Genomic DNA, 576716 nt, shown 5'->3' with positions numbered 1-576716 from the left:
CCAGGTTCCTTTCTCCTCACCTGATGTCAGTGACCCAAATGTCAAGTGCATCTTGACCGGAGTGGATGTGCATGTGTTTGGTCAACTGGGCAGAGTAGAAGACTGATCTGTGTCAGGCAGTTCCCATGAGTGTTCCCAAAGCAATCTGTGGCGGATGTCATGTCTGATGTCAGTTAGCAAGGGGGGGTGAGATAGAGGGTGAGTGTGCAGCTGGGCAGGCACCCTGCAGTTTATTTTTATTATTAATATTTCAAAGGTTCTTTGCTCACTGGCTCTGAATACTCATTCAGACCAATGAAGGGTTATGGGGCAGAGGGCTGTTTATCAATACTAGCCTGAGATACGCTTCTCAACCTATGCTTAGGGGGCAGGGCCTGAGAACACAGCAGTGCTCACTGAACTGCAACCAAATAAAATAAGTGTCAGTTTAAATCTCTTCTGAATAGCCGAGTTCATGGAAACAAGTCATTTGTGGCAAAGCTGATCCCAAATCCGCGGAATCACCATAGTACTTTGAGTCTGAAGTATCACTTATATGCAGTACATACGGTTGATGCCAGCAAATCACCAACCAAAACTAAAAGCAGAGTGAGACTTCGGCAGACTACATTGGATGTAGCGTGTAGGAGAAGTATGAACAAAAGCAAGACAAGCTAACAAATACCATAGCTAAGTTAGCTACAAACTGCAGGCCGATTAGTGTTGAAAGATGTCGGTCTGAGGAACGTTTATAGAATTACGAAAAAATTTGAAAACGAATGGTGGCATTTGTGAGTCTCTCTCGATGCACCCTCACGAATACACAAATATACGAGCTGTATGAAAAAGACAGGACAGCGTTACAACGTGCACCAACTGTTGCTCTCACCGGAAAATAGTAATTTTAAAATAAAAATGTGCGATATACTACTTTTGAATTTGTTACCTGAATGCTTGAATATTAATGTGTTAATTGCGCTTAATCGCAAAAAACTCATGCAGTTAATGCGATTGAGGATTTTAATTGCTGCCCAGCACTAATTTAAATATTATTGTACTAAACAATTTAAAAAATAATAATTTTGAAATTTTGAGTGTTTCTCTGCTGTATGAAGCAGTTTGGCAGGCTTCAGGAGGTAAAGTCAATGGTTTCAGACAGAGGGTGAAAATAAAATATTATATCAAGATTAAAAGGTTGAGTCATGTTATCTGGATTTCTGGATTTCTAAAAAAAATACATTGGTTATACATTGGTTACATATATTGGTTGAATATATGAAATAATAATGGACTAACTGTAGCAGCTCCATAGTTAGAGTAGAATCCCATATTCCTTATGTTCCCAAAAGAACTCTTCTGAAAAATCCACTGACTTGACCACCAAAAATGTAACAGGTTAATTTATGATTATTTTAGTCTGCAATCTTTAGCTCCTATCATGTCAGCGACAAAGTGCCAATAATACTTTCACCTAACCTTATATTAAAGCAGACAGTCAACAACTTAAGCATGTTTGATTTTTATATAAAATTCATCTACATATTCCAAAATTATTATCCAGGACCTTGGCAAGATTCCAGATTATATGCAGAATGACCAGACTGGTTGGATTTTGTCCTGGCTGGGAAATAATCAAAATGTTGGATCCATGAAAACCTATCTATGTATTTGACTATAGTCTAAGAAATGTGAGTCATTCTTTCTTTTGAGACAAAAGTCTCATGGGGGGAAATCGCAGAAAGGTTTCTTCTTGGTGCAACAGTCAGGTCCCTGAACAACTTGTAGCAAAACAGGATTATTTATAAGAGCAGAAAAATAACAAAATAATAATAAAGTCTAAATAAAATTATTTTATTTAACTGAAGCAATTCAATAGTATTCAAAATACTTTAAACGAATTAGCATATGAAACACAATATAAATAGCTTACATAAAGTACCTTTTAATACTCTCAAAATAAAAAGTGTAAGCAAGTATTTATTTATTCTTTCAAACATGTAAAAGTAGTTGATATACAGTACCAATACAAAATTTCACACATCTACAAGCAAATGCTAATCAGCTTTCAATTTACCTACAATCTCTCACAAAAGTCTTGTCGCTTGTGTATAAATTGACCTTTTGTAATAATATTCCAGTGCGAAACAAAACTGTCAAAAAGTTTTGTAATATTCACAGCTTGGTAAAAGCCATTGAGTCAATTTTTGTAAAGACATGTGTTGTGAGCTTCAGCTGTAACTATTAATGGATCGTTAAGGTCTCAGGTGTGTATAAAAAGAATCCCAGTACACTAGACCTTCAAATCAACTGCCGCTGTGTGTGTACAGCGTTACGCTCTTTTCTAGATATTATCGTTTTATATCTGATAGCGACTGCTAAAAGTTGCAAAACAAGCTTGTAACACTCAAGCATCCTTTCCTTTCATTAAACACCCTGCTAATTTACACTGTTATCTAAGTGTTTTCTCCGCTAGCATAGCTCCTAGCTTACTTTCCTGTTATGGCTTCCACCTTTTCCTCTCCCTCTCGCTCTGTTCGGTGCTCGGTGTTTTTTATGTTTCGCTTATCCTCTGCCTCCTTTAGTGATGGTAATGGTATCTGTAATAGGTGTACGCTAGGTGCAGGGTTGGAGGCGAGGTTGTTAGACTTAGAGTCTCGGCTTCGCACTTTAGGAAACAGGCCAGCTAGCCAGGTCCCTTTAGCCGGTGCGGAGCCTCCTAGCTTAGCTGCTACCAGTCCCCCGGCAGGTCCCAGGCAGCTGGGTAACGACTGGGTCACGGCTCGTAAGAAACGTAGCTTTAGGCAGGTGCCCACGGTTCACCACCAACTGCTTCACGTTTCAAACAAATTTTCCCCACTCAGCGACACACCCGCTGAGAAACACACTCTAATCATTGGTGACTCCATAGTCCGAAACGTGAAGTTAGAGAATCCAGCGGTCATAGTTAAGTGTTTGCCTGGGACCAGAGCTGGCGACATTGAGTCTCATCTTAAGCTCCTGTCTAAGGATAAACGTAAGTACGGTAAGATCGTAATACACGCAGGAGCTAATGACGCCCGGTTACGCCAATCGGAAGTCACTAAAACTAACATTGAGTCGGTGTGTTCATTCGCCAAAACATTGTCGGACTTCGTAGTTTTCTCTGGACCCCTCCCCAATGTGACCAGCGATGACATGTTTAGCCGGCTGTTATTGCTCCACCGCTGGTTGTCTAGGTGGTGTCCTGCAAACGGTGTGGGCTTTGTGGCTAATTGGAGCACTTTTTGGGGAAAACCTGGGCTGATTAGAAGAGACGGCGTCCATCCCACGTTGAACGGAGCCTCCCTGCTTTCTAGTAACATGGCCATGTTGCTTAGCCTCCCCACTCCGTGACAACTCACAAATCAAAGAGGAATGACTTACCAGAATTTAATAAACATCAAAACAGTTCCTCTTACGGAACAAAGTAACAGTAAATTAATAAAGTGTGGTTTATTAAATATCAGATCTCTCTCATCTAAATCCGTGTTAATAAATGACTTGATAAGTGACCATCACATAGATCTGTTCTGTCTCACTGAAACCTGGCTGCAGCAGGATGAATATGTTACCTTAAATGAGTCGACTCCAATGAGTCACATCAACTATCATGTTCCAAGAAGTACAGGTAGAGGTGGAGGAGTAGCAGCAATTTATAAATCAGATTTATTAATTACTCCTAAACCTAAACATAGGCACACTCATTTGAGAGCCTCGCTCTGAGCCTTTCTCACCCAGACTCTAAAACTCAGAAACCAGTTGTGTTTTGTATTGTTTACCGCCCTCCTGCTCCATATTCAGAGTTCTTAATTGAATTCTTATCTGACTTAGTTCTTAGCACAGATAAAGTCATTGTAGTGGGAGACTTTAACATTCATGTAGATGTTGACAGCAACTGTCTCAGCACTGCTTTTAACTCCTTAATAGACACTATTGGTTTTACACAGCAGGTAAATGAACCCACTCATCGTTTTAACCACACCCTCGATCTTGTCCTGACATATGGGGTTGACTGTACATTATTATGCTTACTTACTTATAGGATATCCTAACAGCTCTTTAAAAAGCCTATATCTTATTCAAAATGCTGCAGCCAGAGTTCCAACAGGACTTAGAAAGAGGGATCACATTTCTCCTTCTTTAGCTTCTCTGCACTGACTGCCTGTAAAATGTAGGATAGAATTTAAAATTCTCCTACTCACCTACAAAGTACTCAATGATAAAGCTCCTTCTTATCTTAAAGACCTCATAGTTCCTTATGCTCCCAGCAGAACACTCCGTTGGGCTGGGCTACTTGTGGTTCCTAGAGTCTTTAAATGTAAAACGGGAGTCAGAGCTTTTAGTTACCAAGCTCCTCTCCTCTGGAACCAGCTCCCTCTTCAGGTTTGAGAAGCTGACACACTCTCCACCTTTAAGATCAGGCTTAAATCCTTCCTTTTTGATAAAGCTTATAGTTAGAGATGGTTCAGGTCACTGGCAATGATTGTTAGTCACAGGAACCATCTCTTAGTTAAGCTGCAATAGAAACTGGCTGCTGGGGGACTTAATTTATACACTGAGCTCCTCTGTTTCCTTCTACCTATTCTGTCCAATAACCTCCCATCATTGTTCTATGTTCAACTAACCTTGTCTCTTTCTCTCCAATAGTTGTGCCTGTGTCCAGTCCCTGGTCCAACGATCCTGTCTGTGCTCTGTTGTGGCTTGTTGTTGTTGCTGTGCTTTTCTCTCTCTCTATTCCCTCACCCAAACCGGTCGCGGAGGATGGCCGCCCACATCCAGCCTGGTTCTGCTGGAGGTTTCTTCCTCATTAGAGAGCGAGTTTTTCCTCTCCACTGTTGCTGTCAAAATAAATGCTTGCTGTATGTGGGATTTGTTGGGATTAATTGTGTGAGGACTTAAACCTTACTTTGTAAAGTGCCTTAAGATAACTTTGTTGTAATTTGGCACTATATAAATAAAATTGAATTTAATTGAATTGAATCAGGCAGGGAAAGGTGTGCTACAAGAGGAAGATGGAGAAGCAGCTGCAGCTGCAGTAGAACAACGTCAGCGGAGGGTGGCGGGGGCTGAGAACCATCACTGGATACAAAGAGCCCAGCACTCAGGCTGAGGGAAACCAGAAGTAGGTTAACGATCTGAATCTGTTTTCAATATTCGACCAGTTGCCCACCGCCACCCTGTCTCTACTGCTGCATTCGACCCCTACCCCCACTGTGACCCATTCCAACACCTCTGACGCACAGCCCTCAGACCCCCCTCAATCCCTCACACTGCCCCTCACAAAAGCCCAAGTGAGAAAGCCTGTGGAACAACACCTGACTGCATGGATGCTGGACTACCTCTCGAACCGACTGCAGTATGTGAGGGTTTGCCACTGTGAGTCTGACATGGTTGTCTGCAACACAGGAGCCCTGAACTGGTGCCACAGGAAGTACTTCCAGATTAATGCAGGGAAAACCAAGGAGCTGGTGGTAGATTTTCATATGCACACACACTCTGCACTAACACCGGTGAACATCGAGGGAAGGGGTAAGTGAACTCTTACAAGTACTTGGGTGGTCACCTCAACAATAAACTGGACTCGTCACACAATATAGACGCACTGTATAAAAAAGGACAGAGCAGACTCTATCTCCTAAGGAGACTGAGGTCTTTTGAAGTCCAGTGACCACTCCTAAAGACCTTTTATGACTCTGTGGCTGTGGCATCATCCATCTTTTATGGAGTGGTCTGCTGGTTCAGCAGCATCTCAGTAGCAGACAGGAAGCGACTGGAGAAGCTGGTCAGGAAGGCCAGGTCCATTCTGGGGCTGCGTCTTGATTCAGTGTAGGAGGTAGGAGAAAAAAGAATGGTAGCTAAGCTATCATCCATGATGGCGAACGATGCCCACCCACTGTATGGAACGGTATCATCACAATGCAGCTCCTTCAGTGACAGACTAATACATCCTAAGTGTCTGAAGAAGCGACACCGTAGGTTTTTTCTACCTGCTGTTGTAAGACTTTACAACCTAAGCTGTTCCCAATAAATCACTGATAATTGTAATTGTTTCTACAACTGTAACTAATGTCACCTTATACTGTAGTCACCATCCAATGTTTGGGCAATCTTTTTCTTTTATCAATATTCAGTCAATCCATGATGGAATTACCCATCACCTCAGTATGCATGTGTGTATATATATGATACATCTTGATCATTTTGATTCTGCTCGTTTTGTACTGCTGCTGCAACGATGAATAAAGGACTATGTTATTTTATTGTTGTCACCCCAACTGAAACTGGTATGAGAAGGAGTGACATTTGCAATCAATAATGCATGATGTTCTATATGAGTATTTACTTTTGCAGTAGGTTTATGCCTATTGAACTTTTAAAACTTTCAACCCTTTGTTTAATAACATCCCCATCTAGAGAAACCTTTTCAGATTTGTCCGCTCTCAGCCCTGTTAACCTATGATTGACGGGTAATGTTGTATTAGCATATTCACCTTTGCATCAGGCCAACCTTTAAAAAGCTGAATATTTTGATAGTTGAATTGTTTCTGTAGCTGAAAGTATGCGGGACTAGATAGTTACCGAATAACCTATGGAAGAACAAAAATGGCCACCAAAAAAGCAATATATTTCCATATTACAGTATTATAAAAGTAATTTCTTGAGAAATTATATATATATATGAAAAATATATGGCAATCATGAAAAAGCTGACTAGCCTTTAAATTTGAAGGATTTGAAGGAAGTATTTGTAATTAATTGCCTATCTGTGTAATACTGTAGTTTAATAACTAGTCAAATTAACCAGTCAGGACCACAAATCTTGCCATTTAAAGTAATAAATTACATTGGTGCTTTTATTTTGAAAGGATTAAGGGGTCCTGCTTGAGTGACTAAACTTTTTATACTAAAATCTATACTAATCTATACTAATCTACCAAAGGAAGGAATGTCTCTTTAAAAGTGAAAAGTATCACTCAGAGTTATGAGGCTTGCCAGAGCATCAACTTTGATTCAGTGAAGGAGCTTGTAGAGAATTACAGTGAAAATCCACAGGAGGTCAGTGTCTTGACAGTCTATCAGCACAACATTGCTCGTGAAAAAAAAATCTTCTGGCAAAAGATTTAGGGTTGTGTTTAACAAGAGACAACTGATGCCTGGAGGTAAAAGTTTGCCATTTGGCTCTTGTAAAAAGTTTTTTAGTAAATTTTAAATATGTGACCGAATTGAAAATAGGAATAAGTATTTCAAGTCTGTGGAAGGTCTCCTCAGTTCATTTAATGATGAATAGATATTTCCTAGAAACTTAAATCATCATCTAATCATTCTGAACTAAATCTTTCATAAAGGTAAATACAGTCGAACTCTCAAACTGAATTCAACGCATCTTATTTTCTTTAAAAATGTCACAAACTCATAATCGCTTGTCGTTTCGTGTTTTATTCTGTTCTGCTTCCTGTTTATTATTTCTCATTACTGTCTGCTTTACTTCCGGTTCCTCAGCCACCACCTGTAATCCATCAGCAATCACCTCAGTACTTAAGTGCCAGCTCTTGCCCTGCCCAGTTGCCAGATTGTCTGGGTTGTTAGTAGCCAGCATTCCAGCATTACCTTTGTATGTAGACTTTGTATGACCCTGCTTACTCTGACCTTGTCTCCTGCCACAGCCAAATGGCAGAATAACTGAAGCCCAGAAATTGACGAGTCTCTGCCAGCGTGACTGATCCGCGGCTACTTACGCCATTGAGTTCCACATGCTAGCTGCAGAGGCAGGGTGGGACTCCAGCACTTTGAGTGACGTTTTCCTAGCAGGGTTAGCGCGGCAGGTCAAGAACAGCCTGGCGGCCACCGAGCTTCTGCCCGAATTGGATTGAATCATCATGCTCACCATCAAAGTAGACCGCCGGTTGTGGAGCAGCGACCGCAAATGCAGAGAGGAGGAGCGGGCCACGCCCCCTCGCTACCCTCGACCTTCGTCTCGCAACGCGGCGGCCCCTCCCAACCTGGCGGTACAAGGGGCTCCGCAGCAGCCAGCGAATCGGACCATGCCCTATGCCCCCGGATTGGCTGAGCCCACAGAAGCGTCTGTGTCAGGGTCCATGGCTGAACCAATGGAGGTGGGGCGGATTTGGCTGCCTGAAGCCGAGAAAAGCCGCAGAAGGGCGCTTGGCTTGTGTTTGTATTGCGGCCAGCCTGGCCACATCGCGGTGTCCTGTCCAGTAAAAGCCCCCGCTCGCCACTAGCCCAGAGGATAGTGGTGAGCCGGTCATCTATGTGTCACGCCTCCACCCGTCCCATGCCCACCGTCACCTTATCCATGGGATCTCAGTCTGTCCAGCAAGCGGTTCTGGTGGACTCAGGTGCAGACACCAGCCTCATGGATCCCAGTCTTGTGAGATGGCTAGGCGTTAGCACCTTCCCCCTGCCCATCTCGATGGAGGCGACAGCCTCCATCGAGACTTTGTATGACCCGTCTTGACTGGAGGACTGGAGAGGTGGTCAAGTGGGGATCCAGCTGCCCTGATTCGTGCTTCGGGACAGGGTCGGAGAACACGGCGGAACCATCCCCAGAGTCAATCGTGGAGGAAACCAATCTGTCTGGTGTTCTGGCCTGTGTAGCGGATTCAAATTATTAATAGTTTGATATTAATGCAGAAACATTAATATTCCTCGAAGTTGGGGCACCAGGTTTGTTTTAAAGCTGAAACCAGTGGTCACTGCAGGGCGGAGAATTTAGTTCAACCAGTGGTGAAGAGTTCCACCTCTTCAGATCAGGAATCAAACTATTTGATTTGGATCGCTTCTAAATCTGGGACAACTAAGCTATCCTCTTTTCATCAAGCTCAAAGTTCCATCACACCATTCAATTCAATTCAATTCAATTCAATTTTATTTATATAGTGCCAAATCACAACAAATTTATTTCAAGGCACTTTACAGAGTAAGGTTTAAAACCTCACACAACTAAACCCAACAAATCCCACATACAGCAAGCATTTAATTTGACAGCAACAGTGGAGAGGAAAAACTTCCTCTCTAACGAGGAAGAAACCTCCAGCAGAACCAGACTGGATGTGGGCGGCCATCTGCCTCGACCGGTTGGGGTGAGAGGATAGAGAGATAGAAAAGCACAGCAACAAGCAACAACAAGCAACAACAGAGCACAGGCAGGATGGTTGGACCAGGGACTGGATACAGGCAGGATGGTTGGATCCGCAGCTGCCCATCACAGACACAAAGCTTTGAGTCCAATGATACCAGTAGGTGAGGACAGAGAAGGAGAGAGAGTGGGGAGGGGGGGAGAGAGAGAGGGAGAGAAGCACAACTACTGGAGAGAAAGAGACAAGGTTAGTTGAACATAGAACAATGATGGGAGGTTATTGGACAGAAGAGGTAGAAGGAAACAGAGGAGCTCAGTGTATAAATTAAGTCCCCCAGCAGTCTATGTCTATTGCAGCTTAACTAAGAGATGGTTCCTGTGACTAACAATAATTGCTATAATTACTAGAAGCTTTATCAAAAAGGAAGGTTTTAGGCCTTAAATTAAAGGTGGACAGTGTGTCAGCTTCTCGAACCTGAAGAGGGAGCTGGTTCCAGAGGAGAGGAGCTTGGTAGCTAAAAGCTCTGCCCCCTGTTCTACATTTAAACACTCTAGGAACCACAAGTAGCCCAGCGCTCTGAGAACGAAGTGTTCTGCTGGGAGCATAAGGAACTATGAGGTCTTGAAGATAAGAAGGAGCTTTATCATTGAGTACTTTGTAGGTGAGTAGGAGAATTTTAAATTCTATCCTACATTTTACAGGCAGCCAGTGCAGAGAAGCTAATGTAGGAGAAATGTGATCTCTCTTTCTAAGTCCTGTCAGAACTCTGGCTGCAGCATTTTGAATGAGCTGTAGGCTTTTTAAGGAGCTGTTAGGACATCCTATGAGTAAGGAGTTACAGTAGTCCAGCCTAGAGGTAACAAATGCATGGATCAGTTTCTCTGCATCGCTCTGAGAGAGGATGCTTCTGATTTTAACTATATTTCTAAGGTGGAAGTAGGCGGTTCTGGAGATTTGTTTAATGTATGATGTAAAAGAGAGATCCTGGTCAAACATGACACCAAGGTTCCTCACAGTAGAATCTGAAGCTAATGTTATGCCATCCAGGGTGGCTATCTGACTCAATAGTGTCTCTCTCAGATTTTTAGGCCCAACAATAAGAATCTCGGTTTTATCTGAGTTTAGTTGAAGGAAGTTTTGGGACATCCAGGATTTGATGTCTTTTAAACAACCCTGAATTTTGACTAGTTGATCTGTTTCATTTGGTTCCAAGGACATGTATAGCTGAGTATAATCTGCGTAAAAATGAAAATTAATAGAATGCATTCTAATAATCTCACCTAGAGGAGACATGTATAGGCTAAACAGAATTGGACCCAGCACAGAACCCTGTGGAACTCCATAGCTAATCCTTGTGCGTGTGGAGAATTTATCATTAACATGAACAAACTGGAATCTGTTCAACAAATAGGATTTAAACCATCCCAATGCTGTTCCATTAATCCCGATTCTATGTTCTAGTGTCTGTAATAGAATGTGATGATCAATTGTATCAAATGCAGCACTAAGATCTAACAGGACAAGGACAGAAACTAGACCATTGTCCGAAGCTAATAGAAGATCATTAGTGACTCTAACCAGAGCTGTTTCTGTGCTATGATGTTTTCTAAATCCTGACTGAAAATCTTCATACAGGTTATTCCCACTAAGGTGGTCAGATAATTGTTTAGCCACGATTTTTTCCAGAATCTTGGAAATAAAGGGTAAATTTGAAATGGGCCTATAGTTGGCTAGTTGTCCAGGGTCAAGGGTTGGTTTTTTCAATAGAGGTTTGACCACAGCCACCTTAAAAGCCTGTGGTACATAGCCTAGTTGTAAAGATTGGTTGATTTGATTTAATATGGATGAGCTGATTAAAGGTAGAACTTCTTTGAGTAATCTGGTTGGGATTGGATCTAAAAGACAAGTGGACGACTTGGAAGAGTTAATTATTGAGGTTAACTCCATATGAGTTATGGGGGAGAAGCTGTCTAGGTAAGACAGAGGATTTAATAAATTTAAAGTTGATGGATCTAGACAGTGCTTTCTGTCATTTGGAAGAAGTCGCTGCTGAATGTTTTTTCTAATGATGATTATTTTATTAGTAAAGTAGTTCATAAAGTCATTGCTGCTGAGATTTAAGGGGATAGTAGATTCAATACAGCTATGACTCTTTGTCAGCCTGGCTACAGTGCTGAAAAGAAACCTGGGGTTGTTTTTGTTTTCCTCAATTAGGGAGGAATAATATGTTTTTCTAGCAGCACAAAGTGCTTTTTTATATTTCATTAGACTGTCTTTCCATGCAATGCAGTTTACATTTATTTTGTTGGAACGCCACTATCTTTCTAGTTGTCTAGTCCTTTGCTTGGCAACAGCGTTGTCAGATAAACATCTGCTATAGTAACATTTCTTTCCAGCTGTTATAGGGTCAGTTGTGCTAAATTCAAAAGTTAATAAGAAATGGTCAGATAACAGAGGGTTTTGGGGAAGAACTATTAAATGATCAATTTCAACCCCATATGTCAGGACAAGATCTAGGGTGTGGTTAAAACGATGAGTGGGTTCATTTACCTGCTGTGTAAAACCAATAGTGTCTATTAAGGAGTTAAAAGCAGTGCTGAGACAGTTGCTGTCAACATCTACATGAATGTTAAAGTCTCCCACTACAATGACTTTATCTGTACTAAGAACTAAGTCAGATAAGAATTCAGAGAATTCAGTTAAGAACTCTGAATATGGAGCAGGAGGACGGTAAACAATACAAAACACAACTGGTTTCTGAGTTTTAGAGTCTGGGTGAGAAAGGCTCAGAGTGAGGCTCTCAAATGAGTTATAACTATGTTTAGGTTTAGGAGTAATTAATAAATCTGATTTATAAACTGCTGCTACTCCTCCACCTCTACCTGTACTTCTTGGAACATGATAGTTGATGTGACTCATTGGAGTCGACTCATTTAAAGTAACATATTCATCCTGCTGCAGCCAGGTTTCAGTGAGACAGAACAGATCTATGTGATGGTCACTTATCAAGTCATTTATTAAAAAGGATTTAGATGAGAGAGATCTGATATTTAATAAACCACACTTTATTAGCTTACTGTTACTTTGTTCCGTAAGAGGAACTGTTTTGATGTTTATTAAATTCTGGTAAGTCACTCCTCTTTGATTTGTTTGTGACTTGTATAGTGTAGGCGGTCGAGAAGCAGACACAGTCTCTATGCGATAAATAAGACTAGGAGTGGGTGGCGGCTGTACCATAACACAATAAACATGTAATGATCACTTTGACACTCAAATGAGCAGAGAAGTCAGAATGGTTAAACATCAATATTAAATGCATAATATTAATATTAAGGTCTTATATGTGGTCCCTTACAACGCTGTAACAAATGAAATGTTGTGCTACGGATGCCGGAACCTGCACGTCAGTTTGTGGTGGAGGTGGACGCCTCTGACTCTGGCGTGGGTGCGGTGAAGTCGAAGGCTGCACTCATGTGCCTTTGTGTCACACAAACTCTCCCCCACAGAACACAACTACGACATACAACAGCTGCTCTTACTGTTCACTGACCATAAGAACCTGGAGTACTTCAATACAGTCAAGCGCCTGAACTCCTGCCAAGCTTGTTGGCCCTTGTTTTTCTCACAGTTCAATTTCCACCTTTCCTACCGCCCAGGGTCCAAAAACACCAAGCCAGATGCCCTATCCAGAGTCCACGAATCGGGGGAGGAGGTGGAGACGCCCTAAACAATTCTGCCCACGTTGTGCCTGGTAGGAACGGTCACATGGTCTGTCGAGGTCCGGGTGGAGGAGGCCACCTGGGGGCTGCCCCCGCACCCAGCGTGCCTGCTGAATGAGCTGTTCGTGCCCCCGGAGCTTCGGGGGAGGGTGATCCATTGGGCCCACACCTCCACCTTCAGCTGCCACCCAGGAGTCCAGCGGACGGCCTTTGTTGTGGGCAGGCATTTCTGGTGGCCGTCAGTCCTCAAGGAGGTCAGGGAGTATGTGGCGGCCTGCCCAATCTGTTCAACTCATATGACCTCAAATCAGCGCCCTCCGGGGTTCCTCCAGCCTCTGCCCGTGCCTCATCGACCCTGGTCCCACATCGCCCTGGACTTCGTCACGAGGTTGCCTCCCTCCAGGGGTAACACAGTTGTCCTCACGGTAATCGATCAGTTTTCCCGCCTGACTCATTTTATCCCCTTGCCCAGACTCCCATCAGCCAAGCAGACAGCCCAGGCGGTGCTCGAGCATGTGTTTCGGCTCCATGGTTTCCCTAAGGGTGTGGTCTCCGATAGAGGGCCCCAGTTCATTTCTCGGTTCTGGCACGAGTTTTGAAAAAATAATGTTCGCCCTGTTCAAACCTGGGGAATAAAAACGATTCTGAAAGCCGCTGATCAATGTCGTTACAACACATTTTATATGGTACAGGTGAAAGGGACACTAACAACCCAACGCAGCGGAGGCTGTAGCAGGCAGAGAAACGCAGAGAAACGCAGATCTTTGTCCTGCATGTTGATGCATGTTTCCCCTTCCCCCAGTGTCCCCGCTCTAGGACGTGGATGGCCACGCCCACTTTCATTCACCAGACGGACATGAAAGAGGAAATAACGAAATAAACAGCTGGTTAACTTCGTAGGAACACGGCTGTAGCTTTGCAATGACTTATTATGTGGTACAGATGAAAGGACTAATAACGAAATAAATGGAATATAAAACGGAAACGCTTTCAAGCCTATATTTTTTATTGCACATGTAACTTCTGTATTTTTTAGCATATGCATTTATGTTGTATATGAATAACGAAATTAACAAAATCTACGTTTGAAAAAACTTTGAAGAGTTCCGTGTCTACATGAGAGTGGGCAGAACAACATCCGTGTATGACTCACTGCCGAAAGCGGCTGGTGAACCTCTTGGGAACGTGGCTGTAGCTCTGCAATGACTTATTATGTGGTACAGGTGAAAGGGGAAATAACAAAATAAACGGAATATAAAACCGAAACGCTTTCAAGCATTTTTGGTTTATAATATATTTTTAATTGCACATTTGTTAAAACTAGATGGGTGTACTGTCGTTTTTTCTGTAATTTTTGGTAACATTACAGTGCAATAATGTGTGAACTTTATTTAGGTTTTTTTGTAAATAAGCAAAGCAGTAAAACTGTCTTATTGTATTGTTGATGATTTTTATTGCCTCCTTCGGTGAGACCACAACAATGATACTCGTCCTTTCACATTGTAAATCCAAGCACATAGCGGTGGAACATTGTAACTGTGGATGTCACTCATAGACTCATAGGAACATGAGTAGGAACCCTGCTCTGCCTGGCAGGCAGCAGCTGGGTCAGCAAGCCCAGGCGTCCCACCCCACAGAGTGTGTCAGTGATGGCCCTCTTTACGTAACAAAAGCGGCTCTTGGCAGGGTGCCAGCTGGAGCGTGGCGGACAAATTAATACCCAGTCGTTCTTAGGGGTATATGTAAAGGTGTACGTCCTTTAGTAGTTCTTGTGTTAATGTGGCCCTGCAGAACAAGAGCCCGGGTGGAAATGACTATAGGCCTGTTGAAAGCACGTCTTCAGTGCCTACGTCATCTCAGGGTAACAACTGAAAGGCCTGTGACATTATTGTGGCAGGTGTTGTTCTCCACAATATTGCAATTATTAGAGGGGAGCAACCCCCTGCCCTACAAATACGAGACCCGGAGGAGACTCCTTCCATCACAGTAATCTGCAGGGTGGATGGACAGTCAGAGATGTGATATACCGTAATGTCTTAATCAACCATCACCACCACCAATAAGAGAAACTCAATAAATGCAAAGCATACTTTATTTGGTTTTCTTCATTTCCTACAAATACAAAGGCAAATGTTAGATTTCATGATTCTTCCACTAATTCATACAATTAACCTTTAACTATACACTCACCTCCAGCTTTTGTTTGAGAATTTAAATTTCTAGATCTGTCTTTTCAATCTGGCGGTCAAAGTATAACATTTCCTTGAGATTTAGATTAGTAACTCCTTAACTGGTAACTAAAAATACAGAAGATTTAGAGTTACATGACATAGTTCCTCATTATTCTTACAGAATTGAACTCTGACATTTACTGAACATCACTTAATTGTGTGCATCTGTGCAGCAGAATGTGATGGACCTCCTCCTGCCGTTGTTCCACACTCTGGGGCAGAGGGGAGATAATAATGTCAGTATAATGTATACTTTGAGATCAAGTTACATCATTTGGGCTACGCAACACACATCAGAAATCATGTGATGTGTATCAAGTGTAATAATATTACACTTTACAATACTGCTTATCATAATTTAGGTTCATTTAGTATTATACTTTTATTACTTACTTACTTTTACTTTTATACAACATCCTGGGCCTCTGTTGTGACAGGAGGATTCATATATTGCAGAATCTGTTAAGATTAACAAAGAACCCAACCTAGACTCTAAGAAATGTATATATCAAAAGTAGCCTATGTAAAAAATCAAATGTACAGGTAGGCCTCTTACATTTTACACATGCACTTGTATCCTGGGGAGTGACTGGTTCTGATCAACTCCCTCCAGGAATTTCTTTCACTCCCTGTTTTAAAGTGTTCATACTGAGGGCCATCTCCTCTGCATGCGTCAGTGGTGGTGGTGCAGGTCCTCCACCAGTTGTTCCGGCCTCTGCCTTCTTTCCGTTGGCTGAGTAAAAGTCAAATGATTTAACTGTGTGAAAACATTACAGCGATGTTGAAAATGCTGCTAACTGCTATACTCTGCATTATATTTAGTTATTTAATATGTCAAATTTTGTAAAGTCAGGTAATCTAAACACATGATATGATCGTATCTTACCTTTTTGAATTATGTTTTTATATTTCATTTTTAGTCATGTTCTTTTTATGGATGCAGGATTGCACATACATAAAAATAAAAATTAAATTCTTATATTATTACATGAGTTTTGGGTAACTTTTAAAAACCTAATTAGATTAATGTATATGATAATTACTCTCCATATATACGTATTGGATTATGGAATTATCATTACTTTACAAATCCGCACTTTTAATTCATACAAAAATTGGTATTTTAAGCAATTACGGAAGTAACTCCTTAAATGAGTACAAAAGTACTTTACAAGTCTTTACTTTACAAGTAAAATATAACAACAATACTAACATTATTTAGTAATTAGTTATGCTGAACACTGTATGATTAAAATGTAAACTTACGCACTGACTCGAGCAGCTATTTTCTTCCAAGCTAATTCTTTCTCTTTCGCCGCTGCAGCCGTCTTGCTTTTTCTACGGAATAAGGCTTGTATTCGCTATATGCTTGACGTATCATATACATTTCTGGACCTCTTTTGTTGTCCTGTTGCCATGGTGACTCGTAATATCTTCACTCCATTGATCAGGGCTTTGTATCGTGGCGGTGCACGCGCTTAACTCTGAGTCAATCAACTCGGAGTTGCTTAAACCAACTCTTTTCAGCTGTTCTGAAACCGAAAACTCCAGGTTTGCAAACTCAGAGTTTAGTTTAAACTCCGAGTTTGTTAAACCTCCTTCTTGAACGGGCCCAAGTTCTGTTTCCATTGGCATGCGGTGCAGAGACTGTCCCCTGCAAACAGATCCTATCCACTCTCAGTTTCACAACAAGGTTAAAACTTTGACTTTCAGTGACTGCTCGCCACTACCCCCTGGCTCACGATTGCTGGCAGCCTGCTTTGGCAGGCTCGTCCTCCCCAGGATGCGCTGCACTCTGGTTCATGCAATTAACCATGAATATTAGACTGTGTTAACACTGTAGAGCGCAACAATAAGGGACACACACTCAAAAAATTATTCTTGCCCCTAATAAAACATTTTTATAATTTTACATGAAAAATAGGATTTCAAATGATTGTGTTTTTTTTTTATTAATATAATAGAAATATGCTTAAACATATACAGTACTGTATGGAAAAACATCAAATAACCTTTACTTGAAATCTATGAAACAGGTTGGTTAGTATATTCTCTAAAAAATAATCATGCCTAAAACCTAGACTTTATGTAATTTAATCACATTTAATTTGCATGTTAACTATTTCATCAATTATTAATTATGTGAAATATCTACTAAAAGATAAGACATACATTATAATCTTTTCCAGCAAGATCAACTCGGCTTAAACTGCAAACTGGGTATTACTATTCTACCAACACATCATCAGTAGGGTAAAACTAACCTGTCTCACAATGGTCTAAACACAGCTCATAGCCGACATAGGATCAAAAAGTGACGTCGCTATGAACGCTTGGCCGCCACAAGCCAGTTATCCCTGTGGAAACATTTCTGACACCTCCTGCTTAAAACCCAAAAAGTCAGAAGGATCAAGAGCCAATGCTATATTAACTGAGCCAGCAGAGTACTCCTTATAGAACTGTTGAAAGAATTTGTACTTTAAAAAGTAATAATGTACAAATTGTACAATTTTATATTATATAATAATTTATATATTATATTTCCGAGTATAAAGTTTAACTATATATAACTTTATAAAGACGTAGTCTTTTGGTGGCTCAGTGGGTATATTGTTATACTGGGAAGCAGGACGTTATGGTTCAAGACCATTTGGTTCCACCAGATCTTTGCGTAAGTCACTTCACAGTAGCTTCCTGAGTATGTCCAGTAAGGTAAAGGTCAGATGCAGAGAATACAAGTTCCCCAGGAGAATCAATAAAGTATAATATTTATTTTATTTTTAAGTTATGTAATTTGTTGGCATAACCATAAACTGACTGAATGTAATGTGACCTCACATTAAATGTCGGCTTAAGAAATGAGCGAAACATTGACTCGCTGATCCACACCACCAGGATCTACAGCTCGGACATCGGGATGTCATTCGGGATCGACAAATGTGGGAGAATGGTGACAAAGAGAGGCAAGGTAATCCACACAGAAGGGGTCTCACTCCCAGAAGGAACAATAGCAGACATTGAGAACAATTACAAGTACAGAGGCAGCCGGTAAAAGTGTCTACCCCCACCGTGTTTGGGTTTCAAATCTGCCGCGTCAGTGGTGCCCGGTTTGTACTGCGGGAGGAGTGTGTAACGTCCTTCTGGCCTGTAGGTGGCGATTTACTCCCACTTTTGGTCCTAAAACATCGTAGTTGCTTACGTCATATAGCCTCTTGTAGAACAACCAATGATCAGGTCTTGGATGGCCTAGTGGTTAACATGCGAGGCTACAAAACTTTTTTTGTCCGGGTTCGAGTCTGAGTGGAAGCAGTTTTTTTATTTTAATTATTGGAAAAATAGCGTCTCATCATCATCATGTGATCACGAGATGACAACGTTGTATTACTTAGTGCAGGGATCGCCAAGACCATGAACCGCTGGTCGCTTTATAGTATGAAGTTATGAACGTAAGTAAATAATGGCAAATTATGGCAGTTTAAAACCGAAAATAAGAAGCTGAACGGTGCGCCCTGGCGTTCGATTTGTGGCAGACAAGCTACTGTAACCCTGATTTCTCGCTGTTGGTACGGGCAATTTTCTTTACGTGGAATGCTTCTTTAATGCACCACACGGCAAGATAGTACGGCACATACACTTTTTTCTTTACGTCGCTCTTATCCAACGCGCGTCACCTTTTTCCTGTCCCCCGTCAACAAGGGCAGGTAGGAACTAATGTTGATGACAAATAAAATTCAACATTTGTTTTTTAATCCAAAGAAGACATAAAAGTCGGGGCTCAGAGATCTAACCGATGATAAAACATTGTCAAGGCATCGACAAGGACAGCTAACTCGCTTTTCCCTGCTTCAAACAGCTGTTTTAACTGAGAGCAACCCGTGCGGCATCACCAGTCAATCTGTAAAGGTATTAATTTTTTTTTTGTAAGTAAAAATAATGTTTGCCCTGTTCAAACCTGCATGGGCAATAAAAAAGATTCTGATTCTGAAAGCGGCTGAGCAACTTCGTAGGAACACATTTTATATGGTACAGGTGAAAGGGACACTAACAACCCAACGCAGCCGAGGCTGTAGCAGCAGAGAAACGCAGATCTTTGTCCTGCGTGTTGATGCTCGTTTCCCTTCCCCCAGTGTCCCCGCTCTGGGACGTGGATGACCACGCCCACTTTCATTCACCAGACGGACATGAAAGAGGGAATAACGAAATAAACAGCTGGTTAACTTTGTAGGAACACGGCTGTAGCTCTGCAATGACTTTATGTGGTACAGGTGAAAGGAATAATAACGAAATAAACAGCTGGTTAACTTCGTAGGAACACCTTGTAGTAGGAACTGGTATATTTAGAAAACCCAGTAGTACTAGTGCTAAGGTGTGTGAACTGGGGAGGAGACGGCATCAGCGACTGAAGAGCGACTGAATAGAGTTGATGTCTTCCCCGCTGACAGGCGCATTCATTTGATAATGCACGTACCTTGGCTGACAGTTCAGTTGAAAACCACACTGAATCTTTACAAACCGTCCCTGAATAACACCTATGAACTGCAGTTTCTTCCTTGATTATCCATGATTATTATGAAAGAAGCGCAAATCTTCGCCAGTCCAAACTGTGCAATTAATACTGTGTTTACAATAAAGGTAATAAATAATAATAATAGTATTTTCATTTTAAAATGCACTGCATATTTTAGACAAATGTCGAAGTGCTACAAATAACTTAGATCAGAAAGCTACGATAAATACATATTATTTTTGCAGAGTAAACGTATGTAGAACAAACTACTTGCTGCATTAAAGAGTCTTAGACCTGCAGCTGATCACGCCGCCCGATGGTGCCCAGTCTCCCACGGAGCTTTGTCCCGGAGCTGAAGTATTTCTCACCTGCTGATCGAGTAGTAGCAACACATTAGCATGTCTATGCGGCTCTACGGGGGAGGGGAGGGATGAGAAGCTTGCCTTTGCCACTGTGAGCAAACATGAGACAAACAAAAGCTTGGTCGAACTCAGATCCAAGTCATCTGAGTACGAAAAACATCACATATCATTGGATCTTGTGTTTCAGTCAAGCGACAGGCTGGAGCTCTCTGCTAAGACTGCTGCCCCGCGGATGCATCCACGGATGAGCTTCGATTAAAAATTAAAAGCAGAGGATTTTTGTTTTTCGTTTTTCTCTAAACGAAAAAAACAGCTTTAAATTCAAGTCTGTGTGTTTTTGTTAAAAAATATTTTTGTTCGGTTTATTGGTTTGTAATGCGTTGCTTTTATTCAGGATAGATAGACGGATGGGAAATGAAAATGTTGAAACGTACACGAGCCGAATAAGTCACATCAGCCACTCATTCAGTTACAATGACACGCACAGTCAAAACAAATTCTCGCTACATCTAGTGCGCCACTACCCCGTTTCTCTCGTAGCCTGCATTTGCACATCCATACATTTGTGTATTGGTCACTCTCTGTCTGGACACATGACTCTGAAACACGTCACGTGTTTGTGTAAGAGTTTGATGTCTCCACCAAATTATAAGCAGAGGTAACAAGAAAACGACTTTTTGTGTTTTCCATTTGTCTCTAAACAATAAAAACATATTAACTCCAATTCCGTGTCTTTTTGTAAAAAACTAATATTTTTGCCTGTTTTATTGGTTTGTAAGGCGGTGCTTTGATTAAAATCCGTTTGCCGCTCATCGAAAGAGAAATGAAAACGCCGGTGAAAGTGCCTGGATGGACGGATGGGAAATGAAAATTTTGAAACGTACACGGATCGAATAAGTGCTCTCAGCCACTCAGTTACAATGACACGCAGAGTCAAAACAAGTCAAACTGCAGTTCTACAGACACAGAGTAAACGCGTAGGAACAAACATGTTGCTGTAATGCGTCACTGTAGATCTGCTGATTTCTGGCGTCCTGTCAAAATTACGATCGACAACTGCTGTAAAACAAATTCCTATGATTATTACGGTTATTTACGTAAAATCTACGACTATTGGAAAACATTCATTAACAAGTCGTGGAAGTTTAAAACCTAAATAAGCGGCTGTAGTCGCAGATGGACTGCGCTCTACGTCTTTACTTGCGCATTTAAATTATATTAATTAAACCGCGACGCATAATCACGGAATTATGTGAAGTCAATGTGTTGTATCAGATGTTAGAGCGGTGGGTGTGTACATATTTTTAAGAGACGCCTTCTATTTAAAGACACGAATGAGCTGAGGAGAATGAAAACAAGAATGTGTTGCTGCTGTGGCGCTGCCTGTTTTAAACCACACAGAACAATTATAACTTTGCAGTGAACAGAAAATAACTAAGCCGTCAACAAGTTGTTGCCCTTCCCACTCCCCACGTTTGAACACACAACAGATACTTAATAGTAAAAACTTAATAGTAAAATAGGTCTGGTGTAATATATGTGTGTTACAGGTAGAAATGAACAGTCTGACCTCAGTTACGCTGTAGTGCTTTGGAGGCTTCTAATCAACGCTGCGCCACTTGGTGGTTAAAACGAGACTAGCGTCCTGATTTTTTTCAGCCGGCTGCAGGATTAAAAATCTTTAGTCAGTGACGCACCCGCTGCACCGTGGCGAGGCGTCGGTACTGCAGTAAAAACCCTAGTCACTTTGAACCACTGCCACTGTACCTTGGAATACCACAGGCGAATGGCAACCTTGAACAGGCAACAAGGAATGCGGCAAAAGCCAAATACCTCCAACGAGTAAGGCAAGTCTTAAGAAGCCAGCTCAATGGCAAGAACAAATCTCGGGCAATAAACAGCTACGCCCTGCCAGTGATCAGATACCCTGCGGGAATAATAAGGTGGCCAAAGGAAGAGATACAGACCACAGATGTTAAGACACGAAAGCTCCTCACCATGCATGGAGGGTTCCACCCCAAATCCAGCACCCTGAGACTGTACGCTAGCCGCAAGGAAGGAGGCCAAGGACTAGTGAGCGTGAGAGCCACTATCCAGGATGAAACATCCAAGATCCATAAGTACATCAAGGAGAAGGCCCCGACAGATGACATGCTGAGTGAATGTCTCAGGCAGTGGAGAACAGAGGATGAGATGCTAGAAGAGGGACCTTCATGGGAGGACAAGCCCTTACACGGGATGTACCACCGGAACATAACTGAAGTTGCTGATCTCAACAAATCCTACCAATGGCTTGAAGGGGCTGGGCTGAAGGACAGCACAGAGGCACTCATCCTGGCTGCACAGGAGCAGGCCCTGAGCACCAGAGCCATAGAGGCCCAGATCTACCACACCAGACAAGACCCAAGGTGTTGACTGTGCAAAGAGGCAACAGAGACGGTCCAGCACATAACTGCAGGGTGTAAGATGCTGGCAGGGAAAACATACATGGAACGCCAGAACCAAGTGGCTGGCATAATATACAGGAACATCTGCGCAGAGTATGGACTGGAAACCCCAAGGTCAAAGTGGGAAACACCTCCCAAGGTGGTAGAGAACGAGCGAGCCAAGATCCTGCAGGACTTCCAGATCCAGACAGACAGAATGGTAATGGCAAACCAACCAGACATTGTGGTGGTGGACAAAAGAGCAGAGGAAAGGCGTAGTGGTGGATGTGGCAATACCAAGCAATGGCAACATCAGAAAAGAGGAACATGAGAAACTAGAAAAATTACTGCCAAATGTCACCACAATTGGCTGATTGTGACGACTCAATAATCAATAATCAATAATCAATTCAAGTTAACTTACAGACTTACAGACCAAAAGTGCGGGAACCTTCAGTCTGAGTAAAGTTATGCATCATACATCACATCGGGTAACAGCACTGCAGAACTCTGATGCTTTGCGGAGAACTCCATGGACTCTCCCACTCGCCCAGGAGATCTGGATCGTAAACCAGGAATGTGAAGCAATAAAAAAGAAAACTCTTCATTTGGACACAAGTTCTGGTTCAGATGTAGCAGAACCTTCAACTGTCATGAAACTGATGCCATTGTATTCTGTAGACAAAATGTTTTCATTTAATATTAGATTGGTTTCTGTGTGATGTTTAATGCCTGATCTACAGATTTGCCAGGAAATTCCTAAAGTTACAAAGGGACTTCAACTCATCACCATGCTTTCCTTTGTGTGAAGACACAAAGTTGAAATAGAGAGACTCACCTTCTTTACTTCTTTTAATCTGTGCAACATACACATAGACTATGTCCACCAGCTACAATTAGGTATCCTCGTTTTTGTATTACATTTTTAAGCGTTACAATTGTTTAATTAGTAATGTCCAGATTAGGTCATTTATAATTTGATTTTTCTTGCATTTATTATTTATGTATGTTTTAGTGTTTACTGGGTGTTACATAAGACAAGACCAGTCATGATGAATAACATTTCATTTGTTACAGCGTTGTAAGGGACCACATATAAGACCTTAATATTCTATGCATTTAATATTACTGTTTAACCATTCTGACTTCTCTACTTATTTGAGTGTCAAAGTGATCGTTACACGTGTATTGTGTTATGGTGTGATGAAACTTTGAGCTTGATGAAAAGAGGAAAGCTTGGTTATCCCAGATTTAGGAGCGATCCAAATCCAATAGTTTGATTCCTGATCTGAAGAGGTGGAACTCTTCACCACTGGTTGAACTAAATTCTCCGCTCTGCAGTGACCACTGCCCCAGAGGTATTTAAACCAGTGACACCCAAGGCAAAACGGACTTCCCTCTATCTTCAAACTTCTTTCACTTTTTCTTTTTGCATCGCATTATTTTTCTTTAATTTTCCTTTGTTCTTAAATTTTGTAAACCTAAGTTAAACTTAGAAACACAAACGAACAACAAATTTTGTAACGTTAAAATGTCATCAAGAAACTCTGCGAAACTGAAACTATTACAACCAGTCCTTAATTGACTCGCTATTTTTGATCGAACTAATTAAATTAGAATCCAGACCGTTTCCCTTTTGGGCTGGTTTAAGTAGCGCTGACGCTTTGAAACACCTTGGAAAGTCCAGCCTGGCTGACTGTTACTTTGCTGAACCCGAGCCATCATCATCACCGCGGGCGACGATTCCTGGCCCAGAGGCCGTGGCACCTGGACCAGAGAGGGCCTGCTCAACCAACCGGTAACGGGAGACGCTGCACAGCGGCTACAGCTCCAAACTAAGGCAAGACGAACATCTCTAATCCTCTGAGGATTCTGGTGTTTCTCAAAGAGCTAAAATTGAACATTCCAAATTCATTAGTTGTCCTTAGATTTGAATTAGTTAGAAAATAATACTCTTTTCGCTTGATCAAAGCCATCACACACCTAGGTCTTGACCATTCTTTGTGTTTTCACTCATACACTGTTCATCATGTCATTCTGACTGTTTTCTCGTTTTCTGTTCTGTTAATTTGAGTATTTCTATATTATGTTATTTATATATTCAGTAGTGTTAGATTAATAAACGTTAAAAGGAATCTGGTTCTGTGTGCATTGTTCTTCAGATTTAAGCAGAGGTCACTGAACCGCGACAAGAATTCACGGCATAAGAGACTGATTTGGTTTTAGTTGTTATTGTTGTTCATAACTAGTAACTCATTAAATTGACATCTAGCGTTGACTAGATTCATACAAGCGTGGTTTCAGCTTTTAAACAAACCTGGTGCCCCAACTTCGAGGTATATTAATTCTTCTGCATTAATATCAAACTCTTAATAATTTGAATCCGCTACACAGTGTAGAACTGACATTATCAGATCTATGTCCTATTGTGCCTATACTTGGTATTTGACCCTAACTCTACAGGTCAGATACTAAAGCCCCATCTTTTTGTTTTTTTCCTGGAATTGCAAGTTTGGTGCTAAAAATGGGGGTGGCCTCATTAACATTTTTAACACCTTCTCCAGAGAGACTCCAGAAGGAGGGGGGCTGCTGACCATTGACTCATGAGTGTGTGATGAGTGTGTAATCAGCGCCGGAAAGGGTACCGACAGATGACTGAAATCAGCAAAAACGAACCACTCCATCTGTACAATAATGACCTATAACTATTATCGCTACTCCTGTCTGTCTGTAGTTGGAGTCATGGCTAAATAGCTTACACATTAATGGCCATGAAGACACAAAAGTAAACGCTGCACGTCTCCAATTATACTCATCATACCATTCTGTCTCGATTAATCATTTGTCCTCTAGCTCTACACCATATTAATTCATACTGTGACTGTTTGTACTACTCAGCACCATGGGACTCATTGAAGCCCAAACTGTGACTGCTGTAAGGTGTTTAATTAATTTGTCTAATTGTCCCAATCTCATGACCTCAGCATTGACCTGCAGCTCATTACAAGTGCAGACAAGAATTTGACATTGTGTGGTATACAAACAATACTGCCTAAAGGAAATATTGTATATTGTATTTGAAAAGGGTGCCATTGCTGTGAGGATTATGTTGTAATGTGAAAGGCATACCTATGTATTACATAGTATGAATAATTATGTATCATATAGCTGGCTCTCTAAGCTTCTTCTTCACCTCCTATTTTATTCTCGCTCATCTCATCTTAGAGTAGAATATGGATTAGGTCACGTTTTTCTGTCTAAAATCAGAATCACAAAGTAGAAGCAGTCACACCTACCCAGAACTGACCTAATGCTGATGCATTTGATTTTAGGCTGTGGCTTTCCAGTTGGTCCCTCATGTGACCCTTGAACCCAAGTCAGAAAAAGCAATGGCTGTCTACTTTTACCATAGTAAAATTACTTTATTAACACAATATCAATATATGCCACTTATATAAATTACTAAAAAAATGAACTATTTAACCTAATTTTTTGCCACAAGTCACAGCGTACAGTAGAAGTCAAGTTGTCAGATAAAATGCTCGTTCCAAAAAGAACACAATAAGCCATATAGTATAGGTGCACCTTGATCTATTTAATGAGCTATAATCAGCATTCGCTTAACATTCACCAGCCCTAATGCATCCATGCAGAACCAGATCCACCATTGCATGCAATTTATCAATTGCAGAGCCATTACACTGAATGTCTTGCACAGCTCTTCGCAGCTCTAAACGTACAATGTAGGTCACTTCTGAGCTCATTGGTGGCTAGAGCAAATAAACTTAGTGAACAATCTCAGGATCAATCCCAGCACTTAGCCAATTAGACAACAGGAAGACATGCTCCTATTAGAACCAATCAATAGTTGGAGCCAGAGGTTGGGGTGGGCTGTCTGGTCCCAAAGAGTTGCTGTGGGTTTGTGTTCAGCTATTGGAAGATAAAGGGGGCAGAGCCTGGTTGTCATTTTAACAAGTAGCTTGGATAAACACCATTGGGTGGATGTTGACAACGACAGCTGGGACGTTGTGAACATGACATAAAGAGTGACGCAGGTCCAGACCAACAGTTACCATACATTGAATGTATGTGCAATGTTACAGATGACACCTTAATACCTAAAAGCGCAGCTTTTAAGGCTGACGAACAAACAAACTAAATTTGTCAAATTAGAATTTCTTTCAACCTACTAGGCCTGCACAATTTAGATGTTAGTAATCTGTTAATAATCTTTATGAAAAAATACAAACAGGGTGAAAGGAGGAGGAACTACACAGGAAACATACAGGAAAAATTCTAACTAAAATCATTGCTTAAGCAAGAGGAAAAACTACAAGCTATTACAGATGACACCTTAATACCTAAAAGCGCAGCTTTTAAGGCTGACGAACAAACAAACTAAATTTGTCAAATTAGAATTTCTTTCAACCTACTAGGCCTGCACAATTTAGATGTTAGTAATCTGTTAATAATCTTTATGAAAAAATACAAACAGGGTGAAAGGAGGAGGAACTACACAGGAAACATACAGGAAAAATTCTAACTAAAATCATTGCTTAAGCAAGAGGAAAAACTACAAGCTATTACAGATGACACCTTAATACCTAAAAGCGCAGCTTTTAAGGCTGACGAACAAACAAACTAAATTTGTCAAATGAGAATTTCTTTCAACCTACTAGGCCTGCACAATTTAGATGTTAGTAATCTGTTAATAATCTTTATGAAAAAATAAAAACAGGGTGAAAGGAGGAGGAACTACACAGGAAACATACAGGAAAAATTGTAACTAAAATCATTGCTTAAGCAAGAGGAAAAACTACAAGCTAAGAGGAATAAGACCAGCATAACTGAATAAACAGGACAAAAAAACTGTAATAATGACTTTGGACCACATAACAAAATCAGAACAGAAAAGCTACAAAATAAACTACAAAGCTATAAAATAAACAAAGACTAAACCAAGAAACCACAAACTGTCACAGCTCATGTCATTTAGCCACTGCATTATTCATTTCCGGTTTTATTTTGTCACCACTTCCTGTTCCAGCATCAACATTAGCAGTTCTAGTTTTACTTCCGGTTTTAGTTAACTCACTTGTGTCCTGTTAGTAATTAATCACTAGTATTTAAGCACCACCTCTCACCATAGCACCTTGCCAGATCGTCTACGTAGTTCTTGACTAGCATTCCAGCATTCTTCGTACTCTTGAATATCGTGCTTGATGCTGTTTTGTACCGCCCTTGCCTTTCTTCCAGCCTCCGACAGTCCAGTGCAGTAAGTTTGACCATCGCCTGTATTTCAATCTCGCCTTTGCCTACTCCCTGTTGGATCCTGTTTGCTGCCACAACGTGTATGACCTCTGCCTGCCTGACTTTGATTATTAAACATCTGATCTTAACCAAGCCGACGCTGTGCATTTGGGTCCTTCCCTCCATCGCTGTTTGTGACACAAACAACTTATCAAACAAGGAAACTAACACCTCAGCAGGTCCTTGTCCTTTAAAGATCCATGCACACGCTTTTTTCATGCACACATTGCTAAAGAATTGGACCTTGATTTCTCAGTAAGGTGTCTGTAACTTTTCATGCCAAATGGCGCTGTAGATCGCCCACACGGCCCGTCTGTATGTGTGTTTTAAGCTCTCGTCCACAACACAACTCTATTTTCGGAGTGTGTCGGAAGCTAAACTGATCGCCACACCCCTTTGAGGAAGCGCATAACCGTGGGAATCAAACGTCACGGTCACTGAATCCATTGTAACAGTGACACTGGCTGACTCGTCCTCGTAGTGGAGTTCAACCATACGTTTGATTTAAAATCTGACTCTGAAGTTGAATGGGAGGCTGTTGAAGTGGTTACACTTCGACTGGCGCAAGGTACGTCTAACTGGCAGATTCACATTTAATTTAATTTGATCGATATAATACGCAACTTGATTTGCTGCTAACGCTAATACTAATGGTTGCAAATTAGCAGCCTGAATTAATACAACAGAATATTCATAACACGACTACAGCTTGTTTGGGAGCATATCTTGATAAACTAATATAAACTCATTTTTACATGTTTTTTTATTTCTCGTTCTGCTGCTGTGTGAAAATAATTTTTCTATAATGGGATCTTCAGCTGCAGCTTATATTTTGCCCTATTTGTCTGTAATTAAGTGCCAATGTAGTAACAGTGAATGCCTACAGAGTGCATGGTGTGACAGCAACTATTGCTTTCAAGATATTGCATGTGTTTATTACTTTTATTAATAAATTAAAATTTCGATAAATCTTACCTCAAGACGCCTGAACTAGTTGCCCAACCTACTGTCATTTATGGTAATTGATCCAGGACTGGAGCCAGTATGATTGAATGTGTATTCATTACAGAACACATTTAATATACAGCATATCAGACAATTACACATGCATGGAATAAATCAGTATCTCAGAAATTCATAAAAAACTTTAGAACATTTTATTATTTACAGATTAATCATAATGTACCTGGGAACTCTGGTTTACAAACATAGTTTTGTTTCTAAGTATACCTAATATTTTTTTAAATTGCTTTTAGTAAGGTGTATGATATATCAAGTGCTAATATATAACTAATTATTGTTTTTTTCAGTACTATGTCTGTGTGTATCTCAAGTTGTTGCACGTATCTAGCCTAGAAGTCTTGTTAGCTTGTGCTGGGGTCTGGATCAGGACAGTGTTTCCTGAGGGACAAGGCACCTATGTTGGACTTAGACCACCTGTGAAATACCTAAATTATTGTTTTTTTTGGCAATACCTCAATAAAAGCTGAAATATTATAAAACATTTGTCTGTTTTCCCTCATTAGATATATACGTACAATAATAGTTCAGTGAAACAGCAATAGTCAAAGCCAACTTTATTTTTAACCAATGCACCAGCACTGTATAATGCTGGATAAGTTACCATCACAGTTCAATTTGCAGACCACAAAATGAACGGGTAGGATTCATAGTTATGTTGAAAGCATAGATTCTGGAGTGGAACAGGTATAGTCATGGGTCGTTGGCTGGGGAGATGTGAGGATCTTTTTTGTCTTCACGTGTTGGAAGACATCAGAAGCAGTGCAGCTGCTGTACAAATGGAGGATGCAGCCATTTTCCTTGACACCACTCTAGAAGGTATAAAGAATAAAATAGCAGATTATTGAAATGACCAGTATTTCCTATGTATCTCACAACCTTTACAGATCTAAACAATAAATAGAGGTAGTTAGATCAGTTTTAATTATGTTTGGAGCAAACACGTTTATTTATTTACTTATTTTATGGTGCTGGTTTGTTAAATCTTAGCATGACATTAATGACCTTCTTTCTGTCAGGTTGCTCAAATTCTGCTCAGAGGGCCAGTAGGACAGGGATGTTTACAAGGTCCTCCATAGAACAACCTGAGTCCAGCAGGACTTTATTGAAGATGGTCTACATCACATTTTCCACATAATCTGCTCCAAACCACTAGAGTTACAAATTACCCGTCAACGGACTAAAATATCAAAAAAGTTTCCAACTGCACACAGAGTAAATACATAGACAATAATATAGATCAGATTATGCATACCACAATTACTGAAATGTGAAATGCAAAATCTCTGTCAAATAAAACTGCATATTGGCCAACAAATGATTATACTGCTGTTAAATATACATACCTTCTCAAACCTAGTTTGAGAAGCAACCTCCTCGCGTTTCGGTAGCTGGCATGCATCAGCCTGTATAAAAAAATAAAACACGTCACGTTTACAGCTAAAGTAGCTGACTAGATAAGCAACAACATGTCAGGTTTTCGTTCTTGGTTTCATTTTGAAAGGACTTTTCTGTTTTTGATTCCAGTTTCCGGTTTTATTTTGTAAGCACTTCCGTTTCTTGTCACACCACAGCAGTTCCCGCTTCACTCCCGGTCCTCATTACACACACCTGTTTTGTATCAGTAATCAACTTCTTGCATTTAACCACCACCTGTCGCCTTAGTTCTCCGCCAGATCGTCGCACGTATGTCAGTCAGTACCTACCAGCGTTCACCGTCCTACCTGTTTGTGTTCCGACCCTGCTTCGTGTTCCTGACTCCCGATTCCTGCCTGCTCCTTACCGGTACCGTAAACCTTACCAATCTGGTTGCCGAACCCTTGCCTGTCCCTGGACTTGTTTTTTGCCTGCGTCTGTTGTACCTCAATCTGAGATAAAGTGTGTTTTGATCTGGACCGTCTGTCATAAGGAGGTCTGTATTAAAGCCGTAAATTTCACCCTCTGTCTGACGTCTCGGTGCTGTGCATGTGGGTCCGTTCTCTGCCGCTCTGTGACACAACACACATGTTAGACTTAGATAGAACCTGCCATAACCCAAATTCACGGGTCTACTCGGGCTACAACATACACACGACAGGCTCGGTAGTAATTAGAAACACAGCTGACTCACAACTTACTAGCGCTAGCCGCTAACGCTAGCCGCTAACGCTGCGCTACTATTGCGCTAGCAGCTATAATGTGAGCTGAGTGAATGACCTCAGTACCATATATCACGCGATTCGAACCGGACAAATGCTGGAGAGGCTTGGACTAATCCAAATTGCGTGGCAACGCAACGGTTCTAGCAATTAGCATTCCTTACACAGGAGGGAAGCTACATTATAAACAGAGAAACTTCTGGAGTACATGCATCAAATAAGTATCAAGCATGTACTTTTTTTTTTTTCTTTCTGTCCAGCAGTTTAGCAAGCAGCATATCTTACGCTGAATGCCATATTGTGATGGACAGCTTTGCTTTAACAAGAGGAGTATATATAGAATAAGGGGGTAAGGGGTGCAGCCAGCTACTGAAACCAAGCAAATTGTTAAGTAAACAATCGGAGCAAAATAAATAAGAAGCAGGGATGTACCTTAGGCTAACACATTCATAACTAAACAACTTTTGTACTGTGGTTTACCTTGGAGATTAATACTAATACCAATAATAGTGTTAAGGTGTGTGCACATACTCATACAAACATATACATATCATATACATACATATGTGCATTGTTATACATATCACATAGTACTTAAGAGTCATGACATACAAAACCACAAATTCTATATTCACACATTATTGATATTGGTAGTGATACGTATCAATAATACTTACCTCGGATTTGGAAAGTGCCCCACTACAAGGTTAGTAAGGCTGTAGCTTGATATTATTCACCCAAAGGGTGAGGCAGACGCTGGCGCACGAACAATGCCACCCGCGGAAGCCAGGGCGATGTGAGGGGCCCGGCCACCACGCCCATCCAACAAGCAGATGAAGGAATCCCAGCAGCTAGGGAGCCCACACACCTTCAATTCCAGGAGGGCACTTCTGGAGCCTGCCAGAAGATGCCCCCGCGCCCAGAGTGGGGCCCGCCCCCAGTCCACCACCCCTACACGAGCGGAGCGGGGCCGACCTCATCGGCCCGACCTCATCCCCTGGCACCACACCGGCCTGCAGCACAAGGCCAGCAATTGGTGGGGGTCAGCAGAAAAGAGACCACCCAGGCAGACCATCATCATACCCCTGGCGGAAAACCGGACCCCCCACACCCCAACCGCACCACACGCATACCAACTCACACAAACACAGACGCATACACCCACCGACATGTAAAACACACATCATCACATCAACACATACACACCATAAACTCTCTCAGAACAAACTAGTCAATCATACGTGAACCAATGTAACTGCATTGGTTGCATTGCAACCTACATTCTCGCACCCACACCATTCGCTTGATCACATTCGTGGGGAGGGTAGGTCTCCGGCCTGCCGTCCATATGGCCCTAGACAGGGACCGCAGCTCCTCCCAAGCCCCGCCCAACCCCCCCAAGCCGGGGGAGGCAGAGGGCAGGAGAAAAGGTACCCCAGAACCCTGCAACCCAGCTTGGACGTGAGTGTGTGGAACTAAAGTGCACTGAAGGTGGGTAACACCTTCAGGAGCACAACCGCTGGCTGACGGTGTGTCCCCCGGACAGTGCCCCCCCTCACCCTAAATGTCTTTTTGCAGTTAAAACTGGGTGGTGATCTCTCCCCCAGGGCCAGTGGGCGAGGCCACAACTGGCCTCAGCCTCAGGCCCCACCCCCGACCCTAAATGTATGTGTATGTGGCTAAATATGAGGAACTTTGGGAGATTGCCAATTCTCTGAGGGGTCCAGCAGACAGAGCCATCAATGGGAAGTCTCCGTCTACTGCCCTCCCCGAAGGAGCCCCCAGATTCCTGGACGAGTGTGTATGACTAATGCAATTAAAACTGCAGAGCCCAGAGCCTCCCACTTGGGAGGGACGGAACCACTTCCCGGTAGCCCCAGTCCCTCCATCAGCAGGACGCCCCTTGCAGACCTAAGTGGTTGAATGTGGAGAAATGTAGTTGGGAAGCAGAGCACCAGGGTCCGCAGAGCCAGGTTCCCGACTGGCTCTGCTACCCATCCCACCACCCCCCACAACCCCCAGCCAGGAAGAGACAGCCGAGACCCAGGGACCACAGTACTACTGCCCAGGCGCCACACGCAACACAGCCAGAGCCATCCTCACCCTTCTTTCGCACTTACCCATTCTCTCGCTCAAGTATGCCCATGCTCGCCCCGTGTAGTGCCACACTCAAACCCACATACATACTCTGCGGTTGTGCATTGAGGGCCAATAAATAAATTAGAACATATATTATTCCAGAACGTGTAATTAGTGGTGATATTGAAATCAGCTTCCCATTTAGAGATCGGAAGGCTCACTGTCTGGTCTACATTGGAAATTAAGATATAGATTTTGGATACTGTCCTTTTCCCTGATATATAAATAAATCGCTCTATTACTGGTGGTGGTTGCATGTAGATGGGAGTATTCTTACTTTTTGCATTAAGTATTGACTTTAGTTGTTGGTATTCTAAGAAATTGGCACTAGTGATTTAATAGTGGGACATTAGTTCTTCAAAAGAGGTAAACTTGTCTCTTGTGAAAACATGTTTCAGATGTGTTATCCCTTTGATATGCTCAGTTAGAAAGTGTATTGCCTTTTTGTTTTGTATGATGTCTGGATTGTTCCAGAGAGGTGTGTTTTGGCAAAGAGTAAGCGAAGACCCATTAATTTTAAGAAAATCCCACCAGGCTGTCAGAGATGCTTTTATGCTCTGGTAACAACTATGATGTTTGATTTTGGTGCTGATAAAGGGCAGATCTGCAACTTTAATATTTTCACAAAATGTTTGTTCAATGTCTATCCAGGAGGAGTCTGCTGGCATGGGTTTTATCCATTTGTGGACATGGTTCAGTCTAGCAAGAAAATAGTGGTGGAAGTTAGGTAGTTCTAGGCCGCCGCAGCGTCTGGATTTTTGAAGAGTTTTTAAACTAATTCGTGGTGGCTTGGTTTTCCACAAAATCTGTGAGATGTAGGAGTCTAATGTCTTAAACCACGTCTTAAACCACTGCCTGGGTGGTATCTGGGGTAGCTGAGTTGGAATCATTGAGAATATGTAATTAATTTTTGGCAGGATCATCAATTTTATGATGGCAATTCTTCCCATAAGTGAAATGGGTAAGGACTGCCATCTTTTGAGGTTGGCTTCTATTTGTTTTAATAAAGGATTGTAGTTTAGATCAATAAGCTCTGATAGCCTAGACGACAATTCAATGCCCAAGTATTTAATGTTCCCTGAATGGAGTGTGGTAGAAGAGATGTTAGTCAGTAGTTCTGAAAATCCTGAGAATTCATCTACAGATTGAGCGGCAAATTTTCGTTGCCTCATTGCTGCAGGATTTCACACTGATCTTGTCATGACATTAGCATGACTTAGGTACCATTCCACCAAGCCCCCCTACACCAGTCATGACCACCACTGTGATGTACTTAATGCATGGCTGCCTTGTTAACGCCCCCTAAACCTTTTTTAAGAAATGACCTGCAATTGCACAATCATGCACCAGGTGGAGCAGTGATGTGTAATCCAGGAAAATTTTCGTTGCCTCGTTGCTGCAGGATTTCACACTGATCTTGTCATGACATTAGCATGACTTAGGTACCATTCCACCAAGCCCCCCTACACCAGTCATGACCCCCCACTGTGATGTACTTACTGCATGGCTGCCTTGTTAACGCCCCCTAAACCTTTTTTAAGAAATGACCTGCAATTGCACATTCATGCACCAGGTGGAGCAGTGATGTGTAATCCAGGCCCACAGGCAGATTGGAAGTGCATGAAGTTTGTGTACTATATATATATATATATATAAAGCATATATATTTATGAGAGAGGGAGAGAGAGAAGGAGAGAACAGAAATGAGTGAAAGTAGTTTATAACTGAACTTAAAGCTACTTTTGTCTAAGCAAGTAGAAAATTACAGCTGTTATGAATACAATGCCCTTTAGTCAAACATTCAGTCAACATCCACATGGATATTTAATTTGTTTTAATTATACTGTATAGTATGTATTAATGTATTGTAATTTACTGGCATTTTTTGACAACTGACAAAGACCAAAAGCTTCCTCAGTCTGAGGGAAGTTCCATATTATCCTCCAGTTTGGCTTCACTTCACACTTGCAAAGAACTGGCTCGTTACGTGAACAAAAGACACAAAAGTGAGTAGGTGTGATGAACCCTCCCCCAAGAAGGACACCAGACTGAAAGAGTTGACATGACTCAACTTCCACACAACTTCACCTGAGCCATAAAAACCAGATATATTTCTAAACTGCTAAAAAGAAAATTCCTTATGGATCCATAACTTTAAAGGTTCCACTCAAATCAAGGCTCTGTTAACATAATGCTGTATAAAGGAATTTACAGAGGCAGCCGGTAAAAGTGTCTACCCCCACCGTGTTTGGGTTTCAAATCTGCCGCGTCAGTGCCCGGTTTGCACTGCGGGAGGAGTGTGTCACGTCCTTCTGGCCTGCAGGTGGCAATTGACTCCCACTTTTGGTCCTAAAACATCGTAGTTGCTTACGTCATATAGTCTCTTGTAGAACAACTAATGATCAGGTCTTGGGTGGCCTAGTGGTTAACATGCATGGCTACAAAGTTTTTTTTGTCCGGGGTTCAAGTCTGAGTGGAAGAAGTTTCACTTTCATTCACCAGATGGAAATGAAAGAGGAAATAACGAAATAAACAGCTGGTTACATTGTAGGAACACCTTGTAGTAGGAACTGGTATATTTAGAAAACTCAGTAAAGGTGTGTGAACTGGGGAGGAGACGGCAGCAGCGACTGAAGAGCGACTGAATAGAGTTGATGTCTTCCCCGCTGACAGGCGCATTCATTTGATAATGCACGACCTTGGCTGACAGTTCAGTTGAAAACCACACCTGAATCTTTATTAAACCTTCCCTGAATAACATCTATGATCTGCAGTTTCTTCCTTGATTATCCATGATTATTATGAAAGAAGCGCAAATCTTCGCCAGTCCAAATTGTGCAATTAATACTGTGTTTACAATAAAGGTAATAAATAATAATAATAGTATTTTCATTTCAAAATGCACTGCATATTTTAGACAAATGTCGAAGTGCTACAAATAACTTAGATCAGAAAGCTACGATAAATACATATTATTTTTGCAGAGTAAACGTATGTAGAACAAACTACTTGCTGCATTAATGAGTCTTAGACCTGCAGCTGATCACGCCGCTTGATGCTGCCCAGTCTCCCATGGAGCTTTGTCCTGAAGCTGAAGTATTTCTCACCTGCTGATCGAGTAGTAGCAACACATTAGCATGTCTATGCGCCTCTACGGGGGAGGGGAGGGATTAGAAGTTTGCCTTTGCGACTGTAAGCAAACATGAGACAAACAAAAGCTTGGTCGAACTCAGATTCAAGTCATCTAAGTACGAAACACATCACATATCATTCGATCTCGTGTTTCATTTGAGCAGCAGTCTGGAGCTCTCTAAGACTGCTGCCCCGCGACCCGTCCACGGTTGAGCTTCGATTAAAAATTAAAAGCAGAGGGTTTTTTTTGTTTTTAGTTTTTCTCTAAACGAAAAAAACAGCTTTAAATTCAAGTCTGTGTGTTTTTGTTAAAAAATATTTTTGTTCGGTTTATTGGTTTGTAATGCGGTGCTTTTATTCAGAATAGATAGACGGATGGGAAATCAAAGTTTTGAAACATACACGGGCTGAATAAGTCACATCAGCCACTCATTCAGTTACAATGACACGCACAGTCAAAACAAATTTTCACTACATCTAGTGCGCCACTCCACCGTTCCTCTCGTAGCCTGCATTTGCACATCCATACATTTGTGTATTGGTCACTCTCTGTCTGGACACATGACTCCGAAACACGTCACGTGTTTGTGTAAGAGTTTGATGTCTCCACCAAATTATAAGCAGAGGTAACGAGAGAACGACTTTTTGTGTCTTCCGTTTGTCTCTAAACAATAAAAACATATTACCTCCAATTCCGTGTCTTTTTGTAAAAAACTAATATTTTTGCTTGGTTTATTGGTTTGTAAGGCGGTGCTTTGATTAAAATCTGTTTGCCGCTCATCGAAAGAGAAACGAAAACGCCAGTGAAAGTGGCTGGATGGATGGATGGATGGGAAATGAAAATGTTGAAACGTACACGGGTCGAATAAGTGCTCTCAGCCACTCAGTTACAATGACACGCACAGTCAAAACCAGTCTACTTTAAAGTTTACTCTGGTAAAGTTTACTTTACCAGAGTAAACACGTAGGAACAAACATGTTGCTGTAATGCGTCGCTGTAGATCTGCTGATTTCTGGCGTCCTGTCAAAATTACGATCGACAACTGCTGTAAAACAAATTCCTATGATTATTACGGTTATTTACGTAAAATCTACGACAATTGGAAAACATTCATTAACAAGTTGTGGAAGTTTAAAACCTAAATAAGCGGCTGTAGTCACAGATGGACTGCGCTCTACGTCTTTACTTGGCCATGCGCATTTAAATTATATTAATTAAAACGCGACCCATAATCACGGAATTATGTGAAGTCAATGTGTTGTATCAGATGTTAGAGCGGTGGGTGTGTACATATTTTTAAGAGACGCCTTCTATTTAAAGACACGAAAAAGCTGAGGAGAATGAAAACAAGAATGTGTTGCTGCTGTGGCGCTGCCTGTTTTAAACCACACAGAACAATTATAACTTCGCAGTGAACAGAAAACAGCTAAGCCATCAACAAGTTGTTGCCCTTCACACTCCCCACGTTTTAGCACACAACAGATACTTAATAGTAAAAACTTAATAGTAAAATAGGTCTGGTGTAATATATGTGTGTTAAAGGTAGAAATGAACAGTCGGACCTCAGTTACGCTGTAGTGCTTTGGAGGCTTCTAATCAACGCTGCGCCACCTGGTGGTTAAAACGAGACTAGCGTCCTGATTTTTTTCAGCCAGCTGCAGGATTAAAAATCTTTAGTCAGCGACGCACTCGCTGCACCGTGGCGACGCATCAGTACTGCAGTAAAAACCCTAGTCACTTTGAACCGCTACCACTGTAGTGTCTGTCCATACAGTAGGCCTCCTTTAGAGGACCAACAGCCTAGTGGTTAAGGCACAGAAGCTCCCAGCTAGAGACTCCTGGTGTAAACTTGCCTCTGGTGTCTTTTGTTTACCACACAAATTCAAGTGACACAATATACAGAGATCTGCATACATATGTGTTAAGAGTTATGCCAGCTGATATTCTTTCAGTTCTGTGTCATTTCAGTCACCTTTTACTGCCAAATGTCACCGCAATCGGCTGATTGTGACTGCTCAATAGTTTTCAAGTTAACTTACAGACTTTTCTTAAAGCAGAAACATTACCAAAAGTGCAGGAACCTTCAGTCTGAGTAAGGTTACAGTACACATTATCCTCCATTTACAATAGGCGTCACTTCAAACCTGTAAAGAACTGGCTCATCAGTTGAACAAAGGACTGTGAGAAGGTGTGAAGACCATGTCCCCCATGAAGGACATATAATGTAGAAGCTCCCTGAGAAACATTTCTGCTCTAAAAGAATGTAGTGACCCAACTTTCAGACAACTTGGTTTAGAAAATGGTCAAATGAACTGGACGTTTATAAAATCTGTAAATAAAACTTGTTAAAAAGAAAGTGTTAGGTCTATGGCTTTAGGATATAAAAGTTTCTTATTTTAAACCACCAACTAAAAAAAAACAGCTTATTTAAAAACTGTGGGTGAGAAGTTGTGTGCTTTAACCACTAGGCTCTTATAAGTGATGGATGAATGAAGTAGTTCACAAATGTATCTGGTTACATCACATCAGGTAACAGCACTGCAGGACTCTGGTGCTTTGGGGAGAAGGGGGTGGTGTGAAACCAGTCTAACTAGTGCTGTGGATTGGTCGTTTTGTCTGAAAAGAGGCTCTCTATTGTTATGTTCATCTAAACTTGATTAGAACATTGAAATGTTCTTTTTTTAATTTAAAACAGCTCCTGAAGTAGGCAGACTGACACACACTACATTCAAGTGAATATGAATAATATATAGAATGAGAATTTAATAATTTCATTAGGTACTTTTGTGAAGTCCAACTCAACCTAATACAGCCAGTAACTGATAAACCTCCAGAAGGTAGTTTGGCAGCGTGAGCTGCCGATGCGTATCTATGATTAAAAAAAAAAGTTAGTACAACATTCAATTCTGAAATTAAGTCAACTTTTCAAGTTTTCTCAACTTTTAGTTGACTGTTTAGACAGACTATTGTCTGTCTGCCCTAGCAAACAGTGTACAACTGACATTATCAGATCTATGTCCTGTTCTCAGAACTGTGCCTATACTTACTGTTTGACCCTAACTCTACAGGTCAGATACTAAAGCTCCACCTCTTGGTTTTACCCTGGAATTGCGTCTTTGGTGCTAAAATGGGGGTGGCCTCATTAACATTTTTAACACCTTCCCCAGACAGACCAAGGAGGGGGGCTGCTGACAGTTGGCTGATGAGGGTGTGATAAGTGTGTGATCAGCGTCAGAAGAGTGACTGACAGTCGACTGAAATTAGCGAAAACGAGCCGCTCCATCTGTATGAGGCTGATAGTTGTAGGAAGAGACGTCTGTGGCTCCAAGAGAAACAGTAACACATCGTCAGCATATAAACTTATTTTATGATTTACTGATTTGGTCGATATTCCAGTAATTCCTTCATGCTGTCTTATAGCTGCGGCTAGAGGTTCAATAAATATTGCAAATAGTGATGGGGAAAGTGGGCAGCCCTGTCTTGTCCCTCTATGCAGATTAAACCTTGGTGAGATCTGGTTGTTTGTTCTGTCTGCGGCGTTTGCTGAGCTGTATAATATTTGGATCCAGTCTATGAATGATTTCCCAATGCCGAATTTGTGCAGAGTGGCTAAACGAAACTTCCAGTTTACTCTATTAAAAGCTTTTTTTGCATCTAAGAAGACGATGGCTGACTCTAGTTTATGAGTGGTGACATAATCGATTAATTTGATTAATCTGTTCATATTGTTTTTTGACTGTCTACCTTTAATGAAGCCTGTTTGATCAGAGTGAATTATATATGGAGTGATTTTTTTTCTAATCTTCTAGCAAGTGCTTTACACACTATTTACACAGACACACTACACACACTACATTACACACTATTTTTAGATCTACATTTATTAGTGAAATTGAAAGTGAAAATCTATAACTTGATGGGAGTGTAGTGTCTTTACTGGTTTTTGGAGCAGGCTAATGAAGGCAGAATTCATATTTGTGGGTAATGAATGCTGTTGTTTAATTTCAGCTACCATTTTGTAAAAGCTGGGTCTTCAAGAATGTACTTACGTTTGGGGAAGCAGCAAGTGGGCGCTTCTTCAACCTGAGTCACTTCTTCTTTTGTCTTTTAAATGGCTGGTGGCAACCAACTGAAAGGTGCATTAGCGCCACCTCCTATGGTAGACTGCGCAGTGAGTGAATTCTTTTGTCTGTGACTGGAGGGACTGAAACGAAATGTTTCAGGTACATTTAGGGGTCCAGGTTTGTCTGGGGGGGGGGGGCAAAGCTGGTTCTGTGATTGGTCAGCGCAAATGCAGACGTATCGAGGCCGCCAAATTTGAAACAATGGTTCTTGAACTGGATTGGATAAACTCTCAAAAATGTGAAATAAGTAGGGGGCGTACTTCTAACACACCAGGAGTGTCTTAATATGACCCAGGGAGTCGAAAAAACGTACCAGAATGTCCAAAAAGTTAACTTTGCATGTGCATGGACCTTTGCATGGACGTTTTACCAGTACACTAGGTACTGGTAAAACTCTTTGTTTATTGTAGTTCACTTCAAAAAACAACAGATCATTCAAAAACAGCCTCCAGCAATGATTCAGTCACAAATGCAGAAAGCCTGGGAAGTTGTTGTTTCATCCTTGAGGCCCAGATTTTGTAGGACTGGTTGATTCCATCAGGTTGCTCCCCACCTGATGATTACACATAAGTATTTCACCTGCATCAACTCTGTTTCTATAGTAATATAGAACAGTGAAGGTTAAGCACATTACATAGCTTTAATCATAATTGTTGTTTTTCTTCCACTAGGTTTTTAGTTTATTTCCCATCTGACTTTTGTAGTAAATTTACAACTGCCAGATTGAAATGGAAAAACTCAAGCCGCCACTACATTAACATTTAAACAGATACATCTTAAATTTATTACAAGTGGTGACATAATATTATCAGCAAGGAAGAAAGGACAGAGCAGCGGTGAGAGGTTGCCTGGTCTCCTGCAGGAGTGAGAACCCCATTGTCCCAGACAGCAGGTCGTCCATCGGTCGGTGGGGCTCTGCCCCTCTAAGGCTAAGGCACAAACTTATAGACCCTGATCCTACGTCAGCTAGACATCTGGTTTTGTTCTAACTTCTGGCCTTATACCACTGGCCAACAATAAGTGTTTACTCAAAAGTAAATGTCTGTTTTCCTGGAGTGTATCCCAGACAGCACCTCTGCCAAAATACAAGGGTTATAGAACAGTCACTGCACCTTAACATGACCAGAACAGATTGTTGACTACCTATATAATAATATATGATATGATACATGATGATATTAAATAGACTACACTTTCCTCCGTATAATGTATAGGTGCAGAAAAGGCTTTGTTTATATTTTTTAGTGCAGACATTTAGATTTGTCATGTTAATTTAACCAGATGTTTGTTTTACTAGTACCCTGCAGACTACTAAATTCAGCGTTAGCCTCGTTTTACAGGGGTAATTCTTTCCGGGACGTTAATGCTCTGAACAGCGGAGATCGTCGCTGCCTCTTCAGTTTTTAGCAGCGCGCACCGCGGCTCCGTTATCTACTAAATATACGCTCACTTATTCCTTATGGCCCTGCGTCAAATGCGGCAGCGCAGAACAGTCGAAACAAACAGGAAGCACGAACTGTCAATACAGCAAAACATAACAAAACATTAGCTCAACCATATGGATTTTAAGGTGCTCTTGACTCATTGTTGATTTAACAATACACTACCAAAAACTAGAGACAAACTGGATCACAAAACAGTGATGTAATGACTGAGTCTGTGACAGACGGTGGACTTTAGGAGGAACTGCCTGCCCACCCTCCCTCTCACAATCCACAATAACACAGTGTTTAACGTAGACCCACTCAGGGTCCTAGGATTCACAATCTCAAAGGACCTAAAGGGGTCCCCCCACAAAGACAGTGTCTGGAAAAATTCCCTTCATCTTCACTCACATAGAGCAAGGACTCAATGCATTGAACACATTTGTTGTAGTTGTTGTGCTGCATATTGTGTAAATAATTGTAATGAAAAATGTAAATACTTATTGTTTAAAGGGGACATATGCAAAATCCACTTTTTAGACATTCTGGAACGTTCATTAGGCATTATGGAACATGTTTACACACGCTGAGCAAGTCCATTTCCTTTTACAGTATTTTCACATTTTGTGATTTTCTCCAATGGGGTCAAAGCAAGTCCAGTTCCAGTAGGTTCAAAGGTTTCAATGTAAAAATTAAATAATGGTAATCAAGTAACCAAAATGTGTAGGTGAGCAGATCAGGATCGGGAGTTGAACCCAGATCCCCCAGTACAGAGTCAAGAATTTGGGCCATTGAGCTACAGGATATAATAGTTTAAAGGCAACGTAGCTGAAGGTCTTCTTCCATATGGATTGAAACACTTAGTAATTTTAACATCCATCCATCCATCAATTTTCTACCACTTATCCGGGGCTGGGTTGCGGGGGCAGCAGTCTTAGCAAAGAGTTCCAGACTTCCCTCTCCCCAGACACTTCCTCCAGCTCTTCCCGTGGGACCCCAAGGTGTTCCCTGGCCAGCCGAGAGACATAGGATCTCCAGCGTGTCCTGGGTCTTCCCCGGGGCCTCGTACCAGTGGGACATGCCCGGAACACCTCCCAAGGGAGGTGTCCAGGAGGCATCCGAACCAGATGCCCGAGCCACCTTAACCGGTTCCTCTCAATGTGTAGGAGTAGCGACTTTACTCCGAGCTTCTCCCGGGTGACAGAGCTCCTCACCTTATCTCTAAAGGAGGTAAAAGAAGACCGGGTCTTCAGAAAAGTTCTGTGACAAGGTCACGAGTTAAAAGAGGACCGGGTCCTCGTAAAATAGATTAATGATACTTGGTCTGATTGAAGCAGCAGCAAAGTGGAAACCTGACGGTGTTAACATAAACTCTATGATCAGTTGAAGTAAATCAGACTAAATAAATAAGTGTCATTGTCTTTGTCTGTCTGTCATAATTCATGTTTCTTAGTTACGTTTGTCAGTCATGTCCGGTTTTATTTTGTTACCACTTCCTGTTTAGTCCACATCCAGTCAATCCAGCTTTACTTCCTGTCCTTGTTAACATCACCTGCATCTCATTAGTAATCAATCACTCAGTACTTAAGCTCCAGTTCTTGCCTTGCCCAGTTGCCAGATTGTCTACGTTGTTTCCTAACTAGCATTCCAGCATTCCCTTCTCTTTCGTGTTTTGATCCTGTTTTGCCATCGACCCTGCCTTTGCCTAAATCTATGACAGTCCTGTGCCGTAAGTTGACCTCCGCTTGTACTTTGACCTCGCCTCTGCCTGCTCCTTGTCGGATCCTGTTTGCTACCACCACGTGTATGACCTCTGCCTGCCTGACCTTGCTTATTAAACTTCTTATCTTAACCGACGCTGTGAACTTGGGTCCTTGCACAGGTCTTTTCAAAACAAAGGGAATTTATTACAAAAAAGGGTTTAACAAAAAGCGCTTGCAAAAGGCAAGGAGGCAAAAAACAAACACAAGGCGCTGTCGCTGAAGCAAAACACAAAACTGATCAAAGCACTCTCAGGAGACAGGAAGCTTTAGCAGACTTACTATACATGGCTGACAGTAAAGCTCTCCTCACAGGTTTGCAGATCCACAGCACACAATACGGCTTGACACGTCACTGTCAAATGGTGACTCACCAGCAACCTAGGCATTCCTGAGGTCCAGATTGGTTACGGTTGCTCCCTGTAAGAGTTCAAATGCTGATGACATTAGTGGCAATGGGTACCAGTTACGTACCGTGACACTGTTTAGCCCCCTGTAATCGATACACGGTCTCAACCCACCATCTTTCTTGGCCACGAAAAAGAACCGGATGAGACCTGCCTGAAGAAACTCAGTAATGTACTTTTTCATGGCCTCTCTCTCTGGCTGTGAAAGAGAGAAAACTCTCCCACTAGGTGGCGTGGACCCTTGAATGAATGTTTTCCAATAGTCGTAGATTTCAGGTAAATAACCGTAATAATCTTAGGAATTTGTTTTACAGTAGTTGTCTATCGTAACTTTGACAGGACGCCAGAACTCAGCAGATCTACGCGTTTACTGAGTCTGCAGAACTGCAGTTTGACTTGTTTTGACTGCAGGTGTCATTGTAACTGAGTGGCTGAGATCACTCTTAATCCGCCCGTGTACGTTTCAACATTTTCATTTCCCATCCGTCCATCCAGCCACTTTCACCGGCGTTTTCGTTTCTCTTGCAATGAGCGGTAAACAGATTTTAATTAAAGCACCGCCTTACAAACCAATAAAGTAACAATAAAATAACATAAAAATATTAGTTTTTTTTTACAAAAAGACACGGAATTGGAGTTAATATTTTTTTTATTGTTTAGAGACAAACAGAAAACACAGAAAGTCTATCTCTCATTACCTCTGCTTATAATTTGTTTTGGTCTTAAAAGTTACACAAACACGTGATGTGTTTTGGAGTCATGTGTCCAGACAGAGAGTGACCAATACACAAATGTATGGATGTGCAAATGCAGCCTACGAGAGGAACGGGGGAGTGGGGCACTAGATGTAGCGAGAATTTGTTTTGACTGTGCATGTCATTGTAACTGAATGAGTGGCTGATGTGACTTATTCGGCTCGTGTACGTTTCAAATCTTTGATTTCCCATTCGCCCATCCATCGACCTTCACCGGCTTCTCCTTTCTCTTGCTATAGGCAGCAAACAAGACCAAGCTTTTGTTTGTCTCATGTTGCTCACAGTCGCAAAGGCAAACTTCACATCCCTCCCCCTCCCCCGTCCAGGCGCATAGTCATGCTAATGTGTTGGTACCACTCGATCAGCAGGTGAAAAATACTTCAGCTCCGGGACAAAGCTCCGTAGGAGAATGGGCAGCATCGGGCGGCGTGATCAGCTGCAGGTCTAAGACTCATTAATGCAGCAAGTAGTTTGTTCTACATATGTTTACTCTGCAAAAAAAAAAATATGTCTGAATTTATCATAGCTTTCTGGTCTAATTTATCTGTAGCACTTCGACATTCGTTTAAAATATGCAGTGCATTTTTAATTGAAAATACTATTATTATTTATTACCTTTATTGTAAACACAGTATTAATTGCACAATTTGGACTGGCGAAGATTTGCGCTTCTTTCATAATAATCATGAATAATCAAGGAAGAAACTGCAGATCATAGATGTTATTCAGGGACGGTTTAATAAAGATTCAGGTGTGGTTTCAACTGAACTGTCAGCCAAGGTCGTGCATTATCAAATGAATGCGCCTGTCAGCGGGGAAGACATCATCTCTATTCAGTCGCTCTTCAGTAGCTGCTGTCGTCTCCTCCCCAGTTCACACACCTTTACTGAGTTTTCTAAATATACCAGTTCCTACTACAAGGTGTTCCAACAATGTAACCAGCTGTTTATTTCATTATTTCCTCTTTCATGTCCGTCTGGTGAATTAAAGTGGGCGTGGCCATCCACGTCCCAGAGCAGGGACACTGGGGGGAAGCAAGGAAAAGCGAGTTAGCTGTCCTTGTCGATGCCTTGACAATGTTTTATCATCGGTTAGATCTCTGAGCCCTGACTTTTATGTCTTCTTTGGATTAAAAAACAAATGTTGAATGTTCTCAAATAATATAATATTGCCGCCCTCCGCGGCTCCCAGTGTTTGTTTTTTTCATTGAAAACGTGGGTGTTGCCGGTGGCAGACCTCTGGTCTAGATCATCCTTATTCACTTTTTTAAACTGTAGTAGTGTGATTTGCGCTTCTTCCATAATAATTATGGATAATCAAGGAAGAAACTGCAGTTCATAGACGTTATTCACGGACGGTTTGATAAAGTGTGTTTTTCAACTGAACTGTCAGCCAAGGTAAGTGCATTATCAAATGAATGCGCCTGTCAGCGGGGAAGACATCAACTCTATTCAGTCGCTCTTCAGTCGCTGCTGCTGTCTCCTCCCTAGTTTACACACCTAAAGTGTCCGAACCAATGAATGTGTTTCCAGATTGACTGGTGATGCCGAACGGGTTGCTCTCAGTGACAGCAGCTGTTTGAAGCAGGGAAAAGCGAGTTAGCTGTCCTTGTCGATGCCTTGACAATGTTTTATCGTCTGTAAATGATCTGAACAGTTTTTATAGTTTTACAAGGCGTAATATGACGCTTACGTTTGATCGTTGCTCGTATTCCATATAAAAGAGAACGAGGACTGAATAGGTATGTTATTAATTGCTACGAGCTTCTGTGAATAAAATTTAAAATGTTAAACCTCTGAGCCCTGACTTTTATTTCTTCTTTGGAATAAAAAACAAATGTTGAATGTTCTCAAATAATATGATATTGCCGCCCTCCGCGGCTCCCAGTGTTTGTTTTTTTCATTGAAACGTGGCTGTTACCGGTGGCCGACCCCTGGTCTAGATTATCCTTATTCACTTTTTTAAATTGTAGTAGTGTAACCTTAGTTAGTATTCCATTTTGTTTTTTTTTAATTTTATGTTTGGGAAACGTGGCATTTCAGCGACTGTGATTTTATTTGTAATTAACATTAGTTCCTACCTGCCCTTGTTGACGGGGGACAGAAAAAGGTGACACGTGTAGCCGGCCTCTCCTGACTCTTAGTCTTGGGCGAAAAGATCTTCTGCGTATACATATACTTATTTCAAACAACAATCTACTATTACTCTTTAACATACCAGTGGCAACTTTTATAATATGTTTCCATTGAACAACACCAAATGTTAACAGTAAATACAAAAATGAAAGAATTAAAACTCTTAATGAAAACAAAGATAAAAGGACAATGAGGGAATAAACATACCTGTATAAAATAAAATAAACACAGTACAGCGACTCAACCAACCGGTCTCTCACATAAACACACTACAAAAAAAACATAGAACCACCGCATGAAAGACCGACCACATGCTCCACAAACCTAGCTTGCGAACGGCTAACTTTAGCATTTCATTACAGTGCTGTACAGTCTTACAAAATACATATAAATAAATACTGACGCATAAACAAAAATAATTTAATTTATTAACTTCGAGATGCAAGTTTAGAACTATCGTTTATCAACAACATGTGTTAACATATATAGAGGAGCACCCGCATAAACGACTGAGGAAAGTAGCGTGACTTGACCGGAAATTACATAGCTAAAAGGTCAGAGGTCACATAAAGCAAATAAATTCAAAAAATAATAAACAAATAAATAAAAATTCCCTCAAAATAAAGATCACATAAACCATGCACATAATACAAAAATATGACATAAAACAAAAAACAATGGATGGATAATTGGTGAAATATAAAACACTGTAGTTCACATGCTACACACGCGTTGGGTAAGGGCGACGTAAAGAAAACAGTGTACATGTGCCGTACTGTCGTGTGGTGCATTGAAGAAGAATACCACGTAAAAAAAATTGTAGCCCGTACCAACAGCAAGAATTCAGGGTTACAGTAGCTTGTCTGCCACAAATCGAACGCTGCATGCAGGAGGGCGTTCAGCTTTTTATTTTTGGTTTTAAACTGACGTAATTTGCCATAACTTACTTAAGTTCATAACTATACTAAAACACTATGACGTGACCAGCGGTTCATGGTCTTGGCGATCCATGCACTAAGTAATACAACGTTGTCATCTTGTGATCACATGAAGAGACGCTATTTTTCCAATAATTAAAAATAAAAAACTGCTTCCACTCAGCCTCGAACCCTGGACTAAAAGTTTTGCAGCCATGCATTTTAACCACTAGGCCACCCAAGACCTGATCATTAATTGTTCTACAAGAGGCCATATGACATAAGCAACTACGCTTTTACACTTTTACCGGCTGCCTATGTAAAACCTACTTAAGACCTTGGAGTGCTAGCCAACTATAGGCCCATTTCAAATTTACCCTTTATTTCTAAGATTCTTGACAAAATCGTGGCAAAACAATTATCTTACCACCTGAGTAGGAATAACCTGTACGAAGATTTTCAATCAGAATTTAGAAAACATCATAGCACAGAAACCGCTCTGGTTAGAGTCACTAATGATCTTCTCTTAGCTTCTGGTCTAGTTTCTCTCCTTGTCCTGCTAGATCTTAGTGCTGCATTCGATAGAATGTTATGATCAATTGTATTACAGAGAATAATACATAGTATTGGAATTAAAGGAACAGCACTTCAATGGTGTAAATCCTATTTGTTGAACAGATTCCAGTTTGTTCATGTTAACGAACAATCCTCCATATGCACAAGGATTAGCTATGGAGTACCACAGGGTTCTTTGACTACTTGGTCAAATATGGTTCAGTCTATACATGTCTCCTCTAGGTAAGATTATTAGGAAGCATTATGAATTTTAATTATTATGCAGATGATACTCAGCAATATATGTATTTGGACCTAAATGAAACATATCAACTAGTCAAAATTCAAAGTTTTTTAAAAGACATCAAATCCTGGATGTCCCAAAACTTCCTTAAACTAAATTCAGATAAATTCTTATCGTTGGGCCAAAACAATCACAGAGAGACACTATTGAGTCAGATAGCCACCCTGGATGGCATAACGTTAGCTCTACTGTGAGAAACCTTGGTGTCATCTTTGACCAGGATTTCTCTCTTACATCATACATTAAACAAATCTCCAGAACCGCCTACTTTCATCTTAGAAATGTAGCGGAAATTAGAAACATACTCTCTCAGAGCGATGCAGAAAAACTGATCCATCCATTTGTTACCTCTAGGCTGGACTACTGTAACTCCTTACTCAGGATGTCCTAACAGCTCCTTAAAATGCCTGCAGCTAATTCAAAATACTGCAGCCAGAGTTCTGGTGGGACTTAGAAAGAGATGATCACATTTCTCCTATATTAGCTTCTCTGCTCTGGCTGCCTGTAAAATGTAGGATAGATTTTAAAATTCTTCTACTCATCCACAAAGCACTTAAAGATAAATGTCCTTCTTACCTTAAAGACCTCATAGTACGTTATGCTCCCAGCAGAACACTTTGTTCTCAGAGCGCTAGGCTACTTGTGGTTCCTAGAGTCTTTAAATGTAGTATAGGAGGCAGAGCTTTTAGGTACCAAACCCCTCTCCTGTGGAACCAGCTCCTTGTTCAGGTTTGAGAAGCTGACACACACTCCACCTTTAAGATCAATCTTAAAACCTTCTTTTTTGATAAAGCATATAGTTAGAGATGGTTCAAATAACTGGCAATTATTGTTAGTCACAGGAACTATCTCTTAGTTAAGCTGCAGTAGACATAGACTGCTGGGGGACTTAATTTATACACGGAGCGCCTCTGTTTCCTTCAATGTCTACTATCCAATAACCTCCCATCATTGTTCCTTGTTTAACTAACCTTTTTTTTCATCTCCTCTGTTGCTGTCAAATTGTAATCAAAGGCTTGCCTTATGTGGGATCTGTGGGGTTTAGTTGTGTAAGGTCTTAAACTTGTAAAGTGCCTTGAGATAACCTTGTTGTGAATTGAATTTAATTGAATTGTATTGAACAAAGTATGTGTGTAGGTTTGAGTGAAGCACTACATGGGGCGAGCATACTTGAGCGAGAGAATGGGTAAGTATAACAGAGAGGTGAGGATGGTTCTGGCTGCGCTGCGTGTGGTGCCTGGGCAGTAGTACTGCGGTCCCCAGGTCTCGTCTATCTCCTGACTGGGGGTTAGAGCTAGTCTGGAACCTGGCTCTGCGTACCCCGGTGCCTTATTTCACAACTACATCTCTCCATATTCATAAGTGAGATGCTCTGCAGTTTTAATTGCATTAGTCATACACACTCATCCAGGACTTTGGGGGCTGCCTCCGGGGGGTCCAGTGGACAGAGCCTTCACTTTTATGGCTCTGTCCGCTGGACCCCTCGGGGAACTGGGCGTCTCCCAAAGTTCCTCATACCAAGCCACATACACATACATCTCGGAGGGAATTAACACTAGGACTACTGGGTTTTCTAAATATACCACTGTCATCTACCAGGTGTTCAAATGATCGGCTCGGCTAGCTGACACCCTGAATCATCTGTGAACAGCCGCTTTTGTTACGTAAAGAGGGCCATCACTGACGCACCCTAGGTGGTGGCTTGCGTGAGCTTGCTGACCCCACTCCTGCCTGCAAGGCTGAACAGTTCCTATGAGTCTATGAGTGACATTCACTGTTACAATGTTCCACCGCTATGTGCTGGGATTTACAACGTAAAAGGACAAGTGTCATTGTTGCGGTCTCACCGAAGGAGGCAATAAAAGACATAAACAATACAATAAAACAGTTTCAGATCTTTCTCAAATGTGGCGAAGCTTTGTTTATTTACAAAAAAATAAAAATAAAGTTTACATATTATTTGCACTGTAATGTCACCCAAAATTACAGAAAAGATGACAACATGTGCAATAATAAATATAAACAGAAAACGCTTGAAAGCGTTTCCGTTTTATATTTTATAAAGATCTGTGTTTCTTTGCCTGCTATAGCCTTGTTTGTGTTTGGTTGTTAGTTTCCCTTTCACCTGTACCGCATAAAAACCAATTAAAACGTTCACATATGATTTGCAGTGTAACGTCACCATAAATTACAAAAAAAGAGTACTGAGTTCACCCATGTAGTTATAACAAATGTGCAACAAAAAATAAAGCTCTTCTACGCGTTTATGTTACATTTTTCGTTTATTTACCAAGTTTGTTTATTTATTTATTATAGGAAGTTGACCAGGGGCTCGTTTCAGAAGAAGGTTTAACAAACTTACACTGAGTTTGCAAACCTGGAGTTTTCGGTTTCAGAACAGCTGAAGAGTTGGTTTAAGCAACTCCGAGTTGATTGACTCGCGACAATACAAAGCCCTGATCAATGGAGTGAAGATATTACGAGTCACCATGGCAACAGGACAACAAAAGAGGTCCGGAAATGGATATGATACCTTAAGCATATAGAGACTACGAGCCTATACTCTGTAGGAAAAGCAAGACGGGAAAGAGAGAGAATTAGCTTGGAAGAAAATAACTGCTCGAGTCAATGCGTAAGTTTACATTTTAATAATTGTAACTAATTACTAAATAATGTTAGTATTGTTGTTATATTTCACTTGTAAAGTAAGGACTTGTAAAGTAATTGTTCACTCATCTAAGGAGTTACTTCAGTCATTGCATAAATTACCAATTTTTGTATGAATTAAAAGTGCAGTGTTATGTCTATGCATTTTTTTAAATTCCTGTTGTGGTTGATGTGGGATTTGTAAATTAATGATAATTCAATAATCCAATATGTTTTATGGAGAGCAATTATTACAAAAATATAAGGTTTTCAAAAGTTACCCAAAACTAATGTAATAATATAAGAATTTAATTTCAATTTTTATGTAGGTGCAATCCTGCAAGCATAAAAGAACGTGACTAAAAATGAAATTTTCAACATGGGTGTAATGTTTTCACACAGTTGATGTAAATCATTTGACTTCTACTGCAGGAAACTAAGGTAAGTGCAGGTGCTTAAGTACTGGAGTAAATGACCGTATAGTAAACAGCTGTGTAATCACGTGACTAAAACATAAAGCAGGAAAAATCATGACTGAACAAAAACCGGACTATAAAATAAAAAGGAAATGCATGACAAAAATCCCAACTATGACATTTTCAACATGGGTGTAATGTTTTCACACAGTTAAATCATTTGACTTCTACTCAGCCAACAGAAAGAAGGCAGAGGCTAGAACAACTGGTGGAGGACCTGCACCACCACCACTGACGCATGCAGAGGAGAAGGCCCCTTAGCATGAACACTGGAAAGCAGGGGCTGAAGGAATTCCTGGAGGGAGTTCATCAGAACCAGTCGCTCTCCAGGATACAACATCTGTACATCAACATCATGCATCTGTAAAATGTAAGAGGCCTACCTATATATTTTATTTTTTACATAGGCTACTTTTGATACATCCATTTCTTAGACTCTGGGTTGGGTTCTTTGTTGGTCTTAACATTGTTGGTCTTAACAGATTCTGATAGTAATATGTGAATCTTCCTGTCACAACAGAAGCCCAGGATGTGTTAAGTATACTACTAAATAAAGCTTAAATTATGATAAGCAGTATTATAAAGTGTAATATTAATACATTTTATACACATCACATGATTTCTGATGTGTGTTGCGTAGCCTAAATGATGTAACTTGATCTCCAAGTATACTGACATTATTATCTCCCCTCTGCCCCAGAGTGTGGAAGAACAGCAGGAGGAGGGTCCATCACATTATGCTGCACAGATGCACACAGTTCAGTGATGTTCAATAAATGCCAGAGTTAAATTCTGTAAGAGTAATGAGGAACTATGTCATGTACCTATGTCATGTAACTTTAGTTACTACAGTCCTACAGTTAAGGAGTTGTATAAACTAAATCTCAAGGAAATGTTATACTTGGACTGCCAGATTGAAAAGACATCTAGAAATTGAAATTCTCAAACAAAAGCTGGAGGTGAGTGTATAGTTAAAGGTGAATTGCATGAATTATTGGAAGAATCATAAAATCTAACAATTGCCTTTTCTTTGTAGGAAATGAAGCAAACCAAATAAATTATGATTTGCATTCAGTTTCCTTTATTGGTGGTGGTGGTTTTCGTGGTGGTGATGGTTGATTAAGACATTACGGCAAATCACATCTCTGACTGTCCATCCACTTTGCAGATTACCGTGATGGAAGGAGTCTTCCTCAGGGTCTTGTATTTGTAGGGCAGGTTGTTGCTCCCCTCTAAAAATTGCAATATTGTGGAGAACAACACATGCCACATTAATGTCACAGGGCTCTCAGGTGTTACCCTGAGGTGACGTAGGCACCACGTGCTTTTAACATTTCCAACCGGGCTCTTGTTCTGCAGTGTGCCACCCCAGCGCTGCTGGGGGGCTGCTTCAGATCCTGGGTAAGGGGTCAGTAGTGTGGGCTGGCGTGACCCCTATCTCCAGCAGAAAGCTGTGAATCTCTTCTAAAAGAAGGTTCACATTACTTTAGTGCTGCATAGAAGTGCTACTGTGAGTGTGTAAATCATGCTTTGAAATAAGTGTATAGGGCATACATGTACTTACCACAGTGCAGCCTTTTACTTAGGGTTGATATATTCATGAGTCATGACCAGAGCTGGGCCACTTGGCCTCCACGTTTGTGATATTATGTGCAGCATCACATTTGATCTTGGTGGTGTAAACAATGATATGTCAGTTACAGTATGGTGATGTAGTCTTTGACCATTACAAAGAGTAGTCAGTGTACCTGCACATTTATTAGTTTATTTCCAGGGACCTGTGAAACTCCTATGGCTCTGAGGAGTTTGTGGCCAGGAAACACAACAAAGATCCGCAGAAAGCGCTTGAAGTTGAACTTTTCTACATACAGTGGCTTGACTAATGTGCTCAGCATCTCCAGTGTTATAAAGAAAACTACCATTTGAAAAAAAAAAGTAACGCAACACAAAGAATCCGCTCGGATGTACGAGCACGACCACGATGGGTGACGTGTCTGATGTATGGGTGGATAAGATTATTGACATATGTTATGGAGTCTCGAGAAAAACGGTACCGCTCAAATAAATATGCACAGCGATATGACAGAAAATTAACTTGTGGCGTCAAAATCCTCTTGCGGCGTAAATTCAATGCCGTGTGAATAAATACATCCTCCTCATTTACAGGATCCTTTAAAAACTGACATTTTGGTCTCTGCGCGAAGGAAACAGGTGAAATCTATAAATGTACTGAAAGATTAAACAAGGTATTTAAACAGTGTTCACTTTAAAAAGGGGTGGAGACCGGAGGAAACTCTGGGTTTCCCGAATAAAACCTGCTCCCGACCAGGTTAAGTTCACAGAGTAAGTTGCCATAGTAACTGACTCTAAGTTTCGATTACCTCGCTTCTTGAAACAGGTTTAACTTATCCCGTTTTACGGGTTTAAGTTACCTCGCTTTCTGAAATGGAAAACTCTGAGTTTTCCTCATTTCGGGGTTAACAAACTCAGAGTTTCAACAAAACCTCCTTCTTGAAACGAGCCCCAGCTTCTTTCGGCTGTGACACATACATGGATGTCTTACTGCCAGCTTTGATGTAGACAAAACTCTTCAAAGCGTTTTACTTTACATTCCGTTTATTTCATGTGGTGGAAATTTTCCATAAAGAAGCAGATGAGAGAGTTGTCCTTTTGTGCGATTTATTGAAATAATAAAGAAAATAAAAATAATGGGGAAAGCAAATAAAAAGCATGGATGTTGATCGTGCACATCAACAAACCAAAAGCCAGCTGGGGAGATCAGTGCACACACCACGGAGGTGTGATGCAAAGAGCCCACGATCCTCAAGTTGTTTCTGCCTTTTAGCTCCTCTGTCCGACTAGGGTGGAATGTCTTTCTAACCCAATCAAATTGCATGCACCATCTCCTCCCTGTCACAGTGTGTGTGAAGATATTTACATTTTCACACCTGCATTGCTGACGTCCAACTATCTGTGAGAAAGGAGCACCAAGTCTCAACAGACAGAGACACAACTCCCCGACCTTGGGTTTGGGAGCTAGAGTTGAGAGTCTATCAGGCAGAGAAAACCATTGAACAATCTAGGTGAACTGTCAAATGCATACAGTAAGACAAAACATAAGATATTAATTGCAAAACATAAGTCATAAATCGTATAATAACTGCATAGAAATAAGGAAGAGACAATTTTTCCCATAACACTCCCCCCTTTTGATTACACATTAATCAAACCATAAAAGAATAAAAATTGTCAACATCACATTCTGTAATAAAAGACCCTTGCAAATGAAACAGTAAGTGTATTAACTCATCAAGATTCAAAATACACCTTCACATAAAATGCAAGTAACTTAGGGACAAAAGGTTGGGAGCTGTTTTTGGTGGGTAGTTATACAAGAATAACCTCTGTATGAGCATGTGAAGAAAATAATTCAATAATCATATTTGTATCAGATTATATTTTGTGATCAGATAGCCTAAAACTATCGTCAAATTCATTACGTGAATTAGAGTTGGGGTTTTTGAACATAGTGCATTGTGTCATTTCATACGAGAGTGTTGCTGAGTTCGCACGCATGATGAGACCTCTAACCAGTGGGATAACGCAAAAACCAAGCAATATGATCACGGCCATGAAGATGATAAGCGAGACTATTGCCGACATAAAAACTGATTTCCATTTTCCAAAAGTTTGGTCTAGCCAGCGCCAAGGGGACGGATCAACACCGGAGTTTCTTTGTCACAGTGCCATTAGAATCAGTGTTGTTAGGGATAAAAGTACAGCACGCTTCTCCAAACATAACGCAGACACCTCCTTTCTCCGCCAGCAGCATGTCCAGGGCCATTCTATTCTGCCAAGTCATCTGAGACGTAGGAGCCAGCTGCCCGGACATGCCCCTCATACTGCCCGCAGTTTTATTGATGAAGCGCTGTTGATTGTAATAAAGATAGATAGATTGATCCAGGCCGAATTCTTGTTAACCTCTATTACGGGGCCCGTAAAAGGGAATAGCACTCGTCCACCCCGCCGCATGCTTGTTGCAAGCTTTAAACTCTTCCGGCACTCCTCGTGGTACGCCTATTGTATCTATGTAGAGGTCGAGATCCAAGGAACCGCCTGGAGCCCTGCGCCTGGTGCGTGAGTGTTTCTGTGGAGCTGAGGGTAAAAGCTGTGAGGAACATTACATGAGTACAGGTGCCAGTCCAATTGGTTAGTAAGTTGGCCCTGGGGTGATCCCTGCAGAGCCACCACATGTCCTATTAGGGCTTCCTTTGCTGGACTAAGTCAGTGGAGGATGGGGCAACGTGTGAGACATTATCAATCCTATATGTGTATGAGGACGAAGGGACGACATCTGTGTTAGTCGGGACCGCAAACCAGATCACATGGTTTTCAGGGTTAAGTCCGTGCGCGTTGGAGACGTCCCCTGTCAGGTGGCAATTGGAAAAGTGGCCTACATCTATTCCCCCGTCGAGGCTGGAGGTGAAACATTCAAACTGACACGTGGCACACACCGTGTAATACAAGGGAGCCGCGGGCTCCTTTTCCATTACCTTGATGTCGGCCACCTCGACTTTCTTATGTGCGACAGGACTGTACATCTCCATACCCTTACCCAGATTGTGCAAGGCGCGCATTTGCGACGGATCACATCTCGGAGCGCTGGGGTCCGCAGTGTATCTACACCCGGTGTCCTTATTCTGCAGTTGTCGCTCGTTCTAACACTCGCTGCTGTTAAAGGGAGTGGGCACAGCCATGACATCGGGTCTGGCAACAGCACATGCTACGCATGAATTGTTTGTGAGGGTTTTAGAAGTGTACTTGATGTACGCTAACCATAAGTTTCCTGTGGGGTTCTGATTTACATAGTTTTGGGCAAGCTGCCAGGCTTTAGGGTCCTTAATATCGCGCTTGGATCTATAGTGAACAAATGTTTGAGTCGTCCAGAAGTACAGGAGGGTCACACATGGCACCGCAATGGTTGATATGACAATTATTTTTATCTTGCTTCGTCTGGTGGACGTCATTTTGCGTCAGTGGAAGATAAAAATTTGTGTGAAAGTGTGAATCAAGTGGAAACGTAAAATGTTTTGTTCAAAAATAGTGGATAAAATCACAGAGAGGCATACATGTAAATCAACCACACAATTTTGAGCAAATATCAAAGTAATATACAGTGAAGATCAAAACAACAGGGTCAATGTCTTCTTCTTCCTGTTGAATAGTGGTGTTAGATTGTTTCCAACCTGTGTGTTGACGCATTGACAGTTCTTTGGGGATTCTTCAGGTTGTGATCAGCTGATCACAGGGACACTTGGGATTTGTTATCACCGCCAGGTTTTCTCCCAATGTCGTCTGAGTCACTGTCACTCCCGTGATGTGAAGAGTCTACACGTCGTCCAGTGTAGGCAACTTAAGGCTGCTCGTGTGTGTGTTTTCTCAGGAACGTGTGTGTAGATGTATGGTCTGATAGTGTGATTCACCGGCGCAGCTTCAGGCGGCGCTTGGCTCACACCTTTAGCTGAACGGTCAACACAGCCTTGCCTCAGTCCGTGTGAGCACAGGGAGGGTTGTCCTTCTCAGTTCTTTTCGTTAGTGGTGGTTTTCTCCGTGGGATGTGGATGGAGGGTCGTCTGTTGGGTCCGGGACCTTCCCGCAGTAGATGGAGTGGATCCAAGTCGCTCTTTCTGCAATCTTTCAGCCGCGTGGGTCGTCAGAAGGACCTGGAAGAGGCCTCGCCACCGTTTGGAGTCCCAGTGCTTCCTCCTAAACTCCTTAACGATCGCCCAGTTCTCTGGTTGGATGGTGTAGTGGTCCTGTCGCCTGTTTTTACCTGTTGGGAAATCTGAATTGTGGGGAAAAAAGTGTGAGGGCGGAACGGCTTGTCATCAGGCCCAATCCAGACTCTGTGGCTACAGGTGGAACCATTCGTCTTCCAGAGTCTGCGTTCCTGTGAGGTAGAAAATGTTTAAAGCACAGGGAGATGAGGAAGGAAGGGTAGAGAGAGTTGGAGAGGAAACAAGGATCAGGAGAGGGAGGGGTTGCCGGGCAGCGACCTTCGCAGCAGCGTCTGCAGCTGCATGTCAGCAGAAACAAAGTTGTCAATGATGTTGTGAGTCGGACAGTTACAAACAGCAATAGCTGTAGGTGGCAGAACAGCGTCCAGCAAAGCAGAACCTTATCATGATGTGAGATAGGTTTGCAATCAGACTTCAAAAGCTTCCTATGCTTCCACAGAGAACCAACGTGTGACAAGCATCTGTGGAGTCTGTAGATGGTAACAGATTCTCCTTCTGATAGTTTACTAGCTTTAGTTAATGTGATCAACTCTGCAGCCTGAGCAGAGTAGTGTCTTAGCAAAGCGCCAGACTTCAAGACGGCCTCTTGATAGTAATGTTCAGCATGTTGAGCAAGATGGTGTTGTATCTAAGCCGTCGTGCTGTAGAAAGATGTGATCTATTCCAAAAGAATCAAAACACAGTATGAGGACAAAAGAACAGAAGTCGTACAACCTGATTTCTCATCCACTGTTTGAGTGAAAGGTTGCGTCGGGTCAGATCAGGAAGACCCAAAGTAGGAGCCGACTGAAGAGCAAGCATGAGGTCAGTGAACGTTGTTCAGCCTCAGACGTCCACGTGAGACAAGAAGTGGACAACGCCTGCATCAGAACCCTGAGTGGGGCCTCAAAGACAGTAAAGTTACGAACGAAAGTCCTACAATAAGAACAAAGACCTAGAAAAGACATCAGCTGTTTATACGTGCACGGTTTAGACAGGTTTCAAATTGCTTTAACTCTGTTGGGTGAGCTGGATTTGCCTTCAGCTATAATTACAATGACCCAGAAAATAACCTTTGTCTGAACGAACTGTAATTTAGACAGGCTCTTTTTGGCCTGTAGCATCCAATGTTTCAGTATCTTAGTGGTGTCTGCAGTAACGCCATCTATGGCTTCCTTCAAGAGGCTGTTGTTGTTTGAATTCATGGTCAGATTTAATCGTGATGACCACTGGTTCACATCCTCTGATCAAACCTACATCATATGTGTGTGAGCCACAGGGAAGCAGGGCTTCCTGTAAGGCTGAGTGTTGGGTCAGAGCGTCCTCTGAAAAATGAAAATAAAAACAAAAGCATGTAATGTGCGTCATTAGAATGTGGAGGTACCAAGTTCACTGTTTGTTGTGCATGACAGGCAGAATAAAAAAAATTATAAAGTATGCAAAGTAGGTAAATACGTCACATGGGGTCGGAAGTCGTTCACCAGTCTCCACCCCGTTGACATCTGTTCACAAAAGGATCCACGTCTTGTCATCTGTCTCCATCATGTTTTCACAGAGAGGCGTGTGGAACTGTAGAATAAGCATCAAAAATCTTTTTTGTTCGTTATTAAAAGAAATCGCAAGCGCAGTCCTATGTTCATCCCAAAAGAGGAAAGTTGAGGTCAGTTTGTCAGTGTGTGTGTGGGAAATCATAACTCTTCAAACCTCTCATCAGGACCAGAAGACACATGTGTTGTACAGGACAGGTCAGATGCATCTCTGGAGGTCGTATCACATGGAAACAAGCTGTGATGCAGCCTGTGTGAGGGCCTCAGTTACAGCCCCCCCTCAGCAGCTAATGATAAGAGCACAGCTGAGCTGAAGTTAACACCAACAAAAGAGGGATTATTTAGAATGTCTGTAGATGTAACCTGCACTCCGTCTGGAGTGGAAATCAATCAAATACCTAAACTACACATTAGATCTCTTCCTAAAAATTTAACTGGGCATAAGTTTGAAAGCAAAAATGAATGTTTAGGTGTCTTGCTGTCAGATGTTGCACAAGACAGTGAAAGATTAAGTTTTTCTTTAATAGTGTGGTACGTACAGTAATTATTATTACTTCTCTCTAATAGTCGTCTTCTCTTTAATAGTCATTAATAGTCGGTTTCAGTCGGTCTCAGTCTTCCTATAGTCTGTTTTTGGTTTTTCTACAGTCTGTTTTGTTTTTTCTACAGTCATGCAGCAGTTGTCATTTAGCTGTTTGTGATCATTTTAAAATCACTCTGTGGGATTTTTTGAGCAAAAAGCGATTCTTCATTGCGAGCAGATAAGCATGAACATGAATTTGAGCGTGTATCAGCTGTAAGCGTGTTTCTTCATTGCGTGTATGAATGTGTGTGTGTGTTTGCAGTACCGTCTTCTACGTCACGTGAAAAGGAACCGTCACCTTCCTCCTTCCCCAACCATCAGTCTCATGTGAGCACCAGTGGGTGAAGCCTTTCAATGGGACAGTTGTTCCTCGATGACAGACCTTTCCTGGATGCTCGGATGCAGCTCTATTGGGCCAATCACGTTTGAAGCCTCTCCTGTTGTTTCAACCAGTGTCTGTGTCAGAGCACGTCTTCTCTGCTGTTTCTCTGTCCTTGTTTTCCTTTGCTGATTGTCATAAGCAGGTGTCTGTGTCAGACACACACGCTTGTAGTAGCTGGTGAGTCTGATGAGCCCAGAACGTGATGGCTGCAGACGTTGTGGAAGTCGTTGAGGCATCCATGCTGTGGTCTGTGTCCTCCAGCTGCTGTGGTGTCAGAGCTTCCACCCTGTTCTGGTTGTTGGTTGGCGCTTCTTCTCCTTCGGTTCTTCTGCTGATGGTGGGAAAGGAGTCCAGATCCGGATTTACCCTCATCGCGCTCAGCTCTGCATTAGGACAAAGAGCAGAAACAGTGGGAGCATTTTCTCTTGACATGATATGTGTGTGTGTGTGGCAGAGTGCAAACAATTCTTCCCCAGAGTTGCTATCTCCTTTTTTTCCCTGTTACTCTCATCCCTCTTTTGATTCTTTCAGGGGTTTAGTTTTGATAGTTTTGCTTTTTCAGATCTTTTCTTTTGTCTCTAATTTTTCTTTTAAGGTGCGTATGTCCTTTTACACTAAGCAATTCTCCTTTTGAAACCATAACCAGTTTCCCACTCGTAGAAACATGAAACACACTAATAACCATATTTACTTTAATTACGTTTAGTTTTGTATGGTTGCTGTCTGGTGGTGAAGACTCAAATTGCCCCGAACCCGTCTTTCAGAGTCCAGCGGTTTTCTGCCTTAGATTTTTTGTGTGTTCCGGCCGGAACCTTCCCAAAATGCCTTTTTATCAGATGTCTCTGTAAAAAGGGAACCAACCTGATCTGGCGACAGAGCCTTTCCCGAAGTATTTCCTCAACGTTAGGCCCCTCTAGGCCCGGGTCCCTCGTATTTTGAAAATACTTCACTCTGCAAACGCGCTCCATCTTTCAGAAGCCGTCTTTTATACTCAGTCCCCCACGTGTGGACCACGCACATATCAAAAAACCATGTCTGTATCTTCAGTACAGACGAAAGCTCGGTTCCATGAGCCAACCCTTAGCAACCGACGTCTCACCACCCAGAGCAGACTTTCACCTAATTAAGAACGTGTATTATTGGGATTTTTTTTTCCCGATCTAATTAATTTTCCTAATCAAATTTAGTGTTTCAACCAAATAGAAGATTTCTTTTCTTTTTCTTTTTTTCAACCAATTGAAATGTTTCAGTTAAATTAAAAATAAAAGTTCCAATCTTTTTGTTTTTCCCAAATCAAAGAAATCTCTCTCACCGGGCCGAGCCAAGTTAAGATTTGAGTTTGAATCTGAGTTCGTGGATCTCGTCAGAGGCGATCCAGACGGGTGAGCAGTCCTCCCAGCTCTGAATGTCTGTAGAGGTTTGGAGGCTGAGCGAACCTAGTCCTCAGGACTATCGTCCCTGGTCACACCGTCCAGACGACCTGCCGCGGGATCCTGCTGACAACGCCAATTTCTGTGGGGGAAGTTTTCCATAAAGAAGCAGATGAGAGAGTTGTCCTTTTGTGCGATTTATTGAAATAATAAAGAACATAAAAATAATGGGGAAAGCAAATAAAAAGCATGGATGTTGATCGTGCACATCAACAAACCAAAAACCAGCTGGGGAGATCAATGCACACACCACGGCGGTGTGATGCAAAGAGCCCATGATCCTCAAGTTGTTTCTGCCTTTTAGCTCCTCTGTCCGACTAGGGTGGAATGTCTTTCTAACCCAATCAAATTACATGCACCATCTCCTCCATGTCGCAGTGTGTGTGAAGATATTTACATTCTCACACCTGCATTGCTGACGTCCAACTATCTGTGAGAAAGGAGCACCAAATCTCAACAGACAGAGACACAACTCCCCGACCTTGGGTTTGGGAGCTAGAGTTGAGAGTCTATCAGGCAGAGACAACCATTGAACAATCTAGGTGAAATGTCAAATGCATACAGTAAGACAAAAAATAAGATATTAATTGCAGAACATAAGTCATAAATTGTATAATAACTGCATAGAAAAAAGGAAGAGACATAGAAATAAGGAAGAGACAATTTTTCCCATAACATTCATTATTCCCACTTTCATATCTGTCTGATAAATAAAAATGGGCGGGGCCATCCATGTCCCGTCGCAAAGGTAAGCGGTGACTGTGGGGGCTGGGCACATCTACATACAGGACAGAGACCTGTGTTCCTCTGCTACAGCCTCCTCTTACAACAGCCAGTTGCCTTGGGGCGTTATTTCTCCTTTCACATGTACCACAGAAAAGTCATCGCAGCATGAAAGGCATGTTCCTACAAAGTTGACCAGCCGGTTTCGGCCATGACACATACACAAATATTGTTCAGCCCGCTTTCATGTAGACACAAAACTCATCAATGCAGTTTACCTAACATTGCGTTTATTTCATTATTCCCCCTTTCATGTCATTCTGATGAATTAAAGTGGGCGGGGCCATCCACGTCCCGTCGCAAAAGTAAGCAGTGACTGTGGGGGTGGGCGCATTCCTCTGCTACAGCCTCCTCTTACAAAAGCCTGTTGCTTTGGGCCGTTATTCACCGAAGTACCTGTGCCACATGTTGACAAAGTTGACCAGCCGCTTTCATGTAGACACAAAACTCTTCAAAGCACATTACTTTACATTCCGTTTATTTTGTTATTTATATGCAACATGTAATTGCAATTGCTGCACTGAGCTCTCTTGCTTTGACGAGTTTTGTGTCTACATGAAAGGGGGCAGAACAACGTCCATGTATGTGTCACAGCTGAAAGCCGCTGGTGAACCTCTTGGGAACATGGCTGTAGCTCTGCAATGAGTTGAAATGAAATGAAATGAAAACGATTTCAAGCGTTACAGTGCAAACAATATGTGATCTTTATTTGATTTTTTTTGGTAAATAAACAAAGCGTCCCACCCCACCGCATGCGTCAGTGATGGCCCTCTTAACGTAACAAAAGCGGCTCTTGGCAGGGTGCCAGCTGAATGGTTTGGGTGTGAGAATGTATCTGAGAGTGCACAGGTTCACGTATGATTGACTAGTTCTTTGTGAGAGAGTTTGTGGTAGTGTGTGATGATGTATGTGTGGGTGTGGGTGTGCGTCTGTGTCTGTGTGAGTACGTATGCATGTGTTGCATTGGTTTGTTGGGGGTTTGTTGGTTTTCTGCCCGGGGTACGTGGATCCGCTGCCTGGATGGTCTCTTTTCTGCCGGCCACCACCACCACAAAGCAAAAACTCAACATGTCCACCAACACAGCGACATCACACATATTTAGGATGGACTAAATAAAACAATAAATAAACCATTAATCAAAAGAAAAAAAAATAATTGAATTGAATTGAATTGAATTGAATTGAATTGAATTGAATTGAATTGAAAAGAAAAGAGAAGAAATGAAAAGATTAGTTCATGTGAACTTTCACCCTTTCCTTGCAATCTGCCTTGAAGATAAAAAATCAATAAACACACAAACTAAATAACAACAAATGCCCCCTCACCGTTGTTTGTCATTGTTGGTATATTAAATAAATAATAGCTATACTTTAGAGCCCCGGCAGGCGCCCTTTCCTTGTGCTCTGCCTTGAAGATAAAAAATGAACAAACACACAAACTAAAAAACAAAAAATGTCCCCTCACCGTTGTTTGTCATTGTTGGTTTGGCCTGAAACTGATCTGCGTCATACAAGGTGCGCATCTCAGGCAGCAGTTTATTATTGACAGACATGACAAAGTCACTTTTGAGACAATTGCCATCATGAAAAGGTCGTCAAAGCCCTCAGGTCAGCTTTCAGAATAAGAAAAAAAGAGGAGGCGGAGGAGAAGCTGCTGCTGTAACTATAAAATTGTGTTGGATTGTGTCAATTTTAGTAATGCATAATTACAACAAGATAATATTTTATGTTAAATACTGTACATCAGGTTGTTTGCTTAAATTCCATCTTTACAATAATGGGTAAATCTGTCATAATCCTGGGCTGGCTCCAGTGTCATTCTGTTTCCCTCACCAGGCCCATGGGCCATGCCACTCCTGCTCCTTCCCTCAGTAAACTCTTGGCAATCAGTTAAATTTCTCACACCTGTGCCTGCCCACTCTGTGCTAAGTCATTGTCACTTCATCTCTCCACGCTGCTCACATTAGGTCAGCTACTGCATTGAACATTTTGTCTTCATTGCCGCCACCATTTCTCAGCACTACAGACATGGACTTTTGATGGACACTGTTGTCGGTTAGTAACGCGTTGCTTGACATGTAGGACGTGCAAAGGCACTTGTCTTTTGACTCATGCTAGCTCTCAGTCCGTTCATGCCATGTTGCTAGCTCTTAGTTCATTCATGCCATGTTGCTGGCCCTCAGGTTGTTCATGCCATGTTGCTAGTGTAGCTCTCATTTTGTTCATGCCATGTTTCTAGTTCTCGTTTTGTTCAGGCTATGCCTTAGCCACGTTGGGAGCTTTGCCTGAGCTCCACATGTTCGCTTTTGTTTTGGTTATGTTATTATGTGTTTTGCCTCCTGGTGTGTTTTGTTCGGTTTTAAAGGAGTGTTTTGTGTTGTGACAATATAAACTGTTTCCACTTATTCATGACATAGACTAAATGCAGTATTTTAACAGTGTGGATATACTGTATGTTTGAATACAGCTACAAGTCAGGTCACAAGCAGCATCATGGCTGAGACACAGCTTGAAGCAGATGAGTTCTGTAATAGTATGTTACAGTATTCATGTTTTTAATGTCAGTGTAACCAAATCACTTACACATGCAACTGATCCTGGCCTCCTCATCTGGGGCCCGTTTCAAGAAGGTGGTTTTGTGGAAACTCAGAGTTTGTTAACCCCGAAATGAGGAAAACTCAGAGTTTTTGGTTTCAGAAAGCGGGGTTACTTAAACCCGTAAAGCGAGGTAAGTTTAAGCCCATTTCAAGAAGCCAGGTAATGGAAACTCAGAGTCAGTTACTATGGCAACTTACTCTGTGAACCTAACCTGGTCAGGAGCAGGTTTTATTCGGGAAACCCAGAGTTTCCTTCGGTCTCCGCCCCTTTTTAAAGTGAACAGTGTTTAAATGCCTCGTTTAATCTTTCAGTACATTCATAGATTTCACCTGTTTCCTTCGCGCAGAGACCAAAATGTCCGTTTCTAGAGGATCCTGTAGATGAGGACGCTGTATTAATTCACACGGCATTGAATTTACGCCGCGAGAGGATTTTAACGCCACGAGTTAATTTTCTGTCATATCGCCGTGCATATTTATTTGAGCGGTACCGTTTTTATCGAGACTCCATACATATATTAATAATCTTATTCACCCATACGTCAAACACATCACCCATCATGGCCGCGCTTTTACATCCGAGCAGATTCTTTGTGTTGCGTTACGTTTTTTTTTTGCAAACGGTAGTTTTCTTTATAACATTGGAGATACTGAGCACATTAGTGAAGCCACTGTTTGTAGAAAAAATCGACCTCAAGCGCTTTCCTTGACACAAACTCCTTAAAGCCATTAAAGAGGAGTTTCACAGGATTGCAGGTATGTGGTAATTAATTTGTTTCATTGAGGCTAATCTGAAAAATGATGATCAGTTAATAATATCTTGCTGTGATCTGAAATAAACTGATAAATCTGCAGGTTCACTGACTACTCTTTCTAATGGTCACTGTAACTGACATTACATTGTTTACATCACCAAGATCATATGTGATGCTGCACATATCATAAACGTGAACTCATGAATATATAGTGAGTCAACCCTAAATAACAGGCTGCACTGTAGTAAATACATGTATGTCCTATACACTTATTTCAATGCCCCCAGCAGCGCCTTGTCACTGCAGAACAAGAGCCCGGGTGGAAATGACCATAGGCCTGTTGAAAGCACGTCTTCAGTGCCTACGTCACCTCAGGGAAACACCTGAGAGGCCTGTGACATTAATGTGACATGTGTTGTTCTCCACAATATTGCAATTATTAGAGTGGAGCAACACCCTGCCCTACAAATACAAGACCCTGAGGAAGACTCCTTCCATCACAGTGATCTGCAGAGTGGATGGACAGATTTGCTTTAATGTCTTAATCAACCATCACCACCACCACCAATAAAAGAAACTGAATAGATGTAAATCATAATTAATTTGGTTTTTTTTTTCATTTCCTACAAATACAAAGGCAATTGTTAGATTTTATGATTCTTCCAATAATTCATACAATTCACCTTTAACTATACACTCATCTCCAGCTTGTGTTTGGGAATTTCAATTTCTAGATCTGGCTTTTCAATCTTGTGGTACAAGTATAACATTTCCTTGAGATTTAGTTTATACAACTCAATAACCGGTAACTTAAAATACAGAAGATTTAGAGTTACATGACATCTTGAAATGACATGTTCCTCATTACTCTTACAGAATTGAACTCTGGCATTTACTGAACATCACTGAACTGTCTGCTGTTCTTTCACACTCTGGGGCAGAGGGGAGATAATAAAGTCACTATACTTGGAGATCAAGTTACATCCTTTAAGCTACGCAACACAAACATCAGAAATCATGTGATGTGTATAAACTGTATTAATATTACACTTTATAATACTGCTTATCATAATTTAGCTTTATTTAGTAGTATACTTACAACATCCTGGGCTTCTGTTGTGACAGGAGGATTCATATATTACCATCAGAATCTGTTAAGACCAACAAAGAACCCAACCCAGACTCTAAGAAAAGTAAAAGAAACTAAGAAATGGATATATCAAAAGTAGCCTATGTAAAAAATCAAATATATAGGTAGACCTCTTACATTTTACACATGCACTTGTATCCTGGGGAGTGACGGGTTCTCATGAATTCCTTCAGCCTCAGCCTCTCTCCAGTGTTTAGGCTGAGGGCCTTCTCCTCTGCATGCGTCAGAGGTGGAGGTGCAGGTCCTCCACCAGTTGTTCTAGCCTCTGCCTTCTTTCTGTTGGCTGAGTAGAAGTCAAATGTTTAACTGTGTGAAAACATTATAGCCATGTTGAAAATGCTGCTGAACTTCTATACTCTGCATGCTATTTAGTTATTTAATATGTCAAATATTGTAAAGTCGGGTAGTCTACACCCATGACATGATGGTGCCTTATACCTGTTTGAATTATGTTTTTACATTTCATTTTAGCCACGTTCTTCTATGTCTGCAGGATTGCGCCTACATAAAAACTGAAATTAATTTCTTATATTATTACGTGTTTTGGGTAACTTTTAAAAACCTAATTAGATTAATGTAATAATTGCTCTCCATAAAACGTATTGGATTATTGAATTATCATTACTTTACAAATCCCACATCAACCACAACAGGAATTTTAAAAATGCATAGACATAACACTGCACTTTTAATTCATACAAACGTCGGTATTTGCAATTACTGAAGTAACGCCTTAGATGAGTGAAAAAGTCCTTACTTTACGAGTGAAAAATAACAACAATACTAAAATTATTTAGTATTTAGTTACGCTGAACACTGTATGATTCAAATGTAAACTTACGCATTGACTCGAGGAGCTATTGTCTTCCAAGCAAATTCTTTCTCTTTCGCCGCTGCAGCCGTGTTGCCTTTTCTACGGATTATAGACTCGTAGTCGTTATATGCTTGGCGTATCATATCCATTTCCGGACGTCTTTTGTTGTCCTGTTGCCATGGTGACTCGTAATATCTTCACTCCATTGATCAGGGCTTTGTATCGTCGCGGTGCACGCGCTTAACTCTGAGTCAGTCAACTCAGAGTTGCTTAAACCAACTCTTTTCAGCTGTTCTGGAACCGAAAACTCCAGGTTTGCAAACTCAGAGTAGATCAACTCAGAGTTTCGTTTTAACTCAGAGTTTGTTAAACCTCCTTCTTGAAACGGGCCCCTGGAATGTTTGAATCTGTTTGTCCACACAGAGGTAATAAAAGTCTATTCTTAGTATGCTGAATTGGCAAAAACTTTAAAAATTTATAAACCTTCATTTTCTGACCAGAGAGGTGAATTATGGCTTGCACACACAGATCTCAATTTTCAATATTGCAACATACATATGCTTTATAAAGAGGAGTCTATTCGCTACATAAAAAATGTTGGTTTTTAATTTCTGTTAAGAGCCAACACCCTTAAGATGTGTTAATTACTCTATACCTCTAATTTGTTGATCTTTGTGTATCTTTAATATATATAAAAAAAACTCTCTTCTCACCCCACGCGGGTGGTCTCATCCGTTTTTCCAAGCTCGGGTCCTCTACCAGAGGCCAGGAAGCTTGAGGGTTCTTTCAATTCAATTCAATTTTATTTATATAGCGCCAAATCACAACAAAGTTATTTCAAGGCACTTTACAAAGTAAGGTTTAAAACCTCACACAACTAAACCCAACAAATCCCACATACAGCAAGCATTTAATTTGACAGCAACAGTGGAGAGGAAAAACTCCCTCTCTAACGAGGAAGAAACCTCCAGCAGAACCAGACTGGATGTGGGTGGCCATCTGCCTCGACCGGTTGGGGTGAGAGGATAGAGAGATAGAAAAGCACAGCAACAGCAACAAGCAACAACAAGCAACAACAGAGCACAGGCAGGATGGTAGGACCAGGGACTGGATGCAGGCAGGATGGTTGGATCCGCAGCTGCCCATCACAGACACCAAACTTTGAGTCCAATGATACCTGTGGGTGAGGACAGAGAGGGAGAAAGAGTGGGGGTGGGGGGGAGAGAGGAGAGAAGCACAACTACTGGACAGAAAGAGACAAGGTTAGTTAAACATGGGACAATGATGGGAGGTTATGGGACAGAGGAGGTAGAAGGAAACAGAGGAGCTCAGTGTATAAATTAAGTCCCCCAGCAGTCTATGTCTATTGCAGCTTAACTAAGAGATGGTTCCTGTGACTAACAATAATTGCCAGTGACCTGAACCATCTCTAACTATAAGCTTTATCAAAAAGGAAGGTTTTAAGCCTAATCTTAATGGTGGAGAGTGTTTCAGCTTCTCGAACCTGAAGAGGGAGCTGGTTCCAGAGGAGAGGAGCTTGGTAGCTAAAAGCTCTGCCCCCTGTTCTACATTTAAACACTCTAGGAACCGCAAGTAGCCCAGCGCTCTGAGAACGAGGTGTTCTGCTGGGAGCATAAGGAACTATAAGGTCTTTAAGATAAGAAGGAGCTTTATCATTGAGTACTTTGTATGTGAGTAGGAGAATTTTAAATTCTATCCTACATTTTACAGGCAGCCAGTGCAGAGAAGCTAATGTAGGAGAAATGTGATCTCTCTTTCTAAGTCCTGTCAGAACTCTGGCTGCAGCATTTTGAATGAGCTGTAGGCTTTTTAAGGAGCTGTTAGGACATCCTATGAGTAAGGAGTTACAGTAGTCCAGCCTAGAGGTAACAAATGCATGGATCAGTTTCTCTGCATCGCTCTGAGAGAGGATGCTTCTGATTTTAACTATATTTCTAAGGTGGAAGTAGGCGGTTCTGGAGATTTGTTTAATGTATGATGTAAAAGAGAGATCCTGGTCAAACATGACACCAAGGTTCCTCACAGTAGAATCTGAAGCTAATGTTATGCCATCCAGGGTGGCTATCTGACTTAATAGTGTCTCTCTCAGATTTTTAGGCCCAACAATAAGAATCTCGGTTTTATCTGAGTTTAGTTGAAGGAAGTTTTGGGACATCCAAGATTTGATGTCTTTTAAACAACCCTGAATTTTGACTAGTTGATCTGTTTCATTTGGTTCCAAGGACATGTATAGCTGAGTATCATCTGCGTAAAAATGAAAATTAATAGAATGCTTTCTAATAATCTCACCTAGAGGAGACATGTATAAGCTAAACAGAATTGGACCCAGCACAGAACCCTGTGGAACTCCATAGCTAATCCTTGTGCGTGTGGAGAATTTATCATTAACATGAACAAACTGGAATCTGTTCAACAAATAGGATTTAAACCATCCCAATGCTGTTCCATTAATCCTGATTCTATGTTCTAGTGTCTGTAATAGAATGTGATGATCAATTGTATCAAATGCAGCACTAAGATCTAACAGGACAAGGACAGAAACTAGACCATTGTCCGAAGCTAATAGAAGATCATTAGTGACTCTAACCAGAGCTGTTTCTGTGCTATGATGTTTTCTAAATCCTGACTGAAAATCTTCATACAGGTTATTCCCACTAAGGTGGTCAGATAATTGTTTAGCCACGATTTTTTCCAGAATCTTGGAAATAAAGGGTAAATTTGAAATGGGCCTATAGTTGGCTAGTTGTCCAGGGTCAAGGGTTGGTTTTTTCAATAGAGGTTTGACCACAGCCACCTTAAAAGCCTGTGGTACATAGCCTAGTTGTAAAGATTGGTTGATTTGATTTAATATGGATGAGCTGATTAAAGGTAGAGCTTCTTTGAGTAATCTGGTTGGGATTGGATCTAAAAGACAAGTGGACGACTTGGAAGAGTTAATTATTGAGGTTAACTCCATATGAGTTATGGGGGAGAAGCTGTCTAGGTAAGACAGAGGATTTAATAAATTTAAAGTTGATGGATCTAGACAGTGCTTTCTGTCATTTGGAAGAAGTCGCTGCTGAATGTTTTTTCTAATGATGATAATTTTATTAGTAAAGTAGTTCATAAAGTCATTGCTGCTGAGATTTAAGGGGATAGTAGACTCAATACAGCTATGACTCTTTGTCAGCCTGGCTACAGTGCTGAAAAGAAACCTGGGGTTGTTTTTGTTTTCCTCAATTAGGGAGGAATAATATGTTTTTCTAGCAGCACAAAGTGCTTTTTTATATTTCATTAGACTGTCCTTCCATGCAATGCAGTTTACATTTATTTTGTTGGAACGCCACTGTCTTTCTAGTTGTCTAGTCCTTTGCTTTAGACTGCGGATGTCTGAGTTATACCACGGAGCTAACCTCCTCTGATTCACTGTCTTCTTCTTCAGAGGAGCCACTGTGTCTAACATTGTACGTAGAGAAGCTGCAGCATCATCTACAAGACAGTCAACCTGTTCATAAGGATTAAGGTGACTGTTCTCTGTGTATCTGCAAGACATTGAGGCAAAAGATGATGGAATCATCTGCTTGAATCTGGCAACAGCATTGTCAGATAAACATCTGCTATAGTAACATTTCTTTCCAGCTGTTATAGGGTCAGTTGTGCTAAATTCAAAAGTTAATAAGAAATGGTCAGATAACAGAGGGTTTTGGGGAAGAACTATTAAATTATCAATTTCAACTCCATATGTCAGGACAAGATCTAGGGTGTGGTTAAAACGATGAGTGGGTTCATTTACCTGCTGTGTAAAACCAATAGTGTCTATTAAGGAGTTAAAAGCAGTGCTGAGACAGTTGCTGTCAACATCTACATGAATGTTAAAGTCTCCCACTACAATGACTTTATCTGTGCTAAGAACTAAGTCAGATAAGAATTCAGAGAATTCAGTTAAGAACTCTGAATATGGAGCAGGAGGACGGTAAACAATACAAAACACAACTGGTTTCTGAGTTTTAGAGTCTGGGTGAGAAAGGCTCAGAGTGAGGCTCTCAAATGAGTTATAACTATGTTTAGGTTTAGGAGTAATTAATAAATCTGATTTATAAACTGCTGCTACTCCTCCACCTCTACCTGTACTTCTTGGAACATGATAGTTGATGTGACTCATTGGAGTCGACTCATTTAAAGTAACATATTCATCCTGCTGCAGCCAGGTTTCAGTGAGACAGAACAGATCTATGTGATGGTCACTTATCAAGTCATTTATTAAAAAGGATTTAGATGAGAGAGATCTGATATTTAATAAACCACACTTTATTAGCTTACTATTACTTTGTTCCGTAAGAGGAACTGTTTTGATGTTTATTAAATTCTGGTAAGTCACTCCTCTTTGATTTGTTTGTGACTTGTATAGTTTAGGTGGTCGAGAAGCAGACACAGTCTCTATGCGATAACTAAGACTAAGAGTGGGTCGCGGCTGTAGAGAACATGCAGAGAGGCGTGTAAGACTGCGACTCTGCGTCCTGGGCTCCACTCTGAGTTGTCAAGCAGTGGGGGGACTAAGCAACATGGCCATGTTACTAGAGAGCAGAGAGGCTCCGTTCAACGTGGGATGGACGCCGTCTCTTCTAATCAGCCCAGGTTTTCCCCAAAAAGTGCTCCAATTAGCCACAAAGCCCACATCGTTTGCAGGACACCACCTAGACAACCAGCGGTGGAGCGATGACAGCCGGCTATACATGTCATCGCTGGTCACATTGGGGAGGGGTCCAGAGAAAACTACGGAGTCCGACATTGTTTTGGCGAACGAACACACCGACTCAATGTTAGTTCTAGTGACTTCCGATTGGCGTAACCGGGCGTCATTAGCTCCTGCGTGTATTACGATCTTAGCGTACTTACGTTTATCCTTAGACAGGAGCTTAAGATAAGACTCAATGTCGCCCGCTCTGGCCCCAGGCAAACACCTAACTGTGACCGCTGGATTCTCTAACTTCACGTTTCGGACTATGGAGTCACCAATGATCAGAGTGGGTTTCTCAGCGGGTGTGTCGCTGAGTGGGGAAAATCTGTTTGAAACGTGAAGCGGTTGGTGGTGCACCGTGGGCGCCTGCCTAAAGCTACGTTTCTTACGAGCCGTGACCCAGTCGTTGCCCAGCTGCCTGGGACCTGCCGGGGGACTGGTAGCAGCTACGCTAGGAGGCTCCGCACCGGCTAAAGGGACCTGGCTAGCTGGCCTGTTTTCTAAAGTGCGAAGCCGAGACTCTAAGTCTAACAACCTCGCCTCCAACCCTGCAACTAGCGTACACCTATTACAGATACCATTACCATCACTAAAGGAGGCGGAGGATAAGCTAAACATAAGACACACCGAGCACCGAACAGAGCGAGAGGGAGAGGAAAAGGGGGAAGCCATAGCAGGAAAGTAAGCTAGGAGCTACGCTAGCGGAGAAAACACTTAGATAACAGTGTAAATTAGCAGGACGTTTAATGAAAGGAAAAGATGCTTGAGTGTTACAAGCTTGTTTTGAAACTTTTAGCAGTCGCTATCGGATATAAAACGATAATATTTAGAAAAGAGCGGAGAGTAACGCTGTACACACACAGCGGCAGCAAACCTCAGTAACCGGAAGTGACGCGATACGCTTACCGTCAGGGATACGCTTACCGTCAGTGCCACTGGTTCTGCGCAGTATCCTTGCTGTTCCTAGGACTGCACTTTTCTGGACTGAGATTTCGGATGTTATTCCAGGGATCTGTTGTAGCCACTCCTCCAATTTGGGGGTCACTGCCCTCAGTGCTCCGATCACCACAGGCACCAGTGTGGCCTTCACCTTCCAAGCCTTCTCCAGTTCTTCTCTGAGCCCTTGGTATTTCTCTAGTTTCTCATGTTCCTTTTTCCTGATGTTGCCATCGCTTGGTATTGCCACATCCACCACTACGGCTTTCCTCTGCTCTTTGTCCACCACCACAATGTCTGGTTGGTTCGCCATTACCCTTCTGTCTGTCTGTATCTAGAAGTCCCACAGGATCTTGGCTTGCTCGTTCTCTACCACCTTGGGAGGTGTTTCCCACTTTGACCTTGAGGTCTTCAGTCCGTACTCCGCGCAGATGTTCCTGTATACTATGCCAGCCACTTGGTTATGGCGTTCCATGTATGCTTTCCCTGCCAGCATCTTACACCCTGCAGTTATGTGCTGGACCGTCTCAGGGGCCTCTTTGCACAGTCTACACTTTGGGTCTTGTCTGGTGTGGTGGATCTGGGCCTCTATGGCTCTGGTGCTCAGGGCCTGCTCCTGTGCAGCCAGGATGAGTGCCTCTGTGCTGTCCTTCAGCCCAGCCCTTTCAAGCCATTGGTAGGATTTGTTGAGATCAGCCACTTCAGATATGTTCCGGTGGTACATCCCGTGTAAGGGCTCGTCCTCCCATGATGGTCCCTCTTCCAGCATCTCATTCTCTGTTCCCCACAGCCTGAAACATTCACTCAGCACGTCATCTGTCGGAGCCTTATCCTTAAAGTACTTATGGATCTTGGATGTTTCATCCTGGATAGTGGCTCTCACGCTCACTAATCCTCGGCCTCCTTCCTTGCGGCTAGCGTATAGTCTCAGGGTGCTGGATTTGGGGTGGAACCCTCCATGCATGGTGAGGAGCTTTCGTGTCTTAACATCTGTGGTCTGTATCTCTTCCTTTGGCCACCTTATTATTCCTGCAGGGTATCTGATCACTGGCAGGGCGTAGCTGTTTATTGCCTGGGATTTGTTCTTGCCATTGAGCTGGCTTCTTAGGACTTGCCTTACTCGTTGGAGGTATTTGGCTGTTGCCGCATTCCTTGTCTCCTGTTCAAGGTTGCCATTCGCCTGTGGTATTCCAAGGTACTTGTAACTGTCCTCAATGTCTGCTATTGTTCCTTCTGGGAGTGAGACCCCTTCTGTGTGGATAACCTTGCCTCTCTTTGTCACCATCCTCATTTCTCGAGTCCGAATGACATCCCAATGTCCGAGCTGTAGATCCTGGTGGTGTGGATCAGCGAGTCGATGTCTCGCTCATTCTTGGCGTACAGCTTGATGTCATCCATGTAGAGGAGGTGACTTACGGTGGCCCCGTTCCGGAGTCGGTATCCATAGCCAGTCTTGTTTATTATTTGGCTGAGGGGGTTCAGACCTATGCAGAACAGCAGTGGGGACAGTGCATCTCCTTGGTATATGCCACATTTGATGGATACTTGGGCAAGTGGCTTCCCATTGGCTTCAAGGGTGGTTCTCCACAACCTCATCGAGTTTGCAATGAAGGCCCTTAGAGTCCTATTGATGTTGTACAGCTCCAAGCATTCGGTGATCCATGTGTGTGGCATTGAGTCATAGGCTTTCTTGTAGTTGATCCAGGCTGTGCACAGGTTGGTGTGTCGCATTCTGCAGTCTTGGGCGACTGTTCTGTCAACCAGGAGTTGGTGTTTGGCTCCTCTGGTATCCTTACCATTGCCCTTCTGTGCTTTGCTCATGTATTGACCCATGTGCCCACTTATCTTAGCTGCGATGATGCCTGACATGAGCTTCCATGTTGTGGAGAGACAGGTTATTGGCCGGTAGTTGGATGGGACTGTACCCTTTTGAGGGATCCTTCATTATCAGAATTGTTCGCCCTTCGGTTAGCCATTCAGGGTGAGTCCCATCCCTTAGTAGCTGGTTCATTTGGGCTGCCAGGCGCTCATGGATTGCAGTGAGCTTCTTTAGCCAGTAGGCGTGGATCATGTCAGGGCCAGGTGCTGTCCAGTTTTTCATACCTTTTGTTGGATGTCTGCCACTGTGATAGTCACTGGATTCTGTTCAGTGAGGTTGCTGTGGTCTTCCATCAGATCCACCAGCCACTGTGCATCACTGTTGTGTGATGCCTCCCTTTCCCATATGCCTTTCCAGTACTGTTCAGTTTCCAGCCTTGGTGGGTCTGCTCTTCTGTTATTACCCTGCCATTGAGAGTACACTTTCGCAGGTTGTGTTGCGAACAGGCTGTTTATTCGTCTGGCTTCGTTATCTCTGGTGTATCTCTTTAGGCGGCTGGCCAAGGCTTGTAGCCTTTGCTTGGCAGTTTCGAGTGCTTCAGGTATGGGCATCTGACTGTACCTCTTGGGCATCGGCCTTTTCATTGCACCTCTATGGGCCTCTGTCATTTGGCTCACTTCCCTCCGAGCTGCCTTGATTTTTGCCTCCAACCTTCGTTTCCATGGTGGGTATTGTTTCTCATGGCTCCCATGGTTGCTCTTATAGCCAAGCACCTCTAGGATCACTGATGCTGAAGCGTATATCAGCTCATTGGTTTCTGTGATTGTTGTGGTAGGGATCACTCTCATTGCTGCATTCACATTTTCCATGAGACTTTCTGATGGTACTTCACTTAATCGTTGTAGTGGGGTCGGGGTTGCCTGTTCAATCTCGCCATGATCTTATCTTTCAGGTCAGTCGATGCATCTATGTTTTATTTGCTTACAGGTAAAGGCACTAGCAGAGCATTTGCTGTTAGTATTCAACCGCCTGAGGACATTCTATCAACCTCAACATATCTAGATGTACTTGAGTTCCCTGCTGACTGGCCAGCTCTGTCTGATACAGTGAGGACTGAATTAATCTGCAGAGGACTTTATCAGGTGAAATCTGACTTCAAGTTTCCAAAAAAAGAGGACCAGAGAAGTGGCCATCATCACTACGTCTACAGACAATTGGTGAATGGAGAGAAATCAAGAGAAGTTGTATTCCAGAATAGTTTATACTGCTTCTATTGCAAGCTCTTCTCCCTAAAAACATTCAAATTAATCACTCATGGACTTAATGACTGGAAGAATTGCAGTGAAATACTCAAAACGCATAAGAACAGTCCTGAACATTGGAGGCACATGGCATCATGGAGGGAACTGGAATCGCACATTTACAAAAACCAAACAATAGACAAAATGGCAATATATAGGCTGAATGGAGGAGGTGGCGGCGTAAAGTCCTAACCAGGTTTGTGGCCATCATTATGTCACTGACAGAGGAAAATATTTCCCTCAGGGGGACCACAGATACACTACACCAAATAATAGCAACTTTTTTAAGGAGGTGGCGCTCATGGCCCAGTTTGATCCAGTACTGGGACAGCATGTTGCTAAGGTGGAAGGAGGAGCCAACCAGACATCCTACCTAGGTAAGATTATTCAAAATTAACCGATAGATTGCATCAGTGGAAAGATTGTGGAGTGTAGGGTTGAAGAGATTAAGCAATTTAAATATTTCTCAGTCATTTTAGATTGAGAGATCTGAGAGATTAGATTAGATTGAGAGATTAAGAGATAGATAGAAAGCAACTATCAATAATAATTCGAGTTGTTTCAGTTGAGGACATCCCACAAATAAAAGAACACTTTATGGGGTTTCTTGAGGCTGAATAAACCACTGGAGAAAGCCTTTTAACCCTGATTCTAAACAAACTTAAAGGTCCATGCACACGCTTTTTTCATGCTCCACAATGCTAAAGAATTGGACCTTGATGTCTCAGTAAGGTGTCTGTAACTTTTAATGCCAAAAAGCTCTGTAGATCGCCCACACTGCCCGTCTGAAAAAGTGTGTTTTAAAGGAGACTGATCATACTTTTCATTCTAAAGAATATTGGACTTCAATGTCTCAGTAAGGTCTCTGTAAATTTTCATCCCATAAAACCCTTTAGATCGTCCACACTGCCCCTGTCAATATGTGGTTTTCACTCCCCATCAGCAAACGCTGTGTTTATTGGGCGTGTCGCAAGCGAAGCTGCTCGCCACACCTCTGTGCGGAAGCGCATATCTTTTTTTTTTTTTTAATTGGCTTCATGGATACGAGCCACCGCACGGTTAGGATACAATAGGTGGCAGTAGTGCGACTTTGAGAATGCAATCCACCGCAATCCTCCATAGAAGAAGAAGGTAGCGTAGTAGAACCATGCATCTACGATCCGAATCTGACCCGGAAGCTGAAGAGGAGGCTGTTGAAGTCACCACATTTCGTCTGATGCAAGATGTGTGTCATTGGTAATGTCGCATTTACTTCAATTTATTTGATTTATGTAATTTGCAAAGCGAGTAGCGGTTGCTAATGCGTATGCTAAATGGCCTATGCAGCTTGAATATTCACAACACGACTTACCTGGAAAACTCTCGTTAATAGAAAACACTACTTTAGCTTACATTATACAAATAAATAAAAGTTTGAGAGCGTAGCTGAAATAATATAAATATATTTTACATTTACACATTTCACTGTTTTTGTCTTACTTGTGCTGCTGCTCTGACATAATTTTATTTGAAAACTGTGCCTTAATATTTAGAGCAATCACTGCATGACCTACCTGTGAACAAAAAGCATTGTATTGTAAGCATGTATTTTTACTGCTTTTAATTGTGTTTTTTCGATCCTTCTTAAATCTGACAGTATAATGTGTAATGGCTAGTGAGCTGGTGCTGGGGATTCCTGGGTTTTTTTTCCTGGGTTGAAGAATCTGAGTTGCCATCTCTTCATGCTTGGGTTGTAGATGAAGGCAGAGTTTCCTGATAGATAAAACACTCATGTTACGATACGAAACGTTCAATGCATAGATAAATATATCTAACAATTAGTTTTTCAAGAAGAGCTGTATGTGCACAAAGCAAACAAAAATGGTTGAATTTAAGCTAAAGAACTACTATTTATTAGTACACAAACATTTCATTTGAGGTTTATGTTGCTGTGAAGAATGTAGTTTCACATCTTGCAGTTGCCCCAATTGGGAATTGAACCTGAGACTGCAGGATTTGGAGTCAAGGACCTTATCCACAGGGCCAAAGGAACTACTTCCATTGCTTCACATGGCGGGATTACATATCCTAGAGTCAATGGTAAAATCCTGTTTGTTTTAATAGCGAGAAGAAAATTCTTAATTTTTCCAAAAGTATAAAAGATATGACTAAGAAAACTAATAGCACACTTCTCCTCAAAAAGCTGAACATTTTGATATTCGAACGGTTTCTGTAGCTCAAAGCCTGTAGGAGTTAGGTGCCGACGATTTTAGAAAGGATGTAAAAAGGAGATATCAATGCTAACACTAGATAAAGCATTTCCATAAGAAAATGCACAGTGAATGCTTCCAAGCTGAATGTATTCCTGAAGAATTGCTGAAAGTAGCTTAAGCACTTGAAACAGCTAGAATCATATATATATATATATATATATATATGTATATATATATATATATATATATATATATATATATGTGTGTGTATATATATACATATATATATATATAACCGGGGTTCCCGGTGGTTCGAATCCCCGTTGGGGCGAATAGGCATCCAGTGTGGGTCCTTGGGCAAGACCCTTCAAGCTACCGCCTACCTCATATCATGAGAGACAATGAACCACATGAGATACCGGCTCAGACGTCGCCCGGTCTAACAAGGTCTGCGCCAGGTGTTGGGGAACCAGAGCACCTTGGCGAGAAGTGGGCTACTGGAACAAGAAAGAAATGGCTGAGATGCGAGAACAAGGCTCTGTTGGAATGCTACTACTCAAGTAACCCTAGTCAGAGGGGCTACATGCAAAGAATGTGCGGTGAATGGGAACGGAGAAACCCACATTCAAGGCTGACGGCGAAGCAACTAGTAGCTCAGTGTTCCAACATCCACAAACGGCAACTGCTATCACAACTTGAGATTGACGAGATACAACACAAATGCTACGGCAAGGGGGAGCCAGGACGCCAGGTCAGAGGGGAGATTTCACCATCTCCCCAACCGGAAATTGGGTACGAAGCCCCAATAAGCACAGATACGCTGAGCGAGGCAGCGACTGACCTGAAAAATAAGATCATGGCAAGATTGAACAGGCAACCCCGAACCCCACTACAACGGCTAAGTGAAGTACCATCAGAAAGTCTCATGGAAGATGTGAATGCAGCATTGAGAGCGATCCCTACCACAACAATCACAGAAACCAATGAGCTGATATACGCTTCAGCATCAGTGATCCTAGAGATGCTTGGCTATAAGAGCAACCATGGGAGCCATGAGAAACAATACCCACCATGGAAACGAAGGTTGGAGGCAAAAATCAAGGCAGCTCGGAGGGAAGTGAGCCAAATGACAGAGGCCCAGAGAGGTGCAATGAAAAGACCAATGCCTAAGAGGTACAGTCAGATGCCCATACCTGAAGCACTCGAAACTGCCAAGCAAAGGCTACAAGCCTTGGCCAGCCGCCTAAAGAGATACACCAGAGATAACGAAGCCAGACGAATAAACCGGCTGTTCGCAACACAACCTGCGAAAGTGTACTCTCAATGGCAGGGTAATAACAACAGAGCAGACCCACCAAGGCTGGAAACTGAACAGTACTGGAAGGGTATATGGGAAAGGGAGGCATCACACAACAGTGATGCACAGTGGCTGGTGGATCTGAGGGAAGACCACAGCAACCTCCCTGAACAGAATCCAGTGACTATCACAGTGGCAGACATCCAACATAGAGTCTCAGGTATGAAAAACTGGACAGCACCTGGCCCTGACATGATCCACGCCTACTGGCTAAAGAAGCTCACTGCAATCCATGAGCGCCTGGCAGCACAAATGAACCAGCTGCTAAGGGATGGGACTCACCCTGAATGGCTAACCTAAGGGCGAACGATCCTGATAATGAAGGATCCCTCAAAGGGCACAGTCCCATCCAACTACCGGCCAATAACCTGTCTCTCCACAACATGGAAGCTCATGTCAGGCATCATCGCAGCTAAGATAAGTGGGCACATGAGTCAATACATGAGCGAAGCACAGAAGGGCATTGGTAAAGATACCAGAGGAGCCAAACACCAACTCCTGGTAGACAGAACAGTCGCCCAAGACTGCAGAATGCGACACACCAACCTGTGCACAGCCTGGATCGACTACAAGAAAGCCTATGACTCAATGCCACACACATGGATCACTGAATGCTTGGAGCTGTACAACATCAACAGAACTCTAAGGGCCTTCATTGCAAACTCGATGAGGTTGTGGAGAACCACCCTTGAAACCAATGGGAAGCCACTTGCCCAAGTATCCATCAAATGTGGCATATACCAAGGAGATGCACTGTCCCCACTGCTGTTCTGCATAGGTCTGAACCCCCTCAGCCAAATAATAAACAAGACTGGCTATGGATACCGACTCCGGAACGGGGCCACCATAAGTCACCTCCTCTACATGGATGACATCAAGCTGTACGCCAAGAGTGAGCGAGACATCGACTCGCTGATCCACACCACCAGGATCTACAGCTCGGACATCGGGATGTCATTCGGACTCGAGAAATGTGGGAGGATGGTGACAAAGAGAGGCAAGGTAACCCACACAGAAGGGGTCTCACTCCCAGAAGGAACAATAGCAGACATTGAGGACAATTACAAGTACCTTGGAATACCACAGGCAAACGGCAACCTTGAACAGGCAACAAGGAATGCGGCAACAGCCAAATACCTCCAACGAGTAAGGCAAGTCCTAAGAAGCCAGCTCAATGGCAAGAACAAATCCCGGGCAATAAACAGTTACGCTCTGCCAGTGATCAGATACCCTGCAGGAATAATAAGGTGGCCAAAGGAAGAGATACAGACCACAGATGTTAAGACACGAAAGCTCCTCACCATGCACGGAGGGTTCCACCCCAAATCCAGCACCCTGAGACTGTACGCTAGCCGCAAGGAAGGAGGCCGAGGACTAGTGAGCGTGAGAGCCACTATCCAGGATGAAACATCCAAGATCCATAAGTACATCAAGGATAAGGCCCCGACAGATGACGTGCTGAGTGAATGTCTCAGGCAGTGGAGAACAGAGGATGAGATGCTGGAAGAGGGACCATCATGGGAGGACAAGCCCTTGCACGGGATGTACCACCGGAACATAACTGAAGTGGCTGATCTCAACAAATCCTACCAATGGCTTGAAAGGGCTGGGCTGAAGGACAGCACAGAGGCACTCATCCTGGCTGCACAGGAGCAGGCCCTGAGCACCAGAGCCATAGAGGCCCAGATCTACCACACCAGACAAGACCCAAGGTGTAGACTGTGCAAAGAGGCCCCAGAGACGGTCCAGCACATAACTGCAGGGTGTAAGATGCTGGCAGGCAAAGCATACATGGAACGCCATAACCAAGTGGCTGGCATAGTATACAGGAACATCTGCGCGGAGTATGGACTGGAAACCCCAAGGTCAAAGTGGGAAACACCTCCCAAGGTGGTAGAGAACGAGCGAGCCAAGATCCTGTGGGACTTCCAGATCCAGACTGACAGAATGGTAATGGCGAACCAACCAGACATTGTGGTGGTGGATAAAGAGCAGAGGAAAGCCGTAGTGGTGGATGTGGCAATACCAAGCGATGGCAACATCAGGAAAAAGGAACATGAGAAACTAGAGAAATACCAAGGGCTCAGAGAAGAACTGGAGAAGGCTTGGAAGGTGAAGGCCACAGTGGTGCCTGTGGTGATCGGAGCACTAGGGGCTGTGACCCCCAAACTAGAGGAGTGGCTACGACAGATCCCTGGAAAAACATCCGAAATCTCAGTCCAGAAAAGTGCAGTCCTAGGAACAGCAAAGATACTGCGCAGAACCCTCAAGCTCCCTGGCCTCTGGTAGAGGACCCGAGCTTGGAAAGTGGATGAGACCACCCGCGGAGGGTGAGAATAGAGTGTGTATATGATTTCACTGCTGCCTTAGGCAAGAGTTAAACCAGTGTCTACAACATCCAAATCAAACACTTAACCACTGAGCCACAGTATCTACTGACAATGCAGGTCTAAGCAGCACTATGCATACTATTTGAAAATCTACTAAACTGAATGTTTTGCTGAAGGACTGCTAAAATTAGCTGAAGCATTGAAAACATAGTTTGAAATAGCTCAAAAGGTGAATGCATAGATAAATATATCTAATGATTAGTTTTTTTAAAAAGCTGTATGTGCACAAAGGAAACAAAAATGGTTGAATTAAAAGTAAAGAAGTAGTATTTATTACTACAAGACCATTGCATTTGAGGTTTATGGCGCTGTGAACAACTTAGTTTCACATTTTGCAGTTGCCCCAATTTGGAATTGTACCTGAAACTGCAGGCGCCAGAGTCAAGGACCTTGTCCATTCAGCCAAAGGAGCTATTGCCATCAATTCACGTGGCTGCATTATACACTCTAGTATCAGTAGTAATACACCTGTTTATTTAAATAATGAGAAGAAAAAAGCGTCTTATTTCCAAAATCATACAAGATATGACTAAGAAAACTAATAGTACACTTCTCCTCAAAAAGCTGAACATTTTGATATTCAAACCGTTTCTGTAGCTCAAAGCGTGTAGGAGGAGTTAGATGCCGACGATTGTAGATAGGACGTAAAAAGGAAATATCAATGCTAACACTAGATAAAGCATTTCCATAAGAAAATGCACGGTGAATGCTTCCATGCTGAAAGTATTGCTAAAGAATTGCTGGAAATAGCTAAAAATTTTAAAACATATGAAAGTAGCTTAAACACAAAGTATAGACAAATGCGTCTGAACAGAACTGGGTGTTGTTTAAACAGAGCTGAATATTTTCAGAAGAAGCTGAAGCAGTTGAATTAAAGTTGAATCAAATTAAGGATAGTTCAAAGAGATCTGTTGAAATTCAAGAAACACAAATGAAGAAAGTATGTAAAGGATTGCTGAACTTGTTGAGAAATAGTTGAATGTATCAAAATAGGTAAATAGAGTCTGAGAGCTGAAAGAATAGTTGACTGCTGTGGAAGCATTTAAAACAGCTGACAGTAGCTGCAGAAGAAGTAGCTGAAATTTAGCTTTGGATAAGTTGGAAGATTTCATGACGCATGTGCAGGGAATTGCTAAAATTTATAACTCAAATAATTTAAAGGAAATCAATATAGTTATATTAAGAAGTGAACGCATAAACAAGCCTATTATACCGTAAAATATACTAATTAACAATTTGTAATCAATCAGTTGAAACATTACTGAAACTACCCAATGAGTTGAATGTATAGCTGATCAGATCTGCAAAGAAGTTGCAGAGCTGAATGTTCTGAATGTTTAAAACAAAAGCAGTTTTATTTTACTAAAAACTATTGTTTTACACATGACAACAGTGCTGTAAATCTTTCTTTTGAGGAAAGTTAAAAGACGTGATCCAGCAGGGATTCAAACCACTAATTTCAGTATTAGGGTCCTGCATTTTTGCCACTGTGCCAAACTAGCTGCTCATGTTGTTCCTTAGAGTGGCTGTATAGATCCTACTCTGAAAACTAAAACTTTATAAAAATTCTTCATATATGATATAGCTTACTAATATAATGATACATCAAGGATATTACTCACTTCATCTGGGACATACAAATATTTATACAATTACATGATTGCATACACTTGCCTCAGACAGGAATCAAACCCAGATTTCCAACTTCAGAGTCAAGGACTTAAACCACTGTGCTACCAGATATAACAGCTTCTGGATGACATGGCTGAAGAGTTTCCTCAAATGAAAACAAATCCTTAGTCATTTTACCATGTTTATTTAAATAAACAAACACTTGAAATCTGCAACAGTGCCAAAACGCTAAACCTAAAGCAAATGAGAATATTTTAATACAAAATCATGCATCAATCATTGCAATTTCAATTTTAACATATTGCAGTGGCTCACAGCAGTTAGTCCCGCCCTGAACCGCTAAGGCTTCTGGGTAAAACAACCTTTCTTGTGTTTGTAGTCTTATAGTTAAAGTTAGGATTTAAAAAAATGTATAACTTTGGTGAAATTAAATTAGCATCTTGTTCATTTATGGTTGTAATGTGTTCTTTTTGTTTTTGTTCGTTTTTGTATGGTACACCGCGAGTCAGGGTATTGTGTGTGGGAGTGACCATCAATGAGCAGTGCTTTGTGGGGTGTGTGAAAAGTAAATGGTGCTTGCTTTCTACAAAGGAAGTGCACCAACAGGTGCAGTTAATTTGTGTCTCATTACCTGCACAGTCTAATCTGAGCAGTAGAGACATGAATGATATGGCCTGTAAATTTTTTTTTTTTGTCCAGCAGTTTAGCAAGCAGCATACATTACACTGAATGCCATATTGTGATGGACAGCTTTGGTTTAACAAGAAGAGTATATATAGAATGTATATACTCCTCCTGATTTATGGTTTATTTAATGGTTTATTTAGCTAATCCAAAATGTGTGTGATGTTGCTGTGTTGGTGGACAGGTTAGGTTTCTGCTTTAGGGTGTGTATGCAGGAGGGTAAGGGGTGCAACCAGCTGCTGAAACCAAGCAAATCTGTTAAGTAAACAATCGGAGCAAAAAAAATAATAAAATAAACCTTAGGCTAACACATTCATAACTAAACAATTTTTGTACTGTGGTTTACCTTGGAGATTAATACTAATAGCAATAATAGTGTTAAGGTATGTGCACATACTAATACAAACATATACATACAATATACATACATATGTGCATTATTATACATATCCCATACTACTTAATAAAAGTCATGACATACAACACCACAAATTCCATATTCACACATTATTCATATTGGTAGTCATAAGTATCAATAATACTTACAGTTGGATTTGGAAAGTGTCCCACTGCAAGGTTAGTAAGGCTGTAGCTTAACATTATTCACCCAAAGGGTGAGGCAGACGTTGGTGCATGAACAATGCCACTTGTGGAAGCCAGGGTGATGTGAGGGGCTCGGCCACTACGCCCATCCAGCAAGCAGAGGAAGGAATCCCAGCAGCCAGGGAGCCCACACACCTTCAGTTCCAGGAGGGCAGATGTTGCGACCCAAGCCGCCCACACAGAGCCCCCCAGGCAGAGCTGCAGCAGCCACAGAGACAGCACCCGAGACCAGAGCGGGCCACCAGGGGTCAACGCTGTCCGCCCCATGGGAACCAGGGGCAAACACTCCCCCCGGCGGGAGGGTCGGCCTGAAAGAGTAGAGCCCGAGGACCCATGGTCCGTAGAGAGCCCGCCAGAAGATGCCCCCGCGCGCAGAGTGGGGCCCGCCCCCAGTCCACCACCCCCACACGAGCGGAGCGGGGCCTACCCCATCGGCCCGACCTCATCCCCTGGCGCCACTGCGGCCTTATGGCCTGTAAAGAGCTGGAGTGAGGCTGATTTCCACCCCAGGTTAACAGGCTTGTTACACCAAAACCATAAAGATTATCACAAAAATAACTTCACTTTATGAATCCCAAGGCTTCAATGAGCACCTGGTGTGCGTTTTATGCTTGAGGAATGAAAATTGTGGCCACAGTCGCGATTTAAAAATGCCTGTCCCTCTGTGATTTTACCCAGAAGTCAGAGAGTTTTTTCCATTGGGGTGAATGGGAGGATTTCTGGAACTCTCTGTGCTTTGAGGCAGATACAGATTAAAGTGTAGTTTTGATGGCTTAGCCAGGCACATCATTGGAAAGAAGACAAGTATGACTACAAACGAGTGAAGAAAATACGTTGATAGAGTGAAAACTGTGGCTGTAGTGACGAGTTAAAGAGAAAAGTTCTGGCGTAAAAAAGCGTCTCTCTTCACTCTAGCTGTGGCATCCCCACTCAATTAGACGCAATACACACTAATTGAAAAGCTGAGAATTCCTCAAAAACCACCCTATGCTTAAACTGCTATAATTCAGAATCTGTTAAAGATATTAACAAGTTGAACAATACATTAATAGTTGAATAGTTGAAGATTGTTTTGTAGTTTAAATGGTGTCTGTAGCCTAAAGTGTGTTGAAGTAGTTAAAGCTGAAAGCAGACAAAGCTGAAGAGGATTTGAAATCCTTCTTCCATTCATTTCAATGGGGAAAAAAGTTGAAAAAAGCTTAATAACTTGAAAAATATGAAACATATGAATGAGAAAAATAATAGCACACTTCTACCTAAAAAGCTGAACATTTTGATACTGGAATGGTTTCTGTAGCTCAAAGGATGCGGCAAAGTTAGGTGCAGAAAAACGTACGGAAGAACTACAAATAATAACTAGATAAAGCATTTCCATAAGAAAATGCACAGTGAATGCTTCCATGCTGAATGTTTTGCTAAAGAATTGCTGGAAATAGCTAAAAAATTTTAACATATGAGGGTTAGGATTCAAACATTTTTAAAACTTTGGTCAAATATATTAATTTATTATTTTGGTCAAATAAATTAACATTTTGTTTATTTATGGTTGTAATGTGTTCTTTTTGTTTTTCTTCCTTTTTGTGTGGTACACCGCGAGTCGGGGATTGAGTGTGGGAGTGACCATCAACGAGCAGTAATTTGTTTGGGTGTGTGTGAATAACAATTATGCCTTGCTTTCTACAAAGGGAGCTTACCAGTTGCAACTGCTCCTTGTCTGCGCAGTCTAATCTGAGCAAGTGAGATGTGAATGATTTCACCAATAGGTAAATGCAAGATTAACTGGCATTCGGTTAATTGGCTTTGCTTGCAATAAAGGCTCTTAATTTATTTCTTTGCGCATTGGTATGGTATAGAAAGTCTTCACCTGAGCCAAATGTGCATAGTTTAATAAAAAATAATGCGATAATACTTTTTCTACTATATAAGCAGAAGAATAGAACATCATTTTGTGATTAAAAATAATTTATTTAAAAATGGAAAGAAATTAAAAAATATTGTACTTAAATATAAAGATTACTCTTATGTCAATATTAAGAGCCTAATGAAATATTAGTTCATTATTCATTGCAAGGCTCACTTCTTGTAACACCATGTTCTGTTATGGTGCATTACCCACAATGCATTGAAACACTTTTCCATTCATTTCAATGGGACAAAAAAGTTGAAAAAAGCTTAATTACTTAAACAATATGAAACATATGAATGAGAAAAATAATAGCACACTTCTCCTTAAAAAGCTGAACATTTTGATATTGGAATGGTTTCTGTAGCTCGAACAATGCGAGCGGAGTTAGATACAGAAAAACGTACGGAGGAACAAAAATAATAATAACTAGAAAAAGCATTTCCATAAGAAAATGCACAGTGAATGCTTCCAAGCTGAAAATATTCCTGAAGAGTTGCTGAAAGTAACTGAAACATTTAAAACAGATGAAATAGCTCAATCATGTAAATCATAGTTGAATGTATCTAAGGATAAATAGGAATTGATTAAACAGTGCAATATTTGCAGAAGAAGCTGAAGTAGTTCAATTTCATATGGAGAAAACACGAAAAAGATTTGCTGAAATTAACAAACTGCTGAAAATCAATTAATTAATTTGTTGAAATATAGCTAAACGTTTTGAAAATATTTAATACGGCTTAAATTTGCTTCAAAACAAGTATTTGGATTTGAATTGATAAAAGTTGAAGCTTTGAAGGAAGTGTGTGCAGATAATTGATGAACAGTAAAATAGTTTCATTAACTGGTTAAAATTAACTAGTCAAATTCACAAAAGCGATATTTAGGCTAAATAATTAGATTGGTGCTTTTATTTTGAAAGTAATTTGAGGAAGTGTGTGTCCTAACTTGGTAAACTGGAAAAAGCGCTCATTAAGTTGTCCTAAATAACAAAAAAGCAGTCAAAAGCAGAAATTAAAAAGGTTTAGAGCTTAGTTAGTTGCATTAAAAGTTTAGTATTCTTATTTTGAAATGACTTACAGGAAGCTTCTGTGAGTAATTGTTAAATTGTTTCATTAACTAGTAATAATAAACCAGTAATTACTGGTATAGACTTGTTGCTGAATTTGAATTGACCATTCAAAAGCAGAATTTATTCTATTAAAGCAAAAAAAATTGGTTTAATGCTTTTATTTTAAAACGATTTAGAGATGTGTGTGTTTATAGCTAAACTTTAAAATAGTCTCATTACTTGTCACAATTAACCATTCAAAAACAGAGTTTTTGCTATTAAAGCTAAAAATTTGGATTGGTACTTTTATTTTGAAAGGATATTGAGGACACCTGAACAGGCAATTACTAAACATTAAGATTGTCTTATCATCTAGTAACAATACACCAGCTGAACGCAGAAATATTGCCCTTTTTAGCTAAAGATCTGGAATGGGGCTTTTATTTTGAAAGAATTTGGAGAAACTGTGTGCAGTATTTTATACTGCATTTTATATTTGCACTTTATATTGCCCTTTTTAGCTAAAGATCAGGATTTGGGCTTTTATTTTGAAAGGATGTAGAGGGGCTGGGTGTGCTTAATAGCTAAACTGTATAACAGTTACACTAACCAGTCATGATTACCCATTCAAAAGCACAAATAGTGCTATTAAAGCTAAAAATCTGGATTGGTGCTCTTATTTTGAGAGGATCTGGAAAAGGCCTGTGCGGGTATTTGTTAAACAGTATATTAGTCTAATTAACTAGTCATAATAAACCTGTTCAAAGCAGAATTATTGCTATCTTTACCGAAAGAGCAGGATTTGGGCTTTTATTTTGAAAGGATGTGGAGAAGCTGTGTGTGCTTAATAGCTAAAATATAAAATACTCTCATTAACTAGTCACAATTGTCCATTCAAAAGCATAAATAGTCCTATTAAAGCTAAAAGTTGGATTGGTGCTTTTATTTTGAAAGATTCAGAGGAAGTGTCTGATTAATTACTAAAAAATCAAACAGTGTAATGAAGTAATCAATAATATGCATAGAGCTGAGTAAAAACTGTGTCTGTAGTGATGAGTTAAAGACAAAAGTTCTATGCTTAAAAAGTGTGCCCTCGCACTCTGGCTGTGACATAACGCACTCTAGCTCACGTAATACACACTAATGGACAAGCTGAGAAACAAACCAGTTGAAAGCAGAAATATTGCTATATTATACCTAATTAACAATTTGTAATAATCAGTTGAAACATTACTTAAACAAGCTAATAAGTTGAATGTATAGCTGATTGGATCTGCAAAACAAAAGGTGCAAGCCAAGGACTGAAGCCATTGAACCACAGTATATACTGTACTTGAAAAAGGACCCACTGTAGCTGAAGAGCTGTCTCCACATGGAGAGAGATGTGTGTGTGTGTGTGTGTGTGTGTGTGTGTGTGTGTGTGTGAATATAACATATTTATTGGTTCAGTAAACGACTTGAGAGTTGCATCAGTCCCAAAACGGTGGACCTAAAGCAAATGAGAATATTTTATTACAAACTCATGCATCAATGATTGCAATTTCAAGTTTACCATATTGTAGTGGCTCACAGGTGTAAGTCCCACCCTGTTTTACGCATCACGCATAACAGGCGCAATAGGTGGCAGTAGTGCGACATTGAGAATGCAATCCACTGCAATCCTCCACATAAGAAGACGACCCACTACACGACTGCACGACATTAGCCAGCTGGTTCGTAGCGTAGTAGAACCATACGTCTACAATCCCGAATCTGACCCTGAAGCTGAAGAGGAGGCTGTTGAAGTCGCCTCATTTCGGCTGATGCAAGATGTGTCTCTTTGGTAATGTCGCATTTACTTCAATTTAATTGATTTATGTAATTTGCAAAGTGACTAGCAGTTGCAAATGCATATGCTAAATGGCCTGTGCAGCTTCAATATTCACAACACGACTTACCTGGAAAACTCTTGTTAATAGAAAACAGTACTTTAGCTTACATTATACAAATATATAAAAGTTTGAGAGCATAGCTGAAATAATATAAATACAATTTACATTTACACATTTCACTGTTTTTATATTAATTGTGCTGCTGCTCTGACAATTTTATTTAAAAAATGTGCATTAATATTTAAAGCAATCACTGCATGACCTACCTGGGAAAAAAAGCATTGGTTCAAATTATATATTGACCTAACGTATTTTTACTGCTTTTAATTATGTTTTTGTCATTTTTGATAAATCTGACAGTAATATGTTTCTGTATCTGAAGTTGTTACAGGTATCTAGTCTACAGAGGCTAGTGAGCTGGTGCTGAGGATTCCTGGGGTGAAGAATCTGAGGTACCATCTCTTCATGCTTGGGTTGTAGATGAAGGCAGAGTTTCCTGATGGATAAAACACTAAAACACTCATTGTATGATGGATGTAGACCACCTGTGGAGTAACCCCTTTACCATTTGAGTAAAAATGTGTTTTTTGTGAGTGCAATACTCATTAAAAATTTTTTTTATTTTATTTATATATAATTTATATGCTTTTTATTTATGGCCGCTTCAACTTCATAGCTTACCATATTAGAGAAAAACATATAATTTCAATGCTATAATTTCCTGAATAAAAGTGTTTTCCCTTCAGAAACAGAGTTCAGTGAAATACATAATAGTTAAAGCCAACTTTATTGTGAACCAAAAAAATGCACCACTACTCCAAAGCTAGAACAAACTGTTACCTTCACACTCCAATGTGCAATGTATAGGTTACTGAGTTAATTAAGAAGTCTGGGGGTTTGAGGACAGAAGCTTTTGCAGACAAAATGATTCTGAAAACGGCTGATCAACTTTGCAGGAACACATTTCATATGGTACAGGTGAAAGGGAGACTAACAACCCAACGCAGCCGAGGCTGTAGCAGAGAAACGCAGATCTTTGTCCTGCGTTTTGATGCGTGTTTCCCCTTCCCCCAGTGTCCCTGCTCTGGGACGTGGATGGCCCCGCCCACTTTCATTCAACAGACTGACATGAAAGAGGGAATAACGAAATAAACAGCTGGTTAACTTTGTAGGAACATGGCTGTAGCTCTGCAATGACTTTATGTGGTACAGGTGAAATGAGTAATAACAAAATAAATGGAATACAAAACGGAAACGCTTTCAAGCGTTTTCTGTTTATATTCTTTTATTGCACATTTGTTAAAACTTGATGGGTGTCTCTCTTTTGAGTTTTGTCTTCGGCTAAATAAGTGTAAAACAGTCCTTATTACTCATGCAGAATCAGTATATGCAGAACAAACAACTTGCTGCAATAATGAGTCGGAGATCTACTGAGTCCGGGCGTTCTGGCATACCATAGAGAGAGTTTATTATAATTTATTTATTTTTATATATAATATTCTCTACAAGTTAGCAGTGGTAGTCTGCCAGACTTGTGTGAAATACCATAAGAAGAGCGTTTTAAAAAAGTCAAGTGAAAGGTTTTGGCGTCTCATAGCTACGTAGGTGCAGTGATCACGCGCCCGATCTCCCATGGAGCTTTTCTTTGTCTCGGAGCTAAAGTATTTTACTCCTATTGACCGAGTGGAGACAATATGTTAAAGTCTCTGTACCAATACGTAGTAGGGGATGGGGTTTGAAGTTTGCTTTTGGAACTGAATCAGCATCAGACGCTGTAACTAGCGCGAAGCAAGTTCCAAATCCACTGTGTTGCCTGTGTAATAAAACATTGTTTTTCTGCAGATATTGTGGTAAATGTCATTACGGTAAAGTATAATAATGCAGCTTCCAACTGTTTAACTTGACCACCTTAAAAGTGGTCAAAGTGGTTTATGCTGCGAAGCAGGAGTTTTTTTCGTTTTCATTCAGTAAAAAACGTTAACATTTATTGTGCATAATAAGCACATGTAAAACAAACAAGCTGCTGCATTAATGTGTTGTTGATCTGCTGAGTCCTGACGTTCTGACGCGCCATAGAGAAAGATTTATTTACAATGTATTTATTTATATTAAATAAAATCCTCTTACAGATTTTATGTGCGTCCATAGGAACTGCGTTTAAAAGCAGTGAAGTGAAAGGTTTTTAATGTCAGGAGTATAAGAAAAGGACCATTGATTTTAGAAGCCAGATGTTGTTTAATTAGTAGGGGATCAGATCATTCCCCAAACGTGGAGTTTGAGGGGATGTTTAGGTCGACACTTGGAAACCAAGTGTCCTTTCTTTGCAAAGCTCATTCTGGCAAAATGCTCCAATGCCACAGTCGTTTCGTCCGTAAACAGCACATTGTGAAAGAGTTAGTTAGTCTCAATCCACTGCTGAGCCTGTCGCAGTCGCGCTTCTTTATTGTGCTCGCGAAGCATTGGACAAAACTCTGTTTTGGTGAACTTCCATCCCAACCTTCTGCGGGCATAGCGTATGGAGGTCTGGCTGACGTTCACTTCGTAATCTGATTGCAGGATCTTTTGCAAATCTTTGGCCACTAACTCTGTATTCTTCTTAGTGAGGTCATCTATGACAGCCATAACATGGCTAGAAAGACAAAGAGCACGCATGTCAATAAAAACAGTTTTTAATGCTAAACATAAATTAACATCGTCATATACTAAGCACAAAAAGACATTTGACTTGACTTACCTCAACATTTTTCTCGGACGTACACGCCTTGGCTGACGCGCCTTATAGTGTCTGCGTACAGTCCGCTCGGACACGTTGACTCCAGCAGACGCAAGATGAGCCCTGATCTCACGGAGAGTCTTTCCCTTCTTACGCAGAACACGGACATCTTTAGAGTGTGATTTTGAAATCTTGGTCATTTTCTTGATCTTCGCAACGAACAAAAACGGAACAGGCCAGAAGTAAACACTACTGTGATGTATACAGTGGAGGAAGTAGGTGTGGGGGCGTGGTTAGATCAGCTGATCAACTGGCCACGGTGAGAGACGCCACTTACGTCCTCACAAGTGATATAAAAACGCTTATTCTCCTCTGCAGTTCATTCTTGGACCTCAACGTGTCTACAGATCCTTAAAAAATGCCTGGACAGATGGATTCACGGACCTTCTACGGGAAAACCACCGGCGTTAAAAGAAAGGTACATTTCAGCCAAACGTACTTACTGAGTGTTGTAATTCAATTTTCCTTATTATTCCGTAATTTAATATTATCTTGTCTTTCTGCATTCCCAGCGGGCTGTGTCAGCAGCAAAAGCAGTCTCAAAAGTCCGGCTTGTGAAAAAAAAATCGGTAAGTTTGATACATTATTTCCGTTTCACTTGTTTCACTTAAGTTATTAATCTAGCGTGATGCTCCAAAATTATGTGCTAATATGTGCTCTTCTAATTGATAGGCCACCATATGTGAAGAAGAGATCCCTGCACCATCAGCGGTGATGGATACAGTGGAAGGGCTGCTGAAGCGGACGTCGAAAGCAGAGAAACAGACCGCGATGCAGACAGTGGAGGAGCTGCTTAAGAAGGGCTTGGAAACGGAGCGACAAGCCACAAAGCAGATGATAGAAGGTCTGCTGAGGCAGATCTTGGAGGAAGAGCGACAAGCCACTACGCAGTTTATTCTGGAGCAATTTTCAAGGTTGAGGGAGGAGTACGTTGCATCTTCCACCAAGTGCACCTGTGACCATCGCCAAAGCAGGAGGCAACTTTGGAGTGACAGCCATCCTCAGGATGAGTTTTCTGCCCTTCAGCCGTCATTGTCAACCATGGCATCTGGTTCGCATCTGCCCATCACTACCCCAACCCAAAGAATTCGTTCTTCCACGCCAGCACGAGCGGCCACTGCCAGCCCAACAATTCTCCCGGACATAGTCCTGCAAACAGTGGAACCTTACGTGGAAAAAAAGATTTTTAATGAGGCTAAACACAAAGACGGCCGTCCAAGTCCGGACGACTATGCGGCCAGAATGTTTATGCAGCTTGTGGACTTCACCACGTACTCTTCCTGGGTCCACAAGGTGAACTGCAAAGGCTCAGATGGGAAGCAAGGAGTCCCAAAGAACGTTCTGCGGAAGGTCAAGGAGCATGTTATGATCCGGTACTCCTCAATTACGGAGAAGGATTGGAGAGACATAAGAGACCGCATAAACGAAAGGCTGCGGAACCCACGGAAATCGAATCCCAGGAGTGGTGAAGGCTGCTTTTAGATTTTTTAAATTGTTGTTAAAAATGCAAATAAAAATTCACTGGTGAAATTCTTGTTTTAATTACTCTTTTTTGTGAAAATGTCTACATATAAGATGAGGATATTCAGAGTCATTGATTGGATGTTTATGCAAATTATCGGCCATTAAGCCAAACTATCGGCCATTAAGCCAAACTATCGGCCATTAAGCCAAACTATCGGCCATTAAGCCAAACTATACTGTAGGACATTAAGCCACCCCAGCCTATGAATAAGTGGTTCCTCAGCACCAAATCGTTGAAACCAAATGAGAAAACGGAAAGCGGCTTTAAATCTTTTCAGCTCGTTTTTTTTTTAACACGCTGCTTTGAATAAATGCCATTTGTTCCTTTTTAAACGAGAAACGGAAAACGGTCCGTGTATGTTCCAACTGTTTGATTTGTCCCCCAGAATAAAATCTTTTTTTCCACAAAACGAGAAAACGGGAAACAGCTTCAAATCTAATTCCAGGTCTAGTTTTGAAAACAGCTCGTTTATTTGGTTTTAACACGGTGCTGTGATTAAATTCTGTTTTTCGCTTATATCAAGGGAAATAAGGAAGCGAATGTTCTTTGTATTTAATTTTCTGGACAATTTACCTAGAAAACGGCTTGATTTATTCTAGTGGGGGAAATCAAACGTAGAACGTACACAGACCCGACACAGTACTTACACACGAGGACATACTGTATAAAGGCAGCAGCGAGATCAGCATTTGACAACAAACACTAGCGCGCATTGACAACTTGATCCAAGTCATCTGCCTATGAATAGGTGGCTCCTCAGCACCATCGTTGGAACGTCACATCACTGTCTGCATATCAATTTAAAACACATCAAATGTCATTCGGTTTCTGTCCTACGTTTTATTCAGAGTAATTGATTGGTCGTTTATGCAAACTATAGGCTATTAAGCCATCCCAGCCCCCCATTCAGTTGCAATGACACGCACAGTCAAAATAACTTGGAAACACACTGTGTGTCTCCTTTTTTATTGTGCGCAATCAACAAAGACGAGGCCACAGGGCGACACAGTACTTAAACACGAGGACATACTGTATGAAGACAGCAGCAACTTCAGCAGTTGACAACAAACACTAGCGCGCATTGACAACTTGATCCAAGTCATCTGCCTATGAATAAGTGGCTCCTCAGCACCATCAATGGAACGTCACATCACTGTCTGCTTCAGACGGTGACGCCACTTTCTCTCGTTGCCTGCATTATCACATGCATACATTTCTGGTTAAGCTCTACCTGGACACATCATCTGTCATTCGGGCTTTTCATTCAGATTCAGAGCAAACTATAGGTCATTGCGGTCGAAGTAAATTTTAAGCATTTGGTTAACCTTAAAAGCTGCTATAACGAGAGAACGACTTAGTTTTTCGTTCTCTGCTTTTTTCTCAAAACGAAAAAACAGCTTTAAATCTAACTCCGTGCCTTGTGTCGAAAAAACAACAACACTTGAATTCCGCTTGTCACTCGTTTGCTCCTCCAAGAGAGGACGAAACGAAACGAATCCAGTTTGTTTTGTATTTTTTCCTCATGATCAACAAACCAGAAGACGATTACAGATATACATATAAAATACATTTATAACACAGATTGATGAATAAATATAGATTCCTATTTTATGTTATTATACTTATATTATTCTATTGGATTGGCTGGAGGAGGGACTGTGTCTCTCGGCTGGCCTGGAAACTGTGTAAAAACATCAGCAGCTTCGGCAATTGACAACAAACACTAGCCCACACTAGCGAGCAAAGACGCATAATAATCTATACTATTTAAAAATGAACTACTCTACATTTAATGATACAAAACAATGACATCGTTTTTGTGCTTAATGTGCAGACACAGATAGAAATGAACAGTCGGACCTCACATCTTTGCGCCACCTGGTGGTTAAAACGAGCCTAGCACCCGCTGCAGGATTAAAAATCCTTAGTCAGGGACGCACCCATGGCGCGCTGGCGACGCGAACGTACTGCGGTAAAAAAGGTGGTCGCTTTGAAGTGCTACGACTGTATGTGCCTGGATCACACATCACTGCTCCACCTGGTGGATCAACGTGTCATTGCTACACATTTCTCAAGAGAGGCTTAGGGGGCGTTACCAAGGCAGCTACTCATTGAATATGACACAGTGGGGGGTCAGGGGCTTTGCATGGGTATTAGTGAGACCACACTGAAGTCATGCTGAAACCCTGCTGAAATCAGTCAGTGATTCTGAGATGCTCCTACTGTAGCTGATTAGATAAGCAACACTTACAAGAAGACAGTAACAACATACATGCTAGACTTTGATGGAACTTGCCATAACAATTCACAGGTCTACTTGGTCTACAACATATACATGACAGGCTTGGTAGTAATTAGAAACACAGCTGACTCTCCCAACTTACTATTGCAGCCGAATCCAAGTTGTACTGAACGTCATGTGGAGGGCTAGCGCCAGCTGCTAACGCTGCACTAGCAACACGCTAGCGGCTAACATGGTGCTAGCAGCTAACATGGCGCTAACAGCTGAAATGTGAGCGGAGTGAATGACCTCTGTGCCATTTATCACCTGATTCAAACCAGAAAAATACTGGAGAGACTTGGATTCATTCAAATTGCGTAGCAGCACCTTGCAACACTTTCTCTCTCTGTCGCTGTAGCTATTAGCATCAAGTGTTCTAGCCATTAGCATTTCTCACACAGGAGGGAAGCTAGATTATAAAAAAAGAACCTTCTGGAGTACATACATCAAATAAGAATCAAGCATGTACTTATGTTTGGGAAGGCAACAGAGCCCTTCTTCAACCTTAAGCCCAGTAATAAAAATACCATCGTTTTCATAGCAGTCGGAGGTGAAATGGTGTCCATATACGAACGAAATGAAAAAGCACTTTCTGAACCCTAATGTGGTCATGTGAGTTCGTATCATAGTGAGTGACTGAAACGCAATGTTGCAGGTAAATTTAGGGGTCCAGGTTTGTCTTGGCGGTGCCAGAGCTGGTTCTGTGAGTAGTCTAAAGACTGGAGACATAGACAGTCCGCCAAATTTGAAACTGATGGCTCTTGGACCGGATTGGATAGTCGCTAAATCTGAAATAAGTAGGGAGTGTACTTCTAACACACCAGGAGTGTTTTAACACGAACCAGGGAGTCATATAAATGTACGTGAATGTCCAAAAAGTGAATTTTGCATGTGCAGGTGTCGTGTATTTAATGTTCCGACCTTACTAGAGATTTCACATGGACTCAACTTTGAAGTTTATATCAACAACGTATGAATTTATTACATAGGATGAAATAGCACTCAAAAAACCTGGGAAAAACCCATCTCCCAAGGCCCACTTTTAAAGCTCCATGTTCACGCAGCCAGCAAGAGCCTACGTGTCCATCGAAAGTCCATGTTTACTCAGCGGCAACAGTTTATTTTTTTGTGATCAACCTGACACTGACCGTAGACTTAGGTCAACTTGACATTAGTTGCAACTCAAAAACAACCTAATTTCCCACGGTCACTAAGGACAGACATAACCCCATGACAGGATCAGAATTTACCACAAACCTTCCCCCTCAATGGACAGATAAATGTCCATTAAAACCAAGCCAAATTTACTTTACCGCCTACAACCAGTGATAAGCACTAGGAAGGTCCTTACCCTTTTTTATAACTGTTATCCTTAGCAAGGTGGACACATAAATCAAATCTAATCAAAATGGTCAAATTCATCATACTGCTCGCACAGGACCTCTCAGGGCGGCCATCTTGATGATCTCCAAACGTTACACAGGTGAATCCGGTCCCTGCCTTAAAAATAAACACACACAAATTACTGACAATTTTACAAACACACTTGGACCCTCAATTAGATACATTATAACCCACGACATAGCAGATCAGGGGATATATGTGATTCAATTTTGGTCACTGAGGTATCATTACTCATACAACGATTAACCTGACTATCATAAACCTTTTTTACCAAACATAAATCTTAGGGTTCCCTGTTTCCCCCTCTAATACTTTAACACAGTGGTTCAGATGATACCAGGTGGGCGAGCCTTTAACTTGAACTGCTCTCAAGGTCGCCTTGACCACCATGTAGGGGGACCTTCTTGTCGGGCGTGGTCCCACTTTCTCCTGAACCCCTTGACGTACACCAGATCACCTTGTTTCAACTTAGGCTCCGGCTCGTCCTGAGTCTCCTTTGCCTAGGCTCTTCTTTCAGCTCCAACAGGTGATCCTCACACTCTGCACAGTCAATCATGGAAGGTCTGTGCTCCCACGTCATTCAGCATCTGCAATTCAGCTCATGCACTTGCAAATTCAAACATCACAGTTGTACTTGAACCAAACATATGTATAGTGTTAAATATTAGGATACCAACTCAAGTATTGATATCAATCGATTTATTTTAGTTTTTACTCCTCCGCACTGCTGCTGTTTTTTTCAAGGACACAACCCACCTAACTATCTTGTCTGTCTGCATGTCTAAGTGTGTATAAGCGGGGTGCATGTGCGTCGTATGCCAGCAACTCGGGCCAACAAAAAAAAAGCAGGCGGAAGACACAGACGAAGAAGGATGGAAGCAAGAAAGAGGCGCAGTATGTGGTTACATTTTTAAGCCGAAAATGAAACAATAGCAACCTGTTCAATCTGCAAAAAGGATGCTTAATACAGTGGCAACCCCACCAATTTATATTATGTATTTATATTTACTGTTGTCAAACGTTGTCTGGGCTTTATTAAATGAATACAATTTAAAACAAAACACCTGAAAGTCATGAAAATGTGGGTATATTTGATAATGCATTAATGCATTAATTGTCAGAAAGTATCGGTATTGGTATTGATATTGACGATACTACAATATTTAGTATAAAGTATTTACCTGGTATCAGATCGACTACAAAGTTTGCAGTATCACCCACCCCTGGTGCTCGCCCCCTTTGAGGATTCTTCCTAAACTACCTTCACTGTTTTTTTTCTGTGAGCTGCATAACAAGAAGCAAGAACATTTCCCCAATGTAGGAAATACTATTATATAATAAACAATTTTAATACAAAGTACAAAAACTATAGCTGTTAATTTTTTCTTTAAACAGACTGACATACACTGGAGTGAAAGATAATCTAAACTCACAGCTCATTGAGAACAGGACTGTGAATCACTAATACGGAAGTGGATTAATGTTGAAGTTTAGCATTGTTTTAATAACATAAAATAGATTATCTGGTTAAACTGTAACTCCATCATTGATTTAGTATTGAAGATCATCAAGTACTCAGCTCCTGAACTTCTCCGGCTTTTCAGAGCCGTCATGTTGCCTGACATCGTTGTCCTACCGGGCCTGAGGTACACTCATAGAGGGTCTCGCCAGACTTTCAACCAGGACAACTCAACAAATATAAAGTCCATATGGTCTACGTCTCGGCACACTAAGTTGATTCATTTAAAATCATTCACATCTCACTGGTGTGCCCCAAGGTTCTGTCCTGGGGCCCCTTCTTTTTATCATTTACATACTCCCTTTTGGTCACATATACAGTAGTTTAGTTACTTTCAGTGTTTTGCGGAAGACACCCAGCTCTACATTTTCTCCCAACCAAATTCCACCCTCCCTCCCTCTTACCTCACGGATTGCCTCCTTGATAAAAAATCCTGGCTCTCTGGCAATTTTCTAAAATTAAAAAATGATAAAACAGAAATGTTACTTATTGGCACAAAATCTACTTTAACCAAACCCTTTGCTTCCCACATTGATAACATTACACACTCAGCGTACTTTCATCTTTGCAGCATTAACCGCCTACATCCCTCCCTCACTCCTTATACTGCTGCCATACTGGTTCACAGTCTTGTCACTTCTCGGCTGGACTACTGCACCTCCCTCCTGTTTGGTCTTCCCTAGAAAACTCTTTGCAAACTCCAACTTGAACAGAATTCGACAACACGTATCGTCTTCCTGCCATTTGTTCCTCTTCCTGTCATATTACACCCATTCTACAGCAACTTCACTGGCTTTGTATTACATATCGCATTCATTACAAAATACTGTTATTTACTTATAAGGCCATTCATAACCTTGTACCTATATATATTGCTTACCTCCTCCATATCATCATACCTGCTCCCCAACTCTGGAATTCCCTTCCCTCTGACCTTCGTATTATCAACTCACTCCCACACTTCAAATCCCAGCTCAAAACACATATGTTTAAAATTTCTTATTCTCACCTGCTGATCGAGTAGTAGCCACACATTAGCATGTCACCTCTACAGAGTAGGGGGAAAGGATGTGAAGTTTGCCTTTGTCACTGTGAGCAAACATGAGACAAACAATAGCTTGGTCGAACTCAGATCCAAGTCATCTGAGTACGAAACACATCACATATCATTTGGTCTTGTGTTTCATTCTAGAGGCAGTCTGGAGCTCTCTGCTAAGACTACTGCCCCAGGACCCATCCCCGGATTAGCTTTGATTAAAAATTAAAAGCAGAGTTTTTTTGTTTTTTGTTTTTATCTAAACAAAAAATCAGTTTTAAATCCAATTCCGTGTGTATTTGTTAAAGAAATTATTTTTGCTCAGTGTATTGGTTTGTAAGGTAGGGTTTTGTAAGTGCTTTGATTCAAATCTGTTTGCCGCCCATAGCAAGAGAAACATGAAAGCCGGTGAAGGTGGATGGATGGACGGTTGGGAAATCAAAGTGTTGAAACAGGCGGAATACGTCATTTCATTCAGTTACAATGACACGCGCAGTCAAAACAAATTCCCCACTCCCCTGTTTCTCTTGTAGCCTGCATTTTCACATGCATACATTTGTGTTCTGGTCACGCTTTGTCTGGACACATGACTCCGTAACACGTCATATAACATCCGGTGTCTTGCGTTTTACTCAATGATTGGTCATGTATGCAAACTATAAGCCTTTAAGTTTTGTGTAACTTTAAAGAGTTTGATGTCTCCACCAAATTATATGCAGAGGTAACGAGAGAATGACTTCTTTTGTTTTCCCTTTTTCTCCAAACAAAAAAAACAGGCCGAATAAGTCAAGTCAAACTGCAGTTCTGCAGACACAAAGTAAACACGTACGAACAAACATGTTGCCGTAATGCGTCGCTGTAGAGTTCTGGCGTCTGGTCAAAGTTACAATCGACAACTGCTTTAAAACAAATTCCTATGATTAATACGGTTAATTACGTAAAATCTACGACTATTGGAAAACATTCATTAACAAGTTGTGGAAGTGTAACACCTAAATAAGCGGCTGTAGTCGCAGATGAACTGCGCTCTACGTCTTTACTTGGCCTATGCGCATTCAAATTATATTAATTAAACCGCAACCCATAATCACGGAATTATGTAAAGCCAATATATTGTATCAGATGTTAGAGCGGAAGGTACATATGAGATGCCTGCTGTTTAAAAGTCCCCACACAAAATTCAATGCAAAATTCACTTTTTGGACGTTCTGGTACATTTATATGACTCCCTGGTTCATTAAAACACTCCAGGTCTTTTAGAAGTACACTCCCTACTTATTTCACATTTTGTGAGTTTATCCAATCTGGTTTAAGAACCATCGATTTTAAATTTCCCAGACTGTGTATGTTTGCACTCTTTTAACCACTCACAGAACTAGCTTTGGCCCTGCCCAGACAAACCTGGACCCCTAAATGTACCTGCAACATTGCGTTTCAGTCACTCACTGTGCACTCTAGCGTAGTAGGTGGCGGTAAAAAGACAAAAAGAAGAAGAGGAAGTCACTCACTGTGACACAAATTGACATGGGGCCATTAAGTTCTCCGTTGTTGGTTGTTCCGACCAACCTCGCAGCCTTTTGAATTTACCAGCGGCGCAAGAAATGAGAACTTTACGGATCAATTTTATTGTAAATGGACCAGTGCGGCACCGCTGCCTAAATGCTTGTTTGTGTGTGGAGACCATTTCACCCCTGACTGCTTATAAAACAAGGTTATATTTATTACTGGGCTTGAGGTTGAAGAAGGGCTCTGTTCCTACAGGGCGTGATCCACTTGCTGCTTCCCCAAATGTAAGTACATGCTTGATGCATGAATGATACGTATGTACTATGTTGATGCTAACAGCTACAGCGACAGAGAGAGACAGTGTTGCTAGGTCCTGCAACGCAATTTGGATGAATCCAAACTTCTCCAGCATTTGTCCGGTTCGAATCGTGTTATATATGGTACAAGTCATTCATTTAACTCACATTTTAGCTGTTAGCGCAATGCTAGCATTAGCAGCTAGCGCTAGCCCTCCACATGACATTCAGTACAACTTGGGTTTGGCTGCAATAGTAAGTTGTGAGAGTCAGCTGTGTTTCTAATTACTCCAGAGCCTATCGTGTGTATGCCGTAGCCCAAGTAGACCTGTGAATTTGGGTTATGGCAAGTTCTATCAAAGTTTAACATGTATGATGTAGTAGCTGTAATTGTTTTTTTTTATACAGGCTGGCACATCCCAGCTACCTAAACGCAAGGAGGTTGCTTCTCAAACTGACACGCCACTACAGTCTGTGGACACACTGCTACCTTGTAGAAGAGTTGTTGCTCACCTCAGGAGCAAAGGTATGTTCATTTAACAGCAGTATGATAATTTGTTGGCCAATAGGCAGTTTTATATGACAGAGATTTTGGATTTCACATTTGAGCAGTTGTAGTATTCATAATCTGATCTATAATATTGTCTATATATTTACTCTGTATGCAGTTGGTCAACTTATTTTGATATTTTAGTCTGTTTATGTGTAATTTGTAATTCTCATTATGGTGCAGATTATGTGGAAAATTTGAGCAGCCTGACAGAAAGGAGGTCATTAATGCCATGCCGAGATTTAACAAACCATCATTATAAAAGCTAAGTTGAAAACGTATTTGCTTCAAACACTATAACAACTGATCTAACTACCTCTACATATTATTTACATTAGTTAAGGTTGTGAGATAGCTGCACTGCTTCCAATCAAAATGTCTTCCAAAACGTGATGAGCACAACAAAGATCTTCACATCTCCCAGCCAACTGCCCATGACTGTACCTGTTCCACTCCAGAAACTATGCTTTCACCATAACTATGAATCCTACCCATTAGTTCCTTGGTCTGCACATTGAACTGTGAAGGTAACTTATCCAGCAGTGCTGGTGCATTGGTTGACAATAAAGTTGGCTTTGACCATTTCTGTTTCAATGAACTCTTTTTTATGAGGGAAAACAGACAAATGTTTTTTTAATATTTCAACTTTTATTCAGGTATGGCAACGAAAACAGTATTTTAGTTATTTCAGAGGTGGTCTAAGTTTAACATAGGTGCCTTGTCCCTCAGGAAACACTGCCCTAATCCCCAAGACCAGGGAAAATGGGATGACAACTTAGACTCTTTACCCTAGAAGTGCCCAGCACCAAAACTTCTCTAGGCTAGATACCTGCAACGACTTGAGATACACACAGACATAGTACTGTCAAATTTATGACGGACAGAAACAATAATTACATTTCTATTAGTTATATATTAGCACTTGATATATCATACACCTTACTAAAAGCAATTAAAATATGTTAGGTAAATATGTATTTAGAACCAAAGCTATGTTTGTAAACCAGAGTTCCCAGGTAGGTTATGCAGTGATTAATCTGTAAATAGTAAAATGTTCTAAAATTCTGAGATACTGATTTATTCCATGCATGTGTAATTGTCTGATATAATGCATATTAAATGCGTTCTGTAATGAATACACATTCAGACATACTGGCTCCAGTCCTGGATCATCAACCATACATGACAGTAGGTTTGGCAACTAGTTCAGGCGTCTTGAGGTAAGGTTTATTAAAATTTAACTTCAAATACCATGTCACATTAATAAAAGTATTAAACACAAGCAATATCTTGACAGCAACAGTTGCTGTCACACCATGCATTGGTAGGCATTGACTGTCCCAACATTGGCACTTACAGACAAATACGGCAATATATAAGCTGCAGCTGAAGATCCCATTATGGAGAAATTATTTTGACACAGCAGCAGCACGAGAAAAAAAAACGCGTAAAAATGAGTTTATATTAATTTATCAAGCTATGCTCCCAAACAAGCTGTAGTCATGTTATGAATATTCTGTTGTATTAATTCAGGCTGCATATTGGCAACCAGCGTGCAGGCAATAATACTGCATACTGATAAATACCCAGTAACTGATAAACACCCAGAAGGAATTTTGGCAGCTGTGGCAGCATGCTATTCTTATGCTCATAACTGATAAATAGAGTAAGTACAATACTCAACTCTGACATGTATTCAAATTTTTAAAGTTATAAAGCAATTTCTCAGCTTTTCATTTGAGGCTGTAAGTTGTCATTTAGCTGTCTGTCTGCTTGCCTACCAAACAGCGTGTATATAATCAAGAACTGTTCTCAGACCTGTTTTTTTTTTTACTTAATACTTGACCCTGACTATACGGGTCAGACAGTACGTTTTTGTGAAAGCTCCACCTTTTGGTTTTACCGTGGAATTGCGTCATTTGTTCCTAAAATAGGCACAGGGGCTGGTGCAGGCTGAAGCACAGGGGCTAGAGCATGACGTGGCTAAGCTGGAGCTTGAGCACAACGAGGCTGAGCTGGAGCTTGAGCGCGACGAGGCTGAGCTGGAGCTTGAGCACGACGTGGCTGAGCTGGAGCTTGAGGGGAACTTGAAGTCTGGGCTAGAACCTGAACAAGACTGATGACAGGGCGGCAACAGATTTTGGGGCTGACTGCTGCAACAGGGCTAGGGCTGGAAACAGATGTGGATACCAGCCTGGTGCTTTAGTCGACTGTGGAGGTTAAACCGGCTCATTCACTGTGCATTTTCTGATGGTGCGATGGCACCATTAGAAAATGCACAGTTAATGTAGTTAAAACATTTAAAACATAACTGCTAAACTGCATAACTTTTGCAGAAGAAGCTCAAGTAGTTTAATTTCAAATTGAGGAAGCTTGAAAGAGATTTGCTGAAATTGAAGAACTGCTGAAAATGAAGGAAGTGTGTAAAGGTTTGCTTACTTTGATGGAATTTAACTTAATATATTAAGCAGCTATATATTAAGATTAAAAGGTATTAATTATAATTTAATATAGGTTTAAGAGCTAAAAGAATAGCTCAAAGTTGTGGAAATATTCAATACACCTTAAAGTGTCAAGAACTGTAAAAGAGGCAGGGAATGCAGGACCCAAATGTACAGCTCGGAGACAGGGCTTAAATAAAATTTTCCTTAATTGTAGTAGGTCCAAAAACATCAAGCAAGCACAGGGTTAGACAGGCGATGATCAAACACCAGTAATCCAATAATCCAGGCAATAATCAAAATATGTTTGAACAAAAACCTGATATTTACTGTATAACATATTTTAAAGTGCAACTCCGATTTAAATTTTTTACTTTATGTAAATCTTTTGATTAAAACATCACGGACATCCTGGAGTCCATAGAGAAAAAAATACCAAGCTTTGACGCGCGTCTGGCGCTAGTGGAACTAGCCACAAAGAGTTTATGGCCCTCCACGACTCCCTGGAATTCATCCAGCAGTAGGTGGTTTCTCTCGCCACCGAGAACGAGGCCCTGAAGGGAACGGTGCAGTCCCTGACGGAGGATGTGGCTCAGCTAGTGGCCGAAAATAAAAAAATAAAAGAAGGCATCATCGATCTGCAGGCCCGCAGCATGAGGGACAACCTGATGTTCTCAGGGATTCCAGGGCAGGCGGAGGAAAATGCGGAAGCCACCGTTAAACCTTCCTTAAACAATAGATGAAGCTTCCAGCGGACGTAATGGACAACATGGCGTTTCACCGTTCCCACCGACTCGGAGAGCGACGACCGGATGGCCAGCGCCCTCGCCCATTGTTTCCAAGTGTCATGACTTCAAGCAGAAGAAACTCGTTAAGAGCCGGGGCCGACAGCTGAAAAGAACCGACTACAGCGTCAACGACCAGTTCCCCAAGGAGGTCCTCGACCACCGCCGACGACTGTTCCCCATCCGTAAAAAGTTCATGGCAGAAGGCTGCAGGGCTGTCAACAGCGTCGACAAACTGTACGTCAACGGAGAGCTCTACCGGGACCAGGAAACAACTCCGTGGCTGTACTAGCAGGTGGTATGTAAAAAAATGGTTTAATATAAAAGGTTTGTTAAAAAATAATAGACGCAATGCAACTAAGTGTTAGAACTTTACACCCAAAATTCAAACTCGTTCTCTCGCAGATGTTTCATGTAAATGGTAATTGTCATTCTAATGTCACTCACTCACTTTGCAAATTGCTCATCATGCTTAATCACTCACTTTCCTTTCACTTTAATTTTCCTTCCCTTTACTCCTTTTTCTTCACCTACTTTCACTCCACACTGTTTACATCCTTCTTTTCTCTATTCTTCTCCCACGTAGTCAGCCAGCTATGTAGCCCTCCAGCAGCCACACACAAACATCTACTGCACAGGGGAAACACGTGCACATACATAGATAACACACAACTCAGAATACACAGGTACTTAAGGTTAGACACACACCTAAAGTCTGTCGCACTACATACACACAAGACTAGTGATCCACAGCAGTCAGGTAAGATATGACACCACTGAAGATTGTCACTTGGGATGTACGTGGAATCAATAAGAAGGAGAAACGATTTAAAATATTTAATCATCTGAAAACCCTACAAGCAGACATTGTTTTACTACAGGAAACTCATTCCCAAAATTATAAATTACACTCTGGCATCAGCAGAGTTCCCACATGCTTACTTAGCTGGTAACAATTCTAAACAAAGAGGGGTCGCCATCCTGATAAATAAAAAGATTAACTTTACTCATAACGATACCATTGTAGATCCAGAAGGGAGATATATAATCATTAATTTCATGATAGGTAAGATTGAATATTGCATAGCTAATGTTTATGGCCCTAATGTTGGCGACCCCTCTTTCTTTCACAGCTTCTTCACATCACTGTCTGCTCACTCTGGTTCCAAACTTATAGTAGGAGGGGACTTTAATTTAGTATTTAACCCAGAGTTGGACAGGCTATGCAAAGCTGTGAGCAACAGGAACTGTCAATCAGAACAGACCCTAAAACAGTAAATGGATGACTTCTGTTTCTGTGACACATGGCGTTCTCTTCATCCTACATCCAGGGGATAAACATTTTTCTCGCCAGTTCACCACTCTCACTCCCGTATAGATTATATTTTAGTAAATAACTAAGTCTTACAAGATGTCTCTGACACCAATATTCACTCTATCACAATCAGTGATCACGCACCAATGTCCATTTCGTTGATTAGGACAGTCAAACCATCAACCAGGAATTGGAGGTTTAATACATCATTACTCAATGATCAAGACTTCATCAGTTATGTCAGGAGAGAATGGAAAACCTTTATAGAAATCAACGATACACCGGGAACCTCACCCTGTGTTCTTTGGGAGACTGGGAAGGCAGTTATGCGTGGTAGAATTATTTCATATTCATCGCACAAGAAAAAAAAGGACATGCTACTTGAATTAGAATTAGAGCAAAAAATAAAATCTCTAGAGATTAAATATGCTTCCTCTCCAACCAATGATGTCCTAGAAGACCTAAGGAATCTAAAGCTGAAATTAAATAATATAATTGATTGCAGAACTCAGCATGGTCAAAGTTCTCCCAGCGTAACTGATCTATCTAAAACTAACAAATGTGGTAGATTTTTAGCTAACCAATTAAAATAAATAGATCCATCCACCTCAGCCATAGAGGAGTTTCTGAATAAACTAGAACTGCCAGAGCTAAAGGAAGAACAATTCACAACTCTAGTCTCATTGTTATCTTTGGCAGAACTACATGAAGCTCTGCAGGAGATGCCCAATAAAAAAGCTTCAGGACCAGATGGATTCCCAACTGAATTTTATGAAGAGTTCTGGTCCATGCTGGCACCCAGCTTTTACAAAATGGTAGCTGAAATTAAACAACAACATTCATTACCCACAAATATGAATTCTGCCTTCATAAGCCTGCTCCAAAAACCAGGAAAAGACCCTACACTCCCATCGAGTTATAGACCAATTTCACTAATAAATGTAGATCTAAAAATAGTGTGTAAAGCACTTGCTAGAAGATTAGAAAAAATCACTCCATATATAATTCACTCTGATCAAACAGGCTTCATTAAAGGTAGACAGTCAACAAACAATATGAAAAGATTAATCAACTTAATTGATTATGTCACCACCCATAAACTAGAGTCAGCCATCGTCTCCTCAGATGCAGAAAAAGCTTGTGATAGAGTAAACTGGAAGCTTCTTTTAGCCACTCTGCACAAATTCGGCATTGGGAAATCATTTATAGACTGGATCCAAATATCATACAGCTCAGCAAACGCCGCAGACAGAATAAACAACCAGATCTCACCAAGGTTTAATCTGCATAGAGGGACAAGACAGGGCTGCCCACTTTCTCCATCACTATTTGCAATATTTATTGAACTTCTAGCCGCAGCAATAAGACAGCATGAAGGAATCACTGGAATATCGACCAAATCAGCAAATCATAAAATAAGTTTATATGCTGACGATGTGTTACTGTTTCTCCTGGAGCCACAGACGTCTCTTCCTATAATTATCAGCCTCATAGATGAATTCTCAGGACTTTCAGGTGACTAACATCTCTTCTACCACACTCCATTCAGGGAACATTAAATACTTGGGCACTGAATTGTCATCTAGGCTATCAGAGCTTATTAATCTAAACTAAAATCCATTATTAAAACAAATAGAAGCCAACCTCAAAAGATGGCAGTCCTTACCCATTTCACTTATGGGAAGAATTGCCACCATAAAAATGATGATCCTGCCAAAAATTAATTACATACTCTCAATGTTTCCAACTCAGCCAGCCCAGGCGTGGTTTAAGACATTAGACTCCTACATCTCACAGTTTCTGTGGAAAACCAAGCCACCACAAATTAGTTTAAAAACTCTTCAAAAATACAGATGTTGCGGTGGCCTAGAACTACCTAACTTCCACCACTATTCTTTTGCCAATAGACTGAACCATGTCCACAAAGGGATAGAACCCATGCCAGCAGACTCCTCCTGGATAGACATTGAACAAACATTTTGTGGAAATATTAAAGTTGCATATCTGCCCTTTATCAGCACCAAAATCAAACACCATAGTTGTTACCACAGCATTAGCATAAAAACATCTCTAACAACCTGGTGGGATTTTCTTAAAATTAATGGGTCTTCGCTTACTCTTTGCCAAAACACACCTCTCTGGAACAACCCAGACATCATACAAAACAAAAAGGCAATACACTTTCCAACTTGGCATACCAAAGGGATAACACATCTGAAACATGTTTTCACATGAGACAAGTTTACCTCTTTTGAAGAATTAGTGTCCCACTATGAAATTTACTGGTGCCAGTTTCTTAGAATACCAACAACTAAAGTCAATACTTAATTCAAAAAGTAAGAATACTCCCATCCACATGCAACCACCACCAGTAATAGAGCGATTTATTGATATATCAGGGAAAAGGATAGTATCCAGATTCTATATCTTAATTTCCAATGTAGACCAGACAGTGAGCCTTCCTATATCTAAATGGGAAGCTGATCTCAACATCACCACTAATTACATGTTCTGGAATAATGTATGTTCTAATTTATTCAAAAAAAAATACAAATTTACAACTAATACAATATAAAATTTTTCATAGAACACGTTAAACAGGACAAAGGATGTTCCAAATGGGTCTCACAAACTCAAATCTTTGCCCTCATTGTACAGATAACACAGCAGATAGATTGCTACATGCATGCTGGTCATGTTCACCTGTGCAGCAATTTTGGCAATGTGAACACCTGTCAACCCGGTTAAGCTGTCCAATCCCAGCGACCCCTGCACTTTGTCTTCTAGAAGATCTAAGTGGGCTTGACCTAGAGACAAACTCATCACACACACTTCTTTCTGCCCTCTGTGTCGCAAAGAAAATCATCCTTATCAACTGGAAAACTAAAAAAAATGAAGCATTATTCAGTACCTGAACAGCTTGTTAGATTACACCACCTTAGACAGATTGTCTGCTTTGTCAAATCAATGACCAAAACCCCAACCACCAACCAGGTTGGTGGTTGGTGGATTCCAGCCCAGAATCCACCAACCCCAAAACGGGGTTGGTGGATTCTGGGCTGGCCGCATGGGTCCCCTGCGGTGGGGGTGTGGTGGCTGCTGAGACCGGCAGTCCTGTGCCGGAGTAGGGCCATTTTGAGGGTTGGCGTGTGCCTGTCCCCAGGGAGCGGAGGCGGGCCTCCCTGCTGGTGTGCGGACCTGGGGGTGAAGACCTGGGTGACCTGTGCCTGGAGGGGTCCATCTGGGGGTGTCTACCTGTATCTGGAGGGGTGTCTCTCCCCTGAGGGCGCTGCCCTTGCTCAGGTGGGTCGCTGCCTGCCCTAGCGGTCCGACGCCCTCTGGTAACTGCTCGGGCCTGTTGGGGGGGGTTTAGCGGACTACTCGGGCTGCGACCTTCATTGGGCCCTGGGCGGACGTTGGTCCTCAATGCACAACTGCAAAGTATGTGTGTAGGTTTGAGTGTAGCACTACACGGGGCGAGCATGGGCATACCTGAGCGAGAGAATAGGTAAGTGTGAAAGAAGGGTGAGGATGGCTCTGGCTGTGCTGCGTGTGGTGCCTGGGCAGTATTACTGCGGTCCCCGGGTCTAGGCTATCTCTTCCTGGTTGGAGTTGTGGGGGGGCGGTGGGATGGGTAGCAGAGCTAGTTGGCCATCTGGCTCTGCAGACCCTGTTGCTTTGCTTCTCAACTACATTCATCCACTTAGGTCTGCAAGGGGCGTCCTCCTGCTGGAGGGACTGGGGCTACCGGAATGTGGTCCCGTACATCCCAAGTGGAATACTCTGCAGTTTTAATTGCATTAGTAATACACACTCGTTCAGGAATCTGGGGGCTCGGAGAACTGGGGATCTCCCAAAGTTCCTCATACTTAGCCACTTACACATACATTTAGGGCCGGGGGTGGGCTCTTTCACTGGGGCCTGGGGCTGAGGCCAGTTGTGGCCTTGCCCAATGGCCTGGTGGAGAGATCAACACCCAGTTTTAACTGCAAAAAGACATTTAGGGTGGGGGGGGGGGCACTGTCCGCGGGACACACCGTGGTGTCACCCACTTTCAGTGCACTCTAGTTCCACACACTCACGTCCAAGCTGGGTTGTGTGTGTGTGTGTGTGTGTGTGTGTGTGTGTGTGTGTGTGTGTGTGTGTGTGTTTGAGTCTGTATGTGTGTGGTGCGGTTGAAGTGTGGGGGGTCCGGTTTTCCGCCCGGGGTACGTTGATCGTCCGCCTGGGTGGTCTCTTTTCTGCTGACACCCACCAATTGCTGGCCTTGTGCTGCAGGCCGGTGTGGTGGCAGGGGATGAGGTCGGGCCGATGGGGTAAGCCCCGCTCCGCTCGTGTAGGGGTGGTGGACTGGGGGTGGGCCCACTCTGGGCGCGGGGGCATCACCGTGGGTCCTCGGGCTCCATTCTCACAGGCCGACTGGACTGAGCCCCTGGTTCTCATGGGGCGGACAGCGTTGACCCACGGTGGCCCACTCTGACCTCGGTGCTGTCTCTGTGGCTGCTGCAGCTCTGCCTAGGGGGCTCTGTGTGGGCGGCTTGGGTCGCAACACCTGTCCTCCTGGAACTGAAGGTGTGTGGGCTCCCTGGCTGCTAGGATTCTTTCCTCTGCTTGTTGGATGGGCGTAGTGGCTGAGCTCCTTACATCACCCTGGCTTTCACAAGTGGCATTGTTCATGCACCAACGTCTGCCTCACCCTTTGGGTGAACAATGTTAAGCTACAACTTACTAACATTGTAGTGGGACACTCAACACCTGAGCTGATAAACAGGCTTTCCAAACCCAACTGTAATGTAATTACTGATACTTATTACTACCAATATTAATATTGAGTGAATATGGAAATTGTGGTATTGTATGTCATGACTATTATTAAGTATAATAACAATATATAGGATATGTATAACAATGCATATGTGTATGTTTGTATGAGTATGTGCACAGACCTTAACACTATTATTGGTATTAGTATTAATCTCCAAGGTAAACCAAAGTACAAAAGTTGTTTAGTTATAAATGTATTAGCCTAAGGTACATCCCTGCTTATTTATTTTGCACCGATTGTTTACCTAACAGATTTGCTTGGTTTCAGCAGCTGGTTGCACAACCACCCCCCCTCCCGCACACACACCCCAAAGCAGAAACCTAACCTGTCCACCAACACAGAACATCACACCTATTTGGGATTAGCTAAATAAAACATTAAATAAAACATTAATTAGGAAGAGTATATATATTTTATATATACCCCTCTTGTTAAAGCAAAGCTGTCCATCACAATATGGCATTCAGCGTAATATATGCTTCTTGTTAAACTGCTGGACAGAATAAACTGCTGTTCTGTCCAGCAGTTTAGCAAGCAGCATATCTTACGCTGAATGCCATATTGTGATGGCACACGCAGCACAGCCAGAGCCATCCTCACCCTTCTTTCATACTTACCCATTCTCTCGCTCAAGTATGCCCATGCTCGCCCCATGTAGTGCTACACTCAAACCCACACACATACTCTGCGGTTGTGCATTGAGGGCCAACCTCCGCCCAGGGCCCAATGAAGATTGTAGCCTGAGTAGTCCACCAACCCCTCCTGCAACAGGCCCGAGCAGTCAGTAGGCAATATTGGCATCACTTCTGCCAATTTCTCTTGGCTGAAGGGTTTTGGCTAAATTATGAATCTGTGGCTTTCTAAAAGTGTCTGCTTTGATTTAAAATAAAAGGCTGCTAAACGACTTAGAAACAATGTCTTTACTCAAAATATTATAAAATTAATTAATATATCATTAAAATATAACCTTTCTGTTAAAAACGTAAAGCAATGTTCCAACGTTTGTCTGTAAACCGAAGGAGTTACAATATGTTGAAACACACGCTCTGTCTCTGTCACGTTTCTTGTTACATCCTGCTTTTACTTTGAAAGTACTTCCCGTCCTTGTCTCAGCTGTCTCACTCCCCGGTTCCCATTATCCACACCTGTCCATAATTAGTTAATCAACACCAGTACTTAGTCTCCACCTCGCACACACTCTAGCTGCCACATTGTCATCTGTCCTGTCGACCTCCAGTAGGGGGTCGTTCCTGTCGCAGCTCCCGCTGCAGTCATAGCACTTCTATCCAGCATTCTAGTATCGTCTCTTGTTTTTTGATCCTGCTTATTCCTGACCACTGAATCCTGCCTGACCCTTGCCTGTACCTTTGCTCGGATATCGAACCTTGCTTGACCATTTGACCCGTGAGTTTGTCTAGTCCTTACCTGTACCGTCGCTGTGATCTCCTGTGTACCATCTCACGTTCCTGTCGCCGCTCCGGCATTTCACATCTCCGTTCCTGCCGCCAATCCAGCGGATCATGTTCACGTTCCTGTCGCCGTTCCGGCGGTTCACGTTCCTGTCACCGCTTCAGCGCCTCCAACCCAGGCTCCCAATGCCGCTGCCTCTGTTCGCCACTCGGACACAGCTACAGAGACCCAGCCCCCGCCGCTCTCAGCGCCTCCAACGACGGTCAGCCGCAGGCGCCCCAGACGGCGTCGGCGAGGGCACGGTTCCGGGGTCCAGGGCCCAGAGACCTCGGTCGCGGTGACCGAGCAGCTCTCCTCTCCGGCAGAGGATTCTCTCGGTGGGGAACCGAGAGAATGCCTGTGTCATGTCAATTGCAGGCATCCCCGATAGCGTTGCACAATGGATCCACCTCCACTGTTCTCCCCCGGTTGCGTTCCTCTTTTCCCACCTAATGGACACTGCGGATTCGACAGCAGACCAGGGCACGAGGGAGCAACTATTTGAGGAGGCAGCTGCCCTCATCCTGAGGGAACCTGCCCTGCGTGCGACCCTGCAACTCCCAGGCCTGCAGCCAGCAGCCACGCCAGATCCCACGTCTCAGCCACGTCAGTCTTGTCACACTCAGGTTCCAGTGCAGCCCTGTCACACTCAGGTTCCAGTGCAGCCCTGTCATGCTCAGGTTCCAGTGCAGCCCTGCCACGCTCAGGTTCCAGTGCACCCCTGCCACGCTCAGGTTCCAGTGCAGCCCTGCCACGCTCAGGTTTCAGTGCCGCCCTGCCACGCTCAGGCCCCAGCCCCAGTTCAGTCGTGCTCTGCTCAGGCTTTAGCCCCAGTTCAGTCGTGCTCTGCTCAGGCTTTAGCCCCAGTTCAGTCGAGCTCCGTTCAGGCTTTAGCCCCAGTTCAGTCGAGCTCCTTTCAGGTCCCAGTCCAGTCGGGTCAAGTCCAGGTCCCAGTCCAGTCGAGTCAAGTCCAGGTCCCAGTCGAGTCGAGTCCAGGTCCCAGTCTAGTCGAGTCAAGTCCAGGTCCCAGTCCAGTCAAGTCCAGGTCCCAGTCCAGTCGAGTCACGCTCAGGCCTTGTCCCAGCCAGAGGGCACCATCCGTCAAACAAGTGCTAGTCACACCCAATCAGGCCGACGTCTACTCCGTCGAGCTCGGCAGCTGCAAGCAGTCATGCCGGCTCCAGAGAGGACGCCGTTCTAGTTCCTGTTGGCTCCAGTAAGGACGCCGTTCTAGTTCCTGTCGGCTCCAGTAAGGACGCCGTTTTAGTTCCTGTCGGCTCCAGTAAGGACGCCGTTCCAGTTCCTGTCGGCTCCAGTAAGGACGCCGTTCCTGTTCCTGTCGGCTCCAGTAAGGACGCCGTTCCAGTTCCTGTCGGCCCTGTATTGGTCGTTCCAGTCCCCGTTCCTGTCGGCCCTGTATTGGTCGTTCCAGTCCCCGTTCCCGTCGGCCCTGTATTGGTCGTTTCAGTCCCCGTTCCCGCCGGCCCTGTAAAGGTCGTTCCAGTCCCCTTTCCTGTCGGCTCCCGCGAGGACGCCGCTCTAGCTCCCGTTCCTGTCGGCTCCCGCGAGGACGCCGCTCTAGTCCCTGTCAGCCTCGGAGGGGCAGTCCCCGCTGACCTCCAGGAGGAGGTCGCCGGCCGCAGCTCCCGCCGCAGCTCCCGCCGCAGCTCCCGCCGACCTCCAGGAGGAGGTAGCGCCGGCCGCAGATCCTGCCGCAGCTCCCGCCGACCTCCAGGAGGAGGTTGCGCCGGCTGCAGATCCTGCCGCAGCTCCCGCCGCAGCTCCCGCCGACCTCCAGGAGAAGGTCGCGCCTGCCGCAGTTCCTGTCGACCTCCAGGAGGAGGTTGCGCCTGTCGCAGCTCCCGCTGCAGTTCCTGTCGACCTCCAGGAGGGGGTCGTTCCTGTCGCAGCTCCCGCTGCAGTTCCTGTCGACCTCCAGGAGGGGGTCGTTCCTGTCGCAGCTCCCGCTGCAGTTCCTGTCGCCCTCCAGGAGGGGGTCGTTCCTGTCGCAGCTCCCGCTGCAGTTCCTGTTAACCTCCAGGAGGGGGTCGTTCCTGTCACAGCTCCCGCTGCAGCTCCTGTCGACCTCCAGGAGGAGGCCGTGCCTGTCGCAGCTCCCGCATCGGTTCCTGGCGGCTCCGGCCGCACCTGCATTGGTTTCTGGCGGCTCGGCTCCGGCCGCACCTTCATCGGTTGCTGGTGGTCCAGCGCCGACCACGTCTCCATGCCTGTCCTCGTTTCCGGTTCTGGCCTCACCTCCACATCTGTCCTCTTTTCTGGTTCGTCTGCCGGACTGGTGGCCTCGCCCTCGTCACCTCCTGCCGGTTGGGTGGCGCTGCCTCCTGCGGCGCCGTCCGCCGCGGCTCTCACCTGGGGAGCGTCCCCTCCTGCCACGACGATGGCTCGGCCTCTGCCGTCGTCGTCCACCGCGACTCTGGGGTCCTCGGTTCACCTCCGTCGGGAGGAGGATGGATTTGGCTCCGCCCTCCCGGACTCCGCCAGCCTGGCTCTTGGGCATGGGGAGTGCCGTCTCGGCCTGGTGGCCGCGCAACCTGCCCTCCCTCGCCACCATCCCCCGTGAAGGGACAGTCTGGACCTTGTTTTTGTGTTTTGGACTCATCATGGACTCCCATTCCTGCCCTGTCTTGTATCATTGTTGTTTTTGTTTTGACCCTCCTCCGGTCCTCCCTCCGCCCACCTTGCTTGTCTGCCTTGTCGGGGAGGGATTCGGTCCCTCCTCCTGAAACCACCCTCCGCCCGCCCTGGTTTGGGGGGGGGGGGGGGCTTCCGTGGGCGTCGTGGTAGACGCCCTGGGGGGGGTACTGTCACGTTTCTTGTCACATCCTGCTTTTACTCTGAAAGTACTTCCCGTCCTCGTCTCAGCTGTCTCACTTCCCGGTTCCCATTATCCACACCTGTCCGTAATTAGTTAATCAACACCAGTACTTAGTCTCCACCTCGCACACACTCTAGCTGCCAGATTGTCAAGTCATAGCACTTCTATCCAGCATTCTAGTATTGTCTCTTGTTTTTTGATCCTGCTTATTCCTGACCACTGAATCCTGCCTGACCCTTGCCTGTACCTTTGCTCGGATATCGAACCTTGCTTGACCATTTGACCCGTGAGTTTGTCTAGTCCTTACCTGTACCGTCGCTGTGATCTCCTGTGTACCGAACCTTTGCCTGTCTGCTGGACCTGATATTGTTTGCTCCTTGCCTGTGCTTAAAAACCGTGCCTCTCTGTGTATGACCTGGATCGACTGATTACGATTGTGCTAATAAACCCTGATTTCTTCCTCACCACAGCTGTGCGCTGTGCATTTGGGTCCTCCTCCGTGTGTTCTGACAGTCTCAGGTAAATCGAAGCTCTGAAGCTTGGGACATTCGTCATAGTGCAATGCATACTGGGTGTTGTAGGATATGACCAGTTTCATACACAAAATATATTACTTTAGTTTTCTCTGTTTTCTCTGGACATAGACTATCAATGTTAAATGTTGTTGCACATTTTTGCTGAGAAAATATAAAATTGGTATAACAATTTGCTTTTTAGCGGTGAAGTATTGCTTTAAGAACTCTCAATATGGAGCAGGAGAATGGTAAACAATACAAAACACAACTGGCTTATGAGTTTTAAAGTCTGGGTGAGAAAGGCTCAGAGTGAGCTCTGGATTATTTATGATACAGCAAATTCTACAGTGTATTACCACAGTCTGATATTTGTGGTTACTTGTATGGGTTAAAGTGCAGGTCAGATGAGTTACGCCGCAGCAGTGGAGAGCATCCGGTATCTGTGGGCCAAGAACCGGCAGCTGAAAGTAGCAGCAGTGAGTCTACCGCTGTCGGTTTCTCTGATTCTACTACTAATGGTAACGTGTGTTACAGATCATTAGTTTTGGGGTGCATGTAAACAAAGTAGCATTTGAAACAAGCTTCAGGAGAATACCAAAAATGGTCGAATGAGTAATAATAATAAGTAACATATTCGTTATAGCTTGTGCTGTCTCTGACAGGAAGTCATTTCTTTCTGTGGCCATTAATCTTTATAACTCCTCCCTCTAAGATCACTGTGATCAGACACTGCTATTCATTCATAACCATATTGGTTTCTTATTTGTAACTCTTATTTGGTTTCTATATATGTATATATTTTAATCTATTTCTATATCTATGTTAAATCTTTATATGGTCTATCTAAATAGACATCTATCAGCTGTCTATGAGGGCAACACACACAGTGTAACCAATGAACCTAATGCATGTTTTTTACTGCATTCAGGCAATTACTGGTGCACCAATGGGAGGGAGTTAAGCCACGTTAACTAAAATTTTATTTCACTTTGCCATCTTAGGGACAGTTCAGCACACATAAGATTTATTGATAAAAATAGTACAAAACCTTTTGAAAAAACATAAATAACATATTTCAAAACATATATTTGGAAATAACAATTGTCAAATATTGCTACACCAGCTTTAAATCGAAATCACAGCACAATCACTTGTGGTGGAAAATTCCCATAAAGAAGCAAATGAAAGAGTTGCTTTTTGTGTGATTTATTATACAAACAACAACAAAAGAGGAAAATAAAAATAATGGGGAAAGCAAATTAAAAGCATGGATGTTGATCGTGCACATCAACAAACCAAAAACCAGCTGGGGAGATCAGTGCATAAACCACAAAGATGTGATGCAAAGAGCCCATGATCCTCTAGTTGCTCCTGCCTTTTAACCCCTCTGGCTCTGTTGGAATGTCTCTCTGCACCAATGGAATTGTTTGTGCCACCTTATCTCGCCATGAGTGAGAATGCAAACATTCTCACTTCTGTATCATCATGTCTTGTTATCCAAGGGAAGGAACACCAAGCTTCAAAGGCAATATGCATTCGCTTTAACAGCCTTGGGTCTGGTGGGGAGTCAGATAGGATAGAGCCAGAGACTACGGTATAAAAGACAAACATATATCATATACTATTAGTTAGTCAAATGGAACATCAGATGATGATCAGAACTTGATGTACGACAGGGCACAGGAGATTAGTTGTTTGTGTAAGAATGTTCAGCGTTGCATCTAACCAGCACATGCCGACTGGGCTGGAGAAGAAAAAGCACAAAGGCACAATTTTTCCATTACATTACCGAGCGAGGGTCGTCCTTCTCAGTTCTTTTTCGTTAGTAGTGGTTTTCTCCGTGTGGTGTAGATGGAGGGTCGTCTGTTGGATCCGGGACCTTCCTGCAGTGGATGGAGGGGATCCAAGTCGCTCTCTCTGCGATCTTTACAGCCGTGTGGGTCGTCAGAAGGACCTGGAAGGGGCCTCGCCACCGTTTGGAGTTCCACTGCTTCCTCCTGAACTCCTTAACGGTCGCCCAGTCCCCTGGTTGGATGGTGTGCAGTGGTCCTGTCACCTGTTTTTACCTGTTGGAAAATTGTGAATTGTGGAGAGAAAAAGTGTTTGGGCAGCACAGCTTGCCCTCACGCCCAAACCAGACTCCATGGCTACAGGTGGAACCATTAGTCTGCCAGAGTCTGCGTTACTGTAAGGTAGAACATGTTTAAAGCACAGGGAGATGAGAAAGGAGAGGATAGAGAGAGCAGCGTCTGCAGCTGCATGTCGGCAGAAACAAAGTTGTCACTGATGGTGTGAGTTGGACAGTTCCAAACAGCAATAGCTGTAGGCAGCAGAACTACATCCAGCAAAGCAGCAACCTTATCATGATGTAAGACAGGTTTGTAATCAAACTTCAAAACTTCCTATGCTTCCACAGAGCACCAAAGTGTTACACCAAAAGCATCTGTGGAGAACTTCAAGACGGCCTCTTGATAGTAATGTTCAGCATGTTAAGCAAGGTGGTGTTGTATCTAAGCTATCGGGCTGTAGAAAGATGTGATGTTTTCTATTCCTAAAGGGTCAAAGACAGCATGAGGAACCAACAAGGTGACGTCAGAATAGCCAACAATGTCACATGATGCCAGCACGGCTCTCTGTCACAGCCACTACTTATAGACACCGTGGACGTTCAGCAGTAGCTGGATGAAGCAGGAAAATAGGCTACAAGACAAAAGAACAGAAGTCATACAACCAGATTTCTCATCCACTGGTTGAGTGAAAGGTCGTGTAGGGTCAGATCAGGTAGACCCAAAGTAGGAGCCCATTGAAGAGCAAGCTTGAGGTCAGTGAACGTTGTTCAGCCTCAGACATCCATGTGAGAGAAGAAGTGGACGATGAAGACGTCTGCATCAGAACCCTGAGTGGGGCCTCAAAGACAGTAAAGTTAGGAATGAAGTTCGCACAAAAAGAACAAATACCTAGAAAAGATATAAGCTGTTTATATGTGCACGGTTTAGGCAGGTTTCAAATTGCTTAAACTCTGTTGGGTGAGATGGATTTGTCATCAACTGTAATTACAATGACCCAAAAAAATAACCTTAGTCTGAACAAACTGTAATTTAGACAGGCTTGCTTTGTGGCCTGTAGCATCCAATGTTTCAGTAGCAGTACTGTCTGCAGTAATGTCATCTATGACTTCCTTTCAGAGGTAGGTGAATACGTCACATGGGGTCAGAAGTCGTTCACCAGTCTCCACCCCGTTGACATCTGTTCAAAAAAGGACCCACGTCCTGCATCTGTCTCCATCATGTTTTCACAGAGGAATGTGTGGAACTGTAGAGAAAAGAAATCGCAAGCGCAGACCTGTGTTCATACCAAAGGAGGGAAGTTGAGGTCAGTTTGTCAGTGTGTGTGTGTGAAATCATAACTATTCAAACTTATCATCAGAACCAGAAGACACGTGTGCTGTACAGCCACACAAAGAGGTAAGTGGCAATGTCGCACACGATTCCACATGTGCTACCGTGGTCCACTGCAACCACACACATGGGGGTGAGCTAGTAGCTAGTGCCCTGCTAACGGCTGAGCGTGGTAGACTGAGTTTTTGTGCTTCCAATCACGCACACCCAGAGGAAGGTAAAGGCTATACCCAGTCCGTCGTGGCCGCGTAGGTTTGCTCCTGTATTTTCTATAGCTGTTAGCGCGCCATTACCTCACCATTATCAGCTTAACAGACAACTAATCGTGCTACTGCCGTGTTGCAGTTACTGCTAATTACTACAGCCACACAGAGAGGTTAGTGGCAATGTCGCACACGATTCCACATGTGCTACAGTCTGCTACTGTCTGCTGCAACCACACACACCTGGGGGTGAGCTAGTAGCTAGTGCCCTGCAACCGGCTAATGGCTGAGCGCGGTGGATCGAGCTTTTGTCTGGTTGAAATGTCACAGTAGAATTCTAACAATTTAATTTAGTTACTTTGTGGTTCAATATGTTTTGCTTATCCGGTCAGCTACTGTGTAAGATGTGAGGGAGCAATAAATATAACGGCGTTTTTCGGACACATCACAGGTACGCAAACGCAAGGCGGTGGGCTGTCAAACCCAGACAGCACTGTGGGCTGTTGGGGCACAGCTGTCTCGCAGAACATTAGAAGCTCACCACAGGAGTAAAGGTATGTACAATATGATGATTGTTTTTATATTTTGATTGTTACAACAGTATGGCACTATTCAGTATTCTGTATACTATTCTACATTTGATTTAGAAGATTTTCTTTGCTAGGTAAACAGGCCCCAGTTGAAAGCAGAGACTATGGTGTCAGCACAGTTGGTGCTTTTCAATTACCTGTCCTGTCATCCACACCTATTAAAAGACCATCTAAGCGAGCATGTTTGGAGCTGGAGGAGGATGATGGCTATAATATATATAATATCCCTTTAGAGGGATCCTCAGTCACTGAGCCTTCCCTTCAGTATGATGAAACCTATGAATCTGGAGATACTACGACATCCAGATCTGAAATTGAAACCTCATAAGTTCATCTAAAAAATGGCTGTTGATTATTATAACTGTTGTACAAATATATTAGGGATATATGTATCATATATTATGTCAATGTGATCCATGTGCTCTTGTTTTTCAGTGCTGTACAAAGTACCTCACTCCACAACCAGGCAAAATACATTGTTTATGAGTCTTGTCTAACGGAACTGTTTGAGTATTGTCCTGTAGGCAAACAGAGGTGTGAGGTCAAGACAAGGAGGTTGGGGACCTTCCTGGCTGTGGAACAGCTCTGCGCACACTGTCTGTTTTTCAAAAGATAGAATAGCCAACCTTAACCGCTTACTCCCTAGTGCGGGGTCACGGGGGTGCGGTGGGTAGCACTGTCGCCTCACAGCAAGAAGGTTCTGGGTTCGATTCCTGGAGGCGGCCCTGGTGCCTTTCTGTGTGGAGTTTGCACGTTCTCCCCGTGTTTGCGTGGGTTCTCTCCGGGTTCTCCGGCTTGTCCAGGGTGTACCCTGCCTCTCGCCCGTAGCCAGCTGGGTTAGGCTCCAGCACCCCCGTGACCCCGCACTAGGGAGTAAGCGGTTAAGAAAATGGATGGATGGATGGATGGATGGAATAGCCAACCTTTAGTTGGTAGTACCCCAGCAGGCAACATTCATCTGTCTGCTGCAATTTACATCAGTGGCGCTTTATATTTCAAATTTCAAAAGGTCAGTAATTTTTATGTATTTTTTTCAACAACTAAACCCAACTTTTCATATTTATTGTACAAGTCATTGTGGTTTGTGCTATTTACTGATTGCAAGGGCGATGAAGCTCTATATGTTCGAATTCAACACTTTCCGGCAACATTCCAGGAGCTTTGTGGAACCTGCTATCATCAGTGTCTGGAAAACCTGGCAGTGTCTGGAAAACCTGGCAGAATTCCATACTCCATACTCAGAAGGACAAGGTTATTGTTGGAGGTGATGTGAGGGCTGACTCGCCAGGTAATAACTGATCAGTGTTTGATGGACTGTATGTCATTTGATAAAAAGTACCACAACTTTAGCAATAACCACATTTTAATCCTGAAAAAAATCAGTACTTCTCACCCTTTGCCACACCAAACATAGGTGTCTATAGGTGTGTAATAGGAATACCAAGTCCGTGAGAGAAAATAGCATTTCCTTTTTATGTGCCAGGGCACTCGGCTAAATATGGAAGCTACACCATGGTGGACCTCACGACCAACAAAGTGTTGGATTTGCAGTTGGTTCAGGTCAGTTGACAGTCAATGTAATAATGAACTCGTGATTTGTGTCACATGGAACATGTATATGTAGGGCAGTTATTTTGTAACAACCACTAGGTGGCGCCGCAGCTGTAGTAGGGCTGGGAGCGCGGATTGTCCCTCGCTGGACACCGTACTCCCGGACCCGTTGTATTCTGGGTGCCGCGGGAGTTTTTTTTATGTTTTCTTGCTTTTGTGGAAAGAATAAAAGCGTAGCTGTAGGTCCCGGCCGCAACTTTGAATACTCAGCGTCTGGTGTGCTTGTGCTGCCCACACCCCTCAACAAATCACGACCAGAACACAGCGCAGACAGCCGGAATGGTCTGGACGTTCCAAGCACGACGCACGACAGAGACCGAGAGGGCGGGTTACATATACATCATGTTTATTTACCTTTAATTTGATATTTCTTTAGAGTAATGAGGTTGGTGGAAGCCACAATATGGAGAAAGAGGGACTAAGGCGGAGCTTGGCTTAAATGTCACAGCATGGAGTCAAATTGGATTCCATAGTAACTGATTGCCATTCAGCCATTCAGAAATTTTTGAGAGAGAAGATAATGCAACTCTACGATGTGTGGCACATAGAGAAATGTATATGTATTACTCCAGACATATCTATTTTTTGTGTCCTTTTGGAATAACTTGTGCTGCCATCACAAATTGCCTTACTTTTACAGGAATCACTAAGAAGTTGGAGAATGCCTCAAAAACTAAAAAATGTGAAAAGCTACAGACGTGGAAAAAGGTCAGATCAGAAATCACATTTATTGGACTGCTGCCACATCATCAACAGGACCAGAGAGAATAGCCAAATGGATGTCTCTCATAAATCATGTCCAGGATGTACATACACATGAGGATCCGATTTTCCTAAATTGCCTTCATCCTGTGAAGCACACTCGGGACAAACATAAATGGCTGTCAAAAGGTAATTAAAAATTAGAACATACAGTACTTTTTTCCTAAAATGTTTGTTTGGTTACAAATGCATTTTTTATGCTGTTGTAGGTTCCCCATCTCTTCAAAAGTTGGAGAAAATTATGACTAATAAAAGAATACTAAAGGACGCAGAGAAGCTGAGCCCCCTTCACTAGACCTCATCGTTAGAAGCATTCCACAATGTAATAATTCGATTTGCCCCGAAGAGTGTGGTTTTTTCCTATATTGGAATGCTATGCAGGTATTTACCAGTTTAAAAATCTTTAGTTATTATAATGTGGACACCAAAGCATTGAGTGATATAATATTGTGTGTGTCCTCATAGACTCTACCTTGCCGCATTGCACTTCAATGAAAATGCAGACCGATCACAGGCTACCTCTTCTGCTGGAGACCTGCTGAACAAGATTTCATTTCCAAAGGCAAATAGGGGCGAGTGTGTTGCTAAACCACTCAAAGCAGCACCGACATTTTGTTAGTTCACCTCTTTTACGTAGTGTTTGTATGTGTGTATATATAATATTTTACCGTGAACCAATAATAAAAGAAAAAGCGAATAACAGTCCTTAAAAACGGATACAATATCAATTACTGTAATGCTTTGGCTTCTTTCATATACTTTGGTCTAGATTACGTTGAAAATCTGCTTGACACTATCTTCGAGAAAGTCCTGCTGGACCCGGGAAGGTATATGGAGGACCTTTGGAACATTCTGGTCCCAGCGCCCCTTTGTGCAGATTTTGAGCGGCCTGACAGAAGGTTTCACGATTCAACAACCCACAGCAAAGCTAGGTTGAAAACTTACTTCACACCCCATTACGGCTCTTCCTTTTTTGCCATTTGTTATAAAAGCTATAGAAAGTTGTAACCTAAATATGACACAAGAGACACTTCAGTAATGTACCATTTTGTTTCCTACCTTCTACAGTGATGCCATGAAGAAGACCTGGAGACTTAATCTGCTAGAGCTTCTGCACAGCTTCCAAGTGTGATGAGAGCAACAAAGAACATGACATCTCCCCAACCATCTGTGGTCTTTCTAGCTTACTTTTACCAAGCTCTACAAACGTTCCTTTCATTAGTCTATCAGAATGCTCCCTTCACTCACCAACTTGGACAATAAACATTGGACTGTTCTGACAGTGTCACGATCTGGTTTCTTGTTTCTTGTTCTGGTATTATTTTGAAAGGACTTTGTTGTCACCCAGGTTTTGTTCCAGTTTCATTTCCTGTTTTATGTTGAAAGGACTTCCTGCTAAACGTCATATCATCAGCTGTTCCCTGTCAGTATCGGCTCTCATTATCCACACCTGCACTTCATTTGCAATCAGTCCACCCTGTATATAAGCTCCACCTCTCACCCGTGTAACTTGCCGGATTGTTAGATCGTGTTTGCGTGTTCTTCCACCACTTTCCAGCGTCTTTGTGTTCTACCGTGAATTCTGATTCTGACTGATACCGACCTTGCTTGCCTGCATGACCACGATTTACGCCTAACGGAACGGTATTGTAACCCAGCCTGTTGTGTATGAACTTTGCCTGTCTTTGACACCGAGCCTGCCTGATCCTGTGCATAGTGCCGTATGAACTGTCCGTGTATGACCCTGCCTGATCCTGACTCCGAGTTGGAATAAATCCTTTTGTTATATATCCCAGCTTGTCCGTGCCGTGCATGTGGGTCCACTGCCTTGGACGTTCTGACAGACAGGACTTAGAAAGAGATCACATTTCTCCTACATTAGCTTCTCTGCACTGGCTGCCTGTAAAATGTAGGATAGTGATCCTCTCCCCCTCTCTGTCTTCACCTACAGGTATCATAGGACTCAAAGTTTGGTGTCTGTGATGGGCAGCTGCAGATCCAACCATTCTGCCTGTATCCAGTCCCTGGTCCAACCATCCTGCCTGTGCTCTGTTGTAGCTTGTTGTTGTTGTTGCTGTGCTTTTCTCTCTCTCTATCCCCTCACCCCAACCGGTTGAGGCAGATGGCCGCCCACATCCAGCCTGGTTCTGCTGGAGGTTTCTTCCTCGTTAGAGAGGGAGTTCTTCCTCTCCACTGTTGCTGTCAAATTAAATGCTTGCTGTATGTGGGATTTGTTGGGTTTAGTTGTGTAAGGTCTTAAACCTTACTTTGTAATGTGCCTTGAGATAACTTTGTTGTAATTTGGCGCTATATAAATAAAATTAAATTGAATTGAACTGTAAAAATAATATTGTTTGATTAACAATAAAATTAGCTTGGACTAAGATTGGACTGACTTCACTGAACTCTTTCTATGAACGGGGCAATTGAAGACATATAGCTTAACAACTTAACAACTTTTTTTGATGAAAATATAGTATTTAAACTGCACATTCTGCATGTGAACCAAGCATCAGAGGATAACCACAAAAAACGGGAATAAATAGTAAAAATAAAATTGTTGCAAAGAAAAAAAAGCTTTGTCCCTAATGAAAAAGGTACTTCCACTGGTGGTCTGAATCCAACATAGTTCCCTTGTCCGTTGGGGAACTCGGCTCTGATGCGCAACACCACGCATGAGGGGATGACTACTCTGACTCTTCGTCCCAGAAACCCCCACCACCAACTCACAAAACTTCTGTATGACAGAAACCTGTAACGACTTGACACAGACAAACATGTCAGGTTTATCAAAAACATCTAATCCAGGAAATTGCTATATTTATTAGTTTTATGTTAGTACTTGGCTACTAAACATGCTCTTGAATTGTAGCAAGAATTTAATAACAGAATTTTTAACATGTCATATACATTATAAAAGGATGTAAAAACTGTTAGGTCAATGGGTAATTTAAACCTACGCCTTGTCAAGTAGGTCATGCTTTGATTCATCTGTAATTAATAAAGTGTTTTTTTATAAAATGATGTGACACTAACTGGTTTATTCCACACACAGGCAACCGTCTATAATCTGCCCGATAAATATTGAATTATCTCTGTAAAGAATAAACATTCAGGCATACTGGCTCCAGTCCTTGATGGTCAACCATACATGATGGTGGGTTTGGCAACTGATTCAGACATCTCTGAACCTTATTTTTAAAACATGTGGTAAGGTTAATCTAAAGATTGATATCAAACCCCACTTTATATTAATAAAAGTGTTATACATACCTGTGCAATCTCTTGACAGCAACAGTTTTCAGCCTCTGTAGGCATAGACTGGCACTTTCCACATTGGCACCTATTTAAAACACAAATATGGGAATATATAATCTTCAGATAAAACTATAATAATCCCATTTTAGATAAACTTTCAGTCACAGCAGCAGAACGTGCAAGACAAACGTTTAACCAATGTTTTTAGATTATTTAGTTGAGCTCTGCTTCCAAACATGCTTTTATATAAATACACGTATAATTAAAACCTAAGCAGTGTTTTCTATGAACCACTTTTAGTAAGTCATGTCAACACAGTCTTGTTCAGGTAATTCCAGCTGCATCGGCCATTAGCAACCTAATACTAGCAACTGCTGGCATAAACATTAGCAACAGGTAACTGCAAGAACCACTAATGGCGCTAACCCTAACCCTTGTATAACTGAAATAAATTGATGTAAGTGAGAAATTACCATTGTGACACATCTTGTATCATCCGAAATGTGGTGACTTCAACAGCCTCCTCTTAAGCGTCAGGGTCAGATTCGGGATCATAGATGTATGGCCGTACTATACTACTGGACCAGCTAGCCATTGTCTGTTAGAATGTATTCAATTACCGTGCATGCCGTGAGTCCTGTAGTGGGTCTTCTTCTTCTGTGGAGGATTGCGGTGGATTGAACTCTCAATGTCGTGCTACTGCCACCTATCGTATCCTAACCCTGCGGTGGCTTGTACCAATAAAGCCAAGAAAAAAAGGGGTATGCGCTTCTGCACAGAGGTGTGGCGAGCAGCTTCTCTTGCGACACCCCCAGAAAACAGCCTGTTCACTGAGTGTGACTGAAAACCACACGTTGACAAGGGCTGTGTGGACGATCTATAGGGTTTTATAGAATGAAAAGGTACAGAGACCTTGCTGAGACATTGAAGTCCAATATTCTTTAGAGTGAAAAGCTGTATGATCAGTCACCTTTAATAGTCTGGTACGTACATATTTTTTATTACTTCTCTCTAATAGTCGTTTTCCCTTTAATAGTCATTAATAGTCTGTTTCATTCGGTTTCAGTCTTCCTATAGTCTGTTTTTTATTTTTTTCTTCTGTAGTCTGGTTTTGTTTCCCTATAGTCTGGCCAGACAAACCTATAGTGTGCACAAATCATTTTAGAAACATGGAGGATTTTATTACTGAATTTGTTGCAAATTGAAACAGTAAAACCCACCAGACTGTAAAGTCATGCAGCAGTTGTCATCATTTTAAAATAAGATTTTTTTGAGCAAAAAGCGATCACTTCATTGCAAGCATATAAGCATGAACATGAATTTGAGCGTGTATCAGCTGTAAGCGTGTTTCTTTATTGCGTGCGTAGAAATGTGTGTTTGTGTTTGCGGTACTGTCTTCTACGTCACGTGAAATGGAACCCTCACCTTCCTCCTTCCCCAACCAACAGTCTGATGTGAACGCCAGTGGGTGGAGCCTGATGCTGTGGTGGAAATTTTCCATAAAGAAGTAGATGAGAGAGAGTTGTCCTTTTGTGCGATTTATTGAAATAATAAAGAAAATAAAAATAATGGGGAAAGCAAATAAAAAGCATGGATGTTGATCGTGCACATCAACAAACCAAAAACCAGCTGGGGAGATCAGTGCACACACCACGAAGGTGTGATGAGAGCCCACGATCCTCAAGTTGCTTCTGCCTTTTAGCTTCTCTGTCCGACTAGGGTGGAATGTCTTTCTAACCCAATCAAATTACATGCACCATCTCCTCCCTGTCGCAGTGTGTGTGAAGATATTTACATTCTCACACCTGCATTGCTGACGTCCAACTATCTGTGAGAAAGGAGCACCAAGTCTCAACAGACAGAGACACAACTCCCCGACCTTGGGTTTGGGAGCTAGAGTTGAGAGTCTATCAGGCAGAGACAACCATTGAACAATGTAGGTGAAATGTCAAATGCATACAGTAAGACAAAACTTAAATAAATAATTGCAGAACATAAATCATAAATCATATAATAACTGCATAGAAGTAAGGAAGAGACATAGAAATAAGGAAGAGACAATTTTTCCCATAACAGATGCAGATGGGACAGGCTCAAGGTCTGTCATCGAAAAAAAATTGTTCTCATTCATCGCTTACAACTCAGGCTCTGTGCCGAGCAGCAATTTCTTTTGAGATTTGTTCATATGGATCTTAATGGATCGTTCGTTTGTCCATATGTCACACGACAGCAGAGGCTCTGTAGCAAGCATCAAGCACTCCAGTTTGTTCCTGATTCGTTCATACAAATTTTTATGGATCATTCGTTTGTTCGTTCATTTGTCATGTGACCGCTACCAAGCGACTGTCGCTCTCTTAAACAACAATGGCAGGGAAGATGCAGTAAATGAACGAAATAAAAAAAAAAAAAACTCGAAACGATTTGTTCACTTTACGATTCGAGAGTTAGAGATCCAAGTCAGTTGAAAAAATTGAACTTCCCATCTCTATATTTTGGTAATCAGTTTTGACCTAATCTGAGTACTTTAGTGACAGTGTTTCTGCACTGTGGTTTAGGAGTGGTTGAGCTGGTCATGCTGTGTGTGCAGACCGCGGCCTCCGCTATTCAATAACCATGCCAAAATGTTAGGACAAAAAACATTGAGTATGTGGAGCAGCAGACTGAGCAGAAGAAAAAAGAAATGAAGAAAGGAACAAAAGCTACTCCATATGCTCAAATGCCCTGCATGATAAAATAATGCAGGAAATAAAACAATCAGAGTGTGCAGGGGATGGCAGCGATGCTGAGGAGGAATGTGATGAAGAAAATGCAACGAGGGAAAGTGAAAGAGTCCGGAGGTCCCTAGCAGGTGGGGAATATTCTAAATACCCAGATCCAAGCCTGGTGTCCACCCCCCTACCATTCACAGGCAGGAGCTAAGCCCAAGCTGCCTGTGGCGAAGAAAAAGATAAATAGATGCTCCCGGGAGTGAGGTGTTAGAGGACCACGGAAAGATGGATGGGATCATAACACTTAGCTCCAAGGGACATCCAGTGTCATCACAGGTGGTACAGAAGGTGCCAATCTGCAGTATGTTCCCTGGCCAACCATGGATCTGGAGGGGTCTGTGCCAGAGTTTACCATGTCTACATGATGTTGCTGGAAAGTGGATTGCAGCTTTTGAAGAGGAGGCTATTGCCACTATCTGGCAATGGTTGACCTCAAGGCCCTTCTGTGAAAAATGTGTTGTGAAAACAGGAAATGGAGAAGACTCTGCATTATCCATCCCACTCAGAGTAAGCTGGGTGATGCTGTGGGGCTATACACCATGTCCTTTGAGCAATTCACACATCATGTGATAGGTGCTGTAACCAAAGTTAGCCTTGCTGCCAGAGGCACCACGATGAACAGACAGCTAAAAACTGACTCAGCAGCAGCTGACAGAAGGAAAAAGAAACTTCAGGCTGTGGTTGAGCCCACTGCTGCAGCAGTCGTCCAGCCACAAGTGATTTATGTCCAGCCAAGAGCATGGAAAGGAGGCGAATTCAAGCCCTTTGGTACTTCCTAAGATCTTTCCTCATGTCCAAATAAGGACGTGTAGATGTTTACTTCGAGGGAGAAAGAGCCTACGTGGCTACTAAGAAAAGACCTGGCAATTGGCCGTGTTATCTGTCCAGCTCCAGGATCCATCTGGAACACCATCATCCTCCTGGTTCCTGGGAAAGGAAACAGAGACTCCTAGTTCCTTTCCCAGGTTGGCGTGACATTTTTAATGTTTCCTTAGGAACAGCTCGGATAAACATCATTAGGCAACACCCGACTCTGCAAACCCAGTTTAAGCAAACTCTTTAACCCCAGTAACTGAGGACACACATGAACCCATCTACTCTCTGCATTTTCCCATAAGCAATGATCAAATTTACTACAAACTTTCCCCCTCAATGAACAGATAAATGTCAGTTTAAATTAAAGCAAATTAAACTGCTACGTCTAGTCAGCTGACTGCTAAACGACCATCGGTCAACTAATTTTAACAAAACTCCTTACCCTCCTTTTGTTTTATCCTTAGCATGGTGACAGCAGTGATTAACTATGCAATTTAGACCACACGCTTTAGCTCACACCCAAATTACTTTAGAAGACTGCCATTTTAGGTGAATCCGGTACCCCGTCGCAAAACAACATAAAAAAACATACATCATGTTGTACAAACATCTGCTATATAGTGTCAGATTAATTCAGATACATTGTGGTAAACAATACTACACACCACAGTATATGTGACCAGCGATGACATGTATAGTCATCGCTCCAACGCTGGTTGTCTAGGTGGTGTCCTGCAAACGGTGTGGGCTTTGTGGCTAATTGGATCACTTTTTGGGGTCAAACCTGGGCTGATTAGAAGAGACGGTGTCCATCTCACGTTGAACGGAGCCTCTCTGCTCTCTAGTAACATGGCCATGTTGCTTAGCCTCCCCACTCCGTGACAACTCAGAGTGGAGCCCAGGACACAGAGTCGCAGTCTTACACGCCTTTCTGCATGTTCTCTACAGCCGCCACCCACTCCTACTCTTAGTCATCGCATAGAGACTGTGTCTGCTTCTCGACTAACTAAACTATACAAGATAATAAATCAAAGAGGAGTGACTTACCAGAATTTAATAAACATCAAAACAGTTCCTCTTTTGGAACAAAGTAACAGTAAATAAAGTGTGGTTTATTAAATATCAGATCTCTATCAACTAAATCCTTTTTAATAAATGACTTGATAAGTGACCATCACATAGATCTGTTCTGTCTCACCTGGCTGCAGCAGGATATGTTACTTTAAATGAGTCGACTCCAATGAGTCACATCAACTATCATGTTCCAAGAAGTACAGGTAGAGGTGGAGGAGTAGCAGCAATTTATAAATCAGATTTATTAATTACTCCTAAACCTAAACATAGATATAACTCATTTGAGAGCCTCACTCTGAGCCTTTCTCACCCAGACTCTAAAACTCAGAAGCCAGTTGTGTTTTGTATTGTTTACCGTCCTCCTGCTCCATATTCGGAGTTCTTAACTGAATTCTCTGAATTCTTATCTGACTTAGTTCTTAGCACAGATAAAGTCATTGTAGTGGTATACTTTAACATTCATGTAGATGTTGACAGTAATTATCTCAGCATTGCTTTTAACTCCTTAATAGACACTATTGGTTTTACACAGCAGGTAAATGAACCCACTCATCGTTTTAACCACACCCTAGATCTTGTCCTGACATATGGGGTTAAAATTGATAATCTAATAGTTCTTCCCCAAAACCCTCTGTTATCTGACCATTTCCCATTAACTTTTGAATTTAGCACAATTGACCCTACAATAGCTGGAAAGAAATGTTACTATAGCAGATGTTTATCTGACAACGCTGTTGCCAGATTCAAGCAGATGATTCCATCATCTTTTGCCTCAGTGTCTTGTAGATACACAGAGAACAGTCACCTTAATCCTTATGAACAGGTTGACTGTCTTGTGAATGATGCTGCAGCTTCTCTACATACAATGTTAGACACAGTGGCTCTTCTGAAGAAGAAGGCAGTAACTCAGAGGAGGTTAGCTCCGTGGTATAACTCAGAGATCCGCAGCCTAAAGAAAAGGACTAGACAACTAGAAAGACAGTGGCGTTCCAACAAAATAAATGTAAACTGCATTGCATGGAAGGACAGTCTAATGAAATATATGAAAAAGACCTTTGTGCTGCTAGAAAAACATATTATTCCTCCCTAATTGAGGAAAACAAAAACAACCCCAGGTTTCTTTTCAGCACTGTAGCCAGGCTGACAAAGAGTCATAGCTGTATTGAGTCTACTATCCCCTTAAATCTCAGCAGCAATTACTTTATGAACTACTTTACTAATAAAAATATCATCATTAGAAAAAACATTCAGCAGTGACTTCTTCCAAATGACAGAAAGCACTGTCTAGATCCATCAACTTTAAATTTATTAAATCCTCTGTCTTACCTAGACAGCTTCTTCCCCATAACTCAACCCATAACCTCAATAATCAACTCTTCCAAATCGTCCACTTGTCTTTTTGATCCAATCCCAACCAGATTACTCAAAGAAGTTCTACCTTTAATCAGCTCGTCCATATTAAATCAAATCAACCAATCTTTACAACTAGGCTATGTACCACAGGCTTTTAAGGAGGCTGTGGTCAAACCTCTATAGAAAAAACCAACCCTGGACCCTGGACAACTAGCCAACTATACAGTCGTAGCACTTAAAAGTGTCAGCCTTTACGGCAATCTGTTTGCATTTTCAGCGCGTTATCACCGGGTTTTTAGCACGTTGAAGCTGTGTTACGTCTATTTGGCCTATAGGTGGCGATCAGCCCCCACACTGGCCTTTATGACGCTGTCCTATACATATGTTATATAGGCCCATGTAGAGCCCCGGATCAACGCCTCCGTGGTGTAATGGTTTGTTTATTGTTTAACAGCCTTGATGTGTCAATTTTTTACCCTGGGTTCAACATTTTTATATTTTGGCATACAAGAAAATAACAAATGATTAATAGGGCTGGCTGCCTGTATTATTTAGCAGAGCTACAGCCATGTTCACAAGAGGTTCACCAGCCGCTTTCGGCAGTGAGTCATAGCGGACGTTGTTCTGCCCGCTTTCATGTAAACACGGAACTCTTCACAGTTTTTTTCCAAACATAGATTTTGTTAATTTCGTTATTCATATACAACAACATGCAAATGCTAAAAATTACTGAAAAGATGACAGTACACCCATCTAGTTTGGGTGAACAGAAAACGCTTGAAAGCGTTTTCGTTTTATATTTCGTTTATTTTGTTATTACTCCTTTCACCTGTACCACATAAAGTCATTGCAAAGTTACAGCCATGTTCCTACAAAGTTAACAAGCTGTTTATTTCGTATTCCCTCTTTCATGTCCGTCTGGTGAATGAAAGTGGGCGGGGCCATCCACGTCCCAGAGCAGGGACACTGGGGGAAGGGGAAACACGCATCAACATGCAGGACAAAGATCTGCGTTTCTCTGCTGCTACAGCCTCGGCTGCGTTGGGTTGTTAGTGTCCCTTTCACCTCTACCATATGAAATGTGTTCCTACAAAGTTGATCAGCTGCTTTCAGAATCAGAATCGTTTTTATTCCCCAGGTTTATTTTTATTTACAAAAAAAATCCCATACGGTTTGCACTGTAACGTCACCAAAAATTACGAAAAAACGACAGTACAGTTTTAATAAATGTGCAATAAAAATATAAACAGAAAACGCTTGAAAGCGTTTCCGTTTTATATTCCGTTTCTTTCGTTATTTTCCCTTTCACCTGTACCACATAAAGTCATTGCAGAGCTAGAGCCATGCTCCCCAAGAGGTTCACCAGCCGCTTTCAGCGTGACACACGCATTGACGTTGTTCTGCCCGCTTTCATGTAGACACAAAAGCCATCAAAGTAAAAGAGAACTCAGTGCAGCATTTGCAATTAGAACAGGCAGAAAGAGGAGGCTGTAGCAGAAGAACAGGTCTTTGTCCTGTATGTTGATGCGCCCAGCCCCCACAGTCAGCGCTTACCTTTGCTACGGGACTGATAGCCCCGCCCACTTTTATTTATCAGACAGACTTGAAAGTGGGAATAACAAAATAAACGGAATGTAAAGTAAAACGCTTTGACAGGTTTTGTCTACATCAAAGCGGGCAAATCACATGTGAACGTTTTAATTTTTTTTTTGTAAATAAAAATAATGTTTGCCCTGTTCAAACCTGGGGAATAAAAACGATTCTGATTGTGAAAGCGGCTGATCAACTTCGCAGGAACACATTTCATATGGTACAGGTGAAAGGGACACTAACAACCCAACGCAGCCGAGGCTGTAGCAGGCAGAGAAACGCAAATCTTTGTCCTGAGTGTTGATGCGTGTTTCCCCTTCCCCCAGTGTCCCTGCTCTGGGACGTGGATGGCCCCGCCCACTTTCATTCAACAGACGGACATGAAAGAAGGAATAATGAAATAAACAGCTGGTTAACTTTATAGGAACATGGCTGTAGCTCTGCAATGACTTTATGTGGTACAGGTGAAAGCAGTAATAACGAAATAAACGGAATATAAAACGGAAACGCTTTCAAGCGTTTTCTGTTTATATTCTTTTATTGCACATTTGTTAAAACTTGATGGGTGTCTCTCTTTTGAGTTTTGTCTTCGGCTAAATAAGTGTAAAACAGTCCTTATTACTCATGCAGAATCAATATATGCAGAACAAACAACTTGCTGCATTAATTAGTCAGAGATCTACTGAGTCCTGGCGTTCTGGCATACCACAGAGAGTTTATTACAATTTATTTATTTTTATTATATGATATTCTCTACAAGTTAGCAGTGGTAGTCTGCCAGACCTGTGTGAAATACGATAAGAAGAGCGTTTAAAAAAGTCAAGTGAAAGGTTTTGGCGTCTCACAGGTTTTCTTTGTCTCGGAGCTAAAGTATTTTACACCTATTGACCGAGTGGAGACAATATGTTAATGTTTCTGTGCCAATACGTAGTAGGGGATGGGGTTTGAAGTTTGCTTTTGCAACTAAATCAACATCAGACGCTGTAACTTGCGCGAAGCGAGTTCCAAATCCACTGTGTTGCCTGTGTAATAAAACATTGTTTTTCTGCAGATATTGTGGTAAATGTCATTATGGTAAAGTATGATAATGCAGCTTCCAACTGTTTAATTTCACCACCTTAAAAGTGGTCAAAGTGGTTTATGCTGCAGAGCAGGAGTTATTTTCGTTTTTATTCAGTGAAAAACGTTTATCGTGCGTAATAAGCACATGTAAAACAAACAAGCTGCTGCATTAATGCGTTGTTGATCTGCTGAGTCCTGACGTTCTAACGCGCCATAGAGAAAGATTTAATACAATGTATTTATATCAAATAAAATCCTCTTACAGATTTTATGTGAACGTCCATAGGAACTGCGTTTAAAGCAGTGAAGTGAAAGGTTATTGATGTCAGGAGTATAAGAAAAAGACCATTGGTTTTAGAAGCAAGTTGTTGTTTAATTAGTAGGGGATCAGATCAGGGGACTCTGCCGGTGTGCGCACTCAGCTGATTCCTTCCGCCTCCAGACAGGCTCTTGCAGCGACATGTTTGGGGTCATTGTCCTGGAAAAAACGATGCCGTGTTTCAATGTATTTTCTAATATATGGCCCCACTGTGCGTTTGATTATGGACTCCTCGAAAAACTGTCTATCTATATTCCCCTCGAAAATAATCATCGGTCCTGGTCCCCACCTAGAAATCATTCCCCAAACGTGGCGTTTGAGGGGACGCTTAGGTCGCGGTTTGGAAACCAAGTGTCCTTTCTTTGCAAAGCTCATTCTGGCAAAATGCTCCAATGCCACAGTCGATTCGTTTTTTTTCCCGATACGAGAAAACAGGAAACGACTTTAAATCCATTAATGTGTCTGGTTTTGAAAACACCGTTTTCAGATCGTTTATTCGTTTTTAACACGCTGCTTTGAATAAATGCCGTTTGTCCTTTTGGGACAGATGGTGGGGCTTTCCCGTTACAATACAAAGTTACTGGACTTACTGGGAGCGTGTCCAAACACATTAACAGGTCCTCCGGGTTTAAAATGTTCTAAAACAACGTGTTTTCTCGTCTTCCCAGTATTTATTCTGGAGGGAAAATCAAACCGTTAAAACGTACACGGACCCGACACTTAAACACGAGGACATACTGTATAAAGACAGCAGCGACATCAGCAACTGACATCAAACACTAGCGCGTATTGACAACTTGATCCAAGTCATCTGCCTATGAATAAGCGGCTCGTCAGCACCATCGTTGGAACGTCACATCACTGTCTGCTTCAGACGGTGACGCCACTTCCCCGATTCTCTTGTTGCCTGCATTTGACAAGCATACATTTCCGGTTAAGCTCTACCTGGACACATCATCTGTCATTCAGGCTCTTACGTTTTATTCAGAATCAGAGCAAACTATAGGTCATTATAGAATTAGTTTTTCGTTTTTTGCTTTTTTCTCAAAACGAAAAATCAGCTTTAAATCCAACTCCGTGCGTTGTGTCGAAAAAAACAACACTTGAATTCCGTTAATTAATATTACGAGCTGAAACGAAAACCAAGTTTGTTTTTTATTTTTTCCTCATGATCAACAAACCAGAAGACGAGTATAAATATACATATAAAATACATTTATAACACAAATTGATGAATAAATATAGATTCCTATTTTATGTTATTAAACTTATATTTTTCTATTGGATTGGCTGGAGGAGGGACTGTGTCTCTCGGCTGGCCTGGAAACTGTAAAAACATCAGCAGCTTCGGCAATTGGCAACAAACACTAGCCCACACTAGCGAGCAAAGACGCATAATAATCTATAATATTTAAAAATGAACTACTCTACATTTAATGATACAATACCATGACATCGTTTTTTGTGCTTAATGTGCAGACACAGATAGAAACGAACAGTCGGACCTCCCATCTTTGCGCCACCTGGTGGTTAACACGAGACTAGCACCCTGATTTTTTTCAGCTGGCTGCAGGATTAAAAATCCTTAGTCGGGGACGCACCCGTGGCGCGCTGGCGACGCGCACGTACTGCGGTAAAAAAGGTGCTCGCTTTGAAGTGCTACGACTGTAGGCCCATTTCATATTTACCCTTTATTTCCAAGATTCTGGAAAAAATCGTGTCTAATCAATTATCTGACCACCTGAGTGGGATTAACCTGTACGAAGATTTTCAGTCACGATTTAGAAAACATCATAGCACAGAAACAGCTCTGGTTAGAGTCACTAATGATCTTCTATTAGCTTCAGACAATGGTCTAGTTTTTGTCCTTGTCCTGTTAGATCTTAGTGCTGCATTTGATACAGTTGATCATAACATTCTATTACAGACAATAGAACATAGAATCGGGATTAATGGAACAGCATTGGAATGGTTTAAATCCTATTTGTTGAACAGATTCCAGTTTGTTCATGTTAATGATGAATTCTCCACATGCACAAGGATTAGCTATGGAGTACCACAGGGTTCTGTGCTGGGTCCAATTCTGTTTAGCCTATAAAGTTCTCCTCGAGGTGAGATTATTAGAAAGCATTCTATTAATTTTCATTTTTACACAGATGATACTCAGCTATATATCTCCTTGGAACCAAATGAAACAGATCAACTAGTCAAAATTCAGGGTTGTTTAAAAGACATCAAATCCTGGATGTCCCAAAACTTCCTTCAACTAAACTCAGATAGAACCGAGATTCTTATTGTTGGGCCTAAAAATCTGAGAGAGACACTATTGAGTCAGATAGCCACCCTGGATGGCATAACATTAGCTTCAGATTCTACTGTGAGAAACCTTGGTGTCATCTTTGACCAGGATCTCTCTTTTACATCATGCATTAAACAAATCTCCAAAACCGCCTACTTCCATCTTAGAAATATAGTTAAAATCAGATGCATCCTCTCTCAGAGCGATGCAGAGGAACTGATCCATGCATTTGTTACCTCTAGACCTGACTACTGTAACTCCTTACTCATAGGATGTCCTAACAGCTCCTTAAAAAGCCTACAGCTTATTCAAAATGCTGCAGCCAGAGTCCTGACAGGACTTAGAAAGAGAGATCACATTTCTCCTACATTAGCTTCTCTGCACTGGCTGCCTGTAAAATGTAGGATAGAATTTAAAATTCTCCTACTCACCTACAAAGTACTCAATGATAAAGCTCCTTCTTATCTTAAAGACCTCATAGTTCCTTATGCTCCCAGCAGAACACTTCGTTCTCAGAGCGCTGAGCTACTTGTGGTTCCTAGAGTGTTTAAATGTAGAACGGGGGGCAGAGCTTTTAGCTACCAAGCTCCTCTCCTCTGGAACCAGCTCCCTCTTCAGGTTCGAGAAGCTGACACACCCTCCACTATTAAGATTAGGCTTAAAACCTTCCTTTTTGATAAAGCTTATAGTTAGAGATGGTTCAGGTCACTGGCAATGATTGTTAGTCACAGGAACCATCTCTTAGTTTAGCTGCAGTAGACATAGACTGCTGGGGGACTTAATTTATACACTGAGCTCCTCTGTTTCCTTCTACCTCCTCTGTCCAATAACCTCCCATCATTGTCCCATGTTTAACTAACCTTACCTTGTCTCTTTCTCTCCAGTAGTTGTGCTTCTCTCTCCCCCCCACGCTCTCTCCCTCTCTGTCCTCACCTACAGGTATCATAGGACTCAAAGTTTGGTGTCTGTGATGGGCAGCTGCGGATCCAACCATTCTGCCTGTATCCAGTCCCTGGTCCAACCATCCTGCCTGTGCTCTGTTGTTGCTTGTTGTTGTTGCCGTGCTTTTCTCTCTCTCTATCCTCTCACCCCAACCGGTCGAGGCAGATGGCCACCCACATCCAGTCTGGTTCTGCTGGAGGTTTCTTTCCGTTAGAGAGGGAGTTTTTCCTCTCCACTGTTGCTGTCAAATTAAATGCTTGCTGTATGTGGGATTTGTTGGGTTTAGTTGTGTGAGGTTTTAAACCTTACTTTGTAAAGTGCCTTGAAATAACTTTGTTGTGATTTGGCGCTATATAAATATATAATTAAATAAAAATTGAATTGAAGTATATATGTGTCATTTTTCTGGTTACAAGAACGTGAATGCAATACATGAACAATGTGAGTAATCAGTGTCACTTTATATAATAGTAGTGTGCCTTTATCCAGTCAAGAACTGGAAAGAGGTCGCCTCCTTCGCTACCTATACTACTTTGACTGCTCACTTCACTGCTTAATAACTGCCATCTGCATCGTCTGCTTGCCACCTCCACCACCAGTGCAAATGACCTCATTCAAGGAATGCAACAACAAAAGCTGAGTCCTAGCACAACTACTCCTACAGTAATCATTATTCCCAGTTTAATGTTTTCAGACCCCAGCCATGTTTTCTAGCCAATTTGTCCAACTCAAATCTGACCCACTGCCAGCAGCCTCTTTTACCTCAACTCTGAGCACTCTGAGTTTCTTAATTGCTTTAAGTGAAGGCTCCATCCGGGGCTGTGTGTCCTGGAATGTAAGTACAGCACACATCGCCTATGAGAGCACACACTGCTCCCTTCTCTGCTAAGATCCAGTCTAGTGCTTGCCTATTCTGCCAAGCTACTGCACCCACCTGTTCTCCCAGAGCCTCTAGCACATTGTCTGTGTAATTAATGTATCTTTGCAGTGAAACGAAAACGTAGTTTATCCAGTCCATGTTTTTATTGGCAATGATCCAAGGCAGGATAGATTCAAAACCTGAGGCAATCTCATTCGCCTTAAACTAATTTGGGATCCCCCGGGGTTGTCCAATTGAATCAATGTAAACTCTGGGATTTGGCTGATAACCTTGCTTAGTTCTGATGCTGACATTCTTGTTCTGCTCTTCTCCTTTAAATGTAATTTCCTCTTGTGCCAATTGCACCCGAGCACACTGTTAGGGAAATTGTTAGTTCCCTTTGTAAATCTTAAATAAAGCAGACACAATCAGTTAAGACCTTCTTCAGGATTTTACTTGCAAGGAGTGAGCAGTTTACAGCAAAGGCAACTTCCTCTCACTGAAGAGAAGACAAGGATTCAGCTCATAATATGTATTGCATTCTGGGAGGTGCATAGTCACACACTACGTGGGAAATATTTCCTGCACAAAGCAAGCATTGGTCACATTAGATAAGGATGCTACACACCGGTACTCCCTATTTCTTGCAGAGCAGAAGGGAGAAAACTTCAAGGCTATAGCACAGCTAACGAGGCTTCAGCAAAATATGTTTCAATGATTAAATGCAGTATTTTTCCAACACACACCTACCTTCCCATCCTACAGGTAAGACTCCATAGAGGTGTTCAATTCAATTCAATTCAATTCAATTTTATTTATATAGCGCCAAATCACAACAAAGTTATTTCAAGGCACTTTACAAAGTAAGGTTTAAAACCTCACACAACTAAACCCAACAAATCCCACATACAGCAAGCATTTAATTTGACAGCAACAGTGGAGAGGAAAAACTCCCTCTCTAACGAGGAAGAAACCTCCAGCAGAACCAGACTGGATGTGGGCGGCCATCTGCCTCGACCGGTTGGGGTGAGAGGATAGAGAGATAGAAAATCACAGCAACAGCAACAAGCAACAACAAGCAACAACAGAGCACAGGCAGGATGGTAGGACCAGGGACTGGATGCAGGCAGGATGGTTGGATCCGCAGCTGCCCATCACAGACACCAAACTTTGAGTCCAATGATACCTGTGGGTGAGGACAGAGAGGGAGAAAGAGTGGGGGTGGGGGGGGAGAGGAGAGAAGCACAACTACTGGACAGAAAGAGACAAGGTTAGTTAAACATGGGACAATGATGGGAGGTTATGGGACAGAGGAGGTAGAAGGAAACAGAGGAGCTCAGTGTATAAATTAAGTCCCCCAGCAGTCTATGTCTATTGCAGCTTAACTAAGAGATGGTTCCTGTGACTAACAATAATTGCCAGTGACCTGAACCATCTCTAACTATAAGCTTTATCAAAAAGGATGGTTTTAAGCCTAATCTTAAAGGTGGAGAGTGTGTCAGCTTCTCGAACCTGAAGAGGGAGCTGGTTCCAGAGGAGAGGAGCTTGGTAGCTAAAAGCTCTGCCCCCTGTTCTACATTTAAACACTCTAGGAACCGCAAGTAGCCCAGCGCTCTGAGAACGAAGTGTTCTGCTGGGAGCATAAGGAACTATAAGGTCTTTAAGATAAGAAGGAGCTTTATCATTGAGTACTTTGTATGTGAGTAGGAGAATTTTAAATTCTATCCTACATTTTACAGGCAGCCAGTGCAGAGAAGCTAATGTAGGAGAAATGTGATCTCTCTTTCTAAGTCCTGTCAGAACTCTGGCTGCAGCATTTTGAATGAGCTGTAGGCTTTTTAAGGAGCTGTTAGGACATCCTATGAGTAAGGAGTTACAGTAGTCCAGCCTAGACAAATGCATGGATCAGTTTCTCTGCATCGCTCTGAGAGAGGATGCTTCTGATTTTAACTATATTTCTAAGGTGGAAGTAGGCGGTTCTGGAGATTTGTTTAACGTATGATGTAAAAGAGAGATCCTGGTCAAACATGACACCAAGGTTCCTCACAGTAGAATCTGAAGCTAATGTTATGCCATCCAGGGTGGCTATCTGACTCAATAGTGTCTCTCTCAGATTGAAATAAAGGTGTTGACCTCAACACCACCAGAAATCGTTAGCTAACGCCATAGTTTGATCTAAATAGGGGCATCCCGCAACGAGTATCGGTCTCAGCACTCCTGATACCAAAACAGCTGGCTTCAGGTTCAGCTTTGTGCAGTTAAGGGTCGTGACCTGATCCACTATTCGGCCCTGGAGCCCTCGCTGGAGCAACAACAAGCTCCCTGGTTCTTTCCTGAATGTCAGGTTTGGTTGTCCCCAATAGAGCTGAACCGGCTGGCTGCTGAGTCTGAACCTCACCTCACCTGCACGATGTTCCCTGATAGGGCCTGTAGGGCTGCAACCTCACGCTGTGCACTCCCTCCTTTATTTTTAGACCAGGTGACTCTAGGATTCTCAGGTTTCCCTAGTAGAAATCCTACTCTGATATCCCATACTCTCCCTTACTCTGTCTCTCCCTCTCTCACTCGAATGGAACACCTGTCTTTTCCCCAGACAGTAGGGAAGTCATACATGCGCTGGCCCATCCACTCTATTCCACACATCCGCTCCTGGGACTCCTGATCTACAGACACATAAATGGCCATCGAGTCTGCAGTCGAGTCCCACTCAATGTTAGACATCTGAGCACTCCAGGTGGTCCACACACCATAACCCTAACTGCTTTTAGTTCTGTGTCATTTCAATTACCTTTACTGCCAAAGGTTACCACAATTGGCTGATTGGCTTACACAATTCAATAATTTTCAAGTTAACTCACAGACTTTTCTTAAAGTAGAAACATTACCAAAGGTGCAGGAACCTTTACCATGTAAAGAGTGCAGGAACCTCCAGTCTGAGTAAAGTTAGGCATTATTCTCTATTTACAATAGGCTTAACTTCACACCTGTAAAGAACTGGCTCATCAGTTGAACAAAGGACTGTGAGAAGGTGTGAAGACCATTGTTCCCCATGAAGGACGTATAATGTAGAAGCTCCTTGAGAAACATTTCTGCTCTAAAAGAATGTACCCAACTTTCAGAAAACCTGGTTTAGAAAATGGTCAAATGAACTGGATGTTTATAAAATCTGTAAATAAGACTTGCTAAAAAGAAAGTGTTAAATTCATGGCTTCAGGATTTAAAATTTTCTTATATTAACACTAGAACTACTAAAGGACGTACAACTTTACATATTGTCAGGATTTGGTCTTGTTTCCAGTTTTATTTTTTAAAGGTCTGAGTTGTCATCCATGTTGTTATGTTTTGGTTCCAGTTTCCATTTCCTGTTTTATGTTGATGGACTTCCGGTTTCTGTTCATCATGTTGGTTTCCGCTTTACTCCCGGTCCTCATTACACACACCTGTCTCAGATCAGTAATCAGCCACCCGGATTTAAGCACCAGTAGTCACCACAGTTGTCCGCGAGATCGTCGTACGCATGTCGTCACTTTCCGGCAATCAGTTGTTTAGCTCACCTCGTCTTCGACCCTGTTCCTTTTTCTCGACTGTTGATTCTTGCCTGACCCTGACCGGTACCATACTCTGTTGATTCTGTTGCTGAACCCTGCCTGTTAACTGGACCTGATTACGCCTACTCCCTCTGTGCCTCAATCCTTGTGCTTACACGTGAATGACGTGGACTGTCTGTGACTACAATTCCGGTATTAAAGCCCTTTTTATCGTACCATCTGTCTGCTGCCTCAGCACTGTGCATTTGGGTCCTCTCTCTGCCGTTTCCTGACACATATATCCCTAACAACGGCTGGGTGTTCATTTGACCGGCACGCTCCAGCTGGCACCCTGCCAAGAGCCGCTTTTGTTACTTCTACTTCCGCCTCTCGAGGAGTGCAGACGTGTTTTCTCTCTGCTCCCACTCTGCTTTTGCTTGCAGTGTCCTTGTCTTGTCTTTTCTGAGCACCCTGATCTGCTATTCTGGAATAACATTATGGAGCTAATCAACTGGTCACTCAGCGCATTGGACAAAATGTTTTCACAAAGGAAAGAATCTCCGGGAGAACCACTCTGCCCCTTGGGGACTTTTGCCTCCGGCTACGTGCGGGACGCGTGGGATTCCTGGTGCCCCCTGTGTCTGGAGCCTCTGTCCATCGAGGATGCAGAGGATCTATTCATATTTTGGACTTTGATAACTGGGCTACTCATGATTGGCTTTGGTGGTGCCCTGCTTTATCGGAAGATTGGAAAGATTGGAAAATCTGTGGCCGGCTCATTGGCGTGTCCACCGGCTGTGGAGCTGCAAACGCCGACGGGGGCCATGGTTACTCGGCTGACGGAATTACACCAGAGGATTGCCCGGATTGAAGGACTGATCTGTAACATCTCAGCCCGTTCGGATGCCCGGATCACAGGACTGACTAATAAGATCTCAGCCCGTACGGAGGAAGACAAGAGACAGAGGGATAACATTTGCAGACAGACTGAACACTTGGTGAATATGGTGACAGCCTTGTCTGACAGGCTTGAGGAGATGTCACGGGTGACCCATGGTCCCACAAGAGGCGAAGAAGCCCTGAGTTCTGACCCATTGGAGTATTGATCTAGACAAATTAGTCATCGATTGTTAAAATGTATTAATTTTGGCTGTGTATTACTCTGTCCCTTCTCCCTCACCCCTCCCTTCCCGGGTCCAATCTAGCTCACCAGCTGTGCCTCTATCTATCCTCTTCCCCTTATTGTGACTCCCTTCAAGGACAACTGTTGGACTGACCTGTAAACATCTTGGTCGGCCTCGGTCATACTTCTATAAACAACACTTCATTACACTGATTCAGATACACCCCCCCCCCCCTCCCCTCCTTACAGTCTCACTGTCTGCTCTCCGACCTTATCTATCTGTCCTGATGAATCCAAGAAAAAATTCCAGCAAGGTTTCCACTTGTACTGTGTGATACTGTATGTGTGTGCGTTTTATTTTTACTGTTTGTACTGCAATTTGCTTCCACTGTCGGACTAGCGCCGGGTAACCTGGCTGCTGATGGGAATTTCCCCGCTGTGGAACTAATAAAGGCATTCTTAATTCTTCTTAAAGAGGGCTATCACCGACGCACTCTGTGGGGTGGGACGCATGGGCTTGCTGACCCTGCTGCTGCCTGCAAGGCAGAGTAGGGTTCCTAATTATGTTTCTATGACTCTATGAGTGACATCCACTGTTACAATGTTCCACCGCTATGTGCTTGGATTTACAACGTGAAAGAACGAGTATCATTGTTGCGGTCTCACCGAAGGAAGCAATAAAAAACATCAACAATAAAATAGGATAGTTTTGCTGCTTTGCTTATTTCCAAAAAAAAAAATAAAGTTCACACATTATTGCACTGTAAAGTTAGTAAAGTTAAAAATTACAGAAAAGACAACAGTACACCCATCTAGTTCCATCCTTCATCTGCACAAATGCGCAATTAAAAATATGATATAAACCAAAAACAATTGAGAGCTTTTCGGTTTTATATTCCGTTCATTTTGTTATTTCCCCTTTCACCTGTACCACATAATAAGTCATTGCAGAGCTACAGCCATGTTCCCAAGGGGTTCACCAGCCGCTTTCGGCAGTGAGTCATAGACGTTGTTCTGCCCGCTTTCATGTAGGCACGGAACTCTTCACAGTTTTTTCAAACGTAGATCTTGTTAATTTCGTTATTCACATACAACATGTTAATGCAAAACGTTTATTTTGTTATTACTGCTTTCACCTGTACCAAAAGTCATTACAAAGTTACAGCTATGTTCCTACAAAGTTAACCAGCTGTTTATTTCATTATTCCCTCTTTCATGTCCGTCTGGTGAATGAAAGTGGGCGTGACCATCCACGTCCCAGAGCAGGGACACTGGGGGGAAGGGGAAACGCGCATCAACATGCAGGACAAAGATCTGTGTTTCTCTGCCTGCTACAGCCTCGGCTGCGTTGGGCTGTTAGTCTTCCTTTCACCTCTACCATATAAAATGTGTTTCTACGAAGTTGATTAGCTGCTTTCAGAATCTGAATCATTTTTATTCCCCAGGTTTAAACAGGGCAAACATTTTTTTATTTACAAAAAAAAACCACGACAGTACAGCCATATAGTTTGCACAAATGTGCAATAAAAAAATAAAAAAAAAACGCATGAAAGCATTTCCGTTTTTATATTCCGTTTATTTACACATAAAAAGTTATTGCAGAATTATTCCCATGTTAAAAATATACAAAGATCACCTCCAATGACAGATGTGACACTTTTAAATTTTTCTCAAATGTGGCGAGGCTGTATAAAAAAAATAAACAGTTCACACATGGTTTGCACCGTCACCAAAAATTACAAAAACAACTAAGCACAACCAAGTGGGTAAGTGTCTGAAAATAATGACACATTGTTCGATTTTTGTCTGTGTTGCGTTGCAGTCACTTGTCACAGAAGTGGCATGTCCATGGCCTTTGCCTGATACACTGTCCACATGTATATTTGTAGCACAAACAGCACATCGCTTGTTTGTGCGGTTCTCTTTACAGCGATGTTTTATTTGGCACACTGATCTTTTTCCAGGGCTAGGCGTGGCAGGTTCTTTTCGTAGCAATTCCTCTCTCAGAGACTTTTTCCCAGCGACATGGGAGTGTGCCAACTCCATCGCAAGCTCTGCCAAGAAGTCCACCCGTCTCTCCTTCGTACTCATGCAGGCTTGATAGAGCACATGTGCTTTCAGCGCTGCCATGTAAATTATGTTGTAGAACACGGCGACTGGCCAGCGCCGTGTTCCCTTGCGCACAGTGTATTCACGCACCATGTGGTCCACGATGTCCACGCCACACTTTGCAGTGTTGTACTGGAGGACCGTGCTGGGCTTCTTCTTCCGGTGCTTTAAGTGTCGACCATGATATGCATTTCGCCTCAAAAGGTTTACTGCCTTTTTCGCTTTTGCTTGGTATACCATCAGCGTGGCACCGGTGGTCGAATACACCTAATAAAAATTACAAGTTGTTATTTTCACATGTTCATACAAAAACTGGAAAGACATAAATACAGAGGCACAAAACATCAAACATCTCCAACGTACCTGGGGTGGCGAACAGCTGGTGGTCCGTCTCCCTGGCGGATGGCGGGAGCTCACGAAGGAACTTGCTGATGGTGCCCAAGATGGTGGTATTCCGGGTCTCAAGTCTTTGTGCAAGCTTTAGCGATGTGAAGAAATTGTCTGTTGCAATATTCCTGCCCTTGTCCAGGAAGGGTTCCACCAGCCACATCACCACATTCTCTGCCAGTCGCTCTCCCGTGGGGCGACTGGGGTCCTTTCCGAGGTATGGCATGACATTGCAAATGTACTTGCTTTCCAAGTTGCAGGCCACCCAAAACTTGATGCCAAACTTGTCTGGCTTAGATGCGATATACTGCAGGAATGGGCAGCGGGTCTTCGTCGGGAAGAGCTGCTCGTCAACTGTGATGTGTCGCCCTGGAGTGTATGACGTGATGTAGTTGCTGGCAAAGGCTCCCCACAGTTCAGAAATAGCAGCAAACCTGTCGGTTTTTACACGCTCGCTGCGGGTGACTTGTCGTCAAACCGCAAGTGACGCATGATGTCCACAAAGAGGTCCCGTGGCATGATGTCAGTAATCTGTTTGTGCCCCAAGGTCCCTGACCAATAGTCAGGGACAGCTGGAAGTTTGATGACCCCCGCAGAATGATTACCGCTATGAAAGCCATCAGTTCAGGTAGGGCAATGAACCATTCAGGCTTCTCCATTTGTCAGTGTGCCACTGTTGCCTCTCTAATGCTCTCAAGCATGTCGGAGGTGACAAGACACAGGAAGCTTTGCAGTCGGGTGGTGATGCGTCTCCTAACCCTAGATGTGGGCTCACCGGCTGCAGCGTAAGGTGCCATCGGGGTGAAACGGAGACGGGTCCCCAGCTTTTCTTCGCGCCACATAGTGCCGTCCTTCGCTTTTTGGGTCAAACCAACTCTTTTTCGGGCCGGTTGCCTGTAGTGTTCGTCATCGGCATTCAGGAAGATGTCAAATCGTTAGCCATGAGACAAAAACACATCACGAAGGCATAAAAAAATAGTAAGTAGTAAGGCCAGTTACGTCAGGGAATGGTTGACGACGTGCGCCAGCAACACGGCAGACAATACAAAATATATCGAAAGTTAACTAACCTGAAGACTGCTCTGACTCTGACGCTGAATCCCGCTGGATTTCTATTTGCATGTCCAAAGCCTGCTGGGTGTTGTACTTTCTTTCCATAGTACCCGCTCTCGTCGATGTCCGTGGTGATAAGTAACGGGCTATTTGCACATAAGTATTTATGGACGTCTGTTGAATGAAACTGGGCGGGGCTATTCACATTGACATGTCAAGTGTGGCACTTGCTACTGATGATAACGGGCCATTGATGGGGTGAATGGCCCGGGCCCATCCCGCATTATCTATGCGTGTAAATGTGTTTAGAATGGTGGGGAACTTGCTATCAGCATATGAGAGATGTTTGTAGCAGTGGTACAGGTGAATGCAGGGTGAACCCGTTATCATCCATAGCAAGTGCACCCATTGCATTTACATGTTGTATATGAATAACGAAATTAACAAAATCTACGTTTGAAAAAACTGTGAAGAGTTCCGTGTCTACATGAAAGCGGGCAGAACAACGTCCGTGTATGACTCACTGCCGAAAGCAGCTGGTGAACCTCTTGGGAACATGGCTGTAGCTCTGCAATGACTCATTATGTGGTACAGGTGAAAGGGGAAATAACGAAATAAACAGAATATAAAACCGAAACGCTTTCAAGCGTTTTTGGTTTATATTATATTTTTAATTTTTAATTTTAATTTTTAATTTTTAATTGCACATTTGTTAAATCTAAATGGATGTACTGTCGTCTTTTCCTGTAATTTTTGCAAACGCTACAGTGCGTGTGAACTTCTTTTTTTGTAAATAAGCAAAGCAGCAACACTGTCTTATTTTATTGTTGATGTTTTTTATTGCTTCCTTCGGTCAGACTGCAACAATGACACTCATCCTTTCACATTGTAAAGCCAAGCACATAGCGGTGAACCATCGTAACAGTGGATGTCACTCATAAACTGATAGGAACATGAGTAGGAACCCTGCTCTGCAGCAGGGTCAGCAAGCCCATGCGTCCCACCCCACAGAATGCGTCGGTGATGGCCCTCTTTACGTAACAAAAGCGGCTCTTGGCAGGGTGCCGGACAAATGAACACCCAGCCGTTGTTAGGGGTATATGTAAAGGTGTAGGTCCTTTAGTAGTTCTTGTGTTAATTACTAGGCTCTTCGAGGTGATGGATCTCTGAAGAATCTTCTGTTTAAATAGTGCACAAATGTATCTGGTTACATCACATCAGGTAACAGCACTGCAGGACTCTGATGCTTTGGGGAGAAGGGGATGGTGTGAAGGCGGCACGGTGGTGCGGTGGGTAGCACTGTCGCCTCACAGCAAGAAGGTTTTGGGTTCGATTCCCGGAGGCGGCCCTGGTGCCTGTGTGGAGTTTGCACGTTCTCCCCGTGTTTGCGTGGGTTCTCTCCGGGTTCTCCGGCTTCCCCCCCACAGTCCAAAGACGTGCATTGTTCGTAGGTGTGAGTGAATGGTTGTCTGTCTATGTGTTGCCCTGCGATGGACTGGCGACCCGTCCAGGGTGTACCCTGCCTCTCGCCCGTAGCCAGCTGGGGTAGGCTCCAGCACCCCCGTGACCCCGCACTAGGGAGTGCGGTTAAGAAAATGGATGGATGGATGGGATGGTGTGAAATCAGACTAACTAGTGCTGTGAGTGCTGTGGATTGGTCGTTCTTTCTGAAGAGGCTCTTTATTGTTATGTTCATTTAAGCTTGACTAGAAGATTCAAATGCTCATTTTTTAATTTAAAACAGCTCCTGGAGCAGGCAGACTGACACACACTACATCCAAGTGACTATGGCCGAATATATAGAATGAGACTTTAAGGATTTCATTAGGTAGATTAGTAAAGTCCAATTCAACCTAAAACAACCAGTAACTGATAACCCCCCAGAGGGTAGTTTGGCAGCTGTGGCAGCGTGAGCTGCTGATGCTTATCTATGATTAAAAAGTTCAACATTCAACTCTGATATAAAGCCAACTTTTCAAGTTTTCTCAATTTTTTGTTTTTCTCAACTTTTTTTAGACAGACTATTGTTTGTCTGTCTGTTTGTCTTTCTGCCCTAGCAAACAGTGTAGAACTGACAATATTAGATCTATGGCCTGTTCTCAGAACTGTGCCTATACTTGGTATTTGACCCAGGTCAGATGGACAGGTATACAGGTCAGATACTAAAGCTCCACTTTTTGGTTTTACCCTGGAATTGCGTCTTTGGTGCTAAAATGGGGGTGGTCTCATTAACATTTTGAACACCTTCCCCAGACAGACCAAGGAGGGGGGCTGCTGACAGTCGGCTCATGAGGGTGTGATCAGCGCTGGAAAGGGCACTGACAGTCGACTGAAATCAGCGAAAATGAACCGCTCCATCGGTATTGTCAAATATTTGACGAGTCTGTGATAATCACTGAGGCGTTGTGCAGTTAGCACATTTACCTCTCTCAATCAAATTGACAAGCTTGTGGTGAGACAAAATTTCAATGGGATAGCCCATGCTCAAAGCTGAGGCTTTCTCATATATCAAATGAGCAGCAGCTAGGTGCCGATAACAGGTTGGCAGACCCAGCTCCACAGGGGTCAAAGACACCGAATAATACGCTATGGGCTGAGCATGTGTTCCAACTCCTGTCCTCTGCGCCAACACACCACACACATGATCCTGTCGACAAGAAACACACAACAGCTCTTATAGCCCATGAGAGCCAAGGACGGAGCCTGCTGCACCAACATTTTAACAGCCTCAAAGGCCATGTGATCCTCTGGGGCTCATGAGAGCAGTGCTCGCACATTTCCCGCCCCTTTAGCTTTTACCATGTCCCTTAAAGGCTGCACAACTGTGGAATAACCATCAATCCACTCAGCACTATACCCGTCAGCCCTAAAAATGTCAACATCTCTCGGACTGGGGTCGGTTTGGGTGCCTGGGACACAGCTTTCAGTTGATTAGGAGCCACTGCTCTGGTCCCCTCTGCAATCACTCTCCCCAAATACTCAATGGGATCATACGTTACTGCAGCTTCTTCAGTGACGCTTTATGACCCCTCTTAGCTAATAGAGTCAACAGAGTGATATAGTCCTCATGGCACGTTTTCAAATCAGGTGCACAGAGGATTATGTCATCAACGTACTGGAGGACAGTGCTTTTTAATTTTCCGGCCAAATCATCCATGTCCTCCTTTAAGGCTTTGTTAAATAAATGTGGGCTGTGTTTGAACCCTTGTGGCAGTCAAGTGTGTGTATAGGATTGTCCCCTATATGTGAATGCAAAAACATGTCTACTGTATTCACTCACTGGCACGCTGAAAAATTCTGAACACAAATCAACCACTGTAAACCACTTTGCATCAGGTGGAACATTGGACACCAACGTATGTGGATTCTAGACTTCAGCTGGAAATGAATGGTTGGCTGAATTCTAGCCTCAGCTTCAGGCTGAAGTGGATATTGTGATTTCCATGGAGGCCTGCAACCAGGTTTTAGGTGCACCTCCACCAGCTGTACAGACTTAATTAAGCCCACATCAGTGTCATGTTTAGACCAGAGTTTTTCTGGTACACGCTCCACCATCTCCTTCTGTAAATCAGAATGTTGATAACAGAACACAGTCTGACAAGGAAAGCTGATGACTTGTGGGGAAGCCCAACCCTTAGCTGAAATAGCTATTTTTAGAAACAACTCATCCTCACTCACCCAAATAATTTTGTTCTCTGTGGGTTTAAACTTTGCTTGTTTAGATTGTACAATCATTTGGCCTAAATGTTTTGGCTCGTACTCCGGATTCACTAGAAGAACATGGGGCATGCTGTTTTTTATTTTAAACCCTTGATCTAAATACTCCCCTTTCTTTACTGTCATTGCAGCTCCCTGCCTAACCATAAGACGATAGACGCAGACTGGATTAGAACTTTTTCTGGCTGTTTTTTGATCCACTCATCTGCTTCAGATTCTGTTTTGAAATACTGGAGTGTGCAGTTAGGAGGACACGCAGGCCGGGAAGCTGGCATGTTTGCTCTGATAAAGTCCATCCATATTTCAGCAGAGCTCATGAATGTCTCATCTATGCTTCCGAGCCAATACACCATTTCTTCATCTTTTCTCACAGTCACCTGACGGTGTGCAGTGTCCACAATCACTCCATCTGGCGTGTATAGGATAGTGCAGCCTAGTTTACACAAAGCGTCTCGTCCGAGTAAATTCACAGGTTTCTGGTCCGATATTAACACTGGCAGTTCGACTGTTCTTACCTGGAACTGCAGAGCAACCGAGCTAGATCGAGGAATCAGTTGTTTTCTCCCCCAACATTTTGGCCTGGTCAGTAAATAGTTTTAGCATTGCAGTCTTTTGCTTTTGCACATGCTTTTTATTTTATAATTTTTTATTAACACTCCCATCTCTGCACACTGATCTCAGTCGAATGTTCCATCGGATGGCTAGGGTGATGGGGCCTTACACGTTTGCTTGTTCCAATTTTTTGAATATTTCTGGATCTCCAACTAATAGGAGTGGATGTTTTTTTCCCAGTATCACGTGTGATACTGGGGAAAAAACGATGTCTAGCCATGATTCCTATATATGGTATCCACAGAGTAAGGGTATCTATAAAGTACAAGATATATTTATTTCACACTTTTCAATTTTATTTTATTTATGTCACGATCTGGGTTTTGTTTTGTTTCTTGTTGTTTCCTGGTTAGCGCAGTAGTTCCTGTTTTATTTTGTAACACTTCCCTTTCACGTCACGCCTCAGCAGTTCCCGTTTCACCTCCGGTTTTCAGTCACGCACCTGTCTTGAATCTGTAATCACTCACCTGTGTATTTAGCCTCCACCAGTTCCCATAGCCCTTTGCCAGATTGTCAAGTTCAGTACTTCTTTCCAGCGTTTTGTATCTTGTCTCTCGTGCACTGATCCTGTTTACCCTGACTACCGAATCCTGCCTGAACCCTGCTTGCACTGTTACCTGCTTGAATATCTGACCGTGAGTTTGCCTAGCCCTTGTCTGTACCGTCACCGTGATCTTTTGTGTACCGAACTCTGCCTGCCTATTGGACCTGAGATTGCCTGCTCCCTGACTGTGCTTTAAGACCGTGCTCTTGTGTATGACCTGGATCGTCTCACTCTGATTGTGGAAATAAAACCTGCATTTATTCTCATCACGTCTGCGTGCTGTGCAATTGGGTCCTCCTTCGTGTGATTCGTGACAGAACAATCTGGCCAGACTTGGACCCAGCCAGCGCCAGCCTGCACCCAGGTCTGTTACGAGTTTTTTTCCCTTGTTTTCCCCTTTTTTTCTCTGTTCCTCGGCTCCGCACCTAACCACGCACCGGAGCGATGGAGTTTATTCCACCGAGTTTACCGGAGGACATCCGCGGGGATCTCGAGAGGCTGGCCAGAGAATACGCGGAAGCGCCCAGTCTTACTGCCCGGCTCCGCATAGTCAAACTAGCCATCGAGATACTGGAGGACGAGTTCTGGTGGCGTGAGTACCCCGGAGTGCAGGCGTTCTTTGATGCACTCCGGCTAATGCGGAGGGACTTGACACGCGCACTGCGCGCATCGTCTGGTCGCGTCTCCGTCGCCGCTCCCGTCGCCGCTCCAGCGGTTCCCGTTTATGTTCCTGTCGCCGCTCCGGCGGTTCGCGTCTCCGTTCCTGCCGCCAATCCAGCGGATCATGTTCACGTTCCTGTCGCCGTTCCGGCGGTTCACGTTCCTGTCACCGCTCCGGCGGTTCGCGTCTCCACTCCTGTCGCCGTTCTAGCGGGTCACGCTCCGGTCTCCGCTCCAGCGCCTCCAACCCAAGCTCCCACGCCGCTGCCTCTGTTCGCCACTCGGACCCAGCTACAGAGACCCAGCCCCCGCCGCTCTCAGCACCTCAGACGACGGTCAGCCGCAGGCGCCCCAGACGACGTCGGCGAGGGCACGGTTCCGGGGTCCAGGGCCCAGAGATCCCCTTGGTTCCCCTACTGACTGTGTTGTGTCAATTGCAGGCATCCCCGATAGCGTCGCACAACGGATCCACCTCCACTGTTCTCCCCCGGTTGTGTTCCTCTTTTCCCACCTAATGGACACTGCGGATTCAGCAGCAGACCCGGGCACAAGGGACCGACTGTTTGAGGAGGCAGCTGCCCTCATTCTGAGGGAACCTGCCCTGCATGCGACCCTGCAACTCCCAGGCCTGCAACCAGTAGTCACGCCAGATTGTCGTGTCCGACACTAAAGCCTTTAAATTTTGTATTCCAATCTGACTGAGCTTTTTATAAATCCAATAGGTGTAAATAATCCTTTATTGAGATAATAAAATTCTGAATATATAAATTCCAGAGATTAAATGGTAAATCCCAAAAAGAAGAAAAATGAACTAAAATGCACAGTAGTAAGGTTCCAGAAAATTAGTAACTTCCCAAAGTGGTGAAGAAATAAAACTCCCAAAGTGTGGAAAATAAACTAAGTCCAAAGCAAGATCCTAAAATTATTCTAAGTCCCAGTAGCCAGATCCCAAAATTATTATGTCCCAACCGCAGGGTCTCAAAAAATGACTAAGTCAGAGCAATAAGATCCAGGGTCGACAAAGCGTTTATTCCACAGAAAAGTGACAGAAGACAAGTCAGACTGAGGATTTTTGGTCACAACATCACCTTATATACCTGTTGCTCACGGGGTGGGATTCAGTTCCCCGGACGTTAGATCATCATCTTGACCTTTTAGGGTGTTTTTGACTATTATTTTATAATATTATTACCCAATCATAATCCCAAACAAAGTGAAGACACTTGTTGCTCTGCCCTTTTCTCCCCGGGCGGGGCAGCTCCCCTCCAAACCATAACTTTCCCAAGGTCAGGTTACTGTAGGTCAGGAGCTTGCAGCAGAAGCTGCACTCCTCCCACCTGCCTTATCTAGGTCAGTAAAACACACTGTAGTTTTAATGGTCTTGGTGCTACTACACTTCTGTTGCATAACAGGGTCTCCTCCTTACACACATGACCCTGTGAGTGCTATTATCCACACCTGCCACAGTGGGTGCTGTTGGGTTAGCAAGATGGGTGATGGGCTAGAACAGAAAACGGGAGGATCAAAACACACCTAATGAATTGCCAGAACAGAACAGAGTCCATGATTAGTGAGTCGACGACAAGAGAATGCAAAAGTCCAGATATTCCCTCAGGGAGGGTGGAGGCGAGGAGGGACTCGGCCGTGGAGACGCTAGGCCGAGATGGCACATTTCATGCCTGAAGACAAGGCTAGAGTTCTAGGGGGCCGGCGTCGAAACAAGACGCCTCCAGTGGCCAAACACTTGCGTTGGTGCTCTCCAGACTGGTGGCGCTCTAGGGGGCTGAGAAGGCGCGGCGGTCAGCAACGGCAGAGGCCACGCCATCGTCGTGGCAGTAAACAGCGACCTCCAGGCAGGGAGTCGCCTCCAGAACCGGCCAGCCGAGGTGGCCGAAGACACAGGAGGCAGCGCCATCCCTGCCACAGGATGCGCTGTGGACCAGCCCATCCCTTAGGCAGATGAGGCGAGAGCCAGCGGGATGCCGGAAACAGCGACGGGGACAGACGTGGAGACGAGGCCTGACGTGGAGACGAAGTGGGAACCAGAGACGAGGACAGACGTGGCCGGGACCAGAGACGAGGACAGACGTGCAGGCGTGGCCGGAGCCGGGCCACCAGGAACAGAAGTGGGCGCGGCCGGTGCCGAGCCACCAGGAACCGATGCAGATGCGGCAGGCGCCGGACCACCAGGAGCAGAGACGAGCGTGGCCGGGACCGAACCACCAGGAGCCGAGACGAGCGTGGCCGGGCCACCAGGAACTGAGGCAGATGTGATCCGTGCCAGATCACCAGGGACTGAGATAGACGTGGTCGGACCACCAGGAGCTGCCTCTGCGATCGTGGTCGAACCACCGGGAGTTGCCTCTGCAGACGTGATCTGTGCCAGGCCACCAGATGTAGAGGCGCACGTGGGCGATGCTGGATCACCAGGAGCCGATGCTCCGCAGGAACCTCCTGCACCTCCCGGAACGGCTCCTGTGCACAAGGAGCCTGAAGGTCGACAGGAACTGCAGCAGAAGCTGCAACAGGAACGACCTCCTCCTGGAGGCCGACAGGAACTGCAGCCGGAACGACCTTCTCCTGGAGGTCGACAGGAACTGCAGCCGGAACGACCTTCTCCTGGAGGTCGACAGGAACTGCAGCGGAAGCTGCAACAGGAACGACCTCCTCCTGGAGGCCGACAGGAACTGCAGCCGGAACGACCTTCTCCTGGAGGTCGACAGGAACTGCAGCCGGAACGACCTTCTCCTGGAGGTCGACAGGAACTGCAGCCGGAACGACCTTCTCCTGGAGGTCAACAGGAACTGCAGCGGAAGCTGCAACAGGAACGACCTCCTCTCGGAGGCCGACAGGAACTGCAGCGGAGCTGCAACAGGAACGACCTCCTCCTGGAGGCCGACAGGAACTGCAGCGGGCGCAACCCTCTCCAGGGGATCGTCGGGAACCGCAGCAGGCACTGTGACAGGCGCGACCCCCTCCTGGGAATCGTCGGGAACCGCAGCAGGCACTGTGGCAGGAGCTACCTTCTCCTGGAGGTCGTCGGAAACTCCTGGAGGCCTGGTTTGCCTGGCAAGGGGTGTCCACTAGCTGGCGTAAAGCTGGAGCTTGAGCTTGACGTGACTGAGCTGAGGCTTGAGCTTGACGTGACTGAGCTGAGGCTTGAGCTTGAGCTTGAGCTTGAGCTTGACGTGACTGAGCTGAGGCTTGAGCTTGAGCTTGACGTGGCTGAGCTGAGGCTTGAGCTTGACGTGGCTGAGCTAAGGCTAGAGCTTGAGCTTGAGCTTGACGTGGCTGAGCTGAGGCTTGAGCTTGAGCTTGACGTGGCTGAGCTGAGGCTAAGGCAGGGGTTGCTGCAGCTTGAGACACATGGGTTGCTGCAGCCTGAGACGCAGGAGTTGCTGCAGCCTGAGACGCAGGGGCCAGTGCAGGCTGAGACGCAAGGGCCAGTGCAGGCTGAGACGCTAGGGCCAGTGCAGGCTGAGACGCTGGAGCCAATGCAGGCTGAGTTGCTGGGGCCGATGCAGGCTCAGACGCAGGAGTGAATGCAGGCTCAGACGCAGGAACGGGTGCAGGCTCAGACGCAGGAACGGGTATAATATGTTTTTCTAGCAGCACAAAGTGCTTTTTTATATTTTATTAGACTGTCCTTCCATGCAATGCAGTTTACATTTATTTTGTTGGAACGCCACTGTCTTTCTAGTTGTCTGGTCCCGTGCTTTAGGCTGCGGATCTTTGAGTTATACCACGGAGCTAACCTCTTCTGATTCACTGTCTTCTTCTTTAGAGGAGCAACTATGTCTAACATTGTAGAAAGAAGAAAATGACCCTTAATATTCCCACAGTGGGGAAATTCATTCTCTGCATTTGACCCATCCCCCTTGGGGGAGCAGTGAGCTGCCACATTAGCGGCGCTCGGGGAGCTAGCGCGAAGTGTCTTGCTCAGGGACACACCTGATGCCGAGGCCGGGGATCGAACGCAGAATCGCAGACCTTTTGCCTTCTGAGGTCGACACGCTACCAACTGAGCTACCAGGCCGTACGTATAGAAGTTGCAGCATCATCTACAAGACAGTCAACCTGTTCATAAGGATTAAGATGACTGTTCTCTCTGTATCTACAAGACATTGAGGCAAAAGATGATGGAATCATCTGCTTGAATCTGGCAACAGCGTTGTCAGATAAACATCTGCTATAGTAACATTTCTTTCCAGCTATTGTAAGGTCAAATGTGCTAAATTCAAAAGTTAATAAGAAATGGTCAGATAACAGAGGGTTTTGGGGAAGAACTATTGTAGTATATTTATGTATCATATCATATATTATTATATAGGTAGTGAACAATCTGTTCGGGTCAGGTTAAGATGCAGTGACTGTTCCTCAACCCTTGCAGTTTGGCAGGGTCGTTGTCTGGGGAGCATCTGGGATAGACTCCAGGAAACAGACATTTACATTTACTTTTAGCAGTAAGTTGATCATTGCTTATGAGAGAAGTACAGAGAGTAGATGGGTTCGTGTGAGGTGGGGTGAAAGAGTTTGCGTAAACTGGGTTCGCAGAATCCGTGTTCGCAGAATCTGTTGTTGTTAACAATGTTTATCCAAGCTAAGGAAATATTCAAAATGTCACGCCGACCTGGGAAAGGAACTGGGAGGTTGATGGTGGGCCAGATGCAGCTGGAGCTGGACAGATAACACGGCCCAGCGCCAGGACTTTCCAAGTAGCCGAGAAAAACATCTACACGTCCTTATTTGGACATGTGGAAAGATTTTAGGTGGTGGTTAAAAGCAGGCCTTCACAGGCTGGGGTTTTCAGAGCGCTTCGCAGAGGGTCCGCTGGTAGCACACAGCGGACCTTTTCCAACCTCTCGGTTCTCTCTGCAGAGGAACAAGCAGGTGAATTCGGTCTCTGCCTCTCTTGTTATTACTCTCTTGTAATCATTATATGATTGTTTTAATTTGTCATGTATAATAAATTTGTATGCTATTGATTTAAACTTCAAAGTTGAGTTCTTGTGAAATCTCTGTCGTGGTTGAAGAGAATAGAAAATACACGACAGAAATTGGCGTCACTCCAAGCAGGCAGGTCATAGCCGGGTCTGAAGCCGACAGGTGCCCGACTGCACCCAGCCCGAGACGACTCGTCACTGGTGGCCACAGGTGAGATGCGCTTAAAGCTCTTACATGACGATTCTCTGTGTTGGGGGCAGTGTGGGCAAATGTTGGTTACATTAGAAGATTCTAAATTCTGATTCGGCTATTTCTAGAAAACAATCTGTGTGGGAATAAGCAGAGAGAGGCAGTGGAGAATTTGCTTGTATAATTTGCTGTATATAAATATAATTAACCAACTGCTTTATTTGTGTGCTGTACTTTGCTTTTATTGTGGGGAAATAGAAAATGACATGGCCTATTGACCTCTAGACGTTGACTTAAATGTTGACTTAAGGCAGACGCGGATTGGACACTCTAATATTAAGGGCTTTGAAGTCTGTATTTGGTTAAAGTATATCTAAAGGCTGTGTAAGTACCATAATTGATGCCGATGGCTTCGGCCCAACAACGCTGAAGTGGCAAAATATATGCACATTTTTTCACTGGACTGGACACTCTCTATTTACTCTTTTATAGGGTAGGAGCTATATTGTGCCATTTCAAAAGCGTACACCAAATTTACAGGGGGGGGTGCGTAACAAGCATCAGGTTACGGTGCGGCCTCAGTGCATTAGGAAATAGAGTGTGACCTTGTGCTACACATTCAATCAAATTTTGGTTTTAGGCACTGTAGGTTTATGTGCGTATGAGGAGACCTACATTAAGCTTGGGACTGATCAATCCAAGTGTAGATTTTCTCATGAGTTGTGAGGCCTGAGAGACATAGGGAAACCGGTAAAAGCGCTTTCTGTGATATGCATATGAAGATGAAGTGTGCTGGCAATAGTGTATGAAGTTTAATCAAGTGTGTATTTGTGTATATACGTATGTGAAGTTAAAAGGCGTAATAGTTGCTTGTTGCTGATTTAAATTTGAGTAGGCTGGGTTGACAGCGGCTCCTCTACTCCTCTGCAGAGGGAGTGTGTGTGTATGAGGGAGAGAGGAAAAGAGAGCAGGAGGGCGGGAGTGTGTGTGTGTGTGTGTGTGTGTGTGTATGTTTGTGTGTGTGTGTGTGTGTGTGTGTGTGTGTGTGTGTGTGTGTGTGTGTGTGTGTGTGTGTGACTAGAAACAGATCCCCGCTCCTCATACGTGTGTGTTTTCAGATAGTTGGGGGGGAGCCGTTGGCTTGGTGCCAGGTGGCGACGAAGTTTTAATTTTTGTAGTAGTTTAATACTTTAACATATTTGATTGTCCTATATTGTGTTCACTTTTCTTTGTACCTTTATAATCATTTTGACGTAATCTGAGTGTTTTAGTGCATTTTTTGTGACGAGGTGTCCGCACTGTGGTTGGGAGTGGTCAAGCTGGTCACGGTGTGTAAAGACCGCGGCTGCTTTGTTTATTAAAATAATAAAAAAGGGGGGAGTTGAGGCGCGGTCTCTAAATTAGGTGTGGAGGCGTCAGCTGTGGGCCTCTTCTGTTGTCTACGCTCCCGAGAGAAAGTGTGTTTTCCTGCTCAGAGCACTAGGCTCAGTGTGTGTGTCGTACTGGTCAGAGCATTAGGCTCTTAGGTGTGTGCGTGTGTGAGTGTGCATTGGAGAGACATAGACACATAGTTGGCAGACTGCACTAAAGCCTTAGTTTTGTTCCTATTATTACTATTAGTGTAATGGACAGCAGCTAAACTTCAAAACGTATACTACGTCGGTTGAAGAGGAAGGAATTTTACTGTAACGCTAACGCTTCTAAATTGGCTCAGAGCCGTCAGCCGTGTGCTTCTCTAAGAGCAGAATCAGACTGGAAGTACAAAGACAAACAGAGTACTTACGAGCCTCCATCTGTCTGAGGCTCCGCCTCACCCCTCCCCTGAGTTTTCACCAACTTTTCAGATCAGATGTATGTATGTATAGACTATTAGTGCCGGGTTAGTATTAGGTGAGAATAAATGTTAGTAATACAGTAGGTGAGAATAGAACCACAGGGGTATGCGATATACATGCTAGTGGACTAGTAGTGGTCTGCAGCGTGTTGGTTATACTTTCTGTCAGTGTGTATTGGTGGGATTTAGCTTCTATTTTTTCATTTTCAGTTTCCATTTTTGTCTGGTTCTAGGTTAACTAGGTTATTTGGGCAAAGTTAATAAACATTCCTCCATTTATATCAAAGGTCTTTCTGCTCACGCGTCTGTAGCACCTGCATTCTCATGAGCAAGACCACCATTTGTGACCTAATGTGGGTTAGGCACAGCATGTGACATCACTATCACGTTAAATCAAGTGTTTCAATTATGCTGATTTTGTGTAAACCTAGTAATATAAACAAAGCACATGATCAGCTCCAATAAGACGCTTATAATTTTTCTCCAGCAGTTGCTCTGAAGTGGGCGTTTCTGCAGTGGTTTGGTTTATCTTTGCATCAGACTTACTCTTTTATTCAGAACAAATCAAAACTCATCAGCTCAACAGTCACTAGGAATGATTATCGGGCCAGTTGCTTAAAACAGAGGTAAAACCAAGATACCCAGAAAGGAAGAGCGTCTAATTACAATTTAACTGGTTAATATTTATGTTGCTTTTCACTAACTATGGGTTGTAAAGACAGGGAACTTACTTCATTTATGAACACTGATTGAGATTAGTTCAGTTACAAGTATAATTAGGTGTAATTAGGGGTTGAAATCATATCTTCAGTAAAGATACATATTTAATAATGAGATCTGTGGATGGGAACATGTCTCCAGTCGAGGTGTTGATGAAGGAAATTCAGAAATGCTCAGACAAATGGAACAAGCAGACACATGAATTCACGTCGCCCTGGCCTTCAGAGGGGACATTTGATCTGAGGCAGTGTGCAGAGATGCAGGGTTTTATAAAAACCTATAAGATAAAAGACAAATCTGTAAAGCGAGGCCTTAAACGGGAAAAAGAAAATGCAGTGTTGCAATTGTTTATTAACTGTGCAAAAATGATGGGCAAAAAGACGACTCAATGTGGTGATAATCAATTTAATCAGATCTCTAAAACTAAGTCTCTTTCAGATGCATCCCAGATGAATGCAGAAGAAACAAAACCTTTATGGACGAAGAAGCCAGTTCACCCTGTAGCTGATCCAGAAGGGACAGACAGGGCAGTGAAAAGGGATGAGTTGTTAGAACTGACCGACATTTATTTAAAAACAGAGAAAATCTCAATTGGAAATTCCTGCAGTGAAAGTGATCTGCGTGACAGAGCAGTTAGATCACTGTGGGCTGAGTCAGATGAGGAATCAGTGTGTGTGGGTGACGAACGGGTAGATGAGGTTTCTGATGGACTTCCTCTGCTGATCAAAAGGGCAAAGTGTCAAAATCTGCCCTGGCCTTCAAGACCAGATCAGAATGATCTGACTGACACTGTGGGACTTTGCAACTTGTCACTAGAACAAATAACTAAGCATGTGATTCATGCTGTTGAGCTGCGTCAGAAGCAGGCAAAGGAGGCAGTGAAAGAAGCAACACGCCAGCAGCAGCGAACAGAGGGGGAGAAAAGAGAGAGGAGGATGGTGTCTGCTCAACCAGCCAGCGTGCCTCAGACCCCACCTACACCACCAGGCATGGCCACACCTCAGGTGATGTACATTCTACCAGGAGGGTGGACAAGACGACCTCCTATGAGGAGAGGAGGGTTCCCTGCAGACGAAGGCAGAGGAACAGGAGGCAGCCACAAAGGAGGCGTGAGATGCTACTGCTGTGGGAAGACTGGTCACGTAAGAAGCCATTGCTTTGCTTGGCTACGAGGCTCACGAGGAGTGCCTAGACCAAAGGGGTCCGCTGATCAATGTGGAGGCCCCTCAGCTGGTTACTAGAGAGGACCAGACACCTGCAGGATTCATGAACTTTGTTGATGGGCTCCATCAAACGCCAAAAAGCCAGATGCCTCTGAATCTGTGACTTCACCTTGATGCACACTTTAGTACTTTGGACTCAGACAAATATCTAAAATTTGGAAACAAAATAAACAAGTCGGCTGGTGAGAATGACTTAGTCCTTAAACCTGCCAACAGAGACAAAAATTAAAAATATGCCAATTTTACTAGGCAAGGGAAAGACAAAGGTATAGAGAATATTTCAAGATAAAGTTCCCAATTCAATCACTCTGCTGACAAATGCTCCACCTGATGCTCAGTGGGTGACGGTGTTAAAAACAATGTGAATTGAAGTATGTGGATGAAGGGACTGTGTGCACCAGACTTTGAGACATGCCTCATTTCATCTCTCCAACTAACACTAACTGTAGACAGTTGTCTCATTATATTGGTAAAGACTCATTCTCATTATTGAGGTAAGGAAGTTTCACTAGACAAGCCTCAACACTGTAGGAAGGGCCTCCCACATACCATAAAGTGAGTGAAGTATCTGAGGAGGTCAATCAGCTAAAAAGGGAATGAGGAGAGTGTACATGTTTCCCTCATACAGTAAACAGCAGTTTGATCCCTACAGTATGTAAGCTAGTATAACGCATCATGCTCTCATGTGTTACAGAAAACATCAAACTTTAAGGTGACTAAAACCAGGTGTGCCTTTGTAATGGAAAAATTGTACTTTAATGCTTTTGTGTTCATTTCTGACTCTGCATAGTGACCATGCATTCTGTACTTGTTGATTAGACCCAGAACTGAACATTCTCAGACAGACAATCTATCTCCCTCTCAAGGTGACCGATTGTTCATGGCCTGAGTCTGCCTTTTAACCCTGGGCTCTGGCTCCTTTCTGTCTGATGCCTCACCAGACCCAAGGCTGTAGCCTTGTTTATTCCCTGTGTAATATGAACATCTTCACCCACAGTGTGATAAGGAGATTCCACCAGGTCCAGGGAAAAAGGTTAAAAGGCAGAAGCAACTTGAGGATCGTGGGCTCTTTGCATTATACCTTCGTGGTGTTTGCACTGATCTCCCCAGCTAGTTTTTGGTTTGTTGATGTGCACGATCAACATCCATGCTTTTTATTTGCTTTCCCCATTATTTTTATTTTATCCTTTCTTTATTATTTCAATAAATCGCACAAAAGGACAACTCTCTCATCTGCTTCTTTATGGAAAAATTTCCACCACAGAAATTGGCGTCACGAACAGGATCCCGCGGCAGGTCGTCTGGACAGTGTGACCAGGGACGATAGTCCTGAGGACTAGGGTCGCTCAGCCTCCAGACCTCTACAGCTGTTCTGAGTGGGAGGACTGCTCACCCGTCTGGATCGCCTCTGACGAGATCCAACGAACTCAAAATCCAACGAACACAAAATCCAACCTCTACTCGGCCCGGTGAGAGAGATTCCGTTTTGTTGCGACTTGTTGAAGAGAAAAAAAAAAAAAAAAAAAAGAAACGGGTTTGAAATTGGTTTCAGTTATTCGGGGTTTACTTGGCTCTGATCATTTGGTTTAGGGAAAGTAAGGCAAATACAGTAACAATTGATTCTAAAACATCCCCAACTAGACTAAAACAAACAACGACAAAAGAAAATATAACTAGGACTAGAGATAATATTTCTAAAACGACTATTTGGCTGAAAACATCCAAAAATAATATATATATTTTTTTAAATTTTAAATTCAATATTCGGGTAAAATTAATTAGGTCAAAGTCTACCCTGGTGGTCGAGACGGTGGTTGCTAAGGGTTGGCTCGTGGGACCGAGCTTGTTTTGTCTGTACTGAGGATACAGACCAGTGTGCAGATCTGAGCGCAGTCCAAAGGGTGTGGACAAGGAAATAAAAGACGGCTTCTGAAATACGGAGCGCGTTTGCAGGGGGAAGTGGTTTTGAGATACGAGGGACCCGGGTCTTAGAGGGGCCTGACGGTGAGGGACCACTTCTGAGAACCCTGTCGCTGATCTGAGCGGTTCCCTTTCTACGGAGACGTCCGTGGAAGAGAAACTTCGAAAAAAGGTTCCGGCCGGAACACATAAAAATCTAAGGCAGGAAACCGCCGGGACTCTGAAAGATGGGTTCGGGGCAATCTAAGTCTCCACCACCAGACTGCAGCATTACAAAATTAATGAGACATAAATATGGTGATGAGTGCGTGTCATGTCTTCACGACTGGACAAAACATTATGGGTTTCAAGAAGGTGGATCACTCAGTGTGAAGGACATACGCGCTTTAAAAGAAAAATTAGAAGAGAAGGAGAAACAGCTCCGTAAAAGTAGAACGATCAAAGTTAAAACCTTAGAAGAAATTGAATTAAACAACAGATGCCTTGAGATTTGGGTTAAAGAATCAGAACGCAGGGAAAGACTGAAATGCCAAAAAGAGTTAGGAGGGAGAAAGGATGAAAGTGGTGACGTAGCTGGCAGAAAAGATAACAACTCTGTTGAAGCTTGCACACCGCCACTATACACACATACACACACACAGCATGATGAGAAACAGAGCGCTCCCACTGTTTCTGCTTTGTATCCTTTTGCAGAGCTGAGCGCGGTCAAGGTGAATCCCGACCTGGACTCCTTCTACGTCAGCAGGAGGGCCGGGCAGGGTGGACAGCCGGACCAACAGCCTGACCAACAACAACAGCCTGCCCCATATCAACAGCCTGCCCCACTGCAGCAGCCTGGCCCACATCAACAGCCTGGCCAACCTCTGTCATCAGGAGCTGCAACATCGGCTGCAGAGCAGTCAGAGCATGTGGAGGACAGTGTAAATGCCACACCAACTCCTGGAATGGATGTAGAGGCGTTCTGGGCCAACTCACCTGTCGGCTTCATTCCTACATCATCCGCTGCCACAAGCTGTGCCCATGCACCAACTGCCACTACGAGTGCTGCCTCTGCAACTACCAGCGTTCGTACCCTAAGGAGCAACACACCAGTAGCTCCAGAAATCAGCTTGCCCATGGTGGAAGTGGCCGGCCCTGAAGGAAGCATGTTAGTGCACAGACCATGGAATAGCGCTGACATAGCTGACTTTGCTCAAAATCTCCCAGACATCACTGTATCAGGAAAGACATTTGGTGCCAACCTTCTGGCTTTCTGCCAGGAGTACAGACCCACTGGAGCTGAGATCCGTCGCATCCTGGCCAAACGTCTTGCACCTTGTGAATACCAAAAGCTGGCTAGGCAATTGCCTGATGTGACACTGGCTCTCAAACACAAAGACTGGACAAACAACTTAAATGATGGATTCGTTACCGCAGTGAGGACGCTTGTTGCCCACCTCGAAACTGCGTTCCCTGATAAAGTCTGTATGATTAAAGTCACCACATGCAAACAACAACCAGAGGAATCAGTTGATGACTTTGTTCACCGCCTCACCACCGCATACAACACACACGGAGGGGTTCATCCTCCCCCGGAAGGAGTGGGAAGACTCATCTGTTCAACATACGAGAGTCACCTGTGTGAACTGGTGATGAAAGGCTTACTCCCTGAAGTTTTTGACGCCGTGAAGCAGTCATACATCAGATGGAAAGAAGAAGCGCGTCTGTCTGACCTCACAAGACACGCACGCCATGCTTATGACACTCTCCAGCAGAAGAAGATGGCGAAGAAGGAAAAACAACAGAGCGAATTGTATCTGCCATCCTTGGAGATGTTCTCTGCAATGCATAACAATAACAGAGGAGCGGGCAGGTTTCGCGGGCGAGGACGAGGAAGAGACTTCAGACGGAATTGGCCCAACAGAGACACAGGAGGCGCATCTGGAGATCCAGGAAACGCCTGCCACATCTGCGGCGAGATGGGACACTGGAAGAAGTACTGCCCCCGGCTACGTCAGGTTCCACCCTCCCGGGCACTCTCGTCAGACTGACTAGAGAAGGAGCCCAGCGAAGGTTTCCGTTCACATGATGACGTAGACGGTACCGCACAGACACACACACACTCACTCACACTTGATACATGCTCAATAGATTCAAATTCATGCTTGCCTGCTTGCAATGAAGACTTGCTTTCTGCTCAAAATATCCCACAGAGTGATTTTGAAAAGAATAACAAACAGCTAAATGACAACTGCTGCATGACTTTACAGTCAAATGGTTTCAAACAATTTCCCGAGCTTGCTCTGACGGTTCAAGGTGAACGTATGATGTTTTTAGTAGACTCAGGAGCAACAAATTCGGTAATAAAATCTTCCATGTTTTCCAATCCACCTAAAATGAGTGGACGATTTGTGCACACTATAGGTTCGTCTGGCCAGACAATAAAAGAAAAACTTACTGTGCCTCTGTCTTGCACAACATCAGACGGCAAGACACTCAAACATTCATTTTTGCTTTCAAACTTATGCCCAGTTAATTTATTAGGAAGAGATCTCATGTGTAGTTTAGGTATTTCACTGATTTCCACTCCGGAGGGAGTGCAGGTCACAACCACGGACAATGTGAATAATTATTCCTTTGTTTGTGTTAATTTCAGCTCAGAGCCGCTGCTCTACTCTTATCAGTGGCTACTGAAGGGAGAGGCTGTAACTGAGGCCCTCATACAGGCTGCTCGACAGCTTGTTTCCTCACAGAATACGACCTTTAGAGACGCATCTGACCTGTCTTGTACAGCACATGTGTCCACTGGTCCTGATGAGGAGTTTGAAAAATCATGGTTACGCACACATGCGGACAAACTGACCTCAACCTCTCTTTTTTGGGATGAACATAGGTCTGCGCTTGCGATTTCTCTCACTAACGAACAAGAGAGATTTGTTGATGCTTATTCTACAGATCCACATGTCCTTCTGTCAAAACATGACGGAGACAGATGGCAGGACTTGGGTCCTTTCGTGGACAGATGTCAACGGGAAGGAGACTGGCAAACGACTTCCGACCCGAATGTGATGTATTCACCTACTTTGCATGCTTACAAAAAACTTTTTCAGTCTAACTTTCATGCGCAGCGTACAGTGCACTTGGTACCTCAACATTCCACACACACTCCACACCACGTGTTTTTGTCAGAGGACGCTCTGACGCAGTATCCAGCCTTACAGGAAGTTCCAGCTTCCCTGTGGGCCACACACAAATATGATGTAGGTTTGATCAAAGGATGTGACCCAGTGGTCATCACGCCGAAATCTGATTACAGACCATGCAAACAGCAATACCCTTTAAAGAGAGAAGCAATTGAAGGAATAACACCGGTGTTTAACTCTCTTTTGAAAGCAGGAGTCGTTGTCCCATGTGACAACTCTCCAGTGAGGACTCCACTCTTCCCAGTTAAGAAAATCAGAGACAAAGGACAGCCAACAGAATGGAGGTTTGTCCAGGATCTGCAAGCAGTAAATGCGGCGGTCCAACCACGTGCGCCTACGGTACCGAACCCCTACACCATTCTTTCTCAGGTTCCGCCCAATGCTAAATTTTTTTCAGTAATTGATTTGGCCAATGCTTTTTTTAGCGTGCCCATTCACAAAGACAGTCAATTCTGGTTTGCTTTTGAATTCAACGGAAAGTCATACACTTTTACCAGACTGTGCCAGGGGTATTCAGAAAGCCCTACAATCTACAATATGGCACTGAAAGACAGCCTGGATGATCTTGTCTTGTCCCCAGGCACCGCCCTGCTACAGTATGTTGACGACTTGATGATCTGCACTGAGGATCAGGAAACTTGCAAAGCAGATACGATCAAGCTGCTGAAACACCTGCATGGTGCAGGACACAAAGCAAGTCTGTCTAAATTACAGTTTGTTCAGACTGAAGTTACCTTCTTAGGTCACATCATCACCGCTGAAGGGAAATCCATTTCACCTAAAAGAGCTGAAGCTATTCAGAACCTGCCTAAACCGTGCACATACAAACAGCTTATGTCCTTTTTAGGCATGTGCTCTTATTGCAGGAATTTCATTCCTAACTGCGCCGTCTTGGAGGTTTCGCTTAGAGCTCTGATGCAGACGTCTTCTGCATCCACCACCCGCCTCACGTGGACATCTGAGGCTGAACAGGCGTTCACCGACCTCAAACTAGCTCTTCAGTTGGCTCCTACTTTGGGTCTGTCTGACCCTACGCGACCTTTCACCCAAACAGTGGATGAGAAATCAGGTTGTATGACCTCTGTCCTTCTACAGGATCACGGAGGGCGTCCACGCCCTGTAGCCTATTTCTCTGCTAAGCTTGACCCAGTCGCTGCGGGGCTCCCACGATGCCTCCGAGCAGTGGCTGCGGCAGAGAAAGCCGTGCTGGCATCACGTGACATTGTTGGCTATTCTGATGTCACCCTGCTGGTTCCTCATGCCGTGTCTTTGATCCTTTTGGAACAAAAAACATCACATCTTTCTACAGCCCGATGGCTTAGATACAACACCATCCTACTGGAAATGCCAAACATCACTGTCAAAAGGTGCAATGTGCTTAACCCAGCCACTTTGTTTCCAGGCCCTGACAATGGTGAGCCTCACAACTGTGTTTCGGTCTTGAACCAGGTTTGCACTCCGCGCCCAGATCTATCGGAGGTGCCAATTCCTAACTGTGACCTCGTTCTCTTTGTTGATGGCTCTGCCTCTAGAGACCCTGCTTCGGGCCACTGTCAGGTTGGATATGCAGTCTGCACCTCTCATACTGTTTTACAGTCTGGCCCTTTGCCAGGACATTACTCTGCTCAGGCTGCGGAGTTGATTGCACTGACCGAAGCCTGTAAATTGGCTGAAGGGAAGTCTGCTACTATCTACACAGACTCCAGATACGCTTTTGGCGTCACACACGACTTTGGTGCTCTGTGGAAACACAAAGTTTTTGAAATCTGATGGCAAACCTATCTTGCATCATGATAAGGTTGCTGATCTGCTCGACGCAATTCTGTTACCAGCTGCAATTGCTGTATGTAAGTGTCCCGCACACACTGGGGGCACTGATCCCATCTCTGCTGGAAACATACGCGCTGATGCTGCTGCGAAGGCAGCTGCCCGACTTCCCCTTCCCTTTGTTCCCTGCCTCTTATCCTCCACCTCTACCCAACCTCCCTCTCCTCCCTCTGCTCTCCCGGATCTTCAGACGTTCTCTACCCCACAGGAACGCAAGCTCTGGCTGACGAATGGCGCCACCAGTAGCCATGGCGTTTGGTATGGGCCCGACGGCAAACCTTGCCTGCCGAAACACTTTTTCCCTCATTTCGCGAAGTTGACACATGGATTAGACCATGTATCAAAGGGGGGAATGTTAGATGCTCTCACAAAACATTGGTACACTAAGGGCTTTTCAATCTATGCACAAAAATACTGTGAAGCATGTATGACATGCGCCCAACACAACCCAGGTAAGACGACTGCCAAACCACTGGCAGCTCATCCACCACCGGAACAGGCATTTGACCATTTAATGCTGGACTTCATCGAACTAACGCCAGCAGAAGGTAAAAAGTATTGTTTAGTGATTGTTGATATGTGGTCAAAATGGGTGGAGGCCTTCCCAGCTAAACATGCTAACAGCCATGCAGTTACCAAAGCCTTGCTGACAGAAATAATTCCCAGATGGGGGATTCCATCTAAAATCAGCAGTGACAACGGCTCACACTTTGCAAACCAAGCCCTCGAGGAAGTGGGAAAGTTTCTGAACATTGACATCAGAAAGCACTGCTCTTACCACCCTCAAAGTGGAGGGGCGGTAGAGAGAGAGAATGGCACTTTGAAAAACAAACTGGCTAAATGCTGCTCAGAGACTGGTCTCAAGTGGACTCAGGCCCTTCCCATTGTGCTCTCATACATGAGAATGAGGAGAAGGATGAGAACAAACCTCAGCCCGTATGAGATTCTATTTGGTAGACCTCCTATGATGGGACTCCACCCTGAGACCGAGACTAGGATTTTACCACCTACTGAAATGTGCGAAGACGCAATGCTACAGTACTGTAAGAACTTATCCTCTGTTCTGTCCCAAATCTCTAAACAGGTGAAAGCGGCTCTGCCCAAACAGGCGACAGAACCACTGCACATCATTCAACCAGGAGACTGGGTGATCATTAAGGAGCTTCGCAGGAAGCACTGGAACTCAAAGCGGTGGCAAGGTCCCTTCCAAGTCCTTCTGACGACCAACACGGCTGTGAAGATCGCAGAAAGAGCGACTTGGATCCATTCCAGCCACTGCAGGAAGGTCCCGGATCCAACAGACGACCCTCCATCTCCATCTACACCACACGAGAAAACCACCACTGACGAAAAGAATTGAGAAGGACGACCCTCGCTGTGCTCACACACGCACTGAGGCGAGGCTGCGTTGACCATACAGCTGAAGGTGTGAGCCAAGCGCCGCCTGAAGCTGCACCGGTGAATCACACTATCAGACCATACATCTACACACACGCTCCTGAGAAAACACACACACAAGCAGCCTTGAGTTGCCGATGCTGGACGACGTGTAAACTCTTCACATCACGGGAGTGACAGTGACTCAGACGACATTGGGAGGAAACCTGGAGGTGATAACGAATCCCAGGTGTCTCTGTGATCAGCTGATCACAACCTGAAGAACCCCAACGAACTGTCAAGGTGTCAACAAACAGGTTGGGAACAATCTAACGCTACTATTCAACAGGAAGAAGAAGACACTGATTGTGACCCTGTTGCTTTGATCCTTATTGTATGTTACTTTAATATTTGCTCTAAATTGTGTGGTTGATTTACATGTATACCTCTCTGTGATTTCATCCACTGTTCTTAAACAAAGCATTTTATGCTTCCACTTGATTCACACTTACACACAAATTTTTATCTTCCACTGACACAAAATGACATTCACCAGACGAAAAACGATAAAAATGATTGTCATATCAACCATTGCGGTGACATGTGTGACCCTCCCGTACTTCTGGAGAACTCGCACATTTGTTCACTATAGATCCAAACGCGACATTAAGGACCCTAAAGCCTGGCAGCTTGCCCAAAACTACGTAAATCAGAACCCCACAGGGAACTTATGGTTAGCGTACCTCAAGTACACTTCTAAAACCCTCACAAATAATTCATGTGTAGCATGTGCTGTCGCCAGACCCGATCTCATGGCTGTGCCCACTCCCTTTAACAGCAGTGAGTGTTACAACAAGCGACAACTGCACAATAAAGACACCGGGTGTAGATACACTGCGGACCCCAGCATTCCAAGATGTGATCCGTCTTGCAAAATGCGCGCCTTGCACAATCTGGGCAAGGGTATGGAGATGTACAGTCCCGTCACACATAAGAAAGTTAAGGTGGCCGACATCAAGGTAACGAAAAAGGAGCCCGCGGCTCCCTTGTATTACACGGTGTGTACCACGTGTCACTTTGAATGCTTCACCTCCAGCCTCGACGGAGGAATAGATGTAGGCCACTTTCCCAATTGTCACCTGACGTGGGACGTCTCCAACGCACACGGACTTAACCCTGAAGACCATGTGATCCGGTTTGCGATTCCAACTCACACCGGTGCTGCCCCTTTACCCTCATATACATATAGGATCAATAATGTCTCACACGTTGCCCCATCCTCCACCGACTTAGTCCAGCAAAGGAAGCCCTTGTCCGACATGTGGTGGCTCTGTGGGGATCACCCCAGGGCCACCTTACCAACCAATTGGACCGGCACCTGTACTCAGGTAGTGTTCCTCACAGGGGGAATACACCTTTTGCCCTCAGCTCCACAGAAACACTCACGCACCAGACGCAGGGCTCCAGGAGGTTCCTTGGATCCTGACCTTTACATAGATGCAATAGGCGTACCACGAGGAGTGCCGGAGGAGTTTAAGGCTCGCAACGAGCATGCGGCGGGGTGGACGAGTGCTATACCCTTTATGGACCCCATCATAGAGGTTAACAAGAATTCAGCCTGGATCAACTACCTTTATTACAATCAACAGCGTTTCATCAACAAAACTGCGGGCGGTATGAGAGGCATGTCTGGGCAGCTGGCTCCCACGTCTCAGATGACTTGGCAGAATAGAATGGCCCTGGACATGTTGCTAGCGGGGAAAGGAGGTGTCTGCGTTATGTTTGGAGAAGCGTGCTGTACTTTTATCCCCAACAACACTGATTCTAATGGTACTGTGACAAAGGCTATTGAGGGCCTTGAGAGTCTTCGAGACGAATGGGCTAGAAACTCCGGCGTAGATCCGTCCCCTTGGCGCTGGCTAGACCAAACTTTTGGAAAATGGAAATCAGTTTTTATGTCGGCAATAGTCTCGCTTATCATCTTCATGGCCGTGATCATGTTGCTTGGTTGTTGTGTTATTCCTCTAATTAGGGGTCTCATCATGCGCGCGATATCAGCGGCGCTTTCGTACCAAATGACACAATGCACTACATTCAGGAATCCAGATACCGATTCACTCATCGGTTCTGATGCTGACTCTGTAGAGGATGATGTTGACGTTGATAACGAGGACCACAAAGATGACTCCGATGATGATGGTAGTGACACGGAGACTGACGCCACAATAGTTTAAATCAACATATAACCCTCTTCCCATTTTTGCTTGACTGAACGTGATCTAATTGATTATAGGCTTATGTCCCTGTCTTTCCAAAGCTCATACACAAGGGTTATTCTAGTATAACTACCCACAAAAACAGCTCACAAGCTTTTTATCCCTACGCCATTTACATTTTTATAAACAATACATTTAACGAATCATTTTTAAAGAATGCTTTATTACTACAAAATGAATGCCACGATTGACAATTTTTATTCTTTTAATGTTTGATTAATGTGTAATCAAAAGGGGGGAAATGTAATGGAAAAATTGTACTTTAATGCTTTTGTGTTCATTTCTGACTCTGCATAGTGACCATGCATTCTGTACTTGTTGATTAGACCCAGAACTGAACATTCTCAGACAGACAATCTATCTCCCTCTCAAGGTGACCGATTGTTCATGGCCTGAGTCTGCCTTTTAACCCTGGGCTCTGGCTCCTTTCTGTCTGATGCCTCACCAGACCCAAGGCTGTAGCCTTGTTTATTCCCTGTGTAATATGAACATCTTCACCCACAGTGTGATAAGGAGATTCCACCAGGTCCAGGGAAAAAGGTTAAAAGGCAGAAGCAACTTGAGAATCGTGGGCTCTTTGCATTATACCTTCGTGGTGTGTGCACTGATCTCCCCAGCTGGTTTTTGGTTTGTTGATGTGCACGATCAACATCCATGCTTTTTATTTGCTTTCCCCATTATTTTTATTTTATCCTTTCTTTATTATTTCAATAAATCGCACAAAAGGACAACTCTCTCATCTGCTTCTTTATGGAAAAATTTCCACCACAGCCTTTCACTGCTACTGTGCCAGTTCTCCAATAGACAGAAAAACCAAACCATTCAGAACCTGCAAGGTGTAACTGTTGCAACAATGCTTAGTCTTCTATAGTACTGTATTGTAATGCTACGGATTGTGGTGCTGCAAGCAGCTACAATTCACTACACTACATTTAGGATTTGCACAATACGTCTACTGTTTAAGCGAGGCTGCAGTTTTAATGATCACCTTGACATGTTTTGATGAGGTTCCACTTAGTTCTTATCATCACTATCATTAATATATTCCAACAGAGCAGAAGACACATTTAGCAAATGGGTAAACTAGGTCTCAGTTCATTTTTTCTTTCCATCCTTTTCCTAAACAGTTAACATAGATGTCATCAGTCTGCAGGCCTTAAACAAATGTGACAGGGCTGTGGTGTTCTTTACGGCATAGCGGGAGGAGGTCTGGGGAAGAGACTGAGTAGCAACAGTGACGGTGCTTTATCCTCCAAGAGGTTTGACTGTATGTGGGTTCATATGGACTTTCTTTAATAGGTTACAATACTTCAGTTATCATCCACAGCTGTTACGTTGTCACTACAAACTCTGACAGTCACAGGGGAATTATAATTAGATGTAGCAATAATTGTGGGGTTGTTTGATTTTCTAGGGTATAGCTTTGCATTTCCAACAGTTAACTAGGTTGTGTTATGTCCATGTGTCATTTCTGATAGTTTGTGAGGATTCAGCTTATTTAGTCTTTACGTTAATTTTGTCATAAAGTCACTTAATGCATGCATCCGCAATGCTTCTTGAATTCAATAAGGTTTCCTACAACGCAGTGATTCTGTGTTCATAATGAGATTAGTTCGTGTTGATGTCGTAGTTATTAAGGTCTAAACATTCTTGTTCCTTCTATTGACATCGTCCTTAATTTCACTCAGTTTTATTCAGGGATTGATGATGATCCCTGGTAAGGATAAATACGTAGGATAAATAAGAGTAGGAAATTACTTTTAGGGTTTTGCTAGTGTTCTTTTATCCATCCATCTTAATTTAACGATTTAATCGGCTTCAAATTCAATGGACAGTTATCTGTCTATTGAGGGGGGAAAAATGTATTGTAAAAATTGTTTTGATTATTGCTTTATGTCAATCCTTAGTAACTAGGGAACTGGTGTGTGTGGCATCTGCTGTGAGAATGGACTATTCTGTTTCTGTTGTGTTTTATCCCAAGTTGGTGAACTTAATCCAGGGGGGAAAGGTTGTGGTCGAGTTGGCACAAAATTTGATTAGGTATATACTGTAAATAGCTACTGAGGGAGGAAAGGAGTTAAGGGAAGTCGAGGAGTGAATGAAAAGGGAAGTGTAAATGTGATAATGACAATAGAGGGATGAAAAAGTACTGTGAACATTGCATTTCAGTGTGTAGCTTGTAAAAATATGCCGAACGCATAGACTAACATTGCACGAAGCTTTGCTTGACGAAATGGTGTTTAATGCATCAACCAAGTTTCTATGTGAAACAGATGATTAATATACGCAGGAAAGCTGTGCTGTTCCATTGCAGGAAAGAAGAGGACAAAGAAGATCAAACTCCGGATCACTGATGGGCCCTGAGTGACACTGCTGACTCATTTAGCAGAACAAGGTCACAGGCTAGCCTTTCTAAATTATAGTTCTCATATAGCAAGAGGTTTCTCTCTTAGCTCACGTGCACGATAAAAAAAAACAAAAAAAAAACAAAAAAAAACAAACAAACCCTGAGCTCATGACAGTGACATGACTGACTGATATATGCTCTACGGACTGACCGTGACACGTGTTAACGATGTTTTATTGCTGTTGATTTTATATAATGAGGGTTTAACCATTTTCATTCTGCATTTCAGTGTGTTGTTGTACACAGGAAGCTCACATTAACAACTTCAACCCTTCTTTCTACACAGAGCAGCAGTGGAGAAACTGTGTCAGCATAAACATCTCGCTTAAACTAATTTTCTTTCCTAACCTCTTTCCTAACCAACTTCTCTTCTACTCTTAACCTCCATCCACAGGTTACTTCAGTATCAGAGGAGGGTGTCTCTTATGACCTGCTACGACTGTGGGTTTTTATATTCTCTGATCTTTTGATTTCTACAGCAACGACCTGGAATAAAAAGCAAACTATATGTTCTGTTCACTCTAACCCTAACCCTAGCTCTGTAGGATGGTTTATGCTGCACTATAGTGCAGATCTTTCTGCCTCTCAGCTATCAGCTCTCAGGTCACAGCTGGAGCACCAGTCTGAGGGGGACAGAGGATGGTGCAGCAGAAGTGTGCTGGAGCCCTGAACGGTCCAGAAATGAGGGACTCTGTGTTCAATGTGAAGGCAAGCTGGGCCAACTGGGTCGCTAGCAGAAAGGCAGGGCATCAGATGAGGTTCCTAGGACAACGCAGAGGGTGCAGTGCCACAGCTTCCAGTACAACCGTGACGGACGAAGGAGGAGTCCATGGAGCCGAAGGAGCTGATGGAGAGTCCAATTATTCCACTTCCAGCTACACTCCTCAAACAATCCTCACCCACCTAATATTGTGGGGCTGCGCTGACCAACACGGCTATAGGGTGTGGGCGGAGCGCCGCCCTTAGCTGCATCGTTGCATATACACTGATGTTTGAATTTGCCCGTGCATGAGCTGAATTGCAAATGCTGGATGACGTGGGAGCACAGACCTTCATGATTGACTGTGGTTGGTGTGGAGTCTGTGAAGAATCTGTTGTGATAAAGAGGACACTGATGTAGAATGAAAACTGTGAGGTTTGTTACTGAATGTACTTGTTTACAGGCAGCGTAGGAGGATCACCTGTTGGAGCTGAAAGAAGAGCTTAGGTGTTCTATTCACCACAGATTTTGTGAATCTTTAACTTTGCTGTGTCATCTTAATGTTGAAGTTCATGTCTATTTATTATAATGCAGCATGATGAGTCAAAGAGGAGCTTTCTTGGCCGCTCGCTTTCAAGATTGATGGGCATTAAAATGCCCATGAGGAGGGGATTTGTAGTATATTTATGTATCATATCATATATTATTATATAGGTAGTGAACAATCTGTTCGGGTCAGGTTAAGATGCAGTGACTGTTCCTCAACCCTTGCAGTTTGGCAGGGTCGTTGTCTGGGGAGCATCTGGGATAGACTCCAGGAAACAGACATTTACATTTACTTTTAGCAGTAAAATTGATCATTGCTTATGAGAGAAGTACAGAGAGTAGATGGGTTCGTGTGAGGTGGGGTGAAAGAGTTTGCGTAAACTGGGTTCGCAGAATCCGTGTTCGCAGAATCTGTTGATGTTAACAATGTTTATCCAAGCTGTTCCTAAGGAAATATTCAAAATGTCACGCCGACCTGGGAAAGGAACTGGGAGGTTGATGGTGGGCCAGATGCAGCTGGAGCTGGACAGATAACACGGCCCAGCGCCAGGACTTTCCAAGTAGCCGAGAAAAACATCTACACGTCCTTATTTGGACATGTGGAAAGATTTTAGGTGGTGGTTAAAAGCAGGCCTTCACAGGCTGGGGTTTTCAGAGCGCTTCGCAGAGGGTCCGCTGGTAGCACACAGCGGACCTTTTCCGACCTCTCGGTTCTCTCTGCAGAGGAACAAGCAGGTGAATTCGGTCTCTGCCTCTCTTGTTATTACTCTCTTGTAATCATTATATGATTGTTTTAATTTGTCATGTATAATAAATTTGTATGCTATTGATTTAAACTTCAAAGTTGAGTTCTTGTGAAATCTCTGTCGTGGTTGAAGAGAATAGAAAATACACGACACTATTAAATTATCAATTTCAACCCCATATGTCAGGACAAGATCGAGAGTATGGTTAAAACAATGAGTGGGTTCATTTACATGCTGATTAAAACCAATAGTGTCTATTAAGGAGTTAAAGCAGTGCTGAGACAGTTGCTGTCAACATCTACATGAATGTTAAAATCTCCCACCACAATGACTTTATCTGTGCTAAGAACTAGGTCAGATAAGAATTCAGAGAATTCAGTCGATGGAGACTGATCATACAGCTTTTCACTCTAAAGAATATTGGACTATAATGTCTCAGCAAGGTCTCTGTACCTTTTCATTTTATAAAACCCTTTAGATCGTCCACACAGCCCCTGTCAATGTGTGGTTTTCAGTCACACTCAGTGAACAGGCTGTTTTCTGTTCACTGAGTGAACTGAATCTGCTTATAATTTGGTGGAGACGTCAAACTCTAACACAAACACGTGACGTGTTTCGGAGTCATGTGTCCAGACAGAGAGTGACCAAAACACAAATGCATGGATCTGCAAATGCAGGCTATGAGAGAAACGGGGGAGTGGCGCACTAGATGTAGCGAGAATTAGTTTTGACTGTGCTTGTCATTGTAACTGAATGAGTGGCTGATGTGACCTATTCAGCCCGTGTGTGTTTAAAAACTTTGATTTCCCATCCGTCCATCCATCCGCCTTCACCGGCTTCTCCTTTCTCTTGCTATGGGCGGCAAACAAATTTGAATAAAAGCACCGCCTTACAAACCAATAAACCGAGCTTAGTTCGTTGTTAGTTGTGTTTGTTAGTTTTAACAAAACACAAGGAATTGGATTTAAAGCTGTTTTTTTCGTTTAGAGAAAAACGAAAAACAAAAAACCTCTGCTTTTAATTTTTAATCGAAGCTCATCTGTGGATGGGTCGCGGGGCAGCAGTCTTAGCAGAGAGCTCCAGACTGCCGCTCGAATGAAACACCAGATTGAATGATATGTGATGTGTTTCGTACTCAGATGACTTGGATCTGAGTTCGACCAAGCTTTTGTTTGTCTCGTGTTTGCTCACAGTCGCAAAGGCAAACTTCTCATCCCTCCCCCCTCCCCCGTAGAGCCGCATAGACATGCTAATGTGTTGCTACTACTCGATCAGCAGGTGAGAAATACTTCAGCTTCGAGACAAAGCTCCGTGGGAGACTGGGCAGCATCGGGCGGCGTGATTAGCTGCAGGTCTAAGACTCATTAATGCAGCAAGTAGTTTGTTCTACATGTTTACTCTGCAAAAATAAAACGTATGTATTTATCGTAGCTTTCTGGTCTAAGTTATTTGTAGCACTTCGACATTTGTTTAAAATATGCAGTGTGCATTTTAAAATGAAAATACTATTATTATTATTTATTACCTTTATTGTAAACACAGTATTAATTGCACAATTTGGACTGGCGATGATTTGCGCTTCTTCCATAATAATCATGGAAATAATCAAGAAACTGCAGTTCATAGGTGTTGTTCAGGGATGGTTTGAAAAGATTCAGTGTGTTTTTCAACTGAACTGTCAGCCAAGGTACGTGCATTATCAAATGAATGCGCCTGTCAGCGGGGAAGACATCAACTCTATTCAGTCGCTCTTCAGTCGCTGCTGCCGTCTCCTCCCCAGGTCACACAGCTTAACACTAGGACTACTGGGTTTGTTGTTGTTTATTTCGTTATTCCCTCTTTCATGTCCGTCTGTTGAATGAAAGTGGGCGGGGCCATCCACGTCCCAGAGCAGGGACACTGGGGGATGGGAAACACGCATCAACACGCAGGACAAAGATCTGCGTTTCTCTGCTGCTACAGCCTCGGCTGCGTTGGGTTGTTAGTCTCCCTTTTACCTCTACCATATGAAATGTCTACCTACAAAGTCGACCAGCCGCTTTCAGAATCGCCTTTTCCCCTAGTTTGAACAGGGAAACCATTATTTTTGCACTGTAGAAAACAGAAAACGCTGGAAAGCGTTTCCGTTTTATATTCCGTTTATTTCGTTATTACTCCTTTCACCTGTACCACATAGAGTCATTGCAGAGCTACAGCTATGTTCCTATGAAGTTAACCAGCTGTTTATTTCGTTATTCCCTCTTTAATATCCGTCTGGTGAATGAAAGTGGGCGTGGCCATCCACGTCCCAGAGCGGGGACACTGGGGGAAGGGGAAACACGCATCAACATGCAGGACAAAGATCTGCGTTTCTCTGCCTGCTACAGCCTCGGCTGCGTTGGGTTGTTAGTGTCCCTTTCACCTCTACCATATGTAATGTGTTCCTGTGAAGTTGATCAGCTGCTTTTAGAATCAGAATCGTTTTTATTCCCCAGGTTTGAACAGGGCAAGCATTATTTTTATTTACAAAAAAAATTAAAATGTTCACATGTGATTTGTAAATTCTGTACTGAGCTCTTTTGCTTTGACGAGTTTTGTGTCTACATGAAAGCGGGCAGAATAATGTCCGAACCAATGAATACGTTTCCAGATTGACCGGTGATGCCGCATGGATTGCTCTCAGTTACAGCAATTACCGGTGGCAGACCCCTGGTCTAGATCATCCTTATTCACTTTTTTAAATTGTAGTAGTGTAACCTTAGTTACTATTCCTTTTTATTTTTTTATTTTATGTTTGGGAAATGTGATATTTCAGCTACTGTGATTTTATTTGTCATTAACATTAGTTCCTACCTGTCCTTGTTGACGGGGGACAGGAAAATGTGACGCGCGTTGGGTAAGAGCGGCGTAACGAAAAAAGTGTACATGTGCCGTACTGTCTTGCCGTGTGGTGCATTAAAGAAGAACACCACGTAAAGAAAATTGCCCGTACCAACAGCGAGAAATCGCTGGCCACAACGGACTTGGTATAGCCATTACCTTCCCCCCAGGTGTGCGTGACTGCAAGCAAAGAACAAAAGCTCGACACACCGTTCCCTGCTTGTAGACTTTGAAGGCCGATAGTCATTAGCTTTTCCCCACACAGGTGTGTGGATGCAGGAGCCCACATAAGCACATTTGAAGGGGACAAAGGCTCGGGTTACATTAGCTTGTCTGCCACAAATCGAACGCTGCACGCGGGAGGGCGCACCGTTCAGCTTCTTATTTTCGGTTTTAAACTGCCATAATTTGCCATAAATTACTTACCTTCATAACTTCATACTATAACGCGACCAGCGGTTCATGGTCTTGGTATCCATGCACTAAGTAATACAACGTTGTCATCTCGTGATCACATGATGATGATGAGACGCTGTTTTTCCAATAATTAAAATTAAAAAACTGCTTCCACTCAGACTCGAACCCCGGACAAAAAAAGTTTTTTAGCCATGCATACAGTCGTAGCACTTCAAAGCGACCACCTTTTTTACCACAATACGTGCGCGTCGCCAGCGCGCCACGGGTGCATCCCCGACTAAGGATTTTTAATCCTGCAGCCAGCTGAAAAAAATCAGGGTGCTAGTCTCGTTTTAACCACCAGGTGGCGCAAAGATGTGAGGTCCGACTGTTCATTTCTATCTGTGTCTGCACATTAAGCACAAAAAACGATGTCATGGTATTGTATCATTAAATGTAGAGTAGTTCATTTTTAAATATTATAGATTATTATGCGTCTTTGCTCACTAGTGCGCTATTGTTTGTTGTCAATTGCCGAAGCTGCTGATGTTTTTACACAGTTTTCAGGCCAGCCGAGAGTCACAGTCCCTCCTTCAGCCAATCCAATAGAATAATATAAGTATAATAACATAAAATAGGAATCTATATTTATTCATCAATCTGTGTTAAAAATGTATTTTATATGTATATCTGTAATCGTCTTCTGGTTTGTTGATCATGAGGAAAAATTACAAAACAAACTGGATTCGTTTCGTTTAGTCCTCTCTTTATATGAGCGACAAACGGAATTCAGAACATCAGGACTCAGCAGATCAACAACGCATTAATGCAGCAGCTTGTTTGTTTTACATGTGCTTATTACGCACGATAAATGATAACGTTTTTTACTGAATGAAAAAGAAAATAAGTCCTGCTCTGCAGCATAAACCACTTTGACCACTTTTAAGGTGCTCAATTAAACAGTTAAAACACTAAGACATAGTCAATGTGCCCTTTAAACGGAAGCTGCATTATTATACTTTACCGTAATGACATTTACCACAATATCTGAAGAAAAACAAAGTTTTATTACACAGGCAACACAGTGGATTTGGAACTCGCTCCGCGCGAGTTACGGCGTCTGATGTTGATTCAGTTGCAAAGCAAACTTCAAACCCCATCCCCTACTACGTATTGGCACAGAGACATTAACATACTGTCTCCACTCAGTCAATAGGTGTAAAATACTTTAGCGAGACAAGGAAAAACTCCATGGGAGATCGGGCGCGTGATCAGCTGCACCTACGTAGGCTGTGGGACGCCAAAACCTTTCAGTTGACTTTTTTAAATGCTCTTCTTATGGTATTTCACACAAGTCTGGCAGACTACCACTGCTAAGTTGTAGAGGATATCATATAATAAAAATAAATAAATTGTAATAAACTCTCTCTGTGGTGCCAGAACGCCAGGACTCAGCAGACTCATTAATGCAGCAAGTTGTTTGTTCTGCATATATTGATTCTGCATGAGTAATAAGGACTAATATAAGGAAGTTTTACACTTATTTAGCCGAAGACAAAACTCAAAAGAGAGACACCCATCAAGTTTTAACCATTGTGCAATAAAAAATATAAACAGAAAACGCTTGAAAGCGTTTCCGTTTTATATTCCATTTATTTTGTTATTACTCCTTTCACCTGTACCACATAAAGTCATTGCAGAGCTACAGCCATGTTTCTACAAAGTTAACCAGCTGTTTATTTCGTTATTCCCTCTTTCATGTCCGTCTGTTGAATGAAAGTGGGCGTGGCCATCCACGTCCCAGAGCAGGGACACTGGGGGAAGGGGAAACACACATCAACATGTGTGTTTCTTCTACTTCCGCCTCTCGAGGAGTGCAGACGTGTTTTCTCTCTGCTCCCACTCTGCTTTTGCTTGCAGTGTCCTTGTCTTGTCTTTTTCTGAGCACCCTGATCTGCTATTCTGGAATAACATTTTTGAACATGGAGCTAATCAACTGGTCACTCAGCGCATTGGACAAAATGTTTTCACAAAGGAAAGAATCTCCGGGAGAACCACTCTGCCCCTTGGGGACTTTTGCCTCCGGCTACGTGCGGGACGCGTGGGATTCCTGGTGCCCCCCGTGTCTGGAGCCTCTGTCCATCGAGGATGCAGAGGATCTATTCATATTTTGGACTTTGATAACAGGGCTATTAATGATTGGCTTTGGTGGTGCCCTGCTTTATCGGAAGATTGGAAAGATTGGAAAATCTGTGGCCGGCTCATTGGCGTGTCCACCGGCCGACGGGGGCCATGGTTACTCGGCTGACGGAATTACACCAGAGGATTGCCCGGATTGAAGGACTGATCTGTAACGTCTCAGCCCGTTCGGATGCCCGGATCACAGGACTGATTAATGAGATCTCAGCCCGTACGGAGGAAGACAAGAGACTGAGGGATAACATCTGCAGACAGACTGAACACTTGGTGAATGTGGTGACAGCCTTGTCTGACAGGCTTGAGGAGATGTCACGGGTGACCCATGGTCCCACAAGAGGCGAAGAAGCACTCAGTTCTGACCGATTGGAGTATTGATCTAGACAAATTAGTCATGGATTGTTAAAATGTATTAATTTTGGCTGTGTATTACTCTGTCCCTTCTCCCTCACCCCTCCCTTCCCGGGTCCAATCTAGCTCACCAGCTGTGCCTCTATCTATCCTCTTCCCCTTATTGTGCCTCCCTTCAAGGACAACTGTTGGACTGACCTGTAAACATCTTGGTCGGCCTCGGTCATACTTCTATAAACAACACTTCACTACACTGATTCAGATACACCCCCCCTCCCCTCCTTACAGTCTCACTGTCTGCTCTCCGACCTTATCTATCTGTCCTGACGAACCCAAGAAAAAATTCCAGCAAGGTTTCGACTTGTACTGTGTGATACTGTATGTGCGTGCATTTTATTCTTACTGTTTGTACTGCAATTTGCTTCCACTGTCGGACTAGCGCCGGGTAACCTGGCTGCTGATGGGAATTTCCCCGCTGTGGGACTAATAAAGGCATTCTTAACATGCAGGACAAAGATCTGCGTTTCTCTGCTGCTACAGCCTCGGCTGCGTTGGGTTGTTATTGTCCCTTTCACCTGTACCATATGAAATGTGTTCCTACGAAGCTGATCAGCCGCTTTCAGAATCAGAATCGTTTTTTTTCCCCAGGTTAAAAGAGTTCCGTGTCTACATGAAAGCGGGCAGAACAACGTCCGTGTATGACTCACTGCCGAAAGCGGCTGGTGAACCTCTTGGGAACATGGCTGTAGCTCTGCTAATTAATACAGGCAGCCTATCTTGTATGCGAAAATATAAAAATGTTCAGTAATTACAACTTCTGCTTCCACCGGGATTCAACCCGGGGTAAAAAATTGACATATCAAGGCTGTTAACAATAAACAAACCATTACACCACGGAGCGTTGTTACGTAATCCTAAATGGGCCTATATAACATAGGTCTAAGACAGCCTCATAAAGGCCAGTGTGGAGGCTGATCGCCATCTATAGGCCAAATAGACGCAACACAGCTCCAACGCACTAAAAACCCGGTGATACCGCGCTGAAAATGCAAACAGATTGCCGTAAAGGCTGACACATTGAAGTGCTACGACTGTATTAACCACTAGGCCACCCAAGACCTGATCATTGGTTGTTCTACAAGAGGCTATATGACGTAAGCAACTACGATGTTTTAGGACCAAAAGTGGGAGTCAATCGCCACCTACAGGCCAGAAGGACGTAACACACTCTTCCCGCAGTGCAAACCGGGAACTGACGCGGCAGATTTGAATCCCAAACACGGTGGGGATAGACACTTTTACCGGCTGCCTCTGTACATCCTGGACATGATTTATAAGAGATTCTCTCTGGTCCTGTTGATGATGTGGCAGCAGTCCAATAACTGTGATTTCTGATCACCTTTTTCCACGTCTGTAGCTTTTCACATTTTTTAGTTTTTGAGGCATTCTCCAACTTCTTAGTGATTCCTGTAAAAGTAAGGCAATTTGTGATGGCAGAAAAAGCTATTCCAAAGGAACACAATATATATATATAAAAAAAAAAAAAACTCCCTTCTCACCCCACGCGGGTGGTCTCATCCACTTTCCAAGCTCGGGTCATCTACCAGAGGCCAGGAAGCTTGAGGGTTCTGCGCAGTATCCTTGCTGTTCCTAGGACTGCACTTTTCTGGACTGAGATGTCGGATGTTATTCCAGGGATCTGTTGTAGCCACTCCTCCAGTTTGGGGGTCACTGCCCCCAGTGCTCCAATCACCACAGGCACCACTGTGGCCTTCACCTTCCAAGCCTTCTCCAGTTCTTCTCTGAGCCCTTGGTATTTCTCTAGTTTCTCATGTTCCTTTTTCCTGATGTTGCCATCGCTTGGTATTGCCACATCCACCACTACGGCTTTCCTCTGCTCTTTGTCCACCACCACAATGTCTGGTTGGTTCGCCATTACCATTCTGTCTGTCTGTATCTGGAAGTCCCACAGGATCTTGGCTCGCTCGTTCTCTACCACCTTGGGAGGTGTTTCCCACTTTGACCTTGGGGTTTCCAGTCCATACTCTGCGCAGATGTTCCTGTATACTATGCCAGCCACTTGGTTATGGCGTTCCATGTATGCTTTCCCTGCCAGCATCTTACACCCTGCAGTTATGTGCTGGACCGTCTCAGGGGCCTCTTTGCACAGTCTACACCTTGGGTCTTGTCTGGTGTGGTAGATCTGGGCCTCTATGGCTCTGGTGCTCAGGGCCTGCTCCTGTGCAGCCAGGATGAGTGCCTCTGTGCTGTCCTTCAGCCCAACCCTTTCAAGCCATTGGTAGGATTTGTTGAGATCAGCCACTTCAGTTATGTTCCGGTGGTACATCCCATGTAAGGGCTTGTCCTCCCATGATGGTCCCTCTTCCAGCATCTCATCCTCTGTTCTCCACTGCCTGAGACATTCACTCAGCATGTCATCTGTCGGGGCCTTCTCCTTGATGTACTTATGGATCTTGGATGTTTCATCCTGGATAGTGGCTCTCACGCTCACTAGTCCTCGGCCTCCTTCCTTGCGGCTAGCGTACAGTCTCAGGGTGCTGGATTTGGGGTGGAACCCTCCATGCATGGTGAGGAGTTTTCGTGTCTTAACATCTGTGGTCTGTATCTCTTCCTTTGGCCACCTTATTATTCCTGCAGGGTATCTGATCACTGGCAGGGAGTAGCTGTTTATTGCCTGGGATTTGTTCTTGCCATTGAGCTGGCTTCTTAGGACTTGCCTTACTCGTTAGAGGTATTTGGCTGTTGCCGCATTCCTTGTTGCCTGTTCAAGGTTGCCGTTTGCCTGTGGTATTCCAAGGTACTTGTAACTGTTCTCAATGTCTGCTATTGTTCCTTCTGGGAGTGAGACCCCTTCTGTGTGGATTACCTTGCCTCTCTTTGTCACCATCCTCCCACATTTCTCGAGCCCGAATGACATCCCGATGTCCGAGCTGTAGATCCTGGTGGTGTGGATCAGTGAGTCGATGTCTCGCTCACTCTTGGCGTACAGCTTGATGTCATCCATGTAGAGGAGGTGACTAATGGTGGCCCCGTTCCGGAGTCGGTATCCATAGCCAGTCTTGTTTATTATTTGGCTGAGGGGGTTCAGACCTATGCAGAACAGCAGTGGGGACAGTGCATCTCCTTGGTATATGCCACATTTGATGGATACTTGGGCAAGTGGCTTCCCATTGGCTTCAAGGGTGGTTCTCCACAACCTCATCGAGTTTGCAATGAAGACCCTTAGAGTTCTGTTGATGTTGTACAGCTCCAAGCATTCAGTGATCCATGTGTGTGGCATTGAGTCATAGGCTTTCTTGTAGTCGATCCAGGCTGTGCACAGGTTGGTGTGTCGCATTCTGCAGTCTTGGGCGACTGTTCTGTCTACCAGGAGTTGGTGTTTGGCTCCTCTGGTATCCTTACTAATGCCCTTCTGTGCTTCGCTCATGTATTGACCCATGTGCCCACTTATCTTAGCGGCGATGATGCCTGACATGAGCTTCCATGTTGTGGAGAGGCAGGTTATTGGACGGTAGTTGGGTGGGACTGCACCCTTTGAGGGATCCTTCATTATCAGGATCGTTCGCCCTTCGGTTAGCCATTCAGGGTGAGTCCCATCCCTTAGCAGCTGGTTCATTTGTGCTGCCAGGCGCTCATGGATTGCAGTGAGCTTCTTTAGCCAGTAGGCGTGGATCATGTCAGGGCCGGGTGCTGTCCAGTTTTTCATACCTGAGATTCTTTGTTGGATGTCTGCCACTGTGATAGTCACTGGGTTCTGTTCAGGGAGGTTGCTGTGGTCTTCCCTCAGATCCACCAGCCACTGTGCATCTCTGTTGTGTGATGCCTCCCTCTCCCATATCTCTTTCCAGTACTGTTCAGTTTCCAGCCTTGGTGGGTCTGCTCTGCTGTTATTACCCTGCCATTGAGAGTACACTTTCGCAGGTTGTGTTGCGAACAGCCGGTTTATTCGTCTGGCTTCGTTATCTCTGGTGTATCTCTTTAGGTGGCTGGCCAAGGCTTGTAGCCTTTACTTGGCAGTTTCGAGTGCTTCAGGTATTGGCATCTGGCTGTACCTCTTGCATCGATCTTTTCATTGCACCTCTCTGGGCCTCTGTCATTTGGCTCACTTCCCTCCGAGCTGCCTCGATTTTTGCCTCCAACCTTCGTTTCCATGGTGGGTATTGTTTCTCATGGCTCCCATGGTTGCTCTTATAGCCAAGCACCTCTAGGATCACTGATGCTGAAGCGTATATCAGCTCATTGGTTTCTGTGATTGTTGTGGTAGGGATCACTCTCAATGCTGCATTCACATCTTCCATGAGACTTTCTGATGGTACTTCACTTAGCCGTTGTAGTGGGGTTCGGGGTTGCCTGTTTAATCTCGCCATGATCTTATCTTTCAGGTCAGTCGCTGCCTCGCTCAGCGTATCTGTGCTTATTGGGGCTTCGTACCCAATTTCCGGTTGGGGAGATGGTGAAACCTCCCCTCTGACCTGGCGTCCTGGCTCCCCCTTGCCGTAGCATTTGTGTTGTATCTCGTCAATCTCAAGTTGTGATAGCAGTTGCCGTTTGTGGATGTTGGAACACTGAGCTTCTAGTTGCTTCGCAGTCAGTCTTGAATGTGGGTTTCTCCGTTCCCATTCGCCGCACATTCTTTTCATGTAACCCCTCAGACTAAGGTTACTTGAGTAGTAGCAGTCCAACAGTTCTCTGTTCTCGCATCTTAGCCATTTCTTTCTTGTTCCAGTAGCCCATTTCTCGTCAAGGTGCTCTGGTTCCCCAACACCTGACGCAGACCTTGTTAGACCGGGCGACGTCGAACCGGGGACCACCCGCATACAAGTCTTGCGACTTTACCGATTGAGCTATCCAGTGAGCTCAATCGGATAGCTCACTGGAGCTTACGTGTTTTTTTACCTTCATTTGATATTTAGAGTAATGAGGTATATATATATATATATATATATATATACCTTTCTCTAAGTGCCACACATCGTAGAATTGCATTATCTTCTCCTCTCTCAAAATTTCTGAATGGCTGGATGGCGATCAGTTACTATTGAATCCAATTTGACTCCATGCTGTGACATTTTAGCCAAGCTCCGCCTTAGTCCCTCTTTCTCCATATTGTGGCTTCCACCAACCTCATTACTCTAAATATCAAATGAAGGTAAAAAAACACGTAAACATGTTCCATGTGACACAAATCACGAGTTTATTATTACATTGACTGTCAACTGACCTGAACCAACTGCAAATCCAACACTTTGTTGGTCGTGAGCTCCACCATGGTGTAGCTTCCATATTTAGCCGAGTGCCCTGGCACATAAAAAGGAAATGCTATTTTCTCTCATGGACTTGGTATATCTATTATACAGACACCTATGTTTGGTGGGGCAAAGGGTCAGAAGTACTGATTTTTTTCAGGATTAAAATGTGGTTATTGTTAAAGTTGTGGTACTTTTTATCAAATGACATACAGTCCATCAAAAACTGATCAGTTATTACCTGGCGAGTCAGCCCTCACATCACCTCCAACAATAACCTTGTCCTTCTGACTTAGGCGAAGGAGTATGGAATTCTGCCAGGTTTTCCAGACACTGATGATAGCAGGTTCCACAAAGCTCCTGGAATGTCGCCGGAAAGTGTTGAATTCGAACATATAGAGCTTCATCGCCCTTGCAATCAGTAAATAGCACAAACCACAATGACTTGTACAATAAATATGAAAAGTTGGGTTTAGTTGTTGAAAAAAATACATATAAATTACTGACCTTTTGAAATTTGAAATATGAAGCGCCACTGATGTAAATTGCAGCAGACAGATGAATGTTGCCTGCTGGGGTACTACCAACTAAAGGTTGGCTATTCCATCTTTTGAAAAACAGACAGTGTGCGCAGAGCTTTTCCACAGCCAGGAAGGTCCCCAACCTCCTTGTCTTGACCTCACACCTCTGTTTGCCTACAGGACAATACTCAAACAGTTCCATTAGACAAGACTCATAAACAATGTATTTTGCCTGGTTGTGGAGTGAGGTACTTTGTACAGCACTGAAAAACAAGAGCAGATGGATCACATTGACATAATATATGATACATATATCCCTAATATATTTGTACAACAGTTATATTAATCAACAGCCATTTTTTTAGATGAACTTACGAGGTTTCAATTTCAGATCTGGATGTCGTAGTATCTCCAGGTTCATAGGTTTCATCATGCTGAAGGGAAGGCTCAGTGACTGAGGATCCCTCTAAAGGATCATCATCCTCCTCCAGCTCCAAACATGCTCGCTTAGATGGTCTTTTAATAGGTGTGGATGACAGGACAGGTAATTGAAAAGCACCAACTGTGCTGACACCAAAGTCTCTGCTTTCAACTGTAGCCTGTTTACCTAGCAAAGAAAATCTTCTAAATCAAATGTAGAATAGTATACAGAACACTGAATAGTGCCATACTGTTGTAACAATCAAAATATAAAAACAATCATACTGTACATACCTTTACTCCTGTGGTGAGCTTCTAATGTTCTGCGAGACAGCTGTGTCCCAACAGCCCGCAGTGCTGTCTGGGTTTGACAGCCCACCGCCTTGCGTTTGCGTACCTGTGATGTGTCCGCCTGTAGAAAAACGCCGTTATATTTATTGCTCTCTCACATCTTACACAGTAACTGCCCGGATAAGCAAAACACATTGAAACACAAAGTAACTATATTGAATTGTTACTGTGACATTTCAACCAGACAACAGCTCGCTCTACCGCGCTCAGCCGTTAGCAGGGCACTAGCTACTAGCTCACCCCCAGGTGTGTGTGGTTGCAGCGGACCACGGTAGCACATGTGGAATCGTGTGCGACATTGCCGCTTACCTCTCTGTGTGGCTGTAGTAATTAGCAGTAACTGCAACATGACAGTAGCACGATTAGTTGTCTGTTTAGCTGATAATAGCAAGGTAATGGCACACTAACAGCTATAGAAAATACAGGAGCAAAGCTATGTGGCCACAACAGACTGGGTATAGCCATTACCTTCCCCCCAGGTGTGCGTGATTGGAAGCAAAGAACAAAAGCTCGACACACCGTTCCCTGCTTGTAAACGCTTGAAGGCCGATAGTCATTAGCTTTTCCCCACACAGGTGTGTGGCTGCAGGTGCCCACATAAGCACATTTGAAGGGGACAAAGGCTCGGTCGACTGGCTGTAGCCTGTCAGGAACGCTCGGATGAGGACCCAAATGCACAGCGTACACAGGTTGACGGTGATCAAAAGGTGGTTTATTCCGGTTAGGCAGAGGCGACGTCAGGGACAGGCAAGGTTCATACACGAGAGGAATATAATACCAGAATCATCGAGCGTCAGATCGTGGTCAGGCAGGCAAGGTCGGTAACAGGCGGGTACAACACCAGGGCAGACAGAACAGACAGGGATAAGGCAGGCTCAGAGTCAAGAGTCCAGAAACAAGGTACGTAAAACACGGTCGGGGCAAATCAAAGAAACTGGGAACTATGACGGGTACACACAAACGACGATCTGGCAAGGGACTATCAGAACAGGTGGTGGCTAAATACAAAATGACTTGATTACTGATAACGTGCAGGTGTGGATAATGACCAGAACAGCTGTGACAAGACGTAAACCGGGAGTGAAGCTAAAACAGGAACAGAAACCAGGTGACTACCAAAATAAAACAGGATGATAAGGTCCATGAACAAAGTCCTCTTCAAAATAAAACTGAGCACAGAGCCAGAACCTGACAGTACCCCTCCCCCAAGGGCGGATTCCAGACAACCAAAAAAAGAAAAAGGAAAAACAAGCAGGGCGGGCGGAGGGAGGACCGGCGGAGGGCAAGAACCAAAACAACCTGCAAGGAACACCGACAGGGCGGGCGGAGGGCGGACTGGGGGAGGGCAAAACGAGAACCCCCATCAAAGCAAAAGTCACGCCCGAACTAGACAGACCAGAAAAACAAAGAACGAGTCTCAATCAAAGAAAACTGCATTGGTTGTCCATGAGGTAAGTCCAGGGTGCATTAACAGCAACAACAACGACGTCTCGCTGCTCCCTCTTAAGGCGGGTGGAGACGCGGCGAGATCCTGCCCAGCCGCCGCTGAGGCAGAGGGGCACACCCAGTGCCCTTGGGCTGGGCCTCAGCTTTTTTTTTTTCCTCAGCTTTTTCGTGTCTTTAAATAGAAGGCGTCTCTTAAAAATATGTACACACCCACCGCTCTAACATCTGATACAACATATTGGCTTCACATAATACCATGATTATGCGTCGCGGTTTAATTAATATAATTTGAATGTGCAAGTAAAGACGTAGAGCGCAGTCTATCTGCGACTACAGCCGCTTATTTAGGTTTTAAACTTCCACAACTTGTTAATGAATGTTTTCCAATAGTCGTAGATTTTACGTAAATAACCGTAATAATCATAGGAATTTGTTTTACAGCAGTTGTCGGTCGTAATTTTGACAGGACGCCAGAAATCAGCAGATCTACAGCGACGCATTACAGCCACATGTTTGTTCCTACGCGTTTACTCTGTGTCTGCAGAACTGCAGTTTGACTTGTTTTGACTGTGCGTGTCATTGTAACTGAGTGGCTGAGAGACTTATTCGACCCGTGTACGTTTCAACATTTTCATTTCCCATCCGTCCATCCAGCCACTTTCACCGGCGTTTTTGTTTCTCTTTCGATGAGCGGCAAATGGATTTTAATCAAAGCACCGCCTTACAAACCAATAAAACAGGCAAAAATATTTGTTTTTTACAAAAAGACACGGAATTGGAGTTAATATGTTTTATTGTTTAGAGACAAACGGAAAACAAAAAGTCGTTCTCTCGTTACCTCTGCTTATAATTTGGTGGAGACATCAATCTCTTACACAAACACGTGACGTGTTTCGGAGTCATGTGTCCAGACAGAGAGTGACCAATACACAAATGTATGGATGTGCAAATGCAGGCTACGAGAGGAACGGGGCAGTGGTGCACGAGATGTAGCGAGAATTTGTTTTGACTGTGCGTGTCCTTGTAACTGAATGAGTGGCTGATGTGACTTATTCGGCCCGTGTACGTTTCAAAACTTTGATTTCCCATCCGTCTATCCTGAATAAAAGCACCGCATTACAAACCAATAAACTGAACAAAAATATTTTTTAACAAAAACACACGGACTTGAATTTTAAGCTGTTTTTTTCGTTTAGAGAAAAACGAAAAACAAAAAACCTCTGCTTTTAATTTTTAATGGAAGCTCATCCGTGGACGGGTCGCGGGGCAGCAGTCGTAGCAGAGAGCTCCCGACTGCCGCTCGAATGAAACACGAGATCGAATAAAATGTGATGTGTTTCATACTCAGATGACTTGGATCTGAGTTCGACCAAGCTTTTGCTTGTCTCATGTTTGTTCACAGTCGCAAAGGAAATCTACACACCCCTCCCCCCTCCTTCGTAGAGGCGCATAGACATGCTAATGTGTTGCTACTACTCGATCAGCAGGTGAGAAATACTTCAGCTCCGGGACAAAGCTCCGTGGGAGACAGGGCAGCATCAGGCGACGTGATCAGCTGCAGGTCTAAGACTCATTAATGCAGCAAGTAGTTTGTTCTACATACGTTTACTCTGCAAAAATAAACGTATGTATTTATCGTAGCTTTCTGATCTAAGTTATTTGTAGCACTTCGACATTCGTTTAAAATATGCAGTGCTTTTTAAAATGAAAATACTAATATTATTATTTATTACCTTTATTGTAAACACAGTATTAATTGCACAATTTGGACTGGCGAAGATTTGCGCTTCTTTCATAATAATCATGGATAATCAAGGAAGAAACTGCAGTTCATATTTGTTATTCAGGGACGGTTTAATAAAGATTCAGTATGGTTTTTGACTGAACTGTCAGCCAAGATACGTGCATTATCAAATGAATGCGCCTGTCAGCGGGGAGGACATCAACTCTATTCAGTCGCTCTTCAGTCGCTGCTGCCGTCTCCTCCCCAGTTCACACACCTTAACACTAGGACTACTGGGTTTTCTAAATATACCAGTTCCTACTACAAGGTGTTCCTACGAAGTTAACCAGCTGTTTATTTCGTTATTACTCCTTTCACCTGTACCACATAAAGTCATTGCAGAGCTACAGCCATGTTCCTACAAAGTTAACCAGCTGTTTATTTCGTTATTCCCTCTTTCATGTCCGTCTGTTGAATGAAAGTGGGCGTGGCCATCCACGTCCCAGAGCGGTGACACTGGGGGATGGGAAACGCTCATCAACACGCAGGACAAAGATCTGCGTTTCTCTGCTGCTACAGCCTCGGCTGCGTTGTGTTGTTAGTCTCCCTTTCACCTGTACCATATGAAATGTGTTCCTACGAAGTTGCTCAGCCGCTTTCAGAATTCCCCATGCAGGTTTGAACAGGGCAAACATTATTTTTATTTACAAAAAAAATACGTTTACAGATTGACCGGTGATGCCGCACAGGTTGCTCTCAGTTAAAACAGCTGTTTGAAGCAGGGAAAAGCGAGTTAGCTGTCCTTGTCGATGCCTTGACAATGTTTTAGCATCGGTTAGATCTCTGAGCCCCGACTTTTATGTCTTCTTTGGATTGAAAAACAAATGTTGGATGTTCTCAAATAATATAATATTGCCGCCCTCCGCGGCTCCCAGTGTTTGTTTTTTTTTCATTTAAAACGTGGGTGTTACCGGTGGCAGACCTCTGGTCTAGATCATCCTTATTCACTTTTTAAAATTGTAGTAGTGTAACCTTAGTTAGTATTCCTTTTTATTTTTTTTTATTTTATGTTTGGGAAACGTGACATTTCAGCTACTGTGATTTTATTTGTCATCAACATTAGTTCCTACCTGTCCTTGTTGACGGGGGACAGGAAAAAGGTGACGCGCGTTGGATAAGCGCGGCGTAAAGACAAAAGTGTACATGTGCCGTACTGTCTTGCCGTGTGGTGCATTAAAGAAGCATTCCACGTAAAGAAAATTGCCCGTACCAACAGCAAGAAATCAGGGTTACAGTAGCTTGTCTGCCATAAATCGAACGCTGCACGCGGGAGTGCGCACCGTTCAGCTTCCTATTTTCGGTTTTAAACTGCCATAATTTGCCATAATTTACTTACGTTCATAACTTCATACTATAACGCGACCAGCGGTTCATGGTCTTGGCGATTCATGCACTAAGTAATACAACGTTGTCATCTCGTGATCACATGATGATGATGAGACGCTGTTTTTCCAATAATTAAAATAAAAAAACTGCTTCCACTCAGACTCGAACCCCGGACAAAAAAAAACGTTGTGGCCATGCACGTTAACCACTAGGCCACCCAAGACCTAATCATTGTTTGTTCTACTAGAGGCTATATGACGTAAGCAACTACGATGTTTCAGGACCAAAAGTGGGAGTCAATCGCCACCTACAGGCCAGAAAGACGTAACACACTCCTCCCGCAGTACAAACCCGGCACTGACGCGCCAGATTTGAAACCCAAACACGGTGGGGGTAGACACTTTTACCGGCTGCCTCTGTATAAGACCTTAAGATTCTATGCATTTAATATTGCTGTTTAACCATTCTGACTTCTCTGCTCATTTGAGTGTCAAAGTGATCATTACATGTTTATTGTGTTATGGTGTGATGGAACTTTGAGCTTGATGAAAAGAGGAAAGCTTAATTATCCCAGATTTAGGAGCGATCCAAATCAAATAGTTTGATTCCTGACCTGAAGAGGTGGAACTCTTCACCACTGGTTGAACTAAATTCTCCGCCCTGCAGTGACCACTGCCCCAGGGGTATTTAAACCAGGGACACCCTAGTGGAAATGGACTTCCCTCTATCTTCAAACTTCTTTCACCTTTTCTTTTTGCGTCGCATTACTTTTCTTTAATTTTCCTTTGTTTTATTATTTATTATTTTGTAAACCTAAGTTAAACTTAGAAACACGAACGAACAACGATTTTTGTAACATTAGAAAGTCATCAAGAAACTCCGTGAAACTGAAACTATCACAACCAGTCCTTAATTGACTTGCTATTTTTGATCGAACCAATTAAATTAGATTCCAGCCCGTTTGCTTTTGGGCTAGTTTAAGTAGCGCCGACGCTTTGAAACACCTTGGAAAATCCAGCCTGGCTGACTGTTACTTTGCTGAACCCGAGCCGTCCTCATCAATCGCGGGCGACGATTCCTGGCTCAGAGGCCGTGGCACCTGGACCAGAGAGGGCACGCCTGCTCAACCAACCGGTAACGGGAGACGCTGCACAGCGACTACAGCTCCAAACTAAGGCAAGACGAACATCTCTGATCCTCTGAGAATTCTGGTGTTTCTCAAAGCGCTAAAATTGAACATTCCAAATTCATTAGTTGTCCTTAGATTTGAACTAGTTAGAGACAAACACTCTTTTCGCTTGATCAAAGCCATCACACACTCAGGTCTTGACCATTCTTTGTGTTTTCACTCATTGATTCTTTCACTGTTCATCATCTCATTTTGATCGTTCTCTAATTTTCTGTTCTGTTTACTTGAGTACTCCCATATTATGTTATTCATATATCCAGTAGTGTTAGATTAATAAAACGTTAAAAGGAATCTGGTTTTGTGTGCATTGCTCTTCAGATTTAAGCAGAGGTCACTGAACCGCGACAAGAATTCACGGCCTAAGAGACTGATTTGGTTTTATCACAAGAAAGTGGTTACTGTTGTTCATGAGTGGTAACTCATTGAATTGATATCTGGCGTTGACTAGATTGATACAAGCGTGGTTTCAGCTTTAAAACAAACCTGGTGCCCCAACTTCGAGGTATATTAATGTTTTGCATTAATATCAAACTATTAATAATTTGAATCCGCTACATATTATTGGTGCCGTCCGCGTGAGGCGCTATTTCATACCTTTGCTTGTCTGAGAACGTTGCGAACCATAGTTCGGTTGAATAGAATCAGTTGTTGGTGCATTTCTTGTTTGACTTTCGAAGAAGCTTGATCTGAAGCTTAGTTGGTTTACAATAAAACGGGTGTACCCGGCCGTGCGCTGTGGAGTGTTGTTGTTTAAGTCCGCGCCGCGCAAGTCCTCCAGCCGAGAGGGGCGCGCAGATAATTAAGCGTTGCTGACGAAGTCAGAAATACGTAGAAGAAGAATGTTGTTTTGATTGAAGCGTGTTTGCAAACATTGTTATAACTGAGCGTCGCCGTACGCTTGTGTGAAATTAAAGGCCTTGTTGGCGAGTTCCTTGGTTGCTGCGTGTTCCAGAACTAAGGGCTGCGCCCTGGATTAAGTCGATTCTCTGCGTGTTCCAGTTAATTCACCTCTGATCCAGACCTTCCCTTTAGAGCAGCTGGATTAGCTACCCAGCTCCCTATAAACTGTTCAAATAAACCGTTTGACAGGGGAAGAGTGACGTTTATTGCGCATTATCTTGGTGAGTCATACGGACTCCTTGTTGTTACTGAAGAAAACCGGTTAAATAGTGAAAACGTTGAAGTTGCCCACTGTGCAATGCCAACTGGGAAATAAATGATCCGAAGTTGTTAAGACTTGATACTGTCGAGTTCAAACGTTGAACTGTCGCTAGGCCTTGGAGCCCAAAGCGTGTAGCCGCCGTGCTAAACTTAAGTGTATGAACTAAGTGCTCTGACCTGCATTCAGAGCGCAACTGACCTAAAACTTTACCTGCAGCAAGCGCCTTTCAAGGGGCGTGCCCAAAAGTTGTCGTGCTGATCTCACCGTCTTACAGCGCCTCCCAGTCGAGAGCGCCCTGTCGTCCTTAAACGGAATTAAAATCCGAGTGATACTCTCTGCCTCCACCCAGTGGCCGATTTGGTTAACTGAGTCAGAAAGCAGGAATTCCAGCAGAGCAGGCCCCAGTGCACCTCATAGTTGGATTTAAATAGCCTTAATTGTTAATAAACGTTGTTTTGCTTATGACTAGTCACAATTAATCCTATTTACTCACTTTGGATTGAATCATACATTGTATGACTTTAATGAGTTTTTTTTTAAGTTAAAATTAATGCATAGGTAACTGCTGATCTTTGAATATAGACTGCAAATACTTATATTGCAATAATAGTAGTAATAATAATAATAATAATAATAATAGTTTGCATTAATATTGCAAACTATTATTGAATTTTTTTTTGAGTGGGCTAAATTACCTTTGCAATTTTTTCAGCTTATTCTATTTGATTGATTTTTACCTGTTATCTTTGATTGCCATATTGTGTATAAATTTTCTTTTAGAAAAAACTTCCATAAAAAAAAAATCCTTTGATCTACTGTAGTTAAAGAAACGTTTGAATTTAAATAATTGATTAGGTGCCTCCTCACCTGTATAAAGATACAATAAGGAAGAAGTAAACTTTTTGTGATTAATTGAGAACCACTCAATTCTAGAGAACTGCTGACCAACCTCAGTAACCAAAACACTGGTAAGATGGAGCCAACCAGTGAGTTGAAAAACCCGAATACCAGCATGTCCACTGACACTAGCATAGATATCCGGGTCGCGACTGAAGAAGCATTAAATGAGCTGACCCAAGCTTTTATTCCTGGATACATGACAGAAATCCAGGGATCCACAGTGAAGGAACTTGACAATCTGTTAACAGACTTCACTGCTGACGCCTAACCCAGTCCTTGAAAGAAAAGGATAAGATGAAAATGCTGGGACGATTGGCCATAATAATGTCCATCCAATTAAAACAAACACACCAACTACTAGAGAGAGCCAATAAAAAATTAGATACCCGCAAACAACAAAACACCCAACTACAAGAAAGAAATAACCTTCTTGAACACCTCCTGGAAATGTCAAAACAGGATCAAGCAGAATCAGTAGCCAAATCCAGTGAATTAGCCGCTGATTTCCAAACAGAAAAGGAGGATTTAGAAAATGAAAATCATGAATTAAAACAATCCCTCCTGCAATGTGAGCTAGAGCTCACTACTGCTCAACAACAGCTTGAAGAAGCACGAGTAGATCAAAACAAAACACAAACTTTGCTCTCCCAAACTACGGAGGAGAACGATGACCTAAAATCCAAAAACAAAATTCTAGAGAAGGAACAACAAGTGAACCAACACTTGCGGCGTCAATTGATTGTTGCTGAAAACAAAACATGCGAAATTAAACACCTCCAGGAAAAACATGAGAAAGAATTAGCCAAGGTTAAAAGAGATCTTGATTATTCTTTTGAAATAGGGAAGACACACACTTCCCATGATGCCTTTTACCAGCAAACAAAAAGGGACGCAATCCCTCCCAAGGAGGAGGAGCCGCCACCCGCTGTGCTCCTTTCCTACCTCCCACCTGAACCACTGAGAGCACAATATTCGCACAGAAGCTCATCACCAGTGGTTGCAAACGCATTGCCTTCTTCCCCTCTAGGTCAAAACGCATCACAAAGACCTTCTATGAGAGATTTGGATAAAATAGCACGTAACATCACAAGCTTTGATCCCAGTCCTGGTGGTTCTCATGATACCACTGGCTACTTAAAGGACATCAGCTTTTACCTGCAAAGGTATCCAGAGTCTACAACTCATGATAAGTTATATCTTATCAAATTAACCTCGAGTCGTGATGTTAGCAATTTCATTGAACGACAACCCAGCATAATCAGAGATGATTATGACCTGCTATGTGATGCTCTAGAGCGGGAATACAGTGATACTGTCTCCCAATCTGGACTAATTGCAGCTATTGCTATCAAGCAAGCCCGACAGGGAGATCCTCAGGCGTACTACCGACGCCTTCTTCGAGCCTACTTTGGCTCTAGAAATGAACCAGGAATGGAGGAAGATTTAAACTTCAAAACACTTTTTATCAAAAACCTCCATCCTGCTACAAGCAATCATCTTGGCAGTTCAACAAATCCACGCAACTCCACCAGCCAACACCTACGTGAACTGGCATCGTTGGGGTTTGCAAAACCTGGTCAACGACTGACCTGAAAGATAAGATCATGGCGAGATTGAACAGGCAACCCCGAACCTCACTATAACGGCTAAGTGAAGTACCATCAGAAAGTCTCATGGAAGATGTAAATGCAGCATTGAGAGTGATCCCTACCACAACAATCACAGAAACCAATGAGCTGATATACGCTTCAGCATCAGTGATCCTAGAGGTGCTTGGCTATAAGAGCAATCATGGGAGCCATGAGAAACAATACCCACCATGGAAACGAAGGTTGGAGGCAAAAATCAAGGCAGCTCGGAGGGAAGTGAGCCAAATGACAGAGGCCCAGAGAGGTGCAATGAAAAGACCGATGCCCAAGAGGTACAGCCAGATGCCCATACCTGAAGCACTCGAAACTGCCAAGCAAAGGCTACAAGCCTTGGCCAGCCGCCTAAAGAGATACACCAGAGATAACGAAGCCAGACGAATTAACCGGCTGTCCGCAACACAACCTGCGAAAGTGTACTCTCAATGGCAGGGTAATAACAGCAGAGCAGACCTACCAAGGCTGGAAACTGAACAGTACTGGAAAGGTATATGGGAGAGGGAAGCATCACACAACAGTGATGCACAGTGGCTGGTGGATCTGAGGGAAGACCACAGCAACCTCCCTGAACAGAATCCAGTGACTATCACAGTGGCAGACATCCAACAAAGAGTCTCAGGTATGAAAAACTGGACAGCACCTGGCCCTGACATGATCCACGCCTACTGGCTAAAGAAGCTCACTGCAATCCATGCGCGCCTGGCAGCACAAATGAACCAGCTGCTAAGGGATGGGACTCACCCTGAATGGCTAACCGAAGGGCGAACAATCCTGATAATGAAGGATCCCTTAAAGGGTGCAGTCCCACCCAACTACCGGCCAATAACCTGCCTCTCCACAACATGGAAGCTCATGTCAGGAATCATCGCAGCTAAGATAAGTGGGCACATGGGTCAATACATGAGCGAAGCACAGAAGGGCATTAGTAAGGATACCAGAGGAGCCAAACACCAACTCCTGGTAGACAGAACAGTTGCCCAAGAATGCGACACACCAACCTGTGCACAGCCTGGATCGACTACAAGAAAGCCTATGACTCAATGCCACACACATGGATCACTGAATGCTTGGAGCTGTACAACATCAACAGAACTCTAAGGGCCTTCATTGCAAACTCAATGAGGTTGTGGAAAACCACACTTGAAGCCAATGGGAAGCCACTTGCCCAAGTATCCATCAAATGTGGCATATACCAAGGAGATGCACTGTCCCCACTGCTGTTCTGCATAGGTCTGAACCCCCTCAGCCAAATAATAAACAAGACTGGCTATGGATACCGACTCCGGAACGGGGCCACCATAAGTCACCTCCTCTACATGGATGACATCAAGCTGTACGCCAAGAGTGAGCGAGACATCGACTCACTGATCCACACCACCAGGATCTACAGCTCGGACATCGGGATGTCATTCGGGCTCGAGAAATTTGGGAGGATGGTGACAAAGAGAGGCAAGGTAATCCACACAGAAGGGGTCTCACTCCCAGAAGGAACAATAGCAGACATTGAGGACAGTTACAAGTACCTTGGAATATCACAGGCAAACGGCAACCTTGAACAGGCAACAAGGAATGCAGCAACAGCCAAATACCTCCAACGAGTAAGGCAAGTCCTAAGAAGCCAGCTCAATGGCAAAAACAAATCCCAGGCAATAAACAGCTACGCCCTGCCAGTGATCAGATACCCTGCGGGAATAATAAGGTGGCCAAAGGAAGAGATACAGACCACAGATGTTAAGACACGAAAGCTCCTCACCATGCATGGAGGGTTCCACCCCAAATCCAGCACCCTGAGACTGTACGCTAGCCGCAAGGAAGGAGGCCGAGGACTAGTGAGCGTGAGAGCCACTATCCAGGATGAAACATCCAAGACCCATAAGTACATCAAGGAGAAGGTCCCGACAGATGACGTGCTGAGTGAATGTCTCAGGCAGTGGAGAACAGAGGATGAGATGCTGGAAGAGGGACCATCATGGGAGGACAAGCCCTTACACGGGATGTACCACCGGAACATAACTGAAGTGGCTGATCTCAACAAATCCTACCAATGGCTTGAAAGGGCTGGGCTGAAGGACAGCACAGAGGCACTCATCCTGGCCGCACAGGAGCAGGCCCTGAGCACCAGAGCCATAGAGGCCCAGATCTACCACACCAGACAAGACCCAAGATGTAGACTGTGCAAAGAGGCCCCTGAGACGGTCCAGCACATAACTGCAGGGTGTAAGATGCTGGTAGGAAAAGCATACATGGAACGCAATAACCAAGTGGCTGGCATAGTATACAGGAACATCTGCGCAGAGTATGGACTGGAAACCCCAAGGTCAAAGTGGGAAACACCTCCCAAGGTGGTAGAGAACGAGCGAGCCAAGATCCTGTGGGACTTCCAGATACAGACAGACAGAATGGTAATGGCGAACCAACCAGACATTGTGGTGGTGGACAAAGAGCAGAGGAAAGCCGTAGTGGTGGATGTGGCAATACCAAGCGATGGCAACATCAGGAAAAAGGAACATGAGAAACTAGAGAAATACCAAGGGCTCAGAGAAGAACTGGAGAAGGCTTGGAAGGTGAAGGCCACAGTGGTGCCTGTGGTGATTGGAGCACTGGGGGCAGTGACCCCCAAATTGGAGGAGTGGCTACAACAGATCCCTGGAATAACATCCGACATCTCAGTCCAGAAAAGTGCAGTCCTAGGAACAGCAAGGATACTGCGCAGAACCCTCAAGCTTCCTGGCCTCTGGTAGAGGACCCGAGCATGGAAAGTGGATGAGGCAACCCACGTGGGGTGAGAAGGGAGTTTTTTATATATATGAGTAAGGTCAACTTTCCGGTTCTCTAAACTGGTCGCACTGAGGTCGCACCATAATCTGACACTGTTACTAATTCTCACCTTAATTTTAGAATCACTTTAAGAAATATTTTTCAGTCCTGAACCATAAAAAAAGTAAATAGAGTGTGCAAACCTACAAAAAGGTGTTTAGCATGTATTGCCAAATTGGTTTCTTTTTCTTGGGCCTACTCTTCCAACGTCAGTTACCGTACTTACCCAGCCTTAAATTTATGTCAGCCACATACAGACTCTAAGCCCATCTTTTAGAATCTTCGGTCGGCGCTGTCTCAGAGTTAACATTTAAGATAACGTTTAGAGGTCAATAGGCCATGTCATGTTTTATTTCCCCAAAATAAAAGCACAGTACACAAATAAAGCAGTTTGTTAGTTATATTTATATACAGCAAATTATACAAGCAAATTCTCCACTGCCTCTCTTCGCATATTCCCACACAGATAATTTTCTACAAACAGCCAAATCAAAATTTAGAATTTTTTAATATAACCAACATTTGCCCACACTGCCGCCAACACAGAGAATCGCCATGTAAGAGCTGATTACAAGAGAGTAATAGCAAGAGAGGCAGATACCGAATTCACCTGTTCCTTAGGAACAGCTTGGATAAAAAATAAACATCCGGAGCAGCTTACACTTGTGTGAGCAATGCTGATGTACCTCCCTAAATCTGGACAGTATGTACAGATCGTTGGATTCTCAGGTACAAAGCAACTGATTCCCCAATCCTCTGCAGTTCCAGGGAAGAACAGTGGAGCTGCCAGTATTGATATCAGACCAGACACCTGTCAAGTTACTCGGACGAGATGCTTTGTGTAAACTAGGCTGTGCTATTCTATGCACACCTGATGGAGTTATTGTAGACATTGCACATTGTTAAATGACTGTGAAAAAAGATGAAGAAATTATGTATTTCTCAAAATAAAGCTATAGCAGAGAGTTGGGCTTCCCCACAAGCTGTAAGCCTTCCTTGTCAGACTGTGTCATCAACATTCTGATTTACAGAAGGAAATGGTAGAAGGAATACCAGCCAAACTCTGGTCTAAACATGACACTATCCACTACAGCCTAAGGCTGAGGCTGGAATTCAGCCAACCATTCAAGGTCTGTTGGATGCAGGTGTGCTTGTGGAGGTGAATTTACGTAGTAATACACCAATTTTTGCAATAAAAAAAGTGGATTCAATTTTAATTCAGTTCAATTCATTTTTATTTATTTAGCGCCAAATTACAACAAAGTTATCTCAAGGCACTTTACAAGGTAAGGTTTTAGGCCACAACTAAACTAAAATAATTACAATTTAACACCATCAGTGGAGAGGAAAAACTCCAGCAGAACCAGGCTAGATGTGAGTGACCATCTGCGGTTGGGGCGAGGGGATAGAGAGAGAGAGAAAAAAGCACAGCAACAACAAACAAGCAACAACAAAGCACAGGCAGGATGGTTGGATCCGCAGCTGTCCATCACAGACACTCTGAGTCTGATGATAACTGTAGGTGAGGACAGAGTGGAAGAAAGAGAGGGGGGAGAAGCACGACTACTGTAAAGAACTGAAACTACTAGAAGAGTTAGAAGGAAACAGAGGAGCTCAGTGTATAAATTAAGTCCCCCAGCAGTCTATATCTATTGCAGCTTAACTAAGAGATGGTTCCTGTGACTAACAATCATTGCCAATTACCTGAACCATCTCTAACTATAAGCTTTATCAAAAAGGAAGGTTTTAAGCCTGATATTAAAGGTGGAAAGTGTGTCAGCTTCGAACCTGAACAGTGAGCCGGTTCCACAGGGAAGGAGCTTTATACTGTAGCAAAAGCTCTGCCCTCGTTCTACATTTACAGACTCTAGGAACCACAAGTAGCCCAGCGCTGAGAACTAAGCATTCTGCTGTGAGCATAAGGAACTATGAGGTCTTTAAGATAAGAAGGAACTTTATTATTAAGGGCTTTGTAGATGAGTAGGAGTGTCTTGAATTCTATCCTACATTTTACAGGCAGCCAGTGCAGAGAAGATATTGTAGGAGAAATGTGATCTCTCCCATCAGAACTCTGGCTGCAGCATTTTGAATTAGCTGTAGGCTTTTTAAGAAGCTGTGAGGACATCCTATGAGTAAGCAGTTACAATAGTCCAGCCTAGAGGTAACAAATGCATGTATCAGTTTCTCTGCATCGCTCTGAGGGAGGATGCTTCTAATTTTAGCTATATTTCTAAGATGAAAGTAGGCGGTTCTGGAGATTTGTTTAATATACAATGTAAAAGAAAGATCCGGGTCAAAGATGTCACCAAGGTTCCTTACACTAGAATCTGAAGCTAATATTATGTCATCTAAAGTAACTATCTGACTTAACAGTGTCTCTCTGTGATATTTAGGGTCAATAATAGGAACTTCAGTTTTATCTAAATTCAGTTGATGGAAGTTTTGGGACATCCAGGATTTAATGTCTCAACTTTGAATTTTGACTAGTTGATCCGTTTCATTTGGTTCCAAAGACATCTATAGCTGAGTATCATCTGCATAACAATGAAAATTTATAGAATGCTTCCTAATGATATCACCGAGAAGAAAACCGTATAAGCAGAATTGAACAGAATTGGACCAAGCACAGAACCCTGTGGTACTCCATAGCTAATCCTTGTGCATGTGAAGGATTTGTCATTAACTTGAACAAACTGGAATCTGTTTAACAAAAAGGATTTAAACAATGCTGTTCCTTTAATTCCAATTCAATTCAATTCAATTCAATTCAATTAATCCATTCCTCTAGTCTCTGTAAGACTGTGCTCAAATGCAGCACTAAGATCTAAGAGGACAAGGACAGAGACCCGACCATTGTCTGAAGATAAGAGAAGATCATTAGTGACTCTAACCAGAGCTGTGCTGTGCTATGATACTTTCTAAATCCTGACTGAAAATCTTCATTTACGTTATTCCTACTCAGGTGGTCAGATAATTGTTTAGCCACACTGTTTTCAAATATCTTAGAAATAAAGGGTAAATTTGAAATGGGCCTATAGTTGGCTATTTCTCTATGGTTCATAGTAGGTTTTTTCAATAAAGGTTTGACCACAGTCACTTTAAAGGCCTGTGGTACATAGCCTAAATGTAAAGATTGGTTGATTTGACTTAATATGGGCGATCTGATTAAATGCAAAACTTCTGTAAGTAATCTGGTTGGGATTGGGTCTAAAAGACATGTGGATGACTTGGAGGAGTTGATTATTGAGGTTAACTTCATATGAGTTATGGGGAAGAAATTGTCTAGGTAAGACAGATAACTTGGTAAATTTAAAGTTGATGGATCTAGAGAATGATTTCTGTCATTTGGAGGACATCGCTGATAAATGTTTCCTCTAATGATGATAATTTTACTAGTAAAGTAGTTCATAAAGTAATTGCTGCTGAGATTTAAGGGGATAGTAGGCTCAACACAGCTATGAATCTTAGTCAGCCTGGCTACAGTGCTGAAAAGAAACCTGGGGTTGTTTTTGTTTTCCTCAATTAAGGAGGAATAATATGTTTTTCTAGCAGCACAAAGGGCTTTCTTATATATTATTAGACCGTCCTTCCATGCAATGCAGTTTACATTTATTTTGTTGGAACGCCATTGCCTTTCTAGTTGTCGGGTCCTGTGCTTTAGGCTCTGAGTTATACAATGGAGCTTACCTCTTCTGATTCACTGCCTTCTTCTTCAGAGGACCCACTGTGTTTAACATTGAACGCAGAGAAGGTGCAGCATCATCTACAAGACAGTCAACCTGTTCACAAGGATTAAAGTGACTGTTCTCCTCTGTGTAGCTACATGACAATGAGGCAAAGGATGATGGACCATCTGCTTAAATCTGGCAAAAGCATCGTCTGATTAACATCTTCTATAGCAAAATTTCTTTCCAGTTGCTGCAAGGTCAATTATGGTAAATTCAAAAGTTAAGAAGAAATGATCAGATAGAAATGGTCAGATAGAAAGAACTAATAAATTATCAATTTCAAGCCCATATGTCAGGACAAGATCGGGGGTATGGTTAAAATGATGAGTGGGTTCACTTACGTGTTGAGTAAACCCAATAATGTCTATTAATGAACATTGAGTCCAGCCCAGAATCCACCAGTGCCGTTGTCCCAGGTTCCGTAGGTAGGCATGCACCCCCAACCACCAGTCACCCCCCACCACTTTGCCAGACATGACGCAGCACCCGAGCTCCACGCATCCTTACCTGAAAATGGAATCAATCAGAGTATAGTCATGAGTGGTCATCAGAGTGGTCATTGATTTGACAAAGCAGACAATCTGTCTAAGGTGGTGTAATCTAACAAGCTGTTCAGGTACTGAATAATGCTTATTTTTTTTAGTTTTCCAGTTCATAAGGATGATTTTCTTTGCGACACAGAGGGCAGAAAGAAGTGTGTGTGTGATTAGTTTGTCTCTAGATCAAGCCCACTTAGATCTCCTAGATAACAAAGTGCAGGGGCCGCTGGGATTGAACAGCTTAACTGAGTTGACAGGTGTTCACATACTCTTTGCCAAAATTGCTGCACAGGTGAACATGACCAGAATGCATGTAGGAATCTATCTGCTGTGTTATCTGTACAGTGAGGGCAAATATTTGAGTTTGTGAGACAAATTTGGAACATCCTTTGTCCTGTATATTGAGTTCTATGAAGAATTTTATATTGTATTAGTTGTAAATTTGTATTTTTGTCATTCTGAATAAATTAGAACATATATTATTCCAGAACGTGTAATTAGTCGTGATTTTGAGATCAGCTTCCCGTTTAGAGATCGGAAGGCTCACTGTCTGATCTACATTGGAAATTAAGATATAGATTTTGGATACTGTCCTTTTCCCTGATATATCAATAAATTGCTCTATTACTGGTGGTGGTTGCATGAGGATGGGAGTATTCCTTCTTTTTGCATTAAGTATTGACTTTAGTTGTTGGTATTCCAAGAAATTGGCACTAGTGATTTCACAGTGGGACACTAATTCTTCAAAAGAGGTAAACTTGTCTCTTGTAAAAACATGTTTCAGATCTGTTATTCCTTTGACATGCCAAGTTGGAAAGTGTATTGCCTTTTTGTTTTGTATGATGTCTGGATTGTTCCAGAAAGGTGTGTTTTGGCAAAGAGTAAGCGAAGACTTATTGTTGGGAAACATTAAGAAAATCCCACCAGGCTGTCATAGATGCTTTTATGCTAATGCTCTGGTAACAACTATGATGTTTGATTCTGGTGCTGATAAAGGGCAGATCTGCAACTTATATTATTTACTTAATATTATTAACTTAATATTTCCACAAAATTTTTGTTCAGTGTCTATCCAGGAGGAGTCCGCTGGCATGGGATTTATCCATTTGTGGTGGTTCAGTCTATTGGCAAGAAAATAGTGGTGGAAGCTAGGTAGTTTTAGGACGCCGCTGCGTCTGGATTTTTGAAGTGTTTTTAAACTAATTTGTGGTGGCTTGTTTTCCACAAATAATGTGAGACGTATGAGTCTAATGTCTTAAACCACACCTGGGCTGGCTGAGTTGGAATCATTAAGAATATGTAATTCATTTTTGGCAGGATTATCATTTTTATGGTGGCAATTCTTCCCATAAGTGAAATGGCTAAGGACTGCCATCTTTTGAGGTTGGCTTCTGTTTGTTTTAATAATTGATTGTTCTTTAGATCAATAAGCTCCTAGACGACAATTCAATGCCCAAGTATTTAATGTTCCCTGAATGGAGTGAGGTAGAAGAGATGTTCATCACCTTAAGGTTAAGTGGTAGCACTATAGATTTGGTCCAGTTAATATTAATATTATTAATATTAATAAATATTCTGAAAGTCCTGAGAATTCATCTATGAGGCTAATAGTTGTAGGAAGAGACATCTGTGGCTCCAGGAGAAACAGTAATACATCGTCAGCATATAAGCTTATTTTATCATTTACTGATTTGGTCGATATTCCAGTAATTCCTTATTAATTAATTAATAATTCTTATTGCTGCAGCTAGGGGTTCAATAAATATTGCAAATAGTGTCACGGCGCTCTAGGAAGCGAACCCACATGCACGGCGGAGACAAAGCTCGGTGATGAACAGGGTTTATTAGTACTCGTAGTCAGGCAGGCAAGGGTCGATACACAACTGAGGCAGTAGTGGTACAGGCATGGATTAGACAGTCGGTGGTCAGGAGGCAGGCTTAGGTCAGACTTACGGCAAGGAAGTATCACAGATGAGGCAGGCGGCAAGGTCAGGGAAAGCAGGATCAGTCACAAATCAAGATATGAATCAAATGCTGGAATGCTGGCTATTACGCAACGACAATCTGGCAAGGTGCTGGGCTGAGAGGTGGTGCTTAAATAGTAATGAAAAACACAGGTGAGTAATGATTGATGGAATACAGCTGATGATATCATGTGACTGCAAAGTAAAGCTAAAACAAAAGTGACAAGACAAAACCGGAAGTATAAGAAAATAAAGCAGGAAGTGAGTCCAGACCGTGACAGAACTCCCCCCTCACGGGCGAATTCCCAGGCACCCCAAAACGAGGGTCAAAACAAAACACAAGGCATGAATTGCAGAAAACAGAACCGAGTCTATGAGGGTGAAGTCCATAATGTGGATGATTACAAAGTCCAGACACTCCCTCAAGGAGGGTGGAGGCAAGGAAAGCGTCGGCCGTGCAGCCGCCAGGCCAAGACGGCTAATTTCATGCCCGAAGACAGGGCTAGAGTTCTAGGGGGCCAGCGTCGGAGCAAGACGCCTCCAGTGGCCAAACAGTCGTGTTGGTGCTCTCCAGACCGGCGGTGCTCTAGGGGGCTGAGAAGGCGATGGCGGGGCCTCTGCCGTTGCCGACCGCCGCGCCATCGCCGTGGCAGGAAACAGCGACCTCCAGGCAGGGAGTCGCCTCCGGAACCGGCCAGCCGAGGTGGCCGACGACGCAGGAGGCAGCGCCGTCCCTGCCACAGGATGCGCCAAGGACCAGCCCATCCATCAGGCAGATGAGGCGAGAGCCGGCGGGATGCCGGAACCAGCGACGGGGTCAGAAGTGGAGACGAAGCCTGACGTGGAGACGAAGCCGGAACCAGAGACGAGAACCGGCGTGGGGACGTGGCCGGGACCAGGGACGAAGCCAGGACCAAAGACGAAGACAGACATGAAGACAGAGCCGGGACCAGAGACGGAGACAGACGTGAAGACGTGGCCGGAACCAGAGACGAGGCCAGAACCAGAGACGAGGACAGACGTGCAGGCGTGGCCTGAGCCGGGCCGCCAGGAACAGATGCGGGCGTGGCCGGTGCCGAGCCACCAGGAACAGATGCGGGCGCGGCCGGTGCCGAGCCACCAGGAACAGATGTGGGCGCGGCCGGTGCCAAGCCACCAGGACCCGATGCAGATGCGGCAGGCGCCAGACCACCAGGAACCAATGCAGATGCGGCAGGCGTCAGACCACCAGGAACCGATGCCGATGCGGCAGGCGCCGGACCACCAGGAACTGAGACCACCAGGAGCCGAGACGAGCGTCGCCGGGACCGGGCCACCAGGAGCTGAGACGAGCGTGGCCGGGACCGTGCCACCAGGAGCTGAGACGAGCGTGGCCGGGGCCAGGCCACCAGGAGCTGAGGCAGATGTGATCCATGCCAGATCACCAGGAACTGGGGTAGGTGTGGTCAGTGCCAGACCATTAGGAGCTGAGATAACTGCGGCCGGCGCTGGGCCACCAGGAGCTACACCTGCACCCACTGACCCAAAAAACACGGGAACCAGGAGCGGGCCGACCACCTCCCGCCAACCGGGGACTGGACCTCTACAGGGAGGTCGACAGGAACTGGAACGACCTCTACAGGGAGGTCGACAGGAACTGGAATGACCTCTACGGGGAGGTCGACAGGGACTGGCACGACCTCAACAGGGAGGTCGACAAGGACTGAGGCCTGGTTTGGCTGGCAATAGGTGTCCACTAGCTGGCGTAAAGCTGGAGTTTGAGCGTGACGTGACTGAGCTGAGGCTTGAGCTTGACGTGGCTGAGCTGAGGCTTGAGCTTGACGTGGCTGAGCTGAGGCTTGAGCTTGACGTGGCTAAGCTGAGGCTTGAGCTGGACAGCCGGAGCTGCAGCAGGAGCGACCTCCTCCGGGAGGTTGGCAGAAACTAGAACGGCGTCCTCAGGGAGGTCGGCAGAAACTAGAACAGCGTTTTCAGTGGAGTCAACAGAAACTGGAACGACGTCTACAGGGAGGTCAACAGAACTTGAACGACCTCTACAGGGAGGTCGACAGGGACTGTAAAAGACCTCTACAGGGAGGTCGACAGGGACTGGAACGACCTCTACAGGGCGGTCGACGGGGACTGGAACGACCTCTACAAGGAGGTCGACAGGGACTGGAAAGACATCTACACGGATGTCGACAGGGACTGGAAAGACCTCTACAGGGAGGTCGACAGGGACTGGAACGACCTCTACAGGGAGCGTGAGCGTGACAATGCTGGGCTGAGGCTTGAGCGTGACGTGGCTGAGCTGAGGCTTGAGCTTGACGTGGCTGAGCTGAGGCTTGAGCTTGAGCTTGACGTGGCTGAGCTGAGGCTTGAGCTTGAGCTTGACGTGGCTGAGCTGAGACCAAGGCAGAAGTTGCTGCACCCTGAGACGCAGGAGTTGCTGCAGCCTGAGACGCAGGAGCTGATGCAGCCTGAGACGCAGGAGCTGATGCAGCCTGAGACGCAGGAGCTGATGCAGCCTGAAACGCAGGAGCTGATGCAGCCTGAGACGCAGGTGTTGATGCAGGCTGAGACGCAGGAGCTGATGCAGGCCGAGACGCAGGAACCAGTGCGGGCTGAGACGCAGGAACCAGTGCGGGCTGAGACGCAGGAACCAGTGCAGGCTGGGACGCAGGAACCAGTGCGGGCTGAGATGGTGGTTCAGTAAAACCCAGCCGGAGCCGCAGCAGGAATGACCTTCTCCTGGAGGTCGGCAGAAACTAGAACGGCTTCCTCAGGAAGGTCAGCAGAAACTAGAATGGCGTCCTCAGTGGAGTCGACAGAAACTGGAACGACCTCTACAGGGAGGTCGACAGGGACTTGAACGACCTCTACAGGGAGGTCGACAAGGACTGATGCCTGGTTTGGCTGGCAAGAGGTGTCCACTAGCTGGCGTAAAGCTGGAGTTTGAGCGTGACGTGGCTGAGCTGAAGCGTGAGCGTGACGTGGCTGAGCTGAGGCTTGAGCGTGACGTGGCTGAGCTGAGGCTTGAGCGTGACGTGGCTGAGCTGAGGCTTGAGCTTGACGTGGCTGAGCTGAGGCTTGAGCTTTAGCTTGACGTGGCTGAGCTGAGACAAAGGCAGGAGTTGCTGCAGCCTGAGACGCAGGAGTTGCTGCAGCCTGAGACGCAGGAGCTGATGCAGCCTGAGACGCAGGAGCTGATGCAGCCTGATACGCAGTAGCTGATGCAGCCTGAGACGCAGGAGCTGATGCAGCCTGAGACGCAGGTGTTGATGCAGGCTGAGACGCAGGAGCTGATGCAGGCTGAGACGCAGGAACCAGTGCGGACTGAGACGCAGGAACCAGTGCGGGCTGAGACGCAGGAACCAGTGCGGGCTGAGACACACGACCTCTACAGGGAGGTCGACAGGGACTGGAACGACCTCTACAGGGAGGTCGACAGGGACTGGAAAGACCTCTACAGGGAGGTCCACAGGGACTGGAAAGACCTCTACAGGGAGGTCGACAGGGACTGGAACGACCTCTAAAGGGAGGTCGACAGGGACTGGAACGACCTCAACAGGGAGGTCGACAGGGACTGAGGCCTGGTTTGGCTGGCAAGAGGTGTCCACTAGCTGGCGTAAAGCTGGAGTTTGAGCGTGATGTGGCTGAGCTGAAGCGTGAGCGTGACAAGGCTGAGCTGAGGCTTGAGCGTTACGTGGCTGAGCTGAGGCTTGAGCTTGACGTGGCTGAGCTGAGGCTTGAGCTTGAGCTTGACGTAGCTGAGCTGAGACCAAGGCAGGAGTTGCTGCAGCCTGAGACGCAGGAGTTGCTGCAGCCTTAGACGCAGGAGCTGATGCAGCCTTAGACGCAGCAGCTGATGCAGCCTGAGACGCAGGAGCTGATGCAGCCTGAGACGCAGGTGTTGATGCAGGCTGAGACGCAGGAGCTGATGCAGGCCGAGACGCAGGAAACAGTGCGGGCTGAGACGCAGGAACCAGTGCGGGCTGAGACGCAGGAACCAGTGCGGGCTGAGACGCAGGAACCAGTGCAGGCTGAGACGCAGGAACCAGTGCGGGCTGAGACGCAGGAACCAGTGCAGGCTGAGACGCAGGAACCAGTGCCGGCTGAGATGGTGGTTCAGTAAAACCCAGCCGGAGCTGCAGCAGGAATGACCTTCTCCTAGAGGTCGGCAGAAACTAGAACGGCGTCTTCAGGAAGGTCGGCAGAAACTAGAACGGCGTCCTCAGTGGAGTCGACAGAAACTGGAACGACCTCTACAGGGAGGTCGACAGAACTGAAACAACCTCTACAGGGAGGTCGACAGGGACTGGAACGTCCTCTACAGGGAGGTCGACAGGGACTGGAAAGACCTCTACAGGGAGGTCGACAGGGACTGGAACGACCTCAGCAGGGAGGTCGACAAGGACTGGGGCCTGGTTTGGCTGGCAAGAGGTGTCCACTAGCTGGCGTAAAGCTGGAGTTTGAGCGTGACGTGGCTGAGCTGAAGCTTGAGCGTGACGTGGCTGAGGCTTGAGCTTGACGTGGCTTAACTGAGGCTTGAGCTTGACGTGGCTGAGCTGAGGCTTGAGCTTGAGCTTGACGTGGCTGAGCTGAGGCTTGAGCTTGACGTGGCTGAGCTGAGGCTTGAGCTTGAGCTTGACGTGGCTGAGCTGAGGCTTGAGCTTGACGTGGCTGAGCTGAGGCTTGAACTTGAGCTTGACGTGGCTGAGCTGAGGCTTGAGCTTGACGTGGCTGAACTGAGACCAAGGCAGGAGTTGCTGCAGCCTGAGATGCAGGAGTTGCTGCAGCCTGAGACGCAGGAGCTGATGCAGCCTGAGATGCAGGTGTTGATGCAGGCTGAGACGCAGGAGCTGATGAAGGCCGAGACTCGGGAACCAGTGCGGGCTGAAACGCAGGAACCAGTGCGGGCTGAGACGCAGGAACCAGTGCGGGCTGAGAAGCAGGAACCAGTGCAGGCTGAGACGCAGGAACCAGCGCGGGCTGAGACGCAGGAACCAGTGCGGGCTGAGTTGCAGGAACCAGTGCGGTCTGAGACGCAGGAACCAGTGCAGGCTGAAACGCAGGAAACAGTGCAGGCTCTGATGGTGGTTCAGTGAAACCCAGGGCCTTGCGCAGTGCAGGCTTTCTAGCGATGAGCGCGGCTGCTTCACGGAAGTGATGCACCTTGGTGACTGGGTCGGTCGCTGCCTCAGCGGAGTTCAGGCAATGGGCAAACAGGAACAAGACTGGAGGGGCACATTGAGCACGAATCCGCTGGAAGGTGCTGTCCGGGATGCCTGCGATGGAGGTGGGGATGTCGTCTGATGGAGCGAGGAGGCCCTCTGCTGGAGGAGAGGGTTGCTTGATCTCAGTGGCCGAGTCCCCTGGAGCCTGGACAGGGGGAACCGGCTTTCGTCGACATCGTCTGGGCCTCCGCCGACCCGATGTGGATTCCATTTCCTCACCCGCCGTGACTGACGCAGAAGATGGGGCCAAGGCATGAACGGGATCCAACTGGACAGCGTCTAGATCAAGAGCGTGACCTGACTGAGCAGCGACATGGACATCAGCCTGAACTGCCGGAGCGGCAACAGGAACGTGAACAGGACCAGACTGAGCGGCAACAGGAACGTGAACTTGATCTGACAAGGCAGCGACAAGATCGTGAGCTTGATCTGACAGAAAGACGACAGGATTGTGAGCTTGATCTGACAGAACAACGACAGGAACAGGACCAGACTGAGCAGCAACAGGAACGTGAGCTTGATCTGACAAAGCGGCGACAAGAATTTTTACCGGCGAAGCGGGAGCAGCTGTTATAACGCAGGCGGGCGCCGCGCGCAGAGCGCGTGCCAACTCCCTCCGCACTGCCTGGAGCCTCCCCAAGAGCGTCTGCACTCCCGGATAGTCAAGCCACCAGAATTCCTCCTTCAGGATACCAATAGCCTGCTTTATGATGCGGAGCCGGACCTTCAGACTGGGGGCTTCCGCATAATCCTTTGTGAGCTCCTCGAGGCACCAGCGGAGGTCCTCCAGCAGACTCGAGCAGGTTAAAAACATTGCAACTGTGCGTTGTCCACGCTCACAAAATACAAAATCTACTACTGACCTCAAACAGATGCAGGGCGCCGGCTGGGTCCGAGTCTGGCCAGATTGTACTGTCACGGCGCTCTAGGTAGCAAACCCACATGCACGGCGGAGACAAAGCTCGGTGATGAACAGGATTTATTAGTACTCGTAGTCAGGCAGGCAAGGGTCGATACACAACTGAGGCAGTAGCTGTACAGACATGGATTAGACAGTCGGTGATCAGGAGGCAGGCTTAGGTCAGAATTAAGGCAAGGCAGTATCACAGACAAGACAGGCAGCAAGGTCAGAGAAAGCAGGATCAGTCACAAATCAAGATATGAATCAAATGCTAGAATGCTGGCTATTACACAACTACAATCTTGCAAGGTGCTGGGCTGAGAGGATGTGCTTAAATACTAATGAGAAACACAGGTGAGTAATGATTGATGGAAAACAGCTGGTGATATCATGTGACTGCAAAGTAAAACTAGTGGCTAAAAGAAGCTTCCAGTTTACTCTATCGAAAGCTTTTTTGCATCTAAGGAGACAATGGCTGACTCTAGTTTATAGCTGGTGACATATTCAATTAAGTTGATTAATCTGTTCATATTGTTTGTTTAATGTCTACCTTTATTGAAGCCTGTTTGATCAGAGTGAATTATATATAGAGTGATTTTTTCTAATCTTCTAGCAAGTGCTTTACACACTATTTTTAGATCTACATTTATTAGGGAAATTGGTCTATAACTTGATGGGAGTGTAGGGTCTTTTCCTGTTTTTTGGAGCAGGCTTATGAAGGCAGAATTCATATTTGTGGGTAATGAATGCTGTTGTTTAATTTCAACTACCATTTTGTAAAAGCTGGGTGCCAGCATGGACCAGAAATCTTGAAAAAATTCAGTTGGGAATCCATCTGGTCCTGGACCTTTTTTATTGGGAATCTCCTGCAGAGCTTCATGCAGTTCTGCCAAAGATAACAATGAGTCTAGAGTTGTGGATTGTTCTTCCTTTAGCTTTGGCAGTTCTAGTTTATTCAGAAACTCCTCTATGGTTGAGTTGGATGGATCTATTTGGGATGCATATAACTCTTGGTAAAGGTTTTTAGAGGTATCATTTATTTTATGGTGATCACGAGTAATATTCCCTTTCTTATTAGTTATTGAATGGATGATTTGTTTCTCATTATTTTTTACTTGGTTAGCTAAAAATTTACCACATTTGTTAGCATGGTCAACGTTCTCCCAGCGTAATTGGTCTATCTGAAACTGAGTTTTGCAATCAATTATATTATTCAATTTCAGCTTTAGATTCCTTAGGTCTTCTAGGATTCTATCATTGGTTGGAGAGGCAGTGTTGGAGAAAATATATTTTCATCTATTATTAATCTCCTTTATCTTTGTTGTTTATTCGATATCAATTAACCCATATACACATTTATCCATTTCATTTATATTCATTTATCTTTTTATGTATCATTTAACCTTTTTTCCATTTTCCATTTATGGTTTGCATTTGCTGTGCCCTATAACCCCATTGACAGGTGCACAGACTTCTAACCACAGGTTTTCAAGTATTGTCATATACGAAGAACAATTTTGTCACATTTGCCTTTTGCTCAGTTCTCCTACTCAGGCCTAGGTGTTGTCAGAGAGCGGCAATGAACGGACCCACATGCACAGCGATGAGACGATAGACAAGGAGATGCGGCCAGACTGATATTTAATCCAAAAACTCAGGTCACAACGGTCCGGGGTCATACACAGGTAACAGTAGATAATCCAGACAGACGTGGCAGGCAGGGATAAGGCAGGCTCAGAGTCAATGAACTGGAACAACGGTAACATACAAACAACGATCTGGCGGGGAACTGAGGACAAAGGTGGTGGTTAAGTACAAAGTGAACTAATAGCAGATGAAGTGCAGGTGTGGATAATGCGGGCCGGTACTAACAGGGAACAGCTGTGATGTGACGTAGCCGGAAGTCCTTTTAACATAAAGGCGGCTCTAAAACCGGGACGTGACAACTGAACAGGAAGTATTACAAAATAAAACAGGAAATAACGAGAAACAAAACCCAGATCGTGACAGTACCCCCCTCCCAAGGGCGGATTCCAGACGACCACAAAAAAAAACAACAAACCCGAGCAGGGCGGGCGGAGGGAGGACCGGCGGAGGGACAGAACCAAAAACAACCCGCACAGGACACAGACAGGGCGGGCGGAGGGCGGACCGGGGGAGGGCAAAACGGGAACCCCTATCAAACAGAATTCACGCCCGAACACAGACCGACCAAAAAAAACAAAGAACACGTCTCATAATCAAGAGAACCCAACCTGAATGTCCACAAAACAAGAACAAAAGTCCCCGACCAGGAAAACAACAGAGTCCAGGGAGTCCCTCACGGAGGGTGGGGACGCGGCGAGATCCTGCTCAACCGCCGCTGAGGCAGGAGGGCACCCCCAGCGCCCTTGGGCTGGGCCAGCGTCCACGGGGACCCCCCCGAACGGCGACGTCCTCCAGGACGACGCCGATCCTGGAGACCGAGGGGTCGAGGTGGACGTCGCCGCAGGAGGCAGCGCCACCCAAACGGCCGGAAGCGCCGAGGGCGAGGCCACCAGTCCAGCTGCCGAAGCGAGAACAGACGTGGCAACGCGGTCAGCGCCGGGCCGCCAGGAACCGATGCAGGTGCGGCCGAGCCGCCAGGAACCGATGCAGGTGCGGCCGGAGCCGAGCCGCCAGGAACCGATGCAGGTACGGCCAGAACTATGACGGGCGCGACCCCCTCCTGGAGGTCCGCCGGGACTGCGACGGGCGCGACCCCCTCCTGGAGGTCCGCCGGGACTGCGACGGGCGCGACCCCCTCCTGGAGGTCCGCCGGGACTGCGACGGGCGCGACCCCCTCCTGGAGGTGCGCGGGGACTGCAGCTGGCGCGACCTCCTCCTGGAGGTGCGCGGGGACTGCAGCTGGCGCGACCTCCTCCTGGAGGTGCGCGGGGACTGCAGCTGGCGCGACCTCCTCCTGGAGGTGCGCCGGGACTGCAGCTGGCGCGACCTCCTCCTGGAGGTGCGCGGGGACTGCAGCTGGCGCGACCTCCTCCTGGAGGTCCGCCGGGACTGCCACCCCGAGACTGACAGGGACAGGAACGGCATCTACTTGGCCGACAGGGACAGGAACGGCATCTACTTGGCCGACCAGGACAGGAACGGCATCTACTTGGCCGACCGGGACAGGAACGACCTCTACTTGGCCGACAAGAACAGGAACTGGAACGGCCTCGACATGGCCGACAGGGACAGGAACTGGAACGGCCTCGACATGGCCGACCGGGACAGGAACGGCATCTACTTGGCCGACCGGGACAGGAACGGCATCTACTTGGCCGACCGGGACAGGAACGGCATCTACTTGGCCGACCGGGACAGGAACGACCTCTACTTGGCCGACAAGAACAGGAACTGGAACGGCCTCGACATGGCCGACAGGGACAGGAACTGGAACGGCCTCGACATGGCCGACAGGGACAGGAACTGGAACGGCCTCAACATGGCCGACAGGGACAGGAACTGGATCTGGAACGGCCTCAACATGGCCGACAGAAACAGGAACGGGGACTGGAACGGCCGCAACATGGCCGACTGGAACGGCCGCAACATGGCCGACAGGAACAGGAACAGGGACTAGAACGGCCGCAACATGGCCGACAGGAACGGCCGCAACATGGCCGACAGGAACGGCCGCAACATGGCCGACAGGAACGGCCGCAACATGGCCGACAGGAACTGGAACGGCGTCCCCTCCGGAGCCGGCATGACTGCTTACAGCTGCCGAGCTCGACGGAGGAGACGTTGGGCCTGATCGGGTGTGCACAGCACCCGTTCGACAGGTGGAGTCCTCTGACTGGGATAAGACCTGCGCGTGACTGGACTGAACTGGGACAGGAGCGTGACTGGACTGAACTGGGACAGGAGCGTGACTGGACTGAACTGGGACAGAGCTCGACTGAACTGGGCTCGACTGGACTGGGCTCGACTGGACTGGGCTCGACTGGACTGGGCTCGACTGGACTGGAACCTGAACTGGGCTCGACTGGACTGGGCTCGACTGGACTGGAACCTGAACTGGGCTCGACTGGACTGGGCTCGACTGGGCTGGAACCTGGACTGGGCTCGACTGGACTGGGCTCGACTGGGCTGGAACCTGAACTGGGCTCGACTGGACTGAGACCTGTACTGGGCTCGACTGGACTGAGACCTGTACTGGGCTCGACTGGACTGGGCTCGACTGGGCTGAGACCTGTACTGGGCTCGACTGGGCTGAGACCTGTACTGGGCTCGACTGGGCTGAGACCTGTACTGGGCTCGACTGAACTGGAACCGGGGCTGGGCTCGACTGAACTGGAACCGGGGCTGGGCTCGACTGAACTGGAACCGGGGCTGGGCTCGACTGAACTGGAACTGGGCTCGACTGGACTGGAGACTGAACAGGGCTCGGCTGGACTGGAGACTGAACAGGGCTCGGCTGGACTGGAGACTGAACAGGGCTCGGCTGGACTGGAGACTGAACTGGGCTCGACTGACCTGACTGAGAGGTGGGACATGAAGCGGCTGCTGGCTGCAGGACCGGGAGTTGCAGGACCTCACGCAGGACAGGTTCCCTCAGGACGAGAGCGGCTGCTTCCTCGAACAATTGTTCTCTCGTGCCCTGGTCTGCTGCCGAATCGGCGGTGTTCATGAGATGGGCAAAGAGAAACGCAACTGGAGGAGAGCAGAGGAGGTGGACCCGTCGGGCGACGCTGTCTGGGATGCCTGTTATCAGAGGGACACAGTCAGTCGGAGAATCAAGGGGCTCCTCTGTCGGAGAAGGAGGCTGCTCGGTCCCCATGACCGAGACCGCGGGACCCGGAATCCTGGAACCGCGCTTCCGCCGTCGCCGTCCGGAGCAGCTGCGACTGTCCGTCGTTTGAGGCGCTGGGAGCGGTGTGGACCGGACCTCTGTAACGGGGTCCGCATGGTGAAACGAGGCCACGGCGACTGGAACTTGGGCTGGAGCCGCCGGAGCGGCGACAGGAACAGGAACGGGAACGTAAAGCGATGAAACAGCGGTAGGAGCAGCTGCGGAGACATGGGCGGACGATGCGTGCAGCGCGCACGCCAATTCCCTCTGCAGCGAATGAAGTCTCTCGTAGTACGTCTGCACTCCGGGATACGCACGCCACCAAAACTCAGCCGTCAGCAATTCGATGCCCTGCTTTACGTGGCGGAGACGGTCCTCAAGGCTGTGCGCTTCCGCGTATGCCTTAGCGAATCTCTCTAGGTCTCCGCGAATATCCACCGGCAGACTCGGGCAGGAAAACTCCATTGCTCCGGCGAGTGACTTGCGCACGGAGCCAAACAAACGGAAAAAAAGGAAAATACGGGAACAAAACTCGTAACAGACCTGGGTGCAGGTTGGCGCTGGCTGGGTCCAAGTCTGGCCAGATCGTTCTGTCAGAGAGCGGCAATGAACGGACCCACATGCACAGCGATGAGACGATAGACAAGGAGATGCGGCCAGACTGATATTTAATCCAAAAACTCAGGTCACAACGGTCCGGGGTCATACACAGGTAACAGTAGATAATCCAGACAGAAGTGGCAGGCAGGGATAAGGCAGGCTCAGAGTCAATGAACTGGAACAACGGTAACATACAAACAACGATCTGGCGGGGAACTGAGGACAAAGGTGGTGGTTAAGTACAAAGTGAACTAATAGCAGATGAAGTGCAGGTGTGGATAATGCGGGCCGGTACTAACAGGGAACCCAGATCGTGACAGTACCCCCCTCCCAAGGGCGGATTCCAGACGACCACAAAAAAAAACAACAAACCCGAGCAGGGCGGGCGGAGGGAGGACCGGCGGAGGGACAGAACCAAAAACAACCCGCACAGGACACAGACAGGGCGGGCGGAGGGCGGACCGGGGGAGGGCAAAACGGGAACCCCTATCAAACAGAATTCACGCCCGAACACAGACCGACCAAAAAAAACAAAGAAAACGTCTCATAATCAAGAGAACCCAACCTGAATGTCCACAAAACAAGAACAAAAGTCCCCGACCAGGAAAACAACAGAGTCCAGGGAGTCCCTCACGGAGGGTGGGGACGCGGCGAGATCCTGCTCAACCGCCGCTGAGGCAGGAGGGCACCCCCAGCGCCCTTGGGCTGGGCCAGCGTCCACGGGGACCCCCCCGAACAGCGACGTCCTCCAGGACGACGCCGATCCTGGAGACCGAGGGGTCGAGGTGGACGTCGCCGCAGGAGGCAGCGCCACCCAAACGGCCGGAAGCGCCGAGGGCGAGGCCACCAGTCCAGCTGCCGAAGCGAGAACAGACGTGGCAACGCGGTCAGCGCCGGGCCGCCAGGAACCGATGCAGGTGCGGCCGAGCCGCCAGGAACCGATGCAGGTGCGACCGGAGCCGAGCCGCCAGGAACCGATGCAGGTACGGCCAGAACTATGACGGGCGCGACCCCCTCCTGGAGGTCCGCCGGGACTGCGACGGGCGCGACCCCCTCCTGGAGGTCCGCCGGGACTGCGACGGGCGCGACCCCCTCCTGGAGGTGCGCGGGGACTGCAGCTGGCGCGACCTCCTCCTGGAGGTGCGTGGGGACTGCAGCTGGCGCGACCTCCTCCTGGAGGTGCGCGGGGACTGCAGCTGACGCGACCTCCTCCTGGAGGTGCGCGGGGACTGCAGCTGGCGCGACCTCCTCCTGGAGGTCCGCCGGGACTGCAGCTGGCGCGACCTCCTCCTGGAGGTCCGCCGGGACTGCAGCTGGCGCGACCTCCTCCTGGAGGTCCGCCGGGACTGCCACCCCGAGACTGACAGGGACAGGAACGGCATCTACTTGGCCGACAGGGACAGGAACGGCATCTACTTGGCCGACCGGGACAGGAACGGCATCTACTTGGCCGACCGGGACAGGAACGGCATCTACTTGGCCGACCGGGACAGGAACGGCATCTACTTGGCCGACCGGGACAGGAACGACCTCTACTTGGCCGACAAGAACAGGAACTGGAACGGCCTCGACATGGCCGACAGGGTCAGGAACTGGAACGGCCTCGACATGGCCGACAGGGACAGGAACTGGAACGGCCTCGACATGGCCGACAGGGACAGGAACTGGAACGGCCTCGACATGGCCGACAGGGACAGGAACTGGAACGGCCTCAACATGGCCGACAGGGACAGGAACTGGATCTGGAACGGTCTCAACATGGCCGACAGAAACAGGAACGGGGACTGGAACGGCCGCAACATGGCCGACTGGAACGGCCGCAACATGGCCGACAGGAACAGGAACAGGGACTAGAACGGCCGCAACATGGCCGACAGGAACGGCCGCAACATGGCCGACAGGAACGGCATCTACTTGGCCGACAGGGACAGGAACGGCATCTACTTGGCCGACCGGGACAGGAACGGCATCTACTTGGCCGACCGGGACAGGAACGGCATCTACTTGGCCGACCGGGACAGAACCGACCTCTACTTGGCCGACAAGAACAGGAACTGGAACGGCCTCGACATGGCCGACAGGGACAGGAACTGGAACGGCCTCGACATGGCCGACAGGGACAGGAACTGGAACGGCCTCGACATGGCCGACAGGGACAGGAACTGGAACGGTCTCGACATGGCCGACAGGGACAGGAACTGGAACGGCCTCAACATGGCCGACAGGGACAGGAACTGGATCTGGAACGGCCTCAACATGGCCGACAGAAACAGGAACGGGGACTGGAACGGCCGCAACATGGCCGACTGGAACGGCCGCAACATGGCCGACAGGAACGGCCGCAACATGGCCGACAGGAACGGCCGCAACATGGCCGACAGGAACTGGGACGGCGTCCCCTCCGGAGCCGGCATGACTGCTTACAGCTGCCGAGCTCGACGGAGGAGACGTCGGGCCTGATCGGGTGTGCACAGCACCCATTCGACAGGTGGAGTCCTCTGACTGGGATAAGACCTGCGCGTGACTGGACTGAACTGGGACAGGAGCGTGACTGGACTGAACTGGGACAGGAGCGTGACTGGACTGAACTAGGACAGAGCTCGACTGAACTGGGCTCGACTGGACTGGGCTCGACTGGACTGGGCTCGACTGGACTGGGCTCGACTGGACTGGAACCTGAACTGGGCTCGACTGGACTGGAACCTGAACTGGGCTCGACTGGACTGGGCTCGACTGGGCTGGAACCTGGACTGGGCTCGACTGGACTGGGCTCGACTGGGCTGGAACCTGAACTGGGCTCGACTGGACTGAGACCTGTACTGGGCTCGACTGGACTGAGACCTGTACTGGGCTCGACTGGACTGAGACCTGTACTGGGCTCGACTGGACTGAGACCTGTACTGGGCTCGACTGGACTGGGCTCGACTGGGCTGAGACCTTTACTGGGCTCGACTGGGCTGAGACCTGTACTGGGCTCGACTGGGCTGAGACCTGTACTGGGCTCGACTGAACTGGAACCGGGGCTGGGCTCGACTGAACTGGAACCGGGGCTGGGCTCGACTGAACTGGAACTGGGCTCGACTGGACTGGAGACTGAACAGGGCTCGGCTGGACTGGAGACTGAACAGGGCTCGGCTGGACTGGAGACTGAACAGGGCTCGGCTGGACTGGAGACTGAACTGGGCTCGACTGACCTGACTGAGAGGTGGGACATGAAGCGGCTGCTGGCTGCAGGACCGGGAGTTGCAGGACCTCACGCAGGACAGGTTCCCTCAGGACGAGAGCGGCTGCTTCCTCGAACAATTGTTCTCTCGTGCCCTGGTCTGCTGCCGAATCGGCGGTGTTCATGAGATGGGCAAAGAGAAACGCAACTGGAGGAGAGCAGAGGAGGTGGACCCGTCGGGCGACGCTGTCTGGGATGCCTGTTATCAGAGGGACACAGTCAGTCGGAGAATCAAGGGGCTCCTCTGTCGGAGAAGGAGGCTGCTCGGTCCCCATGACCGAGACCGCGGGACCCGGAATCCTGGAACCGCGCCTCCGCCGTCGCCGTCCGGAGCAGCTGCGACTGTCCGTCGTTTGAGGCGCTGGGAGCGGTGTGGACCGGACCTCTGTAACGGGGTCCGCATGGTGAAACGAGGCCACGGCGACTGGAACTTGGGCTGGAGCCGCCGGAGCGGCGACAGGAACAGGAACGGGAACGTAAAGCGATGAAACAGCGGTAGGAGCAGCTGCGGAGACATGGGCGGACGATGCGTGCAGCGCGCACGCCAATTCCCTCTGCAGCGAATGAAGTCTCTCGTAGTACGTCTGCACTCCGGGATACGCACGCCACCAAAACTCAGCCGTCAGCAATTCGATGCCCTGCTTTACGTGGCGGAGACGGTCCTCAAGGCTGTGCGCTTCCGCGTATGCCTTAGCGAATCTCTCTAGGTCTCCGCGAATATCCACCGGCAGACTCGGGCAGGAAAACTCCATTGCTCCGGCGAGTGACTTGCGCACGGAGCCAAACAAACGGAAAAAAAGGAAAATACGGGAACAAAACTCGTAACAGACCTGGGTGCAGGTTGGCGCTGGCTGGGTCCAAGTCTGGCCAGATCGTTCTGTCAGAGAGCGGCAATGAACGGACCCACATGCACAGCGATGAGACGATAGACAAGGAGATGCGGCCAGACTGATATTTAATCCAAAAACTCAGGTCACAACGGTCCGGGGTCATACACAGGTAACAGTAGATAATCCAGACAGACGTGGCAGGCAGGGATAAGGCAGGCTCAGAGTCAATGAACTGGAACAACGGTAACATACAAACAACGATCTGGCGGGGAACTGAGGACAAAGGTGGTGGTTAAGTACAAAGTGAACTAATAGCAGATGAAGTGCAGGTGTGGATAATGCGGGCCGGTACTAACAGGGAACAGCTGTGATGTGACGTAGCCGGAAGTCCTTTTAACATAAAGGCGGCTCTAAAACCGGGACGTGACAACTGAACAGGAAGTATTACAAAATAAAACAGGAAATAACGAGAAACAAAACCCAGATCGTGACAGGTGTTCAAAACCACAAGAGGGGTTGGAGGAGTACTGCTATGCCTAATGTGTGTGTTTCCGCATGTTCAGCAATGATGTGATGATGGAGGTGTACAAGCTTCAATAAAATGTTGTGCTTTGGGGAAGTTCGTTGGAGTTGGTTGGTCTCTGAGTGAAGCGCTTACAACGCTAAGATCTCAGGCGAGCTCCCCTTGGCCAAGTAAAATCTCTGGTTGGCTCTCAGTGTGCTATATTGTTCTCGTCTCTGTGTGTATCAGTGCTGTTGTGGTATTTTCAGACCCAACATAATTTGGTCCTTCAAGCCGGATCTCAACAGTCCACGTCGTGGGAGGAAGGTGACGGAACGCCCGAAGTCTGACGTCAGCCGGACATCAACTTGTCCGACACAAAATCCTGGGGCGTGAATTCGTCGCTGGGTCGGTGGCATAGATCCTGATCTTCCCTCCGACGGCGTTGATGACGAGTTCCAGGAGATGAGCAATACAGCAACAATAAGTGAGTGTCCTTAATGCCATGATTGGGGTTGACTGGGCCCGGAATTCCTGCCCTGCAGGCAGCTGTTGTGGTGAAGCCAGATAAAGAAACCGTCTGTTCTAGTTAAGGTGCGAGAATTAGTGAAGAGAGAAGACAGGGAGCAGGTCAAAAATCTGAAATCGAAGAAAAAGTACTAGAATGCCAGAGAGCAGTAGAAAAATTGGACATTAATGAACGTGCAGCTGCTAGAGCTGACCCCATAGCCAAACACACCAGAACAGCTCACAAAGGTGAACTTCACTCCTTACTGTCAGGAGAACCAACTTGTTATCCTGATCGGAAACCCCTCAAACACCAATATAACATAATTGACAGTAATTATGATTGTTCTGCTCCCAATCCACCCATCCTAGGGGGAGCAAACGAAGAATTCTACCCCCTCGTAGAAGCTGCAAACCCGCATTTTGACAGCCTCAGGTGCTTATGATGACAGAGAGACAATCTATGTCTTCCGGCCCTGGACTGAAGCCGACTGCACCGAAACGTGCAAAAGCTTAGGTAATCCGAAATTAGATGTAGATGCCTGGGTTGATAAACATCGCCAGTTGATTGATTCGTTTGGACTCAATGGCTGGGAAGTTGATCAAACTTTCAGAAAGTCTCTGATCTTCAATTGGGGCAGAGTGAAGGGTGACTTTACTGGAAAAGATGTATGTGACACAAATCTTCCAGCTAAAAGCAGTGCATTGAAACACCAAGTAGAGATGGTGCATGAAAACATGAAAAAGCTGTGGAAAAAAACCCCCCGACTATGCTAAAATTGCGCAATGCAGACAGAAAGAAGGTGAAGATGTGTTTGAGTACAGAGCGTGGTTAGAGGAAGTGTTCTGAAACCACAGCGGTCTAACCGAGGACACCGCTGATGACTCACCCTATCAGCAGCAGCTCAAACAAGCGCTGATTGCGGGTTTTCACCACACCATAGCTGATTTCATCCGAAAGCATGATGTAAACCACCGCACAGCTAATGTACCCAATACCATGAACTATGCTCACCATGCATCTGAAATCATCAAGAGAAAGAAACAGAAAGCCAAAGCAGCCGTGGGTTTGGGTTGTTTGGGAGGTCAGATGAAGGTGAAGGAGAAGAGTTCAACACTTTCTTTCAAAACTCAGTGTGTGGAAAGCAGTTCCACAAGAGAAAGATGGGTGAACAGGAGAAGGGTAGGATGCGCCCCCGAAATATAGGCAGATGCTTCATCTGCGACCAGCCAGGGCACTACGCCAGACTGGGAATTATGATTCCAGGGTAGACCTAGTCACCCTGACAAAGTCTTTAGAACTCCCAAAGAGTTTAACAGACCACCCCCGCGAAATCCACACATGAGCTGACAAGATTTAAATAATTCACTGGTAAAACCAGCAGATGATGATGCAGTGACACTGGACCTCACACAGTCGGTAGACCAGCTGACCAGCTCCCCACTAGAGATTTCCTTCTTAACGGTACGCGACTTACTTTTTTGTGTGACTCAGGAGCTGACAAGACTGTGCTAAGAGATCGGATTCCCGGACTCCAGAGTTCTTCCCGGTTCATTTTTGTTAAATCAGCAAATGGACTGGTGACCAAAGATTCTTTTTCAAAGCCAATTATGTTCACTGACCCTAAGACTGGGGAGTCTGAGCGTGCCGAAGAGGTGCTGTGTCCAAAGTGTCCTGTAAACCTGCATGTCGTGAATTGATGACACGATTTAAAATCTCTATTGTCCCCACTTCCAAAGGTATGGTTGCTATAGGCAAGGGTGAAAAAATACTGACCTTACCGTTTCATAGCATTGAAGAACCACATTACTACTGGACATTAGATCTACCAAGTCCAGACCCCACACACACTTCTGAACAGTTATTGTTCCTAGCTATTCAGTGTCAGAAGGGACCCCTTGCACCTCAGTCTTTAGAAAAGTTTTACATTACCTTGAGATACAAACATTCACCAGGGCCAGATTTTGATTATGACAGCCTGGTTTTTAATTTGGGACCCCAGACCATGACTCAAAATGCCATGTACACTGGCAAAAAGGGCATGACAGGGTGTGCAGTTCAGCTCAGCGAGCAAGCACTTGAACATTTCCAAGTGCAGGGTTCTACCCCTCATGTGTCGGTAACCAAAGCTCCACTGCAGAAGTGCTATGACATCTGGGACTTCGTCTTTAGCGCAGCACAAATACCCTGTTGGAAGGACATCGGGAATGGTTGGCTGATTGACGAACCGACACACTCCATCTATATGAGACCTTTAGGTAACTACCTCACTCCGTGTCTATTTGGATGTCCCACATGAGGCGGGAGAATGACTTGCTTCGTGCACACTGTGTCAGGACTCGGGCAGGCGGCGGACCCACATGCACAGCACGGAGGCAGGATAGTGGTTAAACAGAGGTTTATTTCCCACGGCAGGGTCAGACGGTCCAGGTCATACATAAAAAGGGCGCGGCGAAAGTACATGCAGGGATAAGGCAAACTCACGGTCAGGTAGTAGTCCAGGTTCGTTTACAGGCAGGATACACGGCAAGGCAAAACAGGGACAGGCACCACGAGCACGGAACACGAAACACGAAAACACGGGAAGCTAGGAACACTCAGGGAACACGAAACACTAATCAAACTCGAATACACTGATGAAACTGGGACACTGAAGAAACACAAACAACGATCTGGCGGGGAACCGAGGACAAAGGTGGTGGTTAAATACAAAGTGAACTAATAGCCGATGAAGTGCAGGTGTGGATAATGCGGACCGGTACTAACAGGGAACAGCTGTGAGAAGAAAAAAACCGGAAGTAAAGCTCAAACCAAAAACAGAGACCGGGAGATTACCAAAATAAAACCGGAAACAACTAGACACAAAACCCAGATCGTGACAGTACCCCCCCCCCAAGGGCGGATTCCAGACGACCAAACAAAAAACAACAAACCCGAGCAGGGCGGGCGGAGGGAGGACCGGCGGAGGGACAGAACCAAAAACAACCCGCACAGAACACCGACAGGGCGGGCGGAGGGCGGACTGGGGGAGGGAAAAACGGGAACCCCCATCAAAACCAAAACTCACGCCCAAACACGACAACCCAGAGGACCCAACAGAAAAACAAAACAAGACCGAGTCCCAAAATCAAGAAGACAACACGAATGTCCGTGAAACAAGAACAGAGTCCATGGGAGATGTCCAGGGTGCATGAATAACAGAAAAGTCCCGCTGCTCCTTCTTAAGGCGGGTGGAGACGCGGCGTGAGCCTGCCCAGCCGCCGCTGAGGCAGGGAACCCCACCCAGTGCCCTTGGGCTGGGCCAGCGTCCACGGGGATCCCCCCGAACGGCGATGTCCTCCTGGCGGACGCTGATCCAGGCGGTTGAGGAGTCGAGGCGGACGGCGCCGCAGGAGGCAGCGCCATCCAAGCAGCGGGAGGTACCGAGGGCGAGGCCACCCGTCCGGCGGCGGAGCCAGAGACGAGGCAGGAACCGATGCAGGTGCGGCCGGAGCCGAGCCGCCAGGAACCGATGCAGGTGCGGCCGGAGCCGAGCCGCCAGGAACCGATGCAGGTGCGGCCGGAGCCGAGCCGCCAGGAACCGATGCAGGTGCGGCCGGAGCCGAGCCGCCAGGAACCGATGCAGGTGCGGCCGGGGCCGAGCCGCCAGGAACCGATGCAGGTGCGGCCGGGGCCGAGCCGCCAGGAACCGATGCAGGTGCGGCCGGGGCCGAGCCGCCAGGAACCGATGCAGGTGCGGCCGGGGCCGAGCCGCCAGGAACCGATGCAGGTGCGGCCGGGGCCGAGCCGCCAGGAACCGATGCAGGTGCGGCCGGGGCCGAGCCGCCAGGAACCGATGCAGGTGCGGCCGGGGCCGAGCCGCCAGGAACCGATGCAGGTGCGGCCGGGCCGCCAGGAACCGATGCAGGTGCGGCCGGGCCGCCAGGAACCGATGCAGGTGCGGCCGGGCCGCCAGGAACCGATGCAGGTGCGGCCGGGCCGCCAGGAACAACACCCTCCTGGAGGAGGGCAGGAACTATGACGGGCGCGACCCCCTCCTGGAGGTCCGCCGGGACTGCGACGGGCGCGACCCCCTCCTGGAGGTCCGCCGGGACTGCGACGGGCGCGACCCCCTCCTGGAGGTCCGCCGGGGCTGCGACGGGCGCGACCCCCTCCTGGAGGTCCGCCGGGACTGCGACGAGCGCGACCCCCTCCTGGAGGTCCGCCGGGACTGCGACGGGCGCGACCCCCTCCTGGAGGTGCGCGGGAACTGCAGCAGGCGCGACCCCCTCCTGGAGGTGCGCGGGAACTGCAGCAGGCGCGGCCTCCTCCTGGAGGTGCGCAGGGACTGCAGCAGGCGCGGCCTCCTCCTGGAGGTGCGCAGGGACTGCAGCAGGCGCGGCCTCCTCCTGGAGGTGCGCAGGGACTGCAGCAGGCGCGGCCTCCTCCTGGAGGTGCGCAGGGACTGCCGCTGGCGCCACCTCCTCCTGGAGGTGCGCAGAGAGTGCCGCTGGCGCCACCTCCTCCTGGAGGTGCGCAGAGAGTGCCGCTGGCGCCACCTCCTCCTGGAGGTGCGCAGGGACTGCAGCAGGCGCGGCCTCCTCCTGGAGGTGCGCAGGGACTGCGACGGGCGCGACCCCCTCCTGGAGGTCCGCCGGGACTGCGACGGGCGCGACCCCCTCCTGGAGGTCCGCCGGGACTGCGACGGGCGCGACCCCCTCCTGGAGGTCCGCCGGGACTGCAGCAGGCGCGGCCTCCTCCTGGAGGTGCGCAGAGAGTGCCGCTGGCGCCACCTCCTCCTGGAGGTGCGCAGAGAGTGCCGCTGGCGCCACCTCCTCCTGGAGGTGCGCAGGGACTGCAGCAGGCGCGGCCTCCTCCTGGAGGTGCGCAGGGACTGCAGCAGGCGCGGCCTCCTCCTGGAGGTGCGCAGAGAGTGCCGCTGGCGCCACCTCCTCCTGGAGGTGCGCAGAGAGTGCCGCTGGCGCCACCTCCTCCTGGAGGTGCGCAGAGAGTGCCGCTGGCGCCACCTCCTCCTGGAGGTGCGCAGAGAGTGCCGCTGGCGCCACCTCCTCCTGGAGGTGCGCAGAGAGTGCAGCTGGCGCCACCTCCTCCTGGAGGTGCGCAGAGAGTGCAGCTGGCGCCACCTCCTCCTGGAGGTGCGCAGAGAGTGCAGCTGGCGCCACCTCCTCCTGGAGGTGCGCAGAGAGTGCAGCTGGCGCCACCTCCTCCTGGAGGTGCGCAGGAGCTGCGGCTCCGAGGGTGACAGGAACTGGAACGGCCGCAACGTGGCCGACAGGGACTGGGACAGGAACTGGAACGGCCGCAACGTGGCCGACAGGGACTGGGACAGGAACTGGAACGACCCCAACGTGGCCGACAGGGACAAGAACGGCGTCTACTTGGCCGACAGGGACTGGAACGGCGTCTACTTGGCCGACAGGGACTGGAACGGCGTCTACTTGGCCGACAGGGACTGGAACGGCATCTACTTGGCCGACAGGGACTGGAACGGCATCTACTTGGCCGACAGGGACTGGAACGGCATCTACTTGGCCGACAGGGACTGGAACGGCATCTACTTGGCCGACAGGGACTGGAACGGCATCTACTTGGCCGACAGGGACTGGAACGGCATCTACTTGGCCGACAGGGACTGGAACGGCATCTACTTGGCCGACAGGGACTGGAACGGCACCTACTTGGCCGACAGGGACTGGAACGGCATCTACTTGGCCGACAGGGACTGGAACGGCATCTACTTGGCCGACAGGGACTGGAACGGCATCTACTTGGCCGACAGGAACGACCTCTACTTGGCCGACAGGAACGACCTCTACTTGGCCGACAGGAACGACCTCTACTTGGCCGACAGGAACGACCTCTACTTGGCCGACAGGAACGACCTCTACTTGGCCGACAGGAACAGGAACAGGGACTAGAACGGCCGCAACATGGCCGACAGGAACGGCCGCAACATGGCCGACAGGAACGGCCGCAACATGGCCGACAGGAACTGGGACGGCGTCTCCTCTGGAGCTGGCATGGCTACTTGCCGCTGCCGAGCTCGACGGAACAGACGTCGGGCCTGATCGGGTGTGCATAGCACCTGTGCGACAGGTGGTGCCCTCTGGTTGGGACACGACCTGCGCGTGACTGAACTGAACCTGGACAGGAACGTGACTGGACTGAACTGGAACCGGGACAGGAACGTGACTGGACTGAGCTGGAACCGGGACAGGAACGTGACTGGACTGAACTGGAACCTGGACAGGAACGTGACTCGACTGAACTGGAACCTGGACAGGAACGTGACTCGACTGAACTGGAACCTGGACAGGAACGTGACTCGACTGTACTGGAACCTGGACAGGAACGTGACTCGACTGTACTGGAACCTGGACAGGAACGTGGCTCGACTGTACTGGAACCTGGACAGGAACGTGGCTCGACTGAACTGGGGCCGGAACAGGACTCGACTGAACTGGGGCCGGAACAGGACTCGACTGAACTGGGGCCGGAACAGGACTCGACTGAACTGGGGCCGGAACAGGACTCGACTGAACTGGGGCCGGAACAGGACTCGACTGAACTGGGGCCGGAACAGGACTCGACTGAACTGGGGCCGGAACAGGACTCGACTGAACTGGGGCCGGAACAGGACTCGACTGAACTGGGCTCGACTGGACTGAGACCTGGGCTGGGCTCGACTGGACTGAGACCTGGGCTGGGCTCGACTGGACTGAGACCTGGGCTGGGCTCGGCTGGACTGAGACCTGGGCTGGGCTCGACTGTACTGAGACCTGGGCTGGGCTCGACTGTACTGAGACCTGGGCTGGGCTCGACTGTACTGGGCTCGACTGGGCTGAAGACTGAACGGGGCTCGGCTGGACTGGAGACTGAACAGGGCTCGGCTGGACTGGAGACTGGGCAGCACGCGGCTGAACTGGGGATTGGGCAGCACGCGGCTGAACTGGGGATTGGGCAGCACGCGGCTGAACTGGAGCCTGAGCGGCGCGCGGCTGGACTGGAGACTGAGCAGCGCGCGGCTGGACTGGAGACTGAGCAGCGCGCGGCTGAACTGGAGACTGAGCAGCGCGCGGCTGAACTGGAGACTGAGCAGCGCGCGGCTGGACTGGAGACTGAGCAGCGCGCGGCTGGACTGGAGACTGAGGACCGCGTGGGAGCAGGAAATCCTCCCAGGGAAACAACCATGGAGCTGGGCAGGTTGGTGCAGGCACGACGATCCGACGGGGCGGGGAGGAGGAAACCGAAACCATCGGCGGTGCGACCGGCGCTGGCGTGGTGCAGAGCGCGTCGCTTAGCTCGTCCGACTTCGCGCACAGTCGCTCATAGAGGCGACGAACACTGGGGTGATCTAACGCGGTGTCATCGTCCTCCAGCGTCAATATCGCCACCTCCACGGCGCAGCGCTGGTCCTTCGGGTTACTAGCCCGTCGGTAATCCTCCGCGAGGATCTCGAAATAAACATGTAGGTCGCTGGGTAGCTCGGCGCAGGTAAACTCCATACTTCCGCGGGAGAGTTATACTCGCCGTAAAAAAAAAACAAGGAAAAACAGTCACTGACCTGACCGGAGGCTAAGTGCTGGCTGGGTCCAAGTTTGGCCAGATCGTTCTGTCAGGACTCGGGCAGGCGGCGGACCCACATGCACAGCACGGAGGCAGGATAGTGGTTAAACAGAGGTTTATTTCCCACGGCAGGGTCAGACGGTCCAGGTCATACATAAAAAGGGCGCGGCGAAAGTACATGCAGGGATAAGGCAAACTCACGGTCAGGTAGTAGTCCAGGTTCGTTTACAGGCAGGATACACGGCAAGGCAAAACAGGGACAGGCACCACGAGCACGGAACACGAAACACGAAAACACGGGAAGCTAGGAACACTCAGGGAACACGAAACACTAATCAAACTCGAATACACTGATGAAACTGGGACACTGAAGAAACACAAACAACGATCTGGCGGGGAACCGAGGACAAAGGTGGTGGTTAAATACAAAGTGAACTAATAGCCGATGAAGTGCAGGTGTGGATAATGCGGACCGGTACTAACAGGGAACAGCTGTGAGAAGAAAAAAACCGGAAGTAAAGCTCAAACCAAAAACAGAGACCGGGAGATTACCAAAATAAAACCGGAAACAACTAGACACAAAACCCAGATCGTGACACACTGCCTGATCCCCTTTTATCACAGGTTCCAGATTCTTTTTGGTTGAAAAGGAAAGCAGATGTAGAGTTAATGACCACTGCCACACCAGTGGTGATTAAAGCTAAAACTGATTACCGTCCCCGCATACGTCAATATCCATTGAAACCAGATGCATTAACGGGTATAAAACCAGTCATTGATGATATTATAAAAGCAGGCATTATTATAGAATCCCCTGATGCTCAGTGTAACACTCCAATTTTTCCTGTTAAGAAAGCAGAATCAGGGGCATGGAGAATGGTTCAAGATCTAAGAGCAGTGAACCAAGCAGTTGAGACCCGTGCTCCGTGTGTGCCCGATCCCCACACATTACTTAACCAGCTAAAACCAGATAAGCAATGGTTCACAGTTGTGGATCTGAGCAATGCATTCTTTTCCATACCATTAGCTGAAGAATCACAGGGATGGTTTGGGTTCACTTATCAGGGAACGAAATACAACTACACCAGGTTACCACAGGGATATTGTGACAGCCCAACCATCTTTTCTACAGAAATACAGAATTGTCTTACAGACTTTGAAATGCCAGGCCACAGTCAGTTGTTGGTCTACGTGGATGACATTTTAATTGCTTCTGACACTAAGGAAAACAACGAGATTGCTGCACTTGCATTGTTCCGTCATTTAGAAAGACGGGAAACAAAGCCTCGCTCTCGAAGTTGCATTGGGTCAAACAGACAGTGACCTTCTTAGGTCACTAAAAACCGCAGTTTGACGGTCGACAGACAAGCGTCTATTTTAAATGCTCCTAAACCGCAAACGAAACAGCAGATGTTGCAGTTTCTAGGGTTATGCAACTACTGCAGACTATGGTTGCCAAGCTATGCACAAATAACACAACCGTTGTTAGATGTGATCTACTCCCAACCCATGTCCATGACACAGAATATAGAGTGGACCTCAGAAGCTGAAGAAGCTTTCATTTCACTGAAACAAGCTCTTACTGGTGCTACAGTATTGAGTTTACCAGACTATTGCATGCGCTTTACCATCCTATGTACGAGCAGTGTGTGCAGCTGCCCTTGCAGTGCACTGCTCAGCGGAGGCTCAGCTGCTCAAGCTGCTGAGATAGTAGCTTTGACTGAAGTATGCAAAGCAGGCCGAGATGTTTATGTAACAATTTATACTGACAGCCAGTATGCATTTTCCACACTCCACTATTTCACAGCTCAATGGGCTCGTAGAGGAATGACGACCTCTACTGGCAAGCCAGTGGAGCATGCGGATTTGTTGAAAGACTTGCTACAAGCCGTGTTATTACCTAAGTCTATTGCTGTGAAAAGAAAGACGGAAAGACCCTGTTTCACAGGGCAATGCTTTTGCTGACAAAATAGCTAAAGAGGCTGCAGTAGGCAAACATGGTGTTTTCACCTTAACGGCTATAAATTCCAAACCGGTTTTACCACGAAACCTGTTTCACACCGTTGCCGTGCTGAGCCATGGCCCTTGCCACGTCTCCACAGGGGGGATGATGAGAACGGTGGAACAGCACTTTTTCACACATGGGTTTAATTCCTATTCCAAACAGTTTTGCAGAGCGTGTTTAACATGTTGTAAACCTAATGCACAGGGGAATGAGAGGCCTAAGAGAGGACAGTTTCCTGAGGCTTCTCACCCTTTTCAGTTCCTGCATATGGACTTCATTGAGTTGAACAAGTGCAACAACTACAAATACTGCCTTGTGTTGATATGTCCGTTTTCCAAGTGGGTTGAGATCGTGCCAAGCAAGAATACTGATGCACTGACAGCTGCTAAAGCATTGTGCAAAATCATTATTCCTGTACATGGCATTCCACAGGTCATCTACAGTGATAATGGGCCACACTTTGTGAATGAAGTGATAAGACAAGTGGCCACCCACTTAGGCATTAAGTTGAAAAATCACTGTTCTTACCACCCACAGAGGCCAGGGCTGGTAGAACGCACAAATGGTACAGTTAAACTAAGACTGAAGAAAACTATGGAACAGACTGGGAGGTCCTGGCCAGAGTGCCTGGACCTAGTAAGACTGTACATTAGAATCACTCCAACAGGGAATGGTTTAACACCTTTTGAGATCATTTATGGTAGACCGTTTGTGTTACCTATAATGATGGATGTCAAAGAAAAGAAGGAGAGCCAGACACTAGCAGAGTGGATGGCTAACCTATTGAAGGAAAAAGAGATTGTGAATGCAAATAAGCTGCCAGACGCTGCTTTGTCTCAGCAGGAGGAGAAGATTGAGCTAGGTGACCAGATCCTCATCAAGGCCATCAAACGAAAGACGTGGTCAAGTCCGCAGTGGGAGGGGCCATACACTGTGGTACTCACTACACCGATCCATCAAAACCACTGCAACAGGGTGATTCCCCTGGTTGGCACTGAGTAGGGGTGGAAGTCGACCGGTATCAAAAGCTTTGGTCGCCGAAGAAACCAAAAGATCACCTCTCCCAGCTATGGCACCAGTGGGTAAGCTCCGGGTAGTGGTCTGTGTCACAATCTTCATGATTGGTTTGTTTGCTCTCAATGTACTGTGGGATGGCCAGATGCTGAATCTGTTTAGAGTGAAGAAATGGACTGGTACACCAGTGGATGACTGGAACTGGAAGAACTTGGACCCCAACCACAAGCACCCGTTCGAGACCAACATGTGGTATCGTTATGTCAAGGTGTTAGCTAAAGCATACAATAAATCGAATTGTTTTGTGTGCTCTCACATGCCGCATTCATCTTCTCACCTGACACTCTATGCTACACCCATGCCTTACAATGCAGCATTGTGTTTCTATCGAATGTCTGTTTATGGTCGTTCACAGAATTCATACTTTTACGAGCCATACACTCCTGAACTTACCAGAAGATGTTTCAGAGAACGTAAGAGTACAACTTTACCGCTGAGGGAACTGACGTTTCTTGTGCTGATGTTCCAGTGTCTTTACTGAACTGGACTCAGAAAGGGCCTGTTGCTAGTGACAAAGTGATCATTCCTTGAGCCTTACCTAGTTGTGCACACGGCCCTGGTACCGGCTTCCCTTGGTGTTTCGAGAAGCGAGCGAGGAGGGGGGCTGAACCCATAGGGATTTTACCTGTTAACGTGTTATATCGTTCTCATAGCTCTCGACGAGGGAAAAAGCAATCCTTTTGTCGTGGTCGATGGAGGCTGGTGGCTCTGCGGCACTAAGGTTTACATGTCACTGCCAAGGCGTTGGTCAGGACGATGTGCGCCAGTTTGCGCGAAGTCCACAAAGTGTCTGACCACACCTTTTTTGCAGAGGCCCACGAGATTCCAGCTAAAGTGCGTGCTAGACGAAGCGTCTACCCAACATTCAAACCACATAACGATAAGACAGGTTTGGACGTTCCGTAAGAATTCAAACATTGGAACCTCCAGAATCTCGTGATCCAGACTGGTTGAATTGGCTACTTTCAGGAAAATGGTGGCATAAATTGTTGATGGTTGTTGCATTGATAATTGGCATATTCTCCCTTTTCTTCCTTTTTCTGATCTGCTGCATTCCATGCCTCAGAGCAATGGTCTCTTCAGTTGTCTCAGACAGGATGTATGCAAATTCAACTGCTATGACTGAAATCGACTTTGACTTTGATCCTAGACTTCAGTATCAGTGCTGTTGTGGCATTTTCAGACCCAACAGGCAGCATATTTAATCTTTTTAATTTTCGTTTTAATTTTTTGCTCTAATTCTAATTCAAGTAGCATGTCCTTTTTTTTCTTGTGCGATGAATATGAAATTATTCTACCGTGCATAACTGCCTTCCCAGTCTCCCAAAGAACACAGTGAGGTTCCTGGTGTATCGCTGATTTCTATAAAGGTTTCCCATTCTCTCCTGACATAACTGATAAAGTCTTGATCATTGAGTAATGCTGTATTAAACCTTCAATTCCTGGTTGATGGTGTGACTGTCTTAATCAAAGAAATGGACATTGGTGCATGATCACTGGTTGTGATAGAGTGAATATTGGTGTCAGAGACATCTTGTAAGACTGAGTTATTTACTAAAATATAATCTATACAGGAGTGAAAGTGGTGAACTGGCGAGAAAAAGGTATATTCCCTGGATGTAGGATGAAGAGAACGCCATGTGTCACAGAGACCGAAGTCATCCATGTACTGTTTTAAGGTCTATACTGATTGCCAGTTCCTGTTGCTCACAGCTTTGCTTAGCCTGTCCAACTCTGGGTTAAATACTAAATTAAAGTCCCCTCCTACTATAAGTTTAGAACCAGAGTGAGCAGACAGTGGTGTGAAGAAGCTGTGAAAGAAAGAGGGGTCATCAGCATTAGGGCCATACACATTAGCTATGCAATATTCAATGTTTCCTATCAAGATATTAATGATTATATATCTCCCTTCTGGATCTACATTGGTATCGTTATGAGTAAAGGTAATCTTTTTATTTATCAGGATGGCGACCCCTCTTTGTTTAGAATTGTAACCGGCTAAGTAAGCATGTGGGAACTCTGTTGATGCCAGAGTGTAATTAATAGTTTTGGGAATATGAGTTTCCTGTAGTAAAGAAATGTCTGCTTGTAGGGTTTTCAGTTGATTAAATATTTTAAATCGTTTCTCCTTCTTATTGATTCCACATACATTCCAAGTGACAATCTTCAGTGGTGTCATATCTTACCTGACTGCTGTGGATCACTAATCTTGTGTGTATGTAGTGTGACAGACTTTAGGTGTGTGACTAACCTTAAGTACCTGTGTATTCTGAGTTGTGTGTTATCTATGTATGTGCACGTGTTTCCCCTGTGCAGTGGATGTTTGTGTGTGGCTGCTGGAGGGCTACATAGCTGGCTGACTACTTGGGAGAAGAATAGAGAAAAGAAGAATGTAAACAGTGTGGAGTGAAAGTAAGGGAAGGAAAATTAAAGTGAAAGGAAAGTGAGTGGGTGAGTGACATTAGAATGACAATAAACATTTGCATGAAACATCTGCGAGGGAACAAGTTTGAATACTGGATGTAAAGTTATAACACATAGTTGCATTGCATCTATTATTTCTAAACAAACCTTTTATATTAAACCATTTTTTTACATACCACCTGCTAGTAGAGCCACGGAGTTGTTTCCCGGTCCCGGTAGAGCTCTCCGTTGACAGTTTGTCGACGCTGATGACAGCCCTGCAGCCTCCTGCCATGAACTTTTTACGGATGGGGAACATTCGTCGGCGGCGGTCGAGGATCTCCTTGGGGAACTGGTCGTTGATGCTGTAGTCGGTTCCCTTCAGCTGTCTGCCTCGGCTCTTAACCAATTCCTTCTGCTTAAAGTCATGAAACTTGGCAACGATGATGGGTAGAGGGCGCTGGCCATCCGGTCGTCTTCCTCCGAGTCTGTGGGAACAGTGAAACGCCATCATGTCCAGAACCTCTGCTGGAAGCTTCATCTGTTGTTAAGGAAGTTTTTAACGGTGGTTTCCGCGTTTTCCTCCGCCTGCTCTGGAATCCCCGAGAACACCATGTTGTCCCTCATGCTGCGGGCCTGCAGATCAGTGATGCCTTCTTTTTTTTTTTTTTTTTTGGCCGCTAGCTGAGCCACATCTTCCGTCAGGGACTGCACCGTTCCCTTCAGGGCCTTGTTCTCGGTGGCGAGAGAAACCACCTGCTGCTAGCTGAATACTAGATAAATAATAGATTCGCGGAGGGACATAAACTCTTTGTGGAGGAGATCCACTAGCGCCAGACGCGCATCGAAGCTTGATATTTTTTTCTCTATGGACTCCAGGATGTCGGTGATGTTTTTGTCCGCCGAGCTAGCTTCAGGTGACTCAGGTGAGTCAGACGGAGGGGATCTTTTGTTTGGAGCCGTCTCCCTTTTCCGTGTCGCGCCGCCTTGTTGAATTTCTCGTGCTGTTCTCGCAGAGTCTCGCATTCTCTCACAGCATCATGCTCCTTCTCTCACAGCATTGCGCTCCCTCTTGTTTTTACTTAACAAAATTTATTTAACGATTGACAAAAGTAAATGTCCACGCGAGTACGTCCACGACGCCGCGTCTCCACTAGGGAAGAAAAGGGATACGTGATTAGCCCCGAGATTGATTGCAGGCAGACTAATAAAAATAATAGTATAACTTACGGATAACAGAAGCACAAGTTAGGAAGTGGGTGCGGTTATTGGGTTTGTCGGAGTAGAGCAAAGCGGTATGAAGCATTGGAGGAGGTTATGGCGAAGGAGGGTGTGTTCCGGTAAATGAAGCAGGTCAGTTGGTTTAGGCTGAGGCCGCGGCTGGGTAGCATTCAGCAGGGTAACAGCGGATGGGTTCCTGTCCGGGTTTTTCTTCGCAGAGCAGCATCTGACGAACAGACTCCAAAGTTGGCTCTATGAATTAAACAAACAATGCAACGCTCCCGACTAGCGCAGTAGCACAGTCACTAATTACCCGTTCATCTATGCAATCTTCTTTATAAAACCTGGGCATTGGACATCCAGATCAACAACAATCAGACTAATAATCCCACCAACAAAAATACCTAAATGTCTTTAGCACTCTCTGTGTCCAAACACACTGAAAATCATGAGCACTGGCCACACAGCAAACCTGGCAAAATAACTCACGGAAAAACTCATCGATGTCTCAAACTTCGCCAGTGAAAACAAGGTAGAGCGGCCCTGGTCATCAGTCCGGTAGTAAGGACGACGATCCGACGAGGGAACAGGGGAAAACTGAGAGAATAAATACTCGTTCCTAAACAGGTGAAATCAATCAACAATTAAAACTCGGCCCCAACCGGAACTAAACCTCCCGCCATCACACTCTTAGCAGTCGCTACCAGATATAGCACGATAGTATTTAGAGGAGAGCGGAGAGGAACACCGTACACACGTAGCGGCAACAACCAGAGCTGTGTCCCAGGCACCCAAGCCGATCACAGTCTAAGAGATTTTGACATTTTTAGAACCGACGGGATACAGCGCTGAGTGGATTGATGATTATTCCACTGTTGTGCAGCCCTTAAGAGACATGGTAAAAGCTAAAGAGGCTGGAAATTTGTGAGCACCGCTCTCCTGGACCCCAGAGGGTCACATGGCGTTTGAGACTGTTAAAATGTTGTTGCTTTTGCCTTGGCCCTCCCAGACTACGAGAAAACATTTTTGTTATATGTTTCTTGTCAACAGGGCCAAGCATGTGGAGTGTTAGCACAGAGGACAGGAGTCGGCACGCATGGTCAACCCATAGCATACTATTCTGTGGTCTCTATTCAGAGCTGGGTCTGCCAACCTGTTATCTTCACTTAGCTTCAGCTCATTTGATGAGAGCATCAGCTTTGAGCATGGGCTATCCCAAGCTTGTGAATTTGATTGAAAGAGGTACATTTGTGCTAACTGCACCACACCTCAGTGATTATTACTGAATTCAATTAGTTACTAGTTATGAACAACAATAACAACTTTCTTGTGATAAAACCAAGTCTCCAGTCTCTAATGACGTGAATTCTTTTCGCGGTACAGTGATCTCGGATCAAGACCTAAGTGTGTGATGGCTTTGATCAAGCGAAAAGAGTATTTGTTTTTAACTTAGATTTGGAATATTTAATTTTAGCGCTTTGAGAAACACCAGAATCCTCAGAGAATTAGAGATGTTTGTCTTGCCTTAGTTTGGAGCTGTAGGCCGCTGTGCAGCATCTCGTTACTAGCTTGGTTGAGCAAGGTGTGCCCTCTCTGATCCAGGTGCTAGGCCAGGAATCGCCCGCGGTTATGATGACGGCTCGGGGTCAGCAAAGTAACAGTCAGCCAGGCTGAACTTTCCAAGGTGTTCCAAAATGTCAGGTCTACTTCAACAAGCCCAAAAGGAAAATGGGCTGGAATCTAATTCAATTAGTTCAATCAAAAATAGCAAGTCAATAAAGGCTTGTTGGTTATAGTTTTAGTTTGGCAGAGTTTCTTGAGATGACTTTTTAAAGTAACATAATTTGCTGCTCGTTTGTATTTCTAAGTTTAATGTAAGCTTACAAAAATTTAAGAACAAAGAACAATTAAAGACAAGTAATGCAACGCAAAAAGAAAAGGTGAAAGAAATTAGAAGATAGAGGAAAATCCGATTCAACTAGGGTGTCACAGGTTTAAATACCACAGAAGGGCGGTGGTCACTTTAGGGCAGATAAATGTGTTCAACCAGTGGTGAAGAGTTCCACCTCTAAGCTAAATTAAATGCATAGATTATTAAGGTTTTATATGTGGTCCATTAAAATGCTGTAACAAATGAAATGTTATTCATGTTGAAACGTACACAAATAATAATTGCAAGCAAAATCAAATTATATATGGCTTAAGATAGACATTGTTAATTAACTATTGTAACACTTAAAATGCAACACAATAATGAGGATACATAATTTAGCTGGTGGATATAGCATATATGTATGGTGCACAGATTAAACAAATGAAGAAGGTGAGTACTTTTATTTCAGTTTTATACCTTTACACAAAGGAAGGCATGGTGATAAGTTGAATTCCTATTGTTGGGGGGAGTGTTTGCCCCCTGTTGTCATGGGGCGGACAGCGTTGACCCACAGTGGCCCACTCTGACCTCGAGTGCTGTCTCTGTGGCTGCTGCAGCTCTGCCTGGGGCTCAACCTTTGGGTGAACAATGTAAAGCTACAGCTTTACTAACCTTGTAGTGGGACACTCAACACCTGAGCTGATAAACAGGCTTTCTAAACCCAACTGTAAGTATTACTGATACTTATCAGTACCAATATCAATAATGTGTAAATGGAAATTGTGGTGTTGTATGTCATGACTATTATTAAGTAGTATGGGATGCGTATAACAATGCGTATGTGTATGTATATGATAAATGTATATGTTTGTATGAGTATGTGCACATACCTCAACACTATTATTGGAATTAGTATTAATCTCCAAGGTAAACCACAGTACAGTTCTTTAGTTATGAATGTGTCAATCTAAGGTACATCCCTACTTATTTATTTTGCACTAATTGTTTGCTTTACTGTTTTGCTTGGTTTTTAGCAGCTGGTTGCAGCCCCACCCCCCCTCCCGCGCACACACCCCAAAGCAGAAAGTTAACCTGTCCACCAACACAGCAACATCACACATATTTAGGATTAGCTAAATAAAACATTAAAGAAACCAATAATCAAGAAGACTATATACAGATGGAGCGGTTCGATTTTGCTGATTTGAGTCGACTGTCAGTGCCCTTTCCGTCGCTGATCACACACTCATCACACCCTCATGAGCCGATTGTCAGCAGCCCCCTTCTTTGGTTTGTCTGGGGAAGGTGTTAAAAATGTTATTGAGACCACCCCCATTTTAGCACCAAAGACGCAATTCCAGGGTAAAACCAAAAGGTGGAGCTTTAGTATCTGACCTGTATACCTGTACATCTGACCTGGGTCAAATACCAAGTATAGGCACAGTTCTGAGAACAGGACATTAATGTGATGATGTCAGTTCTACATTGTTTGCTAGGGCAGAAAGACAAAACTGGGACAGACAATAGTCTGTCTAAACAGTCAACTAAAAAGTTAAGAAAACTTGAAAAGTTGGCTTCATGCCAGAGTTGAATGTTGAACTTACTTTTTTTAATCATAGATAAGCATTAGCAGCTCACGCTGCCACAGCTGCCAAACTACCTTTTGGAGGTTTTTCAGTTAATCGTGTATTAGGTTGCTTCAGGAAAATTAAAATAAGAACATTTGAATCTTCTAATCAAGCTTAGATGAACATAACAATAGAGAGCCTCTTTTCAGACAGAACGACCAATCCAAAGCACTAGTTAGACAGGATTCACACCACCCCCTTCTCCCCCAGTCCTGCAGTGCTGTTACCTGATGTGATGTAACCAGATATGTTTGTGAACTACTTAAACAGAAGATTCTTCAGAGGTCCATCACTTCAAAGAGCCTAGTGGTTAAAGCACACAACTTCCCACCCCCAGTTTTTTAAACAAACCGTTTTTGTTAGTTGGTGGTTTAACACTAGAACTACTAAAGGACGTTCACCTTTACATATACCCCTACCAACGGCTGGGTGTTCATTAGTCCGGCACGCTCCCGCTGGCACCCTGCCAAGATCCGCTTTTGTTACGTAAAGAGGGCCATCACCGACTCACTCTGTGGGGTGGGACGCATGGGCTTGCTGACCCTGCTGCTGCCAGCAAGGCAGAGCAGGGTTCCTTCTCATGTTCCTATGAGTCTATGAGTGACATCCACTGTTACAATGTTCCACCGCTATGTGCTTGGATTAACAACATGAAAGGACGAGTGTCATTGTTGTGGTCTCACCGAAGGAAGCAATAAAAAACATCAACAATACAATAAGACAGTTATGCTGCTTTGCTTATTTAAAAAACTAAATAAAGTTCACACATTATTGAACTGTAACGTTACCAAAAATTACAGAAAAAACGACAGTACACCCATCTAGTTTTAACATATGTGCAATTAAAAATATATTATGAACCAAAAAATGCTTGAAAGCGTTTTGTATTCCATTTATTTCGTTATTTCCCCTTTCACATGTACCACATACAGATGGAGCGGTTCATTTTCGCTGATTTCAGTCGACTGTCAGTCACCTTTCTGACGCTGATCACACACTTATCACACCCTCATCAGCCAACTGTCAGCAGCCCCCCTCCTTGGTCTGTCTGGGGAAGGCGTTAAAAATGTTAATGAGGCCACCCCCATTTTAGCACCAAAGAAGCAACCTACGAAGTTGATCATTTGCTTTCAGAATCAGTTTTTATTCCCCAGGTTTGAACAGAGCAAACATTATTTTTATTTACAAAAAAAAAATCCCATACGGTTTGCACTAAAATTTTACTAAAAATTAGGAAAAAAGACAGTACACCCATCTAGTTTTAACAAATGTGCAATAAAAAATTTAAACAGAAAACGCTTGAAAGCGTTTCTGTTTTATATTTCCTTTTATTTCATTATCCCTTTCACCTGTACCACATAAAGTCACTGCAGAGCTACAGCCATGTTCCCAAGAGGTTCACCAGCCGCTTTCAGCGGTGACACACGCATGGACGTTGTTCTGCCCGCTTTCATGTAGACACAAAACTCGTCAAAGAAAAAGAGCTCAGTGCAGCATTTGCAATTACAACAGGCTGAAATAGGAGGCTGTAGCAGAGGAACACAATTCTTTGTCCTGTATGTTTATGCGCCCAGCCCCCACAGTCAGCACTTACCTTTTCTATGGGACTGATAGCCCGCCCACTTTTATTTGTGGGCTGCTCTACTGTACGGACAGACACTAAATTCCTTCATACAGCATTATGTTAACAAAGCCTTGATTTGAATGGAACCTTTAAAGTTATGGATCCATGAAGGATTTTCTTGTTAAACAGTTTACAAATATATATGGTTTTCATGGCTCAGGTGAAGTTGTTTGAAAGTTGTTAACTCTTTCAGTCTGGAGCAGAAACAAGCTTCCACAGGGTTAGGGTTACCATTTGAGCCCTTGGTATTTCTCTAGTTTCTCATGTTTCTTTTTCCTGATGTTGCCATCGATTGGTATTGCCACATCCACCAATACAGCTTTCCTCTGTTTTTTATCCACCTCCACAATGTCTGCTTGGTTCGCCATTACCATTCAGTCTGTCTGTATCTGGAAGTCCCACAGGATCTTGGCTCGCTTGTTCTCTACCACCTTGGGAGGTGTTTCCCACTTTGATCTTGGGGTTTCCAGTCCACACCTTGTGATACCAGCTCAGACGTTGCCTGGTCTAACAAGGTCTGCGTCAGGTGCTGGGGAACCAGAGCACCTTGGCGAGAATTGGGCTACTGGAATAAGAAAGAAATGGCTAAGATGCGAGAACAAGGCTCTGTTGGAATGCTACTACTCAAGTAACCCTAGTCAGAGGGGTTACATGCAAAGAATGTGCGGTGAATGGGAACAGAGAAACCCACATTCAAGGCTGACGGCAAATCAACTAGTAGCTCAGTGTTCTATACCAAATCCTCTGTCTTACCTAGACAGCTTCTTCCCTATAACTCATGGAGCTAACCTCAATAATCAACTCTTCCAAGTCGTCCACTTGTCTTTTAGATCCAATCCCAACCAGATTACTCAAAGAGGTTCTACCTTTAATCAGCTCGTCCATATTAAATCAATTCAACCAATCTTTACAACTAGGCTATGTACCACAGGCTTTTAAGGTGGCTGTTGTCAAACCTCTATTGAGAAAACCAACCCTGGACCCTGGACAACTAGCCAATTATAGGCCCATTTCAAATTTACCCTTTATTTACAAAATTCTGGAAAAAATCGTGGCTAAACAATTATCTGACCACCTGAGTGGGAATAACCTGTACGAAGATTTTCAGTCAGGATTTAGAAAACATCATAGCACAGAAAAAGCTGGGGTTAGAGTCACTAATGATCTTCTATTAGCTTCAGACAATGGTCTATTTTCTGTCCTTGTCCTGTTAGATCTTAGTGCTGCATTCGATACAATTGATCATAACATTCTATTACAGACACTAGAACATAGAATCAGGATTAAAGGAACAGCATTGGGATGGTTTAAATCCTATTTGTTGAACAGATTCCAGTTTGTTCATGTTAAAGATACCACAGGGTTCTGTGCTTGGTCTAATTCTGTTTAGCCTATACATGTCTCCTCTAGGTGAGATTATTAGAAACCATTCTATTAATTTTCATTTTTACGCAGATGATACTCAGCTATATATGTCCTTGGAACCAAATGAAACAGATCAACTAGTCAAAATTCAGGGTTGTTTAAAAGACATCAAATCCTGGATGTCGCAAAACTTCCTTCAACTAAATTCAGATAAAACCGAGATTCTTATTGTTGGGCCTAAAAATCTGAGAGAGACACTATTGAGTCAGATAGCCACCCTGGATGGCATAACATTAGCTTCAGATTCTACTGTGAGGAACCTTGGTGTCATCTTTGACCAGGATCTCTCTTTTACATCATACAATAAACCAATCTCCAGAACCGCCTACTTCCTTCTTAGAAATATAGCTAAAATCAGAAGCATCCTATCTCAGAGTGATGCAGAGAAACCGATCCATGCATTTGTTAGGCGGAGCTTTTAGCTACCAAGCTCCTCTCCTCTGGAACCAGCTCCCTCTTCAGGTTCGAGAAGCTGACACACTCTCCACCTTTAAGATTAGGCTTAAAACGTTCCTTTTTGATAAAGCTCTTAGTTAGAGATGGTTCAGGTCACTGGCAATGGTTGCTTGTCATAGGAACCATCTCTTAGTTAAGCTGCAGTAGACATAGACTGCTGGGGGACTTAATTTATACACTGAGCTCCTCTGTTTCCTTCTACCTCTTCTGTCCAATAACCTCCCATCATTGTCCCATGTTTAACTAACCTTGTCTCTTTCTCTCTAGTAGTTGTGCTTCTCTCTCTCTCTCTCTCTCTCTCTCTCTCTCTCTCTCTTTCTCTCCTCCACTCTGTCCTCACCTACAGGTATCATTGGACTCAAAGTTTGGTGTCTGTGATGGGCAGCTGCGGATCCAACCATTCTGCCTGTATCCAGTTCTTGGTCCAACCATCCTGCCTGTGCTCTGTTGTAGCTTGTTGTTGTTGCTGTGCTTTTCTCTCTCTCTATCCTCTCACCCCAACCGGTCGAGGCAGATGGCCGGCCACATCCAGCCTGGTTCTGCTGGAGGTTATGGCAAGGGGGAGCCAGGACGCCAGGTCAGAGGGGAGGTTTCACCATCTCCCCAACCGGAAATTGGGTACCAAGCCCCAATGAGCACAGATACTCTGAGCAAGGCAGCGACTCACCTGAAAGATAAGATCATGGCGAGATTGAACAGGCAACCCTGAAGCCAACTACAAGGGCTAAGTGAAGAACCATCAGAAAGTCTCATGGAAGATGTGAGTGCAGCATTGAGAGCGATCCCTACCACAACAATCACAGAAACCAATGAGCTGATATACGCTTCAGCATCAGTGATCCTAGAGGTGCTTGGCTATAAGAGCAACCATGGGAGCCATGAGAAACAATACCCACCAACGAAGGTTAGAGGCAAAAATCAAGGCAGCTCAGAGGGATGTGAGCTAAATAACATATGCGCAGAGAGGGCTCGAAACTGCCAAGCAAAGGCTACAAGCCTTGGCCAGCCACCTAAATAAATACACCAGAGACAACGAAGCCAGATGAATAAACCGGCTATTCGCAACACAACCTGCGAAAGTGTACTCTCAGTGGCAGGGTAATATCAGCAGAGCAGACCCACCAAGGCTGGAAAATGAACAGTACTGAAAAGGTATATGGGAAAAAGAGGCATCACACAACAGTGATGCACAGTGGCTGGTGGATCTGAGGGAAGACCACAGCAACCTCCCTGAACAGAATCCAGTGACTATCACAGTGGCAGACATCCAACAAAGAGTCTCAGGTATGAAAAACTGGACAGCACCCGGCCCTGACATGATCAATGCCTACTGTCTAAAGAAGCTCACTGCAATCCATGACGCCTGGCAGCAAAAATGAACCAGCTGCTAAAGGATGAGACTCAATCAAACAATCCTGATAATGAAGGATCCCTCAAAGGGTACAGTCCCATCCAACTACCGGCCAATAACCTGCCATCCCGTACATGGGATGTACCACCGGAACATAACTGAAGTGGCTGATCTCAACAAATCCTACCAATGGCTTGAAAGGGCTGGGCTGAAGGACAGTGTAGTATATTTATGTATCATATCATATATTATTATATAGGGAGTGAACAATCTGTTCGGGTCAGGTTAAGATGCAGTGACTGTTCCTCAACCCTTGCAGTTTGGCAGGCTCGTTGTCTGGGGAGCATCTGGGATAGACTCCAGGAAACAGACATTTACATTTACTTTTAGCAGTAAAATTGATCATTGCTTATGAGAGAAGTACAGAGAGTAGATGGGTTCGTGTGGGGTGGGGTGAAAGAGTTTGCTTAAACTGGGTTCGCAGAATCTGTTGCGTAAACTGTTTATTCGAGCTGTTCCTAAGGAAATATTCAAAATGTCACGCCGACCTGGGAAAGGAACTGGGAGGTTGATGGTGGGCCAGATGCAGCTGGAGCTGGACAGATAACACGGCCCAGCGCCAGGACTTTCCAAGTAGCCGAGAAAAACATCTACACGTCCTTATTTGGACATGTGGAAAGACTTTAGGTGGTGGTTAAAAGCAGGCCTTCACAGGCTGGGGTTTTCAGAGCGCTTCGCAGAGGGTCCGCTGGTAGCACACAGCGGACCTTTTCCGACCTCTCGGTTCTCTCTGCAGAGGAACAAGCAGGTGAATTCGGTCTCTGCCTCTCTTGCTATTACTCTTTTGTAATCATTATCTGATTGTTTTAATTTGTCATGTATAATAAATTTGTATGCTATTGATTTAAACTTCTAAGTTGAGTTCTTGTGAAATCTCTGTCGTGGTCTAAGAGAAGAGAAAATACACGACAGAAATTGGCGTCACTCCAAGCAGGCAGGTCATAGCCGGGTCTGAAGCCGACAGGTGCCCGGCTGCACCCAGCCCGAGACGACTCGTCACTGGTGGCCACAGGTGAGATGCGCTTAAAGCTCTTACATGACGATTCTCTGTGTTGGGGGCAGTGTGGGCAAATGTTGGTTACATTAGAAGGTTCTAAATTCTGATTCGGCTATTTCTAGAAAACAATCTGTGTGGGAATAAGCAGAGAGAGGCAGTGGAGAATTTGCTTGTATAATTTGCTGTATATAAATATAACTAACCAACTGCTTTAAGTGTGTGCTGTGCTTTGCTTTTATTGTGGGGAAATAGAAAATGACATGGCCTATTGACCTCTAGACGTTGACTTAAATGTTGACTTAAGGCAGACGCGGATTGGACACTCTAATATTAAGGGCTTTGAAGTCTGTATTTGGTTAAAGTATATATAAAGGCTGTGTAAGTACCATAACTGATGCCGATGGCTTCGGCCCAACAACGCTGAAGTGGCAGAATATATGCACATTTTTTCACTGGACTGGACACTCTCTATTTACTCTTTTATAGGGTAGGAGCTATATTGTGCCATTTCAAAAGCGTACACCAAATTTACAGGGGGGGGTGCGTAAGAAGCATCAGGTTACGGTGCGGCCTTAGTGCATTAGGACGTAGAGTGTGACCTTGTGCTACACATTCAATCAAATTTTGGTTTTAGGCACTGTAGGTTTATGTGTGTATGAGGAGACCTACATTAAGCTTGGGACTGATCAATCCAAGTGTAGATTTTCTCATGAGTTGTGAGGCCTGAGAGACATAGGGAAACCGGTAAAAGCGCTTTCTGTGATATGCATATGAAGATGAAGTGTGCTGGCAATAGTGTATGAAGTTTAATCAAGTGTGTATATGTGTATATACGTATGTGAAGTTAAACGGCGTAATAGTTGCTTGTTGCTGATTTAAATTTGAGTAGGCTGGGTTGACAGCGGCTCCTCTACTCCTCCGGTGCAGAGGGAGTGTGTGTGTGTGTGAGGGAGAGAGGCAAAGAGAGCAGGAGGGCGGGGGAGTGAGTGTGTGTGTGTGACTAGAGGCAGATCCCCGCTCCTCATACGTGTGTGTTTTCAGATAGTTGGGGGGAGCGACGAAGTTTTATTTTTGTAGTAGCTTAATACTTTATTGTCCTATATCATGTTTACTATGTTTCCTATATCATGTTTTTTCTTGTACTTTTATAATAATCTTGACGTAATCTGAGTATTTTAGTGCATTTTTTGTGACGACGTGTCTGCACTGTAATTAGGAGTGGTCAAGCTGGTCACGGTGTGTAAAGACCGCGGCTGCTTTGTTTATTAAAAAATAAAAAAGGGGGGAGTTGTGAATTGAGGCGCGGTCTCTGAATTGGGTGTGGAGGCGTCAGCCGTGTGCCTCTTCTGTTGTTTACGCTCCAGAGAGAGAGAAGAGTGTGTGTGTATGTGTTTTACTGCTCAGAGCATTAAGCTCAAGGGTGTGTGTGTGAGTGTGCATTGGAGAGACATAGACACATAGTTGGCAGACTGAAGTAAAGCCTTATTCTTGCTCCTATTATTACTATTAGTGTAATGGACAGCAGCTAAACTTCAAAACGTTTACTACGTTGGTTGAAGGGGAAGGAATTTTACTGTAACGCTAACGCTTCTAAATTGGCTCAGAGCCGTCAGCCGTGTGCTTCTCTAACAGCAGAATCAGACTGGAAGTACAAAGACAAACAGAGTACTTACGAGCCTCCATCTGTCTGAGGCTCCGCCTCACCCCTCCCCTGGGTTTTCACCAACTTTTCAGATCAGATGTATGTATGTATAGACTATTAGTGCCTAGTTAGTATTAGGTGAGAATAAATGTTAGTAATACAGTAGGTGAGAATGAAACCACAGGGGTATGCGATATACATGCTAGTGGACTAGTAGCAGCGTGTTGGTTATACTTTCTGTCAGTGTGTATTGGTGGGATTTAGCTTCTATTTTTTCATTTTCAGTTTCCATTTTTGTCTGGTTCTAGGTTAACTAGGTTATTTGGGCAAAGTTAATAAACATTCCTCCATTTATATCAAAGGTCTTTCTGCTCACGCGTCTGTAGCACCTGCATTCTCATGAGCAAGACCACCATTTGTGACCTAATGTGGGTTAGGCACAGCATGTGACATCACTATCACGTTAAATCAAGTGTTTCAATTATGCTGATTTTGTGTAAACCTAGTAATATAAACAAAGCACATGATCAGCTCCAATAAGACGCTTATAATTTTTCTTCAGCAGTTGCTCTGAAGCGGGCGTTTCTGCAGTGGTTTGGTTTATCTTTGCATCAGACTTACTCGTTTATTCAGAACAAATCAAAACTCATCAGCTCAACAGTCACTAGGAATGATTATCGGGCCAGTTGTTTAAAACAGAGATAAAACCAAGATACCCAGAAAGGAAGAGCGTCTAATTACAATTTAACTGGTTAATATTTATGTTGCTTTTCACTAACTATGGGTTGTAAAGACAGGGAACTTACTTCAGTTATGAACACTGATTGAGATTAGTTCAGTTACAAGTATAATTAGGTGTAATTAGGGATTGAAATCATATTTTCAGTAAAGATACATATTTAATAATGAGATCTGTGGATGGGAACATGTCTCCAGTCGAGGTGTTGATGAAGGAAATTCAGAAATGCTCACACAAATGGAGCAAGCGGACACATGAATCCACGTCGCCTTGGCCTTCAGAGGGGACATTTGATCTGAGGCAGTGTGCAGAGATGCAGGGTTTTATAAAAACCTATAAGATAAAAGACAAATCTGTAAAGCGAGGCCTTAAACGGGAAAGAGAAAATGCAGTGTTGCAATTGTTTATTAACTGTGCAAAAATGATGAGCAAAAAGACGACTCAAGGTGGGGATAATCAATTTAATCAGATCTCTAAAACTAAGTCTCTTTCAGATGCATCCCAGATGAATGCAGAAGAATCAAAACCTTTACGGACGAAGAAGCCAGTTCACCCTGTAGCTGATCTAGAAGGGACAGACAGGGCAGTGAAAAGGGATGAGTTGTTAGAACTGCCCGACATTTATTTAAAAACAGAGAAAATCTCAATTGGAAATTCCTGCAGTGAAAGTGATCTGCGTGACAGAGCAGGTAGATCACTGTGGGCTGGGTCAGATGAGGAATCAGTGTGTGTGGGTGACGAACGGGTAAATGAGGTTTCTGATGGATTTCCTCTGCTGGTCGAAGAGGCAAAGCGTCAAAATCTGCCCTGGCCTTCAAGACCAGATCAGAATGATCTGACTGACACTGTGGGACTTTGCAACTTGTCACTAGACCAAATAACTGACCATGTGATTCATGCTGTTGAGCTGCGTCAGAAGCAGGCAAAGGAGGCAGTGAAAGAAGCAACACGCCAGCAGCAGCGAAAAGAGGGGGAGAAAAGAGAGAGGAGGATGGTGTCTGCTCAACCAGCCAGCGTGCCTCAGACCCCACCTACACCACCAGGCATGGCCACACCTCAGGTGATGTACATTCTACCAGGAGGGTGGACAAGACGACCTCCTATAAGGAGAGGAGGGTTCCCTGCAGACAAAGGCAGAGGAACAGGAGGCAGCCACAAAGGAGGCGTGAGATGCTACTGCTGTGGGAAGACTGGTCACGTAAGAAGCCACTGCTTTGATTGGCTACGAGGCTCACGAGGAGTGCCCAGACCAAAGGGGTCCGCTGATCAATGTGGAGTCCACTCAACTGGGTACTAGAGAGGACCAGACACCTGCAGGATCCATGAACTTTGTTGATGGGCTCCATCAAAAGCCAAAAAGCCAGATGCCTCTGAATCTGTGACTTCACCTTGATGCACACTTTAGTACTTTGAGACTCAGACAAATATCTAAAATTGGGAAACAAAATAAACAAGTCGGGCTGGTCAAAATAGCTCAGTCCTTAAACCTGCCAAAAGAGTCAAAAATGAAAAATATGCCAATTTTACTAGGCAAGGGAAAGACAAAGGTATAGAGAATATTTCAAGATAAAGTTCCCAATTCAATCACTCTGCTGACAAATGCTCCGTCTGATGCTCAGTGGTTGACGGTGTTAAAAACAATGTGAATGTGAAGTATGTGGATGAAGACACTGTGTGCACCAGACTTTGAGACATGCCTCAGTCCATCTCTCCAACTAACACTAACTGTAGACAGTTGTCTCATGGTATTGGTAAAGACTCATTCACATTAGTGAGGTAAGAAAGTTTCACTAGACAAGCCGCAACACTGTAGGAAGTGCCTCCCACATACCATAAAGTGAGTGAAGTATCTGAGGAGGTCAATCAGCTAAAAAGGGAATTTGAGGAGAGTGTAAATGTTTCCATCATACAGTAAACAGCAGTTTGATCCCTACAGTACGTAAGCTAGCATAACGCATCATGCTCTCGTGTGTTACAGAAAACATCAAACTTTAAAGTGACTAAAACCAGACGTGCATTTTACTGCTACTGTGCCAGTTCTCCAATAGACAGAAAAACCAAACCATTCAGAACCTGCAAGGTGTAACTGTTGCAACAATGCTTAGTCTTCTATAGTACAGTATTGTGATGCTATGGATTGTGGTGCTGCAAGCAGCTACAGTTCACTACACTACACTTAGTATTTGCACAGTCCGTCTACTGTTTAAGCGAGGCTGCAGTTTTAATGATCACCTTGACATGTTTTGATGAGGTTCCACTTAGTTCTTATCATCGCTATCATTAATATATTCCAACAGAGCAGAAGACACATTTAGCAAATGTGTAAACCAGGTCTCAGTTAATTTTTTTTCCATCCTTTTGCTAAACAGTTAACATAGATGTCATCAGTCTGCAGGCCTTAAACAAGTGTGACAGGGCTGTGGTGTTCTTTACGGCATGGAAGGAGGAGGTCTGGGGAAGAGACTGAGCAGCAACAGTGACGGTGCTTTATCCTCCAAGAGGGGTGACTGTATGTGGGTTTATATGGACTTTCTTTAATAGCTTACAATACTTCAGTTATCGTCCACAGCTATTTTGTTATCACTACAAACTCTGACAGTCACAGGGGAATTATAATTAGATGTAACAATAATTGTGGGGTTGTTTGAATTTCTAGGGTATAGCTTTGCATTTCCAACAGTTAACTAGGTTGTGTTATGTCTATCTGTCATTTCTGATAGTTTGTGAGGATTCAGCTTATTTAGTCTTTACGTTAATTTTGTCATAAAGTCACTTAATGCATGCATTCGCAATGCGTCTTGAATTTAAAAAGGTTTCCTACAACGCAATGATTCTGTGTTCATAATGAGATTAGTTCGTGTTGATGTTATAGTTATTAAGGTCTAAACATGAGGAACATAAGGTCTTGTTTCTCCTATTGACATTGTCCTTAAGTTCACTCAGTTTATTCAGGGATTGATGATGATCCCTGGTAAGGATAAATACGTAGGATAAATAAGAGTAGGAAATTACTTTTAAGGGTTTTGCTAGTGTTCTTTTATCCATCCATCTTAATTTAATGATTTAATCGGCTTCAAATTCAATTGACAGTTATCTGTCTATTGAGGGGGGAAAATGTATTGTAAAAAATTGTTTTGATTATTGCTTTATGACGGTCCCTAGTAACTGGGGAACTTGTGTGTGTGGCATCTGCTGTGAGAATGGACTATTCTGTTTCTGTTGTGTTTTATCCCAAGTTGGTGAACTTAATCCATGGGAGAAAGGTTGTGGTCGAGTTGGCACAAAATTTGATTTGTTATATACTGTAAATAGCTTACGCTATAGAGGAGTATGATCTCACAGCGGGACTCATTGTGGAGTGATAGGAAAAGTGACAGGAGCAGGGTATGTCAGGAAGGAAAGGAGTTAAGGGAAGTCGAAGAGTGAATGAAAAGGGAAGTGTAAATGTGATAATGACAATAGAGGGATGAAAAAGTACTGTGAACATTGCATTTTAGTGTGTAGCTTGTAAAAATATGCCGAACGCATAGACTAATATTGCACGAAGCTTTGCTTGACGAAATGGTGTTTAATGCATCAACCAAGTTTCTATGTGAAACAGATGATTAATATACGCAGGAAAGCTGTGTTGTTCCATTGCAGGAAAGAAGAGGACAAAGAAGATCAAACTCTGGATCACTGATGGGCCCTGAGTGACACTGCTGACTCCTTTAGCAGAACAAGGTCACAGGCTAGCCTTTCTAAATTATAGTTCTCATAGAGCAAGAGTCACTCTCTTAGCTCACGTGCACGACAAAAACCCTGAGCTCATGACATGACTGACAGATACTGTATATGCTCTGCGGACTGACTATGACACATGTCGATGATGTTTCTTGTTGTTGATTTTATATAATGAGGGTTTAACAATTTTCATTCTGCATCTCAGTGTGTTGTTGTCCACAGGAAGCTCACATTAACAACTTCAACCCTTCCCTCTACACAGAGCAGCAATGGAGAAAATGTGTCAACTAATTTTCTAAACTAATTTTTTTCCCTAACCAACTTCTCTCCTACTCTTAACCTCCATCCACAGGTTACTTCAGTATCAGAGGAGGGTGTGTCTTATGATCTGCTACAACTGTGGGTTTTTATATTCTCTGATCTTTTGATTTCTACAGCGACGACCTGGAACAAAAGCAAACTATATGTTCTGTTCATCCTAACTCTAACCCTAGCTCTGTAGGATGGTTTATGCTGCACTATAGTGCAGATCTTTCTGCCTCTCAGCTATCAGCTCTCAGGTCACAGCTGGAGCACCAGTCTGAGGGGGACAGAGGATGGTGCAGCAGAAGTGTGCTGGAGCCCTGAACGGTCCAGAAATGAGGGACTCTGTGTTCAACGTGAAGGCAAGCTGGGCCAACTGGGTCGCTAGCAGAAAGGCAGGGCATCAGATGAGGTTCCTAGGACAATGCAGAGGGTGCAGTGCCACAGCTTCCAGTACAACCGTGACGGACGAAGGAGGAGTCGATGGAGCCGAAGGAGCTGATGGAGAGTCCAATATATTGCAATTCCAGCTACATCAACAATCCTCACCCACCTAACATTGTGGGGCTGCGCTGACCAACACGGCTATGGGGTGTGGGCGGAGCGCCGCCCTTAGCTGCATCGTTGATATACACTGATGTTTGAATTTGCACGTGCATGAGCTAAATTGCAGATGCTGGACGAAGTGAGAGCACAGACCTTCATGATTAACTGTGGTCGGTGTGGAGTCTGTGAAGAATCTGTTGTGATAAAGAGGACACTTATGTAGAATGAAAACTGTGAGGTTTGTTACTGAATGTACTTGTTTACAGGCAGCGTGGGAGGATCACCTGTTGGAGCTGAAAGAAGAGCTTAGGTGTTCTATTCACCACAGATTTTGTGAATCTTTAACTTTGCTGTGTCATCTTAATGTTGAAGTTCATGTCTATTTAATATAATGCAGCATGATGAGTCAAAGAGGAGCTTTCTTGGCCGCTCGCTTTCAAGATTGATGGGCATTAAAATGCCCATGAGGAGGGGATTTGTAGTATATTTATGTATCATATCATATATTATTATATAGGGAGTGAACAATCTGTTCGGGTCAGGTTAAGATGCAGTGACTGTTCCTCAACCCTTGCAGTTTGGCAGGCTCGTTGTCTGGGGAGCATCTGGGATAGACTCCAGGAAACAGACATTTACATTTACTTTTAGCAGTAAAATTGATCATTGCTTATGAGAGAAGTACAGAGAGTAGATGGGTTCGTGTGGGGTGGGGTGAAAGAGTTTGCTTAAACTGGGTTCGCAGAATCTGTTGCGTAAACTGTTTATTCGAGCTGTTCCTAAGGAAATATTCAAAATGTCACGCCGACCTGGGAAAGGAACTGGGAGGTTGATGGTGGGCCAGATGCAGCTGGAGCTGGACAGATAACACGGCCCAGCGCCAGGACTTTCCAAGTAGCCGAGAAAAACATCTACACGTCCTTATTTGGACATGTGGAAAGACTTTAGGTGGTGGTTAAAAGCAGGCCTTCACAGGCTGGGGTTTTCAGAGCGCTTCGCAGAGGGTCCGCTGGTAGCACACAGCGGACCTTTTCCGACCTCTCGGTTCTCTCTGCAGAGGAACAAGCAGGTGAATTCGGTCTCTGCCTCTCTTGCTATTACTCTTTTGTAATCATTATCTGATTGTTTTAATTTGTCATGTATAATAAATTTGTATGCTATTGATTTAAACTTCTAAGTTGAGTTCTTGTGAAATCTCTGTCGTGGTCTAAGAGAAGAGAAAATACACGACAACAGCACAGAGGCACTCATCCTGGCTGCACAGGAGCAGGCCCTGAGCACCAGAGCCATAGAGGCCCAGATCTACCACACCAGACAAGACCCAAGGTGTAGACTATGCAAAGAGGCCCCTGAGATGGTCCAGCACATAAGATGCTGGCAGGGAAAGCATACATGGAACGCCATAACCAAGTGGCTGGCATAGTATACAGGAACATCTGCGCGGAGTATGGACTGGAAACCCCAAGGTCAAGGTCAAAGTGGGAAACACCTCCCAAGGTGGTAGAGAACGAGCGAGCCAAGATCCTGTGGGACTTCCAGATACAGACAGACAGAATGGTAATGGCGAACCAACCAGACATTGTGGTGGTGGATAAAGAGCAGAGGAAAGCCGTAGTAGTGGATGTGGCAATACCAAGCGATGGCAACATCAGGAAAAAGGAACATGAAAAACAAGAGAAATACCAAGGGCTCAGAGAAGAACTGGAGAAGGCTTGGAAGGTGAAGGCCACAGTGGTGCCTCTGGTGATCGGAGCACTGGGGGCAGTGACCCCCAAACTGGAGGAGTGTCTACAACAGATCCCTGGAAAAACATCCGACATCTCAGTCCAGAAAAGCGTAGTCCTAGGAACAGCAAGAATACTGCGCAGAACCCTCAAGCTCCCTGGCCTCTGGTCTGGACTCGAGCTTGGAAAGTGGATAAGACCTACCGCGGAGGGTGAGAATAGAGAGGTATATATATATGGTGTATATATATATACCATTCTTTCAGTTCTGTGTCATTTCAGTGACCTTTTACTGCCAAATGTCACCACAATTAACTGATTGTGACGGGTCAATAATTTTCAAGTTAACTCACAGACCTTTCTTAAAGTAGAAACATTACCAAAAGTGCAGGACCCTTCAGTCTGAGTAAAGTTACAGTACACATTATCCTCTATTTACAATAGGCTTCACTTTACACCTGTAAAGAACTGGCTCATCAGTTGAACAGAGGACTGTGTGAAGGTGTGAAGACCACGTCCCTCATGAAGGACATATCATGTAAAAGCTCCTTGAGAAACATGAAAAATGGTCAAATGAACTGGATGTTTTTAAAATCTGTAAATAAAACTTGTTAAAAAGAAAGCGCTAAGTTTATGGCTTTAGAATATAAACATTTCTTATATTAAACCACCAACTAACAAAAAGGGTTACAAAAATGGGTGGGATGTTGTGCGCTTTAACCACTAGACTCTATGAAGTGATGGATCTCTGAAAAATCTTCTGTTTAAGTAGTTCACAAATGTATCTGGTTACATAACATCAGGTAACAGCTCTGCAGGACTCTGATGCTTTGGGGAGAAGGGGGTGGTGTGAAACCAGTCTAACTAGTGCTGTGGATTGGTCGTTCTGTCTGAAAAGAGGCTCTCTATTGTTATGTTCATCTAAGTTTGATTAGAAGATTCAAATGCTCATTTTTTAATTTAAAACAGCTCCTGGAGCAGGCAGACTGACACACGCTACATCCAAGTGATTATGGCAGAATATATAGAATCAGAATTTAAGAATTTCATTAGGTACATTTGTAAAGTCCAATTCAACCTAATACACCCAGTAACTGAAAAACCTCCAAAAAGGTAGATAATTAAAAAAAGTAAGTTCAACATTCAACTTTGACATGAAGTCAACTTTTCAAGTTTTCTTAACAGGCAGAGGCAATACACGTGGTTTGGCTCACCACCAGTCTCTGTTTCAATGATGAGCCTGATCTTTTAGCAGACAGCCCACGGTGTAATGCCCTGACTGGCCACAATACAAGCATAATCCCGGTGTGTGTTGTCTCCTCTTCTCAGCATCTGACAAGCGGGCGCGGCCCAACTGCATTGGATCCTGGCCGGCGCCCTGGGCTGGGGGCTGATCTAAGCCGACCGGGTTTCTTCTGCCTGGAGCCAATCGGTGTATGGCCGTCTCTGGCTTCCACCGCTTTGCGTTGCTCTCGGTGCTCTTGTTCACTGTTTCACAGACTACGATCGATCTGTATGGAAAAAACTATGAGAGTATTTTAATTTAACCGGTAAGTCACAAGCTGCCAAACAGTCCTTAACTCTGTAATGACAAACTGAGGGAGGCTGATAACAAACTAACTGCAGCTGGTGAAGTCACGTGACAAGTAAACACGGAAACGGAAGTAGTAACAAAATTATACCAGAAGTAGCTGAAAAATGCAGTGCGTGAGTCTGGTGTTGTAACAAGACCTCCAGAGGGTAGAAAAAGTTCATACAATACTCGGACATTAATTCAACTTTTACAAAATTTTCTCAGCTTTTCAGTTGAAGTGGTCATGTGACTATTGTCTGTCTGTTTACCAAACAGTGTGATATTAAAATTATCAGTTCTGTTCTGTGTCTATATTTAGTATTTGACCCTGACACAGGGAAGATATTTTTTGTAATCAAAGCTCCACCCTTTCATTGTACCCTTGAATTGCATCAATGGTGTTAAAAACGGGTGTGGCCACATTAGCATGTTTCACACCTTCCACAAAAAGCACAAGGAGGGGGGTAGCTGACAATCAACTGAGAGAAGACTGATGAATGACTGACCAGCGTATGAAAGGCGACTGACAGTCGATTGTAATCTGCGAAAATGAGCCGATTCATCTATATGTAAGACTCATTTTAAACCATAACCCTATACAGAGGCTTCAAGGTTGCACAACAAAGAACAACTACTTCTACCAAAATATAAAAAGTTACGGCGTTAAACTAGTTGAGTTAGTTTTCTCTTTTTAGTCATAATGGTAACACTTAAGTAGACCTCCCACGGAGTCCTACAGAGTCAACCTTTTTGAAAGACTTTGCCCCCACCGCCTTACCCTATCCCATCATGAGAAGCTTTGATTCAAAGGACTGACAGCATTATTATGTGGTGCACTTATTATTGATATTACGCTGCAGAGGCACGGTTGCCATGGTCACAGAATGAGAGACATTTAATTTTCTCTCCTCCATCATCATTATCTATGGGGCCATCTGTTGTGGAAAATGAATTCAGCCTCATTTGCATGACTGATAAGCACATTCTTTATCTGTCCCACAGAAGGTCATATGCCATGGATTTGGGAACTTCAGAGAGAAAGAGAGTGAAGGGGTGAAATGATGCGTGGTCTTACCTCTATGAATGAGGTAAATGGGTTGTGTGTGTGTGTTTGAGTGTCTATCAGAGCTCAGATGTGTATGTGTCTGCATAATACATGGACATGCAATGTTTATATATACCGTCTTGTTTAGACCCATGCCGTGCCTTTGTTCTTGATGGTGATTTTAAATTTATATAATCATATGCCTGTGTGTGTGTTTATCTACTGACAAGAACACACATCCTTGTACTTACATTAAAGTGAGGACCTCCATTGACATGATGTTTTTCCTAGCCACTTACCCTAACCCTTGCTCTAATCTGAAGTGTTTGTGATATAATGCATTAGGCAGTAAGTAAACATTTTACTCTTAAAGTTGATGTGTTTCGAGCAGGAAAAAAAGTTGAGCATAATTTGAATGGATTTCACAAGGCCGAAATTGTGATGGCTGAGTCAAAATATTTAGAGCAAAGAGGAAGGAACACTAGTGAACTGATGACATGGTCGTGACTAGTTAAGGCATGTGGGTAGTGGAAATACTTTAGCTCATATAGCTAAATACCAGTGACGTCAGGGTAGGCAGGGGAAGCGGGGTCTCACCTCAGCCCTGATGCTGAAACTGTCAGTAAATGGGCTCATACAAGGCGTGATCCCTTACTATTTTACATTTTGTCTCTAGTATAATGTTTGCAGCCTTCAGATGGATTTATTCTACACCATGTCTTTGTACAACCTGCTTATGTATTTATCAATGTTTTTGTGGCATAATTAGTTTTCTGATTGCGCTAAAACCAACAGAGAAAACTCATGAGGGGAGGCTGGACTGTGCCTCATCCAGAAGGGGGCGCTGCTACCACCCTTTAACGCAGGGTATCCCCATTTCTGGGGATACCCTCCGTTACCCCTAAGTAAAACAATTCAAGTGCTTGAGAAGTAAATTTGAACCTTCCATGTTATCCTAATGAGGAGCAAACCTGTAAAACTGATTAAAGTTTTAAGAACAGCATAAACATATATGAAGGCTACAGGTCAGGTCTCTTACTGCTATAAAATATATGTTCCTTCAAGACCAGATATGTTCCTTTGGGTGAGAGGAATGATGATAACATGTGAAATGTGGCCAGTAGTAAAATGCATTATGACAATAAATTAGTGAAAAATACACTCTTTTAAGGTATTATGATTCTAAAATCGGACTCAAGGACGTTGTGCCTCACCAGCTATGAAACTCATCACACGCCACTGCTAAATACATGCATTATAACATTTGCATGAGGGTAAATAGTAGCAGACCAGTCAGAGGTCTACCCCTGAAAGCACCAACAATAGGCCTGGTGGTAAGCATACAAGTGACATAGTGTACAAACATGACAGTCTGTAAGTTTTTGTGGTAAATTCTGTTCCTCCTATGGAGTTATTTCTGTCCATTGCAACAAATGTCAAGTTGACCGTGGTGTCAGGTTGGCCACTAAAACAAATAAACTGCTGCAGCTGAGTAAACATGGACTTTCGATGGACACGTAGGCACTCGCTGGTTGCATAAACAACACAGCTTTAAAAAGTGGGCATTGGGAGATGTTTCTTAGAGTGCTTCGCAGAGGGTCTGCTGCAGACACCCAGCTGACCTTTTTCGACCTCTCAGTTCTTTCTGCAGAAGAACAAGCGGGTGAATTCGGCCACCACCTCTCTCATGATTATTCTGTGATTGTACTATTTCATTCTATGTAATAAATTCATGTGTTAATTTGAGCATAAAAGTTGAGTCTGTGTGAACTCTCTAACAATGTCGGAACATCAAAATACACGACAGAATGGCGTCACGAACACAGGCGTGAGGAGCCTTGTCCAGAACCAACATTTGTCCGGACTGGCCCGGACGCACGACCGTCGTCATCAGTGAAGGTAAATAGCGCTTAAAGCTTTTACGTGACGATTCTCTGTGTTCGGGACAGTGTGAGCAGATGTTGGTAAGATTAGAGAAATCTGATCATTAAATTCTGATTTGGCTGCTCCTAGTAAAGTATCTGTGTGGGAGAGACAAAGAGAGGCGGTGGAGAATTTACCTGTGCTTACTTATACTGCTGTAAATAGCTGCTTTGCATAACCAACTGCTGTGTGTGTATGTGCTATCTTGCGCTTGGGGAAAAAATGACATGGCCTATTGACCTCTAAAAGTTACGTAGGTTAACTTGAGGCAGGCGACGTTTGAAAAATCTAAAGTACGGGCGTTGTAGTCTGCATTCGGATAAAATAAATTTAAGGCTGTGTAAGTTCTGTGTCGACGCTGGAAAATTTGGTCCAGGTATTGAGCGGGGTCACTGAACCATACCTCGTTGAGCGGCTGTTAAATTAAAGGGGAAGACGTACGGTACCGGCGTCGGTAGACAGTGCGGCCTCAGTGCAACGGGTTGTGAAATTCGGTAAATTTGACCTGCTCGATAGAATCGAAATTTATTAGGCACTGTAGGCTTGTGTAATGTATTGGGAATCTACATTAAGCTTGGAACGGATCAATCCAAGTGTAGAGCTTCCCAAGGTTTGTGAGGCCTGGTAACATAGGGATAACCGGTAAAAGTGCTTTTTGTTTATTGTGTGTTGAACTGCAGTGTGTCGATGTGTCAGTATTGCGCAAGTATAGTTAAGTTGGGGTGAGTATAGGTTTAGTATATGTTAATGCATTTAAGGATAGTGTGATAAGTGCTAAGTTGTTGCGGTGTAATAATAATTAACAGGTGTCGAGGTAATAACATTTGAGTCTGTGTCTGTAAAAAAAAAAAACCTTGAGTGTGTGTTAATAATTGACAGTGTGCGTTCCCTTTTGGTCCTTTGGAGCAGAGAGTGTGTGTGTAACAGGGGAGATAAAGCCTCACTGTTCAGGGTCTGTGTGTGTGTTTGTTTGTTTTTGAACAGTCTGGGGAGAGCCGTGGGGTGAGTGCTGTGTAGATTACACTTTCGAACGTTTTGATCATTCTATCATTTTTGATAATTCTAATATTTTTTTAGTGTCCTGTGTGGACATTGGGGTAATCATTGTTTGAAATAATCTGCATATTTTAGAACGATGTTTCCACACTGTGGTTGGGACTGGTCAAGCAGGTCACAGAGTGTGTGCAGATTGCGGCCTCCTGGTTTGGTTAAAAAAGAAAAAGGGGGGAGGAGTGAATTGGGACTCCAAATTGGGCCTGGAGACGTTAGTTTTGTTCCTCTTCGCGTATTCACTTCTCATGTGTGTGCGTGTGAATGTGTGTGTGTGTGTGTGAATACTGCCCAGAGCAGGAAGTCAAATAAGTCAACTAAGTAGGATAAAACACCTATAATAAGTCCATTAACATTCATTCCTGGTCGGTCCATTTAAGTATGTCATATACTCTTTTCTCAGGAGATTCAGAAGTATTCGAAGAAATAGAATAAGCGGACGCATAAAGCTACGTCACCCTGGCCAACAGAGGGGACATTTGATCTGACGCAGTGGGTTAAGATCAAATCTGTGAAGTTAGGCCTTAAACGGGAACGAGAAAAGGCAGTGTTGCATTTTATTAGCTGTTTAAAAATGATGGGCAAAAAGACGGCTCAATGTTGTAATAATCAATCTAATCATATCACTATAATTAAGTCTCTTTCAGATGCGTCCCAGATGGATGCAGAAGAAACAAAACCTGGAAGGACAAAGAAGCCAGTTCACCCAGTAGCTGATCTAGAAGGGACAGACAGGGCAGTGGAGAGGGATGAGTTATTAGAACTGCCCGACGTTTATTTAAAAACTGAAAATTTCAATTGGAAATTCCTGCAGTGAAAGTGATCTGCGTGACAGAGCAGGTAGATCACTGTGGGCTGAGTCAGATGAGGAATCAGTGTGTGTGGGTGACGGACGGGTAAATGAGGTTTCTGATGGACTTCCTCTGCTGGTCAAAAGGGCAAAGTGTCAAAATCTGCCCTGGCCTTCAAGACCAGATCAGAAGGATCTAAATGACACTGTGGAACTGTGCAACATGTCAGTAGAACAAATAACTGACCATGTGATTCATGCTGTTGAGCTGCGTCAGAAGCAGGCAAAGGAGGCAGTGAAAGAAGCAACACGCCTGCAGCAGCGAAAAGAGGGGGAGAAAAGAGAGACGAGGATGGTGTCTGCTCAACCAGCCAGCGTGCCTCAGACCCCACCTACACCACCAGGCATGGCCACACCTCAGGTGATGTACATTCTACCAGGAGGGTGGACAAGACGACCTCCTATGAGGAGAGGAGGGACTCCTCCAGGCCGAGGAGCAAGACGAGGCTGCTGTGAGAAAACTGTGAACTGCTTCCAGTGTGGGAGGTATGGACATGTGCAAAGCCAGTGATGGAACAAGAGTCCACCTGGACGGCCAAGGAAGGCTGAGGCTCAAGCAGGGCCACTGAGACAGTGCAGGCTGTCAGATATGAACTGTGTCAATGGATGTTATCAAAAGCCAAAAAGCCAGAGGCCTCTGAATCTGTGTTCTCACCTTGCTGCACACTTTAGTACTTTGAGACTCAGACAAATATCTAAATTTTTAAAAACAAAATAAATAAGTCGAATTGGTGAAAATAACTCAGTCCTTAAAGCTGCCAAAAGCTTAAAATAAATAAATGAATAAAATAAAATAAAATATTTCAATTTTACAAGGAAAGGGAGAGGTACAGTATGGAGAATATTTCAAAATAAAGTTCAACTTTATTTCAAAATAAAGTTCCCAATTCACTCACTCTACTGTTGAAATGCTTCACCTGATGCTCAGTGGTTGACTGTGTTTTATCCTCCAAGAGGTTTGGCTGTATGTGGGTTTATATGAACTTTCTTTAGTAAGTTAAAATATTTTAGTTGTAGTTTTTATCCACAGTTGTTACAGTATGGTGTCATTAGAGACTCAGATAGTCACGGGGGAAATTACAATTAGATGCAGTAGTGATTGTGGGGTTGTTTGTGTTTCTAGGTTTATTGCTTTGTGCAACAGGTTCAACAGGTTGTGTTATGTCTAATGTGTCATCTCTGATAGGTTGTGAGAATGCAGCTTATTTAGTCTGTATGTTAATTTCGTCATAGAGTCCCTTAGTGCATGCATTTACAGCACTTCCTGAATTAAATAAGTTTTATCGCAGTGATTCTGTGTTCTTCATCAGGTTAGTCACTAAAGCTCAATCCTTCTTGTTTAGCTGTCAGCTGACATCGAGGGTGTAACCTTGAAGTTTAGATGCTGTATAAGTTTCTTAATTTCACTTAGTTTATTAAGTCCCAGTAAGGATAGATAAGTAAGGGTAAGAAATGATTTTTAGGGGTTGTACTAATGTGCCCATCTTAAGTTAGGGATTCGATTGTCCTCACTTTCTAAATTAGTAATTTGTATAATCACTTGGATGCAGTATGTGTGTATGGGAAGTATGAAAATGAAAATGAATGACAGGAGACTTGTATGTGTGGCGTCTGCTGTGGGACTATTCTTCTATTCTGTTTCTGTTGTGTCTCATCCCAAGTTGGCGAACTTATTCGAAGGAGGCCTGTTGGTTCAAAAGTTGGGGTTCAGTCGGTTCAAATGTTAACTTGGAGTGTAAATAGCTTGAGAATAGGATGATCTCAGCAGGATTCCTAGTGGAGTGAGAGAAAAAGAGATGGTAGCATGGTACAGTATGTGAGGGAGGAAAGGAGGTCAAGGAGTGAAGGAAAGGGAAAGTGTAAATGTTGACAATAGAGAGAGGAAACAGTGCTGTGAACCTTGCATTTCAGGGTGTAGCTTGTAAAAAAAAATATGCAGAACGCATAAAACTAACATTGCATGAAGCTTTGCTTGACAGAATAGTGTTTAATGCATCAACCAGTGACCTACGTTTTTATGTAAAACAGATAATTAACAAACGCAGGAGTGCTGTGTTGTTCCATTGCAGGAAAGAAGAGGTCAAAGAAGATGAAACTCCGGATCACTGATGGGCCCTGAGTGACACTGCTAACTCATTTAGCAGAACAAGGTCACAGGCTAGCCTTTCTAAATTATAGTTCTCATAGAGCAAGAGGGCTCTCTCTTAGCTCACGTGCACGATAAAAACCCTGAGCTCACGACAGTGACATGACTGACTGATATATGCTCTACGGACTGACCATGACACATGTCAATAATGTTTATTGTTGTTGATTTTATATAATGAGGGTTTAACCATTTTCATTCTGCATCTCAGTGTGTTGTTGTACACAGGAAGCTCACATTAACATCTTCAACCCTTCTCTTTAGGCGGAGCAGCAGTGGAGAAACTGTGTCAGCATAAACACCTCGCTTAAACTGATTTTCTTGCCTAACCGAACCGATTTCTCTCCTACCCCTAACCTCTGTCCACAGGTTACTTCAGTATCAGAAGAGGGTCTTCTATCTTCTGACCTGCTACAAATTGGTTATTTTATATTCTCGCATTTTCTGATTTCTACACGACGGCCTGGGACAAAAAGTAAGCCATATGTTCTATTCACTCTAACCCTAGCTCTGTAGGATGGTTTATGCTGCACTATGGTGCAGAGCTTTCTGCCTCTCAGCTATCAGCTCTCAGGTCAAGCTGGAGCACCAGTCTGAGGGGGACAGAGGATGACGCAGCAGAGGAGTGCTGAAGCCCTGGACAGTCTGGAAGCGAGTGACTTGGTGTGCTTCCCAGGACAACGCAGAGGGTGCAGTGCCACAACTTCCAGAACAACCATGATGGAAGGAGCCACTGGAGCCGAAGGAGCCGATGGAGAGTCCAATTAAACCAATTCCAGCTAGACCAAGACTTCTCACCCACCTAATATTGTGGGGCTGCGCGGACCAACACATCTATAGGAGGCGGAACGACGTGGCAGCACAGACCTTCAAGACTGACTGTTGCTGCGTGTGAGGATCACCTGTTGGAGCTGAAAGAAGAGCCTAGGCAAAAAGAGACGTCCTAGGCAGAGGACGAGCTGGAGCTGAAGTTGAAACCTGGGGATCCGGTTTTAGGAGAACGTGGGACCATGCCCGACAAGAAGGTCCCAACATGTTGGTCAAGACGACCTCAAGAGAAGTTCAAGTTAAAGGCTCTCCCACCTGGTATCATCTGAACCACTGTGTTAAAGTATCAGAGGGGGAAATGGGGAACCCTAAGATTGATGTTTAGTAAAAATGGTCCAAGTGTGTTTGTAAACTTGTCAGTAATTTGTTTTTGTGTTTATTTTTAGAGGCAGGTCATTTCACCTGTGAAATGTTCGGAGGTCATCAAGCTGGCTGCCCTGAAAAGTCCTGTATTAGCAGTAGGATAAATTTGGCTATTTTAAGTGATTTATGTGTCCACATTGCTAAGGTTAAACGACACTTAAAATGGGTTGGGACCTTGCTAGTGCTTATCACTGGTTTAAGGCAGTAAAGTAAAATGGGCTTAGCTTTAATGGACATTTGTCTGTCCATTGAGGGGGAAAGTTTGTGGTAAATTCTGTTCCTCCTATGGAGTTATTTCTGTCCATTGCAACAAATGTCAAGTTGACCGTGGTGTCAGGTTGGCCACTAAAACAAATAAACTGCTGCAGCTGAGTAAACATGGACTTTCGATGGACACGTAGGCACTCGCTGGTTGCATAAACAACACAGCTTTAAAAAGTGGGCATTGGGAGATGTTTCTTAGAGTGCTTCGCAGAGGGTCTGCTGCAGACACCCAGCTGACCTTTTTCGACCTCTCAGTTCTTTCTGCAGAAGAACAAGCGGGTGAATTCGGCCACCACCTCTCTCATGATTATTCTGTGATTGTACTATTTCATTCTATGTAATAAATTCATGTGTTAATTTGAGCATAAAAGTTGAGTCTGTGTGAACTCTCTAACAATGTCGGAACATCAAAATACACGACATTTTCATTCCATAAAACCCTGTAGATGTCCTAAAATGCAGGGGACGAAAGACCCACATGCACAGCTCAGAGACAGGACTGCAGTAAAATGTTATTTTAATAGGGACAGATCCAAAACGTCAGACAGGCTCAGATCAAAACCAGTAATCCAATACTCCAATGAATATGACTAGAAAATAAAACTGGCAGGAATAGAAACAAGCAGGAAGCAAAACAGGAAGTTACAAAATAAAACCGGAAACTAGCAAAACCAGACTATGAAGCTGAAACCATGATGGAAAGTACAGCATGATTTGACTAAAACAGAAACAGGATCTAAACAGAAGGTCGTCACAATAAAAACGGAAATGACTGAAAACAAGGACTAAACACTCGATTCATGACAGTAGATTGTCCACACAGCCACTGTCAATGTGTGGTTTTTAATTAAGCATGTAAGCCACCTTAATTCTCAACAGAAAAAAAGACAACACAACGCGGACTTCAAGAAAGCAATAATAGCGTTCAGTTCTTTCGGTAGTGGAGTCCATGCACATTTATTTGACCCAGAATCTGACCCTGAAGCTGGAGAGGAAGCTGCTAAAATGGAAAATTCTGGTTAATAGAAAACACTGCTTTCGCTTACATTATAAAAATACATAAATCGCTTACATTATAAAAATACATAAATGTTTGACTCCTCCTTATACTGCCGTCTTATCGTGGTGGAGGAGTTTGTGTGCCCGAATGACCCCGGGAGCTATGTTGTCTGGGGCTAAATGCCCCTGGTAGGATCTCCCAAGGCAAACAGGTCCTGGGCGACGGGCCAGACTAAGAGCGGTTCACAAACCCCCTATGAAAAGCAGATGACCAAGGCCAGAGACGTCGCTCGGTATGGCGCAGCCGGGGCCCCACCCTGGAGCTAGGCCCGGGGTTGGGGCTTATATGCGAGCGCCTGGTGGTCAGGCCTATTTCCACGGGGCCCGGCCGGGCACGGCCCAAAAGAGCGACGTGGGGCCGTCCTCAAGTGGACCCACCATCCGCAGGAGAAACCATAGGGGGCCGGTGCAGAGTGGATTGGGCAGCAGTCGAAGGCGGGAGCCTAGGCGACCCAATCCCTGGATAATCAATCTGGCTATTAGGACATGGAATGTCACATCACTGGGGGTAAGGGGCCTGAGCTTGTGCAGGAGGTCGAGCGGTACCGGCTAGAAATAGTTGGCTCACCTCCACACACAGCCTGGGCTCTGGAACCCCACTCCTTGAGAGGGGCTGGACCCTCTTCTACTCTGGAGTTGCCTGCGGTGAGAGGCGGCGGGCTGGTGTGGGCTTACTTATAGCTCCCCAGCTTAGTCGCCATGTGTTGGAGTTTTCCCCGGTGGACGAGAGGGTCGCTTCCCTGCGCCTTCGGGTGGGGGATAGGTCACTCACTGTCATTTGTGCTTACGGGCCAAATGGTAGTGTGGAGTACCCGGCCTTCTTGGGGTCTTTGGAGGGAGTGTTCCCAGCGCTCCAAATGGGGACCCCATCGTTCTTCTGGGAGATTTCAATGCCCACGTAGGTAACGACAGTGATACCTGGAGAGGCGTGATTGGGAGGAACGGCCTCCCTGATCAGAACCCGAATTGTGATGTGATATTGGACCTCTGTGCTAGGCGCAGTTTGGCCATAACAAACACCATGTTCGAACATAAGGGTGTCCATCGGTGCACATGGCACCAGGACACCCTAGGCCGGAGGTCGATGATAGACTTTGTAGTCGTTTCACCTGACCTTTGGCCATATGTTTTGGACACTCAGGTGAAGAGAGGGGCTGAGCTGTCAACTGATCAGCACCTGGTGGTGAGTAGGATACGCTGGCAGGGAAGGAGGCTGGAATGACTTGGCAGGCCCAAACGTATTGTGAGGCTCTGTTGGAAACGCCTGGCTGAACCCTCTGTCAGACGAACCTTTAACTCACACCTTCGGGAGAGCTTCAACCAGATTCCGAGGGAGGTTGGAGACATAGAGTCCAAGTGGACCATGTTCTCCGTCTCCATCGTCAATGCGGAAGTTCCGAGCTGTGGACGCAGGATCTCTGGTGCATCGTGGTGGTAATCCCCAAATCCGGTGGTGGACGCCAGAGGTAAGGGACACCATCAAGCTAAAGAAGGAATCCTACCAGGTATGGTTGACCTGTGGGACACCTGAGGCAGCTGATGGGTACCGGCAGGCCAAGCGTACTGCAGCCCGTGCCTTTGCGGAGGCAAAAACTCGGGAAAGCCCGGGAGGAGTTCAGGGAGGCCATGGATGAGGACTATCAGGCGGCCTCAAAGAGATTCTGGCAAACTGTTCAGCGCCTCAGGAGGGGGAAGCAGTTCTTTACCAACTCTGTTTTCAGTGGAGGTGGGGAGCTGTTGACCTCAACTGGGGATGTTATTGGACGGTGGAAGGAGTACTTTGAGGATCTCCTCAACCCCTTCAACATGCCTTCTGCTAAGGAAGCAGAGGCAGGGGACCCAGGCTGAGGTCACTGAGGTATTTAGTAAGCTCCTTGGTGGCAGAGCAGCGGGGGTGGATGAGATATGTCCTGAGTACCTCAAGTCTCTGGATGTTGTGGGGCTGTCTTGGGTGACACGCCTCTGCAACATCGCGTGGACGAGGGGGACATTTCCTCTGGACTGGACAACCGAGGTGGTTGTCCCTCTTCACAAGAAGGGGGACAGGAGAGTGTGTTCCAACTATAGGGGGATCACACTTCTCAGCCTCCCTGGGAAAGACTATGCCAGGGTACTGGAGAGGAGAATTCGGCCGATAGTCGAACCTCGGATACAGGAGGAACAATGTTGTTTTCGGCCTAGTCGTGGAACGCTGGACCAGCTTTATACCCTCAGCAGGGTGCTTGAGGGTTTGTGGGAGTTTGCCCAACCAGTCTACATGTGCTTTGTGGATCTGGAGAAGGCATTCGACCGCGTCCCTCGTGACATCCTGTGGGGGGTGCTCCGGGAGTATGGAGTCCAGGGCTCTTTGCTAAGGGCTTTTCGGTCTCTGTACAACCGGAGCAGGAGCTTGGTGCATGTTGGACTTCGGCAGGGCTGCCCTTTGTCACCGGTTCTGTTGATTATTTTTATGGACAGAATTTCTAGGCGCAGCCAGGGGCCGGAGGGGGTCTGGTTTGGGAACCACAGGATAGCATCTCTGCTTTTTGCAGATGATGTTGTCCTTTTGGCTTCATCGGGCCAGAACCTCCAGCGTGCGCTGGTGCAGTTTGCAGCTGAGTGTGAAGCGGCTGGGATGCGAATCAGTTCCTTCAAATCTGAGACCATGGTTCTCGACTGGAAAAAGATGGTTTGCTCTCTCCAGGTTGGAGGAGAGTTCCTGCCCCAAGTGGAGGAGTTTAAGTATGTTGGGGTCTTGTTCATGAGTGAGGGAAGGAAGGAACGTGAGTTTGACAGACGAATCGGTGCGGCGGCTGCAGTAATGCGGTCGGTGTATCGGTCCGTCGTGGTGAAGAGAGAGCTGAGCCAAAAGGCAAAGCTCTCAATTTACCTGTCAATCTACGTTCCTACCCTCACCTATGATCATGAGCATTGGGTCATGACCGAAAGGGCAAGGTCACGGATACAAGTGGCTGAAATAAGCTTCCTCCGCAGGGTGGCTGGGCGCTCCCTTAGAGATAAGGTGAGGAGCTCTGTCACCCGGGAGGAGCCAGTTGAGGTGGCTCGGACATCTGGTTCGGATGCCTCCTGGACGCCTCCCTGGGGAGGTGTTCCGGGCATGTCCCACCGGTAGGAGGCCCCGAGGAAGACCCAGGGCTCACTGGAGAGACTACGTCTCTCGGCTGGCCTGGGAACGTCTTGGGGGCCCACCGGAAGAGCTGGAGGAACTGTCCAGGGAGAGGGAAGTCTGGAACTCTCTGCTTAGACTGCTGCCCCCGCAACCCGACCTCGGATAAGCTGATAAAAATGGATGGATGGATGGATGGATGGATGGATGGATGGATGGATGGATGGATGGATGGATAAATGTTTGAGAGAACAACTGAAATAATATAAATACATTTACACTATTTTTGTCTCACATGTTCTGCTGCTCTGACATATTTTTTTTAAAAAAGCTTTAATATTTAGAATAATCACTGCATGTCCTACCTGGGAACATACATAGATTTGGTTTAAATTATATATTGACCTAACATATTTTTACTGCTTTTAGTAATGATTGATATATACTTCCGCCTCTCAAGGAGTGCAGACATGTTTTCTCTCTGCTCCCACTCTACTTCAGTGTCCTTGTCCTGTCTCTTCTGAGCACCCTGATCTGCTATTCTGGAATAACAAATTTTGAACATGGAGCTAATCAACTGGTCACTCAGCGCATTGAATTGCATGTTCTCCCCGTGTTCCCATGTTCTCCCCTTGTTCGCATGGGTTCACTCCAGGTTCTCCGGCTTCCTCCCACAGTCCAAAAACATGCATTAGGTTGATTGGCCTCTCTCCATTGCCCGTAGGTGTGAGTGCATGTGTGAATGACTGTTTGTCTCTGTGTTGCCCTGCGATGGGCTGGTGACCTGTCCAGGGTGTACCCCGCCTCTCGCCTATAGATAGCTGGGATAGGCTCCAGCACCCCCGCGACCCTGCATATGGGATTAATCGGTATGGAAAATTAATGGATTGATGGAAAGAATGACCGGGAGAGCTGCTCTGCCCCTCGGGGACTCTTGCCTTCGGCTACGTGCGGGATGCGTGGGATTCCTGGTGCTCCGTGTGTCTGGAGACACTGTCCATCGAGGATGCAGAGGAATTATTCATATTTTGGACTTTGATAACAGGGCTACTCATGATTGGCCTTGGTGGTGCCCTGCCTGATTGGAAAATCTGTGGCCGGCTTTTTGGCTTGTCCACCGGCCGTGGAGTTATAAATGCCGGTGGGGGCCATGGGGCACTGATGGAATTACACCAGAGGATGTAGACCCGGATTGAAGGACTGATCAGTAACATCTCAGCTCGTTCAGATGCCCGGATTGCAGGACTGACTAGCAAGATCTCAGCCCGTTTGGAGGAAGACAAGAGACAGACGGACAACGTCTGCAGACAGACTGAACACTTGTTGAATATGGTGACAGCCTTGTTTGACAGGCTTAAGGAGATGTCACGGGTACCCCATGGTCCCACAAGAGTCAATGAACTCCTGAGTTCTGACCGATTGGACTATTGATCTATACAAATTAGGCATGGATTTTTAAAATGTACTAAAATTGGCTGTGTATTATTCTGTCCCTTCTCCCTTTCACCCTCCCCTCCTGGGTCCAGTCTAGCTGACCAGCTGTGCCTCTATCTTTCACTTATTGTGTCTTCCTTCAAGGACAACTGTTGGACTGGCTTGTAAACATCTTGGTCTGCCTCAATCATACTTCTATAAACAACACTTCACTATACTGATGCAGATACACCCCCCACCTTACAGTCTCACCGTCTGCTCTCTGACCTTATCTATCTGTCCTGATGTACCCAAGAAAAAATTCCAGCAAGGTTTCTACTTGTACTGTGCGACACTGTGTATGCATGTGTTTTTGTATTGTATTGCTTTGTACTGCAACTTGCTTCCACTGTCAGTGGGGACGTGGCGCTGCAGATGGCTGCCTGGGTGTGCCAACACCAAGACAAGTTCCTAGTTCTGTAAAGTGCACTCTACAGGACCTGGCAATAAAGCTCTTTCTGATTCTGATATATCCAATATTATGGTTCAATAGGGTCGATTGTAGGAGCCAAGTACTACTATATAATAATCATAATGAACTAAATGTATTTCTTTTGATCATTCTTGATGAACCTGACAGTAATATGTCTCTGCATCTTAAGTTGTTACAGGTATCTAGACTACAGAGGCTAATGAGCTGGTGCTAGGGATTCCTGTGGGAAAGAATCTGACTTGTCATCTCTTCATGCTTGGTGTGTAGATCAAGGCAGATTTTCCTGGTGGATAAAACACTCACTGTATGTTGGATGTAGTACCTGTGGAATAACTCATTTACCATTTGAGTAGAAATGTTTTGTATGTGCAATACTCATTAAGAATGTTTTTAAGCAATTGTATTTTTATTTATATTTACACAGGCCCAACCCATAAGAAAAAAATCTTACCTTAATAGCTTACCATATTTAAGAGAAAAATAATGTAATTTCAATACTATGTTTTCCTGAATAAAAGTGTTTTTCCCGCATAAAACAAGGGTTCAATGAAATATGTAATAGACAAAGTGAACCTTATTGTCAACCAAATTAAACCACTACTCCAAAGCTGGAAGAAACTGTTATTTTCAGACTCCAATGTGCATTGTATGGGCTGCTGAGTGAGTTGAGAAGCCTGGGGGTTTGAAGACTGAAGCTTTTTTTGGAAGACTTTGAGCGGTAGCAGAGCTCTACCAGATGGAAGCTGCGGCTGTCCTCACCATCACCTCATTAAAAAAGGTACTGCAATCTGAATTGTAGATTAGTGAAATGTTCAGTATGTATTATGTAGGTCACAACCTTAGTGAGAATGCAAACATTCTCACTTCTGCATCATCATGTCTTGTTATCCAAAGGAAGGAACACCGAGCTTCCCAGACAAGATGCATTCACTTTAACAGCCTTGGGTCTGGTGGGGAGTCAGATAGGATGGAGCCAGAGACCAGGTGTAAAAGACAAACATATATCATAAATTATTAGTCAGTCAAATGGAACATCAGATGTACGACAGGGCACAACAGATTAGTTGTTTGTGTAAGAATGTTCAGTTCAGTATTGCACCTAACCAGCACATGACGACTGTGTTGGATAAGAAATAGCAAAAAGGCAAAATTTTTCCATTACATTCCCCCCTTTTGATTACACATTAATCAAACACTAAAATAATAAAAATTGTCAAACATTGCATTTTGAAATAATAACGGCCCTTACAAATGAAACAGTGAGTGTATTAACTCATCAAGATTCAAAAATACATCTTCACATAAAATGCAAGTAACTTGGAACTGTTTTGGTGGGTAGTTATACAAGAATAACCTCTGTATGAGCATGTGAAGAAAATAAGCCCATAATCATATTTGTATCAGATTATATTTTGTGATCGGATAGCCTAAGATCATCGTCAAAGTCATTACGTGGATTAGAGTCAGGGTTTCTGAACATAGTGCATTGTGTCATTTGATACGAGAGTGTTGCTGAGGTCGCACGCATGATGAGACCTCTAACCAGTGGGATAACTTTCGGATCTTTAATTGTAGATTTGGGTCTAGAATGAATAGGAGAATCAGGGATTTAACCAGAATGATGGTGCATTTGCTGCTTGTGTCTTATAACCTCTATTATCTGTAGATAAGGATAAAAACTAATTGTAGCAGTAAATAAAGTGATTGTGAGCAGTCAACCATCAAATCAACTTTAGTATATTTAAACTCAGTGTTGTTGTGAATTTTTTTTCTTCAAAAATAGTGTAAAGTTACATGGAAACATCCTATGATTAAGGCAATAATCAGAGTAACATAAAATGAAGTTTAACAAAACAAGGTTACAATCGATGTCTCGTAACGATCTGCTTCTTCCTGTTGAACAGTAGCGTTAGATTTTTTCCAACCTGTGTGTTGATGTATTGACAGTTTGTTGTGATCAGCTGATCACAGAGACACTTGGGATTTGTTATCACCGCCAGGTTTCCCCCCAATGTTGCCCGTGTCACTGTCACTCCTGTGATGTAAAGAGTCTAAACGTCCTCCAGCGTAGGCAACTCAAGGCTGCTTGTGTGTGTGTTTTCTGAGGAGCTTGTGTGTAGATCTATGGTCTGATAGTGTGATTCACCGGCACAGCTTCAGGCAGCGCTTGGCGTGTGTGAGCACAACAAGGGTCGTCCTTCTTAGTTCTTTTTGTTAGTGGTGGTTTTCTCTGTGTGGTGTAGATGGAGGGTCGTCGTTGGATCCGGGACCTTCCTGCAGTGGATGGAGGGGATCCAAGTCGCTCTCTCTGCGATCTTTACAGCCGTGTGGGTCGTCAGAAGGACCTGGTCATCACTGGTGGTGTGAGTTGGACAGTTAAAAACAGCATTAGCTGTAGGTGGCAGAACAACGTCCAGCAAAGCAGCAACCTTATCATGATGTAAGATAGGTTTGCAATCAGACTTCAAAAGCTTCCTAAGCTTCCATAGAGCACCAAAGTGTGACAAGCAGCTGTGGAGTCGGTGTAGATGGTAACAGACTTTCCTTCTGCTGGTTAACTAGCTTCAGTCAACGCAAAGCGCCAGACTTGACAATAATGTTCAGCATGCTAAACAAAGTGGTATTGTATCTAAGCCATCGGGCTGTGGAAAGATGGGATGATTTCTGTTCCAAAAGAATCAAAGACACAGTATGAGCACAAAAGAACAGAAGTCGTAAAACCTGATTTCTCATCCGCTGTTTGAGTGAAAAGTTGCGTAGCGTCAGATCAGGGAGACCCAAAGTAGGAGCCGAATGAAGAGCAAGCTTGAGTTCGGTGAACGTTTGTTCGGCCTCAGACGTCCACGTGAGACAAGAAGTGGACGATGAAGATGTCTGCATCAGAACCCTGAGTGGGGCCTCAAAGACAGCAAAGTTAGTACTGAAGGTCCTACAATAAGAACAAAGACCTAGAAAAGACATAAGCTGTTTATATGTGCACGGTTTAGGCAGGTTTCAAATTGCTTCAACTCTGCTGGGTGAGATGGATTTGCCATCAGCTGTAATTACAATAACACATAAAATCACCTTAGTCTGAACAAACTGTAATTTAGACAGGCTCTTTGTGGCCTGTAGCATCCAATGTTTCAGTAGCTTAGTGGTGTCTGCAGTAACGCCATCTATGGCTTCCTTTCAGAGGGTGTTGTTGTTTACATGGTCTGTGGTCAGATTTAGGTGTGATGACCACCATCCTCCGATCAAACCTATGTAACCCATGGATAAAACCATGAATTACTAATAACAATATTAATAGTAATTGGCCTGTCATCTTCTGTCGGGTATTTTTTTTTTAAATCTTTTATTTTGGAAGCGGAACTCAACCTCCGTATGTGGAGCAGTTCCCTTCTTCGCTGATTTCATTGAACGGAGATTAGCGAGACGGAGCAGGTGAATTGTGTTAAAAAACACGGAATATTAGTGAAAAGCAGCAGACGGACTGGACAAGTCAGCTGTAAGCGGGCTGAGACTGTGTGTTTCAATGTTGTAACATTTCTCGGTGAGTAATATGATTTGTGTATGTGTAACTTGTGAGCTAGCTTAGTGTGGTTAGCCACACGTGGCGGTGTGAAAGGCTGCACAGTTCAATTCACATTGTGTTGTAATTAAGTTAATCCAAGTTATGGGTAACGGAGAAAATTGATACATTGAATTAAGAGTGAAACATGTACAGTAAAGTATATGTAAGATGGTTAAAGCATTTAACCGTTAAAATAACTTTTTATATTTAATTTCAAACTGCCTGATGTTTTATACAGGCTGGGTTTTTTACTATCTTGGATGCCTTTAATCACACCATTGGACTACTGGTTGTGAACTGGACGACCTGTGAACTGGAATCTCTCCTTGGTGGAGAGTGGCGAGCCACCCATTGGACGTCTGGATCGGTGATTTTCCTGCCTCACTGTACGTGCGGTTGGACTGGAGGGACGTGGCTGAGTATTTTTTCTTTTGTTATTTTGGTTATTGGGTGCACCCATAACAAGGACTGTATAGAGAATTTTATGCCGGCTTTAGCATTCTTCCTGTTGTTACCCGTTGTTAATGTACTGTAATACAGTTGTGTATTCATATACCTCTGCTTCACGTGTACTCAATGCTGTCTCCAATCATTCACTAAAAGTTGAACCTAGAGTATTCTGGCCGTCTGTGTCTCCCACAGCAGGGTTACACACAAAACTTGGCGAGCCAGCCAGGAGCAATTAATTTATACATTCACATTGGATGTGTAGAGTTTAATTTCGATAATTAGGACACTTTTGAGTGACTGGAGTGTGTTGCGGTACAGTGAATCGAGCGTTTATTTGAAGTAAAAACCCAGCTGAGTTAGGAATTGTTATTTTGCAAGATGGATGTCATTAAGAAAGAGTGTGTGAAAATTCCAAATGCTGTTTTAGTCAGTGGCTTAACTAGGACAGTTGCAGATGAGGAAATTTTTGAGCTTCTTAAAAAATATGGGTCTGTCTACAGAATACTTGAAGTGTCTGCTACAAAGGCAATTGTAGAGTATCAATCTGGTGCTGCTGTACATATACTAGAAGCCACTGTTATGCCTTATCAGAGACCATCAGTTACAGACCCGACTATTATTCACACCATTGAAAGTCTTGCTAGTGTTTACACTACTGATGTTGGTGCTGCTGCTACCAGTTCTTTCCTTTCTGGGCTAAAAGACGCAGCTAAACTGAGTGGCAGGCAGTTTTCAGATATTCTCCGTGATGAGTTGGCTAGGATTAGTAGCAGTATCACAGACGATGCCCCTAGTACACCTAGGAATGAGAGCCCTAACCCCGAATCATCATCTAGAAAGAGTGGTGATCCTACAGTGCCCATTGACCCAGCCACTAACCCCGCCGATGTAGCTCCAACATCACAGCAGCCCTCCTCTCAGACTCAGCGTGACCGGGGAGCTTCAAGTTCGTCTTTGTCAGCAAGGGACAGGAGCAACATATCTCCCTTACATTCAGATCAATTCAGCAGTCCTGAAGTACAGCGTGTTGTAGTTGAGCACATAGTCAGAAGCAGTGAACTTGGCTCACACATCCAATCACACCACAAACTGAGGTCCTTCTCTGGTCGCTCCCCTCAACCTAACTTCGAGGTTGACTATGAGGCGTGGCGCAAAAGTGTGGAGTTCTACGTAAATGACCCATCAATTCCAGATTCTCACGTAGTGAGGAGGATTGTTGAAAGTTTGTCCTCCCCTGCGGCAGATTTAGTCGAGTCCATAGGTCCCCAAGCTTCATCAAAAGAGTACCTGTCATTGCTTGACTCTGCTTATGCCACAGTGGAGGATGGAGATGAACTTTTTGCACGGTTTCTGAACAACCACCAGAATGCTGGGGAAAAAGCATCTGAGTATCTGCAGCGATTGCATACAGCACTGAACCGTGTGGTGAAAAAAGGAGGAGTTTCCGTGCATGATTCTGATAGACAGCTACTCAAGCAGTTCTGTCGGGGGTGCTGGGATGGTGCTTTAATCAACAATCTTCAGCTTGAACAGCGTATGTATGTGCCACCATCTTTTGCAGAGCTTCTTCTTCTGCTTCGGACTGAAGAGGATAAACGAGCAAACAAAGCCAACATAATGCAACGCCATCTTGGGATTTCAAAGCCAAGGGTCATGTCACACATGCAAGCCGCACATCTGTCCTACACCACCGATGATAACACAGAGAAAGAAGCTGAAAACCCTTTTTTAGATGTAACTAACAAAATTCAAAAGCAGACTGCTGACCTACAGTTCCAAATAGCCAAACTCAGTGCTACCAGTTCAGGAAAACCTGTGAAGGAGAAGGGAAGAGGTACAAGCCAAAAACATAAATCACAGAGTACGCAGTCAGACAATCAATCTCAATCAGTGGTGACCGCAGACAATAATCGACAGACTCTGGCAAGACCAAAGCCGTGGTACTGCTTTAATTGTGGAGAGGATGGCCATGTTGCATCAGCATGTAGCAACAGACCCAATTCCACTTTGGTGCAAGCCAAACGAGCACAGCTCAGAGAGAAGCAGCGTGAGTGGGATCTCCAAAACAATGCACCCACAGTCAATTTAAACGAGAACAGGCTTCTGTTGAGGGACAAATAGAAGCCAAGAGATCACCAAGTCCCACATTCACAAGCAAACGAATTGTTGTGGCAAAGACTCATAGTGTCACACAAAGAGTTGAACTGCCAAAACACCTTGTAGGCCGCAAGTGTACGGCCAGTGTAAGCGTGGGTGGAGTGGATTCTAACTGTTTATTAGACAGCGGGTCACAAGTAACCACCTTGTCTAAGTCATTCTATGAAGCGTATCTGTCAGAACTACCTATTCGACCCATTGATGACATGCTAGAAGTAGAAGGAGCAAATGGGCAACCTGTTCCTTATCTGGGTTATGTGGAGGTTGACCTTAAGTTCCCGAAGTCTTTCCTGGAGTCTGAGCCTGAAATTTCAACTTTAGCCTTGGTTGTTCCCGATCTTCGCTCAAACAGTGGTGTTCCATTGTTGATCGGCACAAACACCCTTGATCTCCTCTATGAGCAGTGTGAGGATGAAATCTCTCTTACCAAAACTCCGTTGAGCTATGGTGTCAACAAGATCTTCCACATACTTCAACTGAGGAAAAAACAATCGACAAGCGGGAACCTTGGCTTTGTAAAGCTCAGAGGAAAGGACCCAAATATTCTTCCGGCTAAACAAAGAGTAGTACTTCAGGCCTACATGCATGTCAACCGAGGCAATACTGAGACATATGGGCTGGTGGAGCGACCAGCTACATCTACTCTACCAGGTGGTGTGTTTGTGGACAGCAGTCTCATTTCATTGCCAAACCAGGGTTCCCAGAAGCTGGCTGTGTTCCTCAGGAATGAAGCTGATCACGACATAGTCCTGCCTACTAACTGTGTCATTGCTGACCTCAATGTGGCAAATCCATTCATTGAAAATTACCAAGCCGCTGATGTGAATGGACAAAATGTTGTTGAACGTTTCACTCAACAAAATAGTAAGGCATCTTCAGTTGACAAGGAATCCTTATCGGAAACCTTTGATTTCGGCCCCACCCTTCCAGATGAATGGAAGGGAAGAGTCACACACAAGCTGAATGGCTTTTCTGATGTCTTCGCTCAGCACGACCTTGACTTTGGTCATGTATCAAAAATTCAGCATCACATTAGATTGAAGGACGAGACGCCATTCAAACAGAGAAGCCGTCCAATTCATCCTCGTGACTATGAAGCAGTTAAAAAGCATCTCCAAACCCTTCTCAGTGCAGGCATAATTAGAGAATCAGAGTCCCCATTCTCATCACCGATAGTGGTGGTGAGGAAGAAAGACGGCGATGTTCGACTCTGTGTGGATTACAGGAAACTCAATCTTCAAACGATTAAGGATGCCTATGCATTACCACTTCTGGAGGAATCTTTCTCAGTTCTTGCTGGATCCAAATGGTTCTCTGTGATGGATTTGAAGGCTGGATATTATCAAATTGAAATGAACAACGAAGACAAGCCCAAAACTGCATTTTGCTGCCCTTTTGGGTTTTATGAGTTCAATAGAATGCCTCAGGGGATCACCAATGCCCCGAGCACCTTTCAACGGCTCATGGAGAAATGCATGAATGATATCAACCTAAAAGAAGTTCTTGTTTTTCTGGATGACATCATAGTGTTCTCCGAGACTTTAGAGGAGCATGAGATAAGGCTTGTTCATGTACTTGACCGTCTCAGAGAGTATGGGTTAAAGCTTTCCCCAAAGAAATGCAAGTTTTTCCAAAGCTCAGTCCATTACTTGGGACATGTTGTATCCAGCAATTCTTGGGCTTCACTGGTTATTACCGGAGATTCGTGAAGGATTATTCACAAGTGGTCAAGCCTCTCACCAATCTCACTGCTGGTTATCCACCCCGCCGGAAGGGAACCGAAATCAATCATCGAAATGACAAATACCTCAATCTAAGAGAAGCATTTGGTGATCGCTGGAGTATGGCCTGTCAGGAAGCTTTTGAGGAGATAAAAGACAGACTGACATCAACTCCTGTTCTTGGATATGCAGACTCCAGGCTCCCTTATGTGCTACATACTGATGCCAGCACAACTGGATTAGGGGCCGCCTTATATCAAGAGCAGGAAGGTGAGACAAGAGTAATTGCTTATGCAAGTAGAGGGTTGTCCCGCAGTGAAGCACGATACCCAGCACATAAGCTTGAATTCTTGGCCCTTAAATGGGCAGTCACCGAGAAGTTTCATGACTATTTGTATGGGAACGATTTCACAGTGATTACTGACAACAATCCTTTGACATATCTGCTCACCACTGCCAAGCTCGATGCTGTGAGCTACCGCTGGTTGGCAGCACTATCCACCTTCACATTCAACATCAAATATCGAGCCGGTAAACAAAATGTGGATGCAGATGGGTTGTCGAGGAGACCTCATGGTCCATTGGAAAATGATGCCATATCACAAGAGGAGGGTCAAAGGATCGACCAATTCACTTCTCAATTATTGGCATCCACAAATGAGGTTGAACAGGTAACTCCGGGCACTGTCAAAGCTGTCTGTCAAAGACACACTGTAGAACATGGTCCAGAGCCTGTGCCCTTCTTTGGCTATGTTGAGTCACTTGCCATACACACAGAGGCAATCCCTGATGTTTTTGCGAAGGAGGAGTCACAGGATGGGTCCATCACTGTGCCAAAATATAATGAATCTGCTCTTGTTCAACTGCAAAAAGAAGATCCAGTTATCAGCAAAATTAGTGGGTTGATGGAAAATGGTACAGAATTACCGGCAGATTGCATCACAGACTCTCCTGAAGTACGGTTGATCCTAAGAGAGTGGAAAAGACTTCAGATGAAATCAGGCCTACTATATCGGACACGGAAAAGCGAGGGGGAAACCTCATTCCAGTTGGTTCTTCCAGCTGTCTTGAGACCTATAGTGCTCAAGAATCTCCATGACGAAATGGGTCATTTAGGCATTGAACGCACCCTGGAGCTCACTCGATCACGATTATACTGGCCAAAGATGGCCGCAGATATCGAGAGAAAAGTTAAAACATGTGAACGATGTGTTCGGAGGAAGGTGTACCCAGACAAAGCAGCCCCACTGGTGAACATTCAGACATCTCGACCTATGGAGTTGGTCTGTATGGATTTCCTTTCACTGGAGCCTGACAACCGAAACACAAGGGACATTCTTGTTGTGACGGATCATTTCACAAAATATGCCATAGCTATTCCTACCAGAGACCAGAAGGCCACCACTGTTGCTAAAGCCCTATGGGAAAATGTTTTGGTTCATTATGGATTCCCAGAACGCCTCCATAGTGACCAAGGCAGAGACTTTGAGTCTCATACCATCAAGGAATTATGTGCATTAACAGGCACCCACAAAGTCAGAACAAGCCCTTACCATCCAAGGGGAAATCCAGTTGAAAGATACAACCGCACACTCCTCAGTATGTTAGGCACTCTGGAGGACAAAAACAAGACAAAATGGCGAGAGTATGTTAAGCCCCTCACCCATGCCTACAATTGTACACGAAATGATGTAGCCGGATTCTCTCCATATGAGTTGATGTTTGGGAGACAGCCAAGGCTACCAATTGACATCGCCTTCGGATTGCCAGTCAAAGCAAAAGAATCAAGTTCACATTCTCAGTATGTGAGGAACTTAAAATCCCATTTGGAAGAGAGTTATCAAACTGCCATAAAAAACTCTTGCAAGATAGCAGAGAAAAACAAGAAGCGATTTGACAAAGTGGTCAGAGAGTCTATCCTTGATGTGGGGGATCGTGTTTTGGTAAGGAATCTTCGCCTTCGTAACAAACACAAGTTGGCAGATCGTTGGGAATCCATGATCTATGTAGTTGCCAAGCGGATGGGAGATTTACCAGTCTATTCTGTAAAACCTGAAAGAGGAGAAGGCCCGTCTAGAACCTTGCACAGAGACCACCTATTTCCTTGTGGATTTCTATCTAGAGATAAGGATGAGACACAAAAGACCAAAGGTGATCTGACAAACCCTAAAACAAGAAAGCAAAGTGCTATTCAACAAGAAGGAGAGGCTGTCGCTTCAGATGATGACAATGACGAGAGCTGGTATGGGGTTGCTCCATTACCAAATGTCACAGAAACAAGGGTTGTCAGAGAGTACAAGGTTCCAAAGACCAACCCAACACCTGGTTGGGGTAACCAAAGTAAACAATCTTTCCACCCTCATCCATGTCACACCAATGTGGACGAAGATGGAACTTTACAACGAAATGATGCCCAGCCTCAAGGGAGTAGGTGTTCAGATAACTATGACACAACCAAGACATTATCCTTGACACCTGACATAAACAACCTACCAAATGTGGAACACTTACCTGACGTGGGATCGCAAGCTGTACCTGAAATAGAAACAAGACAACCACCTGAAATGGAACTTCAACCCCTACCTGAGAACTTACCTGATGTCCTTCCAGTCTGCGCCGAACCAGAACTCATGGAAAGCTCTGTGGGGATTGAGGCTGAAGGATCGATTCTTAAAGAATCGGGAAAGCCACAAACTAACAATACTGAACTAGAGCAAACCCAAGAGACAACTGAGATGAGAGAAAAAGAGGGTATTCCTATCAGACAATCTTCCAGACATCGTGAACCACCACGGAGGTTCCATTACCCTAGGTTAGGGAATCCCCTAGTTTCTGTTGTCACTTCCTTGTTTCAGGGGTTGAATAATGCCCTGATAGGCTCTCTCATCGATGACAGTACGACAGGTTGGCTATCAGATATCCCTTTTGAGTTCAATGAGCCGATTACACAACAGCCTTAAAGCACAGAGACGCGCATTCACTTGAGGGGGGAGTGTGTAACCCATGGATAAAACCATGAATTACTAATAACAATATTAATAGTAATTGGCCTGTCATCTTCTGTCGGGTATTTTATTTTGAAATCTTTTATTTTGGAAGCGGAACTCAACCTCCGTATGTGGAGCAGTTCCCTTCTTCGCTGATTTCATTGAACGGAGATTAGCGAGACGGAGCAGGTGAATTGTGTTAAAAAACACGGAATATTAGTGAAAAGCAGCAGACGGACTGGACAAGTCAGCTGTAAGCGGGCTGAGACTGTGTGTTTCAATGTTGTAACATTTCTCGGTGAGTAATATGATTTGTGTATGTGTAACTTGTGAGCTAGCTTAGTGTGGTTAGCCACACGTGGCGGTGTGAAAGGCTGCACAGTTCAATTCACATTGTGTTGTAATTAAGTTAATCCAAGTTATGGGTAACGGAGAAAATTGATACATTGAATTAAGAGTGAAACATGTACAGTAAAGTATATGTAAGATGGTTAAAGCATTTAACCGTTAAAATAACTTTTTATATTTAATTTCAAACTGCCTGATGTTTTATACAGGCTGGGTTTTTTACTATCTTGGATGCCTTTAATCACACCATTGGACTACTGGTTGTGAACTGGACGACCTGTGAACTGGAATCTCTCCTTGGTGGAGAGTGGCGAGCCACCCATTGGACGTCTGGATCGGTGATTTTCCTGCCTCACTGTACGTGCGGTTGGACTGGAGGGACGTGGCTGAGTATTTTTTCTTTTGTTATTTTGGTTATTGGGTGCACCCATAACAAGGACTGTATAGAGAATTTTATGCCGGCTTTAGCATTCTTCCTGTTGTTACCCGTTGTTAATGTACTGTAATACAGTTGTGTATTCATATACCTCTGCTTCACGTGTACTCAATGCTGTCTCCAATCATTCACTAAAAGTTGAACCTAGAGTATTCTGGCCGTCTGTGTCTCCCACAGCAGGGTTACACCTACATCATATCTGTGTGTGAGCCACAGGGAAGCAGTGGCTCCCCGTAAGGCTGAGTGTTATGGGGTGCCGAATGTAAAAGGAGCACCTATAACTAGTTTTCTCACATTTAACTAAATTACACAACATGTTTTCTCACATTTAGTTAAATGTGCAAAAGTCTAAATGTAAATGTTAAATGTAAATGTAAATGTTAAATGTTAAATGTTAAATGTAAGTGTTAAATGTAAATGTTAAATGTAAATGTAAATGTAAATGTAAATATAAATATAAATGTAAATGTAAATGTAAATGTAAATGTTAAATGTAAATGTTCGCCGAGTGTAAACTGAATATTCATGAATTTGCAAGTAGACTCCACCCCTACCCTCAAACAGCGCTGGTCTAAGATCAGAGATGCGAACTCTAAACACCTCCAACAGTGCACGCAAACCCCGCCCACATCTGATCTGGAAACTTTCGTTTTTAGCCTGGACGTAACTTCGGGTAGCTAGTATAGTTAGCTAACTAATTCTCCACAGGCGCCACAGAAATATTCTATTTAAACCTACTTAACTCCTCATTAATGGTGTTTACGACAGAACAGCAGTTTGAAGCGGAGCCTCAGCCCGCACACCTGCCGTTACAGCCCGTTCAATCTCCGCTAACGGGAGGGAGTCGGAGCTGGCGGCCATGATGGCTTCGACTTCAGGCTTTACTCCAGTATTTTCGTGCACCGATCCAGAGTCAGATGTGGGCGGAGCTTTGCGTTCTGTTTGACATGTTTGAGTCCGCGTCACTGATCTATGATAATAGGGGGTGGAGTCTACTTAAATATTCAGTTCGATCATTTAACATTTACATTTATCATTTAGATTTAACATTTAGATTTAACATTTACATTTACCATTTAGATTTACATTTAACATTTACATTTAACATTTACATTTATATTTAACATTTACATTTAGACCTTTGCACATTTAACTAAATGTGAGAAAACATGTGTCATTTAGTTTTGATATTTTTGCTTTTTCAAATATCATCTTTTGTATCTAATTTTTTCTTTTAAGGTGCATATGTCTTTTACACTAAGTGATTCTCCTTTTGAACCCATAACCAGTTTTCCACTCATGGAAACATGAAACGCACCAATAACCATATTTACTTTTTATTTTTGTAATGTTGCAGTCTGGTGGTGGAGACTTAGATCGCCCTAAACCCATCTTTCAGAGTCCCGGCGGTTTCCTGCCTTAGATTTTTGTGTGTTCCGGCCAGGACCTCTTCGAAATTTCTCTTCCACAGACGTCTCCGTAGAAAGAGAACCGCTCAGATCAGCGACAGATCCTCACCAACAAGCCCCTCTAGGCCCGGGTCCTTCGTATTTTGAAAACACTTGCAAACGCGCTCTGTCTTTCAGAAGCCATCTTTTTTCTTGTCCACTCCCGTTGGACTGTGCTCAGATCTGCACACTGGTCAGATACAGACAGTACAGACAAAAAAGCTCGGTTCCACAAGCTTTTTTTTTCAACCCTAAGCAACCACCGTCTCGGCCACCAGGGCAGACTTTGACCTAATTCATTTTACCCGAATATTAAATTTTAAAAATATTTAAAAAATTGTTTGTTCCCTAACTATTATATTTTGGATGTTTTCAACGAAATTGTCATTTTAGAAATATTATTATCTCTAGTCCTAATCATGTTTTCTTTTATGTTTTAGTCTAGTAGGGGATGCTTTAGAATTAATTGTTATTTGCCTTATTTTCCCTAAACCAAATGATCAGAGCCAAGTAACCCCGAATACCTGAAACCAATTTCAAACCCGTTTTTTTTTTTTCTTCAACAAGTCGCAACAAAACAGAATCTCTCTCACCGGGTGGAGTAGAGGTTGGATCCTGTCTCCGGGTGGAGACAGGATCCAACCTCCAATCCAGTCCAGACGACTTGCAGCGGCTCCTGTTCGTGACGCCAATTTCTGTAGTGGAAATTTCCCATAAAGGACTCTGTCTGCTCTGGAGAGCAGCTTCAGTGAAAGACTACTCCACCCTTGCTGTGTGAAGAAGAGATATCGCAGATCTTTCCCACCTGTTGCTATCAGACTGTATAATCAGAATTGTTACCTACCTCCCACTACATTCACTTACCCATTGCATCAGTGGTTACCTAGTACTCTCCTCTGTACAATATTTGTGCAAATTGCGTGCATATATATATATATACCACTCTATTCTCACCCTCCACGGGTGGTCTCATCCACTTTCCAAGCTCGGGTCCTCTAACAGAGGTTGAGGGTTCTGCGCAGTATCCTTGCTGTTCCTAGGACTGCATTTTTCTGGACTGAGATGTCGGATGTTTTTCCAGGGATCTGTTGTAGCCACTCCTCCAGTTTGGGGGTCACTGCCCCCAGTGCTCCGATCACCAGAGGCACCACTGTGGCCTTCACCTTCCAAGCATTCTCCAGTTCTTCTCTGAGCCCTTGGTATTTCTCTTGTTTCTCATGTTACTTTTTCCTGATGTTTCCATCTCTTGGTATTGCCACATCCACCACCACGTCTTTCGTTTGCTCTTTATCCACCACCACAATGTCTGGTTGGTTCGCCATTACCATAGTGTCTGTCTGTATCTAAAAGTCCAACAGGATCTTGGCTTGCTCATTCTTTACCACCTTGGGAGGTGTTTCCCACTTTGACCTTGGGGTTTCCAGTCCATACTCCGCGCAGATGTTCCTGTATACTATACCAGCCACTTGGTTATGGCGTTCCATGTATGCTTTCCCTGCCAGCATCTTACACCCTGCAGTTATGTGCTGGACCGTCTCAGGGGCCTCTTTGCGCAGTCTACACCTTGGGTCTTGTCTGGTGTGGTAGATCTGGGCCTCTATGGCTCTAGTGCTCAGGGCCTGCTCCTGTGCAGCCAGGATGAGTGCCTCTGTGCTGTCCTTCAGCCCAGCCCTTTCAAGCCATTGGTAGGATTTGTTGAGATCAGCCACTTCAGTTATGTTCTGGTGGTACATCCCATGTAAGGGCTTGTCTTCCCATGATGGTCCCTCCTCCAGCATCTCATCCTCTGTTCTCCACTGCCTGAGACGTTCACTCAGCTTATTATTATTACTTATGGATCTTGGATGTATCATCCCCGATAGTGGTTTTCACACTCACTAGTCCTCAGCCTCCTTCCTTGCGGCTAGCGTACAGTCTCAGGGTGCTGGATTTGGGGTGGAACCCTCCATGCATGGTGAGGAGCTTTCGTGTCTTAACATCTGTGGTCTGCATCTCTTCCTTTGGCCACCTTATTCTTCCTGCAGGGTATCTGAGTACTGGCAGGGCGTAGCTGCTTCTTGCCTGGGATTTGTTCTTGCCATTGAGCTGGCTTCTTAGGACTTGCCTTAATGGTTGGAGGTATTTGGCTGTTGCCGCATTCCTCGTTGCCTGTTCTTTTTTTTTTTTTTTTTGTTCTGTCCAGCAGTTTAGCAAGCAGCATATATTACGCTGAATGCCACATTGTGGTGGACAGCTTTGCTTTAACAAGAAGAGTATATATAGAATATATATACTCTTCCTGATTTATGGTTTATTTAATGGTTTATTTAGCTAATCCAAAATGTGTGTGATGTTGCTGTGTTGGTGGACAGGTTAGGTTTCTGCTTTAAGGTGTGTATGCGGGAGGGTGGGGGGGGGGGGTAAGGGGTGCAACCAGCTGCTGAAACCAAGCAAATCTGTTAAGTAAACAATCGGAGCAAAAAAATAAATAAAAAAAATAAATAAGAAGCATGGATGTACCTTAGGCTAACACATTCATAACTAAACAATTTTTGTACTGTGGTTTACCTTGGAGATTAATACTAATACCAATAAGGTATGTGCACATACTAATACAAACATATACATACAATATACATACATATGTGCATTATTATACATATCCCATACTACTTAATAAAAGTCATGACATACAACACCACAAATTCCATATTCACACATTATTCATATTGGTAGTGATAAGTATAAGTAATACTTACAGTTGGATTTGGAGAGTGTCCCACTACAAGGTTAGTAAGGCTGTAGCTTAACATTATTCACCCAAAGGGTGAGGCAGACGTTGGTGCATGAACAATGCCACTTGTGGAAGCCAGGGTGATGTGAGGGGCTCCGCCACTACGCCCATCCAGCAAGCAGAGGAAGGAGTCCCAGCAGCCAGGGAGCCCACACACCTTCAGTTCCAGGAGGGCAGGTGTTGCAACCCAAGCTGCCCACACAGAGCCCCCCAGGCAGAGCTGCAGCAGCAACAGAGACAGCACCCAAGGCCAGAGTGGGCCACCGGGGGTCAACGCTGTCGCGCCCCATGAGAACCAGGGGCAAACACTCTCAAAAGACTCTCTCACATCAAACTAGTCAATCATACGTGAACCAATGCACTCTCAGATACATTCTCGCACCCACACCATTCGCTTGATCACATTCGTGGGGAGGGTAGGTCTCCGGCCTGCCGTCCATGTGGCCCCAGGCAGGGACCGCAGCTCCTCCCGAGCCCCGACCAACCCCCCCAACCCGGGGGAGGCAGAGGGCAGTAGAAAAAGGTACCCCAGAACCCTGCAACCCAGCTTGGACGTGAGTGTGTGGAACTAAAGTGAACTGAAGGTGGGTGACACCTCCAGGAGCACAACCGCTGGCTGACGGTGTGTCCCCCGGACAGTGCCCCCCTTCGCCCTAAATGTCTTTTTGCAGTTAAAACTGGGTGGTGATCTCTCCATCAGGGCCGAGGCCACAACTGGCCTCAGCCCCAGGCCCCAGTGAAAGAGCCCACCCCCGGCCCTAAATGTATGTGTATGTAGCTAAGTATGAGGAACTTTGGGAGATACCCAATTCTCCGGGGGGTCCAGCAGACAGAGCCATCAACGGGAAGGCTCCGTCTACTGGCCCCCCCAGAAGGAGCCCCCAGATTCCTGGACAAGTGTGTATGACTAATGCAATTAAAACTGCAGAGCATCCCACTTGGAAGGGACGGAACCACTTCCCAGTAGCCCCGGTCCCTCCATCAGCAGGACGCCCCTTGCAGACCTAAGTGGATGAATGCGGAGAAATGTAGTTGGGAAGCAGAGCACCAGGGTCCGCAGAGCCAGGTTCCCGACTGGCTCTGCTACCTATCCCACCACCCCCCACAACCCCCAGCCAGGAAGGGACAGCCGAGACCCAGGGACCGCAGTACTACTGCCCAGGCGCCACACGCAGCACAGCCAGAGCCATCCTCACCCTTCTTTCACACTTACCCATTCTCTCGCTCAAGTATGCCCATGCTCGCCCCGTGTAGTGTGACACTCAAACCCACACACATACTCTGCGGTTGTGCATTGAGGGCCAGCCTCCGCCCAGGGCCCAATGAAGGTTCTAGCCTGAGTAGTCCGCCAACCCCCCCTGCAACAGGCCCGAGCAGTTACCAGAGGGCGTCGGACCGCTAGGGCAGGCAGCGCCCCACCCGAGCAGGGGCAGCGCCCCAGGGGAGAGACACCCCTCCGCCCCCACACACCGGCAGGGAGGCCCGCCTCCGGCTCCCCGGAGACAGGCACACGCCAACCCTCAAAATGGTCCCACCCCGGCACAGGGTCCACCAACCCGTTGTCTTGGTTCCTTAGGCAGGCAGGCACCACCAACCACTAGCCACCCCCCCTCCACTGTGCCAGACATGACGCAGCACCCGAGCCCCACGCATCCTTACCTGGAAATGGAATCAATCAGAGTATAGTTTTGGTCATTGATTTGATGAAGCAGACAATGTGTCTAAGGTGGTATAATCTAACAAGCTGTTCAGGTATTGAGTAATGCTTAATTTTTTTTTAGTTTTCCAGTTCATGAGGATGATTTTCTTTGCGACACAGAGGGCAGAAAGAAGTGTGTGTGATGAGTTTGTCTCTAGATCAAGCCCACTTAGATCTCCTAGAAGACAAAGTGCAGGGGCTGCTGGGATTGGACAGCTTAACTGGGTTGACAGGTGTTCACATACTCTTTGCCAAAATTGCTGCACAGGTGAACATGACCAGAATGCATGTAGGAATCTATCTGCTGTGTTATCTGTACAGTGAGGGCAAATATTTGAGTTTGTGAGACCCATTTGGAACATCCTTTGTCCTGTATAGTGAGTTCTATGAAGAATTTTGTATTGTATTAGTTGTAAATTTGTATTTTTTGTCATTCTGAATAAATTAGAACATATGTTATTCCAGAACGTGTAATTAGTGGTGATATTGAGATCAGCTTCCCATTTAGAGATCGGAAGGCTCACTGTCTGGTCTACATTGGAAATTAAGATATAGATTTTGGATACTGTCTTTTTCCCTGATATATCAATAAATCGCTCTATTACTGGTGGTGGTTGCATGTGGATGGCAGTATTCTTACTTTTTGCATTAAGTATTGACTTTAGTTGTTGGTATTCTAAGAAATTGGCACTAGTGATTTCATAGTGAGACACTAGTTCTTCAAAAGAGGTAAACTTGTCTCTTGTGAAAACATGTTTCAGATGTGTTATCCCTTTGATATGCCAAGTTGGAAAGTGTATTGCCTTTTTGTTTTGTATGATGTCTGGATTGTTCCAGAGAGGTGTGTTTTGGCAAAGAGTAAGCGAAGACCCATTAATTTTAAGAAACTCCCACCAGGCTTGCAGAGATGCTTTTATGCTAATGTTCTGGTAACAACTATGATGTTTGATTTTGGTGCTGATAAAGGGCAGATCTGCAACTTTGATATTTCCACAAAATGTTTGTTCAATGTCTATCCAGGAGGAGTCTGCTGGCATGGGTTTTATCCATTTGTGGACATGGTTCAGTCTATTGGCAAGAAAATAGTGGTGGAAGTTAGGTAGTTCTAGGCCGCCGCAGCGTCTGGATTTTTGAAGAGTTTTTAAACTAATTCGTGGTGGCTTGGTTTTCCACAAAAACTGTGAGATGTAGGAGTCTAATGTCTTAAACCACGCCTGGGCTGGCTGAGTTGGAATCATTGAAAATATGTAATTAATTTTTGGCAGGATCATCATTTTTATGGTGGCAATTCTTCCCATAAGTGAAATGGGTAAGGACTGCCATCTTTGGAGGTTGGCTTCTATTTGTTTTAATAATGGATTGTAGTTTAGATCAATAAGCTCTGATAGCCTAGACGACAATTCAATGCCCAAGTATTTAATGTTCCCTGAATGGAGTGTGGTAGAGAAGATGTTAGTCACCTTAAGGTTAAGTGGTAGCACTATAGATTTGGTCCAGTTAATAGAGTACTCTGAAAGTCCTGAGAATTCATCTATGAGGCTGATAGTTGTAGGAAGAGATGTCTGTGGCTCCAGGAGAAACAGTAACACATCGTCAGCATATAAACTTATTTTATGATTTACTGATTTGGTCGATATTGCAGTAATTCCTTCATGCTGTCTTATTGCTGCGGCTAGAGGTTCAATAAATATTGCAAATAGTGATGGGGAAAGTGGGCAGCCCTGTCTTGTCCCTCTATGCAGATTAAACCTTGGTGAGATCTGGTTGTTTGTTCTGACTGCAGCGTTTGCTGAGTTGTATAATATTTGGATCCAGTCTATGAATGTTTCCCCAATGCCGAATTTGTGCAGAGTGGCTAAAAGAAACTTCCAGTTTACTCTATCGAAAGCTTTTTCTGCATCTAAGGAGACGATGGCTGACTCTAGTTTATGGATGGTGACATAATCAATTAAATTAATTAGTCTGTTCATATTGTTAGTTGACTGTCTACCTTTAATGAAGCCTGTTTGATCAGAGTGAATTATATATGGAGTGATTTTTTCTAATCTTCTAGCAAGTGCTTTACACACTATTTTTAGATCTACATTTATTAGTGAAATTGGTCTATAACTCGATGGGAGTGTAGGGTCTTTTCCTGGTTTTTGGAGCAGGCTTATGAAGGCAGAATTCATATTTGTGGGTAATGAATGTTGTTGTTTAATTTCAGCTAACATTTTGTAAAAGCTGGGTGCCAGCATGGACCACAACTCTTTATAAAATTCAGTTGGGAATCCATCTGGTCCTGGAGCTTTTTTATTGGGCATCTCCTGCAGAGCTTCATGTAGTTCTGCCAAAGATAACAATGAGTCTAGAGTTGTAGATTGTTCTTCATTTAGCTTTGGCAGTTCTAATTTATTCAGAAACGCCTCTATGGCTGAGGTGGGTGGATCTATTTGGGACGTGTATAACTCTTGGTAAAAGTTTTTAAAGGTATCATTTATTTCATGGGGATCACGAGTAATGTTGCCTTCCTTATTAGTTATTGAATGGATGATTTGTTTCTCTTTATTATTTTTTAATTGGTTAGCTAGAAATTTACCACATTTATTAGCATGGTCAAAGTTCTCCCAGCGTAATTGGTCTATCTGAAACTGAGTTTTGCAATCAATTATATTATTTAATTTCAGCTTTAGATTCTTTAGGTCTTCTAGGACATCATTGGTTGGGAAGGCTGCATATTTAATCTCTAGAGATTTTATTTTTTGCTCTAATTCTAATTCAAGTAACATGTCCTTTTTTTTCTTGTGTGATGAATATGAAATAATTCTACCGCGCATAACTGCCTTCCCAGTCTCCCAAAGAACACAGGGTGAGATTTCCGGTGTATCGTTGATTTCTATAAAGGTTTTCCATTCTCTCCTGACATAACTGATGAAGTCTTGATCATTGAGTAATGATGTATTAAACCTCCAATTCCTGGTTGATGGTGTGGCTGTCTTAATCAACGAAATGGACATTGGTGCATGATCACTGATTGTGATAGAGTGAATATTGGTGTCAGAGACATCTTGTAGGACTGAGTTATTTACTAAAATATAATCTATACGGGAGTGAGAGTGGTGAACTGGTGAGAAAAAGGTATATTCCCTGGATGTAGGATGAAGAGAACGCCATGTGTCACAGAGACCGAAATCATCCATGTACTGTTTTAAGGTCTGTACTGATTGCCAGTTCCTGTTGCTCACAGCTTTGCTTAGCCTGTCCAACTCTGGGTTAAATACTAAATTAAAGTCCCCTCCTACTATAAGTTTGGAACCAGAGTGAGCAGACAGTGATGTGAAGAAGCTGTGAAAGAAAGAGGGGTCGTCAGCATTAGGGCCATACACATTAGCTATGCAATATTCAATGTTTCCTATCAAGATATTAATGATTATATATCTCCCTTCTGGATCTACAATGGTATCGTTATGCGTAAAGTTAATCTTTTTATTTATCAGGATGGCGACCCCTCTTTGTTTAGAATTGTAACCGGCTAAGTAAGCATGTGGGAACTCTGCTGATGTCAGAGTGTAATTTATAATTTTGGGAATATGAGTTTCCTGTAGTAAAACAATGTCTTCTTGTAGGGTTTTCAAATGGTTAAATATTTTAAATCGTTTCTCCTTCTTATTGATTCCACGTACATTCCAAGTGACAATCTTCAGTGGTGTCATATCTTACCTGACTGCTGTGGATCACTAGTCTTGTGTGTATGTAGTGTGACAGACTTTAGGTGTGTGGCTAACCTTAAGTACCTGTGTATTCTGAGTTGTGTGTTATCTATGTATGTGCACGTGTTTCCCCTGTGCAGTAGATGTTTGTGTGTGGCTGCTGGAGGGCTACATAGCTGGCTGACTATGTGGAAGAAGAATAGAGAAAAAAAGGATGTAGACAGTGTGGAGTGAAAGTAGATGAAGGAAAAAGAGTAAAGGGAAGGAAAATTAAAGTGAAAGGGAAGTGAGTGATTACGTATGGTGAGCGCTTTGCAAAGTGAGTGAGTGAGTGACATTAGAATGACAATAAACATTTACATGAAACATCTGCGAGAGAACGAGTTTGAATACTGGATGTAAAGTTATAACACATAGTTGCATTGCATCTATTATTTTTTTTTTAACAAACCTTATACATTAAACCATTGTTTTTACATACCACCTGCTAGTACAGCCACGGAGTTGCTTCCCGGTCCCGGTAGAGCTCTCCGTTGACGTACAGTTTGTCGACGCTGATGACAGCCCTGCAGCCTTCTGCCATGAACCTCTTACGGATGGGGAACAGTCGGCGGTGGCGGTCGAGGATCTCCTTGGGGAACTGGTCGTTGACGCTGTAGTCGGTTCCCTTCAGCTGTCTGCCCCGGCTCTTAACCAGTTCCTTCGCCTTAAAGTCATGGAACTTGGCAACGATGGGTCGGGGGCGCTGGCCATCCGGTCGTCTTCCTCCAAGTCTATGCGAACGGTGGAACGCCATTTTGTCGACAACTTCCGCTGGAATCTTCATCTGTTGTTTAATGAAGTTTTTAATTGTGGTTTCCGTGTTTTCCTCTGCCTGTTCTGGAATCCCCGAGAACACCAGGTTGTCCCTCATGCTGCGGGCCTGCAGATCGATGATACCTTCTTTTATTTTTTTATTTTCGGCCGCTAGCTGAGCCACATCCTCCGTCAGGGACTGCACCGTATACTCTGATTGATTCCATTTCCAGGTAAGGATGCGTGGGGCTCGGGTGCTGCGTCATGTCTGGCACAGTGGTGGGGGGGTGACTGGTGGTTGGTGGTGCCTGCCTGCCTAAAGAACCGGGACAACGGGTTGGTGGACTCAGGGCTGGCCGCAGGGGTCCCCTGCGGCGGGGGTGTGGTGGCTGCTGGGACCGGCGGCCCTGTGCCGGGGTGGGACCATTTTGAGGGTTGGCGTGTGCCTGTCTCCGGAGAGCCGGAGGCGGGCCTCCCTGCCGGTGTGCGGGGGCGGACCTGGGGGTGGAGACCTGGGTAACCTGCGTCCGGGGGACTCCCTCTGGGGGTGCCTGCCTGTGCCCGGAGAGGTGTCTCTCCCCTGGGGCGCTGCCCCTGCTCGGGTGGGGCGCTGCCTGCCCTAGCGGTCCGACGCCCTCTGGTAACTGCTCGGGCCTGTTGCAGGGGGGGTTGGCGGACTACTCAGGCTAGAACCTTCATTGGGCCCTGGGCGGAAGCTGGCCCTCAATGCACAACCGCAGAGTATATGTGTGGGTTTGAGTGTCACACTACACGGGGCGAGCATGGGCATACTTGAGCGAGAGAATGGGTAAGTGTGAAAGAAGGGTGAGGATGGCTCTGGCTGTGCTGCGTGTGGCGCCTGGGCAGTAGTACTGCGGTCCCTGGGTCTCGGCTGTCCCTTCGTGGCTGGGGGTTGTGGGGGGTGGTGGGATAGGTAGCAGAGCCAGTCGGGAACCTGGCTCTGCGGACCCTGGAGCTCTGCTTCCCAACTACATTTCTCCGCATTCATCCACTTAGGTCTGCAAGGGGCGTCCTGCTGATGGAGGGACCAGGGCTACTGGGAAGTGGTTCCGTCCCTTCCAAGTGGGATGCTCTGCAGTTTTAATTGCATTAGTCATACACACTTGTCCAGGAATCTGGGGGCTCCTTCCGGGGGGGCCAGTAGACTTCCCATTGATGGCTTTGTCTGCTGGACCCCCCGGAGAATTGGGTATCTCCCAAAGTTCCTCATACTTAGCTACATACACATACATTTAGGGCCGGGGGTGGGCTCTTTCACTGGGGCCTGGGGCTGAGGCCAGTTGTGGCCTCGGCCACTGGCCCTGATGGAGAGATCACCACCCAGTTTTAACTGCAAAAAGACATTTAGGGCGCGGGGGGGCACTGTCCGGGGGACACACCGTCAGCCAGCGGTTGTGCTCCTGGAGGTGTCACCCACCTTCAGTGCACTTTAGTTCCACACACTCACGTCCAAGCTGGGTTGCAGGGTTCTGGGGTGCCTTTTTCTGCTGCCCTCTGCCCCCTCCGGGTTGGGGGGGTTGGTCGGGGCTCGGGAGGAGCTGCGGTCCCTGCCTGGGGCCACATGGACGGCAGGCCGGAGACCTACCCTCCCCACGAATGTGATCAAGCGAATGGTGTGGGTGGGAGAATGTATCTGAGAGTGCATTGGTTCACGTATGATTGACTAGTTTGTTATGAGAGAGTCTATGGTGTGTGTGTGTGTTGATGTGATGATGTGTGTTGCACATGTGGGTGGGTGTATGCATCTGTGTTTGTGTGAGTTGGTATGCGTGTGGTGCGGTTGAAGTGTGGGGGGTCCGGTTTTTCGCCCGGGGTACGATGATCGTCTGCCTGGGTGGTCTCTTTTCTGCTGACCCCACCAATTGCTGGCCTTGTGCTGCAGGCCGCTGTAGCGCCAGGGGATGAGGTCGGGCCGATGGGGTAGGCCCCGCTCCGCCCGTGTGGGGGTGGTGGGCTGGGGGCGGGCCCCACTCTGGGCGCGGGGGCATCTTCTGGCGGGCTCCCTACGGACCGTGGGTCCTCGGGCTCTACTCTTTCAGGCCGACCCTCCCGCCGGGGGGAGTGTTTGCCCCTGGTTCTCATGGGGCGGACAGCGTTGACCCCCGGTGGCCCACTCTGGCCTCGGGTGCTGTCTCTGTGGCTGCTGCAGCTCTGCCTGGGGGGCTCTGTGTGGGCGGCTTGGGTCGCAACACCTGCCCTCCTGGAACTGAAGGTGTGTGTGCTCCCTGGCTGCTAGGATTCCTTCCTCTGCTTGCTGGATGGGCGTAGTGGCGGAGCCCCTCACATCACCCTGGCTTCCACAAGTGGCATTGTTCATGCACCAACGTCTGCCTCACCCTTTGGGTGAATAATGTTAAGCTACAGCCTTACTAACCTTGTAGTGGGACACTTTCCAAATCCAACTGTAAGTATTATTGATACTTATCACTACCAACATGAATAATGTGTGAATATGGAATTTGTGGTGTTGTATGTCATGACTTTTATTAAGTAGTATGGGATATGTATAATAATGCACATATGTATGTATATTGTATGTATTCGTTTGTATTAGTATGTGCACATACCTTAGCACTATTATTGGTATTAGTATTAATCTCCAAGGTAAACCACAGCACAAAAATTGTTTAGTTATGAATGTGTTAGCCTAAGGTACATCCATGCTTCTTATTTATTTTATTTATTTTATTTTATTTTTTTTTTGCTCCGATTGTTTACTTAACAGATTTGCTTGGTTTCAGCAGCTGGTTGCACCCCTTACCCCCCCTCCCCCCCACCCTCCCGCATACACACCCTAAAGCAGAAACCTAACCTGTCCACCAACACAGCAACATCACACACATTTTGGATTAGCTAAATAAACCATTAAATAAACCATAAATCAGGAAGAGTATATATATTCTATATATACTCTTCTTGTTAAAGCAAAGCTGTCCATCACAATATGGCATTCAGCGTAATATATGCTGCTTGCTTAACTGCTGGACAGAACAAAAAAAAAAAAAAAAAAAAAAAAAAAAAAAGGGACTGCACCGTTCCTTTCAGGGCCTCGTTCTCGGTGGCGAGAGAAATCACCTGCTGCTGGCTAAATTCTAGGGAGTCGCGGAGGGCCATAAACTCTTTGTGGAGGAGTTCCACTAGCGCCAGACGTGCGTCGAAGCCTGATATTTTTTTCTCTATGGACTCCAGGATGTCCGTGATGTTTTTGTCCGCCGAGCTAGCTCCAGGTGACTCAGGTGAGTCAGACGGACGGGAACGCTTGTTGGGAGCCGTCTCCTTTTTCCCCATTACCAGACGCTCGAAGCACTCGTCGATGTACTCGAAACTTTCTTCGGTGTTATCCAGAATGGTAGGGTGGTTGATTATTTTCCGTAAAATAAGGTAGTTATTTATTTAAACTGGCGGATAGTTTGTCGCGCTGTTGTTTACTACCGGTGTCGCGCCGCCTTGTTGAATTTCTCGTGCTGTTCTCGCAGAGTCTCGCGTTCTCTCACAGCATCGCGCCACCCACTCGTTGCCTGTTCAAGGTTTCCATTTGTCTGTGGTATTCCAAGGTACTTGTAATTGTCCTCATTGTCTGCTATTCCTTCTGGGAGTGAGACCCCTTCTGTGTGGATTACCTTGCCTCTCTTTGTCACCATTCTCCCACATTTCTCGAGCCCGAATGACATCCCGATGTCTGAGCTGTAAATCCTGGTAATGTGGATCAGTGAGTCGATGTCTCGTTCATTCTTGGCGTACAGCTTGATGTCATCTACGTAGAGGAGATGCCTTATGGTGGCCCCGTTCCGGAGTCGGCATCCATAGCCAGTCTTGTTTATTATTTGGCTGAGGGGGTTCAGACCTATGCAGAACAGCAGTGGGGACAGTGCATCTCATTGGTATATGCCACATTTGATGGATACTTGGGCATGTGGCTTCCCATTGGCTTCAATTGGTTCTCCACAATCTCATCAAGTTTGCAGTACAGCTCCAAGCATTCAGTGATCCATGTGTGTGGCATTGAGTCATAGGCTTTCTTGTAGTCGATCCAGGCTGTGCACAGGTTGGTGTGTCGCACTCTGCTGTCTTGGACGACTGTTCTGTCAACCAGGAGTTGGTGTTTGGGTCCTCTGGTATCCTTACCAATGCCCTTCTGTGCTTCGCTCATGTATTGACCCATGTGCCCACTTATCTTAGCTGTGATGATGCCTGACATGAGCTTCCATGTTGTGGAGAGACAGGTTATTGGCCGGTAGTTGAATGTGACTGTACCCTTTAATGAATCCTTCATTATCAGGATCGTTCACCCTTCGGTTAGCCATTCAGGGTGAGTCCCATCCCTTAGCAGCTGGTTCATTTGTGCTGCCAGGCGCTCATGGATTGCAGTGAGCTTCTTTAGCCAGTAGGCGTGGATCATGTCCGGGCCGGGTGCTTCCCAGTTTTTCATACCTGAGACTCTGTGTGTGTGTGTGTGTGTGTATATATATATATATATATATATATATATATATATATATATATATATATATATATATATATATATATATATATATATTTACACACATTAAGTACATCACAGTGGGGGGTCATGTCTGGTGTAGGGGGGCTTGGTGGAACTGTACCTAAGTCATCTAATATCATGACGAGATCAGTGTGAAATCCAGCAGGAGCGAGGCCCCGATAATTTGCCACTCCATCTGTATGATCTTGGTGATGTAAAAAATGATACGTCAGTTACAATATGGTGATGTAGTTTTTGACCATTACAAAGAATAGTCAGTGTACCTGCACATTTATTCGTTTATTTCAGGTCACAGTAAGATGTTATTAACTGATCATTTTTTAAAGCAGTCTTACTGAAACGAATTAAATACCACATACCTGCAATCCTGTGAAACTCCTTTTTAATGGCTGAGGAGTTTGTTGCAAGGAAAGCGCTTGAGGTTGAACTATTCTAATACAGTGGCTTTACTAATGTGCTCAGCATCTCTACTGTTTGCAAAACATCGTAACACAACACAAAGAATATGCTGGGATGTAAGAGCATGGCCACGATGGGTGATGTGTGTGATGTATGGGTGGATAAGATTATTGATATATGTTATGGACTCTCAAGAAAAACGGTACCGCTCAAACAAATATGCACGGCGATATGACAGAAAATTAACTTGTGGCGTCAAAATCCTTTCACGGCGTAAATTCAATGACGTGTGAATTAATACAGCGTCTTCATCTACAGAATCCTCTAGAAACGGACATGACATTCTGGTCTCTGCGTGAAGGAAACAGGTGAAATCTATGAATATACTGAAATATTAAACGAGGTCAGCCTATTTAAACACTGTTCACTTTTAAAAGGGGCAGGGACCAAAGGAAACTCTGGGTTTCCCCAATAAAACCTGCTCGCAACCAGGTTAGGTTCACATAGTAAGTTGCCATAGTAACTGACTGAGCTTCGATTACCTTGCTTCTTGAAACGGGTTTAACTTATCCTGCTTTACGGGTTTAAGTTACCTCACTTTCTGAAAACTCTGAGTTTTCCTCATTTCGGGGATAACAAACTCAGAGTTTCCAAAAACCTCCTTCTTGAAAAGGGCCCCTGATCCGTAACTCTGAACCAGTCGTAGTTACACCCAAGACCATATATAGGCTGTGTGCAAAACAATATCCGCTTAGACAGGAAGCTATAAATGGCATAACCCCAGTTTTTAACTCACTAACTGAAGCAGGCATTATCATACCATGTGACTCTAGTCCCTGCTGCACACCCATCTTTCCTGTGAAAAAACTAATTTTTGTCTGCTGTGTGAGACAAAGATTAACCCACTGAGTGGAGATTTGTACAGGCTCTACAAGCAGTGAAAGCAGTTCAAGCCAGAGTGAATAATGTGCCTTATCCGTAGACCTTGTTATCACAGGTGCCACCTGATGCAGGATGGTTTTCAGTTGTCGACTTGGCAAACGCCTTCTTCAGTGTTCCTGTTCATCTAGATAGTCAATTCTGGTTTGCGTTCAGTTCAAAAGCTGTAGATGGACATGGACTAGGCTGTGTTAGGGGTATGTGGAGTCACCCACCATCTTCTTTTTTTTCATTGTCTGCAGTCCCACAAAGGATCAGTGTGAAAAAGATACACTGGTTTTGTTGAAACATTTAGCTGCCAAAGGCCACAAAGCTAGCTTGTGCAAATTTCATTTTGTCCAGCAAGAAGTTACTTTCCTTGGACATGTTATCACTGCAGCTGGGAAATCGCAATTACCCAAAAGAGTTGAAGCTATCCGGACCATCCCAAAGTAACAAATGATGTTTTTCTTGGGAATGTGTTAATATTGTCAAAATTTTATTCCCAATTATGCTGTCCTTGAAGCACCTTTGAGTGCCCTCATTCATGGAAAATCATTGCAATCTCATGACAACATTCATTGGAGTCCTGAGGCAGAGGCAGCCTTTGTAAATTTAAAGTTCACTTTGGAGACTGCTCCTACTTTGGGTCTTCCAGACCCTACTCAACCATTTATTCAGGTTGTGGATGAAAAGACGGGTGCATGGTATCTGTACTGCTACAAAAACATGGTGGAAAACTACGACCAGTCGTTTACTTTCCTGCTAAACTTGACCCTGTGGAAGCCGGACTCCCTCACTGCCTGAGAGCAGTGGCAGCCGCTGAAAAGTCTGTGCTGGCCTATAGAGACATCGTAGGATATTCTGATTATTTGCTGATGGTTCCTCATTCTGTCTCTTTTATCTTGCTTGAACAAAAAACATCTATACCACACCATCCTCTTAGACATGCCTAACATCACAGTTAAACGATGCACTATTCTGAATCCAGCTACTTTGCTGCCTACTCCTGAAAACGGTGAACCCCACGATTGTGTTGCTTCTCTCCAGCAGGTGTGCACACCAAGACCTGACCTTCAGGAGACACCTTTGACTAAACCTGATCTTGTGCTTTTCACAGATGGATCTGCTTCCAGGGACCCTGATACTGGGGCTCTTCATGTGGACTATGCAGTTTGCACAGAGTATGATTTTTCTTCGACCCAGTCCTCTGCCATCTCATCTCTCTGCACAAGCAGCAGAGCTGGTTGCACTCACTGAGGCTTGTAAATTGGCTAAAGACAAAACTGTCACTGTTTAGGTTGATTCCATATACGCCTTTAGTGTAACACATGATTTTGGAGCTCTGTGGAAACACAGAAATTTTCTTAAATCAGACGATATCTCTCATCATGATAAAGTTTCTGACCTCTTAGAGGCTATCCTGTTACCAAAACAAATTGCTGTGTGCAAGTGCACAGCACCAACGATAGGATTTGACTCTGTTTCCACAGGTAACCGCAGGGTGGATGCAGCTGCTAAGGCAGCTTCACTTTTACCACTCCCTCTGACTGCTGTTTCCATCACTCCCTTAACCCCACCTGATTTTCTCTCTGCACTCCAATCTTTTTCAACTCCACAGGAACGATCTTTTGGAAGACGTGGGGAGCAACGTTCCAGGACGACATGTGGTGAGGACCTGATGGAAAACTATGTTTGCCCAAGCATTTCTTTCCTCATTATGCTAAATTAATGCATGGATTGAATCATGTATCAAAGGGCGGGATGGTGACGGCACTGACTCTCAACTTTACAAAGGGGTTTTGCATTTATGCACAGAAATTATGTCAAGCGTGCATGATTTGTAATACACACAACACAGGTCGTAAACAAATACAAACATTAGCAGCACATCCACAGCCAACCAGACCATTCAAATACTCAATGATGGATTTCACTGAACTATCTCCATGTCAAGGGAAGAAGTACTGTCTCACCATTGTGGACATGTGGTCAAAGTGGATTGAAGTGTTTCCAGCAAAACATGCCACTGGTGGTACAGTGGCTAAGGTGTTGCTAACTGAAATACTGCCCCGATGGGGCATCTCCGAGAGAATCTCCAGTGACAATGGCACACATTTTGTGAATGAAGCTATTGACCAAATTGGTTCCTTTTTAGGCATTGACATAAGAAGACAGTGGACCACCCAGCCAGTGGAGGGGCCATAGAACAAGAGAATGGCAACCTGAAACGTAAATTGGCTAAATGTTGTAAAGAAACAGGACTCACATGGATACAGGCACTACCAGTAGTGACTATGTACATGAGAATGAGACAAAGATAAGGGTAAATTTAAGCCCTTTTGAGATCCTGTTTGGAAACCCTCCACATATGGGAATGCACCCCACTGAGAGGCCGTTACCATCCACCTCTCTATACGAGGATGACATGTGACAGTATTATAAGTTGTTGTCTGCTGTACTTTTTCAGATCTTTCAGCGAGTGACAGTAGCCTTGCCAGTTGCAGCCCAAGGACCACTGCACTTTCTGGAACCGGGTGACTGCATTGTGGTACGAGAGCATCGTCCAAAACACTGGAAGGCACAGAAGTGGATTGGAAAATTCCAGATGCTGCTGACCACACATACGTCTGTGAAGGTTGCAGAGAGGACGACGTGGATCCATGCAAGCCACTGCAGGAAGGTTCCAGAACTGGTAGATGACATCCCAACAGCTGTCTACCAGGACGACGGCTCGGATCAACAGTAACACTCTTGTTTACAAGAGGCAGCGTTGATCAGCACAGTAGGAGAGGCACGTTGAGTGCTTCTTTGCTGCACCGGTGATACACACTCTTAGCTTAGCACATACCACACGTTCCTGAGAAAACACATACACGAGTGACATCGGGTCACCTACAAGGGACTACGAGGGAACTCATCGCTACACGTTCGTACAGTGCAATAGTGTGTCTGGTGACACAAGGGAGGGAACCTAACGGTGATAACAAACCTCCCTGTGACACTATAAGGACCAGTTGCTTGGGTGAACTCCATACAAACTGCTTGGCTTTTGCATTGACACTCTGGACAAGGGCAAGACAACACGCGGTGACACAACAAAAGAATTGTGAGAAATACCTGTGTTCTGATTCATAACCCTTCTAACCCCAAAAATGAACAGGGAACCGTGGTATAGGTGGCCAGGGTTTTGTGGGCAAAGAGGGTCTATTGCTGTACTTACCATAATCACAGTAATAACTGTCACAATCATTTGGAGCCTACCACTACCTGATTCAGGAAAAAAACGTACACGTCTCACTAGAGTTGTCAGGGCTCACCGTGAGCGGACAGGGATGAAGGACCCAAACGCACAGCTCAGGAGACAGGATCAGGGACGAATGGAGTTATTAAACATGAACCAAGGACGACAGGCAAAACAGAAATCGGGCAGGCAATTGTGTCAAAACCGGGGTCACGCAATCCGGGCATAAGTACAGGCAGGGAAAAGGCTGAACACAGTCAGAGCAGGCACGAGTCAAAAAACCAGAAAGACTTACTTTGGATACGGATGGCGGGTTTGACAACTGGGCACAGGACAACAAATAACTGACAGAGAACAAAGGGACGTGCAGGCGCTTAAATGCAGGTAGGTGATTGATTATGATACACAGCTGGTTATGACGTGACAGGAGACAAAGGTGAACTAGACAAAAACAGAACAACACGCTCAACACAGACAGACCAGAAAAACCCACCCGAAAACAAAACATGACTCAGACCAACACACAAGAGTCCACAAGTTTGGCCACCAGGAACCGATGCAGACGCGGCAGACGCCCGACCACCAGGAACCGATGCAGACGCCGGGCCACCAGGAACCGATGCAGACGTGGCAGGCGTCAGACCGCCAGGAGCCGAGGCAGACGTGATCCACGCTGAACTCGTCGGTCGTGGTCGGACCACCAGGAGCTGCTTCTGTTGACAAGGTCGGACCCCCAGGAGCTGCTTCTGCTGACGTGGACTTGATCCGTGCCAGGCCACCAGGAGCCGAGGCGCACGTGGCCGGTGCTGGACCACCAGGAGCCGATGCAGATGAATTTCCGCAAGAACCTCCTGCACCTCCCGGAACGACTCCTGTGCACAAAGGAACAAGAACAGCGGAAACTACAGCAGAAACGACCTCCTGCTGGAGGCCGACAGGAACTGCAGCAGAAGCTGCAGCAGGAACGACCTCCTCCTGGAGGCCGACAGGAACTGCAACGAAAGCTGCAGCAGGAATGACCTCCTGGAGGCCGACAGGAACTGCAGCAGGGACGACCTCCTCCTGGAGGCCGGCAGGAACTGCAGCAGAAGCTGCAGCAGGAACGACCTCCTCCTGGAGGCCGACAGGAACTGCAGCGGAAGCTGCAGCAGGAACGACCTCCTGGAGGCCGACAGGAACTGCAGCAGGAACGACCACCTCCTGGAGGCCGACAGGAACTGCAGCGGAAGCTGCAGCAGGAATGACCTCCTGGAGGCTGGCAGGAACTGCAGCGGAGACTGCAGCAGGGACGACCTCCTCCTGGAGGCCGGCCGGAACTGCAGCAGGGATGACCTCCTCCTGGAGGCCAGCAGGAACTGCAGCAGAGACTGCAGCAGGGACGACCTCCTCCTGGAGGTCGACGGGAGCTGGAACGACCTCTCTGAGGCCGACGGGAGCTAGAATGGCGTCCTATCTGGAGCCAACAGGGACAGGAACGGCGTCCTCACTGGAGCCGACACGAACGGTGTTCTCACAGGAGCCGACAAGAGCAGAAATGGCATCCTCACTGGAGCCGAGAGGAGTGGCCCTCCCCGGACCGACAGGGAAAGGGGTCGAGACCTGGTTTGGCTGGGCGGCAGCGGAGCTCAACGGGGCAGAAGCCAGGCTTGACTGGGCCGGAGCTGGGCTTACCCGGGCAGCAACAGAGGTCAAGACAGGTGAAGAGCCTGCGGTGTCTGTAGGCTGGATCACAGGGGCTGACGCAGGCTGGACCACAGGGGTTGACCCAGGCTGGACCACAGGGGCTGACGCAGGCTGGACCACAGGGGCTGGCTCCGCTTGTTACTCCTCATAATTCCGATGACTGGGAGCCGACTTTCTCTCCTCAGGCGGCAAGGCGGAGTTGGGAACCTGAGCCGGCGACTGGAACCTCGGCCGACAACGTGGCGACTGGGACTACGGCCGACGGAGCAGCGACTGAGAGAATGGTGGCGGAAGCAGCTGGTGACTCGTGGGTGGACGCCGCTCGTCGAGCGCATCTCAATTCTGCCCACAGCGCCCTTACCCCAGGTTAGTGGAACCACCAGTGCTCCTCCTCAAGAATCTCCACCGCCAATTTCACCACGTGGAGCCGCGCCTTCACACCTTTAGCGAGCTCCGCGAAGCCCCAACGGAGATCTTCTGGTAATCCAGAGCATGAAAACGTTGAGGGAAAAAACGAACAAAAACAAGTGTCCCGTAAAAAATAACACCGGGCGAGAGAAAAACAAAAACAAAACAAAATACGGCTGATACGGCTGGCTGGGTCCGAGTCTGGTCAGTTAGTACTGTCAGGGCTCATCGTGAGCAGACAGGTATGAAGGACCCAAACGCACAGCTCAGAAGACAGGATCAGGGATGAACAGAGTTTATTAAACATGAACCAAGGACGACAGGCAAAAAAGAAATCAGGCAGGCAATTGGCAAAACCGGGGTCACGCAATCCGGGCATAAGTACAGGCAGGGACAAGGCTGAACACAGTCAGAGCAGGCACGAGTCAAAAACCAGAAAGACTTACTTTGGATATGGCGGGTTTGACAACTGGGCACACGACAACAAATAACTGACAGAGAACAAAGGGACGTGCAGGTGCTTGAATGCAGGGAGGTGATTGATTATGAGACGCAGCTGGTGATGACGTGACAGGAGACAAAGGTGAACTAGACAAGACAGGACAGAACCGGAAGTGCATGAAAATAAAACAGGAAGTAAACACGTACAAGTGAACCAAACTAAAGCAGACAGGAACCAAGACCGGGAACAACAAAACAAAACAGGAAATGAACATAACAACCTAGAAGACACAGGAACAGCCTGGTTCATGACAAGAGCTGTAGGAGATGAAGAAGCATGGAAACAGGCACAGGCATGCATAAAGAAAAACCCAACCAACAATCTGTAGCTAGTTTACACAAATTACATGTCACGAACCTTCACTAAAGAATCATGCCTGACCTGTGCAGCAGCCAAACCCACCCTAATGGCAGTGCCAATTCCTTTTAACAGTAGTTATTGCTATAGTGAGATACAGGAAAGCAACAGAGATACCAATTGTGAATGGAAAACATCAGCCTCAATAAAGTGCAATTTTGAATGCAGCATGATAATTGTGCATGCGTTAGGAGACAGTGCGCGTTATGCCAAGCAGAGAGGTTCCGGCTATATGGTGATAGAAAATATTAAAATTAATGAAAGAACCTCAAGTCACTTCAACAATGTTTATCATGTGCAAAAAATGTCAATTTGAGTGTTTTTACTGTGATCAACAAGGTACCTGTACCTGTTGGTGAATTCCCTGACTGTCGTGACTTGGAATGTGTTGGGGGACCTCATCTGTATAATCTGTTGTTAACAGAATTATTATTAAGGTCCCACATGCTCAGACAAAGGAAATACTGCGGCCTGCATGTAAAGTCCTCATCAGTCCAGTAGTGAGTGAGAACAAAGAGATTTCAAATCTCAGCGCCAAAACCAGGCGCCAGGCTGGGGACCCATACCTGGCTCCCCCGCTGACATCCAACTCCCGCTGACACAAGCGACAAACGGAGAAGAAACTTGGACGTCAGCCGGAAGAACTTGGACGTCAGCCATCCTGATTAGACCAAACAATAGGACGGGCGTGACCAAAAACACGGTTATAAAAGTTGCCGTGACCGAAGACTCGTCCCTTGTTCTCTTCGACCTTGTTCTCTCCCTTCTTCTCTCCGACTTCGTCCCGGACCCTTCTCTCCTCGCACACGAGACCACTGCAAACCTTTCTTCTCTCCGTCCGCCTGGAGCCTCCACCGCAGCCAACAGCTGAACCAACGGAGACGTCGTCACAGAGAACGGGCCTGATCACCCATCTACTTCCAGCCATACGGCAGGAAACCGCCAGCTTAACCGCCTCACTCGCCGCCGCATCAGCTGATCACGACGCGATCACCGCGACGCACACCTGGACCGGACCGGACCGCAACAGCGCAAGCACGCACGCACGCAACGCCGGATCGTCTCACCAGGACTAAGCAGTAAGGCAGAGGCATTCTTAGGTCTGAACAGAGTAGAACTCTTAGGGTATCAGTAATTGTTTTATTGTTGTGTTGTTTCTTTTCCTGCACACACGATCTGACCGCTGTGTATTTCCGCGATCACGTGACTGTAACGCTGTTACAGATCTACGTGAATCTAAGAGGTGCACATTGAAGTGTTGTAACCTGTGATTTCGCTAGCTTAAGTGCTTTATTGTGTTACTGTGGAGCGGTGCTCTGTTTCTTCTGCGACCACGCCAAGCGCACGTTCAACCACTGCACGCTTCCGCGATCACGTGACTATATCGCAGAATATAGCCCCACGTGTTTGTGTGACCACAAGCTTTATCCACGCTAGTCCCACTTCACACTCTTTTACACGCTTCTTTCCCTGTGAGCGCCAGACACGCGCGCTCCATTCAAAGGGCTCACAGGCACACGCGCGCAGCTGTGCCACCTGGAAATGCAGTGAGAGGCCGTTCCTGCAACCCTGCCTAGACCTGCCCACAACGCTGCTGCAGCTAGCGCAACCTCAGTGAGTGGCGCTCAGTTTGCCACACCGGGAGCTGCCATCTTGGAAGTGAACCCTTGTGTGGTGGAATTATGTGTGCTCGCGGATATGACCTGATTATTTCAACCTGAAGTGTGGAGGACATTAGCTGAACTGGCGGAGCGTGTGACTGTTTGTTCTAGTCCTCAGCTCAATGGACTAGTTTCTGTCCCGGAGATTACAAAACTTGACTCAGTTTCTGCAATAAATGACTCGCAGTATACTCCTTCCTTGCCCTGTTGTCCTGTTGGTCAAGTACTCTTCAGCTTGACTCTTCCTAGTAGTCCTAATCAACGTTTGGCTCCTGTTCCAGCTCCAGTTCCTCCTGGTTTGTCACCCTTGTCCAGTTCGTCTGCTGCTGCAGCCCTCAGCATCACTTTGTTCTGTCTCATCCTGCTGGTCCAGTGTTTGTTATACGTCTTCGTCCTGGTGATCCAGTGTTCGTCACGCGTTTTCGTCCTGGTGGTCCAAAGATAACCATGCACCGTCCTGGTGGTCTAGGGAAGACCACCTGGCCTCAGGGTTCAGATAAGGCCATTTCTGCCCCTGTCAGAGTATCTGCACCTTTTCCAGCAGCTACAGTGTTCTTTCCCTTGATTCCTAAAGGCAGCACGGCCACTGTCCAGCCCACATCATCAGTTCCTGCATCTGCAGAGGTTCTTTTGGTGGTACCTGAAGGCAGCATAGAAGCTGCTCAGCCCACTGTATCTCTGCCTGTTCCTGTCTATGGCGGTCCCAAGGTGTGGATCTCGCTGATTCTGTCTTGGTGGAACAAAGACACTTGTCGATATTCATGGAGGTCCAGTGACGTCTCCTAGTTCAGGACCTGGTTGCTGTTGGCTGTGGGTTGTTCCTGGGGAGTCATCAAGCATTTGGTTTAGAGACAGTTGGTGGTTTTACTGCTTGTAATTAAAGGAATGCTGATTTCATTATCAAGGACCGGTCAACATTTACATGTGGGGTTTTTAACAAGGTATAAATACAGTGGCTAGCGCTTCAGGTCTTCAGTGGATACTTTGTACATAGTAGGATGTACCTTATGTCTTAGGTGTACCGTAATTGTGATCCGTGTCGACACAAAAGTGGTTCATCACACTGACATTGTAGATCTCTTAAAAACAAAGATTTCCACAACATACGGCTCTCCACTTGTCTCGTCAGCCTGGTACGGCTCTTTACTTGTTTACGTGACTGGTGGCCTTGCCACCAGTGGTGGTTCTTTGTCCTGAGTCGGCTTCTCAAGAGCGCCTGGAGGGGTGTTCCTCCCAGAGGACTTTGTTTGACCCTTGGCACTGGAAGTGCCACTTGGTCCCCAGCGGTTGCTGGGTGAAATTGGGACAACCACCTACCATGTGGTGATATTGACCATATGAGACTGTATTCATGGACTCCCTCAGTTTGTTTGGTTTATGTTTACATTGTTTGAATTGTTTGTTTTATCTGTCACTGCTATGTATTAGCTCAATTTCACCTGTCTGTATGTGTATTTAAGTCCTGGTTTGTATTGTTTCCTTGTTGATCCATTGTGTTCTGTTACCATGTCCATTGTACTTTTTCTGTCAAGGTTTGTTCGTTCGTTCTGCGTGTCTCATGTTTTGTTGGTTGCATGTTCAGTGTTCTGATAAGATAAGAAAACCTTTAATAATCCCGCAGTGGGGAAATTACTTTTCACAACAGCAGTACAGATAATCGAGAATACAGCTACAGAACAGTTTGTGTTGGCACAGTACAAAGCAGTACAGTACGGTTGGAGTGAGTACGAGTTCATTGCAGGGTTATTGCACAGTAATGGGTATAAGATATGTACCGGTAACAATATACATGATTGTTCACAGATTTACACAAATATTGTGCAGAGCAGGTTGCTATATAAACCACTGACGCAGTGGGTAAGTGACTGTAGTGGGACGTGGTCAACAGTTTTGATTGTACAGTCTGACAGCAGCAGGTAGGAAGGATCTACAATATCTCTCCTTCACACAGCGAGGGTGGATCAGTCTGCTACTGAAGCTGCTCTCCAGAGCAGACAGTGAGTCCTCCAGTGGGTGAGAGTCTGGGTCCATTATGGATGTCAGTTTAGCCAGGACCCTTCTCTCACCCACCTCCTGCACCGTGTCCAGAGTGCAGCCCAGGACAGAGCTGGACTTCTTGATGATCCTGTCTAGTCTCTTCCTGTCCCTCACTGTGATGCTGCTGCTCCAGCAGACCACACTGTACAAGATGGCTGATGCCACCACAGATTCATAGAAGGGCTTCAGGAGTGGCCCCCTCACTCCAAAAGACTGCAGTCTCCCCAGCAGCTAGAGTCTGCTCTGACCCTTCCTGTACAGTGCATCCTTGTTATGAGTCCAGTCCAGTTTATTGTTCAGATGCACACCCAGGTACTTGTAAGAGTCCACTCTCTCAATGTCCCTTCCCTGGATGTACATCGTTGGAATGACAGCAGGCTGCCGTCGGCGGAAATCCACCACCATCTCCTTCGTTTTCCCTGCATTGATCAGGAGGTGGTTCCGCTGGCACCAGTCCACAAAATTCTGAGTGAGTCCTCTGTACTCTGCATTGTCATCATCGGTGATCAGTCCGACGATTGCAGAGTCATCAGAGAACTTCTGCAGAACACAGCTGTCCGTGTTGTGTCTGAAGTCTGACGTGTAGAGGGTGAAGAGGAAGGGGGACAGTACAGTCCCCTGTGGGGCCCCCACACTGCAGGTCAGAGTGTCAGACACACAGTCCCCGGCTCTCACAAACTGAGGCCTGTTTGTGAGATAGTCCATAATCCACTCCGTCAGATGAAGGTCAACACCAGCCTCCTCCAGTTTGTGTTTCAGAAGCACCGGCAGGATGGTGTTGAAGGCACTGGAGAAGTCAAAGAACATGATCCCCACAGTGCTGCCGGGCTTCTCCAGGTGAGAAAGAGCTCGATGTAGGAGGAAGATGACGGCGTCGTCTACTCCTATGCCGTGTCGGTAGGCGAACTGCAGCGGGTCAAGGTAGGTTCCCACCGCAGAGCGGAGGTGACCCAGGACCAGTCTCTCCAGTGTCTTCATCAGGTGTGATGTCAGAGCCACTGGTCTGAAGCTGCTGGGGTCTTTGGTGTGCGGTGTCTTGGGCACTGGTATCACGCAGGAGGTCTTCTAGAGCTGTGGTACCACCCTCAGCTTGAGGCTCAGGTTGAAGACATGCTCCATAACTCCACACAGTTTGCCTGCGCAGGACTTTAGGAGTCTGGAGCTGATGCCGTCTGGTCCAGCTGCTTTCTTGGCCTTGATCTTCCTGAGTTCACTTCTCACCTGGGTGCTGGAGAAGGATAGGGGTTGAGGGAGTTTCTCAGTGTGGTGTGAAGTGAGGGGGTGTTGTTGGGATGAGTCACCAGTCTGCAGTGCTGAGGGTAAAGGGCTTTGTGCAAAGGTGTGAAGGACTCTGGGGGGTGGTAATCCAGTGGTATGAGGTGAAAAAAGGTTTTTGATTTATTTTCCTGCTCTGCAGTGATCTTTAGTTATCTAGTTATCTGTGTGTTAGTTTTGTGTTATCAGCTGCAGCTTATATTTTGTCATATTTGTCTGTAATTAGGTGCTGTATTGCACGTGTTTAATAATTTTATTAAAATAACGTGGTATTTGATATTAACATTTAGATAAACCTTACCACTTGGTTTCAAAATAAGGTTTGAAGAAGCTTGAACCAATTGCCAAACCTACTGTCATGAATGGTTGATGACCCAATAGTGAAGCCAGTGTGCTTGAATGTGTATTAATTACAAAACACTTTTAATATACACACTGTAAAAAAAGACCGTAACATTAACAGTATATTACTGTAAATTTGTGACAGCATAATACTGTAAACGACAGTACAACAAAACACAATTTCATTTACATTAATGTGCTGTATACCACACAACCAAATAAAATTGTTTTTTCTATCGTACAGATTTGTTAAAAAAACGTAATTCTTATGTGTATATACCAGAGCCTGTAGTTTATACACTAAACAACTGTAATCCAAAAGTTAACATAATACTGTTAACGTTCCAGAATAAACACGCTGAAACTATGTTTTTTTCTTTTTTGTTTTGTTTTTTACAAAACTAATTTTACATTTTATTTTTAGGTTATACATAAGGTATTTTGTGATAGAGACACATTAAGTTTAGGTTTCTGTATTGCTATTGTGAAAACTCTGTTTATCAACATTACAGTAACTTCTTTGTGTAGTGTATGTAAATAGATTATATCAAGCAGTGTACTCTTTAAAAGCTGTTGGAAATGACTTGCAACTGCACAGCCCCTTGAAATGACAAGGTTAAGTTAGTTAATATAATTGAGGTAGGAATAAAATATCTTCAGATATACAGTACATATAAAAATGATGTTTTAGTTGACCCACTTACCTCTTTTGGCAAATAACAAGGTAAAAGTTAGTGTAATTTAGCACCAGGTTGGTTGGTACAGAAGCTGGCCTTTTGTTCAGTCTGAAAATGTGAGCTCTGTTTCCTTGAAATCTGAAAGGTGCATCAGTTCACTGACCCCTCCCCACTGAGTAGGTGAGCCAGCACAAATAAAGCAAAACTAATAGTAGCTTTTGTTCAGCAGCTCTACTGTATGTATTGTATGTAATAAATGAATCAATAATTCAATAACAAGGATTACATGATCAAACAAACAATGAATAGTCTTATGGTGCACAGGAACAGGAATGATGAAGATGTAAAAAACTAAGTGGGAAATTATGTTTTGATTGTACCTTATACAAAGGTACAAATAATTAATTTCAAGAGTGTTCAAGTGTTTAAGAACTGTTAAATTGATTAATATTGTCAGGAAAACAGACCTGTAATTGAATTTAAACCATGAGGCACATCCAATCACCGAAGAGCGCGGTTTATTTGTCCTCCGTAATTGGATATCGCAAAAAGCGGGATAACGGCGAGCTCGGCGAAGCTCCCGGTGCCTGGTTGGTTGTTGCGGCGCCAAAGAGCTTCACCTGCAGACGCCTCGATGGAAACACAGACAACCAACGTAACCATCTGAAATACTGGTAAGATTCACTTTCAGTTTTCCTTTTTGTTTCACATTGCCGTACCAGAGTGCCTTTAGCTAACATGCTCATCAAGCTAGCTCCGTCAAATTAGTGTGTTTTTTATCGTAGTCTTTTGCGAAAATGATCACCTGTCGCTCTGCAGCAAAACGCTAGCAAGTTTAAGGGGTTAAGTGTTACACTGTAAAGTTCACAGAAACAAGCCTCGCTGTTTTTTTCAGTGTGTCGGTGCTGACTGCATGCAAGCATTTTGTACATACGCAGCTTTCAAAGCTAATTTCTATCGAGTTCACAGTTTGCCTGCTGTTCCTCCTATTGCTGGGCCCGTTGTTACGGATTTGAAATGCACCATATCGTTGTGCTCGCGCCAATTTCAAACAGTGAAAGAGCTTGTTTTCCATCTAAAAGATCATATACTTGAGGGGCGAGTTGTATCATGTCCAGTAACTCTTTGCTACATTCAAGGTGAAGTCATCATTTACTGCTCACATGTCCACAAAGCACAGAGCATGTACAGCAGATAACATAAGTAACGTGTATAAGGACGCCGTCTTCTATTCTTCAGCTGTAACTACATGTGAAGATGCACACCAGAGTTCAGAAGATGTCAGAACACATGAAACAACAGAATTCCCTGACAACTTTAGTGAGAACTTTCTTAAAAATATGTTTTTTTTTCTACTTAAAATTGCAAGGACAACTCATCCTTCCAGATTAAAGAGATGCAAAATGTACATGGGCTGGATTACACTTTAAATAAACTATGTTCACTTTTGAAAGATGATGCGTGTCTGACAGGTCCTGGAGGTCGCCGGGAACCGCGGCGGCAACTCCAGCTGGCGCAACCTCCTCCTGGACAACATGGCCGACAGGAACAGGAACAGGGACAGGAACGGCCCCAACATGGCCGACGGGAACGGCCTCAATATGGCCGACAGGAATGGGCACTGGAACGGCCTCAACATGGCCGACAGAGACAGGGAACGGGCTCAACATGGCCGACAGGGACTGGGACGACGTCCTCTCCGGAGCCGGCATGACTACTTGCAGCTGCCGAGCTCGACGGAGTAGACGCCGGGCCTGATTGGGTGTGACTAACACTCGTCAAACGGATGGTGCCCTCTGGCTGGGACAAGGCCTGAACGTGATTGACCGGACGGGAACCTGGACTAGACTCGACTGGCCTGGAACCTGGACTGGGCTCGACGGGGCTGGAACCTGGACTGGGCTCGACTGGGCTGGAACCTGGGCTGGGCTCGACTGGACTGGGACCTGGGCTGGGCTCGACTGGACTGGAGCTAGATCCTGAGCGGAGCTCGACTGGACTGGGGCTGGAACCTGAGCATGACAGGGCTGCACTGGAGGCTGAACAGCGCGCGGCTGGACTGGAGGCTGAACAGCGCGCGGCTGGACTGGAGGCTGAACAGCGCGCGGCTGGACTGGAGGCTGAACAGCGCGCGGCTGGACTGGAGGCTGAACAGCGCGCGGCTGGACTGGAGGCTGAACAGCGCGCGGCTGGACTGGAGGCTGAACAGCGCGCGGCTGGACTGGAGGCTGAACAGCGCGCGGCTGGACTGGAGACTGAACAGCGCACGACTGGGCTGAGACTTGAGCAGAACGCGGCTGGGCTGAGACCTGAGCAGAACGCGGCTGGGCTGGAGACTGAACATGGCTTGACTGACCTGACTGAGGTGCAGGATCTGGTGTGGCTGCTGACCACAGGCCTGGGAGTTGCAGGACCTCGCGCAGGGCAGGTTCCCTCAGGACGAGAGCGGCAGCCTCCCCAAACAATTGTTCCCTCGTGCCCTGGTCCGCAGCCAAATCGGCGGTGTTCATGAGGTGGGCGAAGAGGAACGTAACCGGAGGAGAACAGTGGAGGTGGATCTGCCGTGCGACGCCATCTGGGATGCCTGCTCTTAACGGAACACAGTCAGTCGGGGAACCAAGGGGCTCCTCTGCCGGAGAAGAGGGCTGCTCGGTCCCCATGACCGAGGCCTCGGGACCCGGGATCCTGGAACCGCGCCGTCGCCGTCCGGAGCGGCTGCGACTGTCCGACGTTTGAGGTGCTGGGAGCGGCGTGGGCCGGATCTCTGTACCGGGGTCCGCGTGGTGAACCGAGGCTGCGACGTCTGGAACGTGGGCTGGAGCCGCCGGAGCGGCAGCGGAAACAGGAACGTGATCCGCCGGAGCGGCGACAGGAACAGGAACCGCCGGAGCGGCGAATGGAACGTGGCCAGACGATACGCGCAAAGCGCGTGTCAAGTCCCTCCGCATTAGTCGGAGTCCATCAAAAAACGCCTGCACTCCGGGGTACTCACGCCACCAGTACTCGTGCTCCAGTATCTTAATGGCCAGTTTTACTACGGAGAGCCGAACCTTGAGGCTGGATGCCTCCGCGTGTTTCCTGGCTAAGCTCTGGAGATCTCCACAGATGTCCTCCGGTAAACTCGGGCAAAAGAAATCCATCGCTCCGGTGAGCAATTTGTATGCGGAGCCGAACAGGGAAAAAGAAAAAACAGCGGTAACTAACCTGGGTGAAGGCTGGGCACTGGCTGGGTCCAAGTCTGGCCAGATTGTTCTGTCAGGGCGTTGTAGATGGCAAACCCACATGCACAGCACCACACAGCGTTGAGGTTAAAGGGACAGTTTATTCCAGATACAAGGTCCAGTTCAGGCAGGGTCATACACGGGAGATCAGTACAATACCAAAACGTCAGGCGTCGAATCGTGGTCGGGCAGGCAAGGTCGGCAACAGGCAGTAACAGGTAATCAAGGCAGACAAGGCAGACAGGGACTAGGCAGGCTCAGAATCCGAGGTCAGAACAGGATACGACAATGAACGCTGGAAAGTGGTGATCTCACGCAACAATCTGGCAGGTAACAGGTGTGAGAGGTGGACCTTAAATGCAGAGCAGGCTAATGGCAGATGAGATGCAGGTGTGGGTAATGAATGCCGGTACAGACAGGAAACAGCTGAGTATGTGGTGCGGAACAGGAAGTCCTTTCAGAGTAAAAGGCGGCTGTAAAGCCCGGACGTGACAAATATATATAACTATATGACAAATGTCTATAGTTTGGTAAGTGAAACACTTACTATTATTGATTTTATAATTATTAATTGAATTAACAATTACTTAATTCACAGGGCACCACCCTGTTACCAGGGACCAATAACCGATTTGGAATAGCCAATACAGTCTCATTTGTATTTAAGTTGGTTGAAGGATGAACTCCTTGAAGGATGTAGAGTAGTTCATTTTTAAATATTATAGATTATTATGCGTCTTTGCTCGCTAGTGTGGGCTATTGTTTGTTGTCAATTGCCGAAGCTGCTAATGTTTTTACACAGTTTTCAGGCCAGCCGAGAGACACAGTCCCTCCTCCAGCCAATCCAATAGAATAATATAAGTATAATAACATAAAATAGGAATCTATATTTATTCATCAATCTGTGTTATAAATGTATTTTATATGTATATCTGTACTCGTCTTCTGGTTTGTTGATCATGAGGAAAAAATACAAAACAAACTGGATTTGTTTCGTTTCGTCCTCTCTTTATATGTGCGACAAACGGAATTCAAGTGTTGTTGTTTTTTCGACACAAGGCACGGAGTTGGATTTTAAGCTGATTTTTCGTTTTGAGAAAAAAGCAGAGAACGAAAAACTAAGTCGTTCTCGCGTTAGCAGCTTTTTTGCCCTGCCGAAAGCGGCTGGTGAACCTCTTGGGAACATGGCTGTAGCTCTGCTAAATAATACAGGCAGCCTATCATGTATGCGAAAATATAAAAATGTTCAGTAATTACAACTTCTGCTCCCACCGGGATTCGAACCCGGGGTAAAAAATTGACACATCAAGGCTGTTAACAATAAACAAACCATTACACCACGAGGATGTTGTTACATAGACCTAAATGGGCCTATATAACATAGGTCTAAGACAGCGTCATAAAGGCCAGTGTGGGGGCTGATCGCCACCTATAGGCCAAATAGACGCAACGCAGCTCCAACGTGCTAAAAACACGCGGTGATACCGCGCTGAAAATGCAAACAAGTGAAGTGCTACGACTGTATGTGTATGCGTGTTACCTGAGGTAAAAGGGGTGTGTGTGTGTGTGTGTGTGTGTGTGTGTGTGTGTGTGTGGGAGAGAGAGAGAAAGAGAAAGGAGGAGGGGTGAGGTGGCACAGCTGCGCGCGTGTGCCGTCGAGCCCTTTGAATGGAGCGCGCGTGTCTGGCGCTCACAGGGAAAGAAGCGTGTAAAGGATTGTGAAGTGGGACTAGCGTGGATAAGGTTTGCGGTCACACAAACACGTGGGGCTATATTCGGCGATATAGTCACGTGATCGCGGAAGCGTGCAGTGGTTGAAACGTGCGCTTGGCGTGGTCGCAGAAGAAACAGAGCACCGCAACAGTAACACAATAAAGCACTTAAGCTAGCGAAATCACAGGTTACAACACTTCAATGTGCACCTCTTAGATTCACGTAGATCTGTAACAGCGTTACAGTCACGTGATCGCGGAAATACACAGTGGTCAGATAGTGTGTGCAGGAAAAGAAACAACACAACAATAAAACAATTACTGATACCCTAAGAGTTCTACTCTGCTCAGACTTAAGAATGCCTCTGCCTTACTGCTTAGTCCTGGTGAGACGATCCGGCGTTGCGTGCGTGCTTGCGCTGTTGCGGTCCGGTCCGGTCCAGGTGTGCGTCGCGGTGATTGCGTCGTGATCAGCTGATGCGGCGGCGAGTGAGGCGGTTACGCTGGCGGTTTCCTGCCGTGTGGCTGGGAGTAGATGGGTGATCAGGCCCGTTCTCTGTGACGACGTCCCCGTTAGTTCAGCTGCTGGCTGCGGTGGAGGCTCCAGGCGTGTTGGTGCAGAGGGAAGCTCCAGGTGGACGGAGAGAAGAAAGATCTGCAGTGGTCTCGTGTGCGAGGAGAGAAGGGACCGGGACGAAGTCGGAGAGAAGGTCGGAGAGAACAAGGGTCGGGGAGAACAAAGGGGAAACGGGACAGGGTCGGAGAGAACAAGGAAGCCAGGTATGGGTCCCCAGCCAGGCGCCTGGTTTTGGCGCTGAGATTTGAAATCTCTTTGTTCTCACTCACTACAGGATGAGGACTTTACATGCAGGCCGCAGTATTTCCTTTGTCTGAGCATGTGGGACCTTAATAATAATTCTGTTAATAACAGATTATACAGATGAGGTCTCCCAACAGCACCAAGCTATTCCTCTTAAACACAGTGTGCTCTCAAAATAAATCAAATAAATCTTGACCACAGTGCTGGACACAACCTAACAGAGGTTGATGGTACAAAATACTAGTTTTACAGGTGAACAGTTTTTTTCTCTTTGGTAAATAAAAAGCATAATTCCTCATTCTACTCCCATTTAAAATGTGAGTTTTCTTCCCTTTTATATACTGGGGTACTTTTGTCTGTTTGTCATAATCTTGAAAACTAGTGTTGTTCTTTGATTCCAGACATGACTGACTTTGAGCAAACATTTCTAAGCACGGCCATCAAAGAGGTCTTGCCTGACCTTCCAAAGGTGGCCCTAAAGATTGTGGAAGAGACATTACAATCCCTTGGGGTGGAAACACATGATGATTTCCAGTTTATTGAGGAAGCGGATTTACTATCAGTGTTGTGACCAATTCAAGCAAGAAAGCTCCTTGCTGCATGGAAACTGAAATGTAAGTCAAAAAATGTGCAACTGGTGTCAAAAGTAATCTGTTTAGAAAATTTATAGAACTTTAACAATATTGTGTTTTTCTGATGAGTGTTTGTGTTTTTGCAGGCCAGACACCTGAAAGTAGCAGCACATCCATTGATGCCTTACCAGGACCTTCTACATCTTTGCTGTCTATTTCACCCAAATGTTCATCCTCAACTGCTTCCAGTGTGTGGTGAGTTAACTTTTCTTCTTGGACTTTGAACACTGACCACTTTGTTCCATTAGGTTTTGGGGTTTTTTTACGTAGCATTTTACTTTATGCTACTTATTATCGGAAAAAAACTGGCAGCTGTGGTTGCCAGAATATTTCCGTAAAAATAACAAGTTTATCTGTAAACATATCAACAGAAAAAAACATTAACATGTTTAATGTTTTCAACATGTTTTCTTTGTAAATTTAATAACAAAGAAAACATGTTGATATGTTTACAGAATAACATGTTGTTTTTACGGAAATATTCTGGCAACCACAGCTGCCAGTTTTTTTCCGTAAAATATACGGATTTTTCTGCCAGATTGTTGTCGATTAATTTCCGCATTCCAACATTGCTTGTACCTAGCCTTGTAATCAGTCCTGTTTCGAGTTCGACCTTGTCTCCTGTTTAGCCCTTGTCTGTACTGTTGCCGAGTTTGCCTGCTGCTGATCACCATCTGTTAATCCGACGCCGAGTTTGTCTAGCCCATCTTACACATTGCCGACCACTGCCTGCCCACTGACTCCGAGCTGCCTAACCCTCCGGTGGTATACCTTGAGCTTTCTGTTGCCGACCCTTGCCTGTCTGACCACCGCTGTATGTCTGTTTGTCGTGTGGAGGATTGTGCTGGAGACCATTCTGTCTGTCCTGAGATCTTCACAATAAAGACTTTTGTATCGAAACCCAGTTGGACTCTGAGCCATGCATGTGGGTCCGCTTTGTCAAGTCGTCTGCCAATCCTGACAGCGAGATGAAAACATGGTGAAACAGAAACCCGAAATGACTACAAAATAAAACAGGAAATAACATGCAGAACCAAAACCTCAGATTGTGACACATTCATGGAATGAATCAGTTTAGTAATTTCATAAACAATTTTAGAACATTTTACCATTTACAATTACATATTCACCTGACATATTTTTAATTGCTTTAAGTAAAGTATATGATATATTACGAACAAATATATAACTAATAGAAATGTAGTTATTTTTGCATTTCACATTCTTCATAAATTTGACAGTAATATGTCTGGTTGCATCTCAAGAGATGCAGAGTTGAAGTTTTGTCAGCTGGTGCTGGGGATTTCTAGGGCGAAGAGTTCAGGTTGTCATCCCATCATGGCACCTATGTTGGACTTAGACCACTTGTAAAATAACTAAATTACTATTTTTGATTAGAAATATGTTTAATAATATATATTATAATATAATATATTATAGAATATTTGTCTTTTTTCCCCTCATAAAAAGAGTTCAGTAAAACAGCAATAGTCAAAGCCAACTCTAATCAAAGTCAACCAATGCACCAGCACTAAAATGCTGGATTACTTTCACAGTCTAATGTGCAATGTACAAGTCGGTGAGAAGTTGAAGTAGGCTGATTAATTAATGAAAGGAATTAGGGTAAACAGACAATGGGATGAATGGGTTGGATTCAAAGTTATGTTAAAGGCATAGTTTCTGGAGTGGAACAGGTACAGCCATAGGCAGTTGGCTGGGGCAATGTGGGGATCTTTGTTTTTCTCATCACTTTTTGGAAGACATTTTGATTGGAAGCAGTGCAGCTATCTCACAGCCTTAACAAATATAAATAATACAGTCGTAGCACTTCAAAGCAACCACCTTTTGTACTGCAGTACGGTCACGTCGCCAGCGCGCAACGGGTGTGTCCTCGACTAAGGATTTTTAATCCTGCAGCAAGCTGAAAAAAATGAGGGTGCTAGTCCCGTTTTAACCACCAGGCGGCGCAAAGATGTGAGGTCCGACTGTTCATTTCTATTTGTGCACATTAAGCACAAAAAACAATGTCATGTTATTGTATCATTTAAATGTAGAGTAGTTAATTTTTAAATATTATAGATTATTATGGGTCTTTGCTCACTAGTGCGCGCTAGTGTTTGTTGTCAATTGCCAAAGCTGCTGATGAAAAACGGAATTCAAGTGTTGCTGTTTTTTCGACACAAGGCACGGAGTTGGATTTAAAGCTGATATTTCGTTTTGAGAAAAAAGCAGAGAACGAAAAAATAAGTTGTTCTCTTGTTACTGCAGCTTTTAAGTTGGTGGAGAAACCACTCTTAAAATTTAGTTTGCTCTGTTTCTGAATAAAACGTAAGACCCCCAATGACAGATGATGTGTCCAGGTAGAGCTTAACCAGAAGTGTATGCATGTGATATTGCAGGCAACGAGAGAATCAGGGAAGTGGCGTCACCGTCTGAAGCAGACAGTGTTGTGATGTTCCAACGATTTGGTGCTGAGGAGCTACTTATTCATAGACTTGGATCAAGTTGTCATTGCGCTAGTGATGTGTCGTTCGTGAACGATTTGTTCAATATAAACTAATCTTTTAAATGACTCGGGAGGAACGAGTCCTCTCAGTGAATATCTCGTTCAGTTTCATGCAGTACCTTCTCTTGCCACATGGCAGCAGTTGCTTAAGCTCAGTCAGCAGGACTGGAAACAGAAATGATTTGTTCAGGACTCACTCAACTGAGCGTCGTTCCTCAAGAATTAGTTCTTTTGTCATGTGACAGCCGTACTGCGCGGGCTCTGTAGAGCAGCAAGCGCTCAGTTCGTTCCTGATTCATTCCTGCAGATTCTTATGGATCGTTTGTTCGTTCTTTTGTCACGTCACAGCTGTGGTTCAGCTACTAATTATCAGGTTGCTAATTGTCAAAATAAATTCTACTTTAATTTTACCAGCCGTCATGTAAACGGCAGCTCGGCTGCGCGATTTAGTTCATAGTTCTCGTTCATAGTTCATCGTTCATCGTTCACAGCTCAGCACCAAGTACTACAGTGCTTTTGGGACTCGTTCCCATGGGTCGTTCGTTCGTTCACTTGTCACGTGACAGCCGAGCCGCACAGGCTCTGTAGCGTGCAGCAAGCGCTCCAGTTCATTTCTACTGCTACCAAGTGACTGTCGCGCTGTTAAACAACAATGGCAGGGAAGATGCAGGACATAAGTCACGTTAATGTGGTGCGTATTTGCTAGGTTTTCATATGGTTTGAATTGCTAGTGGTCAGTATATAGTGTTTGAGAACCGCGGCCATTATTGCAACGCCCACAGCGGCACCTGCTGTAAATGAACGAAATGAACGACTGACTCGAAATACTTTGTTCACTTTACTGAACGAGACTTAAAGATCGTGTTTAAGTACTGTGTGTCGGGTCCGTGTACGTTCTAAGTTTGATTTCCCCACAAGAGTAAAAGCTGGGAAAACGAGACGGAGGAGCTTTTACTCTGCAGTTTTTAAAAGCTGGGAAAATGACAAAACGACTTGTTATCAACTTAGACAGAAAATGGCTTGATGTCAGCCGATGTTGGAAGGAAGGAAAATCCATTACTTGCCCTTACTGTGTTTCAAATTAAGAGTCTCACTTTCTTGCGTGTTCAGACACATTAACAGGTCCTCTGGGTATAAAACGTTCTAAAACGACTCGTTGTCTCGTTTTCCCAGCTTTTACTCTTGTGGGGAAATCAAACTTAGAACGGACTGTGTCGCCCTGCAGCCCAGTCTTTGTTGATTGCACACATTAAGAGAAGAGACACACAGTGTTTTTGAAAACAAAAATAACTTCTTCTGCTCTGCAGCATAAACCACTTTGATTAAAGTCTACAGTCAGTACATTAATCACAATATCTGCAGAAAAACAAACTTTTATTAAACAGGCAACAGTGGATTTGGTACTCGCTCTGCGCCGTAAACATGGCGTCTGATGTTGGTTCAGTCCCTAAAGCAAACTTCATATCCCTTCCCCCTACTCAGTATTGGCACAGAGACGTCAACATATTGTCACCACTCGGTCATTAGGTGTAAAATACTTTAGCTCCGGGACAAGCTCCATGGGAGATCGGGCAGCGTGATCACTGCACCTACGTTTTTTAAAACGCTCTTCTTATGGTATTTCACACAGGTCTGGCAGACTACCACTGCTAACTTGTAGAGAATATCATATAATAAAAATAAATAAATTATAATAAACTCTTTCTATGGTATGCCAGAACGCCAGGACTCAGTAGATCTCCGACTCATTAATGCAGCAAGTTGTTTGTTCTGCATTTATTGATTCTGCATGAGTAATAAGGACTGTTTAAAGACAAAACTCAAGAGGAGACCTACTCATTTCGGCTTTGAACTGCCATAACTTGGAAATACTACTATACTAAATACTACAATCGTCTGCTGAATAATACAGACAGCCAGACCTGTTAGTTATTTGTTATTATCTTGTAGGCCAAAATATGAAAATGAGATAACAACGCTGATTGTTCAGTAATTACAACTTCTGCTTCCACCGAGATTCGAATCCAGGACAAAAAACTGACGAGTCAAGACTGTTAAACAATCAGCTTCGTAAGAACACATTTCATATGGTACAGGTGAAAGGGAGACTAACAACGCAACGCAGCCGAGGCTGTAGCAGGCAGAGAAACGCAGATCTTTGTCCTGCGTGTTGATGCGTGTTTCCCCTTCCCCCAGTGTCCCCTGCTCTGGGACGTGGATGGCCACGTTGCCTTGCCATAACACAAATTAACACATCAGGAGTGTGTTACCACGAACCAGGGAGTCATATAAATGTACCAGAATGTCAAAAAAGTGGATTTTGCATGTGCAGGGACCTTTAAGCAGTTTATCACTAACTGATTTACAACGTTCCTGAAATCAAGGTACTGCCCAATACTTAAACAAAGTAATCCTGTTTATTAACAGTCAGCACTGCTCTACTGTGGTATTGAGACTTTGGTCCTATGCTGACGAACAAATATTACAATTTATTCTTGGCTAGCATATATGTATATATCAATCAAACTGCCAATGCTTTTTTCACATTCCTTTGCTTTGCTTATTTGTTTAAGAATATGGCGTAAATTAATTGTGCCTGATTGGCATTAATGTAGTCAAATAAGTAATTCTAGAATTTGCTCATACTGAATGCCCTGAGGGCACCTGTGTCCAAATCCACAAGAGTACTTATCATGCCTTCCTAAATTGCCTGGCAGCATTTTTCCAGAGAGTAGTATTTGTTGTTGTTTCAGTAAAATACTGCTGTGTGGCATCTGACTTGTTTACTGTTATGTGCGCGATCAAAACAATGTAACTAATAATAGTATACTGGATTTGATCATTGTGTTTTTAATGATATTTTAAAAATGATTTAAAAATAATGTTTTCACACAAATGTCAGTTATTGTTTCTCTCTCTCATCTAAGCAAATATGAGTTTCAAATTTCTGTTATACATATAGGGTGGCTGCAACCATTTCAGGAGAGCCCCCCTCCCCCACTGGTAGAGATTGAATGAATTAGCTACCTTGTCCAGTAAGAAATGAGCCTACTCTGATGATGTCTCAGAAATCAAATTAGCATTCTATGTGTTTGTATACATGTGGAAATATGTGAATATTTTCTGTTTTGTGTACACAAGTGCACGTGAATGTCGCCCTCATTTCAGGCGCGATTGTATTGTACATATTGTCTGCTGTTTGGGAGAAGTGCTTATCATTAAACACATAGCTACAACTAGCCTGTTTCAATAGTCATTCATCTTTTGTGCTACTAATTCTGGAACTCAGCCAGCCTTGAAGCCTGGAACTGGGAGAAAAAAATCTTAATTAACGTTAAGCCAGCAATCAGCCAAACACTTCCTTTAAGTTTGCATCCCCCATCTCTCTGCTGTGAGCCATGCTCCACATGGCTCACTACGCCTCATCCCTCCTCTATTTTGCTTTTTCACTTTCCCTTCTCTCCCATGCTCCATCTCTGCCCAGGGCCCATGGGAAGAACTGACTCTGGGAGCAGACAGTCTGCAGCCCTGAATAAATGTATAAGATGGAGAAGGGGAAGGGAGGGCACAATAACAGGCAGAGCGAGAGTGAGAGAGCAAGAGGGCAGTCAGAACATATTGAGTGTTGGAGGACATACAGTACATGCAGTGTACAGAGAGAGCAAGATCCACAGATAGAGGGAGAAAGACACAGGGAGAGGGGAGGAAATCAGTTTAGCTTATATGAGAAAGGAGGGGATTTTAGTTCCCTTTAACCATCTCTACGTCTCCTCCCAGCACAAACACATGCTCGTACACACTCCCACTCCTTCTTCCTAACACACACACACGCACGCACGCACGCACGCACGCACGCACGCACGCACGCACGCACGCACGCACGCACGCACACACACAGGCACAATTGCTTTAGGGTATACCAGTCGACACTGGCAGTCCTCTCCTTTGTTGTTTTTGCTATTGGTTAGTCTCAGCGGCAGCACGGCGTGTGCCTCTATCGTCGGTGTGGGTGCATGTGTAAATGTGTGTGGAGTCGCCGAGGCGGTGTGTGAAAGATGCCACCAGCAATAGCCGGGTAAGTCTGCTTCTTCCTTCTTCCCCGTTTCCTTTCCTCTTTCTGTTTGTTTTCTCTCTGAGCTTTTCTTTCTTTTTCTCTCTGATGTGCAGTCTCTCCATCTTGCTTGGGATGCTTCCCTCTCTTTACCTACTGTGCAGATATGTACACCTATGTACAACTTTCTCTCTATTTATCTGTGCAATTTCAGTATCCCTTAGTGTCTTTCTCAGCCAGTGTTACACTGTCTCCACCCGACTGTGCTCTCGCCATCCCTGCTTCTCATTCCCATTTCCTCCAACCTCTCTCTCCCTCTCCCTTTCTCGCTCTCTCTAGGCTGCACCTCATTGGTGTGTCCTGATTCCCTTTTTCTATTAGGCTTCAGGCCCATTGGTCGCCTGCCTTCCAACCATTATCTCTTCTTCTCCACCCTTCTGTCATCTTTTCTCCCTTTGCACTCCCTCATTCCCGGTCATCTCTCAAGACGTAAAAATGATTTGCATTCTGAAGGAGAGAGGAACTTTGCAGTGAGCACAGTAAGTGAATTTGAAAACAGGAAGCAAAAGAAGTAAAGGAAAAACTGAAATAAGGAGAGGAAGCACATTCTGGAGAGCGAGCTGAAAAGTTTAAAGTGAAGACCAATGTTGGTAGGTAACTTTTACTTGTTTATGGCATATTATCGCTTAGCTTTCCCACTAGCTAAAGGTGTAATGTATTATATCTATAGTCTTGCAAAAGTAAATTTTGATAGAGATCAACAATTGAATTTTAAGTGTTCTGTTAGTGTTCTTGCAGTGTTGTAGTTCTAGTTTTGGCTGTACATTTGATAGTGTAATCTTATGACACTGGTGGAGTAAGATGATCATGTTATTTCATTATTCTCCAGTTATGTCTAGGATGACTTAATACACAGTAAGCAAAGTCTTGTAAGCTCTTTTGCACTGCAAACTTCTGCTGGTTTTGACATTGCTGTTACTATCATTATCTTTATCATTTATTGAATTCATTTAACATTGAATGGAATATTAATTTGTGGTCACTTTAAGGTTGGCTTTTGGAGTCTGGAAGGTAGCAAGAACAGTGTTTGGCATCCAGAGAAGTTAGACACTGTGGCTCACAGAAAGCAATTACAATTAGTGGAAGAGAGACTGCAGGAGAAGAGGAAAAGGAGAAATTGTACATTCAGTCTACTTTTCATTTAACATACTGTATTTGAGATTTTACTTGTAGGAAAAGGCAATGCAGATGTTGTGTGTCTGCTCCTGTGGGTGGCATACTCTATACTGTGTTCCCAGCAGAAGGCAGATTTGCTTTATTCTGTGTAGATAGACAAAGCTCTGGTAGAAAGTGAGTTTTTTGCCTCTTCTTTCTCTTGTCCAAGGTGTGGCAGAAGAAATGTTCCTAATGTCAACAAGAGAACAACATAGAGAACATTTGAAGATACTGTCTTGTGGGGCTCAGGACAAGCTGTTTGGCATAAAATGAGGCCATTTTCTTTGTTCTTTTAGCTTGAATAAGAAATAATGCCTTACTTGTTAGGGGAAGACTAGTTGCATACACGTGTGTGTGTGGATATCCATGGCACCACAGTGCCTGATGTGCTTTGTTGAGTGAGCCGAGCATAGGGAGACAGCCGAATGTAATTCAATTATAGAGGGAAAGCACGCTACCCAGGTCTGACACAGATCTAACATTGCGGGAACCCCCTTCACACACACACACCCACACACACACACACACACACACACACACACACACACACACACACACACACACACACACACACACACATACGTTACGCTTTGGTAGTACTGTCTAAAAGCATAAGATATTCACAACAGTGGAAGAGAAAATTGAGTGTTGATGAGATTGCTACATCATATGATGTGTGTACATCTGATGTGTGATACTGTAATGGGTTCTAGCTCTTCCCTGCTTAGTAAATTCTTGTGCCTTCTGTTGTTTTTCTATATTTGATGTTTTATATATACCGTACACATATGTATAGTAAGATTAGTATATTCATTTAGTCAAAAGTTGTATTCAGTTCTCTTACCCAAGATCATTGGGTAAGGATCTTTAGCCAAGTCTCATGTGGGACACATTGCATGTTCCTAGAATCCTACTAAATGAGCAGCAGAAAGCCTCCAGGGGAAACAATACACGCACCAGCGAAGCATGGATTAGGGGGTTCGCGGTGGCAGCTATGTGCTAATATTAGCCTCCACGTAAGTGGTAGAGTCAAACATTAACATACAGCACTATACCATGTTTAGAATTTCTCAGTTATAAATCACAACACCATGACTCATGCAGTTGCTTCTAAGCTGCTGGACTGGTTTCTTTTGCTGCTTTTTACACAACATAAATACAGTATATACAATATACTGTAGATTTAAATGCAAGCATTGTTTAGTTTGAGTTTTGAGTTATGTGCAAGTTATTCGGAATAACGTTCAGTTGTAATTCACCAATACACTAGTGAAGATTACTTTTATGTTAACCTATATATCTTTTCATATCTAGAACCTGCACAGTGTTTCTTAAAATAATACTGATCTGCAGCTTCTGCTCACAGTAGACATTGCTTTTATTATTGTTGCATTAAGCTCCCTGCAGAAGCATTTCCATACACAAAATGCTCACCCTCAACCAATGTTACACCTTCTGTATTTTATTTAGTATATTTGTCCACACTGTGGAGCATGTCTGCTGTTATTTCTTATGGTGATTCATAGCACAAAACACATTCATTAGAAAGATTAATTTCTTCCAAAAAGGTTTTACAAAGTCCAGAAGCACCAGCCTGTGGTTATGTTGAGAACATGTCCTGCATGAAGATACCATAGGGAATCAATGTGTTCTTACTCCGAGTCTCAATGACATGATCAGACTAGGGTGGAGAAGGGATTGATCTGTTTGAGCCAACACAATGTCAATACCGACGTCAACTCAGTGGAAGATGTAGCTGCCCTTCACACATGCATTGTAGTTGTACATGTTGCTACAAATTAAGTAGAAGCATCAACAAACATCTCAAACCAATTAACAATAATTAGCAGAAACTGAAAAACATAACATTCTGAAATTTGATTTGGTTTACAAAATTACAGCTACCTAAATTATAATTCAGTAATTATCATAACAACATTGACCTTCACAATTTCGAATAACAGCATTAGTTTGTTAGGGTGTAATTGCTTGATTTATTTATCCTAAATCAAAGTTTTAAAATAAACTTACACTACTTACTGCCCAAAGGTTATCACCTTATACGTGACATGATAGCACTTAAATTTCCAGTTTGTCACTTTCATCGTATTTTATAGGTATGGGTATTCCTTCAGAGATAAAATATGTGCCCCCACCATTATTCACACATCTTTGTGCCTTTCCTGGGGGAAAACATGATCTATCTCCTGGCGGGCAGGCCAATTAAAAACCAATCAGGCTGCTTGGAGTGAACTGGTAATGGGAAAGCCACGGCAGTGGAGAAAGTAGAGCTGATTAATGGACATTTTCACCTTGTGCCATAACAACCTCCCACAGGCATCCATCACCTCGGGACAACATTCACCTAAACCTCACACCTTACACTTGTCCAACACAGTCCGACATATTATATAGGTTTGCATATGTACTGTATGATGAACATAAAGCCATAAAGTAGCCTTATAATTCATACCTATTAGATCTTAAAAGTGATTTTATAGAATAGATAATAGATAGAATATCTACTGTATTTTGGGGAAAAACTTGAATTATGCTAATTTCATTCCTTTCTAAATATCTGCTCTCTCTTTTTTAATTTTGTTTATTTTGTAATGTTTTGTCAGGTAAAAGCTGTGCTTTTCCACAAGGTACACACACATTATTATTATCAGCAGAGTCAAGATGCTCTTGCTAAGGAACAGTGTTTGTGTCTTCCTCCTCTAGTGCCACTGTAAGACTGCAAGCATTCAAAAGAAAAGTATAAAATGGTGTGAGTTGGGTTTGTTCCATTTCAGGAGCTGCTGTGACCTACTTCATGCAGACAGACAGTTAGCTGTAAATAAGAATTTTTATAACCTGGTTTGGCCTTTACCATTACACGTACAACTGTGCCTTGAAGAATTTTACAAAGAGCACAGGAATAGCTGTTTAGAACGCTGCTACAGTATTATCAAAGTACTGACCTTAAGACTGCTTGTAATGTGATTGAAATTAGTTTTACTAAGAGCTAATAGTTGTATGTCCAAACAATGACAAGAAATAAAAGTACAAGTAAAATCTTTTGTGCTCCCTTCTAAATCTTCTCTGTGACAATATTTCCTATCTTCACTCCCCTGATATCTGCCTACACTTCATCAAAGAAATACTAAGATCAGAGATTCTAATTATTGTAAATTTTGGGAATCAAGCCTTCCATCAAGTTATAGCTGAAATTTGACATGAAACTCAGTGACGTACACAACTCATCTGATCTGTTTGCCCAACATTTCACTCACACAAATGAAAGCATCATTAATTTTCTAAATTTGCAGAATGTTAATAAGATGTAAAAAAACATGCACATTGACTTACACTTGACATACATATTGACATGTTAAGTAAAAAGCTTTCAACCTTTAGAGTCATCATTTGAACCAAGCCATAATGTATATGCAGTATGAGCTACTCTGACTTTTTATTGTTACTCTTACTACCAACATAGAATGCTGCAAAAGAAGGATGAAATTAAAATAAAAGTAAATTAAAAAATCTCAACAAGATACAGTAAAAAAAACAGCACTTTGCTCAGCCAGTCTAACTGAAAGTTTATAGTTAACGATATTGGATGATTACCAAATAGGCATCCATTATTCAACAATGCAATCAGGAAGGACATGCTCTCCTTATTTCTGCTAGCTCTGTAAATCGGGTTTGTCAGTTTTGATAACTTTAAAATTTCCCAGTCACATGACGTAAATATTGGACGAATATTACACTCTCTTATGTGTAATTGACGGTGGCATGTGACAACGGTCAAGACACCCACGGGAGCAGGAGTAGGGGTCACTAAAAGTGTTGGAGGAAGAGACGAGTAATGAGCATTCAGTAGGGATATTACGGGTCACTTTATAAAGTAGTATCTTCATGCCCGGTTTCCTTTTAATCTTTGATGTGCAGGATAGAAATAAATGTATGATTGACTAAGGAGGGGGTTTTTTTTCAACCAGGACTCACAACTGTGATTGTTTTAGACACTGACAGACATTTGTTTTTACCCCATCATTTTTCCCAAGCAGTGTTTTGTTTCTACTTAATAGTTGTGTCAGAAAAAAAGGGACCTGATAGAAATTTTGAATATATATATAAATTTTTGTGTGTGGAGGGGTCGCTTTATGTATGAGTGTGTGTGTCATGATGATTTTAGGAGAAATACTACAGTGTTAGGAGGCTAGCAGGCACACATGATGTGCTCTGAGTTGCAGCGTCTCTGTGAGGGTGGCCTGACCTCTGCCTTCAGCGCCACTTCATGGGAAAAGGAGCAAATGAGAGGTGTCATTGCATGACAGCGGCAAAGCCTCTCTTTAGAAGTGACAGCTCATCGAATGCATGGCACAAATATGTGACACTGCATGCAAACAATTGCAGCAGTTTCAACATACACAGACATACATGCGCAAATATTTACCCGCACAAATTCGCAAGAAAACAAAGCACAGATCAATAGTTTACTTTTGTGAACATACAGCTTTTGTTAAGGGAAGAATGATTTGGATTCAGGTATGACCACTTAGTGCTTAAAACTGGTTTTAACTAGCTTCAAAAATCAAACTCAGTTGAAGAAAGGATTGTGGCACACAATCTAAGCAAAACAATCTGAACACACTCATTTTGATTTGGTCCCATTTTTGACGGGTGTCTGAAGAGCAGTTTTGAATTAGAAAAGCTATTTTAGTATAGATAATCTGTCATGTGCATTTGATTTGGATAAATTCTTGTTGTTGTTGTTTTTTGGTGCATTTTGTCAGAGAAGCCATTATCAATTCAATTCAATTGATTTCAATTTAATTCAGTTCAATTCAATTTTATTTATATAGCGCCAAATCACAACAAAGTTATTATTATCTCAAGGCACTTTACAAATTAAGTTTTAAGACCTCACACAACTAAACCCAGCAAATCCCATATACAGCAAGCATTTAATTTGACAGCAAAAGTGGAGAGGAAAAACTCCCTCTCTAACAAGAAAGAAACCTACAGCAGAACCAGGCTGGATAGGGGTGGCCATCTGCCTCGATCGGTTGGGGTGAGAGGATAAAGAGAGAGAAAAGCACAGCAACAACAACAAGCAACAACAGAGCACAGGCAGGATGGTTGGACCAGGGACTGGATACAGGCAGGATGGCTGGATCCGCAGCTGCCCATCACAGACACAAAGCTCTGAGTCCAATAATACCTGTAGGTAAGGACAGGGTGGAGGAGAGAGGGAGGGAGAGAAGCACAACTACTGAAGAGAAAGAGACAAGGTTAGTTAAACATTGGACAATGATGGGAGGTTATTGGACAGAAGAGGTAGAAGGAAACAGAGGAGCTCAGTGTATAAATTAAGTCCCCCAGCAGTCTAATCTTAAAGGTGGAGAGTGTGTCAGCTTCTCGAACCTGGAAAGGGAGCTGGTTCCATCCATTTTCCAAGCCTTATTATAATTGTTTATTCCCATATGTGGGATCACAGGGGTGCTGGAGCCTAACCTAATGCACGTCTTTGGACTGTGGGAGGAAGCCAGGGAACCAGCAAGATCCCACGCAAACACAGGGAGAACGTGCAAACTCCACACAGAAAGGCACCAGGGTTGCCTTGGGGAATCGAACCCAGAACCCTCTTGCTGTGAGGCAACGGTGCTACCCACCGCACCACCGTGCTTCCCAAGGAGGGGAGCTTGGTAGCTAAAAGCTCTAGACTCTAGGAACCACAAGTAGCCCAGCGCTCTGAGAACGAAGTGTTCTGCTGGGAGCATAAAGAACTATGAGGTCTTTAAGATAAGAAGGAGCTTTATCATTGAGTACTTTGTAGGTGAGTAGGAGAATTTTAAATTCTATCCTACATTTTACAGGCAGCCAGTGCAGAGAAGCTAATGTAGGAGAAATGTGATCTCTCTTTCTAAGTCCTGTCAGGACTCTGGCTGCAGCATTTTGAATAAGCTGTAGGCTTTTTAAGGAGCTGTTAGGACATCCTATGAGTAAGGAGTTACTCGTCCAGCCTAGAGGTAACAAATGCATGGATCAGTTTCTCTGCATCACTCTGAGAGAGGATGCTTCTGATTTTAGCTATATTTCGAAGATGGAAGTAGGCGGTTCTGGAGATTTGTTTAATGTATGATGTAAAAGAGAGATCCTGGTCAAAGATGACACCAAGGTTCCTCACAGTAGAATCTAAAGCTAATGTTATGCCATCCAGGGTGGCTATCTGACTCAATAGTGTCTCTCTCAGATTTTTAGGTCCAACAATAAGAATCTCGGTTTTATCTGAGTTTAGTTAAAGGAAGTTTTGGGACATCCAGGATTTAATGTCTTTTAAACAACCCTGAATTTTGACTAGTTGATCTGTTTCATTTGGTTCCAAGGACATATACAGTATAGCTGAGTATCATCTGCGTAAAAATGAAAATTAATAGAATGCTTTCTAATAATCTCACCTAGAGGAGACATGTATAGGCTAAACAGAATTGGACCCAGCACAGAACCCTGTGGTACTCCATAGCTAATCCTTGTGCATGTGGAGAATTCATCATTAACATGAACAAACTGGAATCTGTTCAACAAATAGGATTTAAACCATCCCAATGCTGTTCCTTTAATCCCGATTCTATGTTCTAGTGTCTGTAATAGAATGTTATGATCAATTGTATCAAATGCAGCACTAAGATGTAATAGGACAAGGACAGAAACTAGACCATTGTCCGAAGCTAATAGAAGATCATTAGTGACTCTAACCAGAGCTGTTTCTGTGCTATGATGTTTTCTAAATCCTGACTGAAAATCTTCGTACAGGTTATTCCCCCTCAGGTGGTCAGATAATTGTTTAGCCACGATTTTTCCAAGAGTCTTGGAAATAAAGGGTAAATTTCAAATGGGCCTATAGTTGGCTAGTTCTCCAGTGTCCAGGGTTGTTTTTTTCAATAGAGGTTTGACCACAGCCACCTTAAAACCCTGTCGTACATAGCCTAGTTGTAAAGATTGGTTGATTTGATTTAATATGGACGAGCTGATTAAAGGTAGAATCTCTTTGAGTAATCTGGTTGGGATTGGATCTAAAAGACAAGTGGACGACCTGAAAGAGTTGATTATTGAGGTTAACTCCCTATGAGTTATGGGGAAGAAGCTGTCAAGGTAAGACAGAGGATTTGGTATATTTAAAGTTGATGGATCTAGACAGTGCTTTCTGTCGTTTGGATGAAGTCGCTGCCTAATATTTTTCTAATGATGATAATTTTATTAGTAAAGTAGTTCATAAAGTCATTGCTGCTGAGATTTAAGGGGATACAGTAGTAGACTCATTACAGCTATGACTCTTAGTCAGCCTGGCTACAGTGCTGAAAAGAAACCTGGGGTTGTTTTTGTCTTCCTCAATTAAGGAGGAATAATATGTTTTCCTAGCAGCACAAAGTGCGCTTTTTTATATTTTATTAGACTGTCCTTTCATGCAATGAAGTTTACATTTATTTTGTTGGAACGCCACTGTCTTTCTAGTTGTCTGGTCATGTGCTTTAGGCTGCGGATCTCTGAGTTATACCACGGAGGTAACCTCCTCTGATTCACTGCCTTCTTCTTCAGAGGAGCCACTGTGTCTAACATTGTACTTAGAGAAGCTGCAACCTCATCTACAAGACAGTCAACCTGTTCATAAGGATTAAGGTGACTGCTCTCTGTGTATCTACAAGACATTGAGGCAAAAAATGATGGAATCATCTGCTTGAATCTGGCAACAGCGTTGTCAGATAAACATCTGCTACAGTAACATTTCTTTCCAGCTATTGTCAGGGTCAATTATGCTAAATTCAAAAGAATAAGAATAATAATAAGAAGAAATGGTCAGATAACAGAGGGTTTTGGGGAATAACTATTAAATTGTCAATTTCAACCCCATATGCCAGGACAAGATTGAGGGTGTGGTTAAAACGATGAGTGGGTTCATTTACCTGCTGTGTAAAACCAATAGTGTCTATTAAGGAGTTAAAAGCAGTGCTGAGACAGTTGCTGTCAACATCTACATGAATGTAAAGTCTCCCACTACAATGACTTTATCTGTGCTAAGAACTAGGTCAGATAAGAATTTAGAGAATTCAGTTAAGAACTCACTTAGATAACAGTGAAAATTAGCAGGACATTTAATGAAAGGAAAGGATGCTTGAGTGTTACAAACTTGTTTTGCAACTTTTAGCAGTCGCTACCAGATATAAAACGATAATGATTAGAAAAGAGTGGAGAGTAATGCCGTACACACACAGCGGCAGCAAACTTCAGTAACCGGAAGTGACACGATAAGCTTACCGTCATTCAGCCAATCCCCAATCGCCAAATCATACTCTATCACAGACAAGTGAGTATGATCTCAATCTGTTGTCAACGATAAACATTTTTTAGAAAATTATAAGAAACAGGATGAAATAATTACTATGATAATGAGGACTGTGTTGTTGTTATTTATATTCTTAATGCAAAGGTTGCCTCTGTGTGTGTGTGTGTGTGTGTGTGTGTGTGTGTGTGTGTGTGTGTGTGTGTGTGTGTGTGTGGTGGTAGTAGTGGGGGCGCATTGACCAGTTGGTGAATCTTTTGCTTTCAGTTTCTTTTCAGTTCAGCATGAGAGATGTATCACGTATTTACTAATAACAAGGGGGATGCCATCATTTCTCATCTCCCCCACCAATTGTGCCCCATATGCCCATGCAAAATAAATCTGACTCTCTGTGTCTGCATAGGTCTCTGCACAATGCAGAAGGTTTTTGAAGCTATGCTTTCAAAGCTGGATACACGCTTCACTTCTATTGCTGCAATGTATTCAGGTCATTGTCAGGTCCCTGATAAAATGCTTCATTGCTTTGCCTGTGTTAAGCTCCTGTATCTTGTTCATTTTACTCAAATCTATGTACCCCTGCCCTGAATAATGTAACGTGTTTTAGTTCTTCAGTCTCCACCCCCTCTGCTGCTCGTTTTCCGAATGAAGGCACTGCCCTACTCGTGTAAGTGACCTAATTTTCCTGCTCGGCCCAGCATTTTCTGATGAGCGCCATTCCAAAAAAGCTTGGCTACAGCAATGCGTGGCAAGCTCGATTCCATCTTGCATAACAAGGACCAAACATCCTCTCTTCCTGAGCTCAATGGTGAGAGAGCCATATATCCTCACAGTCTGAATATCAGTTTTTTACCTCACTGTCTGAGGCTGATGGTGATATTAAGAATTTGAATAATGCATTTCCCCCCACACTTTGTGTATTCTGTCTGTTTACTCTGTTTATTGAACATGTCATTTCAGTATCCAACATAATCCAAATTTTGCGGGATATATGTATTTAAATAACAAAGGAATAGAAAACCAAACTGGAAGATACAGATACAGTAATAGGACAAAATCAGTCATAAAAAACACAGATGGCTATACACTAATCCATACTACAGTATAACAACAATAAGATCACCATTCATATCAATACGAAATCATATTTCATTGCAAGCCCTGAATTTGTGTCATTGAAAGATGACATTACAGAACAGTATAAGGGCTGTACATGTAGTTGGCCCATATCTGCTCCTTGTCATTGAATTGTCTTTGGAAGCAGATAATGTGGAGTAGGTGGTAGAGAGAGGAATCATTATTTTACCCATGACTGCTGAACTTCTTAACAGGGTCTGTAGGGTGCCTTCACAAAGCTAATGTAGAGAAATGGAAACAGATGGATGGCATGATTATTTGATCTGCAAAGGGCTCTTGGTGGGCTTTGTAGTAACTGGACCAGACTGCTTAGAGGCAAGAGAGTGGGTTGTATATTTTTCTGGGTGTGTATATATGCGTGTTCGGATGGAAGTACATTAGTGTGCCTGGGTGTGGGTGGCTATTATATTATATATTGTATATTTGTCCATCTGTTCATATGTTTGAATGCATTGCATGTGTGTGTGTGTGTGTGTGTGTGTGTGTGTGTGTGTGTGTGTGTGTGTGTGTGTGTGTGTGTGTGTTTACTCCCATATTACGCTCGAGATTTTTATTTTAATAAGGATTGCAGTAATACAGGCAGGGGCTCCTTCAGACAGTTTGTACAGCATATGTGGTTTACAGCACTGCTTTGCTACACACACAAATATCAGCACTGCATACACTAGCACACTAGCAATGATGGGACGGAGTAGCATGCACACACCCAATGCAAAGCTGCAGATGCTTTCACAAAACATTACTTGTGATGGAGTCAATGCATGTTACACATACACGCACACCCACACACAGTCACTGAAAGGAGTTTGTAATAGCTTAGCATGTGGTTCCCTGTCAGGCGTGGGGGTTAGAGGACATGGCTGGCTGGTGCGTTGCGTGACTGGCGGGCCACACCTGTCAACAGTACTCCATAGGCTTGCGTTTGATACTGTCTGACAGTGCGGCTGCTATGTCAGGATGTGTGTGTGTGTGTGTGTGTGTGTGTGTGTGTGTGTGTGTGTGTGTGTGTGTGTGTGTGTGTGTGTGTGTGTGTGTGTGTGTGTGTGTGTGTGTGTGTGTGTGTTCCATGACCATTTGGGTGAGTCACAGCTATGGGTTCCGTTGCTGCGTTCCCCAGAGGACCCTCTAGTGTCTGACTGGTGGTTCCACTGTGTGTGTTTGTGTCTGTGTGTGAATACGTGTGTCATGTTTTTTTTAGATCCTATTAACAGCTGGCCTCTGACTTACCCAGTAAACAATGTTGAACTATCCAAATTTTTAGCAATCTAGTCAGTAGTGCCTCTTAAAACACACCCAAATGTGCAACGTGCTGATAAACCTATGAACTGTGGGGCTTGTGTCTGTAATGTGGCTGTGCTTCATGAGAAGCATTTACATTAAAGAATAACACCTTCTTCAAATTGACTCTTTGTGGTGCAAAACCCATTGCTTTAGCCATAATGTTTAAGTCTACTTTACATTCCTTGCTATAAATGATTACTTTCTGGATGCAACTTCAAGACACCATCCTTCAATCACTGTTGCCACAGACCCATCTTTAAGAAGCAGCTGTACCCTCCAGTGCCTCTCAGCAGCATGCATTTGGCTGAAATATTCAGCCCAGCTCCCAGCGTTAACTTGCATGTATAATTACCGGATATGCTGCCTGCCGCTGATAACCCCCCCAAACAATGTTTGAAAGGGAAAAGCGGAGATGAATTCCCAATGAAGTGACTGATTAAAATTACTGTGGTCAAAAGCCAGTGCACCAGTATGTTCTGCTCCTTCAGACCACGAGAGATGGGGAGAAAGGCTTTGCAGTTACGTTAGCTAACAGTATTATTTATTTATACATTTGTGATAGATTTTTTGCGCTGTATTTTTGAGTGAATTAGTGGAAATTATTAGTATGTTGCACATATTTAATTTTGTGCTTTGGCCATTGATACTGAATCGTCCTATTTTTGCCACTCTAGAAGTATGATCTAGTCGATAGTCTGGAATAGTGTGTGTTTGTGGGTGGGTCTGTGTCACAGTCCAGGTGCCAGGCAGCCAATGAGTTTCATTCAAGACATGTGGGTGTCAGTCTTAGGGCACCTAATAACAGTCCCAACTCCCTCAGCCCCATGTTTGCATGATTATTTGCCAACAGCATCAAATGATACGATCCCATCGTCTCGGAAGCTTTGGTCTCCAGAGGGCTCCACCTTAGTAGAAAGCCCCACTGTGTCTGATTAGCTGGCTTAAATGAGATCCCTAGCTATCTGGCTATGTTGTCATTCTCTTTGCCAGACAGACAACTATGACCATTTGGCTTGTTAGCGCAATCGTGACATATCTATACAATGCCTAAGAAACTTCGGCATTACAAACCTTTTCTGTTTCTATTCCAGTTTGTACTTTATACTCTTGGAAATGGTTAGCAATCTAGTAAACTGTGTACTGTACATCTGGGTGAAAAAAGGACAAAAAAAGGAAATCGTCTTTTTTATTTTTCTTTCATTTTTTTCTGGTACACTGGTGTACAGTTCAGTAAATGGTGGTTATTAGTAAGCTTGCTGTAAAATAACTGGGTAGCTGGTTAACCCTTTCCTTCCCTAAAAGATGGCAATTGTCTTTCATCTCATTTCAGAAGATCAAATAGCAGTGAGAGAGTAGCAGCAGAAGACGGAGATGGATGCCTATAGCGGGGGGTTGGTTATTATATTTTGCCAACAGCAGATGCCAGGCACAGCAGTTTCAACCAGGAACACTTTAAAACACAATGCAGCTGCCTTTCTGCATCTGGGTGTTTGTGTAGAAAAACGAAAGAAGCAAGAGTAGGAAGCAGAAGAGAGAAAAACAGACAGGGCGTAAAGAATAAGACAGAAAGAGATCAAGCAGCAGACTGTGGAGAGATAGAAACAGAAGGAACACAAAGGAAGGAGGAGGAGAGAGGGACAGAGAGAGGAAGAAACAAAGGCTGACACAGATAACATCTATCAACACTGCAGAAACATAGACTAGGTTTACAATTATAAATAGAGAGATACCCACACACCCCTCCTGCCTCATCCCAAGTTTAGCATTCCCTTACAAAAGCTGGGAACCACTAACTGGGCCATTCCACATCAGGGATTAGCTACTTAACTGCAGAGACATTTAAATATACTCGTAGTAAGCTCCGTGCTTTCCGTGGGCGTTACTGTATACACAAACTGTACGACTGAACGTTTTCCCAAAGCCATGAGCTGTGAATGAAATAGGAAGCATGTTAGCAGGAAGTTGGCTCAATGACTAAGCGACAGAGGAGAGCTGGGGGTATGTTGCTTGGAAAGACAGTGAATGGATTGTCTGCCATAAATTGAAACTCTTATAAACTGTGTTGCATCATTTGTTTAGATTTACTGTGAATCATTTGGACTTGGGAAACCTGTACCTCAGTGTGTACCACAAAGGTAGCTTTAAATTAATGCAAAACGAGGATGACTGCACAAATGTTTAATGACCTCATGATCCACTACAAACATCAACTTATAGTCATCTCTTTGACATCTTGTAAAGATGGTTAAGTACGGAAAAGGCCAAATCCTAATAGAAAAATCTAACATTTAGAAGATAAGATTTAGGCTTTAGGTCTTTATTAATGCCATATAAATCATTCTAATATACACTAACCTTATAATATGAAGGGACTGCTATAGAATAAAGTCAGGGGGTTGATGTTTTATTTTTACAACGCACAAGTTAAATAAATAATTCTAAATGAACCGATATACAGATGGACAGTCAGACAGGTAAGCAGGTAGACAGACAACCAGGGAAACAAATAGAGATACAAACAGATGACAAATAGGCAGGCAGATATTCAGGCAGATTGGCAGAGCGGCCGCTTGGCTGTTTTCTGGCGGAGAAGTATTGGCTAGAAAGACTGGCTGGCAGGCAGACAGGCAGATGGACAGGCACACACCCATACACAAAGACTGATACACAGATACAAAACCAGACAGACAGGAGGACCGATGGATAGGGTAGCTGGAAGACAGACAGGCATGTAGAGCAACAGAGAGAGGCAGGCAGGGAGGATGCCAGACAGTCATGCACCATTGGTAGCAGGACAGGCAGTTGGCGTAGGAAGGAGACATGGGGACAGCAAGTGCCTCTGGCAGAAAAGGAGAGCGAGATAGACGGAGACAGAAATAGAGGGAGAGAGAAAAAAATAGAAAGAGAGGGATGAGGTCAGTGCACGGCTGGCTGGCTGACTGTTGATCTGTGGCACTGGGCTGGCAGAAGAGGCTCCTTGGGGAGAGAGCAACTCCACGCATACTCCATCTACACCCCCCCCAGCCTCCACCCATCTCTTCATCCCTTCATCTCCAGTTGGGATGGAGGGAAAGACTTTTAGCAAACAGCAGTAATGGGAGGCATGACAGTTGTGGACACAATTATGAATCCAACAGGCTAAGAGGGAATGCAAAGTGAAAGCAACGAGTGAAAACATGCTATATCTACACAGGGTAGGAAATAGGAGATTGCAGTGTTCTCCGCTCTTCTTTAACACACTTAAAAAATTACAAGTTTAAACTGAACACAGCACCACAGTTTATTAGGAGTAGTATGTACTGTAGGTGTTTAACAGATTTACCCATGTACCTACAGTCTACATTTTTTACATTTACATACATGTTCAGAATGTCTAACATCAGTTGCCACTAGTGTGTCACATTCATATTTATATGCCATATTCTTTTATCATACTGTACAGTATATTTTAGGCATTAACTCAACTTCATTTCTTCTTGACATCAATGAATATTCATTCATTCATATTAGTACATAACCAATAAAGCACAGCAATATATTTATGGTGTCACATGAAACATTTTTATTTACTTTTCAAGCACTGATCAGGTACTGTGTGTGCTGCTGCTACAGATATGTGGTTTACTACATGCATTTATATCACATTTTCAGACCACCTTAGGTAACTACGATGATTGAAGCCCGTTGAGGTACTTTAAGGACATGAAATACTAGAATATTATGTTTGTGTTTGGACAGCCGAAATATTGGGTCAATATGTCGATATGCAATTTGAGGTGCTGAGGATGTTTCTTCATGGTTTTCTTTCATTTAGAGTTACACAAGGTTAAAGCTACAGCCTTGTGTGGAATCATTAATGTGTTTATGTGTGCTCACGCACTTTGCCACAGGGTGCAAAGCTGCTCCAAATGTCCATCTGCCGAGTTTAAAATCCACCTGAGCCCACTCATAAATGCACATGTGCACCCCTTGCACGTGAGTGCCCACACACACACAATTCACCTTGTTCACAAAAATGCACGCAGAAGCAGATACCCAACATACTGTAGCCCATAACCTTAAATGTTCAGCACATACCTATACAGTCCTGCTGTGAACTTTCCTTATTTCAGCTCCAGTCTGTCCTGTCTTAATTCTCTACACTATATTGCATAAAAAAACATCCCACCTTTTTTCAAGCTGTCACCTTGATGTAGCTGCAATACACAGTGTGATATCAACATAGCAACTTTTCTGACAAGAATCCAAAAATGCACATATACATATGTAAAGTACATAGGGAAGTAAATAATGCGGCACGAACACACACACATGCAAGCAGTGACATACATATACACAGCCATTCATAAGTTATATGTACCTGCTTTCAGTTCTTGTTTGCATACAGTTTTTTCAGCTTGTATGTCAGTATGGGCATGTGTGCTTGGCATACAAATCTGATAATTTTTTAAATAAAAGCTTGTGACTTACTGCTGGTAAGTTAGAATTGTGAGTCGTGAACAAATCATTTCTGTTTCCTGTTCTTCTGACAGCGCTTAAGCAGCTGCTGCCATGTGGCCAGAGAAGGTACTGCATGAAAATGGTCGTTTACTGAGAGTAATACAACAATGGACAGCTGGTCCGGTGGCGTAGTACAACCATATATCTATGACCCTGAAGCTAAAGATGAGGCTGTTGAATTCATCACATTTCAACTGATGCAAGATGTGTCTCATTGCAAATGTCACATTTACTTCAGTTTATTTGATTTATGTAATTTCCAAAGCAACTAGCGGTTGCTAATGCTAACACTTATTGTAAATGGCCTATGCAGAATATTCATAACACAACTTACCTAGAAAACTCTCGTTAATATAAAACACAGCTTTAACTTATATTAAATGAATAAACGTTTGAGAGCACAGCTGAAATAATATAAATACATTTTACGTTAATTTCTGTCTCGTTTGTGCTGCTGCTGACATAATTTTAATAAAAAATTGTGCATTAATATTTAGAGCAATTACTGCATGGCATACTTGGGAACAGACAAAGCATTGGTTCAAATTATATATTGACCTAACATATTTCTAGAGTTTTGATCTCTTCATGCGTGGGTTGTAGATCAAGATCACTCACTGTATGTTGGATTTAGACCACCTGTGGAATAATTAATTTACCATTTGAGTAGAAATGTGTTTTGTGTGTGTGCAATACTGATTAAGAATCTGCCTGTGCTAAAACAACAGATAAACATAGTTGTCATAGTAGTAGTCTACCAATTAAAATCTTCTATTGCTTAAGAGATGATCTTACTGTTGTTAAATGCACATACCTTCACTCTGAGCTGAGCAGCCGATCTCTGTACAGTCTACAGTGAATTCTCAGTTTGACCTCCTTGCCTGTGGGTAACTGGGATAACAGTAACTTCGACAGTACAGAAAAAGACAATGACTTTTACTGTAAACTGTATATTTGTATTGGTTATACCAATATAATGGCTATGGTACACAAGCTATACAGTAGGAACGGCTCAGAAACGCTGACTGCCTCCAGCAGTTTCAGCAGGACTTCAGTGTGGTCTCACTAATCCCCATCCTTGGCTCATGATCACCCACTGTGACATATTCAACGAGTAGCTGCCTTGGTAACGCCCCCTAAGCCTCTCCTGAGAAATGTGTAGCAATGGCGCATTGATCCACCAGGTGGAGTGATCAGTCAGTGATCACGCACCAATGTCCATTTCGTTGATTAAGACAGTCAAACCATCAACCAGGAATTGGAGGTTTAATACATCATTACTCAATGATCAAGACTTCATCAGTTATGTCAGGAGAGAATGGAAAACCTTTATAGAAATCAACGATACACCGGGAACCTCACCCTGTGTTCTTTGGGAGACTGGGAAGGCAGTTATGCAAGGTAGAATTATTTCATATTCATCGCACAAGAAAAAAAAGGACATGCTACCTGAATTAGAATTAGAGCAAAAAATAAAATCTCTAGAGATTAAATATGCTGCCTCTCCAACCAATCATAGAATCCTAGAAGACCTAAGGAATCTAAAGATGAAATTAAATAATATAATTGATTGCAAAACTCAGTTCCAGAGAGATCAATTACGCTGGGAGAACATTGACCATGCTAACAAATGTGGTAAATTTTTAGCTAACCAGTAAAAAAATAGTAAAGAGAAACAAATCATCCATTCAATAACTAATGAGAAAGGGAATATTACTCATGATCCCCATGAAATAAATGATACCTTTAAATACTTTTACCAAGAGTTATATACGTCCCAAATAGATCCATCCACCTCAACCATAGAGGAGTTTCTGAATAAACTAGAACTGCAAAAGCTAAAGGAAGAACAAACCACAACTCCAGACTCATTGTTATCTTTGGCAGAACTACATGAAGCGCTGCAGCAGATGCCCAATAAAAAAGCTCCAGGACCAGATGGATTCCCAACTGAATTTTATAAAGAGTTCTGGTCCATGCTGGCACCCAGCTTTTACAAAATGGTAGCTGAAATTAAAGAACAGCATTCATTACCCACAAATACGAATTCTGCCTTCATAAGCCTGCTCCAAACACCAGGAAAAGACCCTACACTCCCATCAAGTTAGAGACCAATTTCACTAATAAATGTAGATCTAAAAATAGTGTGTAAAGCACTTGCTAGAAGATTAGAAAAAATCACTCCATATATAATTCACTCTGACTATTATGTCATGACTCATAAACTAGAGTCAGCCATCGTCTTCTTAGATGCAGAAAAAGCTTTCGATAGAGTAAACTGGAAGTTTCTTTTAGCCACTCTGCACAAATTCGGCATTGGGAAATCATTCATAGACTGGATCCAAATATTATACAGCTCAGCAAACGCCGCAGACAGAACAAACAACCAGATCTCACCAAGGTTTAATCTGCATAGAGGGACAAGACAGGGCTGCCCACTTTCCCCATCACTATTTGCAATATTTATTGAACCTCTAGCCGCAGCAATAAGACAGCATGAAGGAATTACTGGAATATCGACCAAATCAGTAAAATCACAATCCATCCATCCATCCATTTTCATCCGCTTATCCGGGGCCGGGTCGCGGGGGCAGCAGTCTAAGCAGAGAGTTCCAGACTTCCCTCTCCCCGGACACTTCCTCCAGCTCTTCCGGTGGGACCCCAAGACGTTCCCAGGCCAGACGTAGTCTCTCCAGCGAGTCCTGGGTTTTCCTCGGGGCCTCCTACCGGTGGGACATGCCCGGAACACCTCCCCAGGGAGGCTTCCAGGAGGCATCCGAACTAGATGCCCGAGCCACCTCAACTGGCTCCTCTCGATGTGGAGGAGCAGCGACTCTACTCCGAGCTCCTCCCGGGTGACAGAGCTCCTCACCTTATCTCTAAGGGAGCGCCCAGCCACCCTGCGGAGGAAGCTCATTTCAGCCGCTTGTATCCGTGACCTTGCCCTTTCGGTCATTACCCAAAGCTCATGACCATAGGTGAGGGTAGGAACGTAGATTGACCGGTAAATTGAGAGCTTTGCCTTTCGGCTCAGCTCCCTCTTCACCACGACGGACAGATACACCGACCGCATTACTGCAGCCGCAGCACCGATCCGTCTGTCAAACTCACGCTCCTTCCTTCCCTCACTCGTGAACAAGACCCCAAGATACTTAAACTCCTCCACTTGAGGCAGGAACTCTCCTCCAACCTGGAGAGAGCAAACCACCTTTTTCCGGTCGAGAACCATGGCCTCAGATTTGGAGGAACTGATTCTCATCCCAGCCGCTCCACACTCAGCTGCAAACCGCCCCAGCGCACCATTCGGGTTCAGAACAGGGAGGCCGTTCCTCCCAATCACGCCTCTCCAGGTATCACTGTCGTTACCTACGTGGGCATTGAAATCTCCCAGAAGAACGATGGGGTCCCCAGTTGGAGCGCTTTCCAACACTCCCTCCCACTCCCTCCTGGCCCGGCCACCAGGCGCTCGCATACGAGCCCCAACCCCGGGCCTGGCTCCAGGGTGGGGCCTCGGCTGCGCCATACCGGGCGACGTCTCTGGCCTTGGTGGTTTGCCTTTCATAGGGGGGTTATGAACCGCTCTTAGTCTGGCCCGTCGCCCAGGACCTGTTTGCCTTGGGAGACCCTACCAGGGGCACTCAGCCCCCCCGACAACATAGCTCCCGGGGTCATTCGGGCACACAAACTCCTCCACCACGGTAAGGTGGCGGTTCAGGGAGGAGAACCTCTAGCCGCAGCAATAAGACAGCATGAAGGAATTACTGGAATATCGACCAAATCAGTAAAATCACAAAATAAGTTTATATGCTGACGATGTGTTACGTACTGTTTCTCCTGGAGCCACAGACGTCTCTTCCTACAACTATTAGCCTCATAGATGAATTCTCAGGACTTTCAGAATACTCTATTAACTGGACCAAATCTATAGTGCTACCACTTAACGTTAAGGTGACTAAGATCTCTTCTATCACACTCCATTCAGGGAACATTAAATACTTGGGCAATGAATTGTCGTCTAGGCTATCAGAGCTTATTGATCGAAACTACAATCCATTATTAAAACAAATAGAAGCCAACCTCAAAAGATGGCAGTCCTTACCCATTTCACTTATGGGAAGAATTGCCACCATAAAAATGATGATCCTGCCAAAAATTAATTACATATTCTCAATGATTCCAACTCAGCCAGCCCAGGCGTGGTTTAAGACATTAGACTCCTACATCTCACAGTTTTTGTGGAAAACCAAGCCACCACAAATTAGTTTTGAAACTCTTCAAAAATCCAGATGCAGCCTAGAACTCCCTAACCTTCACCACTATTTTCTTGCCAATAGACTGAACCATGTCCACAAATGGATAAAACCCATGCCAGCAGACTCCTTCTGGATAGACATTGAACAAACATTTTGTGGAAATATTAAAGTTGCAGATCTGCCCTTTATCAGCACCAAAATCAAACATAGTTGTTACCAGAGCATTAGCATAAAAGCATCTCTGACAGCATGGTGGGATTTTCTTAAAAATAACCGGTCTTCGATTACTCTTTGCCAAAACACACCTCTCTGGAACAACCCAGACATCATACAAAACAAAAAGGCAATACACTTTCCAACTTGGCATACCAAAGGGATAACACATCTGAAACATGTTTTCACAAGAGACAAGTTAAGAATTAGTGTCCCACTATTATACTACTATTATTAGTAGTATAATAGTAGTACCAGTACTACTGGCACCAGTAGTATATAATACTATTGTCACGGCGCTCTAGGTAGCGGACCCACACGCACAGCGGAGACAAGGCTCAGTGAACAACAAGGGTTTATTTGAGCTCGTGGTCAGGCAGGCAAGGGTCGGTACACAAAGACAGCGGTTTCAGTACAGGCAAGGATCTGGCAATCGGTGGTCAAAAGACAGGTTTAGGTCGGACTTACGGCAAGGCGATATCACAGGTGAGGCGGGTGGCAAGGTCAGGAAACAACAGGGTCGGTAACAAAAAACAAGGGATGAAGAAACACTGGATCGCTGGCAATAACACACAAAGACAATCTGGCCAGGTGCTGGGCTTAGAGGTGGTGCTTAAATACTAATGAGAACACAGGTGAGTAATGATTGATAGAATACAGCTGATGATATCACGTGACTGCAAAGTAAAGCTAAAACAAAAGTGACAAGACAAAACCGGAAGTATAAGAAAATAAAGCAGGAAGTGAGTCCAGACTGTGACAACTATTATACTACTGGTGCCAGTTTCTTAGAATACCAACAACTAAAGTCAATACTTAATGCAAAAAGTAAGAATACTCCCATCCACATGCAACCACCACCAGTAATAGAGCGATTTATTGATATATCATGGAAAAGGACAGTATCCAAAATCTATATCTTAATTTCCAATGTAGATCAGACAGTGAGCCTATCGATCTCTAAATAGGAAGCTGATCTCAACATCACCACTAATTACACGTTCTGGAATAATATATGTTCTAATTTATTCAGAATGACAGAAAATACAAATTTACAACTAATACAATATAAAATTCTTCATAGAACTCACTATACAGGACAAAGGATGTTCCAAATGGGTCTCACAAACTCCAATATTTGCCCTCACTGTACAGAAAACACAGCAGATAGATTCCTACATGCATTCTGGTCATGTTCACCTGTGCAGCAATTTTGGCAAAGAGTATGTGAACACCTGTCAACCCAGTTAAGCTGTTCAATCCCAGCGGCCCCTGCACTTTGTCTTCTAGGAGATCTAAGTGGGCTTGATCTAGAGACAAACTCATCACACACACTCTTTTCTGCCCTCTGTGTCGCAAAGAAAATCAACCTTGTGAACTGGAAAACTAAAAAAAATTAAGCATTACTCAGTACCTGAACAGCTTGTTAGATTATACCACCTTAGACGCATTGTCTGCTTCATCAAATCAATGACCAAAACTGTACTCTGATTGATTCCATTCCCAGATAAGGATGCATGGAGCTCGGGTGCTGCGTCATGTCTGGCACAGTGGTGGGGGGGAGATTGGTGGTTGGGGGTGCCTGCTTAACTTTTTTTTTTTTTTTTTGTTCTGTCCAGCAGTTTAACAAGCAGCATATCTTGCGCTAAATGCCATATTGTGACGGACAGCTTTGCTTTAACAAGAGGAGTATATATAAAATATATATACTCTTCTTGATTTATGGTTTATTTAATGGTTTATTTAGCTAATGCAAAATATGTGTGACGTTGCTGTGTTGGTGGAGAGGTTAAGTTTCTGCTTTAGGGGGCGTATGTGGGAGGGTGTGTGTGTGTGTGGGGGGGGGGGGGGGGGGGGTAAGGGGTGCAACCAGCTGTTGAAACCAAGCAAATCTGTTAAGTAAAAAATCGGAGCAAAATAAATAAGAAGCAGGGATGTACCTTAGGCTAACACATTAACACATTCATAACTAAACAACTGCTGTACTGTGGTTTACCTTGGAGATTAATACTAATACCAATAATAGTGTTAAGGTATGTGCACATACTCATACAAACATATACATACAGATGGAGCGGTTCATTTTCGCTGATTTCAGTCGACTGTCAGTCACCTTTCTGACGCTGATCACACACTTATCACACCCTCATCAGCCGACTGTCAGCAGCCCCCCTCCTTGGTCTGTCTGGGGAAGGTGTTAAAAATGTTAATGAGGCCACCCCCATTTTAGCACCAAAGACGCAATTCCAGGGTAAAACCAAAAGGTGGAGCTTTAGTATCTGACCTGTAGAGTTAGAGTCAAACAGCAAGTATAGGCACAGTTCTGAGAACAGGGCATAGATCTGATAATGTCAGTTCTACACTGTTTGCTAGGGCATACAGACAAACAGACAGACAGACAATAGTCTGTCTAAACAGTGAACTAAAAAGTTGAGAAAACTTGAAAAGTTGACCTCATTTCAGAATTGAATGTTGTACTAACTTTTTTTTTAATCATAGATAAGCATCGGCAGCTCACGCTGCCACAGCTGCCAAACTATCTTCTGGAGGTTTATCAGTTACTGGCTGTATTAGGTTGAGTTGGACTTCACAAATGAAATTAATACATTCTCATTCTATATAGGGCGGCACGGTGGTGCGGTGGGTAGCACTGTCGCCTCACAGCAAGAAGGTTCTGGGTTCGATTCCCGGAGGCGGACCTGGTGCCTTTCTGTGTGGAGTTTGCACGTTCTCCCCGTGTTTGCGTGGGTTCTCTCCGGGTTCTCCGGCTTCCTCCCACGGTCCAAAGACGTGCATTAGGTTGATTGGCTTCTCTCCATTGCCCGTAGGTGTGAGTGTGTGTGCGAATGGTTGTGTGTCTATGTGTTGCCCTGCGATGGACTGGCGACCCATCCAGGGTGTACCCTGCCTCTCGCCCGTAGCCAGCTGGGATAGGCTCCAGCACCCCCGTGACCCCGCACTAGGGAGTAAGCGGTTAAGAAAATGGATGGATCATTCTATATATTATTCTTATTCACTTGAATGTAGTGTGTGTCAGTCTGCCTGCTTCAGGAGCTGTTTTAAATTAAAAAAGAACATTTCAATGTTCTAATCAAGCTTAGATGAACATAACAATAGAGAGCCTCTTTTCAGACAGAACGACCAATCCACACCACCAGTTAGACTGGTTTCACACCACCCCCTTCTCCCCAAAGCACCAGAGTCCTGCAGTGCTGTTACCTGATGTAACCAGATACATTTGTGAACTACTTCATCCATCCATCACTTATAAGAGCCTAGTGGTTAAAGCACACAACTTTTCACCCACAGTTTTTAATTAAACTGTTTTTGTTAGTTGGTGGTTTAAATTAAGAAACTTTTATATCCTAAAGCCATAGACTTAACACTTTCTTTTTAACAAGTTTTATTCACAGATTTTATAAACCTCCAGTTCATTTGACCATTTTCTAAACCAAGTTGTCTGAAAGTTGGGTCACTACATTCTTTTAGAGCAGAAATGTTTCTCAAGGAGCTTCTACATTATATGTCCTTCATGGGGGACATGGTCTTCACACCTTCTCACAGTCCTTTGTTCAACTGATGAGCCAGTTCTTTACAGGTGTGAAGTGAAGCCTATTGTAAATAGAGGATAGTGCCTAACTTTACTCAGACTGAAGGTTCCTGCACTTTTGGTAATGTTTCTGCTTTAAGAAAAGTCTGTAAGTTAACTTGAAAATGATTGAGCAGTCACAATCAGCCGATTGCAGTGACATTTGGCAGTAAAAGGTGACTGAAATGACACGGAACTGAAAGAATATCAGCTGGAATAACTCATAACACATATGTATGCAGATCTCTGTATTTTGTGTCACTTGAATTTGTGTGGTAAACAAAAGACACCAGAGGCAGGTTTACACCAGGAGTCTCTAGCTGGGAGCTTCTGTGCCTTAACCACCAGGCTGTTGGTCCTCTGAGGCAGACGTACTGTATGGACAGTAACTAAATTCCTTCATACAGCATTATGTTAACAGAGCCTTGATTTGAGTGGAACCTTTAAAGTTATGGATCCATGAAGAATTTTCTTTTTAAGCACTTTACAAATATATCTGGTTTTTATGGCTCAGGTGAAGTTGTGTTGAAGTTGAGTCATGTCAACTCTTTCAGTCTGGTGTCCTTCTTGGGGGAGGGTTCATCACACCTACTCACTTTTGTGTCTTTTGTTCACGTAACGAGCCAGTTCTTTGCAAGTGTGAAGTGAAGCCAAACTGGAGGATAATATGGAACTTCCCTCCGACTGAGGAAGCTTTTGGTCTTTGTCAGTTGTCAAAAAATGCCAGTAAATTTAGAGCTAAACATTACAAAACAGTAATACATAAAATATCCATGTGGATGTTGACTGAATGTTTGACTAAGGGCATTGTATTCATAACAGCTGTAATTTTCTACTTCTTGCTTAGACATAAATAACTTTAAGTTCAGTTATAAACTACGCTCATTTCTGTTATATATATATATATATATATATATATATATATATATATATATATATATATATATATATATATATATATATATATATATATATATATATATATATATATATATATATATATATATATATATATATAATATATAGTACACAAACCTCATGCACTTCCAATCTGCCTATGGGCCTGCATTACACATCACTGCTCCACCTGGTGCATGAATGTTCAATTGCAGGTCATTTCTTAAAAAAGGTTTAGGGGGCGTTAACAAGGCAGCCACGCATTAAGTACATCACAGTGGGGGGTCATGACTGGTGTAGGGGGGCTTGGTGGAATGATACCTAAGTCATGCTAATGTCATGACAAGATCAGTGTGAAATCCTGCAGCAACGAGGCAACGGAAATTTGCCGCTCCATCTGTATCATATACATACACGTATGCATTGTTATACATATCCCATACTACTTAATAAAAGTCATGACATACAACACCACAATTTCCATATTCACACATTATTAATATTGGTAGTGATAAGTATCAGTAATACTTACAGTTGGATTTGGAAAGTGTCCCACTACAAGGTTTGTAAGGCTGTAGCTTAATATTATTCACCTAAAGGGTGAGGCAGATATTGGTGCCTGCTTACCTAAGGAACCGGGACAACAGGACTGGTGGATTCTGGGCTGGCCGCATGGGTCCCCTGCGGCGGGGGTGCGGTGGCTACTGAGACCGGCGGTCCTGTGCCGGAGTAGGGCCATTTTGAGGGTTGGCGGTGCCTGTCTCCGTGGAGCGGAGGCGGGCCTCCCTGCCGGTGTGCGGAGGGCGGACCTGGGGGTGGAGACCTTGGTGACCTGTGTCCGGGGGAGTCCCTCCGGGGGTGCCTGCCTGTGCCCGGAGAGGTGTCTCCCCCCTGGGGCGCTGCCCCTGCTTGGGTGGGGCGCTGCCTGCCCTAGCGGTTCGATGTCCTCTGGTAACTGCTCAGGCCTGATGTGGGGGGGTTGGCGGACTACTCAGGCTACGACCTTCATTGGGCCCTGGGCGGAGGTTGGCCCTCAATGCACAACCGCATTGAGTATGTGTGTAGGTTTGAGTGTAGCACTACACGGGGCGAGCATGGGCATACTTGAGTGACAGAATGGGTAAGTATGAAAGAAGGGTGAGGATGGCTATGGCTGTGCTGCGTGTGGTGCCTGGGCAGTAGTACTGCGGTCTCTGGGTCTCGGCTGTCTCTTCCTGGCTGGGGGTTGTGGGGGGCGGTGGGATGTATAGCAGAGCCAGTCGGGAACCTGGCTCTGCTAGCCCTGGTGCTCTGCTTCCCAACTACATTTCTCCACATTCATCCACTTAGGCCTGCAAGGGGCGTCCTGCTGATGGAGGGACCGGGGCTACCGGGAAGTGGTTCCGTCCCTCCCAAGTGGGATGCTCTGCAGTTTTAATTGCATTAGTCATACACACTTCCGGGGGGGGGGGGGGGGGGGCATTAGACGGAGCCTTCACATTGATGGCTAACAAGTGGCAAGATGGCACAAATGTGATCAAGCGAATGGTGTGGGTGCGAGAACGTATCTGAGAATGCATTGGTTCACGTATGATTGACTAGTTTGTTGTGAGAGAATTAATGGGGTATGTGTGTTGATGTGATGATGTGTGTTGTACATGTGGGTGGGTGTATGCGTCTTTGTTTGTGTGAGTTTGTATGCCTGTGGTGCGGTTGGGGAGTGGGTGGGGGGTTCGGTTTTCCGCCCGGGGTACGTTGATCGTCTGCCTGGGTGGTCTCTTTTCTGCTGACCCCCACCAATTGCTGGCCTTGTGCTGCAGGCCGGTGTGGTGCCAGGGGATGAGTTCGGGCCGATGGGGTAGGTCCCGCTCCGCTCGTGTAGGGGTGGTGGACTGGGGGTGGGCCCCACTCTGGGCGCGAGGGCATCTCCTGGCGGGCTCCCTACGGACCGTGGGTCCTCGGGCTCCATTCTTTCAGGCCGACTCTCCCGCCGGGGGGAATGTTTGCCCCTGGTTCTCATGGGGTGGACAGCGTTGACCCACGGTGGCCCACTCTGGCCTCGGGTGCTGTCTCTGCGGCTGCTTCAGCTCTGGTGTTGTATGTCATGACCTTTATTAAGTAGTATGGGATATGTATAACAATGCATATGTGTATGTATATGATATGTATATGTTTGTATGAGAATGTGCACATACCTTAACGCTATTATTGGTATTAGTATGAATCTCCAAGGTAAACCACAGTACAACAGTTGTTTAGTTATGAATGTGTTAGCCTAAGGTACGTCCCTGCTTATTTATTTTGCACTTGTTTACTTAACAGATTTGCTTGGTTTCAGGAGCTGGTTGCATCCCCCAACCCCCCACCCCACCCACACCCTAAAGCAAAAACTTAACCTGTCCACCAACACAGCACCATCACACATATTTGGGATTAGCTAAATTAAATACCAAACCATTAAATAAACCATAAATCAAGAAGAGTATATATATTTTATATATACCGCTCTTGTTAAAGCAAAGCTGTCCATTACAATATGGCATTCAGTGTAAGATATGCTGCTTGTTAAACTGCTGGACAGATCGGTGCGATGGCTGCAGCAATGTGTGCTGATCCATCGTGGTGAAGAGGTGAACCCCTGAGCCGAAAGGCAAAGCTCTAAATTTACCTGTCAATCTAGGTTCATACCCTCGCCTATGGTCATGAGCTTTGGGTCATGACTGAAAGGGCAAGATCATGGATATAAGGGGCTGTAATGAGCTTCCTCCGAAGGGTGGCTGGGCGCTCCCTTAGAGATAAGGTGAGGAGCTCTGTCACTCGGGAAGAACTCGGAGTAGAGTCGCTGCTCCTCCACATCGAGAGGAGCCAGTTGAGGTGGCTCGGGCATCTAGTTCGGATGCCTCCTGGAAGCCTCCCTGGGGAGGTGTTCCGGGCATGTCCCACCGGTAGGAGGCCCCGAGGAAAACCCAGCAAACGCTGGAGAGACTATGTCTCTTGGCTGGCCTGGGAACACCTTGGGGTCCCACTGGAAGAGCTGGAGGAAGTGTCCGGGGAGAGGGAAGTCTGAAACTCCGCTGTCCCTGCGACCCGGCCTCGATTGACAATGGATGGATGGATGGATAATAAGACAATGTATAAGAGGCATCATTGTAAAAAATATTGATGAATAGATGTTTTGAATTCTTCACACCACCCATACAATCAGGGTGTTGTGCTGTGAAGTTGGTTTAGGCAAAATCCAGCATGTTGTACCTGTACATACATGTTGATAGCTAATTTCTGCCTCAGTTTAACTTGATTGAGCTCTGCTGGCTTATATTTACAGATTTCATAAACAGTTAATTTGACCACTGCCTAAACAAGTTTATCTAAAGGTTGACTCATTACAATTACATTCCTTATAGAGTAGAAATATTTATCAGGGAGCTTCTACAGTCTGTGTTCTTCATGGGGGACTTGTTAAGTGGTCTTCACACCTCACAGTCCTTTGTTTAACTGACGAACCGGTTCTTTCCAGATGTGAAGCCTAAACATGTGGTAAACAAAAGACACCAGAGACAGGGATCAGACCAGGGATCTCTTGTTGGGAGCTTCTGTGTCTTAACCACTAGGCTGTTGGTCCTGTGAAAGTTACCTATAGACAGACACTAAATTCCCCTATACAGCGTAATGTTAAATCAAAGGGCTTGATTTGACACCAATCTCACCAATCAAGTGATGGAACCCTAATGGATTTTCCTGATTAGTAGTTCACAAATATATCTGGTTCCTATGACTCAGATGAGGTTGTCTGACAGTTGAGTCATGTCAACTGAATCTGCAGCAGAGGAGTTTGTAGCTTGTACAGCTTGTGTCCTTCTTGGGGGAAGGTTCTTCACACTTACTCAGTCTTTTGTCCACACAACGAGCCAGTTCTTTACAAATGTGAACAGAATTAGAACTAACGTGTGTAACTTTCCTCAGACTAAAGAAGCTTCTGGACTTTGTCAGTTGTTAGGTATTTCTGACTGGTTGAAAAAATGGTCAAATAAATTTAGTGCTAATTAATATAAGTACAGTAGAATATAAGAAGTAAAATTATTCAAGTCTCATTAATAAATAAAAGTGTTTGACAAGACTCAAATTTAGAGCTCTAGGTCTTGTCTTTGGCATTTATTTTTACGAAAACCTGAAAAACGAACTTAATATTTAACACTATGCATATGTTTGATGATTCATAAATACTATTTCTAGAGAGATTAACAACTTTCTATTTTGACTTTTCAATAGGTTAGGCATGGCACAGAATAAATGCTCATATGGAATATATAAAACATGTAATATTACTCGAATGATGATTCTAAATGATTCTAAATCGTTGTTTTGGTTAAATATTATATACAAATTAGTTCATTGAGTTGAGTTGCCATTTCATTTGAGTCATGTATCACAAATGTATCCTATAAATCGAAATGTATTTCATTTTCAAATCAGGTAACAGTAATACAGCAGGACTCTTCTCTTGGGGAGAAGGAGCTGGTGAAAAACCAGTCTGACCAGAGACTGAGAAATTAGGGATTTCATTATATTATAATAATAATTAATTTTAATTAATTTAATTATTTTAATAATTATAATAAACTAAATACAGTACTCATCTCTGACATGAGTTAAAATTTTACAAAGTTGCCAATTTCTCGGCTTTTCAGTTGAGGTTGTACGGTGACTGTTGTCTTTCTGTCTGTCTACAAAACAGTGTGTGACACACAGTTTCGTACAATCAGTTCCAAGGTTTGCTCTCAGAACTGCTTCTATACTTACAGATGGAGCGGCAAATTTTCGCTGCCTCGCTCCTGCTGGATTTCACGCTGATCTTGTCACGAAATTAGCATGACTTAGGGACCATTCCACCAAGCCCCCTACACCAGTCATGACCCCCCACTGTGATGTACTTAATGCGTAGCTGCCTTGTTAACATCCCCTAAACCTTTTTTAAGAAATGACCTGCAATTGCACATTCATGCACCAGGTGGAGCAGTGATGTGTAATCCAGGCCCACAGGCAGATTGGAAGTGCATGAGATTTGTGTATATATATATATACACAATATATATATATATATATATATATATATATATATATATATATATATATATATATATATATATATATATATATATATATATATATATATATATATATATGGATAGCTCAATCGGTAAAGTCACAGGACTTGCATGCGGGGGGTTTCTGGTTCGAATCCCCGTTAAGGCGAATAGGCATCCAGTGTAGGTCCTTGGGCAAGACCCTTCAAGCTATCGCCTACCTCATATCATGAAAGACAATGAACCACATGAGATACCGGCTCAGACGTCGCCCGGTCTAACAAGGTCTGCGTCAGGTGTTGGGGAACCAGAGCACCTTGGCGAGAAGTGGGCTACTGGAACAAGAAAGAAATGGCTGAGATGCGAGAACAAGGCTCTGTTGGAATGCTACTACTCAAGTAACCCTAGTCAGAGGGGTTACATGCAAAGAATGTGCGGTGAATGGGAACGGAGAAACCCACATTCAAGGCTGACCGTGAAGCAACTAGTAGCTCAGTGTTCCAACATCCACAAACGGCAACTGCTATCACAACTTGAGATTGACGAGATACAACACAAATGCTACGGCAAGGGGAGCCAGGACGCCAGGTCAGAGGGGAGGTTTCACCATCTCCCCAACCGGAAATTGGGTACGAAGCCCCAGTAAGCACAGATACGCTGAGCGAGGCAGCGACTGACCTGAAAGATAAGATCATGGCGAGACTGAACAGGCAACCCCGAACCCCACTACAACGGCTAAGTGAAGTACCATCAGAAAGTCTAACACAACAATCACAGAAACCAATGAGCTGATATACGCTTCAGCATCAGTGATCCTAGAGGTGCTTGGCTATAAGAGCAACCATGGGAGCCATGAGAAACAATACCCACCATGGAAACGAAGGTTGGAGGCAAAAATCAAGGCAGCTCGGAGGGAAGTGAGCCAAATGACAGAGACCCAGAGAGGTGCAATGAAAAGACCGATGCCCAAGAGGTACAGTCAGATGCCCATACCTGAAGCACTCGAAACTGCCTAGCAAAGGCCTAAGGAGATACACCAGAGATAACGTAGCCAGACGAATAAACCGGCTGTTCGCAACACAACCTGCGAAAGTGTACTCTCAATGGCAGGGTAATAACAACAGAGAAGACCCACCAAGGCTGGAAACTGAACAGTACTGGAAGGGTATATGGGAAAGGGAGGCATCACACAACAGTGATGCACAGTGGCTGGTGGATCTGAGGGAAGACCACAGCAACCTCCCTGAACAGAATCCAATGACTATCACAGTGGCAGACATCCAACATAGAGTCTCAGGTATGAAAAACTGGACAGCACCTGGCCCTGACATGATCCACGCCTACTGGCTAAAGAAGCTCACTGCAATCCATGAGCGCCTGGCAGCACAAATGAACCAGCTGCTAAGGGATGGGACTCACCCTGAATGGCTAACCGAAGGGCGAACGATCCTGATAATGAAGGATCCCTCAAAGGGCACAGTCCCATCCAACTACCTGCCAATAACCTGTCTCTCCACAACATGGAAGCTCATGTCAGGCATCATCGCAGCTAGGATAAATGGGCACATGAGTCAATACATGAGCGAAGCACAGAAGGGCATTGGTAAGGATACCAGAGGAGCCAAACACCAACTCCTGGTAGACAGAACAGTCGCCCAAGACTGCAGAATGCGACACACCAACCTTTGCACAGACCTGGATCGACTACAAGAAAGCCTATGACTCAATGCCACACACATGGATCACTGAATGCTTGGAGCTGTACAACATCAACAGAACTCTAAGGGCCTTCATTGCAAACTCGATGAGGTTGTGGAGAACCACCCTTGAAGCCAATGGGAAGCCACTTGCCCAAGTATCCATCAAATGTGGCATATACCAAGAAGATGCACTGTCCCCACTGCTGTTCTGCATAGGTCTGAACCCCCTCAGCCAAATAATAAACAAGACTGGCTATGGATACCGACTCCAGAACGGGGCCACCATAAGTCACCTCCTCTACATGGATGACATCAAGCTGTACGCCAAGAGTGAGCGAGACATCGACTCGCTGATCCACACCACCAGGATCTACAGCTCGGACATCGGGATGTCATTCGGACTCGAGAAATGTGGGAGGATGGTGACAAAGAGAGGCAAGGTAATCCACACAGAAGGGGTCTCACTTCCAGAAGGAAGAATAGCAGACATTGAGGACAATTACAAGTACCTTGGAATACCACAGGCAAACGGCAACCTTGAACAGGCAACAAGGAATGCGGCAACAGCCAAATACCTCCAACGAGTAAGGCAAGTCCTAAGAAGCCAGCTCAATGGCAAGAACAAATCCCGGGCAATAAACAGCTACGCTCTGCCAGTGATCAGATACCCTGCGGGAATAATAAGGTGGCCAAAGGAAGAGATACAGACCACAGATGTTAAGACACGAAAGCTCCTCACCATGCATGGAGGGTTCCACCCCAAATCCAGCACCCTGAGACTGTACGCTAGCCGCAAGGAAGGAGGCCGAGGACTAGTGAGCGTGAGAGCCACATCCAAGATCCATAAGTACATCAAGGATAAGGTCCCGACAGATGACGTGCTGAGTGAATGTCTCAGGCAGTGGAGAACAGAGGATGAGATGCTGAAAGAGGGACCATCATGGGAGGACAAGCCCTTGCACGGGATGTACCACCGGAACATAACTGAAGTGGCTGATCTCAACAACAAATCCTATCAATGGCTTGAAAGGGCTGGGCTGAAGGACAGCACAGAGGCACTCATCCTGGCTGCACAGGAGCAGGCCCTGAGCACCAGAGCCATAGAGGCCCAGATCTACCACACCAGACAAGACCCAAGGTGTAGACTGTGCAAAGAGGCCCCAGAGACGGTCCAGCACATAACCGCAGGGTGTAAGATGCTGGCAGGCAAAGCATACATGGAACGCCATAACCAAGTGGCTGGCATAGTATACAGGAACATCTGCGCAGAGTATGGACTGGAAACCCCAAGGTCAAAGTGGAAAACACCTCCCAAGGTGGTAGAGAACGAGCGAGCCAAGATCCTGTGGGACTTCCAGATCCAGACTGACAGAATGGTAATGGCGAACCAACCAGACATTGTGGTGGTGGATAAAGAGCAGAGGAAAGCCGTAGTGGTGGATGTGGCAATACCAAGCGATGGCAACATCAGGAAAAAGGAACATGAGAAACTAGAGAAATACCAAGGGCTCAGAGAAGAACTGGAGAAGGCTTGGAAGGTGAAGGCCACAGTGGTGCCTGTGGTGATCGGAGCACTAGGGGCTGTGACCCCCAAACTGGAGGAGTGGCTACGACAGATCCCTGGAAAAACATCCGAAATCTCAGTCCAGAAAAGTGCAGTCCTAGGAACAGCAAGGATACTGCGCAGAACCCTCAAGCTCCCTGGCCTCTGGTAGAGGACCCGAGCTTGGAAAGTGGATGAGACCACCCGCGGAGGGTGAGAATAGAGTGTTTATATATATATATATATATATATATATATATATATATATATATATATATATATATGTTATGAGTTTGCCAGTTGATATTTTTTCAGTTCTGTGTCATTTCAATCACCTTTACTGCCAAATGTTACCACAATTGGCTGATTGTGACGGCTCTATAATTTCCAAGTTAACTCACAGACTTTTCTTAAAGTAGAAACATTACCAAAAGTGCAGGAACCTTTACCATGAGTAAAGTTAGGCATTATGCTCTATTTACAATAGGCTTCACTTCACACCTGTAAAGAACTGTCTTGTCATTTGAACAAAGGACTGTGAGAAGGTGTGAAGACACACTCCCCCACGAAGGACACATAATGTAGAAGCTCCTTTAGAAACATTTTTTCTCTAAAAGAATGTGCCCAACTTTCAGACAACCTGGTATAGAAAATGGTCAAATGAACTGGATGTTTATAAAATCTGTAAATAAAACTTGTTAAAAAGAAAGTTTTAAGTTTATGGCTTCCGGATTTTAAAGTTTCTTATATAAAACCACCAACTAACAAAAACGGTTTGTTGTGGGTGGGAAGTTGTGTGTTTTAACCACTAGGCTCTTTGAAGTAATGGATCTCTAGATAATTTTCTATTTAAGTAGTTCACAAACGTATCTGGTCACATCACATCAGGTAACAGCACTGCAGGACTCTGGTGCTTTTGGGAGAAGGGGATGGTGTGAAACCAGTCTAACTAGTGCTATGGATTTGTCGTTCTGTCTGAAAAGAGGCTTGCTACTGTTATGTTCATCTAAACTTGATTAGAAGATTCAAATGCTCATTTTTTAACTTAAAACAGCTTCTGAAGCAGGCAGACTGACACACACTACGTCCAAGTGAATATGGCAGAATATATAGAATGAGAATTTAAGAATTTTATTAGGTACATTAGTAAAGTCCAATTCAACCTAATACACCCAGTAACTGATAAACCTCCAGAAGGTAGTTCGGCATCTGTGGCAGCGTGAGCTGCCGATGCTTATCTATGATTAAAAAAAGTAAGCACAACAATCAATGCTGACACGAAGTCAACTTCATGTCAGCCTTTAGTTGACTGTTTAGACAGACTATTGTGTGCCTGTATGCCTGTCTGTCTGTTTGTCTTTCTGTCTGTCTGTCTGCCCTAGCAAACAGTGTATAACTGAAATGTTTAGATCTATGTCCTGTTCTCAGAACTGTGCCTATAAAGGCATAATAAAGGCATTCTATTGTATACTTGGTGTTTGACCCTAACTCTACAGGTCAGATACTAAAGCTCCACCTTTATACCCTGGTTTTACCCTGGAATTGTATCTTTGGTGCTAAAATGGGGGTGGCCCATTAACATTTTAACACCTTCCCCAGACAGACCAAGGAGGGGGGCTGCTGACAGTCGGCTCATGAGGGTGTGATAAGTGTGTGATCAGCGTCAGAAAGGGCACTAAGCACTTTGTTCTGTCCAGCAGTATAACAAGCAGCATATATTACGCTGAATGCCATATTGTGATGGGCAGCTTTGCTTTAACAAGAGAGGTATATATAAAATATATATACCCTTATTGATTAATGGTTTATTTAATGTTTTATTTAGTTAATCCTAAATATGTGTGATGTTGCTGTGTTGGTGGACAGGTTGAGTTTTTGCTTTGGGGTGTGTGTGCGGGAGGGGGGGTGATGGTGCAACCAGCTGCTAAAAAACAAGCAAATCTGTTAAGTAAACAATTGGTGCAAAATAAATAAGCAGGGATGAACCTTAGGCTAATACATTCATAACTAAACAACTGTGGTTTACCTTGGAGATTAACACTAATACCAATAATAGTGTTAAGGTCTGTGCACAGCCCATACAAACATATACATGCACAAATGCATTGTTATACATATCCCATACTACTTAATAATAGTCACATAGGGACATACAGCACCACAATTTCCATATTCACACATTATTATTATTGGTAGTGTAAGTATCAATTGTAAGTATCAGTAATACTTACAATTGGGTTTAGAAAGCCTGTTTATCAGCTTAGGTGTTGAGTGTCCCACTACAAGGTTAGTAAAGCTGTAGCTTAATATATTTCACCCAAGGGTGAGGCAGACGTTGGTGCAGAAACAATTGCCACTTGTGAAAGCAAGGGTGATTGGAGCAGATCGGCCACTACGCTCAGCCAAACGAGTGGAGGGAAGAATCACAGTAGCCAGGGAGCCCACTCATCTTTAGTTCCAGGAGTGCAGGTGTTGCGACCGAAGCCGCCCACACAAACCCTCCCAGGCAGAGCTGCAGCAGCCACAGAGACAGCACCCGAGGTCAGAGTGGGCTACCGTGGGTCAACACGCCCCATGAGAGCCAGGGGCAAACACTCCCCCCGGTGGGAGGGTCGGCCTACGAGAAGGGAGCCCGAGGACCCACAGTCCGTAGGGAGCCCGCTAGGAGATGCCTCCTCGCCCAGAGTGGAGCCCACCCTCAGTCCACCACCCCTACACGAGCAGAGCGGGGCCCACCCTATCGGCTCAACCATATCCCTTGGCACCCCACCGGACCCGCAGCACAAGGCCAGCAATTGGTGGAGGTCAGCAGAAAAGAGACCACCCAGGCAGACAATCAATGTAGCCCGGGCGGAAAACCGGACCCCCCACACTCCAACCGCACCACATGCATACAGACTCACACAAACACAGACGAATACACCACCCATAAGTACATCAACACACATATACACCATAAACTAACTAACTAGATATACTTAGTACTTGATCCTGATTATACAGGTCAGACACTAAGCTTTTGTGATCAAAGCTCCACCTTTTGGTTTTAGCCTGGAATTGCATCATTTGTGCTAAAAATGGGGTGGCCACATTGGCATGTTTAACACTTACTGCAGGCAGCACAAGAAGGGGGCTGCTGGTAACCGGCTAATCCGTGAAAATTAACCGCTGCATCTGTAGGTAACTGACTAGATAAGCACACACTTGTCACAGATGTGACTAATTAGCAATTCAGCTTGCAACACAATACAGTTACCATACATGTTAGAATTTGATAGAACAATGACATGACCTCAAACAACAAGTCCATTTAGGTTATGACACAGGATGGTGTAATAACAGACATAACCGTGTTCATGTTCAATTTCCTATTGTAGTCATCACCCAGCTGTGGCTCTAAAGTGCAAAGTCTAACAGCGCCTTAATGGCTAATGCAACACACAAACAGAAACTGCCTTATATCACACGAGTGTGCAGTCTTGCCGCTTTGCTTTCTGTGTGGCTGTAGTCCTTAATTGCAACATGGCAGTAGCACAATTAGTTGTCCGTGTAGCTGATAACGAGCTAATGGCTATAGAAAACACAAGAGCGAAGCTACGTGAAACACGATTCCAGCTGGAGAGACCAGACCGATCAGGTGGTCCAGGCGACCACTCTCTGATTGTATCCAACAGCATGCCACTAGCTTGTGTGGAGTTACAGCAATTCATAGCAGCACATTTCAACAGGACAAAAGCTCTATCCACTGCTCCCTGCCTGTAGCCACTCAAAGGCCGATAGCTATTAGCTGTTCCCCACACAAGTGTGTGGTTGCAGCAGCTCACAGCAGCACATTTTAAGGGGACAAAGGCTCAGTCGACTGGCTGTAGCCGGTAGCATAGCTATTTTTTAGCTTTTCTCACACATGTGGGTTACTAAAGTCACAAAATGTGAAAAAAGTAGGAAATGCACTTCTACCATGCTCAGTGTGTGTAGACGTGACCCACAGAGTCAAAGGAACGCTCCAGAATGTCTAAAGAGTGGATTTTGCATGATCAGTCACCTTTAAACAAGAGGCTGTTTCTTCTTTAAATGTGTGAAGGAATGTCTGGACCACTGTATTTGCTTGAAGCTTTGCACACGGCTTCAGGTTGTGAAGTGGGCGCTGGGGGATATGTGTGTGTCTGCGTGTGTGTACTTGTAATTGCATCAAAGACAGAACCAAAAAACATATATGATCCTCACTCAGAGGTAATTACCAGAATGTGTGTGTGTGTGTGTGTGTGTGCGTGCGTGCGTGCGTACGTACGTGCGTGCGTGCGTGCGTGCATGCGTGCGTGCGTGTGTGACTCATTCAAATTTAAATGAAATTCTGTCTCATGTTGTACTAGGCCTTTGACTTTCATGCTGAAAATATGTCCTGGTTGAGCAGAGAGTGAGGACATTTTCTATTCAGTTCTATTAGGCAGCTATTTTTGGTGCCACAGGATACCCAGTGACTGTGTAGCGCGTTGTCAGAGACAAATTTGCATGAGGAACAGGCGTGGGGTGCCTTCCCACAGGAGGATATCAGTGTATGTATGGCTGATGCATGTGTGTTTCTGAGGGATGGGATTGAAGAGGATATTCAGTGCTTTTTTTACTTGCCTGCAGGACTGTTCTGTATGTGTGTGACAGAACGAGAGAGAGAGAGAGAGAGAGAGAGAGAGAGAGAGAGAGAGAGGCAGCTTGTGTGTACAATAATGGCAGGGCGTTCTCTCTCTTTCTCCTCTCTTTCTGGCTCGCTCCCCTGCAGTGATTAAGGGTGTGCATGCCCATCCTGTGTGTGTGTGTGTGTGTGTGTGTGTGTGTGTGTGTGTGTGTGTGTGTGTGTGTGTCTGTCTGTCTGTCTGTCTGTCTGTCTGTCTGTCTGTCTGTCTGTCTGTCGGTTGTTGCCTATGCTGAGCTACATCATGCAGCTCTCGAGTACCTTTCTGTAATTTTGTGTGTGTGTGTGTGTGTGTGTGTGTGTGTGTATGCACATACATGTGCATGTGTGCATGCATAAGCTCACACTGCACCTGCTGTCATTCCAGGGTAAAGCCTCAGGACATTTTGGGTCATGTGACAGACAGCCCTATATATCTACAGTATCATTGGTATTCTGGGCACACACTTGCATCCGAGCAGTGTGTGTGTGTGTGTGTGTGTGTGTGTGTGTGTGTGTGTGTGTGTGTGTTTGGTGGGGGTGTTGATAGCAAGAGTGAATGAGAAAAAAGACACAAAGTGCTTTGTGAGAGACAGACAACTCATGGAAAAAAAATAACACAAGAGAACAATAGACCTCATCAGAGCATTGAGACCTTTGTACAATCAGGGATACACACACCTGCTCACACGTCAACACAAATTTGTGCATATACATGTTTATTTGTCCACAGAATATAGATAAGCACCTCTAGGAACACACAGTACACACTATTTTTATCTCATCATGTATGAAACATGTATGCTGCATATTTACACACCTGCAAGGTGATGTCCTTTCCAATTCATGAGGGAGATCTGATGTAAATAATGAGAAGGACGATGCCCCGAGAATCGAATGTTGGAAAATGTCATCAACTGCTACACAAAAGAAGGTTTTTCATTAACTGTAGCAAAACTCTCCAACGCAGCATCAGTTCAGAATAGCTTAGGGTTAAATTCCATCTGATGCGATAAAAGCATCTTCACAGGCTATTTGCAATCCCTTTCACTGCACAAAGATGGCAAACTCCTGCTCTCCACTGTCTCTTCTGTCCTTTTAGTGAGGAAATATAGTTTAGTATATGCCTTCAGTTTAGTATATGCCCTTAGCTTTCACTGACAGACAGTCACATGCAGGGGTATCAGTTCCCTAAATAAGGCTTTAGGATCTAATATCATTTGCTAGCAAAGCACTCAGGTCTGCTTATATTGGAGTATCTGAGGTGTAGCAGATTCAAATTATTAAGAGTTTGATATTAATGCAGAAACATTAGTATACCTCGAAGTTGGAGCACCAGGTTTGTTTTAAAGCTGAAACCACGCTTGTATTAACCTAGTCAACGCCAGATATCAATTCAATGAGTTACCAGTCATGGACAGCAATAACCACTTTCTTAAAAAATCAATTATAATATATATATATATATATATATATATATATATATATAGATATATATATATATATATATATATATATATATATATATATATATATATATATATATATCTGTATATGTATATTGTATCTGTCTATCTATCTATATCTCTATGTCTATATGTCATCTCTATCGCTCTATCTCTTTCTCTCTCTCTATATATATATCTCTCTATACTCGATCTCTCTCATCTCTATCTATCTTATCTATATACTATATATCTCTATATATATATCTATATATAGGGGAGGGGGGAGCCAGGACGCCAGGTCAGAGGGGAGGTTTCACCATCTCCCCAAATTGGGTACGAAGCCCCAGTAAGCACAGATACGCTGAGCGAGGCAGCGACTGACCTAAAAGATAAGATCATGGCGAGACTGAACAGGCAACCCCGAACCCCACTACAACGGCTAAGCGAAGTAACATCAGAAAGTCTCATGGAACATGTGAATGCAGCATTGAGAGTGATCCCTACCACAACAATCACAGAAACCAACGAGCTGATATACGCTTCAGCATCAGTGGTCCTAGAGGTGCTTGGCTATAAGAGCAACCATGGGAGCCATGAGAAACAATACCCACCATGGAAACGAAGGTTGGAGGCAAAAATCAAGGCAGCTCGGAGGGAATGACAGAGGCCCAGAAAGGTGCAAGAGGTACAGCCAGATGCCCATACCTGAAGCACTCGAAACTGCCAAGCAAAGGCTACAAGCCTTGGCCAGCCGCCTAAAGAGATACACCAGAGATAACGAAGCCAGACGAATAAACCGGCTGTTCGCAACACAACCTGAGAAAGTGTACTCTCAATGGCAGGGTAATAACAGCAGAGCAGACCCACAAAGGCTGGAAACTGAACAGTACTGGAAAGGCACATGGGAGAGGGAGGCATCACACAACAACGATGCACAGTGGTTGGTGGATCTGAGGAAAGACCACAGCAACCTCCCTGAACAGACCCCAGTGACTATCACAGTGGCAGACATCCAACATAGAGTCTCAGGTATGAAAAACTGGACAGCACCCGGCCCTGACATGATCCACGCCTACTGGCTAAAGAAGCTCACTGCAATCCATGAGCGCCTGGCAGCACAAATGAACCAGTTGCTAAGGGATGGGACTCACCCTGAATGGCTAACCGAAGGGCGAACGATCCTGATAATGAAGGATCCCTCAAAGGGTACAGTCCCATCCAACTACCGACCAATAACCTGTCTCTCCACAACATGGAAGCTCATGTCAGGCATCATCGCAGCTAAGATAAGTGGGCACATGGGTCAATACATGAGCGAAGCACAGAAGGGCATTGGTAAGGATACCAGAGGAGCCAAACACCAACTCCTGGTAGACAGAACAGTCGCCCAAGACTGCAGAGTGCGACACACCAACCTGTGCACAGCCTGGATCGACTACAAGAAAGCCTATGACTCAATGCCACACACATGGATCATTGAATGCTTGGAGCTGTACAACATCAACAGAACTCTAAGGGCCTTCATTGCAAACTCAATGAGGTTGTGGAGAACCACACTTGAAGCCAATGGGAAGCCACTTGCCCAAGTATCCATCAAATGTGGCATATACCAAGGAGATGCACTGTCCCCACTGCTGTTCTGCATAGGTCTAAACCCCCTCAGCCAAATAATAAACAAGACTGGCTATGGATACCGACTCCGGAACGGGGCCACCATAAGTCACCTCCTCTACATGGATGACATCAAGCTGTACGCCAAGAGTGAGCGAGACATCGACTCACTGATCCACACCACCAGGATCTACAGCTTGGACATCGGGATGTCATTCGGGCTCGAGAAATGTGGGAGGATGGTGACAAAGAGAGGCAAGGTAATCCACACAGAAGGGGTCTCACTCCCAGAAGGAAGAATAGCAGACATTGAGGACAGTTACAAGTACCTTGGAATACCACAGGCAGACGGCAACCTTGAACAGGCAACAAGGAATGCGGCAACAGCCAAATACCTCCAACGAGTAAGGCAAGTCCTAAGAAGCCAGCTCAATGGCAAGAACAAGGATACCAAATTGTAGCTGGTGGAAATAGTCTATGTGTATGTTGCACAGATTAAAAGAAGTAAAGAAGGTGACTCTCTCTATTTCAACTTTGTGCCTACACACAAAGGAAAGCATGGTGATAAGTTGAAGTCCCTTTGTAACTTTAGGAATTTCCTGGCAAATCTGTAGATCAAGCATTAAACATCACACAGAAACCAATCTAATTTCAAATGAAAACATTTTGTCCACAGAATACAATTGTCAGGAACGGCAGAGAGAGGAGCAAAATGCACAGTGCGAGGTAGGTGGTAAAAATCAAAGTTTAATCCATAAATCGTGGTACAAGGCGGTCCAGGTCATTCACAGAAAATCTCAGTATTGCAGGTACAAGGGAGCAGGTGGGATCAGTTCCAGGAGCAGGCAATGGTTCGTTAGCAGAATCAACAAGATTACGGTACCGGCAGGGAGTAGGCAGGAGTCGGTGGTCAGGAAAACAGAATCAATACACGATAATCCGGACGGAGACAATTGCTGGAAGGTGGTGACTGGTATTCACAACGATCTGGCGGTTTGCTTGGGTGAATACTGGTGCCTAAATACTAAGGACTGATTACTAAATGACGGGCAGGTGCGTGTAATGACAACCGGAAGTAAAGTTAGTTAAAAACCCAGATTGTGACAACAATGACATCTGTTTCATGGAAGTTGAAAGCTCTGGTGCATCTGAACCAGAACTTGTGTCTAAATGAAGTCTCTCATTGTCTTGACGAGCACATTCCACATTTTATGGCTGGTGGTCCCAGTTCTGGGAGAGGCAGCTTCTCAGTGATAATTGTTACAGCCTGTCCTTTTGGCATGATAAGCAGAGGTGGAATCCTGTGAGATATACAGTTAGATCAACAAAGTGGACTCATGGTTCTTTGATATGGACATTTAAGATGTTGGCGCTAATTGGTGCCTGTTGTGATAGAAACCAGCCTCCTGTGGTGGAGAAAGGTTCAGGGTCCCTTATCTCTGGGGACTGGAGAGGACGTAGAGGCTCTTCAAAGGAGGGAGTTAAGTTCACATGTAGGTCAGTTTACCTCAGTCCAGACGTGGATTGCTACATAGTCCCCCACTTAGCTCACGCTGATCGAATGAAGATGGAGAACATCGTGAGGTACTTCCAGGCATCCACGGATGGCAGACAGTAACCTGTGGAACATTCTAATCCCATGAATAGACTGGTGCTTCTCTACTTTTTTTTAATTTCCTTATAAAATCGAAGGGGAAACCTGTCCTATGACTATGGGATGTCAAAGGAACTATCGTGAAAGAGTGGGACTCAGTACTAATAACATTCTAACCAATGGTGGTTACATAGCAACATTTCAGTTAATTAGTAGTAAAAAAACCTATAAATCAAAAGAAAAAAATATTTGGCCAAAGAGGGACAAAAAATAAGTCTAGCAAAAAGATAACACTAGGTCTAGTAAAACAAACAAATCTGCCTTTACATACTATAATCAATTAGTCAGGCTCCTACTGACTAAAGTGGATTCCTTTGTTACCTACATGTATGTGTGTATGTACTATATATATGTGTGAAGAAACATAAGGGGGAAAGAGAAGGGAAAGAGAAAAATTCTTTTCAGGTTTCTAAAGTTCTAACAGTATGATCTCAAAAAGTTCTGGTTTTGTGGCATCATCACCAAACAGTTTTCAAGCTGGTAATACCTTTTGTTGATTTTCAATTTGAGCTTTTAGGAAGCAGAGATAAAATATTCCGAATGTCAGCACGTAACCTAGACTTTTAAAGTTACTACAGTGGCGCCTGCATTAAATCACGCCTACGAAATAAACCAAATTGGAGCCTGGGCTTATCAAACTTCAATTCAATTCAATTCAATTCAATTTTATTTATATAGCGCCAAATCACAACAAAGTTATTTCAAGGCACTTTACAAAGTAATGTTTAAAACCTCACACAACTAAACCCAACAAATCCCACATACAGCAAGCATTTAATGTGATAGCAACAGTGGAGAGGAAAAACTTCCTCTCTAATGAGGAAGAAACCTCCAGCAGAACCAGACTGGATGTGGGTGGCCATCTGCCTCGATCGGTTGGGGTGAGAGGATAGAGAGAGAGAAAAGCACAGCAACAGCAACAAGCAACAACAGGCAACAACAGAGCACAGGCAGGACGGTTGGACCAGGGACTGGATGCAGGCAGGATGGTTGGATCCGCAGCTGCCCATCACAGACACCAAACTTTGAGTCCAATGATACTTGTAGGTGAGGACAGAGAGGGAGAGAGAGTGGGGGGGAGAGAGAGAGAGAGAGAGGAGAAAAGCACAACTACTGGAGAGAAAGAGACAAGGTTAGTTAAACATGGGACAATGATGGGAGGCTATTGGACAGAGGAGGTAGAAGCAAACAGAGGAGCTCAGTGTATAAATTAAGTCCCCCAGCAGTCTATGTCTATTGCAGCTTAACTAAGAGACGGTTCCTGTGACTAACAATAATTGCCAGTGACCTGATCCATCTCTAACCATAAGCTTTATCAAAAAGGAAGGTTTTAAGCCTAATCTTAAAGGTGGAGAGTGTGTCAGCTTCTCGAACCTGAAGAGGGAGCTGGTTCCAGAGGAGAGGAGCTTGGTAGCTAAAAGCTCTGCCCCCTGTTCTACATTTAACATACATATTTGTGGCCTGGTAGCTCAGTTGGTAGGGCATCGACCTCGGAAGGCAAAATGTCTGCGGTTCGAATCCCCGCCTCGGCAAGACACTTTCCTCTAGCTCCCCGAGCGCTGCTCATGTGGCAGCTCACTGCTCCCCCAAGGGGGATGGGTCAAATGCAGAGAATGAATTTCCCCACTGTGGGACTATTAAGGGTTAATTTCTTTCTTTCTTTCTTAAACATTCTAGGAACCACAAGTAGCCCAGCGCTCTGAGAACGAAGCGTTCTGCTGGGAGCATAAGGAACTATGAGGTCTTTAAGATAAGAAGGAGCTTTATCATTGAGTACTTTGTAGGTGAGTAGGAGAATTTTAAATTCTATCCTACATTTTACAGGCAGCCAGTGCAGAGAAGCTAATGTAGGAGAAATGTGATCTCTCTTTCTAAGTCCTGTCAGGACTCTGGCTGCAGCATTTTGAATAAGCTGTAGGCTTTTTAAGGAGCTGTTAGGACATCCTATGAGTAAGGAGTTACAGTAGTCCAGTCTAGAGGTAACAAATGCATGGATCAGTTTCTCTGCATCGCTCTGAGAGAGGATGCATCTGATTTTAACTATATTTCTAAGATGGAAGTAGGCGGTTTTGGAAATTTGTTTAATGCATGATGTAAAAGAGAGATCCTGGTCAAAGATGACACCAAGGTTTCTCACAGTAGAATCTAAAGCTAATGTTATGCCATCCAGGGTGGCTATCTGACTCAATAGTGTCTCTCTCAGATTTTTAGGCCCAACAATAAGAATCTCGGTTCTATCTGAGTTTAGTTAAAGGAAGTTTTGGGACATCCAGGATTTAATGTCTTTTAAACAACCCTGAATTTTGACTAGTTGATCTGTTCCATTTGGTTCCAAGGACATATACAGTATAGCTGAGTATCATCTGCGTAAAAATGAAAATTAATAGAATGCTTTCTAATAATCTCACCTAGAGGAGACATGTATAGGCTAAACAGAATTGGACCCAGCACAGAACCCTGTGGTACTCCATAGCTAATCCTTGTGCATGTGGAGAATTCATCATTAACATGAACAAACTGGAATCTGTTCAACAAATAGGATTTAAACCATCCCAATGCTGTTCCTTTAATCCCGATTCTATGTTCTAGTGTCTGTAATAGAATGTTATGATCAATTGTATCAAATGCAGCACTAAGATCTAACAAGATCTTAGTGCTGCATTTGGACAAGGACAAGGACAGAAACTAGACCATTGTCCGAAGCTAATAGAAGATCATTAGTGACTCTAACCAGAGCTGTTTCTGTGCTATGATGTTTTCTAAATCCTGACTAAAAATCTTCATACAGGTTATTCCCACTCAGGTGGTCAGATAATTGTTTAGCCACGATTTTTCCAAGAGTCTTGGAAATAAAGGGTAAATTTCAAATGGGCCTATAGTTGGCTAGTTCTCCAGTGTCCAGGGTTGTTTTTTTCAATAGAGGTTTGACCACAGCCACCTTAAAACCCTGTCGTACATAGCCTAGTTGTAAAGATTGGTTGATTTGATTTAATATGGACGAGCTGATTAAAGGTAGAATCTCTTTGAGTAATCTGGTTGGGATTGGATCTAGAAGACAAGTGGACGACCTGAAAGAGTTGATTATTGAGGTTAACTCCATATGAGTTATGGGGAAGAAGCTGTCAAGGTAAGACAGAGGATTTGGTATATTTAAAGTTGATGGATCTAGACAGTGCTTTCTGTCATTTGGAAGAAGTCGCTGCTGAATGTTTTTTCTAATGATGATAATTTTATTAGTAAAGTAGTTCATAAAGTCATTGCTGCTGAGATTTAAGGGGATAGTAGGCTCAACACAGCTATGACTCTTAGTCAGCCTGGCTACAGTGCTGAAAAGAAACCTGGGGTTGTTTTTGTTTTCCTCAATTAGGGAGGAATAATATGTTTTTCTAACAGCACAAAGTGCTTTTTTATATTTCATTAGACTGTCCTTCCATGCAATGCAGTTTACATTTATTTTGTTGGAACGCTACTGTCTTTCTAGTTGTCTGGTCCTTTGCTTTAGGCTGCGGATCTCTGAGTTATACCACGGAGCTAACCTCCTCTGATTCACTGTCTTCTTCTTCAGAGGAGCCACTGCGTCTAACATTGTACGTAGAGAAGCTGCAGCATCATCCACAAGACAGTCAACCTGTTCATAAGGATTAAGGTGACTGTTCTCTGTGTATCTACAAGACATTGAGGCAAAAGATGATGGAATTATCTGCTTGAATCTGGCAACAGCGTTGTCAGATAAACATCTGCTATAGTAACATTTCTTTCCAGCTGTTATAGGGTCAGTTGTGCTAAATTCAAAAGTTAATAAGAAATGGTCAGATAACAGAGGGTTTTGGGGAAGAACTATTAAATGTTCAATTTCAACCCCATGTGTCAGGACAAGATCGAGGGTGTGGTTAAAACGATGAGCGGGTTCATTTACCTGCTGTGTAAAACCAATAGTGTCTATTAAGGAGTTAAAAGCAGTGCTGAGACAGTTGCTGTCAACATCTACATGAATGTTAAAGTCTCCCACTACAATGACTTTATCTGTGCTAAGAACTAAGTCAGATAAGAATTCAGAGAATTCAGTTAAGAACTCCGAATATGGAGCTGGAGGACAGTAAACAATACAAAACACAACTGGCTTCTGAGTTTTAGAGTCTGGGTGGGAAAGGCTCAGAGTGAGGCTCTCAAATGAGTTATAACTATGTTTAGGTTTAGGAGTAATTAATAAATCTGAGTTATAAATTGCTGCTACTCCTCCACCTCTACCTGTACTTCTTGGAACATGATAGTTGATGTGACTCATTGGAGTCGACTCATTTAAAGTAACATATTCATCCTGCTGCAGCCAGGTTTCAGTGAGACAGAACAGATCTATGTGATGGTCACTTATCAAGTAAGTTATTAAAAAGGATTTAGATGAGAGAGATCTGATATTTAATAAACCACACTTTATTAGCTTACTGTTACTTTGTTCTGTAAGAGGAACTGTTTCGATGTTTATTAAATTCTGGTAAGTCACTCCTCTTTGATTTGTGTGTGACTTGTATAGTTTAGGTGGTCGAGAAGCAGACACAGTCTCTATGCGATAACTAAGAGTAGGAGTGGGTGGCGGCTGTAGAGAACATGCAGAAAGGCGTGTAAGACTGCGACTCTGTGTCCTGGGCTCCACTCTGAGTTGTCACGGAGTGGGGAGGCTAAGCAACATGGCCATGTTACTAGAAAGCAGAGAGGCTCCGTTCAACGTGGGATGGACGCCGTCTCTTCTAATCAGCCCAGGTTTTCCCCAAAAAGTGCTCCAATTAGCCACAAAGCCCACATCGTTTGCAGGACACCACCTAGACAACCAGCGGTGGAGCGATGACAGCCGGCTATACATGTCATCGCTGTTCACATTGGGGAGGGGTCCAGAGAAAACTACGGAGTCCGACATTATTTTGGCGAACGAACACACCGACTCAATGTTAGTTTTAGTGACTTCCGATTGGCGTAACCGGGCGTCATTAGCTCCTGCGTGTATTACGATCTTAGCGTACTTACGTTTATCCTTAGACAGGAGCTTAAGATAAGACTCAATGTCGCCCGCTCTGGCCCCAGGCAAACACTTAACTATGACCGCTGGATTCTCTAACTTCACGTTTCAGACTATGGAGTCACCGATGATCAAAGTGGGTTTCTCAGCGGGTGTGTCACTGAGTGACAATGCTGTGACGACTCCTTAATATTCTCCATTATCTTTACACTAATAGTTTGAACAATCTTTATGCTAAATTCAGATAAGGTTATTTTTATCACTGTACCACGTGTTTACTGAAAAGTCAGAAATTTCAACATTGCTCATATTGTTCAGATCAAAGATGGTAGCATGTCGTATCCTTATCATCCTTTAATTAACTTTGATGGATGGTCTGCGTGTCCCCCACTTAGTATATAGTTCACAAAATCAAACAACAAAACAACACAATGACCACTAATGAATTAATTTTGGTTCTTTAGTGGGCTTGTCCCCCACTTGGGAACTTTTGGTGGGAAGCTTTCTGGTTATAATCTGTTAGATCGTTCTTTCTATGTGGCCTGTATGCCACTTGTTGAAGAGTGTTGCGTGTAGTTTTGATTCATCTGTGTTTTGCGCGTGGAGGGTCATGGGCCTACGTCATCACTACCCCCCTTTGGCTTTGAGGCACCATGACCAAAGGAGAGTGAGGGCGTCAGAGCCATACGATAGTAGGCACATGATAAAGTACAATGATTTGCAAATGCTGTAAAAATGTTCCAACCAGTTCTGGATCGAATGTACAGGCAGGCCCAGAATGGTGCCTTGTTTGGTCAATGGATTAGCCTGACTAGTGGCGTCAGAGGGCGCCACAACGGTAAGGGTGCAGCATTGGACCTCTGTGGGCTGGTGGTGAGGGAGGGGCACAGGGTCACGGACTTGTGCCCAGATTCTGGAATGCTTGAGGTCTATTACTGGTTCCAAGCGGTTGAGTAGGTCTTGGCCTATCAATAGAGGAACCGTTTCCAGGGATGACACGTATACTGGATGAACAAACTTCATTGGACCAATAGACATATGGATCAAAGCCATGGCTGTAAGAATGGTCCCTGTAGGGGAGTAAGGTTGAATCTTCAGGGAGCATGGATGCAGTGTAAGCTGTTTGCCTGTCTGCTGCATCATTGATGTCAGTTTGTTGAGCAGTGCAGTAGATATTAAAGTGATGTCGGAAGCTGTGTCAAGAAGAGCCTCCTGTTTGAAGGTGTTTTCCATCCGTGACTGCTAAGTGAGGTTTTCGTGCAACCCCCTTTTTAGTGAGGTTCCCAAGAAATTGTAAGAAGGGTGGGTCACATGGAATGAGCGGATCATCATCATTGGGTGACTCATTAGAGTCCAGCGGAACCACCAAGACTGCACTGGAAGACTCTGGTGTCTCAGCCACACATGGTGTTAGGGCTGGAATGTGTGAGTGGCCCAGTCTCTGTAGGGCTTAGTGGAAGTTCTTTCTGAATAATCAGATCTAGCTGAGGATCTGGCTGTAAAGCTGTCAGTGACAAAACATCGGCTGTTCTATTCTTTTTCTCTCTGAGGTCTTGGGCAACTTGTTCAAGTGTCTCCAAGTCCTTTTCATTGAGGCCTGAGGCGTCAAAGTGGGGCTCATGTGGGGTATTTCTGTTCTCCACATAACCATTTCTATTCTCTTTATTAAAGGATTTGCGCCAAGGAGGACCAGGAGATATGTAATCTCGATGGTAACCGTTCTGTGCGTGTGGTCGTTCACCTTTGTCCCCCCTTTGCACTCGGAAGTCACTTCTGTGCTGAGGGTTAGGTTGATCTTCAAAGGAAGTAGAGGAAGGATGTTCCCTTTCATACTTCATAGAATTTGGCCTTTTGTCAGACCAAGATGACTTGGAATGGCTACGCCATGGGTTAGTTTTCTGAAACCTGTATGGTTCATGACTATCTTGAGGTCGATGGGATCTCCAGGGAGTTCTTTCGGTGTCCTTTGAGCCACCATCATAGGCTCCTTCTAATCTCAGAGGTAAATGTTTGGTGTCAATGTTGAACACAGTGCTTGGCTCAGGATTCTTTTGATGAATCTCTGTGTCTTGCAAACCCCAACGATGCCAGTTCACGTAAGTGTTGGCTGGAGGAGTTGCGTGGATTTGCTGAAATGCCAAGATGACTGCTAGTAGCAGGATGGAGGTTTTTGATAAAAAGTGTTTTGAAGTTTACGTCTTCCTCCATTCCTGGTTCATTTCTAGAGCCGAAGTAGGCTCGAAGAAGGTGTCGGTAGTACGCCTGAGGATCTTCCTGTCGGGCTTGCTTAATAGCAATAGCTGCATTAAGTCCAGATTGTGAGACAGTATCACTGTATTCCCGCTCTAGAGCATCGCATAGCAGGTCATAATCATCTCTGATTATGCTGGGTTGTCGTTCTATCTATTATCTATTATATCTATTCTAGGGTCATTGGACACGCTGGTATTAGGGTTTTTCAACTCATTGGTTGGCGCCATCTTACCAGTGTTTTGGTTACTGAGGTTGGTCAGCAGCTCCCTAGAATTTAGTGGTTCTCAATTAATCACAAAAAAATTTGACTCCTTCCTGATTGTATCTTTATACAGGTGAGGAGGCACCTAATCAGTTATTTAAATTCAAACGCTTCTTTAACTAGAGTAGATCAAAGGAATGAAATTTTTTATGGAAGTTATTTCTAAAAAAAAATTCTATACACAATATGGCAATCAAAGATAACAGGTAAAATTCAATCAAATAGAATAAGCTAAAAAAATTGCAAAGGTAATTTAGCCCACTCAAAAAAAATTCAATAATAGTTAGCAATATCAAAGTATTTGCAGTCTATATTCAAAGATCAGCAGTTACCTATCAATTAATTTTAACTTTAAGAAAAGGAGAACTCATTAAAGTCATACAATGTATGATTTAATCAAAGGTGGGTAAATAGGATTAAATGTGACTAGTCATAAGCAAAACAGTGTTTATCAACAATTAAGGCTATTTAAATCCAACTATGAGATGCACTGGGCCTACTCTGCTGGAATGCCTGCTTTCTGACTCAGTTAACCAAATCGGCCACTGGGTGGAGGCAGAGAGTATCACTCGGATTTTAATTCCGTTTAAGGACGACATGCGCTCTCGACTGGGAGGCGCTGTAAGGCGGTGACGTCAGCACCGACAACTTTTGGGCACGCCCCTTGAAAGGCGCTCGCTGCAGGTAAAGTTTTAGGTCAGTTGCGCTCTGAATGCAGGTCAGAGCCTTTAGTTCATACACTTAAGTTTAGCACGGCGGCTACATGCTTTGGGCTCCAAGGCCTAGCAACAGTTCAACGTTTGAACTGAACAGTATCGAGTCTTAACAACTTCGGATCATTTATTTCCCACTTGGCATTGCACAGTGGGCAACTTCAACGTTTTCACTATTTAACCGGTTTTCTTCAATAACAATAAGGAGTCCATATGACTCACCAAGATAATGTGCAATAAACGTCACTCTTCCCCTGTCAAACAGTTCGTTTTAACAGTTTATAGGGAGCTGGGTAGCTAATCCACCTGCTCTAAAGGGAAGGTCTGGATCAGAGGTGAATTAACTGGAACACGCACAGAATCGACTTAATCCAGGGCGCAGCCCTTAGTTCTGGAACACGTAGCAACCAAGGAACTCGCCAACAAGGCCTTTAATTTTACGGCGACGCTCAGTTATAACAATGTTTGCAAACACGCTTCAATCAAAACAATATTCTTCTTCTACGTATTTCTGACTTCGTCAGCAACGCTTTACTATCTGCGCGCCCCTCTCGGCTGGAGGACTTGCGCGGCGCAGACTTAAACAACAACACTCCACAGCGCACTGCCGTGTCAACTTGTTTTATTGTAAACCAACTAAGCTTTAGATCAAAATTTTTCGAACGTCAAACAAGAAATGCACCAACAACTGATTCTATTCAACCGAACTATGGTTCCCAACCTTCTCAGACAAGCAAAGGTATGAAATAACGCCTCACGCGGACGGCACCAATAATATGTAGCGGATTCAAATTATTAAGAGTTTGATATTAATGCAGAAACATTAATATACCTCGAAGCTGGGGCACTAGGTTTGTTTTAAAGCTGAAACCACGCTTGTATTAATCTAGTCAACGACAGATGTCAATTCAATGAGTTACTACTCATGAACAACAATAACCACTTTCTTGTGATAAAACCAAATCAGTCTCTTATGCCGTGAATTCTTGTTGCGGTTCAGTGACCTCTGCTTAAATCTGAAGAACAATGCACACAAAACCAGATTCCTTTTAACGTTTTATTAATCTAACACTACTGGATATATGAATAACATAATATGGAAATACTCAAATAAACAGAATAGAAAATGAGAGAACGATCAGAATGAGATGATGAACAGTGAATGAATCAATGAGTGAAAACACAAAGAATGGTCAAGACCTGAGTGTGTGATGGCTTTGATCAAGCGAAAAGAGTATTTGTCTCTAACTAATTCGAATCCAAGTATAACTAATCAATTTGGAATGTTCAATTTTAGAGCTTTGAGAAACACCAGAATTCTCAGAGGTTCAGAGATGTTCGTCTTGCCTTAGTTTAGAGCTGTAGCTGTTGTGCAGCGTCTCCCGTTACCAGTTCGGTTGAGCAGGCGTGCCCTCTCTGGTCCAGGTGCCGCGGCCTCTGGGCCAGGAATCGTCGCCCGCGGTGATGATGACGGCTCGGGGTCAGCGAAGTAACAGTCAGCCAGGCTGGACTTCCAAGGTGTTTCAAAGCTTCAGCGCTGCTTAAACTAGCCCAAAAGGGAAATAGGCTGGAATCTAATTTAACTAGTTCGATCAAAAATAGCGAGTCAATTAAGATTGTAATAGTTTCAGTTTCGCGGAGTTTCTTGATGACTTTCTAACGTTACAAATTTCGTCGTTCGTTCGTGTTTCTAAGTTTAACTTAGGTTTACAAAATTTAAGAACAAAGGAAAATTAAAGAAAAGTAATGCGACGCAAAAAGAAAAGATGAAAGAAGTTTGAAGATAGAGGGAAATCCGATTCCACCAGGTTGTCACTGGTTTAAATACCCCAGGGACAGTGGTCACTGCAGGGCGGAGAAATGAGTTCAACCAGTGGTGAAGAGTTCCACCTCTACAGATCAGGAATCAAACTATTGGATTTCGATTGCTAAATCTGGGATAACTAAGCTTTCCTCTTTTCATCAAGCTCAAAGTTCTATCACACCATAACACAATAAACATTTAATGATCACTTTGACACTCAAATGAGCAGAGAAGTCAGAATGGTTAAACATCAATATTAAATGCATAGAATATTAAGGTCTTATACGTGGTCCCTTACAACGCTGTAACAAATTAAATGTTATTTGTCACGTTTCATGTCACTTCCTGGTTTTACTTTGAAGTACAGTCGTAGCACTTCAATGTGTCAGCCTTTACGGCAATCTGTTTGCATTTTCAGCGCGGTATCACCGGGTTTTTAGCGCGTTGGAGCTGTGTTGCGTCTATTTGGCCTATAGGTGGCGATCAGCCCCCACACTGGCTTTTATGACGCTGTCTTAGATATAGGCCCATTTAGGACTAGTAACAATGCCCCTGTGGTGCAATGGTTTGTTTATGGTTAACAGCCTTGATGTGTCATTTTTTTCCCCGGGTTCAAATCCCGGTGGGAGCAGAAGTGTAATTACTGAACATTTTTATATTTTCGCATACATGACAGGCTGCCTGTATCATTTAGCAGAGCTACAGCCATGTTCCCAAGAGGTTCACCAGCCGCTTTCGGCAGTGAGTCATAGACGGACGTTGTTCTGCCCGCTTTCATGTAAACACGGAACTCTTCACAGTTTTTTCAAACGTAGATTTTGTTAATTTCAAAGTAACCAGCTGTTTATTTCATTATTCCCTCTTTCATGTCCGTCTGGTGAATGAAAGTGGGCGTGGCCATCCACGTCCCACAGCAGGGACACTGGGGGAAGGGGAAACGCTCATCAACACGCAGGACAAAGATCTGCGTTTCTCTGCTGCTACAGCCTCGGCTGCGTTGGGTTGTTAGTGTCCCTTTCACCTGTACCATATGAAATGTGTTCCTACAAAGTTGATCAGCCGCTTTCAGAATCAGAATCGTTTATTCCCCAGGTTTGAACAGGGCAAACATTTTTTTTTAATCACATACGGTTTGCACTGTAACGTCACCAAAAATTACGAAAAAACGACAGTTCAGTTTTAATAAATGTGCAATAAAAATATAAACAGAAAACGCTTGAAAGCGTTTCCGTTTCATATTCCGTTTATTTCGTTATTTTCCATTTCACCTGTACCACATAAAGTCATGAGCCATGTTCCTAAGAGGTTCACCAGCCGCTTTCAGCGTGACGCACGCATGGACGTTGTTCTGCCCGCTTTCATGTAGACACAAAACTCATCAAAGTAAAAGAGAGCTCAGTGCATCATTTGCAATTACAACAGGCTGAAAGAGGAGGCTGTAGCAGAGGAACACAGGTCTTTGTCCTGTATGTTGATGCGCCCACTCCCACAGTCAGCGCTTACCTTTGCTACGGGACGTGGATGGCCCCGCCCACTTTTATTTATCAGACAGATATGAAAGTGGGAATAACGAAATAAACGGAATGTAAAGTAAAATGCTTTGAAGAGTTTTGTCTACATCAAAGCGGAAAAATCACATGTGAACGTTTTAATTTTTTTTGTAAATAAAAATAATGTTTGCCCTGTTCAAACCTGGGGAATAAAAACGATTCTGAAAGCGGCTGATCAGCTTCGTAGGAACACATTTCATATGGTAGAGGTGAAAGGGACACTAACAACCCAACGCAGCCGAGGCTGTAGCAGCAGAAAACCGCAGTTTTTTGTCCTGCGTGTTGATGTGTGTTTCCCCTTCCCCCAGTGTCCCTGCTCTGGGACGTGGATGGCCCCGCCAACTTTCATTCACCAGACGGACATGAAAGAGGAAATAACGAAATAAACAGCTGGTTAACTTTGTAGGAACATGGCTGTAGCTCTGCAATGTCTTTATGTGGAACAGGTGAAAGGAGTAATAACGAAATAAACGGAATATAAAACGGAAACGCTTTCAAGCGTTTTCTGTTTAATTTTTTATTGCACATTTGTTAAAACTTGATGGGTGTCTCTCTTTTGAGTTTTGTCTTCGGCTAAATAAGTGTAAAACAGTCCTTATTACTCATGCAGAATCAATATATGCAGAACAAACAACTTGCTGCATTATTGAGTCAGAGATCTACTGAGTCCTGGCGTTCTGGCATACCATAGAGAGAGTTTATTACAATTTATTTATTTTTATTATATAATATTCTCTACAAGTTAGCAGTGGTAGTCTGCCAGACTTGTGTGAAATACCATAAGAAGAGCATTTAAAAAAGTCAAATGAAAGGTTTTGGCGTCTCACAGCTACGTAGGTGCAGCTGATCACGCGCCCGATCTCCCATGGAGTCTTTCCTTGTCTCAGAGCTAAAGTATTTTACACCTATTGACTGAGTGGAGACAATATGTTAATGTCTCTGTGCCAATACGTAGTAGGGGATGGGGTTTGAAGTTTGCTTTGCAACTGAATCAACATCAGACGCCGTAACTCGCGCGGAGCGAGTTCCAAATCCACTGTGTTGCCTGTGTAATAAAACTTTGTTTTTCTTCAGATATTGTGGTAAATGTCATTACGGTAAAGTATAATAATGCAGCTTCCGTTTAAAGGGCACATTGACTATGTCTTAGTGTTTTAACTGTTTAATTGAGCACCTTAAAAGTGGTCAAAGTGGTTTATGCTGCAGAGCAGGACTTATTTTCGTTTTCATTCAGTAAAAAACGTTATCATTTATCGTGCGTAATAGGCACATGTAAAACAAACAAGCTGCTGCATTAATGCGTTGTTGATCTGCTGAGTCCTGATGTTCTGACGCGCCATAGAGAAAAAAATTACAGGACATACTGTATAAGGACAGCAGCAACTTCAGCAGTTGACAACAAACACTAGCGCGCATTGACAACTTGATCCAAGTCATCTGCCTATGAATAAGCGGCTCCTCAGCACCATCATTGGAACGTCACATCACTGTCTGCTTCAGACGGTGACGCCACTTCCCCGATTCTCTGGTTTCCTGCATTTGACAAGCATACATTTCTGGTTAAGCTCTACCTGGACACATCATCTGTCATTCGGGCTTTTCATTCAGAGTCAGAGCAAACTATAGGTCATTGCGGTCGGAGTAAATTTTAAGCATTTGATTAACCTTAAAAGCTGCTATAACGCGAGAACGACTTAGTTTTTCGTTCTCTGCTTTTTTCTCAAAACGAAAAATCAGCTTAAAATCCAACTCCGTGCCTTGTGTCGAAAAAACAACAACACTCGAATTCCGTTTGTCGCTCATATAAAGAGAGGACGAAACAAATCCAGTTTGTTTTGTATTTTTTCCTCATAATCAACAAACATCACGCGCTGGCGACGCGCACGTACTGCGGTAAAAAAGGTGGTCGCTTTGAAGTGCTACGACTGTACTTCCTTTTCTCGTTTCAGTTGTTCACTCCCCGGTTCATTTAGCACACCTGTCAGGAATTAGTTAATCAAGCACCAGTATTTAGTCTTCACCTCTCACACACTCTAGCTGCCAGATTGTCAACTCATAGCACTTCGATCCAGCGTTCCCGTATAGTCTCATGTGTTTGATCCTGATTATCCTGACCACTGAGTCCTGTCTGATCCCTGCCTGTACCTTCGTTTGGATACGAGCCCTGCTCGATCATTTGGCCCATGAGTTTTGCCTAGTCCTCATCTATACCATCGCTGTGCTTCCCTGTGAACCGAACCTTTGCCTGCCTATTGGACCTGATATTGCCTGCTCCTTGCCTGTACTTAAAGACCGTGCTTCTCGTGTATGAACCTTGCCTGTCCCTGACGCTGTCTCTGCCTGGCCTCGTTTAAACCAGCAAAACCTCTCATGTATGACTCTGCCTGATCTGACCCCGTACCTGGAATAAACCATCCTTTTACCACCGTCAAGCTGTGTGCGCTGTGCATTTGGGTCCTCATCCGTGTGTTTGTGACAGAACAATCTGGCCAGACTTGGACCCAGCCAGCGCCAGCCTGCACCCAGGTCTGTTACGGTTTTTTCCCTTGTTTTTCCCCTCTTTCTCTGTTCGTTCGGCTCCGTGCATAACCACGCACTGGAGCGATGGAATTTATTCCCCCGAGCTTACCGGAGGATACCCGTGGCGATTTCCAGAGGCTAGCGAAGGAATACGCGGAAGCCGGCAGTTCCAAGGTTCGGCTCGGCATTGTAGATTTGGCCATTGAAATCCTGGAGGAGGAGTTTTGGTGGCGTGAGTGCAGGCACTCTTTGACAGTCTCCAGCTGAGGCGGAGGGATTTGGCACACGCGCTGCGCGCATCGTCTGCCCGTGTCTCCGTAGCTGTTCCTGTCGCCGCTCCGGCGTTTCATGTCTCCGTTCCTGCCGCCAACCCAGCGGATCCTGTTCACGTTTCTGTCGCCGTTCCGACGGTTCACATTCCTGTCACCGCTCCTGCGCCTCCAACCCAGGCTCCCAACGCCGCTGCCTCTGTTCGCCACTCGGACCCAGCTACAGAGACCCAGCCCCCGCCGCTCTCAGCGCCACAGACGACGGTCAGCCGCAGGCGCCCCCGACGACGTCGGCAAGGGCACGGTTCCGGGGTCCAGGGCCCAGAGACCTCGGTCGCGGTGACCGAGCAGCTCTCCTCTCCCGCAGAGGATTCCCTTGGTTCCCCTACTCACTGCGTCATCTTAATTGCAGGCATCCCCGATAGCGTCGCACAACGGATCGCCTCTCTTTTCCCTATCTAATGAACACTGCTGATTCGACAGCAGACCAGGGCACGAGGGAGCAACTATTTGAGGAGGCAGCTGCCCTTATCCTGAGGGAACCTGCCCTGCGTGTGGCCCTGCAGCCTCCCAGGCCTGCAGCCAGCAGCCACGCCAGATCCCACATCTCAGCCAGGTCAGTTTTGTCAAGCTCAGGTTCCAGTGCAGCCCTGCCACGCTCAGGCTCCAGCCCCAGTCCAGTCGTGCTCTGCTCAGGCTCCAGCCCCAGTCCAGTCGTGCTCTGCTCAGGCTCCAGCCCCAGGCCATTCGTGCTATGCTCAGGCTCCAGCCCCAGTCCAGTCGTGCTCTGCTCAGGCTCCAGCCCCAGTTCAGTCGTGCTCTGCTCAGGCTCCAGCCCCAGTTCAGTCGAGCTCCGTTCAGACTCCAGCCCCAGTTCAGTCGAGCTCCGTTCAGGCTCTAGCCCCAGCCCAGTCAAGCTCCGTTCAGGAGGAGGTCGTGCCTGCCGCAGTCCCTGCCGACCTCCAGGGGGAGGTTGCGCCTGCCGCAGTTCCTGCCGACCTCCAGAAGGGGGTCGTTCCTGTCGCAGCTCCCGCTGCAGTTCATGTCGACCTCCAGGAGGGGGACGTTCCTGTCGCAGTTCCTGTCGACCTCCAGGAGGAGGTCGTTCCTGTCGCAGCTCCCGCATCGGTTCCTGGCGGCTCGGCTCCGGCCGCACCTGCATCGGTTCCTGGCGGCTCGGCTCCAACCGCACCTGCATCGGTTCCTGGCGGCCCGGCTCCAACCGCACCTACATCGGTTCCTGGCGGCCCGGCTCCGGCCGCACCTGCATCGGCTCCTGGCGGCTCGGCGCAGGCCGCACCTGCATCGGTTCCGGGCGGCTCGGCCCCGGCCGCACCTGCATCGGTTCCTGGCGGCTCGGCTCTGGCCGCATCTGCATCGGTTCCTGGTGGTCCGGCGCTGACCGCATCTGCATCGGTTCCTGGTGGTCCGGCGCTGACCACGTCTCCACGTTTGTCCTCGGTTCTGGTTCGTCTGCCGGACTGGTGGCCTCGCCCTCGTCACCTACTGCCGGTTGGGTGGCGCTGCGTCCTGCGGCGTCGTCCGCTGCGGCTCTGCCTTCGTCGGGGCCGCTCACCTGGGGAACGTCCCCTCCTGCCACGACGTTGGCGCGGACTCTGCCGTCATCTTCCACCGCGATTCTGGGGTCCTCGGATCACCTGCGCCGGGAGGAGGAAGGACTTGGCTCCGCCCTCCCGGACTCCGCCAGCCTGGCTTTTGGGCATGGGGAGTGCCGTCTCGGCCTGGTGGCCGCGCAACCTGCCCTCCCCTTGCCGCCATCCCCCGTGAAGGGACAGTCTGGACCTTGTTTTTGTGTTTTGGACTCATCATGGACTCAACTTCCTGCCCTGTCTCATGTCCTTGTCGTTATTGTTGTTGTCTCTGTTTTGACCCTCCTCCGGTCCTCCCTCCGCCCACCCTGCTTGTCTGCCCTGTCGGGGAGGGATTCGGTCCCTCCTCCTGAGACCACCCTCTGCCCGCCCTGGTTTGGGGGGGGTGTCTTCCGTGGGCGCCGTGGAAGACGCCCTGGGGGTGGGGGGGTATTGTCACGTTTCGTGTCACTTCCTGGTTTTACTTTGAAGTACTTCCTGTTCTCGTTTCAGTTGTTCACTCCCCGGTTCATTACCTGTCAGTAATTAGTTAATCAAGCACCAGTATTTAGTCTTCACCTCTCACACACTCTAGCTGCCAGATTGTTAACTCATAGCACTTTGATCCAGCGTTCCCGTATCGTCTCATGTGTTTGATCCTGATTATCCTGACCACTGAGTCCTGTCTGATCCCTGCCTGTACCTTCGCTTGGATACGAGCCCTGCTTGATCATTTGACCCGTGAGTTTTGCCTAGTCCTCATCTGTACCGTCGCTGTGCTTCCCTGTGAACCAAACCTTTGCCTGCCTATTGGACCTGATATTGCCTGCTCCTTGCCTGTACTTAAAGACCGTGCTTCTCGTGTATGAACCTTGCCTGTCCCTGACGCTGTCTCTGCCTGACCTCGTTTAAACCAGCATAACCTCTCGTGTATGACTCTGCCTGATCTGACCCCGTACCTTGAATAAACCATCCTTTTACCACCGTCAAGCTGTGTGCGCTGTGCATTTGGGTCCTCATCCGTGCGTTCGTGACATTATTCATGATGACTGGTCTTGTCTTAAGCAACCCCCAGTAAACACTAAAACATACACGAATAATAAATGCAAGTAAAATCAAATTTTCAATGACCTAATCTGGACATTACTAATTAAACAATTGTAACACTTAAAAATGTAATACAATAATGAGGATACCAAATTGTAGCTGGTGGAAATAGTCTGTGCATGTTGCACAGATTAAAAGAAGTAAAGAAGGTGACTCTATCTATTTCAACTTTTCTGCCTACACACAAAGGAAAGTCCCTTTGTAACTTTATGAATTTCCTGGCAAATCTGTAGATCAGGCATTAAACATCACACAGAAACCAATCTAATATCAAATAAAAACATTTTGTCCACAGAATACAATGACATCTGTTTCATGGAAGTTGAAAGCTCTGGTGCATCTGAACCAGAACTTGTGTCCAAATGAAGTCTCTCGTTATCTTGACGAGCACATTCCACATTTTATGGCTGGTGGTCCCAGTTCTGGGAGAGGCAGCTTCTCAGTGATAATTGTGACAGCCTGTCCTTTTGGATGATAACCAGAGGTGGAATCCTGTGAGATTTACAGGTAGATCAACAAAGTGGACTCATGGTTCTTTGATATGGACATTTGAGATGTTGGCACTAATTGGTGCCTGTTGTGATAGAAACCAGCCTCCTGTGGTGGAGAAAGGTTCAGGGTCCCTTATCTCTGGGGACTGGAGAGGACGTAGAGGCTCTTCAAAGGAGGGAGTTAAGTTCACATGTAGGTCAGGTTACCTCAGTCCAGACATGGATTGCTACAGAGGACACGCACAGCAGTGAGTGATGTGGACATGTACACAGTTACACAGTACACATAACATAAACACATAAGTTTGTTTATTGCACCTAGTCTGTTCCTGTACTGTGACATTTAGCCTTCGCGCCGCTTGAGGCGCTCCTGGGGTTTTTGTGTGGGTCTGTTCTGAGCTCATTTCCTGTCTAATTAGTTGACCCACCTGTTTTGGTTTGTATTTAAGGGATGTCTTTTGTTTCACACACTTGTTGGTGTGTACGCGGTTGTAGCCTGTGAGCTACACCAATGTTACGGTTAAAGAGGGGAGAGTTAAAGAAGTGGAGTTCCTTTTGTTCATTTGATGTCCTGTCTCACCAGTTACGGTTTGTGACTTGTGTTTTATGTTTCATGTTTAGGATCTTGCCCGTGATACGGAGCGTGTTTAGTTAGCCTGTTGAACAGTGCTGTATATTAGTTATTAGTTGCAGTGAGTTTATGTTATGTTTTGTGTTCCACGTGTAGGTTTCTGCCCGTAGTGTACGGAGCATTTAGTTTTGATAGGGAGTTTAGTTGTTAATAACGCATTGCAGCGATTTTTAGTTCTCGCCTGTGTTGTGTTGAACTGGCTCCTGCCACGCAGTGATGTTATGTTGTGTGTGTGTGTGTGTGTGTGTGTGTGTGTGTGTGTGTGTGTGTGTGTGTGTGTGTGTGTGTGTGTGTGGAATAAATCTTTGATGTTAATTATTAGACTGTATTGAGTTGTGCATTTGGGGTCTCCCCCCTCTCCTGTGTTCCCTGCGACCTGGTCTGCCGGTTGCGTCCAGGTGTCTGTGTTAAGGGGAATTACTCGCAGAGTGCTGTTGTAGCGCGACGGGTCGCAGCTGTGTGCTGGATGCACGTTGGCATCAGTGCCAACTCCTCCGCTCAGTGTGAGCGCGTTTTCCTCCCGGTTCAGTGAGAGCCGTAGCTTCCCCGGTCGGAGCGGGTGCAGTCATTGTTCCTCTCCAACGCATCTCCTCTCCTGCCTCAGGGTTCCATCATGCCCCGCCGGGTTAGGGTTAGGGAACCGATGGGGGGGAGTGTTCAGTAGGTTCCCTGTCAAACCCCGAGTTCATAACATGTACCTACCTATCAAATTACAAAACACACTCGGCATCCTTGCTGCATTTGTGTTGAAATGCAAAACTCTACAGCCTAGTAGTGATTTTGGATGATGAGTCTTATGATCTGTACATTATTAATTTTTTCCCCCAACTAATATGGCTAAAATAAATTTAAATATAGCAGAAATTCCTAAAACTATTCACAAAACAAATATGTGTAACATACATCGTATAAATTTTTTTAAATACAACCCAGTTTTCATTTACATTCAGGATAATGTTCATTTGTTCACCAGCGGTGCATATAACATGAAGACACAGTTTTATCCAAATCATCTGCAATAATTTGTTTTTGTTATGATCCACATGCCGCATTGGCCACAATACCAAGGTGGATCCCCAAAGAATAGGCAACAGAACCGACTTGAAAAAATAGAACAAGCTTTATTCAAAAATGATGGAAGCAGCAGCCAGTCAATTTTCCCTTGCAGACAACTAAGGGCAAGAAAAGAATAACATGAGTCAACGAGAAAAGCGAACGCCCAAACTGGCAAGAGTAGCTGGCATGGGGAAACGAGTCAGAAAAATACTGAGAGATAGAAATATTGAGACTATAGAGACAGATGATGATCCGATAGATGAGGCGAGGTGACCAACCCATGAGTAACTGCTGATGACAAGCTGTTCGGGGTTTCAGCTGGTTCAGTAAAGTAATTAGATTGAAAGAAACAAAAACCCTAGTGTAGGAACATTCTTCTCAAAAAAAGTCCCGGATTCAACAGCTCTTCGATCACTGAAACTCAAAACAAAAACACACACACAACGTGCAAAAAATCCTCATAGATTTCCATTTAAGTCGCACTAAAAATATGGAGCCAGAAGAAAAAGTGTAGTACAAAAACATGAACACTACAAAGTCAAACACACATAAATACTATCAAACAAAAATCACAACGCTTGTCATTACAACCCAATTCAAGATCAGGATGATGATCAGAATGAGCTGCATGAAAGTCCCGTAACAAATCATAGGACTGGACAGGCTTCAGACGAGAAACATGAAGGTAGGGTGGATGCGAATATAGCCCGGTAGAAGAAGCCGTACCGCCACTGGATTGATCACCTTGTCCTCAGAAAATAGGCCAATAAAGCAAGCCAATTTAGGATTGTCCACCGTGAGTGGGACGTTTCTCGTGGCCAACCAAACTTTCTGTTCCTTGCAGTGACGAGGAGCAGGTTGCCTGTGACGATTGACTTGTGTACAGTAGAAGGAGACTGAAGTCAACAAGGAACAGGTAGCAGGCGTGACCTTAGTCCTGGAACACGTGGGGCATATCTGCAAAACCTCTGCAGCAAAGTCTTAATGGTGTGGGTCATCCCAGAATGGACCATGAGCCGAGAATTGTGGCAAAACTGCAACACCTGCGATCGTAGATGGGAAGGCACAATCAGAAAGCAAAAAGAACAAGCTGGAGGAGCAACCTTACCCCGATTAGCTGCCATCAAAGACTCTTAAAGATCCAAGTGGAAGGCCCCCAATCTAACAGAGTCTGAGAGAATAAACTTGGACTTATTAATGGTGTCCGACGTAGCATACAGGCATGACAATGCATCAGCTCTGTTGTTCAGTTCCCTGGGCTAAAAGACAGTGTAAACTGAAAGCATTAAAAGAATTGCCCACTGAGTCTGGCGTGAGTTCAACCGTTTAGTAGTCCTGATATACTCAAGGTTCTTGTGATCACTTACCTCAAAGAACGGGTGATTAGCCCCCTCCTGCCAGTGTCGCCACTTCTCCAAAGCAAGTTTCACAGCCAACAGTTCCTGATTCCTCACATCATAGTTTCTTTCTGCAGGAGATAGCTTGTTGGAGAAAAATGCACAAGGGTGTAACTTGGTATCACCTGGACAAAACAGCCCATACCCCTGATTCAAATGCATCAATCTCCACTATGAATGGAAGCTCTGGAATAGGCAAGGTAAAAATGAGAGCAGTAGTAAAGAGTACCTTTAACCTCTGAAAAGTGACTTGGGCTGCCGCGGTCCATTTGCACCTGATTAAGGTCAGTTGATGCAGTGTGGCAGCAATAATCCATAATGATTCTGCTACAAAAATTTGCAAAACCCAAAAGGTGCTGCAACTGTCTCCTATCTGCAGTCGGTGCCCAATCTTTAACTGGCGCAACCCTGTCTGGGTCTATGGTGATCTGTTCAGGACTGATTACAAAGCCCAAAACGGATGTGGTGGACAAACAAAATTCACTTTTCTCCACTAGGACATTGTAACATGGCCCGCACATGTTGAACATGCTCTGACTCAGTCTGTGAATATATTAACACAGTTTTTAGTCTTGCAGTACATTAGTATCTTGTTTGGTAACTCCAACGTTATCCAACTTCAGGGTTTTTATTATGATGAATTTTTGTAACCTTGACTAATTGCCTTCACTGCCTACTGTAGAATTAACCTCATGTTTTCAATCTTATTGTTTTCTAATAAATGTTGGCCTGGATTTATTTACAATAAATATGTTGCCTCACATCATATGTTTACACTTGCTTAAAAACATTATTGTGTGGTTGTTCACCATGAAGGGCCAACATGGTTATATGGTACATTTTAATTTATTTATTCAGTTTATATTTGGCAGGAACAGCAGGAGACAGGATCAAATGCACAGCGCCGGGACAGGTCTTAGGTAAAATGAGTTACAAGTCCAAACGGCAGGTAAAAACGTGGTCAGACAGGTAAAGGTCAAAACAGTGAATCTGAAAGCACAGGCAGAGGTACCGACAGCGGCTAGACAAAGGCAGGTTTAGGAACAGGCATGAACAAAAATCGGCAGGACTTACTGAGAGCTAGAAGGCTCACTGACTAGAACTACGAGTACAGAGCAGACAATCTGGCAATGAGTGTGGAGAATACTGGTTCTTAAATACAAGACTAAATTGTGGATTGATAGAGTTGATGAATCACATTGCTGAAGAGTAAAACTGGCAGGAATAGATAGAACAAACAGGATGGTGACAGGAAGTTACCAAAATAAAACCGAAAATTACGAAAAAACAGTGACTAAACACAGGATTCATGACACGTTTATACATAATCTTGGTCACAGAATGTATCAATTAGATATCATATAATAAAACTATAAATAAATAATATGCAAAACAGTGCATTGGAGTGTCACCTCTGTAAAATGTTAGCAACAGTCAATAATTATAGATTTTAGCGATTCAAGAAACTTTTTTGAATAACTACTCATTCACACGTGTAAGAAAATAATGTCCAGATAATGCAGGAGAATTGCAGATGCTCCCTCATGGATTTGTGTGTTACAGTGAGTAAGAATAGTGTAGTTTCTATAGGAAGAAGTGCTGTAAAGCTTTGTGTTTTCTTGTGGCTATTTCAAATCTTGGCTGTTCCACTCCTCAACCTTGGTGTTCTGTAGCTGCTGGGGATGAGAGATGCTGTTAACAGTTCCAAGGGCATAAATCACCTCTCCCTCCTTTCTCCCTCTCCCCTTGCTCCCTCGTTGCAATGTTGTTCTCTTCACTTGCTATCTGTGCTGAGAGATGAGTCTTCCCAGTCTGGTAATGGGCCACATATACTCAGAAACACACACACACACACACACACACACACACACACACACACACACACACACACACACACACACACACACACACACACACACACACAGTTTTTTACAGCCACACAGTGGAGGGAGAGAAAAAAAAGAGAAAAGGAGACTCATCAAGTAATTAAGGCCCCGGCTCTCCCTAGGAAATTAAAGAAATGGCCCTTTGCTCTTTCCTCCCCCACTCACTCACTCCCTCCCTCTCTCCCCCTCTTTCTCTTCCTGCTGAGCTGATTGCTGTCTGGCTTTTCTCACCTGAGTATTTCATTCTCTCTTAGGCAGTCAACCCACACTGAATTGTGCTCATGATTACCCTACTATGTGTAATTGTGGTGAACCTACACTTAATGTTATTTCCTCTCACATTTTGCCCTCAAAGACGCTCCTCTCTTGTGGTAGAAAAGGGCTAGAGGGCTACATTTCTGTGTGTGTGTGTGTGTGTGTGTGTGTGTGATAGTTAGGGGCAATCTAATAAGGAGCACAATGCATGTGATCCAGCATTGGTTTTAAGATATATGTATTTCTTGAATAATTTATTTAATTAATAAGCATATTCAGGCTGCTTGAGTGGACACCGTGTGTTTGTGTTTGTGGACTTCAATGTCTCAGTAAGGTCTCTGTAAATTTTCATCCCATAAAACCCTTCAGATCGTCCACACTGCCCCTGTCAATATGTGGTTCTCACTCCCCATCAGCAAACGCTGTGTTTTCTGGGCGTGTCGCAAGCGAAGCTGCTCACCACACCTCTGTGTGGAAGCGCATACCTTTTTTGTTTTTTTGTTTTTTTAAATTGGCTTCATGGATACGAGCCACCGCACGGTTAGGATACAATAGGTGGCAGTAGTGCGACATTGAGAATGCAATCTAACGCAATCCTCCACAGAAGACGACCCACTACAGGCCTGCACATTAGCCAGCTGGTTCGTATATTCACAACACGACTTACCTGGAAAACTCTCATTAAAAGAAAACACTACTTTAGCTTACATTATACAAATAAATAAAAGTTTGAGAGCATAGCTCAATATTATAAATACATTTTACATGTCTTACTTGTGCTGCTGCTCTGACATAATTTTATTTATAAAATGGGCATTAATATTCAGAGCAATCACTGCATGACCTACTTGGGAACAAAAAGCATTGGTTCAAATTATATATTGACCTAAGGTATTTTTACTGCTTTTAATTATGTTTTTTGATCATTCTTGATAAATTTGACAGTAATATGTCTCTGTATCTGAAGTTGTTACAGGTATCTAGTCTACAGAGGCTAGTGAGCTGGTGCTGGGGATTCCTGGGGTGAAGAATCTGAGTTGCCATCTCTTCATGCTTGGGTTGTAGATGAAGGCAGAGTTTCCTGATGGATAAAACACTAAAATACTCACTGTATGTTGGATGTAGACCACCTGTGGAATAACTCCTCTACCATTTGAGTGTGCAATATTCATAAAGTTTTTTTTATTGATTTATTATTTATTGATTATTATTGATTATTTTAATTTATATTTACACATGGTTTTTATTTATGGCCGGTTCACCTTTATAGTTGCCATATTTGAAAGAGAAAAACATGTAATTTCATTACATTACAAAGCGCAGCGTTGATCAAAAGTCTCCACTGCACTACAGCGTAAAAAAAAGGAAGTTAGCTGTCCTTGCCGATGCCTTGACAATGTGTTAACCCAGCCGACCCAGCGACAAATTCATGCCCCAGGATTTTGTGTCAGACGAGTAGATAGTCCGGCTGACGTCAGACTTCGGCGTTCCATCACCCTCCTCCCACGACGTCGACTGTTGAGATCCGGCTCGAAGGACCAAATTATGTTGGGTCTGAAAATACCACAACAGCACTGATACACACACACAGAACAATAAAGCACAACTGAGAGCCAACCAGTTTTTACTTGATCAAGGGGAGCTCGCCTGAGATCTTAGTGTTGTAAGCGCTTCACTCAGAGACCAACCAACTCCAACGAACTTCCCCAAAGCACAACACTTGAATGATGCTTGTACACACCTTCATCATCACCTCATTGGTGCACTTGTTAACATGCGGAAACACACAATTAGGGTTGTTTTGAACACCTATGCCTGAATAGGAGCACAAAGCAAATGTGACAAAGTTCGTACATGACAATACTTGTATAAGACCTTGAGCATGTGGTTAAAAGTCTGTGCAACTGTCCATGTGGTTATAAGGCACAGCAAATGCAAACCATAAATGGTAAATGAAAAAAGGTTAAATGATACATAAAAAGATAAATGAATATAAATGATCAAATGTGTGTTATATGTGTTAAATGATATGTGATTATATGTAAAAGATAATGAATAAACAACAAAGATAAATGTGTTGTGAGTCTCCTCCCAACCTCAGAGGGCGGCACTGAGCAGCTGTTTTCTTCCGGGAACATCATTAATTGGAGGACTATTTAAGTGGAGGATGGAGACTCCTCCAGTTGTCAGTGTGTTATGGTGGACTCTTGGTTTGCATCTGGCTTCCTGTGTGACGGTTGGTTTTCTTGTTTAGTTTGGATCGTGAACAGCCCTGTACTCCTAATTTGGCTACTCAGTGCAGCGACCTATTGTGTCCTGGTTTTGTTTGGTAGTCGCTTTTGTTTTGTATTTTTCCTCTGTCTAGTTTGTTTGGCCCTGCTTCGCAGTGCGCCTTAGTTTAGTTTATGAACCTTTTGCCTACTCTGTAGTGACCCTTTGTTTTGTATAGTATAATAAATATATCGTTTGTATTCGGCCATCCTCGCCTGTTATTGCTTTTGGGTTCTGTCCTGTCTGGTATTGGGGGTGTTTGTAACAGTACACACTGACCAAACATGGACCCAGCAGCAGGAGAGGAGGCCTGGCAGGTTCCGAGCCTTAGCAGTGCTCGTTTGTTACTAGACAGCCCACGCACTACAGCCCGACCAGGTTAGACTAGCTCCTCCCGACAAGTTTTACGGGGATGCCTCTTGTTGCCAGAGTTTCATTACCGCGTTACGGCTAAGATTTAGAGTGGAAGCGGGGCTGTTCCGATCTGAGGGGGAGAAGGTGGTGTACTGCATCTCGTTGCTAGGAGGAAAAGCACTAGAGTGGGGTGCGGCGGAATACGGGAACAACTCAGCCTGTGTCGCCACTTTCGAGGGATTCGCAGAAGAACTCACTTCCCTGTTTAACCCCGTCGCGCATCGCCGAGTGGCGGCGGCCAAACTGCTCCACCTGTTTCAAGGACGTTCTTCATTAATGGATTATGTAGTACAGTTCCGCACGCTGGCGGCTGGGTTGGATTGGAGACAAGAGACCTTGTGCGATCGTTTTTATGACGGTCTCGCGGAGGAGATCAAAGATGAGTTGGCGAGGCACGTACTTCTGGATAGACTGAGAGATCTTGTGGCGCTGGCGGTGGCAATCGGCCAGCGTTTCGCACATCGCGGAGGCGCTTCGCACGTCCGTCGTCATCACCCGCAGGAGCGGGGTTCTTTTTTGTAGGGAAGAAGGACGGTGGTCTCCGTCCCTGCATAGACTATAGGGGCCTTAATAAGATTACTGTACGGAATCGCTATCCACTTCCCCTCATTGCATCCGCTTTTGAACTTTTAGAAGGTGCTACTATTTTCACTAAGTTGGACTTACGTAACGCTTATCATCTTGTCCGTATAAGGGAGGGAGACGAGTGGAAGACAGCATTTAATACCCCCACGGGACATTACGAGTACTTGGTCATGCCTTTTGGTTTGACAAACGCACCTGCGGTTTTCCAAGCCCTTGTAAATGATGTCCTGCGGGATGTCACGGACTCAAGGTAGCGGACCCACACGCACAGCGGAGACAAGACTGGGTGATAACGCAGTTTACTAGTTCGTGGTCAGGCAGGCGAAGGTCAGTACACAGAGCAGGCAGGTACAGTACAGGCAGGGTTAGACAAGCGGTAATCACAAGGCAGGCTAGGGTCAACTCACGGCAAGGCAGGGTCGTAGACGAGACAAGAATCAGGGTCAGGAGAAGCGAGGTCATACACGGGTTATCAAGATTATGGACACAAAACGCTGGATTGCTGGCAGTAACATAAAGAGACAATCTGGCAAGGTGCTGGGCTTAGAGGTGGTGCTTAAATACTAATGAGAACACAGGTGAGTAATGATTGATAGAATACAGCTGGGGATATCACGTGACTGCAAAGTAAAGCTAAAACAAAAGTGACAAGACAAAACCGGAAGTATAAGAAAATAAAACAGGAAGTGAGTCCAGGCTGTGACAGAACTCCCCCCTCATGGGCGAATTCCCAGGCGCCCCAAAACGCGCAAGGCAGACAAGCCGGGTGGGCGGAGGGAGGACAGGAGGCGGGCCAAAACAAAACACAAGGCACGAATAACAGAAAACAGAACCGAGTCCATGAGTGTGAAGTCCATGATGGATGATAACAAAGTCCAGAAACCTCCTCACGGAGGGTGGATGCGAGGAGAGTCCCGGCCGGGCAGCCGCCAGGCCGAGACGGCACATCTTGTGCCCGAGGGCAAGGCTGGAGTCCTAGGAGGCTGGCGTCGGAACAAGACGCCTCCTGTGGCCAAGCACATGCGCCGGTGCTCTCCCGACCGGGGGTGCTCCAGGGAACTGAGAAGGCGCGGCGGTCGGCAATGGCAGAGACCGCGCCATCGTCGGGGCAGGAAACAGCGACCTCCCGGTAGGTGGTCGCCTCCGGAACCGGCCAGCCGAGGTGGCCGACGACGCACGAGGCAGTGCCATCCCTGCCACAGGATTCGCCAAGGACCTGGCCCTCCGTCCAGCAGGTGAGGCGAGAGCCGGCGGGAAGCCGGGAACGGCGACGGGGACAGACGTGGAGACGAGGCTGGGACCAGAGACGAGGACAGACGTGGAGACGGGGCAGGGACCAGAGGCGAAGACAGACGTGGAGACGAGGCAGGGACCAGAGGCGAAGACAGACGTGGAGACGAGGCAGGAACCAGAGGCGAAGACAGACGTGGAGACGAGGCAGGAACCAGAGGCGAAGACAGACGTGGAGACGAGGCAGGAACCAGAGGCGAAGACAGACGTGGAGACGTGGCCGGCACCGGGCCTCCAGGAGCGGAGACAGACGTGTCCGGGACCGGACCACCAGGAGCTGAGGCAAACGTGTCCGGGGCCGGACCACCAGGAGCTGAGGCGAACGTGTCCGGGGCCGGACCACCAGGAGCTGAGGCGAACGTGTCCGGGGCCGGACCACCAGGAGCTGAGGCGAATGTGTCCGGGACCGGACCGCCAGGAGCAGAGACGAGCGTGGCCGGGACCGGACCCCCAGGGGCTGCGACGGGCGTGTCCGGGACCGGACCACCAGGAGCTGCACCTGCACACATTGGCACAAAAACCACAGGGACCAGGAGCGGGCCGACCACCTCCTCCGGGAGGTCGGCAGGAGACAGAGCTGGACCGACCTCCTCCGGGAGGTCGGCAGGAGACAGAGCTGGACCGACCTCCTCCGGGAGGTCGGCAGGAGACAGAGCTGGACCGACCTCCTCCGGGAGGTCGGCAGGGGCTGCCACAGGTGCTGCGGCGGGAGCGACCCCCACCTGGGGATCGTCGGGAACTGCGGCCTCCGAGGAGCCGACAGTGGCAGGAACTAGAACGGCGTCCTCCTCCGAGGCGCCGACAGGGACTAGAACGGCGTCCTCCTCCGAGGAGCCGACAGGAACTAGAACGGCGTCCTCCTCAGAGGAGCCGACAGGAACTAGAACGGCGTCCTCCTCCGAGGAGCCGACAGGAACTAGAACGGCCTCAATATGGCCGACGGGAACAGGGACTGGAACGGCCTCAATATGGCCGACAGGAACAGGAACGACCTCTACTTGGCCGACAGGAACAGGAACGGCCTCAATATGGCCGACAGGAACAGGAACTGAGGCCTGGTGTGACTGGCCAGGGGTGCCTGCTAGCTGGCGTAAAGATGGAGCTTGAACTTGGCGTGGCGGAGCCAAGGCTTGAGCTTGAGCAGGCTGAGCTGAGGCTTGAGCTGCTGCAGGCTGAGCTGAGGCTTGAGCTGCTGCAGGCTGAGCTGAGGCTTGAGCTGCTGCAGGCTGAGCTGAGGCTTGAGCTGCTGCAGGCTGAGCTGAGGCTTGAGCTGCTGCAGGCTGAGCTGGGGCTTGAGCTTGGCATGGCTGAGGTGAGGCGTGAGCTGGAGCTGGAGCTTGGCATGGCTGAGGTGAGGCGTGAGCTGGAGCTGGAGCTTGGCATGGCTGAGGTGAGGCGTGAGCTGGAGCTGGAGCTTGGCATGGCTGAGGTGAGGCGTGAGCTGGAGCTGGAGCTTGGCATGGCTGAGGTGAGGCTAGGGCGGAAGTTGCTGCAGCCAGTGATATAGCCAGGGACGCTGGGGCCAGTGATGCAGCCAGGGACGCTGGGGCCAGTGATGCAGCCAGGGACGCTGGGGCCAGTGATGCAGCCAGGGACGCTGGGGCCAGTGATGCAGCCAGAGACGCTGGGGCCAGTGATGCAGCCAGAGACGCTGGGGCCAGGGATGCAGGCTTAGACGCTGGGGCCAGGGATGCAGGCTTAGACGCTGGGGCCAGGGATGCAGGCTTAGACGCTGGGGCCAGGAGTGCAGGCTTAGACGCTGGAGCGGGTGCAGGCTCTGATGCAGGAAGGGGTGCAGGCTCTGATGCAGGAAGGGGTGCAGGCTCTGATGCAGGAACGGGTGCAGGCTCTGATGGGGGTTCAATGAAACCCAGGGCCTCGCGCAGCGCAGGCTTCCGAGCGATGAGCAGGGCGGCTTCACGGAAGCGACGCTCCTTGATTACCGGGTCGGTCTCTGCCTCGGCGGAGTTCAGACAGTGCGCAAACAGGAACAGGACTGGAGGGGTGCATTGGGCACGGATCCGTTGGAGGATGCTGTCCGGGATGCCTGCGATGGAGGTGGGTATGTCGTCCGATGGGGCGAGAGTGCCCTCTGCTGGCGAAGGAGGCAGTCTGATTTCCGTGACCGAGTCTTCTGGAGCCTGGACAGGGGAAACCGGCTGTCGTCGACGCCGTCTGGACCTCCGACGGCTAGCTGTGGGCTTCTCAACTGCCAGGGCTGAAGCAGGGGCTGGGGCCACGGTACGGGCGGAATTGGACTCGGGAACTATGGCGGTAACGTGGGCATGGACTGGGACCGATGAGCTGGTGTCTGGAACGGGAGCTGGATCTGCCTGAGCGGCAACAGGGGAGTGAGTTTGACTCGACTGAGCGGCGACAGGAACGTGAGCTTGGTTCGACTGAGCAGCGACAGGAACGTGAGCTTGGTTCGACTGAGCAGCGACAGGAACGTGAGCTTGGTCCGACTGAGCAGCGACAGGGACGTGAGCTTGGCTTGACTGAGCGACGACAGGAACGGAGCTTGGCTTGACTGAGCGACGACAGGAACGTGAGCTTGGCTTGACTGAGTGACGACAGGAACGTGAGCTTGGCTTGACTGAGTGACGACAGGAACGTGAGCTTGACTTGACTGAGCGACGACAGGAACGTGAGCTTGACTCGACTGAGCAGCGACAGGAGCGCTTTCCGGTGCAGCAGGAACAGCTGATGAGACGCTGACGGGCGCCGCGCGCAGAGCGCGTGCCAAATCCTTCCGCATTGCCTGGAGTTTCTCAAAAAGCGTCTGCACTCCCGGGTAGTCAAGCCACCAAAATTCCTCCTCCAGGATAGCGATCGCCTGTTTTATTACGCGGAGCTGCGCCTTCAGACTGGGGGCTTCCGCGTAATTCCTCGCGAGCTCCCCGAAGCACCAGCGGAGGTCCTCCGGCAGACTCGAGCAGGTAAACACCATAGCGACTCTGCGTTGTCTGAGTACACAAAACAAAATCCCTTGCAGCCCTTAAACCGATGCAAGACGCCGGCTGGGTCCGAGTGTGGCCAGATTGTACTGTCACGGACTCAAGGTAGCGGACCCACACGCACAGCGGAGACAAGACTGGGTGATAACGCAGTTTACTAGTTCGTGGTCAGGCAGGCGAAGGTCAGTACACAGAGCAGGCAGGTACAGTACAGGCAGGGTTAGACAAGCGGTAATCACAAGGCAGGCTAGGGTCAACTCACGGCAAGGCAGGGTCGTAGACGAGACAAGAATCAGGGTCAGGAGAAGCGAGGTCATACACGGGTTATCAAGATTATGGATACAAAACGCTGGATTGCTGGCAGTAACATAAAGAGACAATCTGGCAAGGTGCTGGGCTTAGAGGTGGTGCTTAAATACTAATGAGAACACAGGTGAGTAGTGATTGATAGAATACAGCTGGGGATATCACGTGACTGCAAAGTAAAGCTAAAACAAAAGTGACAAGACAAAACCGGAAGTATAAGAAAATAAAACAGGAAGTGAGTCCAGGCTGTGACACGGGACATGGTCAACAGGTTTGTCTTCGTTTATTTAGATGATTGCCAATTGCCAATTTTTACAGGCGCTTTATAAGGAACTTCAGCAAGGTGGCGGCCCCTCTCCATGCCCTCACCTCCTCTAAGGCTCCGTTCGTTTGGTCGGCGACCGCTAAGAGAGCCTTTGAGCTACTGAAGTCCCGATTTACGTCTGCACCCATCCTCTGTCTCCCCGATCCTCAGAGGCAGTTCATAGTGGAGACGGATGCCTTCAGCACCGGAGTGGGGCCAGTGCTGTCACAATGCAGCAAGCAGGATGGTAAGGTGCATCCATGTGCATTCTTCTCCCGCAAACTGAACTGCGCAGAGAGGAACTATGACGTAGGAGCTGCTGGCAGTCAAGCTGGCGTTGGAGGAGTGGAGACATTGGTTGGAGGGGGCAGAACAACCTTTTATGGTTTGGACGGATCACAGGAACCTGGAATATATCAAAACGGCCAGGCGGCTTAATGCGAGGCAGTCCAGGTGGGCATTGTTCTTTGCTCGTTTCAATTTTACCCTGTCGTATAGGCCCGGCTCCCAAAACGGGAAGCCGGATGCCCTGTCTCGTGAGTTTGAGGAGGTCACGGAGGTGGAACCAAGGGCAGAGGAGGACCGTATTCTGCGCCTGTTCATCCTGTCTTTCATGTTTCTTGTTTGAAGCCGGTGGTGGACTGTTTCTGCAGCAGGACAGGTATAGTTGTAGACAGATGACCATGGAAATGTGATCCTTGTTCTCATCACTATTTGGAAGACTGAGTGGAAGCATTTCTCTACCAGATGGAAGCTGTGGCTGTCCTCACCATCACCTCATCAAAACAAATGGTACTGCAATCAGAATTGTAGATTAGTGAAATGTTCATTATTATGTAGGTCAAAACCTTCTGTGTATCAATACACAATACCAGACAAAAATTTAAACCAAACAAGAGGACAGGCCTGTCTGTGCTAAAACAACAGATAAACAGTTGTTACAATTCAAATATAAAATCTAAACAGTGTATATCATTTAAAATTCAAATATTCTATTGCCTATCTTACTGTTGGTACATGCAAACTTACATACCTTCACTCCTGAGCTTGGCAGCAGATGTCTGTGTCTGCAGTGATTTCTCTGTTTGACAACCTCCTTGCATGTGTGTAATTGGGATGTGCCCCCCTAAAAAACAGACAATTTTACATTTAGTGTAAATTGTATTGGTCCTACAAATATAATGGCTATGGTACAAGCTGTAGGTAACTGAGCAGATAAGCAGCAGTTATTGTAGCGATGTGACTAATTCGCAACTAAGCTTGCAACACAACACAGTAATCATTCCAACTAATCATGTTAGAATTTGATAGAACAATGTCACAACCCAAAATCACATGTTGATTTAGGCTGTGACACAGGACGGGGTAATAACAAACATAACAGCGTTCATCTGCAATTTCTTATTGTAGCGATCGACCAGATGCGGCTCTAAAGTGCAAAGGCCTAACGGCATGCTAGCGCAACACACAAATAGGAGCGGCAGCACGTCAACAGGACAAAAGCTCGATCCACCGTTCCCTGCCTGTCGCCGATCAAAGGCCCATAGCTATTAGCTGTTCCCCACACAGATGTGTGATTGCGCCAACTCAGAGTAGCACATTTGAAAGGGACAAAGGTTCGGTTGACTCGCTGTAGCCGTTAGCAAAGCTAGCTATTAGCTTGTCTCACATGTGGGTTACTACTTTTTAAACAGACCAACTAACATATTAAGACATCATCAAGTATCAAGCACAAACTTACTACAGCGAGCTAGACCCACCGCTCCCTGCCTGTAGCCCCTCGATGCCGATAGTCATTAGCTTTTCTCCACACAGATGTGTGGCTGCAGGAGCCCACATGAGCACATTTGAAGGGGACAAAGGCTCGGTGAACTGGCTGTAGCCGTTAGCATAGCTAGCTAGTAACTTGCCTCACATATGGGTTACTAAATTTTAAACAGACAAACTAACATTTTAAAACATTATTAAGTATTAAGTATTAAGCATTAAGCATTTACTTACTTCAGTGAGTTGATGACAGGCTGTAGGAATATATCCTGTTTTTCCAACAGGAGCCGTGAAACAAATCCAGCATTGTACGCACCCTCGTTTGAAATGCACATATGTATAAATGCTGAGGCAGTGTTTCTGGCACCGGTCCATTTAAACTAAAAGTGACCCACAAAGTCCTCACTTGTTGATCCCTTGGTAAAGTGAATAGACTTTGGTGTTGGTTAAAACACCCAAGAACCAAACTATTTCTATGGGAGGACTTGGGCGCTGCCATGCTCGTCTGTTCACGGTGAGTGAGAGGGGGGAAATAGCGGCAGTTTTGTTTCAGTATCATTGTGGGTGGTGGTGTTTCAGGATTTGCAGGGGGGACTTCCTGCTTCTGTGACAACATGGGGGGGTTCAGAGTAGGACAATGTCTGTCTCCATTGGATAAAGTCTCAAAATGTAAAAAAAGGAGGAAATGCATTTCTACCCTCCTCAGTGTGTGTAAATGTCACTCATAAAGTCATAGGAACGCTCCAAAATGTCTAAAAAGTGGATTTTGCATGATATGACCCCTTTAAAGAGAAAAGCAGGTCATAAAACTGCTTTTAGTATGTCTCATTCTTTTTCCCTGTTAGGAGCATGAAAGTCATAGAGGCAATCCACTTCACTGTCTGACAGCTTCTTTCACCCCTGAACCTCAGTATTTCAGACATTTCCCTGTCCGAAGCAACTAATTGCAATTAATGCAACAAGAGATCAGCTACTAGTTAAAATATGATTGAACAGATTCTTACTCCATTTTTTTCTGCATAAATGTAGGCTGGACCTACCTTTAACTGAGCATGAGGTGGCTGCAGCCCCACACTTCTTGGACACAGAAAATAAAGGAGAAGGATAGGTTAATAATAGAAAACATTTTGCACTTTAGATTGAAGGACGATCTTTTAATAATTTTATAATTTATAGATCTGAGAAATATTTCTTCACTGATTCTGTTTTAAGGGATTTTTGTCTTCAGAGTGGCCACTGTCCCAGCATAGTAGGAAATATACAAAAATATAAAATTCTGCACTGTGTCGTTGTGTACAATATAACTACTGTAGAAGACCACCACCTGGCTGAGATGACTAACCAGTCAGTCTGCACTGTTATCCTCAGGAAGGGTAGTTTTATCTCAGGTCTGTAATTAGAGTTCTTCTAGAGGCTACAACCTGGTTTGGATCAGTCTGACTGATCAATCCCTAAATCTGATATTGACCAATACAATTTTTTATGTTTAGAATTGCATATATCTGTAAAGGATGCATATAGAGCAATGTAATGTACTGTACAGTATGTGCTTTACATCACCTAAAGCTTTAGGACAAATGACTACTTTATGTGCAGTAGTATGAGAAGATTGAAAAAAAAAATAGTAGTTTAATAGGGAAAAGTACAAACAATCACAAAATATATTTTTCAAGACTGCAATTTCTGTCTGAATCTCCATAAACTGTTTGTGATGAACTGATGATGGTTATGCTGGAAAAATCCACCATTATTAAAACAGTTTCTATGACAAGATGGCATTCAGGCTAAGAAATAATAGCTACTTCTTCGCGCTTCACCACTACTCTGTGTATATGTGTATGTGCATACGTGTGTATGCCCAAGAGTAAATGAACAGACACCCAAAAGAACATAGGATAAGGAACAGAGAGAGGGAAAGCAATAGACAGAGATTTCATCTCCTCTTTGCTTGTATACAGATCTGCTAGAATGTAGGTCAGGCAGCCCCAGTTTTTCTCAGAGCCTTGGAGAAGTGTATGTGTGTGTGTGCATTACATGAATAAATCATGTCTCTCTCTTGTTGTATGGACTTTTTTGTGTGAATCATCTGGATATAATGGGTTTTTAGATTTTTCTTGTTTTTGTTGCTGCATATGTTTGCCTACAACGCCTATTATACATAAAAATGTCTATTTCATGAGAGATGTGTTTTAGGATGTGATTTTTGGGCTGAGGTTAGAATTGAGTTTTTGTTTGGACAAAAGCAGGGGTTAGACGTCTAGCTTTAGTTGTGATGGTTCGTCATATGTCGGTGTGTGTGTGTGTGCGCGTGTGTGTGTGTGTGTGCACGCGCCTCAAGTCTTCAGGCAATAATTGTTGTTTCAAAGGAAGAAGACATCACGTAAACATTATACAATTGTCCCAAATTTTGAATGTTAGAAGCAGGTAGAGTGGTAGCAGTTCAAAGTGACCAGCGTTTTCACTGCAGTACTGTTGTGTGTCCACCGTGCAACAAATGCGTCGCTGACTAAAGATTCTTAATCCTGCAGTGGGTTGAAAAAAATCTGTCTTGTTTTAACCACCAGGTTGCGCAGCGTTGATTAAAAGCCTCCAATGCATTACAGCCTAACTGAGGTCCGACTGTTCATTTCTACCTGTAACACATATATTACATCAAATCTATTTTACTATTAAGTATCTGTTGTGTGCTCAAATGTGTGGAGTATGAAGCGCAACTCACTATTAAATAAATATTGTTGCATTCAAATTGAGACATTATTATTATTATTATACACAAGCTGGGTTGCAGGGTTCTGGGGTACCTTTTCTGCTGCCCTCTGTCAGGGACTCGGGCAGGCGGCGGACCCACATGCACAGCACGGAGACGATATTATAATCAACAAAAGGTTTATTCCTCAAGGCACGGTCAGACGGTCCAGGTCAACACAAAAAGGCTCGGCAAAAGTACAGGCAGGGAACAGGCAAAACTCACGGTAAGTAGATAATCCAGGGTCGGGCAGGATACACGATGCAGACAGGAACAAAACACGAGGAACACGAACATTCAGGGGACTCAGGAAACTAGGGACGCTCAACTCAGGGATTCACAAGAAACACGCATACACTCATGGGACTCGAATACGACAATCTGGCAACTGACTACGGGAACAGGAGGTGACTAAATACACGGGTGAGTGATTAACTGATACAGTGCAGGTGAGGGTAACGATCAGGTGGAGCAGGAACAGCTGAGACAAGACAAAACCCGGAAGTCAAACTAAAGCAGGAACAGAAACCAGGAGCCTATCAAAATAAAACAGGAAGTAGTATTACGCGGGACATGGCGTGAAATAAGACAAGCAGGACATGACGTGAAAACAGGGAACAACTAGAAACAAAGACACGGATCATGACAGTACCCCCCCCCCCTATGGCGCCTTCCACGGCGCCTACGGAAGCCTCCCCCCCCAAACCAGGGCGGGCGGAGGGTGGTCCCAGGCGGAGGGACCGAATCCCTACCCCTCAAGGTACACGAGCAGGGTGGGTGGAGGGAGGACCGGAGGAGGGCCAAAACAAGAGTCCACACGAAAACCCCAAAGTCCACGAACAGGAAAACAAAAAAAAGTCCAGGGATTCCGTCACGGAGGGTGACGGCGTGGCGAGATCCTGCTCAGCAGCCGCTGAGCCAGGGTGGCACTCTTAGTGCCCTTGAGCTGGGCCGATGTCCCCGGGGACCACCCCGCATGGCAGCGTCCTCCAGGCGGACGCTGATCCGAGGGGTTGAGGAGTCGAGGCGGGCGCCGCCGCAGGAGGCAGCGCCATCCACGCGGCAGGAGGCGCCGGGGGCGAGGCCACCAATCCGGCAGCCGAGACAGAGACGAGGCAGGAACCAGAGGCGAAGACAGACGTGGAGACGTCCCCCTTGGACCTCCGCGACGAGAGACAGGAACCGAAGCAGATGCGGTCAGCGCCGGACCGCCAGGAACCGATGCAGATGCGGCCGGAGCCGGACCGCCAGGAACCGATGCAGATGCGGCCGGAGCCAGGCCGCCAGGAACCGATGCAGGTGCGGCCGGAGCCGGGCCGCCAGGAACCGATGCAGGTGCGGCCGGAGCCGGGCCGCCAGGAACCGATGCTGGTGCGGCCGGAGCCGGGACGGGAGCGACCCCCTCCTGGAGGTCGGCAGGAACTACGACGGGAGCGACCCCCTCCTGGAGGTCGGCAGGAACTACGACGGGAGCGACCCCCTCCTGGAGGTCGGCAGGAGCTACGACGGGAGCGACCCCCTCCTGGAGGTCGGCAGGAGCTACGACGGGAGCGACCCCCTCCTGGAGGTCGGCAGGAACTACGACGGGAGCGACCCCCTCCTGGAGGTCGGCCGGAGCTGCGACGGGCGCGACCCCCTCCTGGAGGTCGGCAGGAACTATGACGGGAGCGACCCCCTCCTGGAGGTCGACAGGAACTACGACGGGCGCGACCCCCTCCTGGGAGTCCGCCGGGACTGCGGCGGGCGCGACCCTCTCCTGGGGGTCCGCCGGGACTGCGACGGGCGCGACCCCCTCCTGGGGGTCCGCCGGGACTGCGACGGGCGCGACCCCCTCCTGGGGGTCCGCCGGGACTGCGACGGGCGCGACCCCCTCCTGGGGGTCCGCCGGGACTGCGACGGGCGCGACCCCCTCCTGGGGGTCCGCCGGGACTGCGACGGGCGCGACCCCCTCCTGGGGATCCGCCGGGACTGCGACGGGCGCGACCTCCTCCTGGAGGTGCGCAGGAACTGCGACGGGCGCGACCTCCTCCTGGAGGTGCGCAGGAACTGCGGCTGGCGCGACCTCCTCCTGGAGGTGCGCAGGAACTGCGGCTGGCGCGACCTCCTCCTGGAGGTGCGCAGGAGCTGTGGCTGGCGCGACCTCCTCCTGGAGGTGCGCAGGAACTGCGGCTAGCGCGACCTCCTCCTGGAGGTGCGCAGGAACTGCGGCTGGCGCGACCTCCTCCTGGAGGCGCGCAGGAACTGCGACTGGCGCGACCTCCTCCTGGAGGCGCGCAGGAACTGCGACTGGCGCGACCTCCTCCTGGAGGTGCGCAGGAACTGCGACTGGCGCGACCTCCTCCTGGAGGTGCGCAGGAACTGCGACTGGCGCGACCTCCTCCTGGAGGTGCGCAGGAACTGCAACTGGCGCGACCCCCTCCTGGAGGTGCGCAGGAACTGCGACTGGCGCGACCTCCTCCTGGAGGTGCGCAGGAACTGCAACTGGCGCGGCCCCCTCCTGGAGGTGCGCAGGAACTGCGGCTAGCGCGGCCCCCTCCTGGAGGTGCGCAGGGACTGCGGCTAGCGCGACCTCCTCCTGGAGGTGTGCAGGAACTGCAACTGGCGCGACCTCCTCCTGGAGGTGCGCAGGAACTGCCGCAGGTGCTGCCTCCTCCTGGAGGCCGGCGGGCGCAGCGGCTCCAAGGGTGACGGGGGCTGGAACGACCGCTACAGGGCCGACAGGAACGGGGACTGGAACGACCGCTACAGGGTTGACAGGAACGGGGTCAGAGACAGGGGTGACCTCTACTTGGCCTACGGGAACGCCCTCAACTTGGCCTACGGGAACGCCCTCTACTTGGCCTACGGGAACGCCCTCTACTTGGCCTACGGGAACGCCCTCTACTTGGCCTACGGGAACGCCCTCAACTTGGCCTACGGGAACGCCCTCAACTTGGCCTACGGGAATGCCCTCAACTTGGCCTACGGGAACGCCCTCAACTTGGTCGACAGGGACAGGAACTGGAACGCCCTCAACTTGGTCGACAGGGACAGGAACTGGAACGACCTCAATTTGGTCGACAGGGACAGGAACTGGAACGACCTCAACATGGCCGACAGGAACAGGAACTGGAACGACCTCAACTTGGCCGACAGGAACAGGAACTGGAACGACCTCAACATGGCCGACAGGAACTGGAACGACCTCAACATGGCCGACAGGAACTGGAACGACCTCAACATGGCCGACAGGAACTGGAACGACCTCAACATGGCCGACAGGAACTGGAACGACCTCAACATGGCCGACAGGAACTGGAACGACCTCAACATGGCCGACAGGAACTGGAACGACCTCAACATGGCCGACAAGAACTGGAACGACCTCAACATGGCCGACAGGAACTGGAACGACCTCAACATGGCCGACAGGAACTAGAACGGCCGCAACATGGCCGACAGGGACTGGAACGGCGTCCTTACTGGAGCCGACGGGGACAGGAACGACCTTTAACGGATCGACAGGAGCTGGAACGGCCGCAACATGGCCGACCGGGACTGGAACGGCCGCAACATGGCCGACAGGGACTGGAACGGCCGCAACATGGCCGACAGGGACTGGAACGGCGTCCCCTCCGGAGCTGGCATGACAGCTTACAGCTGCCGAGCTCGACGGGGGAGACGTCGGGCCTGATTGGGTGGGGCTAACAGTCGTCAGACGGACGGTGCCCTCTGACGGGGACAAGGACGGAACTGGGGTCTGGGCAACACACGACTGAACTGGGGTCTGGGCAACACACGACTGATCTGGGGTCTGGGCGACACACGACTGATCTGGGGTCTGGGCAACACACGGCTGATCTGGGGTCTGGGCAACACACGGCTGATCTGGGGTCTGGGCAACACACGGCTGATCTGGGGTCTGGACTAGGTTCGACTGGGCTGGGGCCTGGAGGCGACAGGGCTGCACCAGGGCATGAGCATGGCGAGGCTGAACTGACTGAGAGGTGGGACATGAAGCGGCCGCTGGCTGCAGGCCCGGGAGTTGCAGGGCCTCACGCAGGACAGGCTCCCTCAGGACGAGAGCGGCTGCTTCCGTGAACAGTTGTTCTCTCGCGCCCTGGTCTGCTGCCGAATCGGCGGTGTTCATGAGGTGGGCGAAGAGAAACGCAACCGGAGGAGAGCAGAGGAGGTGGACCCGTCGGGCGACGCTGTCTGGGATGCCTGCTATCAGAGAGACACAGTCAGTCAGAGAATCAAGGGGCTCCTCTGTCGGAGAAGGAGACTGCTCGGTCCCCATGACCGAGACCGCGGGACCCGGAATCCTGGAACCGCGCCGCCGCCGGCGCCGTCCGGAGCAGCTGCGACTGTCCGTCGTTTGGGGCGCTGGGAGCGGTGTGGACCGGACCTCTGTACCGGGACCCGCATGGTGAAACGGGACCGCGGCGTCTGGAGCTTGGGCTGGAGACTGGGGAAAACACGACTGAACTGGAGGTTGAACAGCGCGCGGCTGAACTGGAGACTGAGCAGCGCGCGGCTGAACTGGAGACTGAGCAGCGCGCGGCTGAACTGGGGACTGAGCAGCGCGCGGCTGAACTGGGGACTGAGCAGCGCGCGGCTGAACTGGAGACTGAGCAGCGCGCGGCTGAACTGGAGACTGAGCAGCGCGCGGCTGAACTGGAGACTGAGCAGCGCGCGGCTGAACTGGAGACTGAGCAGCGCGCGGCTGAACTGGAGACTGAGGACCGCGTGAGAGCAGGAAATCCTCCCAGGGAAATAACCATGGAGCTGGGCAGGTTGGTGCAGGCACGACGATCCGACGAGGCGGAGAGGAGGAAACCGAAACCATACTTCCGCGGGAGAGTTATATTTGCCGTAAAAAACAAAGGAAAAACAGTCACTGAGAGTTATATTTGCCGTAAAAAACAAAGGAAAAACAGTCACTGACCTGACCGGAGGCTAAGTGCTGGCTGGGTCCAAGTGTGGCCAGATTGTTCTGTCAGGGACTCGGGCAGGCGGCGGACCCACATGCACAGCACGGAGACGATATTATAATCAACAAAAGGTTTATTCCTCAAGGCACGGTCAGACGGTCCAGGTCAACACAAAAAGGCTCGGCAAAAGTACAGGCAGGGAACAGGCAAAACTCACGGTAAGTAGATAATCCAGGGTCGGGCAGGATACACGATGCAGACAGGAACAAAACACGAGGAACACGAACATTCAGGGGACTCAGGAAACTAGGGACGCTCAACTCAGGGATTCACAAGAAACACGCATACACTCATGGGACTCGAATACGACAATCTGGCAACTGACTACGGGAACAGGAGGTGACTAAATACACGGGTGAGTGATTAACTGATACAGTGCAGGTGAGGGTAACGATCAGGTGGAGCAGGAACAGCTGAGACAAGACAAAACCCGGAAGTCAAACTAAAGCAGGAACAGAAACCAGGAGCCTATCAAAATAAAACAGGAAGTAGTATTACGCGGGACATGGCGTGAAATAAGACAAGCAGGACATGACGTGAAAACAGGGAACAACTAGAAACAAAGACACGGATCATGACACCCTCTGCCTCCCCGGCTTGGGGGGGTTGGGCGGGGCTCAGGAGGAGCTGCGGTCCCTGCCTGGGGCCACATGGACGGCAGGCCGTGTGATGCGGTTGGAGTGTGGGGGGTCCGGTTTTCCGCCCGGGGTACGATGATCGTCTGCCTGGGTGGTCTCTTTTCTGCTGACCCCCACCAATTGCTGGCCTTGTGCTGCAGGCCGCTGTGGTGCCATATGGGGATGAGGTCAGGCCGATGGGGTAGGCCCCGCTCCGCTCGTGTAGGGGTGGTGGACTGGGGGCGGGTCCCCCTCTGGGCGCGGGGGCATCTCCTGGCGGGCTCCCTACGGACCATGGGTCCTCGGGCTCTACTCTTTCAGGCTGACCCTCCCACCGGGGGGAGTGTTTGCCCCTGGTTCTCATGGGGCAGACAGCGTTGACCCCCGGTGGCCCACTCTGGCTGCTGCAGCTCTGCCTGGGGGGCTCTGTGTGGGCGGCTTGGTTCGCAACACCTGCCCTCCTGGAACTGAAGGTGTGTGGGCTCCCTGGCTGCTAGGATTCTTTCCTCTGCTGCTGGATGGGCGTAGTGGCCGAGCCCCTCACATCACCCTGGCTTTCACAAGTGGCATTGTTCATGCACCAACGTCTGCCTCACCCTTTGGGTGAATAATATCAAGCTACAGCCTTACTAACCTTGTAGTGGGACACTTTCCAAATCCAACTGTAGGTATTACTGATACTTATCACTACCAATATCAATAATGTGTGAATATGGAAATTGTGGTGTTGTATGTCATGACTTTGATTAAGTTGTATGGGATATGTATAACAATGCACTGAGTATATATATATATTCTATATATACTCCTCTTGTTAAAGCAAAGCTGTCCATCACAATATGGCATTCAAGATATGCAGTTTGCTAAACTGCTGGACAGAACAAAAAAATAAAAAATAAAATAAAATGAAATAAAAATAAAAATAAAAATAAAAATAAAAATAAAAATAAAAATAAAAATAAAAATAAAAATAAAAATAAATAAATAATTTAAAATGTATCTGAATCAGTGTAGTGAAGTGTTGTTTATAGAAGTATGACCGAGGCTGACCAAGATGTTTACAGGTCAGTCCAACAGTTGTCCTTGAAGGGAGTCACAATAAGGGGAAGAGGATAGATAGAGGCACAGCTGGTGAGCTAGATTGGACCCGGGAAGGGAGGGGTGAGGGAGAAGGGACAGAGTAATACACAGCCAAATTTAATACATTTTAACAATCCATGACTAATTTGTCTAGATCAATACTCCAATCGGTCAGAACTCAGGGCTTCTTCGCCTCTTGTGGGACCATGGGTCACCCATGACATCTCCTCAAGCCTGTCAGACAAGGCTGTCACCATATTCACCAAGTGTTCAGTCTGTCTGCAGATGTTATCCCTCAGTCTCTTGTCTTCCTCCGTACGGGCTGAGATCTTATTAGTCAGTCCTGTAATCCGGGCATCCGAACGGGCTGAGATGTTACAGATCAGTCCTTCAATCCGGGCAATCCTCTGGTGTAATTCCGTCAGCCGAGTAACCATGGCCCCCGTCGGCGTTTGCAGCTCCACAGCCGGTGGACACGCCAATGAGCCGGCCACAGATTTTCCAATCTTTCCAATCTTCCGATAAAGCAGGGCACCACCAAAGCCAATCATGAGTAGCCCAGTTATCAAAGTCCAAAATATGAATAGATCCTCTGCATCCTCGATGGACAGAGGCTCCAGACACAGGGGGCACCAGGAATCCCACGCGTGCCGCACGTAGCCGGAGGCAAAAGTCCCCAAGGGGCAGAGTGGTTCTCCCGGAGATTCTTTCCTTTGTGAAAACATTTTGTCCAATGCGCTGAGTGACCAGTTGATTAGCTCCATGTTCAAAAATGTTATTCCAGAATAGCAGATCAGGGTGCTCAGAAAAGACAAGACAAGGACACTGCAAGCAAAAGCAGAGTGGGAGCAGAGAGAAAACACGTCTGCACTCCTCGAGAGGCGGAAGTAGAAGATTTTGCACATGCAAAATTCAGTTTTTGGACATTCTGGTACATTTATGACTCCCTGGTTCATGTTAAGACACTCCTGGTGTGTTACACTCCCTGGATCCCTTTATCCAATCCGGTTCAAGAACGATCGCTTTTAAATTTCCCAGACTGTCTATGTCTACAGTCTTTAGACCACTCAGAACCATGCTTCTTTGTGTGTGGACACCATTTCACCTCTGACTGCTTTTAAAATGAGGGTATATTTATTACTGGGCTAAGAAGGGCTCTGTTCCTAGAGGACGTGATCCACTTGCTGCTTCCCCAAATGTAAGTACATGCTTGATGCATGATTGATACGTATGTACTCCAGAAGTTTCTTTGTTTATAATCTAGCCTCCCTCCTGTGTAGGGAATGCTAATGACAAGAACAGTTGATGCTAACAGCTACAGCGACAGAGAGAGACAGTGTGCAAGGTGCTGCTACGCAATTTGGATGAATCCAAGTCTCTCTAGTAGTTGTCTGGTTTGAATCGTGTGATATATGGCACCTAGGTCATTCACCTCAGCTCACATATTAGCTTATAGTGCCATGTTAGCTGCTAATGTATTGTTAGTGCAGCATTAGCCGCTAGCGTTAGCCCTCCACATGAAATTCAGTACAACTTGGGTTGGCTGCAACAGTAAGTTGTGAGAGTCAGCTGTGTTTTTTAATTACTACCAAGCCTGTCGTGTGTATGTCGTAGCCCAAGTAGACCTGTGAATTTGAGTTATGGCAAGTTCTATCAAAGTTTAACATTTCGTAGGTGTTGCTTATCTAGTCAGCTACTGTAGCTGTAAATGTGACTACCCAAACGCAAGGAGGTTGCTTCTCAAACTGAAGCTACTGCAGGCTGTGGGCAAACGGCTACCTTATTGAACAGTTGTTGCTCACCGTAGGAGCAAAGGTATGTACATTTAACAGCAGTATGATCATTTGTTGGCCAATAGGCAGTTTTATTTGACAGAGATTTTTGATTTCACATTTGAGTAGTTGTAGTTGAAGTATTCAGGATCTGGTCTATATTATTGTCTATATATTTACTCTGTTCTCTTATATCTTATTTTGATATTTTAGTCTGTTTATGGGTAATTTGTAACTCTGGTGTTATGGTGCAGATTATGTGGAAAATGTGATGGAGACCATCTTTAATAAAGTCCTGCTGGACTCAGGTCGTTATATGGAGGACCTTATTAACATCTCTGTCCTACCGGCAGCCTGACAGAAAGGAGGTCATTAATGCCATGCCAGGATTTAACAAAGTTGAAAACGTGTTTGTTCCAAACACCATTACAACTGATCTAACTACCACTACATATTGTTTACATTTGTGAAGGTTGTGACATACATAGGAAATACTGGACATTTCATCAATCTACTATTCTATTCTATTCTCTATACCTTCTAGAGTGGTGCCAAGGAAAACAGCTGCATCCTCCATCTGCATAGCAGCTGCACTGCTTCCAATCAAAATGCCTTCCTACCTGTTCCACTCCAGAAACTATGCTTTTACCATAACTATGAATTCTATCAATTCATTCCATGGTTTGCACATTGAATTGTGAAGGTAACTTATCCATCATTATAGTGCTGGTGCATTGGTTGACAATAAAGTTGGCTTGTCCCTCAGGAAACACTGCCCTGATCCACAAGACCAGGGAGGTTGTGATAAAAACTTTTAGAACTCCTAGACTCCTAGAATTCCTCAGCACCAGCTGAAAAGACTTATAGGCTAGATACCTGCAACGACTTGAAATACACACAGACATAGTACTGTCAAATTTATGACGAAAAAAACAGTAACTACATTTCTGTTACTTATATATTAGCACTTGATATATCATACACCTTACTAAAAGCAATTAAAAATATGTTAGGTCAATTTGAATTTAGAACCAAAGCTATGTGTGTAAACGTTCCCAGGTAGGTTATGCAGTGATTAAATTGTTTATGAAATTCTGACATACTGATTTATCCCATGTATGTGTAATTGTCCATAATTTGTCTGATATTCTGTATATTAAATGCATTCTGTATTGAATACGCATTTAAACATTCTGGCTCCAGTCCTGGATCATCGACCATACATCACAGTAGGTTTGGCAACTGGTTCAGGTGTTTAGTGGTAAGGTTTATCGAAATTTTTATTTCAAATACCATGTCACATTAATAAAAGTATTAAACACGTGCAAAATCTTGACAGCAACAGTTGCTGTCACACCATGCCTCTGTAGGCATTGACTGTTTCCACATTGGCACTTAAGTACAGACAAATACGGCAAAATATAAGCTGCAGCTGAAGATCCCATTATGGAGAAATTATTTTGACACAGTAGCAGCACGAGAAAGAGAAAAACAACCTGTTAAAATTAGTTTATATTAGTTTATTGAGCTATGCTCCCAAACAAGCTGTATTCGTGTTAGGAATATTCTGTTGTATTAATTCAGGCTGCTTATTGGCAACCATTAGTATTAGCGTTTAAATCAATAAATTAAATTTAAATGTGAAATTGCCAGTGTTAGGGAAATTGTTAGTTCCCTTTGTAAATCTTAAATAAAGCAGACACAATCAGTTAAGACCTTCTTCAGGATTTTACTTGCAAGGAGTGAGCAGTTTACAGCAAAGGCAACTTCCTCTCACTGAAGAGAAGACAAGGATTCAGCTCATAATGTATTGCATTCTGGGAGGTGCATAGTCACAGTACGTGGGAAATATTTCCTGCACAAAGCAAGCATTGGGCTCATCAGATAAGGATGCTACACACCTGTACTCCCTATTTCTAGCAGAGCAGAAGGGAGAAAACTTCAAGGCTATAGCACAGCTAACAAGGCTTGAGCAGATCAGCAAAATAAATTCCAACAATGTTTCAATGATTAAATGCAGTATTTTTCCAACAGCCAGTTAGACGTACCTTGTGCCATTCGAAGTGTAACCACTTCAACTGCCTCACATTCGACTTCAGAGTCAGATTTTGGATCAAACATATGGTTGAACTGCACTACCGGACGAGGTAGCCAGTTTTGCTGTTACAAAGGATTCAGTGACCGTGACTTTTCCCCACGGCGGGTCACGTTTATGCGCTTCCTCAAAGAGGTGTGGCCATCAACTTGGCTTGCAAAATAACAGATTGTTGTGGAGAGCTTAAAACACGTTTTCAGACGGGCCATGTGGATGATTTGCGGTGCTTTTGGCATGAAAAGTTACAGACACCTTAGGGATCATAAAGGTCCAATTATTTTGCGAAAAAAAAGTGTGTGCATGGACCTTTAAAGAACAGTTCTTCACCGTGTTGCTTGATCTGTCGATGTCCTTGCTGAATCCATGAAGTGACTTATCTGTTACTACTGTAGATGGACTCTTTACTTCTGCTGTTTGTCCTGTTGTATTTCTTTTGCTACCAACAGCCTCCCATCTTGTCTTCCTCACACACACACACACACACACACACACACACACACACACACACACACACACACACACACACACACACACACACACACACACACACAGGAATGTGGTCCTTGTCCTGATGAGAGTCAGTGGGCTGTGATTTGTCATCAGCCTCCACACAAAGACTTTCATCAAAGGACAGACCCATCAATTACATTCTGATTACAGTAACCAAGGGTGAGGGATGAGCATGTGTGTGTATGTGTGCATTTGTGTCTACGTTAAGAGGCTTTCAGTTTCATTGGCATAATCAAATGGCACCTTTTCACAAAATTACTAGAAATCTCACACCTGATTTGTTGTGTAGTTTTACCAATGTTCATGACTTGGTTCTATGGTCATTGTTTTCTCTATGAAAATGCATTCAGGCTGTACCAGTGGCTACTGATGCACCCAGAACACACACACATGTACAGACGGCAGTTGATCGTGTGTTTGTTGTTCTGATGTATTAATGGGTAATAAAAGATCCCTTGCTGGGGTTCAAAGTTAGGTTCTGTGTATGCACATAACCGCCACCTATCCTGCTACATACAGTAATATACAACAGACACAGCTGTGCTTCCTTGGAGACATGTTATTGTCTTTATGCAAGCTGCTTTGCAATAGGCTGGGAGCAACTGTGGGGGTATATGTTATTTTGCGTACGTGTCTTATCGGCCGTCTGGTAAGCTCCCCATGGGGGCCTTCATTCTTTTTGATGGTCCCTGTACACAATCAACACCTCATCTGTTCTCTCATATACATTTACTGTACATAGAGAAGCCGCCAAGCCCATCTCTTTTTGTTCCCCCTTTATCTCATTGTGTCCTTTCATTTTTTATTTCACCTTTTTTTTAGCAAGTCATCAGCCCTCTTACTTATTCCTGCCTTCCTCTTTCTACTTTGCTCTCCTCCTTTAACTTAGTAAAGGATGGAAAGCTAAGGAGAGAAATCATGGAGGCAGGCATGGATCATTAGCTATATTTGTCCCCACTTCCTGCAGAAGATGATAGATCTAGCTAATTACCCCATGTTGCCAAGCCTATTGCACACAACAAGCGGCAGTGGCTGTGGCAGAAATCAGCGTATGCTTTGGCACTGACTGCATAGCTGATGCTACATGACTATTCATGAGCCTTGAGTGAAATAAAAGGAGGAAATTTCAGATTCTGCCATGGCTGTGTATGAATGTTGATTGTTCTATAATGATGTATGCTGTCTGTCTTTCTCCATTCATGTAGAAAATGAATATGGAGGTGACGTGGTAAGCCAATCCTTGTCAGCTGAACGTCACTAAGTCACGGTGGAAGCAGAGGTCCAGATCGAAGATCTGTCTCATCCTCAAATCATTTCAGGTAGAGGTTACAAGCACATTCTGCACATTTCATTCAAACATGTTTAAGTGCAGCTAGAAACACTAAACAAGTTAGAAGACAATATTTACTGTATATCACTCTTTGTAAGACTCTTTGTTTTTAATTGTTTAAGCCACATTCAAAATGTACAGATTAAATGAGATCTACTGTACTATAGTAATTTTGACTATGAAATAATTTTGGTCATATGCAGTCAAAACTTAAAGGAGTCAATTGAGGTGGTGATTTTATTTTATCTAATGCTGTTTTTATTTATACAACACTATGTTAAACATAAGCCTATATAGAACAGCTTTTAAAGACTCCTGATATGGAACTTTAAATTAAATGCTGACACACAAGTCGGCTTTGTCCTCTTCCTCAGTGGCGTATTTACTTCATAATGCCACTTTTCAGCAGAATTGCTCTGTTTGTCATTGGTGGATCTTTTCACATTTTGTTTTCATGGACACCTGTGCGTGGCTGTGTAGTTAAATGCACAGACTTGAGTGAAGTTGTGACAAACCGCCAGTTTGTCCCCCGCTGACGGAGCAGCGCCCCGTGGCACTTGGACAATACCCCATCTTCCACACGCCATAACCTCCTAAACTCCGCACACACACCGCCTCATACACAGTACATATACTTGGCGCCATGTAATTGGTTGGTGTTTAGCTGCTCATTTCTGTACTCACGTCTCGAGAGTAGTTGGACTTCCGCATCGTGTCGTCGAAACCAGACAGCAGTGTTACGACCGCTTATGACGACGTTGCGTCTGCACGATGCGCGGAACCATTATTGTTTATCGATTTGGCTCTGTTATGTGTCTTGTGGTATTTGTGTTCCTTATACACAGGAGTTATTATGAAGTGTTGGGGAAAGTGTATTGTTTGGGTTGACTGCTCTTTTTGGGAATATGATGTGTGGGAATTAAGGTGGTCCCAGAATCACCCGGAAAATGGTTCTTCCCGTGAGAAGGGGATGGGCCTGGCCTTTAAAGCGGACACCATTGAGGGGTGAGAGTAGGTTGGAGATTGAGAACAGAGCAAGCGTATGAAGACCTGTTTTTGGTATGGTTTGTGTTTTTTCCTGTCATTCTTTATTTTTTTGTGCCACTGGGTTTTGCTCGGACACCTGTAAATAGTACACTTGGTTTATGTTGTGTACTGGACTTTTGGCTGCTATTAAATACACCATCTGCGAGCAAGTCATCGTCCCGTTTTCTGTGAACATTTTCCACGTCTTGAATGAGCAGAGAATGAGGCTCGTTCACGGCAGTTTGTGTCAGACGTGGTATATGGCAATCCGCAAGGCAGCAGTAGGAGGCAGGAAGCCCAGAACGGGACTGTGGTCACAGGCAAAGGTGGCAGCAGTGACAAAGGATGAGAAGGACTGGGAATCAGTTGGGAGCGCACTTTAGGTAGCTCCCGTCGCCAAAACGGAGAGTGAAATGGTTTCGTTGATGCGCCAGTTTCTGAACGGCCAGGAGCAGAGGGAGGAGCATTATTTGCAGGAGTTCTGTGGTCTACGGGAGTCTATTGGGCAGGCAGCGAGGCTGGACTCCGATGGAGAGAGTCCACGTCTGGAGCTGCCAACGCCAGTTGTGACACGGTTGGAAGGTGATTACAGAGCGGTCCGCCAGGAAGTCTCCCCGGGTGGGCCAGAGCTGAGAGGGCCGCCACAGCACACGGAAACGCTGATGTCCGCTCTCCAACCAGATGACGATATGGAGCATTACCTGCGGCAGTTTGAGCGCCTGGCGAGGACCTGGAGTTGGTCTCAGGAGGAATAAAGTTGGTGTTTGGTTCTACTGCTGACGGGTCTGGCTTTGGAGGCATACCTAGCAATGGATGAGGAGCAGGCGGAGGTGTACGGCGAGCCAAAGGAAGCATTGCTGGAGAAATTCGACATCTCGCCTGAGACCTTAAATACTGACGTGCGTGCATTCTGCAGTTCTTGTCCATCCTGTCAGCTGCACCAGCACCGGGCACCGTTGCACCCTCTCCCTGTGCTTTCAGAGCTGTTCCAGCAAATCGCTATGGACATAGTAGGACCGCTGGGGAGGAACGCTGCGGGACATCGCTACATCCTGGTCATTAGTGACTATGCGACAAGATAGCCGGAAGCGTTTCCACTGCAAGCAGCAATTACCCCACACATCACAAATGATTGAACTGTTCTCCCGGGTAGGAATACGAGAGGAGATCTTGACAGACCAGGGCAACATCGTGTGTGTATGTGTGCATTTGTGTCTACGTTAAGAGGCTTTCAGTTTCATTGGCATAATCAAATGGCACCTTTTCACAAAATTACTAGAAATCTCACACCTGATTTGTTGTGTAGTTTTACCAATGTTCATGACTTGGTTCTATGGTCATTGTTTTCTCTATGAAAATGCATTCAGGCTGTACCAGTGGCTACTGATGCACCCAGAACACACACACATGTACAGACGGCAGTTGATCGTGTGTGCGTGCGTGCGTGTGTTGTTCTGATGAATTAATGGGTAATAAAAGATCCCTTGCTGGGGTTCAAAGTTAGGTTCTGTGTATGCACATAACCGCCACCTATCCTGCTACATACAGTAATATACCTGGAGTTGGTCTCAGGAGGAATAAAGTTGGTGTTTGGTTCTACTGCTGACGGGTCTGGCTTTGGAGGCATACCTAGCAATGGATGAGGAGCAGGCGGAGGTGTACGGCGAGCCAAAGGAAGCATTGCTGGAGAAATTCGACATCTCGCCTGAGACCTTAAATACTGACGTGCGTGCATTCTGCAGGAACGCTGCGGGACATCGCTACATCCTGGTCATTAGTGACTATGCGACAAGATAGCCGGAAGCGTTTCCACTGCAAGCAGCAATTACCCCACACATCACAAATGATTGAACTGTTCTCCCGGGTAGGAATACGAGAGGAGATCTTGACAGACTAGGGCACCATCGTCCCGTTGGGTTTTTCTGTGAACATTTTCCACCTCTCAAATAAGCAGACAAGGCTCATTCACCACAGAAGTCCTGCTCACTTTAGCAGACCAAATATAGAGAGATCATTTGCCAGGTGGTGTTTTGAGTCATTTAGGTAATAATTTTGAAATACTTGGATCTTAATTGGTCTTCAAGGTGCTCACATTGATGATGCCATTTTCCAACATTTGAGATAAAATGAGCATTGTATCCATGTGGAATAGGCACAAGAAGAACATTTTTTTGGCAGTCCAATAAGGAACATGGTGATGGTATTTTGGTTAAAGCTCCAGCTAAAAGCCGTAACAAGGTCAGTTATTATGAACGTTATGGACAAAACTATTTTGTGCTTAATTACAATGTTAAAGGGATAATTCCAAGATGTGTTATAAAAATTTTCCATTTACTTAACCAAAATGTACACAAATGATGATTGTCTAATTCTAGAGAAAACTGAGAAAAGCAGCAGTATTATGTGTTGTGGCTGAAAATGGTCATATCCTACAACAAGCAGAATGCACTGCACACTGACTTGAATTTCACAGTGCAAGCTAAAACAATAAAAGGTCGAATGCATTACTTACTCAGTGCTCATTCGACCCTTCTGCTTTTTTTTGGTTTGTTCATGGCATCCTAAAGCTAGTTTCAAGTGGTTCCTTAGATGGTTTATAAAACAACTGCATTTATAACAGTAGTAACAGTGGTCGCAAGTTAATTTGGCTGCTGCTGTTGAGAGAGCGTCTCCAACATGTTAGGTATGTTTAATGCATTGCGGTGAGAGCAGATTCATTGGTGGCTCAATGTTCCGTACATGGACTTACAGTATGCACATCCAGTTGCAGTGGCAGCGGTATTAAATCTCATTACAGACTTTGTATATTTCAGAAAGTGTTTGAGAATACTTTTAAATGATGCTATTAAAAACAATCACCATCTAATTGATTAGCAACTTTTGTGAGCAAGTCAGAATCTGACTTTCCTACTGCAGCCATAACGTCCACAAACTACGCATCCACCCGCAATGATATTCGCGCCCAGTGTGTTGCTTCAGATGTCGAGCTACAACTACATTTTGAGGTGTATACTACCATCTAGTACATAGAAGTGACTTAAATTTATCCCTTAAGTGCAGTTCCTTATGTCTGAGTTAAGGACTAGCCAATCACATAATTGGCTCCGCCCTGTTTGACTTGATTGACAAACAGTCATTCACCTGAAATGTGGCATTGTGAAATAAATACAACACTGGGGAAAAGGGCCTTAGGCAACAAAATCCGACTTTGGAAAAAGAGATTTGGAAATAAAAACTTCTGGATTTAAATAAAAAGGTAGACATGGCAATCAAGAATATTATGAAAATAATTAAAGCAGATTTTACAATAGAATTAAACATTTAATAATTATAAGTCTAATTAGAAATAGTGATGGGAAGTTCCGTTTTTTCAACTGACTCGGATCTTTAAGTCTCGTGAACGAATCATTTCGAGTCAGTTGTTCATTTCGTTCATTTACAGCAGGTGCCGCTGTGGACGTTGTAATAATGGCCGCGGTTCTCAAACACTATATACTGACCACTAGCAATTCAAACCATATGGAAACCTAGCAAATACGCACCACTTTAACATGACTTATGTCCTGCATCTTCCCTGCCATTGTTGTTTAACAGCGCGACAGTCGCTTTGTAGCAGTAGGAATGAACTGGAGCGCTTGCTGCACGCTACAGAGCCTGCGCGGCTCGGCGGTCACGTGACAAGTGAACGATCGAACGACCCATGGGAACGAGTCCCAAAAGAAGTGTAGTACTTGGTGCTCGCCACAGAGCCTGAGCTGTGAACAATGAACTATGAACGAGAACAAGAACGGCTGGTAAAGTGAAAGTGAAACTTATTTTGACAATTAGTGAGACTTTTAAAGCACAAAGTAACAATAAGTTCCCTAAAATATTTACCTGGTGCATTGGTGCATTTATCTTGGCCAAAACGTGATTTATTATTATTATTATTATTATTATTATTATTATTATTATTATTATTATTATATTTTATGATTGTGGCAGGGTATACCGGACCACAAAATCAACACGTTGATATAATGTTTGCAAGTATTTATTTAAAAACCCACTTTACATTATATACATAATAACACTACACACATCTACAAGAACCAAAGAACACTAATTACTTATGATTTCATGAATAAATAATATATGTCGGCTGTCATGTGACAAATAAATAAACGTCAGAAATCAGACATTGCTCATTTCCTTGTTTATCAGTCCACACAGCACCGTAGCTGAGCCACAGCTGTGACGTGATAAAAGAACAAACGAACGATCCATATGAATCCATAGGAACGAATCAGGACTAGAGCGCTTGCTGCTTTACAGAGCCTGCACAGTTCGACTGTCACGTGACAAAAGAACTAATCCTTGAGGAACGACGCTCAGTTGAGTAAGTCCTGAACGGAACTGAACGAGTCGTTCACAGAGAGGATTCGTTCCTGCACACACACTTGCACATGCACAACGCTTGTTTGATTTCTCAGTGTATATTACAGTAATGAACGAGTTTCGGCAAAAGCGTTCTTTTTGTGCTATTTATATGTTTGATGACATTCCTGTGCCAAATGCAATGAGCAAGACACTAATTATAATACTAATAACTTTTCAAGAAAAACATTATTTTTGCACTGAATCCAGCTATACAATTGTTACTAACATAGAAACAGACGATATTCAGCAGAACAATAATTCCATTTATAATACGCTGAACACATTTTCAAAGAGGGTCTTTCATAAGAATTAATCTTTGTGATTATTTATCAGAATCAGAAAAAAAGCCTTATTGCCAGGTCCTGTAGAGAGCACTTTACAGAACTTGGAATTTGACTTGACGTGTTGGCGGGTGGTGCATGTCAACAAAAAAAAAAAAATCACTGTATGTGAAACACTTTCAACTTAGTGGTATTACATATATTCCTTCCTGGGTCATAGTTACTTCAGTTTGAAGGGTTATTTTTTGCTTATGTAAAAGATAAAGATTGTTTATTTAATTTTCCTAATTAACATAATTATGAGTTGGTGATATGGTGATGGTTTTCATCAGTCAGTTATTTTCTTGTTGAAACTGATGATTTTGTTCGAAGGCAGAATGTTTGTAATAGGGAGTTTGGTGTGTGCATGACTCTTTGGTTATACATCTGGGGCCTTAATGCCATTGATTCAGGGTCTAATTGATACACAGATGGAGAAGGAGTGAGACTCACCTAATCCCCAATAAGCAGGCTAACCTTCATTACAACCATGACATTTTCCCATGGGGTGCTAAGACAGAAAGAAAAAGGCAGACAGAATATGAACGGTTCCCCAGCTTATGGCAATACATACCAGAAACGCACACAATTCTTGTCTCCAAGTCTCACAACGATCCCTTAGGGAGAGAAGTGGCGGCGACAAGAATTTTCCAGCTGTGCTTACTGTTGTTGTTGTTGTTGTTGTTGTCCCTTCAAAGAGAGTCCCTTTGGATTGAGACTGACAGCTTCAGATAGGCAGCATTCGTGTGTGTGCATGTATACTTCTGGTAAACATGGATTTAAAGAAGAGTGTAATATAGTCTACTTTAAATATTCTGTTTTGTTTTTTTAGGGAAGCTTTTTTGTCTTGTTCTTAATGTGTCATGTGTCATTGATTCATTGCAATGGATATAATTTTCAAGGCATCTTCAAATAGAATTGTTATGGTAGGTTGGAGGAAACTAGTCAAAGCAATTCATCGTAATCACCGGCAGCCTTAGCCAATGGAAAAATGTTTAAAAAATCCATTTATAATTTAAAACCTGCCATTTGTTTAGAGCAATAGACATACCGTAAACAGTGCATAAACTAAGTATTCTTAAATCCAGCAGTATTGTTAGTCCAGCAAGTGATCTCCAATGCAGTAGAAATTTCTCAAAGCCTATATTTTAATGGAAGGAAAGCTGACCTAATTATGATAAATTCTGTTTTGCAGAACAAAAGAGGCCTTTTTTCTTGTTAAACACAACCGTAAATCCTTTGTTGCCAGATGTGTTTTTCAGCTGAAAGCTATTTTTTCATGAACAACGTTGTGCTGACGAACTGTCAAGACAGCGACAACCTGTGGATTTTCAATGTAATTCTCTACATGTTCCTTCACGGAATCAAAATTGACGCTCTGGCAAGCCTCATAACTCTGGGTGATGCCTTTTACTTTTAAAGAGACCTTCCTTCCTTTGGTCTGGTAGGCATAACTGTGGGTCCTGCTGAAACAAATTCTTTAATAGAATTAGAATTCAGCTCATCAGTCAATTCCCCAATTCCAATTTTGCCTCCCCCGGTTTGCTTGTATATTTGTATATCGGCTGTTGGTGTCATAATACAAATCTCTGCGCTTGAGCTGTTCCATATGTTTGTACAGCTTCAGTCTGGTGTGTCCTGTTGTAAATGCTGCAATATACACATTATCTGTTTTGTTTGGTTGGGGTATAGTCTTGTCATTGCCACTATACTGGATTCGAGCTGTGTGCTCGTTGAGAAATTATAAGTAATTAAGTAAAAAAGGTTTGTGTCATATTTGGCTTCTGGGCAAACTCTCCCATAGGCTCAGCACAACTTCGGCAAAGAGTGAAAATGAGCCTTCCACTGCTGGATCTGAAGGGTAGAACAAGGAAAAAGATACCACGTGGGGGTTTACGGCCTCATCAGCAGCTGCAGAATATCTCAAAACAACAAGACAGATGTGCCCACCATACAACGCATCACACGGTGACAGAGGTTCAGGAGCTTTATAGCTTTGCATGAAAGCTTTCACACCTGGGTGGGAGCCTTTCAATAGATTCCAGTCGTGTTCACACATCACCACAAGCTTGACTCTGTACACCGTCTGCAGCTTACTCAATTGGTCCAATGTGTCCTTCTGCATTTCCTCAAAGGTCTTGCCTATTAACGGATGAATGCTATGTCCAGCGAAACATTCTAGACATTCTAGACGTCAGAAACCCGTGGAGAAAGCAGACAAAAAGACATTCTTTTCACTGTCTGCCTCATTAAACCAATCCACATGAAACGGCCCTATGCTTTTCTAGACAACGTTTAAAGCATGCTGGATGAAACCCCTAAGATTGGCCTTTACATATTTAAGCCACTGAATGCTGCAGTTTGAACCCCTCTTTTGTGATATCTGTACTCATAAGGGCACGGGATGGCCAGTGTTCTCTTTGAGAAAGTTTGTACTGTACACATACATGCATGCTGACGCTATGGTGGCATGCATAAAAGGGTCCAGGCCGGTCTATTTAATAAACATGGCTCTGAAAATCAAACAGGCTTCTCTGAAAATTGCTGTTTCATTTCTGCAGTAAAATCAAATGTGACAGACGGTGCTGTACCAACTCAAAAACTCCTCATGCTTTTGACTACTCATCTGATCAACGCTGTAGCACCAGAAACACCAGGATAAGGCCCTACATAATCCAGATTCCTATCTGAACTGAATTTGTAAGGGAATTGACCTTTCACCTGATCCTCAAAACCCAGAGCTGTGGGTAGCGAGGCCAGAGGGAACGGGAGGAATGCCACTGAATTGATGAATCTGAGATCATAATAAGGATCAGTGAACAACACAAGCTTTGACCCTTGCAGGACACGTTTAGGCTTCAAGCCCAGAGAAATCATAGCTCTCACTATGATATGACCATCAAGCCACCTTGAATTATGCACTAGAAACACAGCACTCTTGTACTTGGGCCTATGGAATCTCTGCACAAATTTAAGAACACAGTCACCGCCCTAGGACTCCCAGGTGTCCCCATCATCACTTTGCACACTTACATAGAAAGGCACATGCACACATGTACTGGGTAAGTTTCAAAAACTCGCTGGAATTTTTTCATGGACACATCAGGCTGGGGGAGAATGGGGGATAGATAAAGGTTGGAGAGCAGACGGTGAGACTAGTCTTGGGGGGGTTGTAGGGTAGGGGAATGTTTGTAGTTGTATGACCGAGGCCAACCAAGATGTTTACAGATCAGTCCAATAGTAGTCCTTGAAGGGAGTCAAAATAAGGGAAAGAAGAAAGAGGCACAGCTGGTAGGCTCGATTGGACCGAGGAAGGGGAGAGGGACATAATTAATACAGCCAATGTAATGCATTTGGATCTATGACTTCTTTGTCTTGATCAATAATTTGATCAGTCATGACATCTCCTCAAGCCTGACAGACAAGGCTAACACCGATCTCACCAAGTGTTCAATATGTCTGTGAAAGTTTCCCATCTGTCTTCTTTTTTCACCCAGATGGGCTAAGATAAGGCGGCCGCAGATTTTCCAATCTTCCGATAAAGCAGGGCACCACCAAAGCCAATTATGGGTAGCCCTGGTATTAAAGTCCTCTGCATGCCTCTGCATCCTCGATGGACAGTGTCTCCAGACACTAGTGATTATATGACTTGGGAGGAACGAGCCCTCTCAGTGAACAACTCATTCAGTTCCATGCAGTACCTTCTCTCGTCACATGGCAGCAGCAGCTTAAGCTCAGTTAGCAGGACAGGAAACAGAAATGATTCTTTCAGGCCTTACTAAACTGAGGATTCTTACTCAAGGATTTGTTCTTTTGTCACGTGACAGCCAGGTCGCACAGGCTCTGTAGCAAGCGCTCCAGTTTGTTCCTGATTCATCCATATGGATCTTTAAAGAACGTTTGTTCGCTTGTTCTTTTGTTCTTTTATCATGTGACCACTACCAAGCGACTGTTGCAATGTTAAACATCAATAGCAGGGAAGATGCAGGACATAGGTCACGTTAGTGTGGTGTGTCCGAGTCAGTTGAAAGATCCATACTTCCCATCTCTTCCAGACACACGGGGCACCAGGAAATCCCAAACAGAGCTGTGAATGATAAACGAGAATAATGAACTAAAGTGCGCAGCCCGAGCTGCCTTTCACATGACGGATGGTAGAGCACAATTGAAAGTAAAACTTATTTTGACAATTTGTGGTTGTTGTTATTATTATTTTATTTTATGATTGTGGTAGAGTATACAGTACCACAAAATCAACATGTTGATATAATGTTTAAAAGTATTGATTTACAAACATACTTTACATTATATATACCAGAAAACTACACACATCTACAAGAATCAAAGACCACTAATTCATTATGATTCCATGAATAAATAATGTATGGCTGTCAGGTGAAAATTAAAAAAATCGTCAGAAATCAGACATCATTCATTTTCTTTCTTTATCAGTCCACACAGCCCCTTAGCTGAGCCACAGCTGTGACGTGATAAAAGAACGAACGGACGATCCGTAGGAACGAATCAGGAACGAACTGGAGTGCTTGCTGCTTGTGCTCCTTGCTATTGTTTTAACACATTTATGCTAATCTATCTTTAAGAAAAACCCAAACTAAAAAGCGGCAGAGACTTTACACTTACCTTATTAACATATGCGTTGTTCTGATCGCTCCGGTGCGATAAAGTTGCGCTTGAAAAATAATTCACATCATTATTTTGTTTCAGAAATACCCAGTTTTCACAGTTTTCGTTAGTCAGCGAGTAAACTCTTTTTTTAGTTAATTCAAAAAGTCTCCGCAGAGTCTTTCGCCTTCACTAAACATCAAGCATTGCATTGTTTGACCAAAGCTGTAATCAGAAAACATTTATGTCTCATCAGAGAAAGACAGCGTCCTGCTCTGATCACTCCGGTGCAGTAAAGTTGCGTTTGAAAAATTAAAAAATTAAAAATAATTTTATTTTGTTTCAGAAAGACAGCATAGTCAAAGTTTTCTTTTTTTTTTTTTTTTTTTTTTCTTTTTCTTCTCTTTTTTCTCTTACTGTACTTACAGTTGGGAAAGATGTGCACTGCACGTTTCACTATTTCATCTAAAAGCTGTTGGTAAAGGTCTGTTAGGGATTAGTTAACCCTCCTACTATAGCAAGGCGCTATTTCTGATACGGCTACTGATGTCTCCTCTTTTTCTCTTCTCCCTTTTGTATCAGTCTTTTTTTACTCTGTGTAGATCACAGTACTATATGTAACCTCCAAATAAAGCCACAATAAAGGAAACATTAGAGTTAAAAACATTTTCAGACCACTTATCCCACCCCTGGTGTATTTGTACACTATAAAGGGCCTTGTCAGTGCCAGGTATTTAAGGTAATGCGTTGACACTGCATTCATTGCTGTAGTATGTATGTTGCATGTTGCATGTACTGAACTCCTTTTATGTAGTCCTTTAAGCTGTATGTGTGTTAGGCCGGATCCCTGGTTCACTAACTAATGCTGGAGGCTGAAGGAATATGTTGGGGGGGGCATTTAGCTTACAGTAGGTCGCAGTATATGTTTTTTTTTTTTTTTTTTTTTTTCTTGTTCAATTCAATTCAATTCAATTTTATTTATATAGCGCCAAATCACAACAAAGTTATTTCAAGGCACTTTACAAAGTAAGGTTTAAAACCTCACACAACTAAACCCAACAAATCCCACATACAGCAAGCATTTAATTTGATAGCAACAGTGGAGAGGAAAAACTCCCTCTCTAACGAGGAAGAAACCTCCAGCAGAACCAGACTGGATGTGGGCGGCCATCTGCCTCGACCGGTTGGGGTGAGAGGATAGAGAGATAGAAAAGCACAGCAACAGCAACAAGCAACAACAAGCAACAACAGAGCACAGGCAGGATGGTAGGACCAGGGACTGGATGCAGGCAGGATGGTTGGATCCGCAGCTGCCCATCACAGACACCAAACTTTGAGTCCAATGATATCTGTGGGTAAGGACAGAGAGGGAGAAAGAGTGGGGGTGGGGGGGGGGGGAGAGAAGCACAACTACTGGACAGAAAGAGACAAGGTTAGTTAAACATGGGACAATGATGGGAGGTTATGGGACAGAGGAGGTAGAAGGAAACAAAGTCCCCCAGCAGTCTATGTCTATTGCAGCTTAACTAAGAGATGGTTCCTGTGACTAACAATAATTGCCAGTGACCTGAACCATCTCTAACTATAAGCTTTATCAAAAAGGAAGGTTTTAAGCCTAATCTTAAAGGTGGAGAGTGTGTCAGCTTCTCGAACCTGAAGAGGGAGCTGGTTCCAGAGGAGAGGAGCTTGGTAGCTAAAAGCTCTGCCCCCTGTTCTACATTTAAACACTCTAGGAACCGCAAGTAGCCCAGCGCTCTGAGAACGAAGTGTTCTGCTGGGAGCATAAGGAACTATAAGGTCTTTAAGATAAGAAGGAGCTTTATCATTGAGTACTTTGTATGTGAGTAGGAGAATTTTAAATTCTATCCTACATTTTACAGGCAGCCAGTGCAGAGAAGCTAATGTAGGAGAAATGTGATCTCTCTTTCTAAGTCCTGTCAGAACTCTGGCTGCAGCATTTTGAATGAGCTGTAGGCTTTTTAAGGAGCTGTTAGGACATCCTATGAGTAAGGAGTTACAGTAGTCCAGCCTAGAGGTAACAAATGCATGGATCAGTTTCTCTGCATCGCTCTGAGAGAGGATGCTTCTGATTTTAACTATATTTCTAAGGTGGAAGTAGGCGGTTCTGGAGATTTGTTTAATGTATGATGTAAAAGAGAGATCCTGGTCAAACATGACACCAAGGTTCCTCACAGTAGAATCTGAAGCTAATGTTATGCCAGCCAGGGTGGCTATCTGACTCAATAGTGTCTCTCTCAGATTTTTAGGCCCAACAATAAGAATCTCGGTTTTATCTGAGTTTAGTTGAAGGAAGTTTTGGGACATCCAGGATTTGATGTCTTTTAAACAACCCTGAATTTTGACTAGTTGATCTGTTTCATTTGGTTCCAAGGACATGTATAGCTGAGTATCATCTGCGTAAAAATGAAAATTAATAGAATGCTTTCTAATAATCTCACCTAGAGGAGACATGTATAAGCTAAACAGAATTGGACCCAGCACAGAACCCTGTGGAACTCCATAGCTAATCCTTGTGCGTGTGGAGAATTTATCATTAACATGAACAAACTGGAATCTGTTCAACAAATAGGATTTAAACCATCCCAATGCTGTTCCATTAATCCCGATTCTATGTTCTAGTGTCTGTAATAGAATGTGATGATCAATTGTATCAAATGCAGCACTAAGATCTAACAGGACAAGGACAGAAACTAGACCATTGTCCGAAGCTAATAGAAGATCATTAGTGACTCTAACCAGAGCTGTTTCTGTGCTATGATGTTTTCTAAATCCTGACTGAAAATCTTCATACAGGTTATTCCCACTAACGTGGTCAGATAATTGTTTAGCCACGATTTTTTCCAGAATCTTGGAAATAAAGGGTAAATTTGAAATGGGCCTATAGTTGGCTAGTTGTCCAGGGTCAAGGGTTGGTTTTTTCAATAGAGGTTTGACCACAGCCACCTTAAAAGCCTGTGGTACATAGCCTAGTTGTAAAGATTGGTTGATTTGATTTAATATGGATGAGCTGATTAAAGGTAGAACTTCTTTGAGCAATCTGGTTGGGATTGGATCTAAAAGACAAGTGGACGACTTGGAAGAGTTAATTATTGAGGTTAACTCCATATGTCTGTCTAGGTAAGACAGAGGATTTAATAAATTTAAAGTTGATGGATCTAGACAGTGCTTTCTGTCATTTGGAAGAAGTCGCTGCTGAATGTTTTTTCTAATGATGATAATTTTATTAGTAAAGTAGTTCATAAAGTCATTGCTGCTGAGATTTAAGGGGATAGTAGACTCAATACAGCTATGACTCTTTGTCAGCCTGGCTACAGTGCTGAAAAGAAACCTGGGGTTGTTTTTGTTTTCCTCAATTAGGGAGGAATAATATGTTTTTCTAGCAGCACAAAGTGCTTTTTTATATTTCATTAGACTGTCCTTCCATGCAATGCAGTTTACATTTATTTTGTTGGAACGCCACTGTCTTTCTAGTTGTCTAGTCCTTTGCTTTAGACTGCGGATGTCTGAGTTATACCACGGAGCTAACCTCCTCTGATTTGCTGTCTTCTTCTTCAGAGGAGCCACTGTGTCTAACATTGTACGTAGAGAAGCTGCAGCATCATCTACAAGACAGTCAACCTGTTCATAAGGATTAAGGTGACTGTTCTAAAACTGTTCTAAAACATTGTGTGACTGTTCCACAATGTTCTGTCCAGCAGTTTAGCAAGCAGCATATATTACGCTGAATGCCACATTGTGATGGACAGCTTGCTTTGACAAGAAGAGTATATATAGAATATATATACTCTTCCTGATTTATGGTTTATTTAATGGTTTATTTAGCTAATCCAAAATGTGTGTGATGTTGCTGTGTTGGTGGACAGGTTAGGTTTCTGCTTTAGGGTGTGTATGCGGGAGGGGGGGGTTTAAGGGGTGGAACCAGCTGCTGAAACCAAGCAAATCTGTTAAGTAAACAATCGGAGCAAAAAAAAATAAATAAATAATTAAGAAGCATGGATGTACCTTAGGCTAACACATTCATAACTAAACAATTTTTGTACTGTGGTTTACCTTGGAGATTAATACTAATACCAATAATAGTGCTAAGGTATGTGCACATACTAATACAAACATATACATACAATATACATACATATGTGCATTATTATACATATCCCATACTACTTAATAAAAGTCATGACATACAACACCACAAATTCCATATTCACACATTATTCATATTGGTAGTGATAAGTATCAATAATACTTACAGTTGGATTTGGAAAGTGTCCCACTACAAGGTTAGTAAGGCTGTAGCTTAACATTATTCACCCAAAGGGTGAGGCAGACGTTGGTGCATGAACAATGCCACTTGTGGAAGCCAGGGTGATGTGAGGGGCTCCGCCCCTACGCCCATCCAGCAAGCAGAGGAAAGAATCCTAGCAGCCAGGGAGCCCACACACCTTCAGTTCCAGGAGGGCAGGTGTTGCAACCCAAGCCGCCCACACAGAGCCCCCCAGGCAGAGCTGCAGCAGCCACAGAGACAGCACCCGAGGCCAGAGTGGGCCACCGGGGGTCAATGCTGTCCGCCCCATGAGAACCAGGGGCAAACACTCCCCCTGGCGGGAGGGCGGGCCTGAGAGAGTAGAGCCCGAGGACCCACGGTCCGTAGGGAGCCCGCCAGAAGATGCCCCCGCACCCAGAGTGGGGCCCGCCCCCAGTCCACCACCCCCACATGGGCGGAGCGGGGCCTACCCCATCGGCCCGACCTCATCCCCTGGCGCTACAGCGGCCTGCAGCACAAGGCCAGCAATTGGTGGGGTCAGCAGAAAAGAGACCACCCAGGCAGACGATCATCGTACCCCGGGCGAAAAACCGGACCCCCCACACTTCAACCGCACCACACGCATACCAACTCACACAAACACAGACGCATACACCCACCCACATGTGCAACACACATCATCACATCAACACACACACACACCATAGACTCTCTCACAACAAACTAGTCAATCATACGTGAACCAATGCACTCTCAGATACATTCTCGCACCCACACCATTCGCTTGATCACATTCGTGGGGAGGGTAGGTCTCCGGCCTGCCGTCCATGTGGCCCCAGGCAGGGACCGCAGCTCCTCCCGAGCCCCGACCAACCCCCCCAACCCGGGGGAAGCAGAGGGCAGCAGAAAAAGGTCCCCCAGAACCCTGCAACCCAGCTTGGACGTAAGTGTGTGGAACTAAAGTGCACTGAAGGTGGGTGACACCTCCAGGAGCACAACCGCTGGCTGACGGTGTGTCCCCCGGACAGTGCCCCCCCTCGCCCTAAATGTCTTTTTGCAGTTAAAACTGGGTGGTGATCTCTCCATCAGGGCCAGTGGCCGAGGCCACAACTGGCCTCAGCCCCAGGCCCCAGTGAAAGAGCCCACCGCCGGCCCTAAATGTATGTGTATGTAGCTAAGTATGAGGAACTTTGGGAGATACCCAATTCTCCGGGGGGTCTAGCAGACAGAGCCATCAATGGGAAGGCTCCGTCTACTGGCCCCCCCGGAAGGAGCCCCCAGATTCCTGGACAAGTGTGTATGACTAATGCAATTAAAACTGCAGAGCATCCCACTTGGAAGGGACGGAACCACTTCCCAGTAGCCCCGGTCCCTCCATCAGCAGGACACCCCTTGCAGACCTAAGTGGATGAATGCGGAGAAATGTAGTTGGGAAGCAGAGCGCCAGGGTCCGCAAAGCCAGGTTCCCGACTGGCTCTGCTACCTATCCCACCACCCCCCACAACCCCCAGCCAGGAAGGGACAGCCGGGACCCAGGAACCGCAGTACTACTGCCCAGGCGCCACACGCAGCACAGCCAGAGCCATCCTCACCCTTCTTTCACACTTACCCATTCTCTCGCTCAAGTATGCCCATGCTCGCCCCGTGTAGTGTGACACTCAAACCCACACACATACTCTGCGGTTGTGCATTGAGGGCCAGCCTCCGCCCAGGGCCCAATGAAGGTTCTAGCCTGAGTAGTACGCCAACCCCCCCTGCAACAGGCCCGAGCAGTTACCAGAGGGCGTCGGACCGCTAGGGCAGGCAGCGCCCCACCCGAGCAGGGGCAGCGCCCCAGGGGAGAGACACCCCTCCGGGCACAGGCAGGCACCCCCAGAGGGAGTCCCCCGGACGCAGGTCACCCAGGTCTCCACCCCCAGGTCCGCCCCCGCACACCGGCAGGGAGGCCCGCCTCCAGCTAACCGGAGACAGGCACACGCCAACCCTCAAAATGGTCCCACCCCGGCACAGGGCCGCCAGTCTCAGCAGTCACCACACCCCCGCCGCAGGGGACCCATGCGGCCAGCCCAGAGTCCACCAACCCGTTGTCCCGGTTCCTTAGGCAGGCAGGCACCACCAACCACCAGTCACCCCCCCACCACTGTGCCAGACATGACGCAGCACCCGAGCCCCACGCATCCTTACCTGGAAATGGAATCAATCAGAGTATAGTTTTGGTCATTGATTTGATGAAGCAGACAATGTGTCTAAGGTGGTATAATCTAACAAGCTGTTCAGGTATTGAGTAATGCTTAATTTTTTTTTAGTTTTCCAGTTCATGAGGATGATCTTCTTTGCGACACAGAGGGCAGAAAGAAGTGTGTGTGATGAGTTTGTCTCTAGATCAAGCCCACTTAGATCTCCTAGAAGACAAAGTGCAGGGGCTGCTGGGATTGGACAGCTTAACTGGGTTGACAGGTGTTCACATACTCTTTGCCAAAATTGCTGCACAGGTGAACATGACCAGAATGCATGTAGGAATCTATCTGCTGTGTTATCTGTACAGTGAGGGCAAATATTTGAGTTTGTGAGACCCATTTGGAACATCCTTTGTCCTGTATAGTGAGTTCTATGAAGAATTTTGTATTGTATTAGTTGTAAATTTGTATTTTTTGTCATTCTGAATAAATTAGAACATATGTTATTCCAGAACGTGTAATTAGTGGTGATATTGAGATCAGCTTCCCATTTAGAGATCGGAAGGCTCACTGTCTGGTCTACATTGGAAATTAAGATATAGATTTTGGATACTGTCCTTTTCCCTGATATATCAATAAATCGCTCTATTACTGGTGGTGGTTGCATGTGGATGGCAGTATTCTTACTTTTTGCATTAAGTATTGACTTTAGTTGTTGGTATTCTAAGAAATTGGCACTAGTGATTTCATAGTGAGACACTAGTTCTTCAAAAGAGGTAAACTTGTCTCTTGTGAAAACATGTTTCAGATGTGTTATCCCTTTGATATGCCAAGTTGGAAAGTGTATTGCCTTTTTGTTTTGTATGATGTCTGGATTGTTCCAGAGAGGTGTGTTTTGGCAAAGAGTAAGCGAAGACCCATTGATTTTAAGAAACCCCCACCAGGCTTGCAGAGATGCTTTTATGCTAATGTTCTGGTAACAACTATGATGTTTGATTTTGGTGCTGATAAAGGGCAGATCTGCAACTTTAATATTTCCACAAAATGTTTGTTCAATGTCTATCCAGGAGGAGTCTGCTGGCATGGGTTTTATCCATTTGTGGACATGGTTCAGTCTATTGGCAAGAAAATAGTGGTGGAAGTTAGGTAGTTCTAGGCCGCCGCAGCGTCTGGATTTTTGAAGAGTTTTTAAACTAATTCGTGGTGGCTTGGTTTTCCACAAAAACTGTGAGATGTAGGAGTCTAATGTCTTAAACCACGCCTGGGCTGGCTGAGTTGGAATCATTGAAAATATGTAATTAATTTTTGGCAGGATCATCATTTTTATGGTGGCAATTCTTCCCATAAGTGAAATGGGTAAGGACTGCCATCTTTTGAGGTTGGCTTCTATTTGTTTTAACAATGGATTGTAGTTTCGATCAATAAGCTCTGATAGCCTAGACGACAATTCAATGCCCAAGTATTTAATGTTCCCTGAATGGAGTGTGGTAGAGGAGATGTTAGTCACCTTAAGGTTAAGTGGTAGCACTATAGATTTGGTCCAGTTAATAGAGTACTCTGAAAGTCCTGAGAATTCATCTATGAGGCTGATAGTTGTAGGAAGAGACGTCTGTGGCTCCAGGAGAAACAGTAACACATCGTCAGCATATAAACTTATTTTATGATTTACTGATTTGGTCGATATTCCAGTAATTCCTTCATGCTGTCGTATTGCTGCGGCTAGAGGTTCAATAAATATTGCAAATAGTGATGGGGACAGTGGGCAGCCCTGTCTTGTCCCTCTATGCAGATTAAACCTTGGTGAGATCTGGTTGTTTGTTCTGACTGCAGCGTTTGCTGAGTTGTATAATATTTGGATCCAGTCTATGAATGTTTCCCCAATGCCGAATTTGTGCAGAGTGGCTAAAAGAAACTTCCAGTTTACTCTATCGAAAGCTTTGTGATTTTTTCTAGTCTTCTAGCAAGTGCTTTACACACTTTTTTTAGATCTACATTTATTAGTGAAATTGGTCTATAACTCGATGGGAGTGTAGGGTCTTTTCCTGGTTTTTGGAGCAGGCTTATGAAGGCAGAATTCATATTTGTGGGTAATGAATGTTGTTGTTTAATTTCAGCTAACATTTTGTAAAAGCTGGGTGCCAGCATGGACCAGAACTCTTTATAAAATTCAGTTGGGAATCCATCTGGTCCTGGAGCTTTTTTATTGGGCATCTCCTGCAGAGCTTCATGTAGTTCTGCCAAAGATAACAATGAGTCTAGAGTTGTAGATTGTTCTTCATTTAGCTTTGGCAGTTCTAGTTTATTCAGAAACGCCTCTATGGCTGAGGTGGGTGGATCTATTTGGGACGTATATAACTCTTGGTAAAAGTTTTTAAAGGTATCATTTATTTCATGGGGATCACAAGCAATGTTGCCTTTCTTATTAGTTATCGAATGGATGATTTGTTTCTCTTTATTATTTTTTAATTGGTTAGCTAGAAATTTACCACATTTATTAGCATGGTCAAAGTTCTCCCAGCGTAATTGGTCTATCTGAAACTGAGTTTTGCAATCAATTATATTATTTAATTTCAGCTTTAGATTCTTTAGGTCTTCTAGGACATCATTGGTTGGAGAGGCTGCATATTTAATCTCTAGAGATTTTATTTTTTGCTCTAATTCTAATTCAAGTAACATGTCCTTTTTTTTCTTGTGTGATGAATATGAAATAATTCTACCGCGCATAACTGCCTTCCCAGTCTCCCAAAGAACACAGGGTGAGATTTCCGGTGTATCGTTGATTTCTATAAAGGTTTTCCATTCTCTCCTGACATAGCTGATGAAGTCTTGATCATTGAGTAATGATGTATTAAACCTCCAATTCCTGGTTGATGGTGTGGCTGTCTTAATCAAAGAAATGGAGATTGGTGCATGATCACTGGTTGTGATAGAGTGAATATTGGTGTCAGAGACATCTTGTAAGACTGAGTTATTTACTAAAATATAATCTATACGGGAGTGAGAGTGGTGAACTGGTGAGAAAAAGGTATATTCCCTGGATGTAGGATGAAGAGAACGCCATGTGTCACAGAGACCAAAGTCATCCATGTACTGTTTTAAGGTCTGTACTGATTGCCAGTTCCTGTTGCTCACAGCTTTGCTTAGCCTGTCCAACTCTGGGTTAAATACTAAATTAAAGTCCCCTCCTACTATAAATTTGGAACCAGAGTGAGCAGACAGTGATGTGAAGAAGCTGTGAAAGAAAGAGGGGTCGTCAGCATTAGGGCCATACACATTAGCTATGCAATATTCAATGTTTCCTATCAAGATATTAATGATTATATATCTCCCTTCTGGATCTACAATGGTATCGTTATGCGTAAAGTTAATCTTTTATTTATCAGGATGGCGACCCCTCTTTGTTTAGAATTGTAACCGGCTAAGTAAGCATGTGGGAACTCTGCTGATGCCAGAGTGTAATTTATAATTTTGGGAATATGAGTTTCCTGTAGTAAAACAATGTCTGCTTGTAGGGTTTTCAAATGGTTAACGTACTACCACGTACATTCCAAGTGACAATCTTCAGTGGTGTCATATCTTACCTGACTGCTGTGGATCACTAGTCTTGTGTGTATGTAGTGTGACAGACTTTAGGTGTGTGGCTAACCTTAAGTACCTGTGTATTCTGAGTTGTGTGTTATCTATGTATGTGCACGTGTTTCCCCTGTGCAGTAGATGTTTGTGTGTGGCTGCTGGAGGGCTACATAGCTGGCTGACTACGTGGAAGAAGAATAGAGAAAAGGATGTAGACAGTGTGGAGTGAAAGTAGGTGAAGGAAAAAGAGTAAAGGGAAGGAAAATTAAAGTGAAAGGAAAGTGAGTGATTACGTATGGTGAGCGCTTTGCAAAGTGAGTGAGTGAGTGACATTAGAATGACAATAAACATTTACATGAAACATCTGCGAGAGAATGAGTTTGAATACTGGATGTAAAGTTATAACACATAGTTGCATTGCATCTATTATTCAGGGCCTAGTTCAAAGTTTTCTTTATTCAGCAAGTAAACTCACAAATTTATACATGCCCCTATTAACATATGCACTATTCTGAATGCCAGGAGCCAATAAAGTTGCATTTGAAAAATAATATGTTTCATTTTAGAAAGTCACCGTTTTCGTTCACCCGCTTCGGATGTTATCACCCATAACAAATGGGCTGATCAGAACTTATCAGCGCATTTGTACGGGCTAGTAGGTGCCTGCCCTGCCTACTTGCTAACAGCTAGCTAAGTTGCTACGTTCGGCAGCTTTAAAGGTTATTGTGGTTAGGGTTAAGGCTGGATAACGGGTGGGGGGTTCAGGTTACAGTTAGCTAACACAATACAGCTAGCTATTTGCTAAGTTATGCTCGCTAATAAATCAAAATCTAAAACTTCGATCCTCCCTCCTAAACAACAACCGCTCAACAGAGCCCCTACTGACTCTGCTGGTTAAATCATCCGAGCTGTGATCAACCTTACGGATCAATGACGACGACCTACTACACCTATTCACTGCTGCTAGCAGTTAGGTGGGCACCTACCTGCTCATACGTATGGGCTGATAACCACTGATAATGACCATTGAATGGCGTGATAACGTCCGAAGCCGCTGTTTTCCTTAGTGTACGAGTAAACTCTTGCCAGAGAACTTTTTTAATCTATTCAAACATAGTCTTTTGCCTTCACTAAACATCAAGCATTGTATTTTTTGACCAAAGCCGTAATCAGAAAACATTTACAGTACATCTCATCAGTGAGAGACAGCATCCTGCTCTGATCACGCGGGTGCGGTAAACTTGCATTTGAAAAATAATTTTATTTCATTTCATAAAGAGCTCGTTGCCGGTGCCGTCTGTATTCTGATTTCTCATGTGAAAAGCTCAGACATTATGAAACCTTATGAGGGGGGGTGGGGACAGTTTGACAGCTGTTAATAAAGTTTGAAGAAACCCATATTATGGTCTCTCCCCTTCTAGTTGAACATGATGAAACGCAAGTCTGATTTGGTCAACAATTTGGTTGTGGCTTGTCATTAAGGAGGTTTTGGTGGGTCCCAAAGCCGGACCAGTTGAAAACCACTGGTCTAGATTATATAATTCAAACAATGGAAAAGTTTGTGCTGCATCAGAGAGGACACCCAGTAACTCTTTCAGAAAAAGCACGACGTGGCAGCTATTTTTAAAAGGCAAGTCAAAATTATTAAAACACATTAGTAGTCTATCTAAGATTATGTTTGTACTTAAGTGTTTGAAGTTTTTTACATTAGTTACATATTTTCAAATTTACAGAATTTCTAAAAATGATCTAAACATGTGTTTTGATTTTTGTCCTTAAATGCTGTCATCACAATTTATGATACTACATCATCGAACATATGGAAAAGAATAAGCACATATGCACCAGAGAGGTTGGTGGTGGCGGAAAAAAGATGTAACTTCTTTCTGTTTCTTTTACACTTTGTCTCACAGCAACCAGGTGGCGCTGTTTCGTCCAGTGTTTGTTTGCCATGTTTGTTCATTTGTGGTGTCATGTGATTTCTGCAGTTGGTTCTTGTTTAAAATCAGTGTAACTTGTTTCACATGTGAGATTAGTTTGGTAAATTTGTCAGGATCCTGGGCTGGCTCTGTCACGTCTACGGGTCACATCCTGTTTTATTGCATTACAGTTCCGGTTTCCTGTCACTTCTTATTATCTCCAGCCTTACTTCCGGTCCTCATTAGTCACACCTGCTCCGTATCAGTAATCACCTACCGTATACTTAAGCACCATCAGTCCCAGAACACCTTGCCAGATCGTTGTATGCCAAAAATCACTTTCCAGCACTTAGTCATCCTGCCCGCGTGTTTTGATCCTGCTCTGTTTCCTGACTCTTGCCTGCCCCTGATCTGTACTGTTGCCTGGATAGCTCTGGAATACCGAACCTGACCGCCCGACTACGAGACCTGTGTCCTCCCGTTACCGAAAACTCTGCCTGTCCTTGGATCTGAACCAGCCTGCCCCATCTGTACCGAAGCCCCGCGATCTACTGTGTATGACCCGGACCGTCTGTGATATTGATTATTGAATTAAACTGTTAAACTCTACCATCTGCCTGTGGTCTCTGTGCTGTGCATGTGGGTCCAAGCTCTGCCGCAACCTGACAGGCTCTGTCTATGGAAGTTTTTCAGACTCAAAATCCAATTGACAATACATTTGTCAAATGGCAATTCAATATGCAATATCATCGTTTGATTTGAAAATGCATTTTGCATTTGGCAATTCAATATGCAAGTTGGTCATGTCTTTTAAAAATGCGGGAGGGGCTGGAGCCTATCCTAGCTGGCTATGGGTGAGAGGGCAACACATAGACAAACAACCATTCACACACACGCTCACACCTACGGGCAATTTAGAGTGACAAATCAACCTAATGCATGTTTTTGGACCGTGTGAGGAAGCCGGAGGACCCGGGAGAGAACAATTGGCTATTCAATATGCAATTTGAAAATGCATTCTGCAAATGGAAATGCATTCATAAAATTATTTTTATTAAAAGTGTTGATTCAATACCCAGCTTCATTAATTAAACGTTCAATCAATTGCATTTCATTTTCTTGTGGTTTAAAGGTGTCTTTATTCAAATGCGACAGCAGACAGCCGGAATACATTGCATGATCTGTGAACACGCTCCAAGAGTCTCAAAATTAAAAGTGTCGTTCAAACTTGATTGGCCGGGGTTAAACTGTCCTAACCAATCAGAGCCCACTACTGCAACCTAAGCAAACAGACAGAATGGCGGAGGCAGCGTTGTAGCTGCCATGCGCTGCTGAGGCTTTTCTGATGAACAGAATAGAAATAGCGTTATTCTTCCACTGTCAGACAGGCCTGTGTGCTGCTGGGTCACTGGTGCTGTGTCTGTCTGCCAGAAATCGATTACTGCACATGGGAGCGTTTAGCTTGGTTTGTGTAGGACTACAGCTGCTTATTTCTGTCTTTCAAATTTCTCTCTCAGTTTCTGCCGTAACTTGTAAATATGATCCGCCACAGAATTTCTAGTGGTCATAGTGACGCCACGTCTTTTATATTTTTTGTAAACAACGGAAATAATCATTGTTGTAATTTGTAATTTTGAGACTCTTGGAGCGTGTTCACAGATCATCTCTAAACCCCGAGAAAATGAAATGCAATTGATTAAGTCATTATTTAAATGTTTAATTTATGAAGCTGGGTATTTAATCAACACTTTTTAATAATGCATTTCCAATTGCAGAATGCATTTTCAAATTGCATATTGTATTTTCATTTGCAGGATGCATTTTCAAATTAAATTATCAAATAGCAAATTGAATTGTCAATTACAAAGTCCATTGCAATTTGAATAAAGACTACAAAAAAACATGACAAAACGAAATGCAATATATTAAGTTTTTATTTATACTTTTAATTAATGAAACTAAGCATTGAATTGCCACTTTTAATGTTGAATTGCAAATGTAAAATGCATTTTCAACTTCAACGACATTATTGCATATTGAATTGCCAATTGACAAATTTATTGTGAATTGGATTTTGAGTCTGAAATACTTCCATAGCCCTGCGATGGACTGGTGACCCGTCCAGGGTGTACCCTGCCTCTCGCCCATAGCCAGCTGGGTTAGCATCACCGTGACCCCGCATTAGGGGATAAGTGGCTTGGAAAATGGATGGAAATACTTCCATATATGCCAGCCCTTCTGTTTCTCAAACTCTGCACCACACATACTCCCTCACCCCCTCTTTCCCTCCATGAGAGTATTCTGCAATAAGGACAATTTCACACACCTAGGCTTTTCTTGATTTCTTGTAAAAATCAAATAAAACACTTTCAGGTCCCTCTCTCTCACTGACCGTCATGCTCTCATTTGAGTTAGACAGCGTTCCTACGGATGCTTGAAATGCTTGAAAATGATGCATTTCAAGGTCAAAGTGCTTGAATTTCAGTAGTATTTGAAGCTTTTATTGAGGTATTGCCAAAAAAACAATAATTTAGGTATTTTACAGGTGGTCTAAGTCCAACATAGGTGCCTTGTCCCTCAGGAAACACTGCCCTGATCCAGACCAGGGAAGGTGGGATGACTTGGACTCTTCACCCTAGAAGTCCCCAGCACCAGTTTAGCTTCCGACACACTCCGAAAATAGAGGGTTGTGGACGAGAGCTTAAAACACACATTTTCAGACGGGCCGTGTGGGCGATCTAAGGTGGTCTAAGTCCAACATAGGTGCCTTGTCCCTCAGGAAACACTGCCCTGATCCAGACCAGGGAAGGTGGGATGATTGGACTCTTCACCCTAGAAGTCCCCAGCACCAGCTGACAAGACTTCTAGGCTAGATACCTAGATATTGTGTCGTATTAATTCAGGCTGCTAATTTGCAACCATTAGTATTAGCGTTAGCAGCTAATCAAGTTGCGTATTATATAAATCAAATTAAATGAAACGTAAATCTGCCAGTTAGACGTACCTTGCGCCAGTCGAAGTGTAACCACTTCAACAGCCTCCCATTCGACTTCAGTCAGATTTTGGATCAAACATATGTTTAAACTCCACTACGAGGACGAGATAGCCAGTTTCGCTGTAGGATTCAGTGACTGTGACGTTTGATTCCCGCGGCTATGCGCTTCCTCAAAGCGGTGTGGCAATCAGTTTAGCTTCCAACACACTCCGAAAATAGAGGGTTGTGGACGAGAGCTTAAAACACACATTTTCAGACGGGCCGTGTGGGCGATCTACAGCGCTTTCTGGCATGAAAAGTTACAGACACCTTACTGAGACATCAAGGTCCAATTCTTTAGCAATTTGGAGCAGGAAAAAAGTGTGTGCATGGACCTTTAAACTTAAAGCAATGACAATGGGATTCATCATCACAGGAGCAAATTTGAAAAGGTAGTTCACCGCTGAAGTGAGTTGTGTCATAGAAAATGGACATTTTATTAGGTAAAATGTGCAAAACTGTTTACAATTGATGGTAAAAAAACAGAAAAAAACAGGGAAAAGTGTCAGTATTATGTGTTGTCTTCCGAGCGGCTGCAATCTGTCCTACTTACTGCAGGGTGTGTGTTTCTCTGCATAACAGACCAAGATTTGGATATTACTTTACTTTTAAAACAAGATGTTCTGGCAAAATATAACATCATGTGTTTGAATAAAGACATTTTTTGTAAGTCATTTAGGAACCTTTAATTTTTGGTCAAAGTAGATAGTTGTTGGAAAGCTGCAGATTCCTTCTTTATCCCAACCCAGGGCCCTGGGCATAGGCGAATTAGGCGGTCACCTAGGTCGCCACCTGCTGGGGGGGAGCCGCTCCAAGCCTTCAGAAAAAAACGTGTGTAAACGCGCCCAGAGCTGAGGAGAAGGGGGAAAAATCACGATCTCACCTAGAGCACCGAACCAGTTGTGCCTGCCCTGCGCAAAATAACATTCGTGAGCCCGGTTGGGGGGGCGCATAGTCGCAACCGCAAGCTGGGAGTGGGGGCACGTAATCGCGATCACGTCCCGGGGAGTGGAGAGGTGGTAGAGGGCACCAAATTATGATCTCGCATAAGGCACCTACTGGGCTAGGGCTGGCCCTGTCCAAACCCACTCCTTAGCTTTATCTGCTGTTAGTGACTGACAAAACAAGAGGGTTGCTCTTTCCAACAACACTAACGACGATATGCAGCCAGTTAATATTGCCTTCAAAATAAAGTAGTAATATTGAATTAGTATTAGAGTTCCTTTGAGACACTCAAAGCTACAGTAATGCACAAGCTAAGTAAGCAAGGTAAGCTAACGCTACTCCTGTTAGCAATGTAAGCTAATGCTACTTACATTATCAATGTGAGCTAATGCTACGCTCCAACACACAGAGCTTGACAGGCATCAGCTCGTAACATTACACAAATGTCACAGCACCAGTTTCGTCTTGGTATCCTGAAGTAGGTTTAGAATGCTCCTCTGTCCGTATGTAGCCCTAAATCTGTAACACATATATGTTCCCTGCCAGTAGAATCTGGACACCCCGGCTCATTTTGGTTGCCTTTTAGCTTTAGCAATCTCGTCCTCTTCAATATTACATTTGCGCTGTACCACAAATATCAGACTGTGTACACTGTAGAACTTGCTGCCTTGCAAATAATCTATAGCAGGGCCTTCGGCCATTCAATATTATTGTTGTTGGTCTATGCAAGGAAATACAATGGCTGAGAGAACTGGCAAGCTGCGAGAGACTAGCTGACTTGGATCTTTAACTCTTGAACAGTAAAGTGAGCAAATCATTTCGAGTCATTTGTTCATTTTGTTCATTAACAGCTGGTGTAGCCCGCTTGGCCGCGGTTGTCAAACACTATACACTGAAGACAACATTCTTTGCTTCAGCGGACACATTATGATACACAATATGCCACAAGCAATTAAAATGACGTGAAAAACTTGGAAAGCAAATACACACGACATTAAAGTGACTTATCTCCGGCATCTTCCCTGCCATAGTTGCCTAACAGTGTGACCCTTAGCTGTCAAGTGACAAATGAACAAACGATATGTAAGGATCCGAATGATTGAATTGTGAACGAACTGGTAGAGGACAAGTGAAAGTAAAACTTGTTTGATATTTTGAGACATTTAAAGAAAAAAGTAACAATAAGTTCCCTAATATGTTTACATTGTGCATTTATTGTCTGTAAAACATGACATTATTATTATTATTATTGGTGTTATTGGTATTGTTCATTTCATTGTTTAACAATCCATACAGCCCCGTAGCTGATCTACAGCTGTTACATGACAAATGAACGAACGAATGACTGGTAAGGATCCGTATGATGAATCGCAAACAAACTGGAGTGCTTGCTGCTCGTAAGCAATAGTATGTGTATATGCAATAGTTATCCCTGTTGTTTATTATCCTATGCATACATGTATGCAAGACATGGATTTCAGATGTTGCATCACAATCACATCACAGTTATGTTCTCTGATGAAAGTAAATTTTGCATTTCCTTTGGAAATTAGGGTCCCAGAGTCTGGAGGAAGAGAGGAAAGGCACAGAATCCACATTGCTTGAGGTCCAGTGTAAAGCTTCCACAGTCAGCGATGGGTTATGCCTTGTCATCTGCTGGTGTTGGTTCACTGTTTTCGGAGGTCCAAGGTCAACACAGCCATAAACAGTGGTAATAGTTCAAAGTGACCACCGTTTTCACTAGAGTATGGTTGCACTGCCATTCCACAACGAATGTGTCGCCAACTAAGGATTTCAAATCCTGCAGCAAGCTGAAAAAAATCAGGACGCTATTCTCGTTTTAACCTGATTTTTCAATTTTATAATCATAGGAATTCGCTTTACAGCAGTCATCGTTCGTAACTCTGACAGGACTCCAAAACTCAGCAGATCTACAGCGGCTCATTGCAGCAACGTGTTTGTTCCTACATAACTCTGTGTCTGCTTGAAACTGCAGGTGTGAGGCAGCCATTTAGATCAGTGATGTCACTGCTTACAGCAGAACTCGCTGCAGTGGATGTAGTTTTATGTCCTCAAACATAGATTTCACACCAGTTGTGGTTTAAGGTGGTTTATTTTGTAATTACTCTCAGAGTTCCGCTGGAAAAAGTTTGTTTAGCAGAGGTCCAACCTATAGCGTCTCACTCAATTGTTTTAAATTAATGGGGGAGCCTTCCCCCACGGTTACGAATTCATTTGTTCATTCATACGTATTTGTCACCTAAGCTGCAGTGTAACAGAGCTTTACAGATGTCTGCGTGATTTACTTTAACCTGCAGCAGAAAACAGTGGCTGGATTTTTCTCAGTGAAAGAACCCTCTAACGCCTGGCAAAACAACGAACAAAGCACCACTGACACAGACAAATGTACTCCGGCAGAGAACAACACAGCAACGCTTGAACAGCGATTCAATTAGCATGAAGTCTGGTGAGTAATAACCTACTGCGTTTTTCCACTGTCTGAATGGTGTATCGTTCCTGTTAGCTAATTAATGTTAGCTAACAGTAACTTTGGGTTTGGGAAAAATGTAAGCGTGAGAAACATGATCTGTCAGTCACATGTTAGCTAACTAAGGAACAGGTCTGTGCTTCATGGGACGTTTGTTAGCGGTGAAAATGTTCTTTAACCCAACATGACCTGACCGTCACATGTTAGCTAACTTAGGAACATGTTTTTGCCCAATGGAACGTTTGTTAGCAGCGGAAAAATTTTTAGCTATGTGTATCCACGTAAGCTAATTTACCAACAATATCAGCAGAAGCAGGGCCGACCCCAGCCAAGTTGGTGCCCTAGACAGGATGATAGTTTTGCACCATCTACTCACCCCCCGGCACACAATCGCGATTATGCACCCCTCCATGGCCACCTAGTCTGCCTATGCCCAGAGTCTGCCCTGAATAGAAGCTTTGTGAGGTTGAATGTCATAATCGACAGAAAACATTTTTATTTTCATCCACTTTGTCTGCATTTTCTTTGCCTTTTTCTGTTATTCCCTTTCATGTCATCTTCTGTGCATTTGTTAGGCATAAAATGTGTGGTTACTTTGTTGCGTTGTGTGTTTCAGACCACTGAGCCAACAGACAGTAGATGCCTTTGCCTTAGTCTACTTTCACTCGTCTTGGGGGATGATGATTCTGCACTCTTGAAGACCTACACATGTAAGTCATGTTTATGTAAATGTTAATATTAGTCATGCAAGTAGATAAAAATGGACTCAACATGTCATGAGGGATATTTATGAGCTTGCATCTGTTCTACTGGTATGTCCCATACTGCTTTATGAATAACTTATGTTCTTGGTTTTAGAGCCAGTAGATTGTAATGTCTAATTGTAGTGTAGTTTATTGTAGTTAAAAGTTGTACTGCTATACTTACAGTTTTCTCTTTTACGATTTAACAGACAAGGACTTGTGCAGTTAAAACACCAGTGGGAATCCACAAAATCCTCAGCTCATCCTATCCGGAGTGGGAATCATCTTGGAGAGGATTGTGGTGATAGATGAACTGGCCAACCCTGCCTCAGACTATCTTTGTACTGGTCAATGTGCTCCACCTGGACAACCCTAATACATGAAAAACACTTTTAGCTTTGTTCAAAAGCTGCTGTAATGCTCAAGCTGGGTAGAAGTAAGTTTCCGTTATTAGTTTATGAGTTTATAGTTTATATGTTACACTGTTTGCTACTATATACATAGTGTATATTGTGTGACATAGTTGCAGCATGTCTGGTTGGGAGTTGCATTACAATGGGGGCTTCTATGCTTCTATGTATTTTATTCAAATGACTGATGCACGAGAAAACATGTTCTACTGTCTTTTATAACCTTTATTACTTTTGGTTAGGCGCGATTAAAAGCAGAGGATCTCCCTGCTGTTGGACCAGTCTTGTAAATTCTGATTTTGAATTTAACATGAGGTAGAACAAGAATACATTTGTTTTGAGTGTCTTTTAAGTTTTATTATATCAGTATATCAGTATTTATATTTCATTTGAAATTTGATCCGGCGTCTTTTTGTGTGGAGTTTGCATGTTCTCTCTGTGTTCGTATGAGTTCTCTCCGGGTTCTCCGGCTTCCTACCACGGTCCAAAAACATGCCTTAGGTTAAATCGTCTCTCTAAATTGCCCGTAGGTCTGAGTGTGTGTGTAAATGGTTGTCTGTGTGTGTGTTGCCCTATGATGGATTGGTGACCTGTTCAGAGTGTACCCTGCCTCTCGCATACAGACAGCTGGGATAGGCTCCAGCTCCACCCGCAACCCTAGGGAATAAGCTGTAGAAAATGGATGGATGTGGCTTTGACCTACCTTAAGATTGTTGATTGATAAGTGAAGTCTTTGAATTATTATTCAACTATGTGACTGTGACTATGTTAAATCAATAAGGTAATTATTGCACCGAATGTAAAGTTTAGAGTGAAGTAGTATAAAAGATGAGGTTTTTGTGTGCGAGTGTCCTGTCCGGCAGTTCAACAAGCAGCATGTACTAAGCTGAATGTTGAGAATTTTTTGACTGTTTATTTGTTTATTATTATATGGTACAGCTGCAAATAAGTATTTGAACACCTGAAAAAAAGGTCAAACATTTTCCGTAGTTTTTCACCAGGTTTGCACACACTGCAGGAGGGATTTTTAGCCCACTCCTTCACACAGATCTTTTCCTGAGTCAGGTTTCTGGGCTGTCGCTGAGAAACACGGAGTTTGAGCTTTTTTAAAGATTTTTAATTGGTTTTACGTCTGGAGACGGGCTAGGCCATGACAGAACTTGATATTCTTCTTACAGAGCCACTCCTTCATTATCCTGGCTGTGTGGTTTGCGTCATTGTCATTTTGGAAGACCCAGCCTCGACCCATCTTCAATGCTCTAATTGAGGGAAATGTTCCCCAAAATTTTGTGCGTAATTTTAATGCCCCAAATTATAAGTTTAAGCATGGTATAGCCCCACTAAGTCTACAGTTACAAATCTGGTTACACATACACAGATAGATTTACACATGCACAGATTTGATTACGCACTCACAGATCGGTTTGCGCACGCACAGATTTTATTATGCACGCACGCATCTGGTTACACATACAGAGGCAGCCGGTAAAAGTGTCTACCCCCACCGTGTTTGGGATTCAAAACTGCCGCGTCAGTGCCGGGTTTGTACTGCGGGAAGAGTGTGTTACGTCCGTTTGGCCTGTAGGTGGCGATTGACTCCCACTTTTGGTCCTAAAACACCGTAGTTGCTTACGTCATATAATCTCTTGTAGAACAACCAATGATCAGGTCTTTGGTGGCCTAGTGGTTAACATGCATGGCAATAAAACTTCTTGTCCGGGGTTCGAGTCTGAGTGGAAGAAGTTTTTTAATTTTAATTATTGGAAAAACAGCGTCTCATCATCATCATGTGATCACGAGATGACAACGTTGTATTACTTAGTGCATGGATCGCCAAGACCATGAACCGCTGGTCGCGTTATAGTATGAAGTTATGAACGTAAGTAAATTATGGAAAATTATGGCAGTTTAAAACCGAAATTAGGAAGCTGAACGGTGCGTCCTCCCGCGTGCAGCGTTCGATTTGTGTCAGACAAGCTACTGTAACCCTGATTTCTCGCTGTTGGTACGGGCTACAATTTTCTTTACGTGGTATGCTTCTTTAATGCACCACACGGCAAGACAGTACGGCACATGTACACTTTTTTCTTTACGCCGCTCTTATCCAACGCGCGTCACATTTTCCTGTCCCCCGTCAACAAGGGCAGGTAGGAACTAATGTTAATGACAAATAAAATCACAGTAGCTGAAATGTCACGTTTCCCAAACATAAAATAAAAAAATAAAAAGGAATACTAACTAAGGTTACACTACTACAATTTAAAAAAGTGAATAAGGATGATCTAGACCAGAGGTCTGCCACCGGCAACACCCACGTTTTCAATGAAAAAAACAAACACTGGGAGCCGCGGAGGGCGGCAATATTATATTATTTGAGAACATTCAACATTTGTTTTTTAATCCAAAGAAGACATAAAAGTCAGGGCTCAGAGATCTAACCGATGATAAAACATTGTCAAGGCATCGACAAGGACAGCTAACTCGCTTTTCCCTGCTTCAAACAGCTGCTGCGACTGAGAGCAACCCGTGCGGCATCACCGGTCAATCTGGAAACGTATTCATTGGTTCGGACGTTGTTCTGCCTGCTTTAATGTAGACACAAAACTCGTCAAAGCAAACGAGCTCAGTGCAGCATTTACAAATCACATGTAAACGTTTTAATTTTTTTTGTAAATAAAAATAATGTTTGCCCTGTTCAAACCTGGGGAATAAACCACTTTATGTGGTACTGGTGAAAGGAGTAATAACGAAATAAACGGAATATAAAACGGAAACGCTTTCAAGCGTTTTTTGTTTATAATTATTATTGCACATTTGTAAAAACTAGATGGGTGTCGTTTTTTGTAATTTTTGGTGTCGTTACAGTGCAAAAATAATGTTTTCCCCGTTCAAACCAGGGGAAAAGGCGATTCTGAAAGCGGCTGGTCAACTTCGTAGGAACACATTTCATATGGTAGAGGTGAAAGGGACACTAACAACCCAACGCAGCTGAGGCTGTAGCAGCAGAGAAACGCAGATCTTTGTCCTGCGTGTTGATGCGTGTTCCCCCTCCCCCCAGTGTCCCCGCTCTAGGACGTGGATGGCCACGCCCACTTTCATTCACCAGACGGACATGAAAGAGGAAATAACGAAATAAACAGCTGGTTAACTTCGTAGGAACACGGCTGTAGCTCTACAATGTCTTTATGTGGTACAGGTGAAAGGAGTAATAACGAAATAAACAGCTGGTTAACTTCGTAGGAACACCTTGTAGTAGGAACTGGTATATTTAGAAAACCTAGTAAAGGTTTGTGAACTGGGGAGGAGACGGCAGCAGCGACTGAAGAGCGACTGAATAGAGTTGATGTCTTCCCCGCTGACAGGCGCATTCATTTGATAATGCACGTACCTTGGCTGACAGTTCAGTTGAAAAACACACTGAATCTTTATCAAACCGTCCCTCAATAACATCTATGAACTGCAGTTTCTTCCTTGATTATCCATGATTATTATGAAAGAAGCGCAAATCTTCGCCAGTCCAAATTGTGCAATTAATACTGTGTTTACAATAAAGGTAATAAATCATAATAATAGTATTTTCATTTTAAAATGCACTGCATATTTTAAACGAATGTCGAAGTGCTACAAATAACTTAGATCAGAAAGCTACGATAAATACATACGTTAATTTTTGCAGAGTAAACATATAGAACAAACTACTTGCTGCATTAATGAGTCTTAGACCTGCAGCTGATCACGCCGCCCGATGCTGCCCAGTCTCCTACGGAGCTTTGTCCTGAAGCTGAAGTATTTCTCACCTGCTGATCGAGTAGTAGCAACACATTAGCATGTCTATGCGTCTCTACGGGGGAGGGGAGGGATGAGAAGTTTGCCTTTGCGACTGTGAGCAAACATGAGACAAACAAAAGCTTGGTCGAACTCAGATCCAAGTCATCTGAGTACGAAACACATCACATATTATTCGATCTCGTGTTTCATTCGAGCGGCAGTCTGGAGCTCTCTGCTACGACTGCTGCCCCACGACCCATCCACGGATGAGCTTCCATTAAAAATTAAAAGCAGAGGTTTTTTGTTTTTCGTTTTTCTCTAAACGAAAAAAACAGCTTTAAATTCAAGTCCGTGTGTTTTTGTTAAAAAATATTTTTGTTCGGTTTATTGGTTTGTAATGTGGTGCTTTTATTCGGGATAGATAGACGGATGGGAAATCAAAGTTTTGAAACGTACACGGGCCGAATAAGTCACATCAGCCACTCATTCAGTTACAATGACACGCACAGTCAAAACAAATTCTCGCTACATCTAGTGCGCCACTACCCCCTTCCTCTCGTAGCCTGCATTTGCACATCCATACATTTGTGTATTGGTCACTCTCTGTCTGGACACATGACTCCGAAACACGTCACGTGTTTGTGTAAGAGTTTGACGTCTCCACCAAATTATAAGCAGAGGTAACGAGAGAAGGACTTTTTGTGTTTTCCGTTTGTCTCTAAACAATAAAAACATATTACCTCCAATTCCGTGTCTTTTTGTAAAAAACAAATATTTTTGCCTGTTTTATTGGTTTGTAAGGCGGTGCTTTGATTAAAATCCGTTTGCCGCTCATCGAAAGAGAAACAAAAACGCCGGTGAAAGTGGCTGGATGGACGGATGGGAAATGAAAGTGTTGAAACGTACACGGGTCGAATAAGTGCTCTCAGCCTCAGTTACAATGACACGCACAGTCAAAACAAGTCAAACTGCAGTTCTGCAGACACAGAGTAAACACGTAGGAAAAAACATGTTGCTGTAATGCGTCGCTGTAGATCTGCTGATTTCTGGCGTCCTGTCAAAATTACGATCGACAACTGCTGTAAAACAAATTCCTATGATTATTACGGTTATTTACGTAAAATCTACGACAATTGGAAAACCTTAATTAACAAGTTGTGGAAGTTTAAAACCTAAATAAGCGGCTGTAGTCGCAGATGGACTGCGCTCGACGTCTTTACTTGGCCATGCGCATTCAAATTATATTAATTAAACCGCGACGCATAATCATGGTATTATGTGAAGCCAATATGTTGTATCAGATGTTAGAGCGGTGGGTGTGTACATATTTTTAAGAGACGCCTTCTATTTAAAGACACGAAAATGCTGAGGAGAATGAAAACAAGAACATGTTGCTGTTGTGGCGCTGCCTGTTTTAAACCACACAGAACAATTACCTTCGCAGTGAACAGAAAATAACTAAGCCATCAACAAGTTGTTGCCCTTCATACTCCCCACGTCTGAGCACACAACAGATACTTAATAGTAAAATAGGTCTGGTGTAATATATGTGTGTTACAGGTAGAAATGAACAGTCGGACCTCAGTTACGCTGTAGTGCTTTGGAGGCTTCTAATCAACGCTGCGCCACCTGGTGGTTAAAACGAGACTAGCGTCCTGATTTTTTTCAGCCGGCTGCAGGATTAAAAATCTTTAGTCAGCGACGCACTCGCTGCGCCGTGGCGACGCGGCGGTACTGCAGTAAAAACCCTAGTCACTTTGAACCGCTGCCACCGTACACAGATAGGTTTTCACATGCACAGATCGGTTTACGCACGCACAGATTGGCTTACGCATGCACAAATCTAATCTGACCCTAGTTTTACTCCATAATGATGCCACCACCCCCATGTAGTAAGGATGGTGTTCGTGGGATGGTACTCATTATTCTTCTTCCTCCAAATATATAATATGTTATTATGAATAACATAATATGGAAATACTCAAATAAACAGAACAGAAAATGAGAGAACGATCAAAATGAGATGATGAACAGTGAATGAATCAATGAGTGAAAGCACAAGGAATGGTCAAAACCTGAGTGCGTGATGGCTTTGATCAAGCGAAAATAGTATTTGTCTCTAACTAATTCAAATCTAAGGACAACTAATGAATTTGGAATGTTCAATTTTAGTTTGAGAAACACCGGACTTCTCAGAGGATTAGAACTGTTCGACTTGCCTTAGTGTGGAGCTGTCGGCTGCTGTGCAGCGTCTCCCGTTACCGACTCGATTGAGCAGGCGTGCCCTCTCTAGCCAGGTGCCACGGCCTCTGGGCCAGGAATCGTCGCCCGCGGTGATGATGACGGCTCGGGTTCAGCGAAGTAACAGTCAGCCAGGCTGGATTTTCCAGTCAGCGCTGCTTAAACTAGCCCAAAAGGGAAACGGGCTGGAATCTAAGTTAATTAGTTTGATCAAAAATAGCGAGTCAATTAAGGACTGGTTGTAATAGTTTCAGTTTCGCAGAGTTTCTTGTTGACTTTCTAACGTTACAAATTTTGTTGTTCGTTCGTGTTTCTAAGTTTAACTTTGTTTTCAAATTTTGTAAACCTAAGGAAAATTAAAGAAAAGTAATGCAACGCAAAAAGAGTAGATGAAAGAAGTTTGAAGATAGGGAAATCCGATTCGCCTAGGGTGTCCCTGGTTTAAATACCCCTGAGGCAGTGACCACTGTGACCACTGCCTCAGGGGTAGGAAATGGAGTAGAAATGGAGAAATGAGTTCAACCAGTGGTGAAGAGTTCCACCTCTTCAGATCAGGAATCAAACTATTTAATTTGGATTGCTCCTAAATCTGGGATAACTAAGCTTTCCTCTTTTCATCAAGCTCAAAGTTCCATCACACCATAACACAATATACGTGTAACCATCACTTTGACACTCAAATAAGCAGAGAAGTCAGAATGGTTAAACATCAATATTAAATGCATAGAATATTAAGGTCTTATATGTGGTCCCTTACAACGCTGTAACAAATGTAATGTTATTCATCATGACTGGTCTTGTCTTATGTAACACCCAGTAAATACTAAAACATACACGAATAATAAATGCGAGCAAAATCAAATTATAAATGACCTAATATGGACATTACTAATTAAACAATTGTAACACTTAAAAATGTAATACAATAATGAGGATACCTAATTGTAGCTGGTGGAAATAGTCTCTGTATGTTGCACAGATTAAAAGAAGTAAAGAAGGTGAGTGTCTCTATTTCAACTTTGTGCCTACACACAAAGGAAAGTGTGGTGATAAGTTGAAGTCCCTTTGTAACTTTAGGAATTTCCTGGCAAATCTGTAGATCAGGCATTAAACATCACACAGAAACAAATCTAATATCAAATGAAAACATTTTGTCTACAGAATACAATGGCATCAGCTTCATGAAAGTTGAAAGTTCTGGTGCATCTGAACCAGAACTTGTGTCCAAATGAAGTCTCCTGTTCTCTTAATGAGCACATTCCACATTTTATGGCTGGTGGTCCCAGTTCTGGGAGAGACAGCTTCTCGTGATAAATGTGACAGCCTGTACTTTTGGAATGATAAGCAGAGGTGGAATCCTGTGTGATTTACAGGTAGATCAACAAAGTGGACTCATGGTTCTTTGATATGGACATTTGAGATGTTGGCGCCAATTGGTGTCTGTTGTGATAGAAACCAGTCTCCTGTGGTGGAGAAAGATTCAGGGTCTCTTATCTCTTGGGACTGGAAAGGACGTAGAGGCTCTTCAATGGAGGGAGTTAAGTTCACATGTAGGTCAGGTTACCTCAGTCCAGACGTGGATTGCTACACTGCGCAGAACCATCAAGCTCCCTGGCCTCTGGTAGAGGACCCGAGCTTGGAAAGTGGATGAGACCACCTGTGGAGGGTGAGAATAGAGTGTGTGTGTGTGTGTGTATATATATATATATATATATATATATATATATATATATATATATATATATATATATATATGCCCAAGAGGTACAGCCAGATGCCCATACCTGAAGCACTCGAAACTGCCAAGCAAAGGCTACAAGCCTTGGCCAGCCGCCTAAAGAGATACACCAGAGATAACGAAGCCAGACGAATAAACCGGCTGTTCGCAACACAACCTGCGAAAGTGTACTCTCAATGGCAGGGTAATAACAGCAGAGCAGACCCACCAAGGCTGGAAACTGAACAGTACTGGAAAGGTATATGGGAGAGGGAGGCATCACACAACAGAGATGCACAGTGGCTGGTGGATCTGAGGGAAGACCACAGCAACCTCCCTGAACAGAATCCAGTGACTATCACAGTGGCAGACATCCAACAAAGAGTCTCAGGTATGAAAAACTGGACAGCACCTGGCCCTGACATGATCCACGCCTACTGGCTAAAGAAGCTCACTGCACTCCATGAGCGCCTGGCAGCACAAATGAACCACTTGCTAAGGGATGGGACCCACCCTGAATGGCTAACCGAAGGGCGAACGATCCTGATAATGAAGGATCCCTCAAAGGGTGCAGTCCCACCCAACTACCGGCCAATAACCTGCCTCTCCACAACATGGAAGCTCATGTCAGGCATCATCGCAGCTAAGATAAGTGGGCACATGGGTCAATACATGAGCAAAGCACAGAAGGGCATTAGTAAGGATACCAGAGGAGCCAAACACCAACTCCTGGTAGACAGAACAGTCGCCCAAGACTGCAGAATGCGACACACCAACCTGTGCACAGCCTGGATCGACTACAAGAAAGCCTATGACTCAATGCCACACACATGGATCACTGAATGCTTGGAGCTGTACAACATCAACAGAACTCTAAGGGCCTTCATTGCAAACTCGATGAGGTTGTGGAGAACCACCCTTGAAGCCAATGGGAAGCCACTTGCCCAAGTATCCATCAAATGTGGCATATACCAAGGAGATGCACTGTCCCCACTGCTGTTCTGCATAGGTCTGAACCCCCTCAGCCAAATAATAAACAAGACTGGCTATGGATACCGACTCCGGAACGGGGCCACCATAAGTCACCTCCTCTACATGGATGACATCAAGCTGTACGCCAAGAGTGAGCGAGACATCGACTCACTGATCCACACCACAAGGATCTACAGCTCGGACATCGGGATGTCATTTGGGCTCGAGAAATGTGGGAGGATGGTGACAAAGAGAGGCAAGGTAATCCACACAGAAGGGGTCTCACTCCCAGAAGGAACAATAGCAGACATTGAGAACAGTTACAAGTACCTTGGAATACCACAGGCAAACGGCAACCTTGAACATGCAACAAGGAATGCGGCAACAGCCAAATACCTCCAACGAGTAAGGCAAGTCCTAAGAAGCCAGCTCAATGGCAAGAACAAATCCCAGGCAATAAACAGATACGCCCTGCCAGTGATCAGATACCCTGCGGGAATAATAGGGTGGCCAAAGGAAGAGATACAGACCACAGATGTTAAGACACGAAAGCTCCTCACCATGCATGGTGGGTTCCACCCCAAATCCAGCACCCTGAGACTGTACGCTAGCCGCAAGGAAGGAGGCCGAGGACTAGTGAGCGTGAGAGCCACTATCCAGGATGAAACATCCAAGATCCATAAGTACATCAAGGAGAAGGCCCCGACAGATGACGTGCTGAGTGAATGTCTCAGGCAGTGGAGAACAGAGGATGAGATGCTGGAAGAGGGACCATCATGGAAGGACAAGCCCTTACACGGGATGTACCACCGGAACATAACTGAAGTGGCTGATCTCAACAAATCCTACCAATGGCTTGAAAGGGCTGGGCTGAAGGACAGCACAGAGGCACTCATCCTGGCCGCACAGGAGCAGGCCCTGAGCACCAGAGCCATAGAGGCCCAGATCTACCACACCAGACAAGACCCAAGGTGTAGACTGTGCAAAGAGGCCCCTGAGACGGTCCAGCACATAACTGCAGGGTGTAAGATGCTGGCAGGGAAAGCATACATGGAACGCCATAACCAAGTGGCTGGCATAGTATACAGGAACATCTGTGCAGAGTATGGACTGGAAACCCCAAGGTCAAAGTGGGAAAAACCTCCCAAGGTGGTAGAGAACGAGCGAGCCAAGATCCTGTGGGACTTCCAGATACAGACAGACAGAATGGTAATGGCGAACCAACCAGACATTGTGGTGGTGGACAAAGAGCAGAGGAAAGCCGTAGTGGTGGATGTGGCAATACCAAGCGATGGCCACATCAGGAAAAAGGAACATGAGAAACTAGAGAAATACCAAGGGCTCAGAGAAGAACTGGAGAAGGCTTGGAAGGTGAAGGCCACAGTGGTGCCTGTGGTGATCGGAGCACTGGGGGCAGTGAGAACCCTCAAGCTTCCTGGCCTCTGATAGAGGAGCCGAGCTTGGAAAGCGGATGAGACCACCCGCGTAGGGTGAGAAGGGAGTTGTTACATATGATCACATAACACTTAATGCCTGTGACATTAATTGAAGCTATCATTAGAAAGCCAGTTTATCAGTTCTGGTGTTGTGTTACACTAAAAGGTTAGTAAAGCTGTATCGTAACATAACAACAAAGCAAGGGTGATGAGAGGAACCTGGCCGCCACACCCAGTCAAACAAGCAGAGGGAAGAAACCTACAGAGTCCCCCAGTTTGCACTGTGTTACGTCCTTCTGGCCTGTAGGTGGCGATTGACTCCCACTTTTGGAACTACAACATCGTGGTTGATTATGTCATATAACCTGTTGTAGAACAACCAATGATCAGGTCTTGGGTGGCGTAGTAGTTAACATGCATGGCTGTAAAACTTTTTTGTCCGTGTTCGAGGCCGAGTGGAAGCAGTTTTTTAATTTTAATCATTGGAAAAACAGTGTCTAATCATCATCATGTGATCACAAGATGACAACGTTGTATTACTTGGTGCATGGATCGCCAAGACCATGAACTGCTGGTCGCGTTATAGTATTTAGTATAGTTATGAACGCAGCAAGTTATGGCAAATTATGGCAGTTTAAAAACGAAAATAAGGCGCTCCCTCACGCGTGCAGCGTTCGATTTGCGGCAGACAAGCTATTGTAACCCTGATTTCTCGCTGTTTGTACGGGCTACAACTTTCTTTACGTGGTGTTCTTCTTTAATGCACCACACGGCAAGACAGTACGACACATGTACCCTTTTTTCTTTATGCCGCTCTTACCACGCGTCACCTTTTTCCTGTCCCCCGTCAACAAGGGCAGGTAGAAGCTAATGTTAATTACAGATAAAATCACAGTAGCTGAAATGCCACGTTTCCCAAACATAAACATATTTAAAAAAAATAAAAAGGAAAAGTAACTAAGGTCGCACTACTACAATTTAAAAAAGTGAATAAAGATTATCTAGACCAGAGGTCAGACACCGTTAACCACGTTTTCAATGAAAAAAACAAACACTGGGAACCGCGGAGGGCGGCAATATTATATTTTTTGAGAACATTCAACATTTGTTTTTTAATCCAAAGAAGACATAAAAGTCAGGGCTCAGGGGTTTAACATTTTATTTTTTATTGACAGAAGATCGTAGCAATTAACAGCATACCTATTTCGTCCTCCTTCTCTTTCATTTGGAATACAAGCAACGATCAAACGTAAGCGTCATATTACGCCTTGTAAAACTATAAAAACTGTTCAGATGGTTTAAAGACAATAAAACATTGTCAAGGCATAGACAAGGACAGCTAACTCGCTTTTCCCTGCTTCAAACAGCTGCTGTCACTGAGAGCAACCCGTGCGGCATCGCCAGTCAATCTGTAAATGCATTCATTGGTTAGGATGCTTTAAGGTGTGTAAACTAGGAAGGAGACGGCAGCAGCGACTGAAGAGCGACTGAATAGAGTTGATGTTCTCCCCGCTGACAGGCGCATTCATTTGATAATGCACGTACCTTGGCTGACAGTTCAGTTGAAAAACACACTGAATCTTTACAAACCGTCCCTGAATAATTTCTATGAACTGCAGTTTCTTCCTTGATTATCCATCATTATTATGGAAGAAGCGCAAATCATCGCCAGTCCAAATTGTGCAATTAATACTGTGTTTACAATAAAAGTGTCAGGCTTGGGCAGGTGTCGGACCCACATGCACAGCACACAGGAGTATTGGAGAGAAAATCAGGGTTTATTGTAACACGTTGTCAAACAGTCCAGGTCATGCACAGGGGTGTCTCAGCATAAGGTACAGAGAAGGAGCAGGCGAGATCCGGTCCAGGAGGCAGGCAGGGGTTCGGTACACAGACAAACTCAGCGACGGTACAGGTAAGGACTAGGCAAACTCACAGGTCAGATGGTCGGGCAAAAGTCAAAATCCAAACGAGGGCACAGAGGAGGGTCAGGCAGGAATCGGTGGTCAAAAGCAGGCAAGATCAGCAACATGAACAGGACTAGAACGTTGGATAGTAGTACAATGACTCGACAATCTGGCGTTTGACTGTTGGCTGAGGTGGTGCTTAAGTACTGAGTCTGATTGCTTGATCATTGTCAGGTGTGCATGGTGAACCGGGATGTGAACAGCTGAGCCGAGAACCGGAAGTCCTTTCAGATTAAAACAGAAACTGACATGAATTGTGACAGTACCCCCCCCCTCCCCCCAGGGCGTCTACCACGGCGCCCACTGGAACCCATAAGCGCACTGAAAGGGGGTTAAACCGGTCGAGGTGCTGGGCAGGGTGTTGTGGGCAAACTCGACCCATACCAGCTTACTGGACCAGGATCCCGGGTTCCTGGAGGCGAGGAGCCGTAGTCCCACCTCCAGCTGCTGGTTGGCCGGCTCAGCTTGACCATTGGATTCGGGGTGGTACCCCGATGACAGGCTGACTTCAGCCCCGATGAGGTTGCAGAACTTGTGCGAGACGAACTGGGGCCCTCGATCGGACACAATGTCAATTGGGAATCCATGGATTCGAAAGACATGTTCCATCATAGCTTGAGCCGTCAATTTGGCTGACGGCAGCTTGGGTAACGGGACAAAGTGGGCTAATTTAGAAAATCGGCCTACCACCGTCATGACTACTGTGTTTCCCTGGGAGAGTGGTAGACCGGTCACGAAGTCCAATGCCACGTGTGACCATGGGCGGTGCGGCACCGGCAGGGGTTGGAGCAGACCTGCCGGACGCTGGTGGGAGGCTTTGCCCATGGCACACGTGGGACAGGCAGCAACGTACTCCTGTACATCTTTTCTCATGGTCGGCCACCAGAACCGTTCTCCCACCCTGAATGTGGTGCGTGGGGCCCCCGGGTGTCCACTCACCGCTGACGCGTGAGCCCACTGGATCACCTCTCCTCGGAGGTCTGGTGGCACAAACAGTCGGTTGGGTGGGGCACCGCGTGGAGCTGGAAGGTCTTGCGTGGCCTCCCGGACCTGAACCTCCACCGGCCAGGCTACTGCACCCACCAGGCACCCAGCTGGTAGGATGGGCTTAGGTTCGGCCGGGTCCTACTGCGAGTCATGTAGGCGAGATAGTACATCAGGTTTAATATTTTTTGACCCAGGACGATATGACAGATGGAAGTTGAAACGGGTAAAGAACAGGGCCCATCGGGCCTGACGTGAATTCAGCCGCTTGGCTGTCCTCAGATACTCCAGATTCTTGTGATCCGTGTACACCAGGAAGGGCTGAACTGCACCCTCCAACCAGTGCCTCCATTCTTCCAAGGCCACTTTTACGGCAAGCAACTCCCTATCGCCGATGTCATTATTGCGTTCCGCCGCTGACAACTTTCGGGACATGAAGGCGCATGGATGGAGCCTACGCTGGGTCTCTCTGGGATAGAACCGCCCCTACACCTGAATTGGAGGCATCCACCTCCACGATGAACTGTCGCTTTGGGTCCGGCATTCGCAGCACCGGTGCTGTCGAGAAAAGCTCCTTAGGCGTTGGAACGCCTTCTCCGCCTCTGCCGACCACTGAAAAGCAATCTTGGTCGACGTTAGCGCATGTAACGGAGCCGCAATACTGCTGAACCGCCTGATGAATTTGCGATAGAAGTTTGCAAACCCCAGGAATCGTTGCTGCACGCCACCCAAGCAGGGGCAGCATCCCAGGGGCTCCCCCCGAGCACAGACAGGCACTTCTAGAGGAACTCCCCCGCACACTGGCAGCGAGGCTTCCCCCGGCTCCCTGGCCCCAGACACAGGCCAACCTCCCGCACGGCATCACTCTGGCCGGTAGGCGCCAGTTCCAGCAGCCATTACAACCCAACCAAAGGGGCCCCATGTGGCCACCCTAGAATCAACCAAATCCCCTGCCTCTGTCCCTTTGGGGCAGGCAAGCACTCCGAACCCCAGGCAACCCCCCCACCACCACGTCAAACACAGGGCGACACTCGAGCTCCCATGCATCCCTACCTGGAATTGAAATCAATCAGAGTGTAGTTCTAGTTATTGATTGAACAAGCAGACATTATTGAAGAACAAGCAGACAATGTGTCTAAGGTGGTATCATCTGACAAGTACTGAGTAATGCTTAATTTTTTCTTAGTTTTCCTGTTCATTAGGATCCTTAGGGACCCCTTCTTTTTACACGTGACAGCCAGGCTTCTTAGGCTCTGTAGCGAGCAGCTAGCACTTCAGTTTGTTCGTGATTCGTTCATACAGATCCTTACAAAACCTTACAAATCTTTTATTTGTTCGTTCATTTGTGATGTGACTGCTACCAAGTGACTGTTGCGCTCTTAGACAACAATGGCAGTACATTAAGTCAATTGCTTGTGGCATTTTGTGATTGTAATTTGTCCGCTGAAGCAAACCATGTTGACTTCAGTATATAGTGTTTAAGAAAGTGACCATTCACAGCGCCATCTGTAAATGAACAAAATGAACAAACGACTTAGAATGATTCGTTCATCAAGCGAATGGTGTGGGTGCGAGAATGTATCTGAGAGTGCATTGGTTCACGTATGATTGACTAGTTTGTTGTGAGAGAGTCTATGGTGTGTGTGTGTGTTGATGTGATGATGTGTGTTGCACATGTGGGTGGGTGTATGCGTCTGTGTTTGTGTGAGTTGGTATGCGTGTGGTGCGGTTGAAGTGTGGGGGGTCCGGTTTTTCGCCCGGGGTACGATGATCGTCTGCCTGGGTGGTCTCTTTTCTGCTGACCCCACCAATTGCTGGCCTTGTGCTGCAGGCCGCTGTAGCGCCAGGGGATGAGGTCGGGCCGATGGGGTAGGCCCCGCTCCGCCCATGTGGGGGTGGTGGACTGGGGGTGGGCCCCACTCTGGGCGCGGGGGCATCTTCTGGCGGGCTCCCTACGGACCATGGGTCCTCGGGCTCTACTCTCTCAGGCCCGCCCTCCCGCCAGGGGGAGTGTTTGCCCCTGGTTCTCATGGGGCGGACAGCGTTGACCCCCGGTGGCCCACTCTGGCCTCGGGTGCTGTCTCTGTGGCTCTGCCTGGGGGGCTCTGTGTGGGCGGCTTGGGTTGCAACACCTGCCCTCCTGGAACTGAAGGTGTGTGGGCTCCCTGGCTGCTAGGATTCTTTCCTCTGCTTGCTGGATGGGCGTAGGGGCGGAGCCCCTCACATCACCCTGGCTTCCACAAGTGGCATTGTTCATGCACCAACGTCTGCCTCACCCTTTGGGTGAATAATGTTAAGCTACAGCCTTACTAACCTTGTAGTGGGACACTTTCCAAATCCAACTGTAAGTATTATTGATACTTATCACTACCAATATGAATAATGTGTGAATATGGAATTTGTGGTGTTGTATGTCATGACTTTTATTAAGTAGTATGGGATATGTATAATAATGCACATATGTATGTATATTGTATGTATATGTTTGTATTAGTATGTGCACATACCTTAGCACTATTATTGGTATTAGTATTAATCTCCAAGGTAAACCACAGTACAAAAATTGTTTAGTTATGAATGTGTTAGCCTAAGGTACATCCATGCTTCTTATTTATTTATTATTTTTTTTTGCTCCGATTGTTTACTTAACAGATTTGCTTGGTTTCAGCAGCTGGGTGCACCCCTTAACCCCCCTCCCACATACACACCCTAAAGCAGAAACCTAACCTGTCCACCAACACAGCAACATCACACACATTTTGGATTAGCTAAATAAACCATTAAATAAACCATAAATCAGGAAGAGTATATATATTCTATATATACTCTTCTTGTTAAAGCAAAGCTGTCCATCAAAATGTGGCATTCAGTGTAATATATGCTGCTTGCTAAACTGCTGGACAGAACAAGAAAAAAAAAAAAAAAAAGATTCGTTCATTTCACTGTTTGAGAGTTAAAGATTCAAGTCAGTTAAAAGAATTTAACTTTCCATCTCTAATTTATTATATGAATGTGCCTGTCTGTGGGGGAAGGAACGTGATGAACTTGCAGGGTAACAAAGCTCCAGCACAGCTCAGGGTTTGCAACAAAAGGGAGGGAAGGCCATGCAGTCCTAAGTACCAATAAATACTAGTTTTTTTAAATAACTTTCAAAGATAAATAATCAGTAGAATTTATGAAGTGTGTAACATGGGAGCATCAGTAGTGAGTGTGCTATGCATGGGTGAATGAGGATTTAGTGGGTGCATGTTGACAAATGCAAAACGGAGTGAACCAGACACAAACCAAACAAGCCGTGTGCTTCCTGTGAGGAGAGAGAGAGAGAGAATGAGAGAAACCAGCTTTTAAGCCTTCTGGCAGTCTGCACAGGTGTCCTACAGTTACCATAACGACCCTACCTGCCCACAATCCTCTGCAGGAGAGACGGGCAGGAAGAGCAGAAGGGAAGGGTCGTGACACCCCCCTCCATGAATTAAAAGTAAAAGGGTGTTCACGCTAAGTAAGTCATACATTACCAAAGAAAACGTCCTTACCTCCTGTATCCCTGGAACATAGGAGCAAATTTAAGAGAAGCAAAGCTAGAGAGATGACCAAGGACAACAAAGGAAGTAAGCAACCTCAACCATCTATAGGTGCTCGGGAAAAAGCATCAGCCATAATATTAATAACCTCTTTGATATGGCAAATGTCCAAGGTATATGCCTGAAGATCTGTCCCATAAGCCTCTGGTTTGGATTCTGCAAAGATTTAAGAAAAATTAGAGGGTTATTATCCATAAAAACAACCAAAAGAAAACCTGAACCAACATAAACCTCGGAATGTTGCAGAGCCCAAATCAATGCCTGCATCTCTTTCTCAATAACAGAGTAGCTGTATTGATGTTTATTGAATTTCCTTGAAAAAAAACTCACTGGACAATCCACCCCCTCCTTATTCTCCTGCAACGGTAAGGCTCCAGCCCCCCCACTAGACTGGCGTCCACCTGGAGCTTAAATGGTCAAATCAATCGTGGTGCAGCCAGGATTGGATCTGAACAAAGCAGAGATTTTACACACTCAAAAGCATTCTGACAATGTGGGGTCCAAATAAACTTAGCTTGGGCCTTTAGAAGGTCAATCAAAGGAGAAACAATGGAGGAAAAGTTCTTGCAGAAACCATGGTAGTAACCCATCATTACCAAAAATCGCATCAGCTCCTTTTAAGTGGTGGGTTGGGGAAACCGCTGCACAGCAACAATTCTGGCATGAACTGGTCGAACTTCACCTAGGCCCACTATTTTCCCCAAATAGTTTACTGTAGCCTTGGCAAACTCTCACTTTGTAAGGTTTATTGTTAACCAAGCCCAGGCCAACCTATCAAAAAATGCACGTACAGAAAAGACCATCACAGCATCCAAATACACCGCACAGCCTTCCAGTCTAGAAACAATGCCATTCATCAATCGCTGAAAAGTTACTGGAGCATTCCTTAAACCAGATGGTATAATTGTGTAAGAAAACAACCCAGAAGGGGTAGTAAAAGCAGATATTTCTTTGGCCCTTTGGTAAGAGGTACTTGCTAGTAAAGGATCAAATTTGCTCATCTATTTATCTGACCCCATCCTTAGAAGAGGGTGGTCAGGCTTAGTGAGACTATTCACTTTACGATAATCCATACAAGGTCACAGAATATAATGGAATTCAGGTGATTCTCACCAAGAGACAAGGTGAGTACCAACTAGATTTACACGGCTCAGCAATACCAAGTATCCATGTACTGCACTTTTTTTCAATCAAAAAGTTCAGATCGGAGACTTGCTGCACAACAAAAAACGGACCACTAAACTTCACCTCAAAAGGTGATTTCACAAGTGGTGAGTCATAACGTGGTCACCAGCTTTGAATTGTTGTGGAACCGCTTGTCAGTTGTAAACCCTTTCCTTCTGTGTTCCAGTATCTCCCTGGCAAACTCACCTGCCCGGTACAGCTTCAACCTAAACCCTTAAAAACAATAAGATTTTTAGGAGGCTCCTCGGTCAAACATCTATCCTTCAAAACTGCTAGAGGCCCACAGACCTTATGCCCGAACAATAATTTATTAGGGCTACAACTTGTGCTTTCATGGATCACCTCTCTTCAGCCAACAATAACCAGGGAAGCCCCTCCTCCCAGAGATAGAAAAGCACTGCAACAACAATAAGTTATGGGGGGGGAAGCCCCAAGACAGAAGACTTGGTAAATTTATTAAAGTTGTTGGATCTAGACAGTGGTTTCTGTCATTTGGAGGAAGTTGCTGCTGAAGTCTTCTCTGATAGTGATAATTTTATTAGTAAAGTAGTTCAGAAAGTCATTGCTGCTGAGATTTAAGGGGATAGTAGGCTCAACATAACTATGATTCTTAGTCAGTCTGGCTACAGTGCTGAAAAAAATTCCTGGGGTTGTTATTTTTTTCCTCAATTAAGGAGGAATAATATGTTTTTCCAGCAGCACAGAGTGCTTTTTTATATATATTATTCAACTGTCCTTCTATGCAATGCAGTTTACATTTATTTTATTAGAACACCACTGACTTTCTAGTTGTCTGGTCCTGTGCTTTAGGCTGCGGATCTCTGAGTTATACCATGGAGCTAACCTCCTCTGATTCACTGTCTTCTTCTTCGGAAGACCCACTGTGTCTAACAATGAATGCAGGGAAGCTGCAGCACCATCTACAAGACAGTCAACCTGTTCATAATGATTAAGGTGACTGTTCTCCTCTGTGTAGCTACAAGACGATGAGGCCAAAGGTAATGGAATCATCTGCTTGAATCTGGCAACAGTGTCGTCAGATAAACAACTGCTATAGTAAGATTTCTTTCCAGCTGCTGTAAGGTCAATTATGGTAAATTCAAAAGTTAATAAGAAATTGTCAGATAACAGAGGGCTTTGGGAAAGAACTATGAAATTATCAGTTTCAACCCCATATGTCAGGAAAAGATCAAGTGTATGGTTAAAACGATGAGTGGGTTCAGTTACATGCTGAGTAAAACCAATACTGTCTATTAATGAGTTAAAAGCCGTGCTGCGACAGTTACTGTCAACATCTACATGAATGTCACTATGACTTTATCTGTGCTAAGAACTACGTTAGATAAGAATTCAGAGAATTCAGTTAAGTCTCTGAATAAATAAAACTCTGAATATAGCGGAAGAGGACGATAAACAATACAGAACACAACTGACTTCTGAGATTTAGAGTCTGGGTAAGAGAGGCTCTCAAATGAGTTATAACTATATTTGGGTTTAGGAGTAATTAATAAGCCCGAGTTTATAAATTGTTGCTACTCCTTCACCTTGACCTGCACTTCTAGGAACATGATGTTGATGTGACTGATTGGAGTCGACTCATTTAAACTAACAGATTCATCCTGCTGTAGCCAGGTTTCATTTAAAAAACATAAAAAACATTTAAACACAGAAACATTTAAAAAAGATAAAAAAGCTCAAGCATGTAAAGTATAGATGAAGAGAATTGGGAATTGTTTAAACAGTGCTGAATTTTTGCAGAAGAATCTGAAGTAGTTGTATTTCAAATGGAGAAAACGTGACAAAGATTTGCTGAACTGCTAAAAAAATCAAGGAAGTGTGTAAAGGTTTGCTTAATTTGTTGAAATATAGCCAAATGTATCAAAATGGCTAAATCTTGTAATTAAATAGTTTTGATTTTAAGAGCTGAATGAGTAGCGTTTTGGAAATTGAAAACAGCTGAAATTTTCTGCAGAACAAGTAGTTGAATTTAAATTTAAAAAAGTTGAAGCTGAACAGTAAAATAGTTTCATTAACTAGTACACTACTACATAATTAACTAGTCAAATGCAGAAAAGTGATATTTAGGCTACAGAGTTAGATTGGTACTTTTATTTTGAAAGGAATTTGAGGAGGCGTGTGTCCTAAATTGCTAAACTGGAAAAAACGCTCATTAAGTAGTCTTAAATAACAAAAAAAGCAGTCAAAAGCAGAAATCAAAAAAGTTTAGAGCTTAGATAGTAGCACTAAAAGTTTAGTGCTTTTATTTTGAAATGATTTATAGGAAGCTTGTGTGGGTAACTGTTAAATTGTAAAATTGTCTCATTAACTAGTCACAATAAACCAGTAATTACGTTACCTTACGTTAGTAATAAGTCTTGTACCGGTTTACACAAATGTTGCACAGCAAATTTGTTGCACATTGTGTAGATATAGAATAGATATGTAACAGTGCACAGAGTTTGCACAGATATTGTGCAGAGCAGATTACTAGGTAACCACTGATGCAGGGGGTGAGTAAATGTAGTGGGACGTGGTTAGCAGTTCTGGTTATACAGTCTGATAGCAGCTGGTAGGAAAGATCTGCGGAATCTCTCCTTCACACAGCGAGGGTGGATCGGTCTATCACTGAAGCTGCTCTCCAGAGCATACAGCGAGTGTTAAGATTTGGATTTGGATTGGTGCTTATATTTTGAAAGGTTATGGAGAAAGTGTGTGTCTAATTACTAAACTGTACAATAGTCATATAATGAAGTCATAATAAACCAGTTGAAAGAAATATTGCTATATAAAGCTGAAGATCTGAATTTAGGCTTTTATTTTGAAAAGTGTGTGTGGTTAATTTCTAAACAGATGACCCTTTGATAATGTAGCTGAAAGTTGATGATACGTTAAATATATAACTCAATTGATCTGAAGGAAATCTGTCAGCGGCATTCAAGGTGGCGGACCCACATGCACAGCTCCAGACAGGATTTAGATAGAATAGAACGGTCTTTATTCTTACTCAGGCAAGGTCAGCTCAGGCAGGGTCATACACGGTAAGGCTCGGTGACAGTACAGACTAGGTGCAGGCAGGCTCAGGTCAAAAACAAGCAGGGTTTGTTCACAGGCAGACTCGGCTACGGTACAGACTGGGTGCAAGACAGATTCAGGTCGAAAACAAGCGAGATTGTTACCAGGCAGACACGGCTACGGTTACAGACGAGGATTCGGCAGAACTCAGGAAACGATGGTCAGGAACAGGATGGAGATCGGATGCAAGCAAGGTAAGGTAACGCTGGATAGTGGTGAGTACATGCAACAATCTGACCACCAGATCTGGTAACTGCTGGTGCTTAAATACAGGTTGTTAAATGACTGAATGACAATCAGCTGTGAGTAACGAGAACCGAAAGTAAGGCGGGAGCTAATATGCAGACGGAAGTGCTTTCAACATAAAACCGGAAATGAGTCCCAAGTCGTGACAAAATCAATGTAGTTATATTAAGAACTGAATGCATAAACGTGCCTCAAATGGGTATTAAAACCAGATACTCCCGAGTCAAGGACCATTGAGCCACAGGATATGATTTTTGACTCATGCTCTAATTCTGAAAGGATTTGGAGGATGTTTGTGCTTAACTGCTAAAGTTAAAAGAGTGTCAGTAACTATCCAATCAAAGGCAGAAAACATAATACGCAATTGGATTGCTTTTATTGTGAAAAGTTTTTGAGGGAGGGAATGTGGGTTTTCATTATACTGTAAAATATTCTAATTAACTATTTGTAATTAATCAGTAGAAACATTGCTGAAACTACCCGATGAGTTGTATGTATAGCTGATCAGATGTGCAAAGAAGAAGTTGCAGAGCTGAATATGCACAAATAAAACAAAAGTTTTAAAGCAGTTTGATTTCAATAAAAAAAGTAATTTCTCGAGAAATTACGTGGGATAGCTGATCTGCTGCCGCAATGATGACAAACGCTGATTAAGCTGCTGACGTCAAAAAGTTGACTATGGCAAAACGATGACAAAAATTAAAACGATGACAAAAGATGGCGATTAAAAAGATGATGATTAAAAAGATGACCAAGGTCATACTATGACAATATTAAAGAGATGACAATGATTCAAAAGTTGACCAAGGTAAAAAGATGTCAAAGATTAAAAAGTTGACCAGAGTGCATTGTTGACAATCATAAATAAGCTGACTATCTTTTTGATTTGAAGAAAGTATTTGTAAATAATTACCTAATTGTGTAATAGTTTATTAACTAGTAGAAATTTACCAGTCAGAAACAAAAATCTTGCCATTTAAGATAATAAATTACATTGGTGCTTTTATTTTGAAAGGATTTAGAGGTTGTGTGTGAGCGATTACTAAACTATAAAATAGTCATTAGATAGTCATAATTTATCATTCAATAGCAAGAATAGCCCTATTAAAGCAAAATATTTAGATTAAGCCCTTTCAGAATAAAAGCACCCTAATAAGTGTGAGTGGTTATTTGCTGAACTCTAAAATAGTGTCATTAATGATTGGTAAGTATTCAGAACCAGAAATTTTCTAATCAATCTTGCCATTAAAGGTAATAAATTGTAATTGGTGCTTTTATATTGAAAGGATTTAGAGGAAATGTGTGGGGGTAATAGCGTAACTGTCAATTAGTCTTTAAATAATCATAATTACCCATTCAATGGCAAAAACAGTGCAGTTAAAGCTAATAATTGGCATTGGTGCTTTTATTTTGAAAGGATGTAGAGGAAGCATGTGTGGGTAATTACTAAACTGTTAATCTATCTTTAAATAGTCATAATTACCCATCTAAAAGCAGAAATACTGCTATTAAAGCTAATTATTTGGCTTGGTGCTTTTATTTTGAAAGGATTTAGAGGAAGTGTGTGCTTAATTACTACACTATCCAATAGTATAGTTGAGTAATCAGTAATAAGCATGGAACTGCTGTCTACACTGAGCATCAGGAGTTTGACCTGTCAGTGAAATCTGCAGCTGTGCCGTCGCCATGGAGACGAAAGGCGGGAAAATCAGGCTCACTCTGCTCTGTAAAAGCAGAGTTTCACCCTGTATAAACAGGCTTGTTTCAGCTAAACCATGATAGTTATCACAAAAATTATTTCATTTTACGAGTCCCAAGGCTTCAATGAGCAAATGGTGTAAATTTTATGCTTAAAGACAAAAGCTTGTAGCCACAGTGGCAATTTCAAAATACGTCTCCTCTGTTTTTCTCCCCAGACGTCTGCCATAAATTATCATTAGAGTCTATGGGAGAATTTCAGGATCTCTCTGCACTTTGAGGTCGATAGCGACTAAAGTATAGGTCTGAGGGTATATCCAGACACATCATTAGAAAGAAGACAAGTATGACTACGATTTAGTGAAGTAATTAAGTTGATAAAGTAAAAATTGTGGCTGTAGTGACAAGTTAGAGACAGAAGTTCTGTCTTAAAAAAGCGCACCTTCTCACTGTAGCTGTGACATCACGCACTCTAGCAGACGCAATACACACTAATGGAAAAGCTGAAAATTTAACAAAAACCACACGATATTTAAACGCTCACAAGTCGAAAACTATAAAAGATACGAGGACGCTGATTTACACGGAGAACGTTGAAAGATGATAGACGCTTTTGACGTTGAAATGACGTTTCTACGCCAAAGTATGACGATGATAGACGCTGATGAAAAGAGGGAAGTTGACAGAAAGTTGAACGATGATAGACCCCATCCCATAGACGACCATTATAAAAAAACGACGGAAAACGTTGAATAACGTTAAAAGTTGAAAAGCTGAAAACGTGAAAAGTAATAGCCTGCATCGTCTAACGATGACGCACGTTTAGAACGTTGAACGATGATTCTGCGATGAAGCGTTCAGAAGTAGATAGCGACCAAAAAACGGGGCGAAATAATAAGAATAACTAGAAAAAGCATTTCCATAAGAAAATGCACAGTGAATGCTTCCAAGCTGAAAATATTCCTGAAGAGTTGCTGAAAGTAACTGAAACATTTAAAACAGATGAAATAGCTCAATCATGTAAAGCATAGTTGAATGTATCTAAGGAGAAATAGGAATTGATTAAACAGTGCTGAATATTTGCAGAAGAAGCTGAAGTAGTTCAATTTCATATGGAGGAAACACGAAAAAGATTTGCTGAAATTAACAAATTGCTGAAAATCAATTAATTAATTTGTTGAAATATAGCCAAATATATCAAAATGGCTAAATATTGTAATTAAATAGTTTTAATTTCAAGAGCTGAATGAGTAGCTAAACGTTTTGGAAATATTGAATACGGCTTAAATTTGCTTCAGAACAAGTATTTGGATTTGAATTGATAAAAGTTGAAGCTTTGAAGGAAGTGTGTGCAGATAATTGCTGAACAGTAAAATAGTTTCATTAACTGGTTATAATTAACTAGTCAAATTCACAAAAGCGACATTTAGGCTAAATAATTAGATTGGTGCTTTTATTTTGAAAGTAATTTGAGGAAGTGTGTGTCCTAACTTGGTAAACTGGAAAAAGCGCTCATTAAGTTGTCCTAAATAACAAAAAAGCAGTCAAAAGCAGAAATCAAAAAGGTTTAGAGCTTAGTTAGTTGCACTAAAAGTTTAGTATTCTTATTTTGAAATGACTTACAGGAAGCTTGTGTGAGTAATTGTTAAATTGTTTCATTAACTAGTAATAATAAACCAGTAATTACTGGTATAGACTTATTGCTAAATTTGAATTGACCATTCAAAAGCAGAATTTATTCTATTAAAGCAAAAAAAATGGTTTAATGCTTTTATTTTAAAACGATTTAGAGATGTGTGTGTTTATAGCTAAACTTTAAAATAGTCTCATTACTTGTCACAATTAACCATTCAAAAACAGAGTTTTTGCTATTAAAGCTAAAAATTTGGATTGGTACTTTTATTTTGAAAGGATATTGAGGACACCTGAGCAGGCAATTTCTAAACATGAAGATTGTCTTATTATCTAGTAACAATAAACCAGCTGAACGCAGAAATATTGCCCTTTTTAGCTAAAGATCTGGAATGGGGCTTTTATTTTGAAAGGATTTGGAGAAACTGTGTGTGCAGTATTTTAGTCTAAATAAATAGTCATGATAAACCTGTTGAAAGCAGAAATATTGCTATCTTTAGCTAAAAATCGGGATTTGGGCTTTTATTTTGAAAGGATGTGGAGGAGCTGTGCGTGCTTAATAGCTAAACTGTAAAACAGTCACAATAACCAGTCACGATTACCCATTCAAAAGTATAAATAGTCCTATTAAAGCTAAAAATTCGGATTGGTGCTTTTATTTTGAAAGAATATGGAAAAGGCCTGTGCAGGTATTTGCTAAACAGTATATTAGTCTAAATAACTAGTCATAATACACCTGTTGAAAGCAGAACTATTGTTATCTTTAGCTAAAGATCAGGATTGGGGCTTTTATTTTGAAAGGATGTAGAGGGGCTGTGTGTGCTTAATAGCTAAACTGTAAAACAGTCACACTAACCAGTCATGATTACCCATTCAAAAGCACAAATAGTGCTATTAAAGCTAAAAATCTGGATTGGTGCTTTCATTTTGAAAGGATTTAGAGGTTGTGTGTGAGTAATTACTAAACTATAAAATAGTCATTAGACAGTCATAATATGTCATTCAATAGCAAGAATTGCCCTATTAAAGAAAAAAAATTAGGTTAAGCCCTTTCAGAATAAAATCACCCGAATAAGTGTGAGTGGTTATTTGCTGAACTCTAAAGTGTCTCATTAACGATTGGTAAGTATTCAGAACCAGAAATGTTCTAATCAATCTTGCCATTAAAAGAAATAAATTGTAATTGGTGCTTTTATTTTGAAAGGATTTAGAGGAAACGTGTGGGGGTAATAGCATAACTGTCAATTAGTCTTTAAATAATCATAATTAACCATTCAAAGGCAAAAACGGTGCAGTTAAAGCTAATAAATTGCATTGGTGCTTTTATTTTGAAAGGACATAGAGGTAGCATGTGTGGGTAATTACTAAACTGTTAATCTATCTTTAAATAATCATAATTACCCATATAAAAGCAGGAATGTTGGTATTAAAGCTAATTATTTGGCTTGGTGCTTTTATTTTGAAAGGATTAAGAGGAAGTGTGTGCTTAATTACTACACAATCCAATAGTGTAGTTGAGTAATCAGTAATATGCATGGAACTGCTGTCTACACTGAGCATCAGGAGTTTGACCTGTCAGTGAAATCTGCAGCTGCGCCGTCGCCATGGAGATGAAAGGCGGGAAAATCAGGCTCACTCTGCTCTGTAAAAGCAGAGTTTCACCCTGTATAAACAGGATTGTTCCAGCTAAACCATAATAGTTATCACAAAAATTATTTCATTTTACGAGTCCCAAGTCTTCAATGAGCAAATGGTGTGAATTTTATGTTTGAGGACAAATGTTTGTAGCTGCAGTCGCAATTTCAAAATACTTCTCCTCTTGTTTTTCTCCCCAGACGTCTGCCGAAAATTATCATTAGAGTTAATGGGAGAAATCCAGGATCTCTCTGCGCTTTGAGGTTGATAGCGACTAAAGTATAGGTCTGAGAGTAAAGCCAGACACATCATTAGAAAGAAGACAAGTATGACTACGATTTACTGAAATAATTACGTTGATAGAGGGAAAATTGTGTCCGTAGTGACGAGTTAAAGACAGAAGTTCTATCTTAAAAAAACGTCCCCTCGCACTCTGGCTGTGACATCACGCACTCTAAATAACGCAATACACACTAATGGAAAAGATGAAAATTGACCAAAAACCACCCAATATTTAAACTGCTATAAATCAGAAACTATTAAAGATATTTAAACGATTTCTGGAAGATTAATAGTTGAATAGTTGAAGATTATTTTGTAGTTTAAATGGTGTCTGTAGCTTAAAGTATGCGGAAGTAGTTAAAGCTGAAAGTAGACGAATGAAGAGAATTTGAAAAGTTGTTCCCATTCATTTCAATGGGAAAAAAAAGTTAAAAAAAGCTTAATAACTTGAAAAATATGAAACATATGAATGAGAAAAGTAATAGCACACTTCTTAAAAAGCTGAACATTTTGATATTGAAATCGTTTCTGTATTTGAAAGTATGCGGGACTAGTTAGATGCAGAAAAACGGGGGGAAGAAAAATAATAATAAAGCTTAGAAAAACAATACAGTGAATGCTTTGCAGCATTCACTGTGAATGCACAGTGAATGCATTCACAGTGAATGCTTTGCAGCATTCACTGTGATAATAAAGCTTAGAAAAACAATACAGTGAATGCTTTGCAGCATTCACTGTGATAAAGCTTAGAAAAACAATACAGTGAATGCTTTGCAGCATTCACTGTGATAATAAAGAGCGAAGATCTCAATAGTGTGAGAGCTCTCCCACTAATAAAGATCGAAGATATCAATAGTGTGAGCTGTTCAGCTCTCCCACTAACTATAGTGTTTCACACATGACTACAGTGCTGTAAATCCTTCTTCTGAATTTTATTAAAAGACTTGTTACACTTGGGTTTTAAACCAGGAATTCCTGCATTAGAGTCATGCTCTTTTGCCACTCAGCCAAACTAGCTGCTTAAATCCCTAACCATTACTAAAGGAAGCTGAGGATAAGCTAAACATAAGACACACCGAGCACCAAACAGAGCGAGAGGGAGAGGGGTATAGCCATAGCAGGAAAACAAGATAGCAGTGAAAATACTAGATAACTGTGAAGATTAACAGGACATTTAATGAAAAAAAGGATGCTTGAGTATTACAAGCTTGTTTTGCGACTCTTAATAGTCGCTACCAAATATAAGGCGATAATATTTAGAAAAGAGTGGAGAGTAACGCATAGTACACACATAGCGGCAGCAAAACCTTAGTAACTGGAAGTGACGCAATATGCTTACCGTCAGTCAGCCAATCCCCCCTCTCACACCCTGTCTCACACACTGTCTCACTTGGAAATTTCACCAGTCATTTCAGTGCAGTATGCACGTAACAGGAATTTCAAGTTCTGATGAAAGCACCCTGGCTCTGTGCATGGTATGCCGTTAACTTATTGTGGTTAACTGTAACTACTTAAGTACCTGGGCAAAGAGATGAGATGTAAAATTTTACCCCTGATCAGACTGGATAACCTTTGGAATCCCAAATATCGAAATTAACTGAGTTAACACTTTAACCACTGTTTTAGCTGTAATTGTGTGTAATGGATATACAGCTGGATACCGAGTCACTTCAGACATTATTGTCAGCAGGTAACTATGACCAGACTTGGACCGGGGTAGAGGTCCGACACAATCGATAATCAAGTGCTCAAAAGGTTTCCCGTGGCAGGAATTGGGTACAACGGAGCAGGTTTAATCACTTGAGGAGGTTTGCTGGTAAGCTGACATACATGACAGGTCTTCATGAACCAAGCAACATCCCGCTTCACCACCATGGGAGGCTTGGAGGATAGTTTCACGCACCTATTTTTCATCTTGCGGAACCCACTTCCTAACCAGGAGGTCGTCTGGAAGGAAGTAACATTGAGCAAAGTTCCCTCCTCATTTGTTGACACCTCCTTACTAAGAGGTTTAGCAAGTGTAGTGTCTGATTTTTGGTGGAACACTAATTCAGCTCTAGACAGACTGACCTGATCAATAGGCGAACTGCTCGGCAATTCGAAACCCTGTGGTTTCACATCATCCTGTAGCGCTCAGCTACCAGAACAGGTCACAACACAGGCCGGAAAAATGCAGAGTGAACCCCAGCAAGTTCAGAAGACTCCACTGAGTGGGACGTTCCAAAGTCAGAGTCGTTTCCCAGGATCATGTGTACGTCTTCGACAGGCAACTCTGCTCTAACTCCAACAGTCACGTTACCTTCCACCAGGCCACAGATCAACTTCATATGGTGTAGAGGAACGGAGAACAAAACCAAACCTTCACAAATGTACCTAATGAAATTCCTAATTTCTCATTGAATATATTTGGCTATATCCATTAGGATGTAATGTGTGTCAGCCTGCATGCTTCAGGAGCTGTTTTCAATAAAAAAAGAGCATTTGATTCTTCTAAGCCACATATGGGGCGCTTGGGGAGCTAGTGTGATGTGACTTGCTCAAGGCCACACCTTGGAGGGATTAGCTGGGTACGAGCAAATGCTCAACCCCTTGATTCACCAGGCCATCTTTACATTCCTGAAGCAAGTTAAGCAAGATGCGATAAAACAAACAGACACAAAATAACAGTACAAGTGGAAGAAGTCAGTAACACGCTACAAGTGGAAACTTGCTGGGATTTGTCATGGACACAACAGGCTGGGGGGAGGGGCGGAATAGATAAGGTCAGAGAGCAGATGATACGACTGAAAGATGTGTATGTGTGTGGTGGGGCATCTGCATATCTGCATCGGTATAGTGTTGCTTATAGATGTATGACCGAGGCCAGCTGTACAAGCCAGTCCAACAGTTATCCTTGAAGGGAGACACAATAAGGGAAGGAAGATAAAGGCACGGCTGGTGAGCTAGATTAGACGGGAGGGGTAAGGGAGAAGGGACAGAAAAATACACAGCAAATTCTAATAACATTTTTAACAATCCATGACTAATTTGTCTAGATCAATAGTTCAGAACTCAGGGCTTCACCGCCTCTTGTGGGTCCATGGGGTACCTGCGACATCTCCTCAAGTCTGTCAGACAAGGCTGTTACCATATGTTCAGTCTGTCTGCAGATGTTATCCATTTGTCTTCCTTCAAACAGGCTGCAATGTTACTTGTCAGTCCATCAATCCAGGCCCTCCTCTGGTGTAATTCCGTCAGCCGAGTATCCCTGGACCCCAGGGGCATTTGTAACTCCACGGCCGGTGGACGTGCCAATGAGACGGCCACAGATTTTTCAATCTTCCGATAAAACAGGGCACCACCAATACCAATCATGAGTAGCCCTGTTATCAAAGTCCAAAATATGAATAGATTCTCTGCATCCTCGATGGACAGTGGCTCCAAACACACGGGCACCAGGAATCCCACACGTCCCGCACGTAGCCGGAGGCACGAGTCCCCGAGGGGCAGAGTGGTTCTCCCGGAGATTCTTTTCTTTGAGAGAAAATTTTATCCAATACGCTGTGTAACCAGTTGATTCGCTCCATGTTCAAAAATGATTATTCCAGAAAAGCAGATCAGGGTGCTCAGAAGAAACAGGACAAGGACACTGCAAGCAAAAGTAGAGTGGAAGCAGAGAGAAAACATGTCTGCACTACTCGTGGGGCCATTCATTTGTACTGTACATCACACAGGTGTTAATGGTGCTCACCCCCTTTGAAGGCTTCTTCCTGAACTACCTTCACTGTTCTTTTTTCTGTGAGCTGTTTAACATGTGCATTTTCACAATTTAGGATCAGTAAATACTATTTAGCTAATATAACAAACCAAGTTTTTAGAATAAGTACAAAAACTATAGCTGTTTGTTATATTCTTTAAACAGACTAACATGAAATGAACATAAAATCAATGTTTTATGCCTTAACAAAGCTTTCAGTGAATTAATGTTGAAGTTTAGCATTGTTTTAATAACATAAAATAGATGATCTGGTTAATCATTGATTTAGTATCGAAGATACAACTAAACCTGCTTCATGTGCAGCAGGAGTCTATTCTAACTTTAAAGCAGAAAATCACAGCAGCTTTGAATAAAATGCCCTTTAATCAAACATTAATAAACCACATTGATTTTTTATTTAATAATGAGAATTGAATCATTTTACTACTTACTACTGTACTTGTATTGATTAGCACTAAATTTTCGTGACCATTTTTTCAACCAGCGAGAAATTCCTAACAGAACTAACAGAGTCCAGATACTACAAGCACTCCTGCTGCAGATAATATCAGTTGACATGACTCAACTTTCAGACAACCTCACCTGAGTCATAAGAACCAGATATATTTGTAAACTGCTTAACAAGAAAATTCTCCAAAGATCCATCACTTTAAAAACTGCTGTTAAATTAAGGCTTTGTTAACATAATGCTTTATGGGAGAATTTATTGTCTGTCTATAGGTAACCCTCACTGGACCAACAGCCTAGTGAATAGTTCCTACCTAGTTCCTTCAATTTGAGTTTACCAGTGTCATCTGTTTATCTATAAGTTTATCTATATATCTGTGTGTCTGGATCAGATATCACTGCTCCACTTGGTGGAAAACAAAAACGCTGGCGATATGCCTCAGGAACTACTAGTAAATCTTGAGCACTGCCGCCTTTACCATGGCATACACTTTATTGTCTGGTACACAAATAAAGGTAAGACTGTGCGCGTGGGAACACAGCGATAGAGACCTGTATGTTCATGATTCGGTAGGAAAATGGCTCAGATTTATCTGCATCATCTGATTCTCCCACAGAAATATTTTCTGTTTTTAAAGCCCTCAGTGCAGCAGAGCTGTCTGTAATGACACGCCCCAGCTTCAACACATCCACTCATCTCTTAATGGCCCACAGAAACGCCAGCTCTAACACAAACTGTCTTTGTTTACTTTAGAAACTGACATAGTTCCTCACACAGCTTTATAGATTTTTTAATTTGGAGATATTGTCTTGTGGGCAAAATGACAATAATGAGATATCAGTGTTGTTTTTTCAGAAATTTTAATCCAAAGACTGCTCTTACCAAGTCTTGAATCCGGGCCAAAAGCTTTCAACATTAATCACTACACTATTGAGGACTATGGTTGACCAGCATCATCTACTCATTCCTTTCAAGCTTTCTGACGCCTTCCTCCATGGTTACTTATTATTACGTAAACATTTATTTCCCACATTGGCTACACTACCTAGCTAACTAAGAGACTGTTAAGAACCACCTGATGCATTTTTATGAATTGCAGCAAAAAAGGTTGTCGAACGCGAATGCACACAGCTACATTCAGCACTGTGTCTGTCAGCAGCTTGTCTGATGGAATGCTACACGTACTGCAGGAGCGCGTACTGCCAAGTAAAGTGCAATCTGTCTAAACATGCAGCTGCTTATTTTGGTTTTAAACTGTCAGAACTTGCAAATAATACTATACTAAATACTGAAATTGTTTGTCACAGATAACCAGGATTCCGTAGTCTTAGTGATCCATGTACTAAATAATATGTATATATAATAATATGGTTTAATGTGATATTGTCTCATGGGCCGAATGATAATGATAAGACACTGTTTTGCCAATAATTAAAATTGAAAGACTGCTTCCACTGAGCCTTAAACCCGGGACAAAAAGCTTTGATGCTGTGCATGTTAACCACTACACACACCCAAGACTGAATGAGCAGTCATTTGACAAAGGTTAACCACAGTTAACCACAGCGCTTTATGACCCAAAGTGGGAACCAATTGGCATCTATAGGCCAAAAGGATGTAACACACACTCTTATGCAGTGAAAATGAGGTAATAACACGGAGCAAATGGAAACATATGACAGTAGAGGCTCTCACTTTTAATTGCTACCGCTGTACCAGGAGGTTTTAGAACACTTAACTTTAAATGCAGATTTTATTTTCCAACAAAGCTACCACTACCTGGTTTAAGGACCATGGTATCCCTGTTCTTATTGGCCAGCAAACTCGCCTGACCTAAACCCCATAAAAAATCTATGGGTTATTGTGAAGAGGAGAATGCAATATGCCAGACCCAACAATGCAGAAGTTCTGAAGGCTGCTATCAGAGCAACTTGGGCTCTCATAACACCTGAACAGTGCTTCAGACTGATGCACTCCATGCCACTCCGCATTGCAATGCAAAATTCAGGCAAAAAGAAACCCAACTAAGTATTGAGTGCTCTACATGCTCATACTTTTTTATGTTCATACTTTATATTGTCTCAGATCAGATGTTTTCATTGTTTTTTTTATCTTTTTTTATATTGGTATTAAGTAATCTAATTTTCTAAGATACTGAATTTGAGGATTGCATTAGTTGTCAGTTATGATCATCACAATTAAAGCAAAACTTTACAGATTTTCAATGGTGATTGACCATGCGACCTCCAGATTACTTACTCTGATTCTTAAGAGAATTTCAATGCAGAGAAATTATAATTTAGTCCTCCTATAAGACGCCTCCACAGATGGTTTGCCGTGGGCTCAAAAACTACAACTAGTGCTTCCTGGTTTCTTCTATACCTGCCCCAGCAACAGTCAGGCTGAGAGGGGAGAGAACCAGCCTGAAAATGGGCGGTGCTAGCTAGTTTTTTTTCACATAACTCGTCGGCGCTGTACTGCAGAGGAATGAATGATAATTTGGATAATATGGATCAATCTGAGTGTCACTTCATTCTTACGTAATACCCAAGGTCATTTTTGTAAGCCCCCATTGAAATTCAATCAAGTTTTCCTTTAAAAGAAAAAAAAAACATTTAAAATATATCAGTCTGTGTGTAATTAAACTATATAAAAGACTCTTTTGAATACTAGCATAAATACACAAAAACCACTGCGCTTTCCATTTTACCAAATGACCAGATTTTCATTTAAATGCAATGCCTTATGATTACATGCACGGTAATGGAAAGAGGGGTTTCAGATTACTGAATTAATTGTCATTCATGAACGATTGCTGCTATGTACAGTATACAGTAAAGTATTGTACTGCTGTAGGTCTAAACCTTTAAAGAGCACTTTACAGTATGTCTTTGTGTTTTACCTCATCATCTTAATGTGTGTTGAAGGAGTGAGCTGCTTACACTTTGAACTCTATATTTTAGTGCAACAGTAAGAAAACTGTTACCAAATTTTCAACAAATACATGTGACATCTCTTTTTGGTTTGACTGTTTTCAGCTGTAGCCCCATTTTCAAGCCCCTTAATCTACTTTATGTATACAGTATGTTATTTCCTTTATTAAACTAAACACCCAACTGAACACTATGATTCTCACAGGTGATGGAGGAGTGGTCAACAGAGAAGCATTGAACTTTGGAGAGTACAGTTCAGGTAAATTTTAAACAGATGTGAGATCGAAAATAATAATATTGATATTACTGTAGCAAGATATGATTTAAGACAAATGCACCTGAGTGTATTACAGTACATGTTGAGTGTTGAGCTGCATGTGCGACAGAAAACTACTCAGAACCTGAAACATGTATCTAAATTAAAGATAATTTTGTGCACTGTTTCCTTTGTGTTTAACAGCTTGTTTGTGCCATCTCTGCAGATGGAGGTGGATGCAGATGATAAGCGCCATCGAACACGCGCCAAAGGTATCTGCACGAGCGCACACACATTCAAACAGGCGGCGACAGCATTCAGGGTGACCTTCACTCCCTCAAAGCAAGCATTCACGCACAACTGCAGGCACGCACGAATGCAGTACACACGCCACCGCACAAATCCTGCTGTCACACTTGAGTTGTCTTCTCTCGCTGCCCTTCTCCTTCCCTATTTCCCTCTCTTCTCGTATCTCCAGAACCACCAGTTCACATTTTAAAATCTTTTCATACACTAATATGTAATGATATAAAAACATATAAACCTAAAACATATAATGCTGCTGATTTTTAAATATCAAGTTGACTAACAAATCAAACCAACTACAGTAGATGCTCTGTCCACGCCTACATGTTTAGAGCCCATAAAAATTACATCAAAAAAGTACCCATCAGTGGTCTCTCTTGATACATATTTCATTGCTTTTGACATCTGAAATGATCTAACATTCTTCACCAAACAAGAAAGAGGGTGGTGACTCAACCTACATTATGTGGTTCAAGCCCTTTTGTCAGGAACGTAGTAAAGACTGTGACCACGAGACCCAGATTTGATACAATTACTGTCTCTGTTCATTGACCATAGAAAGAGCAAAAGTGAGTAGAGAATTAGTCTTGAAATTACTTCCCCATTCACAAATGCATGTTCACACTACATTCAACAGTTGTTTTTTATCAACTTAGTTAATGTGTGGATGCATAAATCTGTTCATAAATTTCACGCCCAGAGTTAAGAATGGACACAGTCTATATAATAACCCAAACTCAGACACGTGTGTGTACGCATACATTACCGTAGCTCTGTGAACTTTAAAATGGACTTTTTAAGATAAAAAAACTCTTGAATGGTGTTTAGTTTTATGAGCCTAAAACAATATTTTAAGTACTGTATTATACTAAATAAATTAAACCTCATTTGTATATTCAAACACTACATTGCACAGTTATAATTGTTTAAGCAATTACCGTCACTATGAAGACGGTAATTGTTTATACCTTTTTCTCACTGTTTCCCTTGCAGTGCCTGTGGATCCAGCATTAACAGAACTCTTCAGGTCAGTGGGATTTCAAAAGCACACTTCACTGCTACACAAACATGCACACAAAAGCAGCATGACCATCGATACAGAGATAGGCCCACAACAGCCAGAGTTGCATCGCCATGCAGACTAATACACACAGTCATGTCCATGGGTTTTGTCTTAGTGGCAGGGTAGGTTTCTGGATCAACTGTTGTTGATCTCTTCTTCTTTGAAGTCACATTTTCTTTGTTCTTACCTCCTACTGTGAATTTCTCAATCTTTTGTTGGAGGACATTCGTCTACAATGCCACAGAAGGAAATTTCAAAACAGAAACAAAAGTTCCCCCACATAAAATATTAAATAGGGGGGCTGTATCCTCTTTTATTGTTTTAACTAGACAATTTAAAGAATTCAGTTTTAGTCTGGTATTCTGTGACATTAACCATGATAGTTTAGCATCCTGGTGGCTCAATTTAGTGTTAGGTTGGGATATAGGACACCTTGGTCCAGAAACATATGTTCTCTGCCTTCTTGAGCAAGACTCTCGGGGCTCACTGGGCACTGCCTACGTGGCTGCCCACTGCTCCCCCCATAGTGGTGGGTTGAATTGCAGAAACTAATTTCCCTGTTCTGGGCTTAATAAAGTACATAAAACATTAAAATTATCAATTCATTAGCGATGCAGCACACGAAATTTCTCTTTTTCTCCGCCTGCAACCTGTTATTGACTGTTATTGTCAGGTGAGCTGAGTGGGTGGAATACCCACAACTTAATGTTAAATTTAAGTTTTTTTTTGTTATTTGAAAAGTTGATTGCTAACAGTTATTGCTATTTTTAAAGCTTTCAGTATTTGAGCAAATCTTAGTTTAAATGAAATGGAAAATAGTTTATTTTTATATTTGACTCTGTGTAAATAGTTGTAAAATATGCTAATCACACTATAGCTGCCCCAAATAGCCATTTGCCATATTGACTCTGGTTTAGGCTGGAATACTTTCCCTGTAGTGAAGCTCAGAAACCACAGATACTATACAGGCTGCATTACTTCATTACTTTGCCAAAATAGCAAAGACTCCTAAGCAATGATTTGAATGGAGAGCTTGTACATTAAGCATTAAAGTATTTTTTTTTACTTCTGTCACAGTAGGTGCAACACATTCCCCTGGGAGAATAAAGAATAGAGCCTTAAAATCTAGCATTGGGTTTTATTCATGCTAAAATGTATGTTCAGACTACAGGACAATTCCATTTGTGCTGTAGTTGTAAGGTCCAATATGTAACAGGTGACATCTATTACATATATTGAAATGTATCATTTTAACTTCATAATCATTCTATTATCCACTATATTTTGAGTGTTATGAATCTAATCTCTTTGGTGTTTCAAGGGCGAGTATTCCAGTCTCCTCTACTTGTCTTTGCAAGTTGTTTCCACCTCAGTAATGTATGATTTTCATTTTGTCCTTGGCTATGTGTTCGGGGATGGTTGCAGCTAAGATAAGGGTTCCTGTCTACCTATATATCAATAAATAATATTGCACCTGGATGATTACTGTGTAGCCTTTAGCTGATTTTCATAGATAGTACAAGGTACTCTTCCCACTCTCTCAAATCCTTCATGCCCCTCTACCCTTTACCCACTTTTCCCATTTTCTATCATTCTCATTCCTCCTTTCACTTTTCCTCCCTTTTCCTCCAATCCCCTCACTCAGCCACCGCCTGCAGATCGTAATTAATCATGGGTTAGATGTGAAGCCTATCTCCAGGTTAAAGGATCTATAATGTCGATAATGTTGCTCGATAGCTTCTCCCTCTGGATGCTGATAGTCTTCAGTATGGACACGCTTGACTTTCCATAGAGCAGCCTGGCAGTCGCTGTAATAAAGCACAAACAGTCATGATCTTCATGTCTTTCAGCTTTGCAGAGTGACAGTGGAAAAATACACAGCCACTAGGTTTTAGATATAATTTAACATTTAAAGCAATACTTCGCCATAAGTTGTGTTATAAATATTTTACATTTTATTAGCAAAAATGTGCAACAACATTTAACATTGAAGGTCTATGTCCAGAGAAATGTAATGTGTTGTGAATGAAAATGGTCATATCTTATCACAACATGCATTGCGCTCTGACGAATCCCCCATGCTTCAGGGATTGGACCTACAGTACATGAGACAGGCCATGTGTTTCCACATAGCGAATCTTCTTCGGTTTAAAGATAAACATTCAGATATGACTTTTTACATTACATTTTTAACAAAAGGTTATAATTTAACAATGTGTTTGAATAAAGAAAGTCGTTTAGCAGCCATTTATTTTGGACTAAAGCAGGCAGTTGTTAGAAAGCAATATATTCTTCATTTAGCCAAAATCCTCTTCTTTTCTTCATCTGCTGTTAGTGGCTGGCAAAACAAGACGGTTGTCCCTTCAAAGAGTCTTTGTGACGATATGCGACCAGCCGGTATTGCCTACAAAAGGATCAAATGAATTATTGAATTAGTATTAGAGTGGCTGCAACCCGAACTAACGCACAAGCTAACATTACAGCAGTGCAAGCAAAACCAATAAAAGGTTGAATATATTACTTATTAAGTTCTCATTTGATTGTTCTGCCCCTGCTGTTTTTTCTAAATTGTCCTTGGCACCCTGAGACATGTTCCCTGTCAGCAGTAGAATCCACATCTTCATCCAAGAGAAATCGGCAGCAGTAGATTCATTGTAGCACTGGCATATTCAGTTGTGTTTCCAGTGGCGGGCTGGGCAGAGACACGATGCAGCTCCTCTCAACTGCCGGTTCTTGGTCCATGGTAGAGATGGGAAGTTCGATTCTTTTAACTGACTCGAATGTTTAACTCTCAAACAGTAAAGTGAACAAATCATTTTGTGTCATTTGTTCATTTCATTCATATACAGCAGGCGACGCTGTGGGCGTTGTAATATTGGTCGCGGTTCTCAAACACTATATACTGAAGACAACATGGTTTGCTTCAGCAGACAAATTATAATCACAAAATGCCACAAGCAATTCAAATCATGTGAAAACCTAGCAAATACACATCACATTAACGTGACTTTTGCTCTGCCATTGTTTTTTATCAGCGTGACAGTCACTTGGTAGCGGGCACATGACAAATTAATGAAAGAACAATCCTTAAGGATCCGAATGAACAAATTAAGAATGAACTGGAGCGCTTGCTGCTTGATACAGAGCCTGTGCGGCCTGGCTGTCACGTGACAAATGAACGAACGAACGATCCGTAAGGACCCGTCTGAATGAATCAAAAAAGAACTGTTGTGCTTGCTGCTCGCAACAGAGCCTGATCTGTGAACAGCAACAATGAACTAAATCGTGGAGCCCGAGCTGCCTTTTGTGTGACGGCGAGCAGAGATCAAGTGAAAGTAAAACTTATTTTGACAATTAGTGAGACTTTTAAAGCAAAACGTAACAATAAGTTCCCTAAAATATTTACATGGTGCATTTATAGTGTCCAAAACGTTACATTATTATCATTATGATTACTATGAGTCAGTGAAGTAGACCTTTTTCATACTGTGACCCCTTGGAGATGACAAATTTCTTATAATATCGGTAAGATCCTATAATCCTGCTATGTGCAGATTGATATTTAAAACAAAACTTCTTCTTCTTAGTGTAATAATTACAGTACAGTAATCAATTTAATGAAATTAATCAAATGTTTAACTTAGAATAAAAGAAATTAGTGAATCTTGATTGAATGTAAAGTATATCAAATTCTGGCAATAAGTTTTAAAAGTGATAGAATTTTGAATGGTGCCTCTGGCTGTTTCGCGGTGGGTGTGCGCATGCATGCATGGAGAAAAGATTGCAGCAGAAGCCATTTTCTTTCTGCCGTTGTCAAGGGAGTGCACAGGAGCACCTGCCACAGTTGCGGTTTCACAAAAACTCAGTAAGTTTTAAATCATGATAACGTGATGAATGGTTGTATTTAAATATGTTCTACAGTGGCGTATCTTGATAGGCTTGCAAGGTGTATGAGCATTCGCTAACTAGCGAGCTAGCTTGTAAGCCTGTGGTAGATGAATTCAGTTTGATGACTAAAGCTGCTTTGAGAGGTAAAAATTCCCAGAGACACCTTATGTAATGGGAAATACTTTTCAAACCCAGAGTTGTCGTTTATTAGTTATACTGATTTCTGTAGCTGCTTCGAGAGGTACATGGTAATAATTTAAGCTTAAAATTCTAAACATATAATCTTAAATATATCGTCTTTATGAAATTAGAACAGTTCATTTAATTTTCAGCATGCAAGTTGAGAATGACATTATTTAGTCGAGTTGTGCGTGAGATCTGTTGTGTATTATGCTAAAAATAATGATAGAAAAGATGATAAACTACACCAGCAGTAGTGTGAGGCTGTCTCAAATCCTCAGATTCTATTTGTCAGCCCTGTTACGATCGGAGGCAAACTGAACTCTACAAGCTCACCATGAACGGGAAACGGGCTTCTACGGCCTACAAACTGCACAAGAAAGGAAGACCCAAACACAACGACCCACACACACACACGTACAATATAGCAATAGTATGGTTTAATTGAATAATGAAATATATACATATATACATGAACCAAAGTTAACAAAGAAGCAATAACTAATTTAAAGCGCTGCTAAGCAGGAGATCGAATAAGTCTAAACATGAATCTAACATTACACAGAAACTGAAAGTCACTGCACCAGCAGGATAAAAAACACAAGCTAATAACTACAGATCATAACAATTCAATTTTATTTATATAGTGCCAAATCACAACAAAGTTATCTCAAGGCACTTTACAAAGTAAGGTTTAAGACCTCACACCACTAAACCCAACAAATCCCACATACAGTAAGCATTTAATTTGACAGCAACAGTGGAGAGGAAAAACTCCGTCTCTGACGAGGAAGAAACCTACAGCAGAACCAGGCTGGATGTGGGCGGCCATCTGCCTTGGGGTGAGAGGATAGAGAGAGAGAAAAGCACAGCAACAACAACAAGCAACAACAAGCAACAACAGAGCACAGGCAGGATGGTAGGACCAGGGACTGGATGCAGGCAGGATGGTTGGATCCGCAGCTGCCCATCACAGACACCAAACTTTGAGTCCAATGATACCTGTGGGTGAGGACAGAGAGGGAGAAAGAGTGGGGGTGGGGGGGAGAGAGGAGAGAAGCACAACTACTGGACAGAAAGAGACAAGGTTAGTTAAACATGGGACAATGATGGGAGGTTATGGGACAGAGGAGGTAGAAGGAAACAGAGGAGCTCAGTGTATAAATTAAGTCCCCCAGCAGTCTATGTCTATTGCAGCTTAACTAAGAGATGGTTCCTGTGACTAACAATAATTGCCAGTGACCTGAACCATCTCTAACTATAAGCTTTATCAAAAAGGAAGGTTTTAAGCCTGATCTTAAAGGTGGAGAGTGTGTCAGCTTCTCGAACCTGAAGAGGGAGCTGGTTCCAGAGGAGAGGAGCTTGGTAGCTAAAAGCTCTGCCTCCCGTTCTACATTTAAAGACTCTAGGAACCACAAGTAGCCCAGCGCTCTGAGAACGAAGTGTTCTGCTGGGAGCATAAGGAACTATGAGGTCTTTAAGATAAGAAGGAGCTTTATCATTGAGTACTTTGTAGGTGAGTAGGAGAATTTTAAATTCTATCCTACATTTTACAGGCAGCCAGTGGAGAGACGCTAATGTAGGAGAAATGTGATCTCTCTTTCTAAGTCCTGTCAGAACTCTGGCTGCAGCATTTTGAATAAGCTGTAGGCTTTTTAAGGAGCTGTTAGGACATCCTATGAGTAAGGAGTTACAGTAATCCAGCCTAGAGGTAACAAATGCATGGATCAGTTTCTCTGCATCGCTCTGAGAGAGGATGCTTCTGATTTTAGCTATATTTCTAAGATGAAAGTAGGCGGTTCTGGAGATTTGTTTAATGTATGATGTAAAAGAGAGATCCTGGTCAAAGATGACACAAAGGTTCCTCACAGTAGAATCTGAAGCTTATGTTATGCCATCCAGGGTGGCTATCTGACTCAATAGTGTCTCTCTCAGATTTTTAGGCCCAACAATAAGAATTTCAGTTTTATCTGAATTTAGATGAAGGAAGTTTTGTGACATCCAGGATTTGATGTCTTTTAAACAACCCTGAATTTTGACTAGTTGATCTGTTTCATTTGGTTCCAAGGACATATATAGCTGAGTATCATCTGCGTAACACGCAGAAAATTAATAGAATGCTTACTAATAATCTCAGGATTAAACCATCCCAATGCTGTTCCTTTAATCCCGATTCTATGTTCTAGTGTCTATAATAGAATGTTCTGATCAATTGTATCAAATGCAGCACTAAGATCTAACAGGACAAGGACAGAAACTAGACCATTGTCCGAAGCTAATAGAAGATCATTAGTGACTCTAACCAGAGCTGTTTCTGTGCTATGATGCTTTCTAAATCCTGACTGAAAATCTTCGTACAGGTTATTCCCACTCAGGTGGTCAGATAATTGTTAATAATTTTTCAAGAATCTTAGAAATAAAGAGTAGATTGGAAATGGGCCTATAGTTGGCTAGTTCTCCAGGGTCCAGCATAGGTTTTTTCAATAATGGTTTGACCACAGCCACCTTAAAAGTACATAGCCTAAATGTAAAGATTGGTTGATTTGATTTAATATGGACGAGCTCATTAAAGGTAGAACCTCTTTGAGTAATCTGGTTGGGATTGGATCTAAAAGACAAGTGGACGACTTGGAAGAGTTTATTATTGAGGTTAACTCCATATGAGTTACGGAGAAGAAGCGGTCTAGGTAAGACCGAGGATTTGGTATATTTAAAGTTGATGGATCTATACAGTGCTTTCTGTCATTTGGAAGAAGTTGCTGCTGAATGTCTTTTCTAATGGTGATAATTTTATTAGTAAAGTAGTTCATAAAGTCATTGCTGCTGAAGACACTGGGGCAAAAGATGATGGAATAGTTTTAATAGTCAAGGTCAGGCAGGCAGAAGTCATACACGGTGCGGGCAATGATCAGATCCGACAGGGAGTAGACAATGGCGAGATCAAAAACAAGCGGTAGTCGGACTTACAGCACAGGATTGTCAGAGAATGGGCTAGAGGCAAGATCGGTGGTCAGGAAAGGTCAAACACGATAACAAGAGTGCTGGAATGCTGGTCAAGAAAACACAGACAATCTGGCAAGGTACTGGGGTGAGAGGTGGTGCTAAAATGCTGGAGGACTAATTACTGATCAAGAGCTCTGAACTACTACTGAGCTACTGAACAAGGACCAGAGCTACTGAACAAGGACCAGAAGTAAAGCTGGTCTGACTGGATATGGGAACTAAACAGGAAGTGGTGACAAAATAAAACCGGACGTAACTAAGAGACATAACCTGTGACATCAAGATTGTTTCCAGATACTGATGATGAAACGAGAATAAAACCAATTCAAAAATAGGAGAAATAGGAGTGGGTTGATGTTAAAGTTTGTGTAAATTATATACTAGTAAGTGAAACAATTTAACTACCTAGCTGTGTTTTCATTTACTACCAGCTGCTCCAAGGGAGTCTGGGGTTTAGATGGGAAAGTCAACTCAAGCAAGCTACAACCAACACCAGCGACTACCCTACGCTCTTCCAACTCTTCTCAACACTGGTGACTCGGTATTGCACTCTCTCACCAACTCTAGCACCATGAAAGACTATGGCAACTCTCCTCAGCACATGGGCTAATCTCCCCAGCACTTTACAGTTGTAGCACTTCAAAGCGACCATCTTTTGTACTGCAGTACGTGCGCGTCGCCAGCATGCCACGGGTGCGTCCCCGACTATGGATTGTTAATCCTGCAACAAGCTGAAAAAACTCAGGATGCTAGTCTCGTTTTAACCACCAGGTGGCGCAAAGATGTGAGGTCCGACTGTTCATTTCTATCTGTACACATCTGTGCACATTAAGCACAAAAAACTATGTCATGGTATTGTATAATTAAATGTAGAGTAGTTCATTTTTGAATATTATAGAATATTATGCGTCTTTGCTCGCTAGTGTGGGCTAGTGTTTGTTGTCAATTGCCGAAGCTGCTGATGTTTTTACACAGTTCCCAGGCCAGCCAAGAGACACAGTCCCTCCTCCAGCTAATCCAATAGAATAATATAAGTATAATAACATAAATTAGGAATCTATATTTATTCATCAATCTGTTTTATTAATGTATTATATATGTATATCTGTACTTGTCTTTGGGTTTGTTGATCATGAGGAAAAAATACAAAACAAACTGGAATTTCGTTTCGTTTCGTCCTCTCTTGATATGAGAGACAAATGAAATTCAAGTGTTTTTCGACACAAGGCACAGAGTTGAATTTAAAGCTGATATAACAAGAGAACGAAAAAATTGGTGAGAGAAAAGAGAGAAAGTTGGTGGAGAAACCAAACTCTTAAAATTTACTCAGACCGCAATGACCTATAGTTTGCTCTGACTCTGAATAGAACGTAAGAGCCCGAATGAATGATGTTGTGTCCAGCTAGAGCTTAATCAGAAATATATGCTTGTCAAATGCAGGCAACGAAAGAATCTGGAAAATGGCTTCACGGTCTGAAGCAGACAGTTATGTGACGTTCCAATGATGGTGCTGAGAAGCCACTTATTCATAGGCAGATGACTTGGATCAAGTTGTCAATGCGCGATAGTGTTTGTTGTCAATTGCTGATGTCGCTGCTGCCTTTATACAGTATGTCCTCATGTTTAAGTACTGTGTCGGCTTTTATTCTGGAGGGGGAAATCAAATCGTTAAAACGTACACGGACCGTTTTCCCGTTTCTCGTTGAATAAAGGACAAATAGCATTTATTCAAAGCAGCGTGTTAAAAACGAATAAACGAGCTTAAAACTGTGTTTTCAAAACCAGACAAATAAATGGATTTAAAGCCGTTTCCCGTTTTCTCGTTTGGGGGAAAAACGAGTCTACTATGGCATTGGAGCATTTTGCCAGAATGAGCTTTGCAAAGAAAGGACACTTGGTTTCCAAACCTAAACATCCCCTCAAACTCCACGTTTGGGGTATGATTTCTAGGTGGGGACCAGGACTGATGATTATTTTCGAGGGGATTATGGATAGACAGTTTTTCGAGGAGTCCATAATCAAACGCACAGTGGAGCCATATATTAGAAAGTATTTTGGAACACGGCATCGTTTTTTCCAGGACAATGACCCCAAACATGTCGCTGCAAGAGCTTGTCTGGAGGCGGAAGGAATCAGCTGGGTGCGCACACCGGCAGAGTCCCCTGATCTGAACCCCATCGAGTTTGTGTGGCATCTGCTGAAAGACTTATATCAGCCATGAGGTTTTACTGGAGGAACAGACTCACAGCAAAGCTATGCAACAGGGCATAGCGGACGGTGATGTTGTACACTACAGTAGTAGTAGTCCATCATAAAAATACAATATTCATATGATGTGTCTTGTGTGTACTACCAATTAAAAAACATCTGGCTTCTAAAAGCAAGGGTCTTTTTCTTATTCTTCTGACATAAAACCTTTCACTTCACTGCTTTTAAACGCCGTTCTTATAGATGTGCACATAAAATCTGTAACAGGATTTTATTTAATATAAATAAATACATTTTATTAAATCTTTCTCTATGGCGTGTCAGAACGTCAGGACTCAGCAGATCAACAATGCATTAATGAAGCAGCTGGTTTGTTTTACATGTGCTTATTACTCATGATAAATGTTAACGTTTTTCACTGAATGAAAACGAAAATAACTTCTGCTCTGCAGCATAAACCACTTTGACTAATTTTAAGGTGGTCAAGTTAAACAGTCAAAACAGTAAGACATACTCAATGTGTCTTTTAAACGGAAGCTGCATTATTATACTTTACTGTAATGACATTTACCATAATATCTGCAAAAAAACAAACTTTTATTACACAGGCACAAACACAGCGTCTGATGTTGGTTCAGTTGCTAAAGCAAACTTTACATCCCTTCCCCCTAACTCCGTATTAGCACAAAGACATAAACATATTGTCACCACTCGGTCAATAGGTGTAAAATACTTTAGCTCCGGGACAAAGAAAAAACTCCATGGGAGATCAGGCGCGTGATCAGCTGCACCTACGTAGCTGTGAGACGCCAAAACCTTTCACTTGACTTTTTTTAAACGCTCTTCTTATGGTATTTCACACAAGTCTGGCAGACTATCTTTGCTAACTTGTAGAGAATATTATATAATAAAATAAAATAAATTGTAATAAACTCTCTCTGGTATGCCAGAACGCCAGGACTCAGCAGATCTCTGACTCATTAATGCAGCAAGTTGTTTGTTCTGCATATATTGATTCTGCATGAGTAATAAGAACTGTCTTACACTTATTTAGCTCAAGACAAAACTCAAGAGAAGATCGGACAATTCGCTCAGCTGCACCTAGTCTTTGGAACGCTCTCCCAGAGCACATGAGAACGCCACAGACTGTGGACGCTTCGTAAAACGTATTTATTTACTGGAGCTTTCAAAGTCAGCAAAATCCAGAGTCGCTCAGATTTATTTGCGACATGTGATTCTCCTGCAGGAATACGCTGTACGTGGGAATGCACACTCGGTCTGTCTAAGCATACAGTACAGCTGCTTATTTCGGTATACTATACTAAATACTACAATCATCTGCTAAATAATACAGGCAGCCAGCCCTATTAGTCATTTGTTATTATCTTTTAGGCCAAAATACAAAAATGTTCAGTAACTACAACTTCTGCTTCCACCGAGATTCGAACCCGGGACAAAAAACTGACACATCAAGGGTGTTAAATAATACACTAACCATTACACCACAGAGACATTAATATGTAAATGCTTCATGTGCCTACATAACATGAGTATTGTCACGATTCATGTTTCTTAGTTACGTTTGTCTAGTCATGTCCGGTTTTATTTTGTTATCATTTCCTGTTTAGTCCACACCCAATCTACCCAGCTTTACTTCCTGTTGTTATCATCACCTGCATCTCATCAGTAATCAGATCATCCAGTATTTAAGCTCCACCTCTAGCCATAGTTCCCTGCCAGATTGTCTACGTTGATTCCTCACTAGCATTCCAGCATTCCTTGACCTCTTGCCTTGTGTTACTGACCGTGCTTTGTCCTCGACCCTGCTCTTGCCTAGCCTATGACTGTCCTGTACTGTAAGTCGACCTTTGCCTGTACCTTGACCACATCTCTGCCTGCCCGGATCCTGATTGCTACTCCACCGTGTATGACCTCTGCCTGCCTGACCTTGCTAATAAACCTTATCATACTCAAGCCAACGCTGTGCATTTGGGTCCTTCCTCCATTGTCTGTTTGTGACAAAACAATCTGGCCAAACATGGACCCAGCCGGCGCCAAGTCCATCAAGACCGAGCTGCAAGCCCAGGAAGCGCAGATTCGTACCCAAGAATAACGAATCACCACGATGCTTCAGGAACTTTCCAGATACGCAACTCGCCAGGAAAATCTCATGACGGCGTACAGAGAACAACTGGCGGTACTTACCAAGCGAGTAAAACCAGCTCCAGCTCCGGTCGCCGCCGCAATACCCACGCCGAGCTCAGCCGCTCCACACGTTCAACTCGGAGCTCCGAGGCGCTTCTCTGGTCACACAGGTGATTGCAGAGCTTTCCTAACCCAATGTGAGATACAATTCGAGCTTCGTGCTCTGTCTTTTCCGATGGAGCGAGCCAAGGTTGCTTTCGCCGTGTCCCACCTCTTGGGAAAAGCAGAAGTTTGGGCCACAGCGAAGTGGCAAAATAACTCAGCCTGTCTAGCCTCGTTCACAGCCTTCTCCACCGCCCTGAAACGCATCTTTCAGGAGGTCACGCCGGGTCGAGAAGCTGCCCAGAAGCTGGTGAGTCTCCGTCAAGGGGATCGCTCTGCTTCCGCGTATGCCATCGAGTTTCGGACACTCGCCGCGGAGGCAGGTTGGGACTCCACCGCTCTGAGTGATGTATTCATCAAAGGTCTCGACTTAGATGAGTTAATAGCCCTGGCCATCAAGGTGGATTGTCGGTTATGGACTAGCATCAAGGAGTGCCATGAGGAGGAACGCACTAACCCACCGCGACGCTCCAAGCTAATGGCGTCCTCGAGTCTAGAATCACCCAGTCCCCCTGAACGCACCTCGTCGCAGGTCTTCCAGCAACACGCGCCAACTCACCACGCCCATGCGGAGGGAGTTGCCGAGTCAGCTGCATCAGCTGCGTCAGCGTCAGCATCACAACCCATGGAATTGGGACGTCTACGTCTGACGAGCGTGGAGAAGGACCGCAGATGAAACTCAGGTCTGTGCTTATACTGTGGCCAACCCGGCCATATTGCCTTGTCATGCCCAGTAAAAGCCAATGCTCTCCACTAGTCTGGAGGTTAGTGGTAAGCCAATCTACACTGTGCAAATCCTCCGTCAGGCCATTCCCCGTAGCCACATTCTCCTTGGGGACCCAGTCTATTCAACAGGCAGTTTTGGCGGATTCCGGTGCCGACGCTAGCCTCATGGATGCTAGCCTGGTCAAGCGTCTGGGTGTGCCCACGTTTCCACTACCTACCTCATTAGAAGCCAAGGTCACTCACAGTACTGGTCCCATCACCATGGTTTTTCCGGATGCTCATTCAGAGCAGATCCATTTTCATGTGGTCGAGTCTTCTGCACATCCCGTGGTCCTTGGCTATACCTGGCTCAGACGCCATAACCCCAACATAGATTGGAGGACAGGAGAGGTGACGGCCTGTCGGGCCGAGTGCCATGAATCATGTTTTTCTCCAAGTCCTCAGTTGGTACACAACCCAGCGCTAGCCATGCCAGAGGAGAAGCTCGATCTCTCATCCGTCCCGTCTTGTTATCATGACCTCGGCCAAGTTTTCAGTAAGAGGAGAGCCACTTCTCTCCCGCCGCACCGTTCCTACGACTGCTGCATCAATCTTCGCCCAGGTACCACACCCCCCAAGGGAAGGTTATTCTCCCTCTCAGCTCCTGAACGCAAAGCCATGTCTGAGTACATTGACCAATCCTTAGCCGCCTGAACCATCCGCCCATCATCGTCCCCAGCCGGTGCAGGATTCTTTTTCGTGTCAAAGAAAGATGGCTCTCTGCATCCTTGTATCGACTACAGTGGACTTAACGCCATCACAGTCCGAGACTCTTATCCCCTGCCTCTGCTCTCCTCAGCTTTTGAGCTCCTCGCTGAAGCCAGGTTCTTCACCAAATTGGATCTGAGGAAAGCATATCACCTGGTCTGCATCAGAGAAGGGGACGAATGGAAGACGGCCTTTAACACTCCCGCCGGACATTACGAGTACCTCGTGATGCCTTTTGGTCTCACCACCGCCCCCGCGATTTTACAGGCCATGGTTAACGACATATTGAGCCCCATGATCAACGTCTTTGCCTTTGTGTATCTTGACGATATTTTGTTTTTTTTGCGCACGGAAGAAGAACACCGGGACCATGTCCGTCAAGTCTTAAAGAAGCTCTATGAACACAGCCTATTCGTCAAAGTCAAGAAGTGCGAGTTTCACACCACCACCATCTCTTTCTTGGGATTCATAATTACCCCTGAAGGCATCCAGATGGATCCAGCCAAGACGCATGCCGTTGGAAACAAGGAGTTGTTAGCGGTCAAAGTGGCCTTTAAGGAGTAGCGCCACTGGTTGGAGGGAGCTGAGCAGCCTTTTCAAGTATTTACTGATCATAAAAACCTTGAGTACATCACTACTGCTAAACGTCTTAATTCCCGTCAAGCCTTGTTCTTTGCCCGGTTAAATTTTCACCTTTCATATCGCCCTGAATCCAGAAACGGTAAATCAGATGCACTGTCAAGAGTGCATGAGTCTGAGCCGGAGATGTCAGAACCCACCACAATCCTGCCAGCTTCCTGTCTTGTTGGGGCTGTAACCTGGTCCATTGAGAGCCGTGTCCAAGCGGCGACTCGAGGTCTTCCGGTGCCTCCTTCCTGCCCACCAAATCGGCTGTTCGTCCCTCCGGAGCTTCGGGGGGAGGTTGTCCACTGGGCCCACACCTCGTCCTTCAGTTGCCACCCTGGGGTCCAGCGGACTGCTTTCGTGATCGGCAGTCGCTTCTGGTGGCCAACCGTACTAAAGGACGTACGAAAATACATCACCGCCTGTCCTGTTTGTTCCACCCATAAATCATCGCACAAGCCACCTCCGGGATTCCTCCAGCCTCTACCAGTTCCACATCGTCCGTGGTTCCATATTGCCCTGGATTTTGTAACAGGTCTTCCCCCGTCCCGAGGTAATAATGTAGTCCTCACAGTCATCGATCGGTTCTCTAGACCAACCCATTTTGTCCCCCTACCTAAGCTTCCCTCAGCCAAGCAGACAGCCCAGGCAGTGCTGGAACATGTTTTCCGGCTGCACGGGTTCCCCAAGGACGTCGTTTCAGACCGAGGGCCCCAGTTCGTGTCCCGTTTTTGGAAAAAATTCTGCGAGTTACTTGGAGCTCAAGTAAGCCTCACCTCTGGTTACCACCCCGAAGCCAATGGTCAGACAGAGCGCATGAACCAGCAGCTGGAAACCGGTCTCCATCTCCTTGCCTCCACCAATCCGTCATCCTGGAGCCAACAGTTACTGTGGGTAGAATATGCACACAACACATTACCTTGTTCCTCCACCGGCATGTCTCCCTTTCAGTGTGCCTACGGATACCAGCCACTGCTCTTCCCGTCTCTGGAAAAAGAAATCATCATTCCATCCGCTCATGCCCTGTTGAGACGCTGTCGGCGCACCTTGGCCCAGGCAAGACGAACCATGTTACTCACCCAGGAACGCTACAAAAGAGCAGCTGACCGTCACCGTTCAGAGGCTCCATCCTACATGGTCGGACAGCAGGTCTGGCTGTCCACTAAAGACCTGCCCAGCAAGTCCTCATCATGTAAGCTATCTCAGAAATTCATTGGTCCCTTTCGTATTGAACGCATTATCAATCTCTCTGCTGTCAGACTCACCTTGCCAAGAACCATGCGCATCCATCCAACGTTCCACGTCAGCCGTCTCAAGCCCTTCCGGTCTAGCACCTTGGTTCCACCCACGCCGTTACCTCCTCCTCCACGACTGGTTGATGGCGGCCCCGTCTACACGGTCCGCACCTTACTCAACTGCCGCCGCCGAGGACGCGGTCTACAGTACCTGGTGGACTGGGAGGGATACGGGCTGGAGGAGCGCTCATGGATTCCGGCCCGAGACATCTTGGACCCTTCCCTCATCAGGGACTTTCACCAAGCCCACCCGGAGGTGAAGTGAAACACAAGGTTCGTTGAAAGTGGCTCAGCATGCCCCCCCTGTGGTGCGCCAGTAACAGCCCTGTTTATGTGACAAAAGCAGCTGCACTCCAGCTGATCAGCTGCCCTGTTGGAAACCCTAGGTAGTTCTAGGTAGAAGAGCCCAATGGCTGCTCTGTGCTTTTAAGAGCCCCCAATGCAGCAGAGCTGTCTGTAATCACATGCCCCAGCTTCAGCGCATCCTGTTGTCACCTAATGGCCCACAGAAACACCAGCTCTAAGAGAAACTCTGTCTTTCCCTTTACTTTAGAAACTGACATATTTCCTTACACAGCTTGGAAGATATATTAGTCATGTGATATTGTCTTGTGGGCAAAATGACAATACATCCATCCATCCATTTTCATCCGCTTATCCGGGGCCGGGTCGCGGGGCAGCAGTCTGAGCAGAGAGTTTCAGAATTCTCTCTCCCTGGACACTTCCTCCAGCTCTTCCGGTGGGACCCCAAGGTGTTCCCAGGCCAGCCGAGAGACGTAGTCTCTCCAGCGAGTCCTGGGTCTTCCTCGGGGCCTCCTACCAGCGGGACATGCCCGGAACACCTCCCCAGGGAGGCGTCCAGGAGGCATCCAAACCAGATGCCCGAGCTACCTCAACTGGCTCCTCTCGATGTGGAGGAGCAGCGATTCTACTCCGAGCTCCTCCCGGGTGACAGAGCTCCTCACCTTATCTCTAAGGGAGCGCCCAGCCACCCTGCGGAGGAAGCTCATTTCAGCCGCTTGTATCCGTGACCTTGCCCCATGACCCAAATCTCAGTACCATAGGTGAGCGTAGGAACATGGATTGACAGGTAAATTGAGAGCTTTGCCTTTTGGCTCAGCTCCCTCTTCACCACGGCAGACCGATACATCGACCGCATTACTGCAGCCGCCGCACCGATCCGTCTGTCAAACTCACGCTCCTTCCTTCCCTCACTCGTGAACAAGACCCCAAGATACTTAAACTCCTCCACTTGGGGCAGGAACTCTTCTCCAACCTGGAGAGAGCAAACCACCTTTTTCCGGTCGAGAACAATGGCCTCAGATTTGGAGGAACTGATTCTCATCCCAGCCGCTTCACACTCAGCTGCAAACCGCACCAGGGCACGCTGGAGGTCCTGCTCGATGAAGCCAACAGGACAACATCATCTGCAAAAAGCAGAGATGCTATCCTGTGGTCCCCAAACCAGACCCCCTCCGGCCCCTGGCTGCGCCTAGAAATTCTGTCCATAAAAATAATGAACAGAACCGGTGACAAAGGGCAGCCCTGCCGAAGTCCAACATGCACCAAGCTCCTGCTCCGGTTGTACAGAGACCGAACAGCCCTTAGCAAAGAGCCCTGGACTCCATACTCCCGGAGCACCCCCCACAGGATGTCACAAGGGACGCGATCGAATGCCTTCTCCAGATCCATAAAGCACATTGGTTGGGCAAACTCCCACAAACCCTCAAGCACCCTGCTGAGGGTATAAAGCTGGTCCAGCGTTCCACAACCAGGCCGAAAACCACATTGTTCCTCCTGTATCCGAGGTTTGTCTATCGGCCGAATTCTCCTCTCCAGTACCCTAGCATAGACTTTCCCAGGGAGGCTGAGAAGTGTGATCCCCCTATAGTTGGAACACACTCTCCTGTCCCCCTTTTTGTGAAGAGGGACAACCACCCCGGTTGTCCAGTCCAGAGGAACGGTCCCCCTCGTCCACGCAATGTTGCAGAGGGGTGTCACCCAAGACAGCCCCACAACATCCAGAGACTTGAGGTACTCAGGACGGATCTCCTCCACCCCCGCTGCTCTGCCACCGAGAAGCTTAATAACTACCTCAGTGACCTCAGCCTGGGTGATGGGTGAGTCCGCCTCTGAGTCCCCCTGCCTCTGCTTGGAAGTACTCCTTCCACCGTCCAATAACATCCTCAGCTGAGGTCAACAGCTCCCCACCTCCACTGAAAACAGAGTTGGTAAAGAACTGCTTCCCCCTCCTAAAGGCGCCGAACAGTTTGCCAGAATCTCTTTGAGGCCGAGCGATAGTCCTCCTCCATCGCCTCCCCGAACTCCTCCCAGGCCCAAGTTTTTGCCTCCGCAACTCCCTTACCTCCGGCGTCCACCACCGGGTTCGGGGATTACCACCACGACGCACCGGAGACCCTGCGTCCACACATCCCGCGTTGACGATGGAGACGGACAACATGGTCCACTCGGACTGTGCCTAGCACAGAAGTCCAATAACATAACACCATTTGGGTTCAGATCAGAAGGCCGTTCCTCCCAATCACGCCTCTCCAGGTATCACTGTCGTTACCTACGTGGGCATTGAAATCTCCCAGAAGAACGATGGGGTCCCCAGTTGGAGCGCTTTCCAACACTCCCTCCAGAGACCCCAAAAAGGCCGGGTACTCCACACTACCATTTGGCCCGTAAGCACAAATGACAGTGAGTGACCTATCCCCCACCCGAAGGCGCAGGGAAGCGACCCTCTCGTCCACCGGGGAAAACTCCAACACATGGCGACTAAGCTGGGGAGCTATGAGCAAGCCCACACCAGCCCGCCGCCTCTCACCGCAGGCAACTATTATTATTAAAGTAGAAGAGGGTCCAGCCCCTCTCAAGGAGTTGGGTTCCAGAGCCCAGCCTGTGTGTGGAGGTGAGCCAGACTATTTCGACCTCCTGCACAAGCTCAGGCTCCTTTCCCCCCAGTGACATGACCCTGATGTCCCAAGAGCCAGATTGGGTATCCAGGGATTGGGTCGCCTAGGCTCCCGCCTTCGACTGCTGCCCAATCCACTTTGCACCGGCCCCCTACGGTTCCTCCTGCAGATAGTGGGTCCACTTGAGGACGGCCCCACGTCCCAACCCCGGGCCTGGCTCCAGGTTGGGGCCCCGGCTGCGCCATACCGGGCAACGTCTCTGGCCTTGGTCGTCTGCCTTTCATAGGGGGTTTGTGAACCGCTCCTAGTCTGGCCCGTCGCCCAGGACCTGTTTGCCTTGGGAGACCCTACCAGGGGCATTTAGCCCCTGACAACATAACTCCCGGGGTCATTCAGGCACACAAACTCCTCCACCACGATAAGGCGGCGGTTCAAGGAGGAGTGCGGCGGTTTAAGGAGGAGGCGGCCCATACCAATGTTGTTTTTTCAGAAAATAAAATTAAAACACTGCTCCCTCTGATACTCGAACCCAAGAAAAAACTTTTAAACAAGGCAAATTAACCACAGCACTATCTAAGATTTATGTAAACTTGCATCATTAACTTATTCATTGTTTTAAAGCCCGCATAGGGGGGGGGGGGGGGGGGGGGGGGGTGTTTGGTACCTTTCCCTGTGGTTACATGTACATGTAAACACTTATATCCCACCTTGGCTGCACTAGCCAAAGAGACTGTTTTGAGAACTTTCTGAATCGCTTTTATAAATTACAGCAGAAAACATTGTCGAAAGGAAAGCGAATGCACATGTCTACATTAAGCACCGTGTCCGTGGCAGCTTGTCTGACAGAAATCAAACACTGCACACTGCACACCTCCGAGTAAAGCTCAGTCTGTCTAAGCATACTGCTGCTTATTTCGGTTTTAAACTGCCATAACTTGTAAATACTACTATAGTAGATACTATAATCATTTGCCACAGACCACTATCATTCCATAGTCTAAGTCAGGGGTGTCCAAACTTGATCCTTAAGGGCCAGTGTCCCTGCTGGTTTTCCAACTCTCCCTGCTGATTACCTTGATCTGGTGTGTCTGTTAGCTGCTGATTGACTGAGCACACCTGGTCAAGCTCCATTCATTTCTACCTGGAAATGGAATCAATCAGAGTATAGTTTTGGTTATTGATTTGAACAAGCACACAATGTGTCTAAGGTGGTGTATTCTAACAAGCTGTTCAAGTACTGCATAATGCTTAATTTCTTTTTAGTTTTCCAGTTCATGAAGATGATTTTCTTCGCGACACAGAGGGCAGAAAAAAGTGTGTGTGATGAGTTTGGCTCTAGGTCATGCCCACTTAGATCTCCTAAGACAGAGTGCAGGGGCCGCTGGTGGCATATATATTTATAATTTCTAGCGATTTTATTTTTTGTTTTAATTCTAGTAGCATGTCCTTTTTTTCTTGTGTGATGAAAATGAAATAGGTTCTACCACGCATAACTGCCTTCCCAGTCTCCCAGAGAACACAAGGTGAGGTTCCTGGTGTATCGTTGTTTTCCATAAAGGTTGCCCATTCTCCCCTCACATAGCTGATGAAGTCTTGATCATTGAGTAATGATGTATTAAACTTCCAATTCCTGGTTGATGGTGTAACTGTCTTAATCAAGGAAATGGACACTGGTGCATGTGCACACTGATGTGAAGAAGCTGTTAAAGAAAGAGGGGTCAGCTGGTTGCACCCCTTATATATATAGTATATATATTATATATATACTCCTCTTGTTAAAGCAAAGCTGTCCATCACAATATGGCATTCAGCGTAAGATATGCAGCTTGCTAAACTGCTGGATGGAATAGAAAAATAAATAAATAAATAAAAATAAAGAAAGAAAGAAAGAGGGGTCGTCAACATTAGGCTATGCAATATTCAATGTTGTCTATCAAGATATTAATGATTATATATCTTCCTTTTGGATCTGCAATAGTATCATTGTGAATAAAGTTAATCTTTTTATTTATCAGGATGGCGACCCCTCTTTGTTTAGAATTGTAACCGGTTAAATATGCATGTGGGAACTCTGTTGATGCCAGAGTGTAATCTATAGTTTGGGGAATATGAGTTTCTTGTAGTAAAGAAATGTCTGCAAGTAGGGTTTTGAGATGGTTAAATATTTTAAATCATTTCTCCTTCTTATTGATTCCACGTACATTCCAAGTGACAATCTTCAGTGGTGTCATAACTTACCTGACTGCTGTGGATCACTAGTCTTGTGTGTATGTAGTGTGACAGACTTTAGTTGTGTGGCTAAACTTGAGTACCTGTGTATTCGGATTTGTGTGTTGCCTATGTATGTGCACATGTTTTACCTGTGCAGTAGATGTATGTGTGTGGCTGCTGGAGGGCTACATAGCTGGCTGACTACGTGGTAGAATGCAGAAGAGAAGGATGTACACAGTGTGGAATAAAAGTAGGTTATGGAGAAAGAGTAAAGGAAAGGAAAATTAAAGTGGAAGGAAAGTAATGGACCTGATGAGCACTTTCAAACTGTGGAGTGATCAACTTATAACTGAAACATCTGCGAGAGAGAACGAGTTTGAATATTGGGTGTAAGGTTATAACACTTAGTTACATTTGCATCAAGTTTCTTTTAACAAACCTTTTGTATTAAACCATTTTTGTTACATACCACCTGCTAGTACAGCCATGGAGTTGCTTCCCGGTCCTGGTAGAGCTCCCGGTTGACGTACAGTTTTTTGACGCTGATGAACGCCCTGCAGCCTTCTGCCATGAACCTCTTACAGATGGGAAACAGTCGGCGGCGGTGGTCGAGGATCTCCTTGGGGAACTGGTCGTTGACGCTGTAGTCGGTTCCCTTCAGCTGCCTCTTAACCAGTTCCTTCTGCTTAAAGTCATGAAACTTGGCAACGATGGGTCGAGGGCGCTGGCCATCCGGTTGTCTTCCTCCGAGCCGATGAGCACGATGAAACGCCAAGTTGTCCACAACCTCAGCTAGAAGCTTCATCTGTTGGGTCAAAAAGTATTTAAAGGTGGTTTCCGCGTTTTCCTCCGCCTGTTCTGGTTTTCCCTCATGCTGCGGGCCTGCAGATCGATGATGCCTTCTTTTATTTTTTTATTTTCGGCCGCTAGCTGAGCCACATCCTCCGTCAGGGACTGCACCGTTCCCTGCAGGGCCTCGTTCTTGGTGGCGAGAGAAACCACCTGCTGCTGGTCCATAAACTCCTTGTGGAGGAGTTCCACTAGTGCCAGACGCGCGTCGAAACTTTCTAGTTTTTTTTTCTATGGACTCCAGGATGTTCGTGATGTTTTTGTCCGCCGAGCTAGCTTCAGGTGACTCAGGTGAGTCAGACGGATGGCATCTTTTGTTTGGAGCCGTGTCCTTTTTGTTATCCAGAATGGTTGATTTGTTTTCCGTGGGATGAAGTATTTTTTTTATTTATATATATTTATTGGCGGATAGTTTATCGAGCTGTTGTTTACTGCCGGTGTTGCGCTGCCTTGTTGAATTTCTCGCACTGTTCTCGCAGAGTCTCGCGTTCTCGCATAGCATTGCATCCACCTAAGCCCAGAACCTGTCATTCTTACTGTAAGTACTACCCGCTATCGTTTTGGTCAACCCCCATTGAAAACCAGTGACGTTTTGAGTGCAGTGAGGTTTTGACAAACATGGGGCATAATCAGTGACATTCTCATAATCAGGAGATTGATATTAGTTTAAATTGTCATGATATGATATTAGCCATGTCTCACAAAAAAGATATCAGCTGACTTCTCTTTGCAGGCAGCCATCCTGTTATTATCCTGTAGGATCTCTTGATAAACCTGGGAATTTATTTTTCCCATGCTGCAGCACTTACAGCATAGCCATTCCTCTCCGCATCTCTTTGGTCATTTGCATATTTACATTTTGCCATGCTACATGCTAATCATGCTTACTGGGGTGTGTAAATACTAGGCATGAACTCAGTAGGAAAGAATAGCGTCTGTATCATAGAGGTGCGGCGAAAAAACATGCTCTGATCCCCCTAACCCCTCCCCATTTCTAAAAATAAAATTTAATAATATAATTATTAATATTAATAATAATATAATTTAATATAATAATAAAATTTCAAAAGACAAAAAGAGCCATCTGATGTAACTAGGACAGCACAAGCTTTTGCTAATTATAGTGTTAATGCGTGGTAAAGAATTCACCTGGTTATAAATAAAGGAAGATTTGTGAAGATGTTTTGTGGTGTAGTTAGGCAAAGGATGTATCACATTATAACCACAATTGACACAGAGGTAAGGCATGGTGATGGATGTCTGGCTCACAGGAGTTAAATATTTATTTCATTGCATGTATTAAAGCAAATATGGAATAAATTACAAACCATAAAAAGCGATCAAAATGTGAAGGTTTGCACGCTGGATGTCTCGGAGCGGAGGTGAGGTATTTCTTTATTTGTGGGAAAAAAATAGAAGGATACTAAATTCATATTTGCACAATTCTAACTTAACCATATATATTTTGTTGTGAGTCTAGGTGTGTTCCAGCACCGAAGTCCTTCCTTCCTTCCTTCCTTCATTCCTCATCACCACCCCCTCTCCATTTTCAGGCTGTCTCAGCAGAGCTAATTCCCTCTTCAGATGGTGCAGCTCACATTTGCATACTTATCAAAGTGTTTGGACTAACTGACAGAAGCTGTAGGAAGGTGGGGTCATTAATATGTTAATTAGCCCCCATCCTTTTTGTTCTTCTCTCATTTGCCTTTAGAGTGTGGCACACCATCCATATCCTCTACTTCTCTGTGCTTCACATGCAGCCTTTCAATGTATGAATAGCCTCAGATGCACCGCAAATGCTATATGACATCCTCACATTGCGGGTTAAGGTATATTCACTACAGTAGTGAGTGTATATTTGCTTGTATGTGGAGCTTGCACAAGTGTGTTTGTATGCACTTACGTTACTACTATTACAAGGCTAAAATCATGGATACAAATCACTAACAACTAATAATACTCCATTGATGTTTATTAATGAGGTTTTATGTACACACTTTGACACAACAATGAGAGAGATTTCACTCTGGCCAGCAGGTAGGTGCCCACCTACCTACTGGCAGCGGTGAATAGGTGCAGTAGGTCGCCGTCATTGATCCGTAAGTTTGATCACGGCTCGGATGATTTAACCAGCAGAATCAGCTGAACGTAGCAACTTAGCTAGCTGTAAGCTGTTAGCGAGGAGGCAGAGCAGGCACCTACTGGTCCGTACGAATGCGCTGATAAGTTCTGATCAGCCCATTTGTTATGGCTGATAACATCCAAAGCGGGTGTCCTGAATCAGTCATGTGGCCCCGCCCCTAAATGAAGCGAGCCTTGGTATGCGCATCACTGAAACACTGCCTCCTCTACTCGGCGCACGCTTTGTAGCTTCGATACGGAACGTCACATCACTACATATCAGGCTGTTTGAAACCATTGTTAAAGTAAACGTATTTATTGTGGTCTGATGAACGATCACACAGAATCACAACGGTAGCGTTACTAGAACATACCCACCTTTGGTAATAGCTTGTCTTCTAACATGCTCCATTGACGTATGATAGAAACACCAGTTTACGTTCGCACAACTGCATCACCTCCGCAAATGACGAGAGTAATGTCAAACATTATACACATGAATATGAGCCGTCATGTCCGTCTAATCATTAAATATAATTCAAGTCATCTGTGGACTAGCTTATTGCTGCTTGTGGAGATTTCAGGATCTGCTGTGCCACGTCAAAGGACTGCGCCAACTTCCTTGTTCATTAGCCAATCAGAGCGTGGAGGCAAATTAAGGTCACGTTATTTTACGTGTAAATTTAGCCACGATTTGTGTGTAATTTTAACGCCACAAATTATAAGTGTAATCATGGTATAGCCCCATTAAGTCTACACGTACAAATCTGGTCACACACGCACAGATTGGTTTAAGCAAAACATAAGCAAATGTTGGTCCAAGTTTACATCTTGCATCTTGGGAAATGCTGTTCTTGGTTGCTTGGAATTTGTTCGCTATTTCATATTTGTGGTTTGAATCTGCTGTACACGAATGCCAAAATTTACTGATGTCTTGCATTTATTCAGTACTCTACTGGCAAACAGAGGTAAAGTGGTTGCTGAAATGAAAGGAAAACATCAACATAAATCAACCTTGTTTCTGTAGAACTGAATAGTAACCAGGGACACAAGCACTATCTAAAGTAGGCTTCAGTAATTTAACCAGGAGAGTGAACGCAGTGGAGCTGTTACAACATTCCTGCTCAAAGTTCTATCTTTTATCCTTTCAAGGTCTTTCACAAATCAGAACTCGGGTGAACATGTTTATGTTAAGTAGACTTTCTTTTATTGCCTTACTTTCACCTTCATTATCATTTATTTTCTGTATGATACTATAGTGTACCTCTTACAGTGCACTGACTGATTCTTGTGCTTTTTTTACCAGATTGGCTGAATGTTCAAGTATATTATACTGTACATATTTTGGGGAAAAAACTGCTTGATTTTTAGGAGCTATATAGACCAACAATGCTGGTTTTGTAACCACCCTCTTTCCCGCGTTTCCCTTTTCTGTCCTCTCCTCTAGGTTAAACAGCTCCAGACGAAGGCAGTGTTAGTTAGGGTGGTGTAAGAGAACATAGCAAAGTGTTTGTTCCACTAAGACAAGACAAAAGGTGAGATAAGGGAAGCCCCCACTCTGTTCCTAGCAACAATAAAAGCCTCACAAATCCACCTGGCCTTGTCTCTGAATACATAGTTCTCTTTGTCCCAAACGGAGAGGGCGTTCAATTCAACCTATACAGGGCAGACTTAATAATTACACTCACTTTGAACGCAATTTCTTCCTGGGAGAAATGATTGACAGATTGCATCCATGGTGTCAGCGGGCAGCCACACCCCTTCTGACTAAGGCAGAAATTAAACAACAACAGGAGCTAAATTAGACACTAGAAGAGACCTCTGGCAAGAGGACAGGAAAGGAACCATGATGAATGAGAAAAGGATCAGAACAGAACGGCAGTGGGTGAGTTGCGTTGTAGCATAGAGACAATTGGAGGAATCGCTCGGAAATACATTTGTAGCCACAAACAGTCACGTGCACACATAGATGCTGTTAGACACATGCACACACTTAGGTAACAGCTTTGCAGCACTGTTTGCGAGCAAAGGGAGAGACACTTAAATGTCATCTCTACATTTAGGATGCTATTTACCCCCTACAACGCACATACACACACACACACACGCGCACACACACACACACACACACACACACACACACACACACACACACACACACACACACACACATACACAAACTGCCCCACCCTAAACGTTCTGTGTCATATTCTCTACACTGGAGCAGAGCCTTCAGAACAATGTTTTCACCTAGAGAGAGAGAGAAGCAAAGGGCAGCACACTGACAAACACATTTACATGTACGTTTACACCTACATACCCTGTCTTAATGCGTGCTGACACAAATGTAGACACAGCACACACACATGCACACGCACACAAACACACACACACACACACACACACACACACACACACACACACACACACACACACACACACACACACACCCCAAAAGCCACTTCACATGTAGAGTAGTGTTCACAGCTGAGTGCCTCTCTCCAACCTGGCAATTTTTGCGGGAAAAGAATCCAGCTAAAATACACAGGGCGTCATGCTGGTTTCACAACAGGAGGGTTGAATGGCAGAATAGCCTGACTACAGCCCTCGTAAATGATCTGGCAAGATCCATCTCATCTATTTGAGCAGCACTATAGCATTCGCACTTCTGTGTGCATGTACAGATAAAGTTAGATCGCTGGAGTACTGGAGTTTTTTTTTAAATACTGTATATGTAATGCAGACCAGATTTAGACAGGCCTCTGCTTCCAGCAAGTACTAAAATATTAACACTCATGCACTGAACAGTTCGTAGAAAAATAGTAAAGCAGCAGCATCTGATAGTGATGTTTTTGGTGACATTTAGTTTCTAGGTTGCACAAGATGCTCCTATAAATGAATCATGAGTAAATCTGTGATGTTTGAATAATAGATGGAGGAGAGGTAAAAACAAAGGAGTGCTGTTATTATTTGTTAATAAGACACTCTGGAGCATCACTAACTAGATCTCATTACTACAATACATGCGGGCATGCATACGCACACGTTCTCCCACCCACATACTGTACACACACACACACTGCACACACTGCACACACTCCACATGCCAAACACATGCAGAAGTCTCTCATCCCGTATGACTATTTTTACCTGTCAACCCTGTTGTTGCCTAGCACTCGGTAATTACATCCCACACTGCACCAGCGAATGATTAGATGCAATGATGGATGGGTTAATGTTGTCACCTAAGGATGCCTTGGTGCAAAGCTAACCATACATGTGTCATATGCTTGATACATGCGATAGCCCTCTCAGCCTTCTGCTATCACTGTGGAACAAGTGCGATAAAGGCAGCTGATGTGTCTCATGTTAATCAAAAGATAAGACATGATGGAGTGTCTCCCCTGTTGATTAATAGGGTTTTGTAGCTTAATGGTTTCTCAAATATAGACCACCACAAAGATAGAGTTCTGTGTCTCACCACACATTTGACTAATATGATGCATTTTGTTTTTGGAAAAAAAAACAAGCAATTGCATTTTTTCCTCTGCAACAACCTGTTCCTTGATTTTGTTTGTTTAACAGGTTTACAGATAGATTAAGTAGATAAGTTTTTCAATGTGGCTGTTTCCTCGTTATCCTATGTGACATTGCTGTCAAAAATATTTTTATCTATTCCCTTGAGAAAAATATATGAATGGATGCCATTTTTCTTCATGCTGTCAAAAAAGAAAGTACTATGGTTTTCCTGTCATGTATGGCAAGAATGTTGTATAGACTTTGTCTTTGCATAGGCAATTTTTGCCATCTCTGCTTATCCATGCCGTGCGTGTGTTTGTAGTAAACAGCAATGTGAGGGTTTGCGTTGATGATTGCCACAACGGCAGCTGGGGCTGTGGGCTGAGTAATTGCCTGTCTTGGTACACAGAGCGTGGTAGCGAGCTAAAAGTCAAGTGCTCTTCCTGCTGTAGACCTCATTTGGATTCCACATAGCTAGCAAGCTACACTAATGCCAGCCTTGGGCCTGTATTATTCATAGCTTGACGGATAGCTCTCACTAAAAGCATTGGAACTGGGCCAGGATTGGATGGAGCGACAGGGAGAAGCAGCACCACTGCACCTCACTCTCAGCAAGAGGAGAGGAAATGATATAGAATACAGCATACGTTTACCAATTTTAACAGAAGCAAAGGAACATCAAAGTAAGATAAGAGTATAAAAAATGGAAGAAATGAAATAGTATTATCAGGAGGCCATATAAACGTAATTAATAGTGGTAGTACATGACATATCATTTGTTGTAACAGAAGTAGAGGATGAGTACTTTCACCAGAAAAGGGTGAAAACGGATAAAAGGCAGGGGCAGAGATCCAGAGTAAGCAAGTGAAACCTTTCCAAATACAGGATAGAAAGAGTCCTGGAAAAGGAAGAAGTGAACAAGCAGCCATCTGCCCCCGCCAAGCTCAGCAACCCCATTGCCTCCATGTGCAGAACCAGATAAGGTCGCATTAATCAAAATCTGCCACTTCCCCTTCCAAAAAACACTGTCTATGCCATCAGCCCCCCTTTGTGAAGTATCTGTCACTGGAATGGAAATTTCCATATTTAATGGGAAAGCTTTATATTACAGAAAAGGGTGAAAAAAACAGTTACTTAGATGTGTCAGCCTTGTCATTAGCTTATATAATTTAGACTGTGTGAAGCCTTGGGGTCCATTTAGTTTGGCTCTGACATGTTTGTTATTGAAGGAACTGATTTTTTTTTTGATGTAGTTATAGTGTATTTCAAAAGTGGTGGACGTACACTCAAAAAATCATGCCTAAAATTTGGAATTTATGTAATTTAATTACATGTAATTTTTTTAAATTTTTAATTTATTACATAAATACAAAGTAAGAGGTGAGATTTGATGAGTTATTTGAGTTATGTTTATTAAAAAAACACATAACCATTTAAAATCCTAGCTTCCATGTACAGTATATAATATTTAAAAATTATACATATGTTTTATTAAGAGCAAGAATCATTTTTTAGTGTAGTGGATATTGCCTTTATAAGCACATTAAGTACTTGTTCTTTCCTTTCTGCATAGTTGGCCCTCATGTTGGTTGAATGACCCTTTCAAGCATTTCAAAATCAGGCAGTTCAATTTACATTGACATGTCACATGACATTCTTCTTCCACTCTGTTGACGTTCGTTTATTCATTTATTTTAGTTTTGTAATTCATTTTGCCTCATTTGTCTCCTGTGTGTATTATGACAGTTCTGCAAACAACATAGCTAGACCCTCTGTCAAATAAACAGCTGACTTCTTTTGGTATTTTTATGACTTTTTCTTAGTTCCTTGCAGAGGAAAGAAATCAAAGGGAATAACAGAACATGTGTAGTGAGTGTGTAGCATGCCAGGGGGATGTGGGCATGAGACAGGAGTGGGGGTGGTGGGTTGATGGGAGGGCTGCTGCTCAGGGCCATCGCTAGGACAGGCATATCCTAACCTCTAACCCCTAAACCCCCAGCAGCACTCCCTGATTTCAGCTTTCTCCTCCCATTGTTAGTAAGCCTTCCTCGGAGTGCAGCTGCCAAGTACATTACATCTGTGTCAAAAAGCCCTTCTCTGCCGAATAGAGAATGCGAGAACCTGATAAACACTCTACGTGAAGGGCAGACGTTTTATTTCATTTGCTACAATTACAGTAAAGAATAAGGCTAAGGTAACTATCAACAAATCCCACATCCATTCATCTGGGGCTGTGTCATGGGGGCAGCAGTCTAAGCAGAGATCCAGACTTCCCTCTCCCAGGACACTTCCTCCAGGTGGTCTTCCAGTGGGATCCCAAAGCATTCCCAGACAAGCTGAGAGACATAATCCCTCCAGTGTGTCCTGGATCTTCCCCGGGGCGTCCTACTGGTAGGAGGACAAATCCTACAAAAAGACCAAAACACATCTATGCAATAGTGTCTACTGTACATGTTCCCACTTCACTTGCTGTTCTCAAAACCACGCCTGTGGTTTGTAATGAAGATTAATCCTTCTATGTAGTAATTGTTTTGCTGTTGTTTGACAAGGAGACTGTGAACAGTTTTAAGTACCTGGGTGTTCACCTCAACCAAATCCTGGACTGGACTAATAATACTGATGCCTGCCTGCCTGTCTGCCTGCCTACCTCCCTGCCTGTCTGTCTGCCTGTCTGTCTGCCTGTCTGTCAATGCAAGGAGCACAAATTATAGTAATTGGATTTATAGCTCCTGAGTAAAGATATCAATTATGTTTATAATTTAGATTCACAAAATTTTGGTTATTAGCTTAAATATATATAACTATATGACAAAGGTCTATAGTTTGGTAAGTAAAACACTTTATTATTGATTAATAATTATTAACTGAATTAATATTTAATTAATTTACGGGGCACCACCTTGTTTCCAGGGACCAATAACCAATTTGGAACAGCCAATACAGTCTCAATTGTATTTAAGTTGGTTGAAGGATGAGCTCCGTACCATAGCCGACTCAATTCACCAGTGCTGTAAAACCATATACAAATAATCACAGACAACGACCAATTAAATTATGAAGGCTTTATTAAACAATTATGTGTGTGTGTGAGAGAGAGAGAGAGAGAAAGAGAAAGGAGGAGGGAGAGCGCCCCCCTTTAGGGGCGTGGTGAGGTGGCACAGCTGCGCGCGTGTGCCGGTGAGCCCTTTGAATGGAGCGCGCGTGTCTGGCGCTCACAGGGAAAGAAGCGTGTAAAGGAGTGTGAAGTGGGACTAGCGTGGATAAGGCTTGTGGTCACACAAACACGTGGGGCTATATTCTGCGATATAGTCACGTGATCGCGGAAGCGTGCAGTGGTTGAAACGTGCGCTTGGCGTGGTCGCAGAAGAGACAGAGCACCGCAACAGTAACACAATAAAGCACTTAAGCTAGCAAAATCACAGGTTACAACACTTCAATGTGCACCTCTTAGATTCACGTAGATCGGTAACAGCGTTACAGTCACGTGATCGCGGAAATACACAGCGGTCAGATCGTGTGTGCCGGAAAAGAAACAACACAACAATAAAACAATTACTGGTACCCTAAGAGTTCTACTCTGCTCAGACTTAAGAATGCCTCTGCCTTACTGCTTAGTCCTGGTGAGACGATCCGGCGTTGCGTGCGTGTTGCGGTCCGGTCCAGTCCAGGTGTGCGTCGCGGTGATCGCGTCGTGATCAGCTGAGGCGGCAGCGGGGAGGCGGTTATGCTGGCGGTTTCCTGCCGTGTGGCTGGACGTAGATGGGTGATCAGGCCCGTTCTCTGTGACGACGTCCCCGTTAGTTCAGCTGCTGGCTGCGGTGGAGGCTCCAGGCGTGTCGGTGCAGAGGGAAGCTCCAGGTGGACGGAGAGAAGAAAGGTCTGTAGTGGTCTCAAAGGTGAGAGGACAAGGGTCGAAGAGAACAAGGGACGAGTCTTCGGTCACGGCGGCTTTTATAACCGTGTTTTTGGTCACGCCTGTCCTATTGTTTGGTCCAATCAGGACGGCTGACGTCCAAGTTCTTTCTCTGTTTGTCGCTTGTGTCAGCGGGGAGTTCGGACGTCTCAGCGGGGGAGCCAGGTATGGTTCCCCAGCCTGGCGCCTGGTTTTGGCGCTCAGATTTGAAATCTCTTTGTTTCGACTCACTAATATGAGGATGAACACATTACATGTAGGCCGCAGTATTTCCTTTGTTTAAGCATCTTAATAGTAATTCTGACAACAACAACAAATTATACAGATGAGGTCCCCCAACACTACCTACCTACCTACCTACCTACCTACCCACCCACCTACCTACCTACCTACCTACCTACCTACCTACCTACCCACCTACCTACCTACCTACCTACCTACCTACCTACCTACCTACCTACTGTACCTAGCCTGTTTTTAGCAACACAGTCATTTGTGCATTTACTATTGAGTTTTGTTCAGCCATGCATTCTCTGTTCTGTAGGTCACTACAACAGTATACAGTGCACTGTACCACTGCAGTCAGTTTCTAAGACACAGTAAGCACTATTTGTGATGTCAGCCTTTTCTTCAGACATGTAACAAAACATATTTACAAGTGTTGCTTGTAATGTCATTAATCCAACATATATCCAAGAGGACCTGGAACTCTAGCACATAAACACAGACACACAAACACCAAGTAAGGATTATTTGCAGCTATGACGAAATATTTAATGAGTTCTTGGAAAAGGAGCGGAGAGGATAATTTCTGACAATCTTTCTCTTTGTGTGTGCGTGTGTGTGTGCGTGTGTGTGTGTGTGTGTGTGTGTGTGTGTGTGCGTGCGTGCGTGCGTGCGTGTGTGTGTGTACAAGAGAGAGTTTAAGCCATAGCGGTTGATATGCGAGCTGGAGCCTGAGCCGCCAGAAAACGCCCAAAATTGCAGCGTCTGCCACGCGCTGAGTATCCTGCACCAAGTCACTGCCTTTTGTTCTCTTCTGCTAGCTGAAGGAGCCTGACAGCTCTGAAATGATCCTCTCCGCTCCTTCTCCCTCGCTCTCTCTAACACTTGCACACATAAATGCACATACACAGACAATCCTATGCACAAACTATGCACAAGACATGCATTGTTTGTGTCTATCTCTATCCAGCATGTATTCTTCCCCACCTTAGTTGCTCTTTCTCTCTAATTTTCTCACTGGCTGACTTTGAGGATGGCAAATCCCTCTTGGATTCCTGGAGGGTATCACCATGGAGACGGGGTTCTGCCACACGTGTCTATAGATTCGCCTGCTTGATAGGGGCACAGCCAGAGGTGGTGCATTCCCTCCACCTTCGGTTTTGCTTTGTGGGGAGAGGAGCGACAACAATGAGATAAGGTTGTGGAGAAAATGGAAAGAATAAATTGGTGTGAGAGCAGGATTGCAGTAATATATACTCTAAGATATGGATGAATGGGACAGGTGCATGCATGTATGGAAAAGAAAGAATCAGCTGACATTATGAAGGGTGAGAAGAAATGGGAAGAAATATGAAGCGGTGAGAAGTTTGATGTTTGTCAGAAGGAAATGAAGACAGAAAGTTCTCATGAAAAAAGCAGCAATGAGAGGAAACCGAGGAAAAGGCTCTAACACACTAATCTTACCCCTGTGTCATGGAGACAAATAGCCTGTGATGCTAATGACTGGCTAAAGCTTTTGCCCCTGCTGAGAACAGCCACTAATATGACTGCTAATAAAGACACTGTGGAATGCCGTGCATTCCAGCAGTCGCTCAACTGTCACCCGAAATTAGCCAGACGGGAGCTCTCCTCCCGCTGCTGTGCTCTGCTGCCACTCATTAATGCTCCAAAAATGGGGTGATCTCTGTAACAATTCTAAAAGTTTTTTTTCCTCTATTAAAGGGCCAGTTGTTCACACGGTAATATGAATCTTACAATGCTGAGGATGCCCACTCCATAAAATATGAAGTGGTCTTTTTGTGTTGTAAAGCTCTTTTCTTCTTTGATTGCTACCTCTCATACCATGCACTTGTCTTGGACTCTCCCAGGGGAGGAGGCAATACCTGCAGATTTTTGTCCCCTGCTTTTTTAAATGTAAATGCTACCCTATTATTTATAGATTTAATTGCAAAGTGCAGTGTGGGAAGCAATTCCTGCAATGACAAATGTTGTAGCCAAGGTCACACAACAATTGATCCAGAGAATGTGGGATGGCAGCACTGTGGATGCTTCCTGTGGCTTAGTCATATTGGGGCTTGAGCACAGGAGCAAACACACCTGTCACGGTGTCACAACAGGCTGACGGCTCAGGGATGGTACTGTAGGACAACTGAGATCCAAGTTGTTCTCTAAGCAGCACCTCTACATAGTGTGGTTGAAGTCATTAGCATTAGATGCCCAGCAGATGCTTTAAATGAGCAGAAGCTTTTAAAAAAGAACCAAAAATATATACTTTAGATGGAACTTTTACCACAGCCAGCCATGTCCACTGACTGCTATTAAAAGGCCTCTTTGTTTGTACAATTCTGACCCAAAAAGTATTAAAGGGCACAGGGACTCCATTTGAAGATACAATGAAACAAAAATTACAACCAAGCATGTAATATTTGCCATCCATTAGCTGATGTGGCAAAGCAATTAAAACAATTCAACAACTATTTTTTAGAGTAATTCAGGCATTAACACACAATGTTATGCTGCGGCTCAAGGCTCAATAGGAAATGCTGTCTTAAAACATGTTTGGTGTTCAGATAAATGTAGAAAGGCTATACCAGAGGAGGGAGGCAGGAAAGGCTGTGTTTATTTTCTTATACAGTACCACTTCTTCCCTGTGCCTCTTGCCACCCCCCTCTTCCCACAAATTCACCTATCCTCCTCTGCTGCCAGCCTGCGTACCTTGGCAGCCCTTAACCTGCTGGGACCAGCCCTTGATTTATTTGGAGAGGGCCCTGGAATGGAAGAGCAGAATGAGTGGCGTTTTAATGTGCTTTTGAGATGTTTGGTCACAAGCACTATTGATCACAGTGCTGCAGTGCGTGCGTGCGTGCGTGCGTGCGTGCGTGCGTGCGTGCGTGCGTGCGTGCATGCGTGCATGCGTGCATGCGCATACACACATACACACAAAAACTGCCCCACCCTCACTGTTCTGTGCACACTCACACTGCCCTCGGGGAGAGGTCTGCCTGTCAGGCAGGGAATGAGTTTCCATGTGGGCTTAGATTAATGCAATGAGGCCCCTGGTTAAAGGGTGTTGGAGGTCAGACCATTAAGGAATCTCTGAGCTGGGTAAGATTAAGCCTGCCAGCTGGCTGGACCCTGACTGACTGATGGACATGTGGGACTGAGGAGTTGGTGCGAAAGTGAGGGAGGAGGATGGATTGGACATTCAATTGTGGGACACACTGACATGAAAAATAGTAAGAAAGGGAACAAAATGGGTTTGCAAGACATCATCCCACAATAGACTATTAGCACCTAACCAGTGTGATGAGCCTTTTCCATCATCTGAGCACTACAAAACAGCCCACACTGACTAACAACTACTATTTTCTTAGTCTTACTCAAAGCCTGGTGGTCATTCATTCACATCAGGTCATACACTAAGTAGTGCAGAGCTGGGGAAACATCCAGAGGTTGAAAAAATGGAAGCCAGAGATTTTTCACAGCCGAGTGAACACGCCCAAAGCGTGTTTAGCTCTCTTACACTCCAAACTGGACAGAGGGTTTATATAATGGCCGAAACACTCAGCAGAGCTCATCATGATTCCAACTGTCCAAACGTGCTAAAATGTGTATGCACAAGCACAATGTACATACATTTAGGCATTTATAACTGTACAAAGAGCAGCTCAGATTTTAAAGTCACACACGCATGTTTGACATCAGAGAAGTAGGTGGCAGCTCATGGTTCTCTGAGGTTTTATGAGTGAAATTGATTTAGCACCTGTGATCAATAGCCTGGGCAAATACGACCATAGATTATCAGATCATAAACTGTCCCCCTGCTGATGAGGGAGAATACCAAACAGCAGTTTTGGGTTCCTACACTGGTTCAGGTCAGAACAACTGCATAGCTGTTTAAAACAGTGTTTGCAGATGATGCACAATAGTTTTATTTGCCCTAAGAACAAAGTGATGTCACCTAAATATGATTTTGTGTTTGCTTGTGTATCTGTTTGTAACAGCATTGTAGAAGGAATGCTCTTGTTAATACCATACTCAGCCATGACTAAATGGCTAATTAAGCTTAGTTAAGTAAGGTTTGATATTTTTCCCATCTGAAGAATTAAAGAGGCTTTACATGCAGTAAGAGGCTCTTGTTTGTATGCTTCTGTTATTTTCAAATGCAGCATCTCAACCACAACACAGAGGTATCAGTGCAAATGAGCAACAGCATTTATAGCTAATACAGCATATACAGCTAATGGCCAATATCTTATCTCTTTTTCTTAGTGTGTATGGCTGTCCTCTGGCCAAGAAAAGAAAGAGTCTAGACAGACAAACATCTCCCAAGAGGAGTACCTACCTTGATGACATGGACAACTCCACAATGGAGGAGTGCTATGACACAGATGGAACTGAGGAGATGGACAACAGGGAGGAGGAGGAGGAGGAGGAGGAAGAGGAGGAAGAGGAGGACGAAGGACCTGTAGAGGAGGAAGAGGTAGAGGTTGAGGAGGAGGAGGATGTGGAAGACTACATGGAATACAATGTAGAGCATGAAGATGAGGAGGTAGAGAGAGGGGAAGAAGGTGAAGAGGATGAAGAAGAAGAGGTGGAGCAAGAAGATGTAGAGGAAGACTATGAGGAGAGGGTTGAGGAAGAGGAGGAGGCACTTGAGGAAGTGGACTATGAAGAGGGAGAAGAGGAGGAAGGGGAGCGGGGTCGAAGGCCAGGTGAGTACACCTAATTTCAACATTTACCGTACTAGAAAACATGCGGAGATGCACCCATATACTGTAAACATCAAAACATTTATGTGAAAACAATATTTTAAACTAAACAAAAATATCACAAATATATATATATATATATATATATATATATATATATTGAATACTCAGTTTATTAACTGCAGCTCTTGCTACTAAAAAGCTTAGAAGGTGCAAATCATTAAATGTACAGTAAGTTGTAATTCCCTATTCACTGACTTCTGCGCAATTTAATGTTACGGTTACACACGTTTCATCTAATATTAACAGCATCATACATCTGCAGGCTTTTAGCTGGCTTGGTGTCCCTGGCAGATTAAATAACCGATACTGACCTGTTCAGCAAGCGCTGAATATTTACTTTGACCGAAAACAGCTCCGTTGTTCAGAATTAGATGCTGCTCCCTCTTCCGAATCTACAGAGCCAGAAGTGTATACAAACTAATACTGTATGGTTTTCTGAGTCCAGTTGTTGGATAAACAACTAAAGAAAAGGGGGCAAGGTTTGCTGAATCAGTCTGAATCATGAACTGTAGCTATAAATGTTGTGACAACAGGAATATAACAAAAAACCCTTATACTGAAAGGATTTGAGAGGTTTTGATTCATGCAATGCATTCCTACAGTACAATGACTGTCAGTGTACAGTCATTATTCCCAGTAATTCTATCCACTAAAATATTTAAATCATTCTGCTTTGACTCAGTCCTAAAGTTCTAGGCATTTATCATTTGTTACTACAAATTTTACATTTTTATACTAAATGATTTCAAGATGTAAAAGTTAAGATTAAATCTCTTCCCTTGATAAAAAATAAAATCTTGAGAATGTATATTGATAGTCAAAGCCGTATTAAATTATTATTTTACTTCGTTTGTGTTACAAATCTACCACCTAGTTCTGGGATTTCAGAGAACCCATATGTTACTGCCTCTTCCCTCTCAATGTGCCCAACACCACATTTGGCAGGTTTCTTTCCAGCAGATTCTGTTTTGCACCCCCGCATCACAATTGGACCTGACAGTGCCTTCAAGTCCAATTAAGAGTGAAGCTCAGAGAGGAGTGTGTTTACCCTGTTTGACGCGTAGCTCTACCCACCCAAAAGTGTTGATGTGGCATCTCAGCACCCATGCTCTTACTTTCTTGCAAACGTGTGAAAACATCTGATATTCATTAGCCCACAGTCAAGGCCTTGGCCAGAACACTGAGACAGTGGGCTTCATCTTCACCCTGTCAATGACCTCACTTTTTATCACTAGTACTGTATCTTATGTGGCATCCACATAATGTTTATCCCTAGAAGTGAAAAGCTGTATTTCAATCAGCAGCATTTTCCTTAAAAGTACAGAAGAATCGCCAATATGCATCCTCACTGTTACTTATTCACGCCAGGGCAGCAGTAGACGATGGTTGCTGGGACGATTCCAATCTTTTTAATGTAATAGATGTGACATTTGTGGGTTTCTTTGTATTTCTCAATGGCATGCACATCTCTGTAGCTAATCCAAAGCCAATTTAAAGCAGGACAGTCGCTCTGTTCCCTCCTTAATCTGTTTCGTTTCCATATCCCTTTTGTGTACCATGATTGCTCTTCAAATTGCTTTTCTGTGCCATGTTTTATGCCTCCAAAAATTAAACTCTCAGTGCAGAATGTTGCTGTAAGAAGGTTTCCATTGTCAAAATATGTGACTAGTCATTTGTCACAGTTCTCTTTTTCTGCTCTAAATCCCTTACCCACCATGAAGCAATACTACGTTTCTCTCATTAGACTGTAGTTTAATGTGCATTTGTAGCACATGAGTGCAATAAAATCTACAAATTTTATAAGCATGTACATTTGTACAATTTGTATAAACAAAAAAGGTGTTCAATAGACTGAAAATTGTAACTGTTCTTTTTTTAAAACACTGATGTACAACGTGGATATTGTAATTACTCAAAAACCCTGACCATGGCTAAAAAATAATAGTTCATAACTAACAATTACAACTATTCTCAATTGTTCTCTTGTAATTTGCTGAAGGAGTTGAACTCTCATTTATAATGGGTAGGCCTCTAGGTTAATTTTCTTTGCAGAAATTTAAGTGGCAAATGTGGCGCCAATGTGAGCGATGTGCTCTTGGCGGCAAGGCGGATATGTGAAAAGAGAGATTGGATGTGTTCCACGAACTAGTGCTTGAAATTACTGACAGAAGATGTTCAGTAACCTTTTGCAGTCTGTCGGAATCAATTAGACAGTGAAAGGAATTCTAAAGATACTGATGATTGAATAAAGAAAAAAATACTAGCAAACAACAAATAGCTAGTGAGTAAGGTTCGTTGATGGAACATCAAAAATTTTTGGGGGTTCTCCTGTAAAAAAATATCCCCCTTATTCAAATGTTTACTGCTTTTTGACTGCTGAACATATAGATAATCTCTTATTTGTAGCCGTTTACAGCATTTTTAGAATGTTATGATAATTTAATTAGCCATGTATTTTGCATACGCCTTGTGAGAGTTGTCAAAGATAGTCCCTGAATTTTTTATTTCCTGTGCTGATTCCCAATTCAAAACACATGCTGCTGTTAAGACTATCAAAGTAAATTATTGGGAGAAGCAAAGAGCCCCTTATCCAATTTAGATGGACCAAGTTCATAAATCTGAGTAACCAATAAAATAGAATTAGGGAAATAAAATTATAAAACATTTGCTGTTTCTTTCCAATAGAGGACGATCAGATGAGCTGCGTTGGGGGGGGCGAAGCTGATGGTGGAGGGAGCGGTGACAGTGCCAAATCTGGCCTGACTGAGAAGGACGACAACAACAATGATGAATACGAAAACTATGATGAACTCGTGGCCAAGTCCCTTCTAAACCTAGGCAAGATTGCAGAAGATGCTGCCAACCGAGCAATGACTGAGTCTGAGATGAACAGTAACTCCTCTAATGGTGCTGAGGATGAAGATGATGATGAGGAAGAGGAGGATGACGAAGAGGAGGAAGAAGAGGAAGAAGATGAGGATGATGAAGATGAGGACAATGAAGACGGGGAAGGGGATGTAATGCAGAGGGGTGATCTAATTTTAGATGTTGACAGTGATGTAGTTCGGGAGACAGTGGACTCCCTCAAACTGCTGGCACAAGGCCACGGTGCAGTGTTGTCAGACAATTTAGACGAACAGGAATTTGAGGACGGTATAACCAAGAATAGGGACAAGGTCGACTGTACCCGCAATGGAGGAAATGGACACAGTGGTGGTAATGGACAATTTAAAGCTATCAGTAATGGACAAATAGAAAACAGTGATGAGGAAGTGTGTTTAAGCAGTCTGGAGTGCCTACGAAACCAGTGTTTTGACCTGGCTCGGAAACTAAGCGAAACGAAGTCTGCTGAAAGAAATGGACCTTCTCAGCAAAATAATTTCGCATTCGGGGATCCCAATCACCAGCCCCGGCATCACAGCTATGTGGATTTTCACCATAGCCAAGACGAGAGGCGACCTCTTGACAGGAACTATTCCGACATGGACAATCTAATGAAGCTAGAGGAGCAACTGAGCCCACGCACCAAAACTTTTTCCAGTTGTGAGCAGGATGACAGATATCAAAACAGTCACCCTGACTTTGATGAGGACACTGCCTCAGTGACGTCAGACCGATCAGAAGAAGTGTTTGACATGACAAAGGGCAACTTGTCGCTGTTGGAGAAGGCCATTGCACTAGAGTCAGAACGTGCCAAGGCTATGCGAGATAAAATGGCAGCTGAAGCTGCCAGGAGAGATGGGGTGAGGTATAACCATGACGACCACGGTCCACGGCACGGCTATGGCGTTGAGCGGAAAGCCCGACTTCCTGATGGTATGAAGAAGCCTTTCTACCATAAAGGTGAGAGTTTCTCTGAAACAGGGACATGCTCTGATAAATACTGAGCTTAAAAAACATGTCTGCACAAGTGTAGACATGTTTACCTCATTTAACAAGCTCAGGTAAAATATTTGTCCGCCAGCATTTGGCTACATTCTGTATGGAAGACTAGGCAGTCCACATGCATTCTGGGAACCTCAATATAACCCCAGGACAAGCCTTTTCAGCCAATTTAGAAATTCGCATCTCGGTAGCAGCGGGACAGGCAGCAGCAGCTTATGTTGTTAAAATAGGCCAGCATGGAAACATCAGAGGGCAGGCTTGTCAGGCATAAGTAATGGCAATCTACACGTCCTGTTAAGACCGCAAATCTCATCTGTGCAATGCAGCTCGGGGTAAAGCTGCCTATTTTTAAATCTGGGATTCCTTCTGTAGGGAGCACGAAATTCTAATATGCATTTATGTGTGTGGTGCAACATTTAGGTTGATGGTTACTGCTATTACAGAGAGAAAAAAATATATATAAACAAATTAACTGTAAATCATGCATATTATTGTCATATTTAACGACTGCATGAATGTCCCAATTTCTATATATGTATTACATTTGCAGTCACTAAAACATTGGCATTGGTATTTACAGTGGTGAAATTGCAAGTCCTTAGTTTAACCCTTAACTCTGACTTAATGATTTCTTCCCATTAATAAGATATCAGATGAGTGCAACAAATAAGAGCATGCAAATTCACAGCAGGGTGGTATTACATCCTAAATGCCACACAACTAACGGCGGGTATATATGCAATTTAAATGCCATACAAATGTTAATTTCAAGAGCCTCCCATGTCCCTTGTGTCTGGCTAATGTTAGAATAATGAGAGGACGTGAGTCAATTGCGTCACGATAGCATCTTTCCTCAAGCAATATTGTGGCAGGCTCTCGTTGACCAGTCCTTGTGTGTGATTTATAAAACAGCATACATAACAGCATATCACAGGAACAGGGAGACAGGGCGTTGAGAGAAGACCCCAGTTCCATGAGAGAAACATGAGCTTGAGATGAAAATTGAACAGTATCAGAATGACCGATAACAAACGACAGGCCCACTGACTGCACATTAATTATCTAGAGATGGTATGGTAATGAAGGCCATTTGCTATGCAAAGCGCACACCGTCCCCAGCCACAATCAATATCCCTTGCTTTCTAAAATGCCTTCCACTTGGCTGCCTCCACTCTCTCTGCAATGGAAATGTGGCAGGCAGACCGCACAAACATCATGTATGTGTGCATTTGTGCGTGTGGAAATGGAGAATTATATTCAACATATTCCTTGAACACTAACAGTCAGTGTAATAATGTGCTCCAAAAGAAGCCGTATTTCACATGCAAAGCAAGTTTATTATCAACACGAAAATTTCCTGCCTTTATTGCGCAGGTGCCAGACAGAGGAGCCAGACATGACATGGCAATATTGTACCAAACTCATATCCCGCTAACATGACATGGATAAATGACACCCACAGAGAATAATGAGGTGTCTTGTCCTGACAAATGAGAGACAGAGTTTCATTTGGTGATTCATTGTAAATATGCATACATGTGCATCATCTCTCAATTTTGTCTCTTCATATCCTAGTCTTTTCAACACTAGATATGTCTTTCCTTGCCTTTAAAACTTAGGTCTATACCCAACTTATACAGTTTTTATTTTTTTGATAAGTAAGTCTGCTTTTTGGTCTTAAGTAAATATCTGGGTTTGGAAATAGGAGAACTACTGTAGACAAACTTTTCTCCAATCTTTGAACCAAAACAAAAAAATGACACTACACTACTTGTATGGAAGTTTTTCAGACTCAAAATCCAATTGACAATACATTTGTCAATTGGCAATTCAATATGCAATATCGTCGTTCAATTTGAAAATGCATTTTGCATTTGGCAATTTAATATGCAAGTTGGTCATGTAATTTGAAAGTGCATTTTACATTTTGCAATTCAATATTAAAAGTGTCAATTCAAAACTTAGTTTCATTAATTAAAAGTATGAACAAAAACTTAATAAACTGCATTTTGTATTGTAATGTTTTTTTGTCGTCTTTATTCAAATGGCAATGCATTTTGACAATTCAAGATGCATGTTCCAATCCAAAGACGTGCATTAGGTTAATTTGGCTTCTCTCCATTGCCCGTGTGTGTGTGTGTGTGTGTGTGTGTGTGTGTGTGTGTGTGTGTGTGTGTGTGTGTGTGTGTGTGTGTGTGTGTGTGTGTGTGAATGGTTGTCTGTCTCTGTGTTGCCCTGTGATAGACTGGCGACCCGTCCAGGGTGTACCCTGCCTCTCGCCCATAGCCAGCTGGCATAGGCTCCAGCACCCTCGCGACCCCGCATATGGGATTCAGCGGCTTCGAAAATGGATGGATGGCTGACGATATTGCATTGCCAAGTGACAAATGTATTGTCAATTGGATTTTAAGTTTGAAAAACTTCCATACTACTTAATACGTAATACTTTCTTGCATTAGTAGTGTGAGAATTTAATATTAATTATTCTATCCTTGTTCTTCTCAGGTTTTGCGTAGACTCTTTAAATAAATTCAACAAGTAATGGCACCTCCACATAATATACAAACTGTAAATTAAAAATGTCTTTTGTACAATTATAAATCGTCTGTGTGAGGTGAAAGCCATTGAAAATTTTACTGCTCGGTATTAAGGTTTGTCCTGTAAGTTTGCAGTATATACATTATTATAGGCATAGCACTGCGGGAACCTATCTTGGTGTGCTGGAACCTTTTCCAACTGTCATTTAGACAAGAAACAGGGTACACTCTGTCGCAAACAGTGAAAGAAAACTTTTGGGGGAGTGTGATTGTGTTTGTGAATGTGCGACCACCTTTCTGTGTCCTTGTGCTTACAGATGCTTCACGTGTAGACAAGAAGGAAAGCCGATGTCCGACACCAGGCTGCGATGGCACAGGGCACGTGACAGGCCTGTACCCACACCATCGGAGCCTGTCTGGTTGTCCACACAAAGACAGGGTGCCACCAGAAAGTAAGCATATTAGTAACACGCCAACCAAGCACAGGTTGAGTCCATTTACCCAACCTGCGGTCTTGATTTTTGTTGACTTTCAGGAATGGACATGTTTTCGTAATGTCCGTAGTGTCTTTTTTACTCTGTGTGCTGTGTACTGCTGTGTTGCTTGCACTGTGTTTGTTCCAGCAGGGTGTACATGTACATTGAGAGGTTAGATGCTTTATAGCTGTACCTCTCACATGACCTTTTGCATGTGGTTGTGGACTTGATTGCTGATCACCTGTCTAGTGTGCTGGGGTGAAGATGTGGAAAAACGTTTAAGTAATTTATGGGGACTCAAGTGTCTACCAATGATTTGTTTGACAGTATGAGGCGATTCTTCTCTAGATTGTCAGATAGTGATTAAACGAAACAATGGAGCACACTATACATGGACTGCATGTTCCCACATAGGACAGTTGGTCAGAGCATGTGTGACTTAAAAGACCAGGTGTTGTGCTTGTGTGTGTCACTAATATGTGTAGCTTTTTAGTTTTGAGTTTTAAATTTGAATTTATAACAAAACCTGACCACAGAGACCTTGATACCATTGAGCCTGCTTCAGCCATCCATGCCGTAAACTCCATTTGTTAATGGCATTGCTTGCTCAATTACATTCTACAGAATCGAAAGGTAGTATCATATCTTTAAGCCACAGATCAAGGAAAGTGGTAATAAATATTAGCCTTCAATGAACAGCTAATTTTCCTGGGGAACTTACCTCAGGTATTTAGTCTGCTTCACCTTGTGCAAACCTCTTAATAAAAGCCCCTTTACATGCTTTATTAACCTCAGCATGAGAATCAAATTATGATCTGCCGTGACCCAGACCAAAAATAAAAGGAGGGTTTTATATTGACAGAAAAATGCTTCATGTTATGAGAACAGCAGCATCACAGATTAGTCTTGTTCAGTAAAGTGCTGCTCCCGTCCCCTACCAAAGATGTGCTTCTCTCACAGAAATGTGAAATCCCAGTTGACCTTGAATGGGATCAGGAGCCCCAGATAAGAATTTAGGCTTGAATTGATTGTCACAAGATATTTAGGATAATATCCTTACTTGTGTTTATTGGACCAACCTTTGGTGGAATCAATGCCGCACAGGATTATTTTGGATCACAAAAAGTTCTTCCAGCATCCTACTTCAGTTTTTTTACCCTGTTTACAAAATGATATTTCATACTGCTCCCGACTTCCCATCATTTAAGGAGCAGATAAGTTACATTACACACTGGACTGGCTGCAAGGGAGACTCTACTGTAGTATGTGCAGTCTCCCTCCTTTATTAAAACATTAGACATTTTGGATGAGCAATGTTTTGGTCATGCAGTGTCTCCATTTAATACAATCACATAGTGAAGCCAGACTGCTAGTAAATGTGAAAATGACAAATTAAATCTGAAATCCCTCCTCCTTTTGCTCATTGAAGAGCTTTTGTGTAGAACAATAAAATACTCGCCAAGTCGCTGTGTTTTGTCATTTCAAATGATTTACCTTTGTTACAATCAAGGCACTGGGCATCACGTCGCTTCCTGTTTGCTTTATTGTATTATGCTCATACGTTTAACCCCAGTAGTTCTATCTGTGCCCACAGAATCAGGCTCAGAGTTTTCATTTCCTGCCTTTTTTATCTGCCTCTCTTTAGATGGGCAGAAAGTTGAACTGGGATATGCCTAATGTATTTGCTTGTGACAGGTGAAGGTGACAGGCTGTGTCCATTTACCTACACTGAAACACAAATTAAAATGTAATGAAAGGAGGATGATGAGGGGTTAAAGTTTAAGGGAGTGATAATGATAAAGCTGATGCAGAAGGGGTTTGGCCCCACATGCGCGTGATATAGAGGCAACAGTTCTGAGAAACTGGGACAATTATGGACTGTTTTAATAGTAAATGGTACTGAAGACTACTAACACTAACAAGGTACAGATGATAACAAAGCACACTCTATCAAGGCAGCCTTTTCCAACTGTCCATGTCCTCGATTGATTTTAAGGCTTGTGTTTTACATGATTTCTAGCTGTTGGTTTCTCCGCTCTCTGCATGCCTTGAAATTTTCTCCCATCTCAGTCTTGTGTTGGCTTTGTCCTGTTAAACTTAAATGACATCTTTTTATTGATGACTGTTGCTATTACATGAATACTAATTTGAAAGGGCTGGATAAGTGTTAGCAATATGGTGGGAAACCTTCACTGCCCTTTCAAACTAGTGTTCATTAAAATGAAGATGAGGTCATTTGGGTTCACACAGGCTCATTTCTTAATGATGTTTATAATGCCAAGCTTCTCACACACTAATAGAGATCATGCGATTGTAAAGGGCTCCTAACCTTCCCTGTCTTTCACTCCTATCTCCTGTCTGTATGAAGTTGTGGCTATGTATGAGAATGTTCTTAAGTGTCCTACGCCTGGCTGCACGGGACGTGGTCATGTCAATAGCAACAGAAACTCTCACAGAAGGTAAGTGACAGCCTGCCTGTGAAGCTGGCACTGTCCATGTTGCACCCTCCATTATTTCTACCTTTTTAGTTCATACTTTCTTTGCATTTTTATTATATTTGTTCAACAATTTATATTGTGGTTAATAGGAACAATGCCTTTCTTATGATGCTGGGTACAGTAAAATTTAATGTTTTAGCTGCTCAGCAATACTGAGGTTTAACTGATACTAATCAGAATGCGATTCAGAATACGATTCACACCTTCCACAGTATAAATCATTTATAAGCTCAGGGCGAAAAATTGCAAAGTTTCCAGGGAGGAACTGAAATAGCAGAGCGCTCTTGCCAGCACTGTCAGATGGGGTGAGGTGACAGTAAAAGAAGAGTGTCACCAGCAACAGATGCTCAGGGAGTCGGCATAGCAGCAGCCATTAGCACCTTTCTGCCACTCAGCCAGGGTGACAGAAGAGGTGCAGACCTGGGAGGACAGGGATGCCTCTACGCTGTGCTCAGTCACATGGCCATAGTGCAAAAATAGACGTGCACAGTAAATTTTCACTTTCGCTAGAAAAGGCTCATAGAAACCATTCTTGTACTAACTTGCACTTGCAAAACTGATGCAGACTCCCTGCATACATTCATGCACGCCTGATGACAGGTGCTGAGGAACACAACTCTATATCCGCTTCAGGCCATTGTCAGAGATAATTTCTTTCACTACAGTTTGACATAGCATGTTTGACAGGTTGGATGGAGAATAACAGGGGTTAAGAATAACGACAAGAACCTTTGTCACATTTGGTCAGTTAGTTGTCAGGCAGAAATTTTACAATCCTAAATTTTGTTGGAATGTACTGTACAGTAGGTGTGGAGCCCAAGTGTAGTGTGTACAGTAGGAACATGTATGTGTTACCATGTGTTTGATAGAAACAAGAGGCATCTATACTAAGAATTATTTCACGGCACTCAAACGCAAACTATCAATCTGTCATTGACTGTGTGTTAAAAGCAAAAAAAGATAAATTTCACATTTCAAGCAGAAACTTTCTGAACATTGTGAAGTTGATTCAAGCAAGTAGTACTGACTGGCTAAACTAGCACTAGCAGTTTTGAGGCTGGCAGACTGAGTGACAAGTAATATTAAAAAGCCAAAGATTCCACAGCAATGTGCGTTCAGTGCCTCTTTTAAAATGTCACATCAGATATCAGATCATAATTGGTGGGTCAGAATTATTTGAAGGCAGAAATACAGAGTCACATCTCCTGCAAGAGAGTGTCAGCTGGGCGTGGAACCCTGGATTCTAATCTAGAGGATTTTAACCCTCCATCCTACGTCAGCCAGACGGCTGCTTGTTTCTATAACCTTGAATCTGGCACAGTAAAGCCTGAGATCAACAGTCCTCAACCCTTGTTTTGTTCTGATGACAATGACTCTACTTGTTAACTAAATGGACATGATATTTCAAGTATTCCTGGAGGCTCCAGCACAGTGGCAATTCTTCACAGTAAAATTGTCCCTACCCTGATACCCTATATCACACTACATTATGATATGCCTGACTTTCCACTACAGCAGCACCTCTTAGGTCACTTTATCGTCATATCTTTCAGTCTTTCGGGATGTCCCATTGCTGCAGCCGAGAAACTGGCCAAAGTCAAAGAGAAGCATCAGAGCTCTGATGGACCCAATGCTAACCAGGCTTCTGACAGAGTCCTAAGGTAGTATTTACTCTAATTATACATTATCTGCAAGGCTAAACTGAACCTGACAGCCTGGAAGACAACAAACAAATGTGGATTTAGAAACATGCATGACTGTTCAGTCATGTCGAATGGTTTTCCACCTGGAGCCTCCCTTTTTTGTTTATGTTCTCCTGTCCCCTGGGAGAGTATTCAAGAGGCATCTTCATCTCTCTGTTCTCTAGTGAAGGAAAAGGCTTTTATTAGATTTTAACAAATTGGGCCCCATTCATCACAATGAAGCTTTTTGAATGAGGCTTGCTTTGATAGTCATGGAAAAGCTGTGATGAAAAGTCATAAGTAATTGTACAATTTATATTTCCATCAACAATGAGATCTTACATATCTCTTTCTCCTTGTCTCAGTCTTTGTAAATACATCAGATGAAAAATGCATATCAGAAGAATGCAATCGTTTTAAAAGGAATGTGCAAATTGAATTTTTCCTGTTTTTTTAGTGACTGGATAAAAAGCCTCTTGCAGTATGATTATGGTTTTAAATAAAATGGAGGAAAACACCTATGCTTTGGCATATAGAAGAGATAACAGGCACTCCGAGCTGCTCAGATCCATCAGCATCATCGTCCATATTCTACTCCTGGAGTGTACAGTACCCAATACCAGTCTGCCCCATACATGAATATGCCCATCTTTTTTTAGGCAAACCCCAAGTTCCCTTCTCCTTCACCTGGGCAATATTAAGTGCCTCGGTCCAACTTCCACCCCCTCGTCATTTATTTTCCAGGCCTATGTGCTTTGTCAAACAACTGGACTATCCACAGTATGGTTACAAGAACAATGTTTCCACCAGCACGCCCCGCTCCAACCTGGCTAAGGAGCTAGAGAAGTACTCGAAGACCAGCTTTGACTACAGCGCCTTTGACGGCAGCAGCAACCACCACCAAGTGTATGGGAAACGGGCTATCGCACCCAAAGTTCACGGTCAAAGGGACGCCTCACCCAAAGGATATGACGGTACTATTTCATAGCAAGATTCAATATTATTGCCACGCCCATGAAATTCCTGACTCTTTTACATATTCTCTCTCATAAGTTTTGAACCTTTTTATGCTTGTCTTTTCGACTTGTCCAACGTACAGCCAAACGTTACTGCAAAAACTCCAGCTCAGCCAGCAGCACATCTAGCACCTATGCTCCCAGCAGCAGCAGCAGCAGCAGCAGCCTGAGCTGTGGGGCTGGAGGAGGGGGCATGGGCGGAGGCGGTGGTGGCAGCAGTGCCAGCAGCACCTGCAGCAAGAGCAGCTTTGACTACAGTCATGATATGGAGGCCGCCCATATGGCAGCTACGGCCATCCTCAACCTATCAACGCGCTGCAGGGAGATGCCCCATGGCATAGGAGGGAAAACCCAGGACCTGTGCACACAGGTAGGAGAAAAAAGGGCAGACAGGTGTCATGACATATATTACTACAGTAATGTGAGAAATGCAGCAGGTGTAACCAGAGTCTATAGATTGGGTACCTTTGTACCTCAGCCTTACACAGTATACACCCCTCCTTCACCGTTACAAAAAACACTGATACATTATCTCTGCACTTGCTTTATTATGCTAATGGTAGCACTGAAAACCGACAAAGATGGGGAGATTTCGTTGTGCAAACCACACACACACACACACACACACACACACACACACACATTCCATTAAGGATCCAAGCCTGTGTCTTACACTCAGGGCTCAGCGGGGCAGTTTTTTATTTTCTGTCTGGGGATCAGATAGGAGCAGGACAAAGCGCTGTTTGACACAGCGTGAGCTCAGTGTGTCATTTCTGAAGAGATAAGGTGACAGTGTTTCTGTATTATCTGTACCAAGATGCTGAGCTGGAAAATGGGTCTAGAAAGAGAGTGCACAGCAGAGATCTAATGCTGGCTTAATGCTAATGTTGACAGCCTAGACTGTCAGAGAATGAGAGACCAGGAAATAGAATTGAGAATAAAGAGAGGAAGGAAGAGAGGGAAAACCCTCTTTTTAGTGGGAGTTTTCTAAATGTCACATCAAAGATGAGAGGAAAGGAGAGGACGTACTGATGGAAGACTTGTAGAAAGAAAGAGAGCAGAAGAAAAGGCAAAAATCCAACTGCTGAAAATGAAAGCAGCAGGTGTGTGCGGCAGTCGTATGTGTATGTGTATGTGTATGTGTATGTGTATGTGTATGTGTATGTGTATGTGTATGTGTCGCGGAGCGTTATCTAATTTCTAAAACAAAACTGTTACGAAAAGGATACTTATTGAAATATAATGAACACTGCTGCAGCCTACATTTAGCTGTCATTTGGACTAGAGGTGGGATACTCCCTGGATAGGTTTTCTTTTTTAATGTGTAGATTTTCAAGACCTAAATTCTACTTTACATAGCTAATGAATCACAAGCATCATGTTTGGCTCTGGTTCTTTATTAAGAAATCAAGATCAAATGTGTCTAAAAATTTACATCAATCAGAATACTAATACTAATAAACATCTGAAGTTCATCAGTGCTTTGCGCACAGTGCACTTCATACTGTACACACATGTACATGTGTCTTGTTGCATTATACCAGGACAAATAATATGGCTAGTTAGCTTGTGATCCATATGCAGCTCTATTGAGTAAAGTGACAGAAAGACATGAGCAAGAAACAAGAAGACGATAAGACAAAATATTGGTTTTAGTTTAGGACCTGGAATAAGTGGGCAGAAGTGAATTAATAAGACTTTTGAAGCTCCAGCCTCTTCTTTAACTCATACTGTCACTGTAACATCAGAGGTCAGGGGTTGCTGGTTTTTAATAAAGGAGGGGGGAATCCTCACATTTCATCCTTGTTAATTGGATACTAAAAGGGTTATGATAATTGGATGCTAGCATACAATACAATGGCTGACAAGCAGAGGGTGGCGAACTGAGCATATTCTGATGAGTCATGGCACCCACAATGAGATGTGTTCTTCACTAACTTGACCGTAACAGAGACATTTTCTATTGCCCTTACAGTCCTTTACTGATTCTCATCTGCCTCCATCCCTCTTTCCTGAGTCATTTAACCAACCTACAGTGCAGTGCTACTGAACTGTTGAGTGTGTCTGACAGATGCAGACAACCATATGATGGAATAGTATTAGCTGAACGCTTCTGTAGACCACTGCTGTAGTAAAAGTTCAGCTGTTCAGTGCTTGTTGTTGTGTTGTGCTTGTTTGGATCTCTGTATAATAAACGTTCCTTGTGATTAGCACCCTATCATCACCATGTTTCTTTCTATTTTTATAGCACCTTCTCTTATTCGTAGTACTAATTATCAAGCAGTAATAATGTTTTCTGTTCTCTTTTCCTTTTTTCAAATCCTTGCTCTAGCCACAGTTGGCATGTCTAGTCCCAAATCTATCACCCCATGTGCATCAAAGTGTTTTTGGCTTCAGACACCAGGGGAATCTGCCCCCAGGGATTCTGTCAGCTGGAATAAACTTTAGAATAGACTTTACTACTCATGATAGGAAGCAAAAGGAGCCAAGGAGATTAGGAGAGACAAAAAAAGAAGGCAGAAGAGACAGAAATTTATACTACAGTATCAAAACATAAAGTAATCCAAAGGGTTATGGATTGTGAAAATGAATTAATCCTAAACACGTAAAACAAATATGTAATAAATGTAGATATAAGTAAATCAAAATATAAACAAATCGATCTGTATTTTCACCCGCCCATCAACTGAGTAACTTATCCTCAGTTGATGATGGGTGATGGGGTGCTGAAGCCTTGTCCAGCTGTCATTTGGATGGTACACATGGGGCACATACAGTACAGTACAGTATACACAGATAATCATTCCCCCCTAAACCTAACTAAACTGTTTAATAGATATATAGAAATAGAAATAAATATATCTTTTATTTATTGAATCATTACCCTGTTTATTTTATGTACACTATTTCTGTGGCATTATGGTTGTTACAGGAGCCCGCTTTATGCAGATATGGTGGTGGGCATGTAGGAAAGTCTTTTGCCTTATGTTTTTAGAGCAATATATACATCATATTTTATGCCCTATTCCTCTCAATCTGAAAATTTATGAATGTTCACTGTTTGACTAAAAGTATATAAATGACCTTTTGTTCAGGCTAGTTACAGTAACTTCATACAGTCAATATATTCAGAAATTAATCATAAGCGCATTTTATAGATGCACTAGAAGGAATTATGTTAGGTTCTTGCATCTTAATTGTATGATCACTAAACATAGCATTTGAACTTAGATACTCCTCCTAAATAAAAAAAAAAAAATTCAAATACATATGATCAGGCGCACACCTTCTTTTGTGGCTTTCTCCACTACAAGGTTCATGCCCCTAGTTCTGAACAACTGTTATTGTATTATAATGGACACAAGAATTAAGACACACATGTATGTACAATGCAAAAACATATGCAATGGTGACAGTCACAGTCGTGCAACATTACAGTGCAATATGATCGCCAAATTTTGGACCAGAGTCTGGTATTTTCAATTTGTTTTTTTCCAGGAGTAACTTCAGATTTGAAATTGGCAAGACTAATGGCCCTGGTGTTTTTCAAAATGAGTTCAATAGAATACAAATATAAATTGAAACAAGTTATAAATTTTTTTTAGGAATAGTTTAGTATTGCACCCTGCCTGAAATGACTCAGTTCTAAGCTTTTTAGTGCTTTTTAAGACGCAGCTGGCTGTGTCTGAACCAAAGTTGCCACTCACATGAAGCAAGGACTCAGTGAAATATGTGTGCTGCAATTTTTATTTTATTATTTTATTTTTGTGCAAATAATTTATGTAAAAATTGTAATTGGTATGTAAATAATTAATGTTCCTTCCCATCAGAGATTACAAAATGTTACACGCGAGGGTCAAACTAGACTCTGAACAGTATACTACTGTTACAACCAAGGGTCAAACAGGACTGAACGGTATTTTAAAACACACTCACTATGAGTGGGGAACAGGCTACAAAGGCCTTCAAACCATACTGGGAGGGAAGACCCAAATGCAACGACCCACAGACAGGACTGACAATAAATGGTTTAATAATTAAAACATACAGAAAGGACAATCCAAACTAAGGTCACTGCGTATGCAGGCTAGGGCAGAAATATAAATGCAAACTAACATACAACTCACTGAGTAACAAAAGATTACTACTGAACAGGAAACTAAATGACCCTACTGAGAACATGGAACATGCTAGCAACAAAACCTAACATACCCCGAACTAACACACAAAACTGGACAGAGAGCACGATGACACAACGACATGTAACATGCAATGCATCAAACACAAAGACAACACAAAGACTAGACAAACCTTGATCAGGGACAGGACTGGACCACAAGACAGAAACGATATCTAACAACAACCTCCATGTAACACCTAAAGACAAAGGATAGGAATAACAAACCAACAAAGACTGTACCCAAACCAGAAACTTAAATACTTACTAAAACAGGTGACTCTAATTTGGTGCAAACTTGGTGAATAAAAACTGATTCTTATTCTGAATCTAATTCTAATGAGAAAGCTAACAAACATTCGTCATCTCGGGGGAACCTTACAAACCATCTATACATCTTTGACAAACAACACTTTGCTCTGTTATGCTCATCCACCATAGTTTTACATGTACAGTATGTAAGCATAATACATGTACAATGAATATGATGTGCAACTACAATCCATATATACCCTCCATTTAAATCCTCCATAGAGTACATTATAGATTAGATATAACAGGTGTGTGCATTTATTTCTATACTGTGAACGTTTCAGCCAGCAGTCACTGCTGTTGGATGTGGCTCACTTTGGTCCAGAACACAGTATAGGTCCGCCTCTATTTTTAGGTTTGCAGTAGTATGCATGTAGTTTCAGCCACTGCTCATCGCTGCTCTCCAAACCCTCCCCTAACCCTCAGCCTGCCCTCATGCAACGTTCAGTCACATTAGGCTCACACATGTGAATGAATGCGCGCGCACACACACACACACACGCGCGCACACACACACACACACACACACACACACACACACACACACACACACACACACACACACACACACACACACACACCTTTCTGACTGCCCAGTACAACCCAAGTGGAATGAAAGGAAAGGGAAAAAGAAGGACAGAATGAAAGGAAGAGGAAAGAAGGGGTTCACAGATCCTTCAGCACTGGTGAACTGTTCTCACCTCTTATTAGCATAAAGCTACATTGTTGCTGTACACTTCACATATCTATATCTTTTTGCCCCAGTCTATCAGACTGGGGCAAAAATAAAATTGAATATTATTTCACAAACTGCAGGTGTTCTTCCCAGACATGGAAAAAGTTAAAGAGTGAACACATCAATGGTAAAACCAGCAATTCAAACATTATGCATGAACTTCTTTAGTATTCAGCATGTATTCACTCACTCTTTTTCCTCACTCTGATCTTAGAATATGAATATGTCTGACTGCTATTTAATGGTAAACTCTCTCTCTTTGTCCCTCATCCTGCCTCCATATGTTTCTTGTATCCTTTTACTCATTGCCATAATCATCTGGAAAACCATAACACATTACCCTTTTCCTCTGTTACATTGACCTTACACACACACATGAACATCCCTTTCGCATACACTTCCCAGAGTCCTGGTCTAGATGTCGATGAGAATGGTACGTTGGACCTGAGTATGAGCAAGCGTATGTGCGGCAATGGCGGGGATTCTGTGCTCACGCCTCTAGAGCCCATGTCTCCCCAGAGGCAAGCCGCCCTGCTAGGCTCCCGCTGCTACAGCATGGGGGACACTGCAGACAGCTGGGATCTGCCAGTAGACTACACCAAGATTAAGCACATAGATGAGGACGAGAAAGAGGTAATGGGAAAACTAACAATGGAAAATATCAAAAATTCAGATGTAGAATTGCATGAAACTGTTCATGATTTTGCTGGTAATTATAAAGCAGAAATACAAAATAGATTTTGAAGCTGACCAAACAGCATGTGGCAATTACGCTGTCTGTTGTGTGGCAGCTCAAATGAACTCTCTCAAAGCCATTGATTCCACAGTGTCTCAAAGCCAAACATTTCCATTGCTGCCTGATCGTTTTCTAGGTTTCCTACATTCTGGTTGGACTCACTGTTATATTTAGAATCATTAGAAAGTCATATTGGGGATTTCTGAGGGAAACTTTATGAATCTGCATGTTAATTGATGTCAGTATTCCATTCACAGAGGTGTCTGCTCTGTTTGTATCATGCTCCCCGCATGCTGGCTTTCTGTTTTTACATTTCTCTCTTCTCCAAGATGAATTATGCAAAGTAGCACCTTGGGAGGGAATCGGAATGGCTCATCTCATCAAAGAACTGCTGGAAATCAATGCAGGACTGCTGGGTGTGCCTGTTGGTGTGCAAAGGCGCAGGCATGTACATGTGCCTCTGTTGGTGTGTGGGAGATGTGAATATTCATATGTGTGTGTGTGTGTACACATATCTCTTTGGGAGTTTGTCTGTGTGTATATGCAAGGTTTATCTGTAGCCTACTTTCTGCTCTGCATCTGTATAGATGCATGTGTCATTCTCCTTCCTGTCTGCCTCGCAGCATGTGCGCTCTCTAATTGGAAGAGCTAGCTGGCTGACCCAGCATCATACACTCTGAGGCAGCTTGAGCACTGGATAATTTGGGCTGTATGTGGACCTGTCTCTTTATAAGCATTACTGTACATACACAACAAGCACGCAGGAAATAGAAGAGGATTTGCATCAATGGCTGCTGTGCCCTGGCTGCACATGCGACAGACAAAGCACAGCCCACATGTCAGCATCGGTGTAATGCTGCACCACAGTGTCATCTGGTGTCTGATTGGTGAATTACAAGGATGCACGCTTTTGTGAAACACACACACACACACACACACATGCGCGCACACACGCACACACAGGATGCTTTATGTACATGACCATAGCTTTAAATACAAACCTCCACAGACTGAAGAACAGTATAAACGAATTCACATAATACATAATGATGAACAAAATCATCTCTCTCTCATCTTTTCCTTCCCTGTTTTTCTTCTCCTTCCTGTGTTCCCACCAAGTCGGAAGACCTGGATCCTTTCCACGACTTGCTAGAGGATCGCTCCTACACCACAGATGTTAATAACATGTCCAGCCCCAAGCCCAAGTTTGTCCAGTACAAGGAGAGTAAGAAGGACCTGATAACGTAAGGGTCCCCTACTGCTTGGGTGTCCCAGTGTTCCTCCTGCCCACCTGACCCCTCTTGCTTCTTTTTGTTGTCCCCTCATCCCATCATTTGTTTTTTTTGTTTTCATCCTCCCCTTTGTTCCAGTTAACCTCAAAGGACTGCCTCTTCTATTCCCCCCCCCCCCCCCCATGCTGTGCTGCTGGAATTGGCTTGCCGTATGACTTTTATTTAATCGCTTTTTCCATTTGTCCACGCTGATCCTTCCAGGTGGTAACCTGTGCTGATGGCTTCATTCGTGTAATGCCTTTACTTTATAAGGCACACCACTAGCTGTTAGTACTCTGCCATAGAAAGTGTAGTAGATCTCAGGAACAACAGTAAAATTCACAGACAGTGAAGCTAAACTGGAAACAATGAAACCAACAATAGAACAAAAAAATCTGAAACAACCCATTTGTCCTGTAATTTTTACATTTTCTTTTCCTTCGTCTTGGGCTTATAAATCTGTCTATTTTTCCGGTGGCAGATGTCCCACACCGGGGTGTGATGGAAGTGGTCACTTGACGAGCAATTTCGCCTCACATCGAAGGTGTGACTTCCTTTTCTCCTGGTGGATTCTAAGTCTATTTCTCTTTATTGTTTTCAGCTTACCTCGACTATGCTGTCAAACACCTGTGTCTTGTACTTATTTGACAACTTTGGTATCAAAAAATTAAATATGTGCTAATTTTCTGGCCAAACACTTCATATCTCAGTGGGCTCTGTATGAAGCCTACTAAGCCTTTCAGAATTTGTTGTTCAGTCCTCCAGGCCCTCGCCCTTCACTGCAATGCAGACTAAGCATTAACCATTCATCAAAAACACTTTAGCAGAATTGTTGATTGTTGTGGTGTGAGATGACTCTTCAAGGACTGAATGATATAATCATGCAGGCTGACATTCATCCTCTAGATACATGACATGTCCCTAGAGAAGTTTACGTTGTTGTTTCAAATATAACTATATTGTATCGTATTTTTCACCAGTCCTGAACTGTTCTACAGTGCAGAGGAAAATGTGCATGCGATCAAGTCTTCCTTCTTGTTACATACAAATACAAATACTCTCTTTATGTCTAAAAGCCTATGAAGCCTTTTTATTGTCTTTCTACCTGTTTTTTTTTCTTTATGTCAACTCCCTGCATTTCCTGTATTGTACATCATTGCTTTTCTTTTCATTTTCTGGTCAATGTTTTACATATATTTGTATGTGTAGATTGCCAGCTCTGAGATGATGGGTAATCTAATGGTCCACCAATGTATTTTCAGTCTCTCAGGTTGCCCTCTAGCTGATAAAAGCATTCGAAGCATGCTGGCCAACAACGCACAAGAGCTCAAGTAAGACGGGAAAGGACCCGCTGCTACACACATACGCCTGATCCTGCGCTTGAACCAACACCTTTGTGAAACAACTAACTTGAACTAGTGAAATTAGAACAGAACAATATGATCTACTGTACCGTGTGGATAGTTTATTACTGTCACGGATCGGCAGATAAAGGACCCACATGCACAGCACCGAGGCAGGATAATGATCAAACACAGGTTTATTGCTATAAGCGGAGTCAGACGGTACAGGTCATACACAAAAGGCTCAGCAAAAGTTACAAAGGGGAGCAGGCGATCTCGAGTCCAGTACGTAGGCGAGGTTCGATACACGGAAGGTCACGGCAAAAGTACAGGCAGGGATAAAGCAAAACTCACGGTCAGATAGTAGTCCAGGGTCAGGCAGGAAACGACGGTGAAAGCAAACGGGAACAAAACACGAGGAACACGGAACACGAAACACGGGAAACTTCAAGAAGACTCAAGGAACTCGGGAAACTAAAGACACTCAGGAAACTCACGAAACTCAACAATCTGGCAGGGAACTAAGGACACAGGTGGTGGTTAAATACACAGTGACTTGATGACTAACAGAGTGCAGGTGTGGGTAATGACCAGGTGAAGCAGGGACAGCTGTGACAGGACATGAACCGGAAGTGAAGCTTGAGCAGACACAGAAACCAGGAGACTACCAAAATAAAACAGGAAACAACTAGAAACACAAAGCCAGATCATGACAGTACCCCCCCCCCCATGGCGCCTTCCACGGCGCCCACGGAAGCCCCCCCCCCAAACCAGGGCGGGCGGAGGGTGGTCCCAGGAGGAGGGACCGAATCCCAACCCCTCAAGGCAAACGAGCAGGGTGGGTGGAGGGAGGACCGGAGGAGGGCCAAAACAAGAGTCCACACGACAAAACAAAAGTCCACGAACAGGAAAAACACAAAGTCCAGGGATTCCCTCACGGAGGGTGACGGCGTGGCGAGATCCTGCTCAGCAGCCGCTGAGCCAGGGTGGCCCTCTTAGTGCCCTTGAGCTGGGCCGACGTCCCCGGGGACCACCCCGAATGGCGACGTCCTCCAGGCGGACGCTGATCCGAGGGGCTGAGGAGTCGAGGCGGACGTCGCCGCAGGAGGCAGCGCCATCCACACCGCCGGATGCGCCGCGGGCGAGGCCACCAGTCCACGAGATAACTATGCATCCGGACCTCCGCCAGAGTGCAGGGAAACCAGCGGCGTCCTCCTTGGACCACCGCGACGAGAAACCGGAACCAACAGCGTCCTCCTTGGACCACCGCGACGGGAAACAAGAACCAGCGGCGTCCTCCTTGGACCACCGCGACGAGAAACAGGAACCAGCGGCGAAGACAGACGTGGGGACGAGGCAGGAACCAGAGGCGAAGACAGACGTGGAGACGAGGCAGGAACCAGAGGCAAAGACAGACGTGGAGACGAGGCAGGAACCAGAGGCGAAGACAGACGTGGAGACGAGGCAGGAACCAGAGGCGAAGACAGACGTGGAGACGAGGCAGGAACCAGAGGCGGGCCGCCAGGAACCGATGCAGGTGCGGCCGGAGCCGGGCCGCCCGGAACCGATGCAGGTGCGGCCGGAGCCGGGCCGCCAGGAACCGATGCAGGTGCGGCCGGAGCCGGGCCGCCAGGAACCGATGCTGGAGCGACCTCCTCCTGGAGGTCGGCTGGAGCTAGGACGGGTGCGACCTCCTCCTGGAGGTCGGCTGGAGCTAGGACGGGTGCGACCTCCTCCTGGAGGTCGGCTGGAGCTAGGACGGGGGCGACCTCCTCCTGGAGGTCGGCTGGAACTAGGACGGGGGCGACCTCCTCCTGGAGGTCGGCTGGAACCGCGACAGCAACTCCAGCTGGCGCCGCCTCCTCCTGGATGTCGGCGGGAACCGCGACAGCAGCTCCAGCTGGCACCGCCTCCTCCTGGATGTCGGCGGGAACCGCGGCAGCAGCTCCCGCTGGCGCCGCCTCCTCCTGGAGGTCGGCAGGGACTGCAGCTGGCGCGACCTCCTCCTGGAGGTGCGCAGGGACTGCAGCTGGCGCAACCTCCTCCTGGAGGTGCGCAGGGACTGCAGCTGGCGCAACCTCCTCCTGGAGGTGCGCAGGGACTGCAGCTGGCGCAACCTCCTCCTGGAGGTGCGCAGGGACTGCAGCTGGCGCGACCTCCTCCTGGGGGTGCGCAGGGACTGCAGCTGGCGCGACCTCCTCCTGGAGGTGCGCAGGAGCTGCAGCTGGCGCGACCTCCTCCTGGAGGTGCGCAGGGACCGCAGCTGGCGCGACCTCCTCCTGGAGGTGCGCAGGGACCGCAGCTGGCGCGACCTCCTCCTGGAGGTGCGCAGGGACCGCAGCTGGCGCGACCTCCTCCTGGAGGTGCGCAGGGACCGCAGCTGGCGCGACCTCCTCCTGGAGGTGCGCAGGGACCGCAGCTGGCGCGACCTCCTCCTGGAGGTGCGCAGGGACCGCAGCTGGCGCGACCTCCTCCTGGAGGTGCGCAGGGACCGCAGCTGGCGCGACCTCCTCCTGGAGGTGCGCAGGGACTGCAGCTGGCGCGACCTCCTCCTGGAGGCGCGCAGGGACCGCAGCTGGCGCGACCTCCTCCTGGAGGCGCGCAGGGACCGCAGCTGGCGCCGCCTCCTCCTGGAGGCGCGCAGGGACCGCAGCTGGCGCCGCCTCCTCCTGGAGGCCCGCAGGAGCTGCGGCAGGCGTCGCCTCCTCCTGGAGGCCGGCGGGCGCTGCGGCTCCGAGGGTGACAGGGACTGGAACGACCTCTCTCGGGCCGACAGGAACGGGGACTGGAACGACCTCTCGGGCCGACAGGAACGGGGACTGGAACGACCTCTCTCGGGCCGACAGGAACGGGGACTGGAACGACCTCTCTCGGGCCGACAGGAACGGGGACTGGAACGACCGCTACAGGGCCGACGGGAACGGGGACTGGAACGACCACTACAGGGCCGACGGGAACGGGAACTGGAGCAGCCTCTACTTGGCCGACGGGAACGGGAACTGGAGCAGCCTCTACTTGGCCGACGGGAACGGGAACTGGAGCAGCCTCTACTTGGCCGACGGAACCGGGAACTGGGGCAGCCTCTACTTGGCCGACGGGAACGGGAACTGGGGCAGCCTCTACTTGGCCGACGGGAACGGGAACTGGGGCAGCCTCTACTTGGCCGACGGGAACGGGAACTGGGGCAGCCTGTACTTGGCCGACGGGAACGGGAACTGGGGCAGCCTGTACTTGGCCGACGGGAACAGGACCAGAGACAGGAACGACCTCAACATGGCCGACAGGAACGACCTCAACTTGGCCGACAGGAACGACCGCAACTTGGCCGACAGGGACAGGAACGACCGCAACTTGGCCGACAGGGACAGGAACGACCGCAACTTGGCCGACAGGGACAGGAACGACCGCAACTTGGCCGACAGGGACTGGAACGGCCGCAACATGGCCGACAGGGACTGGAACGGCCGCAACATGGCCGACAGGGACTGGAACGGCCGCAACATGGCCGACAGGGACTGGAACGGCCGCAACATGGCCGACAGGGACTGGAACGGCCGCAACATGGCCGACAGGGACTGGAACGGCCGCAACATGGCCGACAGGGACTGGAACGGCCGCAACATGGCCGACAGGGACTGGAACAGGAACAGGAACGGCGTCCTTACTAGAGCCGGCGGCGCTGCTCTCAGGCTCCTCACAGGAGCCGGCGGCGCTGCTCTCAGGCTCCTCACAGGAGCCGGCAGGGACTGAAACGGCGTCCTTACTGGAGCCGACGGGGACAGGAACGACCCCTAACGGGTCGACAGGAACTGGGACGGCGTCCCCTCCGGAGCCGGCATGACTGCTTACAGCTGCCGAGCTCGACGGAGGAGACGTCGGGCCTGATTGGGTGGAACCAACACTCGTCAGACGGACGGTGCCCTCTGACTGGGACAAGGACTGAGCGTGACTGGACTGGACTGGGACGTGACTCGACTGGACTGGAACATGGGCTAGACTCGACTGGACCTGAACGTGACCGGACTGAACGGGGGCCTGGACGTGACTCGACTGGGCTGGAACCTGGACTGGGCTCGACTGGGCTGGGCTCGACTGGACTGGGACCTGGACTGGGATCTGGAGTGGGCTCGACTGGACTAGGCTCGACTGGACTGGGACCTAGACTGGGATCTGGACTGGGCTCGACTGGACTGGGCTCGACTGGACTGGGATCTGGACTGGGCTCGACTGGACTGGGCTCGACTGGACTGGGCTCGACTGGACTGGGCTCGACTGGACTGGGACCTGGACTGGGATCTGGACTGGGCTCGGCTGGACTGGGCTCGACTGGGCTGGAGCTGGAACCTGAGCGTGGCGAGGCTGAACTGCGACTGGAGCCTGAGCGAAGCATGGCTGAGCTGGAGACTGGGCAAAACACGGCTGAGCTGGAGACTGGGCAAAACACGGCTGAGCTGGAGACTGGGCAAAACACGGCTGAGCTGGAGACTGGGCAAAACACGGCTGAGCTGGAGACTGGGCAAAACACGGCTGAGCTGGAGACTGGGCAAAACACGGCTGAGCTGGAGACTGGGCAAAACACGGCTGAGCTGGAGACTGGGCAAAACACGGCTGAGCTGGAGACTGGGCAAAACACGGCTGAGCTGGAGACTGGGCAAAACGCGGCTGAGCTGGAGACTGGGCAAAACGCGGCTGAGCTGGAGACTGGGCAAAACGCGGCTGAGCTGGAGACTGGGCAAAACGCGGCTGAGCTGGAGACTGGGCAAAACGCGGCTGAGCTGGAGACTGGGCAAAACGCGGCTGAGCTGGAGACTGAACAGCTCGCGGCTGAGCTGGAGACTGAACAGCTCGCGGCTGAGCTGGAGACTGAACAGCTCGCGGCTGGACTGGAGACTGAACAGCGCGCGGCTGGACTGGAGACTGAACAGCGCGCGGCTGGACTGGAGACTGAACAGCGCGCGGCTGGACTGGAGACTGAACAGCGCGCGGCTGGACTGGAGACTGAACAGCGCGCGGCTGGACTGGAGACTGAACAGCGCGCGGCTGGACTGGAGACTGAACAGCGCGCGGCTGGACTGGAGACTGAACAGCGCGCGGCTGGACTGGAGACTGAACAGCGCGCGGCTGGACTGGAGACTGAACAGCGCGCGGCTGGACTGGAGACTGAACAGCGCGCGGCTGGACTGGAGACTGAACAGCGCGCGGCTGGACTGGAGACGGAACAGCGCGCGGCTGGACTGGAGACGGAACAGCGCGCGGCTGGACTGGAGACGGGGGACCGCATGAGTGCAGGAAATCCTCTCAGCGGGGCAAACATGGAGCTGGGCAGGTTGAAGCAGACACGACGGTCCGGCGGGGCTGGGAGGAGGAAACCGAAACCATCGGCGGTGCGCCCGGGGCTGGCGTGGTGCGGAGCACGTCGCTTAACTCTTCGAACCTTGCGCACAACCGCTCATAGAGGCGATGAACACTGGGGCGCTCTAACAAGCTGTCCTCGTCCTCCAGAGTCAATATAGCCACCTCCACGGCGCTCGGTAATCCTCCGCGAGGATTTTAAAATAAACTTGGAGGTCGCTAGGTAACTCGGCGCAGGTAAACTCCATGCTCCCTCGGGTGAATAATACTCGCCGTTTAAAAAAAAAGGAACGAGAAAAAACAGTCACTGACCTGACCGGAGGCTGAGTGCTGGCTGGGTCCAAGTCTGGCCAGATTGTTCTGTCACGGATCGGCAGATAAAGGACCCACATGCACAGCACCGAGGCAGGATAATGATCAAACACAGGTTTATTGCTATAAGCGGAGTCAGACGGTCCAGGTCATACACAAAAGGCTCAGCAAAAGTTACAAAGGGGAGCAGGCGATCTCGAGTTCAGTACGTAGGCGAGGTTCGATACACGGAAGGTCACGGCAAAAGTACAGGCAGGGATAAAGCAAAACTCACGGTCAGATAGTAGTCCAGGGTCAGGCAGGAAACGACGGTGAAAGCAAACGGGAACAAAACACGAGGAACACGGAACACGAAACACGGGAAACTTCAAGAAGACTCAAGGAACTCGGGAAACTAAAGACACTCAGGAAACTCACGAAACTCAACAATCTGGCAGGGAACTAAGGACACAGGTGGTGGTTAAATACACAGTGACTTGATGACTAACAGAGTGCAGGTGTGGGTAATGACCAGGTGAAGCAGGGACAGCTGTGACAGGACATGAACCGGAAGTGAAGCTTGAGCAGACACAGAAACCAGGAGACTACCAAAATAAAACAGGAAACAACTAGAAACACAAAGCCAGATCATGACAATTACAGGTCAAACGTATTAGAGATAAACAGTTCAATATATAAAGAAGTAAATATTCCATACAGTATTTAAGCATTTTCCATTATAAATACATTTCACTATTTTTCCTGCTTTTTAAGGATCTATAAAAAGCATGAAACCAGCTTATGGATGCTTTTCAATTATCAAGTATTGTGTATGAAAATCCATTGTTGTTCAGAGACCAATGAGTCTCAAAGTGCATGGGTTGACCTCCTCCTGCATTAGGACACACACAGGTCATAGTGTACTTTGTCTAAGTTCATATAACCTGCTGCCATAAATACTTTAAAGATTGTGTTGAAATATTAGCTTTATAGTCCTATATCCTCATGTTTGAGTAAGTGAACTACAGTATCTAGCTCTTTTAGAAGACAGATTTTAAATACAGTATTTCTAATAATTTACAATAGTACATTGGTCATAAGATCAGTACTTTTGCTGTAGGCCCTGAGTCCTTTGTGTGTTTTGTGCCCCAGGTGCCCGACACCAGGGTGCGATGGTTCGGGACATATCACTGGCAACTACGCTTCACACAGAAGGTACACACACATGCACTCACATACACATCTCTACGTTCTGCAGCAGTACATGCATTAATGTGTCTCATTCCTGCCTCATACTGTATTGTTACACTCACTTGCTTTGACTCTAATCTCTCTTTCACATAACACGCACTAATGTGTGTTTCAGCTTTGTAACACTGCCATTTATCTGCAGTCTCTCAGGGTGTCCGCGGGCCAGAAAAAGTGGGATAAAGATCATCCACAGTAAAGAGAACAAGGAAGACCAGGAGCCTATCAGGTACAGTAGACACTGATCATCAGTCTCTCATTCTAAAGCCCTGATACCGAAGTCTTTTCTTCCTCACTGGTTCCTGATTACTTTACATAATTACCATGTAAAACACAAAAGAAATTTAAAATATAAATAAAATTCATTTTAAAATTATGTTTGCAAGTTTAAAATTCAATTGGCTATATTGGAAATCAGTATCTCTGGTACTGTACAGTATGTAATGACGCAGGAAGTCATACATTTGTAATAGCTCTGATAAGACAGATTTGGTGTGAGGTTTAAAAGACATCAGGGGGTGGTGCAGGAGAAGCTTCAGAATTGCAAGCTTGTAGCAGTTTTCGAGTGGGGGAATCTGCAGTCTCTGGTGAACTCCTGCAGACACACCCTTAAGAAAAGACACAGACGGATGGGGAGAGATAGAGGCAGGCTGAGAGGAATTGATTGGACTGAACCTAAATTCCACAATGGGCCTGCAGCTGCATTGATTTCTCTAGTGATGCAGAGCACAAGCAGCACACTTTGTCCATCCTCAATTCTGTCATTGTGTTGGATTCCTTGGACAGTTACCTACAGGTATCCCTGGCAGTGCATATGCTTGTCTGACACTATGGTGTCTCAGTGAAATATTTAAATTCACTCTTTAAACATAAAGGAAAAGAAGTAAATGTCTTATCACTGCAGCTTAGTGTGCAGCACAGTGTACCATGTGTTACCGTCCGAATTTTTTCATATATAATTTTAGGAAGGCTTTATACGTTTTCCTATTGAATACTGTGGCACTATCACTTCTACATGCACTTAACCACACTGTCCCTTCTAGGAGGCACTTACCTGGTTCCTCTGAACTGATGCAGTACCACACATAGTTCTTATCACACAGGGGAATTTGTTTGCTAGCAGGTCCTCTCAGTTTGGCTCCAAGGTCACTGATGCAGTATTTAGAGGATACAGTATTCAGTATCTGATTCAGGCAGCTGAAACCTTTATGGCTTAAGCCAATAAGCCCTGACAGAAGATAAGAAAAAGTGCATAGCAAACAAGTTTTTTAGTAAAGTTGAAGCCTTTGTGATATGCTCAGTGATTAGCAAACAATGTAATCATTCATCAGATTTAACCATGTTAATCAGATTTTCTTTTAATGAAGCTGTTAATTTGCAGTTAGTATAGAAAAAATCACACACACTAAAGTGATCAAGTGAAAATGTCACTCATGTTGAAAAGGGAATCATATCTTCAGTATGATGGATGAATCATCTTTAATCTATGCTAATTCATTGCTTGGACTAACCATTACACTCTTCAACCCCCAGGTGTCCAGTCCCAGGCTGTGATGGTCAGGGACATGTGACAGGAAAGTATGCTTCTCACAGAAGTGCATCCGGATGCCCCATTGCAGCTAAGAGACAAAAGGATGGCTACCTAAATGGAATTCAGTTCACATGGAAGTCTGGCAAGACGGAGGGCATGTCCTGCCCGACACCAGGCTGTGACGGTTCGGGTCATGTCAGCGGGAGCTTTCTGACACATCGAAGGTGGGTACAGCGATAGTGGCTACTTGACTAAATAAATATAACTGGACTGTGATTGGTTTCTTCTCAGCATGTGTTTTACTTATTGTTTAAGCTATGAATGTCGATGATGATGTCCAGGTGTCGGTGATGATGATTATCATTGTTGTTATTGGGCAGTAATATTTGGCTTAGTACAGTAAGTAGCAGTCTGTAGCAGTATTGGGTTTTAAGTTTTAACCTATAAATAACCCCTGATGCTGTCACAGTTTCTCAACTAATTCAATAGAAGGCAAGAATTGACCTTTAGTTGCATTATCACAAATGTAGGACCCAATGTGTTTGGACCCATAATAGCAGGGTAATGTCAGGGTATGTTTGGCTTTAAATTTGATGCTAAACCATAAAGGTCTATAAATATTGAATCACATTGGCAAAAAGTATGTGTTGAACAATGAAGCATTAACTCTGTCTTGTCGCTGCCTCCAGTCTGTCAGGTTGTCCACGGGCCACCTCTGCCATGAGGAAAGCCAGGCTCTCTGGAGTTGAAATGCTAACAATAAAACAGCAGCGTACCAGCAATGGTAACTATTTTTCACCAACACAATACAGCCAATCAGCAAAATAGGTATAAAGAGATTTTCTTGAATAGGTTTCAAAATAATTTCACATAATAAACCAGTCAGAAAAGTTTGTGTGAGTGGGTGTGTTGCTCCAGTACACACACACACACACACACACACACACACACACACACACACAGGAAATGAATCACTGTACCATTCAAGAGCTGAACATACAGTAATGAGAAGAGACTTCAGCCTAGAAAAACTGAGCTACCATAATATGGCTAATTTACGACTGAGGATTGATGTTAAAACATCAGTTCTAATGCTTCTCCTCATCTGCAGGGCTAGAGCAAGAGGAGGATATCAAACAGCTGGATGAGGAAATCAAAGATTTAAGTGAATCTAATTCACAAGTGGAAGCAGACATGATCAAACTTAGAACACAGGTAAGTCACTTCCTGTCTGCCACATGTACATCATCTGCATTTATTGATGTCTACTGTAAGTAAGCAGTGGAAATGGTGGAGCCAGTCTCTAATATCCTGTCACCGCTTTTCCACCACCCAGATTACAACAATGGAGTCCAACCTGAAGTCCATAGAGGAGGAAAACAAGGTGATTGAACAGCAAAATGAATCTCTCCTGCATGAGCTGGCCAACCTCAGCCAGTCACTGATTAACAGTTTAGCTAATGTCCAGCTCCCTCATATGGTAAGGGCCACCAGGAATGGCAAGCCGGCAAGTTGCAGAATGCAAATCATAGCATTATAGCAGCTTATTCGTTTATCTATGTTTTTAACATTAACCTAGTGTAATGTGCATGCTTAGTTTTAAAATGTGGAGCATTTCTTTCAAACAGCAAGGGGGAGTTGAAATTAGGTTTGATTGGACATATAATTTTTAGTAATTAAGTAGTAGCAACACAAGTTTTCCGTCTATATTTGGGTTTTGTATGTGCTTTACTGAGTGTGGTGATAGCATTTATTGTAGACTTATGTGTGTTACAGCATGGTTTTGTATTTTCAGAAAATTGTACTTTTCATCCTTCACAATAAAATATATTTTATATTTTTTAACAAAGGATTAGTTACCATTAACTGAATAAGCTAAACATCAGAATACAAAAATAAAATGACTTAGACAAATTTTGTCTGATTCATTGTATTCTCATATCCTCTAGTATTTTTTGATGAAAGTGTTCAGATAGGAAATAGTGGCACAAAATTAATTTAAACACTTTAAAGCAATTCCACTGACTGATCTGGCTCTGTGCTAGTGTCTTTTATGTCATAATTTACCCTCACCACCTTGGTGATTCTACTCTGGTGGTGGACAGAGGTCAACTGGGGATTTCTGAGCAGCTCCTACGCTGTGTGCGCTGACACCTAGCATTAGTAGCAAATCATAGTAGGTTATCCACCACCACAACATTATAGCCACCAGGTTCTATTCATCCAGTATGTTTGTTTTCTTAAGTTTCCAGTATGTGACTAAGCGCGAAATACTGCCACTTTGTGGTAAATGTGAAAATAGCAACTGGGTTTCTCAGGCTAAAAGAAGTGTCTCCCTTATTTCCCTCCATAGAAACCATTGACACACAAAGAACAGCCATTACGGAATAACAGCTGCTTACAGTTGCACCAGCAAGTAAGTTACTTCACCTCATTTAACCTGTTATTCCATGTACTGTATTTTAATACTGAATGGAAGAATTAAAGCAGATTTCCACTGTTCATAGCTGAAACCACGATAATCCTATATAATTATATTATTTAATTAGAATCATGCTTGATGGGATAAATCACATACAGTATCTCTTAGCCTTGTAATCCAGGAAGAAACATATCAGAGGATGTACAAAAGCACATAGATTGGTGGCCCTTAGCTTTGCTGCCAAGTTGTCTACCCGATCATTCACAACACTGCAAAACAATAATGTGAATCTAAAATTACATGTTAGGAATGTGTGATGAAGTGTAATACATTGTAAAGCTTGTTTTCCTCTAATTATCTTCATGTTATGTCTTTGGTCATACAGGAGCCAATAAGCGAGCAGAACTTTGATGCCTATGTGACCACGCTAACGGATATGTACGCAAACCAAGACCAGTACCAGAGTCCAGAAAACAAAGCTCTATTGGAAAATATCAAGCAAGCTGTTCAAGGAATCCAAGTGTAACTATCCAGCTGAGGGAAGTTTTGGTTCCCTTAGTTGGTGTGATGGTGTATCCACATACCAATGATGATTTAATCTCTTCAGTTCAGTGAAGTAACTGTTTTAGTTATACAGTCGAGAAAAGGTTATGGTAACGTTGGTCTAATCATCACCAAAGAAACAAATGTCAACAAACACATTATTTTTATGCTGATAAAATACAAACAGTCATGATCTGTCTTTTTTGAATACACCTAATAGAAATAAAGAGTAATGCTGGAAAAAGAAACATGGTTCATCTTAGATTAGGTGTTAGCAAATCTTGGGTTTAATAAATGAAATGAGAATCGAGGTGTGGTTTAGAAATATCCAGACTTATAAAGCCACTCAAATTGGGTTGCTATTCAAAAACAGTCAATTTATTTACAGATAGTAAACAACAATGCACCCAGCCAAGACCACTTGAATGGCACAATTCAGAATATTTAATGAGGTAACAAAGATCCTTAGAGTAACACGAAAGACTTGAAGAATTCACTGCAGCTGGTTAACGTCTTTGTTCATGAATCAGTCTTAGATGGCAAAGTATTCACATCAGGACTTATGAAGGAATTCTTTCTTTCTAGTAGATCAAAAATGTGTTCTAAAAAGCTGGTGGGATAATTCCAGGTATCCTATCAAAGTGATTAATGGAGCTAAGAGGAAGCCGTGACACATGCGTAGCAGAATGATCTGAGCAGATCCTGATCTGATACTAAAAATCAAAGTAAACCTACAAGAGAATCAATCGACTCATGTTTTCTGCCACTTTGACCTTGTAAGGGTCATGAGCATGCTGGAGTCTATCACAGCTGTCAACTGGCTGCAATGCAGGATATAGGTCATCCTTCAGAAGCTGGCCAGACCTCAAAACAATATGGGCTGAAGCATAATCTTTCACTATCACTTGTTTATTTATGGGTGGGAAAAATAAAGATGTTGGAGCTAATAACAAGATAAAAAATGTCATTTGTTGACATTTGTGACATGGTGAAGATTGTATCACATTTTGTAACCACATGCAGAGACCAGGAAGCTGCAGTACTTTAGTTTACCTGCTCTTTCTTAGAACTGTATATTATAAATTTAGTTATATTAAAAAGAGGTATTATGCTTAGAAAAACCTCAAGATAATTACTTTATTTTTTCCTTTTCTGCTTTTTGGGGTTTGCTTTGAGGATGAACTTAAAAAAAACTCAAAATAATTTTGAGGACATTCACATTTTATACGTTTTCATATGAGTTGACATAGTGTCATGTAATTTTACTAGCTGCTCATTTATGCACATTTTTAGTGTATATTTCTGAAAATTAAGTAAATGATAATGGAAGTACATTTTATTGCTTGACTACAAAGCATTTTAGATGAAAAACCTGGACACTGACATTATGAAAAAACTGCAAGCAAGAAGGAAGCTACTCATTTTTCCTCATCACGGGGTTATTTTGGACTTAAGGATTTTAGGTAGTTTCCTTTTTACTTTGTTTTCTTGCGTGCAGATTGATCAAAAGCAAGAACTGGTGCATTCTGACAATGCTTGAGGAACATTTGCATTTTGTTTGGTAAAAAAACAAAATATGTGTAGCTATAGGTGGGGGCATCTATAACTGGTGCTGTAATGAATCCAGAGAGGAGAACTGACCTGATGTTTGTATGAATGTATGTATGAACAGTTATATGGTAAACATCATTACACGGAAATCTGATGGTGTAAATCCCATTATCTAGGAGGGCCAATTAATTCCTAGAGGTACATGTCTGCGCGGTGTATACATTCACATGCTCATACTTAAGTATTCTCCAATAGCAATTATGTGTAAAGACAATAATCTATAGAGATAACATTCTAGCCTTTCTAGTATCAAATCTGCTCAATTCTCTCTGAGACTTGTGTTGCTACGATCATGTATAATGGCTCAGCAATATAAAAATTGAATCATTTGTTTATCATAGGTACGGGATACAATCTGCAACAGAAAAAAGGGTTAGGTATATGCAATTTCTTGTTTATAAGCATAGCGGGGTAACATGAATCTTTTTAATATAGCCTATGTATAATATTGATTTTTATACAAATCTTTTAATACAAAAAGACTTTTTAAAAAAGAGGATGGAACCAGAACATTGCGTTTCAGAAGTGAAATTATATGAGTTCACCTTTTTTTCTGTACAATTTTGCACAGGGACACCTTCGTTTCCATGTTTTGATGGTCTTACAGAAACTAAAAGCAGTACCCGAGAGACTAAAAGGAGGGTTTCAGAGGGTTTTGTAAAGAGTATTTATGTATGACAGCGGGACTTACAGGGTCACTGTCCCCACTTATGTGCCAGTAGACTATTTGCACTTGTCTTTGAGATATTATCCTTACATATGGCGCCGTGCAATTTAACACGTGACCACTTTGGCACACGATTGGAGGAACCAACTTCTTGGAGCCACTGTAGGAGTGAGTTTAGTACCAACAGGAGATGAAAAACAGGGACTTTAAATAAGAGGATGATTATAACCACAGCGGTTGTACTGTCCGCTGTCAAGTGTAAAAACAGTAACAACCTTCATATTTTTTAGCTATGTTTTAGGAAGATAAAGTTATCCCCCAGCAGCACTTTATATCTAATCACTGTACAAAGGATTCAATTCAAATCAATTCAATTAATTTTTTAAAAAGCAGAAGCGATGAAGGCCTGGTGAAACAAGACCTTCAAGAGGTGATACAATCCAGCATCACACCTGTATGCCTGACTGTATGCACCCCTACATTCTGTTTGTTCTAGCTCTTAGAGATCATGTTCAGACTTAGCCTTTTTGAGAGCTAATGCAAAAGGTGCTTATCGTTCACCTGATTAAATCTCATAATCTATTGTAGTTTACTGCCCTCTTTCAGGATTCTACTACCATTACCCATGACTGCATATTCTTCTTTTCACAGCATTGTGTCTGCAGCTTTTTGCCAATATAGTAATGCTTCAGTAGAGTAATAGCAAGCACCAGTTTTTGAATTTGTTCTCATTTTCAGTCAAAATGGAAAAAGGGGATTTTAAAGCACAAACCAGCTGCTCATCCAATGTTGGTACATAAATAACAAATCTGAAAAGACTTATCTGTGACTATCTGTAGGGGACTGTAAGGTTGTCACATATTTAGAATGCTAACTTTTCATATAAATTATTGTGAATTCATCAGAGTTTATTATTTTATTTGAGCCAGTTTATTTTAAGATTGATTTCAGTGACCATTAACAAAGACGGGATTTTGTATAAACTATTGTGCTCTCTGTGGAACTGAAGTTTGATTTATTTTTGTACTACACAGCATGGATTTGTTGACATTTTAATTTTGCTATAAATGTGTGGGATCACAAGTTGCTGTGATATTTCATTTATAAATTGTGAACTTTGTACAATTTTTGTCATGCTGGATGTTGACACATCTTACTCTGAATAAAGAAAATAATGTGTTGCCAGAGCTCTGTAAAAAAACTGTATTATGTATTATCTCCACCAGCAGATGTCAGCAAATCCAACCTGTGCCTCTTTACTAAGAAACTGCCCTTCTTCACAGTGAATTTATTTTAATTTGAACAGGTTAAAATTAACATTTTAAACCCCAAGTCTTATTTCTGCGGGTCTTCTGAAAAATGGCATAGCTACATTTACAATTTTTATGAATAACACACAAATTTTCAGTTCTGTCTAGAAAAATTCAGCAAAAGATGACTTTGATGAAATGAAAGTTTTCTAATGTGGATTTCTAAATTTCTAAAGTTTTTCCACTACTATAGCACCTAAAATAACAATAAAAGTGATCAATGTATCCAAACAATGCTTATTTACACCTACATATGAAAGCGTACAGCTCATGTACAACTTGTCCAAACCATTAAAGCCTCTTTAGGGGGCATGGTCCTGTGCAGCCATATCTCCTAGCAACAACTGACTGTGGTCAATGAGGTGTCATTTGACACGTCAGAACCGAATTGAATTGGCCTAGGATCACCAATATGGGATTGACAGCACTGCGTGCCAGTCAGAATCAGCCAAACGTCGATGATGCATCACAATGCAGAAAAATGAGGGCAATAAAATGCCTTATATGGGCTCTATGGAAGAGCTAGCAATGCACATGATGACTGGACTATCACCCAGGACAGAAGAACAGTAAATGGTATTTGTTCTCCAGTAATATGGAGTTTATGTGGCAAAACTTGAACATGTACACGTAGCATTTAGCGTAGCGTCCGTCGTTCTTTGGCTCATAAATCTGTGCTTATATACAAAGTCTTTGATTTACAAGCTGATAATGGCAATAGAACACACATTTTATTATCCTTTTTTTGTTACCAGCTATATCTAATTCCTATGCATTTAGTCAGTATATTAACATCACATTGGAGCAAAAAAACTATAAGCTACAGTTCTATTTTATCCTATTCTGTCCAGGTATACCTACTATTCCAGTGCCTTATCATAGGACGTTGTATACATTATTCTGCATGCCATATGGACTTCTAGTGTTTTTATGCCCCCCCTCCATAGTTAATACTACACACACCCAATCTGAGACTCTCTGTTCTTCATTCCCTGCACAATAAACTGAAGCAATGTTTTATTTCTTGATCGGTGCCTGCAGGGTCTGGAAATGCCAACAGCACTAATAGGCTAGCATTGTTAGTGGTGGAAATCCTACTGTACCACAACCAACTCTCACCCACATAGTGCTGCGACCAAGAACATGTGGAGTTATACCAGGGATTCGATTTCATATAATACACAGAGCCTGACTATTAAAAAACTTTATGTAATGTAACTGTTCCAATATTATGTCTTTGCAAGCCCCTTAAGTGATTATGATGATTTCAGCCCATTTTAGACATACTTAAGCATTGGCTAATAACTGTAATTATTACTGGTAATCAGTATTAATTAACTTTATATGTATGTTACTTCATTCAACACCCTTTTAACACATTCATGTTTTTGAGTTCAGCAAAGTCTGTATGGTCTCCACTGCTTGCCAAAAATTATGATTTAGTGATGATGTACAGCATTGCTTTGTTTATACAGTGTTTATTAGTTTTGTGATTAAATTAGTAAAAATAAATTAATATTCTATACTCAATACAAGAAAGGATTCTAGTTAACATATTGATGCAGTGAAAGGAGCAAAAAGAAAACTAAAAAAGGAAAACAGCTTAATCTCATTGTGACCATTTTTGGACACTAACCCAATGAAAGGGAGTTTTTTTTGTTTTGCCGTCTCTGCAAAAAAAATAATGCATGAAAATGAATGTTTGTGTTAATTTGTTGCATATGTGGTATGACTGCCCTGTATGATTCAAAAATCACCTTGGCACCAAGAATATAGACAATTGTCATTGTTTTATTTCTTATCTAGTGTATATTATGCGAACAAACTAGCATTTAAATTATTAAATATTAAAAATAAAATTACTATTTTATACTCAACACAAGAACCGATTCTAGTTAACATATTTATGCGGTGAAAGTAGCAAAAATTAATTAATCTAAAAAATTACAGCATAAACCTATTGTGGCCATTTTTGGCTATAAACACAACAAAAGGGAGTTTTTGTGTTCCACCTTTCCTGCAAAAGAAATAACAATGCACGAAAAAGAATGTTTGTGTTAATTTGTTGCATTCTGGTATTACTGCCCTGTATGACACAAAAATCACCTTGGCACTAGGTATATAGAAAATTTTCATTGTTGTATTTTTCCCTAGTGTCACTTATGCAATGAAACTGGCATTAAAATGGTTTAAAAAGTTATGCAGTCAAGTACCAAAAAACTAAAGAATTACAGCTTAAACCTACTTTGGCCTTTTTTGAAAGACATGAACATGAAAGGGTAGAAAAAAAAACAAAGCCTGATTGTTAATCTAGCCACAGGGGTTGCAAGCCAATAACTTCTGTGCTGGTCCCAAGCCTGGATAAATAGAGAGGGTTGCGTCAGGAAGGTCATCTGGCATAAAACTTAAAAAACAACCATGCGAATCGTCGAATGCTGTTAACCTACAGGGTGCTGGTGGAAATTGGACTGCTGTTGGTCAAAGAAGGAGAGGAGGCAGAAGGGTTTGTGGACAGAGAGAGAAGAGGAAAGGCAGAAGCCTAGATCTGAGAATACAGACTCTTGGCCCTATCAATGTTGGCACAATGATAGGGAAAAGCAGAGAGCTGGCAGACATGATGGAGAAAAGGAAGGCACTGGCCCAAGTCGCTAAGTCACGTGAGATCTCAAAGCAAGAGGGAGAGATGAGGGTGTGTGTGCTTCGCTCCAGCATACAGGCACGCCCCTTACACACAGGCACTTAGAGATGAAGACAGACAAGATAGTTCGCTCACCTCCGTAGAAAACAAAACAGGTAGTTGACATGAGCTTGATGTTATTCACCCAAAGGGTGAGGCAGACGTTGGTGCATGAACAATGCCACTTGTGGAAGCCAGGGTGATATGAGGGGCTCGGCCACTACGCCCATCCAGCAAGCAGAGGAAGGAATCCCAGCAGCCAGGGAGCCCACACACCTTCAGTTCCAGGAGGGCAGGTGTTGCGACCCAAGCCGCCCACACAGAGCCCCCCAGGCAGAGCTGCAGCAGCCACAGAGACAGCACTCGAGGCCAGAGCGGGCCACCGGGGGTCAACGCTGTCCGCCCCATGAGAACCAGGGGCAAACATTCCCCCCGGCGGGAGGGTCGGCCTGAAAGATTAGAGCCCGAGGACCCACGGTCAGTAGGGAGCCCGCCGGGAGATGCCCCCGCGCCCAGAGTGGGACCCGCCCCCAGTCCACCACCCCCACACGAGCGGAGCGGGGCCTACCCCATCGGCCCGACCTCATCCCCTGGCACCACGCCGGCCTGCAGTACAAGGCGAGCAATTGGTGGGGGTCAGCAGAAAAGAGACCACCCAGGCAGACGATCATCGTACCCCGGGCGGAAAACCGGACCCCCCACACTTCAACCGCACCACACGCATACCAACTCACACAAACACAGACGCATACACCCACCACATGTGCAACACACATCTTCACATCAACACATACAAACACCATATACTCTCTCACAACAAACTAGTCAATCATACGTGAACCAATGCACTCTCAGATACATTCTCGCTCCCACACCATTCGCGTAATTACATTCGTGGGGAGGGTAGGTCTCCGGCCTGCTGTCCATGTGGCCCCAGGCAGGGACCGCAGCTCCTCCCGAGCCCCGCCCAACCCCCCCAAGCCGGGGGAGGCAGAGGGCAGCAGAAAAGGTACCCCAGAACCCTGCAACCCAGCTTGGACGTGAGTGTGTGGAACTAAAGTGCACTGAAGGTGGGTGACACCTCCAGGAGCATGACCGCTGGCTGACGGTGTGTCCCCCAGACAGTGCCCCCCCTCACCCTAAATGTCTTTTTCAGCCTTCAGTCCAGCCGTGTTCTGTTCAGCCTTCAGTCCAGCCACGTGCTGCTCAGGTCTCAGCCCAGCCGTGTTCTGCTCAGGTCTCAGCCCAGCCGTGTTCTGCTCAGGTCTCAGTTCAGCCGGGCTCTGCTCGGTGTTCAGCCCCAGTTCAGCCATGCTCCGTTCAGACTCCAGTCGCAGCTCAGCCTCGCCATTCTCAGGTTCCAGTGCAGCCCTGTCGCGCTCAGGTTCCAGTCCCAGTCCAGTCGAGCCCTGTTCGGGCTCTAGCCCCAGTCCAGTCGAGCCCTGTTCGGGCTCTAGTCTCAGTCCAGTCGAGCCCAGCCCAGGTCCCAGTCCAGTCGAGCCCAGCCCAGGTCCCAGTCCAGTCGAGCCCAGTCCAGGTCCCAGTCCAGTCGAGCCCAGTCCAGGCCCCGTTCCAGTCGAGCCCAGTTCAGGTCCCAGTCCAGGCGAGCCCAGTCCAGGTCCCAGTCCAGTCGAACCCAGTCCAGGTCCCAGTCCAGTCGAGTCTAGTCCAGGTTCCAGTCCAGTCGAGTCTAGTCCAGGTTCCAACCCAGTCGAGTCTAGCTCAGGTTCCAGCCCCGTCGAGTCTAGTCCAGGTTCCAGCCCCCGTCGAGTCTAGTCCAGGTTCCAGCCCCGTCCGGTCACGTTCAGGTCCAGTCGAGTCACGTTCATGCCCCAGTCCAGTCGAGTCACGTTCCTGTCCCAGTCCAGTCCAGTCACGTTCCTGTCCCAGTCCAGTCCAGTCACGCTCAGTCCTTGTCCCAGCCAGAGGGCACCGTCCGTCTGACGAATGTTAGTCACACCCAATCAGGCCCGACGTCTACTCCGTCAAGCTCGGCAGCTGCAAGCAGTCAGGCCGGCTCCGGAGAGGACGCCGTCCCAGTTCCTGTCGGCCCGTTAGGGGTCGTCCCTGTCCTAGTCGGCTCCAGTAAGGGCGCCGTTCTAGTCCCTGTCGGCTCCAGTAAGGAAATCGTTCCTGTCCTTGTCGGCCATGTTGAGGCCGTTCCTGTTCCTGTCGGCCATGTTGAGGCCGTTCCTGTCGGCCATGTTGCGGCCGTCCCAGTTCCGGTTCCCGTCGGCCAAGTAGAGGCCGTTCCAGTTCCGGTTCCCGTCGGCCAAGTAGTAGTCCTCCAGGAGGAGGTCGCGCTTGCTGCAGCTCCTGCAGACCTCCAGGAGGAGGTCGCGCCAGCTGGAGTTGCTGTCGCGGTTCCAGTCGACCTCCAGGAGGAGGTCGCCCCCGTTGTGGCTCCAGCCGACCTCCAGGAGGAGGTCGCCCCTGTCGTGGCTCCAGCCGACCTCCAGGAGGAGGTCGCCCCCGTCCTAGTTCCAGCTGACCTCCAGGAGGAGGTCGCACCTGTCGTGGTTCCCGCCGACATCCAGGAGAAGGTTGCTCCTGCATCTGTTTCTGGCGGCTCGGCTCCAGCCGCACCTGCACCTGGTCCGGGCGGCTCGGCTCCGGCCGCACCTGCATCTGTTCCTGGCGGCTCGGCCCCGGCCGCACCTGCACCTGTTCCTGGCGGCTCGGCCCCGGCCGCATCTGCATCTGTTCCTGGCGGCTCGGCCCCGGCCCCGGCCGCATCTGCATCTGTTCCTGGCGGCTCGGCCCCGGTCGCACCTGCATCGGGTCCTGGCGGCTCGGCTCCGGCCGCACCTGCAGCGGTTCCTGGCGGCCCGGCCCCGGCCGCGTCTCCACGTCTGTCTTCGTCTCTGGTTCCTGCCTTGTCTCTGTCTCGGCTGCTGGACTGGTGGCCTCGCCCTCGGCGCATCCGACTGTTTGGATGGCGCTGCCTCCTGCGGCGACGTCCGCCTCGACTCCTCAGCCCCCCGGATCAGCGTCCGCCCGGAGGACGTCGCCATTCGGGGTGGTCCCCGGGGACGTTGGCCCAGCTCAAGGGCACCAAGGGTGCCACCCTGCCTCAGCGGCGGCTGAGCAGGATCTCGCCACGTCTCCACCCTCCGTGAGGGAATCCCTGGACTCTGTGTCTTTTCCTGGTCGTGGTCTTGGTTTTTGTCTTGTGGACTCTTGTCTTGACCCTCCTCCGGTCCTCCCTCCACCCACCCTGCTCGTGTGCCTTGTGGGGTAGGGGTTCGGTCCCTCCTCCTGGGACCACCCTCCGCCCGCCCTGGTTTGGGGGGGGGGGGGCTTCCGTGGGCGACGTGGAAGGCGCCATGGGGGGGGGGGGTACTGTCATGTTTCACGTCATGTCCTGTCTTATTTTGTAGTACTTCCTGTTCCTCAGTCTGTTCCCTAGTTCATTCAGCTCACCTGTCTGTAATCAGTTAATCACTCACCTGTGTATTTAGCCACCACCTGTTCCCATAGTCCCTTGCCAGATTGTTTAGTTCCATACCTCGTTCCCGTGTTTCATGTCTAGTCCCTCGTGTTTCGTTCCTGATTTCCTTGACCGTCGTATCCTGCCTGAACCTTGACTGAACAACTGACCGTGAGTTTGCTTAGCCCTTGCCTGTACCTTTACCGAGACCTCATGTGTACTGAACCTTGCCTGCTTACCGGACTTGAGATTGCCTGCTCCCTTTTGTGCTTCACTACTGAGCCTTTGTGTATGACCTGGACCGTCTGACCCCGCATTACAAAATAAACCTGTGTTTAATCATCACCTTGCCTCTGTGCTGTGCATGTGGGTCCACCACCCTCCTCAAGTCTGACAGAAAGAGCCCACCCCCGGCCCTAAATGTATGTGTATGTGGCTAAGTATGAGGAACTTTGGGAGATAGCCAATTCTCCGAGGGGTCCAGCAGACAGAGCCATCAATGGGAAGGCTCCGGTAGCACCGGTCCCTCCATCAGCAGGACGCCCCTTGCAGACCTAGGTGGATGAATGAATGAGAAATGTAGTTGGGAAGCAGAGCACCAGGGTCCGCAGAGCCATGTTCCCGACTGGCTCTGCTACCCATCCCACCGCCCCCCACAGCCCCCAGCCAGGAAGAGACAACCGAGACCCAGGGACCGCTGCCCAGGCGCCACACACAGCACAGCCAGAGCCATCCTCACCCTTCTTTCACACTTACCCATTCTCTCGCTCAAGTATGCCCATGCTCGCCCCGTGTAGTGCTACACTCAAACCCACACACATACTCTGCGGTTGTGCATTGAGGGCCAACCTCCGCCCAGGGCCCAATGAAGGTCGTAGCCTGAGTAGTCCGCCAACCCCCCCTGCAACAGGCCCGAGCAGTCACCAGAGGGCGTCGGACCGCTAGGGCAGGCAGCGCCCCACCAGAGCAGGGGCAGCGCCCCAGGGGAGAGACACCCCTCCGGGCACAGGCAGGCACCCCCGAAGGTAGTCCTCCGGATGTAGGTCACCCAGGTCTCCACCCCCAGGTCCGCCCCCCGCACACCGGCAGGGAGGCCCGCCTCCGCTCCCCAGAGACAGGCACACGCCAACCCTCAGAAAGGCCCTACTCCGGCACAGGACTGCCGGTCTCCGCAGCCACCACACCCCGGCCGCAGGGGACCCATGCGGCCAGCCCAGAGTCCACCAGTCCCGTTGTCCTGGTTCCTTAAGTAGGCAGGCACCCCCAACCACCAGTCACCCCCCCACCACTGTGCCAGACATGACGCAGTACCCGAGCCCCACGCATCCTTACCTGGAAATGGAATCAATCAGAGTATAGTTTTGGTCATTGATTTGATGAAGCAGACAATGTGTCTAAGGTGGTATAATCTAACAAGTTGTTCAGGTACTGAGTAATGCTTAATTTTTTTTTAGTTTTCCAGTTCATAAGGATGATTTTCTTTGCAACACAGAGGGCAGAAAGAAGTGTGTGTGATGAGTTTGTCTCTAGATCAAGCCCACTTAGATCTCATAGAAGACAAAGTGCAGGGGCCGCTGGGATTGGACAGCTTAACTGGGTTGACAGGTGTTCACATACTCTTTGCCAAAATTGCTGCACAGGTGAACATGACCAGAATGCATGTAAGAATCTATCTGCTGTGTTATCTGTACAGTGAGGGCAAATATTTGAGTTTGTGAGACCAATTTGGAACATCCTTTGTCCTGTATAGTGAGTTCTATGAAGAATTTTGTATTGTATTAGTTGTAAATTTGTATTTTTTGTCATTCTGAATAAATTAGAACATATGTTATTCCAGAACGTGTAATTAGTGGTGATATTGAGATCAGCTTCCCATTTAGAGATTGGAAGGCTCACTGTCAGATCTACATTGGAAATTAAGATATAGATTTTGGATACTGTCCTTTTACCTGATATATCAGTAAATCGCTCTATTACTGGTGGTGGTTGCATGTGGATGGGAGTATTCTTACTTTTTGCATTAAGTATTGACTTTAGTTGTTGGTATTCTAAGAAATTGGCCCTAGTGATTTTATAGTGGGACACTAATTCTTCAAAAGAGGTAAAGTTGTCTCTTGTGAAAACATGTTTCAGATGTGTTATCCCTTTGACATGCCAGGTTGGAAAGTGTATTGCCTTTTTGTTTTGTATGATGTCTGGGTTGTTCCAGAGAGGTGTGTTTTGGCAAAGAGTAAGCGAAGACCCATTAATTTTAAGAAAATCCCACCAGGCTGTCAGAGATGCTTTTATGCTAATGCTCTGGTAACAACTATGATGTTTGATTTTGGTGCTGATAAAGGGCAGATCTGCAACTTTATTATTTCCACAAAATGTTTGTTCAATGTCTATCCAGGAGGAGTCTGCTGGCATGGGTTTTATCCATTTGTGGATATGGTTCAGTCTATTGGCAAGAAAATAGTGGTGGAAGTTAGGTAGTTCTAGGCCGCCGCAGCGTCTGGATTTTTGATGTTTTTAAACTAATTCGTGGTGGCTTGGTTTTCCACAAAAACTGTGAGATGTAGGAGTCTAATGTCTTAAACCACGCATGGGTTGGCTGAGTTGGAATCATTGAGTATATGTAATTAATTTTTGGCAGGATCATCATTTTTATGGTGGCAATTCTTCCCATAAGTGAAATAGGTAAGGACTGCCATCTTTTGAGGTTGGCTTCTATTTGTTTTAATAATGGATTGTAGTTTAGATCAATAAGCTCTGATAGCCTAGACGATAATTCAATGCCCAAGTATTTAATGTTCCCTGAATGGAGTGTGGTAGAGGAGATGTTAGTCACCTTAAGGTTAAGTGGTAGCACTATAGATTTGGTCCAGTTAATAGAGTATTCTGAAAGTCCTGAGAATTCATCTATGAGGCTGATAGTTGTAGGAAGAGACGTCTGTGGCTCAAGGAGAAACAGTAACACATCGTCAGCATATAAACTTATTTTATGATTTACTGATTTTGTCGATATTCCAGTAATTCCATCATGCTGTCTTATAGCTGCGGCTAGAGGTTCAATAAATATTTCAAAAAGTGATGGGGAAAGTGGGCAGCCTTGTCTTGTCCCTCTATGCAGATTAAACCTTGGTGAAATCTGGTTGTTTGTTCTGACTGCGGCGTTTGCTGAGCTGTATAATATTTGGATCCAGTCTATGAATGATTTCCCAATGCAGAATTTGTGGCTAAAAGAAACTTCCAGTTTACTCTATCGAAAGCTTTTTCTGCATCTAAGGAGATGATGGCTGACTCTAGTTTATGAGTGGTGACATAATCAATTAAGTTGATTAATCTGTTCATATTGTTTGTTGACTGTCTACCTTTAATGAAGCCTGTTTGATTAGGGTGAATTATATATGGAGTGATTTTTTTTTCTAATTTTATAGCAAGTGCTTTACACACTATTTTTAGATCTACATTTATTAGTGAAATTGGTCTATAATTCGATGGGAGTGTAGGGTCTTTTCCTGGTTTTTGGAGCAGGCTTATGAAGGCAGAGTTCATATTTGTGGGTAATGAATGCTGTTGTTTAATTTCAGCTACCATTTTGTAAAAGCCGGGTGCCAGCATGGACCAGAACTCTTTATAAAATTCAGTTGGGCCAAATACATTTTTGAGATAGCTTACGGGACTGGACTCGAAGCGGTAGGGCCTTGGTTGAGAACCACACCTGCTGACCGACGGAATCATTGGGTGCAGATGGAATGTGCAGATGGAATGACAACCTCCTTCTCAAGGAATGGGAAAAGCGGCAGTTGATAGCCATAGGCACACAGGAAAGGTGACATTCCTGTAGAGGAGCAAGGCAGGGTGTTGTGCGCATACTTAACCCAGAGGAGCTGTTGACTTCAGGTGGTTGGGCTGGTAGAGGCGAGAAGACGGAGGCCAGTCTCCAGCTGCTGGTTTGTCCTCTCCGTTTGGCCATTAGAATCTGGGTGGCATCTGGACGAAGCACGGGCAAAAAGGATGCAGGGGCAGACCAAGATTAGCCTCTTTTATGCGGCCCTGTGGTGGAAATTTTCCATAAAGAAGCAGATGAGAGAGTTGTCCTTTTGTGCGATTTATTGAAATAATAAAGAAAATAAAAATAATTGGGAAAGCAAATAAAAAAAACAGCTGGGGAGATCAGTGCACACACCACGAAGGCGTGATGCAAAGAGCCCACGATCCTCAATTTGCTTCTGCCTTTTAACCTTTCTCCCTGGACCTGGTGGAATCTCCTTATCACAATGTGGGTGAAGATGTTCACATTACACAGGGAATACACAAGGTTACAGCCTTGGGTCTGGTGAGGCATCAGACAGAAAGGAGCCAGAGCCCAAGGGTAAAAGGCAGACTCAGGCCATGAACAATCGGTCACCTTGAGAGGGAGATAGATTGTCTGTCTGAGAATGTTCAGTTCTGGGTCTAATCAACAAGTACAGAATGCATGGTCGCTATACAGAGTCAGAAATGAACACAAGAAGCATTAAAGTACAATTTTTCCATTACAGGCCCTCAACCAATCATGTGACTGCTTCTACCAGATGAGATGCAGGCAGAATTGTAGCGGGTGCCTCCACCTCCTCCTCCGACTGATGAACCTGGGAAAGGGCATCAGGCTTGGCGTTCTTGGACCCTGGACGGTAAAATAGATAGAGAGAAGAACAAGTAACAACGGGCTTGGCGGGAATTCAACTTGGCTGTATGAAGCTATTCCTCCGGTCCGTGAAAACCAGGAACGCTTGCTCAGCACCCTCAAGCCAGTGGCACCATTCCTCAAGGGTGAGGAATGGCTAACAGCTTGATGGCTAACAGCTCCCTGTTGCCAATGTCGTAGTTCCGCTCCGAGACAGGAAAGCACATGGGTGCAACCGCCCACCTTCAGATTCCTGCTGGGACAGTACTGCACCCACGCCGGAGTCCGAGGTGTCAATCTCCACTAAAAACTGTCCTGCAGGGTCCGCAGCCAAAGAACCAACACGAAACTGTCCTTGAGCCGGAGAAAAGCCGCATTGGCTTCCAGGGTCCACTGGAAGGTTGTTCTGGGAGAAGTAAGAGCGTGGAAATGAGATGCAATAGAACTGAAACGACGGATGAATCGCCTATAGAAATTTGCAAACCCCCAAGAACATTTCGACGGGACTGGGGCATGGGCCACTCGGGCCACACCCCCTAACCCTAACCCTCGTCCCACCGGGTGATATGCGTTCCTTAAGTCAAGCTTGGTAAAAACCTTAGCCTTGGCTAGGAGTTCAAACGGCAATGAGAGCAAAGGCAAGGGGTGGGAGTCCCTGACGGTGATGGCATTGACCCTCTATAATCAATGCACGGCCGCAGAGAGACGTCCTTCTTCCCCACAAAGAAAAAAACGGCTCCCACCGGGGAGGAGGACAGGCCGATGGTTCTTGGTGCTAAAGCCTGATCGATGTACTCCGTCATGGCCTTGCGTTCGGGACCTAGGTGGAGTGGTTCCTGGGTGTAGGTTAATAGCATAGTCATGTGAGCGGTGCGGAGGACGAGAGGTCACTCTCACCTTGCTGAATACGGCTCCAAGGTCGTGATAGTAGACAGGAACACCGGACAGATCGGTCGCCTCCAAGGGCCGTTCAATGGATGGTTCTGCGGTGACCTCCGTCCCCGTCAAAAAGCATGATTCTTGACAACTGGTTTCCCACTCAACCACCTCTCCGTTCCTCCAGTAAAGATGAGGGTTGTGTTAGCGAAGCCAGGTGTAACCTAGGACCTAGGATGGTAGGAGGCCTCGACCGCATGGAAGTAAATCTGTTCAGAGTGAGTATCAGAAAACACCATGGATACAGGACCAGTGTGGTGAGTTGCCTTCCACAGCCGGTGGCCATCCAGGGCTGTAGCTGTTGTGGAAATCTTCTTATAAAGAAATCAACTGGAGATCATCAGTGTGATGAAACATCTCAAAGTTTACTCTCATGTAGACGCGGAGTGGATCACAATTACTGTACATCTAAGACATAAGGCACACCTTACTATGTGCAAAGTATCCACTGAAGGACTGAAGACACAAGACCTGTATTTATACCCTGTTACAAACCCCCACATTAGCTGTTGACTGGTCTTTGATATACATGAGTGCAGTAAACCCCCCTTTACTTCCTTTAACAATGTTCTCTTGATCACCCAGATGCTTCACAAGACTGGCATCCATCAGGCTGGTGTTGGCTGCTATGGTGTCCCTCATATCGACAGGTTGGGAGGGGCCACAGAGCTACGGTGGCTGAGAATGGCGAGGAAACGTAGCTCACTCCTCCCTATGCTCGCGGTCGCTGCTCCACAATCGATGGTCAAGGGCAATTATTTCATCCAAATCAGACGGCAACTCCGTGGCCACCAGGCTGTTCGACACTCGACATGATAGGCCTGCTAAAAAGACATCAAAGCGGTGGAATCACACCCAGCCTCCGCGGCTAGCATGCGGAACTCGATAGCGAATGCAGCCGCGGAACTGTCACCTTGGCGATAGCTCATTTACCTTTGGGCTGCTTCACGTCCCGGTGTAATTTCTTGAAAGATGCACTTCAGAGCCTTGGCAAAAGCAAAGAAGGTGACTGAACAGGCAGATTTATTTTGCCATTTGGCAGTGGCCCACAACTCCGCTTTGCCCAACAGGTGGGAAACGGCGTAAGCGACCTTGGCTTGCTTGTGTCAGGGCTCACCGCGAGCAGACAGGGATGACGGACCCAAACGCACAGCTCAGGAGACAGGATCAGGGATGAACAGAGTTTATTCAACTTTATCCAAGAACGGCAGGCAAAACAGAAGTCGGGCAGGCAGTAGTCAAAAACCGAGGGTCACGATATCCAGGCAGAGGTACAGGCAGGGACAAGGCAAAGCGCAGTCAGGGCAGGCACGAGTCAAAACAAAACCAGAAAACTTAGATACGGACGGTGGGTCTGACAACTGAGCACACGACGAACTAACGGACAGAGAACAAAGGGACGTGCAGGTGCTTAAATGCAGGGAGGTGATTGATAATGAGACACAGCTGATGATGACGTGACAGGAGACAAAGGTGAACTAGGCAAGACAGGACGGAAGCGGAAGTGCATGAAAACAAAACAGGAAGTAAACACGTGACTAAGTGAACCAAACTGAAGCAGACAGGAACCAAGACCGGCAACAACAAAATAAAACAGGAAATGAACATAACAACCCAGAAGACACCGGAACACCCTGGTTCATGACAGCTTGGCAGGAAAATCCGGGGCGTGCAGCTGTTATGGGAAAAATAGTTTCTTCCTTATTCTATGCAGTTATTATATGATTTATGACTTATGTTCTGCAATTAATAGCTTATGTTTTGTCTTACTGTATGTATTTGGCATTTCACCTTGATTGTTTAATGGCTGTCTCTGTCTGATAGACTCTCAACTCTAGCTCCCAAACCCAAGGCCGAAGAGTTGTGTCTCTGTCTGTTGAGACTTGGTGCTCCTTTCTCACAGATAGTTGGACGTCAGCAATGCAGGTGTGAGAATGTAAGCATCTCCACACACACGGCGACAGGGATGGGATGGTGCATGCAGTCTGATTGGGCTACACAGACATTCCACCCTAGTCGGACAGAGAGGTTAAAAGGCAGAGGACTTGAACTTGGGGATCGTGGGCTCTTTGCATCACACCTTCGTGGTGTGTGCACTGATCTCCCCAGCTGGTTTTTGGTTTGTTAATGTGCACGATCCACATCCATGTTTTTTGTTGTACCATCCTCCAGCCAGTGGAAGTACAGTAGGAGCTTTCTTTACTGGGAATATGGGAGTATCGCAAGGAGAGTCATCACACTTAGTCATCAATCTTAGTTCTTAACAGGGAGTCTATGACGAGTGCTAATTCTTGTTCTGCATCAGGTCTGAGTGTATTAGTCTAATATTGTCTCTGACATGACTTATAAAGTTTTTTTTTCTACATTTGAAAAACATTGTCAAATCATTTCTGAATCTAAGCGTTACAAGCGTTCTTCATTGCAGTTAGCTGTGAGCATTTCTGAGTCTAAGCATAGCAAGCATTCTTCATTGCTGTTAGCCGTGACATCATCAGTGTGTGTGTGTGTGTGTGTGTGTGTGTGTGTGTGTGTGTGTGTGTGTGTGTGTGTGTGTGTGTGTGTGTGTGTGCATTCACCTCCCTCCTCAGTGTCATCTACGCTGGTACTGGAACCCAACCGTCCTCTCGCCCATCACTTTGCTCCAGCAGAATCATTCTGTGGACAGTCAGCTGGTCTGTGGCATCAGCCGTGCAGTATGGGCAGCGCAGGTTTTCCTTTTTGCCAAATATCGTTAGGGTATTTTGTGGGTAATCATGCAGTCTTTCACATAAGTCAGAGTCAATAGCATTCTTCACTGTCTACAACAAACATTGTTGCTTTTGCTTCATTTAATTGATTTTTATTCTATATCTGAACATAAACAGTTAGTTTCATACATCACAAAGTATTTTAACAATAAGGAATTAGAACAGAATGTTAATATTCGTGCACCACTTCCACAACGTTCCATCTAATTAATCAATGAGATTGTTCTTTCCTATATTTTAATTGACGCATGCCTTTATATTTATATTTAAGCACATATAGTAATATATATTATTATTGTTCTATTATAGGTTTTTATTTTTTATATTAATGTAAAACAATTATTAAATTATAGCTATTATATATTTTCTATTATATTTCTATCATTCCATTAATATTTTTTGTGTCTTCACTTAATTTGTTCCATAGTTTTACACCACTTTAGTGTTTATTTTAAATTCAAAATCTTGTTGTGCATATAGCATGAATTTTTAACTGGCCCCTTGAATTATATTCCCTATCTCTTTTTTTAAACAGTTTCAGATATCACAGTTATTTTATCCATCAAATTTTTTACACAATTCTACTTTTTTAAATTTCCATCAAACCCAAACTTTTTCCACTGTGGTAAGTTATATATATATTATTATAGTCGACTGAGAATGTCTTTTAGACATGTATTTTGAATCACCTTCAAGGTTTTCACCCTTTAATTTGCTTCACTACGAGGATTGAGATCAACGATCTGTCACAGTGTTTACAGAGATCATCGACTGTGCCAAGCTTCTACAGGAACTAGTTTCCTGCGGACACAGCTGTCTGAGCAAACCAACCTCTCAATTTTGATCTCAATCAGACACACAACACAAAAGGTCTCTGTGACTTCCTCTAAGAAGTTAAAATTCACTTAGAGACCGACAAACAATAACACTTATTTATATAGTCTGATTTACTTCAGCTGATCGCTGCTTCAATCAGACAAACTATCATTAATCTATTTTACGAGGACCCTTTCCTCTTTTACCTCGTGACCTCGTCACAGAACTTTTATGAAGACCCGGTCTTCTTTTACCTCGTGAGCCACTCACGGAATTTAAGATACCTTAGGATTTACTCTTTTCATACTCGCCTGATCTGTGTCCTGGCCCTGGTTCAGGATCCCCTCACCTCACCTCGTCGGACCACCAGCCGACGTCTGACCTGGGCAGGAATTCACCTCCCAGGATTTTCTGCAGGTTCCAAACCTGGCTGTGCACAGACTTCAGTCGCCGACTCGATGTCGATGTCAAAGCGAGGATCTTGGGATCCCGGACGAGCCCCCAATTATGTTAGGGAAATTGTTAGTTCCCTTTGTAAATCTTAAATAAAGCAGACACAATCAGTTGAGACCTTCTTCAGGATTTTACTTGCAAGGAGTGAGCAGTTTACAGCAAAGGCAACTTCCTCTCACTGAAGAGAAGACAAGGATTCAGCTCATAATATGTATTGCATTCTGGGAGGTGCATAGTCACACAGTACATGGGAAATATTTCCTGCACAAAGCAAGCATTAGGCTCATCAGATAAGGATGCTACACTCCGGTACTCCCTATTTCTTGCAGAGCAGAAGGGTGAAAACTTCAAGGCTATAGCACAGCTAACGAGGCTTCAGCAAAATATGTTTCAATGATTAAATGCAGTATTTTTCCAACACTCTTTATCCGGTCATGTGATTTCACCACCTACATTCAATCAGTCATTAGTTGGTTACTTCTCACTCCTGCTCCTTGCTTTGCCAGATTGTTAGATCATGTCCCTGTGTCTACTCTCCAGCATTCAGTGAAGTAAGTCCTTTGTATTCCGACCCCTGATCTTGTTTTTGACCGTGTCTTGCCTGCTCCCTGTCTGTACTGTTTTGGAATCTGCCTTGTGATTGAACCTTACCTGGAGACTGACTGCCATTGCCTAAACCCTGTGTGTATCGTTGCCTTCATCTTGCTACTCCATATACCGACCTCTGCCTATCTGTACCTATACCCCCCCCCACACACTGCTCTGATCTGTGACAATTCTTGCCCATATTGACCCAGAAGAGGACATTCTTGCCCGTGTTGGCCCAGAGGAGGGCATTATTGTCCCTGTTGGCCCAAAAGAGTCATTCTTGTCCCTGTTGGCCCAGAAGAGGCCGTTCCTGCCCTTGTTGGCCCTGAGGAGGGCGCTCCAGCCCCTGTCGGCCCCGAGGAGGCCAGTCCAGCCCCCGGCGGCCCCCAAGGGCTGCTACTGGAGGTCCTAGTGGTCTGGACTAAATCATGCAGGTACTGGACCATGGTTCCTGTGCCCTCTGCTTCATTGTGTGCAGGTGTTGTCTCTGGGGTTCCCTAGTGGCCCGCCGGCACCCTGATCATGTCTGTCTCAGTTCTTGGTGGTTCAGTATTGACCACGTCTGTCTCAACCTCTGATGGTTCGGCGGTGGTTCATGCAAAGCTTGGAACTATACAAGAGCAACAGGACTGTAAGAAACTTCATCCAGAACTCAATGGGAAAGTGGAAAACAACTCTAGAGGCAAACCTCAAGCCGATTGCCCAAGTCAACATCAAGTGCGGCATATATCAAGGAGATGCTCTGTCCCTGCCCTGCGATGGGCTGGTGACCTGTCCAGGGTGTACCCTGCCTCTCGCCCATAGCCAGCTGGGATAGGCTCCAGCACCCCTGCGACCCCGTATATGGGAGTAAGCGGTATGGAAAATGGATGGATGGAAGGATGAATGCTCTGTCCCCATTGCTTTACTTCATAGGCCTAAACCCCCTCAGCCAGAATATCACCCAGACTGGTTACAGGTACCGACTACGGAATAACGGAAGCCAACTCCTCTACATGGATGACATCAAGCTATATGCCAAGAGTGAATGAGATATCGACTCGCTGATACATACCACCAGGATATACAGCCAATACATCGAGATGTCATTCGGACTGGATAACTGTGGTCGGATGGTAGCAAGGAGAAACCAGAGGAGGAACCCTCATGAAAGGACAAACCCCTGCATGGTATGTACCACCGGCATATAAAAGTGGCTGATATCGACAAATCCTACTAGTGGCTGGACAAAGCTGGACTGAAAGACAGCACGGAGACACTAATCCTAGCAGCACAGGAGCAGGCTCTGAGCACCAGATCAATAGAGGCTGTGATCTACCACACCAGGCAGGACCGCACGTGCAGGCTGTGCAAAGATGCCCCTGAAACAATCCAGCACATAACAGCGAGGTGCAAGATACTAGCAGGAAGGGCATACATAGAACGCTATAACCAAGTGGCCGGCAAGGTGTACAGGAACATCTGTGCTGAGTACAGGCTGGAAGTCCTAAAGTCTAAATAGGACACACCTCTAAAGGTGGTTGAGAATGACAGAGCTAAGATGCTGTGGGACTTCCAGACACTGACAAGCTGGTAATGGCCAACCAACCAAAGGTTCACAAACAAGAGAACAAGGCTGTAGTGATAGATGTAGCAATCCCAGGTGATAAGAACAAATGGAAGAAGGAGCACAAGAAGGTCAAGAAGTACCAAGGGCTGAAGGAATACACAGGACCCTCAAGCTCCCAGGCCTCTGGTAAAGGACCCAAGCTTGCAGAAATAAGACCGTTCCAAGGAAGGGGTGACTGGGGAATTTTTTTTTTCATGCATACATGCATACAGTAGGAGCGTCTCAGAATTGCTGACAACCCTCAGCATGGTTTCCGCAGGACCCCATGCAAAGCCCCTGATCCCCCACTGTGACATAGTCAATGAGTAGCTGCCTTGGTAACGCCCCTGTGGTTGAGATTTTCCATAAAGAAGCAGATGAGAGAGTTGTCCTTTTGTGTGATTTATTGAAATAATAAAGAAAATAAAAATAATGGGGAAAGCAAATAAAAAGCATTGATGTTGATCGTGCACATCAACAAAGCAAAAACCAGCTGGGGAGATCAGTGCACACACCACGAAGGTGTGATGCAAAGCTCCAGCTGTAGGCCAGCTAGTGTGCACCTCACGCCAGCCCAGCAAGGTCCCAGTCCCTGTCGGCCTCCCTGAAGGAGAGGCTCCTGCTCCAGTCGACCACGAGGAGATCGCTCCTGCTCCTGTCGACCACGAGGAGGTCGCTCCTGCCCTAGTTCCTGTCCGCTCTCCAGGGGTCGCTCCTGCCCTAGTTCCTGTCGGCCCTCCAGGGTTCGCTCCTGCCCTAGTTCCTGTCAGCCCTCCAGGGGTCGCCCCTGCCCTAGTTCCTGTCGGCCCTCCAGGGGTCGCCCCTGCTCTAGTTCCTGTCGGCTCCAATAAGGACGCCGTTCTAGTTCCTGTCGGCTCCAGTGAGGACGCCGTTCTAGTTCCTGTCGACCTCCAGGAGGAGGTCGTTCCAGTTCCTGTCAACCTCCAGGAGGAGGTCGTTCCAGCTCCAGCTTCGGTCCTATTCGGCCTCCGGGAGAAGTTCGTTCCAGCTCCAGCTTCAGTTCCTGTCAACCTCCAGGAGGAGGTCGTTCCAGCTCCAGCTTCGGTCCTATTCGGCCTTCGGGAGAAGGTCGTTCCAGCTCCAGCTTCAGTTCCTGTCAGCCTCCGGGAGGAGGTTGTTCCAGCTTTGGTTCCTGGTGGTCCTGTCCAGACCACGCCTGCATTGGTTCCTGGTGGCCCGGCTCCGGCCACGCCTGCATCGGTTCCTGGTGGCCCGGCTCCGGCCACACCTGCATCGGTTCCTGGTGGTCTGGCCCCGGCCACTTTCGTCTCAACTCCTGGTGGTCCGGCGTCCGCTGCGTCCATCCCGATGTCCTCGTCTCTGGTCCTGGCTCCGTCTTCTCGTCTGCCCTCGTCTCTGCCTTGCCTTCGGACAAGGCTGGAGTGTCGTCTCGGCCTGGCGGCTGCGCGGCCGTGGCTCTCCTCGTCACCACCCTCCGTGAGTGAGTGTCCGGACTTTGTAACCCTCCACAGTATGGACTTTCCCTGTCGTGATACTCTGAACTAGTGATGTGTCGTTTGTGAATGATTTGTTCAATATGAACTAATGTTTTATATGACTCGGAAGGAACAAGTCCTCTCTGCTGCTTAAGCTTCAATAAGAAGCTCACCACTATTCAGCGTTCTTGACCGTGTTTGATTCCTGATCCTAACCTTGTTTTGACCACTGTTGCTGAATCCTGTCTGATCCAAGTCTGCCTTGTTCACCGAGCCTGCCTGGTAAATACCCTGCCTGGTTTTTGACTTGAGACTGACTTACCCAGAATTGTACTGCAACTGAGCGCACCTGTTACCGAACCTTGCCTGTTTTTGGACCTGAGATTGCATGATTCACTTTGTACTGACACAACTGATGCCTTCCTGTGTATGACCTCGCCTGAACTGACCCTGTCTTCGCCTAATAAATCCTTCTTTACCACATCCTACGTCTGTGTGAGCCGTGCATGTGGGTCTGTCATCTCTGTGGTTCTGACAGAGAACCTCAACATCTTTATCTCTGCTGCCTCCATATCAACCTCATCTCTTCCTCACTGCTACCGTATCTAACCCATAGAGCAGGGTTGGTCTCACCACTGTCTTGCACACTTTTCTTGCTGACACTCTTCTATCACACAACACTCCTTTCCTTCGCCCACTCCGACCTGCCTGCACTCGCCTCTTCACCCATTTTCCACACTCATCACACTTTACCTCGTACTTAAACTCCTGCACCTTCTTCACCTCAGCCCCCTTTAGCCTCACTGTTCTACCATGATCCCTCTCATTTAGAGAGTTATATTCTGTCTTACGACAACTGACTTTCATGCCTCTTCTTTCCAAAGCAAACCTCCAGGCACGGTCTCCTCCAGACCACCGGAAACTTAATGGGCATGGTCTTCTCCGGACTACCAGGTCGAAAGGTTGGGGGGGTCCTTCTATTTCCTCTCTTCTTCTTCCTGACCACCAGATTCACCTTACACACCAACATGTGGTGCCCTCTGGCTACACTTTCTCCTACTACCACTTTGCAGTCACTAACGTCTCTCAAATGACCTTGTCTACATAGGATGTTGTCCACCTGCATGCCCCTACCACTAATCTAATCTGACCCTAATTTGACTCCATACTTTTCTTCTAACTCACAGCCAACCTTTGGAGCATACCCACTGACTACATTCACCATCACCTCTTCAATTTCTTTAGGCTCATCACCATGTCTGGGACCCTTTTCACTTCTAGAACATTATTCCCCCTAGATCACTCCTACCCCATTTCTATTCTTATTTACACCATGTTAGAACAATTTGTATCCTCCTCTATTACTACGGGCTTTGCTGCCCTTCCACCTCATCTCCTGCACACACAGTACATCTTTCTTCCATCTCTACATCATGTCTGCCAGCTCTCTGCCAGATCATTGTTCCAACATTAAGTGTCCCTATTTCCAGATCCTCTTCTCTTTCTGACCACAAATGCTTCTGCCTCCTCACCTTCGACCAACAGTAGTCCAATTTCCACCGGCACCTTGTAGGTTAACAGCATCGGTCATTGTTAACCTGGGCTGCAACCGATCCAATATGAAATTCTTATTTTACGCTGGATGCCCTTCCTGACGCAATCATCTCTATTTATCTGAGCTTGGAACCGGCACAGAAGTCACTAGCTTGCAATCCCTGTGGCTAGCTTGCTGGGCAGTGATTAAAATAGATATACAAGATATAGATAGATATATAGGTAGATATATGCATATGTGTGGATGTATGTGAGAACTAAAAATCGTATTTTCCTATCCAAGTGAGGACATTTTGACAAAGTGAGGACATTTTAGCTAGTCATCACATCTGTGAAGGTCTGTTTGAGGGTTAAGATGTGAATTTAGGGCTGAGGTCAGATTTTTATTTATTTATTTGTTTGTTTGTTTATGATATTTTATTTTTTTATGTCTTTTAATTTAAGTTTAGTTTCCTTTTGTTTTCTAGTGTCTGCAGTTAGTGTTATTCTGACACTGAGCAACAGATGTCAGCAAAATCACACAACACTGTAGTTATTTTATTATTGCTATGGGTGCCTTGTACATACAGTAGAGTGATATACAGTACAGTAGTCGTTTTTTCTTAGTATTAAGATAACTGAACTAATGACATTTACATTTTTTTGGGCTTGTGATTGATACATCAGCTAGCAGTTTCATATCGCATAATAGCAGCCTGCCTATAACATTAATTTAAAACAAGTATGTACAGTAGGTTGATTATCCTTGATGAAAGCAAACAATCTAGCTTTTAAAACAATTGGAATTCAGCCGTATGACTAACTTGTAGTTATAGTTTGCATGTATTAAAGTGACTTTTTTCTACTTAGTTCACTGAAGTGAAGAGTTTAAAATGAAAATTAGAAAGACTTTCTTGGTATTTGCTACGTATGTGCTCATCTAATATGATGATCATGATATCATGGCATGATGTGATAAATTAAAGATGGGGTAAACATTTGGGGGCCATAAAAATTATAAATCAATTTACATCAATTAGTCTTTAAACACATTTTAATCATGACGAGCATGGTAATAAACGGATAAGCTTGGAAACACTTAACTCCGTCCCACTTAAGTTTCTGCTGGACTTCCTTTTCCCACAACTCTCGCTCTCTCTCTCTCTCTCTCTCTCTCTCTCTCTCTCTCTCTCTCCACCCCCTCTCCCTCGCGCTCCCAGTTGGTGTGTGTGAGCGGCAGCTGGCGGTCTCTACTTCGCTCGGCCCACTCTTAGCAATGGCGCTGCGGGTCGACCAGCTCCTTTCTCCGTATCTAGTAGCGGCGGCTTTGTTATTGCTTGCTAGAGGACCACAAGTGGCAGTTTGTTGCCCGAGTCGCTGTTTATGCTTCAGGACCACCGTGAGATGCATGCACCTCCACTTGGAAGCTGTACCAGCAGTTTCTCCTCAGACGACCATCCTGTGAGTAGCCTTTTCCCTAATTTAACGGGAACCGGCCCTCGGGGCGGAAAAGCATGGAGGTTGGCTTCAGCGACAGACGTTTTCAGTTATAACGACTGCTAACATACGGCCCTTTGGTTTTAAACTGAATGGAAGACTCCAAGCAAGGCTCGTGAAGAATTACATCCAGCTGTGGGGAGGTTATCACAAAATCTCAGGATGGTTCCACAAAGATTCACACCTGCCAGTTGTTGCAGAGGTGATTTAACAGCAGTTCTAGCTGTGAAGTTAAGTTTCTACAATAGAGGGATTTTGTGAGAAACCAGAGCCGCCTTTGACAGACATAGGAACAGCAGGCGTGTTGGTCAGATTCGATTTTACTGGTGTACAACTTCATTAAGCTTTACCTTTGTTCCAGGCAGATCCTGATCATGCCTGGAAGTGTTCAGACCACAGGTTGAATATCGTGTTTAACACAAAAGGAAGGAAGCGCTTTTTTCCTCTCAGTGATTAAAAAGTCTGCCTGAAAAGAGCTTTTCTTGAGAAGGTCCAGTGGGCCTGTTCTGGTTGCTGAAGGTTTTCTTCAGTCACCCTATTAAACAGTTAACACAGAAACCGAGCTTGAGAAAACAAGTGGGGGATTTGTTCAGTCTCCCAAATACACACATTTTTGTCTTTAATTGGCCACCATAGTCATTTTGGGTGTTTAAGTCATTAGTTTATGGACCTATAAATAGTTTCTTACACTTAGTGCAAGGCGAAGACAAAGGGGCAACACAGCG

General features: G+C 44.6%; 5 protein-coding genes across 34 annotated transcripts in view; all 5 read left to right on the top strand.

Moving 5' to 3' along the window:
* The window catches only part of LOC129603580 (uncharacterized), a 227972-nt gene extending 54179 nt beyond the window's left edge, over nt 1-173793 (top strand). The window contains exon 2 of the mRNA XM_055505635.1: nt 171037-173793. Within this exon, the coding sequence (XP_055361610.1) occupies nt 171329-173020 (1692 nt within the window). The 5' untranslated portion in view covers nt 171037-171328 and the 3' untranslated portion in view covers nt 173021-173793. The remainder of the gene's footprint in view (nt 1-171036) is intronic.
* LOC129603579 (uncharacterized) lies at nt 157864-173793 on the top strand. Its single transcript, XM_055505634.1, has 3 exons — nt 157864-158460; nt 163745-166479; nt 170494-173793. Exon 2 carries the CDS (start codon nt 164628-164630, stop codon nt 166428-166430), a length of 1803 nt encoding a protein of 600 aa, XP_055361609.1. The 5' UTR covers nt 157864-158460; nt 163745-164627; the 3' UTR covers nt 166431-166479; nt 170494-173793.
* On the top strand, nt 169351-173793 carry LOC129603581 (uncharacterized protein K02A2.6-like). Its single transcript, XM_055505636.1, has one exon. The coding sequence runs from the start codon at nt 169762-169764 to the stop codon at nt 170767-170769; it is 1008 nt and encodes a 335-aa protein (XP_055361611.1). The 5' UTR covers nt 169351-169761; the 3' UTR covers nt 170770-173793.
* Nucleotides 173794-326003: 152210 nt separating this feature from the next.
* Nucleotides 326004-553495, top strand: myt1lb (myelin transcription factor 1-like, b). Of its 29 annotated transcripts, XM_055505622.1 has the most exons (27): nt 326004-327067; nt 371191-371297; nt 417200-417313; nt 445964-446843; nt 447086-447312; nt 481046-481099; nt 481323-481368; nt 482396-482429; nt 517472-517914; nt 520660-521817; nt 524714-524848; nt 527241-527331; nt 528924-529031; nt 529797-530026; nt 530152-530438; nt 535699-535926; nt 537149-537273; nt 537782-537844; nt 538563-538631; nt 545439-545501; nt 545680-545763; nt 547068-547289; nt 547755-547849; nt 548177-548280; nt 548402-548545; nt 549419-549481; nt 549873-553495. In XM_055505622.1, exons 7-27 carry the CDS (start codon nt 481323-481325, stop codon nt 550011-550013), a joined length of 3933 nt encoding a protein of 1310 aa, XP_055361597.1. In that variant the 5' UTR covers nt 326004-327067; nt 371191-371297; nt 417200-417313; nt 445964-446843; nt 447086-447312; nt 481046-481099; the 3' UTR covers nt 550014-553495. The 29 variants fall into 29 exon arrangements, with proteins under 29 accessions (XP_055361597.1, XP_055361596.1, XP_040925052.1 ...); XM_055505621.1 differs by lacking the exon at nt 371191-371297 and having other exon boundaries at nt 326004-326441; XM_041069118.2 differs by lacking the exon at nt 371191-371297.
* Nucleotides 553496-575706: 22211 nt separating this feature from the next.
* The window catches only part of LOC114848125 (peroxidasin), a 64065-nt gene continuing 63055 nt past the window's right edge, over nt 575707-576716 (top strand). For both annotated transcript variants that reach the window (XM_029138350.3, XM_029138349.3), the window contains exon 1: nt 575707-575955. In XM_029138350.3, the coding sequence (XP_028994183.1) occupies nt 575771-575955 (185 nt within the window). In that variant the 5' untranslated portion in view covers nt 575707-575770. The remainder of the gene's footprint in view (nt 575956-576716) is intronic.

This window comes from Betta splendens, chromosome 22, assembly GCF_900634795.4.
Source record: "Betta splendens chromosome 22, fBetSpl5.4, whole genome shotgun sequence".
Lineage (NCBI taxonomy): Eukaryota > Metazoa > Chordata > Actinopteri > Anabantiformes > Osphronemidae > Betta > Betta splendens.
Note: the sequence above shows the minus strand (reverse complement) of the source record. Positions and strands in the feature narration are given on the sequence as shown.

Coding starts and splice junctions, on each gene's coding strand:
- LOC129603579 (XM_055505634.1), top strand. CDS start 164,628: ATGGGTTCGGGGCAATCTAAGTCTCCACCACCAGACTGCAGCATTACA.
- LOC129603581 (XM_055505636.1), top strand. CDS start 169,762: ATGTTAGATGCTCTCACAAAACATTGGTACACTAAGGGCTTTTCAATC.
- myt1lb (XM_029138624.3), top strand. CDS start 481,323: ATGGAGGTGGATGCAGATGATAAGCGCCATCGAACACGCGCCAAAG. Junction 482,430..517,471: donor GCATTAACAGAACTCTTCAG/GTCAGTGGGATT, acceptor TCTTTTTCTTAG/TGTGTATGGCTGTCCTCTGG. Junction 547,850..548,176: donor ACAGCAGCGTACCAGCAATG/GTAACTATTTTT, acceptor CCTCATCTGCAG/GGCTAGAGCAAGAGGAGGAT.